Source organism: Scyliorhinus canicula, chromosome 8 (genome assembly GCF_902713615.1).
Source record: "Scyliorhinus canicula chromosome 8, sScyCan1.1, whole genome shotgun sequence".
Taxonomy (NCBI): domain Eukaryota; kingdom Metazoa; phylum Chordata; class Chondrichthyes; order Carcharhiniformes; family Scyliorhinidae; genus Scyliorhinus; species Scyliorhinus canicula.
The window spans coordinates 90,204,510-90,781,225 of NC_052153.1; the positions used below are offsets into that span (position 1 = coordinate 90,204,510).

The 576,716-nt window shown below is 45.0% G+C and overlaps 2 protein-coding genes and 2 non-coding genes across 7 annotated transcripts in view; 2 read left to right on the plus strand and 2 right to left on the minus strand.

Annotated features, from left to right (window-relative positions):
- Positions 1-85,165: 85,165 nt before the first annotated feature.
- LOC119970383 (guanine nucleotide-binding protein G(q) subunit alpha) lies at positions 85,166-403,408 on the plus strand. Of its 4 annotated transcripts, none has more exons than XM_038804914.1 (8): positions 85,166-85,244; positions 187,247-187,431; positions 304,683-304,837; positions 319,773-319,901; positions 320,427-320,555; positions 321,134-321,263; positions 346,073-346,226; positions 399,761-403,408. In XM_038804914.1, the coding sequence occupies exons 1-8, from the start codon at positions 85,181-85,183 to the stop codon at positions 399,949-399,951; spliced, it is 1,137 nt and encodes a 378-aa protein (XP_038660842.1). In that variant the 5' UTR covers positions 85,166-85,180; the 3' UTR covers positions 399,952-403,408. The 4 variants fall into 4 exon arrangements, with proteins under 4 accessions (XP_038660842.1, XP_038660841.1, XP_038660844.1 ...); XM_038804913.1 differs by lacking the exon at positions 85,166-85,244 and adding an exon at positions 85,896-86,587; XM_038804917.1 differs by lacking the exon at positions 85,166-85,244 and adding an exon at positions 126,153-126,258.
- LOC119970806 lies at positions 219,932-220,050 on the minus strand. The gene has a single exon (XR_005461676.1). It is a non-coding gene; the product is annotated as a 5S ribosomal RNA (ribosomal RNA).
- Positions 403,409-410,217: 6,809 nt separating the features above from the next.
- On the minus strand, positions 410,218-410,290 carry trnak-cuu. The gene has a single exon. It is a non-coding gene; the product is annotated as a tRNA-Lys (tRNA).
- A 65,307-nt stretch (positions 410,291-475,597) lies between these two features.
- The window catches only part of LOC119970384 (guanine nucleotide-binding protein subunit alpha-14), a 258,003-nt gene continuing 156,884 nt past the window's right edge, over positions 475,598-576,716 (plus strand). Inside the window, exon 1 of the mRNA XM_038804918.1 lies at positions 475,598-476,143. Within this exon, the coding sequence (XP_038660846.1) occupies positions 476,023-476,143 (121 nt within the window). The 5' untranslated portion in view covers positions 475,598-476,022. The remainder of the gene's footprint in view (positions 476,144-576,716) is intronic.

Consider the following 576,716-nt stretch of genomic DNA (forward strand, 5'->3'; position numbering starts at 1 on the left):
AGCTTTTTCAAGGAACAGCTACTGCGTGTCCTTGATAAGTATGTACCTGTCAGGCAGGGAGGAAGTTGTCGAGCAAGGGAGCCGTGGTTTACTAAGGAAGTTGAAGCACTTGTCAAGAGGAAGAAGAAGGCTTATGTTAGGATGAGACATGAAGGCTCAGTTAGGGCACTTGAGAGTTACAAGTTAGCCAGGAAGGACCTAAAGGGAGAGTTAAGAAGAGCGAGGAGAGGACACGAAAAGTCGTTGGCGGATAGGATCAAGGAAAACCCTAAGGCTTTCTATAGGTATATCAGGAACAAAAGAATGACTCGAGTAAGATTAGGGCCAATCAAGGATAGTAGTGGAAAGTTGTGTGTGGAATCAGAGGAGATAGGGGAAGCATTAAATGGATATTTTTCGTCAGTGTTTACACTGGAGAAAGACAATGTTGTCGAGGAGAACACTCAGGTTCAGTCGACCAGGCTAGATGGAATTGAGGTTCAAAAGGAGGAGGTGTTAGCAATTTTAGAAAATGTCAAAATAGATAAGTCCCCTGGGCCAGATGGGATTTATCCTAGGATTCTCTGGGAAGCCAGGGAGGAGATTGCAGAGCCTTTGTCCTTGATATTTATGTCGTCTTTGTCGACAGGAATAGTGCCGGAAGACTGGAGGATAGCAAATGTTGTCCCCTTGTTCAAGAAGGGGAGTAGAGACAACCCTGGTAATTATAGACCTGTGAGCCTTACTTCGGTTGTGGGTAAAATGTTGGAAAAGGTTATAAGAGATAGGGTTTATAATCATCTTGAAAAGAACAAGTTGATTAGCGATACTCAACACGGTTTTGTGAAGGGTAGGTCATGTCTCACAAACCTTATTGAGTTTTTTGAGAAGGTGACCAAACAGGTGGATCAGGGTAAAGCTGTTGATGTGGTGTATATGGATTTCAGTAAGGCGTTTGATAAGGTTCCCCACGGTAGGCTATTGCAGAAAATAAGGAAGTATGGAATTGAAGGTGATTTAGCGGTTTGGATCAGTAATTGGCTAGCTGAAAGAAGACAGAGGGTGGTGGTTGATGGCAAATGTTCATCCTGGAGTTCAGTTACTAGTGGTGTACCGCAAGGATCTGTTTTGGGGCCACTGCTGTTTGTCATTTTTATAAATGACCTGGAAGAGGGTGTAGAAGGATGGGTTAGTAAATTTGCAGATGACACGAAGGTCGGTGGAGTTGTGGATAGTGCTGAAGGATGTTATAGGATACAGAGGGACATAGATAAGCTGCAGAGCTGGGCTGAGAGGTGGCAGATGGAGTTTAATGCGGAAAAGTGTGAGGTGGTTCACTTTGGAAGGAGTAACAGGAATGCAGAGTACTGGGCTAATGGCAAGATTCTTGGTAGTGTAGATGAACAGAGAGATCTCGGCATCCAGGTACATAAATCCTTGAAAGTTGCCACCCAGGTTAATAGGGCTGTTAAGAAGGCATATGGTGTGCTAGCCTTTATAAGCAGGGGGATTGAGTTTCGGAACCACAGGGTCATGCTGCAGCTGTACATAACTCTGGTGCGGCCACACCTGGAGTACTGCGTGCAGTTCTGGTCACCACATTATAGGAAGGATGTGGAAGCTTTGGAAAGGGTTCAGAGGAGATTTACTAGGATGTTGCCTGGTATGGAGGGAAGGTCTTACGAGGAAAGGCTCAGGGAATTGAGGTTGTTTTCGTTAGAGAGAAGGCTGAGAGGTGACTTAATAGAGACATATAAGATAGTCAGAGGGTTAGATAGGGTGGACAGTGAGAGTCTTTTTCCTCGGATGGTGATGACCAATACGAGGGGACATAGCTTTAAATTGAGGGGTGAGAGATATAGGACAGATGTCAGAGGCAGTTTCTTTACTCAGAGAGTAGTAGGGGTGTGGAACGCCCTGCCTGCAACAGTAGTAGACTCGCCAACTTTAAGGGCATTTAAGTGGTCACTGGATAGACATATGGATGAAAATGGAATAGTGTAGGTCAGATAGGCTTCAGATGGTTTCACAGGTCGGCGCAACATCGAGGGCCGAAGGGCCCGTACTGCGCTGTAGTGTTCTATGTTCTATGTTCTAAGGGACCTACTTGGAGGAACTTCCTGATTGAAGAGTCACAATTCTTCGAGAATACCCGACGACAAGAGGAGGCCAGGAAAAGGAGTCTGAGAAAGGAATATCCCCGACTTAATGTCCAAGGACCAATGCCATCTTTTGTAAACTCCTGTCAGAATCCATGACTAGTAACACGGAGTATCTTCGGTGGACAATCATATCGTTCGCAAGTGATCACCGCATTCTATCCATTATTATTTCTTCAATAGAATTAACATCCTCATGGCAAGTTAAAGTTTTTATAAAAGTTCTTTCACCTCCTGTGGCTTCAAACTCACTTAATTCCATTAAAAAGGTACTTTACTGTATAAACAGTCTCATGACAATCTAAGGTTAAAAACAAATATATATATATTTATCCTCCTTTCATTTTATTTGCATTTTAAACATATTTATAAATGTTAAACACTAATAATATAAAACATTAACCTCCTAAAAATGTCCCCTGATGTCTCCTGCCTCTGCTCGACTGAAACATTTCCATGGAAATAAAAAGGTGTACAAACTCAGCAAATATCCGGCTAAGTATCCCAAGGTAGGGTGTGGCCGCTGCTCCAATGCAGCGCAGGGCTTCAAGCAGAGAAAAATAAACAGTGAGATGGTTCAAACTCGTGTGCTTCCAGGCCCATGCCGGAAAACCTGTACTTACGGGTTGTCACGCCATGCATGTCACGTCATGCGGCGCACCAGACTTCAGTCGCAAATCATGCAGGAAGTTACAGGCCTTTGTGTTGCCGAGACAATTGTAGTTTAAGATGTACTTAATAATCTGTGTTAATCGTAAAATCTGTGTTTTAAGATAAAGGGGGTAAAGGAATATTGTAGCACAATCCAGTTTTTCATGTTCAATAAAAAAATGTTCTTGTTGTTAAAACTAATTAGCAGTCCTGTAACTATGTTCCTCCATGTGTTATTAAAAAAAGTCAAAATTGCCAGGGTTCCTTACTGTGATCTTCCCATCCAGTTATAACGCAACTAGGATTGTTGCACCTTCAAAAACTTGTGGATGTCCATATCTACCACTTATACCATTTAGTTTATGTTGTACGTCTTCATTCTTCCTATGTCCTTCTACGTTCTTCTTAAGTCTGTGAATTTCAGCCCAATTTTTTACTACAACTTCAAGTTTTCAGTTCCTGAGGGATACCACTTCAGACTACTTTCCAGTCTGAAAGTAACCATTTGCCACTGGACTCTGCTTTGTCTTTCAGAGAAATTCATATCCACTCAAATCAGTATCTCTTTAATCCTATGATCTTCAATTATCTAAGAATTCTATTAAGTGGTACTTTATCAAACACTATGTTTAAGTCCATATAAACAACATCAAATGCACTACCATTCACAACAGCAATAACCTACATTTATACAACAGCTTTAATGAAGTAAAACATCTCAAGGTGCGAGCGGCACAAAGAACAAAGAACAAAGTACAGCACAGGAACGGGCCCTTCAGCCATCCAAGCCAGCGCCGATCATGCTGCCCGTCGAAACTAAAATATTCTACACTTCCGGGGTCCGTATCCCTCTATTCATGTATTTGTCAAGACTTCCCTTAAACGACTATCATCCCTGCTTCCACCAACCCTCCGGCATCGGATTCCAGGCACCCACTACCCTCTGTGAAAAAACCTGCCTCCTACATCTCCTCTAAACCTTGCCCCTCACACCTTAAACTTATGCCCCCTAGTAATTGACCCCTCTGCCCTGGGTAAAAACCTCTGACTATCCACTCTGTCTATGCCCCTCATAGTTTTGTAGACCTCTGTCAAGTCGCCCCTCAACCTCTGACGTTCCAGTGAGAACAAACCAAGTTTATTCAACCTCTCCTCATAGCTAATGCCCTCCATACCAGGCAACTTCCTGGTAAATCTCTTCTGCGCCCTCTCTAAAGCCTCCACATCCTTCTGGTAGTGTGGCGACCAGAAATGAACACTATACTCCAAGTGTGGCCTAACTAAGGCACTATACAGCTGCAACATGACTTGCCAATTTTCATACTTAATGTCCCGGCCAATGAAGGCAAGCATGCCGTATGCCTTCTTGACTACCTTCTCCACCTTTGTTGCCCCTTTCAGTGACCTGTGGTCCTGTACACCTAGATCTCTCTGACTGTCAATACTCTTGAGGATTCTACCATTCACTGTATATTCCCTACCTGTGTTAGACGTTCCATAATGCATTACCTCACATTTGTCCGGATTAACCCCATCTGCCATCTCTCCGCCCAAGGCTCCAAACAATCGAAATCCTGCTGTATCCTCAGACAGTCCTTATCGCTATCCGCAATTCCACCAACATTTGTGTCGTCCGCAAACTTACTAATCAGACCAGTTATACTTTCCTCCAAATCATTTGTATACTACGAACAGCAAAGGTCCCAGCACTGATCCCTGTGGAACACCACTAGTCACAGCCCTCTAATCAGAAAAGCACCCTTCCATTGCTACTCTTTGCGTTCCTAGCCAGATCTGTATCCATCTTGCCAGCTCACCTCTGATCCTGTGTGACTTCACCTTTGTACCAGTCTGCCATGAGGGACCTTGTCAAAGGCCTTACAGAAGTCCATATAGACAACATCCACTGCCCTACCTGCATCAATCACCTTTGTGACCTCCTCGCAAAACTCTATCAAGTTAGTGAAACATGACCTCCCATTCACAAAATAGTGCTGCCTCTCACTAATGCATCCACTTGCTTCCAAATGGGAGTAGATCCTATCTCGAAGAATTCTCACCAATAGTTTTCCTACCACTGACGTAAGGCTCACCGGCCTGTAGCTTCCTGAATTATCTTTGCTACCCTTCTTGAGCAAAGGAACAACATTGGCAATTCAGTCCTCTGGGACATCACCTGAAGACAGTGAGGATCCAAAGATTTCTGTCAAGGCCTCAGCAATTTCCTCTCTAGACTCCTTCAGTATTCTGGGGTAGATCCCATCAGGTCCTGGGGACTTATTCACCTTAATATTTTTCAAGGCACCCAACACCTCATTTTTTTTGGATCTCAATGTGACCCAGGCTATCTACACACCCTTCTCCAGACTCAATATCCGCCAACTCCTGCTCTTTGGTAAATACAAAGTACTCATTTTGTACCTCGCCCATTTCCTCTGGCTCCACACATAGATTCCCTCCTCTGACTTTTAATGGGCCAACCCTTTCCCAGGCTACCCTCTTGCTTTTTATAATAAGTGTAAAAAGCCTTGGGATTTTCCTTAACCCTATTTGCCAATAACTTTTTGTGACCCCTTTTAGCCCTCCTGACTCCTTGCTTAAGTTCCTTCCTACTTTCCTTATATTCCACACAGGCTTCATCTGTTCCCAGCATTCTTTTTGATAAGGCCTACAATATCTCTCGTTATCCAGGGTTCCCGAAATTTGCCGTATTTATCCTTCTCCGCACAGGAACATGCGGTCCTAAATTCCTTTCAACTGACATTTGAAAGCCTCCCAAATGTCAGATGTTGATTTACCCTTAAACATCAGCACCCAATCTAGGTTCTTCAGTTTCCGCCTAATATTGTATAATTAGCCTTCCCCCAATTTAGCACATTCACCCCAGGACCACTCTTATCTTTGTCCACCAGCACTTTAAAAAACTTACTGAATTGTGGTCACTGTACCCGAAATGCTCCCCTACTGAAACTTCTACCACCTTGCCGGGCTCATTCCCCAATACCAGGTCCAGTACAGCATCCTCCCTAGTTGGACTATCTACAAATTGTTTTAAGAAGCCCTCCTAGATATAGAACATGACAGCGCAGTACAGGCCCTTCGGCCCTCGATGTTGCGCCGACCTGTGAAATCAATCTAAAGCCCATCTACACTATTTCATTATCATCCATATGTTTATCCAATTACCATTTAAATGCCCTTAATGTTTGCGAGTCCACTACTGTTGCAGGCAGGGCATTCCACGCCCTTATTACTCTCGGAGTAAAGAATCTACCTCTGACATCTGTCCTATATCTATCTCCTCTCAATTTAAAGCTATGTCCCTCATTCTAGCCATCGCCATCCGAGGAAAAAGGCTCTCACTGTCCACCCTATCTAATCCTCTGATCATCTTGTATGCCTGTATTAAGTCACCTCTTAACCTTCTCTCTAACAAAAACTGCCTCAAGTCCCTCAGCCTTTCCTCATAAGATCTTCCCTCCATACCAAGCAACATCCTGGTAAATCTCTTCTGCACCCTTTCCAATGATTCCACATCCTTCCTATAATGCGGCCACCAGAACTGCACGCAATAGTCCAAATGCGGCCGCACCAGAGTTTTGTACAGCTGCAACATGACCTCATGGCTCCGAAATTCAATCCCTCCACCAATAAAAGCCAACACACCGTATGCCTTCTTAACAACCCTATCAACCTGGGTGGCAACTTTCAGGGATCTATGTACATGGACACCAAGATCTCTCTGCTCATCCACACAACCAAGAATGTTACCATTCGCCCAGTACTCTGTATTCCTGATACTCCTTCCAAAATGAATCACCTCACACTTTTCTGCATTAAACTCCATTTGCCACCTCTCAGCCCAGCTCTGCAGCTTATCTATTTCCCTCTGTAACCTGCAACATCCTTCCGCACTGTCCACAACTCCACTGACTTTAGTGTCATCTGCAAATTTACTCACCCATCCTTCTACCCCCTCCTCCAGGTTATTTATAAAAATGACAAACAGCAGTGGCCCCAAAACAGATCCTTGTGGTACACCACTAGTAACTGAACTCCAGGCTGAACATTTCCCATCAACCACCACCCTCTGTCTTCTTCCAGCTAGCCAATTTCTGGTCCAAACCGCTAAATCATCCTCAATCCCATGCCTCCGTATTTTCTGCAATAGCCTACCGTGGGGAACCTTATCAAACACTTTACTGAAATCCATATACACCACATCAACTGCTTTACACTCGTCCACCTGTTTGGTCACCTTCTCAAAGAACTCAATAAGGTTTGTGAGGCACAACCTACCCTTCACAAAACCGTGTTGACGATCCCTAATCAAATTATTTCTTTCTAGATTCAAAATCCTTACTCTTATAATCCTTTCCAAAACTTTGCCTACAACAGAAGTAAGGCTCACTGATCTATAGTTACCGGGGTTGTCTCTACTCCCCTTCTTGAACAAGGGGACAATATTTGCTATCTTCCAGTCCTCTCGCACTATTCCTGACGACAATGATGACATAAAGATCAAAGCCAAAGGCTCTTCAATCTCCTCCCTATCTTACCAGAGAATCCTAGGACAAATCCCATCCGGCCCAGGGGACTTATCTATTTTCACACTTTCCAGAATTGCTAACACCTCCTCCTTATGAACCTCAATCCCATCTAGTCTAGTAGCCTGTATCTCAGTATTCTCCTTGACAACATTGTCTTTTTCCTGTGTGAATATTGACAAACAATATTCATTTATTGCCTCTCCTATCTCCTCGTACTCCACGCACAACTTCCCACTACTGTCCTTGACTGGCCCTACTCATACCCTAGTCATTCTTTTATTCCTGACATACCTATAGAAAGCTTTAGGGTTTACCTTGATCCTACCTGCCAACGACTTCTCATGTCCCCTCCTGGCTTTTCTTAGCTCTCTCTTTAGGTCCTTCCTGGCTAACTTGTAACTCTCAAGTGCCCAAACTGAAACTTCACATCTCATGTTAACATAAGCCTCCTTCTTCCGCTTGACAAGTGATTCAATTACTTTAGTAAATCACGGTTCCCTCGCTCGACCACTTCCTCCCTGCCTGACAGGTACATACTTATCAAGGACACGCAGTAGCTGTTCCTTTAATAAGCTCCACATTTCAATTGTGCCCATCCCCTGCAGTTTCTTTCCCCATCCTATGCATCCTAAGTCTTGCCTAATCGCATCATGATTGCCTTTCCCTCAGCTATAACTCTTGCCTTGCGGTATATTCCTATAGCTTTCCATCGCTAAAGTAAACGTAACCGAATTGTGGTCACTGTCACCAAAGTGCTCACCTACCTCCAAATCTAACACCAAATCCAATGTAGCCTCGCCTCTTGTTGGCCTATCTACATACTGTGCCAGGAAACCATCCTGCACACATTGGACAAAAACTGACCCATCTAAAGTACTCGAACTATAACATTTCCAGTCAATATTTGGAAAGTTAAAGTCCCCCATAATAACTACTCTGTTACTTTTGCTCCTATCCAGAATCATCTTTGCAATCCTTTCCTCTACATCTCTGGAACTTTTCGGAGTCCTATAGAAAACTCCCAACAGGGTGACCTCTCCTTTCCGGTTTCTAACCTCAGCCCATACTACCTCAGTAGACGAGTCCTCATCAAACGTCCTTTCTGCCACTGTAATACTGTCCTTGACTAACAATGCCACCCCTCCCCCTCTTTACCACCTTCCCGGAGCTTACTGAAACATCTAAACCCCGGAACCTGCAACAATCATTCCTGTCCCTGCTCTATCCATGTCTCCAAAATGGCCACAGCATCGAAGTCCCAGGTAACAACCCATGCTGCAAGTTCACCCATCTTATTCCGGATGCTCCTGGTGTTGAAGTAGACCACACTTCAAACCATCTTCCTGCCTGCTGGTACACTCCTGTGACCTTGAAATGTTACTCATGACCTCACTACTCTCAACCTCCTGTACACTGGAGCTACAATTCAGGTTCCCTCCCGCCTGCTGAATTAGTTTAAACCCTCCCGAAGAGCATGAGAAAATTTCCCCCCCAGGATCTTGGTACCCCTCTGGTAGACTATCCCGTTTGTAGAGTTCCCATATACCCCAGAATGAGACCCAATTATCCAGGTATCTGAATCCCTCCCTCCTGCACCATCCCTGTAGCCACGTGTTCAACTGCTCTCTCTTCCTATTCCTCGTCTCGCTAGCACGTGGCACAGGTAACAACCCAGAGATAATAACTCTGTTTGTTCTAGCTCTAAGATTCCACCCTAGCTCCCCGCAGTACAGCTGTGATATTCTCCCTAACCAGTAGCGCAACTCCTCCACCCTTTTTACACACCCCTCTATCCCGCCAGAAACATCTAAATCCTGGAATGTTTAACTGCCTATCCTGTCCTTCCCTCAACCAGGTCTCTGTAATGGCAACATCATCATAGTTCCAAGTACTAATCCAAGCTCTAAGTTCATCTGCCTTACCTGTTATACTTCCTGCATTAAAGCATATGCATTTCAGGCCACCAGTCCGGCTATTTTCAGCAACATCTCCCTGTCTGCTCTTCCTCAGAGCCATACTGGCCCTATTCCCTACTTCTCCCTCAATTTTTTCACCTTCCGACCTATTGCTCCGGTACCCACCCCCCTGCCATACTCGTTTCAAGCCTCCCGTGTGACACTAGCAAACCTCGCGGCCAGGATAGTGGTCAGCACTGCGGCCTCACAGTCCCTGGAATGGGAATGCGGGTTCGATTCCGGCCTTGGATAACTGTCTGTAGAGTTTGCACTTTCTCCCCATGCCTGTGTGGGTTTTCTCCAGGTGCTCTGGTTTTCTCCCATTGTCCAAAGATGTGCAGGCTAGGTGGATTGGCCATGTTAAATTGCCCCTTTGGATCCAAGGATGTACAGGCTAGGTTATGCGACAGGGGAATGGGCCTCGGGAGGGTGCTCTTTCAGAGGGCCATGCAGACTCGATGGGCCAAATGACCTCCTGTGCATGATTGGAATTCTATGGTTCTATGGCTTCACTGGAGCATTATCAAACAAAATTGGGCACAAACTATGTAAGGAGATAGCAGGGCAAATGACCTGGTAGGTTAAAAGGAGTATGTTAAAGGTGGAAAGTGATGTAGAGAGATCGGAAAGTTTAGAAAAGGAATATCACACTTAGGGAACTTGGCAGCTAGAGATTTCCAGAGCTGGACATGCTGCAGAGATCGGGGTGGAGCAATCTGAAAACCAGGATTAGAATTTTAAAATTAGAGCATTGCTTAATTGGGAACTAATGTAGGTCAGATAGCATAAGGGTCATGGATAAATGGGACGTACTTCCAGTTGAGATGCAGGCAGTCGAGATTTGTATAATCTCGAGAATGGAAAATGGGAAGCAAGTCAGGAATATGTTGAAGTCTGGAAGTAACTAATCTATCCTCTCCATTATTTTATCAATGAACATATTCGTCAAACAAAATTTTCCTTAAGATTCATACTGACTTGGATTTAGCCTTCAATATTTTTCCAAAAACAAATTAAATTTATCCCAATTAGGCTGATCTGCTTGTAACTGCAGGGCTGATCCCACTGCTCTTTTTGAACAGGGGTGTAACATTTGTAATCCCTCTCATACCCAAGGAGAATTGCGATATAGGAACCACAGAAACTGGAGTATCGCATTTACCCTCAAGTCTGTTCCACCATTCAATTAGATCATGGTTGCTCTTTAACCTAATTCCATACACCAGCCATTGCTCTATATTCTTTGATATATTTTCTGAACAAAAATCTATCCATCTTAGATTTGAAATGAACAGTTGACTGAGCATTAACTGCTATTTGCGCATGCATTCAAAATCTTTACCGATCTTTGTATGTACTGTTGCCGATTTATTTTCTACTTTGTCTTTTCTGTGGCTCTGTTCCAATTATGGCAATCAGTGAATTTGCCCTTCTTTCTATGTTATCCATGTTCAGAGTCACCAGGTATCAAATGATACCACCACAGGTTTCAACCGGCTATCGATCAAAGAGCCAAACACCAATTCGTTAGTTCAAGGTCAAGGGTACTTTATTTACACACAATTAGTCATGCAACATAAACACTAGTAAACTACACCGATCAACTACGAAAACCTGTACTTAACTTCGGGCACCCGGCTTAGGTCAGAAAACAGCAGCCGCTGTTCACTTCTGGATCTCTCGGGTTCGAAGGAGTAACTGCTGATTAGCTGGGCTCATCCGTCTGGTAGCGGCCATTGAACTTGGACTCGCTTCTGGTGTTGCTGCGATTGGCGATGGTCGTGACTGGGATACCAGGGCCAAGAGAGAGCAAACATATGGCAAACTCTTCTTATACTCAGGGGGGTTTTGCGCTCTTTTGGGCGGTCCTTCGATTTGGGCCTTACTAATTGGGTAATCCCTGATCACTCCGTTCGATTCCTTGGCCAATAAGTGGTCAGGGATCTGGATGGCTGGGCGTGTCCCAAGCGGTCACTGACCCCATTGTTTACGTGTCCCCTGAACAGGGAATGGCGCCGAAATGCCTGGGACTGTCCCGGTTGCCCGAGTACCAGTCCTTTGTCTTGGTGAAGATGGGCCATCAAATGCTAATTGACCCCATTAAAATGCTATTTGGATGGAGTTTCTATGCCGTCTGGACGTTTTGCTGGCAAATATGCATTTCAGACTCTGAGCCTGCCCGAGTCTTGACTTGTCCATTTTACCCACCAGGCTTTGCAAGTTTCTCTGTACCTAGTTGGAAGTGGCCATCCCAGATGGCTGCAGTACGCCTGAAAGTTCCAACATTGCTTTTTATGTTATGTCTCCTAGTCCTGGACTCCCGAACTAGCAGAAAGTGTTTAACTCCATCTACCCCACCAGTTCCTTTAATGTCTTGAAAACTTTGATCGAATCTTTATCTACATGGCTTATAATGCTGTTGATCTCTGTTACATTGATGAACTTGAATGCATGACTCTCTATCCATCATCTAAGTCAGTAATATAAACTGTGAATGGCAGAAGCTCTAACACAGATCCCTGTGAGATGCCACTAATCTCATCCCTCCAATTAGAGTACCTGCTCATTATTCCTATCTCCACTGCTCAGGCAATTTCCTCACCAAGTCAATAATTTGAATTCAATTCCATGAAATTTAACTTCAGCTAACCATCTGTTATGAGGAACATTAGTAAATGGCTTTGAAACCCCATTAAAATAATACCCACAAACCTTCCCCTTTACACTACTTTAGTCACCAATTTAAGGAGTTCAATTGCACTGCCAGGGTGCCCAGGTGGCATTGCCAATCTGGCAGGGCACTGCCAGGGTGCCAGACTGGCAGTGCCAATGTGCCCAGGTGTCATCTTGCCCACACCAGGGATCAGGCCCATGGGTGCCCTGCCTTTATGAGGTGCGGTGCGGGAGACTCGAGGACTGTCTCATTGGTAAGTTGGGATGTTGGGGGGATCCAGAGGCTATGGGGTGGGGGGTTCAGAGATCATTTTTAAATGGCGCCCTGACTGACAAGCAGAGCTCGTTAGTGCAGGAAATGGGATGAAGTGCAGCCTCAGTGGGGCGTTCCTCGCCAAGGCCCAGAAATGAAGCAGAGTCCTGTTTAATAACAGGGTCGCTCTCAGTGTTGGAAACACACGGCTAAACGCGCCAGACATGGGACTCTTTTTCATTTCTGTTAAATCTCGCCCTTGGTGTAATATTAATGCCTAGTGCAAGTAGGGTTAATATGGAACTGAGTACACTGCCACCCACACAATGATGTAGGAGAGTACACAACCCACAGCCAGGGTCAGTTAGTGTTGGATAAAGCTCTGTTACCAACAAGCATGGAGACAACTCCGAGTTTTCACCCTTTACTATATATTTGTAAATAGTTCCAAGAGTCAATAAAGACTTACATTTAACTTATGTATTACTACAAAGACTTCTTCAGACCTACTGAATTGTTACCAACTCACTGCAACACTTGGCACTACCCCTTCAGATTGCACTCCGCTGATATTGTACTTGAATATTGTTAATTGAACACTAGAGGTCCCCCTGATGGCATTAATCATGCTGTTAAATAGAAAGTAAGATTTGCATTTTTATGTCACTTTTTATGACCACAGGACATCTTAAAGCGCTTTTAGTAAATGGAATACTTTTGAACTGCATTCATTATTGTAATAAAACATGGCAGAAAATGTGTACACAGCAAATTCCCATGAATAGCAATGTGATAAATGATGAGATAATCTGTTTTTAATTATGTTGATTGGCGGGTAAATATTGGTCAAGACACGAAGGACAACTCTCCTGCCCCTTTTGAAATAGTGTCAGGGAATGTTTTATGTTCACCCGAGAGATTTAACATCTCACTCCGAAAGATGGCACAGCACATCCAAAAGTAGCACTTCCTCAGAACTGCACTGGATTGGCAGCTTTGATTTTCATGCTCAAGTCCTGGAATGGGACTTGAACCCCAAACCTTGTGACTCAGAAATATGAGAATGCTACCAATTGAATCCTCTTCTTCTTCAGTGATCACTTGCTGATTAGAAACTCTGTGTTGCTGACCATGGGTTCTGTGCCTTCTAGCACGTCTGCAGAGCCCGATCCGAGAGCCTTGTCTTCGACCGCATACTTGGCAGGTGAGATTGGTCCTTGGACTCTAGATCGCTGGTATTCCTTCCTCAGGCGCCTTTTCTGGCCAACCTTGCCGTTGGGTGTCTGATGCTCGATCAATTACACAAAGACGAGAGTTGGATGCAATCGAGGCTTTATTACACTAAGATGTGTGGCCTCCTACAGCAGCTGGCGAAGTGGCTGCTGTACTGGGAGCACACATATTTATACTCTGCCTGCTGGGCGGAGCTAGCAGGCAGGGAACTACCTCCGTACCTGTAGTACAGGTCCTTACCACAAAACACCGACATCCTCTGTATACAATACATACATCAGTGGTAACTGCCACATTCACCCCCTGTTAAGATTGAGCCCGGTGGGGGTGGTGGAGAACTATATATAGGTAGACTTTTCAAAGTACAGAGAGCAAAAAAAAATTTTGTCCAGCGGGGTGGAGGGGAAAATTATGTACAGAGTGATGGTGTTTTAAAAGTCCAGGTTACGTTACAGATTCAGTCAGTCCGGAGACCTGATCTGCTGTTGGGAGCGCCGCAGTGCTGGCGGTGATTCCGGTGTTGGTTTGGTCTTCGGTGACTCCGGGAGCATGTCGAAATCCTCTTCATCCTCAGGTGTGGGCAAGGGGAGGACGGATTGTCCCAGAGCATGGGCTGCGGTGGGGTGCGCTGGGGGAGGGGAGGGTGGTGCCGGGTCGGGGGGGGGAAACCAGCTAGTGCCAGGTCCCTGAGGGAGACAGCATCTTGCCAGCCATTGGGGTACGCTACGTAGACATACTATGGGTTGGCGTAAAGTAGCTGTAACCTCTCAACCAACGGGTCCGCCTTGTGGAGTCATACATGTTTACGGAGGAGTACGGGTCCTGGAGCTACGGGCCAAGTCGGGAGCGACACCCCGGAGGTGGACTTCCTAGTGAAGGCACAGAGATGTTCATGGGGTGTTTCATTAGTTGCGGTGCACAGGGGCGACCGAAAGGAATGCAGGGCATCGGTAAGGACCTCCTGCCAGCGCGAGGCCGTGAGATTTCTGGACCCCATTTGGAGTACTGTGTCCAGTTTTGGGCCCCACATCTCAGGAAGGACATACTGGCATTGGAGCGTGTCCAGCGGAGATTCACACGGATGATCCCTGGAATGGCGGGTCTAACATATGATGAACGGCTGAGGATCCTGGGATTGTATTCATTGGAGTTTAGAAGGTTAAGGGGAGATCTAATAGAAACTTACAAGATAATACATGGCTTAGAAAGGGTGGACGCAAAGAAACTGTTTCCGTTAGGCGAGGAGACGAGGACCCGTGGGCACAGCCTTAGAATTAGAGAGGGTAAATTCAGAACAGAAATGCGGAGACATTTCTTCAGCCAGAGAGTGGTGGGCCTGTGGAATTCATTGCCGCGGAGTGCAGTGGAGGCCGGGACGCTAAATGGCTTCAAGGCAGAGTTAGATAAATTCTTGATGTCGCGAGGAATTAAGGGCTACGGGGAGAATGCTGGTAGGTGGAGTTGAAATGCCCATCAGCCATGATTGAATGGCGGAGTGGACTCGATGGGCCGAATGGCCTTACTTCCACTCCTATGTCTTATGGTCTTATGGTCTTATGGTCAGCTGGACGGCCCTCCAGACCGTCCCATTCTCCCTCTCCACCTATCCGTTTCACCAGGGGTTATAGCTGGTCGTCCTGCTCGAGGCAATACCCCTGTTGAGCAGGAACTGATGCAGCTCATCGCTCATGAATGAGGAACCCCGGTTGCTGTGGACGTAGGTGGGGAAGCCGAACAGAGCGAAGATGGTGTTGAGGCCTTTGATGACTGTGGCAGACGTCATGTCGGGGCATGGGATGGCTAAGGGGAATCTGGAATACTCATTGACCACACTGAGGAAGTACGTTTTACGGTTGACAGAGGGGAGGGGCCCTTTGAAGTCCACGCTGAGGCATTCAAAGGGGCGGGTGGCCTTCACCAGGCGGGCACGGTGTGGCCGGTAGAAGTGCGGTTTGGACTCCGCGTAGACCTGCCAGTCTCTGGTGATAGCCCGGACTTCCTCGATGGAGTAGGGCAGATTGCAAGCCTTGATGAAATGGTAAAAAGTGTGACCCCCGGGTGACAGAGGTTGTCGTGCAGAGTCCGGAGTCCGTCCACTTGTGCGCTGGCACATGTACCTCGGGATAGGGCATTGGGGGGCTCGTTGAGCTAACTGGGGCGATACAAACTCGTAGTTGTAGGTGGAGAGCTCGATCCTCCACCTCAAGATTTTATCGTTTTTGATCTTGCCCCGCTGTGTGTTGCTGAACATGAAGGCAACCGACCGTTGGTCAGTGAGGAGAGTGAATCTCCTGCCGGCCAGGTAATGCCTCCAATGCCGCACAGCTTCAACGATGGTTTGGGCCTCTTTTTCGACGGAGGAATGCCGAATTTCGGAGGCTTGTAGGTTAGTGAGAAAAATGCCACGGGCCTGCCTGCCTGGTTGAGGGTAGCGGCTAGAGCAACATATGATGCGTCGCTCTCGACTTGAAATGCTAACGTCTCGTCAACTACGTGCATCGCGGCCTTGGCGATGTCAGCCTTAATACAGTTGAAGGCCTGGTGAGCCTCGGCCGTCAGGGGAAACAGAGTGAATTGAATGAGAGGACGGGCCTTGTCCGCATAGTTTGGGACCCACTGGGCGTAATAACAGAAGAACCCCAGGCATCGTTTGAAGGCCTTGGGGCAGTGGGGAACGAGGAGTTCCATGAGGGAGTGCAAGCGGTTGGGACTGGGCCCCAGAACTCCGTTCTGGACCACATAGCTGAAGATGGCTAAGCGGTTCGTGCTGAACACGCACTTCTCCTTGTTACAAGTTAGGTTGAGGAAAGTGGCGGTGTGGAGAAATTTGGCAAGTTGGCGGCGTGGTCCTGCTGATCATGGCTGCTGATGGTGACATTGTCCAGGTACGGGAAGGTGGCCTGCAGTCCATTCCGGTCAACCATTCGGTCCATTTCCCGTTGGAAAACCGAGACACCATTGGTGACGCCAAATGTAACCCTGAGAAAGTGGTAAAGGCGGCCATCTGCTTCGAAGGCAGTGTATGGGCTGTCCGCCTTATGGATGGGGAGCTGGTGGTCGGCGGATTTCAGGTCCACAGTTGAGAAGACCCGGTACTATGCAATCCGACTGACCATATCAGATATGCTTGGGAGGGGGTACACGTCGAGCTGCGTGTACCTATTGATGGTCTGGCTGTAGTCCACGACCATCCTGTGTTTCTCCCCAGTTTTCACTACTACTACTTGATCTCTCCAGGGGCTGTTGCTGGCCTCAATAATGCCTTCCCAAAGCAGTCGCTGGACTTCGGACCTGACGAAGGTCCTGTCCTGGGTGCTGTACCGTCTGCTCCTGGTGACGACGGGTTTGCAATCCGGAGTTAAGTTTGCAAATAGGGAAGGTGGGTCGACCTTTAGGGTCGCGAGGCTGCACACAGTAAGGGGTGGTAGGGGCCCGCCGAATTTCCGTGTTAGGCTCTGGAGGTTACACTGGAAGTCTAGGCCGAGTAGCAGGGCAGCGCAGAGGTTGGGGAGGACGGAGAGGCGGAAGCCGCTGAACTCCACACCCTAGACAGTGAGAGCGGCTATGCAGTCCCACGGAGTGGGACCCGGAGGCCAGGGAGATTCTCTGGTTGGCGGGGTGTACTGCGAGGGAGCAGCGCTTTACCGTATTGGGATGACTGTGAAGCTCTCGGTGCTCCCGGAGTCTAGCAGCCAGGAGATTTCATGCCCATCGATCTTCACGTTGGTGGAAACAGTTGACAGGCTGTGTGGGCAAGACTGGTCAATCGTGACCGAGGCGAGACCTGGCTGGTCGTCGACGGTGGCAGGCGATGAGGTGCCCAGGGGGCATGGGTCCTGGTATGATGGCGGCGCCCACGGGCCGCACGCATCATGGGGAAGACAAGATGGCGCCGCCCGGGGGGTCGAACAAGATGGCAGTGCCCACGGGCCGCACGTGGTGGGGGTCGAACAAGATGGCGATGCCCACTGGCCCTATGTGGTCCGAGGAGGGGGAAGATGGCGGCGCCCACTTGTCGCACGTGGGGGGAGTCGGAACAATAGCGGCGACTGCACGGGCCTGGCACACCGCAGCAAAGGGTGCTCCGGGCCGGGCAGCGCTGTCGGGGGTGTTTAGGCTGCCCACAGAAGTAACATTTGGGACCCCCAGGGTTGGCTGGCTGCCGCGCGGCATAGGCGTGGGATTGGCTGAGGGGGGTGAGGTCCACGATGGGGCAGCCGTCTACAGAGTCCACGATGCGCAGGAGGGGTGGGCTGCGTGGCCGGGGGCGTACGCCTGAATGTTGCGCGAGAGCAACCGTAAGCGAGAACGCTAGCTTTTTGTCTCCACGAGGTTGAGCGTGGCCCCTTCTAAGAGGCGCTGTCGGATGTAATCGGACCCTATCCCTGTGACAAAAGCGTCTCTCATGAGCAAGTTCGAGTGTTCCATGGCCATGACGGCCTGACAGTCACAGTCTCTAACTAGGGGAATCAGGGCACGCCCAAAATCTTCCACTGACTCACCGGGAAGTTGACGACGAGTGGAGAGGATGTGCCTGGCGGAGAGCGTGTTAGTCCGCTGAGCGTAGTTTTCCTTCAGTAGCGCCATGGCATCTGCGTAGGTCGGCCTGTCCTGGATAAGTGGAAAGACGTTGGAGCTCAGCCACGTGTAGAGGATCTGAATCTTCGGAGCTTCAGGAATTGGGTCTGGCGCAGATCTGATGTATGCTTCGAAACAGGCTAGCCAATGTTCAAAGTCCTTTTTGGCTTTGTCTGATTGCGGATCCAGCTGCAGGCGATCCAGCTTGATGCGGAGGTCCTCTTCTGAAAACTTAGTGTAATAAATTGATGCACGATCAATTACACAAAGACAAGAGTTGGATGCAATCGAGGCTATATTACACTCAGATATGTGGCCTCCTACAGCAGCTGGCGAAGTGGCTGCTGTACTGGGAGCACACATATTTATACTCTGCCTAATGGGCGGAGCCAGCAGGCAGGGAACTACCCCCGTACCTGTAGTACAGGGCCTTACCACAAAACACCTACACCGACATCCTCTATATACAATATATGCATCGTGGTGACTACCACAGTGTCCTCGAAGAATTCTATCCCTTCAATCAGGAGGTTCCTCCAAGTAGGTCTCTTCTGAGCAAGGGTCTCCCAGGTGTTGACACCTAAATTGCATTTCTTGAGATAAGTCTTCAGGGTGTCTTTGAACTGCCTCCTTTGTCCTCCTCTTGGTCGGAAGCCTTCCTTGAGCTGGGCAATGATTTGCTTTGGCAGTCGGGAATCTGACAGCCTGAACACATGGCCGGCCCAGCGGAGTTGGTTTCGGATGATCATGGCCTCAATGTTGGTGCTCTTGGTACCTTCAAGGACACTGATGTTAGTAGGCTTGTCCTCCCGACTGATGCGGAGAATCCCTCTCACATAGAGATGGTACCTCTCAATGTCGTTGAAGTGGTGTAGGTGGTGTACATAGTCCACGTTGCTGAGCCATATAGAAGCATTGGGAGGATGATCACCTTGTATATGAGGATCTTGGTGTTAGAACAGATATCGCAGTCTCCAAAGACTCTCGTCCTTAAACGTCTGAAGGAGGTGCTCACGGATTGGATATGATGTTGGCTCTCCGTATCAGTGTCAGCCTTAGAGGCCAGAGAAGACCCTTGCTCAGAAGAGTCCAACTTGGAGGAACCTCCTGATTGAAGGGACAGAATTCTTCGAGGTCATTGTGGTCGTCACCACTGATGTATATTGTATCTAGAAGATGTCGTTGTTGGTGTTTTGTGGTAAGGACCCTGTACTACCTCTTAGAGGAGAGGTGACTCCCCAGGCAATGGAAATGTTCCACATTTGGTATGGTTTCTCTGTTGATCTTGATGAAAGGAGAGACTGAATCTTGCACTGGGGTGAGTTAGTAAAGGACTGGAGTCTTGAGGTTGAGGCGGAGACCGATTCTTTGACATGCTTCCATATGAAGGTGTCAAGCACGGCTTGAAGATTCTTTTCTGATAGTGGAGATGATGATGTCATTGACAAACTGAAGTTCTATGAGTGATGTCAGTGTCATTTTCTTCTTGGATTTCAACCGATTGAGGTTGAAATGTTTTCTGTCCATCCTGTAGATGATGTTTACCCCACTGGGAAGCTTGCTCTTGACAAGGTGAATGATGGTGGTGATGAAGATGGAGATGGAGAAATGGGTGGGGGAGATGACACATCTCTGCTTGACTTCAATCTTGACCTCAAAAGGTCTTATTTCCATTTGTGAGGACTGTGTTGACATTTTGTCCTGGAAGAGTTGAAGGAGATTGATGAATTTCTCCATACAGCTGACCTTTGACAGGGTCTTCTGATTTACTGAGTCAAAAGCCTTGGTCAGATTGATGAAAGTCAACTGGAGCATGTTGAGTGGTTGATGTTGCTCCAGCCATCTCTCTTGAAGTTGCTAAGCAGTGAAAATCATGCCCGCTGTTCCACTGTTTGGTCAATTGGCACACTGGCTTTCCAGATGGATTTCTTCAGTGATTGGGAGAAGGAATAACATTGGCTATTCTCCAATCTTCTGGGACCTCCCATGCAGCCAGTGAGGATACAATTTTCTCAAGGGCCCAGCAATTTCTCCCTTGCCTCTCAGTATTCTGGGGTAGATTCCATCAGGCCCTGGGCACCAATCTACCTTTTTCAAGACCCCCAATACCTCCTCCTTTTTGATCTCAACATGACCCAAACGATCTACACATGCTTCCCCAGACTCAGCATCCACCAAGTCCTTCTCTTTGGTGAATACTGACCTCGCCCATTTCCTGACTCCCGCATAGCTTCCCTCCCCGTGGGCCAACCTCCTACCTGGCTACCCTCTTGCTCTTTGCATATATGTCAGAGCTGCACAGGAGCAAAGACATTCCAGAGTACCAATTATAATGAGGTTCATTATTTTGCAATTATGCATGACCCCTACTTCCCTGTTCACTTTTTCACCTAACCATATTTTAAGTCTTTCCTGTCCTTATCCTTCTTCCTCCATTGTAAGACTGTCCCTTCCATCCTCTGAATCCATTTTTTACTCTACAGCCCCCTTCCTCCTTGTCACATTTACCTTCCTCTCCCTCCTGGCTGCCCAATGATTCTTCAACCCTCGCAGTCCCACTGGAGTATCCTCATCACAGCCACCATCCTCCCTTCGCTCTTCTCTCAAAACTATAATCTTGCTCTATTTGCCCTCTTATCCCTGCAGCCTTGAACCCTGATCTACATTCTTCCGTGTCTGGCCTCTAACCCCTATCTACTATTTCCCCTCACTTCCATTCAATAAGCTTCTTCTACCCTGCCCCTTACTTGCTTGCTAACCCTCCCTTACCTTCACCATCTTAGCCTCCAACCCTCTTTTCCTCCCTCCTACACCTTCATAGCTTCTTTCCATGGCTCTGCCATTCTAGCCTTCGCTCCAGGACAGCTCCAGGACTGTGGAACTGGTGCAATTGCTTGAGGCCCCAAGCTATTCCAGGCCACTGAGAGGATCTAGTGATAGGACACTTATGGACTGATGTATTTCTAGTTCAGGTACACAAATAAATTGTATATTATGGAGTGGCAATTGCTGATTACTGATCATTTTGTCAACTATTTGTCATTAATACTTCAGGCTCTACCGTGGGATGAGGCAGGGGTGTCCCCTGTCCCCCTTGCTTTTTGTGTTGGCAATTGAGCCTCTGGCCATGGCGCTCAGGGAGTCGGGGAGGTGGAGGGGTCTGGTGCAGGGTGGGGAGGAGCACCGAGTGTCGCTGTATGCAGATGACTTGCTGCTGTATGTAGCAGACCCGGTGGAGGGAATGCTGGAGGTGATGGAGATTCTTGCTGAGTTCGGGAGTTTCTCGGGATATAAGTTGAACCTGGGCAAGAGCGAGCTGTTTGTTGTACACCCGGGTGATCAGGAGGAGGGGATTGGTAGGCTCCCGCTAAAAAGGGCAGTGAGGAGTTTTAGGTACCTGGGGGTTCAGGTGGCTAGGAGTTGGGGGACTTTGCATAAGCTTAATTTTACTAGGTTGGTGAAGCAGATGGAGGAGGAGTTTAAGAGGTGGGACATGCTGCCACTGTCGTTGGCGGGTAGAGTACAGTCCGTGAAAATGACGGTGCTCCCGAGGTTTTTGTTTTTGTTTCAGTGCCTCCCTATTTTCATTCCGAGGGCCTTTTTTAGGAGGGTGAACAGCAGCATCACGGGATTTGTTTGGGCGCATGGGACTCCGAGGGTGAGGAGGGTCTTTTTGGAGCAGGGCAGGGATAGAGGGGGATCTGGCGCTGCCCAACCTCTCTGGGTACTATTGGGCGGCTAACGTCTCGATGGTACGTAAGTGGGTAATGGATGGGGAGGGGGAAGCATGGAAACGGATGGAGATGGCGTCCTGTGGAGGCACGAGCCTGAAGGCACTGGTAACGGCGCCGGTGCCGCTCCCTCCAACGAGGTACACTACAAGCCCGGTGGTGGCGGCTACCCTCAAGATTTGGGGGCAGTGGAGGTGACACAGGGGGGGAAGTGGGGGGCTCGGTGGAGGCCCCGCTGCAGGGGAACCACCGATTTGTCCCAGGGAACATGGATGGCAGTTTCCTGGGGTGGCACAGGGCGGGCATAAGGAAGTTGGGAGACCTGTTCATTGACAGGAGGTTTGCGAGCCTGGGTGAGCTGGAGGAGAAGTTTGAGCTCCCCCGGGGAATATGTTCAGGTACCTTCAGGTTAAGGCGTTTGCTAGGTGGCAGGTGGAGGGGTTGCCTTTGCTGCCCCCGCGGGGGGTAAGAGATAGGATGCTTTCGGGGGTGTGGGTCGGGGATGGGAAGTGTCTGACATCTACCAGGTGATGCAGGAGGTGGAGGAGGCGTCGGTAGAGGAGCTGAAGGCTAAGTGGGAGGTGGAGCTGGGGGAGCAGATTGAGGAGGGGACATGGGCGGACGCCCTGGAGAGGGTGAACTCCTCCTCTTCATGTGCGAGGCTTGGCCTCATCCAGTTCAAGGTACTGCACAGGGCTCATATGTCCGGGACTAGGATGACCAGGTTTTTTGGGGGTGAGGACAGGTGCATCAGGTGTTCGGGGAGCCTAGCGAACCATGCCCATATGTTTTGGGCATGCCCGGCACTGGAGGAATTCTGGAAGGGGGTAGCAAGGACGGTGTCGAGGGTGGTAGGATCCAGGGTCAAACCAGGCTGGGGCCTCGCGATATTTGGGATTGGGGTGGAGCCAGGAGTGCAGGAGGCGAAAGAGGCCGGTGTTTTGGCCTTTGCGTCTCTAGTAGCCCGGCGGAGGATCTTGTTGCAATGGAAGGATGCGAGACCCCCAAGTGTGGAGACCTGGATCAATGACATGGCGGGATTCATTAAGCTGGAGACGGTCAAATTCGCCCTGAGGGGGTCAGTACAAGGGTTCTTTAGGCGGTGGCAGCTATTCCTCGACTTTCTGGCTCAACGATAAGGAACTAGGTCAGCAGCAGCAGCAACCCGGGGTGGGGGGGGGGGGGGTTTCAGGGGGTATTGTTTATGTTAATTTAATTATTGTTAATTTATTTTGTTGTTTATTGGGTTTGGGGGGGTGGGGGGGTCGTTATCTGCATTGTTACGGGTGCCGGGGGGTGTTTATTATTGTTAATATTATTATTGTTCTGTTGCTATACATTTTTCAAAAAATTTCAATAAAATTATTTTAAAAAAAAACTATTTGTCATTAATTTACAACAAAGATGCATTTTCACAATCATATATGTTTGGATTTGCCGCCATATGAAATGATTAATTTCTGGTATAATTGCCTATTAAATGTAACGACAACATAACAAAGATTTTCACAGGTAACTGCCACTCCCACCTACCTCCCACACTCCCATCAGAAAACTAGTACCTTCTTACCCCGCTTCAACTTTGATCACTAAGTTTTCACTTCCCATGAAAGTCAGACTAATAAGGAAGAAAACCATGTCAAATACAGGTCATGGGCAGGATTCTCCGAGCCTCCGCGTTGAAAACGCGATCGGCGCAGGATGGAGAATGGGCAATGACACCGAAATCCAGTGTGATGCCGCTCCCCGCGATTCTCCGGTCTCCGCGTCTACGTGGCGCGGTAGGGGATCATTGACAGAGGTCCCCGCAGCGATTCTTCAATGAAACCATGGTTCTAACCACGTTTTTGCCTGTCGGGAAAGGTCAGTGGCGACTGCGGACTCAGTCCGTGGCCACCCTGGTGGGGCTCCTTCACCGGGGGGGGGCTCATGGACAGCCACGGGACCGATTGGGCGGCACTGAGCCACAGGCGTGCGCGATCTTGGAGGGATCTACTTCTTCCATCAAGGACCGTGGTGCGAGTCCGCTACATCGCACGGGGCCGCCCGCAGGCCATCGCCGTGCGCATGCGCGGACTCCCGACCGGATGTGCAGGGCCCTACAGCCAGAGCTGCGAGAAGTACTCCTGGGCCCTGCTCGCCCCCTGCAGGTAGGAGAATCACTCTGGATGCTGGCGTGGGGACAAGGCCCCATCATTGGAGAATCCTGCCCTGTAATTTTTGAGGACGTGTTCTTTAATTTTGTTCCTAGTCCCTGATAATCCCCAAACAGGTCCTCTTTCCTAATCTTGCGTATGTTGTTTGTCCCAACATGGACCACAGCAACTGGATTGTAGGGTCACTGGGGGGTGGGGGTTGTCCTCCATTGGCTGACGCCAAAATTGGGAAACGTGAATGGGCAGAGGATAAGCAGTGGCCGCCGATTTGACGCTAAATTCTTCGTTATCACGACAGTGGTGTCAATGTGGTCTGGAACGCGCGAACAGTATACACTGTTTGCATATCTCCGCGATTCTCCGCATCCGATGGCACAGTTCACTTGTGCTATTAAAGGTCATGAAACCGCCGTCATGGCTGCTGAGGAAGAGAGAGGGGGCATGGAAACTGTCCAAAATTGCCATTGTGTGCTGACCGTTGTACCGCTGGCTGGGGTCTTCTTCCAGGGCTGGGAGAGTAGCAGGGGTGGCCAGGAAGTGGGCTGTGTGGTCGGGTGGATGGGCATGGAACACCATTGCCACAGCCGGAAAGGCAGCCATGCCGCTGATGCCCACTGTGAACTTAGGGCCATAGGGGATATCGGTGTCCTCCCAGGCCAACCCCTTAGGTGTCCTCTGCCCCAGCCAACCCATCAGTTGAATTGAGGGTGCTCCAGCCCAACCAGTGCATCTTGTTGGCTGGGATGAATGTGTGTGGGATTGTAATATGTATATGAGGCTGCAGCTTGTCAGCCTCCCGAGTGTCAATCACGGACCCTGCAAATCTGTTGAGTTCTATGTGTCGCCAGTGCTAGCCCCTCCAGTGGCTGAATCGGTCCAGGTTCATCGGCAGCTTTGCTGTCATGAAAGTCTGCAAATCCTGCCCGGCATCAACACTTGGCCTCAGGAACGGAGGATCCAGCCCATAGTCTCCCAAATGGAGAATTCACCCCTGTATGTCAAGGACTTGATAAAAGAAGGTTTGAATATTCTTGCCTGGAATGAAGATGAAATTAACCAGCTAAAGAGGAAAGATATTTGAGAATTTTGGTTGAATAGCCCTGGTCCAGTTCTTTGACATGGCGTGGAAAAGTTGATGTCAATGTTTGGATCAACATAAACATGTGAGCAGACTTTATTCTGCTATGGAGGACACGCAGCAAACTAACGGGTGGAAACTTCAGTGCTGAATTGTGAAACTTCTGCACATCGCTGAATCATAATCCAAGAAACCTTGTGGAAGACAGATACAACCAGAAGTCATATTAATAATGTAAGCACAAATGTTACACTTGTTTCTTTTGTTTGAAGTCAATGACAGATCTATTACTAGTTAATATAAAACCCTCTCAACAGCCCTGGTTATATGAGTCACAGGACCTGGCCCCAGTGTGGTTCAGATGAAGGCCATCCCAATGGTACAGTTCCCTTTTTCCCAGTACTGGTGCCCATGAATTGAAACCAATTCTTCCAGACCAATGTTTGAACTATGCATTATGATCTCTGATCATATTTACCTGATGCCAGTTTGCTTGGGGATCGGGTAGTAGTCCAAAAATTATCATTGTGGTTCTATTGTTTAATTTAGCTCCTCGCTGCTCATACTCCCTCAGAAGGACCTCTTTCTTAGTTTTATCTATGTTGTTGGTACTCATGTGGACCATGACAGCTCCACCTCCAACTCCAAATTCCAGTCCAACCCTGAGGAGGTATCCTTAATCTTGTCAGTGAGCAGGCAGCACAGCTCGTGCTCTTGGCTGCAGAAAAAAATATCTATTCCCTTAACTGTACAGTCACTACTACAACTACATTCCTTTTTTGCCTCCATTTGAATGGTCCCTTGTACCATAGTACTGTTGTCACTTTGCCCATCCTCCCTGCAATCCCTGACCACACAAGCTGCAAGGATATAAAACCTGTACAAGCAAGGGCAAAAGTTCCTTCACTGATGGATCCCCATATTGGCCTTGAGTGCAGCCATACATCCCTGTCACTGGTCACAGACAAAATCTGAAGTTCTCTACTGGAGGAGTGTGACGGTATTCCGAGAACAAAGTGTTGAGGTAACTTTCCCCCAACCTGAAGGTTGGCACATCCTGAAGGTTAGTACTGTTACAACATGTACAACATAGAACATACAGTGCAGAAGGAGGCCATTCAGCCCATCGAGTCTGCACCGACCCATTTAAGCCCTCACTTCCACCCTGTCTCCGTAGCCCCATAACTCCTCTGTAGCCACCGAAGTTGGCCACTTCCCGACCCAAAATGGCGATTTACAAAGGTTGCAGGGAAAACTGGACAATTATAAAGAGACAGGCAGTTTGCAGAAGTTCATGTGTATTCTGGCTGCAAAGAAAGCAGACAGCACCGAAACCAGCAGTTTACATATTAATGAAGCGATCTCCGGGAACAATGGATACAACGATTAGCTACAATTGGGACATTCTATGGCAGGTCAGACTTCCCGGCGCCAATGGGGTCTGAAACAAAAGGAAACAAACCAGTTAGGAAGAATCGCCCGCGATCGAGGGACAGCCTCAGTATTGGGGGATTCGTACCAATCAATTGGGATGAGACCCAATCGATTGACAGTAGGATCAGGGTCCGCCAAAAAGGGCGCGAAGCCCCTGGGACCTATAAAAGTCAGACCCCAAGTTTAGCTCGCTCTCTTAGCCGGCCCTCCCAGCACAACACCTTTGCAGCAGCTCTCTAAGAACTTGAACGTGAGAAGGAGAGGCCTGGCCAACAGCTACACCGACAAGTAAGTGTCCAACCAATGCTCGCTACGAGAATAGACACTCCTGACCCCTTAGCCCGTACAAACTGGGAAGCCTGCAGTCTCAGGACAGAACGAGAGGCCATTGTTCCCTGATCCAGTGGGATCTCTTATCGAAGATAAGTATTGGCTTATAGTGGTAGGAATAGTTTAGTCCGTTAGTATTAGTTGCATGAGTATCGATTTACTGCGTAAATAATAAACGTGTTTGATTGAACCTTACTAACTGGCGTATTGAGTCATTGATCTGAACTTGAACTTGAACCTCGTGGCGGTATCATAAGCTTACCTGGCGACTCCAGAGCTAAGGAATAAAACAGAGCCAATTGAGTGTAAAGCACACTCACCAGAACAAGCAACACCCTCCTAACCTTTTGGACACTAAGGGCAATTTAGCTTGGCCAATCCACCTAACCTGCACGTCTTTGGACTGTGGAGGAAACCGGAGCACCCGGAGGAAACCCATGCAGACACGGGGAGAACGTGCAGACTCTGCACAGACAGTGACCCAGCAGGGAATCGAACCTGGGACCCTGGAGATGTGAAGCCACAGTGCAATCCACTTGTGCTACTGTGCTGCCCACCAGCGCCAGAGACCTGGGTTCAATTCGACTTTGGGTGATTGTGGAGTTTGTACATTCTCCCAGTGTCTCGTGGGTTTCCTTTAATTTCCTCCCATAGTCCAAAGATGTGCAGGTTAGGTGAATTGGCCATGCTAAATTGCCCCTTAGTATCCAAAAGGTTAGGTGGGGTTATGGGGAAAGGGTGAGGCATGAGCCGAGGTAGGGTGCTCTTTCCAAGAAATGTGTGCAGACACGATGGGCTGAATGGTCTTCTGCACTGTAAGGATTTTATAAATCTATGTTTCTATAATGCATTATATTGCAGTGTCCAAAGCTTGGATTTCAGCTCAGGATCTCGGAATTGAATTTTCTCGAGTTGCAGAATGGTTGCTGTATCCACCAGCTTCCCCTTGCTCCAGCTGCAACATGTAACACGCTCTGCCATCACAAAGATATTTTATTGAAATAATTAGGGTTCATGTTTAGAAATATCACCCAATGATGATTTGTAGTTATATTTAGTAGCTTAACTAGTTGAGCTATAAATTCAATGCAGCATTCTATCTCCCCAGTACCAGCTTAAACCAATGCCCTATCTTCGTGAGAGAGAGAAAACTTTAAAACTGCCCAATCAGTCACCTTACCTAATTGATGTCTCCGAACTTCAGCTCTCAGGTCTCGCTGTTTCTGGCTCCGTCTCTCAGATCACTTTTTATTCTGTAAAAAAAAGAGCATCACCTCCTCCCTCACGACACTAAATTCCTCACTAAAGCCCCTAAGTTAAACACTGTCTTGCTGTACTGAGTCCAGTTGGACCTTATGCTACTTTCTTTGTATATTAGCAAAACCTACTGTATTTATACGACCTGAAATTCGAGAGAACTGAGTCAAACCCTTAAAAAACACAATTTACTGGCTCAATTAAGTTTAAAATATATATTTTATTCAGGAAAGTTTTTCAAATATAACACCATCACAACCATATTCAAGCAATTGCAATATTTCAACCCCTCACTCCGCTTCAAACCAAACCCAAAAAGAGCAAAACCAATCTCCCGATCCCCCCACCCAAAGCACCTGACAGTGTCCAGCTCCCTGAAGTGGGAAATGAACGGCTGCCACCCTTCCGTCGACCTTCTCGGGGCATTCTTAATATTCTGTCATGATTAAATTAAATGCTGGAGAAAAACTTCAAAAAATATATTCTTCTTCAAATTTTCAATTTACAAACACACAAAATATTCAACCAGATTCATACAATTTACAAAAAAAAATCTCACGCCAGCCAAACCATCTCCCCCATTTCAGTTTTTAAAAATTTATTTTGTTCACAATTTTTCACAATAATACAATTTCAACCAGTATTCCAAACTTTTCATCCATCCCCCACAGACCCAAAAGAAACAACAACCAATGCCCTCCCACCCTCCAGCCTCTGATGTGATCAACTCTCAGAAAAAGGAAATAAACGGCTGCCATCTGAGGGAGAACTTTTCAGCCAACCCCTCATTAGATACTTGATTTTGTTTCTAAATGTAAAAATTCCATCAAGTACCCGAGCCAAGCTACTGCATTGGACGGGGACGAGAACCTCCAGACAAACAAGATTTGCCTACGGGCTATCACGGAAACAAAGTCAAGAGCATCTGCCTTCGCCCCAATCTGTAACTCTGGCAAATTTGAGATCCCAAAAATAGCCACCAAAGGGCATGGGTCCCAATCAACCCCAAGGATTCCCGATATGGTGCAGAAGAAGGAGACCCAAAAGTTCATGAGCCCAGGGCAGAACCAGCACATGCGTGTGTGATGGGCAGGGTTCCCAGAGCATCACTTGCACCTATCCCCTACATTTTGAAAACCCACTCATTCAGGCCCTGGTCAAATGTGCCCTTTGCATCACCATGAATTATATCAGGTGGAGCCTAGAACACAAAGAGGTAAAGTTGACTCTATATAGAGCCTCGCTCCACTTCCAATCTTCACGTTACTGGCCCAACTCCTCCTTCCACTTTCTTTTACGGTAGCATAGTGGGTGGCACGGAAACACAGTGGTTAGCACTGATGCTTCACAGAGCCAGGGGCCCATGTTCGATTCCCAGCTTGGGTCACTGTCTGTGCGGAGTCTGCATGTTATCCCTGTGTCTGCGTGGCTTTCCTCTGGGTGCTCCGGTTTCCTCCCACAAGTCCCGAAAGACGTGCTAATAGGTAATTTGGACATTCTGTGTACCCAAACAGGTGCCAGAATGTGGTGACTAGGGCTTTTTACAGTAACTTCATTGCCGTGTTAATGTAAGCCTACCTGTGACAATAAAGATTATTATTATTATTTTAATTTTGTCCAACAGGACCCGATCTGTCAACATCAGCTGACCATATATCGCTAACATCCCTCCCTACCCTACACTTGCTGACAAAAATACTTTGTCCATCATCGAGAGAGGGGGGCCAAAGGGAAGGAAGCACAAAGTTTCTTACCTGGTAATATCAAAACTAGTTAGCTCCTGAGAACTTACACTTCCGAAGACACTCTTCAAAATTCAGGAACAAACAGATCACCAAGCCTCTCCATCCCGTCCTCCTGCCAAGCCCTGAAGGTCGGATCCAAAACCGCAGGCACAAAATGATGGGTTCCATAGGTTGGGGCCAATTACAACATAGCACCCAGTTTGAAGTACTGCCGCAATTGTCCCCATATTTTCAAGGTGCCCACCACCACCGGATTGGCTGTCCATTTCATTGGGGAAAACAAAGGGGAGCCGTAACCATTGCCCTCAAGCTGGTACCTTTACAGTCATTCCTCTCCAGCTGCCCCCACACGGACTCTGTCCCTCTATACCACCCTCGCACCTGTTCAATATTCACAGGCCAATAATAATGCAACAGGTTGCGTAACGCAAGGCCCCCTGATTGTAAAACACAAGGCTCCCCTTTGTTAAAAAAAAACCCTGTAGATCCGTGGGATCCAACCTGTCCAAATAAAAGATGAGATCATCTCATTGACTCCAGAATTTGAAAGAAAAACTGGAAGACACTGAAACAAAAACAAAAATCTTGGGAGGATATTAATGTTCATCAATTGGATACTTCCAGCCAGTCAATGGGAGGCTATCCCATCGCTTTAGGTCCTCTTTCACCGCTCTAACCAGGATTCCAAAATTTAGCTCCTGCAACGACGCCCAGTTGTAAGTCACCTGGACTCCCTGATAACGCAAATTCTACCTGGTCAGGTGAAAAGGCAACTTCCTTAGTTTGGCTCCCCTTCTTGGGGGATTCACCAGAAAATATTCGCTTTTACCCAGGTTCAATCTGTACCCCAAAGACCTCGAATAGATTGCTTCATTCCACCCTATTGAATGCCTTCTCCACATCCAGAGAAATAATCACCTCTGTTTCAGAGAATGGAGAGAGGACAGATCCATGTTGAGCAGTCTCCAGACATTGGTCGGCAGTTGTCTCCTCTTGATAAATCCCTCCGAAATTTTCCCTGGGAGGCAGGACTCCATGCGCTTCACCAAGACCTTCGCTAGCAACTTTTCATCTATATTCAACAAAGAGATGTGGCAGTGCGACTTGCACTCCACTGGGTATTTATTCTTCTTTAATATCAAGAGGTTCGTCGCCTGCACCAAAGAAGCTGGAAACACCCCTCAAGTCAGCGAACCCTCAAACATCTCAAGCAGCACTGGAGTCATCAACCCGGCAAACATTTTTGCGAAATTCAATCGGGAACCCGTCGGTTCCTGGCACCTTCCCTGACTGCATCAAACCCATAGCCTACTGGATCTCCTCCAGAGTCAGAGGAGCTTCCAATTCTTTCCTCCTCTTGATTCACTACCGGAAAGGCCAAACCTTCTAAAAACTCTGACATTGAGGACCCATCCTCCGGGGATCCCGACTTGTACATAGAATGCTTCGAACGTCCCATTAACCATGGTCAGGGTGGGGAGACTAGTCTACACCCAAACTACAAACTACATAGCTTGCACTATTTCCTGAGAGGCTGCCTGCTGCCTTAGCTGATGTGCCAATAAGTGACTAGACTTTTCCCCGTGTTCATAAAGAGCCCCCCACGAATGTCGCAGCAAGTGCACCGTCCTATCCGTGGATAGAAGTCCAAACTCCAACTGTAGTTTCTTCCTACTAATCAGCTATTCTGGTGTCTGATCGAGCATTGACTGTCCACCTCTAAGATGGTGTCTGCCAACCTCTGCCTCTCTCCCCTTTTGCTCTTTTCCTTATGAGCCTTAAAGGAGATAATCTCCCCTAATGATCACCTTCAGCACATCCTATAGTGTAAAAGGGGAAATCTTCTGACACCTAGTAAAGCACAAATATTCCTCGATGGCAATGGAGATTCTCTTGCAAAAGATTTTATCCGCCAACAGCGAAGTATCAAATCTCCAAAGGGGACACTGAGCAGGGCCCGAACCAACCATCATGTCCACATAGTGTGGGGGGTGATCAGAGATCACCATTGCTGAGTATCCCAACACCACCACCTCCAGTATCCCAACACCAACACCCCCAGCATCCCAACACCAACACCCCCAGCAGCAAGGAACTACCGAGCACAAAAACGTCAATCCTAGAATAGACCTGGTGGACTAGAGTGACGAACGAGAAACCCCTCTCCCCTGGGTTTAAAAATCGGCAATAGTCAACGCCCCCCATCTGCTCCATGAAGGTCAACAGAGCCTTCATTATCCCAGACATGTAAAGGGTTAATTATTACAACTTAGTGTAAAACAACCACTAGAGGGCAACACTAGATTCCACTATATATATAACTCACTCTTCCAACCAGGAGTGACTAGACAGCAGAGTGTTAGAGAGATAGATCACAGCATAGTTAACACAAATAATTTTAAAATTAGTTAATACTTTTAATATATAATATTTGATTACTAATTATAGTTCTATAAAGTGTGCAAACTCAATATTAATCAATTTGTTATTCAATAAATCTGTTTTGCTTTAAGTTGAAGATTGGTGGTTTCTTAAGAATCACACCATCATACCATTCTGGAAATATAAAACAAAGAGTAATGACATATTACCAAAGAGTAATATAACACACATAAGCCCTCAAAGTCTTAAGATGCGTAAACCCTGGATCTCTTAACCAGGCCACTGAACTCCCTCACATCCATGTGACCAGCTGAATGGAGGAACGTCCACCCCCTCCCCCATCGAAGTCAGTCATTCCCATCTCATGAAGCAGCCCAGGAAGGATCGACACCAGACCCACCAGGATGGTCGGCAAATCCCCAAGCACAAATCGACAAAGAAAGTTCCCAGTCACCATCAGAGAACTAAATCCCCCTTCTCCCCACCCCACCACCCACTGACACCACATTCAGACAACCAGATAAACTACAGGCAAAAGGCCAAACATCCCCCTCTCCCTTACTGCACCTGATAATTATAACTCCTAAATTAAACTAAATGAACCTCCCCCCACTTAAGAGCCACAGATAATCCCAGTGACTCACTTCTATTAACTAAACAGAAGCTAGTGGAGTAGCCCCCCCGCACAGAGGACCTTCAATAACCTTAAAAATTCAAAGTGCCCAACCACCCCTTTGCCCAAAACTGATTTATAAATTCCAAGTAAGAACAGCAAAAATAGTAAACTTCATATAAAGCAACAAACAACCTGACCTATACCTCTTCAATCATTAACAAAAATGAGCAGACAAATGGACTAAACCCCCAAAAAACCCCAAATGACACTCCTCCCTTTTCAAAACAAGTTTCCTTTAATTCGGATGTGATACAATTATTACCAATTATTGCAATGATCTCAACCCCAGTCTGTTTCTTTGAATGAACGCCTCAGCTTCCTCTGGAGTCGCAAAATGATGATGTTCATTCTCAAATGTCACCGAAAGATGTGCGAGGTAAATCTTGCCAAACCAAACTTTGTGATACGGTGCCACCTTAGCCTGGTTAAAAGCTGCACATCTCCTGGCAAGCTCCGAACCGACAGCTTGAGATATTCACACCCTGTGGGCTTCCCACCAACTGTTCCGGTGTTCTTTTGCCCATCTTAAAATGGTTTCCACAAACGTCAGAGGTGGCTCCCCAGCAACAGGCTTCTGTCTCAGTGACCTATGGGTCCAGTCCAGCTCAGGAGGGGCCACCATTACCTCCTCACCCACCATCTTCCAAAGCACCTGCGCCATGAATTTCATTGGGTTTGGACCCACCAACCCCTCAGGCAATCAAACCATCCTCAAATTCTGTCTTCTCAACCAATTTCAAGGTCATCTATCCTAGTCCTGCAGTTCAGCACTCTGCTGCTTCATTACCATGTCTACCTTGACCAGGCCTCTCAGATCGAGGAAATTACCGCATCCCTTTGCTTTTGGGGGGGCTTAAACAAACAAATTGTAAAGTTTTGGGTGTAGTTCCAAGCTAAAAACAGGAAAAGATCCCCAGCGGGGGCTCCTCTGCTACATGCCGCACCGGAGGTCAAATGCTGGAGACAAACTTGGCTAGATTTTAGGAAGAGATCAACCTGTAAAATTTGCTCACTTACCAGATTCCCTGATTTAACTCTAATCTCACAGTACTCAGCCAAGTTAGAATAGTGGGTGGGCAGGGGGCAAGAAAAGAGGGGGCAGAAAGAAGAGGGGTGAAGAAGAGGGGGGTGGGGGAAAGAAGAGGGGGGTGGGGGAAAGAAGAGGGGGTTGGGGGAAAGAAGAGGGGGTTGGGGGAAAGAAGAGGGGGGTGGGGGAAAGAAGAGGGGTTGGGGGAAAGAAAAGGGGGTTGGGGGAAAGAAGAGGGGGTTGGGGGAAAGAAGAGGGGGGTGGGGGAAAGAAGAGGGGGGTGGGGGAAAGAAGAGGGGGTGAAGAAGAGGGGGGGAAGAAGAGGGGGGGAAGGAGGAGGGGGAAGGAGGAGGGGGAAGGAGGAGGGGGGAAGGAGGAGGGGGTGGGGGAAAGAAGAGGGGTTGGGGAAAGAAAAGGGGGTGAAGAAGGAGGGGAAGAAGATGGGGAAGGGAGCGGGGAAGGAGGAGGGGGTAGTAGGGAGTGGGGAAGGAGGAGGGGGGTGGGGGAAAGAAGAGGGGGGTGGGGGAAAGAAGCGGGGATGGGGGAAAGAAGAGGGGGGGGGTGGGGAAGAAGAGGGGGATTGGGGGAAAGAAGAGGGGGGTGAAGAAGAGGGGAAGAAGAGGGGGGAAGAAGAGGGGGAAGGAGGAGGGGGAAGGAGGGAGGGTGGAAGGAGGAGGGGTTGGGGAAGAAGAGGGTGGTGGGAAAGATAGGGGGTGAAGAAGAGGGGGGAAGAAGAGGGGGGAAGAAGAGGGGGGGAAGGAGGAGGGGAAAGGAGGGGAAGGAGGAGGGGGTTGGGGGGAAAGAAGAGGGGGGTGGGGAAAGAAGAGGGGGATGGGGGAAAGAAGAGGGGGTGGGGGAAAGAAGAGGGGGGTGGGGGGGGGAAAGAAGAGGGGGGTGGTGGAAAGAAGAGGGGGGTGGGGAAAGAAGAGGGGGGTGGGGGAAAGAAGAGGGGGGTGGGGAAAAGAGAGGGGGTGGGGGAAAGAAGAGGGGGTGGGGGAACGAAGAGGGGGGTGGGGGAAAGGTGGGGGAGATAGATAGATAGATAGATAGATAGATAGATAGATAGATAGATAGATAGATAGATAGATAGATAGATAGATAGATAGATAGATAGATAGATAGATAGACAGACAGACTTTACAGTGCAGAAGGAGGCCATTCAGCCCATCGAGTCTGCACCAGCTCTTTTGAAAGAACACCCTACCCAAGCCCACACCCCCACCCATACCCCACAACCCCAGTCACCCCACCGAACTCTAAGGGCAATTTGAACACTAAGGGCTATGGCCAATCCACCTAACCTGCACGTCTTTGGACCGGAGCACCCAGAGGGAACCCACGCACACACTGGGAGAACGTGCAGACTCCACACAGACAGTGCCCCCAGCCGGGAATCGAACCTGGGACCCTGGAGCTGTGAGGCAGCAGGGCTAACCCACTGCGCCACCGTTGCTGCCCTCAAAGAAGAAGGGGGGTGGGGGAAGAAGATGAGGGGTAGGGAGGGGGGTGGACGCTTGTGCTTCTTGTTTAAGCACTCTGTTCCCAGTGGAGAACCTTCCTTGCAGAATAGGCTGGGCTCCCTTGCTTGAGGCCACCCATCTACTTGCACGTCTGGGCTCTTCCATGGTTCCTCATCCGGGACTGACTGCAGTCTCGGCAGTGGGCACCATTGGTGGTGGTGCTACTGGGATTGGAGAGCTACCGGTACTATGAATGGCCAGCAGTCCTAGAGGTGGGACAGCTTCCCACACAGGGATTGGAAGCTGAAATCTCAGGTAATTAATTGCCTGATATAGTAAAATCTAGTCATGGCTTTCTGGGCCCGAGCAGGAGGATTCAACCCAGCTTTTACAGCAGGTGGGCAGACCTTATAGATAAGATCCAGCCATATATTTCTCTTTTATCATTAGGCTTATATGGTTACTTTCTCTGCTCATCATTTATTTCTAAATCATACTTTTAACTCTTTAATTTCCCTTGAAGCTTTACTTCTATTCTCCTGAATGAGAAATCTAAATTAGGCTAAAAGACAGTGAATAGAGACTTTATTCATTTCCAGACAGCTCTGTTGAACGTTTTAATTAGCTTACTTATCATCCAAGCAGTTTCAGTGTTCACATGATCAGATTCTTGAGTTATTAAGGGTGAAGATTTCTTCTTGGGCCACTGTTCAACAAAATTATCATGTTTATAAAAATTGAGCTGACAATTTTGTTCTACATTCCAGAGATGAAATCATCCTTAACGTTCTCAAAGGAAATACCTTTAGTCCAGTTAATTGTAAGAGATGGACACTTCGCTTTATCTCTGGTTGAACAACTGATGCTAATTTATAACTATGGTCACAATTTGAGGCTCCTTTTCTCTCACTGACTGCCAGGCTCTTTTGAGTATTTCAAGATTTTAGGTACGCAATGGTCCGAAAGATCATCAATTTTATTTTCTTTCCACATGAAGCTGTACTTGGGACAATTATTATCATGCATGTTTACCAAGATTTGAGCGCTGAGGTGGCCAGGAGGAGGGGAGGCTACAGGCAGGTGAAGGAGATACTGTATAAAAACAAGGTGACATTCGGGCTGTTTATTCCGGCGCAAGTGTGGGTTACGTATGAGGGTCAGCACCACTATTTCGAGGAACCCAAAGAGGGTGATGGACTTCGTTAAGAAGCAAAGGACAGCCCTGAGCTGAGGGAATTTGGACTCATGTTAGAACTTGAGTATATGCGGTGTCTGTCCCGTTTTGAAAAGTGCCTGCATGTTGGGTCCGTTTTTGTTGTTTCTTTGCGGTGCTTTTTGCATGGTTTACCTGAATGTTTCCTTTTTGGCCTCTTTGATTAGTTGGAGCTTGACTGGGGTGAAAATGATAAAGGAAACAATTGAAAGGGTTGGGTTTAAGAGGGATGCTTCAGGGGAACTTTGTACAATCTTTTCTGTGTCTGTATGGGAAGGACTGAGAGTGCGTTATTTCTTATCTCTTTCTTTTTTTTGTCTTGTTTAACTTGAATTGTGCTATTGTGGTGTTGTTTACGACTTGTATAGAGTGTTTGCTTAAGTAGGGCTGATCTGGGGAAGTGGTATGGAATGGGTCGGGGGAAGGGGTGACTGGGAACAATGGGTGGGAGACGCGCTGGCGCCAAGGCTGGGAGCCCCAGGCTAGCTGAGTGGGGCTAGTCAACGGAAGCCGAGGTGGGGAGTGTGCATATAGTTAGATTAGAGCAGGGGTTAGGTGATAGGATGGTGTTGCTGGGGGGGGGGGGGGTCATTCTGCTGATGGGGATGGAAACTGGGCACGGCAACAGTGAGGAGGTCATGGGTGGAGCCGGCCCATGAGGCCATGGGGGGCTGGCAAGGAAAGGGGATGGCTGATCGGCAAAGGGTGGGGGGCGAAGTGCCCCCCCCCAACCAGGCTGATCACCTGGAATGTTAGAGGGTTAACGGGCCAGTGAAGAGGACACGTGTGTTTGCGCATCTGCGGTTCTAAGGCGGACCATAGTCATGCTGTAGGAGACGCACCTGAAAGTGGCAGACCAGGTTAGGTTAAGGAAGGGCTGAGTCAGTCTGGTCTTTGTTTTTGGGGCTTGATTCTAAGACGAGGAGGGTTGCGATTCTGATTAATAAAAGGGTACAATTTGAGGCGGAGGAAACAGTCGTGGATGGGGGTGGCAGGTTCGTTAAGGTGAGGGGTAAGCTCGAAGGGGTGTGTGTAGTGCTGGTCAGTGTATATGCCCCTAATTGGGATGATGTGGATTTTTATTAGAAGGATGCTAGGGAGATCCCCGACTTGGACTCGCATAAGCTGATCATGGGCGGGGACTTTAATACAGTCCTGGACCCGAGCCTGGACCGGTCATGTCCAAGAACAGGAGGTTGCCAGCGATGGCAAAGGAACTAAGAGGGTTCATGGAGCAAATGGGGGGAGCAGATCTGTGGAGATTTAGCCTGCCGACGGCGAGGGAGTTCTCGTACTACTCCCCATGTCCACAAGGTGTATCCCCAAATTGACTACTTTGTTGTGAGTAGGGACCTGCAGGCCGGAATGGTGGGGGCAGAATACTCGGCAATTGTCACATCGGACCATGCTCCGCACTGGTAGACCTGCCGTTTTGTAAGGACAGCTTTCAGCGCCCACCATGGAGGCTGGAAGTTGGACTACTTGCGGAGGAGGCGGTGTGTGAGAGGCTGAGGAAATGCATGCAGAATTACCTGCAGGTGAACGATACTGGAGAAGTCTCGGCAACGGTGCTCTGGGAGGCTCTGCAGGCAGTGGTGAGAGGGGAGCTGATTTCAATCCGGGCGTACAGGGACAGGACAGATAGGGCAGAGATGGACCGACTGATTAAGGAAATTCTGGACGGACAGGAGTCACGCGGATCCCCGAGGCCAGAGTTACTCAGGAAATGACAGAGGCTGCAGGCCGAATTTGGGGTGCTGACTACAGGCAAGGCTGCAGAGCAGCTTAGAAAGGTAAAAGGTGCGATTTATGAGCATGGGGAGAAGGCCAGTAGAATGCTTGCGCAACAACTAAGGAAGAGTGAAGTGGCTAGGGAAATAGGGAGGGTAGTGGATAGGGAGGGTAATCTAGTGGGTGACCCGGCAGGGCTGAACAAGGTCTTTAGGGACTTTTATATGAAGCTGTACACTTCAGACCCCCTGGAGACCAGGGGGAGAAACCGATTCCTGTACAGACTGACCTTCCCAGAGTGGGGAGGGGGTTGGTGATGGACTGGGGGCCCTGGTCAGGATCGAAGAGGTATTGGGGGGGCTGAAGGCCATGCAGTCGGGTAAAGCCCGGGGGCCGGAGGGATGTCCGATGGAGTTTTACAAATAATTTGCCAGATAGTGGGGCAGGTGCTGGTCAGGATCTTTAACGAGGCAAGAGACAGAGAGAGTTTACCCCCAACTATGTCGCAGGTCACCATCTCGCTTATTCTGAAACGGGACAAGGACCCAGAGGCTTGTGGGTCATACAGGCCGATCTCTTTGATCAACATAGACGCCAAGTTACTGGCGAAGATCTTGGCGACCAGAATTGAGGACTGTGTACCGGATGTAATTGTGGAGGACCAAACCGGGTTTGTAAAGGGGGGGCAACTGGTGGCCAACATAAGAAGGCTGCTCAACGTGGTTATGATGCCCCCAGAGAGTAGGGAGGTAGAGATAGTGGTAGCCATGGATGTCTCTGCTGTTTGCGCTGGCCACAGAACCGCTGGAAATTTCACTGAGAGCTTCTAGGGCTGGAAAGGGCTGGGTCCGGGGGGGGGGAATCGAACATAGGGTCTCGTTATACGCAGACAATCTGCTGTTATATATATCGGCCCCAATGGTGGGGATGGATGGTATTATGGAAATCCTGAGGGAATTTGGCTGGTTCTCAGGATATAAATTGAACATGGCTAAGAGCGAGATGTTCGTAATTCAGGCGAGGGGGGCAGGAGAGTAGGCTGAAGAGGTGCCGTTCAGGCTAGTGGGGAGAGTTTCCGATATTTGGGGATTCGGGGTGGCACGGGATTGGGGCAAGTTGCATAAGCTCAACCTGTCCCGACTGGTGGAACAAGTGAGGGAGGAGGGTCCGGAGGTGGGATGCGCTCCCGCTGTCATTGGCGGGAAGGGTGCAGACTGTTAAGAAGACGATTCTCCCGCGGTTCTGGTTTCTTTTTCAGTGTCTCCCCATCTTTATCCTGCGGTCCAGCTTTAAGAGGCTGAATAAAATTATTCTGGGATTTGTATGGGCAGGGAAGTCCCCGCAGGTGAAGAGGGTGATGCTTGAAAGGAACAGAGAAGAAGGGGGCTGGCATTGGCCGAACTTCAGCAACTATTACTGGGCGCCCAACATAGCAATAATAAGAAAATGGATGGTGGGTGCGGGGTCGGTTTGGGAGTAGATGGAGGCTGCTTCATGCAGGGGCACTAGCTTAGCAGCCCTGGCATGGCGCCTCTGCCGCTTCCGCCGGCACGGTACTCCACCAGCCCGATCGTGGTGGAGGCTCTTCGGGTCTGGGGGCAGTGGAGGAGGCAGGTAGGGGAGGTAAGAGCATTGGTGCGGACCCCAATCTGCGGCAACCACCGATTTGCCCCGGAGGACATGGACGGGGGGGTATCGACTGAGGAGGAGGGCAGGGATTGTGAGGATGGGGGATCTGTTCCTGGAAGGGAGCTTTCCGAGCATGAGGGAGCTGGAGGAGGAGTTTGGGCTGGCGAGAGGGAACGACTTTAGATACTTACAGGTGCGGGATTTTGTACGCAGACTGGTGCCGTCCTTCCCACGTCTCCCGTCGAAGGGGAGCAGGACAGGGTAGTTTCTAGGGGAGAGGTGGGAGAGGGTAGAGTCTCAGACGTCTACAAGGAACTAATGGGAGCGGAGGATACACAGACCGAGGACCTGAAGGTTAAGTGGGAGGAGGAGCTCTGGGGGGAGCTGGAGGACGGTATCTGGGTAGAAGCCCTGAGCAGAGTGAACACGACCGAAACATGCCCCAGGCTCAGCCTGATCCAGTTTAAGGTCGTGCACGGGCCACATGATGGGGGCCCGGATGAGCAGATTCTTTGGGCTGGAGGACAAGTGTGCTAGATGCGCCGGAGGGCCGGCTAACTATGTACACATGTTCTGGTCGTGCCCTAAACTCAGGGGGTATTGGCAGGGATTCACAGATGTCATATCCCGGGTATTGAAAACTGGGCTGGTAATGAGCCCGGAGGTGGCAATCTTTGGGGTTTCGGAGGACCCGGGAGTCCAGGAAGAGAGAGAGGGCCGACGTTCTGGCCTTTGCTTCCCTGATAGCCCAGCGACGAATACTGTTAGCATGGAGGGACTCAAAGCCCCCGAGGGCTAAGGCTATCGGACATGGCGAGCTTTCTTGACCTGGAGAAAGTCAAGTTCGCCTTGAGAGGTTCTCTATTAGGGTTCGCCCGAAGGTGGCAGCCATTTATTGACTTCTTCGCAGAGAAGTAAGCGTCAGCGGGGTGTTGGGGGGGGGGGGGGGGGGGGGGCTAGGGTAGTGTAGAGTAGAGTAGGGGGATATTGTGGCAGGTCTGTGCGTGAACAGAGCCATGGTTTGCACTATGTTTCATTTGTGTCTTGACTTCTATTTTTTGTACTGTACAATGTCACTTTTTTCCGCACTGCTTGCCCGTCTGGACTACGTTGACCATGGTGCTGACTGCCACTGCCACCTGCGCCCTGGGTAAATGGTCAACCGCGTCTACTCCACCGCATCCAGGAGGGTCTTCAACTTGGTGTTGGTGATTGATGGAGCTGCTCTCCTTGATGCCATCTTGTTGGCTGGGATGGTGTGTGTGTGGAATGAAGTGTGTATATGTGGCTGCAACTTGTCAGCCTCCTGAATGTCAATCACGAAACCTGCGAATGCTGCACCATTTCTCATTGGAATCGATTGGGCGCGATTCTCCGCAAATGCGGAGAGTCGTAAAGGCTGCCGTGAAACCGGCCGTGTTTCACGGCAGCCTCCGCGCCCCCTCCCAGGACCCGATTCACCCCCCCGGTCGGGGCTAGCATTTGTGGCCCCGTGAAGAAGGGCATCGCGGACCTTAGCGAACGTTCGCTAAGCCCGGCCGCCAAGACTCATGGCGGCTGACGCGCACGATGACGTCAGCCGTGCATGCGCGGATTGGACGGGTCCACCCGCGCATGCGCGGATGACGTCATCGCGCATATGCATCAAACCCGCGCATGCGCGGTCCGTCATGCCCCTCAGCCGCCCCGCGGACTGATCCTGCGGGCGGCGGAGGGACAAAGAGTGCGCGGGTATCGGACCCGCTGCCCTGCGATCGGTGGCCGTGGTGCGGACGTGCAATCGGTGCCATGGTTGTGCAGAACGGCACTTTGCGCCCGTTTTCACGAATGGTTGAGAGCAGGTGTGTTTAATTACGGAAAACGCCGGGAAAGGCCTGGGAACTCGGCCCATCGGATAGGGGAGAATCGCTGTTCGCTGTAAAAAAACGGCGAGCAGCTATTCGTGTCGTGGGGCAGCCGTGGGGGGGGGGGGGGGGGGGGAATGTTGGGAAGGCCCTCCCGCTATTCTCCGACCCGTCGTGGGGGGCGGAGAATCGCGCCCATTGTCTTCCATGTGGCGCCGGTGCTAACCCCTCAACAGTCACGAAATCGGTCCAGGTTTGCTGTTGTGAAAGTTCATGAATTCTGTGCTGGCATCAATACATTGTCTCAGAAGCAGAGAATCCCGTAGCACATTTTGCTGTTACATGGGCCTTAACCCATATTATAAAAGAGTCATAAATGTGTGGAAGATGCATAAACACTTGTGAAGGGCAGATAAGGCCCTTTTAAGTGTCATGATCTGAGGTTATTTAAATCCAGTCCTTGAAAAACGAAAACAAAAAATAGGCAGCAGCTGTTAGTTATTCTTCTTCAGTTCTCTTCCTGAAGGTAGGTTTAACCCATAGCACCACAATCTCCACCATTTGTAGGGCAAGGAGGCAGGATCCCAAATTCACCCAGCTGGAATGCGGATTACACCCATGCTGTTGACACCAATCTAATCCACACTGACCGTCCAGCCAACTCTGCCAACTATCCCTTCAAAGGGGCGCGGTGGGCAACATAAATTATACATACATTTTTATTCTGGTACTATGGATAGTGATTCTGGAAGCTCCAAATACTTTCCATTGCATGGCTGCCCTGGAATCTCTCCCACACTTAGCCTGTCATTGATCAATCTTGGAAAGATTACAAATTGATATCTGTTTGGCCACATTATGAATACACCCTCATTGACAATCAGGTCCTGCAGTGGGATTTGAACCTGAACATTTGGCTTACAGGTAAGGTCAGTTCACACTGCTCCACAAGGCATTTGCTATCGGTTACAGACAGAAAAAAAATCATCTGCTGCAGTGCATTGATTGACACACCATCTGATATAACTTAGAGACAACCATTACTATCTGTTAGTTTCAATACGCGACAGGATGACATTCCCAAAGGCTGTTACCACACCTGAGCGCATTATGAATGCTTAACTGAGTTTCAAAAGCTCCAGAGCCATTATCTCACAAGTGGGCCTAAGTTCACCTTTTGATTGACGGTTTTGAGGCTATTAAAAGAATAGCTGTCATTGATCTGGTTAGTGACTTGAGGTTTGGTTGTTTTTTTTAACAACTGCCCGACTTGGCACTTACCTGCCTCTGTGGCTGCCTTTGAAAAGCCTTCCAGAGCAATATTCAAGCAGGTGGGAGTCACCACTGAAGAGACAGTCCTGCCCTCCATGATAAAAAGCTAGCCCAAAGCATCCTGTGCATTTGTGCCCTTTTGTTGATCTGCCTTAGCTTGTTGAAAACCTGTACATTATGAAAAAATATAAATTAATGGATTTGATTTTAAAAGTTTTTTTTTTAAAAGAAAAATGAGCACAATATTGTTTTTCTTTTGGATTTATAGACCATCTGAAGATTTGACTTTTGAGGATGTTCATTGTGTTCTGTGTCTGGACCTCTGCTAGTCCTATTTTAACTGACTGCAAAGAGTACAGATAAACAGCCTTCAGCTTTTCCTTTTTCCCTATGGAAAAGTAACCTGTTTCCATCCACATATCCCCCAGATGACCTAGCTAAAACTGGAAAGTCATTAATGCAGAATAAGCTCTGAATCTTAATTCAACCACTGAAAAAATGGATCAGTAAAGTACAAAAAAGTTGGCAAGCAAGTTTTTCTCTACACCTACCCAGTTGTTCTACACTCTCCATTATCTTTTCTGTTCTGGGGGACCTCGGGTGACGGGGATGTGCTGAGCAGTCGCACATCAGCTGGCTGTACTCCAGAAAACAGCAAATGGGCACTTTTGGCCAAATTTAACCCGGAAAATCAGACTCATTTATTCCCTCACCCACTCAGACAAGGGAAAATAATGCCAGGAAACAGTAGATTGAGAGGCCGCAGCGAAACCAGAAAGTGGGACATAGGGCATGAGCAGTGAGCAAGCGGGTCAGCAGACCCACGAGGTGAGAGGTCCACAATGAAGGACGAGATTAAGGCAGCGATCCAAATGGGGTCAAGGTGGCGGAGGCGCTGGCCTCTGTGCAGAAGACGGTCAACAGCAAGGGAAAACTGCAGGAATTCAAAAATACATCAACGGACCAGAGCGACCAAATCATCGCCCTGGATCCAGACATCAAAACATTGGTGGCGACCCAGGGGAGACTGAAAGGCAAGGTTGAGGAACAATAGAACTGGTCCAGATGGCAAATATCCGAATAGTGGGCCTGCCAGAGGGATTTGAGGGCAGAAACCCAACCGATTGCGTGCCCAGATGCTGGGCATCTGATTGGAAGGGACAGCATCAACAAGCCACAGAAATCAACAGGGCCCACAGGTCGCTCTGACCAAAGCACAAGGCCGGGAATAGCTGAGGGCGATATTAGCCAAGCTGCACAGATACCAGGACTGGGAGAGGATCAAGCCTTGGCAAGTCAGATGAAGGAAAACAGCTGGGAGGGACACAGGATGAGGGTATGCCAAGACATTGGGGCAGACCTGGTGAAGCACAGGGCTAATTTTCAACCACATGAATTCGCCCCTGTATAAAAACAATGTTAGATTCGGGATGTTATTCCCAGCCAGGCTATGGGTAACATACCAGAACAGAGAGCATTACTTTAATACTCCGGCAGAGGTTCATCCGTACAAACAGACGAGACAAACAACAAATGGAGGCAGCGGTGAGGAAGACATTAGAAAAGCAATTGAAATTGACAATTTTGTGAGGAACTGCACTGCCTCACTATGAGTAAAGGGGTGAGGGCAGCAGGAAGCAGGGGACGGTGAGAAAGGAGACAGAGAGGATACCAACATGGTGGGCTTAGAAGTGTCAGATCGACCTTGGGAAAGGGGTCACCACACTAGCGGGAAAGCTAGTGCAGGAAACATGAGAGAGAGGGAGGCCGCGGCGCTTCTCCCAAAGGGGCGAGAACATGTGGCAGGGGAGGGGAGACATAGGGATGGGGGTGGGGGGGGGAAGATATGAAGGCAGATAGAAAAGGGGGAGGGACACGGGGATCGGGGAGGTCAGAGAGGGGGATGGAAGAGGGAATCATACCATGGGGGGAACACAGCGATAAGTGGGGGAAGGGCTCGAGACTGACTTCAACAGGCCAATTTCGGAAGGATGGAACAAGATGGCACTGTCAGCAAAGGGGAAACCTCAGAATGCAGGGGCTCACCCACATGGTGTACCGTAGGTGGCCATGTTGGGTGTCCCATGGACAAAGGGAAATCCCAGAGCGCAGGGGCCCAGCCTCACAATGAGAATGGTGACAGCAGACATTTTGGATGGCTCCCTAACAAAGGCAAACACCAGAGTGCAGCGGGGTATCCACCAGCTCCTCTACATCTCGGATCCACAAAACGGCATGAAAGAAATCACGAAGCTCCAAGGAGAGTTTGGAGCCTTCTTGGGCTACAAACTCAACCTGGGCAAGATTCCTGTGTTCCTCGTGAACCCCAGAGGTGGAGGGGCAGAACTGGAGGGTCTACCGTTTAAAATAGCCCAAAGCAATTCCGCTACCTGGGGATCCAAATAGCCCACGATTGGACACAGATCCTCAAGTGGAACCTGACCAGTCTGGCGGAGGAAGTTAAAAAGGACGTACTGAGATGGAATGCACTCCCGCTCTCCCCCTGTGGGGAGGGTGCAGACAATCAAGATGACATACTGCCCAGGTTCCTCTTCCTGTTTAGATCCATACCAATCTACATCTCAAGGCCTTTTTCCAGGCAATAGACAAAATGATTATGGCATTTGTATGGCGGGGGAAAGAATACAAGAAGCCCCACAATAATACTACAACGAGATGAAGCATGGGAGGCCTGGCCCTCCCAAAACTTGCAATATTACCACTGGGCAACCACGACTGAGAGAGTGAGGGGAAGGTGAAGGAATCAAATACGGATGAGTGAGGATGGAGGAGTCTTCCTGCATAGGAACGGCCCTCTGGGCCCTCTCCATGACAGCACTCCCATAACCGCCAGCAAAACACTCAACTAGCCCAGAGGTGGTAGCAACCCTGAGAACCTGGAACCAGATGAGACAGCACTCCGGTCTGCCTGAGGTATCCACCATGGCCCCTATCTGCGACAACCACAGGTTTCCACTGGCCATGCATGACGCCACCTTTAAGAGGTGGAGACAGGATGGAAGGGGGGGGGGGTCGGTCACTGAAGGTTAGGGACTTTACATGGGAGACAGAGTAGCGACCTTAGAGGAACTGATGGAGAGACTGGAACTACCGAACGGGAGCGAACTCCGACATCTGCAGGTCAAAGATTTTCTCTGTAAGGAGATGACAAGGGACCCAAGGATCCCGAGAAACACCATTTTAGAGGAGTGTCTGGGGAAGGAGAACTGCGGGACCTGTATGAATGACTTTTAAAAAGGAGACGCTCCCCACTGGATGAAACAACGGAAAAATGGGAGAAGGAGCTAGGGGCAGAAGTAGGGCAGGAAATTTGGAGCGAAGCTCTGAACATGGCCAACTCCACCTCCTCCTGCACAAGGCCAAGCCTCATGCAGCTAAAAGTGGTGCACAGAGCACACCTGACTATAACCCGAATGAGTAGGTTCTTCCAGGAGGTGGAGGACAAATGTGAATGATGCCAGGGAGGCCCGGCCAACAACAGGGGCGATTCTCCGAGCCCTGCGCCGCGCCGGAGAATCGCTGCAAACCGCGCCATGACGCCCCGACGGCGGCGCATTATTCTCTAAGGTGCGGAGAATCGGCGCCATTTGCGCCGGCGCGTTTGATACGGCGCCGGCTGCTGGAATCGGCGGGGCCACCGATTCTCTGGCCCAGATGGGACGAGCGCCCGCGCAGATATGACAGAGTTCCCGCCGGCACGTTCATCCCTGGTCGCTTCCGGCGGCAACTCTGCGCGAAGGGTCGGGGGGGGAAGCCTGTGGGGCAGGGAGAAGCGATTCTTCACCCGGGGGGGGGAGCCTCCGATGGGGTCTGACCCGCAATCAGGGCCCACCAATCGGCCGATCGGCCGACCGGCCTCTCTTCCCCCCCCCCCACCCCCCCCCCCCCCCACACACCCCCCCACACCCCCGGGGCCTACTTTCTTGCGCAGCCGTCCCCTGAACACTGACGCCATGTTGAGTCGGGGCCAGCAAGCTGAAGAAGTCTCCCGCGCATGCGCGGGTTGGCGCGGCGCCCATTTGGCGCCGGGGAAAGGAGGCTGGAGTGGTGTGAACCGCTCCAGCACCGTGCTGGCCCTCGGTCATCCACGTGCCCGTTTCACGCCGTTGTGAAAAGCGATGGCGCGAACACTTGCCCCACATGTTCTGGGCCATGTTGTAAGGGTAAGGTGGAACCGTGCTGGAGAGTGGCAGTCTTTGGGGTTTCGGACCAGCCAGAACTACATATGGGGAAGAGTGCCGATGCCTTTGCTCTCGCTTCCCTAATTGCCCGCTGGAGAATCCTGCTCTGCTGGCAATCAGCAGTGCTACCCATTGCTGCAGACTGGCTGGCAGACCTATCAGGATTTCTCCATCTGGAGAAGATTAAATTCACCTCCGAGAGTCAGAGGAGGGTTTGTCACAAAACATGGAGGCCAACTTGTTCTGGACCTGTTCGAACCAACATCCAATAGAGCGGGGAGGGGAGGGATACTTGGGATCAACGGGACCACAGAGAGCAGGCAGAAATGGGAGGAGAGGGGGGGAAATGGGATTGGGAGAACTTAAGGTTCAGCAAAATAAAATCAAAAGAGCTAAGAGAGCTATGAAAGGAAATTAGCAGAAAAAAATAACACAGACACCAAAAGCTTCTTTTAATATAGTAAGAAGTCTTACAACACCAGGTTAAAGTCCAACAGGTTTGTTTCAATTCACTAGCTTTCCAAGCACAGCTCCTTTCTCAGGTGAATGAAGAGGTGGGTTCCAGAACCAAAGCCAATGATACAGACGATACCTTGACTGTGAGTCTTTGCAGGTAATTAAATCTTTACAGGTCCAGACAGAGCGTCTGGAGAGAGGGATAATCACAGGTTTAAAGAGGTGTGAATTGTCTCAAATCAGGTCAGTTGTAGGATTTTGCAAGCCCAGGGCAGATAGTGGGGGTTGGGGGGGGTGAACGTAATGCAACATGAATCCAAGGTCCCGTTTGAGGCCATACTCATGTGTGCGGAACGTGGCTGTCCAGTTTATGCTCGGCGATTCTGCGTTGTCGCGCGTCCTGAAAGCTGCCTTAGAGAACGCTTCCCGAAGATCAGAGGCTGAATCCCCTTGACTGCTGAAGTGTTCCCCGACTGGGAGGGAACATTCCTGCCTGGCTATTGTCACGCGGTGTCCGGTCATCCATTGTTACAAACGTTTAATATACAAAGAGGAAGAGAATAACTAAAGTTAATGCTGGCCCTTTAGAGAACAATACTGGTGAGGTCATAATAGGGAACACGATGGCGGAGACATTGTACCAATATTGTGCCTCTGGCTTCATGGTAACTTAGTGCAATAACCATCAATAGGGATAAAGTATTGAATAAACTAATGGGGATTAAAGGCAGATAAATCTCTGGGACCTGATGACCTCACCATCCGGTATTAAAGGAGATGGCAGCAGAGATAGTGTATATTTCAAAAATTCCTCTGGGATTCTGGAAAGGTCCCGGTAGATTGGAAATATGCTAATGTGACGCCCCTTTTCAAAAAGTGAGAGGGGCAAGAAAGTAAGAAACTATAGACCGGTTAGCTTGAACTCTGTGGTGGGGAAATTGCTGGAATCAATTATTACGGAGGAGATGACTGAACATTTGAAAAGACAAAGCTTAATCCACCATTGTCAGCATGGTTTTATGAAGGGTAAGTCATGCTTGGCAAACTTGCTGGAGTTCTTTGAGGACATAACCAGCAAAGTGGAACCTGTGGATGTGGTATATTTGGACTTCCAGATGACGTTTGACAAGGTGCCGCAAAGAAGACTGATCCAGAAGGTGAGATCGCAGGAAATTGGGGTCCATTCAGTTAAGGATTATCTGACTGACAGAAAGCAGAGGGTCGGGATAAATGGGTCCTTCTCTGACTGGTGAACTGTAACTAGCGAGGTGTCGCAGGGGTCAGTCCTCGGACTTCAACTCTTTACAATCTAAATAAATGATGTGCAGGCAGGGACAGAGTATATCATAGCAACATTGCGGAAGGTACTAAATAATAATAATAATAATCTTTATTGTCACAAGTCAGCTTACATTAACACTGCAATGAAGTTACTGTCGCCACATTCCAGCGCCCTTTTCGGGGACACAGAGGGAGAATTCAGAATGTCCAAATTACCTAATAGCACATCTTTCGGGACTTGTGGGAGGAAACCCGAGCACCCGGAAGATACCCACGCAGACACTGGGAGAATGTGCAGCCTCCGCACAGACAGTGAGCCAAGCAGGGAATTGAACCTAGGATTCTGGCGCTCTGAAGCAACAGTGCTAACCACTGTGCTACCCGTTGCTGCCCAAATAGGTGGGAAACAGGCAGTGAATAGGAGATAAAGAGTTTACAGATGGATATAGATAGGCGAGGAGAATGGGCCATGATTTGGCAGATTGTGTTTAATGTGGATAAGTGTGAGGTTATCCATTCTAACCAACAAAAGGCAAATTATTATCCAAATGGAGAGCAAATTCAAAATGCATCTGGACAAAGTGATCTGGGTGTCTTTGTTCATGAATCACAGAAAGTCATTATGCAAGGTAAGTGCATTCCAAGCACTAAGTGCATTCTAATCACTCAAACATGTGACTGCAATGCACTTAACTCTTTTTGATGTGGTCAATGTTTGTAAACATTGGGGTTTCCACACTTACAGTCACTGAACCATGAAGAAGTGATGAATCAGGCTGCAACTGATTTATGTAAGCTGTCAATCACTACACACTACTAGAAACTTATGAATGGCTTGCAGCTAATAGATCTGAAGGTTACAGCTGTTCTCCTTCAGGGAATGGACACGTGCAGCCTCCAGGTGAATGCTACAGCTGGAATTTCTTCGCTTCCCCTGTCGGGACTGCTCTCCAGCTTCCAGACAGTGGTCTCTATTCTGGGGGTGTGGAGGGGGGGTGTGGAGGTAATCTGTGCGGGTGAGAGCGGGAGCATCTAGTGAGGGAGTCTCTGTGTGGGGACCCTCTAGTTAGGGGGTCTCTGTGGCGGTCGCTCTAGTTAGCAGGTTGCTGTGCGGGGTTCCTTCAGTAATGGCGTCTCGGAGCGTCTACCTATTTAGAGGGTCCTGGGAAGGTGAGGGGGTGTGCGGTCTGTTAGAGGAGGGGAGGGGAAAGTAGTGCATTGTGGGGGGGGGGGAGGGGGGGAAGGGGAGGGAGGCCCTCAGATGGACTCTTAGGGCACTCCCCTATGGCCCACCGAGAGGTCCACAATGCCAGGGCTATGCTGATAGAGACCACAATGTGACCAGCGCCCACCTTTTTTTCCGGCCCCGGGACCAGAGGAACCATGGAGGGCCGAAGCAGAGCATGTCGGGTGCACTAAATGGATGTAAATTAGTCATTAAGGACCATTTGCATTCATTATACCCTCCTGCTGGCACACAGTCATGGAACTCGATCCCAGCATCAATCCCGGTTTTTGCCAACGACACCCGATTTTCCATCCAGTCGGGAAACGTGATCAGGGCGTCAGAGGACAGAGAATCCAGCCCACTATGCCACATTTGCTCAGATCAAATACAAATGCATTTGCAAGTAATGAGAGGAAAGGTTTCAGATCACTCAGTGAAGAAATGTTTCTAAAATCGTTTTGCCAGTGTAGGCAGCGCTGGTCTGCGTACCGATGGATCATATTTATTTCCTTGATCAGAGTTTTTCCCAGCTTTTTTTCAAAGTTCAGAAGTGAGTGTAGTTACATCAAGGTAATTGGATGGACACTAATTGCAAGTGAAGTATGAGTTTTCTTACAGGAGCAACTAATGTGGGCAAGACTCCTCTGCAATGACTCGTTTAACAAGCTCAGGTGACCAATGATGCTGGCCAGAAAAGCCACATGCTAAACAAACCCAGTTACATCTTCTAACTGTGGGTATATTTGAGATTACTGTGCAAGAAACTGCTGGGTTTCTGGCAGAAGTGCCAAAGGTGTCCCTGTACTTACCACAATTTAACCAGCGCCACTTCAGTGTGCATGACCATCTCCATATTCTGTTTCAATTGGCCCACACGTACCACGAACTGACGGTGATTCAGAGGGAAAAGCATGTATGAAGTTACCAATCTGTACATTTTGTCCATTACAGCTTTCAGTCTGTCTCCCTTGCAAGTTTAGCGCAAAGCACTTCTTGGTGTATTGTGCAATGCACAGCAAATTATTATGTTATGGGCCAGGGTTCAGAGAACCCCAAAGTGTATCATGGAGTTCACCTGACACACAACATTAATAGATTGGTGGTTATGGGGAAGCACACGGCCCACTCCACAGGTGTGGTGCAGCAGAAATCAAAAAGTATTTTTTAAAGCAAAACAATGTTTATTTATGAAACCAGTGAACACTTTATAAACCCACAGTAACATCTTAACACTATCAACACCAATAAAATCCCCCAAAGAATACAGTACGCTATAAGTAATTCTTCATCTTTCCTTGCAACATCCATAAGCAAAAAGAACCCTTTGTACAGAATACATCAGGTTTAACCCTCACTACTGAGAACAGTTACCACGTTGAAATCATCAAATGGACATCCATAAACTTGCAGAGATTCATACACATCTTGCAGTGACTGCAGCGTCTCCAAACTAAAACAAAACTAAACACACCCTGTAGTTGCAAGCCCAAGCGAAAGTAAAAGCTGACAGACAGCCCAGCTCCACCCACACTCTGACATCACTGCCAGTAATACACACCCATTTCTTAAAGGTACACCCACTACAGCTATTCTATAAAAATCAACCATTTCTTAAAAATACTCTCACATGACAACAAGCTACAAATCCATGGTGTATTCTTGTAATGCCAGGGGCACCCATCTGTTGCTTTTTAAAAATATTTTTATTCAAACATAATTTTCATTATAAGAAAAAACAATACAGAAAATCCCAACCCTGTAATATACCAATAATACACCCATCCAATAACTCCAGTCCCACTCTCCCCTGCCCCCTGAGAGAAAACAGAACCTTAATAAAAAAATAAAAAGACAAAGACCCCCCCACCGCAAAAGCTGAAGTCTCAGTTCCCTGAAAAAGCAGATGAAAGATCGAACTCTTCCACAGACCCCCTTTATGGTATACTTGATCTTCTCAAGGTGTAAAAATTCCATCGGGGTCCCCAACCAAGCCAAGACCTTAGTTGGCACCAGGATCTCCATCCAAGCAAAATTCAACTCCGGGTTATTAGCAAGGCGAAGGCTAGGGACATCTGCCCTCATCCCCATCTGGAGCACCAGCAAGTCCGACTCTACAAAAATAGACACCAATGGGCACAACTCCCGTTGAACCCCCCAATATCTCTGAAGTGTATCAAAAAAGGAGACCCAGAAACTAACAAGCTTGAGGCAAGACCAAACATGTGCTTATGATTCTTCGAGAGCACCACTCACATTTATCCTCCAACCCTGAGAAGTACTCATTCGTACGCACCATAGTCAGGTGTACCCTGTGCACCACCGTGAACTGGATCAGAATTAACTTTGCACATAAGGATGTTAAGTTGACCAGTGAAAAGCCTCACTCCACACTCCCCCCTCAAAGACCTAACCGAGCTCACCCTCCCACTTCCTCTTTATTTCCCTCCAGCAATGCCTGCTCCATTGCCAACAATCTGCCCATAGACATCCAAAATCTTACCCTCCCCTAACTCGGCCAAAGACAGAGGTGATGGTACCAGGGGAAATGAAGGAAGTTCCTTCCTTAAAAACCGCACACCTGAAAGTACCTGAATACATTCCATCTTGGGAGCTGGAACCACTCTGGCAACCCGTCTAGGCCGGTTAACCTATCCTCCAGAAACACTGTCCCTAAACCTCTCCAACTGCCAACCCCCCCTGTCCCTAAACCTCTCCAACAGCCAAACCCCCCCTCCACCACCACCACCCTCTCCTTCACTCTAACAATGAATGCATCCAGATGGCTAAACCTATGGGGCTGGATTTCTCATCGGTATGATCCGATCCTCCACTTTGCCGACAGCGCACCCATGCCCATAGATTTCCCGACAGCGTGGGGTGCCCACATGGGAAACCCATTGGCCGGCTGCGGGACGGAGGATCCTGCTGCGGATGGGGGCATGCCACACCAGAAAATGGGTGCGGCAGGACGGAGAATACTCCCCATGGCTCTTGCAATCAGAGCCAACAGTGACATGGAACCCAGTTTTAAAGTGCTCTAAACAAATTCCAAATCCTCAAAGTGGCTGTCACCACTGGGCTCAAGAATCTAGCAGGGAGAAAATGCAAGTGGTGCAGTAACTAAGGCCCTAAGACTCAAGCCTATGCCACAACCCTCCTCCATCCAAAAAGCAAGGTATTCCCGCTGAATGAGCTGGGACAGGGGGCTAATTTAGGAGGGATGCCATTTACGGTAGCAAGGGATAGGTTTAGGTATTTGGGGATCCAGGTAGCGAGGGAATGGACGGGGCTCCATAAATGGAACTTAACGAAGCTGGTGGAGGAGGCCAGGAAGGATCGTAGGAGGTGGGATACACTGCACTTAATGTTTGCGGGGAGGGTCCAAGTGGTGAAAATTAATATTCTGCCGCGGTTCTTGTTTATCTGGGGCTGGTTTAGCACAGTGGGCTAAATAGCTGGCTTGTAATGCAGAACAAGACCAACAGCGCGGGTTCAATTCCCGTACCAGCCTCCCCGAACAGGCGCTGGAATGTGGAGACTAGGGGCTTTTCACAGTAACTTCATTGAAGCTTACTCGTGACAAGATGCGATTATTATTTATTATTTATCTTTCAGGCTCTCCCAATCTTTATACCAAAGGCCTTTCTTCGGAAAGTGGACACGATCATCTTGGACTTTGTTTCGGCGGAGAAGGTTCTGAGGGTGGGGAGGACCCTGCTACAGAGGAAGCGGCAGCCGGAGGGGTTGGTATTGCCGAATTTGGCTTCATTATTATTGGGCTGCGAATGTGGACAAGGTGCGGCGGTGATGGGAAGGCGAAGGGGTAGAGTGGTTTAGGATGGAGGAGGAATCTTGCAAGGGGTCTAGTTTAAGGGCTTTGGTGATGGCAGCATTACCATTGGCTCCCAGTAGGTATTCAGAGAGCACAGTGGTGCAGTCCAGGGTGAAGATATGGAATCAGCTGAGGAGAATTTTAGGATGGAAAGGGGTGCCGGTGCTTACGTCGCTGTGCGAGAATCATGGGTTTGTGCCCGGGGAGGGGGGGTGGGGGGGTGGATAGTGTATATAGGAGGTGGAGGGAAGTGGGGCTGGTCCAAAGTGAGGGATCTGTATTTGGCGGAAGGGTTTACCAGTCTGGAGGAGCTGAGGGAGAGAGTAAGCTGCCGAGGGGTAGTGAGTTCAGGTATCTGCAGGTTAGGAACTTTGCACGCAGGTCTGGAGGGGATTCTCTAGGTTGCCGGGATACACCCTGCTATGCGACTACTGCTTCTGGATGTGGAAGGGGAGGGAAGAATGAGGGACATAGCACTCCATTGCCCATTTGTGTCACCAGCAACAAGGGAAACCGCTAGCCATGCACCGACAAGAGATTCAAGATCAATGAGAGACCCCAGACTTATGGTGAGTGAGGGTACGATGGGTGTTGCAGGTTGGTAGTTGCATGAGAGGGAGGAGAGTGGGTCAGAGACAGTGCAGGGTACGGTTTTCAGATGACCCACCTATTCCCCATGCTAGGTACCTTGATCAAGAACTGAGTGCCCTTGAATGAGGAAAACCACCACCCTAAGCAAACCCAGAGCAACAGGATGACACCTTTAATTGCCCACTGAAGGGCCTCAATTGGCATCCAGACAGGAAATACGCCCATGAGCTTTTCTGTCCAGACTTAATCTGGTAGAGGTGGGAAGGCAGCAGGGTCCCCATGTTAGACATTTAGCTACTGTTGTATGAAGAGTCAAAGGTTCTGCTCCTTTTCCACAAATTTAAATTACTTCAACGGACTCTGCACAAAACTCTAACATCACATCACCTGACACAAAGGCCACCTGAAGCCTCTTTACATATCAGTGTCAATTATTGGATACTTAACATAAATGAGACAACTAATTGGAATGTCTCTTAACCCATTATGTAACACCCCACACTGAACACTCTTGCCTGATTAAAAATGGGAGGTGCATTATATTCTGCCCAAGCATCTGCAAAGGGATATTGATAAGTGAAGTGAATGGGCACAAATTTGTCAGATCGCGTATAATGTGGGAAAACGTGAGGGTGTCCATTTTAGGCAGGAAGAATAAAAAAGCAAAATATTATTTAAATAAAGAGATTGCAGAAAGCTACAGTACAGAGGGGTTTACGTGTCCTTGCACATATATTACAAAATGTTAGCATGCAAGTACTGCAAGTAATTAGGACAGCAAAATGCAATCTTGGCCAAGATTCCTTGAAAAGGAAATGGAGTATAAAGGTAGCAAATTCTTGCTCCTATTACACAGGACATTGGTGAGACAACCCTAGAGTACGGTGCACAGTTTTGGTACAATTATTCAAAGAGGGATCTACTTGCATTGGAAGCTGTTGTAGTGCAAAACTATTATTCAAAATTATTTGAGGAGACTCAGGTACAGAATGATGGTTTATATAGCCATGGGTTCGGAGAGCACAATCTCAGAGAAGGTCTGAGAAATCAAGTAATGTTAAACATTGTAGGTCACGAAGACAAAGGCATTATTTACAATTGAACATTGTCTGGTTCAAACATTACATTAGACATTAGCATTACAGAGTTTACCCAGGCAGAGTGAATATTTCCACCCTTACCTTTCTCTAGCTCTTTCCTGAGTCTCTTCTCTTGTTGTTAGCACTGTTGGTTTTGTCTACGTCTTTAGGTCTTAGAAAACCAAGTTAAACTGAAAACCTGTTATTGAGGGTCCTTGCAGATGACTTGGAAAAACAATAAGACCATAAGATATAGGAGCAGCATTAGGCCATTCAGCCCATCGAGTCCATTCCGCCATTCGATCATGGCTGATACGTTCCTCATCCCAATTCTCCTGCCTTCTCCCCATACCCCTGGCCCCCTTATTATTCAAGAAATCATATTATTAATCAAGAACCACCAGATTTGTGCTTGAGGTGCTGTTACAAGTTTAAGGTCACTCAAATCCACGTGGACTGAAAACATGTTATTGAGGGTTCCGCAGGTTGTGTCTGCAAAAAAAAAGTTTGCCAAGGTCACTAAAGAACCAGTTAGACTGAAAAACATATTATTAAGGGTGTTGCAGATGTCTTTTATCCTTACATAAGCATTCAGTTAGCGTTGTTTGTGTCTTCTGTCCATCAGCATGTTGCTGGTTGGTATCTTTATCCTGACCAGAAGCTTTCTCTACTGTTCTTATACACTGTGTAATGCATGAGAGAGGTTCAAAAACCCCTGAGACCCTTAATAGACGATAATTATCAATCTGCCCGAATAAGTCATTGTAATTAAACACTATTACATAGATAGAACAGTACAGCACAGAACAGGCCCTTCGGCCCTCAATGTTGTGCCGAGCCATGATCACCTACTCAACCCACGTATCCACCCTATACCCCGTAACCCAACAACCCCCCCTTAACCTTACTTTTATTAGGACACTACGGGCAATTTAGCATGGCCAATCCACCTAACCCGCACATCTTTGGACTGTGGGAGGAAACCGAAGCACCCGGAGGAAACCCACGCACACAGGGGAGGACGTGCAGACTCCACACAGACAGTGACCCAGCCGGGAGTGTTAGTTTCCCTTTACAGATGTAGTTCAGAGAAGGTTCACTAGGGTAGTGTTTTTTTAAACTTTTTTTGCCCAGGACCCATTTTACCAACTGGCTATCTTTCGGGACCCACGCCAGCCAACCTTCACGGCCACCATTTTCACTTACCTTTAATTTGACAGGTGAGCCTGTTTGATCCTCACGATCTCACTTCCTTGATATTCCATGTTACATTTCTTTTTTTTTTAAACAGACAATTTATTGAGGTATTTTTTCGATGTTACATTTCTGATAATGACTTCAACTAATGATTTAAGATCTCACTGCAGCTGTTGAAAAAAATAAAGCGGTTTGTCCTTGAACTCACCGTGCTCGGTTTACCCTTGAACTTGTCTTCAATGTCTTTGAAGGTTTTGAGGGTTTTAAAACTTTTATTTGCCAGTCCTTCCCTGCTTATAACACACAGAAACTTTGAATCCTGATCTGTTCTTGGCACAATTAATAACCCATACCTCAAGTTATCATCTTTCTGCTGCTTTGTTCCTGTTTTCAGCTTCTTAGAACATACAGTGTAGAAGGAGGGCCATTCGGCCCATCGAGTCTGCACTGATCCACCCTATCCCTGTAACCCAATAACCCCTCTTAACCTTTTGGTCACTAAGGGCACTTTATCATGACCAATCCACCTAACCTGCACGTCTTTGGACTGTGGGGGGAAACCGGAGCACCCGGAGGAAACCCACGCAGACTCGGGGAGAACGTGCAGACTCCACACAGTGACCCAGCAGGGAATCGAACCTGGGACCCTGGCACTGTGAAGCCACAGTGCTATCTATTGTGCTACTGTGCTGCCCATGGGTTGTTCACCAGCAGGCCAGGAGTTCACACCAGCATTGCTGGAAGCTGCAAAATGGAGGATCTCCTCGTGCCCAGAAACACACGACGTCAGCGCAACTTGCTCTCTGCCACTGGGTCAGTGAGCTGACATCAGGAGGAGGCATTTTGCCCTGCTGGGCTATGGGCCTGCGCACGGCTGAGGGGGCACGCATGCGCAAAACGGCCGGCATTCTGAAAGCTGGTCGTGGCCAGCATTTTAAAAGTCGGCCCACGTCTTTCGGCACTTCATCCCGCCGACGCATGACCCCGCAATCGAGATTGCCCCATGACCCTCCCGACACCCACCCGCAATCCTCCTGCGGGTCGTGACCCTGGATTTGAAAATGACTGCACTAGGGTGATTCCTGGTATGAAGGGTGTTGGCCATAAGGGAATGAGTGGTGGTCTTATTGAAACATTTAAGATTCTGAGGGGCTTTGACAAGGTGGATATCGAGACAACTAGGGGTGCATTTAAAAAATAAGGGGCGGGATTCTCTAATCCCACGGCAGAGTGTCCACACCGTCATAAACGCTGTCGTGTTTTGTGACGGCGTAACGGACCGCTGCCAGGACTAATTCTGGCCCCTACAGGGGGCCAGCACGGCGCTGGAGCAGTTTGCACTGCTCCAGCTGCCGATCCTGGCGTGAACTGTGCGCCGCGGGTTCCACGTATGAGCAGTGGCACCGGCGCCAACGCCGCGCATGCGCCATGGCGTCCTTCAACGCGTCGACCCCGCGCAACATGGCACAGGGCTACAGGGGCCAGCGCATAGGAAAGGAGGCCCCAGCCAGAGAGGCCGGCCTGCCGATCGGTAGGCCCCGATCACAGGCCAGGCCACATCGGAGGCCCACCCAGGGTCAGAGCGCCCTCCCTCCCACCCCCCACAGGCCACCACCGACCCTTCAACGCTGAGGTCCCGCCAGCTGACAGCAGGTTAGAACGGTGCCGGAGAATTGCGGGGGGGGGGGGGGGCATGGTTGCGGGGATTCTCTAGCCCGGCCCAGCGCTGGGAGAATCCCGCCCAAGACGTTTCTCATTTCAGATGGAGGTGAAGAGGAATTTCTTCTTTCAGAGGTTCGTTCATTTTGGAATTCTCTTGCTCAGAGAGCAGCAGAGGCTAGGTAATTTAATATATTCAAGGTAAAGTTGAATAGATTTTTGATCTACAAGGGAATCAAGGGTTATGAGAGCCGCCAATAAATTAGAGTTAAGGCCATGATCAGATCAGCCAGGCTTAAGGAACTGAATGGCTACTCCTGCCCCTATTTCTTATGTTTTTATAAGACAGTGAATTGAACCCTGCCTGCTCTCACTGGGTGGATTCAGATTCCACAGCATATTTCGAGAAGAGCAGGGGTTATCCCCACTGTCCTGGCGAACATTTATTCATCAATCAACATCACATAACCATATTACAGGTTCTGTTCATTATCCTATTGTCCAGGTGGAGCCTACTGTGTGCAAATTGGCTGTCTCATTTCATACATTTCAACAGCAATTACATTGATTACATTACGAAGGCTGTGAATCACTTTGAGATGTCCTTTGGCCAGAAAGTTGGCATATAAATGCAGTATTTTTAGCATTTTCCTGAGATGTTATTAGGATAAGTCAGGTAGAAAATTTTAAAGCAGAAAGTGTCCTTTCTTCCATGGACCATGAACAATTTGCATTGGTTTAGATTGATTAAATTTCTAAAGGAATTAATCAAAGACAGATGTGTGTTCTAAAATCTTTGAGAGATTTATCAATTTTGAACTTGCAGCTGCTCACTCTAGCACCCAGTCTTTATTCAGTGAAGAAAGCCACAACAAAACAATGGCCAAGACTTTTAGGATGGCGGGGTTTCCTTCCTACCATCCAGAATCAGCTTGCAAAAACATCCTTACTGAAACTGGCTACCCCAGGCTACTTAATTTCTCCCAAGAATTAATTGACAGGAGATAGGACTTCCATCCTCAGGAAAAAGGCCCATTTCAAGAGAGCTGTCAGCAAGATTAATTGGTCGGCAACTCTCTCAACCCAGCAGCACCAGTAGCTGTAGTGGACATGTCTGGGACTGCAAGTAGTGGGGGTCTCAGGATAGGGAGGGAAAGTGAGGCTCGGGGAGGGGGGGCAGCAAGGGGGTGCGGCTGTTGGTGGAAGGTCAGAGGGGGAGAGGGAGGGAATGCTAGACCGTGGGGTGAGCCTGATGTTGAAAAGGGGTGCCCCCCACCCCACTTCCTGCCCGAGCCCTGACTTTCCGGGTTTCCTCTGCCCCTGAACTCTTCCCGTCAGCCTGAAATGAATTGGTCAGTAACTTGGCCATTTAAAGGCCTCAATTGGAGAAAGGATGGGCTGGCCAGCCTAGATCTTGTCCATCCCACCATAATTGCAGAGAGATCAGGGCAGGAAGGAGCCTGCTGAGAGGGCAACCCGTAGAGTTTTCTGACACAACCGACCATCCCCACACACCCCCTCCCAAACGCACCAACAGAGGAATGTAAATTTCTATCTAATGTTATTCAAGCAAGCAGAATCCACTTGATTGAGGAGTATCATTTTTTTATTGAGGATCCAAAGAACAATTCAACTGGTATGACATTGGAATCTTTAAAACTGATAACTTAGAGATATGTAAATGAAGGGACCACCAAATAAATATCTATCCAGCCGTAGATTAGTTGCCATGAAAATAATATAAATGAGTTGAGAATTTTGTTTAAGACATCAGACTTCAGCTACATAGTAAATTATATTTGGCTGATTGGAATGCTCCTGGACACCAAAACTGAAATGTAGAATTGTATTCTACAAATTTGAGTATAGTATTATAAATGGTGGAAAAGGAAGACGGTTACCATGTTATTTACATGAATATTGGAATGTTTCAGTTAAGTCATCCTGGATGATAGAATATCATCGCGAGTGCGTCAAAGAACAAAGAAACACAGGAACAGGCCCTTCGGCTCTCCAAGCCTGTACTGGTCCTGATGCCAACCTTGGCCAAATCCCTCAGCACTTCCTAGTGCTATATTCTTCTATATCTATCCTATACATATATTTGTCAAGGTGCCTTTGAATGCCATTAATGTATCTGCTTCCACAACCTGTCAACGCATTCCAGGCACTCACCATCCTCTGTGTAAAAAACCTGCCTCGCACATCTCCTCTGAACTTTGTCCCACGGACCTTAAACCTATGCCCCCTGGTGACTGACCCTCCACCCTGGGAAAGAATGCCTCCCCATCCACTCTATCCATGCCCCTCATAATCTTGTAGACCTCTATCAGGTCACGCCTTAACTTCCGTTGTTCTAATTGTTATGGGCCAGGGCTTAGAAACTCCAAAGTGTATTACGAAGTTGACCGAACCTATACCTTGATGTTGAATTTGGTTAGAATGAGCACAAAAACCTTCACTTCAGGTGTGATTCATCAGACTTCCCAGGTGTTTTAATCAAAACAAGGTTTATTCTAAGAATGCAGTTAACATATATATATATTTAACGCAGCAAGAAGTTTTTTTTTTATCAATTACAAACATAAAGATAACACAACAGCTACAGTCATCTATGTGAATCCCCCCTTAGATGTTCAAATTCAAAAGCAAACTCCAATAAACCAAAACCCCTTTCAAAGGCGTGGCTCAGCTCACTGTATTCTCACTTGAATGGGACTGGCCGTATCCCCGAAATTCCGATCCAGTTCCAACCAGCCGATTCAAGCTCCTTCCGGAAAACAACTCTACCTTTAAAGTTACCAAGGCAGTTTGCCACACCCAATGTGTTTTTTCATTGGAACAGCTTTTGAAATGGAAACAGAGAAAAAACAGGCAAACACTTCTTTTTCCTTCTGAAATCCAAATCAACAAACCAAAACTGAAACCCCAAAAGAAAACTCTCTCACCCGACAACCATAGCCCACCTCCGCCCGCAAAATTACATCACTGAAGCCATGCTACAAGGCACATGGTAAGAGACCAAACCTTTCTCAAAGGGACACTCACATGACATAATGAAAACAGTTTGAGTCGATTCAGCCTCTCCGCATAGCTAATACCCTCCAGACCAGGCAACATCCTGGTGAACCTCCTCTGCACCTTCTCCAAAGCCTCCACATTCTTGTGGTAGTGTGGCGACCAGAATTGTGCACAATATTCCAAGTGCAGCCTTTCCTAGTTCTATACAACTGTAGTAAGATTTGCCAGTTTTTATACTTGATGCCCCGTCCAATGAAGGAAGCATTCCGTATGCTTTCTGACTATCCTGTCCACATGTGTCGCCACCTTCAAAGACCTGTGGACCTGTATGCCCAGATCTCTCTGACTTTCTATATTTCTAGAGTTTTTGCCATTTACGGTATATTTCCCCTCTATGTTAGACCTACCAAAATGCATTACCTCGCATTTGTCCAGATTACACTCCATTTGCCATTTCTCTGCCCAGGTCTCCAACCTATCTACGTCCTGCTGTATCTTCTGACAATCCTCAACACTATCTGCCACTCCATCAACCTTGTGTCATCTGCGAACTTACTAATCAAACCGGCTACACTTTTCTCCAAATCATTTATGTACATTACAAACAACAGAGGCCCAAGCACAGATCCCTGTGGAACACCATTCATCACAACCTTCATTAAAGAGACTTCATTAAAGAGCGGAGAGACAGGGGCGAGACTTCATTAAAGAGCGGAGAGACAGGGGCGAGACTTCATTAAAGAGCGGACAGACGGGGCGAGACTTCATTAAAGAGCGCGGAGAGACAGGGGCGAGACTTCATTAAAGGGCGCAGAGAGACAGGGGCGAGACTTCATTAAAGAGCGCAGAGACAGGGGCGAGACTTCATTAAAGAGCACGGAGAGTTTTTCAGCGGTAGCAGTGAGAGCAGTAACCAGGGGGCTGTTAGGAAGGTAAGTTTCCCATTTTAAAAACTTACCTTACAGGAACGGTGAGAGGGAGGAGCTGAGTGGGAGCCTGTCGAATTGCGCTCTGGGAAGGTGAGTGAACGGATATATTTAGGCAGCGGCTGAACCCGAGACACTACACGTGTAGTGTCTCCCACCCGCCTCCTCCTTGAACCAAAAAAAAAATACTGTGCTGATAAGGAGGAGCGGCCTTCAGATTTTCGGCGGGAGCAGTGGCCAGGGGTCAGTCGGGGAAGGTAAGTTTAACCTCTTTAAAAACTTTAAAAACTTACCTTGAAGAGTGACATCACAGCAAAGCAGTGACCTGATTGACTGGTAAGGAAAGTGCTCCAATTAGCAGTAGCTGGGAGAAATTTAACTCTTCGTGTGTTGGTAAGTATTGTGATTGGTAAGTAAAATCCTTATTCCTTTCACTTATTCATTATTTGATATTGTATTTGTATCAGTTAAGGTAAAGTGTAAAAAAGGCAGGAGATCCCAGACCCGTGTTATGCTCCTCGTGCTCAATGTGGGAATTCAGGGACGCGGCCAATGCCGCTGACTCCTTCATGTGCGCGAAGTGTGTCCAGCTGCAGCTCCTGTTAGACCGCATGACGGCTCTGGAGCTGCGGATGGACTCACTTTGGAGCATCCGCGATGCTGAGGAGGTCGTGGATAGCACGTTCAGTGAGTTGGTCACAACGCAGAATAGGATTGGTGAAGGAGACAGGGAATGGGTGACCAAAAGGCAGAGAAAGAGCAGGAAGGCAGTGCAGGTGTCCCCTACGGTCATCTCCCTCCAAAACAGGTATACCATCTTGGATACTGTTGGGGGCAATGACTCACCAGGTGAAGGCAGTAGCAGCCAGGCTCATGGCACCGTGGCTGGCTCTGCTGCACAGAGGGTGGGAAAAAGACTGGCAGGGCTATAGTCATAGGGGATTCAATCATAAGGGGTCTTCTGTGGTCAAAACCGAGACTCCCGAATGGTATGTTGCCTTCTGGGTGCACGGGTCAGGGATGTCTCAGATCGGCTGCAGGACATACTGAAGGGGGAGGGTGAACAACCAGCTGTCATGCTGCATATAGGCACCAACGATATAGGTAAAAAATGGGATGAGGTCCTACAATCAGAATTTAGGGGGTTAGGAGATAAGTTAAAAAGTAGAACCTCAAAGGTAGTAATCTCAGGATTGCTACCAGTGCCACGAGACAGTCAGAGTAGAAATTCAAGAATAGTCAGAATGAATACGTGGCTTGAGAGATGGTGCAGGAGGGAGGGGTTCAGATTTTCGGGACATTGGAACCGGTTCTGGGGGCAGTGGGACCATTACAAATCGGATGGTCTACACCTGGGCAAGAGAAATGGCAAATGCTTTGCTAACACTGTTGGGGAGGTTTTAAACTAATGTGGCAGGGGGATAGGAAACAGATTAGGAAGTTAGAGGTCAGTAAAGAGGCAGCAACTAAAGCCAGTAAGGTACTAGATAATAAACTCAATGTGACTAAGGGGCAGAGTAGATAGGGAAGAGATGATGAATGCAAAGGGACAGGTGGTCTGAGGTGCATTTGTTTTAATGCGAGAAGTGTAGCAGGTAAGGCAGATGAATTTAGGGCTTGGATTAGTACCTGGGAATATGATGTTATTGGTATTACTGAGACTTGGTTGAGGGAAGGGCAAGACTGGCAACTAAATATCCCAGGGTATAGATGCTTCAGGAGGGATAGAGGGGGAAGTAAAAGGGGTGGAGGAGTTGCATACTAGTCAGAGATTATATCATAGCTGTGATTAAGGAGGGCACGATGGAGGATTTGTGCATTGAAGCAATATGGATAGAGCTAAGAAATAGGAAGGGTGCAGTAACATTGTTGGGACTTTACTACAGGCCTCCCAAAAGCGAGCGTGAAGTAGAGGTACAAATATGTAGAGGTTGTGATGGAGATTTTAACTTCCCCAACATTGAATGGGACTCACGTAGTAGAACATAGAACAGTACAGCACAGAACAGGCCCTTCGGCCCTCAATGTTGTGCCGAGCCATGATCACACTACTCAAACCCACGTATCCACCCTATACCCGTAACCCAACAAGTCCCCCTAACCTTACTTTTATTAGGACACTACGGGCAATTTAGCATGGCCAATCCACCTAACCGCACATCTTTGGACTGTGGGAGGAAACCGGAGCACCCGGAGAAAACCCACGCACACAGGGGGAGGACGTGCAGACTCCACACAGACAGTGACCCAGCCGGGAATCGAACCTGGGACCCTGGAGCTGTGAAGCATTTATGCTAACCACCATGCTACCCTACTGCCCCTGTAGTGTTGGAGGCGTAGATGGAGCAGAATTTGTAAGGAGCATCCAGGAGAGTTTTTTAGAGCAGTATGTAAATAGTCCAACTCGGGAAGGGGCCATACTGGACCTGGTATTGGGGAATGATCCCGGCCAGGTGGTTGAAGTTTCAGTCGGTGATTACTTTGGGAATAGCGATCACAATTCCGTAGGTTTTAGAATACTCATGGGCAAAGACGAGAGTGGTCCTAAAGGAAGAGTGCTGAATTGGGGAAAGCCCAAGTACAATAACATTCGGCAGGAGCTAGGGAATGTGGATAGGGAGCAGCTGTTTAAGGGTAAATCCACATTTGAAATGTGGGAGTCTTTTAAGGAAAGGTTGATTAGAGTGCAGGACAGGACATGTCCCTGTGGAAATGAGGGATAGAAATGGCAAGATTAGGGAACCATGGATGACGGGTGGAATTGTGAGACTAGCTAAGATGAAAAAGGAAGCATACATAAGATTGAGGCGACTCAAAACTGATGAAGCTTTGGAGGAATATCGGGAAAGTAGGACAATCTCAAACGCGTAATAAAGAGGGCTAAAAGGGGTCATGAAATACCTTTGGCTAACAGGGTTAAGGAAAATCCCAAAGCCTTTTATTCGTATTATAAGGAGCAAGAGAGTAACTAGAGGAAGGTTGGCCCACTCAAAAGACAAAAGAGGGAATTTATGCGTGGAGTCAGAGGAATGAGTGAGATTCTTAATGAGTACTTTGCATTGGTATTCACCAAAGAGACGGACATGACGGATGTTGAGGCTAGGGATGGATGTTTAAATACTCTCGGTCAAGTCGGCATAAGGAAGGGGGGAGGTTTTTGGGTATTCTAAAAGGCATTAACGTGGACAAGTCCCCAGGACCGGATGGGATCATCCCAGGTTACTGAGGGAAGCGAGGACGAAATAGCTGGGGCCTTAACAGATATCTTTGCAGCATCTTTGAGCACGGGTGAGGTCCCGGAGGACTGGAGAATTGCTAATGTTGTCCCTTATTTAAGAAGGGTAGCAGGGATAATCCAGGGAATTATAGACCTGTGAGCTTGACGTCAGTGGTAGGCAAACTGTTGGAGAAGATACTGAGGGACAGGATCTATTCACATTTGGAAGAAAATAGACTTATCAGTGATAGGCAGCATGGTTTTGTGCAGGGAAGGTCATGTCTACAAACCTAATAGAATTATTTGAGGAAGTGACAAACTTAATTGATGAGGGAAGGGCTGTAGATGTTCATATACATGGACTTCAGTAAGGCATTTGATAAAGTTTCCCATGGCAGGTTGATGGAAAAAGTGAAGTCGTATGGGGTTCAGGGTGTACTGGCTAGATGGATAAAGAACTGGCTGGGCAACAGGAGACAGAGAGTAGTGGTGGAAGTGAGTGTCTCAAAATGTAGAAAGGTGACTAGTGGTGTTCCACAGGGATCCGTGCTCGGACCACTGTTGTTTGTAATATAAATAAATGATCTGGACGAAGGTTTGGTGGTCTGTTGAGCAAGTTTGCAGATGATACTAAGATTGGTGGAGTTGCGGATAGCGAGGAGGACTGTCAGAGAATACAGCAAAATATAGATAGATTGGAGAGTTGGGCAGAGAAATGGCAGATGGAGTTCAATCCAGGCAAATGCGAGGTGATGCATTTGGAAGATCTAATTCAAGAGCGGGACTATATGGTCAATGGAAGAGTCTTGGGGAAATTGATGTACAGAGAGATCTGGGAGTTCAGGTCCATTGTACCCTGAAGGTGGCAACGCAGGTCGATAGAGTGGTCAAGAAGGCATACAGCATGCTTGCCTTCATCGGACGAGGTATTGAGTACAAGAGTCGGCAGGTCATGCTACTGTTGTATAGGACTTTGGTTAGGCCACATTTGGAATACTGCGTGCAGTTCTGGTCGCCACATTACCAGAAGGATTGTGGATGCTTAGAGAGGGTGCAGAGGAGGTTCACCAGGATGTTGCCTGGTATGGAGGGTGCTAGCTGTGAAGAAAGGTTGAGTAGATTATGATTGTTTTCGTTGGAAAGACGGAGGTTGAGGGGGGCCTGATTGAGGTCTACAAAATTATTAGAGGTATGGACAGGGTGGATAGCAACAAGCTTTTCCAAGAGTGGGGGTGTCAATTACAAGGGGTCACGATTTCAAGGTTAGAGGGGGAAAGTTTAAGGGAGATGTGCGTGGAAAGTTTTTTACGCAGAGGGTGGTGGGTGCCTGGAATGCTTGCCAGCGGAGGTGGTAGAGGCGGGCACGATAGCATGATTAAGATGCATCTGGACAGATATATGAATGGGCGGGAACAGAGGGATGTAGATCCTTGGAAAATAGGCGACAGGTTTAGATAAAGGATCTGAATCGGCGCAGGCTGGGAGGGCCGAAGGGCCTGTTCCTGTGTTGTAATTTTCTTTGTTCTTTGTTCTTCCATTAAGAAAAACACCCATCTACTGCTACCCTTTGCATTCCTTGACCGAGCCAGTTCAGTATCCATCTTACCACCTCACCTCTGATCCCGTGTGACTTCACATTTTGTACTGGCATGAGGCACCTTGTCAAAGGCTTTACTGAAGTCCATGTGAACAACATACACTTCCCTCCCCTCATCAATCATCTTTGCCAGCGCCTCAAAAAACTCGATCAAGTTAGTGAGGCATGACCTCCCCTTCAAAAAATCAAGCTGTCAATTGCTAATGAGTCCATTGTTTCCAAATGGGTATAAACCCTGTTCCTGAGAATTCTCTCCAATAGTTTTACCTCCTACCAACCTGAGGTTCATCGGCCTATAGTTTCTTAGATTATCCCTGCTATCTTTCTTAAACAGCGGTGTCACATTAGCTGTTCTCCAGTCCTCTGGGATCTCACCTGTAGCCAATGAGGATACAAAGATGTCAGTCAAAGCCCCGGCAATTTCCTCCCTTGCTTCTCTTCAGTATTCTGGGTAAATCCCATCCAGCCCGAGGACCTATGCACCTTAATGTCTTTTAAAATATCAATAACCTCCTCCTTTTCAATGTCAACATGACCCAGACTGTCCACAAACCCTACCCAAGAATCAACTTCCACAAAGTCCTTTTCTTTGGTGAACACTGATGCAAAGTACTCATTTAGTACCTTGCCCATTTCCTCTGGCTCAACATATAGATCACCCCCCTCACTGTCCTTAAGTGGTCCAACCCATTCCTTGGCTACCCTCTTGCTTTTTACATATGAATAAAAAGCTTGGGATTCACCTTAATCTTACTTGCCAAGGACGTTTCATGACCCCTCCTAGCCCTCCTAATTTCCCGCTTCAGTACCTTCCTACTTTCTTTATACTCCTCAAGCGTTTTGACTGTCCCCACCCTTCTAGACCGTACAAAAGCCTCCTTTTTTTGATGAGGTTCACAATATCCCTCTTTATCCAAGAATCCTAAACATCCGATACTTATCCTTCGTTCTCTCAGGAATGTGACTTCTGAATTCTAATCAACTGTCACTTGAAAGACACCCAAATGCCCGGTGTTGATTTACCCTCCAACAGCCACACCCAATCCAATTTCTTCAATTCCTGTCTAATGTTTTCGTAATTTGCCTTTCCCCAGTTTAGCACCTTAACGCGAGGGTTACCCTAATCCCTATCCTAAAAAACCTACAGAATGCTGGTCACTACTCCCAAAATGTTCATCTACTGAAACCTCAACGACCTGTCCAGGCTCATTCCCAATACCAAGTCCAGTACTGCCCCTTCCTTGTTGTACTATCTACATGTGGCATCAAGAAACCTTCCTGAATACACCTTACCAAACTCTGCCCCATCTAAGCCACTAGCACTAAGTGAGTCCCAGTCAATATAGGGAAATTAAAATCCCTTAGCACAATAACCCTGTTAATTTTGCACCTATCCAAATCTCTTTAACTATCTGCTCCTCTATCTCTCACTGGCAGTTGGGGGGCCTGTAATAAACGCCCAACATTGCCCCCTTCCTGTTCCTGAGCTCTACCCAGATTGCCTCATTGTATGGGCCCTCCGAGGACGACTATAATATTTTCCTAACCAATAATGCTACTCCCCACCCCACTTACATCCTCTTCTTTCTCCCCTGAAGCATCTGTGTCCTCCAATGTTCAGCTGCCAATCCTGCCCTTCCTTTAACCACGTTCTTGTGATAACCACAATATCATAGTCCCAACTACCAAATTACCTAACGGCACATCTTTCGGGAAGAAACCGGAGCACCGGGGGAAACCCACGCAGACACAGGGAGAACGTGCAGACTCCGCACAGACAGTGACCCAAGCCGGGAATCGAACCTGGGACCTTGGCGCTGTGAAGCAACAGTGCTAACCACTGTTCTACTTTGCCGTACATTTGAGCACTTATTAGTAAAAATGAATGGTCTTTCTTCCCGAAAGACGTGCCGTTAAGTAATTTGGACATTCTGAATTCTTTCTCTGTGTACCCGAGCAGGTGCCAGAATGTGGCGACTAGGGGCTTTTCACAGTAACTTCATTGCAGTGTTAATATGTAAGCCTACTTGTGACAATAAAGATTATTAATTAAAAGTTCATCTGCCATACCTGCTGTATTTCTGGCATTGAAACAAATACACGTCAAACCACTGCGTTTGAGCAGACAGGATTATGTTGTTGTTCTCTTTGTTCTCAATTTCCCCTTCAGTTATTACACCTTCTAAGCTAACTCTCTGGTTCCCATTACCCTGCCATACTAGTTTAAATTCTCCTGAGTGACACTAGCAAACCTCCCAGCCAGGATATTGGTGCCCTCCAGTTTAGATGCAACCAGTCCTTCTTGTACTTCTGTCCCGGAAGAGATCTCAGTGGCCAGATATATGAAACCTTCCCTCCTACACCACCAGTTTAGCCACGTATTCAGCTGCACTATCCTCCTATTTCTTTTTTTTTAAATTTAGATTACCCAATTATTTTTTCCAATTAAGGGGCAATTTAGCGTGGCCAATCCACCTACTCTGCACATTTTTGGGTTGTGGGGGTGAAACCCACGCAGACACGGGAAGAATGTGCAAACTCCACACGGACAGTGACCCAGAGCCGGGATCGAACCTGGGACCTCAGTGCCGTGAGGCAGCTGTGCTAACCACTAGGCCACCTTGCTGCCCTCTATCCTCCTATTTCTAGCCTCATTGGCACGTGGTACAGGGAGTAATCCTGAGATTATAATCTTAGGAGGTCCTGCTTTTTAGCTTACTGCCTAACTCCCTGAACTCGTTCGGCAGGGCCTCATCACTCTTCCTGACTGTGCGTTCGTACCTATGTATACTATGACCTCTGGCTGTTCATTCTCCCTCTTCAGGATGTCTTGCGTTCCCTGACCCTGGCACCATGAGGCAACATACCGTCCTGGAGTCTCTTTCACGTCCACAGAAGTGCCTAGCTGTGCCCCTTACTATAGAGTCCCCTATAACTATCGCTCTCCTGCACTTTGCCCTCCCGTGCTGAGCAACAGTTGTGGTGCCACTGTTGTGGCTGCTGTTGTTTTCCCCTGATAGGCTATCCCCCCAACAGTATCCAAAACGGTATACCTGTTAGAGAGGGGGACAGCCACAGAGGATTCCTATACTGCTGCATGCCCTTTCTAGCATCACCCATCTGTCTGCCTGCACCTTGGGTGTGACCACGTCTCTATTACTCCTATCTGTGATGCTTTCCGCCACTTGCATGCTCCTAAGTGCATCCAATTGCTGCTCCAACTGAACTACGCAGTCTGTGAGGAGCTGCCATTGGTAATATTTCCTGCAGATGTAGTCAACGGAGCTCTGGAAGCATCACGGATCTCCCACATCTCACAGTTAGAGCCACTGCACCCCGCTGAGTGACATTGAAGCACTAGATAATTAATTTAAAATAAGTACTTAAATCATTATTAGATTGAGTTACAATTAACTATATGGCCCCTGGCGCTAGATTTCTACTGTAAAATTAAATGCTAAATACTAATCTCTGCGCTCAGGTTTCGTTACTCCTCTACCTAGTTAATTAAGGGTTGGTTTAGCTCAGTGGGCTAGATAGCTGGTTTGTGGTGCAGAACAAGGTCAGCAGCGCGGGTTCAGTTCCCGTACCAGCTTACCCGAACAGGCGCCGGATGTGGTGACTAGAGGCTTTTCACAGTAACTTCATGCTTGTGACAATAAAAGGTTATTATTAATTGGCTTAATTCGTGTTTCTATCAGTGTTAATATGTAAGCCTGCTTGTTGCAATTAAGATTATTAATTAAACGTTCACCTGCTTTACCTGCTATACTTCTGGCATTGAAACAAATACACTTCAAACCACTGCGTACGAGCAGACAGGATGATGTTCTTCTCTTACTTTGGTTCTCTATTTCCCCTTCAGTTATTACATCGTCTGAGCTAACACTGATGTGTCTCACTTGGGATATGTCCGCTAGCTTACTTGGGGTGAGCTTCAAAACCCCTTTTTAAATAGACCTGAGATGACTCACACACCTGGTAGCTTTAGAACAAAGCAATTGCAATCAATGCCTCCTAGTTAGGCTTTAGCTGATTGACGGTCAACTGGACTCAGTTATGTGAGTAGGTGGGGCAGCCCCTTATTAACCTTCACTACACAACTTCTAGATTAAATTACATGACTGAAATTTAAAAAGGAACAGTCTTACCAATTCAATTCCCACCTAACTTCAAATTCCCAGCCCTCAAACTCACTCTTCAATGTATATCACTCTGGATGTGTCTTCTCTGTCTCACTGGGAGTGAGAACAATTTGAGAACTGCACTAAAAATCATGAGCTTTTTGATTAAATTTCCAATTACTTTGGAATTTACCCTCAATATTCAGTTGAACATATATGGGACACTTTGGATCATTAGAGTTTGAAGTACTACATAAATAATGCTTTTGAAGGGGCAGCACGGTGGCCTAGCGGTTAGCACAACTGCCTCACGGCGCTGAGGTCCCAGGTTCGATTCTGGGTCACTGTCCGTGTGGAGTTTGCACATTCTCCCCGTGTCTGCGTGGGTTTCGCCCTCACAACCCAAAGATGTGCAGGGTAGGTGGATGGCCACGCTAAATTGCCCTTAATTGGAAAAAAATAATTGGGTAATCTAAATTTTTAAAAAATAAAAAATAATGCTTTTGCGAATGCACCTTCAGTATCTGAGTTGCACAGATGTATATCTAGAATCTTGTACACAATATAAACAAATGAATTTTCATTTCAAGGGAACATTGGACTTTGACACTGAGGTGGGCCAAAATAGTATACACTTCCAGCAGAATGTGGAATATGGTTAGATATTGCTCATTGAAACTCATGCCAAAACTCATTTTGGATGGCAATTATTTAGCATTGTGTATATTTTTAGCGACATCATTAATGGTTGGCACCAGATAATGCTCTTGCAGGATAACTTTAAGTCGTTGGGATCCAAGTAGTGCCATTTTTCTTCGATATGACTCCAATTGAACTGATCCATTATTGTCACAGGAGCAATGTGATGCCCTGTCTGAGCAGGTCATGCAGCTTCCCTTCAGGTTTATCCCTTGGAGTCACTGAACTCAACTTGGGACTATTTGGATAGGATATGTGCTTGTTGAGCCATATTGGTATTCTCTCTCTGTTTATCCTGCGTGATCACTGAATATTCGAGGATGTTTCAGCATTAAACTCTCTTGCTTTATGCATTGTAGGTGCTGATCGTGTACTATGTGCTGAAAAACCAGTAGATGGTGTTCCATTAATTTCCACCATTATCTGTGTACTTAATGATGTACATGTCCAGGCTGGCTTTCTACTCAGCAGAGGCCTTATAATTGTACTATCGAGACGTTTACAAACCAGCATACATATAACGTCACCACATTGGAGAAGGATTTCTATCTGTTCTTTATTGGGGAGCCTTAAACACAGACTAAGCAGTGGTGAGCAGATTATTGGAGAGTAAGTGCTGTTCAGTAGCATAATTGACAAGTGCTTCTATTGTGTTGCTGATGATTGGGGTAGACAGATGGGATGATAATTGAATGAATTGGATTTGCCCTGCATTTTGTAGACAAGGACATGCCTGGGCAATTTTCCACATTGTTGGGGAAGATGCCAGCTTTGTAGCTGTACTGGAACTGCTTAGCAGGAAAATACTTTTCAAAGCAGTACTTGGGCTTTTAATCTGAGTAAGTATTTATCATAGATGTTATTTTGATGAACAAAGTAAAAAAATGAATAAAATAAATGCACTTTGAGGATGAATAGTAAACAAATAATCAAGAGATTGGAATTAATTCAATAGACATGAGAATATACAAGTGCCAAGAAATTTATCAAAGTTGCTCTTGCTCCATCAGGATTACTTTGCTTAAAGTACTGTCAGCAGAGTGGAAGTAGCCTGGGGAATTGTTCCAGCCTTAGATTCCATTGGAAACATGCTATGTTACATTGATATCTATTGTGATTTTACAAATGCTTCCACGTTGTCACCTTAGATTGGAGGCTCTCATGTGGTTAGGACATGCAACAAAATTACAACTATTTTTTATCATTAGACTGCTTCACTTCAAATATCAGAACATCAGTGTTTCCCCATCTCCAACATGTAGTTGAATGGATGATTTTTTTAACACAATGAAGGAACAGCCTTGTAGCTTGCTTTCAATTAACTACCTTACACCTAGGAACGTGTAGGTCTTAAGTATCAACAATTTCATAGTTTTTGGCATAATTACCCATGGTTGACAATGAAACTGCAGAAACTGAAATTTTCTTCCCCATTGATAGTCAGGTTGTGCTTGCTATTGAAAGAGTGAAAGAAGAGAAATGCCAAAAGCATAGTAAGTAAATAAAAAGAAAAAGGAAAAAAAGAAAAGTGAAGCAGAAAAGAAAAACAAAATTTGGGTGAATAGATTAAAAAACACTAAAGGTAAGAGTTTGGGCAAGGTTCTCAAAATTATAGGAACAGGTGTTCAGAGATTTCCATCTCGCTGCCATCTCTCTCCTTTGAATCCTTTATCGTTCATATAATTGTCTGCTTTTCTATTTAAAAAAAGTGCAATGGTTTACCTCGTTTATGCTCCAGCTAGCAAATTATGGAAATAATTTTTTCCAAATCTCCACCCTCGCTTATTAAATCCCCTCAGCCTTTTCCATTCCACCAGAGAGATTCAACTGCCTCATGTCTCTCCCTTAATTACAGCTTTTCATTCCAAATATCATCACTGATTTTTTTTTTTAATTCTCTGTAGTTTTAATGTATTTTCCATAATAAGGGCATTGAAAGTTTCAGAATTCTCTAACAGTGGTTTAATAATTGGCTTTGTAGAAATGTGTCGATACCTCTTAATACTTGTATTTTCTGCCATGGAGTGAGCGGCCGCACATTAGATGGCACCTGCTCAAAGCGGATCTTTTCTATCTTTTCCCTGCCCAAAGGACGAAGTGTTTGAGTGCAAGAGGTGCAGGAGTCTGTGGAAGGTTTTGATCCTCTGGTGTCACTGGTGGATGGATCCACGAACTAGGAGTGGGGCAAGAAGAAAAGAGCTGCTGTAACAGGAAAGTCTTCATGGTGCACCACAGGATAAGATGGCAGAGGGCAAAGGGGCTGTTCTGCTGCCCAGTGGTCAACAGCGCAGCTAATAGAATTCCTCAATGGAAAGTTCTGTCAGCAGAGGAAGAAGGCCCTGAAGACCTGCCCAAGGTGGTGGAACTGATTAAGTTGGGATTGAGAGAGTGGAGCAGAGGCTGGAGGCATGTTTTAGATACTTGGCATCCAGGTGACTTGTGGCTGGGCAGGCTACATAAGCTGAGCTGACTCGGCTGGTGGAACAGATGAAGGGGGACGTTCAAGAGGAGAGATGTGCTCCCGCTGTCACTGGCGGGGCGGGTGCAGTTAGTAACATGATGGTTCTGCAAATGTTTCTGTTTGTGTTTCAGAACCTGCAATCTTTGTCCCGAAATTGTTTTTCAAAAAGGTTAATACAATGGTTTCTAGGGTGGTGTGGGCGGGGAAGACTCTATGAGTTAGGAGGGCTTTTCCACAAGTGGTGACGAGGAGGGAGGGGGCTGCGCTGCCGAACATGATGAACTACTACTGGGCAGCGAACATCGGCGTGGTTAGGAAATGGGTTGTCGGGGAGGGGTCGGCATGGCGTCAGATGGAGGCGGAATCATGTAGGGGGACAAGTCTGAGTGCTTTGCCCCTCTACCGTTCTCGCCAGCCAGATACTCCATGAGTCCAGTGATGGTGTCGTTATTAAAGGTGTGGGAGCAGTGGAGGCAGCATTTGAGACTGAAGGGTGCCTCAGTGTGGACACCGATCTGTGTAACCATAGGTTTTGCGCGGGGGGGATTGAACGCAAGGTTTTGTGTGTGGCAGCGAGTAGGGATAGAGCGATTGGTGGCTTGTTCATAGGGGGAAAGTTGGCGAGGTTGGAGGACCTGTTGGAAGAGTACGAGCTGCCCAGAAGGAATGGTTTTAGGTACCTGCAGGTCTGGGATTTTGTAAAGAGAGAGTTGCCATCCTTTCCTGGGCTGCCGCCCCTGGGGTTGCAGGATAAGGTGCTGTCGAGGAATGAGATATGGGAGGGGAAGGAGTCTGAGGTCTACAAGGAACTGATGGACTGGGAGGAGTCCCCTGTGGGGGATATAAAGCGTAAGTGGGAGGAGGAGCTGGAAGGGGTGGTGGAGGCCGGAGTGTGGGCTGAGGCCCTGTGGTGGCCGAATGCGTCCTCGTCACGTGTGAGGTAAGCCTCAGTCAGTTTAAAGTAGTGCATCAGGCACATATGACGGTAGCAAGGGTGCAGAGCATACATGTGAGCGGTGCCTGGAGAGGCCTGCAAATCACATCCACATGTTCTGGTCATGTCCGAAGCTCACGGGGTTCTGGCAGGGATTTGTGGACATAATGGCCGGGATTCTCCCCTACCCGGTGGGGCGGGGGATCCCGGCGTGTCGAAGTGGCGTGAACCACTCCGGCGTCGGGCCGCCCCAAAGGTGTGGAATTCTCAGCACCTTTAGGGTCCAAGCCCTCACATTGAGGGGCTAGGCCTGCGCCGGAGTGGTTCCCACCCCGCCAGCTGGCGTGAACGGCCTTTGGCGCCTCGCCAGCTGGAGCCAAATGGACTTCGCTGGCTGGCGTAAGTCCGCGCATGCGCCGGAGCGTCAGCGGCTGCTGATGTCATACCGGCGCATGCGCAGGGGAGGGGGTCTCTCCGCCTCTGCCATGGTGAAGGCCATGGCGGAGGTGGAAGAAAAAGAGTGCCCCCACGGCACAGGCCCGCCGCTGATCGGTGGGCCCCCTATCGTGGGCCAGGCCACCGTGGGGTCACCCCCCGGGGTCAGATCGCCTTGCGCCCTCCCTCAGGACCTTGAAGCCCGCACGCGCCGCCAATCCCGCCGGTCAGGTAGGTGGCTTAATCCACGCCGGTGGAAAGGCCCGTCAGCGGCGGGATTTCGGCCCATCGCGGGCTGGAGAATCGCCACGGGGGGCCCGCCGACTGGCGCAGCGCGATTCCCGTCCACCGCTGTATCTCGGGTGGTGGAGAATTCGGGATACGGCAGGGGCAGGATTGACGCTGGCCCCGGGCATTCTCCGACCCCCAGGGTGGTTGGAGAATCCCACCCAATGTCCCGAGGTTCTGGGGGTGAAGGTGGCCCCGAGTCCAGAGGTGACGATATTTGGGGTGTCGGAAGGCCCGGGAGTCCAGGGCGCACGAGAGGCCGATGTCTTGGCCTTTGCCTCTCTGATAACCCGGAGACAGCTCTTCCTCGGGTAGAGGGTCTCGGAGCTGCCGAAAGCGAGGGTGTGGGTGAGCGACCTGGCAGAATTCCTGAGGCTGGAGAAGGTCATTTTCGTCTTGAGAGGGGCGGTCAATGGGTTCATTTGAAGGTGGAAGCCATTATTGATTTCTTTAAGGAGGTTTGAGGGGTTAAAATGGGGAAGGCAGGATGGGAGAAGGGGGCGGTAGGTGGAGGAGTGGGTATTGGTTGTTTATAATGTTTTATGGGTGTTCTGCTTTTGTTTGTTTATTTTCAAAAGCCTCAAATAAAATATTTTTTTTAAATACTTGTATTTTCTGCCCCTATATGTAAAACTGAACATGCAATTGCTCTTTTTTGTAACTTTATCTATATGCATGCAGAACAGGAAGTAGCATTCTGTTCAGGCATTTACCATAGAGTGATTTGGCCTGTTGCCAAGTGAAAAAAACGTTTTAAATTCTTCTATATTTCAAACAGAATAGACTTGGCCATTGATCACAGAATCCCTACAGTGCCGAAGGAGGCCATTTGCTCATCGGGTGTGCACTGACCCTTTGAATGAGCACTCTACCCATGTTCAGCCCGTCCTATTCCATAACCTAACCTACAAATCCCTGGACACTAAGCAGCAATTTACATGGCGAACCCACTGCACATCTTTGGACTGTGGGAGAAAACCAGAGCACCGGAGGAAACCCACGCTAACATGGGGAGAATAAGAATAATAATCTTTATTGTCACAAGTAGGTTTACATTAATGCTGTGATGAAGTTACTGTGAAAAGCCCCGAGTCACCATATTCCGGCGCCTGTTTGGGTACATGGAAGGAGAATTCAGAATGTCCAAATTACCTAACAGCACGTCTTTTTGGAACTTGTGGGAGGAAACTGGAGCACCTGGAGGAAACCCACGCAGACATAGGGAGAACGTGCAGATTCCGCACAGACTGTGACCCAAGCCGGGAATAGAACCTGGGACCCTGGCAGGCCAAGCAACGGTGCTAACCACTGTGCTACCATGCCGCCCATATACAAACTTCACACAGTGACCCAAGACTGGAATTGAACCCGGTCCCTGGCACTGTGAGGCATCAGTGATAACCCTTTGCCAACGTACCACCCCATTAAACATACCAAAGGAATAAGATAATCATGTAAACAGATTCCCATCTGCCATGTGTATCTGTCCTGTATATCAAAACTAAATTGTTTTTTTATTTTAGAAATGAACAAATATTGTTTTTCTTTGTCTTCCGCTTCTCACTGACCTTGCTGTCATCAATCTATTTATTAATAGTCTGTTCTGCCTGTGTGTATGTTCATACTTTCCTGGGTCCCTGTAATTAGTTCCTATTCTTGCCATCAAACTGTCTCTTAAAATAAAAAAGGTAACAAATGAAAACAAGAACAAAATAATTGCTACTTTGAATTATTATTAAAAGTGAGAGACTTAAGATAATTTTTTCAAAATATATTTTAAAATCCTGATACACATTCCCAGAAGTGGAGATGGGGAAGTGAGGACTGAAGGGAAAAAGCACATGTGGGAGAAGCAGGGGACCTGCTTGACCACCCTATTTCATAAAATTCCTACAGTGCAGAAGAATGTCATTTGGCCCATTGGGTCTGCACCCACCCTCCGAAAGAGCACCATGCCAAGACCTTGCCTATTCCTGTAACCCTACCTAACCTTTGGACACTTAGGGGAAATTTAGCATGGCCAATCCACCTAACCTGCACATCTTTGGACTGTGGGAGGAAACCTGTAGCCACCTGGGGTGACCACTGCCCAACACAAAATGGAAGATTGCAAGGAATGCAGGGAAATTGGACATGTTGTAAAAGTAAGCAGCTTGCAAAGCGCTTGTATATTCAGACTACTGCAGAAACCAGTTCTGACTGCTGCAGAAACCAGACAGCACTATGAAAAGAAAACAGTTAGCTAATGAGGCGATACCGGGCGATCCCCAGGTACAATAGAAACAAGTTAACACAAATCGATACACTAAATGGAAGGCCAGACTTTTTGGCGCCAAAGGAAGTCCAAAACAATAAGTCCCAACTTAAGAACCGCCCAGAGATCGAGGAACTGCCCCCTTATTGGGGAATTCAAATCAATCGATTGGGAAGAGACCCAATCGATTGCGAGTGAATAGAGGGTCCACCCAGACCCTGAGAGAGGTATAAGACAGAGACCGCGACCCCAGCTCTCTCTCTCTGCCAGCCTCTCCTTGACCAGCCAGCCCTCCCAGCAGAACACCGTTGCAGCAGAAGAACCTTAAGGAGGAGAGGTCTGGACAGCAGCCACCAACAAGTAATTCACAACGCACGCTACGAGAGTAGACACTCCTGACCCCCTTTAGTCCATAACTACTGGAAGCCTGCGGACCCAGGACAAAGCTAGAGGCCGTTGTTCCCTGATCCGGCAGTCCCCTTATCCAGATAAGTATTTGGCCTATTAGTGGTAGGATTAGCCTAGTCTTATAGTTTTATATGCATGATTAGTAGATTACTGTAATATAATAAACGTGTCTTGCTTGAACTTACTAACTGGTGTATAGATTTATTGCTTTGAACTTGAACTTGAAACTTGTGGCGGTATCTTAACGATACCTGGCGACTCCAAAGCTAAGGAACGAAACAGAGCCAAATTGAGTGTTAAGCACACTCACCCAGAACGAGCAACATACCGGAGCACCCAGAAGAAACCCAAGCAGGCACGGGGAGAATGTATAAACTCCACACAGACAGTCACCTGAGGTCGGAATTGAACCCGGGTCCCTATTGCTGTGAAGCAGCAATGAAATGAAATGAAAATGAAAATCGCTTATTGTCACGAGTAAGCTTCAATTAAGTTACTGAGAAAAGCCCCTAGTCGCCACATTCCGGTGCCTGTCCGCGGAGGCTGGTACGGGAATCGAACCGTGCTGCCGGCCTACTTGGTCTGCTTTAAAAGCCAGCGATTTAGCTCAGTGAGCTAAACCAGCCCCCATGCTAACCATTGTGCCATATGCCCAATATTCTAAATTGATTAACTCAATATCCAAAAATCAGATTTATTTAGTATTCATAGGTCACAGTCAAATGCAGGCTCACCTGGTCATAGTCTTTCAGAACGAAAGAAAGATTTGCATTTATTTAGCACCTTTCACAGCCTGAGTACGTTCCACAGCCTGAGTACATTCCAAAGTGTTTTCAGCCAATTAAGTACTTTTTGGAGTGCAGTCCCTGATATAGGCCGGCATTCTCCCCTACCCGGCAGGGCGGGGTTGTCCCGGCGTGATGGAGTGGCATGAACCACTCCGGCGGGGGCCACCCCAAAGACGCGGAAGTCTCCGCACCTTTAGGGGCCAAGCTCTAACATTGAGGGGCTAGGCCCGCGCCAGAGTGGTTGACGCTCCGCCGGCTGGCGGGAATGGCCTTTGGCGCCACGCCAGCCAAGGCGGAAGGGACTTCAACGGCAGGCGGAAGTCCGCGCATGCACCGGAGCATCCGTCATCTCCGCGCATGCGCTGGGGAGGGGGTCACTTCCGCCTCCGCCATGGTGAAGGCCATGGCGAAGGCAGAAGGAAAAGAGTGCCCCTATGGCACAGGCCCGCCTGCCGATTGGTGGGCCCCGATCGTGGGCCAGGCCACGGTGTTGGCACCACAGGGGCCAAATGGCCCCGCGACCCCCCCAGGACCCCGGAGCCCACTCGCGTCGCCTGGTCCCGCCGATAAGGTAGGTGGTTTGATCCACGCCGTCGGGACCAGCATGACAGCGGCGGGTCTTCGGCCCATCGCGGGCCGGAGAATCGCCGTGGGGGGCCCGCCGACTGGCGCGGCGCGATTCCCGCCCCTGTCGAATCTCCGGTGCCAGAGACTTCGGGACATGGCGGGGGCGGGATTGATGCCAGCCCCCGGCAATTCTCCGACCCAGCGGGGGGTCGGAGAATGCCGCCCACTGTCCCTGATGTAGTGTATGAAATGTGGTAGCTAATTTGTGCACAGGGTGCTCCCACAAGGACCTGATGCAACATTATTTCCAGATGTGGAGCCAGCTTTCAAATATACAGTGACAACACCCTTTCGTCATTTCTCTTAACCCCACTACTGCCCCATGTTGTCGGACTATTTGGTCTTGAACAAAGTAGTTTTTTTTTTCACAGAATTTACAGTGCAGGAGGCCATTCGGCCCATCGAGTCTGCACCGGCTCTTGGAAAGAGCACCCTACCCAAGGCCATACCTCCACCCTATCCCCATAACCCAGTAACCCCACCAACACTAAGGGCAAGTTGGACCCTGAGGGCAATTTAGCCTGGCCAATTCACCTAACCTGCACATCTTTGGACTGTGGGAGGAAACCGGAGCACCCGGAGGAAACCCACGCACACACGGGGAGAACGAGCAGACTCCACACAGACAGTGACCCAAGCCGGGAATCGAACCTGGGACCCTGGAGCTGTGAAGCATTTGTGTTAACCACTATGCTACTGTGCTACCCTTAAGTTTCTTAAGTTAAACATTGCAAATGCTAAGCCATTGTCTCTCGGCCCCGCCACAAACTCTGAACCTTTGCCATCAATTGTAATACTGTTCCTGGCCATTGTCTCAAACTGAGTCAAACCATTTGAACCTCTGAAAACTTTTTGACTTCTAATTGAGCTGTTAAATCCATATCCACTCCTTCGAAAATATTCTACCTCCATAATCATCCACCTCTCCCTCACCACAGCCCAACTGTTATAAAATTCTCATCCATGCATTTGCATGCTTATTTCAATGCTCTCCTTGTTAGTCTTCCGTTGACCATCCTCAACAAACTTCAGCTGACCCAAAACACTACTGCACATATCCTATCACACAAGTTTTGCTCATCCAGCACTTTTTGGTGATGCACATTAGTCTCCCACTTCATTCAAATCTAATTCAAATCCTTGTGAGCATATTGCTCCATCTGGTCTTTTGCTTCCTCATCTCTATAACCTTATGCAGCCGTATAACTTTCTTCCCCAAAACTCTGTCCCGCCACCTCTGGTTTCTTTTGGATCCTCCTCTCCTTTCATCCCATCATTGGCAGCTGTGCCTTCAGCCATCTCAGGCCAATGCTCTCAAATTCCCCTATCAACACTGCTGCATGCCCCCTTCTCTTTCCTCCTTGAAGACATTCCTTAAAATTCACCAATTGACCAAGCTTTTTAATCACTCTTAATAGCTCCTTCCTTGGCTTTGTATCCATCTTATTCTGGTTTTACCTCTAAGATGCACTTTGGGATTATTTTAATGACAAACGTGCAATATAAAAGGAAGGATTTAAATACTACATGCAACATAGTCAGGCACCCGGCATACACTGCCCCATATTCTACCCTGCTAAGCATCATAGGGTGTTTGGAGAGTGGAGTTGAAGAGACTGCAGTGTGTAATATATATATTTAAAAAATAAATTTAGAGTGCCCAATTCATTTTTCCGATTAAGGGGTAATTTAGCGTAACCAATCCACCGACTCTGCACAACTTTGGGTTGTGGGGCGAAACACACGCAAAGACGGGGAGAATGTGAAAACTCTACACGGACAGTGACCCAGAGCCGGGATCGAATCTGGGACCTCAGTGCCTTGAGACAGCAGTGCCAACCACTGTCCCACCGTGCTGCCAGTGTGTAATATATAATGGCTAGACAAGAGCCAATGGTAATAGGACAGGACATGGACACTATTAAAAGGCATGCTCAGACACCTACTCAACTGATGTGAGTTTCATGGCACCTATTTTTTAAATAATGAAAGATTATTGCAAGCAGAGGTGGCAAAGTGGCCCAGTGATTAGCACTGCTGCCTCACGACGCCGAAGACCCTGGTTCGATCCTGGTCCCGGGTCATTGTCTGTGTGGAGTTTGCACATTCTCCTCATGTCTGCGTGGGTCTCACCTCTACAACCCAAAGATGTAGAGGTAAGATGGATTGGCCACGCTAAATTTCCCTTTAATTGGAAAAAAAAGAATTGGGTACTTTAAATTTATTTTTTTAAATTACTGCAAGCAGATGATGGCTAATGTGGAGGAGTCCATTACAAACATTTGTTATGTCTTCATGCATAGAATTGAAACAATTCAGTCCACCACAGAGCGTGTGGCAAAACCTATCGCTGCCCCCATCCCCATCATGTCTAGTTATTCAGAATGCCAGAGACCTTAGTGTTCTAGTATTAAAAAGTATTTTCCTGTTTGCATATCAAAAGGAGACAACTGCTGATAAAGGGGTTAATAATTTCACAATTAGTGTGGGTCCACTATCAGACATCATTGAGCATTATAAAGCCCAATGGTAGAAGGCATATATGAAATGGGCAGATCATGGTGATGCTATTTTCCTGGACAAGAACATATTCAGATCATTAATTCCCACTGCGCCCACCTCCCGCAACCTTACCCCACTTCCCATTTTAAATGTTGGATACATGTGGGGAAAACAGTTAGCCAGGGTATGAGGAGCATTCCCTCATTGATAAACTACATGGGATTTTTTTATATCCTCCTAACAGACAAGTGGGGTCTGGGTTTAACATCTACCAAGCAAGCATACCACTGACAATTCAGCACTCCCTCAGCCTGGATTATGTGCTCAAAGTCTTGAAGCCACAGCCTTTTGATTCAGAGATGAAAATGATACCACTGAGAGAAGCTGATGCTAGATTCAGCACAAGGGTTCTTACTTCCAATTGGTTGAACTCTAATTATGCTCATTATATGGAGTACAATAAATGACCTATAAAATCATATTTATAAATTTAAACTAGATTCTCACCAGCATCTTCGAAATCCTCTCACCCACAATGCTACCTAATTCATTGGGTTTAGCTGAGTTTATGTTGTTTCTCTAAATAATGCACTTATTTAACACAGAGCTCAATAGTTTATCACAAGAGACCTTAGCTGTAGTCAACATTGTTGAATTGTATCACCTTATAAAATTATATAGCTGTATATATGGGTATTTTTTTTTAAATTTAGAGTACCCAATTCATTTTTTTCCAATTAAGGGGCAATTTAGTGTGGCCAATCCACCTAGCCTGCACATCTTTGGGTAGTGGGGGTGAAACCGGCGCAAACACTGGGAGAATGTGCAAACTCCACATGGACAGTGACCCAGGGCCGGGATTCGAACTCGGGTCCTCAGTGCCGTAGTCCCAGTGCTAACCACTGCACCACCCTACTGCCCATATATGGGTATTTTACACATAGTTACAATAGCTGTGCATGTTTAGCAGTTTTGCTGGTGAATTGAGGAGGATAGATTGTCGTTAGTATCAGAGAAACCTGCTTGAAATTAACATTATGCAATTATACAATGAGTTATTTAAACAGTGGAATTTCAACTCAAGTAAACCACGATCAGAAAACCCATAATAGGTGACGCACTATCAATTACGAGGAGACGAGAGTAGAGAGTAATCGAGGCTTTATCAAGCAGAGATGTGTAGCCTCCTGCAGCTCCTGCCGAAATGGCTGCAGCTCGGTGAGCCCACACATTTATACTCTGCCTACTGGGCGGAGCCAGCATGCAGGGATCTACCCCCATACCTGTAGTACAGGAGCCTTACCGTATTACATCTCATGTATGTGATATATACAACAGTGGTGAGTACCACAATAGGTATAAAGCATTTGTCAATAAACTCTTCATATTGAATTTACATGAAATGTAACATGTTAAATGATAATTTGACCTTGAAAGATCATTCAAATGTAAATACACAACTTGCTGTTTAACAGACAAATGAGGTAAGTTCTTTACAATACCTAAATATAACAGAGCAACAAGTCGGCTATGCCATTTGTATAGAACACACACACTTCTATTGAGCACTATAAAGTGTTTAAGTCACAGCAGGGCATGGTGGCACATTGTTTGCACTGCTGGCTCATAGGGCCAGTGACCCAGATTCGATTCTGATCTTGGGTGACTGTGTGGAGTTTGCATGTATCTGTGTGGGTTTCCTCCAGCTGCTCTGTCTTTCCCCCCAAAGTCTGAAAATGCACAGGTTAGGTGGATTGGTCATGCTAAAATTGACCCTTAGTGTCCAAAAAGGTTAGGTGGGGTTACATCGGTGCAGGAAGTGGGGTTACGGCGGTGCAGGGAGTAGGCCTGGATGGAGTGCTCTTTCAGAGGGTCGGTGCAAACTCGGTGGGCCAAATGGCCTCCTTCTGCACTGTCGGGATTCGATGATTCTGTGAACTACTATCCCACGTGTTAAAACTGACGTAAAACAGGGATGTCAAATTGTTTATATTAAAACAAGATAGTTATGTAATTGTGAATTGACATCTTGCATGACTCATATGAGGTCCACCGCGCCCCCATCCCACATTCTCTTTGCTCGTTGTCGCTACAAAAAGCCATGGCACGAAGGGTGGTCCACCGCTGCATCAATACCACAAAGTATGCTTTAAAAAATAATCAGCACCCTCATTCATTAGCTGTAAAGAACCGAGTTATGTTAACGGAATCATTTCAAACATGGACGAGATTACCGTTATGATCCTTCAAACGCTGCAGCCTCTTCCCCAAAAATAAAGATGGTGAAAGAAACGCAGCAGCAGTATCCACTACTTTTATATTAAAACAAAAACTGATTTTGTGTTCTCGAATCCGGTTGATGTGGCCTTAATGAGTTAATGCTAACATGGGATTTTCCAACATACAAACCACACGGATCAATTCAATGGTATCTTGTCTTTTGTGAGTGACTGAAGTTTTTTTTGTATTTGGGATTTGAATTGCTATGAGGAGTGGCCTCTCCGCGGATGTTATGGTCATGGGAATGTATGGAAAAGGGCCGTTTGAAATGGTCCCTGTCCGAAATGAACATCTCCACATAGTTCGCACTGTTTTTGACCGTGGTCCAACTGCTGTAATATCAGATTATGTCCTGTTGATATATATATATATATCACGACGGGGAGGGAAAATCGTGGCCGGATTTCCTTTTTCTATTACGGGTTTTCATCCATCTCCGTGCAGCAAGAATTAATTTAAAAGTCCCTTTCTACTCATAAAATCCGCTCTCCTCTCTTTCTCTCTCCAAATGCATAAAATTACGTTGCGAATCGAGAGCAATCGTCGGTTGTAATGAAAAACATCAGGGAGGATGGAGAAAAAAATTGCATGCGTGATTTAAATAAGAAAATGGGAATTTATATGAAAACGCACATATGTAAATAAAATATTGTAGCTGGTGATTTAAAAAAAAAGAGGTCGGGTTGTGCAGCATTCTTATCTGGCCTGTATTTTACTGTGCGTGTGTGTGTTTTTAAATGTGCTCCCAAGGTGTGTGCAGTGATTGTGGTTATCGCAGCTGCATTCCCAGTCTCTCCACTCAGAGGGCGGGCGGCAGGGAGGGAGGGAGCGAAGAGCCGCCATATTCGCTCCAGTTTACCACGCCCGTGGATCTAGCGGAAAGCAGCAGCAACAAGACGTCTCTCTCTCTGCGCTCCCAGCCGCTTTACTTCGGAAATTCGCAGACAACGTGACGGGGGAAAAATCGCCAGCGCGACTGGATCCGACAGCCTGGCGATTTTATATATGTATATTATTTATGCGTGAAAAATACAAAGAGCGAAAAGGGTTGCCGCAGGATATAGTTGCATCCGTTCACAGCGCGAGGAGAACATCAACGAGAGAGATCATCAGAGACCCTCCCTTCCCAAGCTTTCGGGTTGCAAAATAATCAGCGTCAGCCCTTCTCTCAGCACTGTGTTAGGTTTTTTTTTTGCAATTTTTCAAAAATTGTCTTTTCCCCTCCCTCCTCCCCCGCCGCCTTAAAACTCCCAGTGAATTCTCCATGTTTAGGAAGGCTGTGGAATACTGAGCGAAGACACCCCCCTCCTCCAACCACACCACAATACACACAGATACACAGGCACAAACACACACACCAGTCGGCTACATGACTCTCGACTCCATCATGGCGTGCTGCCTGAGCGAAGAGGCGAAAGAAGCCAAAAGGATCAACGCGGAGATCGAGAGGCAGCTCCGGAGAGACAAGCGGGATGCGCGACGAGAGCTGAAACTACTGCTGCTCGGTGAGTATTCGAGGAAAATGACATTGGGGGTGGGGGAGGAAAAATAACTTCACATTTAAGAAAAGATCGGAATAGTTAGCATTTTACCCCCCCCCCCCGGGGGAATGTAACAGACTGTCTTGTGTCCCACTTAGTCAGATAGGTGCAGTGGGGTTGTTAACCTGACATTTGTGCGTGTTTATTTATTTACTTTTAATGTGGTGAGAGTTGTTTGTGGTTACAATGGATTTTGTCGGCATTGTTTTCAGTTCTGGATGCGTAACTCCGATTGGGAGGGAGTTAAGGTTATTCTTCAGTAATTAGAGTATCTTGCAGGCAAACAAAACAGCCGGCCTATTTACAGCGATAGCTTGAAGTGATAATCAGAATTCTCCAAATGAAGCCATTTTATGTTATTGCAATGTTGTGAACATGTTTGGTCAATTTCTGTAATCTGGGGTGTAGATGGAGTTCTACACAATGCTTATATATCATTGGAGTCATGTAGCTATGAAGCCCTTCGTTTTTCATTTGTATAGTTTGTATATTTCTAAATATAAGGAAATGCTGATGCACTTACAGTATGTAACTTGTACATTTATATTGTGAAATTTGCCTTAACGCATTGCTTATACAGGGAAGCATACATGGTGTGTACTCAATACATTGGTTTTGTTTTAATACTGCAGTTGACATTTTTGGGTGATGTGTGATTGATCATATTGTTTAACCAAAGACGATGCAAGTTGTAAAAGGATTGTACAGTTGCTGTATATAGCGTAATTGGAATTACTGAGCAAGCCATCTAATGATTTACATTTTTAAATATATGTTTCAACTGGGAAGGTTGAGTCAATTTCTAATGCCCTGTTCAACAAATGTAAAAAAAAACTTGTGTCAATCTTTCTTTCAAGATCTTGATAGACAACAACATTTTATAAAGTTTGGTGTCCTAAATTCTTCCATGTGCAGCCCTGTAATTCACAGGATCAACAGTGCAGCTGGGACAAGCCTTTTAGCGGGTAGAAGGCCAAAAGTAGACTTGTATTCAAGTTAACTGTATCAAGTGCTTTAAGATAAATGCCAATTATACAGCAGGGGATATTATTGTATTGTGTTAGGTTACATGATTAAAATTGATCGTTTGATCACATCTGCCAGAGTCAGCGATATTATTACACAAATGCCACTTTTTGTCAGAGGGGGAAAAAAATTAAAGCCAGGAATGGGGGTAGAAATGACATGATGGAATCGATGGACTCATGTTAAGTGTGGAAGCATGTCTTTAATGATAAAAGAGAAAGCTTCATGTTTTGAGAGGTGGTGAAAATATTTACTGATTTTGACTGAGTTGTATTCAGTGCTGTTTGTATTCTTGCGTTTGAACTGGAAGTTTTGTTAATCACCACATGACAAAAAATTCACCTCTGTGCAGCGAAGAGCAGGAATATCCATGGCTCTACCTTTGCATCCATAACACATCATTTGTTAATTCCTGTAAGCAGTGACATGGATCCAGGTCAAATTAGGTTTTTATAATCTGTATGGCAGAGCAATGAAGTATATTCATGCACTGAGGCATTCCCAATGTGGTTGCTGAGTCAAACTCCTCCACCATACGTATTCAAACTTGTGGTTACTACCCATGAAATCAAATCAACATAAAATATTGCTCGACTATTATTTATCCATTCTGATCAGTAAAATACAAAATATTAACCCATGACTTGTGCATCAAGATAGAAATGATGATGTGCTCAAAATCTCGCAAGTTACTGATTAAAGAATAATAGGTAAAAGTGTGTGGGAGAAGTATCTGTACATGCTACATGAGTTGTTATTTTGACATAACACATCAAATCATGTTTCTCTATGATGTATTGAGTCTATAGCCTTCCATAGAAGTATTTTACTGTGCTTTCAACTTGATTTTCAGAAGGCTGAACCATCTGATTTTGTATGGATCTGATTTGTATCAGAGTGGATGACATCATAACACTACAGTAGAGCTTAAAATAGCATTTGAAGCTAGAATAACCATTAGTTGCAGCAACATTGGGTTATAAGGTGAAAGTAGAGGAATGCAGATGATGCAATTAAAGATTCCAATGCGGCATCCACAATGACTATGCCAAGCATCTGGTTGTACTTCTAGCTGCATTAATGTTCTTCTCTATGTGAACTAGCATTTGTTCTGAGGTATTGACTGACAAATCTTGAGGTTGGTGTGTGGGTGTTGCTGAACATAATTTATATTAACACTGCTGTATTATTAATAATGATTATAGATGTTATCACCACTGTTTATCACTCTGTAGAAGACCCTTAAATGATACAAATGTAACTAGTAATGTTTAGAAATGAGTTACAACCATCTTTCCGTCAATGTCGACCAGATAACTGCAAATAAGGATTTGTTTTGTGTCCTTGCAATATCCTTAGACCATGTGAAAAATATAATTTTGGATTTTTAAAATGAAACTATTAAAAGCATACACCACCGTTTTGAAGTATTGTAGTAATGTATGTGTGGCTTGTTCTTGAATAATATGATCTCAAACCAAATATTTAAACATTAGTGTGGGGCTCCCTGTCTCAAAATACAGCTCAGTTTAGAACTCAATCTGTTTTCATAATTTTGCAGTCCAGTTAGTTAATATAGATCACTGAATCATTCAGTCCTTTGTAGCTGGGCACAACTATCATACTTGAAGTGCCAAGGCAGAAGAAATGTTTGGGGATTTTAGTGGACAGGTCCTAAAACCATCAGCACCACAGGCTGTTAAAAAGCCAGCAGGATGTTGGATCCATAGCGGATAGTGTAACATTTGAAACATAAATAACTTGCATTCATATAGTAGCTTTCCTGAACTCTTCATTCAAAACCACTTTACAGCTAATTAAACACCTTTTGAACTTAACTGTTGCAGGAAATCTGGAAGCCAAACTGCTCACCCGCATATCACAAACAGCAATGTGATAATGACCAAGCAACCTGTTTTTAAATGTGGTTAGTTGAAGGATAAATATTGGCCAGGATATTGAGGAAAAACTCTTCAATAAGGTATATAGGATATTTTATGTCCATCTGAAAGGGCAGACTGGCCCTGGTCTGAAAGTGGCTGGATTGTTTGCACAAGTATCTGAAGCCTAGAATCTTTTAATTCGGTTAAAATCTTTTAATTTCGGTTAAATCCAGGTAGGACATTTTAAAACTGTATTTGATCCTGATGGGACCACATCTGTGTTATAGCATACGGTTTGTTCTTGGCAGAACAGGGTACAGATGAGGGGTGCTATGCTGTTGATCCAAGAACTTAAATAAATTGCATTTAAGATGAGGTTGATTGCCCAAGGTCTTTTTGCTGTGAAAAGAAGATAATGAGAGGAAATATAATCATCTAAAATTGTGAAGGGTATGGATAAATTGGAGACAAACAGACTATATTTTTTGCATACATTGTTACATTTGTAAATTTAAAGGAATAGAAATGCAGGAGCAATTATTTTTGACTAAAATAGATGGTAAAAATGTGGTGTAGATTACCAGCATGAGTGATTGAACAAGTTACCTTCAATTTTTAAAAATCTTTATGGGATGCAAATGTTGCTAGCAGGCTCATTCCTAATTGCCCTTGGAAAGGTAGCGATGAACTACCCTATTGAAATATTGCAGTCCATTTGGTGTAGCTACACCTATGGTGTTGGGTTCAAGAAGGAATTGAGCAAGCCTTGTCAACAAACATGATTTTTGTGTTATTAGGAATGAACCAGGGAATATTGTGGATAGCTGGGCGAGGTGTATCAATTGTCCTTCATACCTGAAACTGTCACTATGTTTACAATAAACCTGTCAATTCAACAATTAACTCCTGGTACTGCTTGTAAGGCCTGTTGTTTTTTGGGTGGGACAGTAATCCTGGTTTGTCTAAGAAAATAATTGTAATTATGCTGTGTTCTACAAATATATAACCATTTATGCTATCAATGTATTTTGAAGCTAAATTTGTCTAAGGCAGGATGGTGTAATGTCAAACAGCACCAATTTGTGTCTTGTCAATGTAAAATTGATTGTGGTTTCTAATATATTCAAATACGCACAAAATACATATCGTGAACCATTTTTCTAGCCACAATTATTTGTGGTTATTTGTCCTTTTGGGCTGCACAGCATTTTTCTAATGTTAGCTTAAAAAGTGTTTTGCAATTGGCACATTAGTGAGTCTGATCCAGTGATGACATCAATTGATCAATAATTTATTATCCCTATTGGGTATACTAAGCGACTGTAGTGTCCGTGCTGTTGTGCTAGTTGAGATCATGAGACATCGACTAGGAACTTACTGCTTTGCATGGTTCAGCACCAACTTACATTTAACTTCAGAGTTGTGTTATGAATAGTTTTATCACCTTGAGGTGGTCTTATTGAACATACTTTGGTTTTGAAATATGTGTTCGTGATATGCTTGCATATTATCTGAAGGCAGGATCATATGGCAGATCATGAAAAACTACATTTTCTTTAGACAGTAAATTACTGAAGGAAAGAACTTGGGTGAAGTATTTTGGAATATCATGAGACATATGATAAGATGCTCTACATTTCCATTTAATCAGTGCAGAAGGAGGCCATTCAGCCCGTTGAGTCTGCACCGACCCTCTGAAAAAGTACCATACAGAGGCCCATTTCCCCCGGCATATCTCTGTGCATCCCCACTTAACCTTCATATCTTTCGAAGGTGGGAGGAAACCAGAGCACCCAGAGGAAACCCATGCAGACACTGGGAGAACATGAAAACTCCACACAAACAGTTGCCCAAGACTCAACTCGAACCAGGGTCCCTGGTGCTGTGAGGCAGCAATGTGCCATTGTTCTGCCAATTTATTTGTTCAGTTATTTTTGATGTGCAGTCACTGTCATGTGAATGAACACAGCAGCGAATTTACATAGCAAAGTCTCCCAAAAAGCAAATGAAATGTAGCACCTTTATGGTGGTGTTTGTTGAAGGAGTATTATTGTCTGTCTAAGACATTGGGCAAATTCCCTAACCTGGGGCGGCGCAATAGCACTGCTGCATCATGGCGCCAGAGCCCTGGGTTCAATTCCGGCCTCTGGTGATGTCCCCGTGTCTGCGTGGGTTTCCTCCGGATGCTCCGGTTTCTTCCTACAGCCCAAAGATGTGCAGGATAGGTGGATTGGCCATGTTGAATTTTCCCTTCATGTCCAAAAAGATTGCGGGGTCTTGGGTTATGGGGCATGGCCCTAAGTAATGTGTTCTTTCCAAGGTCGGTGCAGACTTGATGGGCCAATTGGCCTCCTGCACTGTAGGATTCTATGTTTTGAATAGTTGGAATAGAATCACTATAGTGCATAAGAAGGCCATTTGGTCCATCAAATCTGCACCAACCCTCTGAAATAGCTCTCAAGCCCCCACTCTATTCCCATAACCCAGTTACCCCACCTAACCTTTTGGACACTAGGGGAAATTTAGCATGGCTAATCCGCCTAACCTGCACATCTTTGGACTATGGGAGGAAACTGGAGCACCTGGAGGAAAACTCAGACAGACACTGGAAGAACGTACAAACTCCACACAGGCAGTCACCCAAGACTGGAACTGAACCCAGGTCCCTGGTACTGTGAGGCAGCAGTGCAACCTCTATGCCACCATGCCGCCCTGTTTCATTTTTTTTTCTTTTACATTCACATGAATCACTGCAACAGACAAACTGGACCTCATGTGTATGATGGCATTTCTGACATTGAGGCATTCCAACAACAAGAAAAACTTGCAAGTATATAGTATCTTTAATGTAGTAAACTAGCCCTGGTACTTCATAGGAATATTATCAAATAGAATTTGACACAGCATTGCTTTAAGATATTAGTAAGGATGTTTTTTTTAAAATTGAGAGTACCCAAGTATTTTTTTTACTACAAAAGGGGCAATTTAGCTTGGCCAATCCACTGTACCTGCACATCTTTGGGTTGTGGGTGAAACCCACGCAGACACTGGGAGAATGTGCAAACTCCACACGGACAGTGACCCAGGGCCGGGATTTGAATCCGGGTCCTCAGCGCCATAGTCCCAGTGCTAATCACTGCGCCACTGTGTTGCCCTCTATGAGGAAAGATGATCAAAAACTTGGTCAAAAATATAAATTTTAAGAAGCGCCTTAAAGAATAATAATCTTGTCACAAGTAGGCATACATTTAAAAAAAATAAATTTAGAGTATCCAATTATTATTTTTTTCCAATTAAGGGGTAATTTAGCGTTGCCAATCCGCTTACCCTGCACATTTTTGGGTTGTGGGGGTGAAACCCATGCAGAGACGAGGAGAATGTGCAAACTCCACACGGACAGTGACCCAGGGCCGGGATTCGAACCCGGGTGCTCAGTACCATAGTCGCAGTGCTATCCACTGCGCCAATTAGTAGACATACATTAACACTGCAATAAAGTTACTGTGAAAAACTCCTAGTCGCCACATTCTGACACCTGTTCGGGTACACGGAGGGAGAATTCAATGTCCAAATTACCTAACAGCATGACTTTCGATGAAGCTGTTTAATGTTGTCATCACGGAATTGTCTGTCTCAATTATTGTTGATCAGTAGTTCCCAAACTTTAACACATTCCGCAAACCCTTTTTTGTGGGAATGCCAAATTTTGCGAACCCTCAAAATAAATATTTTCCAGGATTTTTCTCCCTTTTCTCATTTATACATTATACAAAGGGATCTTGGAGATCTAACATTAGTTTTTCTTGACACTTTATTGCTGACACAATGAATAATTACACTATATATCATTGTTAGGCAAAATACAATAAGCGAAGGATAGCTACCTAACACAAATTATATGCACCCACTCAAACCTAGTTACTTACAAAATTGCAAGAATTCAGGAGTGATTGATGGGAATAGACCAATCATTTCTATTCTGGCCTTTCACCACTAAATGGAGCCTTTAATATTGGGCGTGAGGGCACATGATGTCTAGAAAGATGCAATAAAGGCATCTTTGATTTTCTCCCAGTAAGAGAAGCAGTACTTAATTTTCCAATGTGCACCAGTCCTCCCCCAGTCCTTCAACAGTGGTCAAGGACTAGGGTGGTGGAGAGAACTTGGAGAAGAGATCCCAGAGATTGGCTTAGGACCCTGGGCCACAGACCCATCATCAAGGAACAGGACTGGGGGTTGACTTCAAGACTGCAAAAAGATCAGGAGGGATAGGGCTCCGGGCCATAGACACGGTGTCTCTCAGTGATCCAGAGCCCTTCTCATTCTGACCTCCTAGTATAGATTAGATTTATTGTCACATGTACTGAGGTACAGTGAAACGTATTGCTCGAGTATAGTCCAGGCAGATTGGTGCGTTTCCCTTGCTTCTTAGGCCAGTGGCTGCTTCTGATTGTCCTATGGGAGAAGTTTGACCTTGTGTAAAGTAAGTAGTTGTTTCTGGCGGAGTCCCAGGCACTGGTTGCGATTTTGGGGTCGCCAAGGGGGCATGTTCGCAAGCCGACCAGGCCTTGGGGTACTGCAAGGACGGTCCTACCTGTTGGTGTGTAATAATATTTAATTCTATGTAAAATTGCTTACGGAAAGTAAAACAGTGAGAAAGAAAATTGGGATAATGAGAAAGTTAAATGAGACAGAAAGAATAAGTGGGGGAAAAAAAACTTTCAAAAACCACCCAACATGCTTAAGAATTTGGTGTTGAGAATTCACATTCGTGAAAATAAAAGTTTTCAATGGCATAGAGGTTTACATCCTTCATGTGCTTTAATGCCAAATCTCTCAGAAGTACTTGCTGGTGCAACAAAGCTTGTGGAGGAACAGGGCAAATCGGACAGCCGCTTCCTGTTTTTGTATTTAACTGATGCAGATGTGAATGAGGGGCATATGATGTCCTTTGTGCTTGTAAATAATAGTGATCCCTGATAACCTTACCCGAAGCAAAATAGGAGAAAATACTTTCTTCATGAGCTAAGCTTCCAGATTCACCTACCCATCACGTTCCACCAGAATTAAATCTTGTGTTATGAGAGTTGCAAAAAATGAATAATCCAGTGATCTCAAAAATTATATTTATTTTTAAGTTTCTTTAATGTAATACAAATGATTGGAAGCTACAGCTCAACTGATGGTAAGTTCATGCCACACAACACATCCATTGTAACTAATTCTATATAAATGTTATATTTAAGGCATTTGGATTTCATTTTTCACAAATATAAACAGATTTATGATCCAAAGATATAATAAGATATACAATTTCAATGTGATTAATATATTATGTTTATTCAGCTGCTTTTGAAGTAAAGAGCTTGATCATAGAAGTGCAGAACTGTTAGGGCGCATATAGGCAATTTGTCGCAATGTATCTGCCGGCTCAAATGAGCGTTGACTTAGTGCCATTCTCCTGCCTTTTTCCCCAAATTCCTGCGCGGTTTCTATTCAGATAATCATCAATGCCCTCCTGAATGCCTTGACTGAACCTGATTCCACCACACTTCAGACAGTGTACTCCAGAATCGAACCATTTAAAGTGTGGAAAAGATTTTTCTCAGATCACACTTTCTTTTGCAAATCACTTTAAATTTGTGCCCTCTTATCCTCGATCCTTTTACAAGTGGGAACATTTCTGCCTATCTACTTTATCCAGCCCTGTCAATATTTTGAACACCTGTATCAAATCTCCTCTTGGCCTTCTCCACTCCATGGAGAAGTCTCACTCTATCCAATCTATCCTCATGACTGAAGTTTCTCATCCCTGAAACTATTCTTATAGACTTTTTTATTTGACCTCTGTCCAGTACAGCCATATCCTTCCTATAGTGTGGCACCTAGAACTGTACACCATACACATGCTGAGTTTGAATTAATGTCTTGCATAATTGCAGCGTAACCTTTGTGCTCTTAAAGCTCAGGATACCGTATGCTTTATTAATGGCTCTGCCCACCTGTCTTTTTACCTTCAATGATTTATGCATATATACACTCTGGGTCCGTCTGCTCCTGCTTCCCCTTAAGATTGTACCTTTTATTTTAAATTGTCTCTCCATGTTCTTTCTACCAAAATGCATCACCTCATACTTCCCTGCATTGAGCTTCATCTGTCACCTTTCTTCCCATTCCACCAACTTGTCTATGTTCTTTGGAGTTCTATACTGTCCTCACAGTTTGTGACGCTTTCAAGTTTTGCATCATATGCAAACTTTAAAATTGTCCCCTGCATACTGAGATCTAGATCATTAAAACATACCGGAAAAAGCAAGAATAATAACAGTGATCCTTGGGGAACTCCACTACAAATCTTCCTCCAGTCTGAAAAATAACCGTTAACCATTACTTGCTGCTACTTATTACACAGCTAATTCTGTTTCACATCCTTCTATTGTATGACAACAGAATTATCAACAGAATTATCCTCATCAACTCCCTCTTTTTAAAAAAAACTCCAAGTTAGTTAAACATGATTTCCCCTCTTTTCTCTCTTCTTCTACTGATCTACCTACATTTTTCCATGTAACTATTAATTCAATCCCGAATAATTGTTTCTAGAAGCTTCCCCACCACTGAAGTTAAACTGACTGGTTTGCAATTGCTGGGCTTACCTAACAACCTTTTTTGAACAAGGGCATAATGTCTGCAATTCTCCAGTCCTCTGGCACCTCCCCTGAGTCTAGGGAAGATTGAAAGATTCTGGCTAGGAGCTTTCGGAGGCGTAGGAAACTCCGGTGGAGAAGGTTAAGGGCAAGTGGGAGGACGAGCTAAGAGAAGAGATAGAGGCGGGGCCGTGGGCGGTTGCCCTAAGCAGGGTTAATACCTCCTCATCATGCGCCAGGCTTAGCCTGATACAATTTAAGGTAGTCCACTGGGCACACATGACAGCGGCTAGGATGAGTAAGTTCTTCGGAGTTGAGGATAGGTGTGCAAAGTGCATGGGAAGCCAGCAAATCATGTCCACAAGTTTTGGGCATGCCCAAAGCTTGGAGGGTTTTGTCAGGATTTTGCTAAGGCAATGTCCACGGTACTAAAAACACAGGTGGTGCCGAGTCCAAGGTAACGATCTTTGGAGTGTTGGAAGATCCGGGAGTTCAGGGGGCGAAAGAGGCCGACGTCTTGGCCTTTGCCTCCCTGGTAGCCCGGAGACGGATCTTGTTAATGTGGAGGAACTCGAAGCCCCCAGAGTGTAGAGACCTGGGTTAGTGACATGGCTGGGATTCTCTGTTTTGAGAAAATAAAGTTTGCCTTAAGAGGGTCAATATTCGGATTCTCCCGGAGGTGGCAGCCGTTCGTCGACTTTCTCGGGGAAAATTAAAATGTCGGCAGAAGCAGCATTCCAAAGTGGGGTGGGGGGGGGGGGGCGGATTGTTGTTGTATGGTTGAGGTGCGTGAAGATTGGGCTGAGGGGGGGGGAAATGTTTATTTTACCATGTTGATGTCATTGTTTATGTTATTGTTATAAAAAATTTCAAATACCTCAATATAATATTTAAAAACAAAAAGATTCTGGCTAATGTACTTGCAATATCCATTCAATTCCTTCTATATCCTTGGATGCGTCTCATCTGATCACGGTGCCTTGTCAAACTTGTGTATTGACAGTTTACCCAACACTTCTTCCTTCTCAATTTTGAACTCTTCTAGTGACACATCCTCCTCTGTCATCATGGCTTCGGTAGAATCTACCTTTTTGAAAAAGACAGAGGCAAAGTATTCCTTTTAAACTGGAATAAAGCCCTGAGGCTTCTTTGTTATAATTGGGCTTCCATTTTTGTATGTCCTTTTGAGGTAAAGATGATGATATTCATTAACTGGGGTGTTTGGTAGCTTCTGCTGTAGATCGGACAGAAGACCTGCAGATGATTGAGTTTTGGTTGAGATGATGGCTTGGGATTTCCTCTGCTTATGTTTTATCACTGCCTCTGATATGCGCTTGCTTTTGAAGGAGGTCGCAATGTTTTTATTTGGTTGTGCAAGGCGCAGTAATCTTGGTGAATTTCCCCCGGTATTTGGTGTCAATATCAAAACTCCTAAGAGAAGCATTCTGAGGGTCCTTGTAGTCCTTTGACTGCCGTGATAATCTTTATTAGTGTCACAAGCAGGCTTACATTAACACTGCAATGAAGTTACTGTGAAAAGCCCCATGTCGCCACATTCCAGCACCTTTTCGGGAACACAGAGGGAGAATTCAGAATGTCCAATTCACCTAACAAGCACGTTTTTCGGGACTTGTGGGAGGAAACCGAAAGCACCTGGAGGAAACCCACACAGAAATGGGGCGAACGTGCAGACTCTGCACAGACTGTGACCCAAGCCGGGAATTGAACCCGGCGCTGTGAAGCAGCAGTGGTAACTACTGTGCTACCTTATCACCAGATGCACCTCAGACTCAAACACTCCATGGAAGATTCATTTTGATAAACAAGTGTCAGACTTTCTGGCTAGATGACCAGCCCAGCTCGAGTGTGCCTGACATATTATGATGTGAATGCATAGCACGCCAGCTCAGGTGAGCATCTTACAGTCTGATATTTTGTCCTGCCATCTAATTCTCAGAAGCTTCTAAAGGCAGCTCAAATGGAACCACCTAGTGCAAAGTCTTGACCAGGACCTGCTGCCAGTGAAAAGGTTGAGGAAGCATTAATATGGTGTTTGCAGTTCGACAGCTCCAGAAGAAATGCCAAGATTGGAGCATGAACCTGAATACCATGTTTGTTGACCTAACCAAGGTCTTTGACACTGTCAGCTGTGAGAACCTTTTGAAGGTAATTGAGAAATTCAGCTGTCTTGACAAATTCATTACAGTGGTTTATCTGTTCCATGATAGTGTGCTTGTACTTGTCCTGGATGATTGGAGAGTCTTCTACCCATTCCTGGTTGTTCATCAGGTTAAAAAATGCTCCGTGTTAGCATAAAACCTCTTCATGTTTTTCTTTGACATGCTCTCCAATGCCTTAAATGATAGTGCTCCTGTCATCAAAAGCAGATATTGCATGAACGGGAAGCTGCACAACTTGAAATGTCTCCAGACAAAATCAAAGTCACATAATGACTTTGTAAACATGATTGACAAGTTCCTGCTTGCTGATGACTATGTACTAGTTGTCAGTTCAAAGCTGGAAATGCAGTGTAACATGGATTTGTTCTCCAATGCATGTGACAATTTGAACCTTTATGATCTGCCCAAAGAAACCTGAAGTAACTTGCCAGCCTTTGAGCCTTATGATCTGCACAAAGAAACCTGAAGTAACTTACCAGCCTGCTCCAAGAAAGCCCCGAGCCCAAGGTTTCAGTCCATGACCAGAACCTGTCAGCAGTGGATAAGTTAACTTTTCACTGAAAGGCACATTCTCACATGACACACTCAAGAATTGCCAAAGCAAGTGTCAACTTTGACAGTCTTCAAATATCAGTCTGGGAAAGAAGAGGAGTAGTAATTCTGCCCACCAAAGTTTCCGTTAGGGAAGGCATCCGAGACAAATAAGCCTTTATTATGATATTTAATTGAAAAATATCAACACAATGAATTCATGCCAGGAGCAGCATCAGACATGAGAGTGAGGTAGCAAATTGGGGAAGCTACAACGTAAGATTGATGCATGCTGAACAGTGGAAGCAACATGTGACACATGGAACTAATTTGTTGTAATGGAACTAAGTAATCCTACAACAACTGGATCAAACCCAAGATCTATTGTCCTGCCCCATCCAGTTGTGAATGGTGGTGGGCAACTAACTGGAGGAGGAGCCAAAAATTCCATTCTTAGTGAGGGACGAGCCCAGTGCTAAAGACAGCTGAAGCATTTACAATCACTTTCAGCTAGAAGTGCCAGATGGCTGATCCATCTTGGCCTACTTCTGAGGATCCCATTGTCGTGACTGCCAATCTTTAGCCAGTGTGATTCATTCCACATGATATTAGCACTTGAAGTGCTGTGATCCAAGAAGGTGGCTCACCCGTACCTTCTCAGGATGGTCAACGAATGCCAGCTTCCAATGAATAAACATATCTTTTAAAAAAAAAAAATAAAAAAAATAATCCAATATAAAATTGAAGAGAGTGGCCAAACATTTCAACAATAGGCTGATAGTCTATCTGTCAAAGTTTTCATCTTGCACTCATCAGGGCACTTAGCAAGTCTACCGATATAAGGAGAACACAGAAATCTATATGGTGGGAGAAGAAAGTGCTAATTGGCTGACAAGCAGGCTCTAGTAGAGGCGTTGCCATGGCAAATGTGCCATGGTGACTCGCAGTTAATTGCAAAACATTGTCTGGAATCCAGTCAGGCAGTTTGACCCTGTTTGGGCAAGACCCAGGCTACTTCAGACCACCCTGGAAAGGCAAAGTATCTCAAAAATTTGAACACTGGTGAAACTAGCTGTTCTACGCTGCTGTCATGTAGCAGCGCACATGGTATTCAGCATTAACAGGATGCTGCTGTCAAGCCAAAAAGACGTTCTACCTATCACAAAAATGAGTATTGTGATGTATGAATTTCATTGTCAGTGTGATGCGAGGTACGTCGGCCGTACACCTTAAAGACCGACTAGTCACATCAAACAGCATGCCCAGCTACTGTACCCAATTGGCCCATGCACACAAAATTCAAATCATAGTGTCCAACATTTCGATATGATTGGACAACGTGCTAAATGTGGCACGGCATGGTAGGACAGTGATTAGAACTGTTGCTTCACAGCGCCAGGGTCCGAGATGCAATTCCCATCTTGGGTCACTGTCTGTGTAGAGTCTGCACGTTCTCCCTGTAAGTAGAGTCTGCACGTTCTCCCTGTGTCTATGCGGGTTTCCTCCGGGTGCTCCGGTTTCTTCCCACAAGTACCGAAAGGCGTGCTGTTAAGCAATTTGGACATTCTGAATTCTCCCTTAGTGTACCCAAACAGGTGCCGGAATGTGGAGATTAGAGGCTTTTCACAGTAACTTCTTTGCACTGTTAATGGTAACAATAAAGATTCTTATTGTATTATAATCCTCCGTGTGCTAAGAATTATACTGACAATAATTAAAGATTCTCAGTTGAGGCTTGCAGTGTGGCACATTTGCATGTAAGCTACATCTCTAAATACGCAGGGCCCTGATCTTTGTAGCCAAAAAAAGTATGTGTACACGTTATGGCTTTTTCAGCTTGACCTAATAAGTGACAGCCATTTGCTGACTCATTCCCAGAGCATTGCCTTGATCAACCAGGGTCAACCTTCCTGGTTTAAATTTAAACAATGCTTGGCAGTTAATTGTCAGGCACCTGGTGCATTCTGCATAGCAATGTCTTTACCAATCAGAATCTACTTGCTAACCGATCAGCACTTCTCAAATAAATCGTTCTCCCTTCTAACGGTATTCTTGTAAAATGTCTTGATGAGTGCAAGACAAAAAGCTTCAAGGTGTAGAAGGTTGTTCCATACCCAATTAGCCCAATTTGTACTACTCGAACTCTGTACTACAAATGACTAACTCTAGCTAACATACCAAGTTCTGATAATCAGCTATGTGACATATTTGCTGCGGTTTTTGCATATCATAATGATAGAAATCACATACGAGATATGTGACCAAATAGGAAGAATCAGAATCTTTATTATTGTCACAAGTAGGCTTACATTCACACCGCAATGAAGTTACTGTGAAAAGCCCCAAGAATACTATCCCCAACAGGATTAATGTTGTTGAGTGCCTTTTAATCGTTTAGATAACTACGGAAATATATGTGGCACAGTAATCAATCTTAGAGTATGAGACTAAAACGACTGATATTGTTCAATACTCTGCTCTAATGTTAACATTTTTGATGCCAAGTATGCTAACGTTGGTTTAGGGAAGTGAATTTTACTAAGATTGCACAAATCAGTTTTAAGTAGGTCAAGTACTAGTTTGCATTTTGCAGAATATGTATGTTGTTTTCCATTAACTTCAAGAGCACTATTTTTAGTTGCAGAAGGCTTAATATTTTACAGGTAAGTAAAATATAGAAATAGCTTTTGTTTTGGTGATTGCATTCTGATAAGCTAAACAAATGGATTGAAGGAACATATTGAGTACAGGCTGTAAAGTTTATGAGGAAATAAATGTGGTGTTGAAAATTGAGAGATGCTGCACAGTATTGGGAGAATGACGTGCAGCAAATGACCCAACTCTTTAATATGATCTACAGCTAACTGGCCTACTTAGTTCCTTTGCCAGGTCTATAATTAAATCAACAGGCCACTGAATATGGAGAATGCATATGCCTCAGTTTTGTAAATCATGCTGTGCAAATGCTGCTGAAAGTTATATAACAGAATTTAATGAGTAAGTTTTGGTTTTAGAAGCAGGAATAGAAATGATTTGTGAGCAGGCAATAGAAATGGAAAGAAGCTCTGCTTCTCCGTATTTGATGGTGTTTGAAAGGAAGTGGAAAAATTGATCTCCTGAAAAGTCTGCAAATTGATAGAAAATACATGCAATGCACAGTGTTACGCAACTTAGTGGCGATTAGTACATGTTGGAACAAATGAAGGGGGCACTCGATGTGTGACTCTATGCTGGTTGTGTCAACTCAATGTTATCAGAATTACATCGCTGCTCTTTCAGGCTTTTCCCTACCTGGTGGACACTCCTACTGCAAAGCTGAACAACACAAATCTTTTCATTAAGAGCATCCATTTCACTGAAGAGGCTTCAGGTCAATCTACATCCAATAATCTGCTTTGAAGGCATTACTTCTCACATTTTGACAGTTATGACAAATTGCATCACAGCAGCTGAGACAACTCACAACATTCTTTTTTTAAAAAAAAAGTCAGCTCGTTTATCTGCTGATGTTAAAGGTCCTTATTTAAAAAAAAAATTCCAGGATTTGAATTTGAATTTCCATCTTGGCCAGAATATAATCATCTGTGTACCAAGTTTTGTTGCAATCCATCCATTAATTTTTGACATATATTGTTCACAAACAGACAAACAAGCTAACAAACAGGTGAAAACGTGAACTACACCCACCTTTAGTGGCGAGGTAATGCATTAACAAAATGGACTAAGCTCAGAAGAGAAGTGAAAGAAGTTGCTTTGTCATTCAGTTTTGTCAGTGTTTGTTGAACAGTTTGGGTAGCTTATAACTCGGGTTCAAAATGCATGAGCAACTGCTTCTAAAATACAACACAACAATTGGTGTGTATTGGTGTTTACTGTTTATGTAAATAATGGTCCTAATGTGAGACATGTCTTCTGTTCCTGTATCCCTTTACACTCTGTGTATCTGTGATGTAATAGATTAGACTCGAGCGAGAGATTATAAGAAATACTTGAAGTGAATCAGTTGTGGAATAGTACTTCTAAACAAATTAATACAAGCTCCTTGATAATTATAAATAAAAGTTGTCACAGATCAATCCTGGTGTGAACAATATGGAAATGCAATTAAGCCAGTAGATAAAATTGTTGATAATTTGGCGCAGAATAAACAGATTAATGAACCAAAGAGTTAATTGGAGGGTAGAAAAGAGATACTTGATATGTTTGAGTGCTCTTCCGATTTGCCCCCTTAACTTCCTGTTATCATAATGTTGTCAACATTTTCTCATAATTTTGTGTATCCATGCTTAATATTTATTGTGCCAAAGTAAACTTGTCAAGCTGATTACAGTTTGATGAGTGCTTATATGAGCTGTGTGTGTTGGCCATTATTTTGATTCTTGCTTTAATCTAATTTTATTCACTTTTTCCAATAAGTTAATTTTCTAATTGTAAAATTTCAATTGAATGATTTTATATTTTTGTTTTATTTCTCTCTGTCACTGCTTCCTGTCTCCATTCGTATACTACTGGGCCAATGCCTGTTCTATAGTTTATCATCATAAAACATACAGTGCAGAAGGAGGCCATTTGGTCCATTGAGTCTGCACCGACCGACTTAAATCCTCACTTCCACCCTATCCTCGTAACCCAACAACCCCTCCTAACCTTTTTAGTCACTTAAGGGCAGTTTACCATGGTCAGTCTACCTAACCTGCACGTCTTTGGACTGTGGGAGGAAACCCACGCAGACACGGGGAGAACGTGCAGACTCCGCACAGACAGTGACCCAGCGGGGATTCGAACCTGGGACCCTGGCGCTGTGAAGCCACAGTGCTATCCACTTGTGCTACCGTGCTGCCCTACATACTACTATATACGATAGCAGCACCAATAGAGTGAAATTTCAGCCTAATTTGAAGGTGGTTTGTGGAGGGGCTGTTGTCAAGTGACAGTTCGCAAAACCACAGTTGTTGGGAAGCGGGAGCAGGGGCCTGTCGTGAAGGTGAGTGAGTGCCTTTAAATTTACTTAAATTTGCTTTAAATTTCAGCGGCAGCAGGGTTTGAGGGAATATCAGGTAAGCTCTTCCTTTCTTTTTCTTTTTCTTGTTTTTTTTAAAATCTAGAGGTGATGTCAGGGAAGGCAGTACAATTCCTGCAGAATGTTTGAGGTGAGGGACGCCGTCAGTGTCCCTGCTGATTTCATCTGTGGGAAGTGCACCCAACTCCAGCTCCTCAAAAACCTTGTTAGGGACCTGGAGCTTGAGCTGGATGAACTTCGGATCATTCGGGAGGCAGAGGGGGTCATAGATAGGAGCTTCAGGGAAGTAGTTACACCAAAGACTGGAGATAGATGGGTAACTGTAAGAGGGACTGGGAAGAAGCAGTCAGTGCAGGGACCCCCTGCGGTCGTTACCCTGAGTAACAAGTATACCATTTTGGATACTTGTGGGGGGGACGACTTACCAGGGGTAAGCCATGGGGTACGGGCCTCTGGCACGGAGTCTGTCCCTGTTGCTCAGAAGGGAAGGGGGGAAAGGAGTAGAACATTAGTAATTGGGGACTCAATAGTCAGGGGCACAGATAGGAGATTTTGTGGGAGCGAGAGAGACTCACGTTTGGTATGTTGCCTCCCAGGTGCAAGGGTACGTGATGTCTCGGATCGTGTTTTCCGGGTCCTTAAGGGGGAGGGGGAGCAGCCCCAAGTCGTAGTCCACATTGGCACTAACGACATAGGTAGGAAAGGGGACAAGGATGTCAGGCAGGCCTTTAGGGAGCTAGGATGGAAGCTCAGAGCGAGAACAAACAGAGTTGTTATCTCTGGGTTGTTGCCCGTGCCACGTGATAGTGAGATGAGGAATAGGGAGAGAGAGCAATTAAACACGTGGCTACAGGGATGGTGCAGGAGGGAGGGATTCAGATTTCTGGATAACTGCGGCTCTTTCTGGGGAAGGTGGGACCTCTATAGACAGGATGGTCTACATCTGAACCTGAGGGGCACCAATATCCTGGGGGGAGATTTGTTAGTGCTCTTTGGGGGGGTTTAAACTAATTCAGCAGGGGCATGGGAACCTGGATTGTAGTTTTGGGGTACGGGAGATTGAGAGTATAGAGGTCAGGAGCACAGATTTGACTTCGCAGGAGGGTGCCAGTGTTCAGGTAGGTGGTTTGAAGTGTGTCCACTTCAATGCCAGGAATATACAAAATAAGGTAGGGGAACTGGCAGCATGGGTTGGTACCTGGGACTTCGATGTTGTGGCCATTTCAGAGACATGGATAGAGCAGGGACAGGAATGGTTGTTGCAGGTTCCAGGGTTTAGGTGTTTTAGTAAGCTCAGAGAAGGGGGCAAAAGAGGGGGAGGTGTGGCGCTGCTAGTCAAGGACAGTATTACGGTGGCGGAAAGGATGCTAGATGGAGACTCTTCTTCCGAGGTAGTATGGGCTGAGGTTAGAAACAGGAAAGGAGAGGTCACCCTGTTGGGAGTTTTCTATAGGCCACCTAATAGTTCTAGGGATGTAGAGGAAAGGATGGCGAAGATGATTCTGGAAAAGAGCGAAAGTAACAGGGTAGTTGTTATGGGAGACTTTAACTTTCCAAATATTGACTGGAAAAGATATAGTTCGAGTACATTAGATGGGTCGTTCTTTGTACAATGTGTGCAGGAGGGTTTCCTGACACAATATGTTGACAGGCCAACAAGAGGCAAGGCCACATTGGATTTGGTTTTGGGTAATGAACCAGGCCAGGTGTTAGATCTGGAGGTAGGTGAGCACTTTGGAAACAGTGACCACAATTCGATGACCTTTATGTTAGTGATGGAAAGGGATAAGTATACCCCGCAGGGCAAGAGTTATAGCTGGGGGAAGGGCAATTATGATGCCATTAGACATGACTTAGGATGTGTAGTTGGAGAAGTAGGCTGCAAGGGTTGGGCACACTGGATATGTGGAGCTTGTTCAAGGAACAGCTATTGCATGTTCTTGATAAGTACGTACCAGTCAGGCAGGGAGGAAGGGGTCGAGTGAGGGAACCGTGGTTTACCAAAGAAGTGGAATCTCTTGTTAAGAGGAAGAAGGAGGCCTATGTGAAGATGAGGCGTGAAGTTTCAGTTGGGGCGCTTGATAGTTACAAGGAAGCGAGGAAGGATCTAAAGAGAGAGCTAAGACGAGCAAGGAGGGGACATGAGAAGTCTTTGGCAGGTAGGATCAAGGAAAACCCAAAAGCGTTCTATAGGTATGTCAGGAATAAAAGAATGACTAGGGTAAGAGTAGGGCCAGTCAAGGACAGTGGTGGGAAGTTGTGTGTGGAGGCTGAGGAGATAAGCGAGATACTAAATGAATACTTTTCATCAGTATTCACTCAGGAAAAAGATAATATTGTGGAGGAGAATGCTGAGACCCAGGCTATTAGAATAGATGGCATTGAGGTGCGTAGGGAAGACGTGTTGGCAATTCTGGACAAGGTGAAAATAGATAAGTCCCCGGGGCCTGATGGGATTTATCCTAGGATTCTCTGGGAAGCTAGGGAAGAGATTGCTGAGCCTTTGGCTTTGATTTTTAGGTCATCATTGGCTACAGGAATAGTGCCAGAGGACTGGAGGATAGCAAATATGGTCCCTTTGTTCAAGAAGGGGAGTAGAGATAACCCTGGTAACTATAGGCTGGTGAGCCTAATGTCTGTGGTGGGTAAAGTCTTGGAGAGGATTATAAAAGATACGATTTATAATCATCTAGATAGGAATAATATGATTAGGGATAGTCAGCATGGTTTTGTGAAGGGTAGGTCATGCCTCACAAACCTTATCGAGATCTTTGAGAAGGTGACTGAACAGGTAGACGAGGGTAGAGCAGTTGATGTGGTGTATATGGATTTCAGTAAAGCGTTTGATAAGGTTCCCCACGGTCGGCTATTGCAGAAAATACGGAGGCTGGGGATTGAGGGTGATTTAGAGATGTGGATCAGAAATTGGCTAGTTGAAAGAAGACAGAGAGTGGTAGTTGATGGGAAATGTTCAGAATGGAGTTCAGTTACGAGTGGCGTACCACAAGGATCTGTTCTGGGGCCGTTGCTGTTTGTCATTTTTATAAATGACCTAGAGGAGGACGCAGAAGGATGGGTGAGTAAATTTGCAGACGACACTAAAGTCGGTGGAGTTGTAGACAGTGCGGAAGGATGTTGCAGGTTACAGAGGGACATAGATAAGCTGCAGAGCTGGGCTGAGAGGTGGCAAATGGAGTTAATGTGGAGAAGTGTGAGGTGATTCACTTTGGAAAGAATAACAGAAATGCGGAATATTTGGCTAATGGTAAATTCTTGGTAGTGTGGATGAGCAGAGGGATCTCGGTGTCCATGTACATAGATCCCTGAAAGTTGCCACCCAGGTTGATAGGGTTGTGAAGAAGGCCTATGGTGTGTTGGCCTTTATTGGTAGAGGGATTGAGTTCCGGAGCCATGAGGTCATGTTGCAGTTGTACAAAACTCTAGTACGGCCGCATTTGGAGTATTGCGTACAGTTCTGGTCGCCTCATTATAGGAAGGACGTGGAAGCTTTGGAACGGGTGCAGAGGAGATTTACCAGGATGTTGCCTGGTATGGAGGGAAAATCTTATGAGGAAAGGCTGATGGACTTGAGGTTGTTTTCGTTAGAGAGAAGAAGGTTAAGAGGTGACTTAATAGAGGCATACAAAATGATCAGAGGGTTAGATAGGGTGGACAGCGAGAGCCTTCTCCCGCGGATGGAGGTGGCTAGCACGAGGGGACATAGCCTTAAATTGAGGGGTAATAGATATAGGACAGAGGTCAGAGGTGGGTTTTTTACGCAAAGAGTGGTGAGGCCGTGGAATGCCCTACCTGCAACAGTAGTGAACTCGCCAACATTGAGGGCATTTAAAAGTTTATTGGATAAGCATATGGATGATAAGGGCATAGTGTAGGTTAGATGGCCTTTAGTTTCTTTCCATGTCGGTGCAACATCGAGGGCCGAAGGGCCTGTACTGCGCTGTATCGTTCTATGTTCTATGTTCAATGTATACTTTTATTTACTTGTACATATTTTTGAATTACTTTAAATATACTTTAGCATACCTCATACTATTGTCACAAGCAATTAACAGAACATCATGGCAACTTTTAAACTCGTATCAAATAAAATACTGAACAATTTAGTTTGACAGACTAGTTCCAGCCACCAACAGTGAAGATCCCCATATTATCCAGTGCCTGACTATGCAGTGAAGATCCTCAATAGTTGCTGCTGGAACTAGTTTGCTCCATTTCTCATCACTGGAGGGAATATTTTCTTGGAAGGTTTAAGAAAATGACATTGGTCAAAACTTCTGACGGTCACCCCACTCTTCTTGCTGGCTCCATTATTTTTTTTTTTTTTTTTTTAATAAACAATTTTATTGAGGTAGTTTTTGGCTTTATAAACAGTTACAGACATCATCAGAAAGGAACTGGCTCCATTATTTTGATGCATGTTGACTATATTGGTGTTGACAAAATGCAATCTTCTGCCTCTGCATTCCTGGTCCACTGGATGTAATAATCATCTTGTTCATGGTTCATATTAACATAGTTTTTATAAATTTAAAGTGCCCGATCTTTTTTTTTGTGGCACGGTAGCACAATGGGTTAGCATTGTTGCTTCACAGCAGCAGGGTCCCAAGTTCAATTCCTGCTTGGGTCACTGTCAGAGGAGTCTGCACGTTCGCCTCGTGTCTGCATGGGTTTCCTCCGGGTGCTCTGGTTTCCTCCCTCAAGTCCCGAAAGACGTGCTTGTTAGGTGAATGGGACATTCTGAATTCTCCCTCAGCGTTCCCGAACAGGCGCCAGAGTGTGGCGACTAGGGGATTTTCACAGTAACTTCATTGCAGTGTTAATGTAAGCCTACTTGTGACAATAATAAAGATTATTATAATTAAGGGGCAATTTAGCATGGCCTATCCTGCACATCTTTGAATTGTGGGGGTGAGACCCATGCAGACGGGGAGAATGTGCAAGCTCCACACGGACAGTGACCCGGGACTGGATCGAACCCAGTTCCTTGGTGTTGTAAGGCAGCCGTGCTAACCACTGCAGCATCATGCTACTCTTTTAAAAAATATTTTAGAGGTAGCTTTTTGTGTTGGGAAGATTAAATTTGTATGGGTAAGGAGATTAAAATGCTCGACTTGAGAAATTGTGAGAACATCTGAAGTAGTGGCAGTGCATAGGGTTCCATGTGTACTTATGGGTTCAGATGGCCTTTATTTTCATGGAGGACTGCAGGCAGTACATACGAGGAGATTTGACCTGACTTAATTAGAAATTTAAATTATTCATTTAGATAATCTAATCAAAAGATATTGTTATGAAGGTCAAGAATAATTGGTTTACATTTCTGTTTGGAACATCACTGGTATGCCACATTTCCCTGGAGATGGGCTGTGGGAGTTAGGGAGGTACCCTTTGTTTGATTCATTTGTGTCTATGTTTGATCACAGAAACAAGCAGTCAGCAGTTCAATTTGGGAACCAAAAGAAAACAGTTGTAGCTTTATACAGTTTGCAGCTCATTGAGTCAAGGGACACAAAAGAGATAAATGTTGACCAGACCTGCATTTTAAGCAGAGAAAATGCTAATTTTATCACTCATGGCACAGAATGTGGGTGGGAAAAGAGGCTGGAACATTAGCCTAGCTTGGGGCTAGAGGAAGAAATATACAGTAATCCTCATAGCCAAATACATTTCACCGAAGAGTAGACTTGGTGAATACAGTCTGTGTCTGACCAAAGCCAGGACAAGGAGTTTGGAGGCCATTAGAAACCAGGGGTAGTTTAATGAATTGGGGGAAAAAACTTGTTGCCTTGCAATGGGGTCTAGGACACACAGTATCAGAGGACAAGGCAGACAGTCGGTGTGTGTATGCCTGAGAAAAAAAGGCAGAAGTTCTCAGCTCTTTTTAGTAAGAAATCCTGCAAGACTGCTGGGGAATTGAGTTTAAGGAACTCGTGGACTGAATTTTGAGATTGGCCACATGTTAAGCCCCCTTTTAAAAAAATTTAGAGTGCCCAATTCATTTTTCCAATTCGGGGGCAATTTAGCCTGGCCAATCCACCGACCCTGCACATCTTTTGGGTTGTGTGGGCAAAACCCACGCAAAAATGGGGAGAATGTGCAAACTCCACACGGACAGTGACCCAGAGCCGGGATCGAACCTGGGACCTTGGCGCCGTGAGGCTGCAGTGCTGCCCTAAGTCCCCTTCTGATGGTGGGCACCCTCCCTTGAAGGCTTTGAGACTTCTGCACTTCCTTCAGTCTCCCCAGCCCACCCACCCCAGCTTCCATGTCCCGACAGTTAGAGTTAGTCACAAAGTCCCAAGAACATAGCTGCAGTACCTCTTTCGGCCCTAGTGGTAGAGGACGTAATCTCTGAATAAGAGGTATACCATTAAGGACTGATATGAGACTTTTGGGGGGGTGGCGGCGGCGGCTAAATATTTGTAACGCTTTACCTCCAAGAGCTGTAGAATGTTCACCCTTCGGATGAGAGGATTGTTGGATTAAGAGATATCAAGGAAAATGGCCCTGTGCTTTGAAATTAAGAAGAATGAGGGTTTGATTTCACTGAAAAGTTCAACATTCTTAAGGGGGCTGATGAGGGTAGTCGCAGAAAGGCTGTTTCTCCCGACTGCTTTGTCCAAAATCAACAGTCATAAAATTGGAGGAGTCAACCGTTTGAGACTAGAATGAGGAGAACCTTCTTTGTCAAAGAATTGTGAATGTGGAATTCCAGTCTCCCACATAGCTGAGACGCTCAGTCATTAGCCTATTGGAACACTAAGATCAACAGATTATTGGGCACTGTGGAATTTGAGGGACAGGGGGATAATGCACAAAAGTGGAGTAGAAGTAAAAGTTCAGCCAAGATTCTATTGAATTGCAGAGTAAGCTTGAGGACAGCATGGCCTATTTCTGCTCTTGTGTCTGTTCATATTTGTGTTGGCTGCAATCAGAACATGACAGCTCACTGTCTGATAGGCAATAAATAAAAAATGAATGATTACATCTTTGCATCAGGTTATGCCTACAAGTGATATGGAAAAGGTAATATGTGGACAGCTCCAAAAGGACATTTTCTTTCTCTATTCTTTCATTTGTCTCCACTTAACTAGTTATGTTGTTTAGAAAGTTTCTTAAATATAATTGGTGTGAGCTCACACTTGTAAATCAGCTTATATTCCAGAGGTTTGTTCAGTGTCACACAGCAGAGAATGGATGAATGCTTTAAAGTGTACTTAACAGTCAAAACCAAAATATTTTTCACCACTGTTCTCCATTATTGCCTCAATTTTCACCTTAACTAAAGAACTGTAGTCAGCCTACTTCAGCCACCTAAACACGGTGGCACAATGGTTGGCACTGCTGCCTCACAACATCGGGACACTGATTCTATTTCAGCCTCTGATGACTCTGCGTGGAGTTTGCATGTTCTCCCCTTCTCTGCGTGGGTTTCCCACAGTCCAAAGATGTGTAGGTTTGGTTGATTGGCCATGCTAAATTGTCCCTTAGTATTTAAAAGGTTAGGTGGGTTTAAGGAGTTACGGGAATAGGTGGAGGATGGATTTGGGTGATGTGCTGTTTCGGAGATTTGACAAGCAGAATGGCCTCCTTTTGCACTGTCGGAATTCTATGGAAGTGTATTGGAATCAAATCATATTCATTTCTGCCAAAATCTGCTTCATTTTTCTTAGTTTGGGCTACCAGAGTGTGTTTTTAAAAAAATCGGTAACAGATGTACATTACCACCAATGTAATAGTTCACTTCAAAACACATAATGCAAAAGCTCTTGTTCTAAGAGTTCTGTTATACCAAACTAAGAATTATTGAAATATTGTATTATTTGATTAAAACGTAAGTATTTTCCATATGTTCAGGTACAAGAGTTTAGCATCACTTCAAAACTCAGGCAGGATTAGAATCTCAAACACAGTGAAAAATGTTATACTGTTTACTCCCAGCCCATCTTGGAATATCTAATGTTTCCACTGGGCCCTCAAACTCCTGTTGAAAGCAGCCACTTGGACTTCCCTGTCAGAAGCATTACTGGGATAACCTGCGTTTATCCCAAAATCTTTGCAGTAACCGTTATTAGTATCGCTGCTGATAATACTGAACAAGTCAGGTCACAGAGTGAAACCTGGCTTGATAGATCCTAAATTACTTTTCTTTTTTAAAGAAACTGTAGAGATCCATCACTGGACACATTACTTTTAACACCGAACAAAAAGTTTATTAAATGAACCATATTACACAGTCAAAGATGGAAAGATTTCTGTACGAACACCAGAAAAGGATGCAAACTTTATGCTGTTTTATTCTGTCAACATCCTTGTAGACAAAAAAAACCCTCTGAAGATTTGCCGGTATCTTAACACCACAGCTTTGGCCGGCCCAGTTTCAAATGATATTTCTTCTGACCAATTTCTGAGCATTCACTCATGCTTTGCTCCAGCTGGTATCTCTCCCTGAGATACCTGACAAACGCAATCTAAATAATAATAATAATTATTATTCCGGCACCTGTTCGGGTACACGGAGAGAGAATTCAGAATGTCCAAATTACCTAACAGCAGGTCTTTTGGGACATGTGGGAGGAAACCGGAGCACCCAGAGGAAACCGACACAGAGAACGTGCAGACTAGGCACAGACAGTGACCCAAGCCTGGAATCGAACCTGGGAACCTGGTGCTATGAAGCAACAGTGCTAACCACTGTGCTACCATGCTGTCTAATTCACTATTAGTTCAAACCTAATTCCTGAATATTTTTGGAGAGTCATGGGAGAACACATTCCGGGAACTTTCATTGCACTCCCTCTATGGCAATGATATCCTTTGTAAGGTAAAGGGACCAAAACTGCACAGAGTACTCCAGATGAGGCCTAACCAAGTTTCTGGACAATTGAAGTAGGATTTCAGTCCTATTGTACTCCAATTTTCTTGTAATAAAGGCTACCATTCCAATGGCCATCCAAATTGCTTGCTGCAACTGCATGTTAGCCTTCAGTGACATATTGATGAGGACACCCAGGCCCCTTTGTACAGCTACACTTTATAATCTCTTGCCATTTTAGAAATACTCTGCACATCAAGCATGATTTCCTCTTGATAAATCCATGTTTGCTATTCCCAATTAGATCATACTCTAATGTCCATTTATCACGTTGTTTATAATCAATTCTAGCAGTTTCCTCACTACTGATGTAAGGTAACAGTTCCGTAATTCCCTGTTTTCTCCCTTATTCCTTTCTTAAATAGTGGGGTTACACTTGCTCCCTTCCAATCGGAGAACCAGTCCAGAATCTATACAGTTTTAAAACATGACCCACCAATGCAGTCACTATCTATACAGCCACTTATTTCAACATTCTGGGATGTAGATCATTGGGTCCAAGGGATTTATCAACTTTCAGTCCCATCAATTTTTCCAGTACTGCTTTTTGATAATTTCTTACAGTCCTCATTCCTGCTAGTCCCTTGGTTCTTTAGTATTTCTGAGACTCTTTGTATCTACAAAGCATTTGTTTAGTTTCTCTACCATTACCTTATTTTTTCATTGTAAAATTTTCTATCTGGCTCTAATAGGTCACATTTATCTTGCTAATATTTTCTTTTATTTACCAACAAAACTTTTACACTCCGTTTTGATGTTCCTTCCTCATTTTCTCTCATAGATTCTATTTTCCCTTGCTTGAAATTTTCTTAGTCCTCCTTTGCTGAATTCTTAAAACGCTTCCAATCCTGAGGCTTACTAATTTTTAGACAACTTTACAAGCCTCTTCCTTTGATCTAATACAATTTTTAACTTCTCTTGTTAGGCACAGGTGACTGACTTTTCCTGTTGGTTCTTTGTGCTTCAAAGGAATGTATGTTTGCTGAAATTCATGTATTAGTTGTTTCAATGCTCGCCATTGCCTGTCTTCCATCATACCAATGAATGTAATTTCCCAATTTACCAGAGGTAACTTGCCTTTTATACCTTGGTAGTCTCCATTTGTTTAGATTTATGACCTTAGTTTCAGATTGAACTGCATCACTATCAAACTTATGTATTATTCCTTGTATCTGTATAAAGCTCGTAGTCTTACAGTTGAAGTAGATGCTTTATTTCTATGAGTTAGTTCTCTCTCCAGCGTGTAGACTATGTTACATCTGAGCTGCTGGTCTGATTCCTGCTCACCAGCTGCCGTTCCTGTGAAGAGAGAGTGGCTGACCTCCTGTTTAGCTATGTATTTATACATCTCTGGTACTCCCTCTAGTTATAACTTGTAGTGTATTTACCTTAACCCCTTGTGTGTATACAGTGATGCATATCACTACATCCCCCCCCCTTTTCCTTATTACATATTTTCTATACTATGTTAAAGAAAATTGTGCAACACAGCTAGATAAATGATGATATGTACAAGTTGTGATGATGTTGATGATTGTACAAAGCCAATTAATATTTGAGTGCAATCTTAATTAAAAAAAACTTTCAATTTGTTCGGTTGAGTTGCTTTCTTCTTCTGTTGTTGAAATGGTGATGTTAATGTTGTCATTTCTTTGTGAGCGGCGTCAGTGTTCTTTGTGTTTAAGTAACGAAGAAGTCATTAGGAGGTTTTGAATGTTCGAATCATTTTGTTGTCTGATTTAGACTTTTTTTTTTCTATGCTTGTGGTATTGACTCTGGATGTCATCTTTGTTGTCTGACCTGGACTTTTTCCTGTGCTTGCGGTATTGATTCTGTATGTCATCTTGAAAGCTGGTTTGCTTGTTTGTAGTGGAGCAAATGTGAATTTGTGAGATTCGTTGTCAAGCCATGGTATGTTTGTACTCTTGTCATTGTTTCGAGCTGTGCTGTTACATTGTCCTTCATGTGCAGAGTTGTACCATGTCGTACAAGTTGTTTCATTGTTGTTTTTGTTGTTTCTGTTTGTTTTTGTTGTCGTGCTTGTTTTCGCTGTTGTTGTCGTTGTTCTTGTTATTGTTGTCTTTTTTATGTTTCTCGTTTTTGTTGTTCTTGTAGACTTTGTTGTTGTGCTTGTGGTTTTTGTTGTTCTTGTTGCACTCAATGACTGTTCTGTGTGGATAAATGGAGTCATTCTCAAAGTTATTTGTGTCAGTGTCCTTTGTGGTATCTGATGTTTCATTGAGCGTTTCTTCTTCAGGATTGTGTGAATGATCTGATGTTGCATTGATCTTGGTGACATCAGTCATTTGTGGTTGACGTGATTCCTCTTTATTCCTTGGTGCTCTTCTTTTGGAGTCATTTCTGGTTCACTTGAATCATCATTGATTTCTTGGTGCTCCTCTTGGAGTCAGTTTCTTCAAGATTTCATTTTCTTGTGGATAGGTTAGAGTAGATGAGGTTTTAATTGATGTGATCTCACTGGACTCAGTAGTTTCACTTTGATTGTTGAGTGCTTCTGTACATACGAGCTGAGATCTGCCAATCTCGCTGTGGTCTTGCACATCTTGTATGGGAATCTAGATTTCTTCGTCATTTGCCTCACTTACAGTGGGTAGACATTGTATTTTTGGTTAAATGAGCTGGGTAGACTTTCATAGTCTTCTTCTGGTGGCTCAAATGAGCTGGGTAGACTTTCATAGTCTTTTTGTTGTTCACGTGAGCTTGGCAGACTTTCATAGTCTGCTGCTGGTCGCTCAGATAAGGTTGATAGACCTTCATGGTCTTGTTCATGCATGGACTTCGCAATGGAGTCTTGAGTTGCTTCCATTGTGGAGTCTGTCAATGAGCTCTCTGTGGAGCCTTGTATCGCTCTCTCTGTGGCTTCTTTCATCGCTCGCTGTGTGAAGTCGTGCAGTGGTCTCGCTGTGGAGTCGACCTGTGCGCTCCCAACGGAGTCGTTCAGTATTCGCTGTGTGGCATCGTTTTCTTCTTGGGTATTTGACCAGCTGCTGTCATCCAATGTATAGACGATCTGCCATTGCATCATGGTATTGGATTCATCTACCATGAGTAGAGTCGTGTTGAGCTTTTCAACCGTGGCCCTGGTGCTTTTATGATCATCATATCTGAATAACTCGGCCATGTCTGAGTATTCTTCGATAAACAAAACATCTTTTTTGGATTTGTCATTGTGCTCTTCACTTCGGGTGGTGCAAACTGCTTGTTCCAGGGTGCTGCTGAGGTTATTTTCAACTGCTGGTAGAAGTTCAGGCATTGTTCTGTCTTGCGAGGTAAAAAAGATGTTTTAAAACCTTTTTTTGATTTTCGGACATTTCCCCTTTAAATGGGCGTGGTCCGGGGCCTCTGACGTCATGACGTAAAGTGTAGGAATGGATTGTGCATGCGCAATCGCTTTTCCTTTACTGTGCGCTTTTTCGCAAACTGTGCATGCGCGACTGGCGCATGCGCAGATCCCTCTTCGAGCTGTGCGCTCTTTTTGTTCAACTGCGCATGCGCAGAACGATCTGCGCCCAAACCAACTGTTTTCAACTGCTCCTGCGTGATTGCGGTTTCCTGCGCACGCGCAGACCTAAATTTGCGTCTTTCGTTCCCCGGGCTATTTAAAATGTGCTCAGATGCCATTTTAACTGCTTCAGACCCGTGGAAAAGAACTTTGTCGCCATTTTTTCTTGTTAAAAACTTTTTTTTTCTTGCGATCTGCACTTGTCAATCGCGATTTCCAGCATTAACCCTTTCTGTTCTGATGATTATTTGAGTTTTGCAACGCTCATTTCCTGTGCAATTTGGTCTCTTGAGCATTGAATGTCTTAAAGCAGCATTGTTACTGATGTTACAGTAATCTTCAATTTTTTTAAGTGTGACTTCTAATTTGGTGCTGTCTTCACCTTTCAAGTAATGAAAGCAGTTATCGATTTCTCTAGCTTTTTGTCCTGCTAGGAGAAGAGCTATTTTCATTTCTTCTGAGGCCTCGCTCAACTCATTAGCTACAATATACAGTTCGAACGTTTGTTTAAAGATTTTCCATCTATGACTTAAATTACCGGTTGTTTTCAGCTGCGGTGGAGTTCCAAAGAGTTGCATCGACTCAGCGAAGTGTCCTCGCGTCCGAGTTTTCTTCTGTTTTCGATCGTGCTTTTTCTGCATCTTGTGTAACTTTTCTAATAAGTATTCTGAAGTCACCTGGTCCTGGTACCATGTATTATTCCTTGTGTCTGAATAAAGCTCGTAGTCTTACAGTTGAAGTGGATGCTTTATTTCTGTGAGTTCGTTCTCTCTCCAGCGTTTAGACTATGTTACATCTGAGCTGCCTGTCAGTGTCCTGCTCACCAGCTGCCGTTCCTGTGAAGAGAGAGAGAGGCTGACTTCCTGTTTGTCTATGTATTTATACATCTCTGGTGCTCCCTCTAGTGGTTACTTAGTTGTAGTGTATTTACCTTAACCTCTTGTGTTTCTGCAGTGATGCATATCACTACAACTCAATCATATTATGGTTATTGTTTCTCAAAGGGTCCTTTACAACGATAGTATTAATTAGCTCCTTCTCAGTGCACAATACTAAATCTGAAATGGCCTGCTCCCTACTTTGTTCCTCAGCATACTGTTCCAGAAAACCATCTTTTATTCCCAGAATTTGTGCCCTCAGCATTAGTGCTGATGAGGTTTATCCGTTTTTATATGTAGGTTGATGTTCGTCATGATGACTGTATCACTCTTGTTATATGCACCTTCAATTTCTTAATTTATACCATGCGCTACATTTCTGTTGGGAGTTATTTATACACCACCAGTGTTTGCTGTGCCTTGATGTTCTTAGCTCCACCCAAGCTGATTCTACGTCTTGATCTTAAGATCCTCTCTCCCTTGTGTACTGATCTCATCCCTTATTAACAGGGCTATCCCACCTTCTTTTCATTTATACGCATGTTAATATTCAGTTCCCAGCCTTGGCCAGGTCACTATGCAGCCACATCTCTGTCACGGCAATCCATACCCGTTTACTTCTATATATGTCATAAATTCAGCTACCTTGTGGCAAAAACTGTGCTTTTTGATAGAGTACCTTTAATTATGCCTTTTAAACATTTTTTTTGCCCTATTTGATACCACATCTATTTCCATTACCATATAGGTTTGCTTATTGCTCCCTACACTTACCAGCTTTATTTCTCACCAATTTAAACCTTCTCAACAGCATTAGCAAATCCTTCCTGTGAGGATATTGATTCCAGCCCTGCTAACCTGTCCTCCTTGTACAGGTCCCACCTGTCTCAGTGCCTCAGAAAAATAAAACGCTCCCTCCCGCACCATTTCTCCATCTAGGTGTTAATTTGATATATCTTCATTTTTCTGTACTCAGTAGTACTTGGTGCTCGGAGTTATCCTGAGATTGATGCCTTTAAAGTTTTGGTTTATAATCCTATTGCTTTTCAATTTCTTTCCTAGCTCTCCCAAATCTGCTTTCAGACCTAATTCCTCTTTGTACTTGCATTGTTGGTACATATGTGCACTACTGGTTGTTAACCTTCCTCCATAAAAATGTCTATTCTTTTTTTAAAATAATTTTTATTCAGATTTTTACAAAATATCAATAACAGAAAATATTAACAACTGAGAAAACAAAAGAGAGCAAACCCCCTCCCCCCGGTTAATACAAAAAAGAAGAAATAGATTAACGCCCGTCATAAACAAAGAACACACATAACCCTTCAACCCAACCCACAGAAACGACCCCTCCTCCCCACCCCGGAAATCTAGGAAAGATTGCCACCGCCTGAAAAACCCCTGTACTGATCCCCTCAGGGCAAATTTCACCCTCTCCAATTTGATAAAACCCGCCATATCATTGATCCAGGCCTCCATGCTTGGGGGCCTCGCATCCTTCCACTGAAGAAGAATCCTCCGCCGGGCTACTAGGGACCATAAAAATATCTATTCAATGACAGCTGTGACCCTGACACCAGGGAGGCAATATACCATCTTGGAGTCACGTTAACGGTCAAAGAAATGCCTGTCTTCCTCTAACCAATGAAAGCCTACCACTATTGCTCTTCCACTCTTCTTCCTCCCCCTATAAAGCTGAGCCACCCGAGGTGCTGCGGACCTGGCTCTGGCTGCACTCCTTTGTGGGACCATTGCCTTTAGCAGCATCCAAAATGTAAAACTGGTTAGTGAGAGAGGTAGGCTCCTGAACTACCTGCCTGTTCCTCTCGGACTGTCTGGTGACCAACCATTCCTTCCTTGTCTTCATTCTTAACCTGTGGTGTGACCACTTCTTGAAATGTGCTTTCCGGAGCTCAACTGGTGACAGGTCCTGCTGTCCTGCACATGTGCTCGTCTAAGGTGTCCGTGACTTCCCGCATTTCACATGGCTGAGCTGTCCTGCCATGCCTTACATTTACTTTGTTTACCTTAACTTTATCGTACTTTGCCTTAACTTTACTTTATTTCCCTTCTACTTGTAATTTTAAGTAGCTGCTTCCCCAGGTATAGTCTTCGCGAAGCCCTTTTTAATTGTAAGAAGATTTATTTACTCTTACATTTCAACCCCCTCGCAAAAAAAGGTGAACATACAATTGACCTTCCCTATTTGCTTATTGTACCTGCATGTTACCTGTGTGTGTTTTGTACACAAGGACACAAATCTCTGAATCAAACATTGCTTTCACCTTTAAAAGATTTAATTTTATTCAGTCTTTCCACCAAGGGGACTAATTTCACACTTCTCCACATTGTATTCCATCTACCACTTCTTTGCCCACTCATTTAGCCAGTCTATATCCATTTTAGAGCTTTTCTGCATTCTCCGCACAGCTTGCTTTCCCACCTAGAAAACCTGGATATAACTTGTTCAGTCCCCTCACCTAAATTGAGGAATTGGCAATATTTTTGCTTCTAAGATACCTATCACCTCTTGACTGTTGATATTGTGAGGTAAATAAAGGTTTGGTGCAAAAGAATGAAGTTCTTCGACTTCAGTGTGGGAGTTCCTTTTGGCATGAGATGAGCAAGTGAGGCCAAGAATATAGCAATTTCATCATTGCACTGAGAGGACTTGAGATCATGGATAATCTAATGGAAGCTGATAAATCGAGAACAATTTTGTGGAATTGACCCTATTTTATTTCTTGTAAAATTGTAATGGTCATCGCGATAGGAAAGAAATCTATTGAATACTGGGAAATATTGATGTTGGAGAGTAGTCAGTTGTTGTAATGTTTTAGCAGTGTTCCTTCACCTCGCTGATCTGCATTCAAATCCAAAATTTTTTTATTTTTTTTTCCAAACAGTACAAAAGTTTCCACAGTCATGAAAAAACATTCAACCATATTTCAAGCAGTTTGTTGTTTAATGTTTTTACAAATAAACCAATTTTACCCCCCCCCCCCCCCCCCCCCCCCCCCTACCGTTAGCAGCTGGCGACAAATAGATCTTTTTAAAAAAAAGAGAGAAAACACCTCCACCACAAGTGGAATCCCTCTGATAGTCTCAGAGCATACCTAATCTCCATTTGCAGAAACTCTGCCACATCTTCCAACCATACAAAGCCTGGGTTGGCACCGCTGACCTCCATCTAAGTAGTATCCACCTGGGCAATCAGTGAGCCGTCGGCCCCCTTCCCCTCCAGATGCTCTGGCAATTCTGATACCCCCATAATTGTCACCATAAGGCACTGCTCCAATTGCACCCCCACGATCTTCGACAAAGTCGCAAACACCGATGCCCAGAACTTGAGCAGTTTTTGGAGGACCAAAGCATGCACATGATGCGCCAGCTCCCCCGAGCACCCCTCTTACCTATTCATCCAGGAAGAACCCACTCATACACACTTAAATCATACAAATCCAGCACAAATTAATGTGATGCAAGCTACCTTCCAGGGTGATGAGTTTTATTTAGTACTTGCATACAGGATCTCAAGACCAGCACTGCTCTGACAAAAGCAAATTGATCATGCATATGTGCCTGCACAGGTACAATGATGCTCTTGTTGGAAAATCAGGTAGTTTTAGGGAATTTCTATTGGTAAACATTAGAAATAAGGGATAGTTTTAAGTGTGTTTAATTTAATGTTGCTGCCCCGGAAGGCCGCCAAGGTCGGCCGGCGTGGGCCGCCAAGGTCGGCCGGTTGGTAAAAATGGGCCCCCGGAAAAAAAGTTTGAAAAATAATGCTCTAACAGATTTATCAGACATGACCTCCCCTTGACGAAGCCGTGCTGTCTCAGTCCTATTTTTCATGCACTTCAAAGTGCCCTGCAATCTCATCTTTAATAATGGACTCAAATCTTACTAATCACCTGAAGTCAGGCTAACTGACCTATAATACCCTCTCTTCTGCCTCCCTCCCTTCTTAAACAGTTGTGTTACATTAACTATTTTCCAGTCCTCTGGAACCCTCCTTGCCTCCAGTGATTCCTGAAAGATCTCACCCAGTGGATGTCTCCTGATGGCTTAGAAAAATACCTTGTAATTTTCAAGTCGTATTTTCATGGTTGTGGCCTTATCACAGGCCTCCAGCCACATGTTCCGGACAGGAGGGAGTTTCATTATAAACAGCCCTGATTTTCTCCTCTGACCACTCATTCTAAACAGAAAGATGTTTTTGATTTTTGATTTCCTCTTTATACGTGGTGGTGTATTTCCCTCAGTTTTCATATTATCCAATTCTCTATTAATAACCTCTCAACAATCTTGAGATAGGGTGATCTAAAAAGTTTATTTGCATGCAAGCGCACACATACATGAGGATGGTCTCAATATAGCCCTCTTTTTGACTCCTACAAGAAAAAAAGGGAAATAGGGAAAGAAGTGGAAATACCCACAAACAAAATAAAAATTTGTTATTTTAAGTGATCCCAGAATCCAAGTCCAATGGTGTATTCTTTGGCAATCAGAAGACTTGAGACTGATGCTGGGTAATTCACTTTCCAGTAGAGATTACTTCCATGATGGCAAAGGCACGCAAAGATCAACTATTCTTGTCGGAATTGGTACAGAAGTTCAAAGGACCCAGGATTAACAATATAGATGGGGGCCAGGCAACTTAAACCTGGATAGAGCTCTGGTCCTGCTGCTGCTTGGTTGATGGTAGTCGAAGATGCAGCAGAGTATTTTTGTATTCTGGGAATTAGTTCACTTGGTAGGTGAAATACAGGATTCTTTCTGGAGGCTAGATTTTGAGAGAGGTGGTGGTCAATGACCAACTGCGAGCCTGGAGTTTTGTATTCTCTTGAGGTTAAACAGTAATTGAAGACCGAATCAAAAGCTGTATTAAAGAATCCTTGTTAAAACCAATTGTACTTTGAGCAGATAACTGTGGAACATTGGCGACGAGGAGTCGCAATCACTCTTACTCTGTCCAGAGCTGGCTGGGGCAAACGTCTCATCGACTAATTCTTTATACTGACTTGATTGGATGGTTCATGCAATGCAAAGGAGGATGATGAGTTAGCTTTTGTCCATTAGAACTGCTCAAAACCTTCCTGTACTTAATTTAATCAAGAAAATATGGAAGAGAACCAATTTTTAAAAAAACATTTTTTTTTCTTCACGCCTCCTTGGCATGACAGATGTTGGCTTCTTGCCTTTGTTAATGCTTGGCCTGGAATTTATTCTTCTTTAGACCTCCGATGAACATATTTCTCAGGTTGATTTCTAAGTTTGCTTCAGACCTACAGTGATGAGAGAGTTTTTTTTAAATTTGAAAATGTAATTTGCAACAGTCTCACTTGGCAATTGCTTCCTGTCACCGAATGCAACTCTCCGTGCAATTTCATTCTCAGTCGTGCCCTTATGTGTCCTGATTCTCATTAATTTCAGAATAATCCATCTAACTGTCTTCTGGGCACCATTGGTTAGAAATTACATCAAAAACATCTGGCTCTATAATAATGAGGAGTTTATCCTCATCTCCTGTTTCACGCACTTCCAGCCAAAAGTGTATGTTTGGTCGTAATCATGTCCAGCCCCATTGTCCCCAAGTATGTTTTCAGTGCCATGTTTCAATTACATAGCGTGCTGACTCAATGTATACCTGAACACAATGTGCACACAGAGCAATCTTTCAAATTGCTCAAATCTATTCAAAAGCAACTGCAGAAGTGCCCTTAGTTTCCCACATGAAGTGTGAAAAGCATTCCTTCCTATTCTTGTCCCCATTTTTCTGTAGTGTCGTGAACTGGCAAAAACTTAGTGGTGGCCTGCTGTGAATCCACATGCTAAGAATTAACTTTATTTACAACTCCCCAACAGAGGGGGTAATATAACAAAATTTTCATTTTGTAATATACTGCAAATATTATGTGGAGTGCACACTTCATATCTCTTTTTTTTTCCAAAATTGTGCTTTTCACTGAACGATATGTTCTCCCTACCTGCCTGTTCTGTCCTTTTGTAACCGTCAGTATTGTTCCTTGCATTTTTCCAGCACCGTTTGTGTTTGTTGCTTGTAGTATGTTTTGCCCTAGATTTAGGAGTTGATGGAATTTATTTTGTGTCTTTGCCATCATTGTTGTAGAAATGGACCATGAGAGGTTCTAGTCATGATGAAGAGGTCAGAGGCTACCCATGACTTGGCAATCTGAAAAATGTTGACTACCTGTACACTTTGTTTTTCGTCCCATTGTCACCTCTTTATTCATTTCTTTAAATACCTCATGTCTTCATTTTCATAACACATTTCTCTTTGTGCCTCATGACTTTTGCAATCCATACATTTTACAGCCAGCACTTCATTTATATTCTCTGTTGTTGGCTGTGTAAATAATACACATAACTCTACCTTTACAAATTCATGCTGAGTATCCCGAATAGCCCTTGCTTAAGTGTTGATTACTTCAATTTTGTCTTACTGACTCTGGAAACTTTTATTATAACTGAGGGACATTAACTGGCGTACAAATTTCTGGATCATTCCTTTCCATCGAGGTTTCACATTTTAAAGATCAAGTACAAATCTTGGGTTCCAGCAGTTTAAGGATGACAAGTAGGTGAACTTACTTTTTTCACAAACTACTTTGTAATTGATTGGAAGAAAAGATATATTTTACTGCCTGCTCAGAACTGTGCCGGTTTTGTTGGTTAAAGGAATGTTAGGTTGTGTATTCCATCTTCTATTTATGGGGTTACAGTTAAATCCTACCATAGTTGTCTCTTAAAACGATGGAGGTGGACAACAAACATTTTGGAGCATAAAGCAGATCAGACTTGGGACATGATTTTGTTCCTGAAAACGGCGACGTAAGTCGGAACTTCGTAAGTCAGAACTGATTTTCCCATAGGTACAATGTTAAAAATGGGTGATTGGTTTGTGAACACACATTAATGTCCACTCCCACAGGTTTTTTGTGCATCTGCTTGGCGGTCCCAGGTGGTGGCAAGTCTCCTGTCTGAGCTATTTGCCAGCCAACAAGTCACTGTAGGTGTAGGAGATTAAACCACGCTCTGAGATGAGCCTAGCGCGTGCTGGCATATTTTGTGCTCTAATGCTCTCGGTGCAATCTCAGCACACAAAACCAAGGCAGATAGTACTGCCTCTCCCACTCCATTGCTCGCTGCCTGTCATCCTTCCCATCGCTGTTCCCAAACCTCTACTATGTTTATCTGTTTGAAATAGATTTTTTTCATATGAAAGTATTTGGAACATAGTGTACTTGTTTCATTTCTGACTATTTTGGTTGTGCTGCAGCTGAAAGTTCACAGTGAGAGCCAGAGACGTTGAAAATGAAGATTTGGTGAATTTTTGAATTAAGCCTTCTTGCAGTACTTCGGAATGTAGCTTTTTTTGAACAACTTCCAGCATGATTTAAAATCTTACTATTTATGGATTTTGCAGGTATATTTTAGGAACTGAAGCAAATTAACCATAAATGTGTTATGAAAAAGGACACAATAGTTACAAAGTAAATTTTTGGTAATTACAGGATGTTCTGAAATTATGAACCCATGATCTCACTTTTTAGAAAAAAATATTACTTGCAAGATGAGATCATTTGTTAGTTTTGAGAATAGCGGCAACAGAAATGTTGGGGCAAATTGCTGATCATTCTTATAGTGGAACATAGATTTGCCACTCTTGCCTCTTGTTCAATGTCTATCCTCTGATGCAGATAAAATGATGAATTTGCTCTGGGGGAAGGAATTGAGTGAACTTCTGCCACTCTATGATGGTGTTTACCAATGTCTTGGTCAAACGAGTCATCCTCTTGTTTGAGCAGGGTGCTGAGTTGAGTATTGTGTCTGTGGCAAACAGTTTATGCTGTGCCAACAAACTGATTTTGTATGGATCGGGGGTAAGGGATAAAAGCAAAGTTGCAGCTCTATTCTGTGGTTTTCCATTGATCTTTGTGTATCTGTTCCTGTGTTTGTGACTCTATTAAACAGACCATTCATTCTAAAAATCTGTGATATGAATGTTAGGTGAAGATCACCACTAGATTAATGATGATTCAGCACTTTAGAATTGAAGTGTAGGAAAGGATGTATATATTTATAAAGGCACATAAGATCATAAGATATGGGAACAGAATTCGGCCATTTGGCCCATTGAGTCTGCTCCGCCATTCAATCGTGGCTGATATGTTTCTCATCCTCATTCTCTTGCCTTCTCCCCATAACCCCTGATCCCCTTATTAATCAAGAAATCCCCTTATTAATCAAGAACACCAGATTTCTGCTTGCGCAATCCTTTCTAACTGCTGATTGTTCTACGAATTAGCAAGAATGCTTGCTATAAACCATTGTTATCTTAACTTTAGTATATTAAAAGGACAATACTTGGTAGTGTAGAATGGAGAAATATTTTTGTGTGCACTTTTATTCCATGTCAAGAATTTTCTGCAGATCACTTTGAATTTAGGGTCATGTGGCTCAGGGGTAGCATTTTCATCTCTCAAGTTGGATGTTTCACGATTCACTGTGGAGATTTCAGAATGTACTTGTAAGTTGACATTTCAGTGTAGTTCTGAGGGAATGCTTCATCAACCAAGATGCTTTCTTTTGAATGTTAAAGTGAGGTCTAGCTGTTTGATGTGGATGTTGAAGATTCCGTGGCACTATTCAATGAAGAGCCAATGATTTGTTCCTGGCCAGAGTGTATGCCTCAATCAACATAAATGAATACAGATGAACTAACCATATATCTCCAGTGTTTTGCTGTATGCAAAATGCTTACACAACAATGGTTCAGAAACAATCTATTTGTGAAAATCTTTGGGATCTTCTGGCGATGTGAAAGGCACGATATAAATGCAAGTTTGTTCATTCTTTCTTTTGGCTGTTATTCATAAGCTGATGATTTCCCCATATAGGTGATTAATCAGCCCAGGCTTCAGTGCAAATAAAACAGCATTCAAGCTGAAACAGAGAATATTATTCAAAGAGGCAAACTACTCCAACATGGATGCTCTTGACTGAAAGACCAGGACCTCTGCCAAGGTATTGTTACATAATATTACCACTAAAAATATCAGGCTTTCCAGCAGGACTAAAATACGAAGTTCCTGGATCAATCCTGTTTTGCGGGATGGGGAATTTGTCTTTGGACAATACTTCAAAAAGCTTCAAGGACCCAACTCATCCTAAACATTGTCTCATGACTTGGCCTCACCAAATACGAATAATGGCCTATGTTACTGACTTTGAACAAAGGCACATATATTGTGAGCTAGGAGTCATGAGAAAGATTTGAAGGGAAATAGGGATAAAAAGAAAATTAACCATAGTAGATTTGTCACATTTGGCTTTGGATCTAGTGGAAATTTGAGTGAGGAATTGCATTCACTATTTTTTATGACTTCATTTACATAGAACCATAGGATCCCTTCAGTGCAGAAGGAGACCATTTGGCCCATCGAGTCTGCACCGACCCTCTGAAAGAGCACCCTACCTAGGCCCACCCCCCCTCCCCCAACTGCGCGCGCGCACATAGACAAATATTTAGTATGACATTGTTCAATCTGAGGAGCTCTCTTTGGATGGAAACAGTACCACAATCACATAAGGAAACGTGCTGTTGCATCTGTTTGTCATGATACAGGTTTGAAAACTGTTGAACTTGCACATTTTCCCTTTGAGATAGACATCATCCCACAGCATATGGTGTACATCAATAAAAGGGCGGGGACACTTTTTGGCACATAAATAGCTGAAATGTCAAACCATTTTTGTTACATCCAATGTTCAAAAAAGCACCATGCTGTGCTTATTATCTTGCAAGACTTTGCAGTGCTGTATTCTTCTCTATTGTTATTTGGATATTAGTTAAATTAATTTTAAAAACTCAGTTAAATGAGACAAGGGTCATTATAGTGATCTTTTATTGGCTGAGCAGATATCACTTTCTTGCACCTTCTGAATATTGACTGCTTCTAGATCATTCAGACTGGACGTAATAACACAGATGCTTGTAGGGCCTCCACGGTTGGTTTGACTCTAAAAGAGCCCAACCTAGGCACATGTGGTTTTGTTTGTCAGTGTCAAAATCCATTCTCACATCTTGTGCTTTCAGCTCTGAATGTTGAGTCACTCGGATTTATAGCTCTTTAAGGTGTGCTACTGCTACAATCCTGTGCTATTACCAATGCTATTTAATCGATACTGAACTGGGTGCAACATTAAAACATCACCCAACCCTGGGAGGGAATCAGTTGCAGATTGTTTCATTCCCTCTGAGGTTGTAAAGTTAAATTTTCTAATGTTCACCCAGCATTTGAATCTTCCTTATTTAAAAATTCAAAGTCATCATCTCAGCAGTAATGGTGATAGAACAATTTTAAATGCTCTGGCAAATTGAGCAGTGTAGTGACCACATTTGGCATTTTTGCCAAAAATTGTTCTGGAATGCTATTTATTTCAAGAAATCATGCTATCAAAATTTAAAAAAACATTTTTCAAATTGCTGTGGGAAGGAAGCTTCATCTCGTTGCAGCTAGACCAGGATTTTCGCCAAATAAGTTTTTACCAAAATAAGAAGCAGGAGTATTTTTCTGACCCGTAAGGGGGAGATTATGCGGATCTTACGGGAATTTGGCCGGTTTTCGGGGTATAAATTGAATATGGGGAAAAGTGAGATCTTCGCGATCCAGACGAGGGGGCAGGCGAGGAGACAGGGAGAGCGGCCGTTTAGAATGGTAGGAAGTAGCTTTCACTATCTGGGAATCCAGGTTGGACGGGAATGGGAGACATTACATAAGCTAAATCTGACCCGGCTAGTAGAGCAAATGAAGGAGGACTTTAGGAGATGGGACATGCTCCCGCTGTCACTCGCGGGGAGGGTACAGACCATGAAAATGACGGTACTCCCAGATTTTTGTTTGTTTTCCAGCACCGTCCCCATCTTTATCCCATGCGCCTTTTTTAAATGGGTAAACAAGGTGATTTTGGGTCTTGTGTGGGCGGGTAAAGCCCCGCGAGTGAAGAAAGTGTTGCTGGAGCGTAGTTGAGGAGAGGGTGGGCTGGCAACTTTAGCAACTATTACTGGGCGGCAAATGTAGCCATGATTAGGAAGTTGGGGGCTGGTGGTGGTGGTCAGTGTGGGAGCGAGTGGAGGCGGCATTGTGTAAGGACACAAGTCTGGGAGCATTAATAACGGCACCACTGCCGATGCCGCCGGCCCGCTACTCCACAAGCCCGTTGGTAGTGGCAGCCCTGACAGTCTGGGGGCAGTGGAGGAAGCATATGAGAGTGGAGGGAGCATCGGCCTGGGCTCCAATTTGTAACAATCATCGGTTTGCACCGGTATGGCTGGATGGGGGTTTTCGGAGGTGGCAGAGAGCAGGGATCGAGAGGGTTGGCGGATTTATTCATGAATGGGAGCTTCCCCTGTTTGAAGCATTTGGAAAATAAATTTGACTTGTCAGCAGGAAACGGATTCAGGTATCTGCAGGCACGGGATTTTTTGCGAAGGCAGCTTTCGACCTTTCCGCTCCTACCGCCATGGGGAATACAGGACAGGGTAGTTTCTGGAACAGGGGTGGGAGAGGGAAAAGTATCGGATATCTATAAAGATCTCATGGAGTCGGAGGTAACTCAGATAGAGGAGCTAAAGGGCAAATGGGAACATGAGCTAGGGGGAGAGATAGTGGCAGGTCTGTCGGCGGATGCCTTGAATAGAGTCAATATGTCCTCATCATGTGCCAGGCTCAGCCTAATACAATTTAAGGTAGTTCACCGGGCACATGTGAGGTGGCCCGGATGAGCAAGTTTTTTGGTGTAGAGGACAGAACAGGTGTACGGGGTGGGTGGGTTTGGGGGGGGGGGGGGGGGGGGGGGAGAGCAGCAGCAAATCATGTCCATATATTTTAGGCATGCGTGAAGCTTAGCGGATTCTGGCAGGGCTTTGCAGATGAATACCCACGGTACTAAAAACACGGGTGGTGCCGAGTCTAGAGGTGGTGATTTATGGAGTGTCGGAAGATCCGGGAGTCCAGGAGGCGAGAGAGGCTGACATCTTGGCCTTTGCCTCCGTGGTAGCCCGGAGACGGATATTGCTAGTGTGGAGGGACTCGAAGCCCCTGAAATCGGAGACCTGGGTTAGTGACATGGCTGTTTCTCAGTCTTGAGTAAAGTCAAGTTCACCCTAAGAGGGTCAATGCTAGGGTTCGTCCGGAGGCGGCAGCTGTTTGCCGATTTCTTCGGGAAAAATTAACTGTCAGCAGAGGCAAAAAATTTAAAGGGGGTGGGGAGGGGGAAATTAGGCTATTTTCTGTTTAAGGTTGAGGAATTGAACAAACAAATGTGATATAAAATAGGATAATTAGTTGGAATAATGTAGAGGATAGAGCCGGTCTGATGGTAGTGAGTTCACAGACAAAGAACAAAGAAATTGAGCGAAGCATGGCCAGAAAGGGGGGAGGGGAGCCTCGTGCAGAGGATGGTGAAATGAATGCTGGGTAACAAGAGGCCCAGGGTTGAGGAATGCAAAGTGAGCCAATCAGGATATATGGCCAGGTCAGGAGGTGTATAGGATGACCTATGGGAATCTTTTATGTGAAACTTGATGCCATTTGAATGATATGTGCAGAGATCTCTTTGTCTTCGGCCTCACTTGGTTCTAGGAGCTTCAGGAGACTGTATGTGTTCTGAATCTCTATAGAGCGGTTGAGCCTTGCAAGTTGTTTAAAAATAAATAATACCATATCTACAGATCCCTCTCGAGTTTTATTGAGACCAGACTGACGGGTAAAGAACTTAATTTGTCAAGATAGGAGGGACTTGTTAGGGATGGAGATGATTTGTGCAATATGTTTATATTTGGATTTACACGGGCAGCACGGTGGCGCAGTGGGTTAGCCCTGTTGCCTCACGGCGCCGAGGTCCCAGGTTCGATCCCGGCTCTGGGTCACTGTCTGTGTGGAGTTTGCACATTCTCCCCGTGTTTGCGTGGGTTTCGCCCCACAACCCAAAGATGTGCAGGGTAGGTGGATTGGTCACGCTAAAATTGCCCCTTAATTGGAAAAAATTAATTGGGCACTCTAAATTTAAAAAAATATACATTTGGATTTGCACTGTTTACTGTTTTTACTGTTCTTATAAAATTACAATACCTTAATAAAATGTTTTAAAAAAAATACAACTCTGTTTTTGGACTCTGGTACTTTTTGTCATCACAAACTGAAGGTGCACTTCACAATGAGGGTTTACGCAAGTATGTGAAATGTGTCAATTGCAGTCATGATAGTGGCGTGGCCTTAATTTTGCATTTTAAATAATTGTTGGAAGCTGAATGGTGTAAAGCTAAAGCAGTGCTGGCTGTCGCAGTGAGCTGTTCTATAGTGACACCTTTGAAGTCACTTGTTGGTCTTGATCCAGAATTTGTAACCTTGAAGAATGTTTTCATTTTTATACAATTTAAAATTAAGTTCTGTTACTGTTCAATGGAGTACAGGTTAAAAGAAAACATGTCAGTAGACAATGTAGAAGGTTGCAGTTTGAAGATATTAATCGACATGGGGCTTTTGCCCCATATGGATGGCGAGTTAGGTCATAGATCAGACTGGGGGAATAAATGCTCTGTTGCTGTGCTGCAAATAATATATTTGGAAATAGTAATTGCTAGATTTATGGACATAATTTAATTTTGACTTGAGGATAGAATCAATATCATGGCAATCTAATAATCTACAATTATTATAAAAGGTAGTAGAGAAATTGAAGTATTAAATTATTGAGTTCAAAATAGATAGAGATAGATAGATTCTTGATTAATAAGGGGATCAGGGATTACGGGGAGAAGGCAGGAGAATGTAGATGAGAAAGATTTCAGCCATGATCAAATGGCGGAGCAGACTGGATAGGCTGAATAGCCTAAATCTTCTCCTATATCTTATAGTCTAAAAACAGAAGAGCCAGGTTTTAGGGTTGTTGATGACTTGACTATGCAGTTGTACCAGAAGACAACACCCAATCAATTTTTATAATGTCCTTCCTAATTCATTTGATTTGGGTGATTAGATTTGGATACAAATAGAAGCACACAAAAATGGTACAGAAATACTGGTGGCTTTCGGGAAATTTGAATCTGCAAATCATATTGGAGCACACAATTGCTGAAATGCCAAATGATTCTTAACTTATAATTGAGACAGTAAAATTGTGAAAGCACACCAGTTGTTTTTTATTTACCTGTGAAAGCATAAAGCAAAACCAATATTGGCTTGTAATATTGTCAGAGCCAATGTAGAGCAATCTCTGGCTTTTCTTATACAAGATGTAGATTCATAAAATTATAACACTTTTCTCTGTTTTTGTTTGGACTGTTTTGGTTTGTCAGTTTTAAGGGACACATTTGTTGATGGGGAGTGCCTCGTGTATGTGAAAATACATGGGATATGTGGAGGACTGGGGCGTGTGATGCGCATAAAGCTGCCAATGGTTGGTGGAGAATAAAAGTAGCAAAAGCTAATGGCAGCCCATCAGCAATTACTCCAGCTGAAGCGATTGGACTCAGTTCAATGACCCTGTTGCAACAGGCGCCGATCCGAATGCAACGGGTGGATCTCACATGAACCCGAAATCGGACGCTGGGCCGATTGCGAGTTACCCAACTTACTCTACCTGGTGCGATCTGGATCTGCTGGTTGAGATACAAATCTGCATATTTAAATGAGCCAAATGGCTGCGAGACCTTGCCGGGGCGCTGTTTATAACTATCCATACAAATGTGGACCAGGTTTAAAGCACCTTGTGGTGGAGGTGTGTGTATGTCTCGCAGGCCATAGGAGACTCCCGGGTGGTCAGGGCTAGGGCAGGGTGATACATTGGCGCTGGCAGTGCCTGGATCAGGTTGGCACTGCCAGGGAAAGGGATGGCTACAAAGTTGGTTGGGGGAGGCGATCAGAGAGATCGGAACTGCCTATCAAAATGGTGCCCCGATCTATGAGCAGCTATTCCTGCTGGCAAGATCAGCTCGACAAACTGGAAATCCCCTCAATTGTGGCCTCAGTTGCAGCATGGTGGCGCACTGGTTAGCACTGCTGCCTCACGGCACCGAGGTTCCAGGTTCAATCCTGGCCCTGGGTAACTGTCCATGTGGAGTTTTCACATTCTCCACATATTTGCGTGGGTTTCGCCCCCACAATCCATAGATGGGCAGGGTAGGCGGATTGGCCACGGTCCATTGCCCCTTAATTGGAAAGAAATGAATTGGGTACTCTAAATGTGTTTTTTTTTAAACTGTGGCCTCAGTGGGGTGAAACTCCCAGTGGCCAAAAACACTGGCAAAATGCAGTTGAAATTCCCTGGGGCTAAAACACTGGAAAGTGCTGTTGAATAGCTCTCAGCTATTGCAGCCGCTGAGAATCACCCAACCAAACATGCCAGAAAGCAGACTTAGCTTCAAGTCCACTGATCGCGCCCATTGTTTCTTTGACGGATGAGTTGTCACAGAAAGGATGGACGGAATGGGATTGGAATGGTTTGGATGGGGAAAGCGTGGGAGGGATTGATGGAATGGTGCAACTGATTAAATGGGACAAAGTCTAGCACAAATGAGCATATCACTATGCTAACTTCGATTCAAAGAAGGAGCAGTTATATTGTTGCTATAAAACTTGAACCCTGAACATGAACTTTGTCACGGAACAAGGTTGGTAGTAGCTGATAAGCTGTTTTCTTTGAAGATGGATGTTGAAATTATAAATGACAGCAGACAAGTTTCAAAGAAACAATACTTATTCCTCAAATAATATTGAGTCCCATCAAATGTAATCTGCCTTTTCAACTTGGGCGAAAACAGTGACTAATTGGACTTTCATATTTTATGACTTTAAAAAAAGTCACATGGTTAGCCTCTTGACAACATTTATATTTATATTTCCAGGCCTATTTTTACGCATGAATGGCTTTTATTTATTATTTCCAGGGGAAGAAGTTTTGATTCTGTTAAAATCTTTGTGAAAGAATACTGATAAATCCTGTATTTGAAGAAGTATTGCTGTAATAAAGATACTAATTTGACCACAAATGTTTTGTGGGCCTCTGCTAGTCTTACTGAATGAACACTTGAGTATCCTTCGGCCAAAATTTCTCTGTGGAAGTGGAATTAAGTTGGATTCGTTCTTTCATTAATGCTCAGATGGGTCACCAAATGAGCTGACTGAGAACTGGTTGTTGGGACAATTTATTGTAGTCTCCTTTCACTGCCTTTTTTCATTTAGAAGGTTTTTTAGCAGGAGGGCAATTTTGGACCTGGACTTTGTGTTTGGAATAACAGGCTATCAACATTTAGTGTTATTAAGGAGTAAATGAGATGTAACATCCATCATCCACCCCTGCAGTGAAGTGCAGAAATCAGGACGTTGCTGTCAGACATACTCTATTCCTCCACAGACTTCACTGGTACCACATCCAGAGAGTTGGAATTGGACACTTTTGTGTGTAAATATATGTTTTAATCTGATGACTCTTGAATTATCAAACAATTTCTATTGCACAGAATTTAAGTGGAGTCTCATTCTTTCAGATTTTAATTATGGGAGATTTTCTTCTCGGATTTCTTATCTGGAAAAGATTAATAAACATGCCAAAGTTTATGATTTGAGGTTTAAAAAGTAGATTAGTGATTTACATAAAAAGTGCCACATCTTTTTCTCTCCCTTATTCCCATCTTTCTTTCCCTCGATTTTGCTTTTCACAGATTCAGAGCACACACGGTGCATAAGGAGGCCATTCGGCCCATCAAGTCTGTCCGGTCCAATTAAGCCCTCACTTCCACCCTATCCCCATAACCCAATAACCCCTCCTTTCTGTACATGATTTGCATTAAATTAAATTTACCAACTCCTCCTTCCTGGTTCAGACTCTACGCGCCTCAGAAAGAATTCTTCAGTTTGGTTGAAGCAACACATTGTTGCTTGCCCTATTCACACAGGTCCTAGATCTCTTGAAGAGGATGCTGTGTTCTATGGATTGCTGATGATTGTAAATTGCCACTTAAAAGGCCACAAAAGGACGTAGGCAGCTGTAAGTATAATGAACGGTGGAAGCAAAATCTTAAGTCAATGCACATCCTTCCTATTGATCGTTGATGAATTGATAATACTTCATTAAGGACATGGCTCTTAAGAAAAAGAGAGTGTCATTATTATAGCCTACTCCAGAATGATGTAAGAAGTTGACTCTTTGTCTTCTGTTTTCTGAGTACTTGTTGCACCTTATCAAAGGTTTTGTCAAGCAGTGGTCACTTCTGTATGAGTGCATTAATAGCCCACAGATCATGCACTTGGTGTTTGGTATATGAAGCTGCCCATTTTAGTTGTTTTAGTTTAGTTTATCTTTTAGTTGCCAGTGCCCTGTACATTTGGAGATGCGAGGGAAGGAGGTGGATTTCTTATCTGGAAAAGATTAATAAACATGCCAAAGTTTATGATTTGAGGTTTAAAAAGTAGATTAGGTATTTACATAATTTTGTACAATTTCACGAGATAAACATCTAAAAGTTTGTAAATAGAGAGAATTTTATCACAGTCAACCACTAATGCTCAGACTTTTTGTTCAGACTTAACGGTACAAATAATGGATCTTATTTAAGCCCAGAGTGTGTTGCATTTAAACTTGCATTTACAGAAAAAGTAGGTTTTGTGACTTAAAATGCAGGAAGTTCACCATGTAAGGTTATGAGTTCTAATCAATTCTGAATTATATACATTGTAGTTACAACACAGATGTGAAGACCATATAACTTAAAAATTATATTTTATATCCATACTAGGACATGTATTTTACAGCTAGCGATATTGCTCATTGGCTTGGTTTGTTGCCAGATCCTACAAGCTTTTACTGCCAGATTGTGTTAGTTGACAGATCTGGTAACACAGCATGAAATATAATCGCTCCACATGAGTCCACTTTGCTTCACTTCACTTCAAGCTCTGTTGTGAGTATACTGCAACAAATGTGTAATTCAAATAGCTGAACCACACAGCTGTGCAACAAGGACACGAGTAATGCCACCATGTCATGGCAGCTGAGCGTGCACGGTTTTCTCCCATTAGTGCACATTAACTCTTAACGTATGTGTTTGCAGAAGTGTAACTGCACACGCACTTGCCCATCAGCGATTCTGGAATTAGTAACCAAAGTAACTTTTTCTAAGTCAGTGCAGACATCAATTCGTGACTGCCATTTTTCCTCCAATAGATTGCTTTGTGATAGAAAGATGCAGACTGATTTGAAATTGATCTCTAATTGAAAATGTAGAGATATCATGTGTTATTTTTGATGGTTCATGAAATGGACTGTTAAAAATCAATTACTGTTTCTTTTTTTAAAAAAAACTAAAAATGAATGGAAATTTTGGGTTGCGGTGATGGTTTCCTTCCAAATTTCAGAGGAACAGTCATTTTAATCTCCTGTTGTTTCTTAACAAATTAATCTGGAGATGCATGCAGATTGCATCAGTGAATTCAGCTTTCCTAATATGTGCTGTATCTAGCATCCTGCGATTATGGATTCAGTGCATACACAAATCTGGATTGGATTTACGGGAAGGGAAATAAAGAATGCATAATTTAAAACATACAAGCAAAATGTGGCAGAAGCTAGAAATCTGAAACAGGAAGTAGTGAAACTGGCAACACGGCAAGTCAGACTTCAGCATCTGTGGAGAAAACCAACATTTCAGTATTCCAGGCATTGCTTTTAATCAGGATCAGAAAATATTACACATGAACAGCTTATATGAAGGAACATAATGAGGGAAGAAGGAAGAGGTGGATGCAAAAAAAATTGAAATGTTTCAGTGGAGAACAGGAAATTATTAATTGACAGAAGTGATAATAGTCTGCCGGTTTCGCTCAGTTGGCTAGACAGCTGGCTCGTGATGCAAAGCGAGGCGAGCAGTGCGGGTTCAATTCCTGTACCGTCTGGGGTTATTCATGAAGGCCCTCCTTGTCAACCTTACCTTTCGCCTGAGATGTGGTGATCCTCGGGTTAAATCACAACCGGTCAGCGCTCACCCTCGAAAGGGGAAAGCCATCTGGGCCTATGCGACTTTACCGTACCTCATCTAACAGTGTGCGGCAAAAAGAGGTATGATAAGAGTAGTTAGCGAAATATAGATCAGAGAATGTATGAATAATTAAAGTGGGTTAGTTGAATTTGACAGGAGGACTATGAGAAACTGGCAATAGTCCAAATTTGTCCAGGACTCTGGTAGAAGACAAAAGCACTTTTGAAGTCAATGTTAAGGCCAGGCAGCTGCAAAATGTCGAATAGAAAAAGTGATGCTGTTCTTCAAATTTGTATTGAGCTTCACTGGAACAGTATAGAAGGCTAAGGACAAATAGGTCAGCGAGGGAGAGATAACCAGAAATTCAGAAATACACTTGAGGATGGAATGGAGACATTCAGCAAAGAAATCACTGAATCTGTGCTTGAAACCTACACTTTCAACTTCAAATTGTAATTGCAGCTCCTGTTTTCTCATTTGAACATTGGTGCTATTTCAAATGAAATGGCTATGACAGTGCTGCCAAGAATAGAGAGTAAGTGGCTGGTGTTTGGTTCTTCATGTTGCTCTGTTGAAACATTGAATTTTTGCTGGTTTCCACAGATATTGTGCTCCACCTTTTACTGAATTTTATTCTATCAAGTTTGGATTTTAAGGGACTCTGGATCATCTTGAGGACTTGCAGCATAAATGATGCTGGAACGGAGGCAGACAGAAGTGTACTGACACGTTTAAATGTATTCCTTCACATGGTGTGGCTGTTGCTGATTAGGCCAGCATTTATTGCCAGTCCCTAATTGCCCTTGAGAAGTTGATGATGAACCACCTTGAACTGCTGCAATCAGTCTAGTTTAGGTACACCCACAGTGCTGTTGGGAAGGAAGTTCCAGGATTTTTACTCGGCGACAGTGAAAGGAATGGCAAGATAGCTCCAAGATAGTAATGATTTGATTACCTGCAAATGCCTGCATTCCAAGCATTGTCCAGCATCTCTGACTTTGTCTATACAGTAGTCCCCCGTTATAACGTGCCCCGCAATACCGCGGTTCGCGATATACGGCGGGGGGGGGGTTTATGGACCCCAACTTACTTGACTCATTTTAAACTCTTTTTGAAACAGCACCTTTTTGAGCCGCGATGATTAGACCGATTAGCAGCGATGATTACCCGCGATGATTAGACCGATTAGCAGCGATTATTACCCGCGATGATTAGACCGATTAGCAGCGATGATCACTGTCTTGTACTGTAGAACGATTAGCCGCGATGAGTAGCCGCGACCGATTAGCCCAGTTACACAGCCATAAAAGGGATACCTTTTCCAGTGCAGGTATCTTCGAGTTCGAGTTCAGTTGCTGTCGTGTCGTTCAAAATGTTTAAGCGCAAGTCTTGCTCAGTGAGTCAAAAGATACATTTGATAGACCGGCTTCGAAACGGGGAAACGAAGGCAAAATTATCCAGAGAGACTGGTGTACCAGTGTCAACCCTCCGTGGGTGAAAGATGAGCCCAATTTAAGAGCATATGTTGGGACAGTTTCTCAGAGTGAAGGGCGTAGCAGGAAAAAGGCAAGGAACGCTAGTGACAGTAACTTAGAGAAGGCTGTGTTCACCTGGTTTGTCCAGGAACAGTCTGGTGGCACCCCCCTATCTGGACCTATCATCAGGACTCAGGCTGAGAAGTTCCATCACCAGCTCCACCCAGAGGACAGCAATTTCGTAGCCAGCAAGGGTTGGCTCCATCGGTTCCAGAAAAGACATGGGATAGGTGCAGTTACCATCAGTGGTGAACAGAGATCCGCCGACTCAGGAGCCGCAGCAGCCTTTCCCGACATCCTCAAGAACTACATGGTGCAAGAGGAGCTGACCCCAGAGCAACTCTACAATGCAGATGAGTCAGGGCTTTACTGGAAGATGCTGCCTGACAAGACCCTAGCTGTCAAGGATGATGCCCACAAGACTCTGGGGTACAAGCAAGCCAAGAACAGGCTCACCATCCTGTTTGCCAGCAATGCCACGGGAACACACAAGTTGAAGCCATTGATTGTGGGCAAATTCAAGTCTCCTAGATGCTTTCACCACATCAACATGGAGAACCTACCCATTACCTACCGGAACTCTGGCAAAGCCTGGATGACAGCTTTCTTATTTGAGGAGTGGTTCTTCAAGTTCTTCGTACCCAGTGTCAGGGACCACCTTAGAGCCCGCAACTTACCGCAGAAGGCCACACTCCTACTGGACAACTGCTCAGCCCACCCTCAGGGAGATGTTCTCAAGACCAGGGATGGGCAGATCCAAGTGCTCTATCTCCCAAAGAACACCACCAGCAAGATCCAGCCATGTGATGCTGGCATCATTCAGACCTTCAAGTCTGTGTACAAAAAGGAACTGATCCTGGAAATGATAGACTCTCCTCTCACTGTCCCAGATTACCTGAAAGCCATCACCATCAAGGATGCCTGTTATCTGGCAGAGAAGACCATCGCCAACTGCTGGAACAAGGCCCTAGGAGCAGCACTCCCACGACCCCAACATTACCCGGATGAAGAGGATTTCGTAGGCTTTACTGAAGCAGAGATCAGGGCAGCTGAGGAGAGGCTAGAGGACCAACTGGATGAGAACCTAACACTCCAGGATTGGGTGGACAGGTGGGCAGCAGCAGAGGATGACATGGCACCCGCAGAAACATTCACAGAGGAGGAGATCATCGACCAGGTCACCCAAGAGGAGGCAGAAGAAGAAGAAGAACCCCAGCCCACAGTGGCAAAGAGCCACTCGGATGCCATCACGCACCTGAAGTGGTTCATAGCATACACAGAGCAGCAAGACTTCGACCCGATATACATCCTGCACCTGAAGAACCTCCAGAGACCAGCACAAGTCAAGAGGTATAGGGTGGATACGTGTGTTTGAGTAGGGTGATCATTGCTCGGCACAACATCGAGGGCTGAAGGGCCTGTTCTGTGCTGTACTGTTCTATGTTCTATGTTCTATGAGGAAGGGGATGTGCCAGAGGAAACTCACAGACTTTTTAAAATGATTTTAAAAATATGCGTGTAAGTACAATTTTAAGTATATTATTGTATGTATACTGTATATTATTGTATATATTTTAATACATTTAAAACTTGATTTAAGACTTGAACGAACTTTGCTGTTTCTTATTTAAAACGCCCTTCCATTCAGCATAGTCAGCGATGTTTCCTCTCGTTCATTCATTTCGATATCCGCCATCTTGGATATCCGCGGCTCGGTTACAACGCGGGTGGCTGTCTTGGACCCGAACACCCGCGTTATAACGGGGGACTACTGTATAAATGTTTCTGGAACATACCTCGCCATTCACCTGAGGAAGGAGCTGCGCTCCGAAAGCTCGTGTTTGAATCAAACCTGTTGGACTTTAACCTGGTGTTGTAAGACTTCTTACTAAGATAGTTCCAAGTCAGGGTGGTGTGTGGCTTGTAAGAAAACTTGCAGGTGGTGGTGTTCCCATACATCTGTTGCCCTTGTCCTTCTAGGTTGTAGAGGTCACAGGTTTGGAAGTTCTGTTGAAGGAGTCTTGGTGAGTTGCTGCAGACATCTTGTAAATGGTGCACATTTCTACCACTTTGCATCAATGATGGAAGGAGTAAATGTTTAAAGTGATGGCTGTGGTGCCAATCAAGCAGGCTGCTTTGTCCTGGATGGTGTCAAGCTTCTTGTGTTGTGGGAGCTGCACTCGTCCAGACGAGTGAAGAGTATTTCATCACACTCCTGACTTGTGCCTTGTACAGGGTAGACAGGCTCTGGAGAGTAGGGTGGTGAGTTATTTGTTGCAGAATTCCTAACCTCTAGCTTACTCTTGTAGCCACGGTATTTGTACAGTGCAGTTTCTAGTACATGGTAACCCATAGGATGTTGATGGAAGATTCAGTGTTTGTAATATATTAAATGTCAAGGGAGATGGTTCAATTGTCTTTTGTTGGAGATGGTCATTGCCTGACAGTTGTGTGGCACAAATGTTATGTCACATTTATCAGCCCAGGCTTAAATGTTGTCCAACCAAATCTTATTGCATATGATGTTGAGATGCTGCCGTTGGAATCGGGTGAGCACAGTAAGAAGTCTTACAACACCGGGTTAAAGTCCAACAGGTTTGTTTTGAATCATTAGCTTTCGGAGCACTGCTCCTTCCTCTGGTGAATGAAGAGGTGGGCTCCAGAAACATATATATAGACAAAGTCAAAGATGCAAGATGATACTTTGAATGCGAGTCTTTGCAGGTAATTAAGTCTGCAGGTCCAGACAGAGCAACTGGAGAGAGGGATAATCACAGGTTAAAGAGGTGTGAATAACTTTTGTCTATTGCATGCCGCTTCCACTGTTTAGCATGCAAGTAGACTTGTATTATAGTTATCCCAGGTTGACACCTCATATTTAGGTATGCCTGGTGTTGCTCCTGGCATGCCCTCCTGCACTCTCGTTGAAACAGTGTTGATCCCTGCTTGATGATAATGATATAGTGGGGGATATGCACGGCCATCAAGTTACAAATTGTGGTTCAATACAATTCTGTTGCTGCTGCTGATGGTCCATAGCGCCTTATGATTGCTCAGCTTTGAGTTGCTGGATTTGTTTGAAATCTATCACATTTAGCATGGTGGTAGTGTCGCACAGCATGCTGGCTGGCATCCTTGGTGTGAAGTCTTCATTTCCGATCACTAAAACGGGGACTGTCATTGTCAGATGTATCTGCAGCAGGCAGATTAGTGAGGATGAGGTCAAGTGTGTTTTTCCATGATTGGCATGGTGGTTCAGTGGTTAGCACTGCTGCCTCACAGTGGCGAGGACCCAGGTTGGATCTCGGCTTTGGGCCAATGTCCATGTGTGGTTTGCCCATTCTCCATGTGTCTGTGTGGGTCTCATACCCACAACCCAAAAAGATGTGAAGGGTAGGTGAATTGGCCATGTGAAATTGTCCCTTAAATGGCCTCACGGTAGCATGGTGGTTAGCATCAATGCTTCACAGCTCCAGGGTCCCAGGTTCGATTCCCGGCTGGGTCACTGTCTGTGTGGAGTCTGCACGTCCTCCCCGTGTGCGCGTGGGTTTCCTCCGGGTGCTCCGGTTTCCTCCCACAGTCCAAAGATGTGCGGGTTAGGTGGATTGGCCATGCTAAATTGCCCGTAGTGTAAGGTTAATGGGGGGATTGTTGGGTTACGGGTATACTGGTTACGTGGGTTTAAGTGGGGTGATCATTGTTCGGCACAACATCGAGGGCCGAAGGGCCTGTTCTGTGCTGTACTGTTCTATGTTCTATGGGAAAAAAAGAATTGGGTATTCTAAATTTATTTTAAAGTGTGTTGTTTTTTTTTCTCGTTGGTTCTCCCACTACCTGCTGCAGATCCAGTCTTGAGGTTTTGTGGCATTCCTCACCCAGGGAACATTCTATGCCTTTGCCACCTTCAATGTTTCTTCCAAGTGGTGTTCAACATGGAGGAGTACTGATTCATTAGCTGAGGGTGCTGGGAAGTAGATGGCAAACAGGAGGTTTCCTTCCCCATATTTGGCCTAATGCCATAAGGTGACTTGAGCTACAGTGTCAATGTTGAACACTCCCAGGGAAAATCCATCCTGACTGTATACCACTGTGCCACCATCTTGGCTGGGTATGTCCTGCCAATAGGTTAGGAAATATTCGGTGATGGGATGTCTGTAAGATATGATACCCTGAGTATGACACTGTGTCAGATTGCTGCTTGACAGGTTTGTAGGACAGCTCTTTCAAGTTTGGCATGTGTCACGCTGCAGTTAACTAAATTGATAGCCCCCTGAACCAGGCAGTGGTCATTAATCAGAGGAAAAGCAAAACACTGCAAATGTTGGAGATCCAAAATACAACTAAAGTGCTGGAAAAACTGATAGGAACAAGTAGCAAAACTACATCGTTAAGTCCCTCAGGCTTGCTGTGCCATTGAAAACGATAATGGCTGTTGCTACTCCCGTCACCTTTTTGCTTGCTGAGAATATATCCACCTGTGCCTTGAAAATATTTGACGATTTTGCTTCCAGAATCTTTTCAGGAAGTATCCAAAGAATCCAGACCCTCTGATGAAAGAAATTTCACCACCTCTCTGTTTTACCTGGTTGACCCCCTGGGGGCCAGGGTCCCAGGTTCGATTCCCCGTTGGGTCACTGTCTGTGCGGAGTCTGCATGTTCTCCCTGTGTCTACGTGGGTTTCCTCCGGTTTCCTCCCACAGTCCAAAGACGTGCAGGTTAGGTGAATTGACCATGATAAATTGCCCTTAGTGACCAAAAAGGGTTGGAGGGTTATTGGGATAGGGTGGAAGTGAGGGCTCAAATGGGTTGGTGCAGACTCAATGGGCCGAATGGCCTCCTTCGGCACTCTATGTTCTATGAAACAGCCTCTTGACATCCACCCTATCGAGACTGCTCTGGGCAGCTCTGGCAGCACCTGCTGAGAGAGAAATAGAGTTAATGTTTCAAGTCTAATCGGATTCTTCTTGTTTTTCTAGCACTTTGTTATACAAAGGCTGATTTGGGTCATACACTGAATAGCATTGCCAATTTCACAAAAGATTGTGCAAAATCTCCCAACAATTTGTAATATTCATACATCATCATAGTGGCTAATGCCACTGTAATTGGGTTTATCAATTTTAGTTATTCAGAAAAAAATTCAGGGCTGTGAATCTCATGGTGAGCCATATGAAAGTTGTATTTTTGCAATGCTCAAGATAGAATCTCTAATGGATTTTGGAATTTTTTTTTCAAATTGATTTTTCTCTGATTTCTGGTTGTGTAACGTTTGTAATAAATTTATTTAATGGTCATTAATTGTGCATCTTGACCTTACTGTAAATTTAAAACCTGTGTTGGAATTATTTGAGATGCATGTTGATAATCAGTGATGAATCTTCCTCATTTTTAATTCCATTGCACATGAACGCACGTGAAGATGACTTCTTATTTCCACAGGACAAACTAAACTCTTGTTTCCACTCCTTTGGACCTGGATATACCTACACCATTTGTGGTTTATTAGTTAACTTTTTACATTACTCGTCAATCTTGTTCTCTTACCTGCTGAAGGTGTTGCTTCCTCTCAGGAAAGACCAGCATTTCTGTAGACATCTCACCCAAGAGCGTGTTGCTGAAGAGTGAAACTGTTTAAATGTTTTGAGGGGATGGTAGGGGAGAATAGCAGTTAAGATTAGCCATGTCTTTCCATGTATATGAACACTGGACAGGAGTTGAAATCTGGGCTAAGTAAAAATTGAGGCCAATTTTAATTTGCAAGAATACCGATTATAAGAGAAAACATCAAGTTTATACAGTACGAGAAGGGAATGCTCATTAATTGGCATGTGGATTCTGAGGCATTACCATGGAGAATGCACAGTTAATGGTAAATTGATAGTACCAAATACATCAATAAAACTGGGCAAAGTTACTGTATATAGAGTGTTTCGAAATTGGGCCACTCGGCCCATCGAGTCTACTCTGCCATTCAATCATGGCTGATATTTTTCTCATTCGCCCATTCTCCTGCCTCCTCCCATAACCCCTGACCCCCTTATTAATCAAAAACCCATCCAACTCTGTCTTAAAGACACTCAGTGATTTGGCCTTTACAACCTTCTGTGGCAAAGAGTTCCACAGACTCACCACCCTCTCTGGCTGAAGAAATTCCTCCTGATCTCTATTTTAAAGGATCGTCCCTTTAGTCTGAGGTTCTGCCCTCTGCTTCTAGTTTTTCCTACTAGTGGAAACATCCTCTCCACATTCACTGTATCCAGGCCTTGCAGTATCCTCCACGTTTCAATAAGATCCCCCCCTCATCCTTCTAAACTCTAATGAGGACAGACGCAGAGTCCTCAACCGTTCTTCATACGACAAGCTCTTCATTCCAGGGATCATTCTTGTGAACAACCTCTGGATCCTTTCCAAGGCCAGTACATCCTTTCTTAGATACGGGACCCATAACTACTCGCATTACTCCAAATGGGGTCTGTCCAAAGTCTTATACAGCCTCAGAACTACATCCCTGGTTTTGTATTCCAGCCCCCTCAACATGAATGCTAACATTGCATTTGCCTTCCTAACTGATGACTGAACCTGCATGTTAACGTTAAGAGAATGGTGAACAAGGATTCCCAAGGCCCTTTGTGCTTCAGATTTCCTAAGCAGTTGCCCATTTAGAAAACAGTCTAAAGCAAGGATTAATGTGGGACTGGAGAAACTGCACCACCCACAGTATGAAGTAGAAAGTCACATGATAGTAAACCGAGTATAGCAGAAGCCGGCATGGTAACAGCATCCATGCAAGGCTATACATTGGAGCTGTATTAAGTTATGAGTTCATAAACCGTTTATGTTTAACCATTTCAGCTTCCCAACCTCTTAGTGAGATTCAAAACCATCTTACAACATTGTGGCATGAAAGATGGATCCAAATATCCCAAAACATGAAAAAGTAAAGAAACTGCTGTCTGATCTATGAGAAGTGCAGCTAAATTAAAGACACCGAGGTAGCCTGTTCTATTTCCAGGCCTGATGCAAGGCAGAGTCGAGGGATCGACCTAGATCATAAAAGGTCAAGTAAAATTCAAAAAAGGAGGGAAAAAGGTTGAAAAGCAGCTAAAGAATCCACTGTGCAATTGGAAAGTAATACCTGACTGATCAAGGAACCAAGCAAGCTCATCAAAGGCTGAGCAAAATTTTAAAGGAATGCTGAAAGTCAAAAGAAGAATCCACTGTGCAGCTGGAAAGAAGAACCTGAGTGAATGCAGAGCCAGAAGACCTAGATAGATCACAAAAAGCTTGAGCACAATCTAGCCAAAAGGCAGATATTTATTTTTAACACAGGCAGAAATTGGGTTCAGCACTAGCACACCTGGACATAGATGGAAGATAGCTGCAGAAATGTGTTCAAGGCTGGTGCCATAACACATGGTGGCCGAGCACAACGGAATGAAAAAATATTTCCTAAAACTGAAGGCAGACCTGCAAATCACCTGTCAGTACATTTTCTCTGATTTTAAAAATCCACCACTTAATAGCCCAAGCTTATTATTTTGTTGATTTTGAGTTGATGAGTTGATTAGTTTTTTAAAAATGACCTGATCGAGAGTCTGCTGTAACCTGAAGAGAGAAAAAAAGTGCTGGAGCGGAACCATCTGGAAGAAAAATGTAAGAGACACTCGCCTTTTATGGAAAATGGCTATGGATTATAAATTAGAACTACCAGACCAATTTGAGTTTGTGCAAGTGTCAAACCAGATGCAAAAGTGGGTGTCATACAAAATAAATGTTTTAGTTTGCAGGAGTACATTAGGATTAAGTAAGAAATTAGAAGTACAAGTTAATAAGTTTTTATATACCTGTTAGGATTACTTTGTCTGCAAATACGCCACAGAATCCTCAACACATTTGGTGAGATATTTTAAACTCCATGTTGTGGAGAGCACAGACATTTTGTCAAGAACGCCCCTAATAAAGCACTGGGGAAAAGAGAGCTTAGGGTGAGGGATAAGGGAGACCCCAGGGTGAGGGAGATGATACCGAAACAAACCACAAAATGGTGTGGGTCGCAAGGGTCGGCCGGTGTAGGTCGCAAAGGTCGGCCGGATTGGGTCCCGAAGGTTGGCCGGTTGATAAAAAATGGGTCCCCGGAAAAAAAAGTTTGAAGAACATTGATGTAGCACACCAACTGCTTGTAGTCCCTTTGTACCATTGAGGCTCTGCTATATCTGCAGTACCAAAAACCCCACTTCAGATCCCTCTGATATTGAAAGCCAGTTCCTACTGTTTGTGGAAGCACCTTTATGCTTGCTAAGTGCTTTGAAATGTAATTTTGCTTGCCGTATTCAGCCTTGCCTCCCAGTTCTGGTACAGTCAGTATGAGCACTTATAAATGCAGGGAGCCTGGCTCCAGTAAAAGGTGTTATGGAAAGAATAAAGAGTCATAGATGAATAGTGTATGAAGTGACTAATTAAGTCAAGAATGCTTAGCCAAGACTAAACCTTGTAACAGATGAAGAAGGAGGGTTACAGTGCTAGGTGAATGAATATGATACTTGTAGTGTGGGAACTTGAATTATATACATCTTGGGGATCCTCTTACCAACATATGTAGGATAAGAGTTTGTCCCTGCAGAAAGAAGCGATGGGGGTTCACAAAAGCTGCAACCATGACTTCTACCAGGACAGAGCATGGCGTTTCTGGGTGTGGAGGTGGGAGAAAGAGATTGAAGATTTCCTCTTAAGCTCGCAACTAGTGTTCTAGTGTTATTTGTTTTTCATTCTTTATGTGATCCATATGTACCTTTTCACAGGGAGATATTTTCTTAAATATATATTTTTATTATAGTTTTCTAATTTTAACAGACAACGCAACAAATTTCAAAACCAACTTGTATAGTACAGAACAAAAATTTCTGGAAATGTTAAAACAGAAGAAGACAGGGTAAATTCAGAAACGATCCTTAAGAAATAGTGCCCCATTTATACACCAGATCAATCAAAAATAGGGGGTGAAAGAGGATAAGACCATATAAACATGATCGGATGACGTATCAAGATGTTTACCTTTTTATGAGACCATGAATTGCAACTTGACTCATGGGAAACCTTGTAGGAGCAGGTCAAAGTGGAGCCTATAATTTTGAGATGGGCGTGCCACACTTTACAGAATGTATAAAACGGAATGCAGACATCCGAGATTCCATAGGAATACCTTCCATGACTATTTTATGCTAGTTTTGAATAAAAGGATACTTTTCACAGATCCAGGGCAGAGGATATGTTTCTGAGCTGCAAAGGTTAGGATATTCTACAGCCTTTTTTTCATTAATGTCAACAGTTGTATCTGGGAGTCCCAGAATAGGAACAGAGGATCACATTCTAAGACCATGCCAAGTATCCTCTCAAGCTTCTAAACTACACTAGACCAATAGGATTGAATCTTGACGACATAGGTCCATACCCAGTTACATGGACACCCTCGACTACCAGGCACTTTAGGCACATGGGGGATATTGGAGGATCAAACCTGTTTCAAATTCGGTGTGATATGCAAGCGGTGCCGTATCTTGAACCGCGTTTCCTTCGTTCTGTTGTATACCAAACTTTTCAGAGCATAATCTGATATACTACCCCATTTTTTTCTCATCAATATTAGTTGCCAAGACTGTAGTGTACCCAATGTACTAATACAGGATCTAGAACACAGGGTTTGAGGATATTTTTCCACCAGGGAAATTGAAGAACCAAGACCCAAAGTTGCCTTGCCATAAAGTCTCTTAAGTTGCAATTACCTTTTTTAAAGAAAGTGTGTCTCAGAATGGTGTAGCTGCCCAAAGGATGATGCGGAAGCCCCACTGAACATACCTCCCAGCCTATAAATACCTCGATCTCTCAACATTTCTGTGAACCAGAATTGCTACTCCCCTGCTGCTGGTCGACCACAAGGCAAAAAAGACCTGCCCCACCCATTCATGCTTAACTTTAAGTGCCCCCTGTCATCCAAATGAGTTTTCTGTAACAAAGCTATGTCTACTTTCTCATTGAGAAAAGACAGAATGTTTTTCCTTTTAAAAGGATGATGAATTCCCTGCACATTCCAGTTTAAAATTGGCTACTGCTATTACACAGACCACCAGAAGAAAAAGAGGGTAGGGTTTTCACGCCACATTTGGGTGTACACCAAAGCCCCCTCCCAAAATCTGGAGTTACACCAGAGGTACCAAAACGTCTTTATGATTTTCTTGGATAAAGAGACCTGCCTGTACCATTTCAGGATTCAGCCAACATCTTACAAACCCCAACACCAACAAAAATACAAAAGGATCATGACCACAATTGTTCTAAGGGTACATACCTCGACACAAGTGAGGACCTGAAAGGCTAACCCCACGACCAGACTCACATTACCATCAGGAGACATACTCCTCCACAGAGAGGAGAAGATTAAAGGCAATGGGAGTCAAATGTCAATCCCGCATTTTGAACCAACCCATGAAGAACTAAACCTTCCACTCACCACCTAACAATGAAACAACTGAATTCTATCATGACTAAAGTGAAGATGCCAAACAACCAGTATCGCCATCATAATGATATGGATAAAAAGTGAAAACGTTGGATAATTGTTCCTTCATGTCCAAAAGGTTCGGTGGGATTACTGGGTTACGAGGATAAGGTGGGGGCGTGGGCCTAGGTAGGGTAGTCTTTTCAAGAATCGGTGCAGACTCGATGGGCCAAGTGGCCTCATTCTGCACTGTAAGGATTATATGTTCTCGAACTCCCAGCATCTACCTTGTACATTCAGCATCTTGGGGATCGTGTGTCGCAATTTACAAGCTTACCTGGATCAGCCGCATCAACAGACTGGCTACAAGAGCTGACCAGAGGTTGGGTATTTTGGGATCTGTGGCTCTCTTCCTGATCCCTCAAAATAACTTGTGCTATCAAACATGTTCAAGTCCATTGGGTATGGGATGGCATACTCACTGTTCAACCACCTCAAAACTCAGTATCATCAAGGAAGAATCACCAATTGAGATGTCTGCTACTGAATACCATGCGTTGTCTACAGGATGGACTGCAGCAAAGTACCAAGATTACTTTGACAATACCATATAGCCGTTCGACTTGCACCAACTAAAAGGACAAAAGCGGCAATGTCTCAGAAATTCCTTAATTGTCACATTCCCTTCCAAGTCTCATAGCAGTGAGCCTGGGATATATATTACCATTCTATCATTATTACTCTGTTGTGGACAAGAGGGGATTAATTTTAACAACCCTGATTTCTCTCCTCACTGCTCATCTGTAAACCGAAAGGTGTTTTTGATTTATGATTTCTTCATTGTTGGTGGTGTATTTTCTCCAACTCTTCAGCTTGAGTGCTCAAAACTCCTATTAATCTCACAGCAAACTCGAGATAAGATCAAATATAAGGGTTAGTTTATTTTACAAACACAAAATGTGGCAAATGTCTTCACCTTTTGCTCTCATACAGTAAAAGAGGGGTAAGGGAAATCTACGGTAAAAATAAGATTTATGGTTTTTACGTAGTGCAGAATAAACAGCCCACTGGCGTATTCTTCAGAGGGTAACCATCTGATCGGTTTTACGAACATACAAATACGGGCAAAATTAGGCCATTCAATAAGATCATGATGATCTGATCAAGAAGAGAATTCCAAAGGCTCATGACTCTGCGGTCAGCGTAAGTTGAAGGTGGTTTGTGAAGGGGCTGTTCTCGAGTGACAGCTTTACCCGAAACACTACTTGCGTAGTGTCTCCCACCCATCCTCCTCCTCTAACCAAAAAAAGTTCTGTCCGTCGGATTGATAAACTAACAAATTTTAAATTTTTTTTATTTTTTCCGTTTTCAGTAGTTGGGAAGTTAGATCAGTGGGAATGGAGGTTAGGGCAGTTGAATGTTCCTCCTGCAGAATGTCGGAGGAAAGGGTCACCTCGAGTGTCCCTGCTGACTACATCTGCGGGAAGTGCACCCAACTCCAGCTCCGCGTTAGGGACCTGGAGCTGGATGAACTACGGATCATTCAGGAGGCGGAGGGGGTTATTGAGAGGAGTTATAGGGAGGTAGTCACACCTCAGGTAAAAGAAGAAGGTAGATGGGTTACCGTCAGGGGAACGAGAGGGAACCGGCAGGCAGTGCAGGGATCCCCTGTGGTCGTTCCCCTCAATAACAAGTATACCGTTTTGGATACTGTTGGGGGGGGGGGGGGGGGGGGGGGGGAACGTACCAGGGGTAAGCAATGGGGCACAGTTTCTGTCCCTGTTGCTCAGAAGGGAAGGGAGAAGAGGAACAGAGCACTTGTCATTGGGGACTCCATAGTTAGAGGAACAGACAGGAGGTTCTGTGGGAACGAAAGAGACTTATGGTTGGTGTGTTGCCTCCCAGTTGCCAGGGTTCGTAATGTCTCTGATCGTGTTTTTGGGATCCTTAAGGGGGAGGGGGAGCAGCCCCAGGTCGTGGTCCACATAGGTACCAACGACATTGGTAGGAAGAGTGATGGGGATTTGAGACAGAAATTCAGGGAGCTAGGGTGGAAGCTGAGAGCTAGATCAAACAGAGTTGTTATATCTGGGTTGTTACCCATGCCACGTGCTAGCAAAGTGAGAAATAAGGAGAGAGAGGAGTTGAACACATGGCTACAGGGATGGTGCAGGAGGGAGGGTTTTGGTTTCCTGGATAATTGGGGCTCATTCTGGGGTAGGTGGGACCTCTACAAACAGGATGGTCTTCACCTGAACCAGAGGGGTACCAATATCCTGGGGGGGGAGATTTGCTAGTGCTCTTCGGGGGGGGTTTAAACTAATTCAGCAGGGGGATGGGAACCTAAATTGTAGTCCAAGTGTACAGGATGTTGAGAGTAATGAGGTCAGGGATAGGGTTAAAAGTGGGCACCGGCAAGCAAGATGCTGGTTTGAAGTGTGTCTACTTCAACGCCAGGAGCATCCGGAATAAGGTGGGTGAGCTTGCAGCATGGGTTGGTACCTGGGATCTCGATGTTGTGGCGATTTCGGAGACATGGGTAGAGCAGGGACAGGAATGGTTGTTGCAGGTTCCAGGATTTAGATGTTTCTGTAAGAACAGAGAAGATGGTAAAAGAGGGGGGGGGGGTGTGGCATTGTTAACCAAGGAAAGTATTATGGCGGCAGAAAGGACGTTTGAGGACTCGTCTACTGAGGTAGTATGGGCCGAAGTTAGGAACAGGAGAGGCGAGGTTACCCTGTTGGGAGTTGTCTATAGACCTCCGAATAGTTCCAGAGATGTAGAGGAAAGGATTGCAAAGATGATTCTCGACAGGAGCAAGAGTAACAGGGTAGTTGTTATGGGGGACTTTAACTTTCCAAATATTGACTGGAAATACTATAGTTCGAGTACTATAGATGGGTCAGTTTTTGTGCAGTGTGTGCAGGAGGGTTTTCTGACAAGTGTGTAGACAAGCCAACAAGGGCGATGTCACATTGGATTTGGTACTGGGTAATGAACCCGGCCAGGTGTTAGATTTAGATGTAGGTGAGCACTTTGGTGATAGTGATCACAATTCGGTTATGTTTACTTTAGCGATGGGCAGGGATAGGTATATACTGCAAGGCAAGAATTATAGCTGGGGGAAAGGCAATTATGATGCTATTCGGCAAGATTTAGGATGTATAGGATGGGGAAGGAAACTGCAGGGGATGGGTACAATCGAAATGTGGGGCTTTTTCAAGGAACAGCTACTGCGTGTCCTTGATAAGTATGTACCTGTCAGGCAGGGAGGAAGTTGTCGAGCAAGGGAACCGTGGTTTACTAAAGAAGTTGAAGCACTTGTCAAGAGGAAGAAGAAGGCTTATGTTGGGATGAGACATGAAGGCTCAGTTAGGGCACTTGAGAGTTACAAGTTAGCCAGGAAGGACCTAAAGGGAGAGTTAAGAAGAGCGAGGAAAGGACACGAAAAGTCGTTGGCGGATAGGATCAAGGAAAACCCCAAGGCTTTCTATAGGTATATCGGGAACAAAAGAATGACTAGAGTAAGATTAAGGCCAATCAAGGATAGTAGTGGACAGTTGTGTGTGGAATCAGAGGACATAGGGGAAGCGTTAAATGGATATTTTTCGTCAGTGTTTACACTGGAGAAAGACAATGTTGTCGAGGAGAATACTCAGGCACAGTCGACCAGGCTAGATGGGATTGAGGTTCACAAGGAGGAGGTGTTAGCAATTTTGGAAAGTGTAAAAATAGATAAGTCCCCTGGGCCAGATGGGATTTATCCTAGGATTCTCTGGGAAGCCAGGGAGGAGATTGCAGAGCCTTTGTCCTTGAGCTTTATGTCGTCTTTGTCGACAGGAATAGTGCCGGAAGACTGGAGGATAGCAAATGTTATCCCCTTGTTCAAGAAGGGGAGTAGAGACAACCCTGGTAATTATAGACCTGTGAGCCTTACTTCGGTTGTGGGTAAATGTTGGAAAAGGTTATAAGAGATAGGGTTTATAATCATCTTGAGAAGAACAAGTTGATTAGCGATACTCAACACGGTTTTGTGAAGGGTAGGTCATGCCTCACAAACCTTATTGAGTTTTTTGAGAAGGTGACCAAACAGGTGGATGAGGGTAAAGCGGTTGATGTGGTGTATATGGATTTCAGTAAGGCATTTGATAAGGTTCCCCACGGTAGGCTATTGCAGAAAATACGGAAGTATGGGATTGAAGGTGATTTAGCAGTTTGGATCAGTAATTGGCTAGCTGAAAGAAGACAGAGGGTGGTGGTTGATGGCAAATGTTCATCCTGGAGTTCAATTATTGGTGGTGTACCGCAAGGATCTGTTTTGGGGCCACTGCTGTTTGTCATTTTTATAAATGACCTGGAAGAGGGTGTAGAAGGATGGGTTAGTAAATTTGCAGATGACACGAAGGTCGGTGGAGTTGTGGATAGTGCTGAAGGATGTTATAGGATACAGAGGGACATAGATAAGCTGCAGAGCTGGGCTGAGAGGTGGCAGATGGAGTTTAACGCGGAAAAGTGTGAGGTGGTTCACTTTGGAAGGAGTAACAGGAATGAAGAGTACTGGGCTAATGGCAAGATTCTTGGTAGTGTAGATGAACAGAGAGATCTCGGCATCCAGGTACATAAATCCCTGAAAGTTGCCACCCAGGTTAATAGGGCTGTTAAGAAGGCATATGGTGTGCTAGCCTTTATCAGTAGGGGGATTGAGTTTCGGAGCCACGAGGTCATGCTGCAGCTGTACAAAACTCTGGTGCGGCCGCACCTGGAGTACTGCGTGCAGTTCTGGTCACCACATTATAGGAAGGATGTGGAAGCTTTGGAAAGGGGTCAGAGGAATATTTACTAGGATATTGCCTGGTATGGAGGGAAGGTCTTACGAGGAAAGGCTCAGGGACTTGAGGTTGTTTTCGTTAGAGAGGAGAAGGCTGAGAGGTGACTTAATAGAGACATATAAGAGAGTCAGAGGGTTAGATAGGGTGGACAGTGAGAGTCTTTTTCCTCGGATGGTGATGACTAACACGAGGGGACATAGCTTTAAATTGAGGGGTGGTAGATATAGGACAGATGTCCGAGGCAGTTTCTTTACTTAGAGAGTAGTAGGGGTGTGGAACGCCCTGCCTGCAACAGTAGTAGACTCGCCAACTTTAAGGGCATTTAAGTGGTCACTGGATAGACATATGGATGAAAATGGAATAGTGTAGGTCAGATAGGCTTCAGATGGTTTCACGGGTCGGCGCAAAATCGAGGGCCAAAGGGCCCGTACTGCGCTGTTATGTTCTAAGATGCACTTCACTTTGTTTTAAATGGATAATCCCTTATTTGTAAACAGTGACCCCATGATCTACATTCGAAGAACTCCAATAAGTGGCGAAACATGATTTCCCATTCACAAAATCATTTTGATTCTGCTTGATTATCTTGAACTTATCCAAGTGCCCTGCTATAACTCCTTTCGTAATAGCGTCTAACTGGTCTGTCGTTTTCCACTTTTCTCTGTCCCTTTTTGAATAATGAAGCTTCGTCATTCTTTGCTGTTCCTTATATTCTGTCCAATCTTCTGACTTTTATCACCATCCTTTACAGGATGGTAGCCAGTGATTAGTGGTGTCCTGCAGGGATCAATGTTGAGACCACAGCTATTCATGATATACGTCAATGATCTGGAAGAAGGAACTGAGGACTAGTTTGCAGATGATACAAAGATATGTAGAGGTACAGGTTGTGTTGAGGAAGAATGGAGACTGCAGAAGGAGCTGGACAGGCTAGGAGAATGGGTAAAGAAGTTACAGATGGCAGTAAGAAACTATAGAGACGTGAACACAGCCCAGTCCATCACGTAAAACCGCCTCCTATCCATTGACTCTGTTTACACCTCCCGTGACACCTCCCGTGACACCTCCCGCTGCCTCGGGAAAGCAGGCAGCATAATCAAAGACCTCTCCCACCTGGGTTATTCTCTTCCAACCTCTTCCATTTGGCAGGAGATACAACTGTCTGAGAACACACACTAACAGTTTCTTCCCCGCTGTTATCAGACTCCTGAATGACCCTCTTATGGACTGAACTGATCTCTCCACGAGTCTTCTCTGCTGAGTAGTATTGCACACCGTATGCTACACCCGTTGTCTGCCTATGCATTGACATTGTGTACCTATCATATGTCCTATGTTTTTCCATGTTTGGAACAATCTGGAATGCAATGTGGAAAGGCGTGAGGTTATGCACTATGGTAGGAAGAATAGAGGTATAGATTATTTTCTAGATGAGAAAAGGCTTCGGAGATGAGAAGCACAAAGGGCCTTAAGAGTCCTAGTTCAGGATTCTCTTTTTTACATTTTATTTTTAGGGTTTTTTCTTTTTATACATAACCAGGATGAGAGTAAACATACACACAAACTATATACATCAGTTACAATTTACATTTTATTGGTGCCTTGCTTTTGACTTGGCCTCCTAATCCCAACTGTCCCTGTTCCCCAAGTCCCCTTCATGTTTTTGCTATCTGGTGTTTTCTTTGTTTGTTGGTCCTGAACTTATTGGGGTGGCGTAGTGATGCCTGTGATATCTCGTGCGAAGTTGTTCTTATTTGTTTGTTTCTATTTACAAGTGTTCGTTCGAGAGGGAGCCGTGCCCCAGCATCTGGGCCACATAGTTTTTGAGGTTTCTGCCTTCGGTCCCCTCCAGCAGCCCCACTATTCTAAACTTTTACCACCTTGACCGGTTTTCTTGGTCCTCCACTTTCCCCTTGAGGCACCCCTGAGTCACCACCAACCTTGCTATGTCAGCCTCTACGGCGACAATCCAGTCACTTTGGTTTGTGGAGGCCTTTTCTAGTTCTTGGATTGTGTTCTCCTGAGCTTCTAGTTGCCTCTGTTTTATTGAGGGCCGCCTCCATGGTGGCCATTTTTCCGTGACTGCCACCTTGACCGCTGACTAGATCACGAGTTATCTGTCCTCCTTAAGTTCCTTCAGCTTCCGGATGAGGAATTTCTTCTAACCATCGTCTGGCACGAGGGCGTTCCATGCTCGGCCCATTGACCCCTCTCTTTCTGGCATGGTCTGGGCTTCTTTGCCTCGTGGGTCCGTTGTCTTGCCCATTGGTTTCTCTTGGCTCCTTCCTGTTGCCTCTCGTCTCTTTGTGGCCTCTGGCCCAGCTGCTGTCTGACATTTCAATTGTTGGCCTGTATCATCATTAGTGTGTTGAAAAGAGTGTCGAGGGACTGCTTTTTTCCCAGGATCTGGCGGACTAATTGTGGGTAAAATTGCCTAAATTCGATTTCCTAGGAGGAGAGTCACTTTCTGTCTGTTCGCTCAGCACGTCTCCGTCACTGAAAGTCCGTTCAGGATTCTCTTAAGGTTAACATACAGGTTCAGTTTGCATTTGGGAAGGCAAGTGCAATGTTAGCAGTCATGTCGAGAGGGCTTGAATCCAAGAGCAGGGATGTACTGTTGAGGCTGGAGAAGGCTCTGGTCAGACCCCATTTGGAATATTGTGAGCAGTTTTGGGCCCTGTATCTAAGGAAGGATGTGCTGGCCTTGGAGAGTGTCCAGAGGAGGTTCATAAGAATGATCCCCGGAATGAAGGACTTTCATATGAGGAACGGTTGAGGACTCTGGGTCTGTACTCGATGGAGTTTAGAAGGATGCAGGGGGATCGTATTGAAACTTCCAGAATACTGCGAGGCCTATATAAAGTGAATGTGGAGAGGATGTTTCCAAGTGTAGCAGAACCTAGAATCTGAGGCCAGGCAACGTACCTGGACAGATCTCTTTCTGCTGCTACCTATTCAATGGTAAAATTGGAGACTGAGATCAGCTGCCTGCCTGGGGTCCTGCTTCTATTTTGAGGTCAAACAGTGACTCGAGATGAAATTCAAAAGCTGTATAGGCAGCTCAAATCTCGGTAATGTGACAGGGTTTTGAGTTGAGTTATTAGGCACTGTTGCTTCACAGCGCCAGGATCCCAGGTTCGATTCCCGGCTGGGGTCACTGTATGTACAGAGTCTGCACATTCTCCCCGTGTCTGCGTGGGTTTCCACTGGGTGCTCTGTTTTCCTCCCACAAATCCCGAAAGACTTGCTGTTCGGTGAATTGGACATTCCTAATTCTCCCTCCGTGTACCCGAACAGGCGCCAGAGTGTCGCGACTAGGGGCTTTTCACAGTAACTTCATTGCAGTGTTAATGTAAAGCCTACTTGTGACAGATTATTCTAATAATAATAATAATAATGACCCCTGGTGGAAATGGATTCCGTTTTGGAGCAGATAATAGTGGGGCATTAGCACTACAATGGGGATTAGAAGTCACAAACATCTGACTTTTTCCATTGCTGACTGGGGCAGACATCTCATCAATTGTGTTAGCTAGGCTGGAATGTTTATACGATGCAAGGGGTGTTGGGTGTTGGTCTTTGTTTGCTTTCAAACTGCTTGAAGTTCCAGAAGATGGCATTTGACCAGTTGCAGCCATTTTGTCATTCCGGCAAATGTTCATTGTGAAAAACAGAGGGAAAACATTTTTTTATATATAGATGTGTTTCTTCCGATCCACTGACAGGGTCAACTGGAATTCCCAAATGAACACCAATGCAAGAGCACAAGGACAGCAAAGGTTTAACTTCTCAGGGTAACTAGAGGTGGCATTACATTGTTAACTAGGGTTGTTGATTTCTTGAATACAAACAATAAATAAAGCTATTATAATGCTTTAAATTGTATATCAAGCCTAATTCCTTGTGACATTGGGCTGACTTTTTTCACTGCAGAATACAGAAGCTCGTAGATGGACATTGTACAAGGAATGTAAATACTGGGTGTACAGAATTGGTGGCTCAGAAGAGGCCTTGGGAGGCTCATTGGATAATTAGCCCAATTTTACAGACACGCATGTAGGAATTTGTACCCAATTGCAAGTCTTGATATATTGTAGATATGCTCCTTCATGTGTGTATATATAAATATGCTAATGTATTAACAACTTAAAAATGATTTAAAGTGTGATTGCAAGTTCATTTGGATGGAAAGCACAGTGAACAGATTGAATATCAAGTAAAAATATTTCAGAATATCGTAAAATAATACAGCATATTTGCTTGCAACTTGTTTGACCTCTTTGCAAAATATCTCCACATCTTAAATTGGTTTACATGGTACAGCAGCACAATGGTTAGCACTGTTGCTTCACAGCACCAAGGGCCCAAGTTCTATTCCGGCTTTGGTCACTGTCTGTGTGGAGTCAGCATGTTCTCCCAGTGTCTGCGTGGGTTTCCTCCGGATGCTCTGATTTCCTCTCACAAGTCCGGGTGCTTGTTGGGTGATTTGGACATCCTGAATTCTCCCTCTGTGTACCCAAACTGGCGCCGTAGTGCAGCGACTAAGATATTTTCAGAGCAACTTCATTGCATTGTTAATGTAAGCGTACTTGTGATATAAGAACGATTATTATTACAAAAGTATCACTCAGCAAACACACATTGTGACAGTTCAGGTATCCAAGTGGGAGCAGTAGTAGTAATCCAAAATTTATTTTATTAAATACCGCACATTGAAATGCTGTATTTTCAGAAAGAATGGAAGGGTTGAAATTGAAGAGCCATTTTTCAGTCTCCTCTGTCGAACAGAGAAACTGATGAGGACACTATCTGACCCATTTAGTTCTGAAATAAAGTACAGTCCCAATTGAAAATCTACCTTTTTTCTTGGGTAATTCCAATGCTTTTGCCTCAACTACCTTCAACTTCTGATGAGAAACTTCCTGATACCAGTCTAACTTTGCTTTTTGCCTGTTTGAACCTGTGAACGTTGTTTAAAAAGCGCAAACCGAAACTGTGTAACTCTTCACTTGTTTATATTCCCTGCCCAGAAAGAAATAACTTGCATTTATCATAATGTTCTTTGCTGTTTGTAGTGGAACCAGTATTGTTTTAAAGGCACATTTAACAGCCACATTACATACAGCAAGTGAAGTGAATGACTTAACGAGTTTTGGCAGTGAAGGAATAAATATTGGGGTAAGATAGCAAAAGCATTTTTGGTCCTCATCCAAATGCTGTCAAGGGATTTTTTTTACCTGAATTGAATCTTAGTTTAGTGTTCCATCCAAATGATGCGCCTCCAATATTACAACACTATCTCATTAATGTATAGATGTCGCAATGCAAGCTGAACCCGGAAGGAACTGGAATTTTCAAAGACAATCAATTTTTATTTTTTTACCATATACATTGATCTTTTTAATTTTTTAAACAGACTTGTATTCTCCAGGATATTTAAAGAATGAGAAAGCAGTTGAAAAAACTTGTTATTTTTAAAGCTTCCCTTTTTGTTTTCTTCTGCCTTGTCTTTTTTATTAGTTTTTTTTTCAGTTTTTACAAATAATGCAAAAAAACTCTCAACTGGTACTGTACAGCATTAATGTTTCAGCATCCATGAATACAAAAAACGACAGGATTAAACTTTGTGCCTCCTTTTGAAACGGTGAATGGATTATTACGGGCCAGGGTTTGAAGAACCCCAAAGTGTATCATGGAGTTCATCTGACCCACAACTTTAAATAGATTTTAGTTATGGGGAGCACAAGGGCCCACTCTATAGGTGTGATGCAACAGAGATCTAAAGTACTTTTAAAACAAACAATGTATTATATGAACCCAGTGAACATTTTATAAACACATAGTAAACATCTTAGCAACTATCAACTCAAATACTTCCCCCAAAAATACAGTACTCTATAAGTAACCCTAAATCTTTCCGAGCAGCATCCATAAGACAAATAGCCTCTTTAACAAAGACATCAGGTTTAAATTGAAACGAAAGTATAAGCAGACAGACAGCCCAGCTTCACCCAAACTCTGACATCACTGCAGCTAATTGATAAACACCCATTTCTTAAAGGCACTCTCACATGACTGAATAGACTGGAGAAAAAAGGGAAAAGAGGATAACGCCATGAAAAAATGGTGCGGCGCAGCTATTGCTCATACAGCCAAAAAGGACTCCATTCAGACGGGCACCACAACATACCTCCCCCAATTCCAATCACACCAGAAGCACCAGTGATCCTTTATAACAGTGTTCTTAAAACATTTTTCCTGGGACCCGCTTTTGACAATCAGAAAACCTATGGGACAAATGCCTGCCGACCATCGCAACTGACGCCAGCCGACCTTCTTGGCACATGACACATTCGCTTACCTTTAATGCGAAAGGGGAGCCTGCTTGGTCCTCACAATCTTACTCCAATCAGGCTTACAGGAGGAGGAGGCATTGCACAAATCAGGAGCACAATTCAGTCAGTTCCTTTGTGGTGTCTTCATCTTTGTGAAAATGGAAAATCCAACCTCTCACATGTCGGTCATTGTGAAGGGCAATAGCAACTGAATGCATGGGATACTCCTAGGATGCTACTCAAGAATATGGGCAGCCTCATGGACTTTTGCCGTGTTTTTAATGTCAGGTACAACAGCTTAGTGTTTTCATTTTGAGTCAGCGACAAGTTAATAATTGAATCTGGGGTGTCAACCTAAGGCATTTCTCACCCACCCTTTCAAAATCTGAAACTTCCCTTATTTCCCTGCATATAACACATGGGATTTGCATCCTTACTTGTTTTGGCACAATTGACAAAACCATACCTCAAGAAATCATCTTTACACTGTTTTGTTCCTGATTGAAGTTTCCTCTTTGTGGGCTGTTCACCAGAGGCCCTTGAGCTCTGTACAGAGCTAATGCTAGCACTGCTCTGTCCTGCCATGGATTCTCCTGAGCAGCTCTCTCCATATCCTAGCCAGTAGGTACACTGCCTATTTGTGTCACTGGCAGTCTTTTCCTTGTAACAAAATGATCCATCTTCACACTGCTCTTGCCTAGCTAGCAGCTTAAAAAATTGAATAAGCTCTCCTCCGTGATTTGGCACCAAAAGCATGCAGGGCGCTTGATGTCATTCTCAATAAAAAAAAAATACTGATAGTGGCCATTGGGTGCTTCTCTTGCAGGAACGCCGCGACTATCTCTCAGCGACCCTCCCAACACCCGCCTGTGACCCATCAACAGGTCGCATCCTGCACTTTGAAGAACCGTGCTTTATAACATTTCTTTCTCTGATATGTCAGGATCCAGTCAAAAATTCTCGAATCCTGAAATAAAGGAAAATAAATATAGAAAGAATTTGCGAAAACTTTAGTTCTAAGAGGATATTTGACATACAACCATAAGATGCAGCAAATCCCCCTTAATTTTGAGGACATGACTATAGCATTTTTCTGCAGAAAGCAACAGAGTTGTGTAGGAATCATTGGAATAGAAAATGGGTTACCCTCCACCCCCAACTCCTTATATCCATCTTTGCCCAAATCCCTTAATACTGTGGTCTTTGACAAAGGGTCACCTGGACTCGAAACATTAACTATTTTCTCTCCCTATAGATGCTGCCAGACATGCTGAGATTTTCTAGTATTTTCCCTTTGGTTTCAGATTCCAGCATCCACAGTAATGTGCTTTTACCCGTAATACTTTAAATCTATTAGAAAAGTGATCAACTTCAGGCAAATAATCTAGCATCGATGTCTTTTTCAGAAGAGAGTTCTAAACTTCCACTACTTATTGTGTGTAGATATGTTTCCTAATTTCTCCCCTGAAAGGGCTGGCTCCCATTTTTAGACATTTCCCCCTTTCCCGATATTCTGCAACCAGCGGTAATATATTCTCTCTAGCTACCTCCCATTCTGTTCCTCATAATACCTTGATAATTTTTATCAAGTTTCTTAACCTCCTAAATTCTATGGAACACAACCGTAATTTCCAACTCTTGTGATCTAAGTGACTCATAAACTGACTAGCTGAAATGATATGCACTTCAATTTAAATTATATAACAGTACCCAGACACTACTATGTTTTACACACTTAAAAAAACAAGAAAAAATACAATCTTCTGCTTAGTTTAGGGTGAATCTGTGTTATTTCAAGTAATCCTTACCTTTTTAACTTACTGGCACTGAATATTATGTTAATTTTGCAACGTTGTGTAGACCTTGGGCGGGATTTACCTCGCAACCCGTTGCGTGTTTCGGTGGCGAGATCTTCTTGCCCCAAGGCTGTTAACGGGATTTCCTGTTGAATGCAACCCGTCGCTGCGGTGAAACCCGTGGCCGGGGTGCACTGTCGGCCGGACCAGAAGATCGCACCGGCATGAACAGTCGGAAAGTTTGACCCGAGTTTTGTAACTGTTTTGAGTTTTAAAACATTGCTTCATTTAATCTCATTATCCCCCTGCGAGGAGATTTAGAGATTGTGTATATCTTACAGTATTGTACAAATAGCAATTAATAGGTTTTGAACAAAATGGATCCAGATTTTGGTCATGGGGAAGATACAGGGAAGGATTGGTCAGATGGTACAAAAAGTATTGTGACATACTTTTTGGAACTCTTAAAATTGATTTTGAGGAAGTCTTAACGGTTTGAAAGATTGCTCCATGTGCACTTTGTGTTCAGGTTCAGCTCAGTGTGTTACATAGTATGTAATTGATTGGGGAAAAAATGGAACTTGAGGCATTTTTGGGGACAATGGGGGGAATTCAGCCCTATCAAAGAGGACAACGAATGAAGATTAATATTTGGCTAAAGTAAAATAGAATAAAGTAAATGTTTTCCTCACCGTGATGGGGCCAACTGCCTTTGATGTAATGGGTATCCACCCAGTGTTGTCTGTGGCTCCCAGTACCGTGGAAGGCAATGAAAGTAATAAGACTCTGGATTCATATTGTGACATGACTAAGAATTAAATTGCACTAAGTGTTTTATTCTGTCAAAAGAAGTAGGTTGCAGGTGAGACTGCAGCAGATTTCATTCTCAAGTTAAAGGAACTTTTTGCTGGTGTGGGTATAGTACAAACTTAGAAATAAACCGTAAGAAATGTTTCTCAGAGGCTTAAAGGCCAAATTTTTGAGTAAAGGCAATAAGCTGATGTGGAAGAATGCCTGATGAAGCTACGGACATGGAAATGGGAGACTGTGTGTTCCAAATTACAAGGGCATTATTTTCCTGAGCAAGCAGTGGGATTCTGGCCACAGAAGTGGAGTTCAGTCAGAAATGTAAATGTTACCATTGCCATGGTAGCTACCAAATATTCAAATGTCCTCATTTCCAGTCAAAGTGCTATCCCTGTGGGGAAAGTTGGTCAAATCCAGACGACATGCCGAAGTAGAGGAAACAGTAATGATCCAGGCTGCAGCAGTGCACCATGTGAAGGTCATGGTAGATCTAGAGCTGGTTCAGGAGCTTGGAAATCCTCAAATGTGTGTACAATAGATATGGAGTTAGAAGCTGATGTTTAGCCAGAAGATCAAGAGTTGTACACGGTCAGGAAAGAAACGAAAACAGCACATAGATTATGAAATTAATAGGGCTGAAGATATATAATTCCAGTACCCACAAGTGAAATTATATTTGGAGATTTACAACTTACTGTCATCATTGATACAGCTACAGCAGCTTCTGATATCTCTGAAGAGAGTACAAGAAATACCAAAGTCACATTCTTTTATGCAAAACTCACATGAAATTGCCTGGTACTCCAATAACAGTAACAGTGTTAGATCAATTTAATGTTGGGGTGGAATATGACGATACATCCTCTTTCTTTCCACTGGCTGTAGTAGGAGGGAAAAAAGTATCTTTGGGAAGGAATTGGCTGAAGAAGTTACGGTTAAATTGGGCTGATGTATTCACAATAGGGATCATTAAGAGTATGTCTGACATTGCAGAAGTGCTAAGAGAACACAAAGTTGTCTTTGAGCAAGGAGGACCAAAAGATTAAATTAGGCATCACAAGGCCAAAGTCAAGATAAAGGACAACATTTTGCAACGCTCGGCCAATGCCTTATTCACAGTAAGATGCAGCAAGTAAATAGCTGGATAGATTCAAAAGAACATTGGGGAAATAAGGGAGGAAAAGGGCAATTAAGGGGAAAAGCAGTAAATGGACCACACACACTGTGCGAGATTGTAAGTACACAGTCAATGAAGTGATCATGAATAATACTTATCCACTGCCTATTGGTAAACATTTTGTTTCTCATTTAGCAAATGGAAAGATGTTCAGTCAGATAGATTTGTCAAAAGCATATTTGCAATTAGAATTAACGAGCGAGCAAGGAACTGCTTTTAATTCATAAAAACAAATATAAATATAAAATACAAAAACAGAAATTTAGAGTGCGAGAAATATCAAGACTGGTACTGTAGTAAGAGATTTTATACAGACATTTTATAAAGAAAATAGTTAACAAAAGTGAGTGTTGGTCAGACAGAAGGGAGTCTGAGGAATTAATAATGGAATATATGGAGATGGCAGCTGAATTGAATAGGCATTTTGTGTCACTAGAGGATACAAGTAACATCCCAGAAAGAGCTATAAATTAGGAATTGGAAAATACACAAGAAAATTATAATCACCAGAGAAATGATCCTTGGCAAACTTTTAAAAAAAAATTTTTTTTTGATGTGTTAGGCAGGTTGGTTTGACGTTGTTTGCAACTGGTTGCAGTGAAGCTAGAAACAGACGTCTGACACAGGAGATGATCCAACACTGTTTCATTTAACTAGTGGACTGCTGTACATGTTCAACTGTGGGTTGACACTCTACTAATCTAACTGATGACCTCTTACTGGCCTGACCAAACTTACGAGCTACCGCATGGTGATCGTGCTCACTAGCTTGTGCACTCTGACTGTCTCAGTAGCTGGGTTCTGAAAGAGGGAGAGTCTCAGTGCCCTGTGGGCTTTATAGTGGTGGTGACCTGTCTGGTGATTGGTTGTTCTGTATGTGTTCGTTGGTCATTCTGTGTGTTAAATCACTGCCTGTCTGCATCTCATTATATAAATGAGTGGCTATTATGACAATTTGGGGCAGCAGGGTAGCATGGTGGTTAGCATAAATGCTTCACAGCTCCAGGGTCCCAGGTTTGATTCCCGGCTGGGTCACTGTCTGTGTGGAGTCTGCACATCCTCCCCCTGTGTGCGTGGGTTTCCTCCGGGTGCTCCGGTTTCCTCCCACAGTCCAAAGATGTGCGGGTTAGGTGGATTGGCCATGCTAAATTGCCCGTAGTGTCCTAATAAAAGTAAGGTTAAGGGGGGGTTGTTGGGTTACAGGTATAGGGTGGATACGTGGGTTTGAGTAGGGTGATCATGGCTCGGCACAACATTGAGGGCAGAAGGGCCTGTTCTGTGCTGTACTGTTCTATGTTCTATGTATTCAAATTTTTGTCAAAAACAATTTTTTTGCATAACCGTACGCAACAATTAACATAACAAAATAAATGTTAACAATATATACAGAGAAAAGAGCAATACTACGTAACAATCCCCCGCCCTAAGGATGATGCTGCTGCTGACCTTTACTGCTCTCCTAGAAAGTCGAGGAACAGCTGCCACCTCCGAGAGAAATCCGTCACGGACCCTCTCCAGGCAAGCTTTATTTTCTCGAGACTGAGAAACCCAGCCATATCACAAACCCAGGTCTCTGCACTCGGGGCTTCGAGTCCCTCCACATTAAAAGGATCTGTCTCCGGGTGACCAGGGAGGATAAAAGGATCAGTCTCTGGGCTACCAGGGAGGCAAAGGCCAATACGTCGGCCTCTTTCGCTTCCTGAACCCCGGGATCGTCTGACGCAACAAAGATCGCTATCTCTGGACTCGGGACCACTCGCGTGTCCAAGATCTTGGACATTGCCGCAACAAATCCCTGCCAGATTCCCTTAAGAGCCGGACATGCCCAGAACATATGGACATGATTTGCAGGGCTTCTCGCACACCTCGCACATTTATCCTTATCCTCAACCCCAAAGAGCTTGCTCATCCTGGTTGCCGTCATGTGTGCCCGGTGGACCACCTTAAACTGGATTAAGCTAAGCCTGGCACATGATGAAGAGGGATTGACCCTGTGTAGGGCATCTGCCCAAAGGCCTGCATCCAGCTCCCCGCCTAGCTCCTCCTCCCATTTGCCCGTAAGCTCCTCTACTGGGGTTTCCTCCGCCTCCTGAAGTTCCTGGTAGATGTCCGAAACCTTCCCCTCCCCTCCCCAGGTGCCGGAGACCACCCGATCCTGTATCCTGCGTGGGTAGCAGCGGAAATTACAGCACCTGTTTTTTTTGAGAAAGGCGTGTACCTGAAGGTATCTGAAAGCATTTCCAGGAAGAAAACTGAATTGTCCTCCAGCGCTTTCAGGCTGGGAAAGGTCCCATCTATGAACAAATCCCCCATCCTTTTAATGCCTGCCCTATGCCAGCTTTGAAACCCTCCGTCTATGTTGCCCGGGACAAATCTGTGATTGTTGCATATCGGGGTCCAAACTGAGGCTCCCTCCACCCCCCGTGCCTTCTCCACTGACCCAGATCTTTAATGCCACCACTACCACCGGACTAGAGGAGTAGTTTGGCAAAAGTTTGGCAGCGCCAGCCCACCACCACCCCCAACTGGCTCCAGGTACAGTCTCTTTATTCACAGGGTCTTATTTGCCCATACGAATCCCAAGATGATCTTGTTCACCCGCTTAAAGAAGGACTTATGAAATGAATGAAAGATGAAAATCGCTTATTGTCACGAGTAGGCTTCAATGAAGTTACTGTGAAAAGCCCCTAGTCGCCACATTCCAGCGCCTGTCCGGGGAGGCTGGTATGGGAATCGAACCGTGCTGCTGGCCTGCCTGGTCTGCTTTAAAAGCCAGCGATTTAGCCCAGTGAGCTAATCCAGCCCTTGGGAATGAAGATGGGAAGGCACTGGAAGACTAACAGAAATCTGGGGAGGACCGTCATCTTAACGGTCTGCACCCTCCCCGCTAAAGAGAGCGGGAGCATGTCCCACCCTTTGAAGTCCCCCTCCATCTGCTCTACCAGCCGAGATATATTAAGCTTGTGGAGGGCATCCCACTTTCGAGCCACCTCTATCCCTAGGTACCGAAAGCTCTTCTCGACCATCTTCAGCGAAAGCTCTCCCAGTCTCATCTCCTGCCCCTTAGCTTGGATCACAAATATCTCGCTTTTCTTCTTGTTTAGCTTGTACCCCACAAAATTACCAAAGTCCCTCAGAATCTGCATGACCTCCCCCAAACCCTCTAGTGGGTCCGAGATGTACAGGAGCAGATCATCCGCGTAAAGCGAGGCCCGTGCTCCCCCCCCCCCCCCCCCCCCCCCAAACCAATCCTTGCCAGTTCTTTGATGTCCCCAGCGCTATAGCCAGCGGCTCTATCGCAAGGGTGGATAATAACTGGGAGAGGGGCACCCCTGCCTCGTCCCCCGATGGAGCCTAAAGTATTCCAACTTCACCCTGTTCGTGCACACACTTTCCACGGGGACCTGGTAAGAGCAGCTGGACCCAACCTATGAACTCCTCACCAAATCCGAATCTTCTTAGCGCTTCCCACAGGTACTCCCATTCCACCCGGTCAAAGGCGTTCTCTGCGTCCATCGCCGCCACTACTTCTGCCTCCCCTCCCTCTGAGGGCATCATGATGATGTTTGGGCGCCTCCGTACATTGGAGTTCAATTGCCTGCCCTTGAAGCCTGTCTGATCCTCCTCTATCACCCCAGGGACACAGTCCTCAATCCTAGCAGCTAAGATCTTGGCCAGCAGTTTGGCGTCTATGTTCAGGAACGATATCGGTCTATAAGATCCACACTGTAGCGGATCTTTCTCTCATTTGAGGATGAGTGAAATCGAAGCCTGTGACATTGTTGGGGGAAGGGTCCCTCTCTCTTTGGCCTCATTAAAGGTCCTTAGCAGGAGTGGGCTCAGCTGCTCCGAACATTTCTTGTAGAATTCTACAAGATAGGCATCCGGCCCTGGGGCATGTTCCCCAGATCCTTTACCATCTCCTCCAGCTCTATCGGGACCCCAAGTCCCTCGACCAGATCCTCTTCCACTTTTGGAAACCTCAGTTGGTCCATGAATTGCCTCATCCCCATCCCTCCCGGCGGGGGCTCTGACTCATACAATTTACCGTAGAACACTCTAAAGACTTTGTTCATCCCCTCTGGGCTATGACCGTGTTGTCCCACTTATCCTGTACTTCCCCAATTTCCCTGGTCGCCTCCCTCTTGCGAAGTTGGTGCGCCAGCATTCTACTCGCTTTTTCCCTGTATTCGTAGACAGCCCCTTTGGCCCTCCTCAGCTGTGCTACTGCCTTTCCAGTGGTCAGGAGGTCGAATTCCTCCTGCAGCCTCCGGCGCTCTTTCAGTAGCCCCGTCTCGGGGGTCTCCACGTAGCTCCTGTCTACTGAGTATCTCCTCGACTAGCTCTTTCTTCTCTCTGTGGGATCTGATGGAGATTAACTCCCCTCTGGTAACTACCTTCAGGGCCTCCCACACCGTGGATGCTGCTACCTCCCCCGTATCATTAGTTTCCAGGTCATTTTTAATGCTCCTCCTTATCTGCCCACAAACCTAGTCATCTGCCAGCAGCCCCACATCTAGTCTTCATAGTGGGGGCTGGCCTCTCTCCTCCCCAAGACGCAAATCCACCCAGTGTGGAAATGATCAGAGACTGCAATGGCCGAGTATTCTGTCCCCACCCCCCAGGGATTAACGCCCTGCTCATCACAAAGAAATCTATACGGGAGTAAACCTTGTGGACATGGGAAAAGAAAGAGAACACCTTCGCCCTCGGTCAGGTGAATCTGCACGGGTCTACGCCCCCCACCTGTTCTATGAATCCCCTCATTTCTTTAGCCGCTGCTGGTCGCTTCCCCGACCTGGGGTTTGACCGGTCCAATATAGGGTCTATAACTGTGTTAGTCATCCCCATAATCAGATTCTGTGAGTCTAACTCCGGAATTTTACCCAGCGTGCGTCTCATAAATTCCACGTCATCCCAATTCGGCGTATAAATGTTCACTAGCACCACCTGAGTCCCCTGCAGCTTCCCGCTAACCATTATGTATCTGCCCCCCGTGTCAGCCACAATATTCCTGCCTCAAAAGCCACCCGTTTGCTGACCAGGATGGCTATTCCTCTGGTCTTTGAATCCAGCCCCGAATGGAATACCTGGCCCACCCACCCTTTTCTCAATCTTGTTTGGTCCGCACGTTTTAGGTGCGTCTCCTGTAGAATGGCTACGTTTGCCTTTAACCCCTTTAGGTGCGAGAACACGCGAGCCGTCTTGACCTGCCCATTCAGGCCCCGCACATTCCACGTGATCAGCCTGGATGGGGGGGCTAACCCCTGCCGATTAGCCACCTCCCTTTTTCGGCCAGCCACGAGCCCGTGCCCCCCGCTTAGTCGTGCCCTCTCTTGGGCCCCTCCCCCCCCCGACTCTCCCTCTGTCCCCATGTTGGCTCCTTATCTGTCAGCAAAGCAGCATCCCCCAATCTCCTTCCCCCCCCCCCCCCCCAGCAGCCCCCTGGTCCCAAACCCCCAAGTCAAGCACCCGCTTGGCACTGGCTCTCCCCCCACCATTAAACTTCCGTGAGTCTGCTGACCCCGGCCGCTCCCGCCTCTGTCTCCGATTATTCAGATGCCTCATTTTCCGGGCCCCTCCCTCCCTGTGGAAAGCCCAATTTATCTGCTTCAACGGCCCCCAAAGAACATTTTTTGCCCCCCTCCCCCAACGAAAGAAACAACAAACCCTGGGCTCAAACCCGGCCCCACAAAGGAAACCGCTCCAGCTACCAGGAGAGCAGCCCTACGTGTAGGGCCCCTCTCCTCTCTCTGCAGCTGAGCTCTGCTTGAGCCGAAAACATGGCCGAAGAAACCGGGAACAAACAAAAATAAGAGGGAACCACAATGTCGCTCCCTCAGGCTACTCTGCAATTAACATCCCCACCAGAGTAACGTCCCAGTGGGCTGTCCTTTGGGTCGAGTCCAACTTTTCTTGCTTGATAAAATTCCACGCCTCCTCCGGTGTATCAAAGTAATGGTGGCGATCCTGATATGTGACCCACAGCCTCGCCGGATGCAACAGCCCGACCTTCACCCCTTTGCTGTGGAGGGCCGCCTTCGCCCGGTTGAATCCAGCGCGCCTCTTGGCCAGTTCTGCCCCCAGGTCCTGGTGGATGTGGATTATGCTGTTCTCCCACCTGCTGCTCTGCTCCTTTTTAGCCCATCGCAAGACTCGTTCCTTATCTGCGCAGCAGTGGAACCGTACCACCATGGCCATTGGCGGTTCATTCGTTTTGGGCTTCCTTGCAAGGATTCTGTGCGCACCATCCAGTTCCAGAGGCCGAGGGAATGCTCCTGACCCCATCAGGGACCCCAGTAATGTGGTCACGAATGCGTTCGCGTCTGACCCCTCCGCACCCTCAGGTAGGCCTAGAATACGCAGATTTAGCCTCCTGGACCTATTTTCATGGTCTTCCAGCCTCTCCTGCCACCTCTTGCATCGGGCGTCATGTGCCTCCACCCTGACGGCCAGGCCCAGTATCTCGTCTTCATTATCCGAGACCTTTTTCTCAATCTCCTTGATCACTTTCTGCATTTTCTGGGTCTCAACCATTTTCTCCATTGAGGCTTTCATTGGGGCCAGTATCTCCGTTTTCAGGTCAGCAAAGCAACTTCTAAGGAACTCCTGCTGTTGCCACGACCACTGGGCCCACGTTGCCTGATCCAAACCGGCCGTGAATTTCTTTTCCCGCGCCTGTTCCTGCCGCTTCTTACTGGTCGTTTGGCTGTCCTGTTCCAGGTCCCCTCCATAAACTACTGTGGGGAGCCTTCTAGCGCCATTTGCCTGCCGGTTTGTGCCGAAAAAGGGCCGTCAAAGCTCCTTAAAAGGGCCCATTAGTGTGTTAGCGGTTGGGGCTGCCGAAAACGCGACCTACCCGTGCATGGCCGCCACCGGAAGTCATTCTCAGCAGATTATTGAAACTGTGGGTTGACAAGTCCTTGGGTCCTGATGAATTTCACCCGAAGGTCTTGAAGAAAAAGAAGCTAGTGAGATGATTAATACATTGGTATTAGCTCGAAGGAAGGTTTCATTGGATTGAAAAAGAAGCAATTATTCAAAAAGGGAGGGAGACAGAAAGCAGAAAACTGCAGGCCATTAAGTATCGAACTCCACTGTGGTAGGTTGTATCTCAAATAATGACTAATCAGACTACAGGAGAGAGATAAATCACTTGGTTGCATGGTGTACCGAAAACAACCACTCTCTAAATGTTGGAAAGACCAAGGAACTGATATTGACTTCAGGAAGCGCAGAACGACATACACTACCGCCTGCATCATTGGCTCCAAAGTGGAGATGGTTGGTAGCTTTAAGTTCCTGGGGGTCACCATCACTAACAGTCTGTCGTGGTCCACTCACGTTGATGCAACAGTCAAGAAAGCCCAATAATATGTCTACTTCCTACGGAAGCTGAAGAAATTTGGCATGTCTGCATCAACTCTCAAAAACCTCTACAGATGTGCGATAGAGAGCATCCTACCCGGCTGCATCACAGCTTGGTATGGCAACTGCTCAGTCCAAGATCGCAAGAAACTGTAGACTATGGTGAACTCAACCCAACGCATCACACAAACTTGCCACCCCCACATTGATTCTGTATACACCTCCTGCTGCCTCAGGAAGGCAGACAGCATTGTCATAGACCCCTCCCACCCAGGCATTGCCTTCTTCCAGACCCTTCCAATAGGCAGAAATGAAATGAAAATTGCTTATTGTCGCAAGTAGGCTTCAAATGAAGATACTGTGAAAAGACTGCCTTGGTCTGCATTAAAAGCCAGCTATTTAGCCCTGTAGGTACAGAAGTCTGAAGACTCGCACATCCAGACATAGGAACAGCTTCTTCCCCACGGCTACAAGACTCCTTAACAACTCTCCCGTTGACTGATCTGTTCCCTGTAAGAACACTATTCACGACGCCTATGCTGCTCTTGCTCATGTATTTGCTTTGTTTGCCCCCTTGTTCCGCACTGTAACCAATCACTCTTCTGTCGATGTACCATTTTTCAATGTTCTCTGTTGATTATTCTTGTGTCTACCGTGTATGGCCGCAGAAAAATACTTTTCACTGTACTTCGGTCCATGTGACAATAAATCAAATCAAATCATAAGAAAAATGCTGGAAACTGTTAATAAAGATGTTGTAACAGGACACTTAGATAAATTTAAGGTAACCCAGCAGAGTCGGCGGGATTTTGTGACAGGGAAATCATGTTTATTTATTTATTGGAGTTCTTTGAAGTAGATGCTGTGGATAAAGAATAACCGCTGGATGTACTGCACTTGGATTTTCAGAAGAAATTTGATAAGGCGCTTCATCAAAGGTTATTGAGGAAAATAAAAGCTCATGGTGTAGGGGGTAACATATTGGTATGGATAGAAAATTGGCTTGTTAACAGGAAACAGCGTGGGCATAAATGAGAGATTTTCTATTTTGTAGAATGTGATGAATGGTGTACCATAGGGCTCAGTGCTTTGGCCTCAGCTCTTTGCAATTTATGTAAATGATTTGGATGAAGGGACTGATGGTATAGTTGCTAAATTTGCTGATGACACAAAGATAGGTAAAGCGGATACAAGGATGCTACAAAAGGATATCAATAGGTTAGGCGAGTGGGCAAAGATTTTGCAAATGGAGTATAATGTGAGGTTGTCAATTTTGGCAGGATGAATAAATGAGAAGTTTATTATCTAAATGGTGAGTAATTGCAGAGCTATGAGATGCACAGAGATCTGGGTGTCATGCGTGAATCGCAAACGGTTACGTAGCTGTAGAAAGTAATTAGCAAAGCTAATAGAATGTTATTATTTTTGGAAGGGGATTTGAATGCAAGAGTAGGGAGGTTATGCTTCATTATACAGAGCATTGGTGAGACCACATCTGGAGCACTGTCAGGTTTTCGTCTCCGTATTTAAGGAAAGATGTAAATGCATTGGAAGCAGTTCAGCGCATGTTTACTAGGTGAATACCTGCAATGGGCGTCTTGTCTTAGGAAAGGCTGGACAGGCAAGGCTTGCATCTGCTGGAGTGTAGAAGAGTAGGAGGTGAGATTGGTCCAAGGGAACTTGACTGGGTGGATGTTTCCTGTTCTGGGAGAGTTTAGAACGAGGTGGAACTGTTTCAAAATAAGGATTGCCCATTTAGGACAGAGATGGAAAACCTTTTCAATCAGATGGTTGCGAGACTATGGTATTCTCTTCCTCAAAAGGTGAAATTATTTAAGGCAGAGGTAGATAGATTCTTAAGCAAGGGGGTGAAAGATTAGCAGAGGTGAGCAGGAATGTGAAGTTGAGGTTAAAATTAGATCAGTCATGGTCTTGAATGTTTGCGGAACCGTGTGGCCTACTTCACCTAATTTGTATGTTCGTATGTACAAAGGATCGTACCAATACCAAAGGCTCTGTCTCGCTCTATTTTACAGTAAGACGTCTTACAACACCAGGTTAAAGTCCAACAGGTTTGATTCAAACACGAGCTTTCGGAGCGCAGCTCCTTCCTCGGGTGAAGGAGATTCACCTGAGGAAGGAGCTGCGCTCGAAAGCTCGTGTTGAATCAAACCTGTTGGACTTTAACCTGGTGTTGTAAGACTTCTTACTGTGCTCACCCCAGTCCAACGCCGGCCATCTCCACATCATCGCTCTATTTACACAATGGAAGATGGTGTGGAGAGAGCCTTGTAGCATACACTTCACATACTTCAACAAAGTCAGAATAAAATTACTGAACTGAACAAGAGGATTAGCAATCACATATGATGTACAAAGTTGCACAAGTTCCACAATATCTACAGTAGGAAGTACATTTTGTTAACTGACCACCAAACTCCTCGGATTATATTTCACTCCCAAGAAGCAGCAGCGCAGCTTTAGAGATGGGTGTTGATACCAATGGCCCATCAGTACAATATTAAATATTGTGAGTCAGCAGTTCATTCTCATGGAAATCTAAGAAGATATCAATATAGAATGAGGAAAGAAGCCAGAATCAGTTAATTAAGTATTGTATGTAGGAAGAAAGAAGAAAATAATTGTTTTCTTCATTACTACTCGACAAATTATATTCTTTGTTAAACACAGACTGCTGAAAATGAAAAACAATTGTTTTACATTTAAATTATTCTAGTAATATCAGTCATATATGTATACTTGTTTGGTAGCAAAACGAGCATTGCTGAACAAAGCACGTATTAAAGCTTTTTGTCTTACCTACATTATATGTAGATGAGTGCATGACGACTGACGGATTGTGTCAAACAGCATTTCCTTTTGGCTGTTTGCTACAGGCCAGGTACTGACCATATCGAACCAGCTCAAGCTTGCAATACTCCACTCATGTATGTGTTTTATTTGGGATTACTGTAAAATAAGTTTGCAACCGAACCTGTTAAATTTAAGTATAAAAACAGAAAGAGTTGGAAATACTCAGCACTTTATGTAGCATCTGTGGAGAGAGAACCGAGTTAAATATTTAGGTATGTGATCTTTCATCGGAACTGGGCAAAGTTAGTGATGAAATAGATTTTGAGTGGAAAACGAAAGGTTGGGTGGGGCAAAGACAAATGGAAGTCCTGTGATAAGGGACAAGACAAGAGAAACTAAATTAAGAGAACAGTTAGTCTTCCAGGGCCAAAGGAAATGGTGAGGGGCAGGAGAAGAAACAAACATGTGGCCAGAGCAGATGTGCTGCTGACTGAAAGGAACATGAGAGAGAAATGCTGCACAATACAGAAAAGGAAACAAAAAATAGGGCTGAAACTGAAGTCTGTAAATTGCTGTACAGTGCCTAATTGAAAGATGGAAGGTTGTTCCTCAACCTTGGAATGAGCTTCACTGGAACAGTGCAGTTGCCCGAGGACAGAAGTAAGTGAAAACAGTAGACTAGATTGAAAGAAGTACAAATATTATCGCTGCTTCACCTGGAAGGTGTGTGTTGGGACGGTGAGGAGAGAGGAGATGAAAGGGCAGATATTACATCGCCTGCATGTGCATGGAAAGGTCCAGTGGGAAGGGGATGAGTTGTTGTGACTATAAGGTGGCCCAGTGAACAGTTCCTTTGGAATGCTGAAAGAGGACGGACGGGCATGGAATACGTATTTGGTGGTGGTGTCATGCTGGAGGTGGCAGAATTGGCAGAAAATTATTAGTTGGATATGGCGGCTGGTGAGGTGGAAGTTGGGGACAAGGAGAATCCTAGAGTGTATGGGAGGGAGAGGAAGGGGTAAGAGCAGAAATGTGACGATATGGCCGAGGATTCTGTCAACCTAGTAGAGGGAATCCTTGGTTGGGGAAAAAAAGACATCTCAGAAACTTTATTGTGAAGGTTGCATCACCAGAACATATGCGGTGGGAAGATGGAGGAACAGGGAGAATGGTATGAAATCCTTAAGAGTGTAGAATGAGAGGCAGCTGTGGGAGTCAATGGGCTTATAATGAATATTAGTTGATCGATCACTAAAAATGGAGACAGAAAAGTCAAGGAAGGGAGATGGGCCATATGAAACTGAGAGAAAGGAGGAAATTGGAAGCAAATCTTTCCCATTTGGGGAAGAGCAGGACACAGTGGTCTTTAGTGTACCAGAAAAAGAGTGAGGGAGGGGAGCCCCCACTCCCCTACCGGTGGGACTGGAACAGGAAATGTCTGACATACCTATAAAAGAGAGGAAAAGCTGAGATCAATGAGGGTACTCGGCAGTATCTTCTATTTGGAGGAAGTGAGATGAGTTGAGGGAGAAATTATTAAGTGAGCGAAGGAGTTCAACCAGGCAGAGGAAGGTGGTGGTCAGTAGAAACTAGTTGGACCACTGTTGAAGGAAGAAGTGAAGAGCCCAAGATTGGCCTGGCGGGAGATGGAGTTGTAAAGAGATTGGACCTTCACGGTAATGAAGAAACTGTTTGGGCCAGGAAATTGTAAACAGAAATTGATGGAGGGCATCGCAAATGTAGGTGGAGAGAGACTGCACAAGGGGAGGAACAATAGAGTCAAGGTAGAAGGGATAGTAAAGGTGAAACAGTAGGTCTACTAGGAAAGTCCTATTTATGGATCTTGGGAAGGATGTACAAGCTAGCTGGACAGAGTTGGTGAGCTATGACATGGGAAGCTGCGGCAGAAGGCTCACCAGAACAGAACCGACCTCCTCAGAAGACAAACACTGGACACAGACAACAGAGTACCCTTCGTCGTCCAGTACTTCCCCGGAGCGGGAAACAATGACATCTTCTTCGCAGCCTTCAACACCATCGTGAAGGATGAACATCTTGCCAAGGTCATTCCCCCCCCCCACTACTGCCTTCAAACAACTGCGCAACCTCGAACAAATCATTATTTGCAGCAAACTACCCAGCTTTTCAGAACAGCGACCACGACACCACACACCCCTGCCATGGCAATCTCTGCAAGACGTGCCAGATCATCAGCATGGATACCACCATTACACGTGAGAACACCACTCACCAGGTACATACTTGTGCAACTCGGCCAGCGTTGTCTACCTCGTACGCTGCAGGAAAGGATGCCCTGAAGCGTGGTACATTGGCGAGACCATGCAGATGCTGCAACAACAGATGAACGGACATTGGGCAACAATCACCAGGCAGGAATGTTCCCTTCCAGTCGGGGAACACTTTAGCAGTCAAGGGCATTCAGCCTCTGATCTCTGGGTAAGCATTCTCCAAGGTGGCCTTTAGGACGCGCAACAACGCAGAATTGCCGAACAGAAACTTCTAGCCAAGTTCCGCACACATGAGTACGGCTTCAACTAGGACCTTGGATTCGTTACGCATTACATTCACCCCCCCCCCCCCCCCCCCCATCTGGCCTGGGCTTGCGAATAATCCTACCAACTGTCCTGGCTTGAGACAATTCACACCTCTTTAACCTGGGGTTACCCCTCTCTCTGGATCTGTAAAGACTTAATTACCCGCAAATGCTCTCATTCAAAGCATTGTGTTGCATCTTTCGTTGTCCAGATATATACAGTAGTCCCCCTTTATAACGCGGGTGTTGGGGTCCAAGACAGCCACCCGCGTTGTATCCGAGCCGCGGCTATCCATGATGGGGGTTTTAAATTTATTTAAAAATCTATGCTAGCGCTTCCCATTGTGAGTCTACGGGGGGCGGGGGGAGAGGTCAGACCCCCGTAGACTCACAATGGGAAGCGCTAGCATAGATTTTTAAATAAATTTAAAACCCCCATCGTGGATCCAATTAAAACAGTGTCAATTTCAGCGGCCGGCTCACTTTGATCCGGAGAGGGAAGCTGCTCTCTCACTGAAGCAATCAGCCGGCCGCTGAAATTGACACTGCCGGCTGCTCTCTCCCTCCAATCAGAAACATTAAAACTTAAAAGTTGGATTGGAGGGAGAGAGCAGTGGGCAGTGTCAATTTCAGCGGCCGGCTGATTGCTTCAGTGAGAGCAGCTTCCCTCTCCGGGTCATAGTGAGCCGGCCGCTGAAATTGACACAACTGACAGTTGGGGTCCATAAGCCCCCCCGCGGTATATCGCGAACCGCGGTATTGCGGAGCGCGGTATAACGGGGGACTACTGTATATATGTTTCTGGAACCAACCTCTTCATTCACCTGAGGAAGGAACAGTGCTGTGAAAGCTATGATTTGAAACAAACCTGTTGGACTTTAACCTGGTATTGTAAGACTTCTTACTGTGCTCACCCCAGTCCAACACCAGCATCTCCACATCAGAACAGATAAGGTCAGTGACTGTTTGGAAACAATGGCTTGGATAATGCCTTGGGGTTGGAGTCGGGAAGAAGTGTTCGAGAGTTGGCATTCCGCTTCTGCAAGGTAGCAGTCCCCCTTGTTGGCAGGTTTGTTAACAATATCAGAGATTGACCTGAGAGGAGAAGAGTGCAGCAGATTTGGAGGTTAGAGTGGGTGAAGGGAGCAGCGAAATTGAATTGGCCAATGTCATGTCCCACAGTTCTCAATAAAAAGTTGAAGAGCAGGTAAAAAGCCAGAGGGGGGGAGGTACAGGTGGAGCGAGAATATTGGAGATGGGTAAAAGGGTTTGTTGAGCGGCAGCAGTACTCTTAACCAAACCAGTGGGCATGGAGGCAAAGGTAGTGGTGAACAGCTGAATGGTATACTGACCTTGAAATTCGACTGTAGGTATTGTAATATTGTTTAGCCATATTCTGGAAAATTACATATATGGTGCACCTACATTTAATTTTTGGATTATTGAAGTGAGAAGAGAGTGTCGTATGGTTTCAGAGCTGCCTCTGTTTCTGTTGAGGAGACATAAGTAAAGCTAATTCAACCATGGGTGCTTGCAGCAAGTCAACATAGTCAGTCTTTTCTCAGCACAGTACACATCAGATTCCTTCTGAAATGCTAACTTATGCTTACTGACCTGTAGCTTAATGCTGTAATTTTCTGTTTTTATATTGCTTTTTCCAAGAGTAATTATGCAACGAACTGTAAAATGTGGTAGAAGGGTCTGAAACAGGCAGGGTTAATGCGGAACTGAGTGTTGTACCACCCACACAGTGATGTAAGAAGGCACATGATCCAGGGATCAGTGTGGTGTTAATCAGAGATGGGAAAAGACTCGAACATGGAGATAGGCCCTAGCCAGACCCTTTACCGTACATGTGTAAATAGTTCTAGCAGCTAATAAAGACTTGCAGTGAACCTACTGAAGACTACAAATATTTATTTTAGACAGTCCTCGAACCAACACGCAACAAAATGTGAATTTGAGAATCAGTCATTTTGTTTTAAAGTAGTTGCCATCAATATTTCAGTTGCTGTAAAATTAGAAACTGCACCGAGACACATGTTAAAGCATTACAATTCATAACTGCAAAATAATAATTAGGCTGTTAATGGATTTTGAGAACATAGATTGGAACAGCCTGTAATTACAATTAATGGTTTGGAGAAAGATTTTGGATTATGTCTAGATAAATATGACCTTGTTGAGCCAGTGAAACCAAGTGATCATGAAAGCATGAGAAAATAGCTCTTTGTTTCCACTCTAGTTCGGATCATTCTTCATTTGTATGTGCTAGCCACTAGTGGATGCTGTACCTTAGCCCACCTGTCCCGATCATCAGTGACATTAATGGCAGAATTAATGTTCCCAATGTCTTTTTAGCAAATTGTTAATAAATTGAAGGATGTTTGTCATTTGGAACTGACCCCATTGTAAATTATACATAATTTCAATACTTATTTCTAGAGTGCAGTGGTCGAGCAGTAAAAATGCAGTTTCAAATTGAAATAACATCAGTTGGGAGATGCAGTAGACCAGGAAATCCTAAGATGTAAGAATCAGCTTGTAGTGCTAGGATCATGGAAAGTTTAAAGCATAGAAAGGAGCCACGTGGCCCAACATGTCTGCACAACTGAAAAACGAGCCATCCAGTCTAATCCCACTTTCGGGAATTTGGTGCGTAGCCCTGCAGGTTACGGTGCTTTAATGCATGTCTAGACACCTTTAAAATGAGTTTAAGGGTTTCTGCCTCTACTACCCTTTCAAGCAGTGAGAACCAGACTCCAAAACCCTCTGGGTGAAAAATGTTTGCCTCATCTCCCCTCTAATCCTTCTACGAATTGCTTTAAATCTATATCCCCTCGTCACTGACCTATTTACTGAAATATTTTCCCAGTCTATCCAGGCCACTCATAATCTCAAGAGAATTTACCTTCTTCCTCCTCTGTTCCAAGGAGAACAACCCCAGTCTATGCAATCTTTCCGTATAGCTGCAATTTTTTGAGTCCTGGCAAAATCCTTGTAAATTTCTTGTGTACACTTGTGCACCCTCAAATGCAGTTACATCCTTTTTGTAATGAGGTGATCAGAACTGTTTCTATTATAGCTCCTTTGGCTATAGGGATCAAGAGATATTGGGGGAAGGCAGGATCAGGGTATTGAACCTGGATGATCAGTCAATATATAAAAGAGAGAGGCAAAAATCGAAAATGTGGCTGGAGAAGTAACAAACAATAGGAAACAAAGAAATGGCCGACAAACTGACTAGTTACTTTACATCAGTCTTCACAATGGAAGACACCAGTGAGATGCCAGAGCTCCAGGAGAATCAGAGGGCAGAGGTGAGTGCAGTGATCATAACTAAGGAGAAGGTTCTGGGGAAACTGCAAGGTCTGAAGGTGGATAAATCACCTGGACCGGATGGACTACACCCCAGAGTTCTAAAAGAGATAGCTCACGAGATTATGGAGACATTGTGGTGATCTTTCAGGAATCACTGGAGGCAGGGAGGGTCCCAGAGGACTGGAAAGTGGGTAATGTAACATCGCTGTTTAAGAAGGGAGAGAGGCAGAAGACAGGAAATTATAGGCCGGTTATCCTGACTTCGGTCATTGGTAAGATTTTAGAGTCTGTTATTAAAGATGAGATCGCGGAGTACTTGGAAGTGCACGATAAAATAGGACTGAGTCAGCATGGCTTCGTCAAGGGGAGGTCATGTCTGACAAATCTGTTAGAGTTCTTTGAAGAAGTGAGAACCAGTGGACGTTGGTGTCAATGTAAATCACAACCTCTGGCTATTCACCCTCCTATTGAAGAATGTCCAGCAGCCAGTATGTGATATCCTCAATGCTGAAACCAGGGAGGGAATGTAATATATGAGGAGCGGTTTATGACTCTGGCTTTGGAAAGGGTCCAGAGGAGGTTGACCAGAATGATCCTTGGAATGAAGAGCTTGTCGTCTGAGGAACGGTTGAGGACTCTGAGTCTGTCCTCGTTGGAGTTTAGAAAAATATGAGGGGGATCTTATTGATACTTATAGGATTCTGAGAGGTCTTGATAGGATGGATGTGAAGAGGATGTTTCCACTCACAGAAGGCTAGAGGCCAGAGGGTGGTGAATCTGTGGAACTCTTTGCCGCAGAAGGCTGTGGAGGCGAAGTCACTGAGTGTCTTTAAGACTGTAGGTTCTTGATAAGGGGATCAAGGGTTAATGGGGAGGGGAGGCCAGGAGAAATGGGGATCGGAAACATCAGCTACGATTGAATGGCGAAGCATGCTTATGGTCTTGTATGTGCAAGATAATGAGTTGAGTATGGCATGTTTTTTTCCCCATAAGAACCAGTTGTATAACAGAACTGTTCCGTTCCAGGCATTCCATGAAAATAAATGGTTAAGAATGTTGCATCCGAACAGGTTAGATCATGAAAATATTGAGATTTGTGTTCAGACTGAGTGATGGATTGTAAATCATTTAATCTCATAGCAGTCATTGTGTAAACCTAAATGAACATTGGAAGGACACAAGCAGCTTTTGGTCATGACCTGCATGTTCCAAGGAAAACTAAGTTTTTATTTTTTATTTTTTGTACATCACATAAGGCACACACAAAAATCTGTTTGGGATGTTAGAGCAGTTGACTGAAAATAACAGCTGGTAATTTAAGGATATGTTGCAATTTCCTGAGGCATGTGGTATAATGTTCCAGTAACTGCTGCTTTCAAATAGTTAACTATTATAAAAGCCTAACAGTGGCGTTCGTTCAAGTTGCATTATTGTATTTTTCATTTGTAACTGCAGTTTTGTTTAGATGTAAAATATTTGTGTGATTCCTTAAAATCTAAGAAAAAACTTTGGATGCAAGGATTGGAAAGTATAACCTGCATACACATAGATTAAAATTTGTAACCATTTTTAAAATAAATTTAGAGTCTCCAATTAAGGGACACCTACCCTTCACATCTTTGGGTTGTGGGGGTGAGATTCAGGCAGATACGGGGAGAATGTGCAAACTCCATGCGGACAGTGACCTGCGGCCGGGATCGAACCTGGGTCCTCAGCGCTGTGTGGCATCATCTGTTTTAACCACTGTGCCACCCTAAAATTTGTAACCATGTTCTTAGTCTTGGACATGCAAAAGATCCAATATATCCTTTGCCATAAAACTAGAATAAAATAATTCCCAGAGTGATTTTGCAACCAGATGAAAAATTACAACTTTCATTTATGATTACACCAGTCTTTCTTATACTTGTTGTCAATTCTGCTCTTCGTGATAATACACTATGAACATAACCTAAGAAATAGGAACAGGAGTAGATTAGACAGCCCAATGAGCCTGCTCCGCCATTCTGTATGATCATGGTTCGTTTGCCTCAACTCCCCTCCTCTCTGTTCATCAAATCCCTTGAGAGACCAAACGTCTCTGCATCATAGCCTGAAATATACTTGATAGGGCACCTGCAACTCTCTAGGGTAGAGACTTCCAAAGTTTTGCGACCTTCTAAGTCAAGAAATTTATCCGAATTTCAATCCTAAATGATTCATCCTTAATCTTCAGACTGTGCACCCATGCTCCAGATTCTCCAGCCAGGGGGATAAAATCTGTCTCCCTTATTATTGTTACTCAAACGAACAAGGAACTGTATTTTCCCCTCAAATTCAAAGACTTAGAATTTGAGATATTGAATATTCCTCAATGTTTCCGTTTATATTTGTGGGATGACAATGTATGCTGATTTCGTGCAGCATTCATCATATTTGCTCGAGGAAGTGGCACAGTGGTTAGCACTGCTGTCTCAGCGCCAGGGACCCAGGTTCAATTCCAGCCTTGGGTGGCTGTCTTGCGGGGAGTTTGCATGTTCTCCCCTGCTTGCATGGTGGAGGGAGGGGGGGGGGGGGGGGGGGGGGCTCTTGAGTGCTCTGGTTTACTCCCATAGTCCAAAAATGGGCAGGCTAGGTGGATTGGCCATGGTAAAACTACCCCTTAGTGTCCAAAAGATCAGTTGGGGTTATGGGTTTACGAGGATAGGGAGGAGTCATGGGCCTAGATAGGGTGTGCTTTCAGAGGGTTGGGGAAGACTCAATGGGCTGAATGGCCTCCTTCTGCACTGTAAGGATTCTATAATTGTATGGAAATGTTGGTAAACCAGGATCCAATGTAGGTCAGCAAAGATAGGAATGATAGGTAAGCAGGTGGTGACGTTAGATGGAATATGGGCAACTCGGGCAGCATAGTGGCACAGTGCCAGTGACCTGGATTTGACAGGGCAGGAGAGTGGGTTTAGGTAGAGCCCTCTTTGACTGAGGTCGGTGCAGACTTGATGTGCTGAATAGCCCCCTTCTGCACTTTAGGGATTCGTGGATTTTATTAATAATTTTGAATGAGAAATAGATGCAGGACAGGAGATTATCAGAAAATTGAAGTCAGGCAGTGACAGTCATGGATGAGTTTTTCAGGAGCACATTGAACGGTAGAATATGATGGAGAGAATAGGGAGTTGGCAGCACTTTGGAGTCAAATAAAACATTGACGTTGCAAACAGTCTGGTTCAACTTGAGACAGTGACTTCAAATAAGGATGGAACTAATATGAGATTGGCAAAGTCAAAGATAATAGCTTTGGATAAGCAATTATTAGCTGGCGACAATTGTGTCACGTCTGTCTGTGTGGAGTTTGCACTTTCTCCCCGTGTCTACGTGAGGTTCCTTGGGTGCTCTGGCTTCCTCCCACAGTCCAAAAAAGTGCCGGTTAGGTGGATTGATCATGATAAATTACCCTTAGTGTCCAAAAAATTAGGGGTTACAGGGATAGGGTAGAGGCGTGGGATTAAGTCAGGTGCTCTTTCCAAGGGCCGGTGCAGATACTATGCGCCGAACGGCCTCCTGCACTGTAAGGATTCTATAATGGATGTCAGGCAGCCAGACAGCAAAGCTGGGTGATGTGGAAGTAAAGCTGGGTGTCGCCAGCATACATGTGGAAGCTGATCCTATCCCTTCAGCTGGCGTTGCCAAGGGATAGCATGTACATGAGGAAGGAGGGGCACTAAATATGGATCCCCTGAAAACGTAGAACATAATAGTGCCAGTGGTGGGAAGACATTGTTGAAGCAGTTGTAGCTATGACTGGAGAGGTAAGAATGGAAACTGGAGGTCAGAAGAGATGAGTTGGAAGAGGATGGTATTGTTGATTGTGTGAAAGGTTGCATCAAGATTAAAAGGATGTGAAGCAACTGTGCTACAGTCACAGTTGTAGATTAAGCCTTTTGTGACTTTGATTTTGACTGTTAGAATGTTGTGGAGAGATGGAACCTAGTTGTAGAAGTTAAGACTGCTAGAATAGATAGCCTTGAACTTTGAAGCCTGGAACAGTGGCAGGCGAGCAAAGGACAGTACCGCACAGGAACTGGCCCTTCGGCCCTCTAAACCTGCACTGATCATGATGCCTGCCTAAACTAAAAGCGTCAGCACTTTCGGGGTCCGTATCCCTCTTTTCCCATGCTATTCATGTATTTGTCAAGATGCCTCTTAAACATCGCTATCGTACCTGCTTCCACCACCTCTCCCGGCAGCAAGTTCAGGCACTCGCCACCCTCTGTAAACAATTTTGCCGTGAACGTATCCTCTAAACTTTGCCCCTCGCACCTTAAATCTATGTCCCCATGTAATTGACTTTTCAACCCTGGAGAAAAGTTTTTGACTATGCACTCTGTCCACGCTACTCATAATTTTGTAAACTTCCTATCAGGTCGCCCCTCAACCTCTGTCGTTCCAGTGAAAGCAATCTGATTTTATCCAACCTCTCCTCATAACTAACTCTAGAGCAGAAAGGAAATAATTTACCAGACATCAGAAATTGCTCTGAGAGGTCTGATGAGCACTTCTTGAAACAGTCAAGAGATTCCAGGATCCTCACTCTGTAAGTTCCAAAATGCATCTCTGACTCTGTGAGGCTGTACCAGTTAAAATATAAGATATTTCTGTGGTATCTCTTGATTGCTGCATGAAAGTTGAGTTTCCTTGAAGCAATACGATATTTTTTTAAAATTTAGAGTACCCACTTATTATTTTTCCAATTAAGGGCAATTTAGCATGGTCAATCCATCTAACCTGCACATCTTTGGGTTGTGAGGTTGAAACCCACGCAGACACGAGGAGAATGTGCAAACTCCACACGGACAGTGATCCAGGGCCGGGAACGAACGCGGGTCCTCGGTGCCGTAGGCAGCAGTGCTAACCACTGTGCCACAATATTTAAGACTCAGTCCCTACATGGCTGAAGGTAAAGGTGAACATTTTTAAGGTAATCTCAGTATGTTTACCCTCCATTTTTGAAAACAATAGGATTGACCCCTACTTTATCTTGGGGACTACAAAGTTAATTTTTGTTGAAAAAAGGGATATGCTATGAAGGGCTGGGGGAGAGTGGGTGGGTAAGAAAATGTTTGGGAACCTCTGCTCAGTGTTCAGATTTTACTCCGTTGACCTTTGACACTAAGTTCTGGTTAAGAGGAGCCCTTGTTTATTATTTTGTTTGTCTACCTGTTGAGCTTCTCAATAAACTAAAACTGATTTTTATATAACCCATGAAGCAATTTGGGAGTAGGATTGCTTTGTTTGACTTAACTATTCAATACAATTCTGCTTCCTTTTACCACTTAGCTGGGAATTCTGATAATATAGTGTCAATGATAGTTAGGCTTGTTTCTGAAAAACAGTCCCTTGCTTTCTTTGGCAGCGATTGCAAGTTAGAAAGAAAACTTTACCAAGTAGAGGGGTGAGGAATATCTTGCAGTCAGGTGGGCTCAGAACAAGGTGGCTGGAAATGGACAAGACTATTATTTTCTTTGCTACATTTAGTAGTTTTATTTCTCCCTATCATGCGCTGTCTTGAGAGCAAAGATTGAAAACTACCTTCACGGAATCCAGAAGCCACTCCAGAACTGTCAGGAGTGTGTGTATAGGGCAGCAGAGTGGTTAGCATTACTGCCTCACGGCGCCGAGGTCCCAGGTTCGATCCCGGTTCTGAGTCACTGTCCGTGTGGAGTTTGCACATTCTCCCCGTGCTTGCGTGGGTTTCGCCCCCACAACCCAAAGATGTGCAGGATAGGTGGATTGGCCACGCTAAATTGCCCCTTAATTGGGAAAAATGAATTAGGTACTCTAAATTTATATTTTTTTAAAATGGAGTGTGTGTGTATGTGTGGGGGCCCAGGAGGGTGTGATTGCTTATTTTGATATTTTTGTTTGGTCTGTGTTATTGGAATATTTCCTGGTCTCAGCCTGACAATGTACGTTATCTTGGTGTTATTTGAAATTAAAAAGTTGTACTCACTCCAGTAATATATGTATGCACTATTTTAGGTAATTTAACAAATACATTTCTCTTTAGTCAGTAATGGGACACAGTAGCTGTACAGAGAAACATTTAAAAAGTGTTGACAATTGAGGCAGAACTGCTTTTCTTGTTAGGATTATAATTCCTTATTGGTCTGAAATTAATTCATTGTGTCTCTGGCTGTGAAATTAACAGTCTGTAAACATTGTAACATTTAAGATACAGGAAGTTCCAATGCTTGTTACATTGGTTCCTTCCTAGAAACAAGAGTGGGACCCTCTGAGTGTTTCGGTAGGTCCCCAGATCAATTCCTGGGTCAGTGAAGAGCAGTTGGCAGTCAGTTTCTGGGGAGTGAGCCAGAAATGACTCGAGCAGGGTTCAGGGGAAGTCCTGGTAATTTAAGAGGGCTCGAAGGAAGCCCAGGGGTCGTGTGTAGCTGGGTAAAGGTGGGAGACAGGGGTTCTGAGGAACTTGGGGCAGTGCCAACTCAGTGAAGCGCACTGTCTAGCAAAGAGCTGAGATTACAGCAGTAAGTAGAGACTGAAGTGCAGATTTGGGAATATAAAGAGAAGGAATCTTGATAGGTGAGATTGAAACTGTGTGAGGTGGGTCATTGTTAAAGCCATACAAGTAGGAGTGAGATTTGGAGAGAATTTCAAGGAGAGATATTTGAAGGTGAAGCTGGGAATTCTTCTTGAGACAGTTTCAATGAGACTGATTGACCTGGTGTTTCCTGAAGTCTGGATAGGTTTTTGAGAAATCCATGGACTCTGTCTTGATTTTTCATTTACTCCGTTGTGTGGTGTGTTGAACCACAGTTGGTCTGTTAATTCACATGTCCTTCAAACGTATCCTGAACGTTAGTGTGCAAGATGCATGTATTAAGTTGTTTTATCTTTCTGAATTTGTATAGGAAATCTTGTTTTTATTTGTTCAAAAACCAAGGAATGTTGTGGCTTTATTCCAAAACCAAGTGTCCTAATCTCAACCTCTATCTATTTTAAGCAGACTTATTGGTCCCTGACCAGACCCCCCCCCCTGTCCTGGGGTCTCGCCCAACATTGTTAACGAAGATTTTTGTTCTTAATATTATGCACAGCATTGTAGCACAGTGGTTAGCACTGTTGCTTCACAGCGACAGGAGCAGACTTATTGGTCCCTGACCAGATCTCCCCCAAGTCCTGGGGTCTGGCCCAACATTGTTAACGAAGATTTTAGTTCTTAATATTATTATGGACAGCCTTGTAGCAGAGTGGTTAGCACTGTTGCTTCACAGCGCCAGGGACCTGGCTTTAATTCCCGGCATGGGTCATTGTTTGTGCAGAGTCTTCACATTCTCCCCGTGTCTGCATGGGTTTCCTCCCACAAGTCCCGAAATACATGTTTGTTGGGTAATTTGGACATTCTGAATACTTCCTCAGTGTACCCGAACAGGTGCTGGAATGTGGTGACTAGGTGATTTTCATGGTAACTTCATTGCAGTGTTAATGTAAGCCTACTTATGACACTAATAAAGATTATTATTATTTACACTGCAATGTATATTATCAGCACATAAAGTTCAAACAAGATGAATAGTTTGTGAATATATACTAAAATTAAGTTTAGAGATTTGAACAAGTAGATTTCAACAAGTAGCTGTCATAACAATGATGATTGCAGTAAATTATTTATACAATCAACTTGAAAATTATTCTACACTATGTGAACAGTTATGTTGTGGAAAGGATTGTTGGCAGTCTGTCACCCAACACCTCTCGGTAGTCTGAAAACACTTCGAAGATGGCTGTTATCTGGCCACTTGTCATTTTCTTCTAACTTATTTTCTTATAATTGGCCTTAACCTTTGATTTGATGTAATATATTTTCTTTTTTGATTACCTTCAATTTCTAGCAAGATTTGCGATGTGAAAATCAATATTGTTGACACTGTACTTATTTGGTTTGTCTCCTCAGGCACAGGAGAAAGTGGCAAGAGCACATTCATCAAACAAATGCGAATTATCCATGGTACAGGATACTCTGATGAGGACAAACGAGGCTTCACAAAGCTGGTTTATCAGAATATTTTCACTGCCATGCAGGCTATGATCCGAGCAACGGACACACTCAAAATACAATACAAATATGAGTACAATAAGGTAAAGTACTGTTGCTTCAAATTTTAGTCCTTACTGTTTTCAGAACCTTTTTGTTTAAATTTTAGCGAAGGCCAATTTAAAATTATAGTGCACCATATTTGCCCCTCTGACATGTGATAACTTAACCCAGTTGTAATTTGAATCAAAATTGTGACAACTTAAAAGTTTGGTTTGTTTTATTTCTTGTTGATGGCTACTATTATGGGAATTTGTTGGTTTTGATTTAAAATGAAACACCACTAGGCTGAATACGTATGATTCAAAAACCGAATGAGTATGAGTCTTTAGTAAATTTTAACACCACATTTTAAATCATTTGATGCAAAGTGACCAGACTATTCGCAACTCCAATGTTTTATTTACATCTGAACATATGTACAAACTTGTGAATTAGGAGCAGGAGTAGCACACTTGGCCCTTCAGGTCTACTCTGCCATTCAATAAGATCATTGCTGATCTGATTTCAACCTCAGCTGCACATTCCCTCCTACCCACAATAACCTTTCACTCCTTTACTTATGAAAGATCTATCTAACGCTGCCTTATAAGATAGTCAAGGTCTCTACTTCCACCACCCTTTGAGAAAGAGCGTTCCAAAGACCTGTGACCCTTTAAGAGAAATAAATTCTAATCATCTCTTAATGGGAGGCCCCTTACTTTTAAACAGAGTCCCCTAGTTCTACATTTTCCCACAAGAAGAAACATGCCTTCAAGATCGACCCTATCAAAATCCCCTGAGGCCTTATCTTTCAATCAAGTCGCCTCTTATTCTTGTAAATTCCAGTGGATACAAGCCTACCCTGTCCAACCTTTCTCCATAAGACAAGCCGCTCATAGTTTAGTAAACCTCTGAACTTCTTCCAATGCATTTACCAAAAGAGAAAATGCTGGAAAATCTCAGCATGTCTGGCAGCATCTGTACAGAGAGAAAAGAGCTAACGTTTCGAGTCCAGGTGACCCTTTGACAAAGTCCAATGCATGTACATCCTGAAATAAGGACACCAATAATGTACACAGTCCTCCAGATGTGGTCACAGTAATGCTGTGAATATTTGAAGCATAATCTCTCTACTTCTGCATTCAATTTTCCTGACAATAAATGATAACCGTATATTATTAGTTTTCTCAATTACTTGCTGTATCTGCACACTGTCATTTTTAATTCATGTACCAGGTTATCTGAATCCCTCAGTATCTCCAAGCTCTGCAACTTCTCACCATTTAGATAATCTTTTAAAATTTTTCTTGGCAAAATGCAGTCTTGCATAGAATTATTTGACTCCAAAGATCTGCCAACCCCCTCTTTTATGGTAAGTTTATGCTGGAAGGTAAACTTGATCAACTTAAATTGACTTCCAATAAGCATTGAGAAATGCATTTGGCATTCACTGGCTAGAGAAATTCTAAAGTTTGAAACTTCAGCAAATGGAAGATGTTAGTATTTCCCACTGTAATTAAGAATTTGTGTACCATTATTGCACTACATTGGGAATTTTCATCCTGGCTTGAATATATATCTATGTGGTCTGTTCGGTCAAATGAATAATCGTTTTAAAAAATGGCATGGGAGTTGGAGGAAGACTTACTGTCCTGCTGCTGCATGCTGTGCTGTAGAAATCCAGCAACTTTTAGCAGTATTCAATACAATGTATTTGGACCATTCTGTTGAGAGTACATGCATTAATTTCAGGGTAGAAATTATGAACTATTCAGACAATTATTCATATCAAAAGTTAAATCGGGGCCATTGCTGTCAACAAAATGAATTCAGGAGCAATTTCTGCTACTTCTTTGAATACCTTGTATAATTTACACTCATGTATTTGTTCTCCCTTTTCAAAACTGGTAAAGTTATGGGCTGAGGTAATACTAAAATCCTTGTTTATAAAGTTGGAGCTTTTTTTTTAGTTATGCAAATTGTAACTTAGTGATGTAAATTGTAACTTGGTGACATAGTGTAAGAAAACATGATATCAAGCGTATGAAGTTGGGGAAGGCACCTGGAGTGGATGGGGACCCGGCGGAATTTTATAAGGAATTTACGACGGACTTGGCATCACATCTGTTGGGGGTATTTAATAAAGCACTGGAGAAGGCAGACTTGCCGGACTCGAGACACAGGCAGTAATCACACTAATCCTGAAAAAGGGGAAGGAACCGGTTCATATAGGCCCATATCACTATTGAACACGGATGTGAAAGTATTGGATAAAATGGTGAAAGTATTGGCTAAGTTGTTGGCGGGGATGGATGGAGGAGTGTGTCCCGGAGGTGGTTGCAGAAGATCAAACAGATATGTGAAGGGCAGACAGCTCGCAAATAATATAAGACGGCTGTTGAATGTGGTGATGAATCCGTCGGGGCTCTGGTGGAGGTGCCCATGGACGCAGAGAAGGCATTTGATATGGTGGAGTGGCGATACTTGTTTGAGGTTTTGGGAAGGTTTGGGTTTGGGCCGAGATCTGTGGCATGGGTGCGGTTGCTGTATGCGTCACCAAGGGAGAGGGTGAAAACAAATCATATGAGCTGACGCAGCTTTGACTTACACAGGGGTACGAGGCAGTGGTGCCCGTTGTCGCCATTGCTGTTTGTGCTGGCCATAGAACTATTGGTGATGGCTCTTAGGGGTCGGCAGAGTGGCGGGGGATTATGAAGGGACAAAGAGCATTGGGTGTCGCTCTGTGCTGCTGACACCTTGTTGTATGTTTCGGATCTGTTAGAGTATGGGAAGGATTACGGGCCTGCTGGGGTGATTTGGAGGGTTCTCGGGTACAAGCTGGATGTAGGGAAAAGCGAGGTATTACCGGTGAATGAGCTAGGACAACGGGCTAATTTAGAGGGGATGCCATTTACGATCACGAGGGATAGGTTTAGGTATTTGGGGATTCAGGTAGCAAGGGAATGGATGGGGCTCCATAAGTGTAAATTGACGAAGCTGGTGGAGGAGATCAGGGAGGATCTTAGCAGGTGGGATACACTGCACTTAACGTTGGCAGGGAGGGTCCAAGTGTTGAAAATGAATATTCTGCTGAAGTTCTTTATCTTTCAGGCTCTCCCGATCTTTATACTAAAGGCCTTTTTTCGGAAAGTGGTCACGATTGTTTCTGGCTTTGTATGGATGGGGAAGGTGCTGAGGGTGGGGAGGACCCTGCTACAGAGGCAGCAGGGAGGGTTGGCGTTGCCGAACTTGCTTCATTATTACTGGGTGGCGAATGTGGACAAGGTGTGGCGGTGGTCAGAAGAAGGGGTGGAGTGGGTTCGGATGGAGGAGTAATCTTGTAAGGGGTCTAGTTTGAGGGCTATGGTGATGGCAGCGTTGCCAATGGCTCTGAGTAGGTATTCAGGGAGCCCACTGGTGCAGTCCACCGTGAAGATATGGAATTGGTTAAGGAGGCATTTTAGGGTGGAAGGGATGTCTGTGCTAGCGTCGCTGTGCGAGAATTATGGGTTTGAGCCGGAGGGGGAATGGATAGTGTATACAGGAGGTGGAGGGAAGTGGGGCTGATCAAGGTGAGGGATCTGTATTTTGAGGAAGGGCTCGCCAGTCTGGTGGAGCTAAGGAAGAGGCTAGAGCTGTCGAGGGAGGGAGTGAGTTCAGGTATCTGCAGGTTAGGGACTTTGCGCGAAAGGTCTGGAGGGGGTTCCCTAGGTTGCCGGGATACACCCTGTTGGAGCGACTGCTGCTTCTGGATGTGGAACGGCAGGGAAGAATTGGGCATATATACAAGTGGCTGGGGGAGCAGGGAGGCGAGTGCATGGTGAAGATCAAGGAGAAATGGGAAGCTGAGTTGGGAGGTGAGATCAACTGGGGAGTATGGAGTGATGCACTGCGTAGGGTAAACGGGACCTCCTCTTGTGCAAGGATGAGCCTGATGCAGTTTAATGTGGTGCACAGGGTGCATGTGACCCAGGTGAGAATAAGTGGGTTCTTTCAGGGGGTAGCAGATGAGTGTGAGGGGTGTGGGCGGGGGCCAGTGAATCACGCGCTCGTATTTTGGAGTTGCGAAAAATTAGGAAGATTCTGGGCGGGAGTGTTCGCGGTCTCCGCCAGGATAGTGGAGGAGGAGGTGGCCCCGGAACCTTTGGTGGCGACATTTGGGGTTTCAGAGAAGCTGGAGGGGGAAGGCCGATGCCGTGGCCTTTGCCTCTCTGATTGCACGGCGGCAAATTTTGCTGGAGTGGCAGTCGGCATTTTCACCAGAGGTAGCGGTTTGGTTGGGTGACCTATATGGCTTCCTGCGATTAGAGAAGAAAAGTATGAGTTAAGGTGCTCTTCAGGGGGGTTTGAGGAAAGGTGGGGGATGTTTGTGACCGTGTTTGAGGGGCTGTTCATCACGGGGGGGGAGGGGGGTGAAAAAGGGGAAAATTCCGTACAGATTGTATAGTTGATCATTGGAAAGTATGTTTCCGGGGTGTTTATTCATTGTAACCTGTTTTGATACATGTTTATAATAAAATACATTTTAAGAAAAAGAAAACATGATAACTTTTACAAGCCATTGAGAACATCTGCATTTAAAGTTGATGGTTAACACTTTGCTTTGAAGCACTCACTGTGCAATTCAGATAAGTAGCCCTTTTTGCACCAATTGCTAAACGATTGATAAGGGGATGTTGAAGATCTAAAATAAATTTTATAATTATCACTTGTTTTCGTTAGGGTAATCACATAGAACCACTGAGCTGTAAAGATCACCTTTTAATTACTCCCAAAATAATTTAATGCATAAAATAGTGTTCTGGTACTTGTAGAATATGGAATCAGAATGTAAACTGTTTCCTCTTCCCAAATGAGTGATTTTGTATTTTTGGTATTATTCTTGCATGCCATGAGTTTGTTGAACTTGTCTTTGTCTTAAATGACAAGAGTTAACTTTGCTTTGTTTTTTGTAACAAGGAATACATTTGTTGGACATTTTATTATTATGGAATAGAAACTCATTCACACAATTCCATTATTTCCTTTTATCAAAACAATAAACAGTCTTGTTTTGAAATTTTATGCAATTTATGGCACAGAAACATGCCATTCGACTCAACTGGTCTTTGCAGTTGTTTACACTCATTCAAGCTTTCTCTTACCCTACTTCATCCAACTCCATCAGTATATCTTCTATGCTTTACCTCATTTACTTAAATTTAGCATTCCCTGACATGTATCAATACTATTTGTCTCAGCCACTCCATGTTGTGGCAGTTCCACATTCTAACAACTGTGTAAATAAGATTCTCTTGAATTCCTTAGTCGAATATATTGGTCAATCATGTTATGGTTATAACAATATTTTGACTTTCCAAAAGTAGAAACATCTTGATATATATTCTCGCAAACCCTTTCATAATTTTTCACCTGTCAGTGATTTTGTTAAAAAAAAGAGAAATGAGCCTTCGCCTTTAAAGCTATTCCTGATCTTATTATCCCTCTGTTCTCATATCATTCTCGTACATCTTTTTGCCCCGCTTTCAGTGTTTCAACATCTTTTTGCAATAATAGAGAATACATCTATGCATTGTCCCTCAAGTGTGGTACTGTACTCTTAAGTGTAATTAATCATTTGCTTTTAAATATCTATAGAATGTGAGAAACCTAGAAGTATGATGGTCTTTAGAAGTAAGATTTTATTTCTTTAGGCTACTTGCATATCACATATTTATAAGAGCTCTGACTCAAATTTTAATTCCTCTCTGACCACAGGGCAGGTACCAGAGGATTGGAGGATGGCTTATGTGATTCCACTTTTCGAGAAGGGTGGTAGAGATTGTCATAATATACATCCAGGTATATGATGGAGTGCAGACAGGCAGTGATTGACACACAGGGTGACCAGCGAGCACACAGAACACAGCAGCCAATCACCAGACAGGACACGGCCACTATAAAGCCAGAGGGCACCAGTTTCCCCGCTCTCTCGGGATCCAGCCTCTGAGACAGACACAGCTCGTGAGCTAGAACATCAGCTAGAACAAGCACCATGTGGTAGTCAGTTAGTCTGGTCATGTTAGCCTCAGGTCTCCAGTCAAGTCAGCATAGTGTCAACCCACAGTTAAGCATGTATTATAGTTAGTTGTTCAATAAAATCGTGTTTTCAAGTGTTGGAAGCCTGTCTCTCTCTACACTGCATCAAACACAGTCCACGTAGACCCAGCTTACCCAACACATCATGGTACCAGTGAGTCGTGCTGAAGTTTGACAGACCTGCCTTGAGATAATCTACCTTTGACCAACGATCAGCGATCCGGTAACATGGACAGTGTCCGCCCTCCCCCGCAGCTCCCGGCGTCATGACGTGTTCCAATTGTGGCCCCGCCCATTTAAAGCGGCAATGTCCGGCTAAATCTCGACGCTGTCTCCAGTGTGGCAATCTTGGCCACTATGCAGCCCTTTGCAGATCTGCTCCACTGCCCAGCACACAGCGATCCCAACCACAGCACAGGAGCATCCGATCAGTACAACAGCCCGTGACAGACTCCGACCCCGACAGTCTGTCAGATCCCGACGCTGAGGGCCTCAAATCCCCTTTCCGGGTGGGCATCATCACTAAGCATGCGCTGCCTTTCTCAAAGATGGTGGCACACATCCCAATCCTGAGCGTTGATCCGGACGACGAGTGGTGTGCTACCCTTATGGTTAACACGGCTCGCATACGTTTCAAGCTGGACACCGGTGCTTCAGCAAATCTCATTTCAAAGTCTGACCTCGACACCATCGGCGTCAAACCAAGCATTCTTCCACCGGCCTGCCAGCTCCTCGACTATGGCAATGTCATTGCTGCTAGTGGCTCATGCCAGCTTGCGGTGTCCAATAGGTCATTCAAAACAAAGCTGCATTTTGAAATCGTAGGAACCAACAGAGCTTCCCTGCACGGTGCTCAGGCCTGCAAACTCCTGAACCTAGTGCAGCGGGTTCACAGTGTCATCTGCACAGGCACTAGCCTTGCCAGATGATAGCTTCCAGGCTCAACTCAAAGACATCATAGCGCAATACCATAGCGTGTTCGAAGGTATGGGCAGACTCCCATACTAATACAAAATCCAACTGAAGCCAAATGTCATCCCTGTGGTTCACGGACCGTGTCGGGTGCCGGCACCCCTCAAGGACAGCCTCAAGCAGTAACTGCAAGACCTCCAGGACCAGGGCATCACTTCAAAGGTCACGGAATCCACGGACTGGGTTAGCTCCATGGTTTGCGTCAAGAGGCCGTCAAGGGAACTTCGAATCTGTATCGACCCCAAAGATTTGAACCGCAACATCATGAGGGAACACTACCCAATACCTAAACGAGAAGAACTAACCAGCGAGATGGCGCATGCCAAATTCTTCACGAAGCTGGATGCCTCCAAGGGGTTTCGGCAAATACAGCTGGACGCGTCCAGTCGCAAGCTGTACACATTCAACACCCCGTTCGGATGCTACTGTTATAACCGAATGTCCTTTGGCATCATTTCCGCCTCAGAGGTGTTCCACTGCATAATGGAACAAATGATGGAGGGCATCGAGGGGGCGTGAGTGTAAGTCAACAACATCATAATATGGTCCACAGCTCCCCAAGAGCACATCTTTCGCCTCAAACGGCTGTTCCACAGGATCCACGAGCATGGCCTCCGACTCAACAGAGCCAAATGCTCGTTCGGTCAATCAGAAATCAAATTCCTTGGCGACCACATTTCGCAGCACGCCGTTCAGTCAGATGCGGGCAAGGTTTCGCCGATCAACGACATGAAGGAGGACAAGAAGGCGTTCCTCCGCTTCCTAGGGATGGTCAACTTCCTTGGGAAGTTCACCCCCAACTTGGCGTCACACACCACAGCCCTCCGCCATCTCGTAAAAAAACGACTGACTTCCAGTGGCTACCCACTCATGAGCAAGAGTGGCGTGAGCTTAGGGCACAACTCACCAAGGCCCCGGTGCTGGCGTTTTTCGACCCCGCCAAGGAAACAAAAATATCCACCGACGCCAGCCAGGCTGTCATTGGGGCAGTGCTCCTCCAAAGGGATGACTCCTCCTGAGCCCCGGATGCATATGCCTCGAAAGCCATGACGCCCACTGAGCAACGATACGCTCAGATTGAAAAGAATGCCTGGGCCTCCTTACTGGGATCGACAAGTTCCATGATTATGTGTATGGACTCCCCAAATTCACGGTCGAGACGGACCACAGGCCGTTGGTTCACATCATACAAAAAGACCTCAATGACATGACGCCACGGTTACAATGCATCCTCCTCAAGCTACGTGGCTACGATTTCGACCTTGTGTACACCCTGGGCAAAGAGCTCATTGTTGCTGATGCACTCTCCAGATCTATCACCACACTATGTGAGCAGACTGACATTGTCTGTCAAATAGACGCAATTCTGTGCCTCCAATTTTCCGGCCACTGATGAGAGGGTCGTGCAAATTCGTGAGGAAACGGCCAGGGATCCTCTGCTCCAGCGGGTGATGCAGCACCTCATGAATGGATGGCAAAAGGGGCAGTGTCCCCAGTTTTATAATGTCAAGGACGATCTAACGGTGATAGACGGCATCCTTATGAAGCTTGACAGAATTGTGATCCCACAGAGCATGCAAGATTTGGTTCTTGGCCAAATCCACGAGGGTCACCTGGGGGTCGAAAAATGTCGCCGTCGAGCCCGAGAGGCAGTGTACAGGCCAGGCATCAGCCAAGATGTCGCCAATACGGTCCTCAATTGCCCGACGTGCCAAAAATTCCAGCCGGCCCAGCCTAAAGAGACTCTACAGCCGCATGAAATGGTCACCTCCCCATGGCGCAAAGATGGTGTTGACCTGTTCCATGCCAAGGGGCGTGACTATGTCCTCCTGGTGGACTACTTTTCCAACTACCCCGAAGTGGTCAGACTGTCTGACATCACGTCGACGGCAGTAATTAAGGCATGCAAGGAAACTTTTGCCCGACATGGGATCCCATTCTCGGTGATGAGTGACTGTTTCTTCAGCCAAGAGTGGTCCGATTTTGCCAGGCTGTAAAACTTTCGGCACGTCACATCCAGCCCCCACTACCCACAGTCGAATGGGAAGGCCGAAAAAGGGGTCCACATCGTTAAAAGACTATTATGCAAAGCTGCTGACGCGGGTTCTGATTTCAACCTGGTGCTGTTGGCCTATTGAGCGACCTCTCTGTCCACTGGGCTGTCCGCAGCACAGCTCCTCATTTACCGCACGCTGCGAACGACTGTACCGGCTATCCACATTCCGGACCTTGACAACTTCCCGGTCATACAGAGGATGCAGCAGTCTTGGGCCCAATGCAAGTCGGCATACGACGCCCATGCCACAGACCTCCCTGAGCTGGTCCCTGCTGACCGAGTCGTGTTCAGCTGCCTGACGGTGGCTGGTCCGCCACGGCTATAGTGGTCAAGCAAGTGGCCCCAAGGTCGTTCCTCGTTCGCATGCCTGATGGTTCCTTTCTCCGGCGTAACAGGTGGGCACTGCGCAGACCTCCACGCCTGCCACTCGACCGTGATGTCCCGCCTCGCACACTGCTTCCTCAGGACGCGCCCTTCCACGAGGCCACCGAACTGCCAGTTATTCTAGCGACCTCTACGACCCACCGCTTTGGAGGCAGTTCCACCCATTCAGGTGCAGGCGGCCCCTGACCCACCCTTGAGGCGGTCAGCCAGAATTCGTCGCCCACAACAGAGACTGAATTTATAGACTGAATGTTGCATTACCTTGTTCTCTCATCGTTTAGACATCTGTACATATTGTTTTTTATCATGCTATCTGCACTAGACACCTTCCCATGTATATAAGTTAGCATATTCTGTATATAGTCAGCTTTTTGTACACTTATTCATTATTTATTAACCTGTACACATGTTTTAACAAAACAAAAGGGGAGGAGATGTCATCATATACATCCAGGTATATGATGGTGTGCAGACAGGCAGTGATTGACACACATGATGAACAGTGAGCACACAGAACACAGCAGCCAATCACCAGACAGGACAAGGCCACTAGAAAGCCAGAGGAGACCAGTTTTCCCGCTCTCTCGGGATCCAGTCTCCGAGACAGACAGAGCTCGTGAGCAATAGCTAGAACAAGCACCATGTGGTAGTCAGTTAGTCTGGTCAGGTTAGCCTCAGGTCTCCAGTCAAGTCAGCATAGTGTCAACCCACAGTTAAGCATGAATTATAGTTAGTTGTTCAATAAAATCGTGTTGCATCTTTTCAAGTGTTGGAAGCCTGTCTCTACACTGCATCAAACGCAGTCCACATAGACCCAGCTTACCCATCGCATCAGAGATGAGCCAGGGAATTACAGACCAGTGTGTCTCACATCGGTGGGAGCGAAACTATTCTGAAGGACAGAATGATTCTCCATTTAGAGAGGCTAGATTTGATCAAGGACAGTCAGCATGGCTTTGTTAGAGGGAAGTAATGCGTAACAAATTTGATTGAATGTTTTGAGGAGATGACCAGGTGTGTAGATGAGGGTAGTGCAGTTGATGTAGGTCATATGGGTGTTTCAGTAAAGTCTTTGACAAGGTCCCACATGGGAGACTGATAAAGAAGATAAAAGTACATGGGATCCAGGGTAATGTGGCAAGTTGGATCAAAAATTGGCTTGGTGTTAGGAGACAGAGAGTGGTGGTAGAAGGCTGTTTGTGTGACTGGAGGCCGGTGTCCAGTGGCATACCACAGGGATCAGTGTTAGGTCCCTTATTGTTTGTGATACATAAAAATGATGTAGAAGAAAATGTGGCGGGGAGGGGTTGATGAGTAAATTTGCAGATGACACACAGGTTGACCAGGTGGTTGACAGTGAAGAAGAAGGTCTTCAGTTGCACGGGGATATAGACTGATTGGTCAGATGGACTGATCAGTGGCAGATGGAATTTAACCGTGAAAAGTGATGGACTTTTGAAGGAGTATCAAAGGAAAACTCAATAGATGACAGGACACTTGGAAGCTCAGAGGGATCTTGCGGTACTTGTTCGCAGATGCCTGAAGGCGGCAGGCAAGATTAATAGGGTAATTAAGAAGGCATACGAGACGCATGACTTTATCAGTTGTGGCAGATTATAAGTGCAGGGAGGGTATGTTGGAACTGAAGAGGACTTTGGTTCGGCCACAGCTGAAGTACTCTATTCAGTTCTGGTCACTGCAGTATAGGAAGGACGTGATTACACTAAAGAAGATACAGAGAAGATTCACCAGGATGTTGCCTGGGATTGAGCATTTTAGCTATGAAGAGAGGCTGGATAAACTCGGGTTGTTTTCTTTGGTGTAGACAAGCCTGAGAAGGGTCCTGATTGAGGTCTACAAGGTTGGGGGAGATGCTGGATAACTGTTTCCCCTTAGTTGAAACCTCAATAAGAATGGGGCATAATTTTAAGGTGAAAGGCAGGAGGTTTAGAGGGGATATGAGGAAATCGAATTTCACCTGGAGGGTAGTGGGAATCTGGAATCCACTACCTGGGAGATAGTTGAGGCAGGAGAGCTCACAATCTTTGAAAAGTATTTGGATGAGCACTTGGAATGTCATAACATTCAAGGCTGTAGGCCAAGTGCTAGGAAGTGGAATAGTGTAGATTAGAGTAATTGTTTTGTGTCGGTGCAAATTTGATGTGCCAAAGGGCCCCTTCTGTAATGTATGATTCTATGATATCTGAATGTAAAAAATAGAATTTCGGGGGCAGCACGGTAGCACAGTTGTTAGCACTGCAGTCTCACGGCACCGTGGTCCCACGTTTGATCCTGGCTCTGGGTCACTGTCCTGTGGAGTTTGCACATTCTCCCCGTGTCTGCATGGTTCTCACCCCCACAACCCAAAGATGTGCAAGGTAGGTGGATTGATCATGCTAAATTGCCCCTTAATTGGAAAAAATTAATTGGGTACTCTAAATTTATATTTAAAAAAAAATAGAATTTCAAAGATTGTCCAGGTAATCTATTGTTTTTTTGAAGGAGATGTGTGATACAATTTGGCCGAAATATTTTTAAAATAAAGCTAAACTGCTTAGCTTTTCGAAATTCTGCTGTATCAGGTTCTATGTTTATCATAAGTATGTTTTTAAAAATAAGGATATGAACTGCAATGATGTTGATGTGAACCCTTAATTCAATAACTGAGCTATTCTGAAACTTGATTCCAAATGGTAATTCTGACATTGTGTTTATTAAAGGACAGCCAAATATTTCAATCTTGCAGGAAGGAATGTATTTAAAATTAGATGTATGGTTGAATCTGCTTTTGGTTGTTTATGGGACTAGGTTTATGCTTGCAGTGGCAGGCTTTAATGGTTTTGAGGATAGGCCAAAAAACATCTTGAATAGTAGAAAAATACTCTGCTTTTGTATTATGGAATTGATTCTGTGATCAGCATTTGCTACCCAATCCTAATTGCAAGTGAGCTGTCTTCCTGAATTCCACGTAATGAAGGTACACCTATAGTGATGTTAGGTAATGAATTCCTGATTTTGACCTAATGACAATGAGGGAATGCTAATATTTTTCCAGTTCTGAATTGTTTGTGACTTGTTGGGGAACTTGGAGATGATGGTTTACTCATGTGCTTGCTGTACTTCACATTCCAGCTATTAAAGAGGTTGCAGATTGTGGCAGTATTCCATCACAGTGGAGAAATGACAATATGATTCTACGTTCGAATAATATATGGCTTGGAGAGAAGCTTGGAGTGGTGGTGTTCCCATGTGTCTACTTTACTTGCCCTTTTAGATGGTAGGGCCGTGAATTTGGAAGGTGCTATCAAAGGAGGCGTGGCAAGTTGCTGCAGTACATCTGGTTTATAACATGGAGAGTACTCCATCACATTGCTGACTTGTGTCTTGTCAATAGTGGACAGACTTTGGTGATTCCCGAGGTGAATTACCGAGGGCAGCACGGTAGCATTTTGTGATAGCACAATTGCTTCACAGCTCCAGGGTCACGGGTTCGATTCCGGCTTGGGTCACTGTCTGTGCGGAGTCTGCACATCCTCCCAGTGTGTGCGTGGGTTTCCTCCGGGTGCTCCGGTTTCCTCCCGCAGTCCAAAGATGTGCAGGTTAGGTGGATTGGCCATGATAAATTGCCCTTAGTGTCCAAAATTGCCCTTAGTGTTGGGTTGGGGTTACTGGGTTATGGGGATAGGGTGGAGGTGTTGACCTTGGGTAGGGTGCTCTTTCCAGGAGCCGGTGCAGACTCGATGGGCCAAATAGCCTCCTTCTGCACTGTAAATTCTATGAAACGTGCAGCAGAATTCCCAGCATCTGACCTCTTCAAGCCACAACATTGGTTTGACTTCCAGTCAATGGTAATTATCAAGATATTGATGGTGGGAGTTTTCAGTGATGATAATGCCGTTGATTGTGTCATGGTCATGGCACCCTGGGCTAGTGCATGGTTAATTCCAGCCCCACTTGACCAGGCGTTGCAAGACAAGTGAAATTAGATTTTATTTAAAATACCTAAGGTCCTTGACTGAGCCCAATAAACTGCAGTCACCAGGTTTGTTACTTTAACAGTATTATAATAAACTGGCAGATATGTAACTGACTATCTAATACCCATTCCCAACCCCCACAGAGTGTGCGTGTGTGTATGGCAAGGCTGTCCATTTTCTGTAGGTTCAGGATCATTAAGTTCACAACCAAGATGTGCCAGGCACTCACTGGTTTAAGAACAATAAAGCTGTTCTCACTTCAACAAGGAAGAGAGAGGGAGCAAGAGAGAGAATGTTCCTCCTCCTTAAAATAGACTTTTCCCAAGAATGCATCACTTGTTATTATGGGAGATATTAGAAACTTGGGAACAAAAATGAGGTCCAAAATGTAACAGGCAGTTTCGGGGTTGAACAGACTAAGGAAAACGACTGTTAGTTGGAGAGTCCGAGGGATACGCTCACAACCTGAGTTACCTTGCCCCATTCAAACTTAAGCTCATTAGGGGGAATACACAGGAAGCCCCAGATCAGCCAGGATAATCTTCTCAAATTCCATTGTCATTCAGGACACCTTGTTAGACCAGCCATTATCCAATCGCAGAGTCGGATTACCTATCTGTCCATTAATGGAACGTTAGTTGCATATGAATACTGTCATGTGAGAGTACCTTTTAAGAAATGGGTGTTTATCATTGATGTCAGAGATTGGGTGTAGCTGGGCTGTCTGTCAGCTTTTTACTTTTGTTTTTTTTAAACAAATCATTTTATTGAGGTATTTTAGGCATATAGAAAAAGTGACGTTGTACAGTACAAAAAAAAGTCAAGATACAAATTAAACATAGTGCAAACCACGGCTCTGTTCACGCACGGACCTGCCTCAATATCTCCTTTACTTTACTTTACTTTACTTTACTCTACTCTACTCTGCCCTTGCGTGCGCCCCCCCCCCCCCCCCCCCCCCCACCCTGCTGACGCTTACTCCTCTGCGAAGATGTCAATAAATGGCTGCTGCCTACGGGCGAACCTCCCTAGGCAAACGTGACCTTCTCTCGGCCAAGAAAGCTCGCCATGTCCAATAGCCGTACCTCAGCCCTCGGGGGCTTTGAGTCCCTCCATGCTAACAGTATTAGTCATTAGGGAAGCAAAGGCCAGAACATCGGCCTCTCTCTCTTCCTGGACTCCCGGGTCCTCCGAAACCCCAAAGATTGCCACCTCAGGGCTCATTACCACCCCAGTTTTCAATACCCGGGACATGACATCTGCGAATCCCTGCCAATGCCCCATCAGTTTAGGGCACGACCAGAACATGTGCACATGGTTAGCCGGCCTTCAGGCGCATCTAGCACACTTGTCCTCCAGCCCGAAGAATCTGCTCATCCGGGCCACCGTCATGTGGGCCCGGTGTACGACCTTAAACTAGATCAGGCTGAGCCTGGCGCATGTTGCGGTCGTGTTTACTATGCTCAGGGCTTCTGCCCTAATACCGTCCTCTAGCTGCCTAACCCCTCCCCCCCCCCCCCCCCCCCCCCCGAGCTCCTCCTCCTACTTAAGCTTCAGGTCTGCGTATCCTCCGCTCCCATTAGTTCCTTGTAGGCGTCTGAAACTCTATCCTCTCCCACCTCTACCCTAAAAACTACCCTGTCCTGCCTCCCCTTCGACGGGAGATGTGGGAAGGACGGCACCAGTCTGCGTACAAAATCCCTCACCTGTAAGTATCTAAAGTCGTTCCCTCTCGCCAGCCCAAACTTCTCTTCCAGCGCCCTCATGCTCGGAAAGCTCCCTTCCAGGAACAGATCCCCCATCCTCACAATCCCCGTCCTCCGCCACAGTCTATACCCACCGTCCATGTTCCCCAGGGCAAATCGGTGGTTGCCGCAGATTGGGGTCCGCACCAATGCTCTTACCTCTCCTACGTGCCTCCTCCACTGGCCCCAGATCCGAAGAGCCGCCACCACTATCGGGCTGGTGGAGTACCGTGCCGGCAGAGGCGCCCTGACCAGGGCTGCTAAGCTAGTGCCCCTGCATGAAGCAGCCTCCATCTACTCCCAAACCGACCCCGCACCCACCATCCATTTCCTTATCATCGCTATGTTGGGCGCCCAGTAATAGTTGCTGAAGTTCGGCAACGCCAGCCCCCCCTTCTCCTCTGCTCCTTTCAAGCATCACCCTCTTCACCCGCGGGAACTTCTCTGCCCATACAAATCCCAGAATAATTTTATTCAGCCTCTTAAAGAAGGACCGCAGGATAAAGATGGGGAGACACTGAAAAACAAACAAGAACCGCGGGAGAATCGTCATCTTAACAGTATTCACCCTCCCAGCCAATGACAGCGGGAGTGCATTTTACTTTTGTTTTAGGCTGTTTGCTGCAGGGCGTGTTTTAGTTTTGTTTTCAGTGTTGGAGCTCAAGCCAGACAAAGCCAGTATACTGCTGTTCTCTCTGCCATCAAATGATCATTTGGTGAATTCAGAATTATAAATGTTCTCAGTAGTGAATGTAAACGTAATGTGCTTCTGTTAAAAGGGGTTTCTTTTGTCTGGATGTTGTTTGGGAAGTTATTAAGGATTACTTAGTGTTGTATTCTTTGGGGGTTGTATTTGAATTGATGGTTGCTAAGATGTTCACTATGTTTTAAAAAAAGGTTAACTTGAGATTAAACATTGTTTTGCTTTAAAAATTACTTTTCCATTTCTGCTGTACCACACCTGTAGAGTGGACGGTGTGCTCCACATACCACAATCTATTAAAAGCTGTGGGTCAGGTGAACACCATGATACACTTTAGGGTTCTCTAAACCCTGACCCATAACAATACGGGAGTAGGAGATAGCCATGATAATTGATTCAAGTCTGGCCATTTCAGGGGAGAGGGGAGAGATTTGTTTTGAGGGGGTGGGCAGAGCTTAGAGAGAGGGAGAGAGAAAAATGTGGTTCTGAACAGTTAGGGGAGAAGACTGGAAATACACCAGAGAGGTTATGAAGGTTGCCGCCGAGGCAGGCTTTGGAAAGGGGTACTGAACAAATGTCTCCAAGCGAGGAAAAATTGCTTTGTAATGCAATTATCACCTTGTCCTGTCTGTGTGAGAGGCATGGTTATTTGAAGTGATGTTTAATGGGAACTAGTGTGTTGAGATTAGGAAACTGCATGTGCCCTGTTAGTTTTAGAGCCGAAGTAAAAGGTTAAATATTGTTTTCTTTTCTTTTGCTTTAGTAAAGTTTGTTTATAAAGTAATCGAGCCTTATTTCTTATATTATTACTCCTGGAGCAAATCTATCTTTTTGCACCCAAAGGTTATGGCATCTGGTCCAGTCTCTTAGCCACTGTTGAGAGCTGACCAGGTGTCTATAACAATCATGCAGGTACCAATCACTGACTGTTGTCAGGCAGAACACTGTCCCTAGGCAACCCATTAGTTGTCAGTTAACCAACAAACTCCTCCGAAAACCGGTTCCTGAGATTCACTTGACACTGTTGAGTCTGGTTTCTCCTCTCAAAATTACAAAACCTGGCACACACTGTCCTGGCAAGCACTCTCCTGTTCAAAGGCACATCCCAATTATGGGTCCATGGACCAACAACAATAAAATAAATGGGAATAAAGGAAACAGGAAGGACTCTTACAAATGTCATAAAGAGGTGATCCGATTCTCTCTTATTGCAAATGGTCATTGTCTCTTGCCACCTGTGTGATGTGAATATTGTCCACATCTCGCTTCATATGGATACGGACTTCTTCAGCATTTGAGGAGATGCAAATAATATTTAACATCGTGCAAACTCCAGAGAACAACCCCACTTATGACCTTATGATGGAGGGAAGGTCATTGATGAGGCAGCTGACGATTGGGTCGAAGACACTGCTGCAGGAGTTCTTCGGTAATCTTCTGGGGCTGACATGATTGACCTCCAACAACCACATCCATCTTCCATTGTGCTAGTCAGGACTCTAACCAGTGGTGAACTTTTCCCTTATTCCTATAGATTCCAGTTTTGCTAGCTCCATAATGCCACAGTAGATCAAATGCCACCTTTATATCAAGGCAGTTACTCACACCTCATCTATTGAGTTCAGCTCTTCTGTTCATGAGGTCTGGAGCCAAGTGGTCCTTGCGTAACCCAAACTAAGAATTGGTGAACTTGATATTGCCGCTTGATAGCACTATTGATGACACCTTCCATTTATTTGCTGATGATCAAGAGTAAACCGGTCAGTAGCTATTGGATTTGTCCTATTGACATGCAAGAAGCCCTGTGTTGTAGTTTGATAATGTAGGACCCTATTTTCACATGCGCTGTTCCTGGCATACCTTTCAAATGAACTCGCCAAAATAAGTTGTCCGAAAAGCAAGTATCACTATGAGCTGTTGCTGCATTAGTAATATCAAATATATATTTATTTCAGTACCTCATTTTAGTCTATCTTCACAATTATAGTTATTGAATGGGGTCAATAATTGAAACCTTAATATAGCAACACTGTCAAACACACAGGATGATTTTGAAGTATTAAAACAATCCTTAAAACAGGGATGGATCATTCTTTTTTAAGTAGCCCAAATTCGGCAGTATGCAAGTGCTCAAAATGTTTTATAGCAATTGGTTTTTTTCTCATCTAAACTTGACTACAGTTACAATTTCATGGATCAAAAACAGTTGATATTTTAAAATAAGAAATAAATCTTTTTTTGTTAAATTTAGAGTGCCCAATTGTTTTTTCCAATTAAGGGGCAATTTAGTGTGGCCAATCCATCTACCCTGCACATTAGTGGGCAGCACGGTAGCATGGTGGTTAGCATAAATGCTTCACAGCTCCAGGGTCCCAGGTTCAGTTCCCGGCTGGGTCACTGTCTGTGCGGAGTCTGCACGTCCTCCCCGTGTGTGCGTGGGTTTCCTCCGGGTGCTCCGGTTTCCTCCCACAGTCCAAAGATGTGCGGGTTAGGTGGATTGGCCATGCTAAATTGCCCGTAGTGTCCAAAAAAAAGTAAGGTTAAGGGGGGGGGGGGGGGTGTTGTTCAGTTACAGGGTGGATACGTGGGTTTGAGTAGGGTGATCATTGCTCAGCACAACATCGAGGGCCGAAGGGCTTGTTCTGTGCTGTACTGTTCTACGTTCTATCTTGTGGTTGTGGGAGCGAAACCCACACAAACAAAGGGAGAATGTGCAAACTCTGCACGGACAGTGACCCAGAGCCAGGATCGAACCTGCAACCTTGGGGCTGTGAGGCAGCAATGCTAACCACTGTGCCACCGTGCTGCCTAGAAATAAATCTTAAAATGGAATAAGAAACATAATGTGGTAAAATGGGGAATCTCACTAAATGGCTCTCAACCGAATGGATGCTACAAGAATGTTAGAATAAGGTAAAATAAAAATAAAAGAATAAAATGAATTCAATACAAGTTATGAATGTAAAGAATTAAACTGGCAATTGTTTTTGGTTGAAACATATCAGAGCCTTACATATTAAAACAAAAAATGTGGACTATCTGTGTGGACTTTGCACATTCTCCCCGTGTCTGCGTAGATCTCACCCCCACAACCCAAAAAGATGTGCAAGGTAGATGAATTGGCCATGCTAAATTTCCCCTTTAATTGTTTTTAAAAAAGAATTGGCTACTCTAAATTTAAAAAAAAAGTGGGAATTCTTTAAGCTTTCAATATTGCAAAACAATATAGAATAATATGCAAATGATATTTTCAACATTTCCCATTCTAAACTTAACTTGGAACACAAAGATAAACACAATACATTATAAATTTTAAGCTGATCAAAAATAACCACAGAATCATGGGAATGTCACATGACTAATGCCACCACTGAATTGCTTGTTCTTGTTCAAGCGAACAAAAATATATACAAAGCATGTGTGTTATAAAAATTATAAATCCTGTGAACTTTATAAATAATTTTATTTCAATACTTTGGTCACATACCAGCAAAAGCTAGTTTTATCAAAAAATCAAAATAGTTGTCTAATTCCATCCCCGCCTTATGCTCCTTACAAAGTGCTGGATTGGATGAAAGAACAGATTTGTGTTTTTTTAAGTTACTGTACAGTTCTCTATACACGGGCAATATACTTGTATAGATAGATTATAGTCATTAGGTGGAATTTAGCAGACATTTTTGAAGCAAGTGCAAATCACGTTATGGCCCCTAAATCTTGCAAAGGGGCCATAACAGTATTTGCACCAGGGAGATCTCAGTTTGAAATCTTCCACTCCCCCGCCAGTCTCATGATCAGGTTCACGCTCAGAAAGGACATGACCCTGATTTCCATACCTTCTAATGTATTAGCATATATTTACTGGGCGTGTCAGTACTTTCTGTGCTGGCTCTCTGAAGGAGCAGTTCATATGGTGTCACTCTCCTACCTTCCCATTGCCCTGCATATTCTTCCTTTTCAGATAATAATTCAACTCCCACCTGAGTGCATCGACTGGACCTTCCTGCAATATACTGTGTGTGAAAATTTGTTCCCCTATGATACAATTGCTTCTTTCACCGATTTTCTTCAATCTGTGTCCTCTGGTTCTTGGCCTTTCCACCAATGGGAACATTTTATTCCTATGTACTCTGCCGAGAACTCTCATGGTGTTGAATGTTTCTCTCAGATCTCCTCTCAACCTTCTCCACGGAAGTAAGTCCAAACTTCTCCAGTCTATATATGCATAACAAAAGGTCCTCATTACGGGAATCATTCTCGTGAATCTTTCTTGCACCCGTTCTTAATTCTTCCACATCTTTCCTAAAGTATGATGCCCAGAACTGGGCACAATACTCCAGCTGAGGCCGAACCAGTATTTTATACAGTTTAACATAGTTTGTTTGCTTTCGTACTCTATACCTCTATTAATAAAGCGAGAATGCTGATTACTTCATTAACTACATTCTCAATTTGGCCTGCCATCTTCAATGATTCATGCACATAAAATCCAGGTCCCCCTTCCCCTTGCTTCCTTTAGAATTTAACCCTTTGTTTCATATTGTCTCTCCACATTCTGTCTACCAAAATGAACGAGTTGACCCTTTTCTGTATTAGATTTCATCTGCCACTTTTCTGCTCATTCCACTAACCTGTCCATGCCCTTTTGAAGTTCGACATTATCCCCCTCACCGTTGCAAACCAAGTTTGGTTATTATCTGCAAATATTGAAATTGTGCCCTGTACACAAAGGTCGAGGTCATTAATATACCTCAGGAAGAGTAGAAGTCTTTGCACTGAACCCTGGGGAGCCACCGTGCATACCTTGCTCCAGTCTGAAAAACAGCCTTTCACCATCCCCCTCTGTTTCCTGTCACTCAGTCAATTTCATGCCCATGCTGCAACTGTCCCTTTTATTCAATGAGTTCTAACTTTGCTGACAAGCATGTTCTGTGGCACATTATCATGCACCTTTTGGAAGTCGATGTACACCACATCACCAGTATTATCCTCATCAATCCTCTCTGTTACCTAATCAAAAAACCTGAAGTTAGTTAAGTGCAATTTTCCCTGAACAAACCTGTGCTGACTTTCCTTGATTAATGCACACTTGTCCAACTGACCATTAATTTGTCCTAGACACTTGTCTAGATACTTCCCCATCACAAAGGTTAAACTGGCTAGGCTCAGCAGTTTCTATTCTCACTTCCCTCTGCATCCTTGGATGCATCTCATCTGGGTTGATGCCATATCAATCCGAAACTGTAGGCAGTCTATCCAATATCATCTCATTTTGAATTTCAAACTCTTCCAAGTGTCTGATCTATCTCCTTTTTCACCATGACCTGTGCAACATCTTCCTTGGTAAAGACAGATGCAAAGTATTCATTTCATACCCCAATTTCATATCTCAACAGTGCCTCGTGCCCCATATTGATCCCTAATCATCTCTACTCTCCCTTTTACTAACCTTTTATTATTTACATGCCTATAGAAGACTTTGGTATTCCCTTTTTATATCAGCAGCCAATCTCTTCTCATACCCTCTCTTTAGTTCCTTTATTTGCTTTTTTTCAATTCCCCTCTAAAGCTTCTATATTCAGCCTGCTTCATGCTTGTATTATCCCCTGACACCTGTTTTAGGCACATTTGTCATCTTAATCTCAACTTCTTTGTCACCTCGGGAGCCCAGGACTTGTTTGCCCCTTCGAGCGAACAACCTTGACTGTACAAAACTATCTCTTTAAAGGCAGTCCATTGTTCCATTACAGTTTTTCCTGCCAGTCTTTGATTCCATTTGGGTCCAATCCTATCTTACTCTATTGAAGTTACTTATTCTTGATCTGGATTGTTCCTTGGTCTTTTTCATAGCTAACCTAAAATTTTGTTATATGATCGTTGTCTGCTAAATGCTTCCCCAATGACACTTGATCCGCTTGACGCATCTCATTCCCAAAAACAGATAATTGGTATCTTCTCTTTGAATTATAAGAGACATAAACTTCCTAGATATATCTGCCAATGCCATAAAGTTGTGGCAGTTTTCATGGAATTTATTTTGAAGCATTTTTGTCATCCTGCAGAGAAATGTAGATTTCATATTTTTGCAGTGTTATGACCACAGCCAGTCCACTTCAAATCCTAAAAGGCACACTGGTTAATACCTTCCTCCACAAAACTTCACACTGCATTGTTAAAGGTGTTGTTTATTTGAACCAACTCTGTAATGACTTGAATTTTATATGAAGCAGAAAATGAAGTATCTGGTTGTTTGTTGTAAAACCTGTTTGTCCCAAGGATGTTTTAGTCATGCAGGAAGAAAATAATCATCTTCCGACATTTAAAAAAAAAAAAAAAAAAAATATTTTTCTGAAAGAATTTTCATTTACAACAAACAAAATACACAATATCAACATGAAAAACGGATGTTACAAAATGCAATATTAGAAAAAACAAAACCAACCAAACAAAGCCCAACCACCCAGGAGAGAAATGCTCTTCCCCCAACAATGAGAACTAACCCCGCCCTTCTCCCCACGACTGATGGTGATTACTGCTTTGAAGTAGCAAATGAATGGCCGCCACCTCGAGTAGAACCCCTCCACCGAAAAAATTCCATGAGGTCACCAAACCAGACAGAGGCACTGGACGGAATAGAAGATTTCCATCCCAGCAGAACTCGACTCCCAGCTGTTCATGAAGCAGAGGTGAGAGCATCCACCATCACCCTCGCCTTCAACCCCGGCGAGCCCGATACCCCGAAAATAGCCACCAAGGGATAAGGTTCCAGATCAATGTTAAGAATCACTGGTGCAAAAAAAGGATATGCAAAAGCTTTCCATCCTGGGTCATGACTAGAACACATATATATACTGAGCATCTGGAAAGACACTGCTTGATTAGGGATAGTCAGCACGGATTTGTGAGGGGTAGGTCTTGCCTTACAAGTCTTATTGACTTCTTTGAGGAGGTGACCAAGCATGTGGATGAAGGCAAAGCAGTGGATGTAGTGTACATGGATTTTAGTAAGGCATTTGATAAGGTTCCCCATGGTAGGCTTATGCAGAAAGTAAGAAGGCATGGGATAGTGGGAAATTTGGCCAGTTGGATAACGAACTGGCTAACCGATAGAAGACAGAGTGGTGGTGGATGGCAAATATTCAGCCTGGAACCCAGTTACCAGTGGCGTACCACAGGGATCAGTTCTGGGTCCTCTGCTGTTTGTGATTTTCATTAACGATTTGGATGAGGGAGTTGAAGGGTGGGTCAGTAAATTTGCAGATGATACGAAGATTGGAGGAGTTGTGGATAGTGAGGAGGGCTGTTGTCGGTTTCAAAGAGACATAGATAGGATGCAGAGCTGGGCTGAGAAGTGGCAGATGGAGTTTAACCCTGACAAGTGTGAGGTTGTCCATTTTGGAAGGACAAATATGAATGCGGAATACAGGGTTAACGGTAGGGTTCTTGGCAATGTAGAGGAGCAGAGAGATCTTGGGGTCTATGTTCATAGATCTTTGAAAGTTGCCACTCAAGTGGATAGAGCTGTGAAGAAGGCCTATGGTGTGCTCGCGTTCATTAGCAGAGGGATTGAATTTAAGAGCCGTGAGGTGATGATGCAGCTGTACAAAACCTTGGTCAGGCCACATTTGAAGTACTGTGTGCAGTTCTGGTCACCTCATTTTAGGAAGGATGTGGAAGCTTTGGAAAAGGTGCAAAGGAGATTTACCAGGATGTTGCCTGGAATGGAGAGTAGGTCATACGAGGAAAGGTTGAGGGAGCTAGGCCTTTTCCCATTAGAACGGAGAAGGATGAGAGGCGACTTGATAGAGGTTTATATGATGATTAGGGGAATAGATAGAGTAGACAGTCAGAGACTTTTTCCCCGGGAACAAACCATTACAGGGGGACATAAATTTAAGATAAATGGTGGAAGATATAGGGGGGATGTCAGAGGTAGTTTCTTTACCCAGAGAGTAGTGGGGGCATGGAATGCACTGCCTGTGGAAGTAGTTGAGTCGGAAACGTTAGGGACCTTCAAGCGGCTATTGGATAGTTAGTCCAACCTGGAACATACCTCTTCAGTCACCTGAGGAAGGAGCAGTGCTCCGAAAGCTAGTGTTTGAAACAAACATGTTGTACTTTAACCTGGTGTTGTAAGACTTCTTACTGTGCATCTGAACTAGACAGAGCAAATAGGTGATTGACAGAGAAGGGCCAGCAATGACATGGAACCTAATTTGTAATGCTGCCTAAATTGCCTCCATATTTTAAGAGTGGACAACACACTTGAGGGCGGCAGGGTAGCACAATGTTTAGCAATGTTGCTTCACAGCTCCAGGGCACCAGGCTCGATTCCCGGCTTGGGTTACTGTTTGTGCGGAGTCTGCACGTTCTCTCCATGTCTGCGTGGGTTTCCTCTGGGTGCTCCGGTTTCCTCCCACAGTCCAAATATGTATTGGTTAGGTGGATTGGCCATGCTAAATTGCCCTTCGTATCCAAAAAGGGTTAGGTGGGGTTACGGGGTTAGGGTGGAGCTTTGGGCTTAAGTAGGGTGCTCTTTCCAAGGGCCGCTGCAGACTTGGGCCGAATGGCCCCCTTCTGAAATGTAAATTCTATGACCACTGGATTCAAAGAGTACCTTGCCGGAGAGAAGGGGAGCGATGCCATTGCCAAAATTCTCAGACTAGGGCTCCTACAAGAACTTGCCTCCATCGGGCTGGTTTAGCACAGGGCGAAATAGCTGGCCTCTAAAACAGACCAAGGCAGGCCAGCAGCGTGGGTTCAATTCCTGTACCAGCCTTCCGAACAGGCGCTGGAATGTTGCGACTAGGTACTTTTCACAGTAACTTCATTTGAAGTCTACTTGTGACATTTAAGCGATTTTCATTCATTCATTTCCTCTGTTCCCACATGGGGTTTGGCTCCTCAAACCATCCCAGCACCTTCCCGATATTTGTCGTCTAATAATAAACAAACAAGTTGGGTAATGCCAGTCCCACTGAAGGAATGCCCTATGGACTCTTGGGTCTTACCTGGCCAAATAATAGAGGCCACAGACTTATTAATCCAAGAAAGCATTTGGGCAGAAAAAATGGGAGACACTGAAAAATAAATTAAAACCTGGGGAGAATATTCATTTTTATAATCTAGATCCTGCCCACTTCTGCAAGCTGGACCTCGCCCTTCACACCAGACTAGTGAAGTTCAATCAATGGAGTGATGGCTAGTTGGCCACCCGGATACCCAGATAACAAAAGCTACCTCAGGCAAGACAAAAACCAAAACTACCTCTGGCAAGACAAAAGGTAATACCCCAGACTGGTTCCCCTCCCCGAGGAGTTAACTGGAAAGTATTCACTTTACTCCTGGTTCAGTTTGTATCCCAAAAGGACCCAAAGCTCCTGAGTAGCTTTGTTGTTTCATCCATAATATATAGAAGCAAGTCATCGGCATATAAGCACATCTTATGCTCCCTCCCCGTATCCCCTTCCATTTATCGGAAGACCTTGGCACTATTGCTAATGGCTCAATTGCCAGTGCAAACAGGAGTAGTGACAAAGCCCATGCCTGCCTAGTCGCCCTACTCAATGAAAAAAACCATGAGCTCTAAGCGTTGATACTTACACTGGGCGGCGGGGCACTATAGAACATAGAACATAGAACAGTACAGCACAGAACAGGCCCTTCGGCCCTCTATGTTGTGCCGAGCAATGATCACCCTGCTCAAACTCACGTATCCACCCTATACCCGTAACCCAACAACTCCCCCTTAACCTTACTTTTTTTTAGGACACTACGGGCAATTTAGCATGGCCAATCCACCTAACCCGCACATCTTTGGACTGTGGGAGGAAACCGGAGCACCCGGAGGAAACCCACGCACACACGGGGAGGACGTGTAGACTCCGCACAGACAGTGACCCAGCCGGGAACCGAACCTGGGACCCTGGAGCTGTGAAGCATTGATGCTAACCACTATGCTACCGTGCAGCCAAACCCAAAAAGTGAACTTCTGCCCAAGACCAAATTAACTCCGAGCCTCGAACCTACTCCCACTCTACCCTGTCAAACGTCTTCTGTGTTCAAAGGCACAATCTCTTCCGATTCAGAAACCGGAGAGGGGGGCAGGACTAAATCCAGTAACCGCTGTGCATTAGTTGATAATTACTGACCTTTACTGAGGTCCCTCATGTTGTCTGCTATCACCTCCGGGACACATGGCTTCAAACACAGCGCCAACACCTTGGCTATCAGTTTGGCATCAATGTTCAAAGGCTAAATGGGTCGATAAGAACCACACTCTTGGATTTTGTCTTTTTTGAAAATAAGAGATATGTGAGTGAGTGAGCATAAGGTATCTCCGGGGGCTCTGACCTGAGTTCCTGTAAAAAGGCTCAAAAGATTGCATTGACTTCATTTGAGGAGGAAACCAAATTGCCGCTGGAGTTTTTAATTTGTACTCTCGGGAAGCCACCTGCCACCTCAGCTGGTGGGCAAGAAGACAGCTGGTCTTTTCCCCATACTCATTTTTTAAAAAAACCATTAGTGCCGGAGCTGGCTCACTGCCTTCCCAGTGGACAACAAATTAAACTGCATTTACAGCTTCCTCCTACTCGCAAGCAACTCTGGGTTAAATGTGCCTTAAAGGAGATTACCTCGCCCTTACAACAAGCTTAAGGGCTTCCCACAGTATGGAGAGAGCGACAGTCATTCCTATTCAATCTATTATACTCCTCAATGGTCCTGGACATGTGCTCACAAAACCCCCTGTCTGCCAACAGCACAACGTCCAGCCTCCGGTGGCGGGCACTGACTAGAATCTGCTTCCACAAAGTGTGGAGCATGATCCGAGATTACAATTGCTGAGTATTCTGCTCTCTACCCGGGGGGGAAGGGGCCCACCCAGTAAGAAGACGTCAATCCTGCAATAGACATTATTCATGTGGGAAAAGATGGAGATCTCCTTGTCTGCTGGGTGCAAAACCCGCCCAGGTCTACACGCCCCATATGTTCCATAAAGGCCAGGAGCACCTTCACCACCCCAAGACAGCAAAGGATTTGGGCCTGGATTGATCTAGCTTAGGATCAAATACCTCGTTGAAGTCCCCTCCAAAGATCAGTTGGTCTGTGCCCACGTGAGGCATGGAAGCTAACATTCTACCAAATGCCACATCATCCCAATTTGGCACGTAGACATTTACCAGTACCACTGACATACCCGCCAAAGACCCACTGACCACCACAAATCTGCCATTGGGATCTGCTACGGTTCTCGTGGCCGAATAAAGAACCCGTTTATTAACTAGGTTTGCTGCACCTTGGGTCTGTCCATGAAAGCCCGAATGGAACACTTGGCTCAACCACCTCTTCCACAGTCTGGTCTGATTCATTACCCGAAAATGGGTCTCATGCAAAAATACCACATTAGCACTTAAATTCTTTAGGTGAGCAAAAACACTCGTCCCTTTTACCCACAGCAGTCAAAGACTGGACAAAGTATCGTTAATTCAAACCGAACCCATTCTTCTCAACAAAGGCACCGCCTCCTCCCGTGTATCAAGCGAAAAGTCCCTTGAATCATAAGTGACCCATAGCTTCGCTGGATTCAACACCCCAAGCCAAACTCTTTCTTGTACAACGCGTCCTTGGCCTTGTTGAAGTCTTCCCATTTTCCTTGCCAGCTCAGCTTCTATGTCCTGGTAGACCCATACGAGATTGCCCTCCCACTTCCAATCCCAATGTCATTTGGCCCATTTCAGAACCTGCTCATTTCTGGGAAAATATGGAACTGAACTACTACTCGTGTTGCGGTTCATTCGGCCGCGGTTTTTGACTAAGGGTGCGGTGGGCTCTGTCCAACCCCAGAGGGAACGTGGTTCACCCTCCCCATTGCTTTCCCAAACATTTGTGCAAGATACGTAGTTGCTTTCAGCTCTCTATTCACTCTGGCAGCCCTATGACTCTGAGGTTCTGCGTCTTAGATCGATTTGGTTCTTGAGATCATCGGCCTTTAGCTTCCTATCCTTGTCAGCCACTACCCCTATTATGCTTCCAGTGAGGCAAGCTGCTCACCATAGCTCATCAGCACTTTTCCCATACCTTCTAGCACCTTACTGTGCTTTTTCACCAATTCATGTTTGTTCTAGTTTCACCCGGACAGGGCCACGGCTTCCTCGAGCGACATACGCATGTTCTCTTCCACCCTTCCCCAATGTTTGTCAAAGTAGGCATTGAATAAAGATTATTATTATTATCATTCCTTGCCCAGCACGTGAGCTAGAATGTCTACTGTAATCATGGAGGCCGCTGTCACCGACGCAACCTCCTCCATTTTTTCCATGGAGGAGCTGCACAATACCTCCAAATGGGTCGACATGTTGCTCTCCGTGGGTTGTTTAAGCCCATTTTTTTCCGGCATTGCAACGGGTTATTGATCCTTTGTTCAATAAGAAACATTTACAGGGCTCTGAAAAACGGATCCTGGTCAGAGTTGCCTTGTGAGCATCCTCACTTCATATGACGTCACCAGAAATCCTCTTCCAACATTTTGGTGCAGTTGTATTTTCTGTTCTTCAATGTACTTTTATGCTTTGCATTTTAATTTGATGGTGACAAATCAAAAATGTTTTAATAAAAGTGACAGCTGATATAAGTTGAAGTATTTCTAATCTGTTTAATTAACAGTATTACAATGATAAGGTTTATAAATTTATGTTTTTGGTACCGAGTCTTTAAAGTAAAAAAAGGTGTTTATGTGACCTGTCCTGAAGCCTTATGTCAACAAACCTGGGTTGTTTGATTGTTAGAGATTAAAGGGGTTGCTTAACTGAAAGGTACAAGGTGATTACAATAGAGACTATGGCAGCATCCTGTGTGCTTACAGTAGATAGACTGAGTCTCCAAGTCCTAGAGAGTGTTGAGAAGCAGTTGGATTGGATTGGATTTGTTTATTGTCACGTGTACCGAGGTACAGTGAAAAGTATTTTTCTGCGAGCAGCTCAAACAGATCATTTAGTATATTAAAATAAAATGCATATTAGGACAACACAAGGTACACAATGTAAATACATAGACACTGGCATTGGGTGAAGCATACAGGAGTGTAGGATTAATCGGGTCAATCCATGAGAGGGTTGTTTAGGAGTCTGGTAACAGCGGGGAAGAAGCTGCTTTTGAATCTGTTCGTGCGTGTTCTCAGACTTTGTAATCTCCTGGGCAGCACGGTAGCACACGTGGCTAGCACTGTGGCTTCACAGCGCCAGGGTCCTATGGTCGATTCCCCGCTGGGTCACTGTCTGTGCAGAGTCTACACGTTCTCCCATGTCTGTGTGGGTTTCCTCCGGGTACTCCGGTTTCCTCCCACAGTCCAAAGACGTGCAGGTTAGATGGATTGGCCATGTTAAATTGCCTTTAGTGTCCAAAAAGGTTATGAGAGGTTATTGGGTTATGGGGATAGGGTGGAAGTGAGGGCTTAAGTGGGTTGGTGCAGACTCGATGGGCCGAATGGCCTCCTGCACTGTATATTCTATGTATCTATGTATCCTGCCCAAAAGAATTGGGGTCTCAAAATAGCTAATCAGCATCTCTATCTGCATACAAGGCTCATGTGATTCGCATTGCCGTGGTGATGGGAATTGATATAAGATGGGTACAGAGGAAGCCATGGTGATATTGTGCTACAGGCTTTCCTAAAATATCACTGAATACCAATGACCGGTCAGGCTGCCAGGGTACAAGAGAGCGAGAGTGAGAAGCTAGAAACTGGAAGTCTTGCTTGTTCATCATGCCAGAATGCAGGTGGAAACTCGCGCTTGGATTGAAAAGACCGAATTTGTGAGGAATTTTTGATTTGATTTATTGTCGCATGTACCGAAGTACAGTGAAAAGCATTTTTCTGCAGCTAAGGGAACGTTCACAGTACATACATAGTCGACAGCAGAGAACATTGACAAATTGTACATCGACAAACAGTGATTGGTTACAGTGCGAAAGAAAGGGCCAAACATAGCAAATACAGGAGCAAGAGTAGCATAAGGCGTCGTGAATAGTGTTCTTGCAGGGAACAGATCAGTCCGAGGGGGAGTCGTTGAGGAGTCTTGTAGCTGTGGGGAAGAAGTTGTTCCTATGTCTAGATGTGCGAGTCTTCAGACTTCTGTACCTTCTGCCTGATGGAAGGGTCTGGAAGGAAGCAATACCTGGGTGGAAATGAATGAAAAAATGAAAATCGCTTATTGTCACAGGTAGGCTTCAAATGAAGTTACTGTGAAAAGCCCCTAGTTGCCACATTCCGGCATCTGTTGGGGGGGGGGGGGGTGGCTGGTAGGGGAATTGAACCGTGCTGTTGGCCTGCCTTGGTCTGCTTTAAAAGCCAACGATTTAGCCCTGTGCTAAACCAGCCCCAAGTGGTCTCTGATAGTGCTGAGTACCTTCCTGAGGCAGCGGGAGGTGTATACAGAATCAATGTGGGGGTGGCAAGCTTGTGTGATGCATTGGGTTGGGTTGAGTTCACCACACTCTGCAGTTCCTTGCGACCTTGGACCCAACAGCTGTGATGCAGCCGGAAGGATGCTCTCTATCGCACCCAGGGTCCGCTCCATTAACCCAGTTAACCCAGGGCTTGAAGATTCGCCTAGCTTGTGCTGGAGCGAGGATCTCCAGCAATACACGTTAGCTCATTGGGCTAGACAGCTGGTTTGCAATGCAGAACAAGGCCAGCAGCACAGGTTCAATTCCTGTACCAGCTGAGAATCCTGAATTCTCCCGCTGCTGACCCGAACAAGTCCTGGAATGTGGCGACTTGGGTCTTTTCACAGTAACTTCATTGCAGTGTTAATGTAAGGCTACTTGTGACGACAAAGATTATTTATTTATTAATGTATAGTTCTGAGGTTGGAAGTGAGCAGATTGAGACAAGGAAAAGCAGAAGTAAACCCTTGGGAGCTGAGATTCTTTTTGTTCTGATTCTGGGATAATTGAATTTCTACTTAAAGGACAGTGTAACATATACCCCATAGTAGATTAATTTGGTAAATGCCTCTGCATTGTTAAAGAAAAGTTATATGAATGCCCTTCAAGACAAATTATGCCTTTTGAGACAAATTCTATCTAAAAATACTGAAATTTCATCCTGGACTGTTTCTTTGGACAGATATATTTCTTGAACACAAAAGCAAGTGTTCAGTAGTTCTGAATGGTGTCTTGTAAACAGCCATGTCAGTGTCATGATCCTGGATCCAAGCTTAAGTTTATTTTCTATTGGGTCATTAGTTTCTTCAAAACCTACTGTTAATGCAATTTAAATTGGATGTAAAATTGATTTAACATTATTCTGTTCACTGTAAATGGCTTTTGGCGCTATCTCATGCTGGTGACAAATGATAGCATATTTAGCAAACAGGAAGCAGTAAGATTATGACACTGATGCATAAATGTGCATCACTTTGCTTGGAAACCTAATTTTTTTTTTAACCTGACTTGTTTCTGTGTAGCAGCCTGTTGTGACCATCTCCAATTTCTTTTTCTGCTGTGGCTCTGCTCATATATTTATCAGAAATAGGAAATGTGAATAAGACCACTAACCTTAAAGGCTTATGCAAATAATTGATGGGACTTCCATGTGTTTAGCATAAAAAATAGATTAAATATTGAATATTAATAAGTAGAAACATATGCCTTTTCATCATTATGGCCGGATTTTTTGATCCCATCACCGCTGCCAGTGAGAACGGAAAATTTGGCGCTCAGCTGAAACTCCATTCACTGTAGCGGGACTGGAGAATCCTGTTGGCGTGGATGGAGAATTCCAGCCTGTATATTTTCCTCGAGGTACGTTGGTAGGAGCACATTGAATTTCAGTAATATTTCAAATTTGCCCCAATTAATTAAATAAAATAGATCATGTCCATTTAACAAAATGGCTTCATTAACGTTTGAGAAAACATACATGTGCAAATACACGTGGACATAGATGTGTCTCTAGAAAACTTTGATCAAAGTAAAAATGAAGTACATTTGTATTTAACATAAATGCAACAGCCCTCTGTATTTTTCTTTAAGCTCTTAATGTGTCTATAAGCGCATTGAAGCTACATCTGAAATGTTTGCTTATTACTTGATGTCATATTTTCTGTAATCTGAATGTAGATAGTTATATTTTTAGAACTAGTGAAAATTGTTTATGGCTGATTTGCATACAGAGAATGCTAGAACTGTACTGTTGGCTAGTCAACACCTGAAAGTGAAAAAACAGGTTAAGGTTGCAATCAGTGGCTTCATCAAGACATTCACCTCTCCTTTCCAATATATTTGTATTACAACACCCTGGGCTAGGACGTGGTCAATTCCGGCCCCCTTTCACCCGAGGTCACAACACAATTGAATTAACAATTAATTCTTAGAAAAAGACCTGGAGTCTTTCGCCTTTGCCTGCCCAATAATTAAGGTCACCAGTTTGTAAATTTAAACACAATTTATTTTCGTTAATAAGAACTATAAGGAAATATGCAGCAACAATCTCTTCACAACCTCGGTGTCAGATTTGACTTGGAGATTAACTTTTGACCACATATTGGTGTCATCATTAAGCCTCGATATTGCTACTTGACTGACTATGTCTCTTCTTCAACTGAAAACCCCCTTTTATAACATTGTTAACTTTAGACTTGATTATTCCTACTGCACCTGGTATTCCCAGGCAGTCTCCCATCCAAGTACTAACCAGGCCTGAGTCTGCTTAGCTTCCGGGATCAGACGAGATCAGGCGTTTTCAGACTAGTATGGCCGTAGGCATTAGACTTGATTATTCCTGGCACGTCTCCCACATGTTATCTTCCACAAGCCTGAGTTCAGCTAAAAAAAACTGCTCCCACTGTCCGAAATCACATCAAGTCCTATTCACCTATCATTCCTGTGCTCACTGAGCTTCATTGGCTCCCAGTCGAGCAATATCTTGATTTAAGAATTCTAAGCTGTGTTTTCAAATGGCATCGCTTCTCATTATCTCTGTATTTGCCTCCGCCCCACAAACCTCCAAGATATTTGCACTCATCTAATACTGACTTATGGAGCATGCCCAAATTTAATCACTCCTCCATTAATGAGCATGCCTTATCAATTTGCCTTCCTCGGCACTATTAGACAATAGTTCTGTTCCCATACTTAAGTGTATCTCATTTTCCAATACATAGTACACATATTTTTCTCAATTAGTCTCTTCAGTTGAACTGTAAAAAATGTATCTTTGACTGCCCATTATAGATTAAAGAGATGGTTAGGTAGAATATAGATATTAGGTAGAACTTGCATATAATTAAGACTTTATACTTTAGAATTGAGGAAATGGTTACAGGCAGAAAAGGAGTCATTTTAGAAGCCTTTCGCACACGCATCGGGACAACACTGAATTTAATTAACAACAAATGAATATTGCTTCATCTTTGTCAAATCCACTGGAATTAAAGAAAAGTTTTTTTTTGGATATGGGTATTGATAAGGACTATCATTTCATGATTTTTAAGTGCTCTATTCCTTTTCTAAGGAATGTTAAAAGAATAGTAACACCTATTAATGATAGTTCAGCCTGGAACTTGGCATCATTTTTTATCTAGCTCAGAGTATCATGAAAGGCTAGTGGGCTTCTAATGGTCAGAATTGAACATTGTCTGACATCTTCTACAAAGGGCAGATGCTATGTGATTGCAGCTTTTAAATGATAGAAAAGAAAACAACATTTTAAAAAATAATTATATTTGAGTTACAGTTTAAAAATCGCTATGAAAGTACAGAAATAAGTGAAATTAATTAGGGTTGATATTCAAACACATTACAAACATTTATTAAGCAGATGCACAATGTTGAAATAATAAGGCAATCATCAACAATTAAATATCAATAATTGTGAATGATGAAGGATAATGAAAATGCAGTTGTTTAAACAAAGAAGCCACACCTATAGCCGCTATGGCTGATATAATTTAGTTCCATGGGATATTAAAAATAAGGGCTTTCCCCCTGAGACTCCTAAGTAGTGAGGAGAAATGTAAAACCAATGTTTCTTGAGCTGTGAAAACGCTGGACCTTAATCAGGCAGTTTTTCTCTTGCTATTCAGATAGCTAAACTACTTGGGGATTTGAGGTAACACTTGCTTTAAATATTTAATAGATATCCAAAGAGATTTTAGTCTCTAGCATTTTAAGAGTCTCTTCCACTGGATTCGATATTATAACTAAGATTGTTTTACACCTTCCTATAGTCTTTAATGTGTGATGTAGTATCCATTTGAAGTCAATGGCATGTTGCAGTTCTTCAGTAAAATTCTAATTTAGTCATTATGTCTTGCATTGTATTCTCTTTTTAAATAAATTTGGATCGGATTTGTTTATTGTCACGTGTACCGAGGTACAGTGAAAAATATTTTTCTGTGAGCAGCTCAGCCGATCATCAAGTACATGGAAAGAAAAGTGAATAAAAGAAAATACATATTAGGGCAACACAAGGTATACAATGTAACTACATATAAGCACCGGCATCGGATGAAGCCTACAGTGTATAGCGTTAATGAGGTCAGTCCGTAAGAGGGTCATTTAGGAGCGGGGAAGAAGCTGTTTTTGAGTCTGTTTGTGCGTGTTTCTCAGACTACTCCCCACTTCCGAATCATGGATATATTCGCTGCCCAATAATAGCCGCAGAAGTTCAGCAGCCCCAGCTCCCCGACTGCGCCCTAAGAACAGTCTTTTAACTCGCGGGGTCTTGTTTGCCCACACAATCCCGTGATAATCCTGTTCACCCGCTTGAAGAAGGACTTGGGGATGAGGATGGAAAGGCACTGGAAAACAAACAGGAACCTGGGGAGGACTGTCATCTTCACGGACTGCAGCCTGCCCGCCAAGGAAAGCGGGAGCATGTCCCACCTCTTGAAGTCCCCCTCCATCTGATCCACAAGCCGCGTTAGGTTGAGCTGGTGCAGGGCATCCCAACACTTGGCCACCCATATGCCCAAGTAGCGAAAGCTCCTTTCCACCATCTTGAGCGGGAGCTCTCCCAGTCTCTATTCCTGGCCCCTCGCATGGATCACAAAAAGCTCACTTTTCCTGACATTCAACTTATACCCTGAGAAATCCCCGAAATCTTTTTAGGATCTGCATGACCTCCCCCATCCCCTCCACCGGACCTGAAATATACAGGAGCAGGTCATCCGCGTACAGTGAAACACAATGCTCCTCCACTCCCCGAACCAACCCCCTCCAGTTTCTAGACATCCTCAGCGCCACGGCCAACGACTCGATTGCCAGGGAAAACAACAGGGGGGACAGGGGGCACCCCTGCCTCGGTCTTCGTTGCAGTCTAAAGTACTCCGACTGCAGTTGGTTCGTGGACACACTCGCTACGGGGGGCCTGATACAGTAATTTAACCCAGCCTATGAATTCCTCGCCAAATCCAAATCTGCCTAACACTTCCCACAGGTACTCCACCCGATCAAAGGCTTTTTCCGCATCCATTGCAGCCACCACTTCTGCATCCCCTCCTTCCAAGGGCATCATGATCACGTTCAGGAGCCTCCGCACATTCGTGTTCAGCTGCCTGCCCTTGACAAACCCCGTCTGGTCGTCATTAATCACCCCCGGGACACAGTCCTTAATTCTAGTGGCCAGGATCGTGGCCAACAGTTTGGCGTCTACATTAAGGAGCGATATTGGCCTGTAGGAGCCACATTGCAACGGGTGTGCGGCATTGTCGGGGGAAGGGTTCCCCTCTCCTTAGCCTCGTTGAAGGTTCTCAACAATAGCGGGCTCAACAAGGGCAGCACGGTAGCATTGTGGATAGCACAATCGCTTCACAGCTCCAGGGTCCTAGGTTCGATTCCGTCTTGGGTCACTGTCTGTGCGGAGTCTGCACATCCTCCCCGTGTGTGCGTGGGTTTCCTCCAGGTGCTCCGGTTTCCTCCCACAGTCCAAAGATGTGCAGGTTAGGTGGATTGGACATGATAAATTGCCCTTAGTGTCCAAAATTGCCCTTAGTGTTTGGTGGGGCAACTGGGTTATGGGGATAGGGTGGAGGTGTTGACCTTGGGTAGGGTGCTCTTTCCAGGAGCCGGTGCAGACTCGATGGGCCGAATGGCCTCCTTCTGCACTGTAAATTCTATGAAACAGCTCTGAGAATTTCCTATAGAATTCTACAGGATATCCGTCCGGTCCCGGGGCCTTGCCCGACTGCATACCCTCCAAACCTTTAACCAATTCCTCCAACTCAATCGGGGCCCCTATTCCCTCTACTAGCTCCTCCTCCACCTTCGGAAACCTCAGTTGGTCGAAGAATTGCTTCATCCCTTCCCTCCCCTCCAGGGGTTCTGACTCGTACAATTTACCATAAAAATCCTTGAAAACCTCCTTTCCGAGCTCAGGACCGTGTTATTCTCCTACCTCTCCCCCCCCCCCCCCCCCCTCCCCCCCTGTCTGTAATTCCCCCAATTTCCCTGGCCGCCTCTCTCTTCCGTAGTTGGTGCGCCTGCATCCTACTTGCCTTCTCCCATACTCGTACATCGCTCCTTGTAACTTCCTCAACTGAGCCTCTGCCTTCCCTGTGGTAAGCAAGTCAAACTCCGTCTGTAGGCTCTGGCGCTCCTTTAGCAGCCCCTCCTTGGGACTCCGCATACCTACTGTCCACCCTGAGTATCTCCCCCACCAACCTCTCCCTCTCCATCCTATCCCTCTTCTTTCTGTGGGCCCTGATAGAAATTAGCTCACCCCTCATAACTGCCTTCAACACCTCCCAGACCATACTCGCTGAAACCTCCCCTGTATCATTGGTCGCCACATAGTTTTGGATACTCCTCCTAATCCACCTACAGACCTCCTCATCCGCCTGTAGTCCTACGTCCAGTCTCCACAGAGGGCGTTGGCCTCTCTCCTCCCCCAGCCCCAACTCCACCCAGTGCGGAGCATGGTCCGAGACCGCAATGGCTGAGTACTCGACCTCTCCACTCTCGGGATTAGCGCCCTGCTCACCACTTCCCACCCCCATTGTTCTCTCGGAAGTCAGCTGACTCATGCTGACCCGGCCGCTCCCGCCTCTACCTCCAATCCCACTGTTGGCTCCCTCTACAGGTCTCCAAACCCCCCCCCCCCCCACAATCCAAATGAAGGAGAGATGGCCCCCCCCTTATTCCCATGTGTCAAGAAAGAAAAGCTCAAACAAACAAACTTCGGGTGCTATCCCCAACAATGAGCAACTACCCCCTACCCCGCAAACTGCTCTCGCTGTCCAGCCCGTCCCCACTGCCTATGACGCAGCTCCATGCAAACAGACCCAGAACCTCGAGGGCCCAGAACAAAGGGGCAAAAAAAAAAAACACGGGGGAAAACCAACATAACACCGTCCCCACCGCCTCACCGGGATGCCCCAACAACATACAGCAGTCCATTAATTCAAGTCCAGCTTCTCATTCTTAATAAAAGTCCACGCCTCATCCGGCGTATCGAAATAATGGTGCCGGTCTTGATACGTGACCCACAGCCTCGCCGGGTGTAGCAGCCCGAACTTCACCCCTTTGCTGTGAAGGACCGCCTTGGCCCGGTTGAATCCCGCACGCCTCTTCGCCAGCTCTCCACCCCAGACCTGGTAGATACGGATCTTGCAGTTCTCCCACTTACTGCTTCGCTCCTTCTTTCCCCATCGCAGGACACACTACTTGTCGGTGAAGCAGTGGAACCTTACCACCATTGCTCTCGGCGGCTCGTTCGCCTTAGGCTTCCTTGCCAGGACTCTGTGCGCCCCGTGCATCGTGGTCACAAACGCAGTCGCATCCGACCCCTCCGTGCCTTCAGGGAGACCCAGAATTCGCAGGTTCTGCCTCCTCGATCTATTTTCAAGGTCTTCCAGCTTCTCCTGCCATCTTTTGTGCAGAGCCTCGTGCGCCTCCACTCTAAACGCCAGGCCCAAAATCTCTTCCTCGTTGTCGGAGGCCTTTTGCTGCACCTCCTTAATCGCCACCCCCTGCATCTTCTGGGTCTCCACCAACCTTTCAATAGAAGCCTTCATAGGGTCCAGCATCTCCACTTTTAACTCAGTGAAGCAGCTTCTAAGAAACTAGAACTTGATATTTGGTCTATTTTCCTTGCCTTAAGCTTGGATTAGTTCAATCGTCAAAATTGTTCAGCAATTTCAAAATCTTCAAGATTCTAGAATGAATGGGAGAGGAGAAAATCCCTGTTTTCTTTTTAAATTAGACTTGCCCATTATCACCAAATGAACACAGAATTAATTTTAAAAATAAATAGGTAACTCATTGAGCAGTCCACAAATTCATCTACTATCCCACTAAGTAGTGTCCTGCTGATGCATTAGCTTCTTGCTCCCTACATTGCCTCGCCCTGTTGCATTTATAGGGGTACAGAGGCTAACATCACTGCTTCTCTGGCGTAGTAGGCCAGATAAAACTATCTGTTCCCTGTTTGAAGCAGCATGGCTGGAATCTGAGTCTCTGTTGTTCTATGGCATGAATTTGCTTAGACTTGAATTGGGAAACAGCTTGGAGCTTTGAGTGTATGGACCTGAGACAACAGTAATATGTGCAGCAGTCTAGAAGCATTGATGCAGAGAGGTGTTTTTGCAGTATATTAACAAGGCCAGAGATGTGGTAGTGTTGGGTTGGTTAAGTTGCTTTTTTCAATGGGAAAACATTGAAGGTGAAGGCGGCAAGTTCTTTGTACCTGGGTGTCTGAGAATCTTTACCGCAATGCTTTCCCAGCACTAGTGAACAAATCTGTTTTTAGTTAGTTTAAATAAATTAGTGATCTAGTGTGATCATTTCTCAAGAATTGAATACAATCAGCAAATACTGCAAAAGATTTTATACCTTTATATCTATAAGCAATTGAATAAGAGTGGACACTCACGATCTGGAAATCCTGACTGCTCAGAGGTCAAGATATCTGAAGTTTGTCACTGGGAAGGGATAAAGGGACAACTTGTATATCAACTATTTTAGGATCAAGACAGTTTAGATTCTGTGCTTCTCATGCGAGATTTTTATAAGGGCCTCTGGAACTACATTATAGGCCGTTCAAGTTTGTCATGGATAATCTCGCCCTGCCTCCAGGCACACTTCACAGTAGAGGTTATGGAGTTTGCTTTAAAAATGTGAAATATCCTGAGTTCAGTGGATTGCACGGTAGTTCAGTGTGAATGGTGGGTGGCACTGTAGCACAGTGGTTAGCACTGTTGCTTATCAGAGCCAGGGACGCGGGTTCGATTCCCGGCTTGGGTCACTGGCTGTGCGGAGTCTGCACGTTCTCCCTGTGGCTGCAGGGTTTCCTCCGGGTGCTCCGGTTTCCTTTCTCAAAGCCCGAAAGACGTGCTTTTAGGTAATTTGTACATTCTGGATTCTCCCTCCGTGTACCCGAATAGGCATTGTAGTGTGGGGATTTTCACAGTAATGTCACTGCAGTGTAATGTAAGACTACCTGTGACACCAATAAAGATGATTAAATAAAGTATTTGTGGAGGGCAGAAATACTGACCTAAAAACGTATCTAGGATCAATGGGGGATCTAAATATACACATCATTAAAATTGAATACAACGATACAAAGAGCAATCGAGAAGGTCCTGTATTTCATTGATGTTGGAATACAGAATGTGGAATTGATGTTTCAGCTATATAGAATCTTGAGCAGATCCTCTGTGGAGTACTGCATTGAGATTTTGACTCTATCCTGGGAAGGGTATCTTGGCCTTCGAAGGTGTACAGCACAATTGCACTCAAATGGTAATGGGGCTTAAAGGGTAAATTATGAGGACAGGTTGAATAAGCCTGATTTTATATTCTTTTGCATTTGGGGTGTCATATAATTGAGGTATTTAAAGTGATAAATGGTTTTGAACAGGTAGATAGGGCAGATTTAGGGCAAATATTTCTCTACTGGGCAATCTAGTAAGAAGGGCAAAATCTTATAATTAGATCAAAACAGATTAGGTGTGGAATCAGGAAGGCCATACTGTAATGTATGGCCTTCCTGATTTGAAGGGGCTGGTTTAGCACACTGGGCTAAATCGCTGGCTTTTAAAGCAGACCAAGGCAGGCCAGCAGCATGGTTCAATTCCCGTACCAGCCTCCCCGAACAGGCGCCGGAATGTGGCGACGAGGGGCTTTTCACAGTAACTTCATTGAAGCCTACTCGTGACAAGCGATTTTCATTTCATTTCATTTTCATAATGTGGCGACGAAGGGCTTTTCACAGTAACTTCATTGCAGTGCTAATGTAAGCCCACTTATGACAAAGATTATTATTATACACAAAGGGGAGCAGAAATCTGGATCTTTATGTTTTTGCCAAGAGTGCAATGGCTACTAAATCAATTGACGTTTTCAAGACCGAGAACAATAGATATTTGTCAGGTAAGTGTACCAAAAATGTGCAGCAAAGATAGTTGAATAGAGTTTAGGTATACAGCAGCCATGATCTGGCTGAAGGGCTGAGTGGCCTACTTCTGTTCCTACGCGACTACCTGGATTCTGCAATAAGACAGCTGCCATCAAAAGCAATTCATAGTATGTCAATCAATGTTTAAAACTAACAATGTTTAAAACAAGTTTTATACATAAATGTTTAAGAATGAGCCATAAGATCCAAGAAAAAAAGCGTTGAGTTAGATGATCAAGCATTGTTTAAGGCACAATGATTCCTCTGTTGCTCGGTTTAAGGATAGGCATTTGTGGAACACATTTCCTCAGTGTTGAAGAGTGTGGGTTCCAGGAGTCAGTCCAATTTCTACCACATTGCACAAGCACCTTGTACAAATGCGTGATAAAGGTCAACGATCTTTATTATTTTGGAGATTTTTTGTGGCTTTTTTTGGTAGCCTTTCTTCAGAAATGTATTATTTTGGGTGGATTCTCAAACACCAAATAATACATCTTTTGTGGAGGGAATGATTGGATAGCTTTTGACCACACTGAATGGTCTTAACATTTATTACTTTATAGTTTATTTGGTCCTCGGGTATGAGCAAACGATTGTCAGTGAGAAAACTGAGCAAACAAAAAATATCACTAATTTATTTTAGTGACAGGAGAATTTAGCACCCGAAGGAAACCCACGCAGACACAGGGTGGAAGTGCAAACTCCAAAGAATCACCCAAGGCCGGAATTGAACCCGGGTCCCTGGCACTGTGGGGCAGCAGTGCTAGCCACTGTGTTGCCTCTATAGTTGCAATCTTTATTATGAGTTGAGATTACTGATTTTAGCAAGAAACATTAAATAATTCAATCTATCAGTGTGGACACTTTACCAACAGCAGATATTGATAAAGGAAATGCAGTGCCTGTGGTTTAAAATGGCTTTTCAGAACATGTCATAAAGCACTGAGTTAAATGCATGTCGCAATTGTTGTTATGAATTTAGGAAGTTGTGCCTATGTGGATAGATAATTCAAAGGAAGAAAGCAAATATGGTGGATAAAAATACATTTCTCAGACTGAAAAGGTTGGTGCGATATTGTCCAGAGGGGTCTGTGTTGTGATAGCTCCAATTAAATATATGCATAAATGATGTGGTCTTAAGAATTAACAAACAATATTAAAATGTTCTCATGACTCCAAATTAAGGTCTGACAATTTGCGATGAAGGATGTTGTAGAAATCTACTGTGCGGTTTAAGTGTAGTTGCATATACACTTCAAAACTCAGTAGAATTTAAGTAACACTTCTCGGATGCGAAATAAAAATCTTTTATTGTGTCTATTGATTATAATTGAGAGACTAAGATCTTCTTGTGGTTACAAATCAAATGTGCTCAATAAAGCCCTTGCCAGCAAAAGACTTATAGAAATAATTGGTTTAATGGTTTACAACAGATTTAACTTTCAAAATACAGTAATGGTTCTTACTCAAAGCAAAACAGCTTGCGCAAAGTTCAAGAGTTAGAGTGGAAATATGAAAATACGAAATATGTATAGTAAGTAGGCAGGTAAAAGGTATAGAGTGATGAAAAATGTCTGCCTGAACCCAGTCTGACTCCATCTGTCTCTACCCCTGCAATGTGCTGATTGGTCTGGATGGGTTTCAAATGCATTTGGTTGGATGGTTAGTTGTCAATCATCAATGTGCAACATATATTTGGATATGTTGCATTTTAAGATGTTTGTGTGTGTTGGAATGTGATATATTCTTATAATCAATTCTAGCCTTCACCAGTTTTATTGCTGACTGCCCTATTATCTGTATTCTGAACAATGGTGGGTTCATGTAGTCATGCCAACCTTGATCATAGATCATAGAATTTACAGTGTGCAATCAGATTGTGGTATGGCGGCATAACTTTTGCAATTCTGTTCATTAGAACAATGGTCATTTTATAATATCAGTAAAATGTTGCAAAGCTTTAGCTAGCTTCTGAATGTTTCAAATTCTGTGCTTTGCCACTGCAAATTCTGCAAGCAGTGTGTATATGTAATCTTAAATTATGCTTGAAGTTATATGATGAAATCCATTTAAAATGGATTTTAAACTGGACTTTAGTATTTACGTTAAAATGGCTAAATCATTTACCCTTTTACCTATCAGAAATAGCCAGTTTCCTTCAGGTGTGAAAAGCTGCAGGGGAATATAGATAAACTACCAAGATGAGCAGATAGGTGGTCAATTCTCTTCATCAATATTTGAGTATTTAAGTCTGTGTTCTCTACCCTATCATTTTTCTGTTCTCCTTTTGTCATGCCACAACCTATTTCTCTATTTCATTCTCTTCCCAATCACATTCCAGCAAAAAAAAAATCTGAAATGCAAACTGCATGACTTTTCTTCACCCGAAATCAGAATTTGCAAAATAAATTCGAATCTTCCATTTTTTCCCCCCTCCATCCTTCCAAAAACACCATAATGGGTCACTAAACATCCTGAATTCTAGGTACATTGTGCGGGATTCTCCAATATTGGGGCTATGCCCCCACACCTGCGAATCACTCTGGACTTTTGTCTCAACAGTCAGGGGTGATTCTCCATTTTTAAGGGAGCTTGCAGGGCCCCCGGAGTGCTCCACGCAGCTCCAGCAGCCATAAGGGGCCTGTGACGACGGCTCCGCGCAATATGGCTGACCCACACAGCGGGTCGGCGCCGAAGAAGTAGGCACCCTCCTTCAGATTGTGGCCTCCAATCGTGGGCCTGGCCGTCGTGGTGACCCCCCCCCCCCCCCCCCCCCCCCCCTCACCAGGATGGCCACTGCAGCTGCGACTCTGAGCTCCCGCCTGGTGGAACCACATGTGAACCATGGCAGCGGAGAATTGCCACGGGGCCTCTTTCAAAAGCCCCTGACTGGCACGGCGTCGACCGCATGTTCGCGACTGGCGCCGCTTCTCCAGTCACCGGAGAATGGAGCGAAGGCGTCGCGGGTCCGACGTCCCATTCTCCACGTCGGGCGCGATTGCAGCTCGGAGAATCCCGGCCATTGTCTCTATTCAGTAATTAGATCAGGTCAGCAAGTCCTTAATTTGGGGGATCAATCTAAAAATGCAGCAGAAACAAATCAAATGCATGTGTAGGAATTCAGTACAAGACCAGAACCTCTCAACCTTCATAAAACGCTTTTGCTACTAATTTGTGAGTTGGAAGCACAATGCTAAATCAATACCTGCGTACTTTACTTTTTAATTGACCCAGTGATTGTTGGGGAGGCTGATGTCTTCGGCTTTGTTCTTAGTGATGGAAACTTTGCTATTAAATCTTCAATTTAGAAGAGCTTTTCTCCCAGTTCCAATGACCAATGCCATTGGTGATGCGATAATGTTCGTTTACAAGTATTTCTGGACTTAGCTAACGTTTTTTGGTGAGAAGCACAATGCTACAGATTCTAGAAATCTGATATAAGAACAAAACATGTGGGAAAAACTCAGCAGGCAAAACAGTTGAAGTTTCAGATCAGTGACGTGTTCTGATGAAAGATCGTTGACTTGAAACGTTAACTATGTTTCTCTCCGCAGATGCTGTTAACCTACTGAGTTTTTACAGCATTTCGTGTTCTTATTTTCGGTCAAGATTAATCGAGAATGAACCTAATTCATCCATACAGTCATTAAGGTGTAAATGTAAATTTATAGAGTCAGAGTCTTACAACACAGAAAGAGGCCCTTTGGCGCATCATTTGTGTGCCAGCCTTCAAGAATCTATCTATTCTTATCTCAGTTTCCAGCAGTTGGACCGTAGTATTGTGTGCTCTGGTATTTCCATCTAATTGCTTCTGAAAATTGTGAGGGTTTCCACATTTATCACCCTTTTAGGCAGTAAGTTCCAGATTCCCACCACCCTATGGGTGAAAAGGATTTTCCTCAAATCCTCTCTAAATCTCCTGTTCCTCCATGCCCCCATGGTTATTGACCCCTCAACTAAGGGGAACGTTTCTTCCTATCTACCTTATCTATGTCCTTCATAATTTTGCATAGCTCAGTCAGGTCCCCCCTTAACCTTCTTTGCTCTCAGGAAAGCAACCCCAGCCTAACCAGCCTCTCTTAATAACTGAAAACGCTCCAGCCCAGGCAACATCATGGCGCATCTCCCTGCACCCTTTCCAGTGCAATCACATGTGACCAGAATTGCACACAGTACTCCCAACTGTGGCCTAATGAGCATTTCATATAGCTCCATCATAGCTTTCTGCTATTATTCTATGCTCCACCTTGGCTAATAAAGCAAGTATCCCAAATGGCCTTTTAACCACCTTATCTACCTGTCCTACTACCTTCTAGGATCTTTAAACATGTAACCGAGGTGTCTCTGGTCCCCTCTACTTCCTAGCATCATACCATTCATTGTGTATTTCCTTGTCTTGTTAGTCCTTCCACAATGCATCATCTCACAGTTTTCAGGGTTAAATTCCACTGATCTGCCCATCTGATCAGCCTGTCTATATCATCCTGTAGTCTAAAGCTTTCCAACTCGTTATTTTCCACACCATCAATTTTCGACCCATCTGCAATCTTATTTGTTTGGTAGAAATGGTTTAATGGGCATACGGGGACTGGTTTAGCTCAGTGGGCTAGACAGCTGGTTTGTGATGCAGAACAAGGCCAACAGCGCGCGGGTTCAATTCCCATACCAGCTGAGAATACTGAATTCTCCCTCTGTGTACCCGAACAGGCGCCAGAATGTGACGACTAGGGGCTTTTACAGTAACTTCATTGCAGTGTTAATGTAAGCCTACTTGTGACAATAAAGGTTATTTCTTTATTTATTTACATGGTTAGTCAATTTAACAAGTAAGCCACTATATTTTGTTTTGCATATGTCGTCGGCAGCCTTTTATCCACAAAGGATGATGGTCATGCAGCAAACAATCCATTTCAGATGGGGTGTCTTCATCTGGCATACATTTACTGATGGCTGAAGAAGTCAGTCTTCGCGAATCAGGCTCTGTACTGGATAATATATCCGTATATTCTATAAAAAGCAACTAGCTTTATGGATTTTATTTTTTTGTTTGTAACTGAAACTTGTATCGTAAATCTGTTATTTTCTTCAGACAGTTGTTAATCATCTAGTGCATGCTTGTGTTAAAATAAAAAACACATTCACAACCATGACTGGATCTTGTGAATGTGGAGTAATAATAATAATAATCATCTTTTATTGTCACAAGCATGAAGTTACTGTGAAAAGCCCGTAATTGACTAGTAATTCTTCCACACGTGAGTGTGATCTTGTACATATTTTATTGATTTTCCCATTTAAAACCCACCCCATCTCTGTCCCATCAGCATTTAAATAGAATGAGGGAGTTTTGGTTTCAACCTATACTGTACATGTTGATTTCAAACCTTTTTCCTATCACTCTTCTCATGTTAATGGAATTAATTTAATAATTAACCCTAATCGTGGGAGAAGTTTTCATTGAAATGATTGCTGTACTTGATGTTCAGAGAAGTGCATGCGTTATCCTTGGCAATTGATTGTGAAGTTATATTATTAATTCTTTGTTGTGCAAGCAGTTTTATCATTTTTAAGATTCTCACCTCGGTATACAGTTGGAATCAAGATTAATTTTGTAAAATTTTTTCTTGAAATATTAATATTGCTCTTGTTGAAAAATGTTTGGCATGTCTTTTAACCTCTGTTTTCCAACACAATCTGCCATTGTAATACATACTTGTGATGTTACAGTGACAGAGACGTTCAGGCTTTCTGGCTGTTCTCATTCTTTTAAATTAAAAAAAAATTCCAATTAAGGGGCAATTTAGCGTGGCCAATCCACCTACCCTGTATATCTTTGGGTTGTGGGGGCAAGAACCATGCAGATGCGGAGGGAATGTGAATGAACTCCACACGGACAGTGACCCAGGGCTGGGATCGAACCTGGGACCTCGGCGCTGTGAAGCAGCAATGCTCGTTCTCTTTCTTTTAAGCAATGACATTCACTCCCTTCTTTCTTCACTCTCATTTCGCACCCTGTCTGATCCATAGATTCAGAAATAAGAACAGAAAATGTTCTTCAGGAAACACTCAGCATTTCTTGAAGCATATGTGTAGAAAGAAACAGAGTTAACGTTACAGGTCTGACTGTCAAATTCAGACTCTGATGATCTCATATGTGCAAGTAGCCTTCTTAATTAATTGGTGTGCAAGTAGCCGCCTCAATGAATTGGTTAAAACGTCCAAGAGAGCACAAAACAGCAGAGACTAAACATAACAATGTAAAATGAACAAAGAGGGCACTCAGTAGAGCATATACCTCTACCATGCTGTGTTAACTTGACATTAATACCATTACATAGCTGTTTCTTGAGAGGCTTTTCCCTGCCTGGTTGATGTTTTGCAACGAAAGCTTAACGTAATATATTTTTGGAGCTTTCATTTCACTTCTTAAAAGCATCATCAGAATTGAGATCTGGAAGTTCTTTGTACAGTTATTAAAACTTAGAGCAAATCACCCAAAAAAAAGTACTGTAAGTAAAAACCCTGTATACATTCAAGATACTGCAATGGTAGTACTGAATGGTGCTTCTGACCAGAACTAATATCACCATACTCATTCAAAAACCGAGTCTGGATCTTTGGATTGTATTATTGAGTATCCACGGCAAGGTGACTTAATGTTAAACCGTAGAATTGCTACAGTGCAGAGGAAGGCCATTTGGCCCATGGAGCCTGCACCGACCCTCTGAAAGAGCACTTTACCTAGGCCCACTCCCCCTCCCTATCTCCGTAACCCCACCTAACCTGCACATCTTTGGACACAAAGAGGCAATTTTAGCTTGGTTAATCTATCTAACTTAATAGCTATGTTTGCGTGTTTATAAGAAAATGTGTACATTGTTCAACAGACAGAGCTGATTTTGAGTCAAATGAACTACTGGAGAAATTTAAATATTTGCTCTGAATTAGCTGAATCCAAAGAAAGACCAATCTATATGTTACCATCAAACCGTTGCAGGCTTTGTACCAGTAAACTGTGCTTTCATTTAAGAATAGCACTGTGCCGTAGAAAGATCGAAGAAATAAATGTGCAAGCACGACGGATTTTACATTTTAAAACGAGAAAAATTTTAACGTGCTTTTTGATTAATTGAAACATTCTGAGTAGATTTTTTAATGGTAAACTTGACGAGTGCTTGCTTGGTTGCCTACAATGTTCTACTTGTGAACTCCTCAGCAAACATCCCCACTTTCATAGAATGTGAGCACTAGTGGCAAAGCCAGCTTCTGTTGCTCATCCCTCATTGCCCTTGAAAAGGTGGTGGTGAACCACTGCTTTGAGCCACTAAGTACACCCACAGTGCAGTTAGGAATGAAGTTCCAGGATTTTGACTCGCTACAGTGAAGGAACGATGATGTAGTTCCCATGCGTCTGCTGCCCTTGACCTTCTAGGTGATGGGCACTGCGAGTTTGAAAGGTACTGTCAAAGGAGGCTTGGCGGGTTTCTGCACTTCATCTAGTATTCGATGCATACATCAGCCACTTTGCATTTGTGGTGGAGGGAGTGTAGGAGTGTATTACCAAGGTGGTGATTTGGGTGCTGATCATTTTCCCTGGATGATGTCAAACATCATGAGTGTTGTTGGAGCTGCAATGCAAGCAAGTGGAAAGTATTTAATCACATTCCTGACTTGTGCCTTGTAGATGGCAGACAGGCCATAGGGAGTCGGAGGTGAGTACCTAGCTCAAAATTCCTAGCCTCTGACCTGTTCTTGTAGTCACAGTATTTATATGGCTGCACCAGTTCAACCTCTGGTCAGTGGTAACCCCTTCAGAATGCTGATATAAAGGGGTATTCAGCGATGGTAATGAAGTTGAATGTCAAGGGCGGATGGTCAGATTCCCTTTTGTTGGAGATGGTCGTTGCCTGGAATTTGTGTGGCACAAATGTTACTTGCCACTTACCAACTCAAGCCTGAATATTTTCCAGGTCTTACTGCTCCTCCAGTATCTGAAGAATCAAGAATGGCACTGAACATCCCCGCTTTTTATCTTATGCTGAAGGGAAAGTAATTGAAGCAGCTTCAGATGGTTGGGCCTCGGACACTGCCGTGAGGAACTCCTACAGCGATATCCTGAGGTTAGATGATTGGCATCTAACAACCAGAATCATCTTTCTTTCTGCTAGTTATGACTCCAACCAGTGGATAATTTTCCCATGATTAACATCAATTTTCCTGAGGCTCCTTAGTGTCACACTCAGTTAAATACTTAATATCAAGTACATTTTCTCTCATTTCACCAATGAGAGAGTACAGGAGTATTGAGTTTGAGCACAAGTGACCAATCGGGAGAGTGCTGGAATAATCAAGACAGTGAAGGAATCTGGAGGAGTAGTGGTGAAGTAGAACTAGGTATCGTCAACATAAGTGGAACCTGACCTGCTTTAGGAAGACATAGTCACGTAGGTTGTCTTTTAGGTGACTTTGAGAAGGATGATTTCAGATCTGTTGTGGGTCAGAAACCTGACTGAGTGATTCAACCACTTTGTAATTATATTGTAGTTCATTATCTCCAATTCTGTTGATTGCCTGAAACCCATTTTGGTGACTGTTCCTCTTCCTTTTAGGTAAAAATGTTACTTTTGTCAATATGTTGTAGTTTTTCTAAAAAGAAAGACTTGCATTTATATAGCACTTTCACAACCACCGGACGTTTAAAAGCACTTTACAGTCAATGAAGTACTTTTGAAGTGTGGTCACTGTTGTAATGTAGGAAAACTGGCAGCCAATTGGCAGTCGGCAAACTCCCACAGGCAGCAGTCTGATACTGATCAAATACCTATTCTCGAGCTGTTGATTGAGGGATAAAACTTGGCGAGGACACTGAGAATAACTTGGCTGCACTTCTTCAAAATAGTGCCTTGGAATCTTTACACCCACCCGCAGGCAGCTGGGGCCTCCGTTTAATGTCTCAACTGAAAGATGATACCTCCAACAGTACAGTGCTCCTTCAGTACTGCATTGGAGTGTTGTGGCATTTATGGTATAACAACAAACATAAAACCTTTTTGAAGTGTTAGTACTTACAGTTCACAGTTTGACTTTTATTACATAATTTGGACTAAAGAGAGGTTTTAAAATCTTATTTTCCTACATGCACAGGATGAGTGGCAATGCACCAAGTAAAGAATGTAACATCTGACTCTGTTTCATATAACCTTGGAATAAAATCTTTAGATTCCCTCCTAATCTCAGCAATTTTGCTGCCAATCTGCTTCTTTCAGACATTATGGGCGGAATCTTCTCTTTTGAATGGAGAGTGTTGCAGAGGGTGGGTAAAATGGCATTGAGGCTGCCGGCCCCAGCGGCAGTGTCCTATTGTAAGGCTCTCTGGGGTGGGCGAAACACCAAGGGCTGGTTCTCATAATGTCACACAAGTGAGACAGGCTCTGATTGAGCCCACCCCGCCAGCAACTTAGTTTTGAAAAGATCAAGGTGTCCGGGGACGGTGCCTGGGCTTGACCGTCTTTTCCCCTGAGCTATTGACTAACTGACCTGAACTCCTCTGATGGGTTCTGAGATAACATAGAACATACAGTGCAGAAGGAAGCCATTCGGCCCTTCGAGTCTGCACCTTATCCCCCTGACCCAATAACTCCTAACCTTTTTGGACACTAAGGGCAATTTAGTGTGGTCAATCCACCTAACTTGCACGTCTTTGGAATGTGGGAGGAAACTGGAGCACCCGAGGGAAACCCATGCAGACACTGGGACAACGTGCAGACTCCACACAGACAGTCACCCAACCCAGGAATCGAACCTGGGACCCTGGTGCTGTGAAGCCACAGTGCTAACCACTATGCTATCATGCTGCCCACTTCTGCTCAACAGGTGCACACCTTGGGAGATCTGTTGTAATTCAGCATACTGACATGAATGGATAATGTAATGGCGGTGATTCTCAGGCTTAGAGGACTGATAATCAGTTGCTTTTGTATTCTAATGGGGATCTCGACATTGAATGCCAGGAATCCTGTTATACCACTGAAGGGAGCAGGGGCTACCACAACAGGAAATTCTGTGGACGTAACATGTGACTTGGGCCACTCGCAATATTTTGTGCTCCCATCATCATTCTCGCCCAATGTGAATATAACCGTGGATTAAAATCTTTATAGTTTACTCTCCCTTACAATCTCATCAATTTTGGTGCAAAATTCTGCCCCATGTCCAGGCCAGAATCGTCGCTTATCACAAGAGACTAATTTGTCATGTTTTTTCACTCACTTTTATGTTACGCTTTCTGCTTGTTTTGTTTGCGTGCTCGCTCAGATGCCAAGGATGACATTTATAAGCAATTCATGGATTAGATACTAAAGTTCCCTAAACAATAGAAACAGGATGGCAGTTACATTTTTGTTGTATATGACAGATTGAGCTATTTATTAAACTATTAGAATCTTCTCTGCCTATCTCCTACCCACAAAATATACAAAAATGTATTGTTCTTGTTGACCACATTTTATTTTGGTGATGGAAATGTGTAAAATAGGGTACGAATGAAGCACAAATGTGTGGTAGCAATGTTCCGCTCCTTACCTTAAAAATGTTGAGTCAAAATCCACACTTAAAACATGTAAAGGTTTTTGAAGAACTGTTCAAAATAATTTGGCTATTTGTATTTTGTTAACCAATCATTAATGACTCTTTGCCATGGAATAAATTGTTGTCAAAGCCATACTGAAAGAGTAGGTATTTGAGGCACAGGATGAGCTAAAATAAAATTATAACAAGGAGGTATTAGAAAAGCTGGCTGCACTAAGGTTGAGAGATCACCGGGACTGGATGGGACGAGGGACATAAAGATGGAAATTTTAAGTACTAACCTTAATCCTTCAATCCTACTTGGATAAGAGTGGTGCCAGAGGGGCTGGTTTAGCGCACAAGGGGCTGGTTTAGCTCACAAGGCTAAATCGCTGGCTTACAAAGCAGACCAAGCAGGCCAGCAGCACGGTTCGATTCCCGTACCAGCCTCCCCGGACAGGCGCCGGAATGTGGCGACTAGGGGCTTTTCACAGTAACTTCATTGAAGCCTACTCGTGACAATAAGTGGTTTTCATTTTCATTCATTTCATTTCATTTCAGAGGACTGGAGATTTGAATTTTTTCATTATTCAGAAAAGGATGGGGTAAAGATAAGCAAGGATGCAACAATTGGCAAGTTTGTTTAACCTGGGTAGTGGGATAGCTATTAGAAAAGATTATCTGGGACAAAATTAATAGGTCCTTAATAGGCTCTTGGAGAGGTGTGGATTGAAAGCCAGCATGGATTTGTTCAAGGCAAATCATGTTGAGTTCTTTGAAAGCATAATGGAGAGGTTTATGAAGGTAATGTGGTGTACATAGATTTCCAAAGTTTAAACCCACAAAATGCAAGGGCTAGTGACTACATGGATACAAAACAAAAGAGTTAGTGACGGCATGGTGTGATGCATATAGAAATTGTCATGTATTATATTTTATATTTGTGGCAGTAATGTTATTCAAAATCCTGGTTTAAGATACAGACAGGCAGTGTGTCTACTTCAGCTGTAATTAAGAGTCCTAAAAGATGAGGTAATCATTCATTCCAACCACTTACTTGGTTACAGATAAAGGGTTAATGGAATTGTGTTTTGATTACTGGAGATTCCCTGGATGTAGATAATTTATGAGGGATTGTATTTAGTCCTAGTTAAGCAGGTCATGGAACTTGGTGGGATACAGATGATGTAATTAATGGGAGGAGCCAGGTCTGTCTGTAATATTGCAGTCTATTGTAGGATTTTTAGTTGAACAACAATTTTTCCAAATGCTAATAGGGTGAGCAGACGTGTAATGGATCTGCTCTTGAAAGAAACTCTCTCACCAAAGGTCGACACAGCTAAGCAAGTAACCTGTTTTGTTAGCTTTATTTATAGATGGCATTTAAAGTGTATTGGGTTGCTTAATTGGAATTATTGGCATGTATAGATAGTAAGCTCAGGTTTTTCCTTTTGTTTAAGTACAGTTTAACTGATCATTGTAACGATTTTTTTTGTTAATGTGGTTGATTCTATGTTTAGATTAGTTTGTTTTAACATAAATGACACCTATTGGTCAGAGCCATCACTCTTGAGGTGAAGTATCGTTTCCTCATAGTTCTACAAACTGAAAAGTTGTTTGGGGTTCTTGTCCGGTACTCTAGCAAAAGGTGGGGTCTGTTTTGGTATCCTAACAATGGATGCATAATTGGCTGAGTGATGAGACACTGCATGATGATCAATGTTTGTTTTTCGAACTGGAGGAAGATGTATAGTGGTATTCCCCAGGGATTGGTACTAGGAACACTGCTTTACTTGACCTATATTAATGGCCTAAGTTTGGGTGTGCAGGGTACACTTTAAAACTTTACAAAGCATGAAAAACTTGCAAGTATTCTGAACTGTGAAGAGAATAGCAATAGACGTCAAGAAGATATAGACTGGCTGAATGGAATGAGCAGATTAAATTTAATGCAGAGCAGTATGGAGTCATCTGTTTTGATAGGAAGAATGAAAAAGCCACTTAAAATAAAAGATACAATTCTAAAGGGGGTGAAGGAACAGAGAGGCTTGGGGGTATCCGTGCACACATGTTGAAGGTGACGGGGAAGTTAAGAAAGTAGCAAACAAAGCATATGGGATCCTGAACTCGATAAATAAAAGCAGATAGGAAGGAAACTTTGGTGAACCTTTATAAAACACTGGTTTGGCCTCAACTGGAGTATTGTCTAGTTCTGGGCTCTGCACTTTTGGAAGGATGTGAAGACTTTAGAAAGGGTGCAGAAAACATGTTAAAATTATTCCAGGGATGAGAAATTTCAGTTAAGTGGGTGGATTGGAGAAGCTTGATTTGTTCTGAGAGAAGGAAATGTTGAGAGGAAATTTGATAGAGGTGTTCAAAATCATAAAAGTTCGAAACAGAATAGACAGGGACAAACTGTTCCCATAGGTGGAATGATCAAGAATCAGAGGACACAAATAATCCTAATGGTCACATGAATAGTTTTACAAATGGAAAATAGCAAACCATTTAATTAAACGGAGACTAATGCAATCAAACAACATACAAATTTTACAATCCCAGTTGATGTTGTAACTGGATGGGAAGATCCCTAAATGTGGACGAATAGTCACATGACCGCTAATTTGTTTTAACAAAAAGAAAAAATAATTTATTAAACATGAAAAAATTGGATTGTAATGCAATATTCCGTAGCTTAACAATTGCACAGATTTTAGGATTAACACTGGTTGCAATGTGCTACAATGGCCTCCTTAACAAAAAGTCCCTTTTATAAAAAAAAAGATTGGCTGTAGTCAAACACACACACACTCCACTCTGAACCCAAGTTACTGTCTGTGGTTTTCTCGTCCGAATCAACCCAGATGAATGTCACATGAATGTTTTCAAACTCCACTCCCAAAAACATACTTTAAAAACTTCTGTCATCATAATAATAATAATGCTTTCCCTTAGCGGTTTGCATTCTTAAATCCAGCGCACATTTTCCAAATGACACTTTAAAACAAAACTCCCATTCCACTTTGAACAGTAAATCCAGTCCAGGATTATACACCAACTCATTTAGGATTGCTTTGTCTTGATGTCTGTACAAGCTGTTCACACTTGCTTTTAACTCTCAATTCTCAGACTGTATTAAAATGACAGCAAAACGTTTCATCTACTGCTGTCCCATTTTAAATCTCGTTACTGTAATTGCCTCTAACTGAGAACAGTTTGTTTGTTCTTCCTTGAATTATTATGAACAATAATTTGGTCCCTGTTTTGTTAACTTTAGGTGTCTTAAACTTTCTTTTTGTCCCAATTCCCTGGTTATCTGGATTGTGTTTTGATCCTTAGGATGATTTCATCTTTGCAATTTCCTTGCCCTGCCCAGCTTCTCCCAGCTGAGATTGAGAGCTGTTCACTTCCCAGTTTCCTGTTTCCAACTGCTCTGGTTTTCAGCTAAAAGTAAGAGTAAAGCAAAGTCCTTCCCTCTGGAAAGTGGCCTCCCATTACAAAGCACCAACTTCTATTTATTCTTCACGCCGTAACATCTCTAAGCACAATACATACACAGCTGGAACTGAACCAACTCCCACTCATGCAAACACCTTTGTCAAGTATGAATCTAGCTCTAGATTTTACCTTTCCAGCCACGAAACATTAAATTAAACCCACTTAAAACTATACCTTATTTCTAATGTTTACTAATACCAATATCCCTTAAAACTACTTTTATTTTCCGAACACACACAAGCAGAATTTGTATTTATATAGCACCTTTAATGTAACAAAACATCCCAATGTGTTTACAGAGGTATTATAAAACAAAATATGACACTGAGCCAGATGAATGAACACTTGACCATTGATGTTGTTTTTAAGGAGTGCCTTGAAGGAGGAAAGCAAGATAGAAAGAGGGTTTTACGGAGGAAATTACTGATCTTGAGGCTTAGGCAGCTGAAGCCACAGCCACCAATGGTGGAACAATTAAAATCGGGGATGAGTCACAGAGTTTTACAACTCTGAAAGAGGCCCTTCAGCCCATTGTGACTGCTGGTCATCAAATACCTATCTATTCTAATCCCATTTTCCAGCAATTGGTCCGTAACTTTGTATGATATGGTGTTTCAAGTGCTCATCTGACTCTTTAAAGCTGTGGGGGTACCTGCCTCCATCACTCTTCGAGGCAATGAGTTCCAGATTCCCACCACCCTCTGGATGAAAAGGTTTTCCTTCAAATCCTCTCTAAATCTGTAATTATGGATGATTTTAATCTACATGTAGGTTGGGGAAATCAAATTAGTCACACTACCGTAGAGGAGGAACTCCTGGAGTGTATACGGAATGGTTTTCTGAACCAGTACGTTGAGAAACCAACTGGAGAACCGATTTAGCTTTATTGTCACGTGTACCGACGTGCAGTGAAAAATATTATTCTGTGTACGGTCCAGACAGATCGTTCCATACATGAAAAACCTAGCATATACAATAAATACACAATGTAAATACATAGACGTAGATATCGGGTGAAGCATTCGGAGTATAGTGCTACAACAGTAGAGAAGATGCATGGAGAGATCGATTCAGTCCATAAGAGGGTCATTCAGGAGTCTGGTAACAGTGGAAAGAAGCTGCTTTAAAATCTGTTGGTGCATGTTCTCGGACCTTTGTATCTTCTGCCCGATGGAAGAGGTTGGAAGAGTGAATAACCCTGGTGGGTGGGGTCTTGGATTTTGCTGCCTACTTTTCCAAGGCAGCAAGAGGTGTAGGCAGTGTCAGTGGGTGGGAAACAGGTTTGCATGATAGACTGGGCTATATTTACGACTCTCTGTAGTTTACAGTCTTGGGCCAAGCAGTTGCTATGGCAAGCTGTGATACAACCAGATAAGATGCTTTCTATGGCGCATCTATAAAAATTGGTAAGACTCAATATGGACATGCCAAATTTTCTTAGTTTCCTGAGGAACTATAAGCGCTGTTGTGCTTTCTTGGTTGTAGTGTTAACGTGTGTGGACCAGGAACTTGTGGGGCCCCGCAAGGCTATGTACTTAGCCGCCTGCAATACTCCTTATACACACACGACTGCGTGGCAAAACTTGGCTCCTACTCCATCTACAAGTTCGCTGACAACACTGATGTCGAGCAACGTTGAGTCAGAGTACAGGAGGGGCATAGAGAACCTAGTGGAGTGGTGTAACAACATCAATCTCTCCCTCAATGTCAGCAGAACTAAGAGCTCACATTGACTTCAGGAAGCAAAGTATTGTACACACCTCTGTCTGCATCCTAAGGCAACTGAGGAAATTCGGCATGTCCACATTAACTCTTACCAACTTTTACAGGTGCACCATAGAAAGCAGCCTATGGCTGCATCACACCTGGTATGGCAACTGCTCGGCTCAAGACCGGAAGAAACTACAGAGAGTTGTGAACACTCCCAGTCCATCAGGCAAGCTCACCTCTATCCACTGACTCTGTTTACGCCTCCCGTTGTCTTGGGAAAGCGGGCAGCATAATCCAAGACCCCTCCCACCCGGCTTACTCATTCTTCCAACTTCTTCCATCGGGCAGGAGATGCAAAAGTCTGAGAGCGCACTAACGGATTCAAAAACAGCTTCTTCCTCGCTGCTACCAGACTCCTAAACAACCCCCTTATGGATTGATCAGATCTCCTCACACATCTTCTCTGCAGAGTAGTATTACACTCCTGTATGCTTCTATGAATGCCTGTATCTATGTATTTACATTGTGTATTTTATGTTTGCCCTATTATGTATTTGCTTTTCATGTACGGAATGATCTGTCTGAGCTGCACGCAGAACAATACTTTTCGATGTATCCCGGTACACGCGACAATAAACAAATCCTAAAGGACAGGCTGTCTTAGACTGAGCACTGTGTAATAAGAACGGAATCATCGGCAGTCTATTTGATGAGGCCTCTTGGGGTGAGCATCATAATATGATAGAATTTTTCATCAAGATGGAGAGTGACGTGGTTGATTCTTAATCTTAGTAAAGGAAACAACAATGATGTGAGCCGCAAGTTGGCTTTGATTGATTCGGAAATGTTACTTAAAAGGTTGAATGTGGATAGGCAATGGTAAACATGGAGCGCGTGGTGACACTACAACAATTGTTTATTCCTGTCTGGTGCAAAAGTAAAACGGGAAAGTTGGCCAATCCATGGTTTACAAGGGAAATTAGAGAAAGTATTCGATCCAAAGAAGAAGCATACAAATTGGCCAAGAAAAACAACAGGTCTGAGGATTTGGAGCAGTTTAAAATTCGGCAAAGAAAGACCAAGGAATTGATTAAGAAGGAAAAAATAGAGTACGTGGGTCAGCTTTCAGGGAACATAAAAACTGACTGTAAAGGTTTTTACAGGTGTGTGAAGAGAAAATGATTGTGAAGACAAATGTAAGTAGGTCCATTACAGTCAGAAACGGGAATTTATAATAGGACAAAGAAATGGCTGAGTGGTTCTGTATTCACAAATGAGAACATAAATAAGAAACCAGAAATGTCGAGGAACACATGGTTTTGTGAGATGGAAGTACTGAAGGACATCAATATTATAGTGAAATGGTGTTGAGGAAATTGGGATTGAAGGCTGATCAATCCCCAGGACCCGATAGTCTACATACCAGAATACTTGAGGAAGTGGCTCTAGAAATAGTGGATGCGCTGGTGGCCATCTTCCAAGATTCAATAGACTCTGGAACAGATCCTACAGATTGGAGGGTAGCCCCACTATTTAAAAGCTGAGGTAGACAGAAGAAGGAATTACAGACCAGTACGCCTGATGTCGGTCGTGGGAACAATTCTAGAATCCAAGATTTTATAGCAGAACACTTGGAAACAGGAGTAGGATTGGACAGAGTCGGCGTGGATTTATTAAGGGGAAATCACGTGTGGCAAATCTACTGGAATTCTTTGAGGATGTAACTAGTGAAGTTGATGAGGGGAAACCAGTGGATGTGGTTCATTTGGATTGCGATAACGTCCCGCAGGAAATGAGCATGTAAAATTAACATGCATGGCCTCACGGTAGCATGGTGGTTAGCATCAATGCTTCACAGCTCCAGGGTCCCAGGTTCGATTCCTGGCTGGGTCACTGTCTGTGTGGAGTCTGCACGTCCTCCCCGTGTGTGCGTGCGTTTCCTCCGGGTGCTCCGGTTTCCTCCCACAGTCCAAAGATGTGCGGGTTAGGTGGATTGGCCATGCTAAATTGCCCGTAGTGTAAGGTTAATGGGGGGATTGTTGGGTTACGGGTATATGGGTTACGTGGGTTTAAGTAGGGTGATCATTGCTTGGCACAACATCGAGGGCCGAAGAGCCTGTTCTGTGCTGTACTGTTCTATGTTCTATGGGATTGGGGTAAGTTATTGTGATGGTTAGAAAACTGGTTGGCAGACAGGAAACAAAGAGTAGGAATTAACAGGTCTTTTCCAAAACGGTAGACAGAAACTAGTGGGGTACAGCAGGGATCGGTGCTGGTACCCCAGCAATTCTCATTATAAATGATTTGGATGAGGAAACAAATTATAATATCTCAAATTTGCAGATGACACAAAGTTGGGTGGGAGCATGGTGAGCTGTGAGCAGGATGCCGAGATCCTTCAGTATGATTTGGACAAGTTGAGTGAATGGGCAAATGAATGGCAGATGCAGTATAATTTGGATAAATGCGACCACTTTGGTAGTAAAAATGGGAAGGCAAACTATTATCTGAATGGCCATAAATTAGAAGAGAATGTGCAACGACACCTGGGTGTCCATGTACGCCAGTTACTTAAGGTAAGCATGCAGGTACAGCAGGTGGTAAACAAGGCAAATGGTATGTTGGCCTTCATAGCGAGACGATTCGAGGACAGGAGCAGGGATGTTTTGCTGCAGTTATACAGGGCCTTGGTGAGGCCACACTTGGAGTATTGTGTGCAGTTTTGTGTCCTTATCTGAGGGAGTGCAAAGAAAATTTACCAGACCAATTCCTAAGATGGCAGGACAGACGTATGAGGAGAGATTGAGTTGGTTAGGATTGTATTGGCTGGAATTCTGAAGAATGAGGGGGTTCTCAAGAAACCTATAAAATTCTAACAGAACTGGACAGGGTAGATGCAAGAAGGTGGGTGTGAACATAACCAGGGGTTACAGTCTGAGGATATGGGGTAGACCATTTAGGACAGAGATGAGAATACATTTCTTGATGAGATGAGAACTATGTTTTCAAGAAGCAGTTAGATAAAGCACTTGGGGGAAGGGGATCAAAGGATATGAGGAGAAGGCTGGATTAGGCTATTTGAGTTGGATGATCAGCCATGATCATCATAAATGGTGGAGCAGGCTCGAAGGACCGAATGGCCTCCTCCTAGTTTCTATGTTTCTACTTCGCCATGATATACAACGATGTGCCTTAATACACTCCGCAGGAGAATACACCTTGGAGCACTGGCCCGGAGCCCAAATAGCAAATATTATGAGCCATCTCCCATTGCCTGTAATTTCTATTGGATGAGTAGGTCACATGATCCAACCAGAGCTTGGCCTAAAGGGGCCACCAGTGCCATAAGAAATTGTAATGGCCATGAACTTTTTTGAGATGCTTACTGGATCCACACAACAGATCAGAACTTGGACGCTGAGGGACTGCACTGTCAAATATCAAGAGTATGTTATGGGGGGGGGGGGGGGGGGGGGGGGGGGGGGGGCGTTCAATGGTCGACCTTCAGGCACTATGAAACCTTACTTTACTCCAAAAGGCGGTTTGGTGTGATACTTTGAGGATCAAGGATCATGAGTGGTTGTTCCCCAACCTGGGAGGTAAATGTTATTGGAATAATTACATAGTGCCCTCCCGGGTATATCCAAGATGAAAATGTTGGCGAGGAATTGTGTGGTGGCCCAGCATTGACGCTCAATAGCGGACATGGTTAACCATGCAACCTCGCCAAGCACTGTCTCCATCATGTTTATCTTGCAACTTTGTCCTTCCTGCCTCTTGTCCCAACTTGCCTCTAATTCTACTGACTTGACCTGGAATGGACTGTGTTCAAGTTGGGAAACAACATTGTTCTCCCATCTTTCCACAATGAACAGAAATCCAAGTTGGCATCAGCTAGCCAAAATAACGGATTTATTTTACCTCCTGCTGTTTTCAGTCATGATGATGTTCGAGAATATGTGTTGGTCATTCATGAAGGTTTCTTAATATTTTTTTTTTTTAAACGTTGTGAATTTTAGTCTTTTTTCCTGAAGTACTTGCTGAAAAGGATAATAGAATAGACTGGCTGGAATCTGTATGAATAAATGTAGGTCAGTTACTGTCAGTTGTCATTACAATGAGCTTGGTAAAGACATATTTACCTTGCAGTCTGATTTCAGGACTACTATAAACTGGAATTTGATTCTTAATGCCAGTACTGTGTTTTCAACCGCATTTCCTTTTAAGGTGTGGTATGTAGCTGCAAAGTATACTGTAGCACAACACACTTTGTTATGTATTTTGCTTCTAGAGATTTATTTTTCATGACTGACAACTGTATCAAAAGTTACAGCAGCCTTTCCAGTCAATGAAATTCTAACGTAACTTTAAGTCTTAAATTATGATGTGCATTCCACCCCAGTTTTCCCCCCTCCACCGCACACCCTCGCCCTGATTGCGACTTACTCTGACCTTGGTGGTGAAAAACCCAAAAACAATATAGTTAACTCAAGTAGGCAATCGTAATATAGTATTCTGAGCATACTCAGCTTGATGTGTTCTAAGCCTGTTGAAATTGGCTGTCATAGTTTATGATGTAATTTGAACACTTTGAAACACTTTAAATATTCCCAGTTTTTTTTTCTGCAAGTATTTTTAAAAATTGATTTCAACAAAGTCTTTTTCATGTGTGTTGTTGAAGTCTTTTAATTTGAAATCTGTTGCTTTAGATACTTGGAATCAAACCAGTATATTTTCAATGCCAGAGAACTGTTCTTGTACATTATATATTTAAAATAGGTCTTTAATTTACTATTGTTTTGTGGTACAGTAAATTTCTTTCACTAGCTACTAAATCAATTTGAAGACAGTAGCACTGTATTTATGTTGCTAGTTAAGCGGAGCGAACTTTGAAAATGCATGTTTGTCATGTTTTCACCTCACTCAACAACATGCAATAAGCTCTGATGATGCAATGTCTAGGAGGCACCTCAACCCCTGAGCAGTTTTTAAACGAGCCCATGGTACAAAATTATATTCTCTGCAGTGTTAAGCAAAATGGTTTGGCCCACTGCTGCAGATCGTTGTTGTATTGAGAGTCAATTATGGCACAGGAGCGGGCCATTTGGGTGATTGAGTTCTTGGCAGCCCCTTGTACAACAGTCCAGTTTGTCCCATTCGCTGCTTGGTCCTTGTGGCTTTGCAATTTTATTTACCTCAAGTGCCTATCTGATTTCTTTTTGAAATCATTCATTTACTTCTGCTTCCCCACCCTTGTTGGTAGTGGGTACCAGGTCATTTTCACTCACTGCGTAACAAGTTCTTCCTCGTATTTCCCTTGCTTCTCACACCAAATCTCAAGTCTCTGTCCCCTACCCCTTTATAAAATCAGCTAATGGAAAGAGTTTTTCCTTCTCTATCTTATCTATTGCTATGCTCCAGAGCATTGGTTTCCAACCTTTTGTATATCATGGCACACCTACACCAAAAAAATATTTTGAGGTACACCTCCTATTTTCTCAGCCTTCTTGCCTTACTGACAACTTTGTTTTTAACTTCTCCCTGTCCTCTCGTTTTTTTTTTTCTAATCTCTCCCTTTCTCTTTAGCTTCTCCCAAGTCTTTTGTGCCTTTTTGAGTTTTTGCTTCTCGTGCAGGCGTATGGAATCTTTGTCTTCAGCTCCAAGTCCCATTGGTCATGTGCATGGGCCTGACCAACATGAAAAATTAAACCACACATGTGCGGCTCTTTCCCAACTGGCCCATGCCAGATTTGTCAGGTCTTAAAGATGCCAACCACAGAGCTGAAGACAAATTTAGTTTAATTATATGAATTTTGAATAATTTTGAACTTTTTTTCGCGGCACACTCTATGGATCTTCACAGCACACTGCAAACCACTGCTCCAGATCCGGCATGGACCTTGCTTCAGCGTAATATTCTAATTTTTGTGTTCTTGTAAATGGGAAATTGTCCCTCATTGAACTGACCACGATAGTATATATAACTGCACTCTCAATAGTCAAATTTGAAAACAAGACTGGTTAAAAATGATTCCAAACTAAATATTGGAGAGGTTTGCATGAACTCTTGAGTGGGAAAGCAGTGAAAATAAAGACCTGTTCCAATCCAAAAATAGAAATAGCTAGTCTTATTCAGAATGAGTTGTATGAACTGCTGATTTGAGGGTTAGCTAGAACAAATGATTACTTGGTAAGGCATGTTTGAAAAATATTTCTATTGAGTCAACCCCAGAATGTCCATATATTTATGTCTAGCCTGAGGACATTCTGAAAGTACCTAAAGGTAGATGAATATGCTAGCTCATTCAGTTTTTGTAAAAATGTAGTTTGCAATTTTTAAATCTGTAGTACTCTGTCAAACAGGGTTTGAACCATGCGTTTATAAACACTTAAAAAATGAATTTTGTTACTTATAGTTTTATAATGCTTTATCAAAATTGGACAGAAGCTTTTTGAGTTGGATGTTTGCTTCATTTCAATGTTGGATGAGCTCCAATATACTTTCCTGCTTATTTGACTGATTTATAATGTTAATTTGGATTTCATTAGCTTTTGACTAATTTTTAAAAAATTCATCTAATGAAATACAAAATTTGGTTCTTTAAAATTACCATAATTACTATACATTTTATTTTACTAGTGTAATATGCCTAAAAAGGCATTGACTGGACATTTTTGGCACGCTGCAAACCTAAATTTTAGTGGATTATACCAAATTCACTGAAGTATAATCTGTGCAAAAAAAAGCTATCAAGTGTGCTCCAAATTTCATAGTTTTATTTAAGGGCTGCCACAATTTCTGATGACAAATCCATCAAGATTTATTTATGTTATTACTTGCTAACTGACAAAATACACAACCCAAACAGTAATTTCTGCAAGAAAACCAGGTTAAAACTTCTAATCTGAGGTTCTGACTTGAATTTGAAATTACTCTTCATTATGAACAATAAATTGCTGATGTTGTCCACATTACCAATTATATAAACATTCTATTGTAGCACTTTAGAGACTAAGAAAATAACTGACTAAGAGCCAGCAAAGAGCTTTGCATTTTGCAAACTATAAATAGGCAGCTCCAGAATACCCAGACATACGGAAAATGAATGTACCTTTCTGTGTGAACATTTATGGTATAATTTATGAGCCAAAAGAACAATTATTTGCTTTAAACCAACTCATTAGGAGAAAAAATATTGCAAGTCAGATAGCCACATTTTAATCTTCAAACTACCTGCACGATTTTCCAAACCAATTGGATCTTCACCACTCACTCCCTCCTTATGATCCATTCCTCCTCTGCCACGGAGCTAATTCACTGGATTATAAACCAAGTTTACAGCCTATGTATACTGAAGATGGGAAATCCAGTAATGCTAACTTCTCATAAGACAAGCTCTTATCAATCTTAAAACATAAAAATGTTTTAAAAAGATCATCAGTTGGTATTTTCTTCAAACATAATCTAATGTAGATTGACAGTTGGTTTATGAATCTCATCTCATTAGTAATTTACTTAATCTCTTAACCGGTTTTATGGAGCTAGAATAAAATCAAGCACTGGAAATACTCAATAGCTCTGCCATCATCTGTGGAGAGAAAATAGCATTAATGTTTTGAGTTGAATATCACTATTCTTCAGAATTTGTTTTCTGGATGCTGGTTTCTGGCAAGATAACTGAGAATAGAGGAGCTCAAACTCGGCAAATGCCTCTTTCTGTTTATGTGGAATGTAGGAACAGCAAAGTTGATACCATCTGCTGGGACAGACTGTTCACTTTTGGAGAGTACATGATACATGTCTGGTGGTGTTAATTGTATGGCAAAACGTTGTGAGTTTACAGCGTGGGAATGCTTCATACATGTTTGACTTACGGTGTGGTCATGTATTGAGGCAATATAGTGACATGAACTGATCCGGTCGAAAAATTTCCATACCTGTGACCAGGCGCAGCACAGGTCATGGTATAGATTAATTATTCTGTAATTTGCTCAATCTCATCCTGTATAAACATTTGCTTTATTGTGAGGCAATGCCTCACCATAGCATTATAAGTTCACTTGGAAATAATTGCAGGCACAGCCTTGGGTTGAATTCATTCGGATAAAATTCAATCAAGATACCAGCAGTATATTTCACCTCACAGTAAAGTTAAGAACAGGTAACTCCTTTATTTTCAGCTATCCAGCTACAAACCAGTGCCCATTGAAGATCCTAAGTCTTGAGAGGTGTACCTTGTGGATCTAGCCCACACATGGAATCATAGAATAGAATCATAGGCCTGCAGTGCAGAAGGGGGCCTTCAACTGATCAAGTATATTTTTTCAGTTTGGTATATGCAAGGAAAGGTTCAAAAGCATCACTATACCACAACATTATATACCCGCGCCATTTCTGAATCTGTTATGAACTTATGAAGTTAGCAACTTACGCAGTCGAGTTATGTCACACAGATGGTGTAGCCATTGGACCACCTCTAGGTCCAGTGCTGACTAGCATTTTTGTTGGTTTGCATGAGAATGCAATTTTGATGGAATAACCCTAACCTTTTGCCCTGTACATCTTTCTGATACTGATGGTAAATTAGGTCTGATGATAACTGCTAAGTTGTTCTAAATCTCAGAAGGGAAACTTAAAACAACTGCCCTCAAGTATATTTTTGCAATTTGGTATATGCAAGGAAAGGTTCAAAATCCAGAGAATGATGTCTCCGCCATTTTGTGGTGATATAAAATAAAATTAATGTTTATTGAGAAATAAAATAAACAACCATAAAGTAAACCAGGAGTACATTTCACAAAGATGATGGTTCTACACATTACCACAAATTTTAAACGGTTCCAAACAATCTTAATTTCCTTCAGCGGTAACTCTCCCCAAATCGTTCCACAACACATTATAGACTTTGTAAAAATATCTAGCCAGTTATCAGACCAGGCAGTTCCATCTCTTTGGGGTTGCTTCGGAGGTAAAATAAGCAGCTTGCTTTTCAAGACAGGCTTTCTTCACAGACTCTGCTTGCATGGATGTTAAACAACCATTTTTGCTGTTGTTTGCGCCTAAAAAAGCTCTTTACGTCGATTTAATCCTCTCAAATGCAGTTTTCTCCCCATTGATCTTCCTTCTTCTGACTTAACTTTTTTTAGAACCCATTCTTAATTACCTTCATTTCCTGATTGTAAAAGCAAAGTACACTCAGTTTATGGACCTTTCTTTACACCTTGCATCTCTTCCTTTGAAACCTTACAACACTAATCACCTGAGGGAGGAGCAGTGCTCCGAAAGTTAGTGATTTGAAACAAACCTGTTGGACTTTAACCTGGTGCTGTCAGACTTCTTACCGTGCACACCGCAGTCCAATGCCAGCATCTCCACATCTTTGAATCCTTAACACCCTATTGAAATCATTTCATGTTCTGTCCCCCATTGTTACTAACTTGCCTTGGGTAAACATCTGTTTGCAGTGTTTTTAAGCTCCATCAACATCAACGGCACTAGTTCCCTTAACATAGCCACTCTATCGCTATATTTAATTGACTTCTATTTCTCAGAGTTTTAAAAAATATATAACTAGCAGAAAATATTCCAATTTCTTGGATTTTCACGTCACCAATATTTTCCTGACAATAGATAGATAATATGCTGCAATCTTCAACTCTGCAGCTGAATGTAAGGATTTCCTTGCACACCTTAATTCGCACCACCGTGTGCTGATTTCCTTTCCTCAATGTGTTCGCTGTTTATCATGAAAACCGTAAATGGGCCAAAGGCTGCCAATTTCAGACCTGGTCTACCTCAAATTATCCTGGAAAGGCATATTATCTCAAAATTGAGCAACACGTTCAGCAAGCCATTTCATGCTGTTACTATGCAGTGACGACATGAGTGATATTCTTCCTGCTGTCTGTCCAAAATGATGTCCTCCCTACCACTCAATGAGCAATATCATGTATGAATTTCATTGTCGCTGTGATGGCAGAACATAAGTCCTGGCAATTGGCTAATCAAATTAATCAGCATGTTCCTTTGGTTGTTTGTAACGGCAGAGTACAGATGGTATTCAACATTGCAAAATCCAAAAAAATGTCCACTGTTGGATGCGGTTCTGTGATTGGACAGTACTTGCTGATCAAATCTGAGTGTGGTAATAGCTATATGAACAACATTAGTGCTCTGTAATGTGACTCGTGTGTGCTTGTTAAAAGCAGCATTTATCCATACACCGGAATCGGTTCTCTATAAACAAAAAGAATATGTTTCCAGTTTGAATCAAGTGAAGTCTGTCAAGCAAGACCTGGACAATATCCAGGCTTGGGCTGATAATTGACAAGTTACATTCGTGCCATTTAAGTGCCAGGCAACGCCCATCTCCTACAAGAGAGGATCTAACCACCGCCCAAGACATTTAGTGGCATTACCATCACTGAATCTCCCCCCCCCCCCCCCCCCCCCCCCCCCCACCACAATCAACATCCTGGGGTTACCATTGATCAGAAACTAAACTGGACTAGCCATATTAATACTGTGGCTACCAGGGGATCAAAGGCTAGGAATCCTGCGGCGTGTAACTCACCTCCTGACCCTCCCTAAAGCCTGTCCAGCATTTGCAAGGCGCAAGTCAAGAGTGTAATGGTCTCTACTTGTCTGGATGAGTGCCAGTCCAACAACACTTGAGAAGCTCGACACCATCCAGGACAAAGCAGCCCACTTGATTGCTCCCCCTTTAACCAACATTCAAACCCTCCACTACCGATTAACAGTGGCAGCCATGTGTATCATCTACAAAATGCGCTGCAGTAACTCACTAAGGTTCCTTAGACAACACCTTCTAACCTCCCGACTACTACCATCTAGAAGGACAACAGCAGCAGATATCTGGGAATCAACCACCTGTAGGTTCCCCTCCAAGTCACTCACCATCCTGACTTAGAAATATGTACAGTAAGAAGTCTTGCAACATCAGGTTAAAGTCCACCATGTTTGTTTCAAACACTAGCTTTCGGAGCACTGATCCTTCCTCAGGTGAATCTTTCAGTTAAAGCTCCGCAGTTCTCCGAAAGCTAGTGTTTGAAACAAATGTTTCCCCTCCTGGGGTAATTTAGAACTAGAGGTCACGGTTTCAGAATAAGTGGTCTCCCATTTAAACTGAGATTAGGATAAATTTCTTATCTGCGAATGGTTAATATCATTGAATATATTCAAGGATAAGATAGACAAGTCGAGATTTATGGAGAACAGGCAGGAGAGTGGAATTGAGGCCAACATCAGATCAGCCATAATCTTATTGAATGATGGGTGTGGCTCGAGGACCTCAATGACCTACATCTGCTCCTATTTCTTATGTTCTTAATGTGAATATGAATGAATACCTCTTGAATCACTAAGTAAATCTGACGGTTGAAATAATAGACACTAGATTGTTCTACAGTTAAAATGATAGATAAAGTCATTGTTCAAACCATCAGCTCCGATTCGAAGGATGGCAACCAGAGACTGTAAAGAAATTCCTAAATGCCAGCCTTTGCCTACTGTGAACAAGGAGTATTATTTGAAACGGACGAGAGCTCTGAGGAAGGTCGATGGCTATATGATATTATCAATTTTAATTCATGAGTGACTGAGGTGATTAATTGACTGCAATTTTTAAATCCAATTGACAGATGTTTTCATACATGCAGAATCAGTAAAAATTAACCTGCTGGAATGCCCTCTTCCAGTGTTGAGATGCAGGTGATTTCAGGCCTCCTTCAAACAGACCACATTTCAACAGGGACACCCAGGTTGTAGCAATATCGAAATTGTCGCTGAGTAACGCTTCTACCAATTGATTAATATTTGTTCCATTTGTGTGCAAGTCTTAAACAATGGACAGAAATACAAGCTGGCAACTAACAGATCATTAAACAACTTAGGAGGAAGTTATTTGCCTAGAATGGTGAAAATGCAGAGCCAGCCACCGTATGGGTGCTTGAAGTAGATGACATTGATGTGATCAAGCTGGATGAAAGCATGAGAAAGATGGGAATAGAGCAAAAGTGGGACATGGTGGGAAAAGTAATTGGGATTGGGAGATGGCTCATTTGCTGTATAAACATTGGTATATGCCATGTGGAATGTAGGATAGGGTAACCAGAGAAACCAGTTTCACCAGATGTGGTGTCCTGGCAGTTTTCAAATGTCTGGGTTTTCAGCTTTGCTGAGGACCCTCCTTTTTACCCCATGTTTTATTAACTTGCATATGGTCTGTCTTTTAGTGTTCTGATTGGCCGTTCTTTTAGAATAATCTCATCAATTAGGTGGCACGGTGGCGCAGCAGAGTTAGCACTGCTGCCTCATGGCGCTGTGGACTCTGGTTCAATCTCGGCCCCGGGTCATTGTCCGTGTGGCGTTTTCACATTCTCCCCATGTCTGAGTAGGTCTCACCCCCACAACCCAAAGATGTGCAGGGCAGGTGGATTGGCCACGTGAAATTGCCCCTTAATTGGGGAAAAACAAATTGGGCACTTTAAATTTGTATGAAAAAAATACTCTGATCAACTGGATTCCATGGAGTTGGCCAGCGGAGGAAACCAGGACTCTGGAGGGCAATGGGGAAGAGCAGGAAACCAGTGGCCATGGGAAGAGTGGAAAGGTTGGGTTGGGGGGAGGTGGGGAGCGACTTGGATGTGGGAGAACAGCATGCCAGTTCCAGCAGGGCACAGTGGGAGGCCAGCGGGGGAGAGCTAAGCAGATGTGAGTTTAGAGTGTAAATTTGCTCAAAGATTGGAGCTAATGTATTGGCAAACTTACTTACAAGGCCAAAAGAATAGCTGTGCGAGGAGTGAAAATGTCATACTGATGTATAGTCCAGACTGTATTGGTGGTTGAGAACTTGTTCTCCATTTAACCTTTACTGAATCCAACCTTTGCCAACAGTTCAGTTAGTGTACATCAGAAATAATAAATTCTGCGAGACACACCAGGAGATTTTAACCAAATAAAAGGTTATAAAAAATGCAAATACCTGTTTAAATCTGGGCCAGAAATAACACTTCTCCCCAATGTGCATTGGGGTTTAAAACCAGGTAGGAGTCACAGTAATAGTGTATTAGAAATTAATATTCTTCAACTTTCTATTGCCCAATGCTGCAACCAGGATGTATCTTTAAAACATCAAAGCAATATTGCCAATTGGGCGAGCTCCTGAGGAAAATTTTAATGTAGACCTTTTGGTTTTTCCCGAGTACGTCAAATTTCACTTTTATTATGTAATTCTGGAATTTACCTTATTGTACAAATTAAAGAAGCTGTCAGTATACTTGACATTCCCATTATGTTACGTTGCTCACTTAAGAGTTGGACATTCAGTGAATCGTAGCCTTTTCTGTTCAGGTAATTGAATGGATTAATTGATGGCTACATGCGTGGCATTTATAACCGACTGGACCCTGGTGAAGCTGACCATTTGGTGCAACTGCCAATTCTCTCATTCTCCGACTGGTGGGATATTGCAAACTCAGTAATGAGTGTATTGATGCCAAAACCAGTGGATTCATGGGCATCATACTGACTTGTTTGCTAAGTACCTTTACTTCACCCTGAATAGTGATTTTTGTAAAGGTCAATGTGTGAGAGCGGGTGAGCAGAGGGTGCTGCACTGATTTATAGGAATACTTGGGTTAATTTATAGGAGTTACTGGAGGCAATTTACAGGAGGTCATGGGTATAATTTACCCCCAAGACCATCTGAGAGCCAGGAGGGAATCAGTCACTGGGTGATGACAGTAGATTGATAGCAGTGTCTGCCAGCTGCAAGCTTCACTTGAAGAGATTGTTTGATGGCACCCTCTACCAAGCAGCACTGAGGATGAGTTTGGTTAAGCCATGGCACGTTCGACCAAACTTTTAATTGAAAGATTATGGGCGGAATTCTCCCGGATCAGTGAGGTGGCCTGACACCGGCGTAAAAAACGGCGCAAACCACTCCAGCGTTGGGCCGACCAGTTGCGGAATTCTCCACACTTCCGGGGGCTAGGCCAGCGCCCGAGGGGTTGGCGCCACGCCAGCCGCATCGAAGGGACTGCACGAGTTAGCGCATGTGCAGAACCGTTGGCATGGTTCAGTGCATGCGCAGACCGGCCGCGTAGTCTGGCGCATGCGCAGGGGGGTGTCATTTCCGTGCCGACCATGGCGGAGCCCTACAGGGGTCGGCGGGAAGGAAGAAAAGCACCCAAGGCACAGGCCCGCCCGCAGATTGGTGGGTCCCGATCGCTGGCCTGCTCACCATGGGGGCCACCCCAGGGCCGGATCCCCCCCGAGAACCGCCTACCGTGTCCTGCCGTGTGGGACCATGTCCAATCCACGCCGGCGGGACTGGCCAGAAACTGACGGCCGCTCGGCCCATCGGGGCCCGGAAAATTGCCGGGGGGGGCCGCTACCAATGGCCCCCGACCGACATGGCATGATCCCTGACCCTGTTCGTAAACAGGCACCAGAGAATACGGCAACTGCCGTTGGAGCGGCGGGGCAGGATTCATGCCGGCCCCCCGGGATTCTCTGACCAGGCCCGGGGGGTGGGGGTCAGAGAATCCCGCCTTATGTGCTTTCCTGCTTGGGGCTCTGAGTGCAAATTAAATCTCCCATGTTTGAGGTACATTTGTAAGTTTAAAATCTAGATTCTGGCTGAAAATATCTTTTGCTGGAACCCAATATGCAAATGAAAATAAATGAGGCTTTTAATCATAGAATTTACCGTGCAGAGGAGGCCATTTGGCCCATCGAGTCTGCACCAATCCTTACAAAGTGCACTCTTCTCAAGCCCACATATCTACCCTATCCCTGTCACCCAGTAACCCCACTTAACCTTTTTTTTGGACACTAAGGGCAATTTATCATGGCCAATCCACCTAACCCGCACATATTTGGACTGTGGGAGGAAACCGAAGCACCCGGAGGAAACCCACGCAGACAAGGGGAGAACGTGCAGACTCCGCACAGACAGTGTCCCAGCCAGGAATCGAACCTTGGACGCTGGAGCTGTGAAGTAATTGTGCTAATCACTATGCTATCAGGCTGCCCACTTTTACATGGAGAAAGGTATTAGCATTGTGCATTGCACAGTAAACTTTGAGTGGAATAAAGGATTCTATCTGGGAGCTTGTGACAAACCAAGCTTTGGCTCAGTTCCTTTAAGAAAATGAGGCAGGAATGTAATGAGACAGAAGTCTGTGTTTCATAATTGCTACCTTCAATAATTGGGTGTCATCATTGGTATGCCGACTCTAGCTGGACGTATTTTGGGAGATTGTTTGTCATTTATATAAATAACACAAATGACTATGTGGGAGTTAAGTATGGGAAGTTTAGGGAGCCTTGGATAACAAGGGATATTGTGAACCTCATCAAAAAGAAATAGGAGGCTTTGTGCGGTCTAGAAGGGTGAGGAGAGTAGAAGCCCTTGAGTATAAAAAAAGTAGGACGGTATTCAACCACCTGTCCAGGCTCATTCCCCAAAACCAGGTCCAGTACTGCCCCTTCTCTAGTTGGACTATGCACATATTGCATCAAGAAGCCTTCCTGGATACACCTTACAAACTCTGCCCCATCCAATTCCCTAGCATGAAATGAGTCCCAGTCAATATAGGGGAGGTTAAAATCCCTTGCCTCTGGCAGAATATTGTGCTGTTATGTTTGGCATCTGTACTCTTTCATGTCTCCCTCGAGTCTTGGTAGTCTTATTTTACTCCCTTATTTCACAGTTGATTGCTCTGTAGATCCATTTACTATTTCACTCAATATATGTATTTGTTATGGATGCATAGTAATGTGATTAGACAGAACTCACTTGACATCTCACGATCATTATACTTTTACCTTATTTTAGTTTTTTTAAGGAATTATGTGGGATAGTTAAGTGCCACCAAATATTGTTCATGCTCTTATGGTGCATATGCATTTTTAAAAATGAACTACAGTTTGATTTTTATATAATTAAAGGACTGAAGTTAACAGCATTTAGGAGACGTGGATTATGCAGATAATATAAAAGCAAAATATTGCAGATGCTGGTAATCTGAAATAACAATCGAAAGTGTTGGGAAAATCCAATATCTCTGGCAGCAGCTGTGGAGAGAGCAACAGATTTAACGTTTTGAGTTCAGTATGGGACTTCTCGGAACAGATTCTGCGGAATAAGGAAAGATTGTAAACTATTGCTTAGTTCTAATAGTTCTGGTCTATTCAGTGGGGTTGATTGGGATTCAGTGCTCATTTGAAAAAATGTATTCTTTTCAGGGATGTGGGCATCGCCAGCATTTATTGCCTATCCCTAATGCCCTCAAGAATCTGGCGGTGGGCCGCTTTCTAGAACCGCTGCATTCCATTGATGTACATACATCCACAGTGCTGTTACAAAGGGAGTTCCAGGATTTTGACCCAGTGTCAGTGAGGCAATAGTGATGTAGTTCCTGATCAGGATGGCTTGTGGCTTGGAGGGGAACTTGCAGGTAGTGATGTGCCCATGCATCTGCCACCCTTCTCCTAGGCGTGGAAGATGCAGTCGAAGGAACTTTGATGAGTTCCTACAATGCAACCTGTGGATGGTGCATGCTGTTGCCACTGGGTATTGGTAGTGGAGGAAGTCAATCTCTAAGGTGGCAATTTACCAATCCAGTGGGCTGCTTTGTCCTGGATGGTGTCCAGCTTCTTGAGTGTTGTTGGAGCTGCACTCATCCAGGCAAGTGGATGACTCCTATCCTGACTTGGGATTTGTTGATGAAGGACAGTATTTGGGGAGTCAGGTGGTGAGTTACCCAGCTCAGAATTCCCAGCTCTTAAATGCATTTGTAACCTGGGTATTTATACAGCTGTTCCAGTTCAGACACTGGACAACGGTAACCCCCAGAATGCTGATAGGGGATTCAGCAATGATAGTGCCATTGAATGTCAAGGGAAGATGGTCAGATTCTCTCCTGTTGGAGATGGTCATTGCCTGGGTCTTGAGTGGTGCAATTATACTTGTTACTTCTCAGCCCAAGCATTAATGTTGTTGATGCTTCTTTCTCTATTCTACTTTAAAACTTCAGTCATGATCAGGTGAGGAGATGTGGAATAGTTCCCTTCTATTCACACTCCATGTTTGAACTGCAACAGGTTTTTAAAAAAAATATGCTTGTCAATACATTGAGCATTTAACTGTTTGTTCTGTGACTGTAAAAGACACATGCTGGCAGGTTTCCATTAATTTTTAAGAAAAGAGGATTATATTTATTGTATTTAACCTAGTCCAAGTAAAACTAGTAAACTTTCCAACTTTCATGCTCTAAATTAATGCGAACAAAAAAATAACAGAGTGGGAGGATAGATTAACTGATATGTTAAAAGTTCAGTAAAGATGGGAGAGGACTTCCGGTCGGCAAGCGGAGCGGTCGCACGGAGAGGGGCTCCCGTAAGGTAACGAAGTCGGGGCCTTTCTCTCCGTAGCGGCAAAGAGAAGGGAAGGGAAGGAAAGGGACGCCCCCCCCCCCCCCCCCCCCCCCCCCAAACGCAGGCCAGGAGCGGTGTGGCAGCGGCCAAGACCGAAGGGGGGCCCAGCCGGCGGCAGCGACCAGCAACCTAACCCCCCCCCCCCCCACAGGGAGGACGCGGGGTGCGAAGTGCGACAGCGGGGACCTGGCCCAACTCTTCCCCCCCCCCCCCCCCCCCCCCCCCCCCCCAACCGGCAGCGACCACCACGAGGCAAGGACAAAGGGACTGGGCAAAAGCCTCTCTCTCTCTCTCCTGGGTGAGTGGGGAGAAAGGATGGGGGGGGGGGGGGAGAAAAAGAAAAGGACTTTTATTTAAAAAAAACAAAAGAAAACTGTTAAAGAGAGAGGGGGGAGGGGTATATGTACTATTTTCTCTCTTTTTACACTCACCCCCCCATCAAAAGTAAGCCCACCTGAGAGGAGTTGCATAAAAGAGGGGGGGGGGAGAAAATAATTAATAAATAAATAAAATAAAGTGGTAAAGCGAAGGGGGGGGGGGAAAGAAGAGGAAAAAAATAAATAAAAAGTATTAAATAAATAAATAAAATAAAAATAGGGTGCAGAAAAGGGAGGAAAAGAAAAACAAGGGGAGAAGAAAAGATGAAAGGGAAGGGGGAGAAAAAAACGCCAGAAGGGAGCCAAGGGAGAGGGGGCACCAGAAGCAGACGGGCCAAGGGGCAAGCCAGCTCAGGCGAGCGAATCAGCACACGAAGCGGCGGGACGGATGTATCGCCGCATCAAAGAGAGCTGGACAGACAGGTGCCCTCCCCCCTGAGGCTAGAGGGGGGCTGGAATTGGAAGGCAGCCTTTACCGAGGTGCTGAGGGAGCAGCTGCAGGCAATCAAGGCAGAGGTGAAAGCAGACACACAGGCAGCAGTGACCAGGGCCATGTCAGGGGTGCAGCAGGCTCTGACCAGATTGGAGGAAAAAGTGGATGCCCAAGGGGAGAAACTGGAAGCCCATGAGGCAACCATTAAAGAGCTGGAGAAAGCAGCGACCGACATGAGCGACCGGGTCACGTCCCTGGAGAGGGAAGTGGCGAGACTGGGCGCAACACAGGGGAGCCTGAAGGGCAGGGTAGATGACCAGGAAAACAGCTCGAGAAGGCAAAATGTTAGGATAGTGGGCCTGCCAGTTGGGACCGAGGGTAGAAACCCCACAGCATACGTGGCTGCGATGCTGGGCAACTTAGTGGGGAGGAACACTTTCCCCACCCCACCAGAAATGGACAGAGCACATCGGTCACTGCGCCCGAAGCCCAAGGCAGGGGAACAACAGAGAGCAGTCATAGCTAAACTGCACCGGTACCGGGATAGGGAGACAATCCTGCGCTGGGCCAAGAAAAATAGAGCCTGCAAATGGGAAGGGCACGCCATCCGAATCTATGAGGATCTTGGAGCAGACATAACTAAGAGACGGGCTGAGTTCAACAGAGCGAAAGCAGCTCTCTACAGGAACAGAGTGCGTTTTGGTATGCTATACCCAGCGAAACTCTGGGTCACATACCGAAACAGGGAATATTTCTTTACAGCCCCTGCTGAGGCGAATAGGTTCGTCGAGGAGCACGGGCTGGAAAAATACCAGGGGGCGTAGGGGCGAGGGGCCCCTGGCCAGGGGCAACGACACACCGATGGGGGGGTGGGGAGGGGTGAGGCAAAGCCAGCCCCCCCCCCCCCCTCCTCCCCGGGCAGGAACACCCAGAACAAAAAACAACCCACTGCTCAAGGGACCGCTCCAGGTGGGAGGCCAGGCCCCAGCACGAGGGAACAAGAGTATTGGAGAAGGGAGAGCAGGCGAGAGGGGTGCAGGGTAAGATGGGGGAAGAGCGGGCAGAAAACCGTAGAGGCCAGGCAGAGGAGAAGTGAGACAACAACCTCCGAGAGGGGAGCCACCATACTAGCAGGAAAGCTAGCGCCGGGGGCACGCAACAAAGCAGGGCCGCAGCGCACCCCCAACAGGGGGGAAGGCGCCAGGCAGGGGAGGGGGGGGATCACCCATCAAAGTCGGGAGAGCAAACGGGGACAGGAATAGGGGATAGAGGGGCAAAGGAGGGGTATACAGAGGAGGAGGGAACAGGGAGAGACGGGGGGGGGGGGGGGGGGGCACAGGGAGCGAGAGACCAGGGAGGGGAAATAAAGGGACAAAAGAGGCCAGAAAAGAAGCAGGGCTACAAAGTGCCACAACCAAGGGCTCGAAACAAGGAACCGCTGCAAGCACTCGCCCAGTACGGTCTGTGGGCGAAGGGGGCCCCCAGAGTGCAGGGGACTACCCGCGTGGCGGACACACAGTGGACGGCCACTCAATGGACGGCCATGGCGGGTGCCCCCGGGACAAGGGGAAACCCCGGAGCGCAGAGACCCGACCGTATGGGGAGAGCAGTGATAGCGGCCATCCTGGACGGCCCCCTAACAAAGGGAAACCCCGGAGGGCAGGGGCGCGTCCACCAGATAAATATGGTTAATCCCACAGGAGCGAGGGGGCAGAAGCCCCCCCACCAGGATAATCACCTGGAAGGTAAGGGGACTTAACGGCCCAGTGAAGAGATCTAGAGTCCTCACCCACCTTAGAAACATGAGGGCCGACATAGTCTTCCTCCAAGAGACGCACCTGAGGGAGCAGGACCAACTGCGGGTAAGAAAGGGTTGGGTGGGACAAACCTACCATTCCTGCTACGGGACAAGGGCCAGGGGGGGTGGCGATCCTGATCGGCAAGAGGACAATGTTTAGGGCGACAAAGACGGTTACAGACCCAGGGGGGCGGTATGTCATGGTCAGCGGGGCCCTGGATGGGGCGCCGGTACTTCTAGTAAACGTGCACGCGCCCAACTGGGACGACACGAGTTTCATCAAAAAGACCATGGCAGAAATCCCGGACATAGCGACGCATCGACTAATCATTGGGGGGGGGGGGGGGGGGGGGAAGACTTCAACTGTGTACAGGATCCAAAGACAGACAGATCAAACCCCAAAACGGGGAAAACCTCAAGCATGGCAAGGGACCTCAGTCACTTTATGGAGCAGATGGGAGCAGTGGACCCCTGGAGGTTCGCCCACCCGGGGGAGAAAGAATTCTCCTTCTTCTCCCCAGTACACAACGTGTACACCAGAATTGACTTCTTTGTGGTGGGGAAAACGGTGCTTCCAGGGATAGACAAAGTGGAATACTCCGCAATTGTGACATCAGACCACACTCCACACTACATGGATATGCGGCTAGAGACGAGAAGGGCCCAGCGCCCCACATGGAGGTTGGACGGTGCCTTACTAGCTGACAAGGCCTTCAGCAAAAGGATAGAACGGGCCATAGCAGAGTACACGGAGAACAACCAAAACGGGGAGGTCTCATCCTCCACGTTCTGGGACGCGCTTAAGGCCGTACTAAGAGGGGAAATCATTGCCTTCAAAGCGCAAAGAGATGGGGAGGAAAGGGTGGCTAGGCAGAAGCTGGTCGACTCCATACTGGAGGTAGACCGTAAATACTCCGAGGCCCCGACCGTAGAGCTCCTGGCGGAGAGAAAAGAACTACAAAGGAACTTTGACCTGCTCTCCACCAGGAAAGCAGTGCACCAACTCCGCCAGGCGCGCGGGACCCTGTACGAACACGGAGACAAAGCCAGCCGCCTGTTGGCACACCAGCTGAAAAAGCAGGCAGCCAGCAGAGAAATTGCACAAATCAGGGGTACCAGAGGCACGTTGGAAACAGAACCAGAGAGGATTAACAAAACCTTCAAGGCCTTCTACCAAGAGCTGTACACCTCAGAGCCCCCAACGGGGAAGGCTGGGATGAACCGGTTCCTTGATGGACTGGACATACCAGTCCCACTAGCACTGGGAGAGATCATGGACAGCATTAGCTCCATGCAGACGGGGAAGGCGCCGGGACCGGATGGATTCCCGGCGGACTTCTACAAAATATTTGCGACAGCGCTGGCCCCGCACCTGCGGGAGATGTTCACAGACTCGCTAGCTAGGGGCACACTGCCACCCACGTTAGCACAGGCCTCAATCTCACTGATACCTAAGAAAGACAAAGACCCAACGGAATGTGGGTCATACACACCCATATCTCTGCTGAACGCAGACGCCAAAATACTGGTCAAAATCCTAGCCAAAAGGCTAGAAGACTGTGTACCTGAGGTGGCCACAGAGGACCAGACGGGTTTCGTCAAAGGTAAACAGCTTACCTCGAACATCAGGCGCCTGCTGAACGTGATAATGACCCCCTCTGGGGAGAGAACACGAGGTGATCGTCTCCCTGGACGCAGAAAAGGCCTTCGACAGAGTCGAATGGAAATACCTCAGAGGTACTGGAGCGGTTCGGGCTTGGAACAGGGTTCGCCGCTTGGGTAAAACTCCTATACAACGCTCCCATGGCGAGTGTACGGACCAACAATATTAACTCCCAATACTTCCAGCTGCACAGCGGCACCAGACAAGGATGCCCACTGTCCCCGCTGCTGTTCACACGAGCAATTGAACTGCTAGCAATCGCGCTCAGGGCAGCAAAAAATTGGAGGGGGATCCGAAGGGGAGGCAGAGAGCGCAGAGTCTCACTCTATGCAGATGATCTGCTCCTCTACATTTCGGACCCACAAAGCAGCATGGACGGAATCATCACGCTCCTGAAAGAGTTTGGAGCCTTCTCTGGCTACAAACTCAACATGAGCAAAAGCGAGATCTTCCCAGTACACCTGCAAGGGGGGAGGGGGGGGGCAACACTAAAGGGGCTGCCGTTCAAACAAGCCCAACACAAATTCCGCTACCTGGGGATCCAAATAGCCCATGACTGGAAAGGGATCCACAAATGGAACCTCGCCAGCCTGACGGAGGAAGTTAAAAAGGACCTGCAAAGATGGAACACACTCCCACTCTCCTTCACGGGGAGAGTCCAGACGATTAAAATGAACGTACTGCCTAGGTTCATCTTCCTGTTTAGATCCATTCCGATCTACATCCCCAAGGCCTTTTTCAAAGTGCTGGACAAACTTATCATGGCGTTCGTATGGGGGGGGGTAAAAATGCTAGGATCCCAAAGAAGGTCCTACAAAAAACAAAATCCAGGGGGGGGGCTAGCCCTCCCGAATCTACAATTCTACCACTGGGCGGCAACAGCCGAGCGAGTAAGGGGATGGATCCAGGTGCCAGAAGCCGAGTGGGTGCGTGCGGAGGAGGCCTCCTGCATGGGGACCTCCCTCCGGGCCCTTGCCACGGCAGCACTCCCATTCCCACCCAAAAAACACTCCAGCAGCCCAGTGGTGACAGCCACCCTCCAATCCTGGAACCAACTGCGGCAGCAATTTGGCCTAACCAAAATGTCGGACAAGGCTCCCATCTGCAACAACCATAGGTTCACACCAGCACTGAAAATGAAAATGAAAATCGCTTATTGTCACGAGTAGGCTTCAATGAAGTTACTGTGAAAAGCCCCCTTCAAAAGGTGGAGGTAGGACGGGGGGGACACTGACAGTCAGGGACCTATACACGGACGTCAGGATCGCAACACTGGACGGACTGACGGAGAAATTTCGGCTAGCCGGGGGGACGAGCTACGGTACCTGCAGCTCAAAAACTTCCTACGAAAGGAGACAAGGACGTACCCACAACCGCCACGACAGACACTACTGGAGGGCCTGCTGGACGCAAGTATCCTAGAGAAAGGGAACTGTAGCGAAATGTATGACCGACTGGTAGAAAGGGACGACACCGTACTGGACGCAACAAGAATGAAATGGGAGGACGACTTGGGGATTGAGATAGGGTGGGGACTCTGGAGCGAAGCACTGCATAGGGTCAACTCCACCTCCACGTGCGCAAGGCTCAGCCTGACGCAACTAAAAGTGGTACATAGAGCCCACTTAACAAGAAACCGTATGAGTAGGTTCTTCCCGGAGGTGGAGGACAGATGTGAACGGTGCCAAAGAGGCCCGGCCAACCACGCCCACATGTTCTGGTCTTGCCCCAGACTTGTGGAGTACTGGACAGCCTTCTTCGAGGCTATGTCCAAAGTGGTGGGGGTGAGGGTGGAGCCATGCCCGATAGTGGCGGTCTTCGGGGTTTCAGACCAGCCAGATCTATTTCTGGGGAGGAGGGCGGATGCCCTTGCCTTTGCCTCCCTGATCGCCCGCCGTAGAATCCTGTTTGGCTGGCGGTCAACAGCACCGCCCAGAGCTGCAGACTGGCTGGCCTACCTCTCGGAATCTCTCCAAATGGAGAAAATCAAATTCACCATCCGAGGGTCAGACGACGGCTTCCACAGAACGTGGGAGCCATTCATGCAATTGTTCCGGGACCTGTTTGTGGCCAACGAACAAGAGGAAGAGTAGTCGGGTGGTCAAGAATCATGGGAAAATGGACGGGAATCGGGGGAAGGTAGCCGGGGGAGGGGGGAGGGCTACGGGTTCGTTATGGGGGTTTGATTGCTAGCTAAGGCCCAAAACCAAACTGTAAATAAATGCCTATAAACATGTGTCTCGGCCATTTTGGGGAATGTAAAATATGTATGCCGGCTAAAGGGGGCGGCCACAGTTGTTATTATGAAGATGCTTACCTGTAAATATACATGTTAATTTCTGCGTGTTTTTTTTTCTTGTCTAATAATTTGTAATTTGTTGGATATAAAATATGAAAACTCAATCAAAAACATTTCCAAAAAAAAAGTTCAGTAAAGATTAACGCTCCGAGGTTAATAACTTTGTCAGATCCAGGCTGAGTTCAATGGTCCCTCTGGTTTCAGCATAGAGGCATTTTAAAGGTGATCAGGTTACCACATGATCAGTACTTCCATTGTCCACATCAATGATTCAAGGTTCGAAGCTATTGTTACATGATGTGGAATGAATGGTGGCTGTTCACACCTACTTATAGAACAGTACAGCACAGAACAGGCCCTTCGGCCCTCGATGTTGTGCCGAGCAATGATCACCCTACTTAAACCCACGTAACCCGTATACCCGTAACCCAACAATCCCCCCATTAACCTTACACTACGGGCAATTTAGCATGGCCAATCCACCTAACCCGCACATCTTTGGACTGTGGGAGGAAACCGGAGCACCCGGAGAAAACCCACGCACACACGGGGAGGACGTGCAGACTCCACACAGACAGTGACCCAGCCGGGAATCGAACCTGGGACCCTGGAGCTGTGAAGCATTGATGCTAACCACCATGCTACCGTGAGGCCTCTATTATAATGAATAGGTTTCACTGCAGTTCTTTTCGTTAAGTATTGAGCTCTGAGACACAGAGTCTGGGAGTCTGTGCATTTTGAGTTTTGACAAACACAGAAAAAAGGAGGTGTGAATTCCACATAGGGTTTATTTGCAACATGTCATTCGAGGGAGGATACTTCACCAAGGGTCATTTAATTAAGAACTTTCTGAAGACTTGAGATAATTCTGAGGCCGTGCAGACATTTCAAACAGATCACTTGACATAGGAAGATGGTTGTGGTGGCTAGGAGATCATTGCACGAGTTCCTCAGGATAATGTAGCAGACCCAACCATCTTCAGCTGCTCAATTAATGACCTCCCTTCCATCATAAGGTCAGAAGTGGAGATGTTTGCAGATGACTGCACAGTGTCGAGCACCATTCGCAACTCCTCAGATTATGAAGCAGTCCCATGTCCAAATGCAACAAGACCTGAACAAAATCCAGGCTTGGGCTGACACGTGGCAAATTACATTCGCGCCACACAAATGTCAGGCAATGACCATCTGCATGAGAGAATCTAATCATCGCTCCTTGACATTCAGTGGCATTACCATTGCTGAATGACCCACAATCAACATCCTGGGGATTGCCATTGATCAGAAACTGAACTGGACTAGTCATATTAATACTGTGGCTACCAGGGCAGGTCAAAGGCAAGGAATCCTACAGCGAGTAACTCACTTCCTGACCACCCCCAAAACCTGTCCACCATCTACAAGGCACAAGTCAGGAGTGTAATATCATAATAATATTCTCCATTTGCCTGGATGAGTGTAGCTCCAACAACACTCAAGAAGCCCGACACCATCCAGGACAAAATAGCCTGCTTCATTGCTCCCCCTTCCACAAACATTCAAATCCTCCACCACCAACGAACAGTGGCAGTCTTGTGTACCATCTACAAGATGCACTACAGTAACTCACCAAGGTCCCTTATTCGGCACCTTCCAAACTCTCAACCATTACCATTTAGAAGGATGAGCAGCAGATATCTGAGAACCTCACCAGCTGGACATTCCCCTCCAAATCACTCATGACTCTGACTTGGAAATATATCGCTGTTCCTTCACTCACTGGGGCAACATCCTGGAACTCCTTATCTAAAGCACAGAGGGTGTACCGACACTTCAAGTACTGCAGCAGGTCAAGAAGGTTACTCCCCACCACCTTGTGAAGGGCAACGACAGATGGTCAATAAATGCTGGCCTAACCAGTGACACCCACATCCCGTAAATGAATTAAAAAAAACATTCTGCCACCTTAGCAGCTGCTGCTTTAGTCTTTTTGGCCTGTAAATACATGAAGTAATGTTTGATACATGTCATGGCTTTACAACACTAGCCTCTGCTTTTCCTGGTTATTTTACAGAGAATGAACGTTATAACGGTTTTGCTCTTTCAATAAATAGGAAAAGCATGTTCTGGGATTAAACAGATATTCAAAAATAGATATTCACAAAAGAGAAATACTAAAATACATAACCTAATTAGATCTCAATTTATACTAATTGCATTGTGTATGTTTAATGCTCAGAAGGAACTTGTAATTCATAAAGGTCACATTACATAGTTTGAACAGAATATTGCTATACAATGAAACTGAATATAAAGAGGAATATTGCAAAATTAACCGATTCAGAATACAAGTAATTAAACAAAAAAATGTTTGTTACACAGTATGTACTGACCGATTATTGAAGAATGCCATCATTTCTTAAAGGTTATGAAATTTGGTTTACCACCATCTCCATTGTCTTTGTCTTTCAAATGGAACATTAAACCAAATTCTTCACCTACCCTCTCTGATTTGATCTTGAAGATCCAGTGGCACTTCTCCACAGTGAGTGGTTCTTCTGGTGCCCTGACAAATGTTTCTTCCATCACTACTGCCATCTAAAATGGATGACTGGATCATTTACCTCATTGCTTTTCAACAGACCATACTGTTCACAAAATTGGCTGTTGCATTTGCATTTTGCATTCATATAATGCCTTCAGTCTACAGAATATTTCAAGACAATTCACAGATCGGTTTAAGGTAAATGGACATTTAGCCACAAAAGGGCAGATGTGGAGAGGGTTACCAGGCAACTAGTTAAAGAGAAAGATTTTGAAAAGTTTTAAAAGATAATTATTGAAAAGATGACTCAAAGAATTTTGACAGCTGGACCTAGGTGTTGAGATTCCATTTGCTGTTAGAACTGGACAGGAAGATTCCAGAATTGAACCTTGGCTCAAACTTTGTTTTTTAAACATGGAGGAACAGGGTCACAGGACCACCAATTGGTTTTGACAAAAAGAAAAAAACATTATTAGACATGGAAAATGGGATATTATACAATACTCCTTTACTTTCCCCTTTAGCTTAACAAATACCCACAGATTTTAAGATTAGCACAAAGTACATCCTAAGCTGCAAGGATCTTATCGACACACGCTCCCTTTTAGCACACAAGATAACTGTGGTCAAATCCACACACTTTGCTCTGAATACAAGTTAATGTCTGAACTTCTCAGAATTTCCCCAGGTGAATGTCATATGAGAGTTTCCAAACTCCACTCCCAAAAAAACACACTTTAAAATCTTCTTTCACAAGAATGCTTTCCTTCAGCGGTTTGCATTCTGGAATGTAGTCCCGTTTCCTAAATGGCTCTTTTAAGTAAAGCTTTTACTCCACTTTTAACAGAATATCCAGTCCAGAAATTTACACCAACCCTTTTGGATCTCATTGTCTTGACTGCTGTACAAACTGTTCACAATTGCTTTAACTCTCAATTCCCTTAACTCTCAATTCCCAGACTTTGTTAAAATCATAGAATCTACAGTGCAGAAGGAGGCCATTCGGTGCATCGAGTCTACACTGGCCCTTGGAAAGGACACCTTACTTAAGCCCACACCTCCATCATATTCCTCTAGCCCAGTAACCCCATCTGACCATTCTGGACATTAAGGGCAATTCAGACTGGCCAATCCACCTAAACTGCACATCTTTGGACTGAGAGAGGAAACGGGAGCACCCGGAGGAAACCCACGCAGACGGGGAGAACGTGCAGACTCCGCACAGACAGTAACCCAAGCCGGAATGGAACCTGGGACTCTGGCGCAGTGCAGCAGCAGTGCTAACCACTGTGCTGCTATGCTGCCCCAAAATGGCACAGAACTTTTGATTTAACCTCTGAATCCTGTGTTTCCACTATAAATCTGTTTGCTGCAATTGCCCCTTTAACTCGGAACATCTGACCAGTACTTTGAGCTCTGTTCTCTGAACTGCAGTCATGTTAAGACGTTCATTTTGTCCAGTTCCCTGGTTAACTGGACTGTAACTGCTTCCTGGGAAGCCTGCACTTTGCAGTTTCTTTGTGGTGAGTTCTTTGTCCTGTCCAACTTCTCTTGGCAGAGTTGAGAGATGTTCACTCCCTGAAGCCCTGCAAACAAATTCAGCTAAAACTAAGAACAAAGGAAAGACCTTCCCTCTGGAAAATGGCACCTTGTTGCTAAGCAACCGCTTCTGGTTTATTTACTCTTCACGCTGTAGCCCTCTCTATGCATAATAGAGACACAGTTGGAACTGAACCAACGCCCACATATACCAACACCTTTGTCATGCATCAATCTAACTGTAGGTTTTGCCCTTCAGGGTACAGAAACATTAAATTAAACCCGCTTAAAAGTATACCATATTTCTAACATTTACCGATAGAAATATGAAGTCTTTAAAACTACCTTTGTTTTCCTGACATTAGGCAATACAAATGTTGTTTGAAAGACTGAAGCAAAAGGAGAGGACAACAACTTACATTCGTGCAGTGCTTTTAATGTAAAGAAACATCCATGGTGCTTTACAGGTGCATTATAAAACTGCATATGAACTCAGAAGTATTCAGAAGTACAGTGATTTAGGGGTACGGAGGATATGATTGGGCAGGTAGAAATCTTAGCGATAGGACAGAGCAAATCCATGGAAGAATTGGAAACAAGGATGCGTATTTAAAAATTTTAGTTTAATTTAATTGGCATAGAGAGCCAATGTACTTTCAGGAGGACAGCAGGGATGGGTGCATTGGGCTTGATATGGGACATGGTACGATCTTAGCTGGTGTTGCTGCTGGACAAGTCAGATCAGAGGCCTGATAGATTCTAACTTTTATTTTTTGTTTAGAAACCTGGAGAGCAACTAGTGACCAGTCACTGAGTCTGATGATTAACTTTTAACAACAACTTTAATAAAGAAAAGATTAACGATTTCACACTACTCCTTTACAGGTATATATTGATTCATAATGATAACACTAGTTACGAAATCCATCCTACACTCTATGTTCACAGTCCAGTAAACCAATAGGTTACTTGTGGTCAGACTCACCACAATCTAAAACAGAGCGACAGAGGTCACACCAAATTATTAACAGGTGTAGAATTCTCACTAAAAATGGCCAAGTGCCAGGGTCTGACTGAAGACCAGTGTAGAAACACAGCCAAGCTTTCAGACCAGGTTTGCTGGAACTTAGTGCAGAGACAATCTGGAGATGAGGTTTGCGCTGTCACTCTGGTGGGGCGGGGCCTGATAGTGTCAGCAAGGCCGGCTCCACAGAGAGCAGGGTACCATCTTTAAAGGACGCCCAGAGCTGCATTTAAAATAAGTACCCCTCCCCCCCCCGCCCGCCATCATGGACTCAGGATCATCCCCACAAGCTTTGGTACCACCCACCACAGGAGTATCGAGGGCCATTGTACCTCTCTCCCTCCCCTGTGCCTACAGGAAGTACAGGGAGATATTATCCACACAATGTCATCGGGGCGCTCCCCTCTCCATGCAACAACACATAAGGGGACCCCCAACACCGCAATGGAGTTGGGTTAGACCCCCACCCTGCCAGAGCCCACTTGGCAGTGCTCACTTCTGCCCCAACCTGGAACTGCTCCAGTCAGATTGGCAGTGCCAGCAATGTCTCTCAGAGGTTATACTTGAGTCATTATCATAACTGGTTCCCATTTTTGAAAACCGGTAGTGATTCGTGCCAGCACGATGTCATGCCGACTGGATGGAACTATAAGGCATGGGGGGATGTTAGAGCGCCAAGCCCTGAAAGCACAGGTTAATATATTATGATGTATGAAAATCCGGTTCACACCCTTTAAGGTAACCGGCAAGGGGCTGGTGGGGACGAGGAAGATCTCAAATTTGCATTATGGCCCTTTTGCAGGGTTTAGTAGCCACAAAGGGATTTGTGCCCACGGCGAATGGGCCTGCTAAATCCCACCCTATAAATCTCTTGTCAACTTCCCCCAGGTACTTGTCACATTGAGCCAACTGGTCTCACTGGAACTCTGCCTTCTGATCTCGATGCAAAAAGTATTTGCTTTCTTTCTCAACTCCTACGGGATTTTGAGCTCTCCTTCTGATGTTCCTCTGCCCTGAATCACAAGCATTTAATTTTACCTCTCGGATATTCAGCTGTACCACAGAACACCACTGTTCCCAGGCCCATGGTACGAGTTACAAGCGTTTGCCTGTCTCATTGGATTTCTGGCTTCTCACAGGCCTATTTTGCTTTAAGTCTGCTTCCTGCAGCTTTCTCACTTTTAACTTGGCGCCTTCCTCTGCTCCTCACTCCGAACTTCACAGAATGGATCTATTCACAATCTCTATCCTTGTTCCTTGACTTGCCTGTCATTTTGGAACTTTTTCCTGTCCCTCCCTGATTTTTGGAACCGACTTTAGTAAGGGACTTTCTCTCTGTCCCTTTTCATGCCCTGCCTGTCCTGGCACTTTCTGTGGAATGTTGCTTCCAACTGAATTAAAAATGCTGTTCCATTTCTGTGGATTCCCTGCTCTGAATTCCTGTTGCTAGGCAACAGCAGTTATTTTTATTTTTATTTTAGCTTCCCGAAATTACTTCAAGCGTCATAAACTTCATTAAAAAATGCAGGTGTACAAACAGCTCCAGATCTGCTGTCTGCACACTTAAATTAAACAATACCCAGGTTTCGCCTGTTTTTAAAATAAATTTAGAATGCCCAATTCATTTTTTCCAATTAACGGGCAATTTAGCGAGGCCAATCCACCTACCCTGCACATCTTTGGGTTGTGGGGACGAAACCCACGCAAACACTGAGAATGAGCAAACTCCACACGGACAGTGACCCAGAGCCAGGATCGAACCTGGGGCCTTGGTGCCGTGAGGCAGCAGTGCTAACCCACTGCACACCGTGCTACCCTAGGTTTGACCTATTTAACCCATAGATTAAGAAATGTGCGAAATTAAACTTAAAGTTAAGACTTAAATTTAAAGCCGTAGCTTATTTCTAACAGTAGCAATTAAAACTTAATTAAAACTATCTCCATTTCCTAACAGACAAAATCTATTGAGTAACGTTTGAACAAATTGGGGCTGGTGTAGGTCCAAGGATGATAGGTTGGCAATGGTCACATTGGATCTCGCATGGGTGGGGCCATGTATCGTGGTTCTAGCAGCCAAGCGCCTGAGATAAGGAGGTGAAGGTGGAAATCAAAGGTCCCTTTGGAGGAAAGGGGACGACATAACGTTTAATGCTGCACTTCAAAACTTATTTTTATGAAGTCATCTAGACATGGACATGAGCAAAATGCTGGTGAAGGAAGAGTAAAGAACATCACGACAGCATTTGGCCAAATGTAGCACCATGAAGCCCGAGCCAAACTAGTTAATAGAAGTCCAGGATAAGAAGCTCCAATGACTGGAGGCATACTTGATGAAAAGGAAGATGAGTGGGATTGTTGTAGACTAGTTATAACAGTTCTAGTACATTACAGCAGTAATTCCTCTTGGTGATCTCCTCAGCCGAGGCATTTTCTACTCTTTCATCAATGAGCTTCCCTCCAATACACAAGGTACAGCACGGTTTTTCTGGGATGCTGCCTGCTGTGGCCAAATACAGATATGAAAAATTGGGAATGCCTTTGTTAGAACAGAAGATTAGGAAGTGATTTAATTGTGTTGTTTAAAGTTATTTAGGGTTGAGATGGGGTAGATAGAAGTAGATTCTTTCAAGTAGCTTTTGGAGTTAGTAACATATTCAATGGCTGTTTTATTACATTTTGAGGCGAATTTTGAAAATTGTGCTTGTTTTTAATCTCTTGTCAGTAAAAGCTTTGAGTACATAAAGATTAGGCTCCAGTCCCATCCTTTGATGATTGGCTTTCTGAATTAGAACATTTGGCACTAAGATCAGACATAGATTTTAAGATTTGGTTTTTGTTTTCATTTATTCATGGGGTGTTAGCCTCATCACTAGCTGCCCTTTAAAAAGTGGTGCTAGGTCTTCTTCAGTGGAAAGATGCGAGGCCCCCAAGCGTGGAGGCCTGGATCAATGATATGGCGGGGTTTATCAAATTGGAGAGGGTGAAATTTGTCCTAATGGGATCAGTGCAGGGGTTTTTCAGGAGGTGGCAACCATTCCTAGATTTCCTGGCAGAACGGTAGGGAAAAAGGCCAGCAGCAGCCCGGGAGGGAGGGGGGTGGGTGGGGGTCGTCTTTGTGGTTTGGGTTGAAAGGACGTGTATATGTGTTCTTTGTCAATGACGGGCGTTAATTTATTTCTTCTTTTTTGTATATACTGGGGGAGGGGGGGTTTTGTTTTTTTCAGTTATTAATATTTTCTGTTATTGATATTGTGAAAATTTGAATAAGAATTATTTTAAAAAATGCTAGGGCACTGGCATCTACCTTGTGTAGGAGCACCCACAGTGCAGCCAGGGAGGGAATTCCAGGATTTAGACCCGGTGATATTGAAGTTGAGGTGTGTGACTTCAGAGAAGAACGTTCAGGTGATGGGGTTTCTGTACGCCTGCTGTCCTCCTGGATAGTAAATGCTACCATGCTACCTTGGTCGTATTCTCTGGAACTCCTTCCTTATATCGCTCCATCTCTCTTAATTCTATGGCCAAGCTATTAATATAACTTACATTATAATAAATATAACCATTATCCTTTTCTCTGATGATCTTTAGCATACATGACGGGTTCATTATTCAAGAAAGAAATATGCTGAATACAAAAAATCCAGGAAAGAGCTGAAGAGCAAAGAGTGTATGAGAATAGACCAATGGGATACATAAAAGGAAAATTCTTTGATAAACTTCTCAATTATAAAATAGTAGTGAAGGTATTGATTTGAAACCAAAATGGAGATCTTAGCGCTAGCAGATATAGCTGAGGTACTAAATGAGCACCGTATATCTTGGGCCTTCACTAAGGAAGAGGATGCTGTAAATGCTTGGTCATAGAATTAAGAGAGCTGGAGCGATATAAGGAAAGGGTTCCAGACCACAAGGCCAAGGTGGCACTTACTACCCAGGAGGTCAACAGGCAAAGAGGAGAAGAAAATGAAACTGGATAGGACAAAAATCAGTAAAAGAGGAGGTACTTAGCAACGCTCAAAGTAGAAAGGTCACCCGGTCTAAATGGGAAATCCTCCATTGCTAAAAGAAGGCACTGGCCGAAATCTTCCTTCGATATGAAAATGAAGCCAGAGGACTGGAAGATTGCAAATATTAGACCCCTGTCAAAAAAAAAACTGGAGGTTTTGTCCCAAGTGTGAAGTGATTTGTTTTGGTAGGCAGAATGGAGCACGGCAATATAAGCTCAATTCTAGGGTGCAGGGAGAGAGACACTTGGGGTTGTATATACACAAGCTTTTGAAGGTGTCTGGATAGGTAGAGAAGGCCGTTAAAAAGGTTTATGGATCCATGGCTGTTTAAAGAAGAGGCAGAGTATAAAACCAAGGAAGTTATACTAAATATTTATGTAATATTGGTTGGGCCTCAGCTGAAATAGTGTGGACAATTTTGGACACAACATTGGCATGGAAGGATGCCAAAGCCTGAGAGGATTTAAAGGAGGTTTACTTGAAAGGGACCGAGACGATAGACTTCAGGTACATGAAAAGACAAAAGAAACAGAGTTGTTCTCCTTGGAACAGAAAAGGTTAAGGAGAGGTGCTCAAAATTATGAGGGTATTGTTCAGACTAACAAGTGAAGCTGTTTCCAGTGGCAGAGGATGAATAACAGATTTAAGGTGGCAATATGAGAGGAACAAAAAAAGATCTGGTGTGTATTACCTGAAAGGTAGTGGAAGCAGATTCAGTTGTAACTTTAAAAAGGGAATTGCATAAATGCCTGAAGTAGTAAAATTTGCTTGGCTACAGGGAAATTGTAAGGGAGTGGCACAAATTGGATAGCTCTTTTGAAGAGCTGATGGATTCAATGAGCCAAATTAATTCCTTTTGTGCTGCATCATGCTGTGATTGGAATGGTGCTATTTTAATGCAAGTTGTTTTACTTTTCCATTTTAAGTTTTACCATGTCACATAACATTCCTGCCAATAATGCTGTTGATCTGCTATTACTTAGTCATGCTAGAGTCGCACAAAAATATATCGTCTGTGTTTCTTCCTCTCTCCTTTGCAGAGGTATGCCCAGTTCCTTTTAGACCGCATTTGTGAGATAGCGATTCTGCAAATAATGTTGTTTATTTTGCCATCATTCAACATATGGATTTGGTAATTTGAGATTGATTTATTAGGTTTTAAGCAGATTTTACCAGTGCCTTCCCCTTTCCAGGCACTTTGGAAAACAACTGCAGGTGTGTTTGATTTTTTTTGTTTGATTAGTCTTCTGAAATCTTAAATGTCCTTAACTATATTAATATTGTGACTAATGAGTGAAACTGTAAAAGTCAAGTTAGATTACTAATTTGTGATTTTCAGGCTGTCAAGTTAAGAAGCCAAAAACATTTTACAAGCTTTTTTCCTTGATGAAAGTACGACAGCAATCAAACTCATTTTATGGAGATGAATTATTCCTACGGAGAGCTCAAACTAAAGCTAATTGGAGCTGCTCCATTAGCATTTGAATGAAATGTTTGTGCCTGCGGCGGTAAATTAAATGTTTGTGGACTGATATAAATTAAGTTGTTAATTTTTTTTGTAAGTATCAATTTTGAACCTGTAACGATTTCATTTGTTTCTATTCTCACTGGATATTAAGGACCAGCCTTTGATGCATCTTCATTCATGTAGCTTTGGGGATTCACTCTGCATCATATGGTGCGTAGTCTCTGGAAAGTATTTCAGTCACTGTTGAAAGATGCTTGAATTCATAAATAATATGGCAGAATCTAAGATAAATTGGGGAAGCAGTACAACATTGAATATTCTTCAGAAAAAGTTTGCATATTTTGTTTACTTTTGTAACATAATTGGGTATTGTCACTGAACAAGTAATCCAAAGACTCAGCGGGGGAAATGCTCTGGGGACCCGGGTTCGAATCCCACCACAGCAGATGGTGAAATTTGAATTATGTAAAAATCTGGAATTAAATGTCTAATGATGACCATGAAACCATTGTCAATTGTTGTAAAAACCTAACTGGTTCACTGATGTCCTTTAGAGAATGAAATTCGCAACCCTTACCTGGCCTGGCCTACATGTGACTCCAGATCCACAGCAATGTGGTTAACTCATAAATGCCCACTGGAATGGCCTATCAAGCCACATGGTTCAAGAGCAATTAGAAGCATCCACATCCCATGAATGAATTTTTTAAAATTGGGGTAGAACGATAATGGAAACAATTGCCAATATGAACCCTTAGCACCATTGAAAAGAATGATCACACTGGTCGTAACTTCAGTGATCCAGAATGCTTTAAGGATGTATAACTGATGCATAACTGATATCCACTGTGCATCAATATTGATTTATCTAAGCATGCCTTGCTGGATGTATGCTGCATATGCTGTGCTCCAAGGTCACTCTGGTGTGTCAAAAACTATTTAATTGGTTTGTAATATGTAGACAAGTTACATCATAAACAAGTCTTAATATTTTCTGAGCTTATTTGTACTATGGTTCTCTAATTAATCATTTGCACGCAAAAGCAACATGTTGATGAACTGCACCCTGCAGTACAATATATTGATAGACTGTAACTTTTTAAAATCTGCATCTTCAGACTTATCAGCCGTTGCGCCCAATTATGCAATAGTAGATAGTAAGATATAAATGGACAAGGTCCCAAACATTTTGGGAAATTCTGGAAATTGAGAATTGATGCAGATGCTATATGGTGCTCAACATTTGATGGAAGCATAGAAATTACAGTTGACTGAGCATAGTAAAATGTTTTTTGAATGTGACATTTGGCCCCATGGAAATAATCAATATTTTTATTTGCGAAGTGGGAAGTTAATTAATGAGAGAAATTAGTCATGAGTAAAAACGTGCAGTAGTACAGTTGTTCCTTCAAAATTAGATACCACAGAACCCTTGATAGGCTCCCTGATTGTAAGCAAAGGAAGTTTCTCTACTTTTCTACTGAACCATCTGATCTAATTTGCACGTCACCCAACAAAACCAGTAAAAGTTGATCTACAGTTTGAAAAGATCTGACAAAGCTGCAATAAGAGTGAACAACTCAAACCTTTGACTTGCAAAGACAAGTGGGTTTGTTATTTTCGATGTCAATTTAGATGTCAATATAGTTAAATGTTTAGCTCAGTTGGCTAAACAGGTGGTTTGTGATGCAGACCAAGGCCAGCAAAAGAGATTAATTTCCTGTACCGACTGAGGTTATTGATTAAGGACTCGGCTTCTCAACCTTGCCCATTGCCTGAGGTGTGGTGATCTTCAGATTAAATCACCACCCCCAGTCAGCTCTCCCCCTCAAAGGGGAAAGCAGCATATGGTCATCAGGGACTAAGGCCACTTTAACTTTATAGCTAAATTAGCTTTAAACATGACACAATTTCTGAAAAGAATCTGATTATGTTTTCTGAATATTCTAAATGTCTTGATTAGGACAGATGTGACTCTTGTCATCACTTCGAGAACTTGAGAAACATCAGGTAAAGTCAAGGAAAGAAATTGCCGAAAGATCCATTAGTCAATGGATTTATCGACAATGGATTTATCTCAAATGTCTAAAGAAACATATACAATAGAGTTCAGGTTAAGTGAGAGATCATAGCAATATGTATTTAAGACACATTGCACAACATACAATCCTTGCATAATCTGTAGGACCCTTCTTAGGCCTAGATTCTCCTGAGGTTTCTAGAAATTGAAGATTCATCCACTGGGTGCTGTTGTGGGCAATCTGGGAGAAAAATAATAAAGGCATTTTTTAAAAAGAGGCCAAGAGGCTGTTCAGCTGACAGGCAAGGGCCACTCCAATTTAGTAAGTGTGTTTGTTAGCTTTCCAATTACGGTAACATGGGAAGTCAGTCTAACACAGGATTGAGTATTAGATAACCAGTGGTAGGAATATGAATATGGAACACTTGAAGGCAGGAAGTCATGTAATGCAATCTCCTGGAATATCCATCTGGCAACTCTATTTTCATGAGAGGTTCTCTTTTATTTATTTTATTGCCATGAATCTCCTTGAGATGCCACTTGCCTTGTGTTTTTTGCGATGTTCGGACAGCCTGCAGGGGAATAAAAGAACTGGGTATTCCAGGTTTTCAGAGCTTTGGTGGCATGTTCATTTGTCGAGGCATTAAATAACACAGAATAATTGATCAAATATGTTGCTATGAATAATTTTATGATTTTGAATATAACAAACCTGTGATGCACAACTTTAAAGCTGGTTTAGGGGCTGGTTAAACACACTGGGCTAAATCGCTGGCTTTTACAGCAGTCCAAGGCAGGCCAGCAGCACGGTTCAATTCCCGTACCAGCCTCCCCGAACAGGTGCCGGAATGTGGCGACTAGGGGCTTTTCACAGTAACTTCATTTGAAGCCGACTTGTGACAATAAGCGGTTTTCATTTCATTTCACTTCAAGCATACAAGAAGTAGGTTATATGACAGGAATTCATTAAATATATGCAACAAACCGGATTCTCCAGATTGGTAGTAATTATCTAGGTCAACTGAATGCGCGTTTAGCAATTACCTCTGTTTGGTCCAGCAGAGTTCAAATAGCCACATCTAAAAAAAGTGTGTAATGGAATTGTCTTGAGGCAAATACAGGTCAGTTCATATCATCTGCTGGACATTCTTACCTGCCATGAAATTTTTTGTCATTCTCGGCTTGAGCATCACTGGCAAGATTAGCATTTGTTGCCTGTTACTAATTAGCCTCCTTAAAGTCTATGTGGGGTAGGTGCACCCACAGTGGTGTCAGTGGTTAGCACTGCTGCCTCACAGCGACAGGGACCGGGGTTCAATTCCAGCCATGGGTCACTGTCTGTCTGAAGTTTGTATGTTGTCCCTGTGTCTGCGTGGGTTTCTTCCGGGTGCTCTGGTTTCCTCTCAGTCCAAAGATGAGCAGGTTAGGTGGAGTTGTGGGGATAGGTTGGGGGAGCGGGACGAGGTGGGGTGCTCTTTCAGAGGTTCGGTGCAAACACAATGTGCCAAGTGCCTCCTGCACTGTAGGGATACTATTGGTAGGGATTGTGGGTTTGAAAGTTAATATTCAAAGATTCTTGGTGAGCTGCAGAAGTGCACCTTGTAGTAGTAATAATAATAATCTTTATTGTCACAAGTTGGCTTACATTAACACTGCAATGAAGTTGCTGTGAAAAGACCCTGTTCGCCACATTCCAGCGCCTGTTCAGGTACACAGTTGAATTCGGAATGTCCAAATTGCCTACGTCTTTCGGGACTTGTGGGAGGAAACCGGAGCACCCTGAGGAAACCCTTGCTGGTTATATGATGCACACTGCTGCCACTGTGCGTCATGAACCTTAAAATGGTGGGCTGATTTCTGCCAGAAAAATTCAGCTCCAGTCCTCATTATATCCTTGGTTCAAATTCAAGAGGTAAGGTGAGAGTGACTACCCTTGATATCAAGGCAGCATTTGACCGAGTGCGGCAAAACTGAAACCAATAGTAATGTGGGGTAATTTTTTTTTTTTTATTCATTCAAGTGGGCATTGTTGGCTGGGTCAGCATTAATTGCCCATCTCTGAGGGCATTTAAGAGTCAACCTCATTTCTGTGGGTCTGGAGTCACATGTAGACTAGGGAAGGTGTTATGGGAAAGGTGTTTTCAGAACCCCAATATCATGGAGTTCAACCAACCCCCCACCTTTAATGGATTGTTGCTTTTGAAGCACACGGCTTGTTCCCCAGGGGTAGTATTACAATTATGGACACGTAGTTTTTAAAACAAAACAATGTTTATTCCATGAACTCAAATTAACCTTTTAAATAAACATTGGATCTCTTAACACCCCTTACTTCAAAGATAACCCCGAAAATAATACAACACTACCCAATCCTGAAAACTGTTCCTTTACACATCCAAAAGACTGAACAAATCCTTCAAACAGAAGCACATTAGATTTATATTCAATACTGAGACCTTTTTACAATTCTGATTTCACCAAAGGATTAAGAGATAGTCCTTCATGGCCGAGATCACCAGCAATGCAGCTCACAGCCACACCCAAGCTTCTGTCTCAAACTGAAACTAAAACCCAGAACTAACCTCAAAATGGCCGAACTGAGCTCTGCTCCAAGCACTGTCTGACATCACTATTTTCTCAAAGGTACATTGCTTAAACATCCATTTATTACCTACTCTCACATGACAACTCCCCCAAGAAAAAAAATATACCATCAACCTCAAGATGCTTTCATTTTTAACCTTGCACAATCAATTAAGAAATGCACACAGTAAAAATACTTCTTGTTTTTAAAAAAAACCACACACAGGCATAATAATAGTTCATTTTTCCCGTTCTTCTTCCTCCAACTAAAAACCTTCTCGATTGACGGTCTCTTTGAACAAGAAAGTCTCTGCACAATCCATCCATTCCTCTACTCCTCAGCATTTCTCTTTAGAATCAGATACTTTAGCTCAATCTGATCACAGAGCCCCTTGTAATTCTCCAATTACAGGAGCATTGGTGATCACAGCTTTCAGGCAGTTAAATGCCTGTTGAAAGTCCCCTGTCCATTGAAATATTTTACGTTTCTTCAGCAATTCCATCAGTGGAGTAACCACGCCACAAATCTTTTGCACAAAGGTACAATCAAATTCATTCATGCTAAGAGATCGCATTATTTCCCTTTGTCTTGAGGGTATCGGAAACTCCTCAAGGAAAGTGATTCGGGCTTCTCCAGATTCACTTTCGGTTAGGTTCATCACCAAACCCGCCGCCTGAAGTCAATCGAAGAACTCCATACGATGTTTAATATGTTCTTTCCATGTCTGGACGTTGGAAATAAAAGCAGATTGTCCCACTTTCTCAATGCAATCCTCCAAACGTGGGATAGGATAAGAGTCCCTTCTTGTAACTGCATTCACCTTTCAATAGTCCACACACAACCGTTGGGTACCGTCTGGTTCAGGTACCATCACTTTGGTGAGCTCCATTGACTGCAACCCACTTCAATTATGCCATTTTTAAACATACTCTCAATCTCTCTGTTAACCTGTGCCAATTTTAAAGGATTAAGTCTATATGGATGTTGTTTGATCGGAACAGCATTTCCCACATCTACATCATGTATACCCATTTTGTACTTCCCAATTTATCTCTACAAACTTGCCCATGTGATATCAATAACTCTTTCAGGTCAGTTCGTTTTTCCTCTGGAAGGTAACTCAACAATTCATCCCAATTTTTAAGAACATCCACATTTTCCAATTTAATTTGAGGTATGTCAAATTCAAAGTCATCTGGATTTGGTTCGTCATTTGAGTTAGAATCATTAAAACCTCCTTTTTCTCTCCTTCCCTTTCAAAGTACCTTTTAAGCATATTCACATGACACACTCAGTGAGTCTTCCTTCTACCTGGCGTTCATACTGCATAATTAATCTCACTTAATTTCCTTTCAATCTGATACGGTCCACAAAACCTTGCTTTTAAAGGCTCCCCTACCACTGGTCACAACACTAAAATTTTATCTCCACTTGCAAAACTACGAACTGTGGACTTCTTGTCTGCTACCCATTTCAACACATTTTGTGCAACTTTCAAATGTTGTCCAGCCAATTCACCTGCTCTATTTAATCGTTGACACGTAATTCAATAGTGCAATTTCCAATTTCTCACCCACCAATTTTTCTTTGATCAATTTAAGTTGTCCTCTTGCCTCATGACCAAACATTAGTTCAAAAGGACTAAATTTGGTTGACTCATTAGGTGCATCCCTAATTGCAAACAGTACGAATGGAATTCCTTTATTCCAATCCTCTGGATAATCTTGACAATAAGCCCTCAACATTGTCTTTAATGCTGATGGCACCTTTCTAACGCTCCCTGTGATTCTGGATGGTACGCAGTTGATTTAAATTGTTTGATTCATAAGCTATCAATAACTTCTTTGAGGTAAAATTTGATCCTTGATCCGATTGTATTTCTGTGGGTAGTCCATATCTAGTAAAGAATTTAAGTAACTCCTCCACAATCTTTTTAGCTGTAATATTACATACTAGAATGGCCTCTGGAAACCTAGTAGACACATTCATTATAGTCAAAAGATATTGATTCCCACTTTTGGGTTTAGGAAGCGGTCCTACACAATCAATTAGGACCCTTGTAAAAGGTTCCTCAAATGCTGGAATGGGTATTAAGGACGCTGGTTTTATCACTGCTTGAGGTTTCCCTATCACTTGACATGTGTGACATGATTGACAAAATTTAACTACATCTTTATGTAGTCCAGGCCAATAAAAATGTTTCTGGATTTTAGCTTGAGTTTTCCTTATTCCCAAATGACCTCCCACTGGTACCTCATGTGCAACTCGCAACACCTCCTTTCTATACCCTACCGGCAATACTACTTGATAAACTTCTGCCCATTTTTCATCCGCCTGCATATGTACAGGTCTCCATTTTCTCATCAAGACATCACTTTTACGGTACTAACACTCTCTGGTATACTCTCAGATTCCTCTTCCGTATATGCTTTCCGATACATCCATTTTATTTCTACATCTTTCTGTTGTAACTCCGCCAATTTTCCTGAACTAAAAATATCCGCCTCATCCTCCACCTCTTGTTCTTTTTCAACCATCTGATCAAAAATCGTTTCTGATAATTGCACTTCAACTTCACTCTTGTCTTAACATATGACTTTGCGACCATGTTACTACACAATCCGGAAAAATCCCAGGATATTCGTCCTTCAACACTTAGTTGTCTGATTTTCCACTGGCTTATCAACCACAGTAGGCATCACTCCTACCTGTGATCCAGCTATATCATTACCCAAGATATACTATATTCCTGGACAAGATAGTTTATCTATTACTCCTATACCACTTCACCACTCTTCACTGGACTTTCTAACATAGAACATAGAACAGTACAGCACAGAACAGGCCCTTCGGCCCTCAATGTTGTGCCGAGCAATGATCACCCCACTTAAACCCACGTAACCCATATACCTGTAACCCAACAATCCCCCCATTAACCTTACACTACGGGCAATTTAGCATGGCCAATCCACCTAACCCGCACATCTTTGGACTGTGGGAGGAAACCGGAGCACCCGGAGGAAACCCACGCACACACAGGGAGGACGTGCAGACTCCGCACAGACAGTGACCCAGCCGGGAATCGAACCTGGGACCCTGGAGCTGTGAAGCATTACTCTTCTCACCCTGAATTCTACATATCACCACGTTTTCTGGCAACATTCTTCCCAAACTACATAATTCCTCATTTCTTACCATTAAAGATTGACTAGCCCCTGTATCTCTTAAAATTGTGACTTTTCAACCTGCTCCTCCTGATACACCTGAGTAAACGTTACCCACACAAGTAAATTCTTTAAAGACATCTGGCACCTTCTTAACAATTACTTCTTGAACAGGCTGTACAATCGTTTGCACCTCCTTCGCTTCCCTTGGGCTTTCCTTTACCACTCTAACAAATCCCACTGTTTTATCCTGTTTTACCACATCAGCCTTTCCAGTGCTTTTCTTCAACCACCAACACTGTGACTTTACATGGCCTAGTTTATTGCAGTGAAAACATTTGAAACTTTTCATTTCTTTTCCACCCACCTGGATTTCTTTTTTAATCTGAGATACATTCTCTTTATTGTCTCCGATCAGATCACCTTTACGCTTACCACTTGAGTATTTCTCATGTCCCCAGTTTCTATCCCTCACTGGCTGAAACTGATGTCAGAAACCAATCTTTGATTTATGATCTAATTCATAATCATCTGCCATTTCTGCTGCTAATCTCGCAGTTTTAACCTTCTGTTCTTCCACATGAGTTCTCACTACATCAGGAATTGAATTTTTAAACTCCTCCAAAAGTATAATTTCAAAGCCCCTATCCACCTATCAAAATTACTCTCTTTGAGCCTTTCAAACTCCATGTACGTTTGACCAAATTCGTTCCTTAAATTTCTAAACCTTTGTCCATAAGCTTCAGGCACTAGCTCATATGCACTAAAGATGGATTTCTTCACCTCCTCATACATTCCAGATACCTCCTCTGGTAGTGATGCAAACACTTCACAAGCTCTACCTATCACCTTTGTTTGAATCAGTAACACCCACATGTCCTGTGGCCATTTCATTTGTTTAGCTACCTTCTCAAATGTAATGAAAAAGGCTTCCACTTCCTTCTCGTCAAAACTTGGCAATGCTTGGACATATTTAAATAGATCCACGCCGTTGACTTTGACGCTCTTTCTCACTATCCTCATCACTATCATCCAACTACGTTTCCCTTTCCTTCTGCCAATTTTAACTGACTGTCTTGTTCCATGGCCATTTTCTGAAGTTCAAACTCTCTCTCCTTTTCCCTGATCTGTATCTCCCTTTCTCTTTTTGTTCTGCTAAGGCTATTCTTTCTTTCCTCCTTTCTTCTCACTCCTTTTTTTTTTCCTCTCTTTCATTTTCCGCTCTCTCTCTTTCGAATTCAAGCCGATTTAATTCTTTGTCAGGTTCCATTTGTTTAATTTGCAACTGAATTTTTGCCATTTCCAATGAGTCAAACTGTATCTCGGGCAACTTTAAATGCTTCGCCACCGCCATAATTACCTAATCTTTTCGCATTTTGTCAGGTGAAATGAAATGAAACGAAAATCGCTTATTGTCACAAGTAGGCTTCAAATGAAGTTACTGTGAAAAACCCCTAGTCGCCACATTCCGGCGCCTGTTCGGGGAGGCTGGTACGGGAATTGAACCCGCGCTGCTTGCCTGCCTTGGTCTGCTTTAAAAGCCAGTTATTTAGCCCTGTGCTAAGTAATGTTAACTGCAATGTTTTTGCCAAACCTAACAGTCTGCTTTTAGTCTCTGTCCATAAGGTACTGCGTGTGACAGTTTCCACCCCCAAACACTTCTGAGCCTCTGAAAGAGCCATTGTCCACAACACACTTCAACTAAAATACCACACCGGAAAAGCAGCAACCCTTCACTGTCTTTAAGTTCACAAAAGCCAATCCAATAGATCGACTTTTATCCCCCTCGAGCCCCCAATTGTTGTGGGAGAGGTGTTTTCAGAACCCCAAAATGTATTATGGAGTTCAACCAAACCCACCTTTAATGGATTGTTGCTTTTGAAGCACACGGCTTGTTCCCCAGGCGTAGCACGGTAGCATTGTGGATAGCACAATCGCTTCACAGCTCCAGGGTCCCAGGTTCGATTCCGGCTTGGGTCACTGTCTGTGCGGAGTCTGCACATCCTCCCCGTGTGTGCGTGGGTTTCCTCCGGGTGCTCCGGTTTCCTCCCACAGTCACAAAGATGTGCAGGTTAGGTGAATTGGCCATGATAAATTGCCCCTCGTGTCCAAAATTGCCCTTAGTGTTGGGTGGGGTTACTGGATTATGGGTTATGGGTAGGGTGCTCTTTCCAAGAGCCGGTGCAGACGCTATGGGCCGAATGGCCTCCTTCTGCACTGTAAATTCTATGAATTACAATTATGGACGCATGGTTTTTAAAACAAAACAATGTTTATTCCGTGAACTCAAATTAACCTTTTAAATATACATTGGATCTCTTAACACCCCTTACTTCAAAGATAACCCCGAAAATAATACAACACTACCCAATCCTGAAAACTGTTCCTTTACACATCCAAAAGACTGAACAAATCCTTCAAACAGAAGCACATTAGATTTATATTCAATACTGAGACCTTTTTACATTTCCGATTTCACCAAAGGATTAAGAGATAGTCCTTCATGGAAGAGATCGCCAGCAATGCAGCTCACAGCCACACCCAAGCTTCTGTCTCAAACTGAAACTAAAACCCAGAACTAACCTCAAAATGGCCGAACTGAGCTCCGCTCCACCCACTCTCTGACATCACTAGTTTCTTAAAGGTACTTTCACATGACAAAGGACATAATTAATTTAGGATAGGACGACAGATTTCCTTCTCTAAAGGACATGAGTCAACGAGATGGGTTTATATGACACTCAACAATGATTTCATGGCCTTTTTACACTATTAATTCCAGATCTTTTTATTATTGAATTCAAATTTCGCCATCTGCCATACTCGATTTTGAACCTGGATCTCCAGAGAATTACCCGGGATCTGTCGATTACTAGTTCAGCGACAATACCACAAAGCCACTGCTTCCCCATATAGGTTATTGCTGAGTAAGTGCCACTTGATAGCAATGTCATCAACACCTTTTGTTACTTTTGATGACTGATAGGCCAGTAGCTCACTGGATTAATTTGTCCTGCTCCTTGCAAATGGTCAGGTCTATGTGAGTGTTGTAACTGTACTGGAATATTTTTCCGCAGTTGGTTGCTGGAACACAAGTCTTCAGTACTTAAAAACTGGATATTTGCGAAGGTCCATCTGTATCCAATGCCTTCAGCTGTTTCTTGATATCATGTGGAGTGAATTGAATTGGGTGGTGACTAGCGTCCATGATGCTGTGGCTTTGGGAGAAACAGACTGATCATCCGCTTAGCACTTCTGGTTGAAGTTGTTGAAAATGTTGTCCTTTGTACTGATGTAATCGACACCCTCATCATTAAGGATAGAGATATTTGTGAAGCCTCCTGCTCCAGTTAGTCATTTCGTTGTCCATTACTATTCATGACTGATTGTGGTCAGACTGCAGAGCTTTTATCTGAAGAGGTCTGCAAACGTTTGATCTGATTTGATAGTTGTGGGATCGCTGCTATATATGTATGTAACAGCCTCCCCGAATAGGTGCCAGAATGTGGCGACTAGGGGCTTTTCACAGTAACTACTCGTAGGTTAGGAAGCCTACTCGTGACAATAAGCAATTTTCATTTCATTTCATGTAATCCTGTGTTCATAAGGTTGGCACCTCATTTTAGGTTTGCTTGCTGCTGCTTCTGACATGCTTTCCTTCACTCCATTTTGAACCAGCTGGACCCTCTGGCTTAATGGTAACTTTTAAAGAAATAGTTATTTTGTAGAATGTGGGCTTCACTATCAAGACTAACATTTGTTGCCCATCCTTAATTTCCCTTGAACTGAGTGGCTTATTAGGCCAATTAGTTCAGATTCAGACCAGATAAGGATGGCAAATTTCCTTCCTTGAAATGCATTAGTGAATCAGATGGGTTTTATGACAATCTATGATAGTTTTACAGGCACCATTATTAAGACGAGCTTTAAATTACAGATTCTATTAATTATTTGAACTTCAATCTCACTAGCTGCTGTGACAGGATTTGAACTCGTGTCCCAGGAGCATGAGCCTGGGCTTCTGGATTATGGATCCAGTGGCATTATCACTATATCATCATCTCCCCGATGGTAATGATTGACTGAGACATATACTAAGCCACGAGCTTAGAGGTTTTGGCTGAAGGGAACTCTTTTGATGCTGATGGCCAGTTTTGAGCCTCTAGGCCTGGTTTGAGTCCCTTTTTGGCACTGTGGTAGTGTCATACAACATGACACAACATTCTCAGGGTGAAGATGGGGACTTTGTCCCCACAAGAACTATGCGATGGTCACTCCTTGTCATCGTTTGATGCATCTGCAATAAATTAATTAGTGAGGCTGAGGTCAGGGAGAGTTTGAGCCTTGTTGGTTCCCTCAAGGTACTTATGCGGGAAATTAGGAGGGCTAGGAGGGATCATGAAAAGTAGGATCAAGGTAAATCCCAAAGTGTTTTATTCAGATGTAAAAAGCAAGAGGGTGGCCAGGGAACGGATTGGGCACTTAAGGACAGTGGGGGTAAATCTGTGTTGAGCCAGAGGAAATGGTTGAGGTACCAAATGAGTACTTGGCATCCATACAAGCAGATTCTTGGGTAAGGTGTGTGGACAGTCTGGGTCATGTTGATATCAAAAAGGAGGAGTTTTTGGGTGTTTGAGAAGACATTAAGGTAGATGAGTCTCCTGGGCCGGATGGGATTTACCCCAGAATACTGACGGAAGCAAGGGAGGAAATTGCTGGGGCCTTAATTGACATCTTTGTATCCTCATTGGCTGCAGGTGAGATCCCAGAGGACTGGAGAATAGCTAATATGATACCACTGTTTAATAAGGTTAGAAGGGCTAATCCAGGAAACTATCGGCCGGTGAGCCTCACGTGGGTGGTAGGTACATTATTGGAGAGAATTCTCAAGGACAGGATTTATGCCCAATTGGAAACAAATGGACTCATTAGCAATTGACAGCATGGTTTTGGAAAGGGGAGGTCGTGCCTCACTAACGTGATCGAGTTTTTTGAGAAGGTGACAAAGATAATTGATGAGGGGAAGGCGGTCGATGTTGTTTAAATGGACTTCAGTAAAACCTTTGACAAGGTGCCTCATGGCAGACTGGTACAAAAGGTGAAGTCACACGGGATCAGAGGTGAGGTGGCTAGATGGATACAGACCTGGCTCGGTCACAGAAGGCAAAGGGTAGCAGTAGAAGGGTGTTTTTCTGAATGGAAGATGTGACTAGTGATGTTTCACAGGGATCTGTCCTGGGGCCTCTGTTGTTTGTAGTATATATAAACGATTTGGAGGAAAATGTAGCTGGTCTGATTAGTAAGTTCGCGGATGATACCAAGGTTGGTGGAGTGGGAGATATTGTTGAGGATTGTCAGAGGATACAGCAGGACATAGATAGGTTGGAGATTTGGGCAGAGAAATGGCAAATGGAGTCTAATCCAGACAAATGTGAGATAATGCATTTTGGTAGGTCTAACATAGAGGGAAATATACCATAAACGGCAAGACTCTTAGGAATATAGAAAGCCAGGGAGATTGGGCGTGCAGGTCCACAGATCTTTGAAAGTGAAGAAAACATGGAATGCTTGCCTTCATTGGACGGGACATTGAGTATAAAAACTGGCAAGTCGTGCCACAGTTGTATAGAACCTTGGTAACGCCGCACTTGGAATATTGTGCACAATTCTGGTTGCCACACTACCAGAAGGATGTGGAGGCTTTAGAGAGCGTGCAGAAGAGGTTTACCAAGCTGGTCTGGAGCGTGTTACCTATGTGAAGAGGCTAAATAGACTTGGACTATTTTTATTGCAATGACAAAAGTTGATCAAGGTGATCAGGTTGATCAGGTGACCTGATAGAGGTCTGCAAGATTATGAGGGGGATGTATGGAGTGGATGAGCAGGCACTCTTCCCCAGGGTGGCGAGGTCAGTCACCAGGGGGCATAGGTTTAAAGTCTGGGCAAAGTTTAGAAGAGATGTGCGAGGCAGATCTTTTATACAGAGGGTGGTGAGTGCCTGGAACGCGTTGCCAGGGGAGGTTGTGGAAGTGGATATGTTAACGGCGTTCAAAAGGCATCTCGACAAATTCATAAACAGGATGGGTATAGAGGGATATAGCACTGGGAAGTGCTGAGAGTTTTGGCTACAGGTGGTATCATGACCGGTACGGACTTGGAGGGCCGAAGGGCCAGTTCCTGTGCTGTATTCTTTGTTCAAAGCCAATTTGGCATATGTTCTTCAGGAGTCATCCAGCTTGGTCAGTTATGGTGCTATCAAGCCATTCTGGTGATGAACGTTGAAGAGTACATTCTGTGCCCTTGACTGATTTTCTCAGTGTTTTATAATAATCAGCAGGAGATTTCCTTGGCCATGTTTGATCTGGTGCCAAGACATTTCAAGGGATCCAGAGTGAATGTTGAGGGCTCCCAGGACTTCTCCCTCCTAACTGCCTGCAGTGGCAGGATTTGAACCCGGGTCGCCAGAGCATTACCCTGGGTCTCGTGTTTACTAGTCCAGCAACAATACCACTATGCCACTGCCTCCCTACTGCTGAATACTGAATGGGTTTGACAAAAGGGTGAAAGGATCAGATCTCTTATGAGGTGAAACCTGCAGAGTTGATCAAATTTTAATTGAATACAAGATGAAAAAGATACACTTGCCAGTTGCTTAAAATGATGAGCATGCTGAATGTAAGCAAGGTATTTAATTTAAATAGTGATGACAGGTAATGGGCAGGTTCAAAATTATTAAGTGAGAAATTTAGACTTCAGCATTTGAAGTTTAGAATTCTGAACAAACTCACAGCAAAGCAGTAAACATGGAATTAATTAACTAATCCAAAATAAAAACTACTGAACAAATATCTTATTCAGGGTACAGTTTCAGGTTTTGGGGGAAAATATTATTTGGGGCTTAATGGTTCCTGCTGTGTTGGGGTATAGGTTATAGGTGGAGTACAGCAAGTGAGGACTGAATAGTGGAAAAAGGAAGATGGTTCAATCTTTTCATTTTGGCTTGATTACCTTTGACAGTCAGGGATTTTTTTTAGTGATCTGTTTGACCTGAAATTAATTAAATTGGACAAAATCAATAATAATTTGGAGCGCATGCACAAATAATGAGTACCATTTAACCTTTTATCCACCTCTTGTCTGGAATCTAAACTTGCTGTGGTGTTACAAGGTAGTCTCATATTTCCATGCAGGCACTGTTGTCTGCATGCCAGGTACATTCAGTAGCTCTTGGGCTTGGCAGAATTGTCTATAACAGCAGTGGTGTCACACTGCCTGCTTATCCTGCTGCAGAATGTTGAGTAATTATTCGGGAAGAGCAAGGATCTTCAGTCTCCGAACTGTTCTGCAAAGGAAAGCACGTTATGATTGTTGAACTAGCAAAGCAGTTTAAGAAATTAAAGATAATCAGCGACAGTACTTAAACTTTTACCTCTAAAATCTACAGATAAGAGCAGCTTAGTTATCAACTTCCAAAATCCTGCAAATTGTTTGCAAGTAGTGAGTGATATTAGTGGGGGTTAAAGGTATATATAGTTATAGTAATTAATGTATTATGCATGTTCAATGTTTAATTAATGATAAATGATGAATGTCTAAGAGAAGCTTGGTTGGCATGCATTAGATTGGTAATACTTCACTTACAGGGCAACAGTACACACTTTATGATGGTTCTAGTGTTAGCTTGTCAATGTTTGTCAGTAAAAATCAGTACATCATTTGCATTTCCCGGAGCAATTCTGCTTCAAGTCCACCATAGCAAAATTCTTCCTGTATGCACACTGTTGTGTCACATGGCTGAAGAGCTTTATATGCGAATTTCGAATCATCTGAGATCAAGAGGTTATCAAAAGAACCATGACTTCATTCCTGCACATTGTTTTGCTGTGAACGGTGAAGGAAAGATCAGGAGCATAATATGCAAACTGTTTTGAAAACACATGCATAACAACCTCCATTGACTTGCTCCCTCTGCTGTTAACTGCCATTATACCTCACTGTGTCAGAAATTTACAAATAAAGTATTTATATCATGTATACTCTGTGTGTAGCCTCTAACACAGGCTTAGAGATGCATGCTACTGCTCTCTTCACCTTTCACTATTCATTTGTGTCCTGTTATAAAATATGATGAGCAGAGAACCAAGAGATATCAAGTTTTCTTTGAAGAGTTGTTTAGATTACAATTTCCTTTAACTAGTTTGAGGAACTATTAAGTAAATTTATAGCTTCACCTTTTGTTTCGCATAAGGAGGCGTATCTGCAGTCACAACGTAGCTCTGTAATTGGAAAGGGAACAAAGCCAAATAGGTCATGTATTGTTTTAAAATGACAGTTTCAAACTCTTACTGAATCTTAATTACAGCTGAGTGCAATGTGTAAAACAACAGTTTGAGTTCTTTATAGTTAAATGTGTAATAAAATGTTAATGTATCTTTGCATATCTACAATAACTGCTCAATATTTGATCGAAAATTCACTGTCCTTGGTGACAAAGTCGCAGAGTGATTTGGAGAGGCAGGGGATGAATCCTTTGCTAATCTACATCTTTATTTGACCACGTCCAGTTGGTCTAATAATGTTGGTTACAAGGTAAATTCTTATTTATCTACATTTCAAAATCAAATTATGAGAGACTAATCATTTTTTTTTTTAAATTTAGATTACCCAATTATTTTTTCCAATTAAGGGGCAATTTAGCATGGCCAATCCACCTACTCTGCACATTTTTGGGTTGTGGGGGCGAAACCCACGCAGACACGGGGAGAATGTGCAAACTCCACACAGACAGTGACCCAGAACCGGGATCGAACCTGGGACCTCAGCGCCGTGAGGCGGTTGTGCTAACCACTAGGCCACCGTGCTGCCCGTTGAGAGACTAATCATGGCCATCAAGAATGAATTTGTGAAAGGCAAATTATGTTTGACAAATTTGGTAGTTTCTTAAAGTTGTGACTGTATGGATGAACTCTCCCAGGTGTTCGGGTCGGAAAGTGGAGCTGAGTCCACAAAAGATCAGCCATGATCTCATTGAATGGCGGAGCAAGCTCGAGGGGCTAGATGGCCTACTCCTGCTCCTAGTTCTTATGTTCTTTGTTATGTAAAGAAAATCTCATCCCTTCAACATTTGCATATTCCTTTAAGCTTTTGGGGAAGGGTTTTTCAGATTTCCCTTATCATTCATAATATATATTATCTGCAGTTTGAAACATTAACTGACGATATTTAATTTAAATTCTATATGTAATGTAACCTGCATGACACAGTCCAATAAATTATCCATTGCAGACAAAAATGGCCTGTGTTTGCATTCGAAAATTGATCCGAATAATCTTGACGTTACTGTCCAAGGTTACTGTTTATAACCTGGAATTCCAGCGCCCGCAGTGGAAATGAAAGTCAGAGATTCACAATTTTCTTTTTTTTTAATGTATTTTATTTTTTATTCCAAACGTATATTAAAAAGTTACAACGTAAACAAATCGGGGAACAAACTTCCCAACACACAATCATACAGTTTCTACAAATTCCCCCCACCCCCTGGCGACGAACAACTCCTCAAACGCAGTCACAAACATTCTCCACCTTGCCTCAAAACCCTCTGCTGGAACCCTTAAACTTGTATTTAATCTTTTCCTGAGGAAGAAAGTCATAGAAAACCCACCCAGCCGCTACCCCCGGTGGCATTGCTGACCGCAACTGCAATAAAATTGTCACCGGGCAATCAGAGAGGTGAAAGCCACAAAATTGGCCTTCCTCCCGTCCATCAGCTTCAGCTCCAATACTCCAAATATCGCCACCAAAAGGGTCTGTCCGGCTCAACCTCCTCCCATACTATGCTTGCTAGCGCCGCGAACACTCCCGCCCAGAATCTTTCCAACTTTTCACAGCCCCAGAGCATGTGTGTGATTTGCTGGTACCCACCCTCACGTCTCACACTCTTCTGCCACCTCCTGAAAGACCCCACTCATTCTTGCCCACGTCATATGCCCCCTGTGTACCACCTTGAATTATATGAGGCTCATCCTTGCGCACAAGGAGGCCGTATTTACGCTTTGTAGCGCCTCACTCCATACTCCCAGTTTATATCCCCTCCCAGCTCCCCTTCCCACTTCTCGTTAATCTTCACCACCGGCTCACCTCCCTGTTCTCCCAGCCACTTGTATATGTCTCCGATCCTGCCCTCCCCTTCCCCATCCAGAAACAGCAGCTTCTCCAGCAGGGTGTACCTCGGCAACCTGAGGAACTCTTTCAAAACCTTCCGTGCGAAGCCCCTTACCTGCAGGTACCTAAACTCACTTCTTCTCGGGAGCTCTACTCTCTCCTTCAATTCATCTGTGCTGGCAAACCCTTCATCGAAATACAAATCCCTCACCTTAACCAGTTCCACTTCCTATACGTGCCACCGCCCTCACTTCTCTGTTCTGTGAAGAAGGCTCCCCGCTGACCTCCCTCACCCAAACAAAGACTTATCCTGAACTACAGGTCACCTTCCCCAAGAATAAATACAGTCCCAGGCAGCAGGAGGGGGGGATGTGGATAGCCGTCCCCTTACAAACTTTTAACCCCTTTATCAACCCAACAGAAAAAAGAAGAAAAATAATTTCTATCTGAGGAAAAGAAATCCTCCCCCCCCCCTCCACCCCTCCCTTCAACCCACACTCTACCTGTATTTACAATTACTTCAAAGTGCCAGCACCTCACTCTCCCAGAATTGTTCAGTTCAGTTCTCCCCCAGTTTATGCTCCTTGATGAAGTTATTGGCTACTTCTGGGATCTCAAAATAGGCCTTCATATGTCACCCAAAGCTTCGCCGGGTACAGCACCCCAAACCTGATTTGCCGCCAATACAGCACCGCTTTGGCTCTGTTGAACTCCGCACACCGTTTTGCCAGCTCAACTCCAATGTCCTGGTCTATTTAGACCGTATTCCTCTCCTATTTGCAGTTGCACATTTCCCTGGCCCACTACAGAATCTTCTCCTTCTCCACGAACTTGTGGAGATTCATGATCGTCGCCTGCGGTGACTCCCTCGCTCTAGACTTCTGCCTCAGAGACCTGTGCACTTTGTTTGTTTCAGGGGCCTTATCCAGCACTCCCTGCCCCACCAGCATCCTCAAAACATATCTCGTAGCACTCGCACCTTCCATTCCTTCAGGCAGGCCCACTATCTGCAGATTCTGCCTTCTCGATCAATTTTCCTGCTCCTCCACCTTTGCTCTCAATGTCTTGCAGTGGTCTCCTAAGAGCCCCACCTCCGTCTCCAATTCCACCACCTTATTGCTGTGATCCGACAGTACCCTCTCAGTCTCTCAGATCTGAGACTCCTGTGCCTCCAAGCATTTCTCCACTCTCTCCATCAAGCCTTTCAGGGGTGCCATAGCCCCTTCGATGGCCTTCGAATGATCTCCTTCCTCTGCTGGCGGAGCTCTTCCTTGATGAAGGCCATCAACTGTTCCATCTGGGACTTTGCTACTTGCACTAGCCCTTCCCCCTCTGCCATCCTTCCACTAGCTGCTGCGCCACAGGTCTCGTCGACCGCCTTGGCTAGATCCTTCATCTTCTGCCGGGTTTGGTAACCAGCAGACATACCACTCCCAGGGAGAACTTCTCTGCCAAACAGTTACACTTTTCTATCGAAGTTACACCCAATGTCAAGTAAAAAGAGCTCTTCTCTACGCCTTCAAGCAGGAGCTGCCCTGTGTGCGACCACTCACACCATGGCTGGCACCGGCCATAACTGCAACAGTATCTGTTATCACAGAAGGAGAGTACAAGAAATTTCTAAATCACGTTCCCCTTCACAAAACTGGTGTGAAACTGACCAGTTATTCTCATAATTCAATTGTGGTGCTAGGTCAAGTTAGTATCGGATTGGAATATGGTGGTTCATCTAATTACTTGCCATTGGTAGCAGTGTGGGAGGGAACAAAACCTCCCTGATGAGAAGGAAATTGGCTTCAGAAGATACTCCGCCCAGTTTAACCATTATTTCCCGTAACAGCCTCCCCGAACAGGCGCCGGAATGTGGTGACTAGGGGCTTTTCACAATAACTTCATTTGAAGCCTACTTGTGACAATAAGCGATTTGCATTTGCATTGCAGGGACCAGTGAGTATGTCTGACATTCAGGAGTGCTTGCGAAAATGAATGATAAAATTAGGTATCACTGTATCGAAGTCGAGATAAAGGACAATATACAGCCAACATTTTTTGCAAGATTATGCCAGTGCCTTCTACACAGTTAGAAGCAGCAGGCAAATTGCTTGATAGAGCAGAAAGAACAGGGAGAATTAAGACGGTGAAGAGCAGTAAATAGGCCATACCAGTGTGGTAGTTCAAAAAGCAGATCCATTGTTCCAAATTATGGAGATAATAAGCAAGTAGTACACCAGGTGACTGAAAATGGTGCTTACCCACTGCCTACCAGCGAAGTATTGTTTTCTAATTTAAACAATGGAAAGGTGTTCAATAAGATAGAATTCTTAAAAGTATATTTGCAATTAGAATGAACTGGCAAGAGCAAGGAACTGCTTAGCATTTGTCCGCATGAAGGGTTGCACCAGTACCAAAGGTTATCATTTGGGGTGTCTACTGGATTAGATACAAAGTGGGCGAAAGGAGTGTGCTGCTTTGCAGCTGACATTTTAATTAGCAATGAGGCAGAGAAAAAGCACATTGTAAGGTTGAGCAAACTCCCAGATCAATTTCAGGAGTATGGAAACAAGGCTCAAGATGTGCTTCATAATAATAATCTTTATTGTCACAAGTAGACTTACATTAACACTGCAATGAAGTTACTGTGAAAAGCCCCTAGCTGCCACATTCCGGCACCTGTTCGGGTACACAGGGAGAATTAGAATGTCCAAATTACTAAACAGCGTAGCCAACCCATCGGCGGGACGGAGAATCCCGGGGGGGGTGGGGAGAGAGAATCGCGCCATGCCGCCCCGACGCTGGCTCACCGATTCTCTGACGCCGATTTTCGGGCGCCCACGGGATCGCCGCCACGCCAGTCGGGGGCAGTTGAAAGCGCCCCCCTTGGCGATTCTCCCAAGTCCTGCCGCCGTGGGTTACGTATGGTCCCACCCAGCGGGACCTCGGAGTTCTGTCAGCGTGGACCGTCCTGGTGGGGGGGTCTCCATGTTGGCCTGGCCCGCGATCGGGGCCAGTTCCGTGGGGGCCTATGTTCCTCCATGCCGGGCCCCTATAGGGCTCTGCCATATTGCCCAGGGGCCGGCGCAACCTCGCGCCGGCCGTGGTGTGCATCCGTGAACTTCCGCCGGCCGTGGCACGCTGGCTTTCGGGCGCGGGAGCTGCGGATACGACTCCAGCGTTGTACTAGCCCTCTGGGAAGAGGTGAATAGCTGCCAGGTGCGGCCCATTGACGCCGAAGTGGCTTGTGCCACTTTTCACACCGGCATCAGAACTTGGCCGCAGGATTGGTGAATCCCGGCCCATGTCTTTCGGGACTTGTGGGTTGCACCCACAAACCCATGCAGTGCAGACCCCGCACAGACCGTGACCCAAGCTGGGAATCGAGGAGATAGTTAGATTCTCTTGTTGGAATTGGGCATTGTTCGGCATTTGTGTGGCGTGAATGTTACTTGCCACTTATCAGCCCAAGCCTGAATGTCATCCAGCTCTTGCTGTATATGAACAAGGACTGCCTCTGCATCTGTGACGCAGTTAAACGATCGGAACACTGATTATCAGCAAACATCCCCATTTCTGACCTTGGAAGGAAGCCTTTGATGAAGCAGCTGGAGATGATTGGGCCGCGGCCACTATCCTGAGGAACCCCTGCATTGATGATCCGGGACTTGAGTTGATTAATTGCAACCATCTTCCTTTGTGCTCGGTATGATTCCAACTCGTGGAGAGTTGACACATGGATCCCCATTGACTTCGGTTTTGCTAAAGCTCCTTGATACCACACTAAGGCAAATGCTGCCTTGATGTCAAGGACAGTCACTCTCCGCTCACCTCTTGACTTCAACTCTATTATCCATGTTGGGACCAAGGCTGCAACAAAGGTAGGAGCTGAGTGACCCTGGCAGGAAAAGCAAATAGAGCCGGCAGCCCAGGCTAGCTGATGTAGCAGAGAAAGACATCGGCATGGGAATTATGAAGCCAAAGATCCATATTGCCAGTGATATAAAAAGGTGGGGCATTTTCAGGCAGTATGTTGCAGTAGAAAAAGTGGTTAAACGCTCAAAAAGAGAAAGCTTTAAATGGAAATAGAGTCCATAAAGTAGACGATTCATAAGACATTGGCCAGAATTCTGCATTTAGGAGACTATCTTCTCCCAATGGAGTGAGCACAAATCCATAGGCAATTCATTACCCCTTGCCATGCAAATTTATGAATGGCCAGGATTGCGAAGGATTCAGTTGCGAATACCACTATCGGCCCACCATTTTGAGAGGATGGCCTGAGGGTGAGGTACGGCGGCTGCCCCCTACAACGCAATCCCCCACAACTATCATGGGATTTTCTGGGTCCCGTCCCCCTACAGTACGAGGGTGACCTATCTCCTCCCTCGACCCCAAAGAGAAACTCCCAATAGAAACCTCCATAAGAGAGACCCCTGCCTGGAAGCACCCCCTTACAGAAACCCCTGCTAGAAAACAGTTCAGACAGACAGACAGTGAAAATATTTTAAAGTTCACAGGTGCAACACACCTGCTGACCCAGGCAGAAAAAACACGACTTATAAATTCCTATAAATAGAAACATGCTATCGGGGCTTTTTAATCTTGCACTCGTCTAGACAGATTCACAAAAATACTAAATCTCAAAGGGAAAAACAATTTATATTGCATGAGAAGAGAGTTGTGCTTGGTTGATAAGTGGACTCCGATTGATAGTGGCATTGCCATGGCAAATTCATCAGGGAACAGTTAACTGTTCAGCATTTGTTTAAATTCAAACCAGGTCAGTTAATTTTGATTGGTAAAGGCAAAGAACCAGAGAATGGCTCTTCCCCAAGCTTTGTTTAGTTGTAATCGGCTCTATGCTTTGACATGTTGAAATGTGGAACAGGCTTGAAGGCTGAATGATCATTCCTGCTCCTATTTCCTCTCTAACTAAGATATTTTCTTTGGTGTTAGGAAAGGGAGGGAAGGATATTGAGGAGAATTTTCTGCTTGGCATTCAACATGGAGGAACACTGCTTTATCAGCTGATGGTGCCCGGTACGTGGTAATCAGCAGGAGGTTTAGCAGGAGGTTTCCTTGCCCATGTTTAACCTGAAGTCATGAGACTTCATAGGGTCCAGAGCCAATGTTGAGCACTCCCAGGGCAACACCCTTCCAACTATATACCACTGTGCCGCCACCCCTGCTGGGCTTGTCCTGCCGGTGAGACAGCACATACCCAAGAATGGTGATGGTGGTGTCTGGGACATTGCCTGTAAGGTATGATTCTGAGTATGACTCTGTCGGCCTGTCGCTTAACTAGTCTGTGAGACAGCTCTCTCAGCTTTGGCACAAGCCTTCAGATGTTAATAAGGAGGACTTTGCAGGGCTGGGTTTGGCGTTGTCATTTCCGGGGCCTGGTTTGATGCCGGGTGGTCGATCCGGTTTCACTCCTTTTTTGTGTTTATGTAACGGTTGAACACATCTGAGTGGCTTGCTCGGCCATTTCGAAGGGCATTTAAGAGTCAGTGTTGATCTTTGAGTTTTCTCTGCTTTTTTAAAGAAATCAATGACTTGCAGGCCCATTTTGTCGATGTGAACTGTTGGATAAGGAAGTAGCATATTTTTATTGATCTCAATATTGCTGATCTAGTCATTTGGCCAGTGGCGTACTGGGCCTATGCTTTCATCTATGATTCTGTATACAATACTACATCTTCTAATCTTGCCTTTACATGCAGAGAGACCATGAGAACAAGGTAGTTAGTTCCCAATTGGTACGCAAGAAACCCGATGTAGGAAATTCTAAGGACAAGCCACTCTGCTACATTTGATGTACTTCTAGGGTTGCTAACTCTGGTTGTAGGCACTCCCGCGGGGTTAATCGTGTAATCTGACCGACTCTCGAGAGTGGCAAGAAAGGAAACTAAATTTGGGGGAATGATTTTGAGGGGAAATCAGATTTTGGAAAATATTTGATTCCATAAGTAACAAATGGTAACTGCCTGCAATTGCACTAATAACTAATACTAATATTGGTAACATGCTGATGCTCCTCATAACAGTAATACAATAACTCCTTGTCTACACGTAATGCATAAAAATATGTATAATGCCAATATCCTGACTGTAATCCAATGATATTTACTCTGAATCCATGGCCAGAAATTCCATGCTTTCCATAAGGTGTGATCAGGATCCCAAGTTGATGCCACTTTTAATAGGCCCATCTCTTTTTCTGCCCCTTTTTGGGCTGTGTTTTTGTGTGAAGGTGATAATTTTGAAATGGATGCCTTAGAGCTGATTTGTATTTGTGCTTCACATGTCAAATCCAGCTGGGGCAGACTGCCCTGAGCCAAAGAGGGAGATTGTGCAAAAGCAGTGGACTTTGTGTTTGGACCACTTTTCACAGGGGACATAATCTGAAATTGAGTTTATCACCAGCATTTCCATACCACTCCATGAGCTTGGATTCGATGAAGGAGAGCGTTCATAGAAATGACTGCACAAGAGAAGGCCATTCAGACCCCCATGCTGGCACTCTTTCCAGTAGCCCTCCTCTCCCAGATGCTTTAATGTACCTCTTTTTGCAAAATGTATTCCTTTCCCTTTTTAGACTGCCTTAGTAGTCACAAGTTGTGACGGACCATATGATATAATAGCCTTCAGTTCAAGAATCTCCCTCCTCCCTTTCCTTTTGGTTCTTCCAAAGAAGCCCTTTGTGTTTGTTTCCTAGTTTCCTGGGGGCATACCAATGTAAAAAACCCAGGTTTCACTTTTCAGGTTGCCTCAGTGCCTCGACCACTCAACAAGTTGCTGCTGCTGTTCTTGATCGTTCAGGAAAGCCCACCCACCTCCAATCCCCTGATTCTTTCAAGCCATTTCCTTCTTTACTTGAGCCCCTATTTCCAAGTCTCCAACTTCCTAGTCTCCTCTTCTCTCAATTCCCCAGTCTCCACCTCTCTGTGAAAGCCCCTTTCCCCAGTCTCCACCTCACCCCCCCAGCCAACCTAGTACTCAGCAGAAATCATTGACCAGTTCCTTAGAAAAGACTGACAAATTAATTTGTTTAAAATTAATGTTGTACAATTTCGTTCTGACTCCTGATGCCCCACTCATTCAGTTTATGGAATGAGATTTTGTGGAACAAAAAAGTGATGTGTGAATTATTATTATTATGTAAATTGGCCAGCATCTTGTGGCAAGGAAGAGATAGCCCTAATTTTGCACAAATACATTATTTCACCCTTAACCACCCTGTGTTTCATTCACATTCATTGGCCTTTAAATTTGTCTCACAAAGTTTATGCTAGAATTAATTATGCAATACCCTTTCAACTACGTAAAAACTAAGAACAGGACCGGAATAGGCAATGGCCACTCAAGACTGCTTCTCCATTCAGTCCAAAGATGTGCAGGTTAGGTGTATGGCCACGCTAAATTGCCCCTTTGTGGTCAATGTTAGGTGGGGTTACAGGAATAGGACGAGGGTGTGGGCCGAGGTAGGGTGTTCCTTCAGAAGGTCGGTGCGGACTCGATGGATCGAATGGCCTCCTGCACTGTAGATTCAATCTGATCATGTCTGATCTTCTGTCTCAACTCTACTTTTTCCTGCTCACTCCCCATATTCCCGATTCCCTGAGAGTATCAAAACTTTCTCTCCCAGCCTTAAATACTCAACAGTGGAGTATCCAAATCCCTCTTGGGTGCAAAGTTTCACAACCATGTCAGTGAAGAAATTGTTCTCATCTCAATCATAAATAATTGATCTCTTATTCTGACATTGTGTCCTTGTGTTCTAGACTCCCTAACCAGAGGAAACTACTCTTAATTGTCTACCATGTCAAGCCTCTTCGGAGTCTTGCATATTCAATGAGATGGTCTCACATTTTTCTAAACCCTGGGAAACATAGGCCCAATTTACTGAGCCTTTCATCATAGAGGAACTAATCATGTGAACCTTAGGTTCCCTGCCTCCAAGACAGACTATTATTATCTAATTATGGAGATCAAATCTTCATGCTGTAATCTAGGTGTGGCCTCAGCAACGCCTTGTCCAATTGTAGCAATTGTACTTCAATCCCCATACAATACAGGTGAACTATGTTCTTTGCACAAGCACACCCAAGTCTCTCTGTACATGAGCATTTAAGAGTTTCACGCCTTGGAAAAATGTTTTACTTTTTAATCTAAGTACACAAGTGAATGACCGTGCAAGTTTCAGCAGTATTACACTCCATCTGCCACTTTGTTGCCCACATACTTTTATATATTTCTTTGCAGTTGCTATTTATTTTTTCAATCCTTAAATCTAATTGATGAAGGAATATCTCAGATACGCCGTTGTACTTGTTATGTCATTATCTGCTTTCACTTCTAGCAATTTACAGGGCAAAGAGTTTTCAATCTGAAGGGTGCAGAGGCAAATCTAACTAATCTAGGCAAATCTAAGCACGAGATGATAGGAATGACTGATTTCAGGAATTTCAGTCATTCTGGGAGGGTTGGAAACCCTATGCACATTCTAATGCGTAGCTCAATGAGAGCTCCGCATCAGTTCCTAGCCCATCCTGACGATCCGAGAATGGCACGTCACGTTTAATTTAAAAGAGCAATAATGGGGCATTTGTAGTGTATGTTTGGTCATATGTTTTGAAATATTTACAATGGGAAAGAGACCTTGCAAAACCTTTAAACTGAAGTATTGATTTTTTTGTTCACAGGCACATGCACAGTTAATTCGTGATATTGACGTAGAAAAGGTGACAACATTTGATAACCCCTATGTGGAAGCAATAAAATGTTTATGGATTGATCCAGGCATCCAAGAGTCCTATGACAGACGGAGAGAGTATCAACTGTCTGATTCCACTAAATAGTAAGTTTACAAATCTAATTGCACTAACTTATGTATAAACACTTTATTTCTCATCCAAGATACAAACAAAAATGTGTGCTCCATTGACAGAACGAGAATATAAAGTTTCTGGTGACCAGTTAAATTCATAACTTCATGTTGTATGCTTGTTATGGTTAATGGGATGACTAAAGTTCAAAGCTACATGTCGTCATCCCACTCCAAGTGCCACTGGCCCATCATCCCCAAGGCAAGCAAAACATGTAACCCAAACTCGTAAAACATCTTCATGTACTATTGCTACATTTTTGGTTCACTTTCCAAATGCACATCTGGCCGAAAGCCCATGTATATGCTAGTTCACAGGTATCTTTCCGTGGATAATCTTTGCTTTGAAGTGAATGTGTATACACATCGAGTTAAGAGACAACAACACTGGGGAAATAAAACAACATAATGATGATATTGAGTTTTCAAAGTAGAATTGGGCATTCCAGGCCAGGTATAGCTTGCATTAGATGAAAATTAAAGTTTCATGTCATTAATCCTCTGTTGGAGTATATAAGTGTTAGATGTCTACAGCACAGAAAAGGTCTTTCGACCCATCGTGTCTGTGCCAGTCAAAAACAACCACCAAAGTATTCTAATCCCATTTTTGAGCACTTGGCCCATAGCCGTGTATGCTTTGACATTGCAAGTTCACACCTAAATACTTCTCAAATGTTATGTGGGTCTCTGCCTTCATCACCCTTTCAGGCAGCGAGTTCCAGGCTCCCACCACCTTCTGGGTGGAAAGGTTTTCCCCGACATCTCCTCTAAACCTCCTGCCCCTTAAATCCAAACACTGGTCATTGATCCCTCCACTAAGAGGCAAAGCTTCTTCCTGTCTACTCTATCAATGCCCCTCGTGATGATGTTATACAACTCAATCATGGCCCCCTTCAATCCCCTCTGCTCCCAGGAAAACAATGCCAGTCTATCCAATCTCTCTCCATAGCTAAAACTCTCCAGCCCAGGCAACACCCTGGTAAATCGCCTCTGCAACCTTTCCAGTGCTATCACATCCCTTCTACAATGTGGATTCCAGAACTGCACACAATACTCTAGCTGTGGCCTCACCAATGTTTTACATCATTCCAGCATAACCTCCCTCCTCTTTAACTCTGCCTCAGCTAATAAGAGCAAGTATACCATATGCCTTCTTAACACTGTATCTACCTTAAGTGACCAGTGTACATGCACGCCAAGGACCCTCTGATCCTCGGTGCTTACCAGGGTCCTGCCTTTATCATGTATTCCCTTCCCTTGTTTGTCCTGCTGAAGTGCATCACCTCACATTTATCCGGATTTAATTCCATTTGCCACTGATCAGCCCATCTGACCAGCCTGTCTATATCCTCCTGTAACCTAAGCCTACCTCCTTGGTACTTTCCACCCCACCAATTTTCATATAATCCACAAACTTACTAATCAACCCTCTTGCATTCATGACTAAACCATTTATATAAACCACAAACAGCAAGGGCCCCATCACTGATCCCTGTGGGACCTCACTGGACACAGAAAAACACCCCTTGACCATCATCCTCTGCTTCTTGCCACTCAGCCACTTCTGGATCCAATTCATCAAATGTCCTTGGATCCCATGGGCTCTTACTGTTGCTATCATATGGGACATTATCAAGTAGACTGTGTCAAATGCATTGCCTTCATCTATACACCTGGTCATCTCTTTGAAAATTCAATCACGTTGGTCAGGCATGACCTCCTTTAACAAAGCCATGCTGACTGTTCTTGATTAATCCCTGCCTCTCCAAATGCAGATTAATTCTATCTCTCAGAATTGCTTCCAATAGTTTCCGCCTCACTGAGGTTAGACTGATTGGTCTGTAGTTTCCTGGTTTATCCCTTTCTCGGTCAAAAGGATGGGATTTAAGAGAGCATTTGCAAATTTTTTTAAAAGTAGAAGGTTTAGGATTGAGGTTCCACAGGATATGGTTGAGATGAATTTGAGCTCTCCCATTAATTGAACAGAATTGTCCCACACAGTTGGAGGACACAAGCTAGTGGAGGTGACAGAGATGTGGGAGGGTAGGTCATGAAGGGACTTTTAGATCCAGACAAGAAAGTTTAAATTCCATGAGACTGGAGTAAGGAGATATTGTATTTCGGTGGATATGGGGATGATTGGCCTAGTGACCACAGGACAAGCTGAAATTCAAATCAAGAGAAGTGTGAAATTATTAATTTTGATGGGAAGGACGTGGAGAGGCAATAGAAACAAAATAACACAATTTTAACAGATGTGCAGCCACACAGCGTTCTAGGGGTATGCAAGTCTTTGAAGATGGCAGTGTAAATTGAGAATGCCCTTTATACAAACAGAGTATGAAAGTAAGGAAGTTACATGGAGAGACTAGAGAATCCAGACTGTTGTCCTTAAGAATTGTGAAGGTTGGGGAAGACCTGCTGGAGGTGTTCAAAATCACAATGGGTTTGTTTGAATACATGAGCAGAAGCTGTCAGTCACCAAATGAACCAAATTTAAAATAAATGGTAAAAGAACCAGCGGTGGTGTGCAGCACATTGCTATGATCTGGAATGCACTGCCTGAGAAGGTAGTTGAAGCAGATTCAAGGATCATTTTCAATCGGTAGTTAGGTAGATAAAGGAGAAAGGTTGTTGGGCCATGGAGAAGAGCAGAGGACTGGGATCAATTTAATAGCTTTTTCACAGAAAAAGGCTTTGTCCAATGTTGTATGTTTAATTTAAATTCTATCCTTGAAGATAGAATGGTTAAAGCACAGAAGACCATTTGCCAGTCTTGACTTTGCCAGGTCTCTAAATGCTATTCAGCTAGTCCCACGCCCCAGTCTTTTCCCCTTAGTCGCCAAATTTTCTCCCTCCAGTTAATCCAATTCCCTTTTGAAAGCCACAATTGAATCTGCCTCCACTGCACACACAGGCAATGTTTTCCAGATCTTAATCACTTGCTGTGTATTTAAAAAAGAAAGTGTTTCCTCATTTCATTGTTCCTTTTGCCATTCAACTTAAATTCGTGTCCTCTTTTTCTTGACCATTCTGCGAATGGGAACAGTTACATCCTATCTGCTCTGTTCAGACCCTTCATGATTTTGAATAATTTTATCAAATATACTGCAAATTTGTTGCTCTTGATAATTCTTGTGAATCTTTCCTGCGCCTCTTCCAATGTCTTCACATCCTTTGTGCCAACCCAGACTTTGGCTGACTCAGGCAGAGTATTTGAGGACCAAGGTCTCGACCAAAATGGAGAATGTTCATTCGGAAAGGCACCTAACATATTGATACACTTTGTTGTGAACATACAGGGGTGAAGTAGAGGCATCAGAGACAGCACACACATCTCCCAACAACTTACCGACTTGATCTTCCGCACAGCACCTGCCTCGCCTATAACGTAGTCTGAAGATTGCACATTGGTCTGATCAGCCAACTCAGAACCCATGAAAACTGGAATGGTAGCAAGTCGTCCTGGATCCTGAGGAATTGTCCAAGAAGAAGTCATCCTTTCTGAAGTGTGGTGTCCTGGATTGGGGAGACTACTCTAGCTGAGGTGGAAACAGCATTACTTAAAGGCTCACCATAACTTCCTTGCATTTGTACTCCATGTCTCGATTTATAAAGCACAGGATCTCATATGCCTTACTACTTTTTCAACCCATCGTGGTACCTTCAATGAATTATGCATTTATACCCCCAAGTCCCTCCGCTCCGGAACGCCGTATAGAATTGGACCCATTATTTTATATTGCCTCCCCTCGTTCTTCCTAGCAAAATGAATCACTTCACACTTTCTGCATTGAATTTCAGCAGTGCATCATTTGACTTATTGCCATCTAGGCAGTCTAACAGGACAGTTAGTCATAGAAATAAAGGAAGCGACAGGGTGTTGCCCGTGTTCATTTGAGGAAAATGACTGTGGATGAAACTGAACAGCAGTATTTGAAATTTGTGCGATATCTGTCAATGAACCTCACTAATTTTTTTTAAAATTTAGAGTAACCAATTCATTTTTCCAATTTAAGGGTAAATTAGCATGGCCAATCCACTGAACCTGCACATCTTTGGGTTGTGGGGGTGAAACCACGCAGAGAATTGGAGAATGTGCAAACTCCACACGGACAGTGACCCGGAGCCGGGATCGAACCCAGGTCCTCAGCTAACCACTGCTCCACCGGGCCGCCCAAACCTCACTAATTTCAATGCCGTTTACACCACTGAATGAGAAACAAGAAACTGGGCCCCAAATTTAGTTGACAGTGCCATCTACTGAGTAGTGAAATCAGCTTGATGACTTGTATTTTCACTCAGACTTGTCTCGTTCAATTGAAATAGTGCTTTGTCCAATTTTTGATTTGCCCATTTTGCTGGAACAGGAGAGATTAATACTTTGGTGCTGTCTATTTATATGTCATCTCAAGAGCAAGAGTTTTACTCCAGATTTTAAGCAATTAGAACATAGAAAAATACAGCACAGGACAGGCCCTTCGGCCCACGATGTTGTGCCGAACTTTTGTCCTAGATTGAGAACAAATTAATCTACACCTCATCATTCTTCCATAATCCATGTACCTATCCAATAGCCGCTTGAAGGTCCCTAATGTTTCCGACTCAACTACTTCCACAGGCAGTGCATTCCATGCCCCAACTACTCTCTCGATAACGAACCTACCTCTGAAATTTCCCCCCTATATCTTCCACCATTCACCTTAAATTTATGTCCCTTGTAATGGTTTGTTCCACCCGAGGAAAAAGTCTCTGACTGTCTAATCTATCTATTCCCCTGATCGTCTTATAAACCTCTATCAAGTTGCCGCTCATCCTTCTCTGTTCTAATAAGAAAAGGCCAAGCACCCTCAACCTTTCCTCGTAAGACCTACTCTCCATTCCAGGCAGCATCCTGGTAAATCTCGTTTGCACCTTTTCCAAAGCTTCCACATCCTTCCTAAAATGAGGCGACCAGAACTGCACAATACCATAGAACAATTGGAAGAAGGGGTGTTGATAGCTTGATTTGTTTATTCTCATTCCCTCTTCTGTTCCTTTCACAAAAGGGAGGGATGCTTGAAGCTGCAAATCTCTCTGTAACAAATATACCACATTGCTACTGTTAATGAAAGCTTTTTTGCCTAATCCATTTGAAGATTTTTACTTATTTTTCGAGGAGATGTTGGTTTACTGCACATCAACCATAGCTGGTGCTTGTCTGCTTTCTGATGACCTGAAATAACTGATACAGTCTTTTCTTTTCAATTACAATTGCACATTTAAAATCTTAAACAGGAGTAAAGTTCTGGTAGAGACAACAAAATGGTGTATTCTACTAATGTTAGTCACATTTGAAATGGTGAACTAAGCAGAATAGCAGCATTATTCCTTGCGTTGAAAAATATTTACGGACTTCCGGGTATGGTGATCTGCTGAGCAGACGTACATCAGGTGGCTCTCCTCCCAACCAGAACCAAAAAAGTCACTGACAAATTTTGCCTGAAAAACCAATAACAAAACAACCCGAAGGGAGGAAAAGGAACAACGTGGCGGAAAGGGCCACAAGCAATGAGCGGACTAACCACGAGGCGAGGAGGCCCTGGCCGCCAAAGAGCGGCCTGGACAAAGAACAGATGAGGCAATGATGAAGGCGTGTCGGAGGAGGATCGCTGAAAGAGACAGAATCAGACACTCATAGACATTATTATATATTTGCGTGGGACTGTACTGCCTCATTCTGATCAGAAAGACCGTTCACTGGAGAGAGCGAGGACAGGGAAAAGCAGGTGAGGGGGCAGACAGGGAAAACGGGCAGTTGGCAGCCATAGACAAAGGGCTACACCAGCCCTGGGAGGGGAGCCACCATACTAGCAGGGAGGGCAAGCACGGGAAGACGGGCAGTAAGGGGGGCCACGGCACACCTCTTGGCAGAGGGGTAGGGAGGGGGAACACTGGGGAGGGACAGCAAAGTGGGCCACGAGGAGGGGAGAATGGGGGGGCAGGAGGGAACAAAGAATACGTAGGTTATAGGACAGGAAAGAAGACTTGGCACTCGGATTGGATTTTGCAAACACGGAGCAAGCCGAGGAAACAAGATGGGACCGTAAGCAGCCTCTTTGGAGAGTCCCTAAACAAAGGGAGACCCTTTTGCAGGGGCTCTCCCACATGGCGTACACATAGTTGGCGGCCATGTTGGGTGCCCCCTGGACAAAGGGAAACCCCCGGGGGCACAGAGGCCCTGGCTCATGGTGCGAACGGTGACCGCAGTTTTTTGGACAGCCCCTGAACAAAGGGGAACCACGGAGTACATGGGCGCGTCCACCACCTAAGTGTGGCTGATCCCGCAGGAACAGGGGGAGAGAAACCCCCCATCAGGATAGTCCTCTGGAATAGAACATAGAACGATACAGCGCAGTACAGGCCCTTCGGACCTCGATGTTGCACCGACATGGAAAAAAACTAAAGGCCATCTAACCTACACTATGCCCTTATCATCCATATGCTTATTCAATACATTTTTTAATGCCCTCAATGTTGGCGAGTTCACTACTGTTGCAGGTAGGGCATTCCACGGCCTCACCACTCTTTGCGTAAAAAACCCACCTCTGACCTCTGTCCTATATCTATTACCCCTCAATTTAAGGCTATGTCCCCTCGTGCTAGCCACCTCCATCCGTGGGAGAAGGCTCTCGCTGTCCACCCTATCTAACCCTCTGATCATTTTGTATGCCTCTATTAAGTCACCTCTTAACCTTCTTCTCTCTAACGAAAACAACCTCAAGTCCATCAGCCTTTCCTCATAAGATTTTCCCTCCATACCAGGCAACATCCTGGTAAATCTCCTCTGCACCCGTTCCAAAGCTTCCACGTCCTTCCTATAATGAGGCGACCAGAACTGTACGCAATACTCCAAATGCGGCCGTACTAGAGTTTTGTACAGCTGCAACATGTCCTCATGGCTCCGGAACTCAATCCCTCTACCAATAAAGGCCAACACACCATAGGCCTTCTTCACAACCCTATCAACCTGGGTGGCAACTTTCAGGGATCTATGTACATGGACACCGAGATCCCTCTGCTCATCCACACTACCAAGAATCTTACCATTAGCCAAATATTCCGCATTCCTGTTATTCTTTCCAAAGTGAATCACCTCACACTTCTCCACATTAAACTCCATTTGCCACCTCTCAGCCCAGCTCTGCAGCTTATCTATGTCCCTCTGTAACCTGCAACATCCTTCCGCACTGTCTACAACTCCACTGACTTTAGTGTCGTCTGCAAATTTACTCACCCATCCTTCTGCGTCCTCCTCTAGGTCATTTATAAAAATGACAAACAGCAACGGCCCCAGAACAGATCCTTGTGGTACGCCACTCGTAACTGAACTCCATTCTGAACATTTCCCATCAACTACCACTCTCTGTCTTCTTTCAACTAGCCAATTTCTGATCCACATCTCTAAATCACCCTCAATCCCCAGCCTCCGTATTTTCTGCAATAGCCGACCGTGGGGAACCTTATCAAACGCTTTACTGAAATCCATATACACCACATCAACTGCTCTACCCTCGTCTACCTGTTCAGTCACCTTCTCAAAGAACTCGATAAGGTTTGTGAGGAATGTTAGGGGACTTAACGTCCCAGTGAAAAGATCCAGAGTCTTCGCTCACTTAAGCTTGAAGGCCGACACAATCTTCCTGCAGGAGACTCGCCTGAGGGAGAAAGACCAATTGTGAGTAAGCAAGGGCTAGGTGGGACAGAATTAACATTCATGCTAGCCATTCTGATTAGCACGGAGACAAGGATGATTACGGACCAAGGGGGACGGTACATCATGGTCAACGGTGTTCTAGACGGGGCACCGGTAGTACTGGTACATGTGTACGCGCCCAACTGGGACGACACAGACTTAATAAAGAAGACCATGGCGGAAATCCCCAACATTGACACACACCGACTGATTATAGGGGGCGGCTTTAACTGCGTACAGGATCGCTGACTGACAGATGGAACCTCAGAGTAGGGAAACGGCAGGCATGGCTAGGGAACTAGGAACATTCATGGAACAGATGGGGGCGGTGGACCCATAGCGATTCCTACATCCCGGTGAGAGGGAATTCTTGTTCTTCTCACTGGTCCACAAGATATACACCTGGATTGACTTTTTGCAGTGGGGAAATCGGTGCTTCTAGAAATAGTAAGAGCGGAATACTCCTGGAATGGGAAGCACTGAAAGCTGTAATCAGGGGAGAAATTACAGACTACAAGGCTCGCAGAGACACGGAAGAGAGGGTAGCCAGGCAACAATTGATCAACTCCACCCTGGAGGTCGACCGAAAGTACTCTGAGACCCCAACCCTGGAGCTTCTAGAGAGGAAAAAGCTACAAACTGACTTTAACCTGCTAACCACTAGGAAAGCAGTACACCAACTCTGCCAGACATGGGGCATCTTCGACGAGCACAGAGAAAAGGCAAGCCGCTTACTGGCTCACCAGCTGAGGAAGCAGGCAGCCACGAGGGAGATAGTGCAGATACAATTCGGCAGAGGCAGACTGGTAACTGAGCTAAAAGAGTCAACGGGGCATTTAAGACCTTCTACCAAGGGCTGTACAGCTCCAAGCCCCCCGATGGGGCGCAGGGATGAAACAGTTCATTGACGGACTGGACATGCCAGCTGCTGGGGAGGTCCGGTGGGGGAAACTGGAAGCACCAATGGATCTGGGAGAAATCATGGAGAGCATCAGCTCCATGCAGGCGGGGAAGGCGTTGGGACCTGACAGGTTCCCGACGGACTTGTATTAAACATTCACGCCCGCGTTGGCCCCACACCTAAGGGACGTGTTCGCAGACTTGCTAGCGAGGGGCACCCTACCCCCTACGCTAGCATAGGCCACAATATCACCGATACCCAAAAAAAACAAAGACCCAATGGAATGTGGATTGTAAAGACCCATTTTGCTGCTTAATGTAGACATGAAGATACTTGTGAAGGTCCTGCCACGAGATAGGAGAACTGCGTGCCATTGGTGATCGCAGACGACCAAACAGGCTTTGTCAAGGGTTGGCAGATACTTGTGAACATCAGGTGGTTGATGAATAATAATGATCCCCGGGGGGAGAGAACACAAGAGACAATCATCTCCCTGGACACAGAAAAGACCTTTGACAGAGTCGAGTGGAAGTACCTCTTTGAAGCACTGGAGTGGTTTGGCCTAGGAGCAGGGTTCACCTCCTGGGAGAAAATCCTGTACAATGTCCCCAAGGCGAGTGTCCGAACCAACACCAGCAGCTCTGAATACTTCCAGCTGCACAGAAGCACATGGCATGGATGCCCACTGTCCCTGCTCCTGTTTGCCCTAGCAATTGAACCCCCCGCGATTTGCACTGCGAGGCGCAAAATGCTGGAAGGGCATCCAAAGGGGAGGCAGAGAGCACAGAGTCTCACTCTGTGCAGATGACCTACTCTTCTACATCTCGGAACCACAGGAAGACCTGAGAGGAATCAAGCAGCTCCTGAGAGAGTTCGGAGCCTTCTCAAGTTACAACTCAACCTGGGCAAAAGCGAAGCGTTCCCAGTGAGCCCAGACGGGGGAGGGACAAGCTGGAGGAACACCCATTCAAACTAGCCAAAAACAAATTCCGCTACCTGGGGACCCAGATAACCCGGGACTGGACACGGATCTACAAGTGGAATTTGACCATTCTGGCGGAGGAAGTTCAAAAGGACCTAGAGATGGGACACGCTCCCGCTCTCCCAGGCGGGGCGGCTGCAGACAATCAAAATGAATACAGCCGAGGTTCCTCTTCCGCTTCAGATCTATACCCATCTTCATCCCCAAGGCCTTCTTCCACAACATAGATAAAATGATCATGTTTGGGGTGCAAGAATCCCCAAATCAAAACTGCAAAGGAGGAAAGTTATAGGCGGTCTGGCACTGCCGAATCTACAATACTACCACTGGGTAGCAACGGTGGAGAGATTGAGGGGATGGATACGTGAACCCACCATGGAATGGGTGAGGCTGGAGGAGTGTTCCTACAAGGAATCGGCCCTCCGGGCTCTCACCACGGCAACGCTCCCACCCTCCCTGATGAAATACGCATCCTGCCCAGTAGTGGTCACCACAATAAAGACATGGAACAAGATGAGACAACATTTCAGTCTGACCGGGATGGCCCTCATCTGCGGAAACCACAAATTCCCACCAGCCATGCGCAGCACCACTTTCACAAGGTGGAGGCAGGTTGGGGGGGGGGGGGGGGGGGGGGGGACGACTGTTACATGAGCGACAGACTAGTGACACTGAGCGAGCTGATGGAAGACCTGGAACTACCAACAGGAACCTAGGCACCTGCAGGTAAAGCATTTTCTCCGCAAGGAGATGGTAGGATACCTCAGGACCCCGAGAACCACACTGATAAACAAGGACAGTAAGGAAGGGGGGAACTGCGTGAACATCTGCGATAGCTATTGGACAGGGCCAAACTACCACTGGACAAAGCCAGGCGAAAATGGGGGGACGAACTGGGAACAGAAGTGGGCTGGGGACTCGATCGAAGCACTGAGCAGGGCCACTCCTCCACCTCCTGCGCAAGGCTCAGCCTCATGCAGTTTAAAGTGGTGCGCAGCGCATCTAACCAGAACTCGAACAAACAGATTCTTCCCGGAGGTGGAAGATAAATGTGAACGGTGCCAGGGAGACCCGGCCAACCATGTCCCCATATTCTGGACTTACCCCAGACATGTTGGGTTCTGGACAGCCTTCTTCGAAGCAATGTCCAAGGTTGTGGAGGTGAGGGTGGAGCCATGTCCGAGAGTAGCAGTCTTTGGGGTATCGGAACAGCCAGAGCTACACATGGGGAAGGGGGCTGACGCCCTTACTTTCGCTTCCCTAATTGCATGACAGAGAATCCTGCTCAGCTGGCGATCAGCAGCACCACCCACAGCTGCAAACTAGCTGGCAGTCCTGGTGGAATTTCTCCATCTGGAGAAGATCAAGTACACCACCCGCGGATTGGAATTTCTGCAAAGAATGGGGGCAATTCATTAGCCTCATCCAAGACCTGTTCAAGGCCAGCAGTGACTAGGAAAAGAGGGAGAGAAGGGGGAGAGCAGACAAAAACACACAACACTAGGAGGTACAAAAGGGGAAGAGGGAGGAAATGAGGAGGAAACGTAGGGGAACCACAGGAAGAAGCATGGAAGGGTGGGGAAGAGGGGCAGGAAGTCCCGTTCACTTCCCCCCCCCCCCCCCCCCCCAAACCCACAAGGCCTGCAACAAAAAGCACGGAAGGGGGGGGGGGGGGGGGGGGGGGAGAACAGGAGCCCAGCTATAGAATACCCAGGACAGAATAGGGGGATACTGAGGGGGGGGGGGGGGGGGGGGAGGAGAAGATGTATCAAGAAAGATGTATGTACATAAGAACTGTATGAATTGTGAATATCGGACACTAGTTTCATTATATAAAATTGAAAATGCCAATAAAAATACTTCAAAATAAAAACATATTTACTTCGTAGAAAATAATATGTTTAATATTGGTGAGAAAAGCCACATGTCAAAGATGTCGCTAAATAATTTATTTTTGGTTTCTGATGACCCAGCTTCTTTGGAAACTGGGATAGGAGCTTTCCCAGTCATTTAAGTACAGGAAGTGCATTGGTGAAATTTGTAATGACATCAATATAGCAATGAGGAACTAGTTACCACCAGAAAACTGAACAATCAAGTTTGTCATTTTTTTTCAAAACTACCCTTTGTAAACCAAGGATTATCAAATTGCTCAAATAATGTTAATACTGGTCTTAGTGGTTCTATTTTTTTCTCCATTCAGGCCAGCACATAAATCTAGAATTAGCCTTTATAACACAAATAATCATTAAGGTTGCCCATAAAGTCGGATGCTCAATGTTAAAAGTGCCCACCTGGGCCCTTAGTTGGAGACAACTTCTGGACTTTTCTTTGGGGATTTCCAGCTAGTATAGAGGAATTGTGTCATGCGTGATAATTGGAGTTTTCACCTTGATCTTTGGAACAATAATGTCTAGAGTGTCCTGTGAGAACCAGAAATTAGAATCATAGGATCCCTACAGTGCTGAAGGAGGCCATTAGGCCCATCATGTTTGCACCCACCCTCCGAAAGAGCACCCTACCTAGCCCACTCCCCTGCCCTATCCCCATAACCCCAGATAACCTGCATATCTTTGGACACTGAGGGGCAACTTAGCATGGCCAATCCACCCAACCTGTACATCCTTAGATTGTGAGAGAAAGCCTGAGCACCCGGAGGAAACCCATGCAAATATGGGGAGATTGTGCAAACTGTGCACAGACAGTCGCCCAAGGCCGGAATTGATCCTGGGTCCCTCGTGGTGTGATGCGCCAGTGATAACCTCAGTGCCACCGTAACGCCTTTGGAAAAAAATAACTGAATAGGAGCCATGCATGACAGGGGAATAGTCATTATAGCATTTCTTAAATCATCAGCAAATAGACTGTGTAAAGTGTTGTGCTCTTTGAATACGTGTACAAATCTGTAGGTCAATTGTTTAATTTCCCCACAGAGATTAAACTAATTTTCTTCCAATGTTCTGCATCAACCGTGACCGAGACAACAGGCAAACAAGTGCAGCAGAAACAATTGGTTGACGTACACTAACAATGTGTGAACGGTGGTTGTTGTTTTTATTTCCAATGAGAAAGCACTTCGGCTGGCCTTAGCATCTTCCGCAGTGATGGAAGCTAAGAATGTTCCTACACTTCATCACTCTGAGACACTCAAGAATTTATTTTAATGATATTAGCTGACATTGGGATTTAGAGAATGGAGCCTGCTTTAATTCAGAAGAAAGACCTACAGCTACTAGTTCAAGTTGCATTCACTTTAAATACTTTTATTCATGAAGCACATATAAATCTGATGACTAACTTTACCAATAGTTTTAGAAAAAATGAAACCACTTGTTTGATTAGTCTCAAACCTTTATTTATTACATTATGGGTTGCTTGACAACTCTTTGATTTCCTATTTCTCTTCTAATTTTTTTTGGGCAAAATATCTGGAATGTCACCCAACAATACCTGGTGTAATCACACTGCTTGATTCAATCAGACTTCCAAGATTTTGTAGCATGACTCACTGTCAAAACAGAAACTATAACCAGCAAACATTGCCAGATGCAGTCTTCAGTGATGCAATTTCCAATGCATATCAAGCTGGCAATCAGAACAATTCAGCTGCCTGTTAAAAGACTGGTCTACTTCATTTAGTGTTCCAGGTTATGATGATGCACGCCGAGTGTAGTACAGCATATTGTGTCTTGAACTCTTTTTATTCAATCTGAAACAACATTTAATATTTCGACCATTATATGTATGTTTATAGATTTAAAAATTACCATTAAAATTTGAATGCAGTCCACATTTGATTCTGAAAAATTGCATTTGTTAATTTTCCAGTCCCCCCCTTTGGTTACTGAACTGGTGACTACAATTGGCTTTGTTTATTCATTTTCCTGTGCTTGTTGCTTGATCGCTTTTATTGATCTACTGGTCCCTGCTCCTCTGTTAGTTTAAAAATTCACTGCCTACCTATCTGGTATTGCCCCAAAAATGTTTTCAAAATTATGGAGGTTTTCTTTTTATGCATTATGTTCGAGGAGTTAAGTAATATGTCCAATTGTGTGTGCAGTTCAGAATACTTAAGTGCTGCATTTTCTGTAACACTTGGCTATTGCACTTTCACCATCACACTTTGTTGATTTGACTTTTTATGCAAAGCAGCAATAAATCAGAATTGAAGAGGTAGTGACCATGCAGTTCAAAAGTGAGAGTTCTGTACAGCACCAGCTTCAAATAAGTAATTAACCCACTCAAATGCTTCTATACAAAAAAATTAGTTTGTTATTATCTTCGTAATTGAAATTTCTCATCCAAAATAATCAACGAGAAATTACATATTTCAGGATAATTTAATGTGCTTTAACCAATAAAAATATACTTTTGTATTTAAAAACCTTCAGTCCAGTTTTTGCATCAAGTTTCAGCACCTCCCATAATCATAGCCTTGCAAGTGACATATTTATCCAGAGTCTTATTTCTCTATCTGGAGGTATGTCCTCTCCTTGGAATATGTGATCCATGGTAGTTCTTAGTTAGCACAACCAGAATACTCCAAATCCAAGAATCCCTCTTATCGATGCATTCAGAATGTAAGTGCTCACTCCACCTACCAGCATTCAAAAATGACCAAATCACAAGACTTCGACTTCGACCGATATTGCATTATGCTGCTTAGACCTGTTGGGTCTTTTTCACCATCCTCTGTGTTTTGAATCTTTTTGTTTCAAAGATAGCTAAGATAAAATTAGCTGCAGTTTTTTAAAAACGTTGCAAGAGCTGCATGGTGGCGCAGTGATTAGCACTGCTGTCTCACGGCACCAAGGATCGGGGTTCAATCCCGGCCCCGGGTCACTGTCCATGTGGAGTTTGCACATTCTCCCCGTGTTTGCATGGGTCTCACCCCCACAGCCCAAAGATGCGCAGAGTAGGTGGATTAGCTATGCTAAACTTGATTAGCTATGCTAAATTGCCCCTAATTGGAATTTTGTTTTTCAGTTACAGGAAACAAGGTCACTAATTTGTACATTTGTACATAGCTACGTAATTGTAGAATTTAAAAATACCATTTTTACTGATTCAATAACCCTGTTAAAATATTGTGCTGCAAATGGCCAAATAGAATATCCTCCTTCTCACTGATGCTACATCAGGAGAGAACTGCTCATTCGTTTTTCAATTGATTTCTTCTAAGTTTTGCAGAATTCTTTGGTACTTTAGTACTTTGCTTTCCATAAAGAAATCAAGGAACTCCATTAGAGGAGCCAGTGCATCATATTTAATTTTGTTTCTTATTTCACAGCTACCTTAGTGATGCTGATCGTATCTCAGCAACAGATTATCTGCCAACTCAGCAGGATGTGCTGCGGGTTCGAGTGCCCACAACTGGCATCATTGAGTATCCATTTGATCTGGAGAATATAATCTTCAGGTACTGATTGGGGCCTGTTGTAAATTTCCTAGATAGCAGAAGTTGTGTCTTCCCAGTATTTTCTCGTTTAATATGACAACAAACACTACTGGTAAATTACTTTATCTTTAAGTAGTACCTATGGGGTAGTGTCAGAGGCAAAAATTGAAAAAATATTGCTGTCTTAGAATATATATATATATATATATATATATTCATCCTTCAGACAATCTTACCAACGCAACTAAAATGTTTCTTTATTTTTGAAAAAGAACATTTTCAGTAATTCTGTATTAAAGCAATACTGGGAAAATGGACTCTGCATTCTCGGGAAAGTAGCACAATCTGGTGAGGATAGGCTTGAATGTAAATAACTGTCCCATATCATCTCCTTGAATAAGTGGTACCATCTTGGGGAATTCACCGTGACTCATATCGACAGGAGGAATGGTGATCACCAGAATATCCCCTTTCTATTTTCCTTCCCTTGCCTTCCCTCTCCAATGTCACAGTCTTTGCATTCCTGTTGTTTCTCCCTGTCTGTAGCTATCTTAAAGACTTGGACCGTATAGCAGAACCTACCTATCTACCCACTCAACAGGATGTGCTTAGAGTGAGAGTCCCAACAACAGGGATCATTGAATACCCCTTCGACTTACAAACCGTCATTTTCAGGTAGAAGAAAGTTACTAAAAGACAGTAACAGTTTTTACAACTTTGAAAAAAAAACTTCAATTTTTAGGAAATCTTTGAGCATGATGTAAATAGAATTTCATCTTTGTAAAGTTATAGAGATGACTGGAACAAAATAGATAGTGCATGCTTCATAAATCTGTGAAAGCTCTTAAACTATTTATTTGAAGCACATTGTATTTTAAAGGGCTGTTTGTGCTTACATGTATATAATTATATATATGATGTAATATATATATGAAAAAATATAGTTTCACTAAATGGAAAAATCACTGGATAAGTTAACATTGTGTTGCATTGCAACATGACACCATTTGCTTACAAACATTGACTGAGGTACATGTAAATTATTTTTCAAAATGAATATGATTTAATTGATTTTTCCACACTGAACTAGTGTTTCATTAATAATATGAATCTTAGCCGAATGCATGTACATTAAAATTTTAAGGAGTTCTGAGCTATTATGCTGCTTAGCCGATATATTGACTGAAACATCAAGGTTTTCATGACTTTCTAGCCTGGTTCACATACAGTTTGATGTTAAATTGGTCTTTCAGAATGGTCGATGTTGGGGGTCAGCGGTCAGAACGAAGGAAATGGATTCACTGCTTTGAAAATGTGACGTCTATTATGTTTTTAGTTGCCCTTAGTGAATATGATCAAGTACTTGTGGAATCGGACAATGAGGTGAGTTGCATTGAGGGTGACAATTCATGCAGTCTTTTTTGTCATATGGCTAATTTTTGCGTCAGTGAAGATCATATTAGCAATCTGAATTTGATACGCTCTACCATTTAAAAAAAAAAGTAGATTGTATTTTTTATAGACTATGGAGTACAGTAAAACATCTAGTACATTAAAAAAATACTGAACCAAAGAATTGGTGAGGATATGGTGACTAAAATAATGTGCTAAATTTAAAGGGGTGGGCAGAGGGAGGGTGGGGGTCGTTTGAAGTTCCAGTAATGACTGAAAAGATCATGTGACAAGATTTCAAGTTTTGGGAATTTCACTGTAACAAATAAAGCAACAATGTCTACACACTGTTCAGTTGGCAATTTATGTTCCAAAATACAGAAAAGAAATTCCCCATTTAAGTTTTAGCATGATCAAAAATTCCATGCCATGGTTATACATTACACTGTGGTTTCCAGAATTTTCCAGAAACCAATCTAAAGTTATTTCCAGTTCCCAATGGCTTGCTTACCTTTTCCTTTTCCAGCTGGGTAGCTTTGAATCCCAAAACTGATTTTGACAGTAAGGGTTACGCAGGAGATTCCTTTCCAGTAGCTCAAGTTGGATGATTGTTCCAACCTTTAAACCATCACAGACTTTGTCTCTTTAATTTAAGTGTGAGTTCCCACCCACGTTCTGCATGGTGACTATTGGAGTCAGCATTTTCTCTGCTTTAGGTGTAGGAATGATGCCCTCGTCTTGTGTATGTGTTGGAAAACAGCAAACTGGGGGTGGCATTTCTCCGCCGCTAGGGAAGGAATTGTCATGTATATCTTTCCATATCCAGTATCCTTTTTTATTCTTTCATGGGATGTGGGCACGGTAGCACAGTGAATAGCACTGTTGCTTCACAAGGTCAGAGTCCCGGGTTCAATTCCCGCTTGGGTCGCTGCGCGGAGTCAGCACACTCTTCCCGTGTCTGCATGGGTTTCCTCCGGGTTCTCTGGTTTCCTCCCACAAGTCCGAAAAGAAGTGCTTGTTAGGTGAATTGGACATTCTGAATTCTCCCTCAGTGTGGGTGGAATGTGGCGACTCGGGGATTTTCACAGTAACTTCATTGGAGTGTTAATGTAAGCTTACTTGTGACAATAATAAAGATTATTATTCTTGGCAAGGCCAGCATTTGTTACCCATCCCTAATTACCCTTGAGCTGAGTGGCTTGCTAGGCTTTTTCAGTGTCAACCACATTGCTGAGTATGGCCAGCAGATTTCCTTCTCTAAAGAACAATAGTGAGCCAGATGACAATCGTTTCATGGTCACCATTACGAAGACTATCTTTCAATTCCAGATTTTATTAATTGAACTTAAATTCCACCAGCTGCCACAGTGGGATTTGAACCAATGCCCTAGAACATTAGTCCAAGCTTCTGGATTATTGGTCCAGTGATATTACCACTGCACTACCATCTCGTCTGAAAATTTAGGTACCACAAGCCTTACAAAAGTCAGGCTGTTTTACTCCCAACAAAGAAACAATTGCAGTGCATTGCTATAGTAATAAATTTAGTACAACCATTTCTTTTGACAGAAAGACATGTGAATTTGCAGAAACTTCCAAAGATCTCTTGTTTAATTTATTGAATAGTTAAGAAAAGTCAAGATCTTTACAGTGTAGTTAAGATCTGCTAGTCTGATTTGAGTTCTAATCCCCAACATTGAAGAACCACAAGGTGAAAAGATTCTGCAAACAAACTTGTCTATGTAACATATGTGTCAGAATAATCATTGTTGCAACTGGCACAAAACAGGAAAGGAAAAACTCACTTTTCACATATTATCAATACAACAATTTTCGGAACTTGATGTGAACGTTTAAATAAAAGAGGTTAATTTAAATAAAAGAGAGTAATGCTGCATTATTTTCAATTCTGCTGTGGGGACAAACTTGCCTATTGTAACTCAAGCTGTGTTCGTGTAAACAAACAAAGCTACCACTCCTGACTGGAAGTTAACATACCTTTCAAAATAGTGCAAGTGAGCCCCAACTTGGGCAGCATGCCTCACGCAAGATTGATGTTGAGACCAAAACAATTTACATGCCACCAAAATAGCCAAGATGTAGTCTGGTAGCAAATGCCCAGCTATTAAAAACCATGGTAGTTAGAGGTAGCTGTCGACTAGAATGAACAGTCCCTAATCCTCTGATAAATGGAATTGGGTGTAGGGGGAATTGCAACTTGGAGGAGCTGGGATGGGGACAGTGGAAACTGGAGCAGGGGGGGCCTAATACTTCCTTGAAGGGGGTCTTGGGTTGACCTCGAAGCAAACACTTTTTAAAAATAAAGTTTAACATATAGGTCTTGTTTATCAAGTCATCTCCTCAACCTCACAGCGCCAGGGACCTAGGTTTGAATCCAACCTTGGATAACTGTGTGGAGTTCGCACATTCTCCCCGTGTCTCGTGGGTTTCCTCTGGGTGCTCCAGTTTCCTTCCACAGTCCAAAGATGTGCAGGTTAGGTGGATTGGCCATGCTAAATTGTGAATGCTAAATTAGGGTGGGGTTTCAAGAATAGGGTGGGGGATTGAGCCTTGATAGGGTGGTCTTTCGAAAGGTCAGTGCAGACTCGATGGGCTGAATGGCCTCCTTCTGCACTGTCGAGATTCTATGATCATGCGCCGGGGCATATTACGTAATGACACCTTTCCTAAGTTCTGCTGTTTTAGCAATTTGAATAATAGAATCCTTACAGTGCAGAAGGAGGCCATTTGACCCATTGAGTCTGCACCAACTCTCTGAAAGAGCACCCTTTCTAAAGACCCGCCCCCATCCCCGTAACCCCACCTAACCTTTGGACACTAAGGGGCAATTTATCATGGCCAATCAACCTAATCTGTCCATCTGGTTGACCTTTCTTATTCCAATTTCAGTCATCCACTTGAGACTTGCGCCATTTTTTGCCTGTTGGCAGCAATTCTTTATTTCAGTTGAGGTTTTTTTTTATGTTTAATTATCAAATAGATGCACATTGAGTGTATTCTTTTGCTATACTTTTAGTTGCTATTTTTCAGCTTGACACCAAATGCTGGAAATATTTGTATTTCAGCAGGATCATTTGATAGAAATATTGTTTTATACTTAAATTTATTTTTTATACTTTACTCAACATTATTTCAGACTTTTGGGTCTCAGCCCATGTAGTCTTACGTCCCAGGGGGTCAATTCGTGTCTTGAGAAGAAAATACCAGAAGGTAAAGATGTTATGGCTGGTGGCTTCAGAAGAAAGTTCCAGAAGGCAAAGGTGTAATGGCTTGAGAAAAAAAATCAATGTCCAATAGTGGACTATTAACCCATTCATCTTTATGACTACTGCCCTGTCTTTAGCCTTACTTTTCCTTTCACGGCAAAACAGCAATGTACTGAACTCTCAGCACTGCTTCCAATCAGTTTTCCAAAGATGGAATATCTGACAAACAAGTTTAGGGTAATGTTTGAGTCATGTTGAATCGTGGAAGTACAGCACAAAAACATGCCATTCTGCCGAACCAGCCCATATTGGTGTTTGTGGCTTTGCTCAAGCCTCTTCCCACCATTCCTGATCTAACTCTTATTAGCATTACTTTCTATTTCCTTCTGCCTCATGCTTCGCCAGCTTCCTCTTAAATGCCTCGACCACTTCTTAGGTCGTGAATACCAGAGAATCACCACTGGATGAAATTTATTCTGAATTCCCTATTTGATATATTGGTGGCTATCTTGCATTAATGACCTCTAGTTTTGCTTTTTCCTACTAGTGGAAAAGTTCTGTGTCTAGTCTATCAAATCATTTAATCATTTTAAAGATCTTTGAGGTAAGCCCTTAGCCTTGACCCAGCCAGTTCATCATTGGCTGATTGTCTTACCTTGTATTTCTGGTAGCATCTTTGTCCACGCTGCCCAGTGCCTCCATATCATTTGTATAATATCATTAAAACTGTATGTAGTAATCACGGATAGAGACAAACTTGGAATGGGAGCAGAGGAGGATCATTACAGAGACAAGAACATAGAGTAACCAGATTTGGATGTATAGGATGGGGAAGGAGACTGCAGGGATGGGTACAATTGAAATGTGGAGCTTTTTCATGGAACAACTACTGCGTGTCCTTGATAAGTATGTACCTGTCAGGCAGGGAGGAAGTTGTCGAGCAAGGGAACCGTGGTTTACTAAGGAAGTTGAAGCACTTGTCAGTGTTTACACTGGAGAAAGACAATGTTGTCGAGGAGAATACTCGGGTACAGTCGACCAGGCTAGATGGGATTGAGGTTCACGAGGAGGTGTGAGCAATTTTGGAAAGTGTAAAAATAGATAAGTCCCCTGGGCCAGATGGGATTTATCCTAGGATTCTCTGGGAAGCCAGGGAGGAGATTGCAGAGCCTTTGTCCTTGATCTTTATGTCGTCTTTGTCGACAGGAATAGTGCCGGAAGACTGGAGGATAGCAAATGTTGTCCCCTTGTTCAAGAAGGGGAGTAGAGACAACCCTGGTAATTATAGACCTGTGAGCCTTACTTCGGTTGTGGGTAAAATGTTGGAAAAGGTTATAAGAGATAGAGTTTATAATCATCTTGAAAAGAACAAGTTGATTAGCGATACTCAACACGGTTTTGTGAAGGGTAGGTCATGCCTCACAAACCTTATTGAGTTTTTTGAGAAGGTGACCAAACAGGTGGATGAGGGTAAAGCGGTTGATGTGGTGTATATGGATTTCAGTAAGGCGTTTAGACATAGAACATAGAACAGTACAGCACAGAACAGGCCCTTCGGCCCTCAATGTTGTGCCGAGCCATGATCACCCTACTCAAACCCACGTATCCACCCTATACCCGTAACCCAACAACCTCCCCCTTAACCCTACTTTTATTAGGACACTACGGGCAATTTAGCATGGCCAATCCACCTAACCCGCACATCTTTGGACTGTGGGAGGAAACCGGAGCACCCGGAGGAAACCCACGCACACGGGGAGGATGTGCAGACTCCACACAGACAGTGACCCAGCCGGGAATCGAACCTGGGACCCTGGAGCTGTGAAGCATTTATGCTAACCACCATGCTACCCTGCTGCCCCCTTTGATAAGGTTCCCCACGGTAAGCTATTGCAGAAAATACGGAAGTATGGGATTGAAGGTGATTTAGCAGTTTGGATCAGTAATTGGCTAGCTGAAAGAAGACAGAGGATGGTGGTTGATGGCAAATGTTCATCCTGGAGTTCAATTATTGGTGGTGTACCGCAAGGATCTGTTTTGGGGCCACTGCTGTTTGTCATTTTTATAAATGACCTGGAAGAGGGTGTAGAAGGATGGGTTAGTAAATTTGCAGATGACACGAAGGTCGGTGGAGTTGTGGATAGTGCTGAAGGATGTTATAGGTTACAGAAGGACATAGATAAGCTGCAGAGCTGGGCTGAGAGGTGGCAGATGGAGTTTAATGCGGAAAAGTGTGAGGTGGTTCACTTCGGCAGCACGGTAGCATAGTGGTTAGCATCAATGCTTCACAGCTCCAGGGTCCCAGGTTCGGTTCCCGGCTGGGTCACTGTCTGTGCGGAGTCTGCACGTCCTCCCCGTGTGTGCGTGGGTTTCCTCCGGTTTCCTCCCACAGTCCAAAGATGTGCGGGTTAGGTGGATTGGCCATGCTAAATTGCCCATAGTTTCCTAAAAAAGTAAGGTTAAGGGGGAGTTGTTGGGTTACGGGTATAGGGTGGATACGTGAGTTTGAGTAGGGTGATCATTGCTCGGCACAACATTGAGGGCCGAAGGGCCTGTTCTGTGCTGTACTGTTCTATGTTAACAGGAATGCAGAGTACTGGGCTAATGGCAAGATTCTTGGTAGTGTAGATGAACAGAGAGATCTCGGCATCCAGGTACATAAATCCCTGAAAGTTGCCGCCCAGGTTAATAGGGCTGTTACGAAGGCATATGGTGTGCTAGCCTTTATCAGTAGGGGGATTGAGTTTCGGAGCCACAAGGTCATGCTGCAGCTGTACAAAACTCTGGTGCGGCCGCACCTGGAGTACTGCGTGCAGTTCTGGTCACCACATTATAGGAAGGATGTGGAAGCTTTGGAAAGGGGTCAGAGGAATATTTACTAGGATATTGCCTGGTATGGAGGGAAGGTCTTACGAGGAAAGGCTCAGGGACTTGAGGTTGTTTTCATTAGAGAGGAGAAGGCTGAGAGGTGACTTAATAGAGACATATAAGAGAGTCAGAGGGTTAGATAGGGTGGACAGTGAGAGTCTTTTTCCTCGGATGGTGATGACTAACACGAGGGGACATAGCTTTAAATTGAGGGGTGGTAGATATAGGACAGATGTCCGAGGCAGTTTCTTTACTTAGAGAGTAGTAGGGGTGTGGAACGCCCTGCCTGCAACAGTAGTAGCCTCGCCAACTTTAAGGGCATTTAAGTGGTCACTGGATAGACATATGGATGAAAATGGAATAGTGTAGGTCAGATAGGCTTCAGATGGTTTCACTGGTCGGTGCAACATCGAGGGCCGAAGGGCCCGTACTGCGCTCTTATGTTCTATGTTCAGAGAAAGCTAGCCATGTCAGATAGCCAGGTCTCCGACTTGGGGGCTTTGAATCCCTCCAAGCTAATAATATCCATCTCAGGGCCACCAGGAGGCAAAGGCCAGAATGTCTGCCTCTTTCTCCTCCTGGTTTCCCGGATCTTCCGACACTCCGAAAATCGCCACCTCTGGTCTTGGTGCCACCCTTATTTTTAATACAGTGGACATGACATCCGCAAACCTCTGCCAGAATCCCCTCAACTTTGGGCATGTCCAGAACATGTGGACATGGTTTGCTGGCCGTCCCGCACACCTTGCGCACCTATCTTCTACCCCAAAGAACCTGCTCATCCGGGCCACTGTCATGTGAGCCTGGTGAACGTCCTTGAATTGTATCAAGCTGAGCCTGGCACATGTTATGGACGCTTTGACCCTACTCGACGTGTCCGCCCAGAGGCCATCCTCTATCTCTCCTCCCAAACCCTCTTCCCACTTGCGCTCCAGCTCCTCAGTCTGCGTCTCTTCCGACCCCATGAGATCCTTGTAAATGTCAGAGACCCTCCCTTCTCCCACCCACAGTCTAGAAACTACTCTGTCCTGTATCCCCCTTGGTGGTAGGAGCGGGAAGGTTGAAACCTGCCTGCGTAGGAGGTCTGGTACCTGCAGATATCTAAATTTGTTTACCCTCGCCAATCCAAATTTCTCCTCCAGCTCCTTCAGGCTATGGAAGCTCCCCTCTATAAACATACCCCACATCCTCTCAATCCCTGCTCTCTGCCATCTCCAAAACCCTCCGATAAGAAACCCCATTGACCAGCTGGCTGGACGGAGGATCCCACTGCCGGCAGGGGCGTGCCACACCAGAAAACTGGTGCGGCGGGACAGAGAATCCCGCCCTTGGTTTTGCAGCTGTCAAATTTCAAAAGGGAGTTTAGGTGGCAAGGAATATTGGAATCTTAAAAAGGTTTTGTGAGTAAAAGGGAATATAAAGTTTTATTGACTCAAAAGGAGAGGCAAAATAGAAAATATTACAGATTTTTATATGTGGAAAAGGACAATGAAAAGGGGGTAAAGATATTTAAGGAGGGATCTGTAATTGAATGTAGTGGTTCTGGGGTAAAGACCTGAAGACCTGTTTCTTTGTGTGTGAGCTGTTGTGAAAGTTTTGAATTGGTAGGCAACCACCTAATGTTAGCCAGGGAACTGTGTTTTAGGGAACGGTTTATTTCTGAATTTGCTTTTGGAATTCCACATCAGAGACTGAAAGTGTTTGAGAAGTTGAGGTGCATCCTTGTTAAAGTGGTTGACTTTAGGGGAGATGGTGGCGTAGTGTTATTGTCACTGGACTAGTAAACCAGAGACCCAGGATTAATGCTGTGGAGACCCAGGTTGGTATCCCGTCACTGCAGATGGTGAAATTTAAATTCGGTAAAAAGAAAATCATGAAACCATTGTCGATTGTCGTAAAAACCCATCTGGTCGACTAATGGTCTTCAGGGAAAGAAATCGGCCATCCTTCCCCAGTCTGGCCTCCATGTGACTCCAGACCCACTGCAATGTGGTTGACTCTGAACTGCCCCCTCAAGGGCAATTAGGGATGGGCAATAAATGCTGCGATGCCCATATCCCATGAACAAATTTTTAAAAGCTTGGGTAAAATTACTAGCTTTTTGTGGTTAAAATCTATAATGGGATTATTGCTAAGAAGGTAATTTAATTGTGTACTTTAAACAAAACCGGGTTTTTTTGGGGGGGAGGGGCTGGATTCACATGTAGGGAAGGGGTGGTTCTTCTCGACTTTAATCATGTGTGCTTAACTTATTTTTCTTTTTAATAAATTTTTAAAATTGTAATGGTGTTACTGGCGTTCTATCTTTTTGGGGTTAGTAGCTCTTGTTTTTACAATTACGAAAAACGTTTAGGATCAATGAAATAGACCTCACTCTGATATTGCTCGCTCAGGAATAATATCTGCTGAGATCATATCAAAAGACATGCAGAATGGAAAAGGAAGAGTAGCCCTGACAATAAAAGGTAAGGGAGGACAGTAGTGAGAAAGTTTCTTGGTTCAGGCCAGGAGGTAGAATCAATTTGGGTGGAGATTAAAAGTAGTAGTGGGATTAGTTCCTAGACCCCATAATATTATTTATACTATCTAATGGAACTTATTATTATAATAATAATAGCTTATTGTCACAAGTAGGTTCAATGAAGTTACTGTGAAAAGCCCCTAGTCGCCACATTCCGGCGTCTGTTCAGGGAGACCGGTACGGGAATTGAACCCGCGCTGCTGGCCTCTTGTTCTGCATTGCAAGCCAGCTGTTTTGATCACTGTGCTAAACCATTTGTTGAAATGAGGAGCTTGTAATAATCATGGGGTCTTGAATCTTTATGGCGACTGGTCAAACAAATTAGCAAAGATCATCTGGAAGATAAGTGTGTAGAATGCTTTTGCAACAGTTTCATGGAACATGATATTGTAGCACCAATGAGGAATAAAGCTATTTTTGATGTTGTAATTTGCAATAAAATGGGGTTAATTAGTAATCTCATAGTGAATGCTCCTTGGGGGGGGGGGGGGGAGGAAAAGTGATCCTAATACCTAATTCTATATTCAGCTTGAGAGCAATATACTCCAGTACCAAACAAAAATAATTTAGATGACTATGAGGGGGACGCTGACTGAGGGTGAGTGGTAAACAGACTAAAATTTATGAAAAATATAAACTACAAGTACCATTATTTATTTATAAATTTAGAGGACCCAATTATTATTATTATCCAATTAAGGGACAATTTAGCATGGCCAATCCAACTACCCTGCACATTTTTGTGTTGTGGGGGCGAAACCCACCCAAACACGGGGAGAATGTGCAAACTCCACATGGACAGTGACCCAGAGCCGGGATCGAACCTGGGACCTCAGCGCCGTGAGGCTGCAGGGCTAACCCACTGTGCCACCGTGCTGCCCTATAAGTACCAGTTAAAGAAACAGTTCAAAATATTGAACAAAAGTACATTCCGTTAAAAGTCAAAACCTCAATAGAAAAGATGAATCTGCGGTTTAGTAGGCAAGTTAAGGATCATGAGGGATTAAAATAAGAGTCTTATAATGGTGTGAAGAATAGCAGTGAGCCTGAGGATTGTTTCACTGGGACTAATGTGGCAGACACTAGTGAGTGGTGTGGGTGGGGGAAGAGGGGGTGTCTCTTTTGTGCAATGAATTGCCAAACAGGATGTCTTTCCGAGCGTTGTGAATCTTTACAACTCTTTGGGGTAGAGAATTCTAAATGCTCTTATCGTTGAATATACTGTAGGCTGCGATTAACAGAGTTTTGACATCTCAGGATTTCAAGCAATATGGGAGGGGTCAGTAAGCAGAGTTGAGGCACAAGATCGGCCATGATATTTGACTGGAAGATGGGCTCTGTGGTCAACACCTGCTCCTGTTATATTCTGATATCATTACTCCCAAGTGTGACCTAACCAAGGTGCAATGGAATTTTCACACAACTTCTCTACTTTTCAATTCTACCTGTCTAGAAATAGACCTTGGTTCTGAAGCCGCATCGCTACATTTAAAGACTTGTGCATTTATAAGAACATAAGAAGTAGGAGCAGGAGTAGGTCATATGGCCCCTCGAGCCTGCTTCGCCATTCAATGAGATCATTGCTGAACTTTTGTGGACTCAGCTCCACTTTCCAGCCCGAACACCATAACCCTTAATCTCTTTATTCTTCAAAAAACTATCTATCATTAAAAACATTTAATGAAGGAGCCTCAACTGCTTCACTGGGCAAGGAATTCCATAGATTCACAATCCTTTGGGTGAAGAAGTTCCTCCTAAACTCAGTCCTAAATCTACTTCCCCTTATTTTGAAGCTAAGCTCCCTAGTTCTGCTTTCACCTGCCAGTGGAAACAATCTGCCCGCATCTATCCTATCTATTCCCTTCATAATTTTATGTTTCTATAAGATCCCCCCCTCGTCCTTCTAAATTCCAACGAGTACCGTCCCAGTCTACTCAACCTCTCCTCATAAACCAACCCCTTCAGCTCTGGGATTAACCCAGTGAATCTCCTCTGCACACCCTGCAGCGCCAGTACATCCTTTCTCCGGTAAGGAGACCAAAACTGAACACTATACTCCAGGTGTGGCCTCAGTAACACCTTAAAGAATTGCAGCATAACCTCCCTAGTCTTAAACTCCATCCGTCTAGCAATGAAGGACAAAATTCCATTTGCTTTCTTAATCACCTGTTGCACCTGTAAACCAACTTTATGCGACTCATGCACGAGCACACCCAGGTCTCTCTGCACAGCAGCATGTTTTAATATTTTATCATTTAAATGATAATACCTTTTGCTGTTATTCCTACCAAAATGGATAACCTCACATTTGTCAACATTGTATTCCATCTGCCAGAATACTATGTTCCTAGATCCACTTTGCTCTCTACACCCTTTAGATTTTTGTTTTCCTAATTTCTTTCTTACCAAAATGTGTTACGCCCTACTTGGCAGTGTTGAAATGAATTTGCCAATGTTCGCTAATGTCTGACTGTTTGTTTAACTGCTCCTTAATCTTGACTTACACCCCTAAATCTGTGTCATTTACAAACTCCGAAATTGTGTTTTGGCTTCCAAGTCTAAAACTTTGATATAAATTGTGAACGAGTAGTCCCAGCATAGATTCTACCTTCTGTGGATCACCTTCAGCAATCCCACCTTCTGCAACTCTGAAGAGCTATCTTTAACCCCTACTTTTTGTTTTCTGTCTTTCAAACAGCTAGATATCCACTCTGATTGCCCCTCATCTCTGACTTTATTAACTAGTCTACGAGGTGGCAACCTAGTTATAACCTTTTGGAAATAATTTCCATCTACCACATTACCCATGTCTAATCTCTCTTTTATGTCCTGGAAGAATTCAGTGAAGTTGATTTTTGAAATCCATTGAAGTTTTGGTTTCAAGATTTTATATTTATTTTCTCCTTTTAATTGGGATTCTATTACTTTTCCTACTGACTGGCCTATATATAGTTACCTGAACATGACCTATCTCCCTTACATATAGATATAATGTTAGCCATCTTACCTGCTCATCCTCTGATGCTATGCTTTTTATGAACAAAATTTTAATTTTGTGTGATAGTCCCCCTGTTATGTCTTGCCTAGATTCCTTTAAAATGTATCGATGGAATCCATTTGGACTAGAGGTTTTAATTTCTTTGAGTTTGATTATTTCATGGAACATTTCTTTTGACCACCAGAAGAGGAACTTTCATAATCGGGAAGTTTTTCACCATTTCGATGACTGAAATACCCTTTCGCACGGTAGTAGAAATCGTAATAATTTAGTCCTGTGGAATGTATACAAATGGATGCTGGGATGTAACCACCAGTGCAGGTGCATAGTCAATCAATCAATTATGGGCAGCACGGTCGCATTGTGGATAGCACAATTGCGTCACAGCTCCAGGGTCTCAGGTTCGATTTCGGCTTGGGTCACTGTCTGTGTGGAGTCTACACATCCTCCCCCTGTGTGCTTGGGTTTCCTCCGGGTGCTCCGGTTTCCTCCCACAGTCCAAAGATGTGCAGGTTAGGTGGATTGGCCATACTAAACTGCCCTTAGTGTTCAAAATTGCCCTTAGTGTTGGGTGGGGTTACTGGGTTATAGGGTGGAGGTGTTGACCTTGGGTAGGGTGCTCTTTCCAAGAGCCGGTGCAGACACGATGGGCCGAATGGCCTCCTACTGCACTGTAAATTCTATGAAAATCCAACAACCTGGCAGAATACATTATTTAGATTCGGATGAGGAATAACATTTGCGATTAGTATGAACTATTTCCAGTGCGCATTGAGTTGTATTCCTTGAATCATAGCTATTCAGTGAAGTGTCCTGATGGATGAATATTCTGCCATATCTGAATGTTGAATTAAAGTTTTTGGGGAAAAAAAGGTTTTCATTCTCCCCGTGTCTGCGTGGGTCTCACCCCCACAACCCAAAAATGTGCAGGGTAGGTGGATTGGCCACACTAAATTGCCTCTTAATTGGAATTAAAAATTAATTAATAGATCAATACAAGTTGATCATCTTTCTAATTCTGTGTATGTGTCTACAAATGTACCACGAAAAAAACTATTATTTAGATTTTTCTCACTGAACATTTCCCAATTTGAGTTAATATCTAATGTGCCAAATGTTAGCACAGTGGGCTAAACAACTGGCTTGTAATACAGAATAATGCCAGCAGCACGGGTTCAATTCCCGTACCGGCCTCCCCGAACAGGTGCCGGAATTGCCTACTTGTGACAAAAAGCAATTATTATTATTATTTGGCTAAAAACTGACTCAAAGATGTCACTGTAAACCGAAACAACAGTGGAGATTTTGCTAACCATAAGAACTAGGAGCAGGAGTAGGCCACCTGGCCCCTCGAGCCTGCTCCGCCATTCAATGAGATCATGGCTGAACTTTTGTGGACTCGGCTCCACTTTCCGGCCCGAACACCATAACCCTTAATCCCTTTATTCTTCAAAAAACTATCTATCTTTACCTTAAAAACATTTAATGAAGGAGCCTCAACTGCTTCACTGGGCAAGGAATTCCATAGATTCACAACCCTTTGGGTGAAGAAGTTCCTCCTAAACTCAGTCCGAAATCTACTTCCCCTTATTTTGAGGCTATGTCCCCTAGTTCTGCTTTCACCCGCCAGTGAAAACAACCTGCCCGCATCTATCCTATCTATTCCCTTCATAATTTTTAATGTTTCTATAAGATCCCCCCATATCCTTCTAAATTCCAACGAGTACAGTCCCAGTCTACTCTCCTCTCCTCATAATCCAACCCCTTCAGCTCTGGGATTAACCTAGTGAATCTCCTCTGCACACCCTCCAGTGCCAGTACGTCCTTTCTCAAGTAAGGAGACCAAAACTGAACACACTACTCCAGGTGTGAACTCACTAACACCTTATACAATTGCAACATAACCTCCCTAGTCTTAAACTCCATCCGTCTAGCAATGAAGGACAAAATTCCATTTGCCTTCTTAATCACCTGTTGCACCTGTAAACCAACTTTCTGTGACTCATGTACTAGCACACCCAGGTCTCTCTGCACAGCGGCATGCTTTAATATTTTATCGTTTAAATAATAATCCCGTATGCTGTTATTCCTACTAAAATGGATAACCTCACATTTGTCAACATTGTATTCCATCTGCCAGACCCTAGCCCATTCACTTAACCTATCCAAATCCCTCTGCAGACTTCCAGTATCCTCTGCACTTTTCGCTTTACCACTCATCTTAGTGTCATCTGCAAACTTGGACACATTGCCCTTGGTCCCCAACTCCAAATCATCTATGTAAATTGTGAACAATTGTGGGCCCAACACGGATCCCTGAGGGACACCACTAGCTACTGATTGCCAACCAGAGAAACACCCATTAATCCCCACTCTTTGCTATTAATTAACCAATCCTCTATCCATGCTACTACTTTACCCTTAATGCCATGCATCTTTATCTTATGCAGCAACCTTTTGTGTGGCCTTGTCAAAGGCTTTCTGGAAATCCAGATATACCACATCCATTGGCTGCCCGTTACCTACTGCACTGGTAATGTCCTCAAAAAATTCCACTAAATTAGTTAGGCACGACCTGCCCTTTATGAACCCATGCTGTGTCTGCTCAATGGGACAATTTCTATCCAGATGCCTCGCTATTTCTTCCTTGATGATAGATTCCAGCATCTTCCCTACTGCCGAAGTTAAACTCACTGGCCTATAATTTCCTGCTCTCTGCCTACCTCCTTTTTTAAACAGTGGTGTCACGTTTGCTAATTTCCAATCCACCGGGACCACCCCATAGTCTAGTGAATTTTGGTAAATCATCACTAGTGCATCTGCAATTTCCCTAGCCATCTCTTTTAGCACTCTGGGATGCATTCCATCAGGGCCAGGAGACTTGTCTACCTTTAGACCCATTAGCTTGCCCATCACTACCTCCTTAGTGATAACAATCCTCTCAAAGTCCTCACCTGTCATAGCCTCATTTCTATCAGTCACTGGCATGTTATTTGTCTTCCACTGTGAAGACCGACCCAAAAAACCTGTTCAGTTCCTCAGCCATTTCCTCATCTCCCATTATTAAACCTCCCTTCTCATCCTCTAAAGGACCAATATTTACCTTAGCCACTCTTTTTTGTTTTATATATTTGTAAAAACTTTTACTGTCTGTTTTTATATTCTGAATAAGTTTACTCTCGTACTCTATCTTGCTCTCCTTTATAGCTTTTTTAGTAGCTTTCTGTTGCTCCCTAAAGATTTCCCAGTCCTCTAGTCTCCCACCAATCTTTGCCACTTTGTATGCTTTTTCCTTTAATTTGATACTCTCCCTTATTTCCTTAGATATCCACGGTCGATTTTCCCTCTTTCTACCGTCCTTTTTATTGGTATAATCCTTTGCTGAGCACTGTGAAAAATCGTTTGGAAGGTTCTTCACTGTTCCTCAACTGTTCCACCATAAAGTCTTTGCTCCCAGTCTACCTTAGCTAGTTCTTCTCTCATCCCATTGTAATCTCGTTTGTTTAAACACAAAACACTAGTATTTGATTTTACTTTATCACCCTCCATCTGTATTTTAAATTTCACCATATTGTGATCGCTCCTTCCGAGAGGATCCCTAACTATGAGATCATGAATCAATCCTGTCTCATTACACAGGACAAGATCTAGGACCGCTTGTTCCCTCGTAGGTTCCATTACATACTGTTCTAGGAAACTATCGCGGATACATTCTATAAACTCCTCCTCAAGGTTGCCTTGATTGACCTGGTTAAACCAATCGACATGTAGATTAAAATCCCCCATGATAACTGCTGTACCATTTCTACATGCATTAGTTAAACCACTGGAGTATAGTTTTATATATGTGTTGTATGTATGCGTTACAATCCCAGTTGATCTTGTAACTGGACGGCAAGATCCCAAAATGAAATCCTGGCTCAAAAGACCGTAATTTTTCTTTATTTTTATCAAACATGGAGGAAAAGAGTCACAGGACCACTAGTTAGTTTCAGCAAAAAAAATGTATTAAAAATGAAAAAAAGAATTTTTTAATACAATTCTCCCTTTTACTCCTCCCCTCCCCCTCCCCCCCAACTTTTTAGGTTTTTAAAAAAAATATTCATTAATGTTTTTCCATAATAACACAAACAAGAGTAAAAGAAAAAATCACCCGCAAATTTGAAAATTAAAAAAAACACATAATTAACTTAAATGTTAAAACTAACCCAACCCCCAAACAGCTGACAGTGACTAACTCCTTGAAAAAGGAAATAAATGGTTGCCATCTTAGGTAGACTCCCCCGATGGTGAATTTGACTTTCTCCAAGTGTAGAAATGACATTGTCACCCAACCAAGCAGAGGCACTGAGCGGAGTGGGAGACCTCCAACTAAACAACATTTGCCTCCGGGCTATCAGCAAGGCAAAGACAACAACATTGCCTCTACCCGAGACTCAAGATAGATAGGTTCTTGATTAATAAGGAGATATGGGGTTATGGGAAAAAAGGCATGAGAATGGGGATGAGAAACATATCAGCCATGATTGAATTGTGGAGCAGATGGGCCAAATGGCCGAATTCTGCTCCTATGTCTTGTGGTCTTATTTCAAACCTATATGGCCATATTTCATCGGACTCTGCACCACTAGGCAGTGTGAGGGCCGATATGACATCCCAAATATGGCCACCTGCAGACATGGGTCTAAATCCATATGGAGGATCTCCAACATGGTATTAAAGAATGAAGCCCAGAAGTCTACGAGTTTGGGGCAGGACCACAACATATGCGTGTGGCTACTGGTCCAAGAGAACAGTGATCACACCTATCCTCAATGTTTTGGGGGGGAAAACCCAGTCATCATTGCCTTAGTCAAGTGCGTCCTGTTGTAACACCTTAAACTGAATTAGGCTGAATTGTGCACGAGGACGTGGAGTGGAGCCTGTGAATGGCCTCACTCCAAACCTCACTAGTAAGAGTACCGCCCAATTCAGTTTCTCATTTTGCCCTCACGCCGCCTGGCGGAACAGAGTCAGACGGAACAATATGGCCATATGGATCCAGAATAAGACCACAACACAAAGGAGCAGAATTAGGCCATTCGGGCCATCGGGCCTGCTGCGCCGTTCAATCATGGCTGATATGTTTCTCATCCCCTTCTCATGCTTTTTCCCCCAAACCCCTGATCTCTTTATTAATCAAGAATCTATCTATCTCTGTCTTAAAGACACTCAGCGACTTGGCCTCCACAGCCTTCTGTAGCAATGAGTTCCACAGATTCACCATCCTCTGGCTGAATAAATTCCTCCTCATCTCTGTTTTAAAGGATCGTTCCTTCAGTCTGAGGCTGTGCCCTCAGGTTCTAGTCTCTCCTGTTAGTGGAAGCATGCTTTCCATATTCACTCTATCTAGGTCTCTTGGTATTCTGGAAGTTTCACTGAGATCCCCCTCATATGTCTAAACTCCATTGAGTACAAATCCTGAGTCCTCAACTGCTCCTCGTATGTCAAGTCCTTCATTCTGGGGATCATTCTTGTGAACTTCCTCTGGACCCTCTTAGCACATCCGTCCTTAAATACGGGGCCCAAAACTGCTCCCCATATTCCAAATTGGGTCTGACCAGTCTTTATACGGCTTCAACAGTACATCTCTGCTCGTAGAATCCCTACAGTGCAGAGGGAGGCTATTCGGCCCATTGAGCCTGCACCAACCCCTCGAAAGAGAACCCTACCTCCGCCCAATCCTTGCTCCAGCCCTGTGTCCCCACCCAACCTTTGGACACTAAGGGGCAATTTAGCATGGCAAAACCACCTAACTTGCACATCTTTGGACTGTGGGAGGAAACGGGAGCACCCAGAGGAAACCCACATAAACAATGGGACAAAGTGCAAACTCCACACAGTCACCAGAAGTTGGAATCGAACCTGGGTCCCTGGCGCTATGAGGCAGCAGTGCTAACTACTGTGCCGCACCATGCTCTTGTATTCTAACCCCCTCGACATGAATGTTAATATTGTATTTGCCTTCCTAATTGCCTACTGAATCTGTATGTTAACCTTAAGAGAATCCTGAACTAGGACTCCTAAGTCCTTTTGTGCTTCTGATCTCCCAAGCCTTTTCCCCGAGCCAGGGACAGAATCCTCTTCATTAAGGAAGAAAATGACGCCATAGGAAAGGAAGGAAAGGCCTTGCACGAGAAGTCAAGTACTTGAAAATATCAAAAAAGGCTGAATATGGGTTGCTGGAATTTATCAGCTGGTTGCCTAACACTGACAAACCTCCTCTCCACGAACAGGTCCCCAAAACTCTCCAGACCCTTTACTTCTGAAGATTTAAATGTTGGGTCCAAACTGGAAGGTAGGAAAAGGTGATTGTTGCAAATAGGGTATAGTGAAGACAGGGAAAGGAGCTTAAAATGCTGTCTAAACTGTTTCCAAATTCGAAGAGAGGAGATCGCTACTGAGTTTGAGGAAAATCTAGCAGGGGAAAGGGAAATGATGCAGTGACTATGGCAAGAAGGGCAGAGGTAATGCAGGAACAAGGCTCCATTTGTCCCCAAATAAAATCCGGGTCACTGATCCACGACAAGGCTTTTATGAATGTTAGCGGCACAGTAATAAAATAATATGGCTGAGGCCATACCAGCCGAGGATATTCATGAAGGTCCTGGCTTCTCAACCTTGCCCCTGGCTGAGGTATGGTGATCCTCAGGTTAAATCACCACCAGTCAGCTCTCTCCCTCAAAGGGGAAAGCAGCCTATGGGGATATGGAACTGCAGCTACTTTACCTTTAATAAAACAATAAATTGGGAAGAGCCAAGCCCCCCGCCTGTCTATCCCTTTGGAGAGGACGCTATAGATTCTGAGAATCTTAACTGGCAAAGTAAAAGAAGATATCAATTTATTAACTTTGATTTTTTTTTATGATTTGGGGAGAAAAATGGGAAGATATTCAATGAAAAAGAAAAACTTTGAACACGTCAATTTTGATAGTTTGTATCCTACCCACCAAAGATGGAGGAAGGTCATTCCACCTCTGCAAATCTATATTACTCAGGCTTGTATAATTCAGCTTATGAAGTGAGGCCCAGTTGTGGGCCACCCGGATCCCCAGATAGCGGAAGCTTCCATTAGTAAGACAAAAGGTAACATCCCTATAAAAGCAAATTACTGAGAATGCTGGAATCTTGAAACCAAAAAAAAAAGCTGGAAAATCTCAGCACGCCTGGAGAGAAGAGCTCACATTTCGAGTCCAGATGACTCTTTGTCAAAGCTAAAGACTGAGAAAGTGGGAAATATTTATACTGTGGAGTGAGAATGGAAGGTGAGTCACAGCCACAGAAACCCACAGACAGCAAGGGGAAAGAGTGCTAATGGCAGTCCCCCAGAGAGAACAAAAGGTGTGAAAGGCCAAACTGTAGAGAAACTAACATCAGAGGGTAAACTGTGACCGATGTAGATGTGGAAGGAGGAGAAGGGGGAAGCAAAGGGGTGAAAGAGTAAAGCAAGGTGGGTGATAACCCCCCCCCCCCCATCTTATCCATCTATAAAAAAGGCAAAAGAGAAAGAAATGGTAAAAACCAGTTAATGGGATGAAACAAAGGGGTCGAGGTGGGGTAGAGCTAATCATCTGAAGTTGTTGAATTCGATGTTGAGAACGGAAGGCCTAACCGGAAGGTGAGATGTTGTTCCTCCAGTTTGCGTTGAGCTTCACTGGAACATTGCAGCAGGCCAAGGACAGACATGTGGGCATGGGAGCAGGGTCTTGTGTTAAACTGGCAAGCAACGGGAAAGTCACCTGAATGCGCACAGACCAAAGGTGCTCAGCAAAGCGATCACCTAGTCTGCGTTTGGTCTCTCCGATATAGAGACCATTGGGAGCAGCGAATGCAATGGACCAAATTGGAGCAGGTTCAAGTGAAACACTGCTTAACCTGGAATGTGTGTTTTGGGCCTGGGATGTTAAGCATGGAAGAGGTAAAGGGGCACGTGTTACACCTTCTGCGATTGCATGGGAAGGTCCCATGGGTGATGGGAGAGGTGTTGGGTATGGTGGAGGAGTGGACAAGATTATCTCTGAGGGAATGGAATACTGACAGGGAGTGAAGGGAAGAAGTGTTTGGTGGTGGCATCACACTGGAGTTGGCGAAAATGGCAGATGATTATACTCTGCATACGGAGGCTGGTGGGGTGAAAGGTGAGAATCCCCAGTTGAGCTCGTGTCTCAGGGGAGTTGACCAAGAAACAGTCACTCATGCCTAAATCTAATTTATACCCAGAGAAGGAGCCGACGGTGTTAAGCAAATTCATTATGTCGTCGATCAAGGGGGCTGAGTCTGCAATATAAAGAAGTTGGTCATCCGCATAGAGAGAAATCTGATGCTCCGCCCACTCTTGGTGGAGGCCATGCCTAGTCACCCTATTCAAGGGAAAATATTCAGAGTACAAAAGTGTTTGTAGCAACACTGAAGCAAATTTATGACCAAATCCAAATTTCCTGAGAATCTCAAATAAATGCTCACATTCCACTCTGTCAAATGCCTTTTCAGTATTAAGAGATAATACCACTTCAGGTTCGGGTACAGGGGAGGGGGGAAAAGGATGACATTTAACAGGCGACGTATATTGGCCGACAACTTTCATGAAGCCTGTTGGACATTCCAAAATTATATTTGGAAGGCAAGGCCAATCGGAGCGCCAGCGCCTGAGCAAGCAGTTTGATGTCTGTTTTCAAAACTGAGATAGGATGATATGAATCACACTTTGCCGGGTCCTTGTTCCTCTTAAGTAGCAAGGGAATAGCGGCTTGAGTGAGGTTCTATGGGTCGGAGGCAGCGGTCCCCGGGATAGGGAATCATTGAACATGTCCAATAATAAAGATACAAACTGCTCGAGAACCTCTTGTAAAATTCAATCGGAAAGCCACCCAGACCAGGGGCCTTGCCAGACTGCATCAGCTCAATACATTTTAAAATCTCGACGGGGCAGAATGTGGGGGATCTAACTCACTTCTCTGATCCATCTCAACCGTTGGGATGGGCAGACTGTCCGGAAGGTTGAACATGACCAATTTATCTGTAGGGGGCTCTGATCTATAAAGATCACCGCAAAATAATTTATCAGCAGCATTGACCTAGGGAGGGGCTGAAACAATTTTGTTACCCGCATTGAATATCTGTGTGATCTCCCAGGACACCACTTGCCATTTGAGTTGCTGAACCAGAAGAAAACTGGCCTTCTCCCCATACTCCTACAAATTGCTGCTGGAGCATTGCAACTGACATACTCCCTACTGGTAGACGATAGCTCAAAGTGGGCCTGCAATTGTTTTCCTACTGGCCAATATCTCTGGAGTAGGATGAAGCCAGTACTGGTGATCCATCTCTCGAATAGAATCGACCAGCCTGTGCTGCTCCAACATCATTGTTGTCAACATACATGCTCTGTAAGAGATAATTCTCTTATCTCTTGCAAATGCCCTTTACCTTTTTACTGGGCCATTGAAACCTCCAAAGTTCCAGGTGACCAAACGGATTGGATGTCTCCCACCTGCCCTTAATCCAGAGTCAGCTGTTCCCTCCAAAAGATAAACCAAGGGACATTAAAAGGATAAAGCAAGAAGATCCACCCAAGATGGCCACTAAGCCACGCCATCAGACTGGACAAAGGAAAACCAATGGACACCGTCAGTAGATTACCCCCACTCCCAACAACGCCATTACCATTAAACATTTTTAAAAAAATTTAGAGTAACCAATTCATTTTTTCCAATTTACAGGCAATTTAGTGTGTTCAGTCCACCTACCTTGCACATCTTTAGGTTGTGGGGGCGAACCCCACACAAACACTGGGAGAATGTGCAAACTTCACATGGACAGTGGCCCAGAGCCAGGATCGAACCTGGGACCTCGACGCCGTGAGACTGCAGTGCAACCACTGTGCCACACCATTAAACGTAACCACACCCAAAAGCAAATAAAAGCAAGGGAAACAAAGACTTAGCCTGAACCTAAACCCTACATTTAACAAAACAAAAACTCAAAGCTAATGTTCTTAAAAAACTACTACAATGAGCTGCAGCGAGCCCTCCAAAACCACTCCCTGTTAACTAACTCCCTAGTTAGGGGGAGGCAGTGGTGTTGTGGTATTGTCACTGGACTAGTAATCCAGACACCCAGGGTAATGTTCTGGGGACCCGGGTTCGAATCCCACCAAGGCAGATGGTGAAATTTGATTTCAATTTTTAAAAATCTGGAATTGAAAGCGTTATCATGACCATGAAACCATTGTTGATTGTCGTAAAAACCCATCTGGTTCAATTATATCCTTTCGGGAAGTGCACCTGCCGTCCTTACCCGGTTTGGCCTACGCATGACTGCAGACCCACAGCAATGTGGTTGACTCTTAAATGCCCTCTGAAATAGCCCCAGCAAGTCACTCAGTTCAAGGGCAATCAGGGATGGGCAATAAATGCTGGCCTAGCCAGCGACACCCACATTCCATGAATGAATTTTGGAGACTCTCAACTGGAGAAAAAAAATAACAAAACTCCCAATTAACTTGCACAATCCCCTAGCGAAAAGAAGTCCCGCCAAACAACAATCTCGAAAAAAGAAAGGAAACCATATATTAATGTAAAGAAGTCTCTTTTTCTTTAAAACTGTGGAATCTTGCAGTGGATCTTCAGAACGAGGCTTTGGTTGAAGTGAGCGATGGGCCCGATCTAATTCGGGCGGGGATGGAAATCCACCCTCTTCTCCCCCCCACCACCCTTTTGTGGAGCATGTCCAAGAAATATTCCTTTGGGGGTATGGCTCGCGATCTCCTCCGGCAACCCCACAATCTGTATGTTCTGCCTTCTGTTTTCCAACTCATTCAACTTGGCTCTGAACGACTTAGTGGTTTCAGAAACCGAAGTCAGCGCAGACTCCAGCACGGCATTCTGATCACTGCTGTTCGATAAGGCCATCTACATGCTCTTCATAGTGACTCCATGACTTCAACGATCTTACTAGTTTTTTCTAGAGCCAACGCATGGGGCCCAAGGCCTCTTCAATTGATCTTTTAAGATCCTTTGACATGATCTGTTATCGTTTCTCAACTCTTTTTTGCCAAAATACTAATGATAGCCTTGGTTGTTAGTGGAGTGGATGGAGAGGAAGAAACCGACTCTGCCATCTTGCCTCCAGTTACGCCCTGAGAGGCTTCGGACTCCGTCGCTGAGTTTCTACTCAAAACTTTCTGAGCGTTGTTTTTCTGGGCATCTCAACAAAGAGAGAACTCTACCCTGATTAACTTTCATGAGTTTCCAAGGAATAAACTATCCATGTCACCAAGGAAAGGGGGGAAAAAGTAAGTTCTCTAATGGGTGCCATCTCGTGCGCGTCCTCCCCTTCCATCGCGCCACAGGAAGTCCCCAGTCTACTCCCCCTTTAGGTTAACAATTACAGACAGGTTTTAAGATTAACACAAATGGCACAGTACATTTAAAGCTACAAGGGCCGCATTGACACACAAAGTCCCTTTTTTAAGGCACATAAATTGATTGTGGTCAATTAGACACTGCTCTCAGACCAAGTTAGTGTCTGTGAAATTCTTTCTCCGAATCCCCCAGATAATTGGTATATGTGAATTTCCAAAGCAAGCTTTTAAACCTTTTCTCATAATCATGCTTTTCATTACAGGTTTGCATTCCGAAATCCACTCAAAGACTTTTCTGCACCTTGACTGCTTTTATGCACACGCTTTCTGATATCCAGCCAACAATTGCGCTACAATTATTTCAATTAACGCCTCACTGTAGTAAGATACCATAAACCTTAAAACCACTTCAGATACCTTTCTGACTTTCACTAGCCGACTCCCTTACAGTTCTGTGACTTGAAACGGACAGCACCCACCCAGATCTGCCCAATTCCTCTTTGTTCCTTTAACTTTAGGCTCCCTGGAAACTCCCCTTCATTTCTCTAGTTTCCTTAAGTAGCTGTCCTTTAGATTTCTAGCACTGACTCTCATTGCTCCATTGTATGACTTTTCTTATAGCAAAGCTGAGAGAGATGTTCCCTCTTTCGCTGCCTGTCACCAACTACTGTAACTTCCAGCTAACTGAAGAACAAAGAGAAGCTCTTATCCTTATAAGGACGTCAAGTTACTTAGCAGCTCTATTTAGTCATCACACCGTAGGCTCTCTATGGTAGTTGAAACATAATCTCACACACACACACACACACACACACACACACACACACACACACACACACACACACACACACCCCCCCCCCTCTCCCCGCCACACTCAGATAAACACCCTTTGTCCAGCATGAATCAAACTATAGGTCCCTTCCAGGCCCAGAATCATTAAATTAAACCGACCTAAAACTACACTGAGAGCAATGGGGATCAAAGGAATGGGGGGAAAGTGGGTTTAGGCTATTGAGTTGGATGATTAATCATGATCATAATGAATAGCGGAGCAGGCTCGAAGGGCCAAAACACCTTCTCCTCCTATCTTCTATGTTTCTATACCTCATTTTTAATTTTTGTCAATACAAATATGACTTCCTTAAAATTACCTTTGATTTCCTTTTTTTTTAAATTTAGAGTACTCAATTATTTTTTTCCAATTAAGGGGCAATTTAGTGTGACCAATCCACCGACTCTGCACATTTTTGGGTTGTGGGGGTGAAACCCACGCAGACACGGGGAAAATGCAAACTCCACACGGACAGTGACCCAGAGCCGGGATCGAACCTTGGACCTCAGCGCCGTGAGGCAGCTGCGCTAACCACTAGGCCACCGTGCTGCCCTTACCTTTGATTTCCTAACAGTTTACATTAATTCTGGCTATCACTTGCCAACAGCACTCATGATATCTGGTGGGAAAATGGAGTTGTGGTTGAGATCAGCCATCTAATTGAATGGCAGAACAGAATCATGGGGCTGGACCGCCTACTACTGTTCCTATATTCCTAATAGTGGAATAGTTTCTGACAATTTTTTGAAAAATTAATCAGAGGGACTCTGGCAATTATAAGTTATTTCCAGCAATACTCGTACCTGGTGTCACAGAGCTGTAAAAAATGTATTGTTCGCCCTTTCGGGTTTGAATCAATGCCTACAGGAATAAAGTACAGTGCTCCAGCCTTGTATCTTAGTTCTTCTGATTTATGAAAGTGAACTTAACTGCTTTGATGTAATTTATTCCAGAATCGAATGGAAGAGAGCAAAGCGCTATTTAGAACAATTATCACATATCCCTGGTTTCAAAACTCCTCAGTCATCCTCTTCTTGAACAAGAAAGATCTCTTGGAGGAGAAGATCATGTATTCTCACTTAGTTGATTATTTCCCAGAATATGATGGTGAGTGAATTGTATTTAAATTATCGCCTATGAACTTTTACAGAAGTGTGACTGGATTTGTTTTGTACTTGTACTATATATGAAGCTTTGAAAAGAAGCTTCTTGGTAATTGACTACTAATTATTGAAGGAACTGATCAAGTATTGGGACGTTTTGAATTTGAAACTCGGTCAGCTTTTTAAAATACTTTGCACAGAATCATGATGAACATTATTTACTTTCTTTCCTCTTATGTTTGTCGATAATAAATTGAGTAAATTGATACGACTTTAAAACATGTAGAAGTCACACTATAGACATGCGTTTTGGCCCAAACAGTTCATGTAATATTTATCCTCCGTGAGATCTTAATACCATAAACCCAGACTATTTCTGTTGCCTTATATAGCCCTTTTTATTCAACCACCAATATAGCTTAAAAGAGGATGAAGAAACGGGTAAGAAATCAGCAGGCAGTGGTCAGAATTGAACAATAAAAGAGCACCAAAAATTGAATAGGGTGTTATGAATGAGGTGCAGGAATGGCCTCATACTGGCAGCTGCACACAGACTTCTGAGCTTGTTGTCATCGGGTGTCAGATCCAGCTTGGCACCCTCAACGGGAAAGCTGCAGCATGTGTGAGTAGGACAAGCGACAGTGAAGCTCTCAATCAACCAGGTTGAAGAATCCTCACTGAGACTTATCCACTCTAAACCAGCAAAAAACAAGAATACAAGAAATAATAATAATAATTGCTATTGTCACAAGTAGGCTTCAATGAAGTTACTGTGAAAAGCCCCTAGTTGCCACATTCCAGCGCCTGTTCGGGAATGCTGGTACGGGAATTGAACCGTGCGGCTGGTCTTGTTCTGCATTATAAGCCAGCTGTTTAAACCACTGTGCTAAACCAGCTAGGAGCAGGAGTAGAGCATATGGCCTATCGAGCCTGCTCCACCATTCATTACTCCTCTACTTCTTTATCCTGCCATACTCTTAATTCCATGGGAGACCAAAAATCTTCTATCCCAGCCTTAAATGTATTCCATCATGGCGTATCCAGAACCTTCCGGGGTAGAGAATTCCAAAGATTCACAACCTTTTGAGTGAAATAATTTCTCCTCATCTCCATTCTAAGTGGATTGATCATTTATCCTGATAAAGAAAGAATTGCATTTATATAATACTTTTCAGAACCTTTTATTTTTCTTTATTTATTTTAATTTTTTTAATAAGTTTTAAGAGCACCCAATTAATTTTTTCCAATTAAGGGGCAATTTATCGTGGCCACTTCACCTACCCTGCACATCTTTTTGGGTTTTGGGGGTGAGACTTGTGCAGACACTGGGAGAATGCGCAAACTCCATACGGACAGTGACCCGTGGCCGGGATTGAACCCGGGTCCACGGAGCCGTGTGGCAGCAGCGCTAACCACTGCGCCATGGTGCTGCCCTACACTTTTCATAACAGCTGGAAATCTCAAAGCACTTTACAGCCAGTAATTACTTTTGAAGTATAGTTGCTGTTGTAGGAAAGGTGACAGCCAGTTTGTGTGCAGGAAACTCTCGTGAACAAATAAATTGGCAGGGATGTCAAACAGGTTTTTCTGTGTTTTGTGGTGGTGGGCAATTGACCACTTAACTGGACAAAGAGGTGCCATAAATGTATTTATCTTTATTGCCATACAATACGAAGCACATAGGCATGGAATAAAAAACACGATCAACGTCAGACAATGCATAGAAATCACAGAACATTTTGCCAAGGCCATCCCCACACCCCACACTTGCCTTCCAACAACTGCGCAACCTTAAACAGGTCATTGATTGCAGCAAACTACCCAGTCTTCAGGAGAACAGCGACCACGACACCACACAACCCTGACATGGCAACCTCTCCAAGACGTGCCAGATCATCGATATGGTACCACAATGACACGTGAGAACACCATTCACCAGGTATGCGGTACATACTCGTGCGACTCGGACGACCTTGTCTCCCTCCTACGTTGCAGGAAATGTTGTCCCGTGGCTTGGTGCATTGGCGAGACCATACAGGCGCTGCGACAACGGATGAACGGACATCACGTGACAATCGGCAGGCAGGAATGTTCGTTTCCAGTCAAGGGCATTCAGCTTCTGATCTTCGGTTAAGTGTTGGCCAAGGAGGCCAAAAAACAATTTGGTGTTTTAACTCTCAATCCCAGGGGCAACGGAGGTTGAAAAAGCTGTAAGAAGGCACAGGGAGGAGAAATGCCCAAGTTTGGGGGAAAAAACAACAGTAAAAAAGGGGGTTAATGAAAGTCCGCCGGTGAGTGGAAAAGTCAGCGTAGAAACTGTAAGGAAAGCAGAGGCTGGGCACCAGGAGTGGCTGCATTGCTCACAGCAGAAGAAATGACCACGGTGATGGCTGTGGAACTTGAAAAACAGTTCACAAAACACATGGAAACGATGAAGAAGCAGGTGGGGGCGGTATTGAAAGTGCTGGTGGAGGAGGCGATTGCCCCAGTGAGGACGGTGGTATCAAGCGCAGCGGCGGAGGTGCGGCAGCAAGTTGAGACACTAAAGGAAGTGGAAGAGGCTTTATCGCAGCACAGTGATCAACTCACATCGATGGGGCAGGAGTTGCGGAAGGTGATAGAGACCAACAAGGGTCTGCGAGCCAAAATGGAAGACTTGGAAGAAACAGATCCAGGCGGCAGAATCTGAGGATCGTTGGTCTGCCCGAAGGGGTGGAAGGCCCGAGGCAGACGGAGTATTTTGCCACGATGTTGGGGAAGGGGGACGATCCCTCGATAGGAACTGAATCGGGCTCATCGGTCGTGAGGGGGAAGCAGACCCGGGCAGGGGCCTCCTCGTTGGCCGGTTTAATGCCGGCCAGTGAACGGGAGTGAGGTGGGGAGGAGGGGCTGCAGCCATCAGAGCCTGGTAGAACAGGTTTTGGTGAGTCTTGCTGGGCTGAAAAGTTGGGGGAAGGAACAGAGGTTGGGGGGGAGACGTGTTTACACGAAGAAGTGGAGGGGAGGAGTCTGGGGGTGGTGGGGGGTGTCTACAATTCATGGGTGTCATTCACGGTACTCTTTCGGGGATTGGATGGTGTTGAATTGGTTGGGGGGGGGGGGGGGTGGGGGTGGACAATATTTGTCAGTGGTGACCATAGGCGATTCCTGATTCCTTTTTCTTTTTACTCTATAGCCTGTATATCCTAGGTAAGGAGACCAAAATTACACACTCTGCCCCAGGTGTGGTCTCAGCAAGGCTCTATACAATTATAGTCCTATACTCAAATCCCCTTGCAATAAAAAACAACATACCATTTGTCTTCCTAATAGCTTGTTGCACTTGTATGTTAGCTTTCAGTGACTTATGAAGGACACCCAAGTCCCTTTGGACATCAGCACTTCCCAATTTCTCCCCATTTAAGAAGTACACTGCATTTCTGTTTTTGCCTATCTGAGTGGATAGGAAAATGTCACATTTTTCCACATTATAAACCAGCTGCCATGTTCTTTCCCACTCACTTAAACTGGCTGAATTCCCTTGAAGCCTCTTTGCATAGTCCTCACAAATCACATTCCCAGCTAGTTTTGTGTCATCAGCAAACTTTGAAACGTTAAAGTTGGTCCCCATATCCAAATCATTGATAAAGATTGTGAATAGCTGGGCCCATGCACTAATCATTGCGGTATCCCACTCGTCACAGCCTGCCAACCTGAGCATGATCCTTTTATCCCTACTTCCTATGTTTTGGCTGTTAACCAACCTCAGTCCATGCCAGGAGATTATCCCAGTCCCAGGTGCTCTAATTTTATTAACTGTACTCTTGTACGTGACATTATTGAAAGCCTTCTGAGATTCCAAATATGCCATATTCACTGGTTCTTCCTTAACTGTCCTGCTCATAACACACTTAAAAAGATCACCAGGTTTGTCGAGCATGATTTCCTTCCATAAATCCATGTTGACTGTGCTATTCAAGAATTGAAAGTGCCCAGCTATCACACCCTTTATCATAGATTTTAACATTTTCCCGACTGAAGATGTCAGGTCTGTAGTTCGCTGTTTTTCTCTCCCTCCTTTTTTTTCTAAAGTATGTTTATTGAGAGTTTACATTTTATAAAATAATACAACAGTTACAAAATAATACATCGCCATAATCAAGGGAGGATAAAAAACAGAAATGGCTTAACCTACATGAGTGCAGCATGAAACAGGAGAACAAAATCACAACTGGCTTAATACCATCATTAGACAGAACTAGATACCCATATTGCCCCACCAGAGACCGAAGAAGAAACATGATAAGATCATGAAAACATGACAACATAACAAAATAGCGCGCACCCTCTCGTGCTGCACAGTCCCACAATCATCAGTGGAGATCAGGATGAACTTCCCGCATCAAGATCGGGAACACACCGACACACACCCCCTCTACTCCAGCACCGCCTTTTTTGAATTCCAGACCATTATGTACGCATGTAGGAGCCAGGAACGGATTTGTCATACCCACCCTTGCAAAAACAAAATAAATTACACACAACCCCAGATCTACAGGAGTTACATACATATTACATAATGCAAGCAAATCCCCAAAACAGGCAGAACTACAATTATAAAGAGAGGAGAGAAAGAGCGGACTGGCAACAGTAATTGCATGTTCAAACTATGGTCAAGCCTGCAGGGCCTCCCGAGGTAGAAAGGGAAGAAAAAAAATAGAAAGAAAATACCATATATACCCAGGCTAACCCACAAGATGATAACATTGATCAGTGAAAAGTAGAACAGCCACTCGATCAACATGAAGGGAATCTCCCCCCTGGAGAATGGCAAGTTTATCCACCAAGGCACAGAATTTGACCCATCCCCAGGCCTTTGTGTACTAGATAGACAAGGGAACAACACAAAACCCAACCTGCCAGCAAACCCCTCCCACACCCTTGGAGAGGGACATCCCAAGCCCCAGGCACAACAGGATAACTGCCACAGTACCGGGCCAGACCTAGCCCAGCACCAAACAACACACAGGGAACTATACCACTAGGACTCGAGCACACCTCAAAAACATGCACCCCGATCCAGCCTGTACCTTTCCAACCCGATCCAGGGCAGCGCACCACAAGAGGATGGTTATTCCGGCTCCACCGGGGAAATTTCTGCAAACCACCGGGCCAGCAGAGGTTAAGGACCAACACAGTGCTCACCTCTATGAAAAGGAGAAAAGAACCCCCAGAGAGGAAACAACCAGCATAGCTCAGTGCAAACCAACATTGCAGAAAGATGTCCAGAACAACTTCCCTCCTCAACAACCCAACCACCAAAATAGCCCAGGGGAGGAACATGAAAAGGGACCTCAAACAAGTGACAGAAGGAACACCATCCTCCCAGGATACAAATGCTGCCCAGGCCAAAGAAGGATGAAGACACGGATTCTTAATTCAAAGAATATACAAACCCAAAACTGATCAGTTCCAACTGGGGGGCTGAATGAACCCGACAAACCATAGCCACTCGCCCTTCATCCTGCCCCAGCATGACTTATGTTCTTCATAAACGAGACAGGTGGTGAGAAAAATCACACCCTTCCCCAACCACAAGGACTATAAGACGTGATAATCATAAAAGAGTAAAACTGTAGAAATCATAATTCCCATAACTGACTCAAAATGATCTTACCAACAGGATAAGGATATTCAAGACACAGGCCATCACGCTCAAATTTTGCACTCCCCTCCAGGAAAAAGACAACAGTAAAAAAAGTCAATGACATGATCAACAGCGAGTTAATAATCAGGATTATCAAAGAACCACAGGGTAGATTGCAGGATAAAGACATTTTACATGTTGCACAAGAGGGCAATCGATAAGGCAGGATCATTGAGCACTTTCCAGGGTTCCATCAATTGCAGCACAAGACACCATCACTTCTACCATGCCATCTCTCCAACGGTCAGGACGTCCATACCCTAGATCCCGGCCGAGGGAAATTATTGACTCACTGGGCCATATCCAACTCCTCACGATGAGCACCGAGAATATGGCCAATATAGGACCAATGGGCCCTTCCAACACCTGGCCTGCAGACAGGATACGTGTGCTCTATTGAATCTGATGCATCCTACCTCTAAATCATAGAATCATAGAATTCATAGAATTTACAGTGCAGAAGGAGGCCATTCAGCCCATCGAGTCTGCACCGGCTCTTGGAAAGAGCACCCTACCCAAGGTCAACAACTCCACCCTATCCCCATAACCCAGTAACCCCACCCAACACTACGGGCAATTTTGGACACTAAGGGCAATTTAGCATGGCCAATCCACCTAACCTGCACAACTTTGGACTGTGGGAGCACCCGGAGGAAACCCACGCACACACGGGGAGGATGTGCAGACGCCGCACAGACAGTGACCCAAGCCGGAATCGAACCTGGGACCCTGGAGCTGTGAAGCGATTGTGCTATCCACAATGCTACCGTGCTGCCCTGCTTTGATAATCAAGATTATCAAAGCATGGCAGCCAATTCTCTAACTCAATTGGAGTTCTGTTCACATCTCTTGCCAAGGACTGGGCTCAGGGGGACATTTCATCCAGCCCCCATCTCCTAAACCCAGGAGAAGAAAGACACACCATTCAACAGGAATTTGACAGCGCTAAGGTGGCCCAGAACTAGGGACAGTGCCCTATCGAGTGGAAGAACCCTCTTATGCACCTCCAGCGCTCTTCTAAAGGTGCTCTGCAGTCTCTCAAAGTGAGCTCTAACGACCTGCACCACGGAGCCAAGTTTCTTAGTCAAGGCAACATTTTGTATAGTGGCCATCATCCGATGCACGCAGGACCACTAAGGCAAAGCCCGCACAGCGGCAACTGGGCCACCACAAGCTGGGCCCCACCCAGCCCACTCTGACCGCCACGAAGATGCAGAGTTTAGCATTTTATCCCAGCTCTTGCAAAAAGACCAATCGGGCCCAAGTAAAAACAAGTATGAAATGTGCATCAGGATGAAACAATGGATTAAAAGGCAAGCAGAAACAGCTTGTGAAAATGTAACTGCTCCCACACTCAAATCATGTGACCCTCCCTTCCTCCTTTCTAAAAATAGTGGGGTTACATTTGCTACCATCCAAACTACAGGCACCATTCCAGAATTTATAGAATGTTGAATGATGATCACCAATGCATACACTATCTATAACTACCTCTTTCAACACTCTGGGTTGTAGATCATTGGTTCTAGAGGACAGATAACATTTTAGCTCCATGAATTCTCCAGTACTACATTTTTACTGATACCAATTTCTTTCAGGTCCTCAATCTCACTAATACCTTAGCTTCCCAGGAATTTGTGGAGGATTTTAGTATCTTCCTCCATGAATAACAGACACAAAGTATTTGTTTTATTTCTCTGCCATTTCCCCATTGTAAATTCCCTATTCTGTGCTGCGGATCCAGGTTCGATCCTGGCCCTGGGTCACTGTCTGCGTGGAGTTTGCACATTCTCCCCGTGTCAGCTTGGGTTTCACTCCCACAACCCAAAAGATGTGCAGGTTAGGTGGATTGGCCATGCTAAATTGCCCCTTAATTGGAAAAAAATTATTGTGTATTCTAAAAACATTTTAAAAAAGTAAATTCCCTATTCTTTGCTTGTAATGGGCCCACATTTGTCTTGACTAACCTTTTCCTCTTCACGTACTTATAAAAGCTTTTATAGTCCATTTTCTCCTCACTAGATCATTTTCATATTTTCTTTTCTTTATCAATTTCTTTGTTCTCCTTTGCTGAATTCTAAAATTTTTATATCTTCCTAATCCTTAGGTTTACTACTTTTTTGGCAACCTTATAAGCCTTTTCCTTTAATTAATTAATAATCTTTATTGTCACAAGTAGACTTACATTAACACTGCGATTAAGTTACTGTGAAAATTCCCCAGTCAATACATTCCAGCGCCTGTTCGTGTACACGAAGGGAGAATTCAGAATGTCCAGATTACCCAACAGCACGTCTTTCGGGACTTGTGGGAGGAAAGCGGAACACCCGGAGGAAACCCACGCAGACACTGGGAGAACGTGCAGACTCCGCACAGACAGTAACCCAAGCCGGGAATCAAGCTTGGCGCTGTGAAGCAGCAGTGCTAACCACTATGCTACCGTGCCGCCCTTAATCCAGTACAACTTTTAGAAGAGCAAAGAAAAGTACAGCACAGGAACTTGATGTTCAGCTCTCAAAGTCTGTGCTGATCACAATGCCCTAATTTTTTTTTTAAACTTTCTGCCCTTGTTTTATATCCCTCTATTTCCTACCCATCCAGATGCCTCGTAAGTGTTGCTAATGTGACTGCTTCCTCCACGCCCTCTGGCAGCATGTTCCAGGCACCCACCGCTCTCTGCGTGAAAAGCTTACCCCGCACTGCTCCCTTAAACTTTCCCCCTCTCACCATGAACCTGTGCCACCTTGTAATTGATATTTCCACCTTTGGGAAAAAGCTTCTGACTACTCTGTCTCTGTCTCATAATTTTGTGTACCCTCAGCCTCCATCTTTCCAGTGAAAACAGTCCTAGTTTGTTCAACCTCTCCTCATAGTCAACACCTTCAAGACCAGGCAACATCCTGGTGAGCCTTCTTTGCACTCTCTCCAAAGCTTCCACATCCTTCTGATAGTGTGGTGACCAGAACTGCAGCAATACTCCAAATGCAGCCTAACCAAGGTTATATACAGCTGCAACATGATTTCCTAAGTCTTGTATTCAATGCCGCGGCTGATGAATGCAAGCATACCATATGCCTTCTTATTCACCTTGGCCACCTGTATTGCCACTTTTAGGAAACTGTGGACCTGGATGCCCAGGTCCCTCTGTATGTTAATGACCTTAAGGGTTCTGCCATTTACAGTAGAATTCACACCAAATTTGATCCTCCAAAATGCATTGCCTTGCATTTGTTTGGATTAAACTTCATCTGCCATTTCTGTGCCCAAGTATCTATATCCTGTTGCATCCTCTTGACAATCCTCGGCACTATTAGCAACTCCTCCAATCTTCGTGTCATCTGCAATCTTACTAATTCGACCATCCACATTTTCCTCCAGATCATTTATACATACTACAAACAACCAGAGGTCCCTACACTGCGGAATACCACTAGCTACAGATCTCCATTCAGAAAAACACCCTTCCACCGCTACTCTCTGTCTTCTATAGCCAAGCCAGTTCTGTATCCATATAACCAACCCACCCTGAACCCCATGTGATTTTATTTTTTTGTATTTGTCTGCCATGTGGGACCTTGTCAAATGTCTTTCCAAAATCCATATAAACTACATCCACAACCCTTTCCTCATCACTTTTCTTTATCGTCTCTTCAAAAAATGCAATCAAGTTGGTGAATCATGACCATCCCTGTACAAAACCATGCTGCCTGTCACTAACTAGTCCATTTTCCTCCAAATGTGCATACATCCTGTCCCTCGGTATCTTTTCCAAAAGCTTTCCCACCACTGATGTCAGGCTCACCGGCCAATAATTTGCTGAATTGTCCCGGCTTCCTTTCTTAAACAGGGAATAATATTGGCTATTCTCCAGTCCTCTGGAACCTCGCCTATGGTCAAAGAAAATTTGAACATATCTTTAAGGTTCCAGCTATTTCTCCCCTTGCCTCCCGCAGTAATCTGGGATAGATCCCATCTGGCCCTGGGACTTGTCTACCTTAATGCCATTTAGGATACTCAACACTTCCTCCTTTGATATATTGACATTCTCAAGAGAGTTCACACACCTATCCCTGACCTCAACATCCATCATGTCCTTTAATGATGAAGGTTTTCACCCACTCCTGTGGTTCCACGCATAACTTCCATTGTCCTTAAGAGGGCCTACTCTTTCTCTTGCTGGCCTCTTACTCCTAATATGTACATAAAAAGCCTTGGATTCTACTTGACCATGTTTACAGTAGGTGATGCATTTTGGAGGATCAAATTTATTCATGAATTGTACTGTAAAGACATTTCATGGCCCCTTTGAGCCCTCCTAATTCCACATTTAAGTTCCTTCCTACTTTCACCATTTGCCTCAAGGGCCTCGTCAGTTTTTAGATGCCTCGACCTATCGTATGCTTCCTTGTTCCTTTTGACTTACAATTTCCCTTAGTTCCCGAATCCTGCCATTTCTATCCTTCATTTTTGCAGGGACATTCCTGTGCTGCACTTTAATCAACTGACCTTTAAAAGGCCTCCACGTGTCAGATGTGGATTTACCCGCAAATAGCTGCTCCCCATCCACATTCTCCAGTTCCTGTCTAATTTGATGTAATTGGCCCTCGCCCAATTAAGCACCATCACCCACAGGCGACTCTTGTCCTTATCCATGACTACTCGCAATCTTATGGAATTATGATTGCTAAGCCCAAAATGCTCCCCCACTGAAACACCAATCATCTAGCCTGGCTCATTCCCCAATACCAAGTCTAGTATGGCCCCTACCGTGGTTGAATTGTCAACATACTGTATCAAAAGGCCCTCCTGGACACATCTAACAAATTGCTCTCAGCTAATCCCCTGGCTGTAAGGGATTCCCAGTCAATATGGGGAAAGTTAGGACAGCACGGTAGCATTGTGGATAGCGCAATTGCTTCACAGCTCCAGGGTCCCAGGTTCAATTCTGGCTTGGGCCACTGTCTGTGCGGAGTCTGCACATCCTCCCCGTGTGTGCGTGGGTTTCCTCCGGGTGCTCCGGTTTCCTCCCACAGTCCAAAGATGTGCAGGTTAGGTGGATTGGCCATGTTAAATTGCCCTGAGTGTCCAAAATTGCCCTTTGGGTGGGGTTACTGGGTTATGGGGATAGGGTGGAGGTGTTGACCTTGGGTAGGGTGCTCTTTCCAAGAGTTGGTGCAGACTCGATGGGCCGAATGGCCTCCTTCTGCACTGTAAATTCTATGTAAAGATCTATATGTAAAGTTAAAATCGCCCATCACAACTACCCTACTTTTTCACACCTTTTCAATATCTGACTACACAACTGCTTCTCTGCCTCCTGCGGGCTGTTGCGAGGTCTGTAGTACGCTCCCAACATTGTGATTTCACCCTTCTTATTCCTGAGCTCCACTCACAATGCCTCACGACAAGATCCCTCCAATGTGTCCTCCCTCAACACGGCTGTGATCTGCTCCCTTATCAGCATTGCAACACTCCCACCTATTTTGTTTACTCTTCTGTCCCATCTAAAACAACGATATCCCAGAACATGCCAGTCCTGTCCGTCCTTTAAACATATCTGCGTAATTGCAATTACATCATAGTTCCATGATGTGGAGATGCCGGCGTTGGACTGGGGTGAGCACAGTAAGAAGTCTTACAACACCAGGTTAAAGTCCAACAGGTTTGTTTCAAACACGAGCTTTCGGAGCACTGCTCCTTCTTCAGGTGAATGAAGAGATATGTTCCAGAAACATATATATATATAGACAAAGTCAAAGATGCCAGACAGTGCTTGGAATGCGAGATTTGCGGGTAATCAAATCTTTACAGATCCAGAGATAGAGGTAATCCCAGGTTAAAGAGGTGTGAATTGTCTCAAGCCAGGACAGTTGGTAGGATTTTGCAAGTCCAGGCCAGATGGTGGGGGATGAATGTAATGTGACATGAATCCAAGATCCCGGTTGAGGCCGCACTCATGCATGCGGAACTTGGCGATAAGTTTCTGCTCGGCAATTCTGCGTTGTCGCGTGTCTACCTCATACGCTGCAGGAAAGGATGCCCCGAAGCGTGGTACATTGGCGAGACCATGCAGACGCTGCGACAACGAATGAACGGTTATCGCATGACAATCACCAGGCAGGAATGTTCCCTTCCAGTCGGGGAACACTTGAACAGTCAAGGGCATTCAGCCTCTGATCTCTGGGTAAGCGTTCCCCGAGACGGCATTCGGGACACGCGACAACACAGAATTGCCAAGCAGAAACTTATCGCCAAGTTCCGCACGCATGAGTGCGCCCTCAACCGGGATCTTGGATTCATGTCGCATTACGTTCATCCCCCACCATCTGGTCTGGACTTGCAAAATCCTACCAACTGTCCTGGCTTGAGACAATTCACACGTCTTTAACCTGGGATTACCTCTATCTCTGGATCTGTAAAGATTTGATTACCCGCAAATGCTCGCATTCCAAGCATTGTCTGGCATCTTTGACTTTGTCTATATATATGTTTCTGGAACATATCTCTTCATTCACCTGAGGAAGGAGCAGTGCTCCGAAAGCTCGTGTTTGAAACAAACCTGTTGGACTTTAACCTGGTGTTGTAAGACTTCTTACTGTGATCATAGTTCAATGCTGTAATCCAGTTTCTCGGTTCATCTGTTTTACCTGTTATACTTGTTGCACTGAAGCAAACGCACTACAGACCTACAGTCCCCCTGAGCCCTGCGGCTTCCCTGTGCCTGCTCTTACTCTGTGCTATGTTTATCTCATTCTCTCTTTTTCCCCCAGTCTCTACACTTGTCCCGGTTCCCACTCCCCTGCCACACTAGTTTAAATCCTCCCGAACAGCACTAGCTGCAGTTGGATTGCATTGCCTCCTGGCATTTTGTGCCTTAAAGGAATATAAATTTGTTGCAAACAGTGTATTAATTCTTTAATTGCTAGCCATTATCTGTCTACTGTCATACCTTTAACGCAGTTCCCCAATCTACCTCAGACAACCTGTCCCTCATACCTTCAGTTTCTTTTGTTTAGATTAAAGGCCCTAGTTTTGGATTGAACCATACCACTTTCAAACTTTTTTTTTTAAATAATTTTTATTGGAATTTTTTACAGAAAATATAAAAATATAACAAGTATAGCAACAAGCAGTAATATGCAACTAACAGCCCCATAACACCCACAATTCCCCCCATACCGTAACATCACATGTATCACACTCCCACCCCCCCCCCCCCCCCCCCCCCCCCAAACAAGAGAACTTAACCATAAATTAAAATGAGATAAATCAAATTTAAATAAAATAAGCCAACATAATCAACGTCCCTCCCCCCGGGTTGCTGCTGCTACTGTCCCAGTACCCTATCGTTGAGCCAGAAAGTCGAGGAAAGGTTGCCACCGTTTAAAGAACCCTTGCACCGATCCTCTCAGGGCGAATTTAACCTTCTCAAGCTTAATGAAGCCCGCCATGTCATTGATCCAGGTCTCCACGCTTGGGGGCCTCGCGTCCTTCCACTGTAGCAAAATCCTTCGCCGGGCTACTAGGGACGCAAAGGCCAGCACACCGGCCTCTTTCGCCTCCTGCACTCCCGGCTCTACCCCAACCCCAAAGATCGCGAGTCCCCATCCTGGCTTGACCCTGGATCCCACCACCCTTGACACTATCCTCGCCACCCCCTTCCAGAACTCCTCCAGTGCTGGGCATGCCCAGAACATATGGGCATGGTTCGCTGGACTCCCCGAGCACCTGGCACACCTATCTTCACCCCCAAAGAACCTACTCATCCTCGTCCCAGTCAATCACTTTCAAACTTAATGTAAAATTCTGTCATATGATTACTGTTCCCTGTAGGGTCCTTTACGATGAGATTATGGTCCTTTCTCATTTCAAAAGACTAGATCAAAATAGCCTGATCGCTAGTTGATTTCTCTGCAGATATTGAAATAATTTGTTCTTCTCAGTAATAGTGCTAATTAGGTTTACCCAGCTTGTATGTAGATTGAAGTCCCCTTTGATTACTGTATTACCTTTGTGGCATGCAGCACTAATTTCTTGATTTAAAGCATGCTGCACATTACCAATAATATTTGGTGCCCTCAAATCACTGTTTCCTGCCCTTTCCCATTTCTTGCTCTATCCAAACTGACTCTATATCTAAATCATCTAATCTAAGATCCTCTCTCACTCATGTACTGATGCCATCCTTTACTAACAGTGCAGCACGACCTTCGTTTCCTTTTTTTCTATCCTTCCTAAATGCTGGATATCCTTGAAGTTTCAATTCCCAACCTGTGCCACCCTTCAACCCGATCTTTGTAATAGCAATAAGATCATGTATGTTTACTTCTGTTTATGCTGTCAATTCATCTACCTTGTGAATGCTGCATGCAATCAGAGTTCATTTAATTCTGTCTTATTGTCTTCACAATCTCTAGCCTTAACTGTTGGTGCACTCTTGTGTTTACATGCTCTGTCCCTTCGTGCCACACTCGGATAATCATTTCCCTTATTGCTCTCTTACTTTCTCCTCACTGTTTCATTTATCACATCTTCTCTCAACCCCACTATTTAGTTTAAAGTCTTCTCTACTGCCCTAGTTATATGACTCACCATAACACTGGTCCCAGCACAGTCCAGGTGAAGACTAATGCAATGGTACAGCTCCCACTTGCCCCAATACTCATGCCACTGCTTCAGAAATTTAAATACATTTTTCCCACTCCAATCTTTGAGGCATGCATTTAACTCTCTGATCTTATTTACCCTACACTAATTTGCTCGTAGCTCTTATAATGCTCCAAAGATTATTTGAAGTTCTGCTTTTTAATTAGGCCCCTAGCTGCCCATACTCTTGAAACAGGACTTCTTTCTTATGTTGTTGATATTTATGTGGGCCATGATCACTGGATCCTCCCTCTTCCACTGCCAAGTTCCTCTCCAGCCCAGAGCAGTCCCGAATCCTGGCACCGAGCAAGCAACACAGCCTTCTAGATTCTCTCAATCTTGGCTGCAGAGAATTGTGTTTATTCCCCTCACTATTATTATAGCCCAGGGTCTCTGTCATGGAGTTCACCTGACCCACGACTTTTACTAGATTGCGGTATGGGGAGCACATGGCCCACTCTACAGGTGTGGTACAGCAGAAATGGAAATGTATTTTTTGAAGCAAAGTAATGTTTATTCTATGAACTCAAGTTAACCTTTTTAAAACATACGGTGAACATCTTGGCAACCATCAATTCAAATGCAACCCCCAAAGAATACAACACTAAGTAATCCTTAATAAATTCCCAAACAACATCCAGAAGACAAAAGACCCGTTTAACACAGAGATCAGGTTTAAATTCACTAATGAGAACAGTTATCCCTCTGAATTCCCCAAATGATGAAGACATAGTATTTACATGGCAGAGAGACCAACATTACACCTCCTGTTGCTGACTGCAGCTCCAACACTGAAGCGAAACCAAAAAAAACACAGACACACCCAAGCTTTTCTCAAAATGAAACTAAAAGCTGACACAGCCCAGCTCCACTCTCACTCACTGCAGTAATAAATACCCATTTCTTAAAGGTACACCCACTACAGTTATTCTATAAAAACACCCATTTCTTAAAGGTATTCTCACATGACACCTCCCCCAAAAAACAAAATAAACCATCAACTTCAAGATTGTTTAATTTTTCACCTTTTCACTATCCTTTAAGAAATATGGACAGTGAATATCCATTCCTTTTTAAGAAAACAAAACACGCAAACATTTAATAATAAGTCAATTTTTGATCTTCTTCCTCCAATTGGAACTCTTCTCGATTGACAGTCTCTTTGAACAAGAAGGTCTTTGCACGATCCATCCATTTCTCTACACCTCAGCATTTCTCTTTAAAGTCAGATACTTTAGTTCAATCTGATCACAGAGTCCCTTGTAATTCTCCAACACATGAGCATTGGTTATCACAGCTTTCAGACAGTCAAATGCCTGTTGAAACTCCGCTGTCCACTGAAATTTTCAACGTGTCTTCAGCAAGTCCATCAGTGAAGCAATCACGCTACAAAACGTTTTGCACAAATGTTCAATCAAATATGCTCATGCCAAGAAATTGCATTATTTCCCTTCATGCCGAGGGTATTGGAAACTCCCGAATACCTTTTGGTTTCACATCCCATGGGACCATTCGACCATGCCCGATTGTATGGCCAAGGAAAGCGACTTGGGCTTTTCCAAATTCACTTTTGGCTAGGTTTATAACCAAACCTGCCTCCTGAAGTCCATCAAATAATTCCATCAGATGTTTTAAATGTTCTTTCCATGTCTGGCTGAAAATTACAGATTGTTGATGTATACCACACAATTGGGTAATCTTGAAACAATATTGTTAGTTAACCGTTGAAATGTGGCTGAGGTGTTTTTCACGCCAAATGGCATAACTTTGAATTGGTATATACCATCTGGAGTCCCAAAAGCTGAAATCTCCTTCGCCCTTTTGGATAAAGGTACCTGCCAGTAACCTTTAAGTAAACCCCGTTTGGAAATAAAAGCTGATTGTCCCACTTTCTCAGTGCAATCCTCCAAACGTGGAATAGGGTAAGAGTCCGTTCTTGTAACTGCATTCACCTTTCTATAGTCCACACACAACTGTTGGGTACCGTCTGGTTTTGGTACCATCACTTTGGTGAGCTCCATTGGCTGCAACCCACTTGAATTATGCCATTTTTAAGCATACTTTCAATCTCTTTGTTCACCTGTGCCAATTTTGAAGGGTTAAGTCTATATGGATGTCGTTTGATTGGAACAGCATTTCCCACATCTGCATCATGTATAGCCATTTTAGTACTTCCCAATTTATCTCCACAAACTTGCCCATGTGATATCAATAACTTTTTCAGGTCAGTTCGTTTATCCTCCCGAAGGTAACTCAACAATTTATCCCAATTTTTAAAAACATCCTCGTTTTCCAATTTAATTTGAGGTATGTCAAATTCACAGTCATCTGGATTTGGTTTGTTGCTTTGAGTTAGAATCATTAAAACCTCCTTTTTCTCTCCTTCCCTTTCAAAGTACCTTTTAAGCATATTCACATGACACACTCAGTGAGTCTTCCTTCTACCTGGCGTTCATACTGCATAATTCATCTCACTTAATTTTTTTTCAATCTGATAAGGTCCACCAAACCTTGCTTTTAAAGGTTCACCTACCACTGGTAACAATAGTAAAACTTTATCTCCACTGGCAAAACTATGAACTTTGGATTTCTTGTTGACTACCCAGTTCATCACATTTCGTACAACTTTTAAATGTTGTCTAGCCAATTCACCTGCTCTATTTAATTGTTCCCTAAAATTTGACACGTAATCCAATAATGTAATTTCTGATTTTTCACTCGCCAATTTTTCCTTAATCAATTTAAGTGGTCCTCTTACCTCATGACCAAACATTAATTCAAAAGGACTGAATTTGGTTGACTCATTAGGTGCATCCCTAATTGCAAACAGTACGAATGGAATTCCTTTATCCCAATCCTCTGGATGATCTCAACAGTAAGCCCTCAACATTGTCTTTAATGTCTGATGCCACCTTTCTGACGTTTCCTGCGATTCTGGATGGTACGCAGTTGATTTAAATTGTTTTATTCCTAAGTTATCCATAACTTCTTTGAGGTAAAATTCGATCCTTGATCCGTTTGTATTTCTGTGGGTAGTCAATATCTGGTAAAGAATTTAAGTAACTCCTCCACAATATTTTTAGCTGTAATATTACCTACTGGAATGGCCTCTGAAAACCTAGTAGACACATCCATTATAGTCAAAAGATATTGATTTCCACTTTTCGTTTTAGGAAGTGATCCTACACAATCAATTAAGACCCTTGTAAAAGGTTCCTCAAATGTTGGAATGGGTATTAAGGGCGCTAGTGTTATCACTGCTTGCGGTTTCTCTGTCACTTGACGTGTGTGACATGATCAACAAAAAATTTTTTAAATAAATTTAGTGTCCAATTCATTATTTCCAATTAAGGGGCAATTTAGCGTGTTCAATCCACCTATCCTGCACATCTTTGGTTTGTGGGGGCGAAACCCACGTAAACACTGGGAGAATGTGCAAACTCCACACGGACAGTGACCCAGAGCTGGGATCGAAACTGGGGCCTCGGCTCCGTGAGGCTGCAGGACGAACCCACTGCGCCAATGTGCTGCCCTTGATCAACAAAATTGAACTAAATCTTCATGTAGTCTAGGCCAATAAAAATGTTTTTGTATTTTAGCTTGAGTTTTCCTTGCAACACCTCTTTTCTATACCCTACCGTCAATACTAGTTGATGAACTTCTGCCCACTTTTCATCCGCCTGCATTAATAAAGGTCTCCATTTTCTCATCAAGACATCACTTTTACGGTAATAACACTCTGGTATACACTCAGATTCCTCTTCTGTGTATGCTTTCTGATACATCCGTTTTATTTCTACATCTTTCTGTTGTAACTCCGCCAATTTTGCTGAACTAAAAATGTTTATTCTATGAACTCGAGTTAACCTTTTTAAAACATACAGTGAACATCTTGGCAAATATCAATTCAAATGCAATCCCCAAAGAATACAACACTAAGTAATCCTTAATAAATTCCCAAACAACATCCAGAAGACAAAATACCCTTTTAACACAGAGATCAGGTTTAAATTCTCTAATGAGAACAGTTATCCCTCTGAATTCCCCAAATGATGAAGAGATAGTCTTTACTTGGCCGAGAGACCAACATTACACCTGCTGCAGCTGACTGCAGCTCCAACACTGAAACGAAACCAAAAAAACAGACACACCCGAGCTTTTCTCAAAGTGAAACTAAAAGCTGACAGACCGCCCATCTCCACCCACACTCTGACATCACTGCAGTAATAAATACCCATTTCTTAAAGGTACATCCACTACAGTTATTCTATAAAAACACCCATTTCTTAAAGGCACTCTCACATGACATATACTGGCTGGAATTCTCCCATTGTTGCAATTGACTTTTCCAGCAAACCCCCCCCCCCCAATGAGTTTCCCGACAGTTTGTTTCAATGGGAAATCCCATTGACAGGTCGCAGGAAGATAAAATCCCGCCACCAGCGAACAGCGTTCGGCCGAGAAATAAGCGACCTGGGGAAGAATCCCGCCCACTACCACCAACTATCACTACATTCCTGTTCGCGCCACCTGCTTGAATCGTTTCCTACACCTCCCGGGTTATTCTCTCTTCCACCTCTTCATCGGACAGGAGATACAAAAGTGTGAGAACAGGCAGTAACAGATTTAAAAACAGCTTCTTCCCAGCTGTTACCAGACTCCTCAATGACCCTCTTATGAACTGAACTGATCTCTCCACACATCTTCTCAAAGAACACCCTACCAAGGCCCACAACACACTCTATCCTCGCAACCCAGTAAACCTATCTAACCTTTTGAACACTAAGGGGTAATTTATCATGACCAATTCACCGAACGTGTACATCTTTGGACTTTGGGAGGAAACCAGAGCACCCGGAGGAAACCCACGCAGACACTAACAACTGTGCTACCGTGCCACCCACCATGCCAACTTCCGATGCCACTTCATCATAAATTACCTTCTCTCCATTATAGGATCAAAAGTGTGGATGTCCGCTGATAATTGCAATGTTCAACACCACTTGTGACTCTTTGGATACTGAAACAGTGTGACCTGGACAATATTCATGTTTGGGCTGTGGAAAGAAACATTTGTGCCACACAAGTGCCAGGAAATTACCATTTCCAACGAGAGAGAATCTAACCATCTCACCTTGACATTCAATGGCATTATCAATGCTGAATCCCCCACCATCAATATCTGGTGTTTATCATTGACGAGAAACTGAACTGTATTAACCAGACAAATACTGTAACCACAAGAGCATATAAAATAAGAGTAGAAATAGGCCATTCGGCCCCTTGAGCATGTTCTGCCATTCAGCAAGATCATGCCTAATCTATTTGTGTTTTGAATTTGACATTCCCATCAACCCCCGATAACCTTTGATTCCATTGTCTAACAAGAATCTATCTACTTCAAAAATTTCAATGACTCCGATTCTACTGCCTTCTGAGGTAGAAAATTCCACAAATTCACAACTATACGAGATACAAATGTTCCTCATCTGCGTTCTTAAAGAGTGACCCCTAATTTTAAAACCGTGCCCCCTAGCTCTGGACTTATCCACAACAAGAAACATTCTTTCCACTTTCATCTTGTCAAGGCTGCTAAGGATCTCCTATATTAAGTCAGGTCACCCCTCACTCTCTTAAACTTCAGTGGAATTAAGCCCAGTCTATCCAACTTTTCATCATAGGACAACCTTCTCATTTCTGGTATCTATTTGGTAAGCCTCCTCTGACCCACCTCTAACGCATTTACATTGCTTCTTTATTAAGAAGACCAAAACTACACACGTATTCAAGATTTGGGCTCATACATGTTCTGTATAACTCGAGCATAACATTCTTCCTTTTAAGTCCAATTCCTCTCTCAATAAAGGCTAACATTCAATTAGATTTCTTAATTATATGCTGTACCTGCATGCAAACGTTTTGTGACTCATGCACCAAAACATTTAACCTCTGTATGTTGGAATGTATGTTCTCTGTATGTTCCTCCGCAGCCATTCTCTGTTTAAGCAATACTGTCTTTTTTTTATTCTTCCTGCCAAATGAAACAACTTCACATTCTCCCACATTATACTCCATCTGCTAGATTTTTGTCCACACACTCAACTTATCTATATCCGTCTGCAACATCCTTATGTGCTCTTCATGGTGTTTCCTATCTATCTTTGTGTTATCTACAAATTTAGCTACCATGTCTTTGCTCCCCTTATCTATGTCATTGATATGAATAGTAAAACAACTTATGTCCCAGCACAAACCCCTGCAGGACTCCACTTGTCCGACATCCTGTCAATCCGAAAAATACCCATTTATGCACACTCTATTTTCTGCCAGCTGTAATAACCTTCGATGTAGCACCTTATCAAATGCTGTCTGAAAATCCAAGTACAGCACACCTACAGGCTTTCCTTTATCACAGTGCATGCTACTCCTTCAAAGAACTCCAATCAATTGGTTAAATATGACTTTCCTTTCACAAAACCATGCTGGCTCTATCACTTTCCCTTGAGATTTCCAAGTGTACAGTCATTACCTCCTTGATTCTAACACGTTCCCGATGACAAATGTCAAGCTAACCGGCCTATTATTTCCTGTTCCCTGCCTCCCTCCCTTCCTGAATAGAGGGGTTATATTAGATACTTTCCAATGTAATGAAATCTTTCCAGAATCCAGCAAATTTTGAAAATTCATAGCAATGCATCCACTACCACAAGACTCCTGAGGAAGCACTTTCCAAACCCACGATTCGGGCAGCAGATACATGGGAACACCATCACCTGATGTTTTCACTCCAAGTCACTCATCATCTTGACTTAAAAATATATCACTTACTTCACTGTCACTGGGTTAAAATCCTGGAATTCCTTACCTAATAGCACTGTGGGTATACCTACACCACTGGGACTACAGCGGTTCAAAAAGGCAGCTCACCACAACCTTCTAAAGGGAAGTTAGGAATTAACAATAAATGTTGGCCTAGCCACATCACTGAAATGAATTTTTAAGAACATTACCACCCCTTTTACGACCCTCGGATGAAGTCCATTAGGACCCAGTGTCAAGATGTTGGAGATATTAGGAACTTGGATCGAGAAATGGGGGTGCATGGTGTAGCAAGCAATTTAGGGGTTAAACAGACTGAAGAAAATTAATGTTACCCTGAAAACAAAGGAATGCAGCCTCATCTAGTTGAGTCATATGGTCCCATTCAGACTTAAAATTATTAGGGAATGCACATGGTGAGTCACTCAAGATCCATTACCATTCTGGACGTTCCTGCATGACCAGCCATTATCCTATTACAGAGTCTAATGACCCATTTGTACGCCAATGGAAGGTTAGTTGCATATGAATGGCATAGCTCTGGTCTTTTGTATAAACGGGAGTGGGCAATCAAGCAGCCCAATCATAGTTGATAAATCCCAGTCTGGACATTCAGGAGGAGGGCCTTTGTTTAAAGGGCTGGGTGGAGCTTAGTGGGAGAATCACTTTGCAACAGGCAAAAAGAAGCATGTAAGCAGCCTTCGAAGAGATCATGAAAAAAGCCACAGTGAGGAGGCTTTGGAAAAGCGTTCTGAACAAATGTCCCTAACAGAAGAAATGCAAGTGTTGTCTTTGCCTGTATATATAAGTGGAACGAGAGCTGTGTTTTCATGCAAAGTGTTGTTTGATGGGAACTAGTGTTAAGGTTAAGAAACTGCATGTAAACTGTGAGTGTTGGAATTGTGAAGTGAAAATTTAAATATTGTTTCCTTTTCTTTTGTTTTAATAATGTTTGTTATAAAATAACCAAACCTTATTTCTTGTATCATTGCTCCTGCAATGAATCAATCTTTCTGCACAGTCTTAAATCTTTAAAAAGTTGGACGTCTGGTTCAGGATCTTAGCCATTTTGAGGGCTGTCCAAGTGTCTGTAACACCAGAAACTTGTCAGATCGCAGCTACATCAGTTTGCTTAGTACTGCTTCCCTGATGATGATAATTTTGTCCAGTTCCTCTCTCCCTTCCACTTTCTGATTTATAGCTATTGCTGGAATGTTTTTTGTATTGTCCATAGTGAAGACAGAAGCAAAGTATTGGTTCATTTCTCCTGCCATCACCCTACTATCTACTATTAATACCCATTGTCTCTCTCTAGAGGACCAACAATCACTTTACTTTCTTCCTTTTTAAATCCATTTTTACATGTCTAGTTAGCTGCTCCATAAACTTTAATTTCTTTCTCTTTTTTTAAAAATAAATTAAATTGCCCAATTGTTTTTTTCCAATTAAGGCACAATTTAGCATGGCCAATCCACCTACCCTGCACGTTTTTGGGTTGTGGGAGTGAGGCCCATGCAGACATGGCATGAATGTGCAAACTCCACACAGACAGTGACCCAGCTAACCAATGCGCTACCTTGCCGCCCTAATTTCTTTCTCTAAATCTTTTCGACATTCTCTACCATTCTTTATATTCTGACCAATCACCTGACCTGCCACTCATCTTTACACAGTGCTTTTTCCTTAAGTTTGATGCTGTCCTCAAGTTCTTTGGTTAACCAAGGATCGCTGGTCCTCCCTTAGAATTTTTCTTTATCACAAGAATATACTTATTCTGAGTATTCTGAAATATCCTCTTAAATCTCTCCAACTGCATCTCTATTGATCTATCCCTAACCTAATATCCCAGTTAATTTCAGCTAGCTGAAGTCATTAATTGATCCTGACATATTGTGCAATAGCGTGTCTACTATAACTTGCTATCTGGTTGGTTCCAGAATGTGCTGCTCTAAGAAATTATCAAAGAAGCGTTGCATTCACTTCTTATCCAGCTATCTCCTGCCAGTCTGAATTTTCCAATTTATATGTAGATTCAAACCACCCGTGCTTATCAGAAGCACCGAATATTTATTCTTGCATACTTTGCATACCTATATTGTGGTTACTGTTGGAGATAGTGAGGACGGGATGTAGCCACTACCACTAGTTACTTATTTCCCCTACTATTCCTCATCTCCATCCAAACGGATTCGACATCCTGATCTCCTGAATCAAGGTCATATCTAACCATTGCAGCAACGCCATCCTTGATTAACTGTGCTAACCCTCCATCTTTGCCTCGCTTCCTATTCTTCTTGAATGTCATATACCCCCAATTTTTAGGACCCAATCCTTGTCATTCTGCAGCCACGTCTCCAAAATGGATATCAGACATATTTATTTACTTCATGTGAAGGTCAGAGACTGGGAATTCTGCAGTGAATAACTCACCACCTGATTCCCCAAATGTCCAAAAATAATAATAATCTTATAAAAATCTTTATTGTCACAAGTAGGCTTACATTAACACTGTAATGAAGGTATTGTGAAAAGCCCCCAGTGGCCACACTCCGGCACCTGTTCAGGTGCACAGAGGGAGAATTCAGAATGTCCACATTTCCCATTAGCACGCCTTTTGACTTGTGGGAGGAAACCTGAGCACCAGGAGGAAACCCACACAGATACTGGGAGGAAGTTCAGATGCCACACAGACAGTGACCCAGGCCGTAAATCGAACCTGGGACCCTGGAGCTGTGAAGCAACTGTGCTAACCACTGTGCTACTGTGCCGCCCACAAGGTACAAGTCAGAAGTGTGATGGAATACTCTCCATTTACCTGGATGAGTGCAGCTCCATCAACACTCAAAAAGCTCGACACCATCCAGGACAAAGCCCATTTTATTGACACCCTTTCCACTATCTTAAACATTCACTTCCTCCTCCACCAACACAGTGGCAGTAGTGTGTACCAACTACAAAATGCGGTGCAGCAACTCAACAAGGCACCTTCGACAGCACCTTCAAAACCCGCAACCTCTATCATCTGCCAGCTTTTATTAACAATAAGCTTTGTTGTCACAAGTAGGCTTATATTAACACTGCATTTAAGTTACTGTGAAAAGCCCCTAGTCGCCACATTCTGGCGCCTGTTCGGGTACACAGAGGGAGAATTCAGAATGTCCAAATTACCAAACAGCAGGTCTATTGGAACTTGTGGGAGGAAACCGGAGCACCCGGAGAAAGAAACTGGTAGAGCATGCAGACTCTGGGAGAACGTGCAGACTCCGCACAGACAGTGACCCAAGCAGGGAATTGAACTTGGGACCCTGGAGCTGTGAAGCAACAGTGCTAACCACTGCGTACCGTGCCGCCCAAGATAAAGGCAGCAGACATAAAAATTTAAAATGCTGGGAAAACTCAGCAGGTCTGGCAGCTTCTGAGGAGAGAGAAAAAGAGAATTAACGTTTCATGTCTGCATAACGCCACTTCAGAATAGATGCTTGGTAACACCACCACCTGCAAATTGCACTCCAAGCCCACACCAGCCTGACTTGGAACTGTATTGTTCTTTCGTTTTCACTGGGTCAAACTCCTGGAACTCCATCAAATCATTGTGGTTCAAGAAGGCAGCTCACCACCACCTCTTGAGGGCAAGTAGGGATGGAGAATGAATGTTGGCCTATCCAACAAAGCCCACATCCCATAACAAATCACTCATTCTCTCCACTTTCAGCACCCTCGAAGGCACCGGTCCCGGAGTAATTCATGATACATTAATGGGCTAGCATTAGTGGAACCCGATCGATTCCAATAAAACAGTGTCCGATTCACTGGGGTTGGGATTGCCACTCGAAAGGCTGATAAGCTGCAGCCATGTATTAGCACTCCACTCCCCCCACACACTCATCCCAGCCAACAAGATGGCAGCATGGAGAGCGGCACCACGGTTTGCGGATCCAGAGCTTAAGATCCTGCTGGACGCTGTGGAGGAATGATGGGCCACCCCGTTCCCCGCTGGGGAAGAGATTGCCGCCGTACCCCGGACCTGGGCTCAGGTGACAGAGGTCGCGGGGCCCACCGCTAGAACAGGACAACCGTACAGGAAGAGGCTGCATAATCTCCTTATGACGGCCAGGGTGAGTAACCAGCATCAAACTGCGTCCACTACATACCTGTAACCCCTCACACACGGAAGGCGACCAAACCCCACTCACCGGCAGTGTGTGCACTCCCCACCCTACACCACATGCTGGGCGCCCTGGCCACAAAGGCCACCCCCTGTGCTGCACACGTCCGCCTGCTTAACATTGTGGGCCTTCTGTCTCAAGGGGCTAAGACAGCTGGTTTGTAATGCAGAACAAAACCAGCAGCGCAGGTTCAATTCCCGTACCAGCCTCCCCGAACAGGTGCCGGAATGTGGCGACTAGGGGCTTTTCACTGTAACTTCATTGAAGCCTACTTGTGATAATAAGCGACAGTTATTACAGGGACTGGTTTAGCACACTGGGCTAAATCGCTGGCTTTGAAAGCAGACCAAGGCAGGCCAGCAGCACGGCTCAATTCCCGTACCAGCCTCCCCGAACAGGCGCCGGAATGTGGCAGTATTTCACAGTAACTTCATTTGAAGCCTACTTGTGACAATAAGCAATTTTTATTTCATCATTTCATTTCATTTCTCCTCCCCCCCACCCCCCCAAGAGAAGGCGGCGCATAACCGCAGAAGGAGAGAGCGAAGACCGGAGGGGGACAGCCGGACCGGAGGGCCCACGCCATCGGAGCAGCGGGCACTGTACCTGGTTGGAAGGCCTGGAGAGAAGGCAGTCACCGAGGCGGGCACCCCTGCTACGTTCTGGTGTCCCAATGGCACGCAAGGCACAACCCCACACCAGCCACGCACTCCCTTATTACCCCACCTCTCCCACACCAGCAATCATCCCCCCCCCCCCATGCATCGTGTCTTGCAGGATTACCTGGCGATGAGGCAGGCGCTTCTGGTGTCCCCCTGCCCCAACCCCAAGCAGATTCCAACGAGGAGACGTCAATCGATAGCAAAAGCACCCAAACTCCAACCGATGACACCCCGGAGCACCAGTCCGAGGATGGCACTGACTTTCCATCGCAGTTGTCACCAATGTCTTCCACCATCCCAGAGAAACTCACCGGGCGGCAAGGGAAATTGTTCAAGTGTGGGACAGGGCAGGGAAGTTGGTGGTGGTTCCGGATCCGATTTAATAAGGTCTTCAAGGAATTTTATGAGGGGTTGTATAGGTTGGAGCCACCTGGGGAAGACCAGGAGATGCAGGAATTTCTAGATGGGCTGGAGTACCTGAGGTTAGAGGAGGGGGACAGGGCTATATTGGAAGGAGCGATAGTGGAGCAGGAGATAAAAAATGCGATTGGGAGGATGCAGTCGGGAAAGGTGGCAGGGTCGGATGGGTTTCTGGTGGAATATTATAAAAAATTCAAGGATAAGTTTGCACCGTTGATGGTGGGAATGTTTGAGGAGTTGATAGGGAAGGGGGTGTTACCACAAACTTTGGAGCAGGCATCAATTTCCCTGTTGCTTAAGAAAGATAAGGATCCGACGGAGTGTGGGTCGTATAGGCCCATATCACCTTTAAACGTGGACGCAAAGATATTGGCGAAGGTACTGGCATGTAGGCTGTAGGAGTGCCTCCCGAAGGTGATAGGTGAAGATCAGGCAAGATTTGAGAGAGGGAGGCCGCTTTTTTCGAACATTAGGAGGGTATTGAACGTGGTTATGGCACCGGCAGAGGGAAAGGAAACAGAGGTGGTTGTGGCATTGTATACCGAGAAAGCGTTTGACCGGGTAGAATGGAGGTACTTGATGGCAGTTCTGGAGCGGTTTGGGATTGGACCATGATTTGTGGACTGGGTAAAGCTACTGTATAAGGAGCTGAGGGCACCTGCCTGCACAAATAACATCAGCTCGGGAAATTTTTCTCCTCACCGTGGGACTAGGCAGTGATGCCCTATGTGTCCCCCTGTTGTTTGCACTCACGACTGAGCCGTTAAAAAGTTTGGGGGTATGGAAAGGGATAGTGCAGGGTGAGGGTGTAGAGCATAGAGTGGGTAGAGCATAGGGTGTCCTTGTATGAGGATGATTTGCTGTTATACGTGTTGGAACCGAGCGTGTCAATAGGGGGAATATTTTAGCTGCTTTGGTTATTTGGGTCTTCCTCTGGGTACAAATTAAATCTAGACAAGAGTGAGTATTTTTTGGAGTGTCGGCCAGGGGTGGGGGGGGCTGCCATTCCTTAGGGCAGGGACTCACTTTAGATATCTGGGGGTGCAGGTTGCTCGGGAGGGTGGGGGGGGGGGGCTCCGTAGGTACAACATTTCTAGTTTGGTGGGGATGGTCTCCCTCTGTCACTAGCGGGTCGGGTACAGGCGATGAAAATGAACGGGTTGCCGCGATTTTTGTTTATTTTCCAATGCCTGCCGATCTTCCTGCCAAAGGCATTTTTTACAGTGAATGAAGGAAAGCACAGGGCTAAAGAGCTGGCTTTTAAAGCAGACCCAGGCAGGCCAGCAGCACGGTTCAATTCCCGTACCAGCCACCCCGAACAGGTGCCGGAATGTAACTTCATTTGAAGCCTACTTGTGACAATAAGCGATTTTCATTTCATTTAATTTTTCACTTCATTTCATTTCATTTCATGATTACCTCGTTCATATGGGGAGGGAAGATGGCTAGAATTAGAAAAGTGCTGGTACAGAGGGCAAGGCAGGCCCGGGGTTTGGGTCTTCTGAACCTGATGTATTATTACTGGGTGGTGAACATGGAGAAGGTGTGGAGCTGGGTCAGAGGGGTGGATTTCCAGTGGGTCAGAATGGAAGAGAGTTTGTGTAGGGTGTCGGTATTGAGAGCGCTAGCAACAGCGCCGCTCCCCATGGCCCCGGGGAAATACTCAGGGAGTCCGGTAGTAATAGCATTGTTGAGAATTTGGAGGCAGTTTCGCCAGCACTTTAGGTTGGGGGCAGTGCCAAGGGAAATGCCGATTTGGGGGAATCGCAGATTTGAACCAGGGAAGTGGGATAGGAATTGGATCGGATTTGTTTATTGTCACGTGTTCCGAGGTACAGTGAAAAGTATTTTTCTGTGAGCAGCTCAACAGATCATTAAGTACATAGGAGGAAAAGGGAATAAAAGAAAATACATAATAAGGTAACACAAGATATACAATGTAACTACATAAGCACTGGCATCGGATGAAGTATACAGGGTGTTGTGTTAATGAGGTCAGTCCATAAGAGGGTAATTTCGGAGTCTGGTGACAGTGGGGAAGAAGCTGTTTTTGAGTATGTTCGTGCGTATTCTCAGACTTCTGTATCTCCTGCCCGATGGAAGAAGTTGGAAGAGTGTGAGAGCCGGGTGGGAGGGATCTTTGATTATGTGGAATTTTCGGAGATGGGAGGAGAAGGGATTTAGGACACTAAAGGATGTGTTTCTGGGGGCTTGGTTTGCAGAATTGAAGGAGCTGGGAGCAAAGAAGGGCTGGCGCAGGGGGAATTGTTTAGATACATGCAGGTTCGAGACTTTGCCAAGAAGGGGATAGAGAGCTTTCCCCATGGCTGGAGGAGGTGCTGCGACAAGGCGATTGGAGAAGATGGTAGAGTCGGTGGTTTATGGGGCTATTTTGGAAGGCATCAAAGCAAAGTGGAAGAGATGGAGGAGGGACTCTACTGTGAGCTGCTCCCGAGAGTGAATGCCTGCACCTCGTGCGCGAGGTTGGGGCTGATACAGCTGAAGGTGGTATATAGAGCACACCTCAAGGGCGAGGATGAGCCCTCTCTTTGAGTGGGTAGAAGATGTGTGTGAATGTTGTGGGGGAGACCCCGCAAAATCACGTTCATATGTTTTGGTCCTGTCCAAAGCTGAAGGATTACTGGAAGGAGGTTTTTAGGGTAATCTCTAAAGTGGTGCACGTGAAACTTGACCTGGGCCCTGGGAGGCCATCAGTCGAGATTGGAAGCGGGTGCGGAGGCAGGTGTTGTAGAATTCGCCTTGTTGATCGCCTGAAGGCGGATCCTGTTGGGGTGGAGGTCAACCTCTCCACTCTGTGTCCTAGCGTGGTGGGGGGAACCTGCTGGAATTCTTAACTCTTGAGAAAATGAAGTTTGAACTGAGGGGAAGGATGGAGGGGTTCTGCAATTCATGGGCGCTAGTCATTGTGCACTTTCAAGAATTGGATGACATCGAACATGGGGGATGGGGGGGCAAGGGGCTGTGTATGTTGATGGTGACGATGGGTGATTCCTGATTCCTTTTTTTATTTAATGTTTGTGTTGACATTTACATAGGTGATTTGGAGTTGGGGATCAAGTGCAATATGTCCAAGTTTGGAGATGACACTCAGATGAGTTGTAAAGCAAAAAGTGTAGAGGGGATACTGGAAGTCTGCAGAGGGATTTGGATAGTTTTAGTGAATGGGCTAGGATCTGGCAGATGGAATACAATGTTGACAAATGTGAGAATATCCATTTTGGTAGGAATAACAGCAAAGGGAATTATTATTTAAATGATAAAATATTGAAACATGCTGCTGTGCAGAGAGACGGGTGAGCTAGTGCATGAGTCGCAAAAAGTTGGTTTACAGGTGCAACAGGTGATTAAGAAGATGAATGGAATTTTGTGCTTCATTGCCAGAGGGATGGAGTTTTAAACTAGGGAGGTTATGCGACAACTGTATAAGGTGTTAGTGAGGCCACACCTGGAATATTGTGTTTAGTTTTGGTCTCCTTACCTGAGAAACGACATACTGGCGCTGGAGGGTGTGCAGAGGGGGTTTACTAAATTAACCCCAGAGGTGGGGGGGTTGGATTACGAGGGGAGATTGAGTAGACTGGGACTGTACTCATTGGAATTTAGAAGGATGCGGGGGGGATCTTATAGAAACATATAAAATTATGAAGGGGATAGATGCAGGGAAGTTGTTTCCACTTTGGGTGAAAGTAGAACTAGGGGGCACAGCCTCAAAATAAGGAGAAGTAGATTTGGACTGAGCTTAGGAGGAACTTCTTCACTCAAAGGATTGTGAATCTATGAAATTCCCTGCCCAGTGAAGCAATTGAGGCTCCTTCATTAAATGTTTTCAAGATAAAGATTGATAGTTTTTTGAAGAATAAAGGGTTATGGTGTTTGGGCAGGAAAGTGGAGCTAAGTCCACAAAAGATCAGCCATGATCTCATTGAATGGCGGAGCAGGCTCGAGGGGCCAGATGGCCTACTCCTGCTCCTTGTTCTTATGTTGTCATGTGGGCTGTTGTTTGGGGGTTGGTGGGAGGATGGGATTGTTGTTGTTGATAAGGGGATTGACATTGTATTCGTTACCGTTGATTGTTTGTTGGTGGGTGTAAAATTTGAAAAAGAATAAAAATATTTTTTTGAAAGGTAATCAACACCTATTGAGGCCCTACATCAGGCTTTGGATAATTGATAGTTGGTAGAATTTAAATTCAACCTGGAATTAAAATTTAATGATGACCGTGAAACCAATGTTGATTGTCGTCAAAACCCATCTATTTCATTGCCTATCGGGAAGGGAACCTGCCGTCCTCACTGGATCTGGCCTAGATGTGACCCGAGACGCATAGCAATGTGGTGACTCTGAACTGGCCTATCCAACCATGACAAAGGAAACAAATATGATTGGAACCAGATGGACTATCTGGCAGCGACCTAGGTTCTTGAAACAACAACAGCAAACCCAACCTTTTTGACCCTGCAAAGTTCCTGTACTTACATATGGGGACTTGTGCCAATATTGGGCAAACAGTCTCACAGACTAGTAAAGCAACATTCTGATGTACCCAATGAATCAAACCTACAGATAATATCCAGACATCACCATCACCATTTGGGTTTTTTTTTTTTAAATAATTTTTATTGAAAGAGTTTTTCCATACAGACATTTACCCCTACTAATTTTTAAATTATTTACAACACAATCCCTCTGGGCAAATATCCCTCCCTCGCCCGCCCTCTCGCGCGCACCAGTCCTCCCCCCCCCCCCCCCCAAGCAACAACTTAACAAACAAGGCAGCCTACAGTTTCAGACATGAGCAGCGAGCAGACTTGCCCGCGTTACAGTCGTGCATGTCCCCCCACGACCATTGCTGCCCCCCCCTCCCCTCCCCCCCCCCCCCCCCCCCCCGGTTGCTGCTGCCACGACCCCGTATGCCTATCTCTGATCTAAAAAGTCAAGGAAAGGTTGCCACCGCCTGGAGAATCCCTGTACCGACCCTCTCAGGGCAAATTTGATCCTTTCTAGCTGAATATAGCTAGCCATATCGTTAATCCAAGTTTCAACGCTTGGAGGCCTCGCGTCCTTCCATTGAATTAATATCCTTCGTCGAGCCACTAGGGACGCAAAGGCCAGTATTCCGGCCTCCCTAGCCTCCTGTACCCCCGGTTCTACCCCGACCCCAAAGATCGCAAGCCCCCATCCTGGTTTGACCCTGGACCCCACCACCTTCGACACCGTCCTTGCCACCCCCTTCCAGAACCCTTCCAGCACCGGACATGCCCAGAACATATGCACATGGTTCGCTGGGCCTCCCAGACATCTGACACACCTGTCCTCACCCCCAAAGAACCGGCTCATCCTTGTCCCCGTCATGTGAGCTCTATGCAGCACCTTAAATTGAATGAGGCTCAGCCTCGCACACGAGGAGGAAGAATTGACCTTCTCCAGTGCATCCGCCCACGTCCCGTCTTCTATCTGCTCTCCCAGCTCCACTTCCCACTTGGCTTTCAGCTCCTCCCCTGATGCTTCCTCCGCCTCCTGCATTATCTTGTAGATGTCTGATATCTTCCCCCCTCCGACCCAGACCCCCGAGAGCACCCTATCACTCGCCCCCTTACTGGGGAGCAGGGGGAACCCCTCCACCTGCCGCCTAGCAAATGCCTTCACTTGTAAATATCTGAACATGTTTCCCGGGGGGAGCTCAAACTTCTCCTCCAGCCCTCCCAGGCTCGCAAACCTCCCCTCTATAAACAGGTCCTTCAGCTGCCGTATGCCCACCCTGTACCAGCTCTGAAATCCCCCGTCGATGTTCCCCGGGATGAATCTATGGTTCCCTCTTATTGGCGCCGCCAACAGACCTCCCATTTCCCCCCTGTGTCGCCTCCACTGCCCCCATATCTTGAGGGTGGCCGCCACCACCGGGCTCGTGGTGTACCTCGTGGGGGGGAGCGGCCAAGGTGCCGTTACTAGGGCCCCCAGGCTTGTGTTGCCACAGGACGCCCTCTCCATTCGTTTCCAAGCTGCCCCCTCCCCTTCCATCATCCACTTGCGCACCATTGACACATTTGCCGCCCAGTAATACCCCGAGAGATTGGGTAGTGCCAGCCCTCCACTGTCCCTACTCCGCTCCAGAAAGACCCTTCTCACCCTTGGGGTGCCATGCGCCCACACGTAGCTCATGATGCTACTCGTCACCTTTTTGAAGAAGGCCCTAGGGAGGAAGATGGGCAAGCACTGAAATAAAAACAAGAACCTTGGGAGGACCGTCATTTTGATTGACTGCACCCTCCCCGCCAGCGACAACGGTACCATGTCCCACCTCTTAAATTCCTCCTCCATCTGTTCCACCAGCCTGGAAAAGTTCAACTTGTGGAGGGTCCCCCAGTTCCTTGCCACCTGCACCCCTAAGTACCTAAAGCTCTTTCCTGCTCGCTTGAAGGGGAGTCTCCCAATACCCTCTCCCTGATCCCCCGGGTGTATCACAAAAACCTCGCTTTTGCCCAAATTTAGTTTGTACCCCGAAAAGTCCCCAAACTCTGCTAATAGTTCCATTATCTCCGGCATTCCCCCTTCTGGGTCTGCCACGTACAGCAGTAGATCATCCGCATACAGCGATACTCAATGTTCCTCCCCTCCCCTAGTCAGTCCTCTCCACCCCCCTGAACCCCTCAGTGCCATCGCCAACGGTTCAATCGCCAGTGCGAAAAGTAGGGGGGATAGGGGACATCCCTGCCTGGTCCCTCGGTGGAGCCCGAAATACTCCGACCTCCTCCCGTTTGTCACTACACTCGCCGTCGGGGCCGAGTAGAGCAACTTCACCCACTTAATAAACCCTTCCCCGAACCCAAACCGTTCCAACGTCTCCCACAGGTACTCCCACTCCACCCTATCGAATGCCTTCTCCGCGTCCAGCGCTACCACTATCTCAGCCTCCCCCTCCACTGCCGGCATCATAATTACATTCAGCAATCTCCGCACGTTCGTGTTGAGCTGCCGCCCCTTCACGAACCCTGTCTGGTCCTCATGGATTACCCCTGGCACACAATCCTCTATTCTAGCTGCCAGGATCTTTGCCAGCAACTTGGCATCCACGTTCAGAAGCGAGATAGGCCTGTAGGACCCGCACTGCACGGGGTCTTTATCCCGCTTCAATATCAGGGAGATCAGAGCCTGCGACATTGTCGGGGGCAGAACCCCCCCCTCTCGCGCCTCATTAAAGGCTCGTACCAGTACCGGTCCCACCAAGTCCACATTTTTCTTGTAGAATTCCACCGGGAACCCATCTGGCCCCGGCGCCTTCCCCGCTTGCATCTGACCTATTCCCTTGACTAGCTCCTCTAGCCCTATTGGCGCCCCCAGCCCTTCTACCAGCCCCTCCTGGACCCTTGGGAACCTCAATTTGTTTAGGAAGTCCTCCATTCCCCCTCTCCTCGTCGGCGGCTCAGACCGATACAACTCCTTGTAAAAATCCCTGAAGACCCCATTCACTTCTTGCCCCTTCTGCACTACCTTCCCGCCCCTCTCCTTCACTCCCCCAATCTCCCTAGCCGCATCTCGTTTGCGAAGCTGGTGTGCCAGCATCCTGCTCGCCTTTTCCCCATACTCATAGACCGCGCCCTGTGCCCTTCTCCACTGCGTCTCTGCCTTCCTGGTGGTCAGCAGGTCGAACTTGACCTGCAGGCTGCGCCGTTCTCCCAGCAGCCCCTCCTCTGGTGCCTCCGCATATCTCCTATCCACTTCCAATAGCTCCCCCACCAGCCTCTCCCTCTCCTGCCTCTCCTTTCTTTCTCTGTGCGCCCTTATGGAGATCAGCTCTCCCCTGATCACTGCCTTCAGGGCCTCCCAGACCATCCCCACCTGCACCTCACCCGTGTCATTCAAGTCCAGATAGCTCTCAGTGCTCTTCCGGACCCTTTTACACACCTCGTCGTCTGCTAACAGCCCCACATCCAGCCGCCACAGCGGGCGCTGGTCCCGCGCCTCCCCCATTTCCACATCCACCCAATGTGGTGCATGATCAGAGATCGCAATGGCCGAGTACTCAGCTTCCCGTACCCTCGGGATCAGCCCCCTGCTCAACACGAAGAAATCGATTCTGGAGTACACTCTATGGACGTGGGAGAAAAAGGAATACTCCCTCGCCCTCGACCTACCAAACCTCCATGGGTCTACTCCTCCCATCTGCTCCATGTACCCCCTCAGCACTTCTGCCGCTGCCGGCCTCCTATTGGTCCTTGAGCTCGATCTGTCTAGCCCGGGGTCCAGCACTGTGTTAAAGTCCCCCCCCATGATCAAGCCCCCTACCTCCAGTCCCGGAATGAGGCCCAATAGGCGCCTCATAAAACCCGCGTCATCCCAGTTCGGGGCATATACGTTGACCATCACCACTTTCTCCCCCTGCAGCTTACCCTTCACCATCACATACCTACCCTCCTTATCCGCCACCACCTCCTCCGCCACGAACGACACCCTCTTTCCCACCAGAATCGCCACCCCCCGGTTCTTTGCGTCCAATCCAGAGTGGAACACCTGTCCCACCCACCCCCTTCTCAGGCGAACCTGGTCCACTACCTTCAAATGGGTCTCCTGTAACATTGCTACATCAGCCTTCAGTCCCTTCAGGTGTGAGAATACCCTTGATCTCTTGACCGGCCCATTCAGCCCCCTCACGTTCCAAGTGATCAGCCGGGTCGCGGGACGACCCGCCCCCTTCCCCTGCCGATTAGCCATGTCCTGTTCCCTGCTCGCCCCGGGTCGACCCTCCCCTTCTGACCCGCTCCCCATGGCGATGTCCCCCTCCCCCCCCCTCTCCAGTCCTCCACTTCCCGTTTCTGGTCTTTTCAGCAGCAACCCGGTGTCCCTCCCTAACCCCCCCCCCCCCCCCCCCAAGGCTAGGACCCCTCCTAGCCGCGATGTACCCTCCATCGTACTCCCGTAAGTCAGCTGGTTCACGCTGACCCGGCTGCTCCTGCCACACTCCGACTCCCCCCGGCTCGGGGGGGGCCTCCCCCCCCTTGCCACTCCTCCCTGGCCCCGCTCCAGCGCGGGAAAGGTCGCCATTGTTAGCCACGCCCCTCACTCCTCCCCTCCCCCCTCCTCTGCCCCGCGCGCGGGAAAACAGAGGAAAGCCCGCGCTTTCGCCCTGCCACACCCCACCCCGCCATCTTCAGTTCCACCCCCGTCCCCGTCCATGCCTGTAAAGAACCCCCCCTAGGAGCCCATATCCCCGATCTGCTCTCCCCCCCGTCCCGCCTCCCCAACTTAACATTATAAATAACAGATAGATAACAAATAACAATGTACTTAACCGTCGCCCTCTACCAAACAGCATAAATAACCATAAATAACCATGAATAACCACAATAACAATAACTAAGGGAAGTTGGCAAAGGGGGGAAAAAACATCAGAAGAAAAACCCACAGCTAGAGTTCAAAATCCAAACAAAGAATTCAGCTGAAAGTACCCGAGCGGCCACGGCCGCCAAGAATCCCCTGGGTCTAATTCGAGTCCAGTTTCTCTTCCTGTACAAAGGCCCACGCCTCCTCTGGGGACTCAAAATAGTGGTGTTGGTTCCTGTAGGTGACCCACAAGCGCGCTGGCTGCAGCATTCCGAACCTGATCCGTTTTGCATGTAGCACCGCCTTCGTCCGGTTGTACCGGGCCCGCCGCTTTGCCACCTCCGCACTCCAGTCCTGGTAGACCCTCACCGTCGAATTCTCCCACTTGCTGCTCCTTTCCCTCTTGGCCCACTCCAGCACTCTCTCACGGTCACTGAGTCGCTGGAACCGCACCAGCACCGCCCTCGGGGGCTCATTTGCTCTTGGCCTCCTAGCCATGACCCTGTAGGCCTCTTCCAGCTCCAGGGGCGAAGGGACGGCCCCTGCCCCCATCAGGGAGCTCAGCATTTCTGCTAAGTATCCCGGGAGGTCTGACCCCTCCAGGCCTTCTGCCAGGCCCAAGATCCTCAGGTTCTTCCGCCTCATTCGAGTATCCAGCTCCTCAAAACGGCTCTGCCATTTCGGGTGGAGTGCCTCGTGCACCTCTACCTTTCCCACGAGGACCGTGGCCTCCTCCTCCCTCGCAGTCATCTCCTGCTGCAGCTCCCGAATCGACGCCTCTTGGGTCGCCTGGGCTCCCATCAGCCTGGTGGTCGTCGCATTCATTGACTCCAAGAGCTCCATTTTCAGCTCCGTAAAGAAGCGCAGGAGAGCGGCCTGCTGCTCCTCCGCCCATTTCCTCCATTCCTCGGGTGCGCCACCGGCCGCCATTTTGGTCTTCTTCCCCCGCTTTTTTTTGGGAGCTGCTGTTGCTTTCTTTACCACCCCACTCCGGGTACCGACCATAAAGTTGGTCTGGTTCTCTTCAGGGAGCCTTCCCCCACCGGGATTTGTCCTTACAGCGCCGTTGGGGCCCTCCAATCGGCCCGAAAACACCTTTGTAGCAGGAGCAGCCAAACGTGCGACTTAGCTGGTCATAGCCGCAACCGGAAGCCCACCATTTGGGTTTTAACAGTAACAACTTAGTGCATCTTGTATTTACATGGAGTCATTTTTTTAAATTACATATATTCCTTCCATCTTCCTCCCCACCCCTTCCTTTCCCCCATTGATCGTCTGTTTTTCCCTAGTACCAACTTCTGCACTGAGTGTCACACACTGTGCTTCGCTCCTCTTCTTTTGCGGTTTAAAGGTGTTGTCCTTGCGGTGTCCTGCCCCCTTTCTCCTCCTTTTTTCTCCTTGTTTCACTCTGTGACTCCCTTGGGTTCCCTCCTCACCTCCGTTCCCCTTCCCCTCTGCTCCTCTCTATTTTGTGTGTTCTTGTTTGTTTTCTTCTGTTTACCCCCCTCCCCCTCCCCCAAGTCACTGTTCGCCTCGAACAGGTCTTGGAACAGACTGATGAATAGCCCCACGCCCAGGTGGTGCATTTGATCATCTTCAGGTGACAAAATTCCAATAGGTCTGCCAGCCAGTCTGCAGCTGTGGGTGGTGCTGCTGATCGCCAGCCAAGCAGGATTCTCTGTTGGCGATTATGGACACAAAAGCCAGGGCGTCGGCCTCCTTTCCTATATGTACTTCTTGCTGCTCCGATACCCCGAATACTGTCTCTCTCGGGCACGGCTCCACCCTCACCCCCACAACCTTGGAAATCACCTCGAAGAAGGCTGTCCAGAACCGTACAAGTCTGGGCGGGTCCAGAACATGTGGGCTTCGTTGGCCGGGTCTCCCTGGCACCGTTCACATTTATCCTCCACCTACGGGAAGGACCTGTTCATTTGGGTTCTGGTTAGGTGTGCTGTGTGCACCACTTTAAACTGCATGAAGCATAACCTAGCACAGGAGGAGGCGGAGTTGGCCCTATTCTGTGCTTCGCTCCAGAGTCCCCCAACCCACTTCTGTTCCAGGTTTGTCCTTCCCATTTCGCCTGGCTCCGTCCTGTGGTGTTCTTGCCCTTTCCAGCAACCATCCGTAGATGTCCCCACATTTCTCTTACCCCCCCCACCACCACTCTTTACTGTCCGTGTTTATTAGCTCTACCAGTAGTCTGTATCTTGGGGCCCTCGGATACCTTGCCATCTCCTTGTGGAGAAAGTGTTTAATTTGAAGGTGCCAGAGTTCCTGTCCTGTTGGTAGCTCTAGGACTTCCATCAGGTCATCCAAGGTCACGAGTCTGTTCCCTATGTAAAAGTCAAAGTCCCTGACTGCTAGTGATCCCCCCATCCTGTCTCCATTTTCTAAAGGCGGTGTCGAGCATAGCTGGCGGGAATTTGTAGTTGCCGCAGATGGGCGCCATTGAGGACATCTCGGTTAGACCGAAATGCTACCTCATTTGGTTCCATCTATTTAGTATGGCTACAAACCACTGCGCAGGACCTGTATTTTGCCGGGGTGGGTGGGAGCGATGCCATGGCGAGGGCTCGGAGGGTCGTTCCCTTGCAGGAGGTCTCCTCCAGCCTCACCCGTTCCATGTTGGGTTCTCGTATCCATCCCTTCACCCTCTCGGCTGTGGTTGCCCGGTGGCTGTATTGCAGGGCCACCGGGCCGGGCCACCGATATTTTTCCTCCTCTGCAATGTCGACTTAGGGATCCTTGTGTTCTTACCCCCACACACAAACGCCATGATAATTTTGTCTATATTTTGAGATGAAGATCGATATGGATCTAAACAGGAAGAGGAACTTTGGCAATACGCTCATCTTGATCGTCTGAATCCTCCCCACCAGGGAAGTGGGAGTGCACCCCATCTCGTAGGTCCTTTTTGACTTCCTCCTCCAGACTGGTCAGATTCCACTTCCACTTGTAGATCCGTGTCCAGCAATGGGCTATCTGGAACCCTGGGTTGCGGAATTCGTTTTGGGCTTGTTTGAATGGTAGTCCCTCCAGCTCTGTCCCTCACTGGCAATGCCTCGCTCTTGCCCAGGTTGAGTTTGTATCCCAAGAAGGCTCCGAACTCTTCCAGGAGCTTCATGATTGCCTTTAGGCTGTTCTGTTGAGTCCAAGGCAGCTAGATATCGCACTTGGGGCGAATGGGATCAAAGGTTATGGGGAGAAAACACGATTAGGCTATTGAGTTGAATGATCAGCCATGATCATGATAGATGGCGAAGCAGGCTCGAAGGGCCAAAAGGCCTCCGCCTATCTTCTATGAATCCATGAGACGGATGGAGCAGGTTATCTGCATAGAGTGAAACTCTATGCCCTCTGTCTCCTCTTTGGATGCCCTTCCAGCTTTTTGCATCTTGCAGGGCGATAGCCAGGGGTTGGATTTCCAGGGCGGACAGGAGCAGCAATAGTGGGCACCCTGCCTTGTGCCTCTGTGCAGCTAGAAATATTTAGAGCTGGTGGTGTTGGTTCGAACGCTCACCTTGGGGATGTACAGGAGTTTCACCCATGAGGCTGGTGGTCCCTAGCCCAAACCGCTCCAGTTCCTCAATGAAATATTTCCATTCGACTCTGTCGAAGGCCTTTTCTGCGTCCAGGGAGACGATCACCTCTGGTGTTCTCTCCCCGATGGGGTCATTATTCAGCAGCCGCCTGATGTTCGCAGTTAGCTGTCTACCCTTGACAAAGCCCATCTGGTCCTCTGTGACCAACTCCAGTACGCAGTTCTCTAGTCTCTTGGCCAGGACTTTTGTGAGTCTTTGCGTCTACATTGAGCAGCGAAATGAGTCTATAAGATCCGCATTCCGTCAGGTCTTTATCTTGGATTGGATTGGATTAGATTTGTTTATTGTCACTTGTACCGAGGTACGGTGAAAAGTATTTTTCTGCAAGCAGCTCAAACAGATCATTTAGTACATGAAAATAAAATAAAAAGAAAATACGTAAAAGGGCAACACAAGGTACACAATGTAAATACATAGACACCGGCATCGAATGAAGCATACAGGAGTGTAGTATTAATCAGGTCAGTCCATACAACGGTCATTTAGGAGTCTGGTAGCAGTGGGGAAGAAGCTGTTTTTGAATCTGTTCATGTGTGTTCTCAGACTTTTGTATCTCCTACCCAATGGAAGAAGTTGGAAGAGTGAGTAAACTGGGTGGGAGGGAGCTTTGATTATGCTGTCCGCTTTCCCGAGGCAGCGGGAGGTGTAGATAGAGGCAGGTTCGTATGATGGACTGGGCTGTGTTCACGACTTTCTCAAGTTTCTTGAGGTCTTGGGCGAAGCAGTTGCCATACCAGGCTGTGATGCAGCCGGATAGGATGCTTTCTATGGTGCATCTGTAAAAGTTGGGAAGAGAGTCAGTGTGGTCTTTTTTGGGTATCGGCAATATCGTGGCATGTGTTAGCATTGGAGGCAGGGTGTCCCTTGCTAGCGAGTCCACGAACATGTACCGTAGGTGTGCGGCCAGGGCTGGTGCAGTGTTTTTACAGAAGTCCACTGGGAACCTAACGGATCCTGGCGCCTTCCCCGCCTGCATGGAGCTGATGTTCTCCATGATCTCATTGGTGTTTCCAGATCCCCCTGCTTATCATCTCCCATGACTGGCATATGAAGTCCATCGAAAAACGATTTCATCCCCATGGGGGATTCGGAGGCGTACAGTCCTCGGTAGAAAGTCTCAAATGCTCAGTTGACCTCTTTTGGTTCTGCTACCAGTCTGCCTCCGCTATTCTTCACCTGTGCTGTCTCCCTCGTGGCTGCCTGCTGTCTCAGCTGGAGAGCCAGTATGCGGCTAGCCTTTTCTCCGCGTTCGTATAAGGTCCCCCATGTCTGGCAGAGTTGGTGCGCTGCTTTCCTGGTGGACAGCAGGTTAAAGTCCATTTGTTGCTTTTTCCTGTCCGCCAGAAGTTCTACGATCGGGCTTCGGAGTACTTTCTGTTGACCTCCAGAATGGAGTCTGATCAGTTGTTGCCTAGCCGCCCTCTGTTCCCTGTAGGCTATAATCTCAGTCCTAATCACAGCCTTCATTGCCTCCCAGAATGTGGAAGGTGCAAATTCCCTGTTCTGGTTGTTAGTGATGTACTCGCCTATGGTCTGTGATGCTTTCTGGCAGAAGACTTTATCGGCCAAAAGGTCCATATCCAACTTCCACATGGGGCGCTGAACACGGACTGTCTCCAACCTCACACCCATGTAATGTGGCCGGAGATTACAATTGTGGAGTATTCTACCCTTACTATTTTTGGAAGCACCGATTTTCCCACTGCAAAAAAGTAAATCTGATAATATACTTTGTGCACCGGCGAAAAGAACGAGATTTCTTTCTCACCGGGGTATAGGAACCGCCACAGGTCCACTGCCCCCATCTGTTCCATGAATGCTCCCAGTTTCCGAGCAATCTGCGCCCCCCATGATCAGTCAGTGTGTGTCGATTTTCCACCATGGGCTTTTTTTATGAAAACTGTGTCGCCCTCTCCCTTTCCTCCCCTCCCCCCATGTGTTTCCCCCTCCCTATGCCATATCTCTCTCTCTCTCTCCTTCCCCCCTCCCCCCACTGGCCAGACACCCACTGCTTGCTGGGAGGTGCACCGCGGTCCCCCTTACTGTCTGTCTTCACGTGCTACCTGTCCCTGCTAGTGTAGTTCACCCCCTTTCTGGGGCTGATCGAGTCCCTAACTTGTGCCCGCTGACTGTCTGCTTTCTCTGCCTGTGTCTCACCCTCACCTACATTTCCCTTCCCTGTGACTTGGTCTTTTTGATCAGAGTGAGGCAGCACAGTTCCGCGCAATTTCTTTAGCAATCCTTCTCTAATCTGCCTTCATAGCTGCCTTGCCTGCCCATTGCCCAGGCTGTTGGTCCATATGAATTTGTTCGATCCTCCGTGGTGTTAAAGTAATGCTCCTTGTTCTGGTACGTGACCCAGAGCCTGGCTGGGAACAGCATTCTGAATCACACCCTGTTCTTGTACAGGGCCGATTTTGCTGGATTAAATTCGGCCCTGCATTTTGCCAGGGCTGCACCAATATCTTGATATAATCGGATTCTGTCTTTCCAGCTACTCGTCTTAGACTGTCTTGTCCACCTCAGGATCCTCTCACGATCCTGGTATCAGTGTAGCTTCGCGATGACCGCCCTTGGTTGTTCCCACTCCTTGGGTTTCTGGGGGGTTGGGGAAGCTGTCTCTCCTGACTAGGTTGCCCAGTATTCAGGCAATGTAACCCATCAGGTCTCTGCTCTCAATACCTTCCAGCAGGCCCACAATCTGGATGGTCTGGTGTCGGGACCTGTTTTCTTGGTCCTCGATTTTCCCTTTTAAGGCTGCTATCAACCTTTTAATTTTGCCTCCAGGGCGACGATCCTGTTGCTCTGGTCTGTTGAGGCTTTCATTAGTTCATGGATTGTCCTTTCCTGTGCTTCCACCTTCTTCCCCAACTCGGCATCGTTGTTTTGTATGGTGACTATCACCTCTGTCACCGCCACCTTGACCGACACCCGGATTTCAATCCTGATCTCCTCTTTCATTGCGATCAGTTCCTTCATAACGAGTGTCTTCGATCCGTATCCGGGTGGTGGGGGAGAGCTGATGCTCGCGACGATAGTCTCCCTCTCTCTTGGGTGGCCGGAGCTCCCTCGCCTCATCGGTCCGCCGGCTCGTCCGCCTGCTGCTTGTGGCCCTTTTTGACACTTCTGCCGGCCCTTCAACCCCTCGAGTTCCCGTTTGCTGGCATTTTGGTACTGATCTTTTCTTCTTACCATTGAGGTTAAGTTGTCTTTGAGGTTCCGGTTGCGGCTATGACCAGCTAAGTCGCACGTTTGGCTGCTCCTGCTACAAAGGTGTTTTCGGGCCGATTGGAGGGCCCCAACGGCGCTGTAAGGACAAATCCCGGTGGGGGAAGGCTCCCTGAAGAGAACCAGACCAACTTTATGGTCGGTACCCGGAGTGGGGTGGTAAAGAAAGCAACAGCAGCTCCCAAAAAAAAGCGGGGGAAGAAGACCAAAATGGCGGCCGGTGGCGCACCCGAGGAATGGAGGAAATGGGCGGAGGAGCAGCAGGTCGCTCTCCTGCGCTTCTTTACGGAGCTGAAAATGGAGCTCTTGGAGTCAATGAATGCGACGACCACCAGGCTGATGGGAGCCCAGGCGACCCAAGAGGCGTCGATTCGGGAGCTGCAGCAGGAGATGACTGCGAGGGAGGAGGAGGCCACGGTCCTCGTGGGAAAGGTAGAGGTGCACGAGGCACTCCACCTGAAATGGCAGAGCCGTTTTGAGGAGCTGGATACCCGAATGAGGCGGAAGAACCTGAGGATCTTGGGCCTGGCAGAAGGCCTGGAGGGGTCAGACCTCCCGGGATATGTAGCAGAAATGCTGAGCTCCCTGATGGGGGCAGGGGCCGTCCCTTCGCCCCTGGAGCTGGAAGAGGCCTACAGGGTCATGGCTAGGAGGCCAAGAGCAAATGAGCCCCCGAGGGCGGTGCTGGTGCGGTTCCAGCGACTCAGCGACCGTGAGAGAGTGCTGGAGTGGGCCAAGAGGGAAAGGAGCAGCAAGTGGGAGAATTCGACGGTGAGGGTCTACCAGGACTGGAGTGCGGAGGTGGCAAAGCGGCGGGCCCGGTACAACCGGACGAAGGCGGTGCTACATGCAAAACGGATCAGGTTCGGAATGCTGCAGCCAGCGCGCTTGTGGGTCACCTACAGGAACCAACACCACTATTTTGAGTCCCCAGAGGAGGCGTGGGCCTTTGTACAGGAAGAGAAACTGGACTCGAATTAGACCCAGGGGATACTTGGCGGCCGTAGCCGCTCGGGTACTTTCAGCTGAATTCTTTGTTTGGATTTTGAACTCTTGCTGTGGTTTTTCTTCTGATGTTTTTTTTCCCCCCTTTGCCAACTTCCCTTAGTTATTGTTATTGTGGTTATTCATGGTTATTTATGGTTATTTATGCTGTTTGGTAGAGGGCGACTGTTAAGTACATTGTTATTTGTTATCTATCTGTTATTTATAATGATGAGTTGGGGAGGCGGGACGGGGGGGAGAGCAGATCGGGGATATGGGCTCCTAGGGGGGGTTCTTTACAGGCATGGACGGGGACGGGGGTGGAACTGAAGATGGCGGGGTGGGGTGTGGCAGGGCGAAAGCGCGGGCTTTCCTCTGTTTTCCCGCGCGCGGGGCAGAGGAGGGGGGAGGGGAGGAGTGCGGGGCGTGGCTAGCAATGGCGACCTTTCCCGCGCTGGAGCGGGGCCAGGGAGGAGTGGCAAGGGGGGGGAGGCCCCCCCCGAGCCGGGGGAGTCGGAGTGTGGCAGGAGCAGCCGGGTCAGCGTGAACAAGCTGACTTACGGGAGTACGATGGAGGGTACATCGCGGCTAGGAGGGGTCCTAGCCTGGGGGGGGGGGGGGGGTTAGGGAGGGACACCGGGTTGCTGCTGAAAAGACCAGAAACGGGAAGTGGAGGACTGGAGAGGTGGGGGGAGGGGGACATCGCCATGGGGAGCGGGTTAGAAGGGGAGGGTCGACCCGGGGCGAGCAGGGAACAGGACATGGCTAATCGGCAGGGGAAGGGGGCGGGTCGTCCCGCGACCCGGCTGATCACTTGGAACGTGAGGGGGCTGAATGGGCCGGTCAAGAGATCATGGGTATTCTCACACCTGAAGGGACTGAAGGCTGATGTAGCAATGTTACAGGAGACCCATTTGAAGGTAGTGGACCAGGTTCGCCTGAGAAGGGGGTGGGTGGGACAGGTGTTCCACTCTGGATTGGACGCAAAGAACCGGGGGGTGGCGATTCTGGTGGGAAAGAGGGTGTCGTTCGTGGCGGAGGAGGTGGTGGCGGATAAGGAGGGTAGGTATGTGATGGTGAAGGGTAAGCTGCAGGGGGAGAAAGTGGTGATGGTCAACGTATATGCCCCGAACTGGGATGACGCGGGTTTTATGAGGCGCCTATTGGGCCTCATTCCGGGACTGGAGGCAGGGGGCTTGATCATGGGGGGGGACTTTAACACAGTGCTGGACCCCGGGCTAGACAGATCGAGCTCAAGGACCAATAGGAGACCGGCAGCGGCAGAAGTGCTGAGGGGGTACATGGAGCAGATGGGAGGAGTAGACCCATGGAGGTTTGGTAGGCCGAGGGCGAGGGAGTATTCCTTTTTCTCCCACGTCCATAGAGTGTACTCCAGAATCGATTTCTTCGTGTTGAGCAGGGGGCTGATCCCGAGGGTACGGGAAGCTGAGTACTCGGCCATTGCGATCTCTGATCATGCACCACATTGGGTGGATGTGGAAATGGGGGAGGCGCGGGACCAGCGCCCGCTGTGGCGGCTGGATGTGGGGCTGTTAGCGGACAACGAGGTGTGTAAAAGGGTCCGGAAGAGCATTGAGAGCTATCTGGACTTGAATGACACGGGTGAGGTGCAGGTGGGGATGGTCTGGGAGGCCCTGAAGGCAGTGATCAGGGGAGAGCTGATCTCCATAAGGGCACACAGAGAAAGAAAGGAGAGGCAGGAGAGGGAGAGGCTGGTGGGGGAGCTATTGGAAGTGGATAGGAGATATGCGGAGGCACCAGAGGAGGGGCTGCTGGGAGAACGGCGCAGCCTGCAGGTCAAGTTCGACGCTGACCACCAGGAAGGCAGAGACGCAGTGGAGAAGGGCACAGGGCGCGGTCTATGAGTATGGGGAAAAGGCGAGCAGGATGCTGGCACACCAGCTTCGCAAACGAGATGCGGCTAGGGAGATTGGGGGAGTGAAGGAGAGGGGCGGGAAGGTAGTGCAGAAGGGGCAAGAAGTGAATGGGGTCTTCAGGGATTTTTACAAGGAGTTGTATCGGTCTGAGCCGCCGACGAGGAGAGGGGGAATGGAGGACTTCCTAAACAAATTGAGGTTCCCAAGGGTCCAGGAGGGGCTGGTAGAAGGGCTGGGGGCGCCAATAGGGCTAGAGGAGCTAGTCAAGGGAATAGGTCAGATGCAAGCGGGGAAGGCGCCGGGGCCAGATGGGTTCCCGGTGGAATTCTACAAGAAAAATGTGGACTTGGTGGGACCGGTACTGGTACGAGCCTTGAATGAGGCGCGAGAGGGGGGGGTTCTGCCCCCGACAATGTCGCAGGCTCTGATCTCCCTGATATTGAAGCGGGATAAAGACCCCGTGCAGTGCGGGTCCTACAGGCCTATCTCGCTTCTGAACGTGGATGCCAAGTTGCTGGCAAAGATCCTGGCAGCTAGAATAGAGGATTGTGTGCCAGGGGTAATCCATGAGGACCAGACAGGGTTCGTGAAGGGGCGGCAGCTCAACACGAACGTGCGGAGATTGCTGAATGTAATTATGATGCCGGCAGTGGAGGGGGAGGCTGAGATAGTGGTAGCGCTGGACGCGGAGAAGGCATTCGATAGGGTGGAGTGGGAGTACCTGTGGGAGACGTTGGAACGGTTTGGGTTTGGGGAAGGGTTTATTAAGTGGGTGAAGTTGCTCTACTCGGCCCCGACGGCGAGTGTAGTGACAAACGGGAGGAGGTCGGAGTACTTCGGGCTCCACCGAGGGACCAGGCAGGAATGTCCCCTATCCCCCCTACTTTTCGCACTGGCGATTGAACCGTTGGCGATGGCACTGAGGGGTTCAGGGGGGTGGAGAGGACTGACTAGGGGAGGGGAGGAACATCGAGTATCGCTGTATGCGGATGATCTACTGCTGTACGTGGCAAACCCAGAAGGGGGAATGCCGGAGATAATGGAACTATTAGCAGAGTTTGGGGACTTTTCGGGGTACAAACTAAATTTGGGCAAAAGCGAGGTTTTTGTGATACACCCGGGGGATCAGGGAGAGGGTATTGGGAGATTCCCCTTCAAGCGAGCAGGAAAGAGCTTTAGGTACTTAGGGGTGCAGGTGGCAAGGAACTGGGGGACCCTCCACAAGTTGAACTTTTCCAGGCTGGTGGAACAGATGGAGGAGGAATTTAAGAGGTGGGACATGGTACCGTTGTCGCTGGCGGGGAGGGTGCAGTCAATCAAAATGACGGTCCTCCCAAGGTTCTTGTTTTTATTTCAGTGCTTGCCCATCTTCCTCCCTAGGGCCTTCTTCAAAAAGGTGACGAGTAGCATCATGAGCTACGTGTGGGCGCATGGCACCCCAAGGGTGAGAAGGGTCTTTTTGGAGCGGAGTAGGGACAGTGGAGGGCTGGCACTACCCAATCTCTCGGGGTATTACTGGGCGGCAAATGTGTCAATGGTGCGCAAGTGGATGATGGGAGGGGAGGGGGCAGCTTGGAAACGAATGGAGAGGGCGTCCTGTGGCAACACAAGCCTGGGGGCCCTAGTAACGGCACCATGGCCGCTCCCCCCCACGAGGTACACCACGAGCCCGGTGGTGGCGGCCACCCTCAAGATATGGGGGCAGTGGAGGCGACACAGGGGGGAAATGGGAGGTCTGTTGGCGGCGCCAATAAGAGGGAACCATAGATTCATCCCGGGGAACATCGACGGGGGATTTCAGAGCTGGTACAGGGTGGGCATACGGCAGCTGAAGGACCTGTTTATAGAGGGGAGGTTTGCGAGCCTGGGAGGGCTGGAGGAGAAGTTTGAGCTCCCCCCGGGAAACATGTTCAGATATTTACAAGTGAAGGCATTTGCGAGGCGGCAGGTGGAGGGGTTCCCCCTGCTCCCCAGTAAGGGGGCGAGTGATAGGGTGCTCTCGGGGGTCTGGGTCGGAGGGGGGAAGATATCAGACATCTACAAGATAATGCAGGAGGCGGAAGAAGCATCAGGGGAGGAGCTGAAAGCCAAGTGGGAAGTGGAGCTGGGAGAGCAGATAGAAGACGGGACGTGGGCGGATGCACTGGAGAAGGTCAATTCTTCCTCCTCGTGTGCGAGGCTGAGCCTCATTCAATTTAAGGTGCTGCATAGAGCTCACATGACGGGGACAAGGATGAGCCGGTTCTTTGGGGGTGAGGACAGGTGTGTCAGATGTCTGGGAGGCCCAGCGAACCATGTGCATATGTTCTGGGCATGTCCGGTGCTGGAAGGGTTCTGGAAGGGGGTGGCAAGGACGGTGTCGAAGGTGGTGGGGTCCAGGGTCAAACCAGGATGGGGGCTTGCGATCTTTGGGGTCGGGGTAGAACCGGGGGTACAGGAGGCCAGGGAGGCCGGAATACTGGCCTTTGCGTCCCTAGTGGCTCGACGAAGGATATTAATTCAATGGAAGGATGTGAGGCCTCCAAGCGTTGAAACTTGGATTAACGATATGGCTAGCTATATTCAGCTAGAAAGGATCAAATTTGCCCTGAGAGGGTCGGTACAGGGATTCTCCAGGCGGTGGCAACCTTTCCTTGACTTTTTAGATCAGAGATAGGCGTACGGGGTCGTGGCAGCAGCAACCCGGGGGGGGGGGGGGCGGGGCGGGGGAGGGGGGGGGCAGCGCAGCAATGGTCGTGGGGGGACATGCACGACTGTAACGCGGGCAAGTCTGCTCGCTGCTCATGTCTGAAACTGTAGGCTGCTTTGTTTGTTAAGTTGTTGCTTGGGGGGGGGGGGGGGGGAGGGCTGGTGCGCGCGAGAGGGCGGGCGAGGGAGGGATATTTGCCTAGAGGGATTGTGTTGTAAATAATTTAAAAATTAGTAGGGGTAAATGTCTGTATGGAAAAACTCTTTCAATAAAAATTATTTAAAAAAAAAAAAAAAAAAGTTGTCTTTGAATTTTTTGGCAAAATTCGCCTAGAAGTGACTGTTTGGTCCTGGTCTGGGGGAGAGCCACCTGATGTGCGTCCATTCAGCACATTCATGTCACCGGAAGTCTCTCCATCACCATTGCTGTGTATGCCCTTCCCACCAATAGGGCAGACCCAACAGTGGTGGCGGCACAGTGATATATGGTTAGGAAGGGGTTGTCCTGGAATTCCTCAGGATTGATTCTGGATTCCTTGAAGTCTCATGGCACCAGGTAAAACTTGTGCAAGAAAACTTCCTGCTGATTACCATGTACCATCTCCCATAGCTGATAATACTCCTCCATGTTGAAGACCACTTGGAGGACTGAAGGTAGCAAGTGTGCAGAATATACTCTGGTTGGAGGACTTCAATGTCCATTACCAAGAGTTGCTCAGTATTACCACCTCAAATTGTACTGGCTGGGTCCTAAAGCACATAGCTGCTAGACTGGGACTGCTGTAGCTGGTGATAGAACTAACAAGAGGGAAAAACATACTGACCTCATCCTCACTAACCTGCCTGCTGCAGATGCATCTGTCCATGACTGTATCAGTAGAAGTGACCATCACACAGTCCTAGTGGAGACAGAGATCTCTTCAAATTGCAGTGGAGACAGACGAGAAAACTCTGTTCCTAGAAGAGTTCAACATTGACTTTCATTACTGAAAGTTGACAAAGCACCACAACCCAGAGCACATTTTGAGCCCTTGCCACCCTTGATGCTTCCTCCAAATGGTGTTCAACATGGCAGAGTACTGATTCAGCATACCGGAGTACTAATTCATTAGCTGAGAGCGGATAGTACATTATAATCAGCAAGAGGTTTCCTTGCCCATGTTTGACCTGGTGCCATGAGACTTCATGGGCTCCAGAGTCACTGTTGAGGAGGAAGTGTTGAATAGACTATCAAAAGCCCCCGTCTCGCCCTCTGAACAGCAAGCCCAGTCATGGCTGCTTCTTGCTTTTCCAAAGCGCCTCAATTACTGGGTGCCATCTCCAGGTCACTCCTGGTGCCACTAGTGATGTTGATCTCATTTAGGCCGTTTTCATCATGACATGGAGTCCGAACCCATGAAATGATCCACACTTCCTGACCCTGGATTTAAAATCCAGTCCATAGCTCTATTTTATATAATTCACCAGGTTATGTAGTGTTGCTGCAGTAAGGAATCAATTAGCTGGCAAATTGTCATGATATGTTAAACTGTACAGTATATCAGTTGGTGTATTGTAAATATGAGTGAGGTAAGGGTTTGTGCTGAGCTTATACTGGATTTCCATGGAGCTGGGAAGACACCACGGTCCTTAAAAATGGCAGGAAATATCTAGATTTGGAAATGCTGCCCCATTTGTGACAAACCATCCATACTGGTAGATGAAAGGGGGCAGGGCATGATTCACTTAGGCACAAATAACAAATCAAGTCATCCATTCAAAATTAGCTGAGGTAAAATGATCCAAATTTTGGCTGTTGCAAGAGCCTTAATCCATAGTACGGAGTCACAAATTGATGGAGTAGACACACAGCTCTTGCAGCATGGATAGGTGTAACATGTCATGATCTGATTTTTTTTTTAACTGCCTGCTGTTTAAACTTTTTTTAAAAACACAGGCTTGTAGTTATCACTGAGAGTTTCTGAAACTTCCTGCTGGATTACATTGACAGGCATTGGCTTTAAAAAAAGCAGCATTTAGCCGTGCACTTTCAGTAGAGCTCTTTGTTGGCATTTGCCTCAGGGCAATTATTATGTATTTATGAATGCTTGGCTGAGATTCAAAATGTACAATTATCTCAGCAGAGGATTCGGAGTTCACAGTTGGATAGCTTAAAGATACTATTATATGAGTAGCTATCTTTGATGTGGTTTGTGGCACAGGTGCTTCTTTTTATAAGAGATTAACAACTTGAGATTTAAAAGCTTTGAATAGATTTTATGAATGGATGTTTTTTCAGAAGAGAGAGAGGCGTATTAGATTGTTATAAATGTGTTATTTATCTCCACATGGCTGCTATGGTCTGCGCATTGCTGGATAATAGGTGAGCCATTATAGAATTGGCATGCAGGGCATGAGGATGGGTGAGGGGCATGAGTTGGCATGGGAATATAAGGGGTGGATGGTTGAGTTGCCATTGAGCAGGCATGAAAGGGTATGAGGTGGCTTGGGGTAGGTGAGAGGGTGTAAGATGTGAGGGCTAGAGGCCAAATACTTTTTTCCCCAGAGAACTGAAGCAGGCCTTCTAACTAACCCACCTCTGCTCTCACTCACACCCGGGTGGCTGCCTAAGCTCTGTTTCCAAGGCCAGTAGATCTGACCGCATCTCGCATCGGCCTCCAGAAATAAAATTCACATATCAGAGTAATTTTTTAGACAGACGGCCTGGCAAGTCAGGAAATTTTCCGACTCGAGCAAACAGCCTCAGTCCCCAAAATGCCTATCGTATGTTTTTGCCAGCAATACCGTTGTAATATTAACAGTGCTCAATGTCTTGCTATTTGATTTGGATGTAGATCCTGGTCCATTTACTCTTCTAAACTAATTTGCAATGCCACCATGTGCTAAGTGAACTTTTGTCCCAGCTATCCATCTCTTCAAACCGATTATCCTTTTCTACATTGAGGCCTCTTTGGTGTTTGGTGGTTAATTTTCATAGAATTTACAGTGCAGAAGGAGGCCATTTGGCCCATCGAGTCTGCACTGGCTCTTGGAAAGAGCACCCCACCCAAGGTCAACACCTCCACCCTATCCCCACAACCCAGCAACCCCACCCAACACTAAGGGCAATTTTGGACACTCAGGGCAATTTATCATGGCCAATCCACCTAACCTGCACATCTTTGGACTGTGGGAGGAAACCGGAGCACCCGCAGGAAACCCACGCGCACACGGGGAGGATGTGCATACTCCGCACAGACAGTGACCCAAGCCGGAATCGAACCTGGGACCTTGGAGCTGTGAAGCAGTTGTGCTATCCACAACGCTACCGTGTTTGGTTCCTTATGGTTTACTGGAAGCTGCGTGCACATCCCATTGTATCGCTTGTGTGGACCCTTCCTGTTGATTGCCTTAGTCCTATTTCTGTTATTTTGTCTTTATCGTTTTTCATCCATGGATCGTTAGTGGAAAAATACTTTTAAGTCTAGCAGAGGAAATAAGGATCTCAAAGTGTCAAAATAGTAGTGCACTATTATAAAGTTGTGTATTTTGGGCAGAAGAGCCCAGAATTTATGGCACACGAGATTGAAGAGGTTTGTTTTGACTGGTTGGCTGATGGCCAATGGATTGGTCAGGGTCAGTATTCTGCCTGGAAACCGACAGCAATTGATTCCTGTCAGGTGGGATTTTACAGAGAGCCCAGGATAAGCTGAAGTGGCTGAAAAAATCAAATGGTTAATTTGTTTCCTTGTATTATGGATTTATAGAATGCCATCACATTTCTTTAAATGTTTGAAAGCATTCATTGTACAATATGTCACTATTTGCAAAAGTAAGGATTCACAAACGAAAGAGAATGGAATGATGGACCCGAACAGCACTGCATAGAACAACGCACTTCTTCAAGTCTGCACTAATGTTTTTCTCCACGAGTCACATCATTTGATCCCACTGGCTTACTCACTTCATATATCAAAGAGCAATACAGCACAGCAACAGACCCTTGGGCACTCCAAGCCTGCGCCGATCATGAGTCCCATCTAGACCAACCGCTTGTATTCTTTTGTACCCCGTCTGTTCACGTGCCTTTCCAGATGAGTCTTAAAGGTCATTAACGTATCTGCCTCAACCACCTCACTTGGCAGTGCATTCCAGATGACCACCACCCTCTGTTTTAAAATAAACTTCCCCCGCACATCTCCACTGAATCTGTCCCCCACCACCTTGAACTTGTGCCTCCTGGTAATTTTAAATTCCACCCTTTGGAAAATCCTCCAATTTTTCACCCTATCTATACCCTTTAATATTTCTTATTTTATTTTATTTCTTATTTTAAAGAAACCATTGTAATCATCAACCAGCGGAAAAGAGGAAACAATTCATCATCAACCATTCAGATCATGAAAATATCAATTGGTTACCTTTTCAGTTCTAATGAAATGCTCAACTCTCCCTTCACAATTCTAACTCTTCATACTTGGTAACATCTTAGTGCTTCTATATTGCTGTTTCTGTTTTTTTTTCATATCCTGCCTATAATGTCATGCCCAGAACTGCACACAATATGCCCAATTGTGGGTCAACTAAACTTTTCATAAATTACTTTATCAGAGTTACAAAGCCAGAGCTGAGAGTGTGGACAGTGGCAAATCCCTAATTCAGCTCCTTGCCTGCTCCAAAAACCAATTCAAATTGAATTCAGTTCATGGCCTCCACAAGAGAGACATAGCAGACCCAGGCATCACACCTGACCTCATGCTCATCTTAGCCAAAGGGCCGAGAAGTGATGTGGATCAACTAAACTGCTGTACGATTCCACCACTATCTCCTTTTTTTTATTCCATGCCTCCTAGACATAAAATAAGGACTCCATTTTCCTTTGTTGTCTTATGAATGATCCATTAATCTTTAGTTTTTGGTGAAGTTGGTTGAGGTGGTGGGAAATGTCGACCGGGATATTTGAAGAACATTCAGTTTTTGTGTACAGGGGCATTGGATCCATAATATCCACCTGGACCAGAGGAATTGGTAAATAGGATTTTGATTGCATATTTCATTCAAAGGATGGCAGATCTTACAGTGCAGCGCCTCCCTTGGTATTGCAACGAGTTGACATGCTAAATTATGTATTCTCATCATGCATTGTCACTGAAAATAAGTTGCATTATGAATTGAACTATCTGGAAGACTATTTTAAGGGTGACTTTGTAAATTATTTAATAATTTACTTATCATGTGTAGAAACACTTTGGTTACAAGTTCTGATCATCCGTTTGACAAAATAAACCATATGCTTAGCTTTGAATTGGCTATAGTTGTACTGAATATACAGCTATTGTAACACCTCTATATGGACACATTAATACTGAGGGACATGTCATTAATTAACTGTGCTCTGTCAAATTATCTCATTAACAGGACCACAGCGAGATGCACAAGCAGCAAGAGAGTTTATTTTGAAGATGTTTGTGGACCTGAATCCAGATAGTGACAAAATTATCTACTCTCACTTCACATGTGCCACAGATACAGAAAATATACGGTTTGTCTTTGCTGCTGTCAAGGACACTATCCTACAATTAAACCTGAAGGAATATAACCTGGTCTAGTTTATTAACTGACTTGGTGGAAAAAAATAAGAGCAACTGTATTATCTGTGAAAATAATTTGCATTATGCTAATTTATTGCCATTCTGGACTCTGTGCGCTTCCACAGAGTTTTAGTAAATATTATGATTTTATTTAACAAAAATGGGGCATAAGATGCTGACACACCTTTGCAGCACTAGTCCACTTTTTAGGCAAAACTTTGTGACTTCATGTACAATTTTCACTGTAAATTCCAATTTCAGCACTTGGAGGGTCGGGTTTTCTTTTGCTTCTTTAAGCACACCCCTTCCTTTTCTTCTCCCCAAAGGAATATTTGAGGTACAATGACCCTTTTTGTGATCTGTTCCTCTTGATGCTCTATGGTACACAGAAAAAATGGCAATGTTTTTGTCAGGAACCAAGCTGCCATTGGTATAATAATAGTGTTTTTTTTCTGATAGATGAAAGTATTGTTACTGTGATTTTTAAATTATTAATACATATAATTTAAACATCAAGTTTCATGCTAAACAATCTGTCTTCATCTTAAGCTATAAAGATGGGAGCTTTGAAAGCAATAGCTGATTGCTCATCTGTACATTTTGCCACTCTTGGATTCCCAAAAACATGGATAGATTTAGGTAAGAGTACATACAATATTGAGAATGTTGTGTACTTGTAAAACAGTATATGGGGTTCAATTTCTATTTATTATGTGCCACTCTATTGCTATAACTAGAATTGTTTTACTGAAATATGCCAAACAAAATGTTATGTACACTACATTTGCTGATTTTCAAATCTCTGCTTGGGTCTTTTTTCTTAGAACTGTAGCTGGAGACATCATTGACATACTTACTTTGCACCAGTGTAATTTTTAAATGTTACTTTTTGGGCTTTTAGTGAGGAAAGTTTTAATATTGCCACTCATGGCATTTGTTTCACTATTTTTGAATTTTTAATATATAAAAATTGCTTTACTCATGCTAAAATCATGTGGCTCATATCGCAGTAACTGCACTTGAGCAGAAGATAAATGGTAAGCAAATAACATTGCAGTATCGGCTCCTAGATTCTTCTAAAAGCAGTTTTGTTGGACACATGCCAAAACAAGTGAGGGAAAAAAAACTGGTGCTCTTCCACATTGTATAATATTTGCCATTAGCTATGTATTATTCTTTAACGTAGGCTGATCAGTGTCCATGACCAATTTTGTATCTTAACTTTTTTACACATATGTTAAAAGGTACTGTAATCATGTTTTGATAAAATCTTGCCAGATCCTTAATTTTAAACCAGAATGGTTTTGTTTGCCATAACGTCATGGAAAATGAACCTGTATCATTACTTTCATTCTAATGCAACATGCTTTCAAAATCTGAGTCCTGGGCTTTGGTTACTGTTTAAAGAGCAGAAATGTGAATGGATACCACCGTTTTCAGGGGTTTCTTTGCTCTTTGAGCTGAAAACACAGAGATTATAGATAGGTCAGTTAGCTCATTTTAAACTATCTGCACTGTCCATTGTCAAAGGTGGGATGTCTTTGTGCATGATTTTCTGCTTCAAAAGAGTAGCTTTTTGTTTCTATGGAGTACCAAAGTTAATGGTCAGTGATTGTCTCCCTTAATTCCTGCACCTCCACCGAACATGCATTTGTGCTGTCATAAACAAACTATAATTTGTAAAACCTGGCTGTAGGCATAGTGTAATTATTAATGCTGTAATCATTATGTGTGAATGCGTATATATATTATATATATGTGCACACACGCGCGCACACATCCATATTGGCTTTGTGATAATTTTGGCAGATTGAATGTGCTGTATTGATATGTATCTATGTAATTGTATTGTAAGTCTTATAGCTAATTCGCATTTTGAATAATGTTATTTACTTTTTTACGAAAAGTGAATGTAAATTTTTGGCAATTTATTTCTCGGCTAGGGATTTAAAAAATTGTCATTTTGAAATTCAAGGTAATTATCACAGTGCGGTAGTTTGATTAATATACATCACCACACTCTGATCAAATAATTCTTTTTGAAAAAATCTAAGTCCCTCCTTTCTCTCCCAGAAAGTACAAATACAAAGTTTAATCAAACGACTCAGCCCATGAAACAGACAGGAAATTGGCTTCAGTATTTTTTCACACTGTCTTGTGTGAAAGAAAGGAACTTGTCATGGAGCAATCCTTCTGAAATTAAGATGAGTTTTCAAAACAAAGATTGTATTCTGGGGAATGCCATATGCCAAATTCTTGCAACGGTAGTGTTTGATGGGATTAATCAGAATGTACAGAATGTACGTATTATCAGTAAATACATCCGAAATTTGTGTTTTTTGCCTTATGATGGTGGATTCAAGACTTTGTGCCTCATAATTGAAGCCTGAGACAAAGATGGTCCCTTGACTTGCTGAAACATCTGTGTTGTGTTGAGTGTCAGAAGAGAAAGTTAGATGTCAGCTTTTAAGCTGTTGGTAAAGCACCCGAGGGACCAATGCAGTGTTATTAATTCCTATGAAAGGAGAAAGACATTATTTATACTGTTGATGTGAAGTAAATCCAAATCAAGCAGCTACTTGCCATTTACCAGTTTATGTCACCGACTGCAAACAAATAAATGAAGTTAGGCATGCTGTATGTAAAGGTAAAAGGATGATCAGCAGCTTGGTCTACTATTGTAACATCTACATTTTTCTAATTGACCAGAGTGTACATACATAGTATGTTAATTTGGCCTGCCAAAGACCTGTCTTCATTTATTTATTTTTAACAGCTCTGTCAATTGGTCTTTCTAGAATTTAAGCATGTTGCCATTTCCAGAGGAGATGATGAAAACTCTTAAGGAAGTTAAATAATTTAATTGAAAATTGTTGGTGGGATTGTGGCTGCCAGATGAATTCTGTTCATAATGTAGAATTGAAGAGATCTAAATCACAGTATAGTGAAAACATTGTGCACCATTGGCAATTTCTTGTAGTGCCAGATTCTTTTAAATGCTCTGGTAGGACTTGTATATTTAATTCCTGTTAGATAATTTTAACATGCAATATTTAAAAAAAATCATATTTGCTGTTTTTAAATTGTTAAATGCATGTATTGTCATTGTTTGGGGAAGGGAAATAGTTTTTGGAAAAAGCTAACATTGTATATTAATGCCCCAAATGATCTTGCTGGTTACAAATATAGTATTTTTTGGCCATAATTTTGTACTGGTTTCATTTGATGTCTCCTGGTTGTATTTTTCTTCGAAACTGCTTTTCATGATACTGTACCTGGAATAAAATTTTATTCCACTGATTTTTGTCTTCACTTAAAAAAATTCATGTTATTATCCAGTATTTTTTCAGCACGTGAAATTAATAATTGTCCATTAGACTCTCATGGGAGACAGTTGAACAGTATCAATGTAGTAGCACAAAACAGACTTGTCCCTTGTCATGGATTGTATGTTCAATAAAATGGATACTTTGAATTTTTAGTGCTCCACATGTTCATTCTAATATTGGTACTTAAGGAATTATTGCTATTAAAATTGGGCCGTGTCCTGATAAGTGCAAGACAAAAAGTTTCAGCAACGTGTCTCGTTTTAGCAATCGTTATTTTATATTCAATGTAAACGAGTCTGTATCCATCATTTGTAAGGTGTTTAATGTTGGCATTAATTTTGACCTCTGTTATTTGCTGTACAGATCAATTTTATTGATGATCTTGCTGTGCAAAACAATGTAAATGAGGTCACAATAATAATGAGCAAACCAAAGAAAAATGCAATGCCGATTATGAACTCAGATAGGTACTCGAGGGTGCAGTGGAGGCAGACTCAATCGTGGAAAAATTGGATTATTATCTGAAGAGAGAATTTTCAAGACAATGGAGAAAAGGTGGGGGGGTTTGGGACTAGCTGAGTTGCTCTTGCGGAGTGCTGGCACAGACAGGCCAAATGGTGGCCTCCTGTGCTTGTAACCATTCTACAATGATCAAATTTGATTGATGTGGAGATGCCGGCGTTGGACTGGGGGTGAGCACAGTAAGAAGTCTTACAGCACCAGGTTAAAGTCCAACAGGTTTGTTTCAAACACACGAGCTTTCGGAGCACTTCTCCTTCCTTGGGTGAATTTGATTGAATTATCTTATTAAATGAATGCCTCTTGCCTGGTCATTTGCTCATGTTGTGGGAATGCTCCAGCAAAATAGCTTGCTCACACCACCAGAGTATGTATATTTTAGCTTGAAGTAAAAACTGAAAATGCTGGAAAGAGAAACAGAATGCATGCTTCACATGAAGGGGCAGTGGAAGAATAGATGGGAACATCTGTGATAGAGTGAGGCAGGTGAAACTAAATTACTAAAGAATGCTCTTGAAAGCGAAAAGAGATGGTAATGGAACAAATGAAAAATATTTGTCCGAAGGAAATGTAAATGGTAAAGCAGGATCACCACCAACAGCTGCCTTAAAACAAAGCAGAGGTTATGATCTAAAATTTGTGAATTCAGTGTTTAATCCAGAAGGCTGTAAACTGTCTAGTCTAAAGTGGAGTGCTGTTCCTCAAGCATATATTTCAGATTTCCAGCATCCAAAGTGCTTTGCTCTTATATCTTGGCTTGACTGATTCTGGGAAAAGCCAGGGTGAGTATACATGTAAAAATGTTATGTATTGCAATTAAACAGTGTCACCAATGATCATTTACTCTTACTTTAAATGCCTATTCTTCCCCAGCCTAATGGTAGTTTATATTGCCCTATTTGTATGGTTGGCTTGTTGTACGACCAACTGACCAATCAGTGCTCTGTGGGAATTGAAGTGTTGCTTCTCTCATCACTGACTGAGAAACTCCATTAAGGGGTGTAATGTCCTTATGAGAATATGCATTTGAATAAAACAAATTTTAAAGAGACTCTTGGCCTGCCCAAAGACTGCTGAGACCAAATGGCAACAACCAGCAACCAAGCTCATTCTTTCAAGGTGGCTCTTCTGAAATGTAGGAATAAAACAAACAAATAAACATAGAGACTGAAACATAACATGTGAACTTACATTCAGTAGAGAAGGTACACTCCTGTTGGATATTTGATGCAGTCCATTCACCAACACTGACTCATGCAACTGTTTCTAAATTCTGAAACTATGTCCATGCTAACCAGTTCAAATTTTTCAAATAGATTGTATTATTGTTGAGGGATACAACTGATGCACAAAATATTTGTTCACCAATTTTGGTTCAGATGCCTTGGGTTCTCAAGAATAAAGGCATTAAAAATGTCCACTGAGAGTTTGAAATTCCTGATCTTAATTTACCCAGTTGCTTTTATTTGAGAATACTCAGCAGGTCAGACAATAGTTATGAACTGCCCACCAGACTAAAATTGCAAATGTAAGGGATATTTGCAAACATTAGTAATGTTTTTGGCAGAGGTAAGCCACTGGCATATCTAAACAAGCCTTTCAAATCACTCATTAGTTTCCTCCTGTGATTCTGGATGGCCCTATAATTATTTCCCACAAATTCAACAAATCCCTTTAAACTTCCTGGGATTTTCAATTATTGAAATTTGTTTAAAGTTCATATTTTCTTCTAATATTAAACTGTCTCCTTGTCCTCAAACCTCTGCCAATAGAAATTTATGATGTGGAGATGCCTGGGGTGGGCACATAAGAAGTCTTACTACACCAGGTTAAAGTTCAACAGGTTTCTTTCGAATCACTAGCTTTCGGAGCGCAGCTCCTTCCTCCCGTGAATGAATAGAAATTTACTGAGAATAAGTTGTATTTTGAAACGCGCCAAGCTGCTCACAGGAGCATTATAAAACAAAGTATAATACCAAGCCACAGATATTAGATCAGATGACTAAAGATTGTCAAAGAGGTAGGTTTATAAAGTATCTTAAATTAGGAGGGAGTGGTGGAGAGGTTGTAGTGAAAGAATTCCAGAGCTTGGGGCCGTGGCAAATAAGGAGTAATTATAATTGGAAAAGCACATGAGGCCAAAACTAGAGGCGAGCAAATGACTCTTGTTGAGGATGGAGGAAATTATAGAGATGGGAAGGGCCAAGGCCATTCGGAGATTTGAAATGAGAATTTTAAAGTCAAGCACCTAGCAATGTAGTTTAGCAAGCACGGGAGTGATAGACAAATGAGACTTGCAATGAGTTAAGGCACAAGCACGGGAGTTTTGGGTTACCTCGAGTAACAGAAGGCAGAATATGGGAATTAGAATTAATAAACCCCACACCCCTACCTGCCTTCCATGGGCATGGCTGCTTTCTGCCACCCTTACACTGGCAGTGCTGGCATGGCAGTGCCACCAGGACACCTTGGCAGTGTCAGGGTGGCAGCGCCAAGGTTCAGCAGAGAGGCAGAAGGCCAACCGGCATTTTACCTGACCACCCAGGGCCTCTGATGGCCTGGGAGAGCCCCTTGGCACCAATCTCACTGGTCTATGTTTGTGCAGACCAGTAGTGAACGGCTCCCGGCTGGGGACTCTAACAGAGGCTGTTAGATCCCGGGTGAGTCGGCATTAATATATTTACGGTCTACCTACGCGAGCTCGGCTTGGTGGCAACTAGCACAGTTGCTTCACAGCTCCAGGGTTCGAGTCCTGGCTTGGGTCACTTTGCGGAGTGGTTTCCAAGGGCTGGTGCAGACTCGATGGGCCAAATGGCCTCCTGCACTGTAATTCCTGTGATTCTATGACAGTTTGCAGTAGAAGAAAGAACCGGGAACCCGACTGGGCCCGTGGCCTTGTTTGCCCGCATCGCCCTCATACTCTCCACCAGTCCAATCCCTCCACCAGGTCCTCCTCCACCCGAGGGAATTCCAACCCCTCAAAAAAAACCTCATTCCCACCACCCTGGCCGGGGGCTCCGACTCGTACAATCTCTTATAAAAGTCCCCGAACACCCCATTCACCCCAACCGGATCCAAGACCATGTTCTCTTCCCCCCATCCTTCACCTTTCCGATCTCCCTCTCCGCCTCCTGCTTCCTCAATTGATGCGGCAACACCCTACTTGCCTTTTCCCTGTACTCATAGACTGCCCTTTTGCTCTCCTCAACTGCGCTACCGCCTTACCCGTGGATATCAACCCAAACTCCATCTGATGTTTCTGTCGCTTTCTCTACAACCCCTCCTACAGGCCCTCCGAATGCCTCCTATCCACCTGAAAATCTCCTCCACTAACATCGCCATCTTCGCCCACTCGTCTTGTCTCAGTGTGCCCATATTGAAATAAACTTCCCCCTTACTACTGAATTCAGTGCCTCCCATAGCATGGCAGCCGAAACCTCACCCATGTCATTTAGCTCCAGATATCCCCGAATAGCAGCCCTCATCCGCTCACAAACCATCTCATCTGCCAACAGCCCCACATCTGCAGGCGCTATCTCTCCCCCCCCCCCCCCCCCCCCCAAACACCCGAATCACCTGCAAGTCCACCCAATGCGGCACATGATCCGAAACCACAATTGGAGAGTGCTCTGAACTTACCATTCCCGCCAACAACGTCCTGTCCAACACAAAATAATCGATCCAGGAGTACACCCAATGCACATGGAAGGAAAAAGAGAATTCCTACGCCCTCGGCCTACCAAACCTCCACGGGTCCGTGTTCCGCTTCCCTCCCCCCCCCCCTGCCGACCGTGCGCTCCATAAACCAGCTCGGTTCCCTCGCCACCGCTGATATTTCCTGGATCTTGGGATTGACCGGTCCAATTTCTGCTCCAGAACCGTATTAAAATCCCCCCCTCCATTATCAACATGTGTGAGTCCAGGTCCGGGATCTTCCCCAACACCCACCTCATCAACTCTACATCATCCCAATTTGGGGCATAAACGTCCACCAATGCCACAGACACCCTGTCCAATTTCCCACTCACCATAACAAATCTTCCCCCACTATACTCCACACCTCAAAAGCTACCTGTTTATTTATCAATCATTCTGGGCTGGCACGCGCCTCGCAGCCCCTCGGGCCTGCCCTCTGATCTCCACCGTCACCCACCCCCCCTCATACCACATTTCAAAACCCCCCCACACACGCACGCACACACAGAACAACAATCCCAACCTTCCTCAACACTCTAACCATCCACTCACACCCCACTGTGCTTCTGTGATCTAGCCCACACAGCTAGCCTGGCAGCCCCCCCGCCCATGGCGCCTAGCATTCTATCCCCCTCCCCCTGCACCAACACTCCTGATCTAAACAATATCAGCATTCAAAGACCGAAAGAGACAAGAACAGCACCCCAACTCCCACAGAAGAACACAGGGCAATGGCCCCCAGAGAACAAAAAACGCCTCCTCAAAAGTTCAATGTCCTCCTTCTCCTGCCAGCCAATTGTCTCTCACAAATTCCATCCCTTTCTCCGCCATCCCAAAATAGTATTCTCGACCATTGCAAGTCACCCAGAGGCGAACCGGGTGCAGAATCTGAAATTTCATCCCCTTCACTTTGTTAAAGCCCGCTCTCCTCTTGGCCAGCTCCGCACCCAGGTCCTGGTATACTCTATGTTCACTGCCCTCCCAGGTAAACCGCCTCGTATGCCTGGCCCACCACAGGATCCATTCCTTGTCGAGAAACCAGAGCAACCATACCACCATCGCGCTCGGCAGCTCGTTGCCCTGCGATTTCCTCATCAGCGCCCTGTGTGCCCGGTCCACCTCCAGTGGCTGTTCGAATACCCCCTCTCCCAGCAACTTCCCCAACATCTTGGCCACATGTGAGCCAGCGTCCGTTCCCTCAATGCCCTCTGGCAACCGCACGATCCTCAGATTCTGTCTCTGGGAGTGGCTCTCCAGATCCTCCACCTTCTGAAGCTGCTTCTAGGTATCCCGCATCACCCCCATCTCTGCCGCCAATGAAGCAAGCTGCTCCTCATGCTCCCCCACCATCTCCTTCACCTTCTGGATCATTTGGCTTTGAGACTCCTACCTCATCTCCATGCGGTCACTCCCCACCTTAATCGGATCCACTGTACTTGCCAGGTCTTCCAGAGACTCCTTTCTCTACTGTTCCATAGACCACTAAGATGGTAGGGCCGGTCCCTTACCTCCGCCATCTTCCCCTGTGTCGCAGGAAAAGTTTTGTTCTTTTAAATTATTTTGTTACAAACATGTAACAAAACAGGTTACAACACGTAAATATGCCGGGAATCATACAGTCTGTACAAATTGTTTCCCCTTTTGCGCCCTCTCTTCCCCCCCCCTCTTCCCCCCCCCCCCCCCCGCCACCACCACCACCACTGTGACAAACAGCTCTTCAAACACAGTCATAAACATCCCCCACCTTTTCTCAAGACCCTTTGCAGAATCCCTTAACTCCTATTTTATCTTCTCCAACTGCAGGAAGTCGTACAGGTCATCCGATAAAGCCGCCACCCCCAGTGGCGATGCCCACCTCTACTCCAGTAAAATCTGCCGCTTTGCAATCTGAGATGCGACGGCCACGATATCGGCCTTTCTCCTCTCCATGAGCTCCGGCTTCTCCGTAACCCCAAATATCACCACCAAAGGGTCCGGTCCTCCTCCTGGCTAAGACCGCGAACACTCCCGCCCAGAATCTTCCCTGCAGGAAAAGTTTCTCATTCCAACTGCTCCTTTTGCCTAAAACCACTTCTGGTCCACGAATCCATCCACCAGTGGAATCGACGCTTCCTCCATCACTCCTGCACCTTTTTCCATTAAAATATACACCCGTTCATCAGGGAAATGGTCCAAAAACACTGCCACAAGCGGGAGCTACCAAATGTGTGGCCACTCACACCATAGCCGCCACCGGAAGTCACCAGCCCCAGATCACGTTTTCCTTTACCCTTCTCCTCCAGATTGTAAATTTCAATGTTGACTATTTTCTCGTTAAAAGCATTCAAATTAAGGAGTCAGCCTTGTAGACCTCTCAACGCAATACCTCAGTGTGGAATCACTGCACAAATTCAGAGCCTTACTCTGGATTTCTCAAAGATTGCAATAGCTTGCAAGGTTTTCTGATGGGTTGCACTTTTGATTTACAGAGACTTCAGTTAGTGCTCCGACGTTATTACAAATTTCTCCAAGGCTTGAATAGGTATTAACAATTGGCAAGAAAAAAGACCAATGCAGCACAGGAACAGGCCCTTCGACCCTCCAAGTCTCTATGTACCAACCTTGGCCAAAACCCTCAGCACGTCCTTGTGCCGTATCCCTCTATACCCATCTTATCCATGCATTTGTCAAGATGCCTTTTGAACGCCGTTAATGTATCTAAACAGTTCAGCTCAATGTTCTCGGATTAAAGAATCCAAAGCGCCCAACGTGGGGCTCGAACCCACTATCCTGGGATTAAGAGTCCCATGCTCAACCGACTGAGCTAGCTGGGCAGAGGACTTGTCTGTGATCCTATCTGTAAATTTATTCCAACTGCATTTTCTCTCCTGATCAAAATACAATGACTTTGTGTCAAAATTATTTGCAATAAACTAATCAGACGAGATGTGATATTTACAATCTCAATAGGAGGTATTTATGCAGCTGGTGTATCCACCACATGCTACAGAACAATCTGCAGGTGTCAATTCACAGAATTGATGATCCAACAATTTCAATTTAACTTGGTTCAAAACGAGCTGGTGCGGTGGAGTAATCTTCTAATCACTTAAAAGGCAGGAGTGGGTGCTCACTTTCAGCACTTCCTATTTGCAACACAAGAACTTTTTGTTTGCAGCCGAAGTGCTTAGTTCCCTTCGATGGCTCAGTCAGGCTAGCTTTTATATCTGTAGAACATGGACATACAATTTAGCTTGAAGCTACTGTTCTGTAGCAGAAGATTTCTTGGTAATATGCCAGAACTTTTAACTCTCGTACATATATTGCATACCTGGACCTACATGTATGAGCATTCCTGTTCTGTACAAATACAGCTCACTGCTTCAGAATCAAAGTTGGTTGGAATGTAAACGAGGTGTGGTTTGAACACAATGTGCAGTTGGGCAGAAAAGATCAACATTAATTTAGTTGTAAAGAAAGAAAAACAACGACTCTGAACTTGCAAAAGTTATTTAACAGGAAGGAATGAAGGAAAGAGTATTGCAGTTCATAATTAGAAACTAATTTAAGAGTTGAAATCTGTACAGGAAGTAAGCATTTTAAAAAACAAGGAATGTATATTCATGGTGAAAAATTTATCTGTGAAAGGCGATGGCATTCATTTTAACATATTTTGATATTTGCAGAACTAGTCTGGTTAGTTAAGCGCATGAAACTTTATTCCACTTTCTTATAGAGAAGTGATGTCGATTGGATTAGTTAATGTGGTTTTATTAGCATTCTCACAAATTTGGAGCTGGTTTTCCAAAAATTGGGCTATGTCCCCATGCCAGCATACAAATGCTGGAACTTTGCGCTGGAGATTCTTTAAAAATATTAGCGGCTATTCACCTACCTGCAGGGGTCTGGCAGGGCCCCAGAGCGCTTCTCGCAGCTTCAGCTGCGGATACGAGCTCCTGCACTTCCGTTTCCAAGTCCGTGCATGTGCACAACAGCAGCCTCAAGCGGCCGCGCCGAACACAATGGCGGACTCAGCCAGCGGACCTGGATGAGGAAAAAAGATCCCAATCATCGGCCCCGGGCTGCTACATATATGACGCCCGATCATCACCCCAGCGGCCCATAAGGCCCCCCACCGATACTTTATCCCCCCACCAGGGTGGCCGCGGACTGAGTCTGCAGCCGCCTCCCAAGGTTAGAACCACGCCGTCGTGAATTCGGTCAAAGGCCCCCCAGCCGTGCCGGGTAATCCGTGTGCGAGTGATTCTCCGGGGACCGGAGAATCGAGGGAGAAGCGCCGGCTAAGATTCCTGCATGAATATCGATTCTCCGCCCTCGCGCCAAACGTGATTTTGGCGCAGGGCTGCATAGAATCACACCCCTGAAATTCACAAAAAGATTGCCATCCCAACAAGACAGAAAATCACATTTAATATTTTGGATACACGAGGGACAGTTTTCTGCAATATATATTCATACATGTATGTGCCTAGTTCTCGGGCGTGCAATTATTGGTCTTCCACAACCTCAGCATAGTCCAAACTGCTTCAGAGTGAATATCAGCTGTATGGTAGCACAGTGGTTAGCCCTGTTGCTTCGCAGCTCCAGGGTCCTGGGTTCGATTTCCGGCTTGGATCACTTTGCAGAGTCTGCTGGTTCTCCCCGTGTCTGTGTGGGTTTCCTCCGGGTGCTCCGGTTTAGTCCCGCAAGTCACGAAAGACGTGCCGTTAGGTGAATTGGACGTTCTGAATTCTCCCTCGGCATACCCGAGCAGGCGACGGAATGTGGCGACTGGGGGATTTTCACCGTAACTTCATTGCAGTGTTAATATAAACCTACTTGTGACACTAATGAGGATTACCATTATTATAGTGCGGTGGATTCTCCGCCATTGGTAGGAGGGGGTTCCTGATCCGGCGGAGAATTTAGAGTCGGGCAAAAAACTGGATCGGCGCTTGGTCCCCGCCAGCAGTTACAGTGAGCTACACGCCCTATGCTGATGGGAGAATGCAAATAGGTAATTGAACCCATTTGCATCCGATTAACGGACTGGAAGTCTGATTCTCCATGCTCCCTTGGTGCACCAACCCTCTCAGCCGGGATTCATGCGTGTTTGTGTTTGTGCAGGTATTTTCAAGCGTGATCCTGATGCGATGAACCCCACAGTGGTTCAACGTTGGTACCCCAAAGTCCATCAGAGGGCCTCCCAAAAGGTAAATGTAGTTTCCCACATCAGAGACCTCCAACTCACATCAGTCACTGCTGCCTTGAAGCTAAAGAACAGTTCAGGCAGAAACAGTGAAACATCACTGCATTTTAACCAGCAGCCCCTTACACCTGCAGCCTCAGACATAAGTGTTGAAAGCAGCAACCATTTTTTCATAGAAAGCCAAAACATACCACAAGGCTCGAAAACCCCCTCATATTCTTTAATCTGTGAGGCCTCTATTTTCAAAGAGAAACAGCTTTTAGTAGGCTGTAAGTGACAGCTTCCAAACAGTCAGGTGTCTGGATTGTTTATTTTCATTTCCCTTCAAGCTTGACTGAATCTCAAGTACCCTGCTTTGAAGCTAACCACAATGTTTATAAGCATGTTTGACTGGTCCTCACCACATCAAAGAAGTTGAGTGCTTTCTGTTGTGAAAACAAGGACTTGAAAGGCAGCATGATAGCACATTTTTAAAAAAAATTTAGAATATCCAATTCATTTTTTCCAATTAAGGGGCAATTTAACGTGGCCAATTTACCTAACCTGCACATCTTTGGGTTGTGGGGGTGAAACCCACGCAGACACGGGGAGAATGTGCAAACTCCTCACAGACAGTGACCCAGGGCAGGGATTCGAACCCAGGTCCTCAGTGCCGTAGGCAGCAATGCTAACCACTGTGCCGGCCAATGATAGCACATTTGCTTCACAGTGCCAGGGTCCCAGGTTTGATACCTGCTTGGGCCACTGTCTGTGCGGAGTCTTCCCGTATCTGCGTGGGTTTCCTCCGGGTGCTCCGGTTTCCTGAAATCCTGAAAGACCTGCCTGTTGGTGAATTGGACATTCTGAATTCTCCATCCGTGTGCCCAAACAGGTGCCAGAGTGTGGTGACTAGGGGATTTTCACAGTAACTTCACTGTAGTGTTAATGTAAGCCTACTTGTGACAATAAAGATGATTATTATCTGCTTGATGTTTAGAATCATTGTGGTTAGCTTCAGGTTAGGTGGGGGGGGGGGGGTTTGCAGGCGATGCTCATGCATGCATGCATGAGTGCTGAGGGGGTGTTACCCATAATTCCTGTGAGGGGAGGGGATGATTACCCGACTTGTCAGTGGGGAGGGAGGGTCCAGCAGTCGGGCAGCCGTATTGAAGTGGCAGCCTGATTACCAGGGACAGAAATCCCACAAACTCTGCGCTAAGCATAAATTTGCAAGGAGGGGGAATTGCTTTTGGGTGCCGCTCCTAGTGTCTGTGCAGACCAGGAGTGCTTCTAGAACTTTGTCTCCCAAACGGTGAATCCAGCCCAATATCTTTAACTATGGCTAGGGTTGCAAGGTAGGAAATGTGGTACCCAAATTGCTGCTGCCCATGAAGGTTTTAATGCCAATTCTGGTAACTTCCTATCCGGTTGAAAGAGAAATGAGCAGCACAGCACTGTGTCAGCGCAGGTAAGTTCAATGAGCGTGGTCAAGTTAGAGGAAGGAGAGGACATGTACCTTTATCCGGCACTATTCATTTCAGCTAATGTTTAAATACAGTCTATGAATTAGTGCAGATTAATGAATTGGTGAGTGGTTGAATAGGTGGATGGTAAAGATAGATAATCAGGTCAGGGGGGTATTTGGGTGTGGTCGGTGTTGGAACCAACAATTCTAAGGACACGTGCTTGTAGGATTAGAATAGCGGTTTTAATATACTTACAACAGAGTCAGCCTGTTAGCCGTTGAACTTTCGGTGAACTGGCTGGCTGACCCTGTGGCACGGATCTTTATACAGCAGCTCTAGGGGGAGGAGTCCTGGGCGGAGCCAAGGGAGGAGCCCAGTACAAACTCGAGTACTCCCAGAGCTACTCCCCCTGGTGGTCAGGTAGTGCAACTGCACTTACAATATTGATAGATATATACAGATTATAATACCGTGTGAATCTCATTCACCACATTCAACCACTGTGAAAAAAATCGAGTGCGGCGGGGGTGGTGGCTCACAAAGTTAGTCTGTCCGGTGGACGAATTGTTCGTTTCGATCTGTGGAGCACCGGGGTTGCAACCTCTTGCAGTGGCTGGGTGGGTGTTGAGAGCTGGGGTACAATGGCAGACTCCGGGGCGGGTCTCGTCCAAACTTCATACACCTCTGGCTCGACCGGAGACTGGGGGCGGGCTGGTGCTGGCGCGTGGAACCGGTGGGGCGAGCTTGCGGAATCAGGGGCGCGAAGGGGCGGCAGCATAGGGAACGGGGTAAGGGGTTCCTCAGTGGGGGTAGGGGGGGGGGGCTGGATCCAGCCGGTGCCAGGTCCCGAAGGGATACTGTGTCCTGGCCACCATCCGGGAACTCCACGAATGCGTACTGGTGGTTGGAATGGAGGAGGCGCACCTTTTCAACAAGGGGGTCAGTTTTGTGCCCCCTGACGTGCTTCCTCAGGAGAACCGGGCCTGGTGTCCTCAGCCACACCGGAAGTGAGACCCCCGTGGTAGTGCCCCAGCCCTGGGTGTATAAAGCTCTCGGTGCTCCCGGAGTCAAAGAGGCATGGTGTGCTGCACCCGTTGATCTGGACCTCCGCCATCGAACTTAATAGGTGCTTGGGGCGGGATTGATCTAGGGTGACCGCGTTGAGTTGCGGGCCGCGTGATGAGTGCCGAGAAGGTCGTAGTCTTCCGAGTGGGTGTCCGGTCGAGTAGATGCCGGTACATTCTGGCGAGCTTGATGCAGGATCGCTGCTCTGAGTTGCGGGCCGCGTGATGAGTGCCCGGGGAAGTCATAGTCTTCAGATGAGCTTTCTGAGCATGCCGATGCAGATGGGTCCCGTGGTGAGCGGCGAGGAAGATGGCGGCCCCCATGAGTCACACATGGCCGGCCGCATGGTGGGGGTTTGCCAAGATGGCGGCCCCCATGGATTGCACGTGGCGGGAGGGGGTGGAGTCGGGGCATAGGCCGCAGCATTCCGGGCCCCGCGGGCCCGCTGGTGTTGGGAGCGATTTGTTCTCTCTACTGGGGAGTTAAAAACTGGGGCCCTTTTCGCGAGGCACACTCTGGCATAGTGGCCTTTCTTCCCGCAGCTGCTGCAGGTCGCGGATCGGGCTGGGCAGTGCTGCCGCAAATGGCAGGCTGGGGCAGCTGAGTAGCTGGCTGGGGCAGCAGAGTAACTGGCTTTGGCAGCGTGGTAGCTGGGGGGATTGTTGGTCGGGGGTCCACGATGAGGTCGCAGGTCCACGATGAGGTCGCGGGGTCCGCGGGAAACGATGTGAGGCTGCGGAAGGAGACTTCCATAGTGGTAGCAGCCTCCACAGTAGTATCTAGGTCCTGGGCCCCCTTTTCTAGCAGTCTTTGGCGCACATAGTTAGATCTAAGGCCCGCTACAAAAACTCCCGCACAGCAAGCTCCCTATGTTCAGCCGCGGTAACGGCTTGATAATTACAGTTATTAGAGAGATTGTTCAGTTCACGTACAAATTCGGCTAGCATTTCTGTAGGCCGCTGACGGCGAGTCGTAAACACGTGGCGTGCATAAACCTCGTTAATGGGCCTAACGTACATTTTGTCCAATATTGCCAGCGCTGCGGTGTAAGAACCGGCCGGATTTAGCTGGGTGGAGATTCTGTGGCTTACCCTCGCGTGCAGTAGGCTGAGTTTTTGTTCCTCCGTTGTTCCGGCGGTGGTGGCTTCTGCCAGGTAGGCTTTGAAACATCTCAGCCAGTGGGAAAAAATTTCCTTAGCCTCTGCATCCTGCAGGTCGAGTTCTAGGCGTCCGGGCTTGAGGGCTGCTTCAATGATTTACTTCGACTGTTTCGTAAATATATTAAATTGTTGGAACCAATAATTCTACGGACACGTGCTTGTAGGATTAGAATAGCGGTTTTAATATACTTACAACAGAGCCAGCCTGTTAGCCGTTGAACTTTCGGTGAACTGGCTGGCTGACCCTGTGGCACGGATCTTTATACAGCAGCTCCAGGGGGAGGAGTCCTGGGCAGAGCCAAGGGAGGAGCCCAGTACAAACACTCGAGTTCTCCCAGAGCTACTCCCCCTGGTGGTCAGGTAGTGCAACTGCACGTACAATATTGATACATATGATTATAATACCGTGTGAATCTCATTCACCACAGTCGGTGTAATCAGTCGGGATGGACTTATTGTTGTTGTGGTAGTGGGTAGTCAGGTTGTAGACACATTGCAGGTGGTGGGGGAATCAAAGTAGTCAAGTAGCCAGGGAGTAGATGGATTGACTTGAAACTTCGGCAACTCCCGCATATGTCTGCACATCAAAGTCCTCCGCTGGAAGGTCCTGACAAAGATCTTCCAATGTACGTACCATATCCGAAGATCGGGAGATGGGATGATTTGGGCCAATCTGCTTTTGGTGGTTCTGGTTTGGAGAAGAGTGGTGGTGAGGACACAGGGAGAAAATCCCCTGGCCTTGGAATAGTCCTGAGGGTTCTTCTATCTTCACCTGAGAAGATAAACAGGCCCTTAATTTACCGCTCCTCACTATAGTTATCAGTTTCAAACATATGCTCAAGTCTCTGGAGTAGATCCTGCACCCGCAATCATCTGATTCAAAAGGCAAGTGTGCTACCATGGAACCATGTCTGACATAGGGAAAATTGTGGACAGAGTCTTCGCACTGACCAGGGAGCACTTGCTGCCCCAATGTGCCAACTTTATTAAACAGCTGGAAATGTTTTTTTTCCATGAGTACACTGTCATTGTGGTACTTCTGTATCAAACATACTCACTTGCAACCTAGCTTCTTGTAGTGCAAACCAGAATTTCTTAAAGCTGCTTTTGCAGTTGATGGTTTTACTGACTTGTAAGATTATTGATGGTTTTTTGGACTTGGTATTGGATTTTTTGCTTGATCTGCATTTAATCCTAATTTTGAATTTGTTTCTCTGTATTTGAACTAAGTGAACTAAGCTAAAGAGTAGGTCACTATCCAGCAAGCATTCTGTCGGTATATTTGTGGAAATTCTCCACAGGCATGAGGAGAGACCTGGAAGCCTGCCCCAGAACAGGACTCCATTGACCTGCAGCCATTCAAATAGCTCACTTTGGGTTGCACTAGACCAGGGGTGGGCAAACTTTTCCGTGCAAGGGCCACATTCAGAAATTCACAATTCACAAAGGGCCGCATAGTATATTAACTAAAATAATTACTTCACCCGGTTATGATTCTGGGCGCCTCATATAGAACATAGAACAGTACAGCACAGAACAGGCCCTTCGGCCCTCGACGTTGTGCCGAGCAATGATCACCCTACTCAAGTCAACATATCCACCCTATACCAGTAAGTAACCCAACAGCCCCCCCCCCTATTAACCTTAAAAAAAAATTTAAAAAAAAAAAAAAAAAAATTTAAAAAAAAAATTTTTTTTTTTTTTTTAATGACTTGGTGGGCCGCAGAAATACCTTTGGCGGGCCGCATGCGGCCCGCGGGCCGTAGTTTGCCCACCCCTGCACTAGACAATTACAGCTTTGGTCCAAACATGGATGAAAGAGCTGAACTCGAGGTGAGAGTGACGTTAAGGCAGCTTTTGATGAAGTGTGGCAGCAAGGAGCCCAACTAAAGTCAATTGGAATGAAGGAGAAAACTGCGCTGGTTTCAGTCATGCCGAACACAAGCTTCAGATGAACAACAGCAGTTCAAGAAGGCGGCTCCACACCACTTTCTCAAGGGCAATTCGGGATAGGCAATAAAAGTAGGCCTAGCCAGTGAGATCCACATCCCATGAACAAAAAACAAAATGGACACAAGCAGGGATACAGGTGATGCACTGACATTGGACATGTCTGAGGAGAAAACGTCTTAGCCACAGGAAGACAATGTCAGTGCTTTATTTTGTTAGAACTTTCCCATGTCATGCAAATAGCCCTTTAAACCTTAGATTGGATTGTTCTGCCAACTCAGACCACTTCCTTGCATCTTTTGCCAACAATCTTGCCCCTTTCCACCCCATTTCCTTCTGTATATTTCCCTTGAATGTCTTGTTGATCATTTACAGCCGAACATGCAAACTGCCAGTTAGCCTTTTGCCTGTTATTCAACTACTCCCACTCCTCCACTTTTTAACCGCCCTTTCAGTACCTAAACATTTTCTCTTTCATCCTGATTGCTCCCCTGTTATACCCCCTAAATTCACTTTCTCAAGTCCATAGAATATATCTTTCAGTGTATCTAGTGTACAACTGTTTTAACTGCCTATCACCACACCTGTGGGCCCACATCACAAGACATCAATTATCTACTAAACACATTTCTGTCCCCATTACTTTCAACTTCAACCAGAAGTGTGAGATTCATTGGTCATTTAAGAATGAAAACTGTCTGGGAGCGGTTGGAGACGGCGTCATGCAAAGGGACCAATTTGGGAGTGCTGGTAACGGCACCTCTGCCATTCTCGCAGGTCTGCTACTCCACAAGTCCAGTGGTGGTGGCGACTCTGAAGATCTGGGGGCAGTGGAGGAGACACAAGAGGGTGGAGGGAGCGTAGGTCTGGACCCCGGTATGTAACAACCACAGGTTCCTGCCGGGTAGGGTGGACGGCGGGTTCCAGAGCTGGCAGAGGGCGGGTATCAGGAGGATGGGTGACCTGATTATAGATGGGAGCTTTCCCAGCCTGCAGGCGCTAGAGGACAAGTTTAAATTGCCACCAGGGAACCGCTTTAGATATTTGCAAGTGCGGGCCTTCCTGAGGAAGCAGGTGGTGGCCTTCCCGCTGCTGCCGCTACGGGGGATACAAGATAGAGTAGTGTCCGGTACCTGGGTGGGGGAGGGGAAGGTGTCGGATATCTATCAGGAGCTGGTGGAAGTGGAGGAATCCCAGGTGGAGGAGCTTAAAGGCAAGTGGGAGGAGGAGTTAGGGGAGTTAGAGCCGGGACTGTGTGCGGAAGCCCTAAGTAGGGTCAATTCCTCCTCATCATGCGCCAGGCTCAGTCTCATACAGTTTAAAGTGGTTCACCGGGCACACATGACGGTGGCGAGGACGGGCAAGTTTTACGGGTAGAAGACAGATGTGCGAGGTGTGCGGGGAGCCCATCAAAACATGTCCATATGTTTTGGGCTTGCCCGAAGCTTGAGTTCTGGGGGGGGGGGTTTGCCAGGGCTATGTCCAAGGTGCTAGGTACACGCGTGGTGCCAAGTCCAGATGTGGTGATCTTTGGAGTGTCGGAAGACCCGGGAGTTCAGGGAGTGAAAGAGGCCGATCTTCTGGTCTTTGCCTCCCTGGTAGCCCGGTGAAGGATCCTGTTATTGTGGAGGGACTCGAAGCCCCCGAGTGTAGAGACCTGGGTTAGTGACATGGCTGGGTTTCTCAGCCTTGAGAAAATAAAGTTTGCCTTAAGAGGGTCAGTGTTAGGGTTCTCCCGCAGGTGGCAGCCGTTCGTCGACTTTCTTGGGGAAATTTAACTTAAAATGTCGGCAGTAGCAGCTTTCCGAGGGGGGGGTTAGTGTTGTGTTTGTTGGATTTTTATTACTTTCGGTGGTCTGTGATGACAGAGCCATTCAGGGAAATATATATTTTTGCACAATTTTTTTTAACGCCTATTGTTCCTTTTCTGTCTTTGTTATAATAATTTACAAATATTTCAATAAAAAAAATTTTTTTAAAAGAATGAAACCTGTCACTCAGTTGTCCCTGTTATGTTTCATGCCCACAAACTGTTTCTCATTGATTTCTGTTCCATCTCTCCTCCTATCGTATGTGCCCACATGCTTGTGAGATTGATTTGGTGCCATTACCACTAAACATATGATCATCAACTTCCTATTATTTTCCTCAAGCAATCAGATATTTCTAATTATTTACCATCCTCGGTTAGTGATTTCTTTCCTCTCAAAGTCATTTTGATTATCTGTTCTTAGAAAAGAACATCCTTGGCCCACCTGTTATTGCAATCTATTGCCCCATTTCCTCTTCCTCATTAACTCTTCCTTTACCCAAGACCTTCAAGCATTGGAACTTCCCAAATCTGTACCCATTTTTCTTGTGGCTTTGTTTTTGAATTTCTCCAGTCAAATTCTGATCCTCATCATGGCATTGGAATAGCCCCAACTAAATAATTATCTTCTATGATAATGATCCAATGGTGCACTAACCATGGCGATCCTTCACAACTGCAACTTTTAACAAGGTTGCCCACACTATTCTCCTCCATTGTCCCTCACTTGGATCAACTCTTAATTATCAAATCATATCTAGAGTTGCTTGAGAAATTGCTTCTTACATGCATGCCTCTTGCACCATTACCTTTTAGAGCCTCTGAGAACCTGTCCGTGACTCCTTTCTCTCCCTCAGGTACATCCTGCCTCTTTGTGACATTAATTTTAGGTTAGCTTCCACATGCATGAATGATATCCAGCAGTACCTCCCTGCCACTTCACCCGAATTCTCCATGGTCAGTCTAACATTCAGTATTGCATGAGCTGCAGTTTCTTCCCTATGAACTTTATTCCATTGCTGCAGATGCTATCGCCCTCTCTGAACAAGTTGAACCAGATTGTTTGCATTCTTGTTATGATATTCATAGTGAGCTGAATTTCCAACCCATATTATCCCATCACCGAGAACACCGATGTTTGTCTCTGTAATGTCATCCACCTCAATTCGAAAGCTGATGATACTATTGACCTTGCCTTCATCGTCACCAAACTCTGTTGCACTGCGCATATGGGTAGTCTTCCGTTCTCTAGCCTCTGTAAACTTCAGCTTGTCCAAATCTCTGATATCCATACTCAAAGGTCAACCGTAGAATGCCCGAGGAATCGCACCGCGGTTCGCAGATGCGGAGCTTGAGACCCTGCTGGATGCCATGGAGGAGAGGCAGGGCACCCTGTTCCCAAAAATGGGCAGGTGGCTGCCACCCACTACCGTACACGGGGCCTGAGTGCAGGTGGCAGAGGCCATGAGCAACGTGGGTTCCACGGCCAGGACCAGCCAGTAGAGTACAAGAAGCTGTACATCCTCCTCAGGGTGAGTAGCCAGCACAATGCCCCGGCACCAACCCCTGTCCCACACACCCATAACCCCCCTACCCAGAGGGCAACCAAACCCCACCTACCAGCAGTTTGCTCACACCCCACCCTGCGCCAAATGCCAGCAGTCATACAGCCCGCTATGGCCACTAACTGCCCACCCCCTGTGCTACCTGTGCCAATTGCCTAACACTGTGCATTTTCTGTCCCCCCCCCCACCCCCATCCCTGCCCAACAGGGGAAGGCAGTGCATAACTGCAAGGCGAGGGTGAAGACTGGCAGGGGCCAGCCGGACCTGTGGCCCCTCACTATCGCTGAGCTGTGAAAAACTAGACCTGGTTGGTGGGCCCAGGGAGAGGACAGTCACTGAGGCGGAGGTCGGCATCGGGGAAACCAAGTGAGCCCCCACTGCGTTGCAGTGTCACTATGGCACGTGTGCCACAATCCGCACACAACACCCACACCACCCCTGCTCCCCTGTACCATCCCATTTCCTCCATAGTACCTCAACGCTCCCAAGCCAGCCCAATGCCAGCACTCACCTCCCCACACCATCCGACCTCCCCACAACATCCCACCACCCCAACCCACCACCCCAACCTGCAATCCAACTATGAGTCTTGGCTTGTGTCCTGGAGGATCACCAGCCGATGAGGCGGGCCCTTGTGTTCATAGGTCACAACCCCAGGACATGTCCAGGGAAGAGGCGGCAACAGACAGCGACGCGAGCTCCCAAATACCAGCCCATGATACCCCGGAACACCACACTAGGGATGACATCAACTTCCCATCACAGCTGCCTCCATCCCAGAAACGCTCACCTCATTTGGACATGTTAGTGACGAGGCTCCTGGGCACTATCTGATGCGCACCACAAACACACAGTGGTCATTCAGCCACAGAGTCATAGATGTTTACAGCATGGAAACAGGCCCTTCGGCCCAGCTTGTCTATGCCGCCCAGTTTCTATCATTAAGCTAGTCCCACTTGCCTGCATTTGGCTCATATTCCTCTATACCACCCTGCCCATGTAACTGTCTAACTGTTTTTTAAAGGAAAAAATTGGACACGCCTCTGGCAGCTCATTCCAGATCTACCTTATCTATGCCCCTCATTATTTTATAAACCTCCAGAAGATCACCCCTAAGCCACCTACCCTCCAGGGAAAAAAGTGCCAGCCTCTCCTTATAGCTCAGACCATTAAGTCCTGGTAGCATCCTCGTAAATCTCTTCTGCATTCTTTCTAGTTTAACAATATCCTTCCTATTGATCAGAACTGAACACAGTATTCCATTTATGGTCTGGCTAATATCTTGTACAACTTCAACAAGACTTCCCAAATCCTGTATTCAATATTCTGACCAATAAAACCATAGTATGCTGAATAGCTTCTTCACCACCCTCTCCACCTGCAACTCCACCTTCAAGGAGCTATGAACCTGTACCCCTAGATCTCTTTCTTCTGTACCTCTCCCCAACTCGCTACCATTAACTAAGTAGGTCCTGCCCCGATGTGATCTACCAAAATGCATCAACTCACATTTATCCAAATTAAACTCCATCTGCCATTCATCGGCCCACTGGTCCAATTGGTCAAGATCCTGTTGCAATCTTATTTAACCTTCTTCACTATCCACTGTGCCACCAATCTTGGTGTCATCTGCAAACTTATTAACCATGCCTCCTACATTCTCATCCAAATCATTAATATATATAACTGGTCACAGGCCTCCAGTTTGAAAAACGACCCTCCATAACCACTCTTTGGCTTCGGTCGCCAAGCCAATTTTGTATCCAATTGGCTACCTCACGCTGGATTTGGTGAGATTTAACTTTGCATCAATCTACCATGCGGTACTTTGTCAAAGACTTTGCCAAAGTCCATGTAAACAACATTGACTGCACTGCCCTCATCTACCTTATTGGCTACCCCTTCTAAAAACTCAATCAAATTGGTGAGACATGACTTACCCCTTACAAAGCCATGCTGACTTTCCCTAATTAGCCCTTGCCTGTCAAAATGCTTGTAGATCCTGTCTCAGAATACCTTCTAACAATGTACCCACCACTGAAGTAAGGCTAACCGTTCTGTAGTTCCCAGGCGTAGCCCTACAGCCCTTCTTAAAAAAAGGGCACAACATTTACTGCCCTTCAATCCTCGGGCACCTCTCCTGTGGCTGTCGATGATTCAAATATCTCAGCTAGGGAGCTGGCAATTTCCTCCCTGACCTCTCACAACGTCCTGGGATACATTTCATCAGGTCCCAGAGATTTATCTATCTTGATGCGCTTTAATACCTCCAGCACCTCCCTCTCTGTAATATGTACACTCCTCAAGACATCACTTTTTATTTCCCCAATTTCCCGAACATTCTTGCCTTTCTCAACAGTAAATACTGACGGGAAATATTCATTTCGGACCTCTCCCATCCCTTGTGGATCTGCACATAGATGAACTTGTTTATAGTTAAGACGCCCTACCCTCTCCCTAGTCACCCTTTATGTATCTGTAAATGTTCTTTGGATTTTCCTTTGCCTTATCTGCCAAGACAATCTCATGTCCCCTTTTTGCCCTCCTGATTTCTCTCTTAACTCTACTCCAACAAGCCCGATACTCTTCAAGGGATCCACTTGATCCCGGCTGCCTCTACATGTCATATGCCTCCTTCTTCCTTTTGACCATGGCCTCGATATCTCAAATCATCCAGGGTTCCCTCCTTCTACCAGCCTTACCTTCACTCTGAGAGGAATGTGCTCACCCTGAACTCTAGTTAACACCTTTTTGAAAGATTCCCATTTACCAGCTGTACCCTTGCCGACAAATAGGCACCCCAATTAACGTTTGAAAGTTCCCATCTATCCAACATTCGGAGGGTGGCTCAACCCCCGGGATTGCTGCCATCCAGATGGGTTTCGGGCTTCTGGAAACGGCAGTCCTATCAATGCTTGGGATGCAGGCATAAAGCCGGAGACTGCAGGAGGGGTTGTCAACAACAATCCAGTGCCTGTGAGTGCAGTTGGAGAAGCTCAACTGCCTGCAGGGGCAGGAAGGAGGCTAACTATGCATTCCACCCAGGCCAACACCACACAGGTGGTGTCCACTGTGGAAGCCTAGGGGGCAAAGTATTAGCCATGGGCCAAGATCTGTCCTGTGCAGACGGTGGCTGAGGCACAGGACAGGGCAGCCCTGTCACTGGGCCACCTGGACGTTGCAGTGGCACTCCAGAGCTTGGCCGAGTCGCAAGAGGGTATGGCTGCTGCTGTCAATGGCATTGCCTGGGAGCTGGCTGACCTGAGCTAGTCACAGAGGACGTGGCACAGTCCCATAGGGATGTGGCCCAGTCCCTGTGTTCCATGATCGTGAGCGTTGTGATGCTGGTCGAGACAAGAGTGGCAGCAGCAGATGGTGGGGGAGCCCCCAGAGCACGAACTGGCAACACCCCCGTCGCAAGGAGTAGTCTGGGGGCCATTGGGCACCCCGGGAGAGGAGGAGGTGATGATGGAGTCTTTGCTGGGGACTCCAGTGGGGGAGGTGCTGGAACACCGCAGGACCTCGGACTCCATCCAATTCCCCCCCCCCCCCCCATGCTTCTTGTCCCTGATGCATTCTATGTGTAGCGGGCAAAACAGGGTGGCACCAGGCCATCTGGGACACCCAAGACAGCTAGGCCCGTCCAGGCCCCATCGCTCCAGAGGACGGCCGGCAAAGGGGACCCAGGTCACAGGGCGGGAATTGCGGCAGGCCACCTCCATCCCTGATCCACCGCCTGGGGATCCACTTAGACATAGCGTTAGGCCCACAAGGCTAGAAAGTTAGACACCACGGTAGCATAGTGTTAGCACAATTGCTTCACAGTTCCTGGGTCCCAGGTTCGATTCCCGGCTTGGGTCACTGTCTGTGCGGAGTCTGCACGTTCTTCCCGTGTGTGCATGGGTTTCCTCCGGGTGCTCCGGTTTCCTCCCACAGTCCAAAAATGTGCAGGTTAGATGGATTGGCCATGATAAATTGCCCTTAGTGTCCAAAATTGCCCTTAGTGTTGGGTGGGGTAACTGGGTTATGGGGATAGGGTGGAGGTGTGGGTTTGGATAGGGTGCTCTTTCCAAGAGCCGGTGCAGACTCGATGGGCCAAATGGCCTCCTTCTGCACTGTAAATTCTATGAAAAACCAGTTAAGTTGGCATGGATGCAGCATACAGGATAGCATTAGGGGGCAAGGGCACAAACTTGTCCACAATAAACACTGTTCACAAACGTTTCAACCTGCATACAGATTGGCCAAGAAAAACAACAGGTCAGAGGATTAGAAGCTGTTTAGAATTCAGCAAAGAAGGACCAAGCGATTGATTAATCAGGAGAAAGCACAGCAGGAAAGTAAGCTTGCAGGGAACATAAAAACTGACTGTAAAAGTTTCTATAGGTATGTGAAGTGAAAAAGATTGCTGAAGACAAATGTGTGGATCCCTTACAGTCAGAAACAGGGGAATATATTATCGGGATCAAAGAAATGGCTGAGCAACTAAATACATATTTTGGTTCTGTCTTCACAAATGAGGACATAGATAAGATACCAGAAATGTTGGAGAACACAGGGTTTAGTGAGAGGGAGGAACTGAAGGTGATCAATATCAGTAGTAAAATGGTGTTGGGGAAATTGATGGAATTGAAGGTTGATAAATCCCCAGGGTCTGATAATCTACATCCCAGGGTACTGAAAGAGGAAACTCTGGAAATAGTGGATGCATTAGTGGTCATCTTCTAGGATTCAATAAACTGAAGAACCGTTCCTGCAGATTGGAGGGTAGCTAATGTTACTCCACTATTTAAAAGTGGGGTAGAGAGAATTACAGGGAATTATAGGCCAGCAAGCCTGACGTCAGTAGTGGGGAAATTTCTAGAATCTGTTATCAAAGATTTTATAGCAGAGCACTTAGAAAACAGTGGCAGGATTGGACAGAGTCAGCATGGATTCATGAAGGGGAAATTTTGCTTGACAAATCTATTGGAATTCTTCAAGGATGTAACTAATAGAATTAATGAAGGGGAGCCAGTGGATGTGGTGTATTTGGACTTTCAAAGTCCCGCATAAGAGACTAGCGTGTAAAGTTAAAGTGCATGGGATTAGGGGTAGTGTATTGAAATGGATAGAAAACTGGTTGGCAGACAGGAAACAACTGTAGGAATTAATGTCATTTTCAAATTGGCAGGCAGTGACTAGTGGGGTACTGCAGGGATCGGTGCTAGGGTCTCAGGTATTCACAATATATATTAATGATTTAGATGAGGGAACAAAATGACATGGCTCAAAATCTGTGGGAGACACCAAGTTGGGTGGGAGGGTGAGCTGTGAGGAGGGTGCAGAGATTCTTCCGTGTGATTTGGATAAGTTGAGTGAGTGGGGAAATGAATGGCAGATGCGGGATAATTTGGAAAAATATGAGGTTATTCACTTTGGTAGCAAAAACAAGAAGGCAGACTATTATCTGAATAGCCATAAATTAGGAGAGGGGAATGTGCAACGAGACCTCAGTGTCCTCGTACACCAGTCACTGAAGGTAAGCATGCAAGTGCAGTCGGTGGTAAAGAAGGCAAATGGTATACTGGCCTTCATTGTGAGAGGATTCGAGTACAGAAGCAGGGATGTCTTGCTGCAATTATACAGGATCTTGGTCAGGCCGCACCTGGAATATGGTGTGCAGTTTTGGTCTCCTTATCTGAGGAAGGATGGTCTAGCAATAGAGGGAGTGCAGCAAAGGTTTAGCAGACTGATTGCTGGGATGGCAGTACTGGCATACGAGGAGAGATTGAATTAGTTAGGATTGTATTCGCTGAAGTTGAGAAGAATTAGGGGGGATCTCCTAGAAACCTATAAAATTCTAACAGGACTGGACAAGGTTGATGCAGGAAGGATGTTCCCGATGGTGGGGGTGTCCAGAACCAGGGATCAGAGTCTGAGGATACGGGGTAGACCATTTAGACAGAAATTAGGAAAACTTTCTTCACCCAGAGAATGATAAGCCTGTGGAATTCGTTACTACAGGGAGTAGTTGAGTCCAAAACATTGTATAGTTACAAGAAGCAGTTAGATATAGCATTTAGGGCGAACGGGATGAAAGGATCTGGGGGTAGCGGGATTAAGCTATTGAGTTGGATGATCAGCCATGATCATAATGAATGGTGGATCGTGCTTGAAGGGCCAAATTGCCTCCTCCTGCACCATGTTTTCTCTGTTTCTGTGTTTCTAAAAGGCTTCAGAGAGCCAGGAGTTGGGTCACTCATCACAGAATACCCAGTCCTTGACCTGCTCTTGTAGCTGTATTATGTGGCTGGTCAGTAATATTTCTGACCATTTGGGGAGAGTGGACGAGGGTTGACTAGGAGGAAATTAATAGTAAATGAATGAGTAATTCAAATGGGATGGGCAGAGAAAGCAATGAGACTGAGGTGACGGAGGGAATCAGCAGAGTATTCAGAAAGCTAAGAATGTGGAAATGCGATGCAAGCAAAGAGGTGGGAAAAAGGCGTCTTCTCCTACAGTGCTTGGTGGCTTCCTTTCACATCACATTACAGCAATCATATCCTGGTATCTGAAAAGATGGAAGAAAAAGTCAGTGAGATTAGCAGAGATTGAGGGAGTAACAGCAACATAGAAGTGACCAAGATATCAACAATGTGAATGTAAGATATTAATAATATAATTAAGCAATTAATTAAAACACATTAAGGATGGCAGGACTGTTTCTGAGTCAAGGCTGCAGCATGTTGGAGCTCCTGGTGCTAGTGTGATCCAGGAAAAACATATCTGCAGCAGGTTCCCAAGGCCCAAGAAGCTTTGGCTCAGAGTCATTGAGCTGGAGACTAAGTTGCAGGCACATCAGGGAGGGAGAAAGTTACCTGGCTGCTTTGTACCAGAAGGCAATCATAATACGTAGGATAGGATCTTCTGATCTGGTCACGGTCAGGGACAGGGCGTTGTAACAGCAAATGAAGCAGGCAAGGAGAGCGTGAGGGCAGGACTATCGGCCTCTGCAATTGTCCAATAGGTTTGAGGTTCCCTCCACGTGCGTGGATGAAAGTGGGGCTGCACAAAGGAATGCAGTGGTGGTAGGAGACAATAAATTGAGGGGAATTGACACGGTTCTCTGCAGCAAAAAGCAGGAGTCGAGGCAGCTGTGTTGCCTGCCTGGTGCCAGGGTTTGAGATATTTGATCTTATGAAATAGGAGCAGAAGACTTCCGATGGCAGCCATTAACTGAGCGGTCTTACAAAAGGTGCCTCTTGTCTAAGAACTTTGGTTAAAGCCCTTTAACCCCAATGAACAGGCAACAAAAGGACAGAAAGCCCCCAATCCCCATCAACTACAGTGCCAATCAACATGCTGAGGAACCAGCAACCTGTTGTGTTCGGTGTTCGCTGTCCAGCAAGGAATCCATAGAATTGCTGGTTACTTGTCTAAACCAGGATATTTATTAAAGCACACATGGTAAGGTAACGATCAGATATAGAGCAAGTTATCATGGAATTTCTTTAGACTCCACTGGAACTACCTGATGTACTGTCAATTACCACGAGACGAAAATAGTGAAACAATCAAGACTTTATTGCACAAGATGTTGTGCCTCCTGTAGCTGGAACCAGAATGGCAGCAGCGCAGGAGAGCATACACTTTTATACGCCGCCTGCTGGGAGGAATCAGCAGGCAGGGATTTACTGTACTACCTGAGCTCTGGGTGACGGGGTGTACCATGAGGGAGCAGCGCCTTACCGCAGCAGGGTGGATGAAACTCTCTGTGCTCCCGGAGTCAAAAAGGCAGGTCGTCTCGTGCCCGTTGATCTTCACCGTCTTCATAGCGGTCGGGAGGTTGCGGGGCTGAGACTGATCCAGGGTGATGGAGGCGAGCTGCTGAAGATGTTGGGAGGTCCCGGGCTGATCAGCGGTGGCGGAGGTATCAGTAGGCAGTGAACGGCCAGACGAGCAGGGGTCCTGAGGCGCAGTGCAAAATAGTGCCAAAGATGGTGGCACCCATGGGGCGCACATGGTGGGCAGCATCAAAGATGGCGGCGCCCACAGGCCGCCCGTGGCTTGGGGTGGAGAAGATGGCGGCGCCCCTGGATCGCACCTGGGGGGGTGTAGCAATGCCGGGCCTGGAAACAGCGGCGACCGACCGGGCCTGGCAAACGGAAACAAAGTGTCCCTTCTTCCCACAGCCGTTGCAGGTCACGCTCCGCGCCGGGCAGTGCGGCCTGGGGTGTTTTCTCTGTCCACAAAAATAACACTTGGGGCACCCCGGAGTTGGCTGGCTGCGCGCAGCACAGGCTTGCGGTGAACTGGAGTCGGCAGCTGGTTGGGCCCACGATGCCCACGAGGGTGCCACGCGATCGGGGGTGTAGGCCTCCAGATTACGGAAGGCCACTTCTAGTGATTTGGCAAGCTGCCTAGTCTCCGCAAGATCGAGCTTACCCCCTTCCAATAGTCACTGGCGAACGTACATAGATTTCATGCCCGTGACATAAGCGTCTCTCATTAAAAGTTCGGTGTGTTGGACTGCCTGGCAGTCACAGTTCCTACCGAGAATCTGTAGGGCCCGCAAGAAGTCGTCCAGAGTCTCCCCCGGGAGTTGCCATCTCGTGGCCAGGAAGTGCCTGGTGTACACTTGATTCACCGGCTTAGCGTAATGTCCGTTTAGGAGCGTCATCTCTTCTGTGTAGCTGGGTGCACCCCGGATGAGGGGAAAAATTTCAGGGCTCACCCGTGAGTAGAGGACTTGGAGCTTCTGTGGGTCCGAGAGTTCTTCAGTGGCTGCTCTGAGGTAGCCTTCTAAGCAGGCTAACCAGTGGTCGAAGGTGAACGTGGCGTTGGCTGCGTGAGGGCTCGGCTTCAGGCGATCAGGCTTGATTAAGATGTTCATCTTTTAAAATCTTGTGCAATAAATTGATGTACCGTCAATTACCATGAGGCAAGAATGGTGAAACAATCAAGGCTTTATTGCACAAGATGTTGTGCCTCCTGTAGCTGGAACCAGAATGGCAACAGCGCAGGAGAGCATACACTTTTATACGCTGCCTGCTGGGAGGAGTCAGCAGGCTGGGATTTACCGTAGTACCTTTAATACACAGGCAGTGCCGTAATACATACCATATATCACTAGTGGTGTTTACCACACGACCTCTATGCACGACTGTCCTCACAACCTTCTGCGGGTCACCAGATCTGCCCTGACTTATATTGGAGTGCCTTGTCACATGACTAGTGTCTGGAGACCACGTGGTGGATCTGTACCGCCACCTGCTGGTTGGAGGTTGTTCCACAAACTATATACAATGCCAACTACAGGCATATCGCCACACAACCTGGCTGGAAAAGCAGCAGAAATGAGAGAGAAACCTTCGCCTCGGAACAGGAAAGCCCGAGTGGTGACATGGAACCAGCAGCGGCTGACCCCTCGGAATTTCCAGCGCAGACCCAGACGTTGATGGCAAAAATTATGAATTTCATCACCTCAGAGTTTCAGAAACACAGGGAAGCAATGGAGGATGACCTCATGGCAGAGGGGGGGCACGCAGTGGAAGCGGGGGGGGGGGGGGGGGGGGGGGGGGGGGGCAGTGGAGACTGCACCCGCTCACATTAAAATGAGGCTATGGGAAAAATGAAGTGGAGGCTTGAGGCCCAAGCTTGAAGCTTGAGGAGAGGTAACAACACAAGACCTAGGGTAAGCCGCCACAGATCAGGGTGATCGGATTGCGGCACTTGAAGCCGAAGTGATGAGGCTGGTCAGGACTCAAAAAGGGCTGGGGGGATATGTCGATGACCAGGAAGACAGATCGCACCCCCAAAACCTGCGGATCATGGGCTACCAGAGAGAACGGAGCAGAGGAACCCCATGGAGTATGTAGCAGCAATGTTTGGCGAGAAGGGCTTCGCCAAGCCCACCGGTCGCTCAGGCAAAGGCCCAAGCCTGGGAAACGACTGTGGGCGATGATTGTGAAGCTCCACATATACCAGGATTTGGAGCGGATCCTGAAGTGGGCGAAAAGTACGAAAGCATGCAAGTGGGAATGACAGTCGATCCACCTGTACCAGGATATTGGAGCAGATCTGGTGAAATACCAGGCAGAATTTAATGGTACCAAATCCACGCTGTATAAAAACAAGGTGTGGTTTGGGATGCTCTACCCTGCCGAGCTATGGGTCACCTCTTAGGGCAAAAAGTACTACTTTGTCGTCCCAGAGGAGGCCAACAAGATCGTGCCGAAAATGAACTGAGGAAACAGCAATAGAAGGCAATGATCGTAAATGTGGGCCTTCTGGACTCAACAACGGCGACCACATGTATGGCTGCGGAGGAGGGGGGGGGGAGGGAAGGGGGGAAAAGTCGAGTAGCCAGGGTTAAATTGGGGAATTCGATCATTGAGCGAAGCTGCTACACTAGAACAGGCTGGTGTATGGAGGTACAGCGAAGGAGGAGGCCATGGCGCACCTTCCGGGATGGAGGGGAAAAATAGATGTTTAAGGGTCACAAAGAGCAAGAAGGGAGGAAATGGAAGGGGACAGAAAGGGTGAAGGTAGAGCCAAAGGAAGGGGGGACAAAAGGGAGTGCATGGGAAGAGAGGGTGAGCAGAGTGGGGGGGGGGGGGGGGGAGAGAAGGGGAGAGCGCTGGTTACAACACATTGCACATGGAGATGGCGAAAGAAGAGGAAGTAGGCTGCGGCCATTTTGAACAGACTGAGAGCTAGGGCATGCCCGGATGAGCAGTACAGGCCCACAGGGTGATTATGCTTGACCCCATGGGGAGAGGACAGTGCAGAACCTCCCTCCCCCCATTAGAATAGATACATGGAATGTGAGAGGCCTCAACAGGCCAGAGAAAAGAATCAGAGTGCTCGCCTATCTCAAAAGCCTGAGGGAAACGTAGCTTCCTTACAAGAGACATACCCAAGAGAGAGGGGCCGACTGCAGATAAGGAAGGATAGCCTTTAGGGATAAGAAGGAAAGAATAACCAGGCTGTGGCTGATCGACTCCATACTAGAGGTGGATCAGCGGGACCAACGGCCCCGACCATGGAACTGCTGGCGGAGATGAAAAAGCTGCAGATGGAATTTTTTTTTTTTTTTTATAATTTTTATTGGAATTTTTTACAGAAAATATAACAAACAATGAAATGCAACAAAATAACCCCATAATAACTGTGACACCCCCAAGACCGTATCAACGCATGTATCACATCCCCCCCACCCCCCCAAACCCAGTGAACAACAAGAGAACTTAAAAATAAATTAAAATTAAATAAAGAAACATAGTCATCGTCTCCCCCCCTTTTCCCCCCTCCCCTTCCCCCCTTTCCCCCCTTTCCCCACCCCCCTTCCCCCCCTTCCCCCCCTTCCCCCCCCTTCCCCCCTTCCCCCCCCCTTTCCCCCCCTTCCCCCCTTCCCCCTCCCCTTTCCCCCTCCCCTTTCCCCCCCCTTTTCCCCCCTTTCCCCCCTCCCCCTTTTCCTCCCCTTTCCCCCCCTTTCCCCCCCCCCCCTTTCCCCCCTCCCTTCCCCCCTCCCTTTTCCCCCCTCTCCCTTTTCCCCCTCTCCCTTTTCCCCCCTCTCCCTTTTTCCCCCCCTCTCCTTTCCCCCCCCCCTCTCCCTTTTCCCCCCCTCTCCCTTTTTCCCCCCTCTCCCTTTTTCCCCCCTCTCCTTTTTCCCCCCCTCTCCCTTTTTCCCCCCCTCTCCCTTTTTCCCCCCCTCTCCCTTTTTCCCCCCTCTCCCTTTTTCCCCCCCTCTCCCTTTTTCTCCCCCTCTCCCTTTTTCCCCCCCTCTCCCTTTTTCCCCCCCTCTCCCTTTTTCCCCCCTCTCCCTTTTTCCCCCCTCTCCCTTTTTCCCCCCCTCTCCCTTTTCCCCCCCCTCTCCCTTTTTCCCCCCCCTCTCCCTTTTTCCCCCCCCTCTCCCTTTTTCCCCCCCCTCTCCCTTTTTCCCCCCCCTCTCCCTTTTTCCCCCCCCTCTCCCTTTTTCCCCCCCCTCTCCCTTTTTCCCCCCCTCTTCCCCCCTTCCCCCCCCGGGTTGCTGCTGCTGCTGTCCCAGTACCCTATCGTTGAGCCAGAAAGTCGAGGAAAGATTGCCACTGCCTAAAGAACCCTTGTACCGATCCTCTCAGGGCGAATTTGACCTTCTCTAGCTTAATAAAACCTGCCATGTCATTGATCCAGGTCTCCACGCTTGGGGGCCTCGCATCCTTCCATTGTAGCAAGATCCTCCGCCGAGCTACTAGGGACGCAAAGGCCAGCACACCGGCCTCTTTCGCCTCCTGCACTCCCAGCTCCACCCCAACCCCCAAAATCGCTAGTCCCCAGCCTGGCTTGACCCTGGATCCTACCACCCTCGACACCGTCCTCGCCACCTCCTTCCAGAACTCCTCCAGTGCCGGGCATGCCCAGAACATATGGGCATGGTTCGCTGGACTCCCCGAACACCTGACACACCTGTCTTCGCCCCCAAAGAACCTACTCATCCTAGACCCGGACATGTGGGCCCGGTGCAGCACCTTGAATTGGATGAGGCTAAGCTGCGCACATGAGGAGGAAGAGTTAACCCTCTCCAGGGCATCAGCCCATGTCCCGTCTTCGATCTGTTTCCCCAGTTCCCCCTCCCACTTAGCTTTCAGCTCCTCTACTGACGCCTCCTCCACCTCCTGCATTACCTTGTAGATATCAGATATCTTACCCTCTCCGACCCAGACCCCCGAAAGCACCCTGTCGCTCACCCCCCTCGCGGGAAGCGAAGGGAATCCCTCCACCTCCCGCCTAGCAAACGCCTTTACCTGCAGATACCTGAACATGTTCCCCTCGGGGAGCCCAAATTGCAGATGGAATTTGATGTGTTCTCCACAGGGAAAGCAGTCCACAAGTTTTGCCAGTCACGGAGGTCTTTTACAAACATGGAGACAAGGCCAGCAGCATGCTGGCCCACCAACTAAGAAAGCATGCTGTGGCAAAATAAATAGTGCAAGTCAGGGACAGGAATGGTAGGATGGTTGCAGCCCCGAATTAGGTCAATGAGGCCTTTGCAAACTTTTACCGAGGCCTGTACACCTCCCAACCCTGGAGGGGGGACTCAAAGATTAAACAATTCCTCAAAGGACTGGATATACCCGTGGTGGGGGAGGGCAAAAAACAGGGACTGGAAGCACTGCTGAGGCACAATGAGATCATGGAATGCATTAATTCCATGCAGTCAGGGAAGGGCAGCACAGTAACATAGTGGTTAGCACAATTGCTTCACAGCTCCAGAGTCCCAGGTTCGATTCCTGGCTTGGGTCACCACCTGTGCAGAGTCTGCACGTTCTCCCCGTGTGTGCGTGGGTTACCTCCGGGTGCTCCTGTTTCCTACCACAGTCCAAAGATGTGCAGGTTAGGTGGATTGGCCATGCTAAATTGTCCTTAGTGTTCAAAATTGCCCTTGGTGTTGGCTGGGGTAACTAGGTTATGGGGATAGGGTGGAGGTGTGGGCTTGGGTAGGGTGTTCTTTCCAAGAGCGGTGCAGACTCGATGGGCCGAATGGCCTCCTTCTGCACTGTCAATTCTATGAAATTCTATGACTAAATGGGTAAACTTTTGCAAAGAATTTGCAACAGGGCTCGGCCCACACCTACGGGAGCTGTTCAACGATTCACTGTCAAAGGGGGCCCTGCTGTCCACGCTGGACAGGCCTCAATCTTACTGATCCCCCCCAAAAAAACAAGGACGCAGCAGAGTGTGGTCACACAGACCCATATCTCTTTGAAACACTGACGCTAAAGTCCTGCGGAAAGCACTGGTGAGGCTCCGCTAGAGTTGCCCGCCAGAGGTAATCACAGAAGATCAGACTGGGTTTATCAAGGGCAGACAGTTAACAGCGAATATCAGATCCCTGTTGAATGTAATAATGACCCTGAGATACCCTCAATTACGACACAGGAGAGAAGATTGGTAATTCAAAGGCTTTAATTACCAGAGAACCGGACAGCTGCCGAGAAGTGTGGTCACAGCATGCTGCCCAGTCAGCATCACCTTATATACCGTTTCCTGGGGGAGGAGCCAGAGGCGGAGTCCCCCAGGGTTCCAAGCCCGGTCTTAAAGGGCCAATGTATTAAAGGCAATGTACAGTTACAGCAGTTACCGATACCATTCATCACAGACCCCAACTGGGGAGGAGACACCAGAAGTGATTGTCTCCTTGGACACTGAGAAAGCCTTCAATCGAGTAGAATGGAGATACCTCATGGAGGTGTTTGAACAGTTTGGGATTGGAGCAGGGTTCATCACATGGGTGAAACCTCTGTACATGGCGAGCTTGTGGACAAATGCCACCCGCTCCGAGTACTTTCGGCTGCACAAGGGAACGAGGCAGAGGTGCCCGTTATCCCCACTCCTGTTCACACTGGCAATTGAGCCATTGTCAATCGCCCTTTGATCGGTAGAGTGGTGGACCGGCATTTGGAGAGGAGGGGCAGGGAGCACAGAGTTTCACTCCATACAGATGACCTGCTCCTCTACCTGTTGCAACCCTTAGCCAGCTTGAGAAAGGTAACAGAACTCCTCAGAGAGTTTGGTGTATTCTCAGGTTACAAATTCAAACTGAGGAAGAGTGAAATCTTCCCGGTGAACCCTCGAAGGGGAAGAATTAGCGTTTAAGATGACCTGAACCAAGTTCAGGTATCTGGGGATACAGGTAGCTCACAACTGGACGAGGCTCCGCAAATAGAACCTCTCCAGCCTGGTGGAGGAGGTGAAGAGGGACCTACAAAATGGGACTCACTTCCACTCTCGCTAGCGGGAAGGGTACTGACGATTAAAATGAATATGCTGCCCAGGTACTTCTTCATGTTCAGATTCCTCTTGATCTACATCTCCAAATCCTTCTTCACCAGGGTCGATGAGCTAATGGCCTTTGTCTGTCCCTCGGGTATGAAAAGCAATTCTGCAAAGAGGGTGACATGTGGAAGGCCTGGCCCTGCCAAACCTCCTATTTTACCACTGGGGTGGCAAATACAGAGTTGGGTGGCTGAAGGATCCGGAAGCAGACTGGGTCCAATTGAAGGAAGCCTCCTACATGGGGACATCTCTCTGGGCACTGGTCACCGTCTCATTCCCAGCTTCTCCACACACACGCATACTCTAGGAGCCCTGTGGTAGTAGCCACATTAAAGACCTGAAACCAGTTCAGGCGCCACTTCAAACTTGGTGGTCTGTCTATAGAGGTCCCCATCTGCAAAAACCAAGTCACACTGGCTAGGAGAGAGGCCACGTTTAGCACATGAACGGAGGACAGAGGGGCCTGGAGGATGAAGCACCTGTGCGTGGATGGTAGATTAGCGACCCTGGGGGAACTATCGGAGAAGCTCCAACTCCCGAATCAGCTGCGTACTTGCAGCTCCCTGATTTTCTCTGCAAGAGACAAAGACGTCTCGTAGAAAAGGTCAGGACCCTACTAGATCAAATGTGACAGAAATGGGGGTGGTGCTTGGCAATGAGATCTGCATCAAGGTGCTGCACAGGATCAACTCCACCTCCTCATGAGCAGGGTTAAGCCTGGTGCACCTCAAGGTGGTGAACAGACTGCACCTAACGAAGAAAAGGATGAGCGGATTCCTCCCGGAGGAGGTGGAAAAGTGTGAGGGGGGAGGGGGAGGGGGAGGGAGGGGGAGGGGGGGGGGGCAGCCGGGGGGGCAGCCAGCCATCCATCCATCCATCCACACCCTCATGTTCTGGTCTCACACCAGACTCAATGGGTTCTGGACAGCCTTCTTCGAGGCCAAGTCCAGGGTTGTGGGGATTCAGTTGGAGCCGTGTCCACTTGTGGCAGCCTTCGAGGTGTCAGAGCATCCAGAGTTCTTCACAGGGAAAGGGGCGGACACCCTAGCCTTTGCCTCTCTGATCGCCCGGTGGAGGTTTCTGCTGGGTGAGAAGTCCGCAGCGCCACCCAGAGCCTCAAATGGCTCTCCGATCAAACTGAATTCCTGAAGCTAGAAAAAATATATTTCTCAATCGAGGATCCGATGAAAGATTCCACGACACGTGAGGTGGGGGGTGGAGGGTGGAAGAATGAAAGGAGAACTTCCGGGGAGAAGGGAAATACACGCACGACACAATGGAGAGATGGGGAGGAGGAAGGCTTTATGCCTGGAGGGCCCCTCCCACACGTAAGGAACCGAGGAAGCAGAATATCCAACTCATCCACTAAAATCAATGGTTCTTCCCGTTACAATAAATGTCAACCTGTGATATTCATGTTATAATAATAATTATTATTATGTTGTTGATGTGGTTTTTGTTTTGTTTATATCTGTTGTGTAATCTGCCAAGAGAGCCCCTGCCCTCACCTGCACAGCCAATCTTTTCCAGGCTCACCAGAACCATGCTCCCTGTCATCAACGCCCTGTTGCAACCCAAAGTGGAAATAACGTGTGGGAAGTTTGCATGAAATTACGTCAAGGAGGGAAAGGATACTACGACCGTAATACCCGCAGACTCTGCACATTGGAGCTGGGCCAAACAGTCAGAATACAAACCACACAGGACTATGACAAGCTGGCAGTGTCCACAGCCGTGTTCCCCAAACAGTTCTATGGTTGATGTGCCATCAATTGTACGCGAGGCGAGTGATTTACCAAAGTCTGGCTTTAGAACATAGAACAGTACAGCACAGAACAGGCCCTTCAGCCCTCAATGTTGTGCCGAGCCATGATCACCCTACTCAAACCCACGTATCCACCCTATACCCGTAACCCAACAATCCCCCCTTAACCTTTTATAAGGACACTACGGGCAATTTCGCATGGCCAATCCACCTAACCCGCACATCTTTGGACTGTGGGAGGAAACCGGAGCACCCGGAGGAAACCCACGCACACAGGGGGAGGACGTGCAGACTCCACACAGACAGTGACCCAGCCGGGAATCGAACCTGGGACCCTGGAGCTGTGAAGCAATTATGCTAACCACCATGCTACCCTGCTGCCCCACAGTAACCAGCGTCACTTGTTACAGGTACCAAACCAGCACTGTCAACTGCCACAGAGTCCACAATCTGCATCTACTGCACTACTGGGGATGGAGGCCCTCTTCTATCAGTGCAGGAAGACTGCAGCCACTGAGCACACCTGATGCCATCCACCATGTGTTGATAACCCGGGTGCATCCTAAACACATCCAACTGGTGTAATTACACGCTTGGGGCGGCTAAGCAGACCAAACTCCAAGCTCAAGGACTATTATGGTGGCTTGAAACAATACATGAGACTCACAATTATAACTCAGGGGTGTTATTAACAGTAACTATATACAGGCACTGAGCAATAATGGTTAGGTCTTGACTCTCCAGCTCCGGGGTGCACATTGCCCGGGCCCCTGCGTCCAGGGCCTCATGCTTCTTTATTCTTAGTTGGGGTTCATGCACTTGATCTTGAGTTGGTCATGTGGACTACAAAGCCCGCCCCCTTGAGGGAACCACACAATCACATCACACCCCCTTAAGTACCTCATTACATTTCACAAAGTAAGGTATGTACAAGTGCTATGTACAAGGTGAAGGTACATAAGGGAAAAGAGTTATCACAGAGTCAGTCTGCCCAAGGTCCTTCAACTCCTCATGGACCTCCTTAGTCCCCCAGCCGGCTCCAAGATAATCTTGTTGTCTGCCAAAGTCGACGATTCAGGAGACTCCATCTCTTCTGAAGGGCTTCTCACCTCACCAACTCCCACCTGAACTGCTGGTGGTGCTGACTCTAAAATTCCCGCCACCCTCTGCCCTGGAACAGTCAGAGGAGCGCCAGTGGCACTATCCCATTGTTCTGGAATGGGGCTTATTGTCTCCAGGCTCCTTATGTGGTTGACATGCTTCTGCACATGGTTTACCATTGAGGTTTACCACATACGATACGGGTCCAGATTGGGAAAAGATCCGACCCAATAATCGGAGTGGGCCCGAGGTGAAGTTTCAAACTACAACCCAGTCCCCCACCTGTAATGATCTGTCACATGGAGAACATGCTAAGGGTGGAATGAGGCAATCATAGCTAGCAAGGGAAGTCAGGGGCAGCATAAAAGCAAAAGAAAAAGCATACAATGTGGCGAGGATTAGTGGGAAGCCGGAGGATTGGGAAGCCTTCAAAAGCAAGCAGAGGACAACTAAAATAACAATAATGGGGGAGAAGATGAGATGAGTGTAAGCTAGCTAGTTATAAAAGAAAATTGCAAGAGTTATTTTCAATATATGAAAGGTAAGAGAGAGGCAAGAATGGATATTGGACCACTGAAAAATGAGGCTTGATAAGTAGAACGGGGTACAAAGAAATAGCAGAAGAACTGAATAGGTACTTTGCCGCAGTCTTCAAGGTAGAAGTTACCAATGGCATACCAGAACTTCAAGAGAGTGTGACAAATGGAGGATTTTGACTTCTAAATATTGGGACAAATTAAGTGTTAAAAGCCTGAGGCTTTCCACCATGTTTGTGTTTGACTGCAGTGACTGCAGTGGTCATATTTTTAAAAAGGATTTTGGTTTGAAAAGGCCTGGAGGCTTCCAGTAGCCAGAAGGTGAAATTCACCAAAGGAATGTGTTTTTTCAGTCCGGGCCAATGCACTGTGGTTTGACTGGGGAAAGTCTGTGCGGAGTTAATGTACTTTCAGTCTGTAGTGTTAATTTGATTTTTCAGCATGAGGAGATGAGATCATTGCTGGGTGGAGCCCATTTTTTCCCCAGTTCTCTGACTTTGATCCAGTCCCAAAGACCGTGCCTGGCTCTCTACTGTGCCTGTTGATCTCACTGCATACCTCACGGCCATACTGCCCCACAACTGATTCACTTCCCCTTCTGCCGTGCTTTGGTTCAGATGCACCTTTTTCGGCACACTCCCAATCACCTGAGCTATCTTAATCGCTTTGTCTAATGTGATTTTAGTTTCTTTTTTTTTTATAAATTTAGATTAGCCAATTATTTTTTCCAATTAAGGGGCAATTTAGCGTGGCCAATCCACCTACTCTGCACATGTTTTGGGTTGTGGGGGCGAAACCCACGCAGACACGGGGAGAATGTGCAAACTCCACACGGACAGTGACCCAGAGCCGGGATCGAACCTGGGACCTCAGCGCCGTGAGGCGGTTGTGCTAACCACTAGGCCACCGTGCTGCCCTAGTGATTTTAGTTTCAGCCATGAATTTTTTCTGGATACTGAGGATATTAATTTTGCACACTAAACAGTTGCGCAGCATATTGCTTTGTGCTGCACCAAACTCATAATGCTCAACCATTTGGTGGAGCATAACTACGAAGGCGGAGGTGGACACCTCTGGGTCCCTAACTGCAGAGTTGAATTTGTACCGCTGATTGAGGACCTGGAGTTAAAATGTTCCTTGACCAATGTGACTAACTGTTAGAAGGTGTTTGAATGGAACCTCCGGGAATGAAAGATTTCTTATGAGATTGTATGTTTGAGGTTCACAAACTGTCGAAAGTATCACTTTCTGGTTTTCTTCCCATGCTTCATTCACTATGAAGAAATAAAGGAGTCATTTGATGTACGGGCTCCAGCGTTCCTCCCTATGGTTGAATGGGTCTAACTATCCTATCATTGTGATTTTCACTGATTTGTTTGGGTGTTACCGCTGATGGTTCCCAATTCTCATCTGTCTTTGGAGGCATCTTCCTTCCCCCCCTTGAATCCCAAATGGCTGAAGACTAATTATCAAACCGTTTACCTTGCTGCCAATGTGGTGACTCGAGACAATGCACTGGAAATTTCCAGTAACAGCAAAGGGGGTTTATTAACAGGAGTCAAAGGCAACCATATACAGAGAGCAATGAACATCTTGGTTTTCCATTTCCAGGATTCACACTGCCCTAACCCCTGCTCTCAAGGCCCATGCTTTCTCTGTATTGGTCGGGGTTCGTGTGCTCCCATGCATTTGGCCTGAGACAGTCACATGGACTGCAAAACCTGCCCCCTTAAAGGGACCATGCTACCACAACTATGTACTGACTTCAGTGTACATATGTACTGTTTTTAAGGGAGGGAAAGGATACATTTGGGCTTTGTGCCTCAAGCTTATGCTCTGTGCAATTTACATATTCAATTTTTTGTTACTGCATTCAACATTGTTCTTTGCATGTGAATAGGGATTATCCCAACCAAAATGGGGAAGATGTATAATGTTTATTCACCTATATACTGCCATTATCTGTACACAGGAAATTATGTGTTGGTAGTGTGGCCGCTTTTACCTGTGTGGCTGGAGATGGTGCCTAAGAGCTGCTGATGACCTTATATTAAAGCGTTTAAGTTGTAGGACTTTGACATCATTCCTACACAACTTTACACCAGTGTATCTAATTAAATTGAACAATACATTTAAAATGAAATCAAGGTAAAATGTGTAGTGATCTCTATGTGTGAATACATGTTAAGTTAATGTAAAGTAAGTACAGACAAATGATCACTAGATGGCAACACTAACAGGAGGTATAAAAAAGAGTTTCCCGCTCCTTCTTAGTGTGTGTGAGTTGGTGTGTGTGGAGAACAGCTAGAGTGAAGACATGATCTGATCAGAGTGCAGTGTATTATAATTATAATTGTTAATTTAATGTAAACTTACTTATTTGTTTTACTAATTTAGTATTGAAGTGGAAGAACTCATTAGTTTATTACATATTACTCAATAAACATTTTGTCATCATCTGGAAGACTTTGACTATTTCTCATCAGAATTCAACACAACTCGGCAAGACAAAAGAGTAATATTTATATTACAATTTAGTAATATAACAAAATGTATCTATAAATTCAGGAAGAGGAATTTACAGGAATGAATATGCAAAGTTGCAGAAATAAATCCAACGAATGGCCAAGGTCACTTTGGCAGCACGGTAGCACAAGTAGATAGCACTGTGGCTTCACAGTGCCAGGATCCCAGGTTCGATTCCTCGCTGGGTCACTGTGCGGAGTCTGCATTTTCTCCCCGTGTCCGCGTGGGTTTCCTCCGGCTGCTCCGGTTTCCTCCCACAGTCCAAAGACGTGCAGGATAGGTGGATTGGCCATGATAAATTGCCGTTGGTGACCAAAAAGGTTGGGAGGGGTTATTGGGTTACAGGGATGGGATGGAGGTGAGGGTTTGGGTGGGTCGGTGCAGACTCTATGGGCCGAATGGCTTCCTTCTGCACTGTATGTTCTATGTTCTATGAATAATAGCAGAACAAAGGCAGTTAGAGAAAGGAATAGTTGCAAAGGCAAAAAATTGAAATAAATGATTCTTCCAGTACTCTGGTAGTAAACGGACAATCAAAGGTGAGAACAATAAAATATGCAAAACCAGCTTAAAACTGAGGGTGAGTACAAAATAGTAAATATTTTTCATGACACCTCCGTACCTGCATCAGTGTGAACAACATGCACTTTTGTAACAGTGCTAATTAAAGAAAAAATAATTGTATCCGCGATTTAAAACAGAAATGGACCAGTTAGCACAACCTGTCTGTGTTAGAATTGGCCTTCCACGTGAACAAATTGTTCCGATCACATTGATAGGCATTGCTCTCCAATCTCTTCCTCCCATTTGCTGCTTTCATGCAAACAAGATGCAAGTCACAAAGTCACAGACAAGCTAGAAGGACTCAGAACAAATAAATCCCAGCTTTTTATAGCACTTCCCTCGGTGTTGAGAAAGACTAGGGAGAGGGTATGGACATTCATTATGACAGGTCACTTGGCACAAGAGAGAATTACTTGTTGACTGGATACAAGCTAAAATACCCATTATTCATAAACAGTGATAAAAAATAACAACAGTCGTATTGGTCTTTAATTTCCTGTATTAAAAAAATGAAACAGAGGAAAACTGTGCTGTATGGATTTCCAAAAGACATCTGAAGACGTTGCACACGGAAGACTATTTATTATGATCAGAACTGTGCGAGTACAGAGTGAATACTGCAATAAGAAATTGCCTGAAGAGTAAAAGATACTGGGGATCTGTTAAAAGGTTATGTCAGGTTGGGGGAGGGAAGTACTGAATGGGGTATATTGTAAAACAGTGTTGGGACAAATATTGCGTCTAATACACTGTAAGGTCTCCTGTCCAAAATCCGGAAACACCAGGGGCGGTATTCTCGCCTACCCGGCGGGGTGGGGGATCCCGGCGTACCGGAGTGGCGCCAACCACTCTGGCGTTGAGCCTCCCCAAAGGTGCTGAATTCTCTGCACCTTTCGGGGCTAGGCCCGCGCCGGAGGGGTTGGCGCCCCGCCGACCGGCGCTCGTGATTCCTGCCCCCGCCGATTCCCGGGTGGCGGAGAGTTCTGGCCACGGCAGGGGGGGGGGGGGGGGGGATTTATGAAGGCCCCGGGCAATTCCCCGGGGGGGTCGGAGTATTCCGCCCCAGTTGTCTGGAAATTATTTGGATTAGGCTATGCAACTCATTGATTCGCCACGAGCGGTGCTGCAACAAATCACAAAATAGTAAATTTTATGGGACTTTGTAGTTAGTCCAATGGTCCTGCTTATAGAATCATAGAATTTATAGTGCAGAAGGAGGCTATTCAGCCCATCAGGTCTGCACCAGCCCTTGGAAAGAGCTCCCTACTTAAGCACATACCTTTTTTGGACACCAAGGGCAATTCAGCATGCCAATCCACATCTTTGGACTGTGGGAGGAAACTGAAGCACCCAGGGGAAACCCATGCAGACACGCGGAAAGCGTGCAGACCATGAACAGACAGTGACCCAAGCCGGGAATCAAACCCAGGTCCCTAGCTCTGTGAGGCAACAGTGCTAACTACTGTGCTACCGTGCTGCCCATGCTTCTACTGAAGGTAAGAGTAATTATGTTTCAGTGAGAAAACTGCAGTAGAAAGCCACACATGGAAAATTGACCACTTCAGGAAGAATTCAAATATGGGGAAGGAAATAGTTCTGTTTTCTTTATTGAATGTATAGAACTTAATTATACACTACTTTCCCCAGCCTGGGCCTGTTGGTGGTGCGGATAATAGGTCTCCTGGAATAATATTGATGTCATTGGTATCAGTTTAGTACTATATTTTGAAAACATGAAAAATAAAGGATTTTGATAAATAAAACAATTTTAATTAGTGCTTTTTAATGTTTTGCCAGTGTTTTATGTCTCAGATACATCTAGTTCACACACTTGTGGTTAGGCATTCTAATGTTATTCTGTATTCCAGAAAATTCCAAAATCCAGAAATGCCTTGCTCCCAAGCATTCCAGACTGGAAAGATTACAGTGTGTATACCAATGACATGGATTCAAGGATTTAATACAAAGTAATCAAGTTTGCAGATGATATCAAACTAGAAAGGATGATGGAATTGAAAGAGGTAGTTTAGAAATTAGAGAATGAAGTGTAATATATATGGGAATAAAAAGGACAGTTCAATTCCAACACATGAAGTACTGCAATTCAGAAGCGAAGAACAGTCAATATACATGCCATGAATGACATTAAAAAAGCTGCAGATAATGGTGAATGAGACTTTGGAAATTTGTTTGACCTGATGCTTAACATGCCCACTTAATTGAGCACAAATCAACAAAGCTACATAATTCTCATAAAAGGTTAATGAAACGAGAATCAACGAGAGTATCAGAAGAGACTGGCAGATGATGTAAAAGAGAATCCAAAAGACTTCTGTGGCATATAAATCGTAAATGGAAGAATGGGACCAAATATAGATTAAAAAGGAGATTTATGCATGGAGAAAGAGGGCATGGTTGAGGTAGTAAATTAGTACTTTGCATCTCTTTCAACGAAGGAAAAGGTACTTCCAAAATCTTAAGGAGAGAGAAGATAGATTAGACACTGAATGGGCTAAAGATTAATAAAGAAAAGAAAGGCTGTATGTATTTATAGTTGAAAAGACACCGGAGTCAGATCAGATGCATCTGAGGACACTGAGGGACTAAGACACAAAGGGTGGTGGCAGAGGACTGGAAAATTGCAAATGTTACACCCTTATTCAAAAAAAGGGTGTAAGGATGCATCCAGCAACTACAGGCTAATCAGTTTAGTCTTAGTAGGAAAGCTTTGAAAAACAATAATCTGGGACAAACTATACTGTCTCTTTGACAAATGTGAATTAATTAAGGAAAGATAGCTCCGATTCTTTAAGGATGTAGGATCTTGGAAGGAGTGGTGACCACCAAGCAGAGTAATTATAGAACAATTTATTAACAGAATAACTATGTACAGAGAATGATAACAATGTGGTAAAAAAACAACTTTTTATTATAGGTAAAAAGGGTTAAAGGGAGAAATTATTTAGAGAAATTATTTAGAGGGGCCTCACGGTAGCATGGTGGTTAGCATCAATGCTTCACAGCTCCAGGGTCCCAGGTTCGATTCCCGGCTGGGTCACTGTCTGTGTGGAGTCTGCATGTCCTCCCTGTGTGCGCGTGGGTTTCCTCCGGGTGCTCCGGTTTCCTCCCACAGTCCAAAGATGTGCGGGTTAGGTGGATTGGCCATGCTAAATTGCCCGTAGTGTAAGGTTACTGGGGGGATTGTTGGGTTACGGGTATACGGGTTACGTGGGTTTAAGTAGGGTGATCATTGCTCGGCACAACATCGAGGGCCGAAGGGCCTGTTCTGTGCTGTACTGTTCTATGTTCTATGTTCTAAATCATAGTAACTAAAATTTAAAGTCATATATTAACCATGACAGGAAGAAAAGCTGAATGTTTGTGAATTGATCTAATAAGCACATTTTTGCAGACTGTTAGAGTCTGCGCAAGGTCATGCTGCGAAAAGACCCTTCATCTCACAAAGAACTTGGATGAAACCCTGGTTCCGTTTCGATGGTAACGGCTGGCCAGCTCAGTGATAATTTCTGGTGGGAAAGGTTTTCTTCGAGGGGAAAAATACAGAAATCTTTTATCTCTTAATTTGACAGACAGACACTTCGGCCGAATTCAATGAATTATAGATTAGTTAAAACCAATCACAGCTGTAAAAAGGATGAAACTTTTAAAATAGTAATCTCCTTAAAAGTTCAGGTATCGGGATGGGAAAGCCATTCTAGAATCAATTCAACCCAACTCTGAAACCTATGCTTGCTTTGCAAAACCGCTATTTTATTCTATTTTAAACTGCGCAGTCTTTTTGTACTGTGTATTATGATTTGAAGAAATTACTACAAGCTGTTATTGTATTTTGAATTCAACAATCTGTATTTGCGAAAGACAATCATTCTGATTAGCTTGTTGCAGGACTAGTCAGAACTTGCTAAATTTTGTACTTGAAAATTGAAGCTTACCAATAGACACTACTAGCTGACAAAATAAAAGTTGCAAATTGCTTTTAACCCAAGAAGCCAGTCTTAAATCTCTGTTATCTGGTATATGGTATGGCATTACATGTATACGAATAGACACAAAGATCCTACATAATGCTACCGAAGACTTCAACTCCAGTTTCTAGACTGCCACAGGAGAGCCTGCGCTCAGTCCCAGGATTCCCGCTCAGTCCCAGGATTCCCGCTCAGTCCCAGGATTCACGCTCTTTGGCTCGATTTGCCAAATGGATCACAAGGCCCTCTGAATAGACATATGGATGAAAATGGAATAGTGTAGGTCAGATAGGCTTCAGATGGTTTCACAGGTTGGCGCAACATCGAGGGCCGAAGGGCCCGTACTGCGCTGTAATGTTCTATGTTCTATGTTCTATGAAACCGCACCCCTTAAAGAGGCTCGCTACCACATCCTTTCCCCTTTAAGTCCCTTATTAACACACACCAACAAAAGTTAAACTATTTACATTACAACACCATAAAGGATTTTTTTACCACATTATGAAGTCAGTCTGTCTGGAGATTTAATCTCCCTTTTGGAACGATGCAGTTCAATGGGAGATGCCTCAATAGCAGGGGCAGATTCGGTTTCACTTCCATCTTGTAAAGGAGCATCAGTGCAGATCACTTATCCAGTTCCCACAGAAACACTCCTCGACACTTCCTCAGGCTGACTTGTTTCCACACTACAGTCAACCACAATATCATCAGTGGCGGGCATACTCGGAACAGACTGCCCCACTGGTTCTCTAGGTGACTCCCTTCTTCTCAAGTGATCCAGATGCTTCTTCAGTCTTTTATCTGGAACTTTGACTTCATGCGATACCGTGCCTGTCCTGGTCACGACAAGACCTAGGACCTCTCCCAAGGTTTTTAGCGTATACAACATCATCCATTTTCAATGTTCTCTCAGGCTTTGTAGAATCATGATGTTTCTTTTGGGCACTCTGCATTTCCTCTCACTCCCTGCCAAATTTGGAAACTCCAGATGCAACCTGATGCAACATTTACCAATCAGCAACTAGGCAGGAGTTACTTCGGTGGTCATGTGGAGCAATTTTCTACAGATGATAAGAAGACATGTTAATTTGATCTGCAGGGATGCTGGTCGTTACATTTTCAAGGCTGCTTTAAGAATTTGCTCAGCCTTCAAGGCTGGGATCCATTCAAGGAGGGGTGGTCCAGTGCGGTACGCAAATGCTTAATGCCATTTGATTACATGACAAGTTAGAACTCCTCACTGGTACATGCTGTCACATTGTCTGAAATCAACGACTCAGGCAAACTATGGGTGGCGAAGGCTTGTCTTAACTTTTGCACTGTTGCCAAAGAAGTTGTGGACTTCATTTCATAGATATCTAGCCATTTTGAGAGTGCATCTACACTAAGTAGGAACATGGTGCCCATGAATAGGCCTACAAAATCAACGTGGAGTCAAAGCCACAGCCTACCTGGCCACTGCCAAGAATGCATTGCTTTTGGGCTGGTTTAGCACACTGGGCTAAATCGCTGGCTTTTAAAGCAGACCAAGGCAGGCCAGCAGCACATTCAATGCCCATACCAGCCTCCCTGAACAGGCGCCGGAATTTGGCAACTAGGGACTTTTCACAGTAACTTCATTGAAGCCTACTCGTGACAATAAGCGATTTTCATTTTCATTTCATTTTTCATTGGGGCTGCTGGCGGTAACCTTTGTTGTACCTGGCATTGGTCACAGTGTTTAACCATTCTTACTATGTCTGCATCTAACCCAGGTCACTATGCATAGCTGCGAGTTAACATTTTCATTTTGGACATCCTTGAATGGGTGCTGTGTAATTCCTCCAAAAGCTTTTTTAAAAATAAATGTTTTTATTGGTTTTTACATTTTTATGTTACACATTTCAGTTCGTATGTTAAATTGGAAGTGTTATAACCACGCATAACATCAAACAAAAGCCACAAAGGCAGAATTAAAATTACAAAAGAGCGATAAAAAAAAACACAAACAAATGAGGATTACTCTACATATCTGTATTTACACCTAGATGTTTTGCCCTCTCCTTTGTGGCTGTAGGCTCCATTTGACCATCTGCCTCGTGTTGGACCCATTGTGTATTTCTCCACGTATTGCTGCTCCCTCCGGTTCTCCATTTGCCCTTGGGCCTGTCCCCTGTAGCTATGTCCCACAGTCCTTTTTATGGGCTTTTGCCTCCTCCTCGCTCCCCTTCTCCTCCACCTTTCCTTTATGATCTGTGGATCATCTGTGCCCCCCTTCCTCCTTCCCCCCCACCCGCTCTATTGGTTGTTGGCTACAAATAGGTCTTGGAACAAGTTGATGAATGGATTCCACATCCTGTGGAAGTCCTCTTCTGACCCTCAGATGGCAAATTTGATTTTCTCCAGTTGGACAAATTCCAACAGGTCGGAATTCAAATTCCAGCAGGTCGGAATTCAAATTTCACCATCTGCAGTGGCGGGATTTGAACCTGGGTCCCCAGAGTATTACTCTGGGTCTCTGGTTAAGTAGTCCAGTGACAATACCACTACGCCACAGCCTCCCCATCATCCAAGTAAACAACGACCTTAGTTACGCGACCCCCGAGCGGTAAAGATAGATAGTTTTTTGAAGAATAAAAGGATTAAGGGTTATGGTGTTCGGGCCGGAAAGTGGAGCTGAGTCCACAAAAGATCAGCCATGATCTCATTGAATGGCGGAGCAGGCTCGAGGGGCCAGATGGCCTACTCCTGCTCCTAGTTCTTATGTTCTTAAGTAAATAATCTTGTAATAGGCTGTCCATTGTGCTTGAAAGGTTGCACAAGCTGATGATACTCCAGATGTCAGTCTGGCGACTGGTATATGCCCTTATGCGTGTTGTTAGTGACAAACTCTGATTCCTCACCCAGTTCCAGCTGCTGGTATGCCTTGATCATGTCTAACTTAAGTTAGACCTCCAGCTAACTTGGTATACCTCTATTTTAGGTATACATACGTAGAAGCATAAATAAAAAATAGGAGCAGGAGGAGATAATTTGGCCTTCGAGCCTGCTCCGCCGTTTATTATGATCATGGCTGATCATCAAATTCAATACCGTGAATCCGCTTTCCTCCCATATCGCTTGATCCCTTTAGCCCCAAGAGCTATAACTAATTCCTTCTTGAAATTACGCAATGTTTTTGCCTCAACTACTTTAGTGAATTCCACAGATTCACCACTCTCTGGGTGAAGAAATTTCTCCTCACCTCAGTTCTGAAAGGTTTATCCTCAAACTATGACTCCTAGTTTTGGACTCCACCACCATCAGGAACATTCTTTCTGAATTTACCCAGTCTAATCCTGATTCCCCCCTCACTGTTCTAAACTCCAATGAATATAATCCTAACTGACTTAGTCTCTCCTCATATGACAGACAAGCCATCCCAGGAATCAGCCTGGTAAACCTTTGTTGCACTCCCTCCAGAGCAAGAACAACCTTTCTCAGATAAGGACACCAAAACTGCACACAATACTCCAGGTGTGGCCTCACCAATGCTCTACACAATTGCAGTAAAACACCCTTATTCCAAGACATAAATCCTCTTTCTATGAAGGCCAACATACTATTTGCCTTCTTTACTGCCTCCTTGCCTTGCGCTTACTTTCAATGACTGATGCACAGGGCATCAAGGTGTCGCTCAGTATCCACTTCTCTCCATTTAGACCCATTCAAAGAATAACCTGCTTCCTATTTTTGCTACCAAAGTGGATAACCTCACATTCCCCCCCCCCCCCCCCCCCCCCAACGTTATACTGCATCTGCCATGCATCTGCCCACTTATTTAGCCTGTCCAAATCCCGCTGAAGCAACTCTGCATCCTCCTCAAAGTTCATCCTCCCACCCAACTTTGTATCATCTTCAAATTTGGAAATACTACATTTAGTTCCCTTGTCCAAATCATTAATATATAATGTGAACAGGCAGGGTCCTAGAACTGATCCCTGCGATACCCCACTATTCATTGCCTGCCAATTGGAAAAAGACCCATTTATTCCAACTTTTTGCTTCCTGTCTGCTACCAACTTTATATACATTTCAAAACAATAGCCGCATTCCAATGCACTTTACTTTATATAGTATCTGCTATGTATAGGGTGCCTGTCCAATGTTGCCACTTAATTGTCTGTTAATTTATAGTCCCCACATATTTGTACAGTCTTAACTGGCTTAAATACTCGCACAATGGGAACCACCCACACCTTGATGTGCACAGGCTTGATAATACCCAAATCTTCTAAGTTTGGGTTCTGCCTTCTGATTCAGGGAATAGGGTGTGGGCCTTGCTCTGGAAAATGTTTGTATAGCCTCTGGATGTACATAAATGTTGGCTTTCAAGCCTTGTATTTTGCCTAGTTCTTCTTGAAATATCTCCTGATATCTCTGCAGGATGTCATGTAGACATTCATTAATTTTGAAAATTGCTAGTCAATTTAATTTTATTTTCTGAAGCCAATCTTGTCCCATTAAGCTTGGCCCTTGACCCTCAACTACAGTTAAAGGTAGTTGAGCAGAATACAGCCTGTAACTAACAGGTACTATATTGCTCCCAAAATCCGTATAGCCTCCCCCATACACGGCACCAGCCTGGTTCCATGCTTTTTTATCTCAGGGGCTGGACCCTCCCTGTAGATATCGATAAGTTTGTTCTCCCACTACTGAGGTGGAGGCTCCTGTGTTGACTTCCATTTTGAGTGGATAACCATTAACCATCAATACGATTGTGATGGGAACCATTTTGTCCACCTTAATATTATTTAACATGTATACATCTGATCCTTCTGAATTATTTTCTTTGTTGTGCACTGGAGCCAATTTTTTTATTTTCATGCCAGGCAGGTCCTGTTTAGCTTTGCACTTGCTTCTTATATGCCCTTCCTGCCACAGGCGTAATACACGGCTTCTCTAAACCTACACTTCTCCTGGAGGTAACTACCCCACACCAACAGCATTCTCGCCATTCTTGATTTATGGAGTGAATCTCCTGTACCTCTGCCTTCCCTCTGATTCTGTACTTCTTTGCTTGTTAAAGCCTGTGCCCACATTCCTGGAACTACTGCTGTTAGCAATTTCTCTCCAAACTTGGTGGACTTTAGCAGCTTTCATGCTTTGAAGTTCCATTTTGTCTTTTCCTGCACTTTCCATAACAAGGGAAATTTCTAATACCGTCTTTAGGGTTATTTCTGTTTCTGCCAACAGTTTCTTCTGTATGGCAGTATTATTCACCCCACACATTAGCCCGTCTCTCAACATCTCATTAAGGACAGATCCAAATTTACAATGTTCAGACGTTTGCTTAAACATGACTCCAAAGCTGCTATTGTCTCCCTGGGGGCGCTTGCAGTTGAATTAAATTTATATCTCGGCACAGTCACCGAGGGTTTCGGGTGATAATGCCCTTTTACTATTTCTATAGATTCTGCCGAGGTTTTAGTGTCGGGGTGTCCGGAGAAGTCAAGCTCCTTATCAACTTATAGGTTTGGGCACGATAGGCTGTTAATAGTATTATCCTTGACTTCATCTCTCCCTCACCCCCATTTCTTTTACTTTGAAGAAATAGCACAAGTGTTCAACGTATTGAACACAATCCTCCGAATTAGGGTCAAATGGCTCAAGCTTTCCGAATAGAGGCATTACGATAACTCACTGACAGCTGAATAGACCTGCTTTCAATGACTTGTACATAACATCTGCTCTGCCGTTCTCTGTGGCTAATGGAAGACGCTCCGTTGATTCTCGCCGCTAAATGTAGTACCTTGGAAGGAGTGGCAACCACCAAGTGAAGTAACTATAGAACTATTTACATAGAAACATAAAAAATAGGAACAGTACGCCATTCGGCCCTTTGAGCTTGCAACACCATTCATTATGATTATGGCTGATCATTCGACTCAGTAAATTGTTCCACTTGCCTTCTTTACTGCCTGCTGCATCTGCATGCTTACCTTCAGCGGCTGGTGTACAATGACAGCCAGGTCTTGTTGCACATTCCTCTTTCTCAATCTATAGCCATTCAGATAATAATCTGCCTTCCTGTTTTTGCTACCAAAATGGATAACCTCACATTTATCCAAATTATACTGCATCTACCTTGCATTTGCCCACTCACTCAGCTTGCCCAAATCACACTGAAGGATCTCCGCATCTTCCTCACAGCTCACCCTCCCACCAAGCTTTGTGTCATTTGCAATTTTGGAGATATTACATTTAGTTCGCTCAATAAAATTATCAATATATATTGTGAATAGCTGGGATCCCAGCACTGATCCCTGTAGTACCCCGTTAGTCACTGCCGCCATTTGAAAAAAGACCCGTTTCTTCCTACTCGTTTGCTGTCTGTGAATCAACCCACCCATTCCATCCCTAGACTGCAGGATCTCCCTTGCTGCTGCCTGCCGACAGAGCTGGCCTGCTTGAAATCAAATGGCCTTCTCATCATACTCAGTGACAAACCCCCTCGCTCACCTCAGCTGCCGAACCACCCTTTCTTTGGATAAAAGGTCCTTTCTCCTCAGCAAAAGTCCAGGGCTCCAGGTCCTTTGCATATTTTGCAACTACCTCCAAAATCTCCTCTACCAACCGCTGCAGTTCCTCCCACGCCTCCCTATCCATCTTTGCCTTGAATGAAATAAACTCGCCTTTCATTACCTCCTTCAACGCCTCTCAAACCCCCAATGGCGAAACCGCCCCATTTTGGTTAAACACCACATACTCCTCAATTATCTTTCCCATTCTCGTGCAAAATTTAAGGTCTGCCAATAAACCCACCTCTAGTCTCCCCTCCAGCTTCTGGGCTGGACCCTTCTCCATGACCACATCCACTCAGTGCAGAGCATTGTCCGATATCACGATTGCCAAATACTCTGCCTTCTTTACCCCAGCTAGCAGCACATTCACCACCACAAAAATATCGATCCTTGAGTACACCTTATGCACTGATGAAAAATGCGAATTCTCCCTATCCCGCAGATAGAAAAACCTCCATGAATCCACCCTTCCCATCTCTCTCATGAACCTGGCCAACACGTTTGCCAAATCCCCAGGAAGTTACCAGCGAGCGTGCCCGGCACTATGTCCACCTTAGGGTCCAACACCATATTCCAATCTCCCCACAGTATCAACTGGTGAGTATCCAAATCTGCTATGGTCGCTAGCATTTTTTTCACAAACCCAGTGGCGGCCCAGTTTGAGGCATATACGCTAACCAGCACTACTAGCCTCCCTTTCAATGCCCCCGTCACTGTCACGTACCTGCCCCCCTGGTCTGCCACCACCGTCTCTATTTAGAACCTCATCCATTTACCCACCAGTATAGCCACCTCCAAGGATCCTGCTGTTGAAACCCGAGTGAAACACCTGGCTCATCAAGCCCTTCCTCAGCCTCATTTGGTCCTTTACCCTCAGTTGGGTCTCTTGTAACTGCGCCATGTCTGCTTTCAAGCCCTTTAAGTGTGAGAAAACTCACCCTCTCTTTAACGGTTCCCCCAACTCTCACACTTTTCCTTCACCCCCTCCACCCCTCCTACCCGCCTTAACTATCCTACCAGGCCCCGCCTAGAAGGTGAGACTCTTCCCAGAAACCCCTTCACCATTTCCTCTTGAAAACACCTCACCCAGTATCATCTCCATCCCCCTACTATTCACACCTCCTAGGCCCATCGGAACCTGCTCATACAGGTTTCAATGACCGCGGCCCCTCCCCCCACCTCACTCACTGAGTGCCAACATAACCTTTGCTAGCGCGACGGTCCCTGCCAGAGCCCCCTCCCCCACATAAATAAAATACATCAGCTCCAGAGTCCCCCACACTCTCCTCTTCCAAACTCCCACTCTTGAGTGTTGTTGGAGCTGCGCTCATCCAGGCAAGTGGGGAGTATTCCATCACACTCCTGACTTGTGCTTTGTAAGTGGTAGACTTTGGGAGTCAGCATGTGAGTTGAGTTGCTCCCCACAAGATTAATTGCCTCTGACCTGCTCTTGTAGTCACAGTATTTATATGGCTAGTCCAGTTAATTTGCTGATCAATAGTACCCCTGCAGGATGTTGATATTGTGGGATTGTAATGCCATAGAATGTCAAGGGGTGATGGTTAGATTATCTCTTGTTGGAGATGGTCAATGTCTGGCACTTGTGTGGCACAAATGTTACTTGTCACTTGTCAGCCCAAGCCTGGATATTGTCCAGGTCTTGCTGCATTTGCAAGTGGACCACTTCGGCACGTGATTAGTTGACAATTGTATCAAAGCTACTAACAGATTGAGAAGAATGAGGATGGATAATTTACCTTTGTCACAGTCTCACAGTAGGTCATTTGTGACTTTGACATTTTGATCGTTTGGCATTGCTGGAAACCTGATTGAAGGGACTCAAAGATTGAATTCCAGGAAAGATGGGCATGGATTCAGAAGGTTAAATTCCTTTGGACAGGATAGGGATGTTGGAGATGCGGGGGGTAATTTACAAGGGATGGTGGGATCAAGGGTGGTGTTTTGAGAGAAATTATGACATCAGAATTAAAGGATAGAAAACACCTGAAGAAAGAGAACGGTTAACAATACCAATCAAAATTGGAACCAGGAAGGGGGACTGAGAGGTCAGCAGTTTAGTGGGAATAAGATCATGGGAGAAGGAGGTAGATGTTATGAGTAATATGACCACTGATTGTGAGGGGAGATAGGAGAGAAATGCGATGAAGGTGCAAGTTCAGCAGGGCGGGGGATAAATGAATGGAAGTTTGGCCAGGTGGGCTAGTAGAAGGGAGGAATGCCACAAATGCAGCTGATCGGATGGCCTTGTTCTCAGTGACAAAGAATTGACAAAGAAATCTTGAAAATTGTTGAAGGTGAGGGAAGAGGTGTTTAAGAAGTTGGTTTGCAGCAGAGATAATAAGCTGGGGATATATCATTGCATTCCAGGATCCTGGAATAGTGAGCAATTTTAGCTGAGGACAGCAGGACCCCATATTGCTTTATGTAGTCCAGCCAGATATGGCTACAAGTACTGTAAATGCATTCATGTTCCTAACTTTTTCCCAGTTGAATGTTCTTTCTATTCTACATGCTGTACTTCTAACATCGATTTAGGGATAATAATTCTCCCAGCATACTTTGTGTACAGCAAAGTGCTACAAGAAAATATGCGCCGATAATAATCCTATCCATTTTACCGTTTCTCGTTATCTCCTGTCATGTGCCTTATTATGTTGTCTCATTTATAGCGCCTTGTTTCTTCCGATTTGGAAAATGTCTCGGACACTCTTTCAAGTTATCCAGGGCTTTCCCTAATATCTGCACTCCCACACATATTAGGGAAGGTCAACAGGAAAGGATTTATCACATTAAACAAGAATTGTTTATGCTAAACTCACAAATATGTAGTTCATATTTAGCGTTTCGTTTCGAAAGGGGCGGGCGGAGAGACTGAAGTTGCATAATAGTGTTTAACTCTTTAAGATCCGGCTTTTAAATTAAATGTACCCCGTGAAGGCAGTTCTGTCCTTCCTGCAGCTACCTGTTCGGGGGTGGGAAATAACACAAAACCGCCCACATGATCTTTATACTGGGCATTTCTTGTAATTTAGTTGCTATCAAGCATCGATCGCATATTTTTGATAGAGGAAGCTGGAGAAGATATTTGCTTCATATGCAAACTATGATAACTTCAAAGTTTTTACATATGACACAACTGATTAGCTTAGTATTTTTTCACTTCCTCCAGGACTGTGCCAGCAAACCATCCTAGAATACTTTTATCATCGTTGCGTAGCAGATATAATTTCAATGCAATAGTCCTCCAAAATCTTATGTTTAATAAAACTGCAGCATCGAAAAGCTCTGTGACGTGTTTGAAAATTGGACATTGGATTTTCACTTTTCACAGGTCAGGTCGTCCCAAAGTACCACATAACGTGACCAAACTCACAATGAGCGCCTCCTGCTGGCAGTTACAGGAGGTTATGGAGCAGACCCTAAACTTGAGAGCTTTGTTCTCCCAAGTTTTGCAAAGTGATTCAAGGACCTAACTTACACTGTAGCACCGACTACACCCAAATCGGCAACTGCATCGATTGTACAAGTTGACGCAGTAATGCCGAGGGGAATAAACGATGCACAGTTACCTTAACTGGGGGTAAAAATGAATGGAATCTGCTTCAAACGCTGGAAAACGAATTATTCAACAGATGTACAAAACAAGGAAGGAATCACAGGCACTTGTTCTCGAGGATCTAGAAATACAAGCACAACAAGTTAGCCAGAAGCAGCAGCCGATTCAGAGATTTCGAGCCTTAAATAAGAATATATGCTAGTTATTTTAGACGGCGACTCAAATTCAGATGCTCGACATGTAAATCTATATATCCAATCAAAAGAACAACTGACCTTATATGAGACTGAGTTGATGGAGTCTTTGCAAATTGGTGAATATCCATGATCATAGAGTCATAGAAACGTTACAGCACAGAAAGAGTCTTGTCCATGCCAGCCCATAAGACATAGGAGCAGAATTAGGCCACTCGGCCCATCGAGTCTGTTCTGCCATTCAATCATGGCTGATACTTTTCTCATCCCCATTCTCCTGCCTTCTCCCCAAAACCCCAATGCTCTTATTGATCAAAAACCTATCTATCTCTGTCTTAAAGACACACAGTGATTTGGCCTCCACAGCCTTCTGCAGCAAAGAGATCCACAGATTCACCACCTTCTGGCTGAAGAAATTCCTCGTCATCTCTTTTAAAGGATCATTCCTTTAGTCTGAGATTGTGTCCTCTGCTTCTAGTTTTTCTTACAAGTGAAAATATCCTCTCCACGTCTACTCTATCCAGGCCACTCAGTATCCTGTAAGTTTCAATAAGATCGCCCCTCATCCTTCTAAACTCCAACGAGTACAGACCCAGAGTCCTCAAACATCCCTCAAACTCTTCATTCCAGGGATCATTCTTGTGAACCTCCTCTGGACCCTTTCCAAGGCCAGCACATTATTCCTTATAAACGGGGCCCAAAACTGCTCACAATTCTCCAAATGGGGTCAGACCAGAGCCTTATATAGCCTCAGAAGTACATCCCTGGTCTTGTATTCTAGCCCTCTCGACATGAATGCTAACATTGCATTTGCCTTCCTAACTGCTGACTGAACCTGCACATTAACCTTAAGAGAATCATGAACAAGGACTCCAAAGTCCCTTTGTGCTTCTGATTTCCTAAGCATGTTCACATTTAGAAAATAGTCTATTCCTCCACTTCTCCTTCCAAAGTGCATAACCTCATATGTTTCTAAATTGTATTCCATCTGCCACTTCTTTGCCCACTCTCCTAACCTGTCCAAGTCCTTCTGCAGCCCGCTGCTTCCTCAATACTACCTGCCTCTCTGCAGATCTTTGTATCATCTGCAAGCTTAGCATTCAAGTGCCCTTTCGAATCCCACTTTACTGTACCCAGTCCATAGCCCTGTAGCTTAGAGCACTTAAGGTGCAGGCCCAGGTACCTTTTAAAGGAGTTTAGGGTCCCTGCCTCCACCACTAACTCGGGCAGCGAATTCCAGACCCCCACTACCCTCTGTTGTATCTGTCCAATTCAGATACTTCAACCAGCTCCTTAATCAAAGTTTGCCCAGGTGTCTTATTAATGAGAACAAAGTACAGACAAAGATATAATGCAACAGACTTTATTAAATATAATTAACCAGTAAATTACTCACTATATATACAAGAAACACCCAGGATTTGACTATACTACCTGCAAAGGTGGCTTGGTATGCTGTAGATCTGATCCCTGAGTCCCTCTGGTTACTCTTTGCGAAGGTGATTCTTGCTGACTGTTTTTTCCTTGCTTGCTTCCTTCTTTCCTTCTGGTCTGGTCAAGGTCAACTCACACACCAAGTCTTTGCTTTGAGTCTTTGCTTCCTAGATGTCTGGAATGCCTATTTTTATCCCCCTGTCGCCACCCACCTCCTTTTACACCTCCCCATGGCCTTCGGCCAATGGAGTCTCAGGAGGCAGGGTCTCAACACCCAATGGTCTGGTTGATGACCTATTGACAGGGCACCTTAGCCCTAGGAGGAGCGATAATCACTTGATGGGATATCAGGAACTGTGGACAATAGGCCAATGCACCTCAAGTAGGTGCGATAATTACTTTATGGGCTATTAGGGGCTGCTCCAGACATGCAGCCTGTCTGAGATCTGAATATTGTCATGTGAGGGTACCTTTAATAAATGAGTGTTTTTATAGAATAACTGTAGTGGGTGCACCTTTAAGAAATGGGTGTTTATTACTGCAGTGATGTCAGAGTGTGGGTGGAGCTGGGCTGTCTGTCAGCTTTTGGTTTCACTTTGAGAAAACCTTGGGTGTGTGTTTTTTGGTTTTGTTTCAGTGTTGGAGTTGCAGTCAGCCACAGAAGGTGTAATGTTGTTCTCTCTGCCATGTAAAGACTCTTGATAATTTGGTCAATTCAGAGTGATAACTGTCCTCAGTAGTGAATTTAAACCTGATGTGCTTCTGTTAAAAGTTTTTTTTAAAGTCTTGTAGATGTTAAACGGAAAGCTTAAGGATTACTTAGTGTTGTATTCTTTGGGGATTGTATTTGAATTAATGGCTGCTATGATGTTCATTGTATGTTTTAAAAAGGTTAACTTAGTTCATAGAATAAACATTGTTTTGCTTAAAAAAATACTTTTTGATTTCTGCTGTACGGGCAGCACGGTAGCATTGTGGATAACACAATTGCTTCACAGCTTCAGGGTCCCAGGTTCGATTCCTACTTGGGTCACTGTCTGTGCAGAGTCTGCACATCCTCCCCGTGTGTGCGTGGGTTTCCTCCGGGTGCACCGGTTTCCTCCCATAGTCCAAAGATGTGCAGGATAGGTGGATTGGCCATGATAAATTGCCCTTAATTGTCCAAAATTGCCTTTAGTGTTGGGTGGGGTTACTGGGTTATGGGATAGGGTGGAGGTGTTGACATTGGGTAGGGTGCTCTTTCCAAGAGTTGGTGCAGACTCGATGGGCCGAATGGCCTCCTTCTGCACTGTAAATTCTATGATAATCTATGTACCACACCTGTTGAGTGGGCCATGTGCTCCCCATACCACAATCTAATAAAAGTCATGGGTAAGGTGAAAAAAATGAAATGAAAATGAAATGAAAATCGCTTATTGTCACAAGTAGGCTTCAAATGAAGTTACTGTGAAAAGCCCCTGTGAAAAGGTGAACTCCATGATACACTTTGGGGTTCTCTAAACCCTGGCCCATAACAATATTCAGATATTTGATTTCTGCAGGCTTCTTGCTGGAGCGGACTGTGGTTTTAATTTAAAGTGCCCAATTCTTTAATTTAGGATATCCAATTTAATCGGCCTTAAAACTAGGTCTAATTATATCACCACACCTCTGGGTAAAAAAAGTTTTTCTTCATGTCCCCTCCATACCTACCGCCATTTATCTTGAATCTATGTTCCCTGGTTCTAGAATTCTCTACCAAGGGAAACAATTTTATTCTGTCCACCCTATATCTTCTCCTCATAATTTTGTACACCTCAATTAAGTCACCACTCAGCCTTCTTTATTCCAAGGAAAATAGCCCCAACCTAACCAATGTCTCCTCGTAGGCACACTTTTCTAGCCCTGGCAACATTCTTGTAAACCTCCACTGCACTCTCCAGTGCAATAATGTCCTTCCTGTCATGTTGCGACGAGAACTGCACACAATATTCCAGTTGTGGCCTCACCGGTGTTTTATACAATTCTAATATTATATCCTTATTTTTATATTCTATACCTCTGTCAATGAAGGAGAGCATTCCATATGCTTTCTTAAAAACCTGTGTCTACTTGAACTGCTGTCTTTAGGGACCTGTGTACCTATATACAAAGATCTCTCACTTCATCTACCCCTCTTAGTATATTCCCATTTATTGTCTCTACTCCCTCCAGCTGTTTGACCTCGCTAAATGCATGACCTCAGACTTCTCTGTGTTAAATTCAATCTACCACTTTATCGCCCACTCCACCAAACCATCTATATCGTTTTGAAGATTATAGCTACCCTGTACACTGTCCACCACTCAGCCAATCTGTGTGTCATCTGCAAATTTCCCAACCATGCTCTCCACATTCATGTCCAAATCGTTAATATATAATACAAATAATAAAGATCCCAACACCGAGCTCTGTGGAACACCACTTGAAGCAACTTTCCAATTGCAAGGACAACCACCAACCATTACCCTTTGTTTCCTGTTACTAGGCCAACATTTTATCCAGTTTGCCCTGTATTCCATGGGCTTTCACTGTCTTGATCAACCTGTCATGTGGGGCTTTGTCAAATGCCTTGCTAAAATCCATATACATCACATCCACTACACTACCTTCATCAACCCTTCTTGTCACTTCTTCAAAGAATTCGATCAAATTTGTGAGGCAAGACCTTCCTGCAACAAATCCATGCTGCTATCCCTGACTAGTCCATGCTTTTCTATGTGATAGTTAATCCTATCTCTCAGGATTGATTCCACTATTTTCCCACCACTGACATAAGACTAACTGGCCTATAATCGTTTGGCATTTCCTTTGATCTATTTTTAAACAATGGTACCACATTTGCATTTCGCCAGTCTTCCGGTACCTCTCATGTGTCTAGTAAGGATTGGAAAATCATCTTCAGAGCATCTGCTTTCTCCTCCCTGAACTCCTTCAATAGCCTCGGAAACAATCCATCTGGCCCTGCCGACTCAGCAACCTTCAAGCATTCAATCCTTCGAGTACTTCCTCTCTCTTTATGGTTATCCCATCCAGCATCTCACAGTATTCACTCTCCGTTTCCTTTGTAAACACGGAGTCAAAATATTCATCTAAAACCCTACCACAGTCTCAGCGTCTACACACATGTTCCCCTCTTCATCTCTAATCATAGATCATAGAATTTACAGTGCAGAAGGAGGCCATTTGGCCCATCGAGTCTGCACCGGCTCTTGGAAACAGCACCCTACCCAAGCCCACACCTCTACCCTATCCCCATAACCCTGTAACCCCACCCAACACTAAGGGCAATTTTGGACACTAAGGGCAATTTATCATGGCCAATCCACCTAACCTGCACATCTTTGGACTGTGGGAGGAAACCGGAGCACCCGGAGGAAACCCACGCACACACGGGGAGGATGTGCAGACTCCACACAGTGACCCAAGTCGGAATCGGACCTGGGACCCTGGAGCTGTGAAGCAATTGTGCTATCCACAATGCTACCGTGCTGCCCATGTCATTCTGCACTAATAATCTCCCACAATGTCAATGTGATCATCACACTGCTAATCTTTTGTTGGGAGAATTAGTTGAGGGAGGAATATTGACAAGCAGATAACTCTTTTTATACTGTCATGGGGTCTTTTGCATGAAGCTGAACTAACAAATCAGGTAAATGGAGCCCAGGGACAGAATAGCCAAACCCAATGTTCACCTTACAATAAATCATTTTTTATAATGGGACAACGAGGACAGAATTGAGGTATGTGTGAATGTATTTTCACACAGAATAATCATTAACAATGCAAGAATTTGAATAGTCAGGAGCAGTTCCCAATCCACGTGATTTCCAAATATAAAATATCAGCTGTACCTAGACAGTTTTAAACCTGGATTTGACAGTTCGTGTGAGGTCTCTTCCAAGATTATTTGAATGCAATGACCGATGAGACACATTGCTGACAGTAATCTTCTGTGCACGTCCAGTAATCACTAGGTTTTGATTTATTGCGACCAAGGTTGCTCTTCCTGCCCCAAGGCTCTGCTTCTTGCACTAGCTTGTAGCGGCTGCCGATTGGAGTATTTCTTGCACCTCTTCCAGGGTAAATGATGCCAGAATCTTTACCACCTTCTCACGGGATCTGCAACCCTTGTCCAGGATAATCCCACTTTTTCCTTAACTAACCTTTTGCCATTAATATATTGGTAAAACATCTTTGGGTGTTCTTTAACTTTACTTGCTAACTTTTTCATGCCCTCTCTTCGATTTCCTTATTTCCTTTTTGACTTTGTTCCTGCACTTTCTATACTCATCTAGGCTATCTGCAGTGCTTAGTTCTTTATGCCTATTATACACTTCCTTTTTCTGTTTGATCTTCCTCTATATTCTTCTGGGCAACCAAAGTAGCCTAGATTTGATAGTACCACTCTTATTTTTGGAGGGGACATGTCTACTTTGTACATTTAGGATCTCTCTTTTTAGTGCTTCCCACTGGTTTCCCACAGATTTATCCTCTCGCAATGCTGGCCAGTTCACCTTGGCCAAGACCCTTCTCATTTCTACAAAATTTGCCTTCCCCCAGTTCAAAACTTTTGCTCCTGCTTTATCTCGGTCCTGTCAAACAAAGAAAAATAAAGGCTGTGTATCTATTTCAAGAGGGAGAATCAAAATCAAGAAGTTTAAAGGGATTTTGTTTGTAGAGAGGGAGAACAATGGCAAAAAGAATCCATTTTAACTTGTATACCATGAAATGAATAGGTGAGATATGGAGTACATAGGAACTTGAATCTAACAGAAAAGTCAGAGTAACAAATACAGAAAATATGTCAACAGTTTGATGAAATAAGAAAGCGCTGGAAAATGTGCAGAACCCCTCGGATGTCTGCCTGATATGGAATGTAGATTGCAAATATCAAGAGCATTCCTATGTACTGAAAAGCGGAACACACTAGATGGAGACAAGTTTAATTTTATAGCAAATTCTGTAATTTTCAAGTTGAAAAGCTTTGTAATGTACTTTTGCAAATTTTATGGAGAAAGTAAATTTGGGGTTGGAATTAACATAACGTGATGATGACCATTGTACAGCACAACTAATATTTTAGAATGTACTCATGATTTCATTTAATTTATAGAATACATTTAATCGACTATTTTGTTTTCAAAAATATTTTTATTCCCCTCCTTTTTCACATTTTCTCCCAAATTTACACCCAACAATAAACAACAATCAGTAATGAATGCAATGTCAATCTCCATATCAATAACAACGATCCCATCCTCCCACAACACCTCAGACATTGGCCTGCATGTTAACATAAACAAATGACAAAAAGGAATCAGGAATCACCCATAGTCACCATTAACACATACAGTTCCCCTCCCCCCCAACCCTCCAAGCATCCCCACTAATGTTTGATGTAATCCAATTCTCGAAAGTGCATAATTGAGGATGTGAAGCAAAGCTTAAGAGCCAGAATGAATGGGATATGTTAGTGGAAAATTAGAAGCGTAGAAGCTTGTTATTGAAGGAGAACGAACTTGCTGAAATAAGGGAGTTGAATAGCCTTGAGAAACAAGGAAGATGGCCAGGTGACAGGGTATGAAATGTGGGAGCTGCTTGTAACTATAACTAGCACCTGCTAATTAAGCTAAGACTGCTACATACTCATGTGCCAATAGATAACTTTAAAGTCTGTATAATTATGTACTGGAACTATTGCAATAACGAATTAATAACAAATTTATGCTTTGTAATGGGGGCGAGCTCAAGTGATTGTAAGAGACAGCCCCTAACAATACATATAAAAAAAGGATGTTTCGAGCAAAACTTTGGCACTCTCCGAGGTGGTTCTCCGGAATACCTAGAGAGCTGCCCCGATCGCAATAAAGAATATTCTGAAGTACGGACGTGTTCGGGACCATTTCTTCCGGACTGAGAGACAAGTGAATTAGAGACGCATTCACATAATGAATAATGCCCATGAATTGTAGAACAAAATGTGACAATTAGAAATGGGTATTCATTTTCAGATTATAATGAAAGCCCATCCTTCCCCTCAGTTCAAGTTTGACCTTCTCAAGAGTCAAGAATTCCAGCAGGTCCCCCACGTCAGGGCACAGGGTAGAGAGGTCGATCTCCACTCTAACAGGATCCGCCCGCCTTCGGGCGATCAACGAGGTGAAGGCTACAACATCTGCCTCCGCACCCGTTTCCAACCCCGGCTGGTCCAACATTCTGAATATGGCCTCCCGAGGGCCCGGGTCCAGTTTCACGTGCACCGCTTTAGTGATTACCCTAAAAACCTCCTTCCAGTAATCCTCTAGGTTTGGACAGGACCAAACCATATGAATGTGGTTTGCCCCCCCCCCCCCCCCCCCCCCGCAACGTTCACACACATCTTCTACCCCCTCAAAGAGCCGGCTCATCCGCGTCCTTGTAAGGTGTGCTCTATATACCACCTTCAGCTGTATCAACCCCAACCTTGCACACGAGGTGGAGGCGTTCACTTTCCAGAGCACCTCACACCAGAACCCCTCCTCCATACCCTCTCCTAACTCTTCCTCCCACTTTGCCTCGATCCCTTCCAGCCGTGCCTTCCCCTCCAGCCGTGCCTTCCCCTCTTCCAAAATAGCCCCGTAAACCGCCGATACTACCCCCTGTCTTCAGCACTTTCACCAGCAATGTGGAAGCCGGCTCTACTGGGAAGATCTGTATCTCCTTTCTGACAAAGTCTCTAACCTGCATGTATCTAAATATTTGCCCCATCTCCAGCCCATACGTCACTCCCAGCTCCTTCAATCCTGCAAACTGACCCCCAAGAAACAAATCTTTTAGTATCCTAATTCCTTTCTCCTCCCATCTCCAAAAATTTTCATCTCACTTCCCTGGCTCAAATCTATGGTTCCCCCGAATTGGCATTTCCTTTAACCCTGCCCCTAACCCAAAGTGCTGGTGAAACTGCCTCCAAATTCTCAACGAAGCTATTACAACTGGACTCCCTGAGTATCTCCCCGGGGCCATCGGGAGTGGCGCTGTTGCTAGCGCCTTCAATCCCGACCCCCTACACAAACTCTCCTCCATTCTGACCCACTGGGAGTCAACCCCTCTGACCCAGCTCTGTACCTTCTCCACATTCGCCACCCAGTAGTAATACATCAGGTTTGGAAGACCCAAACCCCCTGCCTGCCTTCCTCTCTGTAGTAGCACCTTTCTAATTCTGACCACCTTCCCTCCCCATTTGAACGAGGTAATCATCCCTTCAATCTCTCTAAAAAATGTCTTTGGCAGAAAAATCCTGAGGCATTGGAAAATAAACAGGAATCGCGGCAACACATTCATTTTCACCACCTGTACCCCATCAACCAGTGACAGAGGGAGACCATCCCACCTTGCCGGATCAGCTTTCACCGTCCCCACCAAACTAGAAATGTTGTACATACGGAGCCCCCCCCCAATCTCGAGCAACCTGCACCCCCAGGAACTAAAGTGAGTCCCTGCCCTACGGAATGGCAGCCCCTCAACCCTGCCCCCACCTCTGGCTGCGACACCACAAAATATTCACTCTTGTCAAGATTCAATTTGTACCCCGAGAAGAACCCAAACACCCGAAGCAGCTGCAGTATTCCCCCTATTGGCACACTCGGTTCCAACACATATAATAACAAGTCATCAGCATATAAGGACACCCTATGCTCTGTCCCCCCCCCATCCCGCACTATCCTTTTCTATACCCCAGAACATCTTAACACAATAGCCAATGGCTCAGTCGTGAATGCAAACAGCAGGGGGGACATAGGACATCCCTGCCTAGTCCCACAGTAGAGAGGAAAGTATTCTGAGCTGATGTTATTTGTGCGGGCACTCACCCTCGGCTCCTTATACAGTAGCATTACCCAGTCTACAAATCTTGGTCCAATCCCAAACTGCTCCAGAACTGCCATCAAATACCCCCATTCTACCCGGTTAAACGCTTTCTCGGTGTCCAATGCCACAACTACCTCTGTTTCCTTCCCCTCCGCCGGTACCATTACCACATTCAATATCCTCCTAAATGTTCGAAAAGAGCTGCCTCCCTCTCACAAATCCCGTCTGATCTTCACCTATCGCCTTCGGGAGGCACTCCTCTAGCCTACCGGGCAGTACCTTCGCCAATATCTTTGCTTCCACATTTAAAAGTGATATGGGCCTATACAACCCACACTCCGTCGGATCCTTATCTTTCTTAAGTAACAGGGAAATCGATGCCTGCCCCAAAGTTTATGGTAACACCCCCTTCCCTATTGCCTCCTTAAACATCCCCACCATCAGCGGTACCAGCTTATCTTTGATTTTTAAAATAATATTCCACCGGTTTGCACTGGAGTGCTGAACTGGTTGCATTTGAGTGCTACAGTGAGAGTTTGATGACTGAGGGAGTATAAGGGTTCATTTTTATTTAAAGTCTAGTATTTCTTTTATTTAGTTAATTAACTTAAAAGTTACTGTTTGGTCTATAAGAAGGTGAATTTTGAATCAGCTTTAAACAAGGTTCTACTTGTAGGTACTTGCAGCTGGAGCTTGTTCATTAGTTAATTGGATTAGGTCATTTTTCAGAGGCTAGAGTCACAGTATAAATCTGAGCTAGTTAGAGTGCAGGCTTTGTTTGCACTGGAGTGCTGAACTGGTTGCATTTGAGTGCTACAGTGAGAGTTTGGTGACTGAGGGAGTGCTGAACTGGTTGCATTTGAGTGCTACAGTGAGAGTTTGGTGACTGAGGGAGTGCTGAACTGGTTGCATTTGAGTGCTACAGTGAGAGTTTGGTGACTGAGGGAGTGCTGAACTGGTTGCATTTGAGTGCTACAGTGAGAGTTTGGTGACTGAGGGAGTTAGGTGAAGAGGGAGTAAGGTGCTCCTTACATTTCATTTCCTATATTTATCAAAGAGCGTGAAGGGAGCCAGGAGTTTAGAGTACAGCTGACTGGAAGCAAAGTTGGAGGGCGGAGGTCAAATTGGTCTACGGGGCAGCTAATTCTGTAAAGTAAGAGGGGATGGAGGCTAGGGCAGTTGCATGCTCCTCCTGTAGGATGTGGGTGGTGAGGGATACCACTGGTGTCCCCGCTGACTATACCTGTGGGAAGTGCATCCAACTCCAGCTCCTCAGAGACCATGTTAGGGAACTGGAGCTGGAGCTGGATGAACTTTGGATCATCCGGGAGGCAGAGGGGGTTATCGAGAAGAGTTACAGGGAGGTAGCCACACCCAAGGTACTGAACAAGAGTAGCTGGGTTACAGTCAGGGAAAGGAAAACTAACAGGCAGACAGTGCAGGGATCCCTCGTGGCCGTTCCCCTTCAAAACAAGTATACCGTTTTGGATGCTGTTGGGGGGGATGACATCCCGGGGGAAGGCCCTAGCGGCCAGGTCTCTGGCATTGAGTCTGGCTCTGGGGCTCAGAAGGGAAGGGGGGAGCATAGAAAAGCAATAGTAATAGGAGATTAAATGGTTAGGGCAATAGATAGGAGATTCTGTGGTCGCGAGTGAGACTCCCGGAAAGTATGTTGCCTCCTGGGTGCCAGGGCCAGGGATGTCTCAGATCGTGTCTTCAGGATCCTGAAAGGGGAGGCTGAGCAGCCAGAAGTCGTGGTGCACATTGGTACCAACGACGTAGGTAGGGCAAGGGGTGTGGAGGTAATAAACAAGTTTAGGGAGTTAGGCTGGAAGTTAAAGGCCAGGACAGACAGAGTTGTCATCTCTGGTTTGTTGCCGGTGCCACGTGATAGCGAGGCTAGGAATAGGGAGAGAGTGCAGTTGAACACGTGGCTGCAGGAATGGTGTAGGAGGGAGGGCTTCAGGTATTTGGATAATTGGAGCGCAATCTGGGGAAGGTGGGACCTGTACAAGCAGGACAGGTTGCATCTGAACCAGAGGGGCACCAATATCCTGGGGGGGAGGTTTTCTAGTAGTCTTCGGGAGGGTTTAAAATAATTTGGTAGGGGAATGGGAACCGGATTTGTAGTCCAGCAACTAAGGAAGCCGATATTCAGGACGCCAAAGCACGTAGTGATACAGTGGGGAAGGTAACACTGACAAAGGAGAGTACTTGCAGGCAAGGAGATGGGTTGAAGTGTGTATACTTCAATGCAAGAAGCATCAGGAATAAGGTGGGTGAACTTAAGGCATGGATCGGTACTTGGGACTACGATGTGGTGGCCATCACGGAAACTTGGATAGAAGAGGGGCAGAAATGGTTGTTGGAGGTCCCTGGTTATAGATGTTTCAACAAGATTAGGGAGGATGGTAAAAGAGGTGGGGGTGTGGCATTGTTAATTAGAGATAGTATAACATCTGCAGAAAGGCAGTTTGAGGGGGATCTGCCTACTGAGGTAATATGGGTTGAAGTCAGAAATAGGAAAGGAGCAGTCACCTTGTTGGGAGTTTTCTATAGGCCCCCAATAGCAGCAGAGATGTGGAGGAACAGATTGGGAAACAGATTTTGGAAAGGGGCAGAAGTCACAGGGTAGTAGTCATGGGTGACTTCAACTTCCCAAACATTGAGTGGAAACTCTTTAGATCAAATAGTTTGGATGGGGTAGTGTTTGTGCAGTGTGTCCAGGAAGCTTTTCTAACACAGTATGTAGATTGTCTGACCAGAGGGGAGGCCATATTGGATTTGGTACTTGGTAATGAACCAGGGCAGGTGATAGATTTGTTAGTGGGGGAGCATTTTGGAGGTAGTGACCACAATTCTGTGACTTTCACTTTAGTAATGGAGAGGGATAGATGCGTGCAACAGGGCAAGGTTTACAATTGGGGGAAGGGTAAATACAATGCTGTCAGACAAGAATGGAAGTGCATAAGTTGGGAACATAGGCTGTCAGGGAAGGACACAAGTGAAATGTGGAACTTGTTCAAGGAACAGGTACTGCGTGTTTTTGATATGTATGTCCCTGTCAGGCAGGGAAGAGATGGTCAAGTGAGGGAACCATGGTCGACAAGAGAGGTTGAATGTCTTGTTAAGAGGAAGAAGGAGACTTGTGTAAGGTTGAGGAAACAAGGTTCAGACAGGGCGCTGGAGGGATCAGTTCTGGGTCCTCTGCTGTTTGTGATTTTCATTAACGACTTGGATGAGGGAGTTGAAGGGTGGGTCAGTAAATTTGCAGATGATACGAAGATTGGTGGAGTTGTGGATAGTGAGGAGGGCTGTTGTCGGCTTCAAAGAGGCATAGATAGGATGCAGAGCTGGGCTGAGAAGTGGCAGATGGAGTTTAACCCTGACAAGTGTGAGGTTGTCCATTTTGGAAGGACAAATATGAATGCGGAATACAGGGTTAACGGTAGGGTTCTTGGCAATGTAGAGGAGCAGAGAGATCTTGGGGTCTATGTTCATAGATCTTTGAAAGTTGCCACTCAAGTGGATAGAGCTGTGAAGAAGGCCTATGGTGTGCTAGCGTTCATTAGCAGAGGGACTGAATTTAAGAGCCGTGAGGTGATGATGCATCTGTACAAAACTTTGGTCAGGCCACATTTGCAGTACTGTGTACAGTTCTGGTCACCTAATTTTAGGAAGGATGTGGAAGCTTTGGAATAGGTGCAAAGGAGATTTACCAGGATGTTGCCTGGAATGGAGAGTAGGTCTTATGAGGAAAGGTTGAGGGTGCTAGGCCTTTTCCCATTAGAACGGAGAAGGACGAGGGGCGATTTGATAGAGGTTTATAAGATGATCAGGGGAATAGATAGAGTAGACAGTCAGAGACTTTTTCCCCGGGTGGAACAAACCATTACAAGGGGACATAAATTTAAGGTAAATGGTGGAAGATATAGGGGGGATGTCAGAGGTAGGTTCTTTACCCAGAGAGTAGTGGGGGCATGGAATGCACTGCCTGTGGAAGTAGTTGAGTCGGAAACGTTAGGGACCTTCAAGTGGCTATTGGATAGGTACATGGATTAGGGTAGAATAATGGAGTGTAGATTAATTTCTTCTTAAGGGCAGCACGGTAGCATTGTGGATAGCACAATTGCTTCACAGCTCCAAGGTCCCAAGTTCGATTTCGACTTGGGTCACTATCTGTGTGGAGTCTGCACATCCTCCCCGTGTATGCGTGGGTTTCCTCCGGGTACTCCGGTTTCCTCCCACAGTCCAAAGATGTGCAGGTTGGGTGGATTGGCCATGATAAATTGCCCTTAGTGTCCAAAATTCTATGATTAACCTGGGACAAAAGTTCGGCACAACATTGTGGGCCAAAGGGTCTGTTCAGTGCTGCCACCTTCCCCGACTGCATCCTCCAAATCGCATCTTTTATCTCCTGCTCCACTATTGCCCCTTCTAATGTAGTCCTGTCCCCCTCCCCTATCCTCGAGTTCTCCAGCCCATCTAGAAATTCCTGCATCTCCAGGCCTCCCCCAGGTGGCTCTGACCTGTACAACCTCTCATAGAATTCCTTAAAGGCCTTGTTAATCTGATCTGGAGCTACCTCCAACTTCTCTGTCCTGTCCTGCACCTGGACAATTTCCCTTACCGCAGCTATCCTCCAGAGCTGTCCCGTCTTCTCTCCATGCTTGTAAACTGCACCCCTTGCTCGCCTCAATTGGCATACCACCTTCCTAGTAGATAGTTGGTCAAAGCTCGCCTGGAGTTCCTTCTTCTTTTCCAACTTCGCTGGGTCCCCATCTTCTGCATACCTCCTATCTACCTCCAGCGTCTCATCTATTACCCTCTGCCCATCCAACCTCTCCTCTTTGTCTAGCCTAGCCTTGAATGAGATCATCTCACACCTCACCACCACCTTTAAAGCCTCCCAGACAACCACCTTCAACACCAGCCCCGTGCAGTTAAAACCTACATATTCCTTGATTACGTTTTCAATTTTGTCACAGAACCTTTGGTCCCCCAACAGTCCCACATCTAACTTCCACCCTGGTCTCTGTTCCACCCCCTTCTCCAGTACCATATCCACCTAATGCGGAGCATGATCTGATATTGCAATTGCCGATCACTCCGACCCTTTCACCCCAGCTAGCAGCACCTTTCCCACCATGAAAAGGTCGATCCGTGAGTACACCTTATGGACCGCTTAGAAAAACGAGTACTCCCGCTCCCTCGGGTGCAGAAACCTCCAAGGGTTCACCCCTCCCATTTCCACCATTAGTCCAGCCAGCGCCTTTGCTCCCTCGACGGCACCAGCGAGCGCGGCCGTGACCGGTCAATCTTGGCTCCTGCAGCAAGTTCCAGTCTCTCTCTCTGCCCCCCCCCCCCCACTATAAGTTTGTGTGTGACCAAATCGGGGATGGCCCCAAACACCTTCTTTGCAAATCTCTCATCATCCCAATTACCAGGGCCACTAACCTCCCCTCCAGCTCCCCAGTCACAATCACATACCTACCCCCCTGATCTGCAAGCACCTTCTCCAGCTGGAACCATACCTTTTAGCTGACCATTACTGCTACCCCTCGAGCCCTTCCGTCAAATCTAGAGTGAAACACCTGACTAACGCAGTCCTTTTTAAGTCTCACTTGATCCTTCACCCTCAGGTGAGTCTCCTGCAGCATTGCTACATCGGCCTTCAAACTTTTAAGATGCGCAAGCACCTGTGACCTCTTGACTGAGCCTCCCAACCCACTCACGTTCCACGTGACTATCCTAACTGGGGGTCTCTCACCCCCCCCTTCTTATCCACCATCGTCATACCACCGGGCCCTGCCCCATGAGCCTGACCCATCCCTATCCATTATTAACATCAAACCCCCTCCCAGAATCCCCCCCCTGCACTTCCCCTTGAAAAAAAACTCACCCAGTATCGATCCTCTTTGGCCCTCTTGCTCGCCTCGTAGGCCCATCAAAACCTGCTAACCAGGTTCCAATGTCCGCAGCCCTCCTCTCACCTCACCTCCGTTCACTAGTCGACTTTAGTTAGCTAGCATGGGTGCCTTCCCCTGCGCCCCCCCCCTCCCAAGGCATACTGTCCCCTTCCACCCAGTCCTAGAAGAAAAAGAAAAGCAATCTACCCCATACAATTCAATAAAATAACATATAACTGTTGCAACAAAAAAAAAGGAACAAAAATGCCAATCCAACCAAACAAAAACTTAAACTCTATAACAATGTGAAGTCAAGTAAGTTACCATACAGGTCGGAGAAAAGAAAGTTATAACATTTATACATTTTTCAGCTCCCCAATCACACTCCATAATCTCTTTTCCAGCTCCGCTCCTCACTTCAGTCCCAAGCCTTTTGCCTTCATGCAAGCCTCAGCCGCCTCCACTGTTTCAAAATAAAATTCTTTGGCGTTGTACATCACCCTCAGCTTTGCCGGGTATACCATACCAAATTGCAGCCCCTTGTTGTACAATGCCCCCTTCACGCGGCTGAACGCCGCTCGTCTCTTCGCCAACTCCACAGTCAAGTCCTGGTACATCTGAACTCTAGCACCATCCCACTGCACCTCCTGCTTCTGCTTCGCCCAGTTTAACACCTTCTCAATCATGTGGTATTTATGGAAGCAAATAATTACCGCTCTCAGCGGCTCGTTTTCTTTGGGTTTCGGACTTAATGACCGATGAGCTCGGTCCATTTCATACCAGGAGGGGTCTTCACCCTCCCCAATCAACTCTGCCAGCATCTTAGCAAAGTACTCCGTTGGCCTTGAGCCCTCTGTCCCTTGGGGCAAGCCCACAATTCTGAGATTGTGCCGCCTCGAGTGGTTCTCCAAGTCCTCGAGCTTTGCTCAGAGTCCTCTGTTGACCTCCACCACCCTCTGCAGCTCGTTCCCCCATCGAGGTGAGCTGGTCTCTGTGCTGCAACACGGCTTCCTCCACTTCCTTCATCTTTTCACCTTGTTCTCTCACCTCGGCCGATGTCTTTGCCACAGCTACCTCACTGGGGCGATTGCCTCCTCCACCAATGATCTCAGGGCGACCGCCATCTCCTTCCTCAAAGCCTCCATTGCCTCGCAAACTGCTTCTCCAGCCCTACCGCCATCACCTTGGTCATCCTTTCCACTGTAAGTAGTGCGGCCCCACCACACTGTCCGGCATCCGCCATCTTGTCAGTGCTTTTACTGGTCCTTTCATTCGGTGGCGAATCTGCGTTTCCTCCCTTCTTCACAGCTGTTTTTGGCATCCCATAACCACTTAGTATTTTCCCCTTCTTTCTTCAATCTTGAAATAAATAATAGTAAAATGAAAAAATAAAAATAAATAAATAATAATAAAAAAAATTGTTTAAATAAAAAATAAAATAAGCATGGGGCCGGACTTCAAACATTCATTTTCAGCAGGGGACACCCGATGTGCGCTGCTCCCCCTCTACATTCATCCTGGATTTGGGCCTCGCCTCGTGCCAAGCTCCTCCCTCGTCGCTCACTTCAGGCTCGATGCTCCTGCTCCTCCGGCCACGGGGCACCACATCGGCTCCAAACCGGCCTGACCCAGCACCCGTCCCTCAGGCCCCAATGGCGGAAGAAATCCCAACTGGCATAACAACGGGGAAACCCCCGGAAAGTGCCGATATGTCTTGGACCGCCGGGAGCCCCTCTCCAATGTGACCGCTCCATTCGCGCGTGCCACTGGAAGTCTTAATCGACTATTCTAAGGATAAAAATTGACAAGTTAGTGGAATGTGTGGTTCATTAGTCTCTTTAGGAATCCTTACAGTGCAGAAGGAGGCCATTCAGCCCATCAAGTCTGCACCAACCCTCTGAAAGACCATCCTATCTTGGCCTACACCCCCAACCTGTCCCCGTAACCCAGTAACCGCACCTAACCTTTTGGACACTAAGGGACAATTTAGCATGACCAATCCACCTAACCTGCACATCTTTGGACTGTCGGAGGAAACCGGAGCACTCGGAGGAAACCCACGCAGACACGGGGAGAACGTACAAACTCCAGTCACCCAAAGCTGGAATTGAACCCTGGTCCCTGGAGCTGTGAGGCAGCAGTGCTAACTATTTCTAATTAATATCTTGTGAAGTATTTAAAATACAAAGTTCATGATGCCATTTAGGTTATTATTTATATTCAGGTTTCCATTATCTTTAATTGCACAATAGTTTACATTTTTCCAGTGATATTCAATTGCACATTGCAGACCTACCAAGTTCTCTCAGTCTGACTAACTGAATATTAACTGCGCTCACTGACTTGCATTGGTTCCAGGCCAAGCAACATATTTATTTTAAAATTCTCATCTTTGTTTTCAAATCTCTCCTTGGCCCTATCCCTACCTATCTTTCTGATCTATTCGAGCTCCACAACCCTCCAGATATCTTCGCTCATTTGTGGCCGGTCCTTCAATTGAGGCCCCAACTCCAGAATTCATTCCTTACTGACACTGCACCTCAGCTTTTCGCTTTTGAGATGCTGCCTAAAACTCTTTGACAATGCATCTGACCCAATATTTCCTTTCGTGGCTTAGTGTCATACTTTTATGAAGCGCCTGTAAATCGCCTTGGGATATGTATTCCGTTAAATGGGCTATGCATTAAACATATAAATAATAAACACAGAAAATGCTGGATATATTCAGCAGCTTAGGTAACGACAGTGGAGAGAAACAGAGGTAAAAGGCTTTAGATAGACCACTCTATAGATAATTGTTGGAGGTCACTCATAAAATTGAACAATCATCCAAATGTGTTTGCATTTTTCAATTTATGTGGCTTCACGACCAGTTCCATCGAAACACGATCCTGATGCTCATGGCTTAACTTAAGGAGTGCCTTGAAATATGAGTACATTACATAACGCAAATACATAGGAAAATAACCAAATATGTTCCCAAACGATATCGAAAACATGTTCTGAAACATAATTTGGTAATGGAAGCAGATTTGCAGCAACGCCATTTTTCAGCCGCACTAAACTCTTTTGGACTGGCCGTGCCCTCGTCTTCATGTCGCACCGCCTTTTTTTTTGGTTAAAAAAATCCATCTGATGGACTAAGAAGGCATATCAGCCGGCTCACTGTTCCCTTGTGTGTTAGGCAAGGGTTTCTTTTTCCTCCTCTCCTCCCCTTTGGTTATTCCCGCCCACTCAGGAGTTCAGACATCTCCTGCCAGCAGCAGTTTCCAAATGTATAATACGAGTTGTGCCCGGAGCTGAGGTAAACTTTTGGTTTATGAATCCCCTGCTTGGGCAGGAACAAGATATCAACAAAAGTTATTATTGTTTTCTGACTTTACGTTTTACTCCCAGTCCTCCATGCCGCGGTGAGGGTGCTCAGGCACGCCCGCTGTGGCAGAGGACAGAGAGCCCAGCTCGGTTTGGGTCGGGTTGAGTGAAGTGTCTTCCTCTCGCTCCTTTTATTATTTTTTTACCAAGTGTGTTGTTTTCTGAGGGCCATTGGTCTGGGCTCCATCATGGCGGGGTGCTGCCTGTCCGAGGAAGATAAAGAGTCTCAGCGAATAAACGCCGAAATCGAGAGACAATTGCGGAGAGACAAGAGAGACGCCCGAAGAGAACTCAAACTGCTTCTGCTGGGTGAGTAATGCAAGCATTCCAGCTACAGGGAGCGATTTACTGAGTTATTAATGTTGCATCTCAGCCAGGTTAAGTTGCTCAAGTCACACAAACTTATTTATTGCAATTCAGTTCCGCGCCTGAAAGCGAAACCTTTCGATGTAGATAAATACTTCATTCCTGTGTGTTGGTTACTTCAGTATTTTCGGTGAAAGTTGCTAATCTTCCGGTGCGTCGGCATGTTAATGTTTTCCAATCGACGTTTATAGGCCTGAATCCCTTTTTTATTTTCCTCCTGTAGTCTCTTCTTCCCGCCCCCCATCTTCAGAAAGAAAAAAATACGACAATAAAAGTCCCGAACTAAAGGTGCAAGTTGCTTTAAAAAGTAAAAGCAAGTGGTGCATTGTGGTGGTAGTCGTTTCTGCAGAGTGGTTTGGTGGACGCTGTGTGGACCTGAAGTTTGTTACGTAGTAAGTTGGCGGCCTGTTCTCGTCTCCTGTAACTTGATCCTCAGGTGGAAGTAGAATTTGAGAAGGTGGATGTGGTGGTCCGGCATCTACAGGCACTCTGACTATTTGTTCTCCAGCTGATGGCTATTGACATTTTATTTTCATTAGAGAAGTTTGGAGTTATTTCCAAACCGATGAACCAATTTTCTGCCCAACATTCTTTGTGCTGAGGACAGGTGTTTGTCTACACTCTTGTTAAAAGTCTCTAATTTTGGGTTTGTTCCCCACTTAGTGCATACAAGTTGTTTTAACTCCTCGTCAAAATCACTGATAATTAGCCGAGTCTCTTGCAATTTGTATTCATTCCAGAGCTTCAGTAACTGGACAAACAGGCTGGGTGTGGCGATGTGCTTGGTAGGGACATAATGGTTTCCTTGATTTTTGTTATCTAACTTTTAAAGTTGCTTTCGTTTTTCGTTGCAGTCAGTTTCTTAAAATAGTTCTTGTATATTATATTCGGTGTTATTTTGTTTCCTTGTGGCTGAAAGCTTTGTTACCCTTGTGATTATTGAGTATGCTTTGAAGTCCTCTTAACCCCACCCTCCAATTTTTTTCCTGTTTGGCTAAATGGTATATATAGGGCTGGATTCTCCGAAAATGTGGCTGTGTCCTCACACCAGTGTAAAAGCCCAGGTGTTTCACTCAAGACTTTCCGAAAAAAAAAGACCAATTCACCTACCTGTAGGGGGCTGGCAGTGACCCGGGGAGCTTCACGCAGCTTTAGCTACAGATACGGGTCCCCGCAGTTCCGTTTCCAAGTCTGCACATGCATGTGGCGGAGGCCGCGCAGAACGCGATGGCGGACTCAGCCGGCGGACCTGGACCAACAAACAAGGTCCCACCAATCTGCCACGCGTTGCTCCTCGTATGACCCGCCAGATCGCCGCGCATAAGGCCCCCGTTCCCACCAGGGCGGCTGCAGACTGAGTCCCAACTGGCCAGACGTGGTTAGAACCACGCCGTCGGGAATTCGGCTGGTTGGGACCGGAGTATCGCAGGGAGGGCCTCTGGCATTGGCCCCCCAGCCACGCCGTGTAATTCGTGTGCGAGCTACTCACTGGAGCAGCGCCGGGCCCGATTCCCGCATAAACGTTGATTCTCCGCCCCCACACCAAACGCGATTTCGGCACGGGGCTGCGCAGAATCCAGCCCATAATTTATTTCAGTCTTTTTTTAAATCCAACTGTTATGGGTTGAAGACATTTTTTCATCTCTTGGCAGAGCAGCTTACATTTATTTGCTTATTTCCTCTGGTGATTAAATACAATGAAATCTGCTCAAATTGGAAGAAGTAAATTTGCCTTATTGCTTCTCTTGCTTCATAGATTTTTTTTTTTGCAATTTTTCTCAATTATCTAGCTGAAGTTTGAAACACACTTTAATCAGAATTTTAAAAAATAGGCCCTTGATGAGTTATAATCAGATGCTCTGTAGGTGAGCTTGCTGCTAGGATTAGCCAGCCTGTGAATTGTATGAGCTAGGACAATTCTAAATTTGGTCTAAGGTCTGGACAGAGTTAACCAATCTCAGTAAGAGTCTGGGAGGATATATGACATTTATCCTCTGTGTTTTTTTGGTTTGGGATAAGGTTTCCAGTTCTCCTGTATTGTCCATGAATCTCCTGAATTTCAAGATTAATCTCTCAGGCACTGCGGTGAGCATTCTGGGAGAAAAAGTACAGGCATTTAAAAACAAACTGGAAATGTTTGGGGGAAGGCAAGTTGAGAAAGCTGTTTGACAGTCCAGAATCACCCAATGTGATAACAGTCTATCTCCTTTCCAAAAAGCTTGAGGAAGCAGTGCATCATGAGAATAAATGCATCAGCTGACCAAGGTTGAAGGAGAGCATTTGAAAGCCTAAGATTGTGTGGTGAAAACTCCTGGATTTTATTTGAGTAGATGACCCTGATTTTCCAGCCTCCGTTATGCCTTCCCTGCCACTCCATTGATTCCCTAAGGTCAAAAATCTGTATCTCAGCTTTACATATGTTCAATGGACTCTACTGAAATATGTATGTATTATGATTGTGCCATATTGCATGGCCCTGTGATGGTATAACCAATCGACTCTGCTGCCGTGAAGCAAGGTCATTCATAGATACTCTGGTCTGGTACTAATGAAATCACATCTTGGGTGGAGTTAGTACCTTCATTTGATGTAAAAAGGTATGAAGGTATTATACTTTAATTTGGTATCTCTCAACTTCAATAATGCAGCAGTTTCATGCAGTCGCAGTTGACGCCCTTTGGAAGATGCATTAAATAGTAGTTGAGGGTGAGTGGGGACAGTAGCTTGAATGCAAGATAACATTTGTCTCTCACCCACAAAGCTGCTTGGTTGTTTTTGGGTGGTATGAACTAGAGCCTGATAGTGGATTGCATGTGCACTCTTTGCAAGGAACACGTGACGACATACCTTAAGAAGAGTGTTCCATACATGGGGAAGAAATAAACAGGGGCTGCTAAGGCAATTATGTGTTCAGCTTGCATTCGGGGAAAGTCAAGTAAAGTGGTCTGGAAGTCAAGTCAAGGAAAAATATTTTGTTTTAAATATATATTGCTATAGTATAAGTTTTTTGTTTTGTGCCAGGTGCAGCAAGAACCATGTCATTTTGCAGTAGCCAAGCCAAATATACAGAGGAAATGTTCCCCCGCTCACATTGTATAGTTGGAAAGGAAAGTATGAGGAAAATAAATTTGCAACCTGTTTTTAATATGTCATGTTTTCCAAATACTGGGTTTGCAGATTTAGTTATAATAATTGTATTTTTTTCTGCATTCTCATGTTGAAGAGAGGAAATAACATACTGATTGAGATATTGTCTTCATTAGCTTAGATTCACTTTTTTTAAAGCCTGTAAACTGAGCACTTCTGGACAGTGTGTAGCAGAGTCATACGTTTCTGAATATATATGTGTATTGAACACAAATGAATGCAAAATGCAGGAAATTAATCTCCAAGGTTGATACTTGATGTAGAAAATAACATTGCAGGCTTGAGCAGTAAACGCTAGAGGCAGCATGCTGGATAAATTCCACCCGGTCACAGTGTGTGATTTCAATAACTAACATCAATTGTAAGAAGAATATATGCTACTTACCTATTTATGTTTAAATTAGTCAAAATGTTTGCAATTCTTGAACTGTAGCATTATCTTGAGTGATCCGATTTAATCGCGTGATATGGGTTTTGTGTGTTCCTGGCTACTGGTGATCTACTATTTTTGTACTTGATTAAATCACATTGCCATGACACCGTGGGTTAGTGCGTGGTCAATTCCAGCACCACTTGACCCAGAGTCGCAACACAGGTGAAATTAGATTTTATTTAAAATACCCACATCCTTGGTTAAACCCAATAAACTACAGTCACAGGTGGCACGGTGGCGCAGTGGTTAGCACTGCAGCCTCACAGCGTCGAGGACTAGGGTTTGATTCCGTCCCCGGATCGCTGTCCATGTGAAGTTTGCACATTCTCCCCAAGTCTGCGTGGGTCTCACCCCCACAACCCAAAGATGTGCAGAATAGATGGATTGGCCACGCTAAAATTGGCCTTTAATAAAAAATAAATAGACTACAGTCACCAGGCTTGTAACTTTAACACTAGTAACCTTTTGTTATGTGCAATATTATAATTAAATGGACAGAAAATGTAACTGACTATCTACTTACCCCTTTCCCAACCTCCTCCCTAACTCGCCCCATTTGACAGGCATGTATGTATGTGTGGAAAGGGAAATAAAATATAAATAAAAATATAAGGATCTTTACACTGGGGTGACTTCCATTCAATGACTTTCTGAAGTTCAAGTTTTTGTTTTGGTACCACTTTCTTCTAGACTTGAGATGGTTTTCTCTGGCAAGGTTGTCTTGCCTTCTCTGCAGACTCAGCATCATTTCAGGATCTCTGGAAAAGATGTGCCAGGCACATTCTGCTTTCAGAACAATAGAGCAGTTTTTTCACTTCAGCAAGCAAGCGATAAATTTCCTTTCACTGCCAAGGTCTAAACCAGGGGTGAGCAAACTATGGCCCGCGGGCCGCATGCGGCCCGCCAAAGGTCTTTATGCGGCCCACCAAGATCAAGTCATTAAATTTTTTTTTAAAAAATTAAAAAATTTTAAAAAATTTTTTAAGGTTAATTGGGGTGGGGGGGGGGGGCTGTTGGGTTACTGGTATAGGGTGGATACGTTGACTTGAGTAGGGTGATCATTGCTCGGCACAACATGTGTTTCATGTGAAGTTTCTACTTTAAAATATTAATTAATAAAAATTAATTGCTTTTTTTTCTTTAAAAACCTTTTATTTTGGCTATTTTAAATATTAATTATTTTACTTAATATACTATGCGGCACTTTAAAATTGTGAATTTCTGAATGTGACCCTTGCACGGAAAAGTTTGCCCACCCCTGGTCTAAACACTTCTCAGAAAGCATTGCGCGGCAACCAATCACTGATCATTGTCAGGCAGAACGCTATCCCTGGCCAACTCACTGGTTGTCAGTTAACCAATTGAACTCTCTCCAAATCTGGTTCCTAAGATCCACTTGGTGCCGAGGTGTCTGCATTTTTCTCTCCAAAATACAAAACCTGGGAACACTGTCCTGGCAAGCAGGCTACTTCAATCTGAAGTTTTCTGTTTAAAGGCACATTCCGATTATGGGACCGCAGACCAAAATAATAAAAATAGAAATGTGAATAAAGGAAATAAGCAGGAAGGTCTCTTGCACGTTATAAATTCATGAGTAACCTCTTGCCATAGATGTTTTTATATCTGCAAAAAATTTTAACTGTTACCATTTTGTTTACATTTGTTTTTGGTTTTATATTTATGAAAGTTGGCAGTAATTTTAAAAATGGATCATGCTCCATGATTAATTGATGCTAGCACAAAATCTTTTTGGATTCAAATGGTGCTTCATGGGGTATTTTGATATTTACATTGATAATTTGCATTTATATGGCACCGTTAACATTTGACGGGTCCCAATGTTCTTCACAGGAGCATAATCTCATTTTGTTTAATAAATGACAGATTGCACTTGATTTATGTTCTCTGAATAAAATGTGTCTGAGTGGTTGGAATTCTGTGGAAATTGTTTTCAACATAAGAATAGCCACAGGGAATGGTGGAAAGTACCTTTTAAGCAAATTTAAAAAGTGTCCAACAGAAGTTCTACATAATCATAAATCGATGAAGAGTCTAAAATATCTGTTTCAAAATGCTTCCACATATTGCACAATTAAAATTGTACATGCATCGTGGCTGTTGGTAGGTCTTAAACTTTCATTCACATGTATGGCATCTTTGGGTTCAGTATTTGGAAGAATAATTTAATTTGCATGTTCAATTAAAAGATTCTATCTATTGCACTTCACAAATGAGAATGTTTTGGATTAGAATGAAAAGCAAACTTATATAGGTGTGGCGTCAGTATTGGGATAATACAGATGTGAGCGTAGGATTCTATTTTGAACTGTGCCATTTATGTTGTAACAAAGTATGTGATATTTTAATAACTAATATTCCCCATATTCCTGTACTAGAATGCAACCTGAAATCACTAACCATGTAAGTGCAAGAGACTTCAGATGCATACTTTTAGTGAGTCAAAATGGTAAATGGAGTATAAGTGTAAATATCAGCACCATGCATTTATATGGTATGAATAACTTAGGAAAAACATCTTAACAATTTACAGATATGAGGAAAAGGGGGAGAGGTTAGGAAATGTGACTTGAAAGATAATGAAGTGGCGAGGTAGAGGTAGTATGAGATTGAAATCTATTACTGAGGCATGGCCACCATGGTGAAAGTTCTGGATTGTGGAATGTGATGCACAACAGATGAGTCGGAGGAATAGACAGTTTGGAAGAGGGAGATGGAGATCTGGAGGATATTACAGCCGTCAGTTGGGGTAAGGACAGGGAGGGATCTAAGATGAGCCTAAAAAAATTTAATTGACTAGAGACTAATGTGTCACAGATAACAGAGTAATGGGTGAGCATATCTTTTTTTTTTTTTTTTTTATAAATTTAGATTACCCAATTATTTTTTCCAATTAAGGGGCAATTTAGCGTGGCCAATCCACCTACTCTGCACATTTTTGGGTTGTGGGGGTGAAACCCACGCAGACACGGGGAGAATGTGCAAACTCCACACGGACAGTGACCCAGAGCCGGGATCGAACCTGGGACCTCAGCGCCGTGAGGCGGTTGTGCTAACCACTAGGCCACCGTGCTGCCCCATGGGTGAGCATATCTTAATGTGGGAAAGCATATGGGTTGTGGAATTTTGGATGAAATTAAGTTGATAAATGATAGAAGATGGGACGCTGCCCAGGAATCATCAGAATAATTCAGTTTACCACTTCTGGTGTTGACCATGGAGTGAGTGGTCACACACAGGGCGGCTCCTGCTTGAAGGCACAAAAAAAGTGCTCTTTTTACCCAATACTGGGTGGAATTTTGATGAAAAGGTGTAGATGAATGTTGGAGGAGTAGTTTCCCCGGGAGTGGTATGTCTGCTGGCTATCGGACCCGGCAGAAAACAGTGAGGGATTTGGCTGAAAAGTTGGAACAGGCTTGTGCTGCAGCAACAACCACTTTAAACATGCAGGCGGGGGAAGGGCTGATCCAAGCTGGAAAGCTTCAACTTGCCTTGATGGCCTTTATTAAAACTGAATTCCTGCAGCAGAGGAAACAAATGGGGGAGGATCACGCAAAGGCCGTTGAGAAGGTTGTTGCGACGTGGCAGGTGTGAGAGATGACATGGTCATGGGTGGAAAAGGGGTCACCTGGAGTGGGCTAGGTATAGGGTGGAATTAAAGGGGAGGCAGTTAAGTGGGGATGATGACAAATGGTAGAGGGGATTGGAGGCATACGTCTCCGGTAAGGCTGGTAACATGGGACGTCTGGGGACTGAATGGGCCGATTAAAAGTTTGCGGGTGTCCGTGCACCTCAGGAGCTTGAAAGCTTGGGTGGTCTTTCTGCAAGAGACGCACCTCTGTGTGAAGGACCAGGTTCGGTTAAGGAAGGGCTGGGTTGGGCAGGATTTTCACTCCGGGTTTGATTCAAAATCGAGGGGAGTGGCAATTTTAATGAGCACAAAAAAGTGCGAAAGGTTATGGATCAGGGTGGGTGATATGTGATTGTAAATGGGGTATTGGAAGTCGCACCAATGGTGTAGGTAAATGTGTATGCCCCAAATTGGGATGATGTGGGTTTTATGAGCGGGTTGCTGGCAGCGATCCCGGATTTGGCCACCGACCAGTTGATCATTGTAGGAGATTTTAACTGTGTTCTAGAGCCAATGGTGGATAGGTCAATGGGTAGGGTATGAATGGCAAGGGAGCTGGGGGTTTATGGAGAGGATTGGTATGATGACTCCATGGTGCTTTCAGAACCTAGGGTAAAGGGAGTATTCCTTCTTTTCATATATCTATAAGGTGTATTTGAGGATTGATTACTTTGTAGTGAGTTGGGAGATTTTGGCTGGGGTGGAGGAGGCAGAGTATGCGGGGATAGTTATCTTGGACCATGTGCCCCACTGGCTGGAGACTCTGTTTAGATTGGGGTGAGATCAGAGGCCGGGGTGAGGTTTGACTCTGGGTTATTGGCGGATGAAGGTTTTTGTGATGAGGTGCGGTTTGCGATTAAGGCGTATGTGGAGTTGAATCAGAACAGGGAGGTGTCGGCGGCCATGTTTTGGGAAGCACTGAAGGCAGTGGTCCGCGGGGAAACTATTTTGTTTAAGGCTCGTGCGGAAAAGGAAAGGAGGGAGGACCATGACTGTCTCGTGAGCGGGATAGTGGAGGTGGTCTGGGAATATTCAAGGGTGTCCACCGTGGAGGGATTGGTGAGGAGGAAAAAGTTGCAGGGGCAGTTTGACAGGCAGACAGAAGGCGGTAGGGCAACTGTGTTGGGCAAGGGGGGTGAAGGTTTTTGTGATGAGGTGCGGTTTGCGATTAAGGCGTATGTGGAGTTGAATCAGAACAGGGAGGTGTCGGCGGCCATGTTTTGGGAAGCACTGAAGGCAGTGGTCCAATATGAGTATGGGTAGAAGGCGAACCGTTTGCTGCTGCATGAGCTGCAGAGGCACTCTGCGTCCAGGGAAATATTGAATATACGGACTGGGGCTGGGGAATGTGGTGTCCGAGCCAGGAAAGATAAATGAGGCATTTAGGGAGTACCACCAGGAATTTTGAGGCAGAACCGGGGGAGAGGAGGGGAACATGGGGCAGTTTCTAGACTAGCTGGAATTTCCCCAGGTGGCGGAAGCAAAGAGGCAGGCGTTGGAGGAGCCCCTGGGGCTGAGGGAGGTGCTGGATAATATCAGGGGCATGAAGTCGGGGAAGGCCCCTGGGCCGGATGGTTACCCGGCGGAATTTTATAAGGAATTTGTGACGGACCTGACACTACATCTGTTGGGGGCGTTTAATGAAGCACTGGAGAAGGGGGAGTTGCCGGAGACAATGACGCAGGTAGTAATCACACTAATCCCCAAAAAAGGGAAAGACCCAGTGGAATGTGGGTCGTATAGGCCCATATCACTATTGAACACGGTCGTGAAAGTATTGGCTAAGTTGTTTGCAGTATCCCAGGGATGGTTGCAGAAGATCAAACGGGCTTCGTGAAGGACGAGAAGCTCGCGAGTAATATAAGATAGCTGTTGAATATGGTGATTAATCCGTCGGGGGCTCTGGTACCGGAGGTGCTGGTGTCCATGGACGTGGGGAAGGCATTTGATCAGGTGGAGTGGCGGTACTTGTTCGAGATTTTGGGAAGTTTTCGGTTTGGGCTGACATTTGTGGCATGCGTGCAGTTGCTGCATGTGGCACCAAGGCTGAGGGTGAGGACAAATGATATGAGCTGACGCAGCTTTGACTTACACATGGGTACGAGATAGAGGTGCCCGCTGTTGCCGCTGCTGTTTGCGCTGGCCACAGAGCCGTTAGCGATGACTCTCAGGGGGTCGGCAGAGTGGCAGGGTATAATGAGGGGACAGAGGGAGCATCGGGTGTCACTCAATGCCGATGACCTTTTGATGTGGAGATGCCGGCGTTGGACTGGGGTGAGCACAGTAAGAAGTCTTACAACACCAGGTTAAAGTCCAACAGGGTTGTTTCAAACAGAAGCTTTTGGAGCACTGCTCCTTCCTCCGGTAAATGCAGAGGTATGTTCCAGAAACATTTATATAGACAAAGTCTATATAATCTCTGACTTTGTCTATATAAATGTTTCTGGAACATACCTCTGCATTCACCTGAGGAAGGAGCAGTGCTCCGAAAGCTTGTGTTTGAAACAAACCTGTTGGACTTTAACCTGGTGTAAGACTTCTTACGATGACCTTTTGCTGTATGTTTCGGATCCGTTGGAGAGAATGGGAAGGATTATGGGCCTGCTGGGAGGTTTGGAGGGTTCTCGGGATATAAACTGAATGTAGGTAAAAGCAAGGTTTTACCTCCTGAAGACTGTATTCCCACTTTAAATTTGATTACTGCAGCTGTATTTTTAACTTCAAACACTTTGTCTGCTTTTCCCTTGCAATACTTTGTTCATCTTCTTGGTCTCTGTTCTCTTAACATCAGTCTTCCTAAGATGTTCTTTCTGTTCCAATTCCCACATTATAAGAATGAAAAGCCTCTTTAGGAAGGTGTACCTTTCCAAAAACGAATTACAGGTCAAATATTCTTTACCCGCAAATCTTTGAGCCAATTGTGTTTGGATTTCAGATAATTTAGGTTTTTGGATACTGCACATCAGCTTATATTACAATATCCCAAGCCTCAGCTAGCTATAACCTGAATTAAATAAAATAGCTAGAAAAGTAAGATGCATCATTGAACAAATATTACGTGTCCTGTAATTTTCTTTTTTGACACATTCACTGCAAAAATTGCAAAATAAACAGTGCAGGCAAACAACTATACGTCCCATGTGAAAGGTTGATGAGTTTTTAAAAAAAAGTGCAATTTTTGGATTTGCATGTAAAGGGTCCAGGACCTGTAAAGGGTTAAAATTAGTCTAAAGTATGCCAGAGGAAATACATTATTAATTTTGTTTTTCTGATGGTAGGCATTATTTTCCAGTCAAAAGTGGAAGACTACTTTTGGCAAATTTTTCTTTTTATTTCATGAGATGTGGGAGTCACATGTCGACCTGGATGGCAGATTTCCTTCCCTAAAGGACATTCGTGAACCAGTTGCGGTTCTATAACGATTGTTTATAGTTGCATGGTTATCATTATTGTGACGAGCTTTGTATTGCAGATTTATTAGCTGAATTCGGATTCCACCAACTGCTGTGGTGGGATTTGAACTTGTGTTCGATTGCTAACCCAGCAACATTAGCAATAAAGCACTGTTACTCTGCTCAATCCTTTCAAAGATGTTTAAATGTTAGTTGATATCACATGTTAGTTGATATTAAGGTTCTAATCCAACCATAAAATGGAATCCTGAAGTTTTGCATCAAATTGAGTCCAGTACTGTAAGCTGGAGCAAAGGTCTTCTGATGCTCAGTAATATTAAACAACCTGATGGCATGTGTTTATAGTGTAGACAATCTTTTATATTTCACAAAGTAAGAGCAACATTTGACTATGATTTTACTATGTTGCAATGAACTTGGCAACGCAGTAGGTTACATTTAAACTCCATTGTCTTAATTCACTTTATTTGTTTTGCCATCCATGGTAACTCTTGAGGATGTTATCTCAAAATAGTTATGGGGAAAGATGACCGCATGATTTAATGTTTCCAGAATAACACATCTGCTGTATCTATTAGCATCAAGCAGTTTTTGTTTCCCAAATGACTCTAGTGACTTGGTCTTAACCATTCTGGCAGCTAGACATGGCTGTCAATCACACTCTGTATAAAAATTACTTGGTGCCTGTCCCAAACTTGCTCTTTACAAATTTAACCTCCTTGTACTCTTCACTTGTAATATTCAAGTACTCTTTGTGGGAGTAGTCTATAGGCCCCCAAACAGTAGTTATACTGTAGGACGAAGAATAAATCGGGAGATAATAAAGGCATGTAAAAAAAAAAGGCAGCACTTTAATCATGGGTGACTTTAATCTTCATGTGGATTAGGAAAATCAAATTGGCAGAGGTAGCCACGAGGAAGAATTCAATATGTAATCGGAACAGTTTCCTGGAACAATAAGTTGTGGATCCAAGCAGGGATCAGGCTAGTTTGGATTTGGTAATGTGTAATGAGGCAGGTTTAATAAACAATCTCAGAGTAAAAGATCCCTTAGGCAGCAGTGACCATAACATGGTAGAATTTAGCATTCAATTTTAGAGTGAGACATGTGAGTCAGAAACAACTGTATTAGACTTAAATAAGGATAATTATATAGGAACAAGGGCAGAGATAAATTCTGGAAAAGTACCAAATTAGGATAATTATAAAGGAACAAGGGCAGAGTTAAATTCCAAAATAGTACCAGAGACATTGGCAGTTTTTCAAGCAACACCTTTTCAAAATAGGTCAGTTAGCTTAACTTCTGCCAACTTCTGTCATTGGGAAAGTGTTGGACTCCATTACAAAGGATGTACTAGCAGAGCATTTAGAAATACATAACGTAGAGCGTGATTTAATGGGGAGGAGGTGGGGGAAGAGTCCTGTTTTGGGCGTGTTTAGTGTGTGGGTGGTGGGGGGTGTGGTGTTTCTCAGTGCTTGCAGTGCCGTGAACAACCCTGTTATCAAACGGGACTCTTTTGCCCTGCTGAGGCTGTACTTGCCTCACTTCAGCTCGTCAGTGAGGAAGAGATTGGGGTACCATTTTTAAATGCCGCCCCAATCTCTTGACCCCGCCCCCATGTCCAACTTGCTTGTTAGGGGGTCCTTGAGCCCCACAAAAGAGTAGGGCACTCCAGAACCTGGCACCTGGGCATTGCCAACTTGGCACCTTGGCAGTGCCCCTGCCAGCACCCATTGTGCTGTTGGGGAGGGAGCTCCAGGATTTTGCCCCAGTGACAGTGAAGGAACGGCGATATATTTCCATGTTGGAATGGTAAGTGACTTGGAGGAGAACCTACAGGTGATGGGGTTCCCAGATATCTGTTGCTGTTGTCCTTCTAGGTGGTAGTAGTCGTGGGTTTGAAAGGTGTTGTCTAAGGAACCTTGGTGAGTTACTGCAGTGCATCTTGTAGATGGTACACATGGCAGCCACTGTTAGTCAGTAGTGGAGGGTTTGATTGTTGGTTTAAAGGGGGAACAATCAAGCGTACTCCTTTGTCCTGGATGGTGTCAAGCTTCTTGAGTGTTGTTAGAGCTGCACTCATCCAGACAAGTGGAGAGTTTTCCATTACATTCCTGACTTGTGCCTTGTAGATGGCGGACAGGCTTGTGGGGGGGGGGGGGGGGGGGGGGGGGGGAAGAAGAAGAGGTGCAGGTGCAGGAGGTGAGTTACTCACCATAAGATTCCTAATCTTTGATCTGCCCAGGTATGGAGGAATCTTTTTTTGAGGAGAGAAGAGTTAGATTGGACCTTTACTCATTTGGAGTTTAGAAGAATGAGGTGACCTTATTGAGACACTTAGGATTCTCAGGAGCTCAGGGGGATTGATATGGTAGATGCTGAGAGGATGTTTCTTTCTAGGACCAGAGGACATAATCGAAGAGTAAGGGGTCACTTGTTTAAGTCTGAAATCAGGGGAATTAAAGGGTAGTGAATCTGTGGAATTCCTTACCGTACCGAGTGGTAGAGGCTGGGTTGTTAATTATGTTCAAGGTTCAGATACACAGATTTTTAATCAGTGAGGACCATGGGGATATGATGGGAAAGTGGAGTTGAGGATTATATCAGATCAGCCATGATCTAATTGAATGGCGGAGCGGACTCGATGGGTCGAGTGGCCTACTTATGCTCCTACGTCTTATGGTCTTGCTTCATAATTTACTTTATTAAAAGTTGTTATTGAACTTCTTCCGAATCCTTTTTGCTCATGCATGTGCTGTATATTATTTGTTTTATTTATATACTGCATAATGTATTTTATTTTGTCCTGTTTGAAATAAATAAAAATAATACAATAACGATATTTCACAAGTTCACTCAATACCATCTCATTGAGACTGAAGTGTTCTGGTTTATGGATTCCATAGCTTGTTCCTCAATGATGTTGAACTTTCCGTGACGCTTTTGTTTTCAAAGTGCTAAACTGTATGAAGTGCTCCAGAAGCAATCTGATTAAACCTTTTGCAGGTTCAGTGCCTTCTGGGGGTTTAAACGCCAGTTGATTTGGCAATATACCTTTGTGTTCAATTTGTTTTATTTGTTGGCACATCGCACTCTGGAAGCGATGATTGAATCAGCCAACATCTCTTCTTTTTCCCCCTATGGCAAGTTTTAACTCAACCTTTTTTATTTCCAAAATTGAGTTCCATGGACTTGTCTAAATTAAATCTTATTTGACATTGGCCATGGTGTAAGTGCTGTTGGTCATCCAGTTGTTCCACTCTTTTCCCATTTGATGTAAACTACAAATTTAACTATTTTGCACTGATGTGTTGGGTATGTTGGGTCTGTGAGGACTGCGTTTACCATAGCAGTCATTGAGACAGGCTACCAACACTTGTAGAAGTACAACTCTATTTTATTTAACTGAGCTGTTAAACATACTTGCACTGTGGGTTGACACTATGTTAAGTTGACTGAAGACCTATGGCTAACCTGACCAGACTATACTGCTAGGACATGGTAGATGTTCGTGTTGCTGATCATGGGCTCTGACTGTCTCAGAGGCTGCATCCCAAGAGAGTGGGAAAACTAGTGCCCTCTGGCTTTATAGTGGCCGTGTCCTGTCTGGTGATTGGCTGCTGTGTCCTGTGTGTTGATTGGTCATTCAGTGTGTCAGTCAGTGTCTGTCTATGCACCATCATATACTTGTGTGTATATTAGGCGATGCACCAGACTGAAAATGTATTACATCTACCTATACCATGCAACAGTAATCTTTAATTATGAAAGCAAGATCTTGGGAGCTGTGCAGGAAACCTGGATTAAATGTTATTTTTTTTTGACACCAATTGTCACTGAAACTTTACAGACATCTCTGGATGATAATGGTACACTGTCAAAGGTACTGTCTTTTGAAGAAGCTGAACGCACTGCAGATCTGTTGTTAAATGCCTAGTTTTGGAAAACACAACTTTGTCATTGTCCCAAAGGGAAATGGGAAAGATTTGTTGCGATAACATCAAATATTTGCATACTATGAACAACCACTACCTTTGTGACTTCACTTATCACCTGTAATCGCAAAGCCACAATCCAGTATCCTCACAAATATGTAAAAATTATGTAATTACTCCACACTGACAGATATGAGCAGAACAACAAAGTAAACCAATACGGTATTTAAATGTACGAAATGCATATCGTCAGGGCTGACGGTCTGCCGATAAATGGCAAATTTATTTTTAGTGGTCTTCAATTGCTGCAACAATGTATTTAACACTGATCCTAGTAAAGATACTAGCCTTTATCGATCCAGTTCTTGCGTTGTATATTGATCTTCTATTTTATTGCTTCAAAACTGGAGTGAACGAGAATCAGGCCGGAAACACTCTGCTGATCAGAACTATACCAAGGGAAGATGGTTGTGGTTGTTGGATGTCAATCATCTCTGTTCCAAGACATCATTGCAGTAATTCTTTGGGACAGTGTTCTAGGCCCAACCATCTTAAGCTGCTCAATCGATGACCTTCTTTCCATTATAAGGTAAGAAGTGGGGATGTTTGCTGCTGATTGTATAATGTTCAGCGCCATTCTCAATTATTCAGATACTAAAGCAATCCAAAATTGTCAAAATGCATAAGACCTGGACAGTATCCAGGCATGGCTGACAAGTGGCAAGTAATATTCATGCTGCACAAGTTCCACACAATGGCCATCTCCAACAACAACAAAATCTAACCATTGCCCCATGACATTCAATGGTATTACCATAACTGAATCTCCCACTATTGGGGAGTTACATTGACCAGAAACTGAACTGGACTAGCCATATACATACTGTAACTACAAGAGCAGATCATAGGCTAGGAATTCTGCAGTGAGAAACTCATCTCTTGATTCCCCAAAGCCTTTCCACCATCTACAACGCACAAGTCAAGTGTGTGATGGAATGCTCTCCCTTTGCCTGGATGAATGCAACTCCAACAACACCGTAGAAACTTGACACCATCCAGGATAAAGCAGCCTGCTTGATTGGCACTTCATCGACAAAAATTCACTTCCTCTGCCACAGGTGCACAGTGAGAGCAGTGTGTACCATCAGTGTGTTCCCTGCAGGAACATCCAAAGGTTTTAGACAGCACTTTCCAAACTCATGACCGCGATCATCTAGAAGGAAAAAGGCAGACGAAGCATGGGAATATCACCTCTCTAAGTTCCCCCCAGTACTCACCATCTTGACTTGGAAATATATCACCGTTCCTTCACTGTAACTAAAATCCTGGACCTCCTGTCCTGACAGCAGTGTGGGTTTACCTATGCCAAATCGACTGCGGCACTTCAAGAAAACAGCTCGCCACCCCGTTCTCAAGGGTAATTAGGGATAGGCAATAAATGCTGTCCTAGCCAATGATGCCCACATCCCAGGTATGATTAAAAGAAAGCTTTTCCTCAGCCCAGTGTGTCTTGCATCTGCAAGACTACTGATGATCATTGCTGCATTGAGATTGAGTGGCAGAAAGTACATTTTATATACAGAATTGATCCTGCTCATTTTATCTTAATCCCTCCGACCGCCTAAAGGAACGTGATGACAATTGTAACAAGGAAAGTGCACAATCGAGGTTGATAGTAACTCCACTAATACTCACATTGTTGTTATGTTAATTTGCTTTTATTTCATCCCTAGTTCTGTTCACTTTAATTGATATGTGATGTCTATTTCTTCAAAATCTCACTTTCTTGTCACTATGCTTCTGCCTTCATCAATCGCGCAGGCATTTTGTTTTATATAGGAGATGTACACCGTGTCTCTCTTTCCCAAATAAGAAAGAGAAAATGGCAGAGACGTTGAACAAATATTTTTGAGTCTGGCTTTACAGTGAAAGACAAAAACAGCAGATCCATAATACCCTAGGGGGCTAATAAGTGTGAGGAACTTGAGGTAATATCAGCAAAAATAAAAAATGTTGGAGAAACTTAAGGGACTAATTGCGAGTAAATTCTCAGGATCCGATAGAGCTGCAGAAGTAGTTGATGCGTTGATCATGAATTTTCCAAAATTCTCTAAAATCTAAAATGATCCCAGCAGATTGGAAGTTAGCAACCCAGCACTGCTGTTTTAAGAAAGGGAGGAGAATGAAAACTGGAAGCTACAGGCCTGTTAACCTGTTATCCGTTGTAGGGAAAATTGTGGAAGTAAGGTTGTTTTAACAATGCACGTAGAAACACGGTGTGTGCTCAAACAAAGTCAACATGGTTTTTACAAAAGGGAAATCCTGTTTGACAAAGTTATTAATTTTATTGAGGATGTAACCATGGTAGAAAAAATAGTTGTAGAATACTTGGATTTCCAAAAGATATTCAATAAGGTGCCACACAAAAACTATACACAAGATAATGACTCATGAAATTGGGGTAAAATATCAGCATTTCCTGAGGATTGGTTAGTGGGCAAGAAGCAGGGAATAGGGATAAGCGGTATGTTAGCACGCTGTGACCAGTGGAGTGCTTCAAGATCAGTGCTGAAACCTTGGTTATTTACAATCTAAATTAATGGCTCAGATGAAGAAACAAAAGTAATGTATCTAAGTTAATTAGATTTAAAAGCTAGCTGGGAATGTAAGCTATGAGGAGGGGATGCAAAGCAATATAAACAAGGTAAATGAGTGGGCAGCAAGGTGGTAGATGGAGCATAATGTGGGGGGGGGGGGGGGGGTGAGTTTATTCACTTTTAGCTGTAAGCATGGAAAAATTGATTTAAAAAAAAAAGGCTTAAAGCCTGAAGTGTTGTAAGTGCTGTTGTTGAGAGGGACGAGGGTGTACCCGTGCAAGAAATTTGGTATGCAGTTAGAGCACAAGTTAGGAATGCATTTTACATGTTGGCCTTTATTGCAAGGAAATTGGTGTACCAGAATAACAACGTATTGCTGCAATTGTACAGGGCTTTGGTGAGATCACACCCCGAATACTATGTACAGATATGGTCTCCATTAGTAAGGAAGAATATACTTGCATTGGAGATGGCACAGTGGAGGTTCATTTAATTAGTCACTGTGGGGAGGGATGTTTGATGATGAGAGGCTGAATATATTGGGCCTATGCACCCTGGACTGTAGAAGAACAAGAGGGTTCTCATTGACACATTGAAGACTCTGAAGGAGCTCGACAGGGTTGACATGGAGAGGTGGTTTCCCCTAGCTGGGGAATCTAGACTACCAGGACATCGCCTTAGGATAAGGGGTTGATCTTCTTAGGACTGAGAGGAGGAGAGATTTCTTCACTAAGGTTTGTGAACCGTAGCAGTTGGCTATCGCAGAGAGTTTTGAATGCTCCATCTTGAGTATATTTTGGGCTCAAATAGACAGATTTTTGGTGTCTCAAGGAATCGAGGATATGGGTAGTAGGAATTATTAAGTAATCTTAACACAGTGGTGAAGAAAAAGTGGAAGCCTCTCAAACCGTTGATACTTTTATTTTTGAAACTAAATTAATACATAATTGGCCTATATCATATATTGCTGATAACGTACTCTGACTAATCTAATAAGTGCTGCCAATTTCAACATTTGCCTCACTCATTGAAAAAACAAACATGGACTTTGGAAGATAACTCCACAGAACAATTTTGATGCTGTAGTTCCATTTCATGTTTTAAAAAAAAATTCATGTCAAACAAGCAAAGCTGAAACATTCCAAAAACCTTCAGGAGGTGTTGGACAATCTCTGTCTGGTTGCAGTAAGTGAAAGTAAAGAAAGGCGAGTGTATTTGGAGGAGTTCCATTTTATACTGGTCTTTGGGTCAGCCAGTGGATAACAAGTGTATGTAGTGAAAATGAGCTGAGCTGAAATGTATTTCTCCACACAAGGAGTATTGTTGTAAAAGCTGAACATTTGTATCTGGTCCACGAAATGCCCATTGTGAAAATTGTCATTCTTGTGTTTTTAATTGTTCGCTGGCTTTGCCTCTCCCTATCTCTGTAACCCTGAAACTCTGAGAGCTCCATATTCTTCCAACTCTTGTGCATCCCCCGCTTACTTTGCTGCACCTTTGATGGATCTTGAGCTGCCTAGACACCAAACTCTGAAATTTCTTTCTTAAACCTGTCGAACAATCTTTCTTTCTATCTCTTTGATCCAGTCTTTGGTTAAGTGCCAATTTTTGCCTGATGGTCCATCCATGAAGTGCCTTAAGGAATGTACTGTACAAGTGCAAGTTCTTGTATTGTTAGATCAGTGGTCTCCAGTATGAGTTTTGAGCTTCATGTTGGCCCATTGCTCAATTATAACGTGTATATTTGACATTTGAAGATAGTTCAGTTTTTTTGACAGGGAGACTATAGCAGTCACTGGCATAAAATTCAGGAAACTGAATATTTCTTGCAAGGGTGTAGGACTGGTTATTGAAGTGAAGAGGATTTGTGTTAACAAACAATGATTTACATTTGTGTTGAGAGGAACCTAGCAGGCAATATGGTGAATGGACAGCAAAATCTGAGGTTTTGCGATAAGATGATGAACGAAGCCCATGCTGGGTTATGAATTTTGGACATGTGACATATTTTTGACAAAAGGTTATGAAATTTCGAGTAATGTTGTCACTCAAAAAATTGGAAATCTTAGCCTTTTGTTCAGTGGATTCATTTTGAGTTGAGGAGTGAAGCTAAACCCTTGTAGGAGGATGGTTTCTTTAAAATAACAATGCCATTTTAATGTTAAAATATTGCTATTCTCAGCATTATTGAATTTGTCACGATTTCCTGAGGTCGTGACAGGCAGTATATAAATGTAAGTGTGTTCTTATTTCCAGGTTATCTGTGATATTCTGTGATAAAATCACCATTTTGAGTTTTATATATGGAGTCTTTCAGTTTGGTATTTGTGCTATTTTATTAATCCATTTAAGTGTTTTTCTTTCCCCCTCAAAAACAGCCCACCAAAATATTTTGACTCCTGCTGGGGTTCGCACGCATTTGAGTAGAGGAGGTTAAGGGGAGATTTTGTTGAGGGGTTTAAAAAATAGATGGATTTTAATAGATTAAGTAGCCGAAATGCTACTTGATATGACAATTTATTGTAGGTGCCACGGTAGCACAATGGTTAGCCTGGTTGCTTCACAGCGTCAGGGTCTCGGGTTCGATTCCCGCGTGGGTCACTGTCTGTGTGGAGTCTGCACTTTCTCTCCGTGTTTGCATGGGTTTTCTCTGGGTGCTCTAGTTTCCTCCCACAGTCAAAGATATGCAGGTTAGGTGGATTGACCATTCTAAATTGCCCTTAGCGTCCAAAAAAAGGTTAGTTGTAGTTACTAGGATAGGGTGGAGGTGTGGGCTTAGTGGGGTGCTCTTTCGAAGGGCTGGTGCAGACACGGTGGGCCGAATGGCCGCTTTCTGCACTGTAAATTCTATGATTCTATGAAATGGTTCCCAGTGATCTAATCCAATCATGGATTAGAACAGTGTTCTTCAAACTTTTTTTCCGGGGACACATTTTTACCAACCGGCCGACCTGAGCGGCCGACCCCAAGCGACCCACGCCGGCCGACCCCGAGCGACCCACGCCGGCCGACCCCGGGCGACCCACGCCGGCCGACCCCGAGCGACCCACGCCGGCCGACCCCGAGCGACCCACGCCGGCCGACCCCGAGCGACCCACGCCGGCCGACCCCGAGCGACCCACGCCGGCCGACCCCGAGCGACCCACGCCGGCCGACCCCGAGCGACCCACGCCGGCCGACTCCGAGCGACCCACGCCGGCCGACTCCGAGCGACCCACGCCGGCCGACTCCGAGCGACCCACGCCGGCCGACTCCGAGCGACCCACGCCGGCCGACCCCGAGCGACCCACGCCGGCCGACCCCGAGCGACCCACGCCGAGCGACCCACGCCGGCCGACCCCGAGCGACCCACACCGGCTGACCTGAGCGACCAACCATTTTCTCTTACCTTGTTTGCTGCTGATAAAAATGGAGGAAATGGTTTTGGGTCCCTTTGGCCCTCGTACACGCTCCTCCAATGGAACCTGTTGGATGAAGGTGAAGCCTTCTGGTGTCGGGAAGTATGAAATGAATGAAAATCGCTTATTGTCACGAGTAGGCTTCAATTAAGTTACTGTGCAAAGCCCCTAGTTGCCACATTCCGGCCCCTGTCCGGGGAGGCTGGTACGGGAATCGACCCGTGCTGCTGGCCTGCATGGAGTCTCCATCTGTCCAAAGTTCTGCATTTTTTTTCCTGTAAACTTTTATCAAATAAACCCCGCCCCCCCCCGAACTTGTAAAACAAAAATAAAATGAATAAAATAAATGAAAGAAATAAATATTAAATGAATAAAATAAATGAATAAAACCCCCCCAAACTTGTAAAACAAAAAGCTGCATCGCTTAAAAAAAAATAGCGGTGTGAGGGGCTGGAGTCAGAGAGGGGGGGGAAAATCAGGCACCTGAATGGGCACCCCAGGGGGAGGGCACACACTGGGTAGGAGAGAGGGCACGCTGGGGATTGGGGGGGAGAAGAGGGCAGGATGGGGATGAGGGAGGGGGCAGAGAGGGGGAGCAGCCCCGCCGAGAGGCCGGTGTGTTTGGGGCGGGGGTGGGGGAGATGCGGGGCCGCCTGTCGCTCGGCAGCGCGGCCCCGGGATGAGGCGCCCCGGGCCCAGGACAAACCCAAAACAATTCAGCACCGAGGCTTCGCTCACCACAAACTGCAGGCAGCTTACCCGCTCCAAACCCCGCCTCGCACAGCCCACTGCAGCGTCACCGCTTTAGACAAACCCCGCCAACAGCGCGCTTCCGGGGAGGGAGGGACAGACGCTCCAACTGAGGCTCCCACCAAAAACAAATAGAGGCCACACTGCGCATGCGCGCCCCATCAATGCGGCCAAATATTTTTTTACATGTTCGCGGCCATTTTAAAGGCTGCTTGCAACCGGCACGGGGATTTGCGCAATCGGGAGCGCCGCGGAGGATGGCTCCGTGACGCTCCTAACACCTGCCCGTGACCCACCCACGTCGCGCCCCTGAGTTTGAAGAACACTGGATTAGAAGAATGGTTGCAGTACAGGAGACCATTACACTTGTCATGTCTGTAAGAGCAACTCGGCTTGTCTCACTCCACAACCTTTCCCTGTGGTTCTGTAACGTTTTCTCTTGAGGTGCTCATCCAAATCCCTTTTGAAAGGCCTGATTTCATATTTGGCTCCACCATATTTTCAGCCAATGCAATCTAGATCCTAACTCTGTCTGTCAAACAATTTACCACCTCTCACCGTTGATTCTTTTGCCCATTACTTTAAATTGGTGTCCTCTAGTTCTCAACCTTTCCACCAATTTTTAAAATAGTTATTTAAAGGATGTGACATCTCTAGCTAGGCCATCATTCATTGCCCATCCATAATTTATCTTGAGAATATGGTGGTGAACTGCCTTTTTGAACTGCTGTAGTCCCTGAGATGTAAGTATGTCCATAGTGCAGTTAGGGAGGGAATTCCAGGTTTTGGAATGGGAACAATTTATTTCTGTTTCCGGTCTAAACCACTTCTGGGTGGGATTTTCTGCACGTCCCCATTGCATGTTTCGCTGAGGAAGCCTGCCATTGGCCAGTGGTGAGTTTCCTGTTCTATGCACCCATTGATGGTGGTTTGCTGTCGGTGCGACTGGAAGATCGTGCCGGTGGGAATGACCATAAAACTCTAGCCATGGTTTTGAATAAGTCTTTCAATTGTCCCCTGAACCTTCAATCAGGAAAGTAATTACACCGTCAGCAAACTATCTACGTAACTGAAGCTCCCTCATCTATGAAACCATTTTTGTAAGCCTTTTCTACACCCTCTCTAAAACATTAGATGCAATACTCCAATTGAGGCTCAACCAGTGATTTCTACAGGTTGATGAGAGCTTTCTTGCTTTTGCACTCTGTGCCCCTGTTTGTAAATCCTATAATCCCACATGGCTTTTTAACCCTCTTTTTTTTTTCCCCCCAACTTTTCTTGGCACCTTCTGTGATGGGTGAGCATATATACGTCTCCTGTCCTTGTACCTTCTTCAAAATTGTGCCTTCTTTGTATTGCATATTCTCATTCTTCTACCAATATGTACCATTTCATACATTTCTGCATTGAGTTTTGGCTGCCAGGTTTCTGCCCTTTCCTTTAGCTTGTCTATGTCCTCTTGATGCCTATTACTATCCTCGTCATAGTTCACAATTCTAGAAAGTTTTGTCATCTGCAAATTTTGCCTTGCACACCCATGACTAGGTCATTAATATAGACCAAGAAAGGCACTGTGCCAAATACTAACCCCCCTTGGGAATAATATAGACCAAGAAAGGCACTGTGCCAAATACTAACCCCCTTGGGACTCTCACTGCATAACTTCCTCCAGTCTGAAAAACAACCATTCTTTTTCTACTGTCATTCAACAAACAAGTTCAAGCTGCCACTTCAACTTTGCTGGCAAGTTTATGATGTAACAATTTATCAAATCCTTTTGGAAGTTCATGTACACAATGTCAACTGCATTACCGTAACCAACCATATTTGTTAACTCATCGACAAACTTATTCAAATTAGTTAAACATGAGTGGGCAGCACAGTGGCACATTGGTTAGCACTGCTGCTTTACAGCGCCAGGGACTCTGGTTCAATTTCGAGTTTGCACATTTTCCCCCATGTCTGTGTGTGTTTCCTACAGGTACTCCAGTTTCCTCCCACAGTCAAAGATGTGCAGGTGAGGTGGATTGGTCACGCTAAATTGTCCCTTAGTGTCCAAGGGTTAGGTAGCGTTGCGGGCATAGGGCAGGGGAGTGGGTCTGGGTCGGGTGCTCTTTCGAAGGGTCGGTCAGACCTGATGGGCTGAAAGGCCTCCTACTGCACTGTAGGGATTCTATGATTCTTCTTTAGGAAATTTGTGCTGACTTCGCTCTATTAATCCACATTTGTTAATTCTGTCTCCGTTTACTATGTGTAAAGCTGTGCCACTGCTGAGGTTAAACTGACCTGTGGATGCTGGCTTAACCATACACCTATTCTTGAGAACCAACAACCCAAGGATACCAGATTAATTAGCAAACGTAGTCAACACAAAGCATATTTTTCAGAGTTTGTGTGACTGGAATAAATTGCTTGGGAGTGTGGTATAACCTCCTTCAGGTGGACCTCTGTGTTGGTCCATGGTTATCCTTGGTAAGGTAGTACAGTGGTTTATCATTGCCTTCTGCAGGGGGCTGACCAGGAAACTGCTGGTAGATTACAATCCAATAACAACTTTCCAAAGGGACCTGAATAATTACTTTTGAAGGTGGAAAACTTTCAGAGCTATGGAGACCGAGCACATGGGCGATTTATCTTTTAGGGCAGTTAGTTCAAAGAAACAACTTTCGTGATCCAAATTGCCTTAATCTATGCTCTATTACTACATGATTCTATGGTTTTAGATTTTGAATTACTTTTTAAAAATAAATTTAGAGTACCCAATTATTTTTTTCCAATTAAGAGGCAATTTAGTGTGGCCAATCCACCTAACCTGCACACCTTTGGGTTGTGGGGGTGAAACCCACGCAGACACGGGGAGAATGTGCAAACTCCACCCAGACAGTGACCCGGGGTCGGGATCAAAGATGGGTCCTCAGTGCTGTAGGTGGCAGTGCTAACCACTGTGCCACCATGCTGCCTTGAATTACTTCTTAAATGTACAGGAAACTAAATTTGTCTAACTTTTTCAAAACTCTTTTATTCTCTGAGGCTTTGAACAAATGGTTGGTGCCAAGAATTGGCCTGCTATCTTGACAAAATCTGTGAGAGAAAAACCACCTATGAATCTCTGCTTTGAATTTGTAGTCTTGTTGGTTTCGAATGTTTTCTTTTCTGATAACCGCAAGTATTTAAAAAAAAAATCTTGGTTACATTGTGTGTGTGTGTGTGTACCACATCCTGTTCAACATGAAGGTATATTTTGATGAGCATATAAACCTATTAAATTGTGAATCTTTTGATTGCTTACCTATATAATTTAATACGCCCAGAGACTACAATGGAAATAGGGTAGTTAAACTCATCTATTTTATAGAATGCCTTCTAAAATCCAGCAGCTAACTTAAAATTAAACATAATTAAAAACAGAAAGTGCGGGAAATACTTAACTCCTTTCTCTTTTCTCAGATGTTAATGTTTCAGATTGGTGACCTTTTATTAGAATTGCAGAAAGTTGAGATGTAATATATTGTAAGCAATTACAGAGGTAGTCAAATAGTAGGAGATGGGGAGTGGGGAAAACAACAAATTAAAGGCCTCTGGAATAGTGGAAGATGGGAAAGATTAACCACCAGGAATGATGGAGAATTAAAATGGTACACAACTGGAAGCTTGGAGTCACTTTTATGGACTGAACATTGGTGTTCCACAAACAAATGTGGAACACATGGCATTGTTAGCAGCCAATACAGTATATTGCTGTTTGAGCTGGAAGAAGAGTGTGGGGCCTTGGATGTGAAATGGGCAGGTGTGTGCTCACATGGAAAGTTGCAATATGAAGAGGAGTGGCTGTTGGGGGTGACTGAGAAGCCAGCCAGGGTGTCACAGAGGGATTAGTCCCTTCAGACTGTTAAAATGGAAAATAAAGGGAAGATGTGTTTGGTGGTGACATTACACCAGAGGTGATGGAAATGGTGGAGAATAATCCACTAAATGCGAAAACTGGTGCGTTGTGGGGTCAAGGGAAACCATATTGTGGTTGAGGAAAAAGCATTGGTTTGGGAGATGGCATCATCAGAATGGATGAGACCGAGAATGGAACAGAGCCCTTACAGGAACCAAACTGTGAAAAATTGTAGTCTAGGTAGATATTAGAGTCAATAGATTTGTAATAGATATTGGTTGATGACTTATGTTCAGAAATGGATACTGAGGCCTTGAAGGCGGGGAAAGTTAGAACTGGACCGAATGAAGGTGAGGGAAGGGTGCAAATTGAAAGCTAATATGACATTTTCTAATTCTGTACAATAGCAGGAAGCAACACTGATACAGTTATCATTAAATGAGGTGAGAAAGGATGCCTGCGTAGGACGGAACCAAGCAATGTTGACATATTCCATGAAAAGATAGGCAAACTATGACTTATATGGGCTCCCATAGCAACACCTTTTATTTGAAGGAAGGGCCAGTTTTGAGGCAGGTGTGGGAATAGATGGTCTGGCTCAATACGTAGGCACAGAGGTGAAGGCAACAGAAGAAGACCTCTTAATTCATTGAAGTGGGCCATAAGGAAATTAAGCTGAAGACTAATCATTTGGGGTTAGATAGAGGAATGTCAGAGGGGTAGAATGAAAATACAACAAAGGATAAAATACTGAAATGAGAAGGAATGAAAGGAAAGGGAAGGTGGAAGAAGGATCTGAAAGGGTATTGGTATATGCCAAATATGCCAATGCTTGAAATCTGAAAGGATGAGAAAAGGATGAACTGGAACTGCAGACCAGGACAACTTTAAACTAGCAAGTTGGTGCTGCTAAAAGGAGAGATTGAGTGCCTGCATATGACATTGTATAGTCCTGTCCATCACACATATCCGCCTCCCATCCATTGACTCTCTACACTTCCCACTGTCTGGGGAAAGCGGGCAGCATAATCAAAGGCCCCTCCCACCTGCCTTATTCACAGGAGATACAAAAATCTGAGAACACGCATAAACCTATTCCAAAAACAGCTTCTTCCCCACTGTTACCGGAGTCCTAAACGACCATCGTATGCACTGATCTGATTAATACTACACTCCTGTATGCGTCATCCGATGCCTGTATCTGTGTATTTACATTGTCTACCTTGTGTTATTACGTATTTTCTTTTCACATACTAAATGATCTGTTTGAGCTGCACGCAGTAAAATACTATTCACTGTACCGCGGTACACATGACAATAAAAAAATCCAAACCAATCTAATCTGTTTGCCAAATTCTTTTTAAAAAAAATATTTTATTCGAGGCATTTCCAATTTGTACATAGAAAGAGAAAAATAGCACCAATAAACATCCTTCACAAACCATACTCCAGCAGGTGCCCAACCTCCTTTGTCCCAGCCTCTCTGCCCCGTTTTCTAACTTTAGTAACAAAAGCCCCTCCCCGCACCCGCTGACCGTTTACGATTCTTAAAGAAGTCAATGAACAACCTCCACCTCAAGAAGAACCCCTCACCTGCACTTCTAATAGCAAACTTTATCTTTTCCAGGTGCAGAAGCTCCGCCAAGTTGTTCACTCACACCACCGCTTGAAGTATCTCCGGGTCCCTTGTCCCGCCACCCTAACATTATCCGCCTCCGGGCTTTTGAGGGAGGCAAAGGCAATCACAGCCTCTCTCCCTGCCTGTACTCCCGGTTCTTCCGAAACTCCAAATATTGCTACCCAGGGGCTCGGAGCCCCCTTCAACCCCAGAACCTTTGACATAGTTCCTGTAAAGGTCTCCCTGATCTCATCTGACTTTGGGAATGTCCAAAACTTGTGGACGTGAATCGCTGGTCCCCTACACCGTCTACATCTATCCTTTACTCCAGGAAAGAACCAACTCATCCTTGACACTGTCTTATGTGCCTTCTGCACCACTTTGAGCTGGATGAGACTCAGTCTCGCACATGAGGAGACTGAGTTTACCCTGCGCAGACCTCACTCCATAGCTGGCTTCTAAGCCCGCCCCACTCGTCCTCAGACAAATCTTATCTTGCAGCGCCGGGGGTGGTAATTTTGGGAACATAGCCAACTCCTTCCTGACAAAGTGCCTGACTTGCATATGCCAAACCCCATTTCTCCTCGATAGTTGGAACTCCACCTCTAGCTCTCCCAACTCTGCAAACTTCTCCATCCCATTATTAAGTCCCTAAAGCACTCTATCCCCGCCTACTCCCACACCCTAAATGTGGAATCCAGACCTGCTGGCATAAACCTGTGATTGCCACAGATCGTTGACCACAGTGACATATTTTCAATCTTAAAGTGCTGCCAGCATTGATTCCATATCCTTAACGCTGATACTACTACCGGGCTCGTGGAGTACCTGGCTGGTGAGAGCGGAAGAGATGCCGATAACAGTGCCTTCAAACTCGCCTGTCTACACCAGGCTTCCTCCATCCGACCTCGCACCGACCTCTTCTCCACTGCCACTTCCTGACCTTATCCACATTAGCTCCATAATTCAACAGGCTCGGCAGTGCCAACCTCCCCTTATTTCTGTCTCTCCAAAAACATCCTCCTAATCCGGGGTACTTTACCTGCACATCGAAGGTCATCCTGTTGACCCGACCAAAAAAGAATTTGGGCACAAAAATCGGCATTTCTGAAAGATGAACAGAAACCTTGGCAGAACTGTCATTTTAAATGTCTGGATCCTTCCAGCCAAGACAGCAACAAAAACATCCTGCCTCTTAAAATCCTCTTTCACCCTCTCCACCAGATGCGCTATGTTCAGCTTCTGCAACTGGGCCTAACTATGTGCCACTCATATCCCCAAGTATTGGAAATTTGCCCCGACCAGCTGAAATGACACCTTCTCCAAGCCCTTCCCTTGCACCCACTTTGACTGGGAATACCATGCTTTTCCCCATGTTGAGCTGATACCCCGAGAACCAACCAAACTCCACCAATATTCTCATGATCGTGGAATAGATCTCCACCGAGTTTGTAACATGTAATAAGAGATTGTCTGTCTCCAAGGAGACTCTATGCTCCATCCCTCCCTCAAAATCTCTCTCCCCCCCCCCCCCCCCCAAGCGCCTCACGGCGCCGAGGTCCCAGGTTTGATCCCGGCTCTGGGTCACTGTCCGTGTGGAGTTTGCATATTCTGCCTGTGTTTGTGTGGGTCTCGCCCCCATAACCCAAAGAACCCAACACGTTCCACTGCTTCGTTCCCCGGTGCAGATGAAAATACCCTGAACTAACATTGTTCATACGAACACTCGCTGTGAGAGCCATTTACAACAACCTAATCCAATATATGAGCTCCTGCCCAAACCGTCCCAATGCCTCAAACAAATACGCGAACCCCACCCGGTCAAATGCTTTCTCTGCATCAATAGACACTATCACCGCCACTTCCTGGTCCCCTGGGGGCAGCGTGATCACATTCAACAGCTTTCTAATGTTAGCTGATAGCTGTTGCCCTCTCACGAACCCCGTTTGGTCCTCGCCTATCATCCCCAGCATGCAGTCCTCTCTATGTGTTGCCAGCACCTTTGCCAACAGGTTTGTGTCCGCATTTAGCAGTGATATTGGGTGGTACGATCCACATTCCTCTGGGTACTGAGCCTTCAATAAAATGAGCGAAATTGAAGCTTGAGACAATGTGAGCGGAAGATCCCCAGACTCATCATATATTCCCACTAGTAGGAGTCCCAATTCCGTGCCAAACATTTTCTAAAACTCTGCCCAGAACCTGTCCGGACACGGGGTTTTCCCGGACTGCATCAAACCATTACTTCCCCCAACCCGACTTGGGTGCCCAACCCCTGCACTTTACATCCAAGCCATCTAAAAATTGCCTCATGCCTTCATTCCCCACCAGAGGCTCCGAGCTGTATAGTCTACAGCAAGAGTCCTCATCCCCATTTATCTCCCCTGCCTCAATGACCACCCTTACCCCAAAAGTCTTTCCTCTGACCAATCTCCCTCGCTGTTAATTGCCTCCTCAACTGATGTGCGAGCATCCTCCTGGCTTTTTCCCCCATGTTCATAGAACATAGAACAATACAGCACAGAACAGGCACTTTGGCCCACGATGTTGTGCTGAACCTTTTGTCCCAGATTAATCATAGATTATCATAGAATTTATCATGCATATCCTCCCCACCCCCTGGCCCAATGCAGCTGCCACACCACCTTCCCCATAGACGTGAGCTCAAACTCTATCTGGAGCTTTTTCCTCTTTTTTTTAAATAGCGCCACCTGCAGGGCTGCCGAGTACCTCCGAACCACTTCCAGAATGGTTTGCACTAATGTTTGGCTTTCTAACTGCTCCACCTTCTCCCTATGCTCCTGGATCGAGAGAAACTCTCCTCCGATCACCGCCTTCAATGCCTCCCACAATAGGGAGGCCAAAACCTCGTCCATCCTATTAAGCTCCACATAGATTTGTATAGCCATCCCAATCTTTTCGCAGATCCTTTTATCGGCCAACAGCCCCACATCTATCCTCCACTGCAGCCACTGGGAACCCCTTATTCCATACTACGTCCACCAGATGCGGCACGTGGTCTGACATTACAATCGCCGAATATTCCGTCCCAACCATCCCTGCCAGTAATGTCTTGTCCAGAACAAAACAATAGATCTTGGAATACACCCCGGTGAGCTTGCAAAAAGAACGAGAATGCCTTTGCCTCGGCCTCCTAAGCTACCACACCCTTCCCCCAATAATCAACCGGTGTGTGTCCAGGTCCGGGACCTTCGCCAACATCTTCTGCATAAATTCTGCCTCATCCCAGTTGGGGACATGGATATTCATCTGCACCATGGGCACACCCCTCCAACCTCCCACTTGCCATCACATATCTGCCCCCAGGATCAGCCACAATATTGCCAGCCTAGAAAGCCATGTTCTCACGCTCTTACCCGCACTGCTACCCATTCAGTCAACCCTGAATAGAACACCTGCCCCACCCAACTTTTCCTCAACCTTGTCTGATCTGCAGCCTTTAAATAAGTCTCTTGCATGAACACCACTTCTGTCCTCAAACTCTAGGGACCTGTTGATCGGCCCATTCAGTCCCGTAACATTCCAAATGATCAGCCTGGTTGGAGGGATTCCCCCCCCCCCCCTCTCTCCCCGATCAGCTATATCCGCAGTTTAACGAGCTCCACCAGGCCCACTCCCTGCTCACCTCCCGGACCTCCAAAAGATGGTGGCTGCCAACACCCCCCCCCCCCCCCCCCCCCCCCACCACCACCACCACCACCACCACCACCACCACCACAAATCATCCCCTTCACCACAAACACAAAAACATTCCAACCCAAACATTCTCTCTCTTTCCCCCCCCCCCCCCCCCGCCCTATCCCAACAACTCTACCACCCACTTTACTTCCATTAATTAGCCTACCTGCTAGCAAGATGACCCCCACCCGAGGGAGCAGCTTCTACCCTCTCAAAGCAACCTTCCACCTCCCTCTGCCCCATTCAGCCTCCATGGCCTTCCCAAATCCTTCTTCACCCCCACGCACTGCCCATCAAAAAACCCACTTTTAATATACATCCAACATTGCTCCCAATGCTGGAAGGATAAGAAGATGCAAGAGTTCAGCCATAACACAGATAACAAATTAATCCCAGGAGGTAATATAATCAAAGCTAAACCGAGGGCGGCACAGTAGCACAATGGTTAGCACCGTTGCTTCACAGCTCCAGGGTCACTGGTTCAATTCCAGGCTTCGGTCACTGCCTCCCCGTGTCTGCATGGGTTTCCTCTGGGTATTCTGGTTTTCTCCCACAGTCCAAAGATGTGCAGGTTAGGTGGATTGGCCGTGCTAATTTACCCTTAGTGTCCTAAAAAGGTTAGCTGGGGTTACTGGGTTATGTGAATAGGTTGGAGGTGTGGGTTGAAGTAGGGTGCTCTTTCTAAGGGGCGGGAAAGATTTAATGGGTTGTATGGCCTCCTCTGCACTGCTGCACTGTAAATTCTATGAAAATCCTCCCTGAGTACAGCATCTCTGATCCATTTCACAGGTAAATCCACCCAAATTCCAATGTTCTAAAATGTTCCCCAATCCATGGTCTCTGAGGAACTCATTAGCCTCCTCTGCCGTATCAAAGTAGTATTCCTATCTCTCATACGTGACCCACAAACGAGCAGGATACAATACCTGAACCGTACGCTATTCCTGAATAAGGTCACCGTGACCCTATTGAACACAGCTTGCCGCTTGGCCAGCTCCGCTTCCAAGTCCTGATAGATGCGAACCGCATGCTCTTCCCAGGTACACTCTCTCATTTCCTTTGCCCACTGTAGGGTCTTCTGCTTGTCCAGATAGTGATGTAGCCGTACAATGATCACCCTCTGCAGCTTTCCCACTTTCGGCTTCCTCCTCAGCAACCTATACACCCGATCCACTTTGGTCAAAAAAAACTCCTCCATTTGCTTCTCAAATATCCTAGCTACAAACTTTGTGGCCTGCGTTCCCTCAATCTTTTCAGGCAGCCCCACGATCTCGAGTGGTTCTCCAGGTCGTCCACCATCTCTTCAACGTCTTCTGGCCCTCCATCATCAACAGCATTTCTGTCTCCAATGAGGCCAACTGTCTCCTCCACCTTCTGGAATGACTCATTTTGTGTCTCCAGCCCCTGTTCCATTCACTCTAGGGTAGCCCAAATCAACTCTGCAACCGTAGCCATGTTTTGAGAGGCTGGCTTCCTTTGCTGCTGGAATTCATAGAAAAAAAAATTAATAGAATTTACAGTGCAGAAGGAGGCCATTCGGCCCATCGAGTCTGCACCGGCTCTTGGAAAGAGCACCCTACCCAAGCCCACAACCCCACCCTATCCCCATAACCCAGTAATCCCACCCAACACTAAGGGCAATTTTGGACACTTCAGGGCAATTTAGCATGGCCAATCCACCTAACCTGCACATCTTTGGACTGTGGGAGGAAACCGGAGCACCCGGAGGAAACCCACGCGCACACACAGGGAGAACGTGCAGACACCGCACAGACAGTGACCCAAGCCGGGAATCGAACCTGGGACTCTGGAGCTGTAAAGCAAGTCTCCTGCACAATGCTGCTGTGCAGCCGTCAAAAAATCCAATAATTGTTCTGTTGACTATTGCGTGGGAAACAAGGCCACAGATCTCTCCGCTGCTATCTTTTCCTCTGTTGCACTTCGAGAGCCCTCCTGGTCTGACTTTCCCTTTGTTGCACTCCTCGGTTGGTCGGTCTGAGAAATTCTCTCCCAAAGGAGAATCACTAGTTCTCGATGTTTTTCACCAATGTAACACCCTGTAAAACGGACGAAAAGTACCAGATAATCCTACCTCTGACAAGAGCAACCTTATGTGCGACCACTCGCTCCATGGCCACCACTGGAAGTCCTGTTTGTCCATTCTTTTATGTTCTTACCAAATCTTTACATTATGCTTTGTGTGCACACTCCAAATCATCTACACTTAATCAGAGCAAAAGTGTTCTTGGCTCTAACTTCAGGGAGCATCGCTTCCAATCCTAATTTAATTCCAGTAACACCTACTTCCTCTAATCCTTTGTTTCCTGCCTTATTAACTAACATTTTAACCATGTTGCTGCATTCGATACACTGAATTTTTTTTCTATCAAGTCTCCTGTGAGATATTTTATCTACATCTTTTGAAAATCCATATGCACATTCTCTACATCCGAGTAGCCACTTAATTTAAAAGAAAATACTATTAAATTTAAGTGTAACTTCCCTTTAGTCAAATAATAGCTTGCCTTAATTAAACCTTGAATTTCTCAATGCCTACATATATATCTCATTATGAATATCGTCCGAGGAATCAAAGAATTCCTACAGTGCAGAAGGGGGCCGTTTGGCTCATCGTGTCTGTACTCACCCTCTGAAAGAGCTCCCTACCTCGGCCCACTCCCCTTCCTATCCCTGTAACGCTGTAACCCCATCGAACCTGTACATCTTTGGACACTACGGGACAATTTAGCATGGTCAATCCACCTAACCTGCACATCTTCGGACTATGGGAGGAAACTGGAGTACCCAAAGGAAACCCACGCAGACACTGGGGCGTCAACCCAAGGCTGGAATTGAAACCGGGTCCCTGTCACTGAGGCAGCAGTGGTAACCACTGTACCTACCCACTCATGCAAATATAAAATAGATGTGACTTGATGTAATGTTGCAGAAGTTTGGGCACCCCTATTTTTATATTACCTAATGCCCACATCCCATGAATGATTAAAAAAAAATATATATATATATTCTGGGAACAATATTTCCGATATTGTTTTTGGAACTTGAGTGATGAGCACAAAGATTTGGATGTTATGGTGAGAGAATGTAGGGTCTTTGTGGAAGGGCCAGTTTCCAGATTTGGATCTGGTTGCTGTCTGAAACCTCATTGACAATGTTATTTTGTCCCTTTGTAATAGCTGTGCAGTTTCATCTTTTTTGATTGATTTGCTTTTCAGCGAAATACATGGATTGGATAGAGTTCAATATTGAACATCTTGTGAACAGTCTATTAAGGCAGTAGTGTAATAGGCTCAAGCTGTTTGTTTTTCTCTTTTGCACATTGTAGATGCATCTCTTAATGTACTGACAATGCGTAGTGTTTATAATGGCCTATTGAAAGTATACCATGATCAGTTTAGGCCACAATGAGAAACAAAATATAAAGATACAGAGCAGCACAACAGCTCTGGTGCTGCTAGGGAGGAAAGCTACCATGAAAAATGAGAAGTGTGCCATTTTCTTTTAGGTATAAAATATTTGAATCGTATAAACTTCTGAAAGAAACAGATTATTTCAAAGTAAGCCTGGAAAAGATAGTAATAAATGAAGTCAAAACAAACCATCGCCAAGAGTGATGATGTTTTCAAATATCTGACAGCACCATGGAAGTTGTTTGAGATAAAGGTGGATGCTGTGATGGGATCTGATAATAAAGAGATTAGCTCCAATAGGCTAAATGACCTTTTTGCATGCCTGGTTTCTCTTTTGTTTTGATTTGTGATCCAAGCAAAATAATAATGTCGGGATCACTTTCTTAAGTCTCTTTCACAGAGATTCTTTTCAAATCCAGTAAGATGAGTAACTATGAGCCAAGCAAAACCTTTCCCTATTTGGTCCTATTTTGAATGCTTTGCAACTGGACTTTTGCCAATTTTGGCCTCATTTCATGGGAAAACTCAAGAAAACTGATTGTTGTGAAGATGTGCAATACCGACCATGTTGGAGAGTTAATGCTTAAGGTACTTCTTTTTAATGACCAATAAATGGTGAACTAGTTCTATATGTCTATCAGTATTCAACTATAGTTAACGCCTCCCATCTGTTTAAAAAGTTCCGTTTGAAATTTCTGTCTAAGATTAACATTTACTACATTTCTTTCATTTGTCAGAGATCTGTGAAAGGAAAGAACTCCTGATGAAAATAGTATTTGATTCAAATTGTTGTTCCAACACAGTGACTACAATTTTTTTTACTCCTCCACTTCATTTTAAATTATTGCATAAAACTTCTTAAAATCTGCCAAATAACCAGGGCTACAGATGTTTTGACAACAGCCTTTGCTTGTCCAGCTGACATATGCTGCCTCGGACAGGGTCTGGCCCTCGTATTATTAAGCTGCCGCATGCTGGTAAGGTACCTGGTACTTCTGCAAAGATTTTCTTTGCAAACTGGTTTTGTGGTATTGATGGATTAGATCCATTCAATTTACAATACAGGTAGGTTTCCAAGCAGTGGGGACTTTGTGCAGCTGTTTAAGATGGTGATTGTTGTTTGAATTACTGATTATAAACCTTCCAAAAATTTGGGGAGCACCAATGGTCTGTGATTGTTTGCATGGGCAGTCGACAAGCACAGCAAATTCCCAACATGAAAGTTGACCATCTGGAGTGGTCTATTTACCTATAGTGATACTGCTTCCAAAGGTAAGCATTACCATTTATATTACAATAAAACTTCCTTAATCATACTACAGTTCTTGAACAAAAGTGCATTTAAAGGCAGCATTGAGTAGTGTGATAAAACACTTTCATGGGGTAGTGTGCTATTTATATTGATGCTATAGTGAAAAATCAAATGTTCCGCAGCAACCGTGCAGTTTCGTTTATCTTGAGTGAAGAATTGTTTTTTTTACAACCCCATCAACTCTCAGAAATGTCTCAAAGTAGAAGACTAAGGTGTAACGAGAGTTAGTTGAGCTTTACTTATTTTGTCTTTGTAATTGTTCAAAATACTCGATGTATGTATAATATCGAACCTTCTCTTATTACGGAACTCTGTGGAGTGGAACCAAATGACATTCCTGTTTCAAAATTCAGGCTGATGCACTTGCCTTTTCAACATGATTGGCTAGACAAATTATTCTAATAAATTGGAAACAGTTTGCCCCGCTCTCTTACTAATTGGATACGTGATCTTGTGAAGAATGTCAAACTTGAGAACATAAAGTACATCATAAAAGGCTCCACTGGTGGATTTTATGTACCTTGGCTACCTTTCCTAGATTGTTTTGAGGGACTACAGCTCTCTACTTTCATATAACTGGCCCTAATTAGATTTATATGTTCTATTATGCAAAGCAATATCTGTCTTATGATTGTTATTTTTCTGATTATTTTTTGGGTTGTGAAGAGTGTTGTTGTCCGCAACATTGGCTCACCTGTCAACAATAAATTGAAGAATGATGGGGACCTGGTAGCAGCTCACCCAGGCACTTGAGGTGCTGCAGCAAGATTTGTATAGAGTAGGTAGAAGTTTCACATCTTGCCGCCTTTTAGTGCATTTTCATCAAGTCATAGAGCACATATCGTAGTTGGAACATTTGCAAGATATTTAGTAGTTTGTGTGCCACGTTAAGATCAATTTAATATGAAACACAAGGTGGCTTTGAAGTGCCACTAGCTCTATGACTGATTTTTGTAGAACACTGCTATGTATTTAAAGAAATGGAAGTGCGGAAACTATTCTGGGGAGACAGCATCAATGGGGAGAGAAGCAGAGTTAACATTTCAGAATTGTTGAAAGGCATTGATCTGAAATTTTAACTCTACTGGTGGAGTGCAGCTGGTAATACTTTGCACCTTATTAAGTTTCAGCAGGATTCAGTTCATAAATCCTGGGTTTACATGTTGAAACTGTGCATTTTGCTCTGCGCATGAAACAAAAGTGCTAAAAACGTAAACCTGAATCATCATGTACATACTTAACCATCCCTCCTTCTGTCTACTTTTTGTGACCATTCTTTTCTTTGTGCTCTTTTACCTTTATTATCATAAACCCTAATTTGAACATCAAATTTGTTGGTGCTGCTTCATGAAAATATTTTTTGAAAGAAAGAAATGCACTGGATTCCTTTTGTCTATATAAGTTTCTTTTAAGGATTCAATTAAGTTAAACAAGTGTTCCTGTCTTTAACATATTTATGGTGACTGCTCCTAATTACTTCATATTGAATTGTTCACCAATGTTATTGCTTATCATTTCCTACTATTAATATGGGAATATTTGTTCTTTGGCTCATCCCTCTTAATCTTCTTGAGCAGGCATAGCAATCTTCAACCTTTTTAGTTCTTTGTTTCCAGAAAAGTATATGCATTTTGTTGATTTATCAATAATCTTTCTCTATATTTCTGAAGTGTAGGTCATGCAGACTATGATGTGGCATTTTAAATACTATCTTTTACTGAAGTCAGCTATATTTAACTTCCTGCCTAATGACATAGCCACTGTCACACTCAACATATACACAAGTTTCCTCCACTCAAATTTGATACTCATTCACAAACTTAACTTATTTTTAACACTTGCTACATATTTTAAAATTCCTTTACACAAAAACCATTATAATTAAAGCTTTTCAAAGTGCAATTAACAGCGCTCTCTTTTGCTGCTATGTAGCCTTTTCTTTAAACCATCAATTTCTTCACAGCGTTTTCTTTCATGTTATATATAGTTCTTTTAATAGAAATCAATAAAATTAACTAATTTTGATTCCCAGAGGAAGCAGGAATAGAAATTAATATTTCTTAAAGCAATATTAAATTGCTTTATTTTACACTAGTAATATTGAATCTGTCAGTGTTTGGTGGCATAACCTTTCTGAAACTGAAAGCAACCTCTGGAGTCTACACATGTGCAGTTAAATGCAGAAGTCCAAAAGTTGCCTTCAGTGATTCTGCGTTTGACTGTGAGGTGAAGTCTCCACAGACTGCAATCTGTTAGAAATAATTCAACTCAAACCCCGGAACGGGGAAAACGTCTGGCATGGCTAGGGAATTAGGGGCCTTCATGGAACAGATGGGGGACCCGGGAGAAAAGGCCACGCTCGACATTATATAGATGTGAGGTTGGAGATAGGCCTGGCCCAGTGCCCCACATGGAGGCTGGACACGGACCTCCTGGCCGACAATGCTTTCTGCCAAAAAATATTGCAGGCCATAGGAGATTACGTTAGTAACAATAAAGCAGTGAGGTCTCACCCTCCACGTTTTGGGAGGCACTGAAGGCCGTGATTAGAGATCATAGCCTACAAGGCAAGTAGATAGGGAAGAGAGGGTGGCCAGGCAACAGTTAGTGGACTCCATTCTGGAAGTTGATAGAAAGTACTCCGAGGCCCCGACTGTAGAGCTGCTGGCGGAGAGGAAAAAGCTGCAAATGGGCTTTAACCTGCTGTCCACTAGGAAAGCAGTGGACCAACTCCGCCAGACACGGGGGACCTTCTACGAACACGGAGAGAACACCAGAGGTGATCGTGTCCCTGGAATCAGAAAAGGCCTTTGACAGAGTCGAATGGAGCTACCTCCTCGAGGTACTGGAACGGTTTGGGCTAGGAGCGGGATTCACTGCCTAGACGAGGCTCCTGTAAAACGCTTCCAAAGCGAGTGTCAGAACTAACGCCACTAGCTCTGAATACTTCCAGCTACAGAGAGGAACAGGGCAGGGCTGCACCCTATCCCCACTCTTGTTCGTGCTTGTGATCAAACCCCTGGCGATAGCCTTGTGGGACTCCATCTGGAAGGGAATCCGGAGAGGAGACCGAGCACAGAGTCTCACTCTATGCAGATGATCTGCTCCTCTATGTCTCGAAGCCGTAGGAGGGACTAAAGGTAATACTGCAAATACTGAAAGAGTCTGGAACCTTCTAGGGCTACAAACTTAACCTGGGCAAAAGCAAGACATTCCCAGTGAACCCAAAAGGGGGAGGGACAGAGCTGAAGGGGCTCTCGTTCAAAATGGCCCAGAACAGATTCCACTACTTGGGGATCCAGATAGCCAAAGACTGGACACAGATCCACAAGTGGAACCTGACCATCCTGGTGGAGGAAGTAAGAAAAGACCTTCAACGGTGGGGCTCACCCCTACTCTCCCTGGCGGGAAGAGTGCAGACGATCAAGATGAACGTACTGCCAAGGTTTCTCTTCATGTTTAGATCCATCCCGAACTTTATCCCCAAGGCCTTTTTCGAAAACATAGACAGTCTAATCATGGTGTTTGTGTGGGGGGACACAACCCCACCGGCCCAGTCTAGTTGCTATGTCTTTCATGACTTGATTAGTTTAGTGAGCTGTGGTACTACTGAGTTAACGTGGGTGATGGACATTAAGTCCTCCACCTAGAGTTAAATACCTCTTCCAAGTGGAGTTCTACAGGGAGGAAGATTGTTTCATCAGTTTAAGAAGGACAGTAGTTGTTAATCAGCAGGAGCTTCTTTGCTCATGTTTTACCTTATGCCATGAGACTTCATCTTCAGTCAGTGCTCTGGAATGAGAGAGAATTTGAGGCCATTTGATTTCAATATTACGAACGGATACACCCAATGTTTATCTTTGATAGCTTCCAGAGGAGGGAGATTGTACATAGATGGCAGCTTCTGTGCCATTTGAAATTATTCTGCCCAGTCTCGTGTTACACCATTTTATAAGCCAATTGATCAGGGAAGAAGTTGTTTTCATAACTGGCATTTTTCCCGACCAGGACCCCAGTTTTGTTTTAATTATAAATTTAGAGTACTCAAATCTTTTTTCCAATTTAGGGGCAATTTTGTGTGGCCAATCCACCTAACCTGCACATCTTTTGGTTGTGAGGGTGGAACCCACGCAGACACTGGGAGAATGTGCAAACTCCACACACACTGACCCGAGGCTGGGTTCGAACCCGGGTGTTCAACACTGTGGGCAGCAGTGCTAACCCACAAGGACCATGCCACCCACAAGGACTCCAGTTAACTCCATTTCTACACATGTATCAAATTCATCTTTGTGTTCAGGCCCAAAAAGCCAAGTAAATCCTAACATGGAGAATTAATCCTATTGGTCCCATTTCCATTGTCGTTGGGTTTGAAAGAGATTCTGTCTGCCTGAAATGCCTCCTCAGAAATTTGCAAGCTGACCTAGGGAATGCGATATCTGAATCCATGTACTAAGTTGGAAAGAATGAACCAGAAAACGCAGCCAATGTTCATTTTTTAAATGCTGAGAATGATGGACAGTGAGTTCTGAGTGCAGAAACAAAAGCCATAGCTATTAATTTAACAATAAGCATTGAGGTACTTTGCAAAAGACTCCCCACTGCCTCCCCAAGTCCACAACCTGAGAATGAAGACTTGAATAACAGTGGATACTATTTTGATTTGAACTCCATTTTCAAAATCTGAATAAGCATTTGGGAATCAAATTGAAATTCTGTAAAATTGTCCCTTTTATCAACTTAGTTTTGTGGAATCCTTTTTTTGCAGTTGTTGCAAAAACACCCGTTTGAATATTCGTGTGCTCAAACCCATTAACATGTACAAGTGACAAATAATACAGTCATATTTATCCCCAAGTGCTCCCACAAAAAATTGATGCCATGTAAGTTCCCCCGTTTACAATCGGTCGCAATAGTAAATGCTTTGTAGAACACAATGGTTTCTAAAATCCTGAGACCATGGAGTTTTCATACATTCCATATTGTATATCTTAGCCTCCCTAGGTAAGATTATACAGATACTATGACGTTTCCCGGATATATAAAGAACCTTGCTTCAGGACATTGACTTGAACACATGATTTCTAGCATGGTCCCTGGAAAGGATGATCATGATGGTTCAGATGGTGTTTTCTCATTTGTGTTTGCTCATGTTCTTGTGTATCAAGGACAGGTGTTTGCCTGAATTTATTGCTGTGTGCATAGAAGGAGTTGGAAGAGCGCGCCAAATATCTCAAAATCATGTCAATGCATGGTTAAACAATCCTGGAATTTGACAGGCTGGTGACAGTCGCGATGTTAGCGATTTTTAACACCAACTATTTTAAATATTTTGGGTTAAAGCTGCTTTAATTTCATTGCCGTGTTTTCATTTATATGTGTTAAAGTAGAATACAAATGGAAAATGGCAGGTAGTTACCAAATGTATTGCACAATTTTTCAATATTGCCTTTTTTTAAGGGCTTGACATGAAACTGAAATTTAAACAAGTGCATGAAAATATGAGACCTGCAAAGGGGTGTGTGATGGCGCCCTGACCATTGAATATCAGGGCATCGAAGCATAATACTGTAGTTATGCTGAGATCTAGATCGACAATTTCGATATTGATTCCGAATCTGAAGAAGTAGATTCCAGATTTTGTTTTGTTCATTTTATTGGCTGCAAATTGAGCATTTTAATTTGAAGTGAGTTCTTATGAAAACAACTTGTGATTATTGCTGTTGACTGACACAGGAGGTGATGGACGAGAGGAGGTGGTTGTGTCCTTGGACTAGTAATCCAGAGGCCGAGGCTAATGGTCATTAGAATCCCAACAGTAGAGAAGGAGGCCATTCGGCCCATCGGGCCTGCACCGCCTCTCTGAAAGAGTACTCCACCCAAGCCCACTTCCCGCCCTATTCCTACAACCCTTTAGCCTAACCTACACACCCTGGACACTAAAGGACAACTTAGCATGGCCAATCCACCTAACCCGCACATCTTTGGACTGTGGGGGGGAAACCGGAGCACCCGGAGGAAACCAGTGTAGACACTGGGAGAATGTGCAAATTCCCCACACACTCGCCCGAGGTTGGAATTGAGGCAGCAGTGTTGACCACTGTGCCACCCCAAATGTTCTGGGGACATGGGCTCAAATCCCACCACGGCAGGTGGAAATTCAAATTTAATTAATAAAATGTGAAAATAAAGAAAAGCGAGTCGCAGTAATGGTGATCATGAAACCATCGTAATTGTTGTAAAAACACAACTGATTCATTAATGTCTTTTTAATGAAATAAATCAGTCTTTACTTGGTCTGGCCTACATGTGACTCCAGAACCTGATTATTTTTTAAAAAATCCCTGAAATAGCTAAGCAGGCCGTTCCATTAGAACACAATGCTAAAACACTACAAAGGAATGAATCCAGACAGATCATTACATAGATTACATAGAATTTACAGTGCAGAAGGAGGCCATTCGGCCCATCGGGTCTGCACCGGCTCTTGGAAAGAGCACCCTACCCAAGGTTAACACCTCCACCCTATCCCCATAACCCAGTAACCCCACCCAACACTAAGGGCAATTTAGCCTGGCCAATCCACCTAACCTGCACATCTTTGGACTGTGGGAGGAAACCGGAGCACCCGGAGGAAACCCACGCACACACTGGGAGGACGTGCAGACTCCGCACAGACAGTGACCCAAGCCGGAATCGAACCTGGGACCCTGGAGCTGTGAAGCGATTGTGCTATCCACAATGCTACGGTGGTGCCCCTCATCCAGCATCAATCTCAGCACTGGAAATGACAACTGCACACCCAACCCCGTTGACCTTGTAAAATCGTTCTAACATCTGGGGACAAACTTAAATATCCATCACCCAGAATGGATTGGTTGCACCAATACTGGCAAAGTGGTTGAATCCTGAAGAACATAGTTGTTGTCCTGGGTCTGCAGCAGAGATGAGGGAACAAGCAAGAGGGAAAAATATCATGAACTTTTTCTCATCCGTCTACCACTCACTGATGCATCTGTCCATGACACTGTTGTGTTAGAAAAACAAAGGTAGTTTTAAAGACTTTGTATTGGTAAATATTAGAAATAAGGTATTGTTTGAAGTGTGTTAACTTTAATGTTTCTGTGCCTGGAAGAGTAAAACTTACATTTTGATTAAAGCTGAGCAAAGGTGTTTGAAGGTGTGGGGGTTGGTTAAGTTCCAACTATGTTCCTATTGTGCCTTGAGAGGGCTATGACTTGAAGAATAAAGAAAATGCATAAGCATGTGGGTATTGCTTAGCAACCCAAGGCCCTTTTTAAGGGAAAAATGTTTTTACGTTTTGGGTATAAATGTTCCAGGTGAAGACAGGGCACTGGGGAGTGAACTTCTCTCCACTCCGCTGGACATGACAAAGGCGTTGCAAAGATGCAAACTTCCGAAGAAATCAGAAATAATCCAGATAACCAGGGAATTGGAACAGAAATAACGTTTAAGCTGACCTGAAGTTAAGAGAGTGGGGACCAAGGTACTGTTCAGAAGAATTCAAGGAAGAGTCTCCTCCAGTTAAAGAGACAATTGCAGTGACTAGGTTTAAAGTGAGGCAGCAGACTTCAAAGTTAAATGAAGTGTTTCATGTCATTTTAGTACAGTCTGGGAATCCAGAGTAAGCATTTGTGAATTGTTTGTACAGCCGTCAAGACAAAGAAATCCTAAAGAGATTGGTAGAAACCCTGGACTGGATTTGCTGTTGAAAGTGGAACAGAAGTTTTGTTTAAATGTGTCATTTGGAAAACATTGACTGGATTTCTGAATGTGAAGTTCATGGAAAGCATTAGTGTGAACAAAGGTTTTAATGCATGTTTTGGGGAGTGGAGTTTAAAAACTGACATGTGACAATCATCTGGGGGGATTCTGAGGGAAAAATACACAGACATTCTCTTGTGGATCAGAGTGGAGAGTGTATTTGACCACAGTCAGCTTGTGTGTTCAAAGGAACGTTGTGGTACTGAGACTTTGGCAGCTTCAGATATACTTCATAATCCATATTAACCTTAAAATCTGTATATATTTGTTAAGCTAAGGGGGTGGGGGGCAGTGTATTGTATATCAAAATACAAGCTTTCATGTTTTTCTCCTGTTAAAACTAATTTAGTGGTCCTGTGACTCTGTTCCTCCACATTTTATAAAAAGAAGTAAAAGTTATGATCTATTGAGCCAGAGTTTCTTTCTGAGATCTTTCCGTCCAGTTATAACACCAATTGAGCTTTTCGCAATTGGTAGGACTGACTGCCGCATAGCCATTGTGGAGATGAGGTTCCGTCTCACATCGAGGGTACCCTCCATCGTGTTGTGTAGCATGGTATCCCTGCTAAATAGGATAGATTTTGAACATATCGAATATCTCAAAAAATTTGGTGAGGTGCTGTGGGTCATCAGCAACAGCAGAATTATATTTCAACATAATTTGTAACCCAATAGCTCGGCATATATCCCACTCTTGAAGTTTAATGAAGAATGCAGAAGGGCATGTGAGGAGCAGCATTTGGAATACCTCAATGAGGTGCCAATCTGGTGAAACTACAACACAGGACTACTTAGATGTCAGAGTCGAAGAAGCATGCGATAGACAGAGCTAAGCGATTCCCTCAACCAACAGGTCAGATGTAAGCTCAGCAGTCCTGCCACATCCAGTCGTGAATGTGGTAGAGAATTAAATAACAGAAACGAGGCACCACAAACATCCCCATCCTCAACGATGAGGGAGCCTAGCCCATCCATACAAGCATCATTTGCAACCGCCTTCAGCAAGAGGTATTGAGTGGATGATCCATCTTGTTGCCCTCGTGAGGTCCACATCATCATAGATGCCAATCTTTCGCCAATTCGATTCACTCCACGTGGTATTAGCCCTGAAAACATTCCGGCAACAGTGCTGAAGACGTACTCCAGAACTTGCCACTCCCCTGGCCAAACTGTCACAGTGTAGTTACAACACTGGCATCTACGAGGCAATGTGCAAAATTATCAAGGTATGACCTGCCCATTAAAGAGCAGGCCAAATCCAACTCTGCCAGTTGCCGCTACATCAGTCTACTCTCGATTGAAGCTGTCATTGATGGTGCTATCAAACAGCACTTAGAGTAATGATTACTGATATTCAGTTTGAGTTGTGCCAGGACCACGTGGGTCCTGACTTCATTAAAGGCTTAGCCCAGATATGGGCAAAAGAGCTGCACTCAAGAGCTGAGAGTGACTGCCCTTGGCTTAAGGGTAGCAATTGACCGAGTGTAGTATCAAGGAGCCCAAGCAAAACTGGAGTCAATGGAAACAAGGGGAAAGTTCTCCACTGGTTGAAGTCATAACTAACACTAAGATTGTTGTGGTTGTAGGAGGTCAATCGTTCAATCTCAGGACATGGTTAGAGGGGTTCCAATGGGTTCTTTCCTCAGCCCAAGTACCTTCAGCTGATTCATCAATAACCTTCGTTCTATTTTAAGGTTAGCAGTGGGGATGTTAACTGATAATTACACAATGTTTAGTCATACCTCAGAAGTCCATGTCCATATTAGTATGACGGGGATATCTTCAGGCTTGGGTTGAGAAGTGGCAAATGACATGTGTGTCGCACAAGTAGCAAGCAATAACAATCTCCAACAAAAGAGAAATGACCATCTCCCCATGACTTTCAATGGTATTACCATCACTGAATTTGGCACTATGACAATCCTGGGGTTACCAGTGACCAGCCACTCAACTGAACCAGCCATATAAGCACTATGTTTTAGAATAATGTGAGTAACCATGTGCAACCCAGTGAGGAACCAGTCCAGTCATTGGGGAAAGAATAAAGAATATTTATTACCGTAAAAGGTAATAAACCCATGTCAAAAGACACATATATACTTTAGCTCAGTTTGCTGGACAGCTGGTTCGTGATGCGGTGAGGCCAACTGTGTGGGTTCAATTCCTGTACTGGCTGAAGTTATTTATGGAGGGCCGTCTAGGGCAGCGTGTGGCGCAGTGGTTAGCACTGGGACGGCGGCGCTGAGGACCCGGGTTCAATACTGGCCCTGGGTCACTGTCTGTGTGGAGTTTGCACATTCTTCCCATGTCTGCGTGGGTCTCACCCCCACAACTCAAAGATGTGCTGGTTAGGTGGATTGGCCACGCTAGATTGCCCCTTAATTGAAAAAAGAAAAATAATTGGCTACTCTATGATGCGACCATCAATTTACACGAAACCAGAAGTAGAAGTAAACTGTGGCTTTAATCAACTAGAACAGTGCCTGCCCGCATGCGACTGATCTGTTAGTGGGAGCCGTGTACAAGGCGACTGCTCTTTATACCTCCCCTCGAGTGGAGCCAGGGGCAGAGCCCACACAGGCCCCAACATGCTACATTATAGGTAATACCATACAATGGTCCATGGGTGGAGCCCATATGGGCAACAGGATAATACAGATAAGCACATGGTGAATTGTTACTGCAATACATTCACCACACTCTAAATTTATTTTAAAAAATGAAGGCCCGCCTTCTCAACCTTGCCCCTCGCCTGAGGTATAATGATCCTCTGATTAAATTACTACAGGCAGCTCCCCCCCCCCAAAAAGGGAAAAGCAACCTATGGTAATCTGGGATTATGGTGACTTTATACACTATGACATTTGCATATATGCAAATAAATGCACCGTGTTATCTGAAGTTTCCTCTTGGTCCCAAAATATACTCATAGCCATGAAGTTACTGAGATACCCCTGTTTCCCAAGCAAGATCCAATTTTAGTAACTGTAGGTCAAATCCAGTTCATAGTTACCACACAATACTGCTTAGTTGACTCTGTCTGGAAAAATGTCACTTCCTGATTCAGTGAAGGCACAAAACTGTATTTTGGAGCAGAGTATCTGCAATCTGCCATGACTCTAAATTAGTTGTAACAGGGCTCCGTGGCTTAGATCATAGATGAAGCAGTCTGTCTGGCTGTTGGGTGATGAACTAACCTCCTTCCCCAATGAGGGTGCGAGCAGTTATATCGATAAGTATATTAGTTTCTTTGGATACTGCTGTCTACCTTGCTTAAATTTCTTTTAGAAGTTACCATTTAGAGCCTCTCTGATCTGGTGAATAATGTTTCTGATATGACAATACGCACCTCAGTGTCTCTGGAGGCTTGCTAATCTCATTACTTGGAAAATTGCATCTCAATATTCCACTTGGTCCTGCTAATGTTGTTACTTTTCTGTTATTTTAATTTTCTCTTGTGTTCACTGTTAATCTCGTTAACCTCCCACATTCCTGATAATTATGGCTACAATAGAGGGTCAGATGTTGGGAATTCTGTAGGTCACCTCCTGACTCCCCAAAGAATGTCCACCATCTCCAGGGTACAAGTTGGGCGTGTATTGAATACTCTCCTTTTGCCTGAATGCTTATTGCTCCAACACTCCCTCCACCACTACTGCACAGTAGCAGCACTGTGTGCTATGTACAAGATGCTTGCAGCAACTCAGCAAGCCTCTTCCCTTGACAGCACCTTCCAATCCTGCAACCGTTACAAACTAGGAAAGGGGCAGTAGATGTATGGGAGCACCACCACCAAAAGATCCCCACCAAGCAACACACTACCCGGATTTGGAACTACATTGGCCTTCCTTCACTGTCGCTGGGTGAAAATCCTGGAACTCCCTTCTGAACAGCACTGTGTGCTTACAGCACGTGATCTACAGCGGTTTGAGAAGGTGACTCACCATGATCATCTTGTGGGCAATTAGGGATTGGCAACAAATGCTGATGTTGCTAGCCACGCCCACATCTTGTGAAAGAATTCCGAAGTACTTCAACATCTAAAATATCTGCATACAGCAAATTCCCCCCCCTTTTTTTTTTTGCCTCATTCTGCATTGTTTCTCTTATGTTGCAGGTATATTAGGGTTGGCATGAACATTTAGTGTCAGAACTTTTGCTTTAGTGTCACTTCGAGTCGTGGCTGATGGAGAGTATGTGATCTAATAGACACTATTCGAGGGTGGTCTCTCCTGGCAGGGGGAGTTTCTCTCTTCTGTCAAAAAGGAAATGGGGAGAGTACAGCTCCAACATGTTCCCTACCGGGGGAAATGTAGGAGCAATAACCAAGGAACCCTGGAAATCTAGGACAATCCAGGACTGGATAAGGAGGAAGCGAAAGGCTTTAGCAAGCCCAAAAGAAGAAATTCAACTGCTGCCCTGGAGGATTAAAGGAAGTGCAAGAGGGAATTTTAAAAAGAAATTGGAAGAGAGAAAATGGGGCATGAAAAAGGACTTGCAAATAAGGCTAGGGTCAACCCCAGGATATTCTTTAAATACATTAAGGGAAAGAGGTTAATCAGTGAGGGCCAATTAGAGACTAAGGGGGACAATTTGTGCGTGAAGCCCCGGGACATTGCTCGGGTGTCGATGAGTACCTCTCATTGGTCTTCACTCAGGAAAGAGAGGAAGTAGGTACACAGGGTGGCAGTGGTTAGCACTGCTGCCTCACAGCTCTAGGGGCCTGGGTTAAAATCTGGCCTCGGGTGACTGTCTGTGTGGAGTTTGCACTTTCTCTGCGTGGGTTTCATTCGGGTGTTCCGGTTTTCTTCCACAGTCCAAAGATGTGCAGGTTAGGTGGATTGGCCATGCCAAATTGCCATTAGTGTCCAAAAGATGTTAAGTGGGGGTTACGGGGACAGGGTGGAGGCATGGGCTTAAGCTTAAGTAGGGTGCTCTTTCCAAGGGCTGGTGCAGACTCGATGGGCCGAATGACCTCCTTCTGCATTGTAAATTCTAGGAAATGGAACTGTGAAGACCTTGAACAGTTTGACATAGGAAGTGTTGAGGTTTTGAGGGGCTTAAAAATAGCCAAATCCCAGTGGATAAATCTCCAGTTCTGGATGAATTGCATCCCAGGCTGATGTGGGAGGTTTAGCAGGAAATTACAGGCGCTCTGATGCAAGTTTTTAATTCCTCTCTGGCCACGGAGGAAGTGCCAGAGGACTGGAGTATAGCTAATGTTATTCCACTTTTCAAGAAGGGTGGCAGGGATGAACCAGGGAATTACGGACTGATGAGTCTCACGTCAGTGGTAGGGAAACGATTGGAGAAAATTCTGAAGGAGAGAATTAATCTCCACTTGGAAAGGCATGGGGTGATTAGGGATAGTCAGTATGGCTTTGTCAGAGGGAGATCCTGCCTAACAAATTTGATAGAATGTTTTGATAAAGTGACCGAGTGTCTGGATGAAGTAAGTGCAATTGATGTGGTTTATTTTGATTTCAGCAAAGCCTTTGCAAAGGTCCCACATAGGGGGCTAATTGAGCACATGAAATTCAAGGAAACTTGTCGAGATTGATCCTAAATTGGCTTAGTAATAGGGCACACGGAGTGGTGTTAGAAGGCTGTTTGAGTAACTGGAGGCTGTGTCCATATAACATGGAGGGAATGTTCATACGTTTGAAGATGGGAGTTCCGGTAACGCATGTAAGCGAAGGTCGCACTTGTGGAAGCTCCTACCCAAAGTTTTAGTTTTTCAACGTTTATAGCCTTTTCCCAGGGCCGTTTTCTTTGCATTAATAGGTTTTGAAAGACTTTACATAGAGGTGCAATGTCCAAGGTCCAGAAGATGAACGGCGTAAAGAAGGGGACGATTGATAATTCGTCGGCTTTGTGAGGTGACTCTTCAGGCAAAAAAGAAGATGGAAGGGGAAGGAGCACAACGAAGCTCTGCTCCCCTGGAGGTGGATTCTTTGATTGAAGTGATGTCTGGTGAATTTGAAAAGCTGTTTCCCAGACACATGGGGGTTTGCGAAGAGAAATGATGGCTGTGATGAGAACGTGGATGGAGGAGGCGATGGCTCCTGTAAAGTCAGCTGAATTGAAAAATGTGGCCGAAATAAGTGAGCAAGGAGATAGGTTAAAAGAGAGGAGGAGGCGGCTATGTCATAGCAGGACGACCATATTACTTTGATGGCCGAGGAGTTGCAGAGAGTGGTGGAGGTGATTAAAAGACTCAAAGTTAAGGTGGAGGATCTGGAGAACAGGTCAAGGAGGTAAAACCTTCGGATTGAGGGTCTGCTGGCGGGGGTGGAGGGCCCTAGGCTGACCGAATATGGTCACCCGTGGGCCCGGGTCCAGTTTCTCGTGCATCACTTTAGAAATTACCCTAAAAACCTCCTTCCAGTAATCCTCTAGTTTTGGACAGGACCAAAACATATGCCTCCAAATTCTCAATGAAGCTATTATTACCGGACTCCCTGAATATTTCCCTGGGGCTATTTGGAGCGGTGCTGTTGCTAGTGCTTTCAATCCCGACTCCCTGCACAAACTCTCCTCCATTCTGACCCACTGGGAATGATTCCCTCTGACCCAGCTCCGCACCTTCTCCACATTCGCCACCCAGTAGTACATCAGGTTCGGAAGACGAAAAACCCCTGCCTGCCTTCCCCTCTGTAGCAGCACCTTTCCCCTCCATATGAATGAAGTAATCCTTCCCTCAATTTCTCTGAATAAAGCCTTTGACAGGAAAATCGGCAGGCATTGAAAAATAAACAGGACTCGTGGCAACACGTTCATTTTAACCGCCAGTGACAGAGTGAGACCATCCCACCTTGCCAGATCAGCTTTCACTCTCCCCACCAAACTAGAAATGTTGTACCTGCGGAGCCCCCCCCACCCCCGGCCGAAACACCACAAAATACTCACTCTTGTCTAGATTTAGTTTGTACCCCGAGAAAGAGCAGCTCCAATATTCCCCCTAGCGACACACTCGGTTCCGACACGTATAACAGCAAGTCATCGGCATATAAGCACACCCTAAGTTATATACCCCTTCACTATTCCTTTCCATACCCCCGAACTTCTTAATGCGATGGCCAACGGCTCAATCGAGAGTGCAAACAGCTTTCACTCTCCAGTGAACAGCAGGGGGGACATAGGACATCCCTGCCTAGTCCCACAGTGGAGAGAAAAGTATCTCGAGCTGATGTTATTTGTGTGGACACTCGCCCTCAGCTCCTTGTATAGTAGCTTTACCCAATTCACAAATCCTGGTCCAATCCCAAATCGCTCCAGAACTGCCATCAAGTGTCCCCATTCAACCCGGTCAAACGCCTTCTCAGCGTCCAATGCCACAACCACCTCTGTTTCCTTCCCCTCTGCCGGTGCCATAACGACGTTCAATACCCTTCTAATGTTTGAAAAGAGCTGCCTCCCTTTCACAAACCCCGTCTGATCTTCACCTATCACCTTCGGGAGGCACTTCTCCATCCTACCGGGCAGTACCTTCGCCAATACATTTGCATCCACATTCAGAAGTGATATATATGGGCCTATACGACCCACACTCCGTCGGATCCTTATCTTTTTTTAGCAGCAGGGAAATCGATGCCTGCCCCAAAGTTTGTGGTAACGCCCCCTTCCCTTTCGCCTCTTCAAACATCCCCACCATCAGCGGTGCCAGCTTATCCTTGAATTTTTTATAATATTCCACTGGAAACCCATCCGGCCCTGCCACCTTCCCCGACTGCATCCTCCCAATCGCATCTTTTATCTCCTGCTCCACTATCGCTCCTTCTAATGCAGCCCTGTCCCCCTCCCCTAACCTCGGGTACTCCAACCCATCCAGAAATTCCTGCATCTCCCGGTCTCCCCCAGGTGGCTCTGACCTGTACAACCTCTCATAGAATTCCTCAAAAACCTTGTTCATCAGATCCGGAGCCACCACCAACTTCCCTGCCCTATCCCTCGCCTGAACAATTTCCCTTACCGCTGCCTCCCTCTGGAGCTGACCTGTTAACATATGCCCCGCCTTCTCTTCATGTTCGTAAACTGCACCCCTTGCTGGTCTCAGTTGGCGCACCGCCTTCCTGGTAGATAGTCGGCCAAAACTCGCCTGTACTTCCTTCCTCTTTTCCAGCTTCGCTGGGTCCCCATCTTCTGCATAACTCCTATCTACCTCCAACATCTCATCTATTACCCTCTGCCGCTCCAACCTCTCCTCTTTGACCGCCCTGGCCTGAAACAAAATCACCTCACCCCTCACCACCCCCTTTAGAGCCTCCCAGACAACTGCCTTTGACATCTCACCCGTACAGTTAAAACCTACATATTCCTCAATTACCTTTTTCAATTTTGTCACAGAACCCTTGGTCTCCCAAAAGTCCCACATCCAGTTTCCACCCCGGCCTCTGCGCTACCCCATTCTCCAGTACCACATCCACCCAATGCGGAGCGTGATCTGACACTGTAATTGCCGAGTATTCCGACCCCTTAACCCCAGCCAGCAAAGTCTTCCCCACGACGAAAAAGTCGATCCGTGAGTATACCTTATGGACTGCTGAGAAAAACGTGTATTCCCATTCCCTCGGGTGCAGAAACCTCCAAGGATCCACCGCTCCCATTTCCACAGCCAACGCCTTCGCCTTCGAGAAGGCCCTCCCCCTGATAGGATCAGCGAGCGCCGCCATGACTTGTCCAACCTTGGCTCCTGCACCAAGTTCCAGCCCCGCCCCCACTATCAGTTTGTGTGTGTCCAAGTCGGGGATGGCCCCAAACACCTTCTTTTGTGAATCCCACATCGTTCCAATTGGGACCGTATACACTTAACAGCGCCACTAACCTCCCCTCCAGCGCCCCTGTCACAATCACATATCTACCCCCCTGATCTGCCACCACCTTCTCCATCTGGACGTGTACGCTTTTGCTGACCATTACCGCTACCCCTCGAGCCCTTCCGTCCAATCCAGAGTGAAACACCTGACTAACCGAGCCCTTTTCAAGTCTCACCTGGTCCTTCACCCTCAAGTGAGTCTCCTGCAGCATTGCTACATCGGCTTACAAACTTTTAAGATGCGCAAGCACCCTTGACCTCTTGACCGGACCTCCTAACCTCTTCACGTTCCACGTGACTATCCTAACTGGGGGTCTCTCACCCCCCCCCCCCCCCCCCCCCCAAAACCCTTCTTATCCACCATCGTCATACCACTGGGCCCTGCCCCATGAGCCTGACCCGCCCCTATCCATTATTAACTTTGAACCTCTTCCCACCCCCTCCCAAAACCCCCCTATATTTCCTCTCGAAAAAAACATCTCCCAGCATAAATCCCCCCCCCCCCCGCTTGCCACATAGGCCCATCGAAACCTGCTAACCAGGATCCAATGTCCGCAGCCCTCCTCTCACCTCACCTCCGTTCACTAGCCGACTTTAGTTAGCTAGCGCGGGTGGCTCCCCCCGCTAAGGTATACCGTCCCCCCCACCCAGTCCTAGAGAAAAAGAAAACAAAAACAATAATCCAACCCATACAATTCACTAAAATAAGATATAACCGTCGCAAGATAGAATGCCAATCCAACCCAACCAATAACTTGAACTCTAACAATGTGAGGAGAAGTAAATTACAATACACGTCAGTAAAAAGAAAGTTATAGCATTTATACATTTTCGAGCTCCGCAATCACAGTCCACAGCCCCTCTTCCAGCTCCGCTCCTCACGTCTGTCCCAAGCCTTCTGCCCTTGCGAACACCTCAGCCGCCTCTGCTGTCTTGAAATAAAAGTCTTTGGCATCAGACGTCACCTTCCGCTTCACCGGGTGTACCATACCAAATCGTACCCCCTTTTTGTACAGTGCTGCCTTCACTCGCCCGAATGTCGCTCGTCTTTTTGCCAACTCCACCGTCAAGTCCTGGTAGATCTGAACTCCAGCACCATCCCGCTGCACCTCGCGCTTCTGCTTTGCCCAGCTTAACACCTTCTCCTTCATGCAGTACTTATGGAAGCAGTTAATTACTGCTCTTGGCGGCTTATTTACTTTGGGCTTCGGCCTTAATGACCGATGAGCTCAGTCCAGCTCGTACCGGGAGGGGTTCCCACCCTCCAAGATTTGGCGGAGTTGATGGGGGAGGGAAAAGAACTCTCCCGATACAAGCTGGACAGGGCACTTCTAAGGTCGAAGCTGAAAATGAAGGAGCCACCAAGAGCAGTCATACTTCGCTTCCACAAATATAATACCAAGGAAAAGATCCTAAACTTGGCAAAGCAAAAGCGAGAGTTGAAATGGGAGGGTGCTGATATACAAATTTACCATGATTTGACGATGGATTTGGCGAAAAGGCAGGTGGCTTACGGACGGATGAAGGTGGCACTCTAAAACAACGGCGTGCGGTTTGGTGTCGTCTATCCCGGAAAGTTGAGGGTGACGTATAAATCGAAGGATCTCTATGTTGGAACGGTAGAGGCGGCAGAGGCGTTCGTGAAGGCCAAAGGATTGGGACTAAAAGAGATTGGACTGGAATTGTGATCTGGACTGAGGGGAAGGGGCCTGGGCTTAGTCTTTGTTTTTTTTTTCATTTTATAGGGTTTTACATTTGTGTACGGGTGGTGGGAAAGCAGGGCTCTTGGGGTTGGTTGAATGTGGGAGGGAAGCCTGGCTATGGTCAGAGTTTGTTATTATTTTGGATTTGGGGTATATGTGCACTCTGGGGATATGTGCACTGACTTCGGCGGGGGGGGGGGGGGGGGGGGGGGGTTTGTTGCTGGTGAGAGGTCCCCTTTTTACTCTTCCCCCCAGGATTGGGTTATTTTAAAATGGCATCCTGATCTCTCGCTACATTGGGGAGTTCCAGCGAGTGGAGCCCCCCCACCAAACAAAACGGGGCTATGTGTGGCCTCGGCCTTGCATTCCTGGTGCAGGTCCCTTATCTGCGAATCGCGATTCATAGCCTTGTGTTTCTTGCCACTGTGAGCTCTAGGAAACACAGGGTTAAACGCGCTCGCTAAGGGACTTTGTTCCCTTTCGTGAGAATCGCGCCCTGAATGTCTTGCTCTCTCCACTCGCTAGTTTGCTGCATGATTCTCTCGCATGCAGATCCCCATGCTCCCTTGCCTACTTCCTCCCACTTACTGCTCATCTTCTGAATCCTTCTTCACAAGAGAGGTTTGGAAGGAATGTAGTGAGAGGAGAGAGTCATCAAATGGAGATGAGTAGAAAGCGGTAGCATATTTTAAATTTTTTAAATTTATATTTCAACGGTCATTTCGTTTTCAAATATATGAATTTCAAAATGTACAGTATTTCAACCTACAGGGTGTAATCTTCTAATGTTTTTTTTCCTGACTGCGGTAGGTCCTACAGAGTGTAACTTAGATGCGGTAGATAATGGAGAGCCAATGGATGTGGCATATCTGGATTTCCAGAAAGCCTTTGACAAGGTGCCACACAAAAGGTTGCTGCATAAGATAAAGATGCATGGCATTAAGGGTAAAGTAGTAGCATGGATCGAGGATTGGTTAATTAATAGAAAGCAAAGAGTGGGGATTAATGGGTGTTTCTCTGGTTGGCAATCAGTAGCTAGTGGTGTCCCTCTGGGAACAGTGTTGGGCCCACAATTGTTCACAATTTACATAGATGATTTGGAGTTGGGGACCAAGGGCAATGTGTCCAAGTTTGCAGACGACACTAAGATGAGTGGTAAAGCAAAAAGTGCAGAGGATACTGGAAGTCTGCAGAGGGATTTGGATAGGTTAAGTGAATGGGCTGGGGCCTGGCAGATGGAATACAATGTTGACAGATGTGAGGTTATCCATTTTGGTAGGAATAACAGCAAAAGGGATTATTATTTAAATGATAAAATATTAAAACATGCTGCTGTGCAGAGAGACCTGCGGTGCTAGTGCATGAGTCGCAAAAAGTTGGTTTACAGGCGCAACAGGTGATTAAGAAGGTGAATGGAATTTTGCCCTTCATTGCTAGAGGGATGGAGTTTAAGACTAGGGAGGTTATGATGCAATTATATAAGATGTTAGTGAGGCCACGCCTGGAGTATTGTGTTCAGTTTTGGTCTCCTTACCCGAGAAAGGACGTACTGGCTCTGGAGGGTGTGCAGAGGAGATTCACTAGGTTAATCCCAGAGCTGAAAGGGTTAGATTACGAGGAGAGGTTGAGTAGACTGGGACTGTACACATTGGAATTTAGAAGGATGAGGGGGGATCTTATAGAAACAGATAGAATTATGAATAGATAGGATAGATGCGGGCAGGTTGTTTCCACTCGCGGGTGAAAGCAGAACTAGGGGGCATAGCCTCAACATAAAGGGAAGTAGATTTAGGACTAAGTTTAGGAGGAACGTCTTCACCCAAAGGGTTGTGAATCTATGGAATTCCTTGCCTAGTGAAGCAGTTGAAGCTTCTTCATTAAATGTTTTTAAGATAAAGATAGTTTTTTCAAAAATAAAGGGATTAAGGGTTATTATGTTCGGGCTGGAAAGTGGAGCTGAGTCCACAAAAGATCAGCCATGATCTCGTTGATTGACGGAGCAGGCTCGAGGGGCCAGATGGCCTACTCCTGCTCCTAGTTCTTGTTCTTATGTTCTTGTGTGATGGGAAAATCTGAATAGTTGTTTCTTTTAAAGCAACTGCAGCTTTAAGTGAGGACTTTCTGTCCTTGTACTTTGGATGGAGGGGAGGAAGGCTGAAGACCTGGGTACGAATCACGGCTCTGGGTCACTGTCCATGTGGAGTTTGCACATTCTCCCCATGTCTGCGTGGGCTTTACCCCCACAACCCAAAGATGTGCAGGTTAGGTGGATTAGCCACGCTAAATTGCCACTTAATTGGAAAAAAGAAATAATTGGGTACTCTAAATTTATTAAAAAAAGGTATGTATCCTCTTGAAGTAAAAACCCTCAAATTTTGAAACACTGGATGTTTTACAGTGCTTGCATGTTGAGAGTTTTGCACAAAATCTATAAATAACTTGTATTAACTGCTGTTGACATTTATTATGAGCGCAGCTGATTGTCGTGATCAGGTGCTCATTAGAAGAAGAAACCACACCTGTGTGATTATTCTTCAGCCATTTTCTTCAATCTAGACACAAGTGAGAGCAGAAAGTGGAAAGAAATAACTTTGCACAGACAGCCTTGAGTATTGAAAAGAGTGAAGTTTGCTCTAGGGGTGGTGAGACCGTGTTTAATGGTCATCACTTGTCACTTTGAGACCATGGTGGCAAATTATGTACTTGAATTGAACATTTAATTGGCTCTCGGTAGCTGATGCTACGCATGTATCCTCTTGGGGCAGCATGTTGTGCAGTGGTTAGCACTGGGACTGCGTGGTGGTACTCCTATGGTGCTGGTGGATGTTACATTATAGAAGAGAAAGAAATATGCTGGTCTTGCTAGAGAAATAATGACACAATGAAATAGGGCCCGAACCATTTGCTCACCACGCAAGCTTGATCCAAAGTATGGTGAATCAAAGCCTTCTGCGGAATAATGGCGACCCAGAATGGGCCTAAAGCTGTCACTTTTGGTCATGAAAGATGCCCAGGTGTCCATGGGTGCGGAGGAGGTATTTGACCGGGTGGAGTGGCGGTATCTGTTTGAGGTCCTGGGAAGGTTTGGACTTGGGCTGAGGTTTGTGGCATGGGTGTGCCTGTTATATGTGGCACCAGTGGCGAGTGTACGGGCTAACGATATGGGTTCACAAAACTTTGAACTGCACAGGGAACATTGGCGAGGGTGCGTGCTGTCACCGCTGTTGTTTGCGCTGGCTATAGAGCCTCTGGCAATGGCTCTTGGGGTGTTTATAGAGTGGCAAGGGATTACGAGGGGTAGTAGGGAACACCGGTGTCACTATATGCGGATGGCCTGCTATTGTACGTATCGGAGCTGCTGGAGAGCATGGGGAGGATCATGCACCTGTTGGGGAAGTTTGGGCCATTCTCGGGGTATAAATTAAACGCAGGGAAATGTGTACGGTTCCCAGTGAACGAGCTGGGGTGGCGAGCCAACCTCCGGCGGGGGGGTTTGCCATTCAAGGTGGCCAGAGACAGTTTTAAGTACCTGGGGATTCGGGTAACAGGAGAGTGGGCGATGCTGCATAAGTGGAATCTAACAAACCTGGTAGAGGAGGTTAGGGAGGATCTGAAGAGGTGGGACATGCTGTGTTTGACTCTGGCAGGGATGGTTCAAGTGGTCAAGATGAACGTTTTGCAGAGGTTCCTGTTTATTTCCAGGCACTGTAGATTTTTGTACGGAAGGCCTTTTCCTGGAAACTGGATGTGATTATCTCCGGCTTGTGGGCAGGCAAGGTGCCAATGGTTATGAGGACCCTGTTACAGAGGCAGAAGGAGGGGTTTGCGTTGTTGAACCTGCTACATTATTACTGGGCGGTGAACGTGGAGAAGGTGAGGCGGTGGTGGGAAGGAGAGGAGGCAAAATGGGTTCGGATGGAGGAAGAATCCTGTAGGGGGTCCAGCCTGAGGGCAATGGTGCCAAGGAAAGACACCGTGAGCCCGGTGGTGCAGTCTACAGTAAAGGTCTGGAACCAGCTGAGGAGGCATTTCAGGATAGAAGGGATGTTGGTGCTGGTGCCGCAGTGCGAAAACCACCGGTTCGAGGCAGGTGGGTTAGATGTTCGAGCCGGGGAGATAGATGGTATGTATAGGAAGTGAAGAGAAGTGGGGCTAATTAAGGTGAGGGATCTGTACCTGGAAGAGGGGTTTGGCAGTATAGAGGAACTGAAGGAGAGGGTAGAACTCCGGAGAGGGAGTGAGATTGGATAAGGAACTTCTTGCAGAAGGTTTGGAAAGAGTTCCCAGGTTACCTACATATGCCATGTTGGAGCAATTGCTGCTTCTGGACGTGGAAGGGCAGGAAAAATCGGAGACATTTACGGTGGCTGGGAGAGCAGGGAGGCAAGTAGATGGTGTAGATTAAGGAGAAGTCGGAGGACGAACTGGGAGGGAAGATAAACTGGGAAGTATGGAGTGAGGTGTTATAAAGGGTAAACGCGACCTCTTGGTGCGCAAGGATGTACCGGGCAAGAATAAGTGGGTTCTTCCAGGGGGCAGTAGAATGTGTGTGGGGAGTGTTTGTGCCACTAAGGAGGATAGTGGGGGAGGAGGTTGGGCCGGATCCTTTGGTGGCGATATTTGGGATATCGGAGAAGCCGGAGCTGATGGAGGGGAGGAAGGCTGATGTCATGGCCTTCGCCTCTCTGATTGCCTGGCGAAGAATCTTATTGGAATGGCGGTCGGCAACACTGCCGGGGATGGTGGCCTGGCTGGGTGACTTATATAACTTTCTTTGGCTGGATTAAATACGAATTAAGGGGTTCAGGGGAAGGCTTCAAGACAAGGTGGGGAATCTTCGTGGCCATGTTTGATGAGGTGTTTGTCATGGGGACGGCGGTTTGGGGTGGAAGAAGGGTGGTGATGAAGTGGGGAAAAATTTGTACAAACTGTATAATTTTCAGTTGGGGAGGTTGCTCCCTGGATTGTTTATGTTTTGTAACCTTTTATATAAAGTTTGGAATAAAATACATGAAAAAAAATGTAAAATGCCAGGATATTTCAAATTATACAAGAATGAAAAGTTATCTCAAAAATTTGAAGTGTGCTGTGTCATGCTACTACTATGCAGTAGCAACATGAGTCGTGTTCTCAGCTAATAGGGTTTTGCTGTCCAGCCAAAAGGATGTTCTATCTATCATGCAAATTAATAATTTGCTATATAAATTTCCGTGCTGATGTGATGCCAAATACGTTGGCCATGCCTCCCAAAAACTGGTTGATATCAAATAGCATGTCCCTTTGGTTGTTTGCAAAAGAGTACTGGCTGCATTTGACCATCGATAGATGTGATTTTGTTAAAAGGTTGGGGGAACAATTGTTCCCTGGTGCATTCTCTGTGCAATGCCTCAAGTAAACAGAATCAATTTGCCAACCAACCCTTCCTCATGTAGTACAAATTATTGTTCCCTTTGAAATTTGGTATTCTTGTATCTATTCCGATAAGTGGAAACTAAAAGTATGTCTTTTTTTTTTAAAGCAATGTTATATTACTTGGAGTAATATGTTCTTCATTTGTTTATGCCGAGTTGAACTTTGAAGATGATGAAATCTCAAAGTCGTCCAGTGATAACAAATAATTTATTGAATAACTAATCAATTAACTTGTGAGTTTGATTCTTCAATACTTTTACTAGTAGTCAAATTAAACAAGATAGAATTAGATTAACTATGAATAATATACTTTGAGCTAACTATACTTCTGTTCTCTAGCCACAACACACCCGAAGAGAGTGGGAAAACAGATTGAGCTTGGATATATACTCCCTCTTAGTGTTGCCCTCTAGTGATCATCTGACTTGCTGACTACCTATTAGCCCTACATATACAGAGATCACTCAAGCAGTGCTCAAGCTCTGTATTACCAAGAGACTATCAATAACGACATGTCAGTATCACACAGTTATTATTGTGTAAATCTGCCAGGAAATTAACTGGATTACAAGAAATGCTGAGTTATGAAACTCCAGAACTTGCTGGCTGGCTTATTTTACTCAGTTGTTTAGTTTTTGCAAATGGCATCTCGTCCTTAGTCTCTCTTGCTTGTTAAGCACATCTGGGAAATGTAGGGTAGGGTACCTTTTCAGTGACATAATTATTAACACAATACCAATGAATCACCCTGGTTCCGAAAGTGAATAAGATGTCAAATTTTAAACTGTTGGATTTATTTATTATGGAGTCTTTTTTTTCTTTCCCTCATCTCCCCCCCCCCCCCTCTTTTCTGTCATCCAATCAATTTTTTCCCTCTTTTGTACCTCATTTGATTCTGCGTCGCCCTCCTAAATCATTTGTGTTTCTTTTCTCAATCATTATTCTGCAATACAACAATATTTAGGCTACCTGCCCTTTCGTTCACTAAGACCCCAGTGCCTATTTGGCCTCACCACACTACCACTAGCTTACACTTACAAGACATTAGAGTAGAAAAGCAACTTGACCTGAAAGGTGCAGGAACATTTTTTAAACTAAATGTGCTGCTGCAGAATGCTCCTCTCCAGCAAAATCCGACTCATTGTGTGGTCAATTAATTCAAGTATGTTGAATGTACAATAGAAATGCCTGGAAAGATTACACACACTAATATCTTTTTTTGTATTTTAGTCATTTTGAGATGTAGATTTTGAAGAAGTGCACTAAGTGTTAACTCTGTTGAAGAATACGAGCCATTTTTTTCAATCCACAGTCAGTTTCTAACCAGTTCACAGATTCCCATCTGTGAACTTGTGTTGGATATTATAAAAGTAAAATTTGCTCAGTTCTCAATTTTAATAAAGTTGGTTTTATTTTTATTAAATACTGCACTAGTTTGAATTACTGAACCATGGAAATTAATCTGACCATGACTCTCATGAGGTTTTTATAGGCCTTGATGAAGCAAATGCTTTTAGTCAATATAATTCTAATCTTTGTGTTAGTAATATGAAATAAAATTCTTTGAACCTGTCTCATTCTGAAAGAGCTGCTTTGTTTTCATTTTTAGCCAGGTTTCAAATGGTATGCGAGTGTATATATAATTGTTTCTGACATGTGTTTGCTGCATTTGTTTATGTAAATGGGAAAAGGAGAGCAGTGTTTAATGGTATTTGAGGTAAATACCATTTTGAATAGGGACAACACTGCTGTTCGGAACAAGTCAAGTTTTTTTGTGTTTTTCATGATACCATCATTTTCATGGTTATCAGCCCATGTTTTTGACCTTTGAGTGGTAATTGTGTCAATCATCTCCCGTAGCCAGGGATGGATGTTTTGTTTCTCCGTAATGTGTAGCATTTATCTTTCTTTGATTTATTTAAACATCTTGTAGTTTAGCAAAAGAATGGGAGAGAGGACCTGGCGGTTTGTGTTCAAAGCAGTTGGTCCCATTGCTTATAGAGGATATACTGGCGTTAATGCCATTAAATAATACTGAACTGTAGATAATAAAACAATCTCCTATTCATTATATTAAAATGATCATTACTGCATCGGCATCCTGTTTGAGAAAAACAGCAGACCATGTACATTTTAAACCAAGCAAACTTAAAACAGTTCTACTATGATGAACTAATAATAATAATAATAATCGCTTATTGTCACAAGTAGGCTTCAATGAAGTTACTGTAAAAAGCCCGTAGTTCCGGGTGGCAGGGACGGTGTCGAGAGTGGTGGGGTCCAGGGTCAAGCCAGGATGGGGACTTGCGATCTTCGGGGTTGGGGTGGAACCGGGGGTACAGGAGGCGAGGGAGGCTGGAATATTAGCCTTTGCGTCCTTGGTGGCTCGGAGGAGGATCCTGATTCAGTGGAGGGACGAAAGGCCTCCGAGTGTTAACACCTGGTTAAACGACATGGCAAACTTCATCCAACTGGAAATGATCAAATTCGCCCTGAGAGGGTCGGTGCAGGGGTTTTCCAGGCGATGGCAACCCTTCCTAGACCTCTTGGATCAGAGATAGAAACTGAGGCCATGACAGCAGCAACCCGGGAGGGGAGGGGAGGGCGGGAGGGGGGGAGGGGGGGGGGGGGAGGGGGGACAACGACGAAGGAAGTACGGTAGCGGCGGTGGCACGGGCAAGGCCTGCCCGAGGACGCTGCTAGAAATGATAAGTTGGTCTGACTGTCGGTTCGCCGGCGGGGGGGGGGGGGGGGGGGGGGGGGGGGGGGGGGGGGACGCGCGGGTAGGGGGGGGGGGGGATTTTTTTTTCTTTTTCTTGTTAAGTAGGGGGGTTTGACTTTGTTTTGTTATAATTGAAATGTAAATGTAGGGGGGGTTAAAATGTTTGTATTTTGAAAAATTCAATAAAAATTATTTAAAAAAAAAAAAAAAGCCCGTAGTTCCACATTCCGACGCATGTTCGGGAAGGCTGGTACGGGAATTGAACCCGCGTTGCTGGCCTTGTTCTGCATTACAAGTCAGCTGTTTGGCCCACTGTGCTAAACCAGCCCCAATGTATGTGTTCTCGTCTACAATTGCTCATCAACATTTGTGATGTGCATGAGTTTCGCAATTCTTTTAGATATATTAACCCTGATATTTGTTACCATGCAGTTGAGTTTCACTCTCGGAAATTAGTCACAGAAATCCCCAGTGCATAAAAAATGAAAAATTGTTTTATGGAGGACTTTTGAAGCAGTATGTTAATTGATAGATGCAGCTAGTTAAATATAATTTTATATTGTATGAAATTATTGAAATTTATTGGGCAGAAGTCTGTATGGTTTCAATGAGTCACTTTTTACATACTGCGTCAGTACAAAACTTGATAACTGAAGATGTAATCATGTTTGTGTGCAGAGAAGTGAAGAGATTTGATTAAATAAGAGGTGCAAATTTCCAATTTCGAGCCCATATTTTAGACCCAATAGTAACTGACTGGAGCAAGTAAAATCCTTTCACATTGCTATCAGTAATTTCTTTGAAAAAGTCACTTGAAAAAGTCACCAAGCAGGCCAGCAGCACGGTTCGATTCCCGTACCAGCCTCCCCGGACAGGCGCCGGAATGTGGTGACTAGGGGCTTTTCACAGTAACTTAATTGAAGCCTGCTTGTGACAATAAGCGATTTTCATTTAATTTCATTGTTACATAGGAAGTAGGAGTAGAAGTAGGCAATTCACCCCCTCGAGCCGGCTCCACCATTCAATCAGATCATGGTTGATCTCTTCCTGGCCTCAAATCCACCTCCCTCCCTATTGCCATGTCCCTTTAACCCATTTTTAAAAACAATCCGAAATATATCCATTTCCTTCTTGAAACCATTTCATGACTCGCACTCCAACGCACTATGAGACAGCGAGTTCCACAGATTCATCTCTGCGAGAAGTAGTTCCTCCTCATCTCAGTTCTAAATCTACCGCCTCTCAACCTATATCTATGACTGCTCATTCTAGATTGTCCCATAATGGGAAACATTATGTCTACGTTTACTTTATCAATCCCTGTTAGTATTTTGTATACCTTGATCAGATCTCCCCCTCTCTTTCTAAACTCCAGCGAGTATGAGCCCAAATTGTTTAATTTCTCCTCGTATGTCAACCTTTCATCCCTGGAATCAATCTGTTTAACTTCCTCTGAACTGTCTCCAATGCTACCACATCCTTTCTCAAATAAGTAGACCAAAACTGAACACACTATTCCAGATGTGATCTCACCAACATCCTATACAAATGCAACAACACTTCTCTATTTTTATACTCCAGTCCTTTTGCAATAAACACTAGCATTCCATTTGCCTTTTTAATTATGTGCTGTATTGCACACTGAGTTTGATTCTGCGATTCATGTACCTGCATACCGTATTTCTATGATTCATTACATTACGATGCTTGCAGGAAAGCTCCTCAATCTCTCCAGACTGAATGCCGCACCAAAGTTACAGAGGCAGTGGTTAGAGTTTCTGTAGACTGATAACTGTGCTCTAACTGCTCACAATAAGGAACTCACTCACTCTATGGCAAACAAATTCTCAAGCGGTACTAGATTTTGGTCTCCAAATTGTTATGTCTTAGCCAGCACCAGATACACCGAGATATCTGTTGTTGGCACAATCTCAAGGCTGTAGAAAAATTCAATAACTTGGTAGTTTGCCCTCAATGAATGCCACTATTGATGAAGATATCCGTGCAAGCATCTATAAGGTAAGTTGAAGCAACATTTCATTCAACTGAAAACTAAAATCGGTCTCTACCAGACCATTGTCCTCACCACCCTGCTGCATGACACAATCCTGGGCCTACTTATAGGTGCTATACGACACTTCCATCACTAACTTAATTTTTTTTTTTTTTTTTAAATAAATTTTTAGTGTACCCAATCATTTTTCCAATTACGGGGCAATTTAGAGTGGCCAATCCACCTAGCTTGCACATTTTTGGGTTGTGGGGGCGAAACCCACGCAGACACGGGGAGAATGTGCAAACTCCACACAGACAGTGACCCAGAGCCGGGATCGAACCTAGGACCTCAGCGCCGTGAGGCCGCAGTGCTAACCCACTGCGCCACCGTGCTGCCCTTCTTCCATCACTAACAACTGAGGTCCATCATAAGAATTTGGTGGAAAACAACAAGGTCCTTCATTGTGTTAGACCCAAAGCATGGAGACCATGATCCAGAAAGTTAGAATTATATGGGCAAACCACGTCTCCTGTATGGGTGACTACAGAATCCCCAAGAAGATTCTCGATTGGGGACTGACTCGGTGCCAACATCAAGGTGATCAGTACAAAGAATACAAGGACACCCTAAAAGAGTCTCAGAAACCTCCGAATTCCAACTGTAGTATAAGGGTGTTCAGCAGACTAAGTGTTAATGTGGGTCTGGGAAAACATACCGCCTATGCTGTGATGTAGAGCATTACATGATAGTGGACAGTGTGTTTAGTAGACTCTGGAGGGGGAAAGCACAAATGCAGGGCTAATGTAGTTGTGGGATACCAATAAGCCGATTATGTTTGACCATGCAAGCCTCCAGATTTCTTAGTGAGGCAAGACCAACTCTCTTGGGAAAACATTGCAGTTGACTGGCTCATATAGAGGTACGCACATAAATTTGATTCAGAGGGCAGCACGGTGGCACAGTGGTTAGCATTGTTGCCTCACGGCACCGAGGTCCCAGGTTCAATTCCGGCTCTGGGTTCCTGTCCGTGTGGAGTTTGCACATTCTCCCCATGTTTGCGTGGGTTTCGCCCCACAACCCAAAAAAAGATGTGCAGGGTATGTGGATTGGCCACGCTAAATTGCCCCTTAATTGGAAAAAATTAATTGGGTACTCTAAAATTTAATAAACAGAAATTTGATTCAGAATGTTTTGAGGATCATCCGCACCAAAATTACAACATTCAATATACCCCGAGGAAGGCCAGAAATTATAGAGCTGCTGATGTTTTCCCATGCACCAACAACGGTAACCTGAACTTGTCGGTTCTGTGTACATCCATGCTGATCTGTCATCAATCTCCACAGTCATCAGAGGATCCACAGAAGTTGATGAAAGTACTTAAAACCCAGGCATACTTGAAATGAGTAGTCTGCTATGATTGACTTTGTAGAAAGCTACCTGGTTAAATAACTTTTTTTTTCATTGTTTACCTTCGCAGGCCACTCCTGACTCAATTAATTTTTTTGCTAGACCAACTCTAAACTGAGCTTTTCCACGCATGAGTGCATTATACATGAACTCTATCCTATACTGTTTGTTGAAATGCTACTTTTATAGGAAGAACATTGATCGAAGGTAGTCACGTTCCCTGCAGATATTTTTTGACAGTTGATTATATTAATACAGCCATTGTTTATTCGGATATGATGTATGCAAAAAAGCCTACATTGAAAGTTCTTGAGCTAACCTGTTAACTGTTGTAAATGCTGCACATTTTGTGCAGAATTGACATGGCCACTTAGTTAAAAGGTAACCAACAATACATTGCCAGATTAGCATTAATAATTTAGATAATTGAGACTGCTTCTGCAATGTCTAAATGGCTTAAAACTATATGAACATACTTCAGACAGTTTATAGTCAGGCAGTGTTTCTTGTTGCGTTTATGATTATTTATGTTATGTTAAAATTCGGTACAGGTTGAGTGTCCCTTATCTGGAACTCAGAAAAATTCAGAAATTTGCAAATATTTCTTGCGCGCTGTGCTCCGCGACGCGCGTCAAGAATGGCGCGGGACCCTCACGGTATATTAGAAAATCCAGAAAATTCCGAAATCCGATACATACTCGGCCCCAAGCATTTTGGATAAGGGACTTTCAACCTGTACTTCATTTACAGTGATTCAGGCTGTAGCAAATGTTACCTGAAGTAAAATGAATTTTAATAGTGCTCTTGCTATTTGCATCTATTTTGATTAATGACAAAATTTTTTGTGAATGTGTTTCTTTTCTCTCTGCCCTGATAATTATTAGCTGTATGCAACATGTTTCATTAGCCTGATGTTACAGTCAGTGGTGATTGAACTACTCTAGCCATTCATTTAACTTGACTTACAAACTCACTATGGAGTTTTGCACTGGAACTCGCTGTGTTTAGTCATCCATTTCAGTTCAGCACCCCTCTTGGGTGATCTTGGACATGCTTGAAAAAGGCAAACAATTCATTGAACCAATCGGATTGAATCTTTTTAAAAAAAATGTTTTTATTAAAGCTTTCCCAAACAGAATTTTTACATAACTAATAACAGAAAAATAAACCTAAAAATATTTAACAAAACTAGGTGGCAGTTGTCATTATACAAAAGGAAAATATACATTAAAAAGACAATCCCCCCAACTGAACCCCAACCCCCCCTTCTCTTCCCCGCTCTACTTGCTGCTGACGACATTTTACCGCTTCTCTAGAAAGTCAAGGAAAGATTGCCACCACCGGGAGAACCCCAGCAAGGACCCTCTCAAGGCAAACTTTATTCGCTCCAGCCTGAGGAACCCAGCCATGTCACTAATCCAGGTCTCCACACTCGGGGATTTCAAGTCTCTCCACATTAACAAGATCCGTCTCCAGGCTGCCAGGGAGGCAAAGGCCAACACCTCAGCCTCTTTCGCTTCCTGCACTCCCGGATCCTCTGACACCCCAAAGATCGCTATTGTTGGACTCGGCTTCACCCCCGTGTCCAAGATCTTGGATATAGCCCTCGCAAAGCCCTGCCAGAATTCTTTACCCGCCGGACATGCCCAGAACATATGGACATGGTTCGTAGGGCTCCCTGAACACCTCGCACACCTGTCCTCCACCCCAAAGAACTTGCTCATTCTCGCCGTCGTCATGTGAGCCCGGTGCACCACCTTAAACTCAATTAAGCTGCGCCTGGCACATGATGAGGAAGAATTCACCCTGCCCATGGCATCAGCCCACAGGCCCTCATCTAGCTCCTCCTCCCATTTGCCCTTCAGCTCCTCCACTGGGGCTTCCCCGCCTCCTGCAGCTCTTGGTAGATGCTTGACACCTTCCCCTCTCCTACCCAGATGCCAGACACCAACCTGTCCTGTATCCTTCAATGGGGTAGCAACGGAAATATCCCAACCTGTTTTTTGAGAAAGTCACGGACCTGGAGGTATCTGACGGCGTTTCCCGGAGGTAGGCTGAGCTTCTCCTCCAGCGTCTACAAGCTCGGGAAAGTCCCATCTATAAACAGGCCTCCCATCCTTCTAATGCCGGCCCTATGCCAGCCGTGAACCCCCCCCCACACACCCAATCTATCCTGCTCGGAGCAAATCTATGGTTGTTCTGTATCTGGGTCAAAACTGAGGCCCCCTCCTCCTTCCTGTGCCTTCTCCACTGACCCCAGACCCGTCACCACCGGGCTTTTGGTTTATCGTGCCGGCGAGAACGGCAACGGTGCCGTTACTAGTGCCCCTAGGCTGGTGCCTTTGCATGACACTGCCTCTAGCCGCCTCCATGCCCACAGTCTGCACCCTTCACGCCAGGGAAAGCGGGAGCATGTCCCACTTTTTGAAGTCTCCCTCCATCTTCTCTGCAAGCCTCGATAGATTGAGTCTGTGTAGGGCATCCCAGTTCCTAGCCATGATCTTGAGCGGGAGCTCGCCCAGTCTCTCTTCCTGACCCTAGCGTGGATTACAAATAGCTCACTTTTCCCTATGTTCAACTTGTATCCCGAGAAGCTCCCAAAGTCCCTTAGAATCCGCATGACCTCCCCCATCCCCTCTATCGGGTCCGAAATATACAATAGTAGGTCGTCTGCGTAGAGGGAAACCCGGTGCTCCCTCTTCAAAATGAGCGAGATCAATGCCTGCGACATCGCCGAGGGGAGGGTTCCTCTCTCCTTTGTCTCATTAAAGGTTCTTAGCAGAAGTGGGTTCAGTAGCTCCGAGAATTTCTTATAGAATTCTACAGGGAATCCGTCCGGACCCGGGGCCTTGCCCGACTGCATATTTGCTAGGCCTTTAACTATTTCCTCCAACTCAACTCAATCGGGGGCCTCCAGTCCCTCCACCAGAGCTTCGTCCACCCTTGGGAACCTCAATTGATCCATAAATTGCTTCATCCCTTCCCCTCCCCTCGGGGTTTCTGACTTGTAGAGTTTACAATAAAACTCCTTGAAGACTTCATTGATCTTCTCTGGGCCCAAGACCATATTGCCTTCCTCATCCCTCACTTTGGGTAGCAGGGTAGCATGGTGGTTAGCATAAATGCTTCACAGCTCCAGGGTCCCAGGTTCGATTCCCGGCTGGGTCACTGTCTGTGTGGAGTCTGCACGTCCTCCCCCTGTGTGCGTGGGTTTCCTCCGGGTGCTCCGGTTTCCTCCCACAGTCCAAAGATGTGCGGGTTAGGTGGATTGGCCATGCTAAATTGCCCGTAGTGTCCTAAAAAGTAAGGGGGGGGGGGTTTGTTGGGTTACGGGTATCGGGTGGGTTTGAGTAGAGTGATCATTGCTCGGCACAACATCGAGGGCCGAAGGGCCTGTTCTGTGCTGTACTGTTCTATGTTCTATGTTCCCTGATCTCCCTGGCCGCCTCTCTCCTGCAACGTTGGTGCGCCAGCATCCTACTTCTCCCCATACTCGTAAACTGCCCCCTTCACCTTCCTCAGCTGTGCCTCCGCCTTCCCAGTGGTCAGCAAATTGAACTCCGCCTGCAATCTCCAGCGCTCCTTTAGCAGCCCTTCCTCGGGGCTCTCCGCCTACTTCCTGTCCACTCCAAGTATCTCTCCCACCAGCCTCTCCCTCTCCTCTCTCTCCCTCGTCTCTCTGCGGGACCTAATAGAAATTAAATCCCCTTTAATAACTGCCTTCATAGCCTCCCAGACCATTGTTGCTGTTACCTCCCCTGTGCCATTTGTTATCACAGTTCTGGATGCTCCTCCTTATCCGCCCACACACCACCTCATCCGCTAGCAGTCCCACATCCAGTCTCCAGAGAGGGCACTGCCCTCGCTCCGCCCCCAGTCGCAAGTCCACCCAGTGCGGGGCATGGTCCGAGACCGCAATGGCCAAATACTCAACCCCCTCCACCCTCGGGATTAACGCCCTGCTCAACACAAAAAAGTGAATCTGCGAGTAGACTTTATGGACGTGGGAGAAAAAAGAGAACTCCTTCACCCTTGGCCACAGAACACCTGGCCCACCCATCCCCTCCTTAGCCTAGTTTGGTCAGCGAGTTTTAAGTGCGTCTCCTGAAGCATGGCCACGTCCGCCTTTAATCCCTTTAAATGCGAGAGCACGCGGACCCTTTTGACGGGCCTGTTCAGACCCCTCACATTCCATGCAATCAGCCTGGGGTGGGGGGTGGGCACCCCCCCAATCTCCCTTTATTCGGCCAGCCACGTGCCCGCGCCCCCCGCTCGCTCCAGCCCCACCGGAGGCCCCCAACCTGACTCTCCATCCGTCCCCAACAGTTGGCTCCCCATCAGTCAGCAATGCAGCGCCCCATCCCCACCCCCACCCCCCCAGTCCCAACCCCCCATGCCAAGAAGCCGCTTAGCACTGATTTCCCCCCCATTACGCTTCCATAAGTCAGCTGACCCATGCTGACTCCAGCCACTCTCGCCTCTATCTCCAATCTTACTATTGTCTCCTACGGGCCCTCGACCCCCCCTCCCCCACAGGGTAAGAGGGCAAGAGCCATCCAGATTCTTCCCGTGCAACAAAAAACACAACCTGGGTGTTAACCCGCGCCCTGAGAGAAACACTGAATTTAAAAAAAGAGGAAAAACCCCAGAAAAAGAAAAGCGAACAACTTAAATTCTACTGTGAACCTTACATGAGGCCAAAAACCGATTACCCGCCAGAGTGTTTCACCCACGTGCAGCTGCCCCTTAGTTCGAGTCCAGCTTTTCATGTTTAATAAATGTCCACGCCTTGTCCGGCGTATCAAAGTAATGGTGCCTGTCCTGGTATGTTACCCAAAGCGTCGCCGGATGCAGGAGCTCGAATTTCACCCTTTGCTGTAGAGGACCACCTTAGCCCGGTTAAATCCCGCACGCCTCTTAGCCAGTTCAGCTCCCAAGTCCTGGTATATGCAAATCTCGCCGTTCTCCCATTTATTGCTCCGCTCCTTCTTTGCACAACGCAAGACACGCTCCCTGTCTGTGAAGCGATGGAACCTTATCACCATCGCCCTCGGCGGTTCATTCGCCCTAGGCTTCCTTGCAAGGACTCTATGTGCACCATCCAGTTCCAAGGGCCGCGGGAAGGCCCCCGTGCCCATCAGCGTCCCCAGCATTGTAGTCATGTACGTGCTCACGTCCGCCCCCTCCGCACGTTCAGCGAGGCCCAGAATCCGCAGGTTGTGACTCCTGGACCTATACCTGAGGTCATCCAGCCTCTCCTGCCATCTCTTGTGTAGGGCCTCGTGTGCCTCCACTCTGACCGCCAGGCCCAGGATCTCATCCTCATTATCAGATATCTTCCTCTCCACCTCTAATCGTTTTCTCCTGGACCTTCTGAGTCTTCACCATCTTTTCCATGGCGGCCTTCGGAGGGGTCAGCATCTCTGTCTTCAGCTCTGTGAAGCAGCTTCTCAAAAACTCTTGCTGCTCTTTCGACCACTGGGCACACGCTGGCCGCCATTTTGTCCTCCCGGACCCGCTCCCCTCGCTTCCCCGCAATCGCTCTTTTAACGGCCCCGCTCCTGGTTCCCTCCATGCAGCATTGGGGAGGTCCTCTCCAGCGTCCTTTGCCACGCCGGGAATCATTGCCAAAGTGCCGTTGCCACTCCGTTTAAAGGCCTGAAACTCCGATCCCGGCGGGAGCTGCCGTGTGCGCGACCTATTCGGACATGGCCGCTACCGGAAGTCCTCGGATTGAATCTTAATGACACAAACAAGACTCTGAACCATGAAGTGTCATTTAGAATCGTTAATTAATTAACTACAGTTAGCAAAATAGAGGAGGAAATAACTAATGGATTAGGAGATAAATTTTTCTTTTATAAAATTACTTTTTATCTCCAATATTGACATTTGAAGGAATAAGCCCCCATGCTTGTAAAGTTTCAGTGGCAAAGAGGTTGTTTGGGAGTGATTAAGGTTTATCAAGCCATTCAAAATTTTCTCAGACTGGAATGAGCAACCCGTAATCTTTTTTGGTTGGGTTTAATGTGTATGTGTCACATAAGTGCAGCAAATTTACACAGTTCTGTGTACTTCATTGCCAAGCCTCTGTTGGAATTAACATATGGTGAAGCTTTTGGAGGTGAAGCTTTTGGAGGAGCAGGCAGTCCTGACAGCAACCTCCTGGATTCTACATTTATTTACATTTTGTTGTTGTTGTTTTCTATAAATTTAGATGACCCAATTCATTTTCTTACAATTAAGGGGCAATTTAGCGTGCCCAATCCACCTAGGCTGCACATCTTTAGGTTTTGGGGGTGGGAATCGTACCTGGCACCTCGGCGCCATGAGGCAGCAGGACTAACCCACTGTGCCACCGTGCTGCCCACATTTACTTACTTATGTGCTGTCTCCAGACATTGCTGTTGACTATGCATATCAACAACCCATATGGCTTTACCCTTGCTAATATTTTGAAATGCAAAATCCAGGCCATTTCTCTGGTGGTAATCTGCAGACTATTGCTTTGTTGATCAACCCTCTAAATTTGAGCTTTGGGATTCTGAGATTCGTCTGTACTTGATTCATTCTTGGAAGTCTTACAAGGCCAGGTTAAAGTCCAACAGGTTTGTTTGGACTCACTAGCTTTCGGAGAGCAGCTCCTTCATCATTCCATTCATTACTATAAATGTAGCAATTTTTGTTTAAAAGTGAGCAACGTCAACCCGTAACCCCAGCAAACCTATGTCAAATAGCAAAATTTTCCAAAATACCTCTTGAACTGTGAGGGGGGTGATGGAGAAGAAAATGAATAGTTGCTGACATTACTGATGTCAACCTTGCTATTATACCATGAATTGAGTTTATTATTTCTTTTCTATGACTAAAGTATTTTAATGCTCAAATTACATTGTTGCAACATTGGCTATTTCTCTGTTTGTAAACTAACTAAATGCATTTTGATTTCTCTTGGATGATCTGAGCTTGGGGACAAGGGACATGTAGACTAATTAATGTATTCCTTTAGCATTGCTTTTTAGATATGCCAATATGGTTAATCATATATGGTTTTGGGGGGGGAAAATAAATCATGGCGAGAAATGCTAAGTTTAGTCTTTGTTAGAAAGGGTGACAGATTGTGCGTGCTTGAATCTTCTTGTCCTCAATTTTAGTTAAAAAGGCTTCTGTTTCAGCTGCATTATTGTGGGTGGGGGGGGGGGGGGGGGGGTGGTTCCTGGTGGTGGTGGCGGCATGGTGCCTTCTGCAGAAGGGAGGGAAAACTGAGCGAGTGAGTCATTTCTTGGCACCTGATTGCAGGCCTCTGAACTGCTGACAGAAGTATGGGTCTGGGAGAGAATCCCATAGACACTGGAAATGATAACAGCATGGGAAGAAATTATCTAATTATTTCAATTGCAGATTAACAATGAGATGAAAATCTTGTTCAAACATGTATTTGATTACTAAAATATGTTATTTCCAATATGAAGTTTTTATTCTGAGATTTTTTTTAACCTTAGCCAATCCAAGCCGATTGTTCTATTTTTATTTAGTTTCTTTCTTCCTTATAGTTTACTTTCTTAAAAACATACTTATTCATATATGCAATTACAATACCTTAGTACTGTGGAAATACATTTTTACTGTTGCAAAACATTCAATGGTATGAAACAAGATTTGATGTTTTAAAAAATTCATGAATTTAAAAATTATTAACCTTTTTTAATAAACAATACTAAACCGAAAGTTGTGTGTGCCACTATTAACCGTGGAGTGTGACTTGTTAAGTTTCCTGTAAGACAACCATGGAAACATTCCGCATCAGTTGTAACTGTCGCAGAAGCATTTAGAATGAACATTTTATATTGTTACTGGTTGTTGTAATTGAGGAACGGAGAGTTCAAAAGAAGAGTTGCAAAAGATATGGGTCTTTTAAAAAAAAAACTGAAAGCAGTAGGTTGCATAATCTTAAATGAATGAAATAAATTAATAGTCCGAGGTTTACAGCATGGAAACAGGCCCTTCGGCCCAACTTGTCCATGCCGTCCAGATTTTAACCTGATCCCATTTACCCGTGTTTGGGGCCCATATCCCTCTCCAGCCATCTTACCCATATAACTGTCTAAATGCTTTTTAAAAGACAAAATTGTACCCGTCTCTACTACTGTCTCTGGCAGCTCATTCCAGATACTCTCCCTCTGCCCCTCATAATTTTATAGACCTTTATAAGATCGCCTTTAAGTCTCCTACGCTGCAGGGAAAAAAGTCCCAGTCTATCCAGCCTCTCCTTATAACCCAAACCATCAAGCCCCTGTAGCATCTTAGTTAATTTTTTCTGCACACTTTCTAGTTTAATAATATCCTTGGGTGACCAGAACTGTACACAGTATTCCACGTATGGCTTGTACAAGTTCAACAAGGCGCCCCAACTCCTGTATTCAATGTTCTGACCAAGGAAACCAAGCATGCCGAATGCCTTCTTCACCACCCTGTCCATCTGTGACTCCACTTTCAAGGAGCTATGAACCTGTACTACTAGTTCTCTTTGTTCTATAAATCTTCCCAACTCACTACCATTAACTGAACAGGACCTGCCCCGATTCGATTTACCAAAATGCGTCACCTCACATTTATCTAAATTAAATTCCATCTGCCATTCATCAGCCCACTGGCCCAATTGATCAACATCCCGTTGAAAATAAAATGAAATTAAATGAAAATGAAATTAAATGAAAATCGCTTATTGTCACAAGTAGGCTTCAAATGAAGTTACTGGGAAAAGCCCCTAGTCGCCACATTCCGGAGCCTGTTCGGGGAGGCTGGTACGGGAATTGAACCGTGCTGCTGGCCTGCCTCGGTCTGCTTTAAAAGCCAGCGATTTAGCCCAGTGTGCTAAACCAGCCCCTTTGCAATCCTAGATCACCTTCTTCACTGTCCACTATGCCACCAATCTTTGTATCATCTGCAAACTTACTAACCATGCCTCCTAAATTCTCATCCAAATCATTAGTATAAATAACCGTGGACCCAGAACTGATCCCTGAGGCACACTGCTGGTCTCAGGCCTCCAGTTTGATAAACAACCATCCTTTGTCTTCTGTCACCAAGCCAATTTTGTATCCAATTGGCTACCTCACCCTGGATACCGTGAAATTTAACCTTATGCAACAATGTACCATGCGGTACCTTGCCAAAGGCCTTGCTAAAGTCATGTAGACAACGTCGACTGCACTGCCCTCATCTATCTTCTTGGTTACCCCTTCAAAAAACTCTCAAAGCCATGCTGACTGTCCCTAATCAGTTCTTGCCTCTCTAAATGCCTGTAGATCCTGTCCTCCGAATAGCTTCTAACAACTTACCCACCACAGACATTGGGCTCACCGGTGTATAGTTTCCAGGCTTTTTTCTGTGGCCCTTCTTAGGCATAACATTGGTACCCTCCAATGTTCAGGTACATCACCTGTGGCTGTCGACGATTCAAATATCTCTGTTAGGGGACCTGCAATTTCCTCCTTGGCCTTCCACAATGTCCTGGGATGCATTTCATCAGGTCCCGGTCCTGGGGATTTATCTACCTTGATGCACTTTAAGACTTCCAGCAGCTCCTTCTCTGTAATATGTAATGGGGTGCAAGCATCACAGAATCACTGGTGAGGCCAGCGTTTATTGACCAACGCTAATTACCGTCTAAGGTAGTGGTGAGCCTCTTGAAAACGTTTGAATGGCTTGTTAGACCATTTAATAATAATAATAATAATCTTATTGTCACAGGTATGAAGTTACTATGAAAGGCCCCTAGTCGCTACATTCCAGCGCCTGTTCGGGTAAACTGGTATGGGAATTGAACCCGCGCTGTTGGCCTTGTTCTGCATTACAAACCAGCTATCTAGCCCACTGAGCTAAGAGTCAATCGCATTCTGTCTGGAGACACACCCAAGTGGACTAGCAAAAGGTGGCAGATTTCCTTAGAATTATAGAATGGTTATATCAAGGAGGAATGCCATTCAGACCTTCATGTCCATGCTGACTGTCTGTAAGAACATCTCAGCTAATCCGACTCCCCTGCTCTTTCACCGTATCTCTCAAATTCTCTCTCTTCAGATAATTATCCAATTCTCTTTTGAAAGCCACAATTGAATCTGTCTCCACCACATTCCTTGGCAGTGCATTCCACATCCTGCGTTTAAAAAAAAAAGTTTTCATGTTGCCTTTGGTTCTTTGCCATTCACTTTAAATTGGTATTCTCTGGTTCATTACCCTTCCAATAGGAACAGGTTCTCCATATCTAAACTCCAGATCCCTCGTGATTCTGAGCACCTCTATCAAATCTCCTGTTGGCCTTTTTCCTCTATTTATTCATGGGATGTGAGCATTGCTGATATAGTCAGAATTGTATACCCATCGTTAATTCCACATGAGAAGATGGTGGTGAGCCAGATTCTTGCATTTTGCAGTCCACCAGGTGTAGCACCCACACCGCTGGTAAGTTTGATGGTGAAGGAACAGTGATGTAGTTCCAAGTCAGGATGGTATATACCTTGGAGGGCAGCTTGCAGTTGGTGGTGTTCCTATTGTTACAGTTGTGAGGTTTATAAGATTATGATGTTAGAGAACCATATCGTTTTGTTCATAAGTGTTCCAGTTTGGGACTGTGACCTTGAATTAAAACAATAAATAAATTTAAAGTACCCAATTATTTTTCTTTGCCAATTAAGGGGCAATTTAGAGTGGCCTGCACATCTTTGGGTTGTGGGGTTAGACCCACTCAAACATGGGGAGAATGCGCAAACTTCACATTTGCAGTGACCCAGAGCCGGGATCGAACCCGGGTCCTCGGTGCCGTGAGGCAGTAGTGCTAACCACTGCGCCATCGTGCTGCCCCCCCCCTCCCCCCCCCCCCATCCTGGAATTTGGGGTAAATGAAAGGGATCATGTGACATGGGCTGGAGTGTGCCTAATAGTAAGCCTGGGTGTTTTAATTACTATAGATCAGAAGGCCCAGATTGTTTTATTAAGAGTGAGGTGCACAGTATTTACACTGGGAGGGGGGGGGGGGGGGGGGGGGGGGAGAAAGAGAAATGACAGCTGATCCTAAATCTACAATGGATGGGCCTTGCCTCTCCTGAACTCCTTAAAAGGGGCATATCAATATAAAGTTCCAAAACATTGTGCTGGAACTTATTTCTTTTTACTTCTTTGATCACAACTGCCTTTCATCTTGGGTAACTAAATTGACATTTGTTGTAACCTTCACGAGATTCACTGGGTGTGGACATTCGGGTTCCCCGTGACCATGAGCTTCCCTGTTGAGGGGGCAGGTCTTTCCTTTAAGTGAAGCCAACCAGACATAAAAACCCTGTGGGGCAGGAGACCCTCCGAGGAGTGGAGTTGTATGTCATAGCTTATCGTGCAATTCAAATTTTGGTTGCTGTCATCATCGCTTCCTTGTGGTCACTCTGTCTGGACTGAACACATTTCTATTTAGGTACAAAGTTTTTAAAAAGTATATTTTTATTCTCACTTTCCACTTTTTCATCAAATATACAACAAACAAAAGATAACAATAACAAATACAAATCAATCCCCCAACCAGCATCCCCTCCAACTTATGAACCCAAATGTCACCCCTACATTCCAAATACAAAACAAGAAAGACTAAAAGAGAATCCACGGTCATCCCAAACATAATAAACAATATACTCAAATCCCCCCCGTAATATTCAATGGCATCCAATTCTTGAAAGGGCAGGATCAACAATGCCCACAAATTGTAGAACCCTTCCATCCTCCCCCTTAAACTCAAACGCCACCTTCTCGAGCTTCCCAAATTGCAGCAGGTCCCCCCACAACGCTGAAGCACAGAGTGGAGAAGCTGACCTCCATCCCAGCAGGACTCTTCTTTGGGCAATCAGTGAGGTGAAGGCTAAAATATCTGTCTCCGCATCCGCCTGCAGCCTGGGCTGGTCCGATACTCCGAAAGTGGCTTCTCGGGGCCCTGGTTTGAATCTCGCATGCACCACCCCCGAGATAACCTTAACCGTAAAAACCTCCCTCCAATACCCCTTTGGGCAGGACCAAAACATGTGAAACTGGTTTATTCCTCGCACGGCGCTCACACACATCCTCCACCCCCTCAGAGTCGGCTCATCCTCGCTCTTGTGAGGTGCGCCCTATATATCACCCTCAACTGTATCAGCCCCAACCTCATGCATGAGGTTGAGGCATTTATGCTCCGGAGCACCTCACACCACAGGCTGTCCTCCAGACCTTCCTCCCACTCTTCTTCCCACTTGGCTTTAATCCCTTCCAAGGATACCTTGTCCTCCCCCAGAATCTTCCCATAAATCATCGACACCACCCCCCTCTCCATTCCCCCTACTGTCAATGCTTCTTCCAACAACGAGGGGGCTGACGCCATCGGAAAGCTCTGAATCTCCTTCCTGACAAAGTCCCAGTGCTGTAGGTACCTCAGGAACAGGTCTTTTCTCCTCTCATCTCTGAAACCTTCCATCCAACTTCCCTGGCTCAAACCTATGGTTCCCCCAATTGGCATCTCTCTTGACCCCGCCAACAACTTAAAATGCTACCTCAACTGCCTCCAAATCTTCAGCGTTGCCATCACCATCAGATTCCCAGAATATTTACCCGGGGCCATTGGGAGCATCGCTGTTGCCAACGCCCTCAGCCCCGATCCCTTGCACAGACTATTTAGATACAAAGTTGATGTGTTGCCTTTTGCTATGTGGAAAAATTTGGACAAAGCCATTTTGAGATTCAAGCCATGCATATCTCAAGACAGTTTGGTCCTGTGTGAAATTGTAGGCAACTGAAGGGTAGAGAGCAAGAATAAAATCAAATTAGCCAAGCCTGTACCTTAAGGAGAGAAAATGCTAACTGCTGTTCAAGACAAATGCAGGTGTGAACTCTCACTTAGTTTGCAGTCAAGTTGAGATCAAAGTGGCTAAAAGATTTGCATAGCTTCAAGCTGGAGGAAGGAAACTACAGTGTAACCTGTACAGTGAGAAACAATTGTAGGATTAGAAGTTACCCAGCTGGGAAATTGGAAATAAAGCAACCTATTGGAAGCTGGGAGCAACTGTAAACTGTTTGTTATAAGACTTGAAATGACAAGAAATTATTTATTTCTGTAGTTTAAAGTATAAATTGCCTACTCAAGAAAATGGTGTTCAGTTTTTTTAAAAAATGGCATCATTTGGCACATTTAAAAATTATTTTTATAACGTGAAATCTTGACATGTTCTTTCAGTCAGTAACTGGAGTTCACATTTCTGTTTAATTGTTTTCTGCTTCTATGGAGGTCATAAAATTACACCTGCCCATGTCCTGTGGATGGTAGAGGTCCTGGGTATGAAGGAGTCTTGGTGAGTTTCTGTCGTCCACCTTGCACAGTGACAGCAGTGTGGTCCATATACATCAGTGATGGAGGAGGGATCTATGCATTAATCAAGCAGGCTGCTTGGCCAGGATAATGTTGAGCTTCCTGAATGTTGGAACTGCACTCATCCAGGGAAATGGAGATTATTTCAACACACTCCTGACTTGTGCCTTTTGGTTAGAGGACAGGCTTTGGGGAGTCGGGAGATGGGTTACCCTGCATAATTATCCAGTTTCTAACTTTCTCTTATTGTTGCAGTATTTATATGGCCTGATCAGTGGTAACCCCAGAATATTGATAGTGCGGGATTCAGCGATGGTATGCCATTGAGTGTCAAGGGGAGGTGGTTAGATTATCTTGTTAGGGATGATCATTACTTAGCACCTAAAGTGGTACATAGGTCACTTCAGCCAAAGTTTGACTGTTGTCTGGGCCTTGCTGCATGTGGGCATGGACAACTTCAGTATCTTGGGTGTTGTGAATATAATCGACACTGAACAGTCATCAGCGAACATACCCATCTTATGATGGAGGAGATGTCCTTGATAAACAGTTGAAGCTAGTTCAGCTGAAGACATTATACTGAGTGGCATTGCGAGGCTGTCATTGGCCTCAAACAGCAACAATCTTGTTGCTCCTTTGTTCCTTTGTGCTGGGAACAATCCGAGATGATGTTAGTAAGTCAGCTCCATTTGTATGGCAATCCAGTGGTTTCATGGTCCCATTACTAATGCCAGCTTTTTGATCCAGATTTGTTTAATTGATTGAATTTAAATTTGTCAAGTGCCATGATGGAATTTGACTTGTTTTTCTAGATCATAACTCCAGACCTCTGGATTGCTACTGGTCTAGTAACATCCACTATGCTACAATGCAAATGCTAATAGTTTTAATATACGAGAGATCTTTGGGCCCTTGTATTACATTTGAGAGACAATACTATACTCCTTTAGAGGGTTATGGGATTGATAGAATTTCCTTTACTGTAATCAAAATTTTACTATTGAGCAAAAACAGTAATTGTTCATCAATATTGACAGTCATTGCGAAGCTCATGGAATAGGTTTACAAATGGTTAATTGATCGATAACAAGTAGTAAGTAATACATTTTTAGGTATCTGATTAGCTGCCAGTTACCAGTAGAGTGGTGCAATGCTCAACATTGGTGCCATAGCTTATCATTTTAATTTAGATACCAAATTGAGACCTGTGAAAATGATGCGTCAATTTGCAGAGATTAGAAAAGGTCTGGATGGAAAATATTTGTTCAATGGCTGGAAGCATGAGAAATGCAATTTAAGGGTATGGAATTTAAAGGATTTGGTCGATAATACAATTGACATGGATTATGTGGTACATGGGGATGTGCGTGAGGTATTAGAGACACAGCAAGATCCTGTGGGAATTTAGTGGAGAGATTACTAAAACTGTCAGTACTCTTTTTTTCATGGTTTCCTTTGCCGATATTGTAAAATTAGGATGCACAGCAAGGGCTCTAGTATAGAAATAAGAATGGTCATTTGAAAACTGCATTTGATTCCGGTAGGATTACTCCTGAAGTACTACTTCTGGTGCTGGTCTCCCTGAGGAAGTGAACAAACGAACAGGGTGGACTTTAGGACCATGAGGGTACTGTGGTCACAGACAGAACAAAGGAAAGCAGAGGTTTCATAGCTCGGGGGAGGGGAGCTTTGCCTCGTGGTGAGCATGGTGCAAAGGATGATGGGATTACAAATGCAAAGTGACCAATTAGGATATAGGGCCAGGTCAGGAGGTGTATAGAATGACCAATGGGAAGCTTATATGTGAATCTTACTGTGATTTTGAATATATCAGCAGAAACTTCTTTGTATTCTGTCTCTCTTTATTCTGGGCTCTCAGAAGACAGTGTGTGTGTCCTGAGGTCCTATGGATTGAGTCAGCCTTGCAAGTTGGTTATTATTAAATGATATGATACCTGCAAATCCATCTCAGATTTTATTGAATCTAGACTGACAGCAAATTAACCAGGAATCCACATCCCTGTATTGAAAATGATGTTCAGATCTTGGAGGAAGTACAGAAAAGGGCTCCAAGGTTGATCTCTGAATTTGAGAGAGTAATAAAAAAGGAATAATCTGCTGTTCAGAGTCTTTTTTTTCTTCTTGAAAAGACTCCGAGCGGAAAGTTGGAGTTTAAGAACAACCTGCAAAAATTGCATGCAAGTTGGAACTTCACTCGTGAAAATAGATTGGAGAAGTTGGGTCTGATTTCCTTGGAGAACAGAAGGCTGAGAAAAGGTTTGATAGAAAGAGGTGTTCAAAATCATGAAAGTTCTGGACAGAAGATAAAAAAAAATTAATTTAGAGTACCCAATTTTTTTTTCCCAATTAAGGGCCAATTTAGCATGGCCAATCCACCTACCCTGCACATCTTTGGGTTGTGGGGGTGAAATCCACGCAGACATGGGGAGAATGTGCAAACTCCAAACCGGCAGTGAACCGGGGCCAGGATCGAACCCGGGTCCTCAGCGCTGGAGGCAGCAATGCTATCCACAACGCCACCGTGCCGCCCCTGAACAGGGTAGATAAGGAGAAACTCTTCCCACGCGTGAAAGGATCATGAACAAGAGGGTACAGATTCAAAATTATTGATAAAAGCAGCAAAAGCGATATGAGAAAAAAGAAATTCACATGGTGAGTGGGAATGCACAGCTTTAAGTTTGGTGGAAGCAGGTTCAATCCAAACATTTTAGGGGAATTAGACTGATATTTGGAAAGGAAGAATGTGCAGAGCTCCGGAGAGGAGGCCAATGGCGCTAAGCAAAATGCTCATTCGGAGAGCTGGTGCAGACTTGATGGGTTAAATAGTTTATTTGTGCGCTATAACAATTCTGTGATTCTCGAATTCTGCTGGTTCACAGAATTTAAACACAAAGGGTGAAAAGTACAAATTAGACAACAAAAAATGATTAGTTTTTTCTTTGAACAGTCAAAGTTGGAACATATTACTGATACAGGTGGTGAATAGGATACCATCTTGAGCTTGTTGAAGGAACTGGATGGGTTCTGGTCAACAAATAGGGTTCAGGATTAATAGGAATTCACTAAGGAGTTACTGTGAATGAGCTGGATGGGCCAAAATCAGTTTCTTGTCTTAAACAGTTATTATTTTACAATCAAAGCCATATTATTCATCTTTGCAAATGACCAGAAATTCTATAGTCTGATTGCATAACATTGTATTAAATAATACCTAAAATGTACTTGCCAAACCTCCAGCTCATAAGATTTCCAATGGAAAAAAGTGATTATAGGAAGAGATTGAGGACGAGATTCCAACCTGTAGCTCTAGGTCTCCCTTTACTCTGAACCATGAGGATATTTGTGCCTTGTCTAACGGCAGTAATATTTTATTTTTAAACGATAGGCTGATTCAATAAACAGTTGCATAATCAGGTGTGTTTAAAATCCTTCTCCTGTTGTGTAGTCTTTCTCTCCAATTAAAATTAATCGGACATGCCTTTATGACTCTGTCATTGTCGGTGCAAATTTGCTGCCCTTAATAACTTTAAATGTTTGAGCAGAAAGATTTATGTGAGCTGACATTTTTAATTTCCTATGTTGTTTCACTTCATGCATCTTTAAATAAAATGGGATGGTGTTTGTTGAATTAGACTTAAATAAATTTGCAGCTGATTTTATTGTATTTGCGATTGCCTCTGGTTTATAGCAGTCTTTCTGGGCAACAGATAATAGTATTCTGGTTTTGAACTGGACCATATTAATATCTGTTAAGGACTTGTGGCATTTTGCTTTCAGGATGATTTGTAGGTATTTTTGTAATTCTTTTGTGGAAAGGGATTTTATAGTTAATTGCTTCACTTGACATACTGTGTTTCATTTTATCACTTCATGAAAAAGGGGACACAATTCTTTTGTTAATTTGGAGAAGTAATATGCTTTCCTTTTTGAAGCGAGCTCTTATCAGTTTGTTATTTGCCATATCCTGTTAAGTTTTTATGTAAGTAGTATTGTTGGAATCCGAATCTGTAGTTCAGATACAATTAGAGAAGCATTCATTAGACTAGATGTGCAGGTTAAATGTGCACGACAAAGATGTGCAGGTTAAGTGGATTGGCCATGATAAATTTTCCCTTGAGTGTCCAAGGACAGGTTAGGGCAAGAGATTATTGGGATAGGGCGGGGAAGTGGGTTTGGGTGGGATGCTCTTTCAGAGAGTCGGTGCAGACTTGATTGGCCGAATGGTCTCCTGCACTGTTGGGATTCTATGATTCTAGAGGTAGACTTACCATCTCTCAGAATTGTATTGACTGCTCCTGTTGGGAGTATTCCTATTCACAGGTTCCCTTTCTGCATGTTTCAAATTTCTTACTGTGCATGTCTGGTTTCATTGGAAGCAGAGAAAATTAAGTCTGTTTGAACTCAACGCTCATTCCATGTGGCCCTGCTAAGATCAAGTTTTCGGTGTGTAATTCACATGCCACCACGGGGAAGGAAATGATATCTATTGGAAATGGGAGTGGGACTTCCCTATCCAGGTCCTGCCTGATAATCTTTACAGGCCTCCAGAGTTAACCTGACTCGTGAAAATCCAGTACTTTGTCTTTTGGTCAGTTACATCATTAGGGTGTGAGGTATTACCAAGGAAGGCATGCTTATAATTTGGCCAAACAGATAATGTTTTGTACCTTTATGTGTACTGTAAATGTGCGCAGTGTACGGAACAAGGTAAATGAGCTTCTTGCACACATTGAATTTGGCTGGTACGATGTGGGCATCACTGAAACGTGGCTATACAAGGATATGTGTCCTATCGAAAGGACAGGCAGATGGGCAAAAGGGGCGGGGTTGCATTGTTAGTATGGAATAAAGTTAAATCTATAGCAAGGAGCGATATAGAATCAGAAGGCATAGAATCTCTGTGGGTAGGGTTGAGGAATTGCAAAGGTAAAAAGACCCAGATGGGAGTTATGTACAGGCCCCCTAGCAGTAGTCAGGATGTGGAGCAGAAAATAAATTGGGAGATAGAGAAAGTATGTAAAAAGGGCAATATCACAATAATCATTGGGGACTTCAATATGCAGGTGGACTAGCAGATCCCAAGAAAAGGAATTTGTGAAATGTTAAGAGATTTTTTTTTTTGGAGCAGCTTTTGTTAGTGCCCACTAGGGAACAGGCAACTTTGGATTTGGTGATGTGTAATGAGGCAGACTTGATTAGGGATCTTAAGGTGAAGGAACCCTTAGGGAGCAGTGACCACAATATGATAGAATTTACCCTGCAGTTTGAGAGGGAGAAGCTGGAATCTGATGTAACTGTATTACAATTAAATAAGGGTAACTACAAAGACATGAGGGAGGAGCTGGCCAGAGATGATTGGAAAAGGAACCTTGCAGGGAAGACTGTGGAGTAACAATGCCAGGGGTTTTTGGGGTTATTCGTGAGGCACAGCAGAAATTCATCCCAAGGAGGAGGAAACGTGCTAAGGGGAGGACAAGGCATCCATGGTTGACAAGGAAAGTCAAAGGACAACTAAAAAGGCAATAAGGGGAGAGAAGATTAAATATGAGTGCAAGCTAGCTAGTAATATAAAAGAAGATAGGAAGAGTTTTTTCAATATATAGAAGACAAGAGAGAGGCAAAAATAGACATTGGACCACTGGAAAACGTGGCTGGAGAAGTAATAATTGGAAACAAAGAAATGGCAGAGTAACTGAATAGTTACTTTGCATCAGTCTTCATGGTGGAAGACACCAGTGGGATGCCAGAGCTCAAGGAGAATCAGCAGCAGAGATGAGTGCAGTGGCCATCACTAAGAAGAAGGTTCTGGGCAAACTGAATGGTCTGAAGGTGGATAATTCATCTGGATTGGATGGACTATACCCCAGGGTTCTAGAAGAGATAGCTGAGGAGATTGTGGAGGCATTGGTGGTGATCTTTCAGGAATCACTGGAGGCGGGGAGGGTCCCAGAGGACTGAAATGTGGCTAATGTAACACTCCTGTTTAAGAAGGGAGGGAGGCAGAAGATGGGAAACTATAGGCTGGTTAGCCTGGCTTCGGTCATTGGTAAGATTTTAGAGTTCATTATTAAAGATGAGATTGCAGAGTACTTGGAAGTGCATGGTAAAATAGGACTGAGTCATCACGGCTTTGTCATAGGGAGGTCATGTCCGACAAATCTGTTAGCGTTCTTTGAGGAGGTAACCAGGAAGTTAGACAAAGAAGAACTAGTGGATGTGATTTATTTAGAAGGCCTTTGACAAGGTGCCGTATAGGAGATTGTTAAATAAGTTAAGAACCCATTAAGGGTAAGATGCAGGCATAGATAGATAATTGGCTGACTGGCAGAAGGCAGAGATTGGGGATAAAGGGATCTTTTTCAGGATGGCAGCCGGTGATAGTTGTGTGCTTCAGGGGTCTGTGCTGGGACCACAACTTTTCACATATACGTTAATGATCTGAAGGTACTGTTGCTAAGTTTGCAGATGATACAAGATCTGTAGAGGAGCAGATAGTATTGAGGAAGCAAGGGGGTTGCAGAAAGATTTGGCCAGGCTAGGAGAGTGGGCAATGAAGTGGCAGTTGAAATACAATGTGGAAAAGTGGCAGTTGAAATACAATGTGGAAAAGTATGAGGTTATGCACTTTGGAAGGAGGAATTTAGGCATAAACTATTTTCTAAATGGGGAAATGCTGAGGAAATCAGAAACACAAAGGCGCTTGGGAGTCCTTGTTCATGATCCTCTTAAGGTTAACGTGCAGGTTCAGTCGGCAGTTAGGAAGGCAAATGCAATGTTAGCATTCATGTCGAGAGGGCTGGAATACAAGACCAGGGATGTACTTCTGAGGCTATATAAGGCTCAGGTCAGACCCCATTTGCAGTAGTGTGAGCCGTTTTGGGCACTGTATCTAAGGAAAGATGTGCTGGCCTTGGAAAGGGTCCAGAGGAGGTTCACAAGAATGATCCCTGGAATGAAAAGCTTTTCGTATGAGGAACGGTTGAGGACTCTGGGTCTGTACTCGGAGTTCAGAAGGATGAGGGGTGGGATCTTATTGAAACTTAAAGGATACTGCAAGTCCTGGATAGAGTGGACGTGGAGAGGATGTTTCCACTTGTAGGAAAAACTCGAACCAGAGGACACAATCTCAGACTAAAGTGGTGATCCTTTAAAACAGAGATGAGTAGGAATTTCTTCAGCCAGAGGGTGGTGAATCTGTGGAACTCTTTGTCGCAGAAGGCTGTGGAGGCCAAGTCACTGAGTGTCTAAGACAGAGATAGATAGGTTCATGATTAATAAGGGGATCGGGGGTTATGGGAGAAGGCAGGAGAATGGAGATGAGAAAAATATCAGCCACAATTGAATGGTGGAGCAGACTCAATGGCTGAGTGGCCTAATTCTGCTTCCATGACTTATGGTCCTATAACAACTTGTAAATCTTTACAACATTGGCCAATGGCAGGCAGTAAAAGTGAGAGACACCCAATCAGCGTTGTGATGGAAAGAAATTGGACCCTCCAGAATCACACTGCTCCAGGCTACAACGTGAATGTAAAAGTGTATGTTGCCACAGCTCAGTTGGCAGGATGGCCAGTGTGAATCTGATTGAGGTATGATCCTGCCTCCAGTTGGTGTGGATTTGGGACCTGCCTCCTTGCCCTCCCAATGGTGGCGATCATGGTGTTGTGGGTTGGGTCTACTTCAGACAGAGAACTGAAGAAGAACTGACAGCTGCAGCCTATTTTTTGTTTTTGTTTTTAGGGAACAGGGGATTTAAAGTTCAGGACGTGGCACTTAACAGGACCTTATCTGCCTTTCACAGTGTTTACGCCTCCTCGACACTTTTCTGACTCCCATATTATGGGTTAAGGCTCTTTGAAGAGAACGGTGCAATAAATCTTTCAAAGCTGTTAATGTGTTGGACTGAAACATTACTGTTCAGTCTTTAAATACTAAAACAACTGAATTGAATAATAATGAAGCACCAAGTTTAAATCGCCATGATCCATTATTTTAGAGTCATAACAGTTTATATACATCTTTGCTCTGGTCTGCTAAATATATCAATGTTCTTCCAGAGTTTTTACCATCTATCTGTGGAATACAGCTTCGTGAACCTATGAAGTGTAAGGAGATTTATGTGATATAGTGGTAGTGGTCCAAAGTCGTCTGCAATAACATGTAAGGTGTCTTTGTGGTAGTAAATGTCCCAGTGGGAAACGGTATTGCTTTATGATGATTATACTTTGCTTCATTACATGGTCAGCATGGAAAATTTCTCTCATCATTCTCGAAAATGTAACCTAGGTTGATGGGTCAGCGTAGGACTGAGAAAGTGCTGCAATGTTAGAGATCTGCCTTTTGAATGAATTGCTCTCTGAAGCAGATATCAATGATCAAATGGCCATCTGAGAGCGCAGGGAGTTCTACTGGTCTCCTTGTGAACTTCTCTGTCCTTTCAGCAATGACAACACGCCATCATTTATTTGTTCTGTGTTGGATCTTGCTGCGTACAATTTGGCTGCTAGGAATTTGAAAATGAACCCAGCACTTATAAAATAGTTGAGAATATCCCTGAATGTTTGAAAGCAACAGAGAACCTGTAAACATGTAACTATTGACTGGTGATGTAGCACTTGTGCATTCATGTATCATATTTTGGGAAATACACATGTTGTCAAGACAACTGATGTGGATCGCTTCTGCACAATCCGAAATGGCTGGAAAGATCCACCTGGTCATGTAAAAATGGATATGACTAATATGAATGTTTATACAAAAGAATTTGGGAGAAGTTGTTGCGTACATTAGATTGAAATGCTCTATTCGGTCAACATTGAACCAATATTTCACTCCTAGGAAATGTTATACCTGCTAGGAACAGCACTTAGAAAGCAGACGAGGAATAGGGAGAGAGAGCAGTTGAACATGTGGCTTCAGGGATGGTGCAGGAGGGAGGGTTTCAGATTCCTGGATAATTGGGGCTCGTTCTGGGGTAGGTGGGACCTCTACAAATGGGATGGTCTACACCTGGACCAGAGGGGTACCAATATCCTTTGGGGGTGGGGGGGAGAATTTGCTAATGCTCTTTGGGAGGGTTTAAACTAGTTCAGCAGGGGATTGGGAACCTGAATTGTAGCTCCAGTATACAGGAGGTTGAGAGTAGTGAGGTCATGAGTAAGGTTTCAAAGTTGCAGGAGTGTACCGGCAGGCAGGAAGGTGGTTTAAAGTGTGTCTTCTTCAATGCCAGGAGTATCCGGAATAAGGTGGGTGAACTTGCGGCATGGGTTGGTACCTGGGACTTCAATGTTGTGGCCATTTCGGAGACATGGATAGAGCAGGGACAGGAATGGTTGTTGCTGGTGCCTGGGTTTATATATTTCAGTAAGCTCAGGGAAGGTGGTAAAAGAGGGGGAGGGGTGGCATTGTTAGTCAAGGACAGTATTACGGTGGCAAAAAGGAAGTTTGATGAGGACTCGTCTACTGAGGTAGTATGGACTGAGGTTAGAAACAGGAAAGGAGAGGTCACCCTGTTAGAGGTTTTCTATCGGCCTCCGAAAAGTTCCAGAGATGTAGAGGAAAGGATTGCAAAGATGATTCTGGATAGGAGCAAAAGCAACAGGGTAGTTGTTATGGGGGACTTTAACTTTCCAAATATTGACTGGAAACGCTATAGTTCGAATACTTTAGATGGGTCCGTTTTTGTCCAATGTGTGCAGGAGGGTTTCCTGACACAGTATGTAGATAAGCCAATGAGAGGCGAGGCCATATTGGATTTGGTACTGGGTAATGAACCAGGACAGGTGTTAGATTTGGAGGTAGGTGAGCACTTTGGTGATAGTGACCACAATTCGATTACGTTTACTTTAGTGATGGAAAGGGATAGGTATATACCGCAGGGCAAGAGTTATAGCTGGGAGAAAGGCAATTATGATGTGGTGAGGCAAGACTTAGGATGCATGGGATGGAGAGGAACACTGCAGGGGGTGGGCACAATGGAAATGTGGAGCTTGTTCAAGGAACAGCGACTGCGTGTCCTTGATAAGTATGTACCTGTCAGGCAGGGAAGAAGTGGTCGAGCGAGGGAACCGTGGTTTACGAAAGCAGTTGAAACACTTGTCAAGAGGAAGAAGGAGGCTTATGTAAAGATGAAATGTGAAGGTTCAGTTAGGGCGTTCGAGAGTTATAAATTAGCTAGGAAGTACCTAAAGAGAGAGCTGAGAAGAGCCAGGAGGGAACATGAGAAGTCTTTGGCGGGTAGGATCAATGATAACCCTAAAGCTTTCTATAGATATGTCAGGAATAAAATAATGACTAGGGTAAGAGTAGGGCCAGTCAAGGACAGTAGTGGGAAGTTGTGCATGAAGTCCGAGGAGATAGGAGAGGTGATAAATGAATGTTTTTTGTCAGTATTCACACAGGAAAAAGACAATGTTGTCGCGGAGAATACTGTGATTCAGGCTACTAGACTAGAAGGGCTTGAGGTTCATAAGGAGGGGGTGTTAGCAGTTCTGGAAAGTGTAAAAATAGATAAATCCCCTGGGCCGGATGGGATTTATCCTAGGATTCTCTGGGAAGCTAGGGAGGAGATTGCTGAGCCTTTGGCTTTGATCTTTAAGTCGTCTTTGTCTACAGGAATAGTGCCAGAAGACTGGAGGATAGCAAATGTTGTCCCCTTGTTCAAGAAGTGGAGTAGAGACAACCCCGGTAACTATAGACCAGTGAGCCTTACTTCTGTTGTGGGCAAAGTCTTGGAAAAGTTTATAAGAGATAGGATGTATAATCATCTGGAAAGGAAATAATTGGATTAGAGATAGTCAACACGGTTTTGTGAAGGGTAGGTCGTGCCTCATAAACCTTATCGAGTTCTTTGAGAAGGTGACCAAACAGGTGGACGAGTGTAAAGCAGTTGATGTGGTGTATATGGATTTCGGTAAAGCATTTGATAAGGTTCCCCACGGTAGGCTATTGCAGAAAATACGGAGGCATGGGATTCAGGGTGATTTAGCAGTTTGGATCAGAAATTGGCTAGCGGGAAGAAGACAAAGGGTGTGGTCGATGGGAAATGTTCAGCCTGGAGTCCAGTTACTAGTGGTGTACCACAAGGATCTGTTTTGGGGCCGCTGCTGTTTGTCATTTTTATAAATTATCTAGAGGAGGGCATAGAAGGATGGGTGAGTAAATTTGCAGATGACACTAAATTCGGTGGAGTTGTGGACAGTGTGGAAGGATGTTACAAGTTACAGAGGGACATAGATAAGCTGCAGAGCTGGGCTGAGAGGTGGCAAATGGAGTTTAATGCAGAAAAGTGTGAGGTGATTCATTTTGGAAGGAATAACAGGAAGACAGAGTACTGGGCTAATGGTAAGATTCTTGGTGGTGTGGATGAGCAGAAAGATCTCGGTGTCCATGTACATAGATCCCTGAAAGTTGCCACCCAGGTTGTGAGGGTTGTTAAGAAGGCGTACGGTGTGTTAGCTTTTATTGGTGGAGGCATTGAGTTTCGGAGCCATGAGGTCATATTGCAGCTGTACAAAACTCTGCGGCCGCATTTGGAGTATTGCGTGCAATTCAGGTCGCCGCATTATAGGAAGGATGTGGAAGCATTGGAAAGGGTGCAGAGGAGATTTACCAGGATGTTGCCTGGTATGGAGGGAAGATCTTATGAGGGAAGGCTGAGGGACTTGAGGCTGTTTTCGTTAGAGAAGAAGAAGGTTAAGAGGTGACTTAATTGCATACAAGATGATCAGAGGATTAGATAGGGTGGACAGTGAGAGACTTTTTCCTCAGATGGTGATGTCTGGCACGAGGGTACATAGCTTTAAATTGAGGGGAGATAGATATAGAACAGATGTCAGAGGCAGGTTCTTTACTCAGAGAGTAGTAAGGGCGTGGAATGCCCTGCCTGCAACAGTAGTGGACTTACCAACGCTAAGGGCATTCAAATGGTCATTGGATAGACATATGGATGATCAGGGAATAGTGTAGATGGGCTTTAGAGGGGTTTCACAGGTCGGCACAACATCGAGGGCCGAAGGGCCTGTACTGCGCTGTAATGTTCTATGATGAATAAATACCATCTATAAGGATTGGACAGGCAACCCAGGTTTCTGCACTTGCAGGTCCTGGACAGAACCATTTCGGTGAACTGGAAGTTTGGTGTTACTGGAAGTCAACTCTCCGGAACTTCTGATGACAATGCAACCCTTCAGTATTGGGTGCAATTGGAATCAGAAGATCTGGGCCAATGAATTAAATGTTTTATTAGCTGATAATCATCGTATCTCTACAGTGCAAAAGGAGGACATTCAGCCCATTAGGTCTGCACCAACCCTTGGAAAAAGTACCCTATCTAGACCCACACCCTGGCCTTATCCCAGCTATGCCATCCCAGTAACCCCACCTAACCTTCTGGACACTGAGGAGCAATTTAGCATGGTTAATCCACCTAACTTGCACATCTTTGGTCTGTGGGAGGAAACCAGAACACATGGAGGAAACCCACGCAGACACTGGGAGAAAGTCCAACTCCACGCAGTCACCCAAGGCCGTAATTGAACCTGGTGCTGTGCCTTCCAAGAAATTCCATTGGTAGGAACTGGTTTGCCTAATTCTCCCCCCACCATTTTACAAAGATCTCTTTTGCACTGTTAGAACAGTCAAATATTTGTTGTGAAAACACTGAAGGCACTTAACACAGAAAAAGCTGTGGACCCTGATAAGATCCCGCTCCGAAACCAGCATGACAGTACCCAAGCTGTTCCAGTGCAGCTGCGACACAAGTGTAGAATATTGCTTACGTTTTTCCTGCCCCCAGAAAACATGCCTCATCAGTCTACTCTTAATCATCAGCAAACTAATGTAAGGCATTGTTGACCGTACTTTTCAAGGTCACCAATACTCAGTTTAAGTAATGCTAGGGCACTATGCTCCCGACCTCATAACACCATTGGTCCAAACAAAACCAAGGAATTGAATTCCAGAGGTGAGGTGAGAGTGACTACCCTTGACACTAAGACAATATTTGACCTATTATGGTATCCAGGAACCACAGTAAAATGGAAATTAATGGGACAATCTCTCCTTGCTATCGCTGCAGGAGTTCCTCAGAGTGGGTGACATAGTGGTTAGCACTGTTGTTTCACAGCACCAGGGACCAGGGTTCAATTTCCGGCTTGGGTCACTGTCTGTGCACAGTCTGCATGCTCTCCCTGTCTCTGCGTGAGCTTCCGGGTGCTCCGGTTTTCTCTCAAGTCCTGAAAGATGTGCTTGTTAGGTGAATTGGACATTCTAACTTCTCCCTCTGTGCACCCAAACAGGCGCCGGACTGTGGCAACTAGGGTACTTGTACAGTAACTTCATTGCTGTGTTAATGTAAGCCTACTTGTGGCACTAATAAAGATGATTATATTATAATGTCCGAGGCCCAACCATAAGAATATAACAGTAGGTCATGCAGCCCTATGGGCCTTCTCTCTCTCTCTCTCTCTCCCCCCCCCCCCCCCCATTGATCAATATGCTTAAGGCTGATATTTGGCATGTCATGGGAGCGTACCTTTAAGAAATGGGTGTTTATCAAATAGCTGCGGTGATGTCAGTGTCATGGGAGTGTACCTTTAAGAAATGGGTGTTTATCAATTAGCTGCAGTGGTGCCATTGTGTGGGTGGAACTGGGTTGTGTCTCTGGCTTTTACTTTTGTTTTGAGCTGGAAGCTGTTTGTGTCTTTGTGCTTTACTTTCGTTTCCGACAGTTGAAAGCTGAATTCAGAGAAGGAAGGTTAATTTTGTGTCTCTTTCTGTATGTTAAAAGGTATCCAGATCTAGTGATAATTTAAAAGTGATAACTCTGTTGTGTAAAGAATTTATACCTACTGCTTTGTTAAAAAAGGGGTTTGGCTGATGGATGTTGTTAGGAAAGTTATTAAGGATTACATATAGAGTACTGTATCTGTGGGGGGTAGTTGTGTTGGTAGTTGATAAAATGTTTACTGCGTGTTTATAAAATGTTACCTGAATTCATAGAATAAACATTGTTTTGTTTTAAAATACTTAAGGTCTGTGTTGCATAACACTAGGCAAGTAGGCCCTTGTGCTCCTCAACCAAAATCCATTAAAAGTTGTAGGTCAGGTAAACTCCATGATATACTTTGGAGTTTTCTAAACCCTGGCCCATAACAGCTTCAAATTCATATTTCTCCCTGACCCTCATGTATCCATTCCCTGAGACACAAAATCTGTCCATCTTGGCTTTAAATATGTTAAATAATGGAACATCCACAACCCACTGGTGTAGATCATTCTAAAGGTTCCTAACCCTTTGTGTGAAGGAATTTCTTCTCATCTGAGTCTAAATAACCATTCCCTGATCCTGAGTCTGTGCCCCCATGTTCTAGGTTCCCCAGTCATGGAAAAAAAACTCTCTGTATCTCCCATGTCAAACCTATTTAGAACCTCATGAGCTCTCGATTAGGTCACCTCTTATTCTTATCATCTCCAGAGAGAATAGGGTCAATTTATTCAGCCTCGAATAGGGCAACCCTTTCATTCCCAGGACAAATCTAGTGAACCTTTGCAGTACTGTCTCTAATGCAAGTGTATAACCTTAAGTATGTGGACCAAAATGGGACATAAGTCTTCTAGGTATGGTGTCATCAATTGTAACGTATAATTGTAACAAGACTTTATTTTTCTATGTCGAGCCCCTTGCAATGTAGGCCAACATGCAATTTACCTTCCTAAGCGATAACTTTACCTGCAAGTTAATATTTTGTGTTATGGGTACACTCAAATCACTCCACACATCAACATTTGCAAGTTTCATATCTTTCCAAAAAAAATTCTTCCCTATTCTTACATGCAAAGTTGATAACCGTATATTTCCCCACTTTATACTCTATCTGCCACTTTGTTGTCCACTCATCCTGTCAATATCTCTTTGCAGCTTCTGTGTCCTCCTCAAAGCGTGCATTCCTACCTAGCATTGCATTATCAGCAAATGTAGGTAAATTTCTCATCGCCTATGTCATCAATATAGATTGTAAATAGTTGAGGCCCCATGGATCCTTGCGGCATTCCATTTGTTACAGCCTACCAAGTTGAAAATATCTCATTTATTCCTACATTTTGCCTCCTTTTTGTAACCAGTCCATACAAATATATTACCCCCACCACCATAAGTCTTATGTATTGACCTTGCATTTTAAAATAATCCACGGGATGTAGGAATCGTTGGCTTTATTACCCATCTCTAATTATCCTTGAGAAGATGGTGTGTACTGCCTTCTTGAACCGCTGCAGTCCATGTGCTGTTGGAGCACCCACAGTGCCGTTCTGGAGGGAGTTCCAGGGTTTTGATCCAGTGACAATGAAGGAACAACAATACAGCTTTGAGTCGGGATGGCCAGAGTCAGACTTTCAATGAAACGCACGGTGCTGCAGCCATTGAGATGGGGGGGGGGGGGGGGGGGGGGGATGCTGGTCAATGGCTGTTGAGTAATGGCGGGGCAGCTCTTGATCTCCAGGCTAGGGCTGAGGAGGGCGAGTGGGCAACCAACCCAAATGAACAGAGGCCATCAGTCTAGGTTGCCAGGCAGCCAGCCAGGAGTATACACGTGAGGGAGAGGGCAGGATAGCAACCAGAGCAGGCAGCAAGGGCGAGAGAGAGCAGATACCAGGCCAGATAGCCAGCAGCGGCCAAGAACACACACGGTCATCAAGGGTCGAGGCTCAAAGTCCGGCCACCCAAGTGAGAGCCGAGAGGTGAGCAAAGCAGCAGTCGGGGAAAAAAGCCAGACGAGCTCTGGTGTCGTATCTCGGGGAATCAGGGAGCAAGATGACAGAGCCAGAGGCCTGCCAGGCAGGCTGAGAATGAGAGTCGGGCAGCAACCAAGATCCTCATCATGTCCTAGAGAGCAAGACAACCTTATGGAAGGAACTGTCCTGTGACAGTGCTTTAAAGCTGGATTTCTCTCAGAACTACCTGACTGACCTTTGGCTTCAATTGCCTCTAAATCTAGAACTGTCCCACAAGGCAGTGAAGTTTCTGATGCCTTTTCCTACATATCTTTTGAAATTGGATTTTCAGGGTTGTCGCATTGAAGACCAAATTATTGGAATAAATTTAACATTCATTGAGACTGTAACAGTTCCGAATTTCGAGTAATGTTAGAGTTGTACTCATCCGGGCAAGTGTGGAGTATTTTGCAACTCATGACCTGTGCCTTGTCAGGAGGTAAATTACTTGCATAGAATTCACGGCCACACCCTACTCCTGCAGCCACACTATTTTTATAGTTGGTACAGTTAAGTTGGGGTCAATGCCAATCTCCAAGATGCTGTTGATGGGGGATTCAGCAATGGCATCCCTGGAACCTCACTTCCAGTGTTTGACGTCTTGAAACAACATCAGCCTTCTCATTAATGGAGAAGTGTTATCTTTTTCCAAAGGTCAGCCTTTTTTCAGATAAATGTACTGTGACGAGTGCAATGTATTTGTGTATGTGCATCATAAACTATTAGAAATAGCTGCTCTTTAAAATACCCCATTTGATATACAAGTTACCATCAGCCATAGTCTACGTAAACAAAAATGTTTAAAACCGCTTGCATACGTGGGATTCATGAAAGCTTTTAATGACTATCACTGGTCCCTGTGAAGAAAAAGATTGGGAACTACTGCTCTACAGAATTCCTAGCCCATACTTTTGCAATTTTCTGAATATTTAAATAGTTTGCTATTGTGCAGCCACACAATATTTGTTTGGTGTCTGTTATTTTCTTGTTTCCCATGATAATTTCTCGTATCTCTGCCTCTCGAGGATCACTCTTTACCTTGGCTACTTTCTCCCTTTTTATATACTCTTACAATCTGTTTAATATTCCTGGCTAGCTTACGCTCGTATTCTATTTATTTCCCTGTTTATCAACTGTTTAGTCCTTTGCTAGTTTCTAAAACACTCCCAGACCTCAAGTTTACCACTATTCTTTGCAACATTATTGAGCCTCTTTGAATCGAATACTATGCTTAACCTCCTTACTAAGCTAAGGATGGATCTTTCTTGCCAAGGTTTTGATTTTCAATGCAATGTATTTTTGTCCTTCCAATATAATGTTAGAAATGGGATGTTTGCTGATGATTGCACAGTATTCACTATCATTCACAGCTCCTCAGACAGTGAAGCAGCACACAACCACATGCTGTAAGACCGGAACAACATTCAGGCTTGCACTGATAAGGGATGAGTAATATTATGTGACAGAAATGCCAGGCATTGTTCATCTCTAACAAGAGCCAAATCTAACTACACTCCCCCCCCCCCCCCCCCGCCCCCCCAAATTACTGGCATTGCCATTGCTGAATCCCCCATCAACAGCATCTTGGAGATTGGCATTGACCCCAACTTAACTGTACCAACCATAAAAATAGTGTGGCTGCAGGAGTAGGGTGCGGCCATGAATTCTGTGCAAGTAATTGACCTCCTGACAAGGCACTGGTCATGAGTTGCAAAATACTCCACACTTGCCCGGATGAGTACAACTCTAACATTACTCGAAATTCGGAACTGTTACAGAAAGTTTTAAAGAACAACCTACATCGTGCCAAATCCACACACTATTACTTTATTTTGCGCTTACAATGGCCAATGGGAGTGATCAGCGGGATCTACTCAAAATTATTTTGTTACAGCCGTCTTTTATACAGATCTAATCATTCAAGTGCATTCAATTCTACACAGATCTAATCATACGAGTATGTTCAATTTTATACAGATCTAATCACATTCCTCAATACAATAGTTTTCCTATCTTGTTTACCCAATAGGTCCTCACCAGAATACAATGTTACACCCATAATTAAATCACTTATGTGGTTTAAGCATTCTTTCTAGAGCATTACATTCTTTGTATGTTTTCATTTTGGGGGTTTTTCCGGGTCACACTATCCTCGCTAACCCCTGTCAAGTCATGCTAAATCATATTTTCTGAGTTAACCCTTTATTTCTATTCTACTTTCTAAATACCATCAAGGAGAAAGTAGCCCACTTGATTGGAATCATGTCCTCCACCTTCACTGGCATGCAGAAGCAGTGTTGTACCATCTGCATAATGCACTGCACTGCACTAACATGTCTTTGACAATACCTTCCAATTCGCAAACTCTACCACCCAGAAGGGCAAGGGCAGCAGACACTTGGGAAAACAATGACGACAGTTCCCCTCCAAGTCATACACTAACCTATCATGGAATTGTATCGCTGTTCCTTCACGGATACATAGAACAGTAGAGCACAGAACAGGCCCTTCGGCCCTCGATGTTGTGCCGAGCATTGTCCGAAACCAAGATCAAGCTATCCCACTCCCTGTCATTTGGTTAGTGGATCCAAAGCCTGGAGCTCCCATCTCATAGCACTGTGGCCTACCTATGCCACTGGACTACAGCAGTTATACAAAGGTGGACCCCCACCTCCTTTACAAGGGCGATTTAAGGATGAGCACAAAAGCTAGCCTTGTCAACGGCGCTCGTGTTATGAATTAATTTATAAGAATGTACGCAATACAATAATTGTGATTATTGTTTTTTTTAATAAACATTTTATTGAGGTATTTTTGGTATTATAGCAACAGCAAAATAAACAATGTACATGAAACTATAAACATAGTGCAAAAGCCGTCTTCCTCCCTTACAGGTCCCACCTTTATTAACCCCCTACTCCTAAATTAAACTAACCCCACCCCTTCTGCTGACGATTAATTTTCCGCGAAGAATTTGATGAACGGTTGCCACCTCTGGACGAATCAAAACTTGATTTTCTTCAAATAGAGAAAGTTCGCCAGGTCTCCGACCTTTGGGGCTTTGACTCCCTCCAAGCTAATAGTATCCGTCTCCGGGCTACCAGGGAAGCAAAGGCCACAACGCCTGCCTCTTTCCCCTCCTGGATTCCTGGGTCTTCCAACACCCTGAAAATCGCCACCTCTGGACTCCGTGCCACCCTTGTTTTTAACACCGTGGACATGACATTTGTAAACCCCTGCCAAAATCCCCTAAGCTTCAGACATGTCCAGAACATGTGGACATGGTTCGCTGGTCCTCCCGCACATTTTGCACCCCTGTCTTCTACCCCAAAGAATCTGTTTACGTAGGAAGTCCCGCACCTGCAGATACCTGAAATTATTTCCCCTCGCCAATCCAAACGTCTCCTCCAGCGCCCTCATACTCTGAAAGCTCCCCTCTATAAACCTATCCCCCAAACTCTCAATCCCTGCTCTCCGCCATATCCCTGCACTCCGCCATATCTGGAACCCCCCGTCCATACTCCCCGGGGCAAACCGGTGATTATCACAGACTGAGGGCCAGACCGATGCTCCCTCTGCCCCCACATGTCTCTTCCATTACCCTCAGACTCTCTGGGCCGCCACCACCACGGGGCTGGTGGAGTACCGTGCCGGCGGGAATGGCTGAGGCGCAGTTACCAACTTCCTGATCAGGGCTATATTCGCCGCCCCGTAATAGATACTAAAATTTGGCAGCGCCAGCCCACCGACTCCGCTCAAGCATTACCTTCCTTACTCGCGGGGTCTTGCCCACCCAAACGAAGCCAGTGATCACTTTGTTGACCCGTTTAAAAAAGGACCATGGAATAAAGATGGGGAGACATTGAAAAACGATCAGGAATCTCGGGAGGGCCCTCTTCACCGTCTGCACTCTCCCAGCCAGTGGCAACGGAAGCACATCTCACCTCCGAAAATCGGCTTTTCATTTGGTCCACAAGTCGGGACAGATTTACTTTATGCAGCCGGTCCCATTCCCGCGCCACTTAAATGCCTAGGTACCTAAAGCTTCCCTCTATTAATTAAACAGCAGCTCCCCCAATCGCCTCTTCTGTCCCCTTGCCTAGACCGCAAACATCTTGCTTTTCCCCATATTTAGCTTATACCCTGAAAACCGGCCAAATTCCCCTCGCATCCTCATGATTTCTTCCACCCCTTCTGTTGGATCTGATACATTCAGAAGCAGATCATCTGCATAGAGCGAGACTCTGTGCTCTACCCACTCCCGGACCAACCCCTTCTAGCCTCTTGAGGCTCTCCGAGCAATTGCCAACGGCTCTATGGCTAGCGTGAACAACAGGGGGCATCCCTGTTGTCCCCCGGTGCAGTCTAAAATAGTCCAATGTTGTCCTATTCATCCGTACGCTTGCCACAGGAGCCCGATACAGCAACCTGACCCAATCAATAAAACCCCGCCCAAATCTGAACCGTCCCAGCACCTCCCACAGATAATCCCATTCTACCCGATCAAAAGCCTTTTCTGCATCCATTGCGATAACTACCTCCACCTTCCTACCCTCCGGGGGCATCATGATCACGTTTAACAACCTTCTTGCATTGGCCACCTACTGCCTACCCTTAATAAACCCCGTCTGGTCCTCTTCAATAACGTCGGGAACACAATCCTCAATCCTGGAGGACCAAATTTTGGCCAGCAATTTGACATCCACATTATTAATTGTGATTGTTAAGGAATGGGTTAAGAAACAGTCCAATTAGATGCCTCATTGATGTTAAGTATCCAATAATTGACACTGATGTGTAAAGAGGCTGTAGGTGGCCTTTGAGGCATGTGATGTGGTGATAGAGTTTTGGTACAGTGTGTGTTCGAAGAAAAATAAAGGTGTTTGGGAAAAGGAGCAGAACTCTTGACAGCAGCCAAAGGCTATCACTGGTAGCAGAGGATGGTTGCTGTGCAAATGTAAAGGGCTGAAAGAAAGTTTTCAGAAGAAAAAAAAAATTCTGCATCAACCAAGGAGTGAGTTGGAAGAAAATAAAATATAAAAACATATGGCTGAACCTAGAATAAAGATTGCCGGATATGACTATCCGCCATTATTTTCTGAAAGGGGATCGTACCACCAATGGAGAAATGCAGTTGTTATGTGAACTAAGGTAACTGCCTTGGGAAAGAGGAAACAAGGTGTGGCATTTCTCTACCTTTATGAGAATAAAATCAGAAGCAAAGTGTTTTCTGAACTGGAATTGGAATAATTCGACTCAGAAGAAGGTCTGGAGACTCTCGTTTTATGCATAAGATTTATGATAAAATGACTTGAGTCATATGAAGCCTGGTCAGAATTTGATAGGTTCTGGATATCTCTATTGGCGACTATATAATGGAATTTAGCAGACTATACAGAAGGCTGCGCAAACAGCGCCTGGAATTTCCACAGTCCGTATTGGCATTTAAGTTACTGGACTGTGCTGGAGTGACCAATATGGATAGGCGCCTGGATTTGACAGGAGTTAAGTTTGCAGATAATGATGCCTTATTCGATCAGATGATAGAGGCCTTAAAGAAGTTTCTGGGGCAACATTCAATTCCTATGACACAAATGGCTCTTATGACACAAATGGGTCAGTCAGAAATAAAGCAGACTATGGAAGATACACTACTGACAGGATGGCGAGATCGTACGGCTACGAACAGGTTACGAGTGTATGGAAGGAGATCAGGACCCTAAAATTATGTGGACAGAAACCCATTTAAAACCTATAATAGGAGGAGGGACATGGAGAATGGAAATAGGAAAATGAACCCCAGAAATGCCCGGGGTATGATAAATCAATGTTTTCGGTGTGACTGTCAATAGCATTATGCTTTCAATTGTCCAACACGTTATAATAGAGTGTTTGAAGCTACACATGACACGGAAGAGTCGGAAGAGGAAAAAGATAGTGACCAGAAAGAAGGCATTGTTCTATTAACAAGCAGCTTTACTCCGGTGATGAGGGTGTGGATTGCAGAATCCTTCAATTGTGCTGAGTTGGACAGTGGCTGCACATCTACTGTGTGTGGAATTGACTGGATATAATGTTACCTGGACTCTTTGAATGCTGAAAATCGTAACAAGGTTAAGGAATTTGAAAATTCCACAAGTTTAAGGTTTGGGGATGATAATACTCTGAAGTCGCTGAAAAGAGTGGTGATCCCTTGCAATATTGCCGGAGTGAATCATTTCATTAACACGGATG

Excerpts from the sequence above, each read along its gene's own strand:
- LOC119970383 (XM_038804913.1), top strand. The coding sequence starts at position 86,452 with ATGACTCTCGACTCCATCATGGCGTGCTGCCTGAGCGAAGAGGCGAAA. Across the intron at positions 319,902-320,426 it reads CTGGAGAATATAATCTTCAG|CTATCTTAAAGACTTGGACC; the intron begins GTACTGATTGGG and ends CCCTGTCTGTAG. Across the intron at positions 320,556-321,133 it reads TTACAAACCGTCATTTTCAG|AATGGTCGATGTTGGGGGTC; the intron begins GTAGAAGAAAGT and ends TTGGTCTTTCAG.